Raw genomic sequence first — 565,000 nt, forward strand, 5'->3', positions numbered from 1 at the left:
GCCATGCACACCAGTGATGAATTTGGCCATGCACACCAGTGATGAGTTTGGCCATGCACACCAGTGATGAGTTTGGCCATGCACACCAGTGATGAGTTTGGCCATGCACACCAGTGATGAGTTTGGCCATGCACACCAGTGATGAGTTTGGCCATGCACACCAGTGATGAGTTTGGCCATGCACACCAGTGATGAGTTTGGCCATGCACACCAGTGATGAGTTTGGCGTTGATATGTGACTGCATGAACAGAAAAGAACCCCATACCTACTGTAAAATATGGTGGTGGATCTTTGATCTATTGAGGCCCTTCGCTTACACTTGTCCTGGGGTTCTTGTTTAGGTCAATGGCATCATGAACTTTAGCCAGTACCAGGAGATTTTGGCCAGATACCACACCTCCTCAGGACTTAATGGCTTAAATATAATATATGCACAAACTGTTTCAACTGGGAAGCATGCGATAGGCTTTACGCAGTTCTACCTCCAACAAAACAACGCTGTGCTCGCTGTCAATCTGATAGAATCTAGCCCTACAAGGCATAAATCCATCTATCAAGTCTGTATTATAGGGAGGTTTCCTGGAGACAGATCAAGCCTAATCCTGGACTAAGCATTTTCAATAGAGAGTAACATTTTTGAATCCAGGACTAGGCCTAATCTGTGTCCGGGAAACTGGCCCTATAAATTGAAGTGTGTTTAAAGTGGGACCTTAAATAATTCTACAGTCTGCGATGTTACCTGCCACAGTGTGTCAAACTTCTTCCCATCAGGAATGGAGAGCTTGCCAGCCTTGTCCTTATCGATGCGATAATGCATGACTTGTGACCCATGTAGGAGACACAGGGCGTAGGAACCATTCAGGTCCCGCTGTCTGATCCTGGAGGGAGACATATGGAAGAGACACAGATGAACATAAGAAGGTGGAAACAAACTTCCCCCTAACGTCAGGGCAGCTACGACTGTGATATGTTGCTTTCACACCTAGCTATCTTCTAAGATGAAAGCACTAATTGGATAAGAACGTCTGCTCAATGACTAAAATGTCAAAATGAACACAGGAAACTGAGCTATGGCACTGAATATAGGTCCTGTGTGGCTCAGCTGGTAGAATTGGTAGAGCATGGTTGTGGGCTTGTTTCCCACGGAGGACCAGTACGAAAAAGTATAAAAATGTATCCACTCACTAACTGTAAGTCTCTCTGGATAAGAGCATCTGCTAAATGACTAACATGTGTACTTGAAAGAGTGCTAGAGTTACAATAAACTAACTTTCATCAAGGTTAGTACAGTGCTTGGATGTGCTAATATTCTTCAGTAGATATGCCTTCGGGTGTAGTTCATGGTGCATGAGTACTGTAAACCCCCGAAACAATCATTCCTATTGGTACGTGACTGTGTAGTCGATAACTTGATGAAAAGTGACCCCACAACACAGGAAACTGAGCTACAGTACTGAATGATGAGTTCTGCGTAGCTCAGTTGGTAGACCACAGTGCTTGCAACACCAGAGTTGTGGGTTTGATTCCAACAGAGGGGCAGTATGAAAATATATGCTTTCACTACTGTAAGTCGCTCTGGATAAAAAGGTCTGATAAATGACCCTGAAATACATTACTACACTAGATGACAACATTGATGAATTGACATTCACAAATAAAAGCTGTTGTTTCATGGAACTCCTTTTTGAAATATAATTGCAGAATTCCTTATGATTGCTATGCATTTGAGAATCCTAACAGTAAATGGTTTACAAAAATACATATTTAAATATGAAAATGCATATTTAAATATGAAAATGCACATTTAAGTACAAAAAAATGCATATTTAAATATGAAAATTAATTAAAAATAAATCCAAATTTGTTGAAACACACTGAAGTAATGGAAATTGTGGAGGGAAAGGCTCTTGTTGTATACACCAAGGTTGAGGTCATTCAAATGTTATCAATTCAATTCAGGATATGAATAAAAAATGTATAAATTAATTCAAAATAATAAAATAGGACACAATTTTCAATACGTTGAACGCTGAGAAGTAGTTTTGAGGAAAATACTGCAAAGAGCCCCTTCTAGCATGTTCTCATGAGATAAAGTAGAGCAGTCAAACCCCCCCCCCCCCCCACCCCCGCTCTTTGGTCACTCCAGGAAGTCCTCTGCAAACTGTCACAGCGGAAACCGCAGCCTGCTTCTCTCTCTACAGCCTAGGCCACTGCTGGCGCCTCGCAGCACAAACTTATCTTACTATAAATAGTGTAGACTACAGACCTCTCCTGTATGTCTTCTATCTTCTTTTCAGCGTAGCAAATCTACACCACTTTGCTTTTAACTTTAAGAGCTCTAAGAACTGACATGAACATGTCAGAATTGGCTTGGAAAAAGTACCTACAAAGGTTTTTATCATCTAGAATTTTCTGCTATGTCATATCCTCACATGATTTTTGTTAGGATCTCAAATAGAATTACAAAGTTTAAGTTAAGAGTAGATCATAGCTACTAACAGGACTTCACACAACCATGACACATAGTTTTTTAAGTAAAGTTGACTGGTGTTACCTTATGGCAGGTTCATACATTTTTACACCTTACAGTTTTACCCGAGGCCATTGAAAAGCAAACCATGAGATGTTACAATAGACAGCCATAGTAATCTTAAGTGGTCCCTTACAGAAATTTGCCATTGGTGCGAGAGCCCATCTGGAGCCTTGATTCAGAGTCCTCACGTGTGATGGTGTGATGGAACCAGGGCATCTTCTCATGGGCGGTGGTGGCGACCAGCTTCTCCAGCTGAGGTCTCTGGCTAATGATGGCCTGCTCCAGGGCCGCACCCTGAGGACATAACACAATGACATCTGACCCGTCCCCGACCACTTTATGAACTTTATCAGTTCATATTTATGATAATGGTAAGAGTAGACAGTTCTAAAATTGGGCAATGATAAGTTATTTGTATTGCTATCAATTGGTTATGGCCATTGAATTACAGGTAATCTTACAGTTTGTGCTTTTAAAGTAATAAGATACTATAACTTCAACAGTCTCATCTTCAAGGAAAACTTGAAAAGCCTTCTGATTGGACTGTTGGGAAGCAAAATAGATTCCTATCTCTGACAACGTTTTCCATGGTCCAGCTGAGGTCTCTGGCTAATGATGGCCTGCACCCTGAGGACATAGCACAATGACATCTGACCTGTCCCCGACCACTTTATGGCTGCTTCAAGCAATAGGGAAGGTATACCATGATGGTAGAAATAGCCGACCCTAGCCTGCAGTTTTACAACTAATGTCCTGCTATTCTGTACATTTTGGCTTAGGGTGGAGAGAATTGTTTTGCCGTTTTAAAGCAAGTTTGCTGAAATTCTACACATTTTGCCATTGGGCAGAGAGAAGATTGTTCAATTTTCTAACTAATTTCATGCAATTCTACTCATTTTGCCATGCGTTAGTGAGAAAAATATTTTCATTTTTACTACTAATTTCCTGCTATACTACACACTTTGCCATAGGGTGGAGAGATTTTTGGTAACTTACCAAAAGAAAAGTTTTTTTGCTGACGTGGGCTTTTTGAGTAAGAATATAAAAACTGCTGATGCACAACTACATTCAGAAATGGCACTTTATGTACTCTACTATTGTTACTCCAATTAAAATGAATCCTAATCAAATCAAATCAACAGTAAGTTGAGACCCAGTCTAAGTCTTCAGTCTGATAACTTTAGGCCTACTCTACAGTAGTAACACATCTGAGACAGCATTGGGTCATTTCCCTTTCAATCAATCACTATTTCATTTACCTTTATTTTGGTCACTAAAGTTGGTATAGAGTAACAACATGGCATTAAGGTTCACTTCAGGTAAAGTCAGGTGTAAAATAAATACATTAATGAAGGAATAAATTAATAAACCAACCAACTAACCGATGAATAAATGAATGAAGGAATGAATCAATAAAAATATGAAGGAATGAATCAATGAACCAATGAATAAATGAATGAACCAACCAACCAACTAACCAGTGAATCAGTCAACCCAAGTATTTCTACTAACCTGCAGGTTCCAGGTCTTTTTCACATACTCTCTGATCAGCTTCTCCTTGAGGTCCTCAAAAGGCCCCACCTTGGGCTGCATGCCCTTGGGCCTGTTGTAGGGCATCTTCAGCAGACACACCAGCCCTTCGCATTTCTGGGAGTGGTAGTCAATCACATCCTCGGGGGTTCGGTGGCTCTTCCCCCCAACGATGGCGTACGTCTCGTTGAGCTCCCTCTCTATGGTATAGTGGTAACACTCCCGTCTGTAGGCCACTGACAGGGCGTAGCCCCCTAAGTAGCTCCGGCTCTGCCGTAGCAGGTACATGCCGTCTCCCATGCCCCCCTGTTGCAGGTAGCCCTCTGCGTCCTCCCGGGTGATGTTGCCATAAAAGAAAGGCAAGGCATTTACATTGTCGGCCATTTTGTCTTCTGGTTCTTGGCTGCACTGGAAATACCCGAAAGAAGCTTTGCTGTGACTCTCTCAATGGAGACCTACGAGAGGGAACGGATTCAAAAGATCACGATACAGTGAAATGTGCAGGACACCTGTTGGTATCCGACCTGTGAGAATGTAGTACCTAACCATCGTTTGACAACACACACATCTAACCCCACTCAAAGCTTCTGTAAAACCTATTTTACTAATACTTGCATTTACTGATGATGACAGATATTGTGTAGTAGTTAGTACTATCTAACAAATTGTACCTACACTGTTATTACACTGTACCTGACAAGTGCCAGCCATGTAACTACTGTTCAATGGGGGGGCGGCAATATGGGACAGTGAATTCCATAGACAGAACTTACATCAACATATTGACTATGGCTAATTCGAACATGTTGAATAAAAGGTTAATATACTTCAAACCCTCCATTAATATTGCTACTGTGCTATATGACTGATACAAGGACGTTCCAAAAGACTGGACAGCCTCATCACACAGTAACTCTACAGTAAAGGCCTGTGTGGCAGACGCAGTGTGAAACACGCCCGCAACACTTCACTGCATCTCTGAGCAGAATTCAGTGAGCCGTGTTCACACACAGCATGACAACCAGATAGCCACAACCCTAGAGTCTCTACTGCAGCATGTTCATTTGACATTTCTAGTTATTTGGCAGTCGCTCTTGTCCAGAGCAACTTACAATTAGTACATTCATCTTAAGATGAGGTGAGACACCAACATATAGCACAATCATATCAAGTACATTTTCCTCTCAAAGTATTTATCAGCAAAGTGAAAACTAGTGTGAAAAGACACGTTTGTTAAATAAGTGTGTTTTTAAGATACTCTTGAAAGAGGTAGGTGTTTCAGACATGTTCAGAAGATGAGCAGGGACTCCGTTGTCCTGACTTTAGGGAGAATCTTGTTCCACAATTGGGGTTCCATGACAGAGAAGACCCGAGGTGGCAGAACAGAGTTCTTGGGTAGGGATGTAGGGTTTGAGTATAACCTGAAGTTAAGGGGGGGGGGGGGCTGATCTGTAGGTAAGCACTAAAGGTCTTGTAGATGTATTTAGATTTTCTTTATTTAACTAGGCAAGTCAGTTAAGAACAAATTCTTATTTTCAATGATGGCCTAGGAACAGTGGGTTAACTGCCTGTTCAGGGGCAGAACGACAGATTTGTACCTTGTCAGCTCGGGGGTTGCAACCTTCTGGTTACTAGTCCAACACCCTAACCACTAGGCTACCCTGCCGCCCCAGATGATGTGCTCTTCGACTGGAAGTTAGTGGAGGAGCGGCGTGACAAGGGAGAACTTGGGAAGGTTGAACAGCAGGCGGGCCATGGCATTCTGAAGAAGTTTCAGGGGTTTGATGGTACATGCAGGTAAGCCCAGCCAACAGAGAGTTGCAGTAGTCTAGACGGAAGATGACAAGTGCCTGGATTAGGACCGGCGCCGCTTCCTGTGTGAGGAAAGGTCATACTCTATGGATGTCGTAGAGCATGAACCTACGGAAGCGCATCACTGCTTTGATGTTTGCAGGGAATGACAGGGTGTTGTCAAGGGTCACACCTAATTTTAGAGGTTGAAATTTAGCACGTATAGCTCATTAACACGTAGGGCGCAACGATTGATGTCACCTCGTTAAGTCAGTATGTGTTAATCCTGTGCTGGTTGCCATCTTGTTTGCGGGAAGGTGTTTAACCTGTGCTAGTTGCCATCTCGTTAGTGGGAAGGTGTTTCACCTGTGCTGGTTGCCATCTCGTTAGTGGGAAGGTGTTTCACCTGTGCTGGTTGCCATCTCGTTAGTGGGAAGGTGTTTAACCTGTGCTGGTTGCCATCTCGTTAGTGGGAAGGTGTTTAACCTGTGCTGGTTGCCATCTCGTTAGTGGGAAGGTGTTTCACCTGTGCTGGTTGCCATCTCGTTAGTGGGAAGGTGTTTAACCTGTGCTGGTTGCCATCTCGTTAGTGGGAAGGTGTTTAACCTGTGCTGGTTGCCATCTCGTTAGTGGGAAGGTGTTTAACCTGTGCTGGTTGCCATCTCGTTAGTGGGAAGGTGTTTAACCTGTGCTGGTTGCCATCTCGTTAGTGGGAAGGGAAGGTGTTTAACCTGTGCTGGTTGCCATCTCGTTAGTGGGAAGGTGTTTCACCTATGCTGGTTGCCATCTCGTTAGAGGGAAGGTGTTTCACCTATGCTGGTTGCCATCTCGTTAGTGGGAAGGTGTTTCACCTATGCTGGTTGCCATCTCGTTAGCGGGAAGGTGTTTCACCTATGCTGGTTGCCATCTCGTTAGCGGGAAGGTGTGTAACCTGTGCTGGTTGCCATCTCGTTAGTGGGAAGGTGTTTCACCTATGCTGGTTGCCATCTCGTTAGTGGGAAGGTGTTTCACCTATGCTGGTTGCCATCTCGTTAGAGGGAAGGTGTTTCACCTATGCTGGTTGCCATCTCGTTAGTGGGAAGGTGTTTCACCTATGCTGGTTGCCATCTCATTAGTGGGAAGGTGTTTCACCTATGCTGGTTGCCATCTCATTAGTGGGAAGGTGTTTAACCTGTGCTGGTTGCCATCTCGTTAGTGGGAAGGTGTTTCACCTGTGCTGGTTGCCATCTCGTTAGTGGGAAGGTGTTTAACCTGTGCTGGTTGCCATCTCGTTAGTGGGAAGGTGTTTAACCTGTGCTGGTTGCCATCTCGTTAGTGGGAAGGTGTTTAACCTGTGCTGGTTGCCATCTCGTTAGTGGGAAGGTGTTTAACCTGTGCTGGTTGCCATCTCGTTAGTGGGAAGGTGTTTAACCTGTGCTGGTTGCCATCTCGTTAGTAGGAAGGTGTTTCACCTATGCTGGTTGCCATCTCGTTAGCGGGAAGGTGTTTCACCTATGCTGGTTGCCATCTCGTTAGCGGGAAGGTGTGTAACCTGTGCTGGTTGCCATCTCGTTAGTGGGAAGGTGTTTCACCTATGCTGGTTGCCATCTCGTTAGAGGGAAGGTGTTTCACCTATGCTGGTTGCCATCTCGTTAGTGGGAAGGTGTTTCACCTATGCTGGTTGCCATCTCGTTAGCGGGAAGGTGTTTCACCTATGCTGGTTGCCATCTCGTTAGCGGGAAGGTGTGTAACCTGTGCTGGTTGCCATCTCGTTAGTGGGAAGGTGTTTCACCTATGCTGGTTGCCATCTCGTTAGAGGGAAGGTGTTTCACCTATGCTGGTTGCCATCTCGTTAGTGGGAAGGTGTTTCACCTATGCTGGTTGCCATCTCATTAGTGGGAAGGTGTTTCACCTATGCTGGTTGCCATCTCATTAGTGGGAAGGTGTTTCACCTATGCTGGTTGCCATCTCGTTAGAGGGAAGGTGTTTCACCTATGCTGGTTGCCATCTCATTAGTGGGAAGGTGTTTCACCTATGCTGGTTGCCATCTCGTTAGTGGGAAGGTGTTTCACCTATGCTGGTTGCCATCTCGTTAGCGGGAAGGTGTTTAACCTATGCTGGTTGCCATCTCGTTAGTGGGAAGGTGTTTCACCTATGCTGGTTGCCATCTCGTTAGAGGGAAGGTGTTTCACCTGTGCTGGTTGCCATCTCGTTAGTGGGAAGGTGTTTAACCTGTGCTGGTTGCCATCTCGTTAGCGGGAAGGTGTTTCACCTATGCTGGTTGCCATCTCGTTAGTGGGAAGGTGTTTCACCTATGCTGGTTGCCATCTCGTTAGCGGGAAGGTGTTTCACCTATGCTGGTTGCCATCTCGTTAGCGGGAAGGTGTGTAACCTGTGCTGGTTGCCATCTCGTTAGTGGGAAGGTGTTTCACCTATGCTGGTTGCCATCTCGTTAGTGGGAAGGTGTTTCACCTATGCTGGTTGCCATCTCGTTAGTGGGAAGGTGTTTCACCTATGCTGGTTGCCATCTCGTTAGCGGGAAGGTGTTTCACCTATGCTGGTTGCCATCTCGTTAGTGGGAAGGTGTTTCACCTATGCTGGTTGCCATCTCGTTAGCGGGAAGGTGTTTCACCTATGCTGGTTGCCATCTCGTTAGCGGGGAAGGTGTGTAACCTGTGCTGGTTGCCATCTCGTTAGTGGGAAGGTGTTTCACCTATGCTGGTTGCCATCTCGTTAGTGGGAAGGTGTTTCACCTATGCTGGTTGCCATCTCGTTAGAGGGAAGGTGTTTCACCTATGCTGGTTGCCATCTCGTTAGTGGGAAGGTGTTTCACCTATGCTGGTTGCCATCTCATTAGTGGGAAGGTGTTTCACCTATGCTGGTTGCCATCTCATTAGTGGGAAGGTGTTTAACCTGTGCTGGTTGCCATCTCGTTAGTGGGAAGGTGTTTCACCTGTGCTGGTTGCCATCTCGTTAGTGGGAAGGTGTTTAACCTGTGCTGGTTGCCATCTCGTTAGTGGGAAGGTGTTTAACCTGTGCTGGTTGCCATCTCGTTAGTGGGAAGGTGTTTAACCTGTGCTGGTTGCCATCTCGTTAGTGGGAAGGTGTTTAACCTGTGCTGGTTGCCATCTCGTTAGTGGGAAGGTGTTTAACCTGTGCTGGTTGCCATCTCGTTAGTAGGAAGGTGTTTCACCTATGCTGGTTGCCATCTCGTTAGCGGGAAGGTGTTTCACCTATGCTGGTTGCCATCTCGTTAGCGGGAAGGTGTGTAACCTGTGCTGGTTGCCATCTCGTTAGTGGGAAGGTGTTTCACCTATGCTGGTTGCCATCTCGTTAGAGGGAAGGTGTTTCACCTATGCTGGTTGCCATCTCGTTAGTGGGAAGGTGTTTCACCTATGCTGGTTGCCATCTCGTTAGCGGGAAGGTGTTTCACCTATGCTGGTTGCCATCTCGTTAGCGGGAAGGTGTGTAACCTGTGCTGGTTGCCATCTCGTTAGTGGGAAGGTGTTTCACCTATGCTGGTTGCCATCTCGTTAGAGGGAAGGTGTTTCACCTATGCTGGTTGCCATCTCGTTAGTGGGAAGGTGTTTCACCTATGCTGGTTGCCATCTCATTAGTGGGAAGGTGTTTCACCTATGCTGGTTGCCATCTCATTAGTGGGAAGGTGTTTCACCTATGCTGGTTGCCATCTCGTTAGAGGGAAGGTGTTTCACCTATGCTGGTTGCCATCTCATTAGTGGGAAGGTGTTTCACCTATGCTGGTTGCCATCTCGTTAGTGGGAAGGTGTTTCACCTATGCTGGTTGCCATCTCGTTAGCGGGAAGGTGTTTAACCTATGCTGGTTGCCATCTCGTTAGTGGGAAGGTGTTTCACCTATGCTGGTTGCCATCTCGTTAGAGGGAAGGTGTTTCACCTGTGCTGGTTGCCATCTCGTTAGTGGGAAGGTGTTTAACCTGTGCTGGTTGCCATCTCGTTAGTGGGAAGGTGTTTAACCTATGCTGGTTGCCATCTCGTTAGTGGGAAGGTGTTTCACCTATGCTGGTTGCCATCTCGTTAGCGGGAAGGTGTTTCACCTATGCTGGTTGCCATCTCGTTAGCGGGAAGGTGTGTAACCTGTGCTGGTTGCCATCTCGTTAGTGGGAAGGTGTTTCACCTATGCTGGTTGCCATCTCGTTAGAGGGAAGGTGTTTCACCTATGCTGGTTGCCATCTCGTTAGTGGGAAGGTGTTTCACCTATGCTGGTTGCCATCTCGTTAGCGGGAAGGTGTTTCACCTATGCTGGTTGCCATCTCGTTAGTGGGAAGGTGTGTAACCTGTGCTGGTTGCCATCTCGTTAGTGGGAAGGTGTTTCACCTATGCTGGTTGCCATCTCGTTAGAGGGAAGGTGTTTCACCTATGCTGGTTGCCATCTCGTTAGTGGGAAGGTGTTTCACCTATGCTGGTTGCCATCTCATTAGTGGGAAGGTGTTTCACCTATGCTGGTTGCCATCTCGTTAGTGGGAAGGTGTTTCACCTATGCTGGTTGCCATCTCGTTAGAGGGAAGGTGTTTCACCTGTGCTGGTTGCCATCTCGTTAGTGGGAAGGTGTTTAACCTGTGCTGGTTGCCATCTCGTTAGCGGGAAGGTGTTTCACCTATGCTGGTTGCCATCTCGTTAGTAGGAAGGTGTTTCACCTATGCTGGTTGCCATCTCGTTAGCGGGAAGGTGTTTCACCTATGCTGGTTGCCATCTCGTTAGCGGGAAGGTGTGTAACCTGTGCTGGTTGCCATCTCGTTAGTGGGAAGGTGTTTCACCTATGCTGGTTGCCATCTCGTTAGAGGGAAGGTGTTTCACCTATGCTGGTTGCCATCTCGTTAGTGGGAAGGTGTTTCACCTATGCTGGTTGCCATCTCGTTAGCGGGAAGGTGTTTCACCTATGCTGGTTGCCATCTCGTTAGCGGGAAGGTGTGTAACCTGTGCTGGTTGCCATCTCGTTAGTGGGAAGGTGTTTCACCTATGCTGGTTGCCATCTCGTTAGAGGGAAGGTGTTTCACCTATGCTGGTTGCCATCTCGTTAGTGGGAAGGTGTTTCACCTATGCTGGTTGCCATCTCATTAGTGGGAAGGTGTTTCACCTATGCTGGTTGCCATCTCGTTAGTGGGAAGGTGTTTCACCTATGCTGGTTGCCATCTCGTTAGAGGGAAGGTGTTTCACCTATGCTGGTTGCCATCTCATTAGTGGGAAGGTGTTTCACCTATGCTGGTTGCCATCTCGTTAGAGGGAAGGTGTTTCACCTATGCTGGTTGCCATCTCATTAGTGGGAAGGTGTTTCACCTATGCTGGTTGCCATCTCGTTAGTGGGAAGGTGTTTCACCTATGCTGGTTGCCATCTCGTTAGCGGGAAGGTGTGTAACCTGTGCTGGTTGCCATCTCGTTAGTGGGAAGGTGTTTCACCTATGCTGGTTGCCATCTCGTTAGAGGGAAGGTGTTTCACCTATGCTGGTTGCCATCTCGTTAGTGGGAAGGTGTTTAACCTGTGCTGGTTGCCATCTCGTTAGTGGGAAGGTGTTTCACCTATGCTGGTTGCCATCTCGTTAGTGGGAAGGTGTTTCACCTATGCTGGTTGCCATCTCGTTAGTGGGAAGGTGTTTCACCTATGCTGGTTGCCATCTCGTTAGTGGGAAGGTGTTTCACCTATGCTGGTTGCCATCTCGTTAGTGGGAAGGTGTTTCACCTATGCTGGTTGCCATCTCGTTAGTGGGAAGGTGTTTCACCTATGCTGGTTGCCATCTCGTTAGAGGGAAGGTGTTTCACCTATGCTGGTTGCCATCTCGTTAGTGGGAAGGTGTTTCACCTATGCTGGTTGCCATCTCATTAGTGGGAAGGTGTTTCACCTATGCTGGTTGCCATCTCATTAGTGGGAAGGTGTTTCACCTATGCTGGTTGCCATCTCGTTAGAGGGAAGGTGTTTCACCTATGCTGGTTGCCATCTCATTAGTGGGAAGGTGTTTCACCTATGCTGGTTGCCATCTCTGGTTGCCAGTGGGAAGGTGTTTCACCTATGCTGGTTGCCATCTCGTTAGCGGGAAGGTGTTTAACCTATGCTGGTTGCCATCTCGTTAGTGGGAAGGTGTTTCACCTATGCTGGTTGCCATCTCGTTAGAGGGAAGGTGTTTCACCTGTGCTGGTTGCCATCTCGTTAGTGGGAAGGTGTTTAACCTGTGCTGGTTGCCATCTCGTTAGCGGGAAGGTGTTTCACCTATGCTGGTTGCCATCTCGTTAGTGGGAAGGTGTTTCACCTATGCTGGTTGCCATCTCGTTAGTGGGAAGGTGTTTCACCTATGCTGGTTGCCATCTCGTTAGTGGGAAGGTGTTTCACCTATGCTGGTTGCCATCTCGTTAGAGGGAAGGTGTTTCACCTATGCTGGTTGCCATCTCATTAGTGGGAAGGTGTTTCACCTATGCTGGTTGCCATCTCGTTAGTGGGAAGGTGTTTCACCTATGCTGGTTGCCATCTCGTTAGAGGGAAGGTGTTTCACCTATGCTGGTTGCCATCTCGTTAGTGGGAAGGTGTTTCACCTATGCTGGTTGCCATCTCGTTAGTGGGAAGGTGTTTCACCTATGCTGGTTGCCATCTCGTTAGTGGGAAGGTGTTTCACCTATGCTGGTTGCCATCTCGTTAGTGGGAAGGTGTTTCACCTATGCTGGTTGCCATCTCGTTAGTGGGAAGGTGTTTAACCTGTGCTGGTTGCCATCTCGTTAGTGGGAAGGTGTTTAACCTGTGCTGGTTGCCATCTCGTTAGTGGGAAGGTGTTTCACCTATGCTGGTTGGCATCTCGTTAGAGGGAAGGTGTTTCACCTGTGCTGGTTGCCATCTCGTTAGTGGGAAGGTGTTTCACCTATGCTGGTTGCAATCTCGTTAGTGGGAAGGTGTTTCACCTATGCTGGTTGCCATCTCGTTAGAGGGAAGGTGTTTCACCTGTGCTGGTTGCCATCTCGTTAGTGGGAAGGTGTTTCACCTATGCTGGTTGCAATCTCGTTAGTGGGAAGGTGTTTCACCTATGCTGGTTGCCATCTCGTTAGTGGGAAGGTGTTTAACCTATGCTGGTTGCCATCTCGTTAGTGGAAAGGTGTTTAACCTGTGCTGGTTGCCATCTCGTTAGTGGGAAGGTGTTTAACCTATGCTGGTTGCCATCTCGTTAGTGGGAAGGTGTTTCACCTATGCTGGTTGCCATCTCGTTAGTGGGAAGGTGTTTAACCTGTGCTGGTTGCCATCTCGTTAGCGGGAAGGTGTTTAACCTATGCTGGTTGCCATCTCGTTAGTGGGAAGGTGTTTCACCTATGCTGGTTGCCATCTCGTTAGAGGGAAGGTGTTTCACCTGTGCTGGTTGCCATCTCGTTAGTGGGAAGGTGTTTCACCTATGCTGGTTGCCATCTCGTTAGTGGGAAGGTGTTTCACCTATGCTGGTTGCCATCTCGTTAGAGGGAAGGTGTTTCACCTGTGCTGGTTGCCATCTCGTTAGTGGGAAGGTGTTTCACCTATGCTGGTTGCCATCTCATTAGCGGGAAGGTGTTTCACCTATGCTGGTTGCCATCTCATTAGCGGGAAGGTGTTTCACCTGTGCTGGTTGCCATCTCGTTAGTGGGAAGGTGTTTCACCTGTGCTGGTTGCCATCTCGTTAGTGGGAAGGTGTTTCACCTATGCTGGTTGCCATCTCGTTAGTGGGAAGGTGTTTCACCTGTGCTGGTTGCCATCTCGTTAGTGGGAAGGTGTTTCACCTATGCTGGTTGCCATCTCGTTAGTGGGAAGGTGTTTCACCTGTGCTGGTTGCCATCTCGTTAGTGGGAAGGTGTTTCACCTATGCTGGTTGCCATCTCATTAGCGGGAAGGTGTTTCACCTGTGCTGGTTGCCATCTCGTTAGTGGGAAGGTGTTTCACCTATGCTGGTTGCCATCTCGTTAGTGGGAAGGTGTTTCACCTATGCTGGTTGCCATCTCGTTAGTGGGAAGGTGTTTCACCTATGCTGGTTGCCATCTCGTTAGTAGGAAGGTGTTTCACCTATGCTGGTTGCCATCTCGTTAGTGGGAAGGTGTTTCACCTATGCTGGTTGCCATCTCGTTAGTGGGAAGGTGTTTCACCTATGCTGGTTGCCATCTCGTTAGTGGGAAGGTGTTTCACCTATGCTGGTTGCCATGTCGTTAGTGGGAAGGTGTTTCACCTATGCTGGTTGCCATCTCGTTAGTGGGAAGGTGTTTCACCTATGCTGGTTGCCATCTCGTTAGAGGGAAGGTGTTTCACCTATGCTGGTTGCCATCTCGTTAGTGGGAAGGTGTTTCACCTATGCTGGTTGCCATCTCGTTAGTGGGAAGGTGTTTAACCTGTGCTGGTTGCCATCTCGTTAGTGGGAAGGTGTTTAACCTGTGCTGGTTGCCATCTCGTTAGTGGGAAGGTGTTTCACCTGTGCTGGTTGCCATCTCGTTAGAGGGAAGGTGTTTAACCTGTGCTGGTTGCCATCTCGTTAGAGGGAAGGTGTTTAACCTGTGCTGGTTGCCATCTCGTTAGAGGGAAGGTGTTTAACCTGTGCTGGTTGCCATCTCATTAGTGGGAAGGTGTTTCACCTATGGATGCAAAGACTGATAGTCCATGAGATGAACATGATCAGTTCATATTTATGATAATGGTAAGAGTAGACAGTTCTAAAATTGGGCAATGATAAGTTATTTGTATTGCTATCAATTGGTTATGGCCATTGAATTACAGGTAATCTTACAGTTTGTGCTTTTAAAGTAATAAGGTACTATAACTTTAACAGTCTCCCTCTCATTTTCAAGGAAAACTTGAAAAGTCTTTTGACTTATTGGACTATTGGGAAGCAAAATAGATTCCTATCTCTGACAATGTTTTCTATGGTAACTTAGCAATTGGTGAAGGAATGAAACTGATGAGTCATGCAGGTATTAGCCCTGGCCTGAGGACAGACAGGTAGTAACCCTGGCCTGAGGACAGACAGGTAGTAGCCCTGGCCTGAGGACAGACAGGTAGTAGCCCTGGCCTGAGGACAGACAGGTAGTAACCCTGGCCTGAGGACAGACAGGTAGTAACCCTGGCCTGAGGACAGACAGGTAGTAACCCTGGCCTGAGGACAGACAGGTATTACTTATATTCATTATATTTCCTACTGACTGTGAAGTGTATTTTCAATACTACTGTACTGTGGGTGTTTCATTGGAACTTAAGAAGAGAGTCCTATTTACAGTAAGTAGATGGTAAGTAATGACACTCATCCATCCAATAAACTATTTCTTTCCTCTCCCAAGTTCCTTTTTATTGTGGTCACTCACTGCAGACACAATAACACATTTGCTTCATGTACAGAGCCTTCAGAGAGTATAAACAACCCTTGACTTTTTCCACATTTGTTGTGTTACAGCCTGAACTTAAAATGGAATAAAACTGGCCTACACTTAATGTCAAAGTGGAATTATGTTATTTGAAATGCTTACAAATTAATAAAAAATGAAAACTTGAAATGTCTTTAGTCAATAAGTATTCAACTCCTAAGTCTAAATAAGTTCAGGAATAAAGAAGTGCTTAACAAGTCACATAATAAGTTGCATGGACTCATGTTAAACATGATTTTTTTTATGACTACCTCATCTCTGTACCCCACACATACAATTCATTATCTGTAAGGTTCCTCAGTCGAGCAGCAAATTTCAAACACAGATTCAATCAAAGACCAGGGAGTTTTCCCAATGTCTTGCAAAGAAGGGCACCTATTGGTAGATGGGTAAAATAAAAAGCAGACATTACATTTCCCTTTGAGCATGGTGAAGCTATAATTTACACTTGGATAGTGTATCAATCCAACCAGTCACTACAAAGATACAGATGTCCTTCCTAACTCAGTTGCCGGAGAGCAAGGAAACCGTTCAGGGATTTCACCATGAAGCCAATGGTGACTTTAAAACAGTTACAGAGTTTAATGGCTGTGATAGGAGAAAACTGAGGATGGATCAACAACATTGTAGTTACTCCACAATACTAACCTAATTGTGAAAATAAGGAAGCCTATATAGATTTAAAAAATATTTCAAAACATGCATTCTGTTTGCAACAAGGCATCTAAAGTAATACTGCAAAAAATGTGGCAAAGCAATGAACTTTTAGTCCTGAATACAAAGTGTTATGTTTGGGGCAAATACAATACAAATACAAATACAATACAACAGTACCACTCTCCGTATTTTCAAGCATAGTGGTGGCTATATCATGTTATGGGTATGCTTGTCATCGGCAAGGACCGGGGAGTTTTTCAGGATACAAAATAAATGGAATGGCGCTAAGCACAGGCAAAATTCTAGAGGAAAACCGGGTTCAGTCTGCTTTCCACCAGACACTGGGAGATGAAGGCCAAATCTACGCTGGAGTTGCTTGCCAAGAAGACCGAGAATGTTCGTGAGTGGTTTTGACTTAAATCTACTTGAACAAATGTGGCAAGACCTGAAATGGGTGTCTAGCAATGATTAACAACCAATTTGATAGAGCTTGAATAATTTTTTAAATAATAATGGGCAAATGTTGCACACTCCAAGTGTGGAAAGCTCTTAGAGACTTACCCAGAAAGATGCACAGCTGTAATCACTGCCAAAGGTCCTTCCACAAAGTATTGACTCAGGGGTGTGAATACTTATGCAAATTAGATATGTCTGTAAATCATTTTCAATACATTTGCAAAAATGTCTAAAACATTTTTTCACTTTGTTATCATGGGGTATTGTGTGTATATGGGTGAGGGGAAAAATCTCTTTTATCCATTTTGAATTCAGGCTGTAACAAAACAAAATGTGGAACACGATCAGGGGTTATGTATAATTTCTTAAGGCACTGTAAGTGACCTAGAATAAATGCTGACAAACGGTCTCAATTATAACTAAACTAACTTAACCAGAGACACATTGAATTAACGGAGGTTACAAATCATTAACAGAATTTAGTTCTAATTGGTAATGCATACATTTTAGACTAAACATTGCTGGGTTACTACAAACATTCTACAATGAACTGAAGACAATGGAAGATAGACATCCTGTTGTAGCCTCAAACTAGCAACCCATCAAAGACAGATAGACGGACGCAGAGGTGTGAACTAGCCTTTTACTGAAAAAAAATGTAAACTTCAGATGCTAAAACAGAAGAATGAGGAGGATGAATATATAAGAGCTCTGTGTTCATATAGGACAAGGAGTCAGTACCACAAAAGATTCAAATAGAAAGCAGTGCAACTGTTTGGTACAAAAAGGTCATTGCTATGGTAACCATGCCCCCCAAAGCAGCACAAGAAGACAAAAAGAATGAGTTGCACATTTCTTTAATGTACATTTTACAGTTGAATTATTAAAGCTATTTTCCTTGTATTTACTTAGAAATGGTAAAAGGCCATTCATTACACAATAATCTCATGATAAGAAAGTTCTCTTTCTTGTTTCCAATGAGTACAATTTTTTAAGAAGTTAAGAAATGTCTTGTATTCTGTGAATTAAGAAACAGAACGTACCAACTGTTATAATGTGAAACTGGAACTACCTGTTTTGTATTCTAAATACAGACTGTTAAAATAACACTCTTCCTGCAACAAGTTATGTTTTATTAAACTCAAAAATATTTATTCTTTCTACATTTCTTTAAAAAACGAAGTTGTACCACAGGAAATTACATGGGTATTGATTGTCAATGGAAACCTAAGAAGTCAATCAATTCAATTCCTGTCTAGCTTTTATCTATACACCTTTGACATTTAATTTATCTCTCTTTGGTTGTTCCTTTTATGTATTAATAGGTAACTGAAATGAAGGAATGTTTTAGAGGTTCCAGCACAGCTTACAGTATATTTCAAATGAATTCAATTCAAATACTCCATTCATCCCACAAGGGACAATTTTGAAAGCAGGAGTGCTTTATTTAACTGTGAATTGGTGGACTCAAAATTTGTTTTAGCATCAACTAAAAATTATCTTTGAGTGGATTTCAGGGTATCTTGTACTGCGTAATACCTCCATCTATTACTACTCTATTTATTTGATTTATTTTATCTTTATTTAACTAGCCAAGTCAGTTAAGAACAAATTCTTATTTACAACGACAAACTACCAAAAGGTAGTCAGTCCTGTGGGGGACGGGGGCCTGGGATAAAAAATACATTAAAAAATACAATATAAATATAGAACAATTATCACTAGAAATGAATTATAAACCAATATAAATTAGAAGAGGATGGATTTGTTTTTTCATTGTAGGCCTCCTTTATAACCTGAATTCAACAAGAAGTCGATCAGATCTCACACCAAACATGTTATGAAAAGGTGGAAATGAAGAGATGAAGGATTAGACGGTGGCATCACATGTTCAAAACGAAAATGTTTTTGAGGCTGATTAGTCTTTGAAAGTTCAATCGTCTGCCAATGTACATCAAAAAGTAGAAATTATTTTGAAAAATGTATCTTTCTAATGCGACAAAGGCTAGCAAACCAAAGATCTTATCAATTGTCTTGTATGAGTAAAACATAAAAACAAAACCCAGGAACCAACAAGATGCATCTACAAGCTGCGGTGGATCAAGAAATATATGGAAATATCAATTCAATTCTTAAAAGTCTAAGCGGCTGGGGGGGGATTTGTGTGTATTGTAGTGAATTGTTAGATACTACTGCACTGTTGGAACTAGGAACACAAACATTTCACTACACCAGCAATAACATCTGCTAAATATGTGTATGTGACCAATACAATTCAACGCCAAAGTCCTCTCGGGTGATACCTACTAAGTGAGATCTGCCACAAAGATCATTCTCAATTCAGAGATGAATCTTAGGTCAGCACAAACAAATCATCACACCACACATACAAATTATGTGCTGGAAAAAGTGATAAAAATGATATATATGTATATGTTTTTCACCAGCGTACAATTCAATATATTACAAATCATAAGATTTTTATCCATAGTTGTTGTTGTTATCATTCTTTTTAAAAAAGACTGACATTTAATTTACTCAAGAAATGTTAACACAAGACTTTTTCACTGTGACCGAGCTCATCGAAATGTTTGGCTTGAAATGTGTTGAAGTTTTCCCTCAAAATGTGTTGAAAGGAACGCAGCAACAAAGCAAGACAACACTGACAAAAAAAAACACACATATTTACTTAAAAGTTTAACAAAAAGTGAAGGAGTTGAATAAATCTTTGGTAAGACTGCTACTGTTCTGTACATCGTCAGACTACTCCAAGGCCCAGTCTGCTGATCCATCCAGTCTCTGCACCCTGTTGCCTGACCCTAAACAATTGACCTTCCTAACAACAACAACAACAGTACTACCATCTCTGACCTCAAGCACAATATGAATCGAAACTTATCCAAAGCATTATGTAAGGTATGAGGTGAATGGGACTTTACCTTGGACGAAACGACTACTCCTCTGTTCCACTGCTTCTATCTGTGACCCTGCGCTGAGGCGACCATGTTCAACTGCTAAGCGGGCTGAGCAGGATGTGAGCAGGTCACTTCAAATGTTGCAACACCAGGAACCGTTTCGTCTGAGGGCCTACACATTTCAAAACACCACAATACAAAAGATATCAACTACAACAACACAATAATAAGTCATTTTACTGCTTTAATACATATGTATGATATCCTCTCACACTGCAGTGAAGCACATAATATGCAGTATATTGTGAATTGGGAGTGTTTTTTAGGCTTCCTCATTTTTTAAAAGTCGCTAGCTGCTACTTCCTGTCTTAATGACTTTACTTCCCTTTTTTAATCTGAAACACTGACCAGAGTGAATTTGCTTATTAATGTAGTGACTTAACGTGAACAATAATGAGAGCAGTTGAAAAGTAAAGGGTGAAGAATTGATGCTGAAGCCATGTGAAATTAAATGCATTTGCTCTCAATTTAGATAAAAGCTTTTTACAATATGTTATTTTCTTCAAATGAATCAGATTCAAGACAGTCTTGATATTGGTCATACCCTACCTATGCATTAATGTACAGCACTTTATACTCCATACTTATGTAGTTCTAGACTTATTCACAGTGACAGACAGTCGAATGCTGAAGATTGTTGTTGACAAAAAACGAATTCATAACAAAATGTAATTGAAAGGAATTGAATGTAAAAACGTAATCTTCGATAGTCGGACAGCTGCAAAAGTTATAGTAGACATCAAAAATACCCTATTACTGTTGTTGTCACAAAATAACTTCAACTGTTGTGTGTGTGTGTGTGTGTGTGTGTGTGTGTGTGTGTGTGTGTGTGTGTGTGTGTGTGTGTGTGTGTGTGTGTGTGTGTGTGTGTGTGTGTGTGTGTGTGTGTGTGTGTGTGTGTGTGTGTGTGTGTGTGTAACCAGTCATGTATCCCAATCAGGCCACATTGACTGCACAACTCAGGAAGTCACAGCTGGGGTGCTATTCATACACAGTTAGCTTGGAACATGTAATGCCCACTGAACACCCTCAAAATATGTTAATGCCAAAGTTCAGCAGATACATTTGTAGAAAACTGTCAACAATTACAAACATCCTCACTTGCTCATCAAACATATGGGGAATGTTCATATTGAGTATGTACTGTAACTCATTGACAAGTAAAGCATTACCCACTCATTACCTACTCATTACCCACTCATTACCCACTCATTACCCACTCATTACACACTCATTAACCACTCATTACCCACTCATTACGCACTCATTACCCACTCATTACGCACTCATTACCCACTCATTACGCACTCATTACCCACTCATTACCCACTCATTACCCACTCATTACCCACTCATTACGCACTCATTACCCACTCATTACCCACTCATTACCCACTCATTACCCACTCATTACCCACTCATTACCCACTCATTACCCACTCATTACCCACTCATTACCCACTCATTACCCACTCATTACGCACTCATTACCCACTCATTACCCACTCATTACCCACTCATTACCCACTCATTACCCACTCATTACCCACTCATTACCCACTCATTACCCACTCATTACCCACTCATTACCCACTCATTACCCACTCATTACCCACTCATTACCCACTCATTACCCACTCATTACCCACTCATTACCCACTCATTACCCACTCATTACCCACTCATTACCCACTCATTACCCACTCATTACGCACTCATTACCCACTCATTACCCACTCATTACCCACTCATTACCCACTCATTACCAACTCATTACCCACTCATTACCCACTCATTACCCACTCATTACCCACTCATTGCCCACTCATTACCAACTCATTACCCACTCATTATCCACTCATTACCCACTCATTACCAACTCATTACCAACTCATTACCCACTCATTTACTCAACTCATTACCCACTCATTACCCACTCATTGCCCACTCATTACCAACTCATTACCCACTCATTACGCACTCATTACCCACTCATTACCCACTCATTACCCACTCATTACCCACTCATTACCCACTCATTACGCACTCATTACCCACTCATTACCCACTCATTACCCACTCATTACCCACTCATTATGCACTGGAAGCACTGCACTTTGTCATTCACAACAGTTTGCATGAGCATATGACAGCAACAGCACGTTAACACAGATATAGCCTATTATGGACTCTACTGCACGTTAACAGAGATACTATGGAATCTACTGCACGTTAACACAGAGATACTATGGAATCTACTGCACATTAACACAGGGATACTATGGAATCTACTGCACATTAACACAGAGATACTATGGAATCTATTGCACATTAACACAGAGATACTATGGAATCTACTGCATTTTAGCCTTTAAGGATCGGACCCTTTTTTCAATTTTCGCATAAAATGACATACCCAAATCTAACTGCCTGTCGCTCAGACCCTGAAGCAAGGATATGCATTTTCTTGATACCATATGAAAGGAAACACTTTGAAGTTTGTGGAAATGTGAAAGGAATGTAGGAGAATATACCACATTAAATCTAGTAGAAGTTAATCAAAGACATTTTTTATTTTTACCATCATCTTTGAAATGCAAGAGAAGGCCATAATGCATTATTCCATCCCAGGTGCGATATAGATATTGGCCACTAGATGGCAGCAGTGTATGTGCAAAGTTTTAGTCTGATCCAATGAACCATTGCATTTCTGTTAAATATGTTGTATCAAGAATGTCAAATGTGCCTAATTTGTTTATTAATATCTTTCCATGTTCAAAACTGTGCATTCTCCTCAAACAATAGCATGGTTTTATTTCACTGTAACAGCTACTGTAAATTGGACAGTGCAATTGGATTAACAAGAATTTAAGCTTTCTGACAATATCAGATATGTCTATGTCCTGGGAAATGTTCCTGTTACGCACAACCTCATGCTTATCGCATTAGCCTACGTTAGCTCAACCATCCCGTAGGGGGACCCACCAATCCTGAAGAAGTTTTAACACAGAGATACTCTGGAATCTACTGCAAGTTAACACAGAGATACTATGGAATCTACTGCACGTTAACAGAGATACTATGGAATCTATTGCACGTTAACAGAGATACTATGGAATCTACTGCACGTTAACACAGAGATACTATGGAATCTACTGCACGTTAACAGAGATACTATGGAATCTACTGCACGTTAACACAGAGATACTATGGAATCTACTGCACGTTAACACAGAGATACTATGGAATCTACTGCACGTTAACAGAGATACTATGGAATCTACTGCACGTTAACACAGAGATACTATGGAATCTATTGCACGTTAACAGAGATACTATGGAATCTACTGCACGTTAACGCAGAGATATTATAGAATCTACTGCACGTTAACAGAGATACTATGGAATCTATTGCACGTTAACAGAGATACTATGGAATCTACTGCACATTAACAGAGATACTATGGAATCTACTGCACATTAACAGAGATACTATGGAATCTACTGCACGTTAACACAGAGATATTATAGAATCTACTGCACGTGAACACAGAGATACTATGGAATCTACTGCAAGTTAACACAGACATAGGAGGAGAAAGTTAAATAAAATACCTTGTTACTGTTGTCACAAAATTTCTGAAAGTGATGTGTGCTTGCATGCGCTTGTGCGTGTGTCTGTTTGTGTGTGTGCGTGTGTGTAAAATCAGTCATGAATGCCAATCAGAGATACTATGGAATCTTATGAGGGGAAGAAAATGAATAAGTGCATGTAAATATCTGCTCACTAAGTCATTTTGATTTCTAACAGGAACAGGTTGTGACAATGGGCCCAAAGGTCTCTGGTCAAAAGTAGTGTACAATATAAGGAATAGGGTGCCATTTTAGACCCAACCAATATGTAGTGTTGAAATATTTGTTGCACAGTGATCACAAGTGAAAACTGAACCAGTGCATACAATACAATTAAAAACAAAAAATGACATTTTAAGTGATAAGTATATAAGGTATTGGTCTGAAGCTGAAAAAGAAAGGAAATTCACGAGCACCACCACAGTAGCTATGTTGGTCTATTGTACTTCAAACAATGTGTTGCTTAGGATTCAAACCTTTTCACACAGCCAAATTCATACTCTCGGAGGTTGTTCTCCCACAATGTGATTTACTTGAGTTAAATTAAAGATTTTTTTATTTAATTTATTTCATCTTTATTTAACTATACCTTAATAGAACATTTCTCAAGTAAAATTGAAAGTCACCCAGTAAAATACTACTTGAGTAAAAGTCCAAAAGTATTTTGTTTTAAATATACTTAAGTTTCAAATGTCAATGTAATTGCTAAATTGTACTTAAGTATCAAACGTAAAGGTAAAAGTATAAACCATTTCAAATTCCTTATATTAAGCAAACCAGACGGCACGATTTTCCTTTTTCTTTATTGACGGATAGCTAGGGGCACACTCCAACACTCAGACATAATTTACTGTGTTCAGTGAGTCCGCCAGATCAGAGGCAGTAGAGATGACCAGGGATGTTCACTTGATAAGTGTGCTAATTGGACCATTTTCCTGTCAAAATGTAACGAGTACTTTTGGGTGTCATGGAAAATGTACGGAGTAAAAAGTATATGATTTTCTTTAGGAATGTAGTGAAGTAAAAGCAAAAGTTATAAAAAAAAAAAGTTAAAGTAGAAATTCCCCAAAAATACCCACTTAAGCAGTACTTTAAAGTATTTTTACTGAAGTACTTTACACCACTGCCAATGATATATAGTACCAGTCAAAAGTTTGGACACACCTACTCATTCAAGGGTCTTTCTTGATTTTGACTATTTTCTACATAGTAGAATAATAGTGAAGACATCAAACGATTAAATAACACATATGGAATCATGTAGTAACCAGAAAACTGTTAAACAAATCTAAATATATTTTAGATTCTTCAAAGTAGCTAGCCTTTGCCTTGATGACAGCTTTGCACACTTTCGGCATTCTCTCTACCAGCTTCATGAGGAATGCTTTTCCAACAGACTTGAAGGAGGTCCCACATATGCTGAGCATATTGCTTAACCTATAATAATGTCTATCACGAGTGTTGTTTGGCACGATGGTAACGCATTCATCTTTTGATTCGACAACCAGAGTTCAAATCAAGACAATTTTTTATTTAACTAGGCAAGTCAGTTAAGAACAAATTCTTATTTACAATGATGGCCTAGGAACAGTGGGTTACCTGCCTTGTTCAGGGGCAGAACAGCAGATTTTTACCTTGGCAGCTCAGGGATTCGATCTGGCAAACCTTTCGGTTATTGGCCCAACGCTCTATCCACCAGGCTACCTGCCACCCCGAATGATTAATGAAATCTCATTCTAACCAATAATGGGGCGTGCTCATGATAAATACATTGTGATTTAGTTTTGGTACCAGACTAACTTGTTTTAATGATTTTGTTTGCAGAGTATACAGGCTGGTAGCTTATCACCAGTTCGCCCTATGGGCACAAGAGGGAATTAGACAAGGTGTATGGCATGTCATCCCTGCGTGTGTCGTCTCTTCCATAAGGCAGCATACCCAGAAGCAAGTGGCATTTACATTTGGGTTTGAGTTAGAATAAAACCAGTTGATTTAGTGAATCAAGCCTCCTGTAACTTTTTTCAAGACATATGCCTAATGCCTGCGCCTTATGTAAAAATAGTATTAGTTAGCTTGTCCTCCTATAACAACAGGTTCAAGCGTAATCCAGATAAACTTACTTTGAAGATAAAATGACTTTCAGCGCTTTGCACTAACCCCCTGTCCCTGTCGCTAGAGTAGTGACTTCAACTAGCGTTGGCTGCTATCTATTGGAAAGGAATAGTAAATACACTGGGCAACTAGTTGGCAGAGTCAAAGGAGACTTTAATAATATATACCATTTAGCAGACACCTTTATCCAAAGTGACCTGGCTACATAGTAGTGGAAACAGATCATAGAAACAGGATTACAAAAAATACACAGTCAATTACAGGGTTATTAAGGTGTTTTTACAAGTTTCAATGAAACAAAAAAGAGGATCCACATGAAAGGCTTGTGATTGCAAGTCTTTGCCTCATGTACAATAGACAAACAGTGGCATACCTTAAAGGGGCAAGCAGCAGTTACTACATCCATTTTGTTGCACTTATAAAAGTATGATATGTAACCACGGATTCTTGAAGAATCTTAACTTAGAAATTCCTCGTGAGCTTTGATCAACTGTCAAACCCCAAATAAAAGTTCCAAACGTTTGTAACCAAAGAAAATGTCAACAAACACAATGCAGCCTCAAAACATGGTTAAAACTATAATGGATGGATGGTCAGTCTTTGCATCTATAGTTCTATGAATTTGAGAGTGGTTACATTTCTCCAGCCCTGATCCCTAAGCATTTTCCCTGAAAGAGGAGCAGTGAGGACACTTTGTTATCGTTTCTACTGCTGATTGCCACTTTATGACGTTAAATTGCAGTTTAAATACACACCAAAATATGTTACAGATACTATAAAAATGTCACATCACTCAGACAGTTAGTGAATACACAGCATCCAGCACAGCACGGCTCAGCAATCAATCAATTCATACAGTGACTTCTGGTCTTCACTCATCTCATTCTCACTCTCCGTCAGATCCATCTGTGGCAGATAGGGGCTGGACACGGTTGTATACTGATGGCCGTGAGCGCAGTCTAGCTGGGTCTTGAGCTCTTTAGTGATGATCCCGGTGGACCTCTTCTCCGCCACAGCACAGAAGCACTCGGGTCAATTTGGCATGCTGTACTAACCGTTCTATCCCGTTGGTAGAAAACAATTAAGGCATCTATTAGGCTATAGTTATAATCAAGAATCACTGCATATATTGCATTTTGTCCATTTTATATCCAATATGTCCTCAGGGATGACAGACTGTGTCTTATAAAATAAACAATAGCCTTAGAAATAACATGGATTTACATGTACAGTACCTCCTTTACCTCTTCCTACACAGTCTCCTCCAGGATGAAAACCTTTTCAGGGATGATTTTATTAATTTTGTTGAACCTTTATTTAACTAGGCAAGTCAGTTAAGAACAAATTCTTATTTACAATGACGGCCTACCCCGGCCAAACCCGGACAATGCTGGGCCAATTGTGCACCGCCCTGTGGGACTTCCAATCATGGCCGGATGTGATACTGAAAACAAACAAATGCTTTGATAAGACAACTGAACACAAATATATCAGTTGGTGTTAACAAGTTACCTGTCTTGTATGCTATGCCCACACACACGCGCACACACACACACACACACACACACACACACACACACACACACACACACACACACACACACACACACACACACACACACACACACACACACACACACACACACACACACACACACACACACACACACACACACACACACACACACACGCAGCAAATACAGGGACATTTATTTTTCAGCAAACATTAGCTATGCCAACTTCAGTCTAGCTAAATGAGGTGGAGCTAACAAAACATTACAAAAACAAATCTGTCAACAGAATGTATTACAGTACTTGACTATCTGAGGTGGAAGCTAGCTACAGTAACTATTACAGTACTTGACTATCTGAGGTGGAAGCTAGCTACAGTAACTACCTAATAATAGGGCTACACAGAGAAACTGTGTGGAATTTTAGTTGCTGTTGAGTTGCTTGCTAACGTTAGTTGCTATTGAGTTGCTTGCTAAGATTAGTTGCTATTGAGTTGCCTGCTAACTTAGTTGCTGTTGAGTTGCTTGCTAACATAGTTGCTGGGAGGTTGTTACACAAAACCCTTCAGACGCAATTAGCTAGTTACCTTCAACTAGAGTTGAAACAAAGTTGTCCAGTGTCTAATCCTAGCCTAGTCCAACAACAGTCATGACTCATGACCGGTTAACGTTACCTCAGGCTCCATTGACTCCCATCGCCACCTTCGTTCAGTCCGGCTTTTGCTAGACTCTGAAGTCAGCAATGTTGATGATGGGGGGTCGGTAACCCCTACACCATAACCCTTAAACATGGAGGGGCAAGCAAAGCGCTTCAACATAGTCCTATGACTCTTCCATTTGGAAACTCCTGGTTTCCGCATCGGAAGTGCCCTTCATTGCGAAGGAAGATGGGCTGCTGATCCTCCGCAAAGTGCTGGCTGCTGATCCCGCTAGCTCGAGCTGGCACGTCCTTCCTCTTCAGGACATGGAGCCACTTCTTCAAAAGTTGTGGGTCCTTGGGCAGCCGATGGTAGCTTACCAAGGGATTTTTTTGGAGCCACTTTCTACAGCCTGGCATAATAGAGTTCATGTTTGAATTACTACTTGTTGTTGCCATCTTCCTTGTACGCACCTAACCTCACTCTCTTCGATACCACAGACAATTTTCTGATTCCTGCCAGTGACGCTGTCACAACTTCTGCCGAAGTTGGTCCCTCTCCTTGTTCGGGTGGCGTTCGGCGCTCGACTTCACCGGCTTTCTACCTACTCCCGATCCACTTTTCATTTTCCATTTGTTTTGTCTTTGTTTCACAAACCTTCTTGTCAATCCAACAAACACTTGTTCATTACTGATGCCAGTGCGTCTGTAATGAGTCCTGTGTGTAGCTGGTGAGAGAGTCAGGCGCAGGACAGCAGATACGAGTAAAAACGTGCTCTACTCAAAAAAGGCAAATATACAAAGAAACATCTTAGCACACACAGACGAACCGAAATATACAATAAATAATCACTCACAAAAACCATGTGAGTGATGTGAGTGGGGGAACCCACATGTCCTGCGCCTGACTCTCTCACCAGCTACACACAGGACTCATTACAGACGCACTGGCATCAGTTGTTACTATGGTAATTTAAAATGCAGCTGACCATAGCTCAAAAAAACCTTGTCAATGATCAAAATACTAAATATAGATATGTTTTTAGGTTAAATGCATATGTTTAGTATTAGTGGATTGAATACATCTCTTTGCATAGATTTAATTCCTAGTGTTTCCATTCCCCTTAAAAGTAATGATGGACTGTAATTTCTCTTTGCTTATTTGAGCTGTTCTTGCCATAATATGGACTTGGTCTTTTACTTACCTACAACGCAACTGATTGGCTCAAACACATTAAGAATGAAAGAAATTCGACAAAGTAACTTTTAACAATGCACACCTGTTAATTGAAATGCATTCCAGGTGACTACCTCATGAAGCTGGTTGAGAGAATGCCAAGAGTGTGCGAAGCTGTCATCAAGGCAAAGGGTGGCTATTTTGAAGAATCTCAGATATAAAATATACTTTGATTTGTTTAACACTTTTTTGTTATTACATGATTTCATATGTGTTGTTTCTAGCCTTTCCGGTTCTGACCTTTCTGCCTGCCCTGACTCTGAACCTGCCTGCCGTTCTGTACCTGCCTGATTCTGACCTGGTTTGTGAACTTCTGCCTGCCCTGACTCTAAGTCTGTCTGCCGTCCTGTACCTGTCGGACTCTGAAGTGGTTACGAACCTCTGCCTGTCCTCGACCTGCCCTGTGCCTATAATAAATTATCTGAGAACAGAACCATCTCGATCCTGTGTCTGCATCTGGGTCATATACTGAGTTGTGATAGTATGAACTGGCCATGCAGCAGACTCAGACCAGCTTCTCCGTCCAAGGAGTCGCCATTGGTAGATACGAGGAAGTACTTCAAGATCGTATGGAAAGACTCCAAACCTTGGCGGAATGCCATGACTGCGCTTTCACTGCAGGTCTGATCCGGTTCCACTCGCTCATCCACATCGCCCACCTCGCCTCCGAGGAATCCTGGTAGTCTCCGGGAGAAGACTTGTCACCCGAGTCCCCTCGGAGGGCTGTCTACTTGCTTCCTCCGGAGCCCATGCAACTGGGCAGGGCCAGATTGTCTCCTGTTGAACGCTTACACAGACTGAGCACCAAGAGTTGTCAGTATTGTGGAACATCAGGACATTACATATCTACCTGTCCATTAAAAGACCTGGCTCATCAAGTAGGTACTAGTACGCTGGTGAGCCATATGGGGAGTTTCCCATCTTCCAAAACTCATACTCCTCTCCATGCCAATCCGTTATGGGGTGACCAGTCCAAATCTCTCTGGGTGATCATTAACTCTGGGGCCGACGAGAGCTTTATGGACGCTACCCTGGTGCCGGAGCTGGGAATCCCTGCACAATGCCTCTCCATTCCCATGAATGTCAGAGCGCTGGATGGGCGCTCTATTGACACAATACGTTTCCCATTAACCTGAGAGTGTCAGGTAATCACAGTGAGTCTATGCAGTTCCTGCTCATTGACTGGGTGTTCTTGGACCTCAAGCATTGGTTCACTACATCTCCCATCTTAATCCATCCGGACCCGCCGTCAGTTCGTGGTGGAGGTTGACGCCTCGGACGTCGGAGTGGGGGCCGTCCTGTCCCAGCGCTTTGCCCAGGACCAAAAGCTGCATCCCTGCACTTTCCTTTCCCATCGTCTTAACCTCGCTGAGAGGAACTACGAGAACGGTGAAGATGGCGTTGGATGAGTGGAGGTACTGGTTAGAGGGGGCAGAACTCCCATTCATAGTGTGGACTGATCACAACCCTGAGCCTCTCTGCCCTGACCCTGAGCCTCTCTGTCGTCCTGTACCTGTCAAACTGTGACCTGGTTAATGACAAATGGCAACAGAAATAATGTAGTTATTAGTATTTATTTTAATATTAACTGCTGATTTTCCAGAGGGAAGCGAAACAACAAAACCCATTTAAGCCAACATGTAGTAAACTGTAAAAAAAAATGTCTATGATCTCTTTTAACAAGATTCGAGCAATCTCCTGGAAAATACACAAGCGGTGTGTCCCTGGAATTTACCGTAGGGGTGGAGTATATCTGACAGATGCAATGACGTATTCCTTAAGAGTTGAGAGTTGGTCTCTATAGTCTCCACAGATCTGTCCTCCGTAGTAGCAAGACTGAGAAGGGTGCAATAAGGCATGCAATTTGGGGCGTCCCTGCATGTGGGCATTCCTGCATCTGCAGGAACCCCTCTTTACACTTTTATTGGTCCATTGTTAAGCTAGGACTAAGGTAAACAGGTGGGAGCACTCCACTAAACATCACAGAAGAGGCTACCGACCACCCCGGGAGCTACAGTTGAAGTCGAGAAGTTTACATATACTTAGGTTGGAGTTATTAAAACTCTTTTTTCAACCTCTCCACAAATTTCTTGGTAACAAACTATAGTTTTGGAAAGTCGGTTAAGACATCTACTTTGTGCATGACACAAGTCATTTTTCCAACAATTGTTTACAGACAGATTATTTCACTTATCATTCACAATTCCAGTGGTTCAGAAGTTTACATACACTAAGTTGACTGTGCCTTTAAATTCCAGAAAATGATGTCATCGCTTTAGAAGCTTGTGATATGCTAATTGACATCATGTGAGTCAATTGGAGGTGTACCTGTGGATGTATTTCAAGGTCTACCTTCAAACTCAGTGCCTCTTTGCTTGGCATCATGGGAAAATCAAAAGAAATCAGCCAAGACATCAGAAAAAAGATTGTAGACCTACACAAGTCTGGTTCATCCTTGGGAGCAATTTCCAAACGCCTTGAAGGTACCACGTTCATCTGCACAATAGTACGCAAGTATAAACACCATGGGACCACTCAGCCGTCATACCGCTCAGAAAGGAGACACGTTCTGTCACCTAGAGAGGAGCGTACTTTGGTACGGAACAACAGCATAGGACCCTGTGAAGATGCTGGAGGAAACAGCTACAAAAGTATCTATACCCACAGTAAAACGAGTCCCATATCGACATAACCTGAAAGGCCGCTCAGCAAGGAGGAAGCAATTGCTCCAAAACCGCCATAAAAAAGCCAGACTACGATTTGCAACTGCACATGGGGAAAAAGATCTTACTTTTTGGAGAAATGTCTTCTGGTCTGATGAAACAAAAATATAACTGTTTTGCCATAATGACCATCGTTATGTTTGGAGGAAATAGGGGGAGGCTTGCAAGCTGAAGAACACCATCAAATACGTGAAGCACGGGGGTGGCATCCTCCTGTTGTGGGGGTGCTTTGCAGCAGGAGGGACTGGTGCACTTCACAAAATAGATGGCATCATGAGGGAGGAAAATTATGTGGATATATTGAAGCAACATCTCAAGACATCAGTTAAAGATTGGTTGCAAATGGGTCTTCCAAATGGACAATGACCCCAAGGAAAAAAGGAAAAAGGAAGGACAAAAGGAAAAAAAAGGACAAAAGGAAAAAAAAGGACAAAAGGAAAAAAAAGGACAAAAGCTATGTGAGAATGATGTTCATTGACTACAGCTCAGCGTTCAACACCTAGTGCCCACGACTAAACACCTCCCTCTGCAACTGGATCCTGGACTTCCAAACGAGCTGCCCCCAGGTGGTAAGAGTAGACAACAACATATCTGCCACTCCGTTCCTCAACACTGGGACTCCTCAGGGGTGCGTGCTTAGTCCCCTCCTGTACTCTCTGTTCACCCATGACTGTGTGGCCAAGCACGACTCCAACACCATCATTAAGTTTGCTGACGACACAACAGTGGTAGGCCTGATGAACGACAACGACAAGACAGCTTATAGGGAGGAGATCAGAGACATGGCAGTGTGGTGCCAGGACAACAACCTCTCTCTCAACGTGAGCAAGACAAAGGAGCTGATCGTGGACTATAATGGCCCCCATTAACATCGACGGGACTGAAGTGCAGCGGGTCAAGAGTATCAAGTTCCTTGGTGTCCACATCACCAACAAACTATCATGATCCGAACACACCAAGACAGTTGTGTACATTGACCCCCCCTCTCCTTTGTTTTTACAATGCTGCTACTCACTGTTTATTATCTATACATAGTTACTTTACAAATTACCTCCACTATCGCAGCTTGACTCGGTACATCTACCCCCTGTATTTATCCTCCACATTGCATTGACTATGTACATGTACCCCGTGTGTATAATCTCCACATTGACTCAGTACCGGTACCCCCTGTATATAGCCTCCACATTGACTCTGTACCGGTACCCCCTGTATATAGCCTCCACATTGACTCTGTACCGGTACCCCCTGTATATTGACTCTGTACTGGAACCCCCTGTATATTGACTCTGTACCGGTACCCCTGTATATTGACTCTGTACCGGTACCCCTGTATATTGACTCTGTATTGGAACCCCCTGTATATTGACTCTGTACCGGTACCCCCTGTATATTGACTCTGTACCTGTACCCCTGTATATTGACTCTGTACCGGTACCCCCTGTATATTGACTCTGTACCGGTACCCCTGTATATTGACTCTGTACCGGTACCCCCTGTACATTGACTCTGTACCGGTACCCCCTGTATATTGACTCTGTACCTGTACCCCTGTATATTGACTCTGTACCGGTACCCCTTGTATATTGACTCTGTACCGGTACCCCTGTATATTGACTCTGTACCGGTACCCCCTGTATATTGACTCTGTACCGGTACCCCTGTATATTGACTCTGTACCGGTACCCCCTGTATATTGACTCTGTACCGGTACCCCTGTATATTGACTCTGTACCGGTACCCCCTGTATATTGACTCTGTACCGGTACCCCCTGTATATTGATTCTTTAGCTGGAACCCCTTGTACATTGACTCAGTGCCAATACACCCTGTATAGAGTCTCGTTATTGTTATGTACATTTATTGTGTTACTTTTTGATTGATGAATTTTTTTTTTACTTTAGTTTATTTAGTAAATATTTTATCAACTCTATATCTTGAACTGTATTGTTGGTTAAGGGCTAAGCATTTCACCTGTTGTATTCGGCGCATGTGACAAATAACATTTGATTTGATTTGAGTTCTGTTAAAAACAACCGTAAGCGCAGGTGTTCGGTAGGTGGGAGCAAAGGATACTGTGTGCTAGCTTGCTATCTAGGAGGACTTCACGCAGTAGATTCTCTTAGAAGTGAACCAAGGACCTCCAGATTCCATGGCGGTGACATTAACGCTTACGCTAGAAACCCTGTCATGAATGCATTATCTTCACACTCTATTTAAATAGACAGTCTGGTGATTACAGGAACATTTTGTTGTTGTTCATTCACTCAGTACTGATTGAATGTTTATTTCTCTTGGTACATTTTTTTGTCTAAAACAATGTGACTGTGTTGAAAAGTTAGCAAGCATTGCATTTTCTTTTGACCGCACAAAGGTGACGCAAGCATGCAATGACGTGGTGGTGTGCTACTTTTTACTTGGATGTTGACTTTAGGTTTTCAGGAAATTCATTAAAAAGTAGCTAGTGTTGATCGTTCAACGCACATTGAGATTATAATGACAATAAGAAAATTGCATTGACAGAGGAGGGAGCGTACCGAATCAATGCATAAGATAAGGGCTGTAACATTACCTAGCTACATTGCTAAGCAAACCAGGTTGACTAGTGTATGGCTCAGGGACACAACTTTGATTTTAGATGTGGGGGGGACATAATATATTTGTTTTTAATCCAGTCAGATAAACACTCCAAACAGCATACCTGACCGCTTGGAGGCGTCCGCATGGTCCTAAAACACACTGTTACCTTGTTTTGTTTCACATTCAAATGATAAAACTGGGGGGGGGGTACAAAAATGCTATTTCAGAATGTGGGGGAGACATGTCCTCCCCCGTCCCAAGTGAAAGTTGCGCCCCTGGTACGGAGTAATGATAGCTAATGTTACGTTAGATGAGCAATGCCCATTGCATGTATTATACATTAGCAGAGTGGCAGTTTACTAAAGTTTGGTGTTGACTATGAACTTTACTTAGCTTGATAGCTGTGCTTTGTGGAAGAATGTGGGAGATATTGTCAACATTGAATTGTGCCGTTGCATAGCGATCTGTCTACACAGCTAATGTTACAGCCTTGTTGGCTTTTAGCTAACGGGAAATAGTAGCAACGAACGTTCTCTATCTTATTTGTGACTATTTGTTTGTGCTCTGATTACACGCAAGTGTCAAGGCCAACAGTTTACAAAATATAGCTATAGTTTCCTTTGCTTGTAGCTTGCCTCTCATCTGACTCATGGTGTAATCATAACAACATACAGGAACTCAAGTCCTTTTGTTCCCTGACCTAGAATTCCTTACAATCAAAATCCTGACCACATTATATACCAAGATAATTATGTTTGATTATAGTCACAGCCATGTATATCCCCCCCAAGTAGATACCTCAACGGCCCGGAAAGAACTTCACTGGACTCTATGTAAACTGGAAACCATATATCCTGAGGCTGTATCTATTGTAGCTGGGGATTTTAACAAAGCTAATCTGAGAACAAGGGCTTCCTAAATTCTATCAGCATATCGAATGCGCGACACGAGCTGGTAGCATTCTGGACCATTGCTACTCTAACTTCTGCGATGCATACAAAGCCCTCCCCCGCCCTCCCTTCGTAAAATCTGACCATGACTCCATTTTGTTGCTCCCAGGCTATAGACAGAAACTTAAACAGGAAACGCGTGTGCTCAGGTCTATCCAGCGCTTGTCTGACCGCTTGTCTGACCAATCGTATTCCACGCTTCAAGATTGCTTCGATCACGTGGACTGGGATATGTTCCGGGTAGCCTCAGACAATAACATTGACGTATACGCTGACTCTGTGAGCGAGTTTATTAGCAAGTGCATCGGTGATGTACCCACTGTGACTACTAAAACCTTCCCTAACCAGAAACTGTGGATTGATGGCAGCATTCGCGCAAAACTGAAAGCGCGAACCACTGCTTTTAATCATGGCAAGATGACTAGAAACATGACTGAATGGAAACAGTGCAGCTATTCCCTCCGTAAGGCAATCAAACAAGCAAAGCGTCAGTATCGAGACAAAGTAGAGTCGCAATTCAGCGGCTCAAACACGAGACGTATGTGGCAGGGTCTACAGTCAACCACAGGAAGAAAAAAAGAAAACCATCCCCGTTACGGACATCGATGTCTCCCAGACAGATTAAACAACTTCTTTGATAACTTTGAGGACAATACAGTGCCACTGACACAGGCCCGCTACCAAAGCCTGTGGGCTCTCCTAAAACATTTAAATGTGTTAACCCTTGCAAGGCTGCCGGCCCAGAGGGCATCCCTAGCCGCTTCCTCAGAGCATGCAAAGACCAGCTGGCTGGTGTGTTTACGGACATATTCAATCAAGCCCTATCCCAGTCTGATGTGCCCACATGCTTCAAGATGGCCACCATTGTTCCTGTTCCCAAGAAAGATAAGGCAACTGAACTAAATGACTATCGCCCAGTAGCACTCACTTCTGTCATCATGAAGTGCTTTGAGAGACTAGTCAAGGATCATATCACATCCACCCTACCTGATAACCTAGACCCACTCCAATTTGCTTTCCGCCCCAATAGGTCCACACTGCACACTGCCCTATCCCATCTGGACAAGAGGAATGCTGTTCATTGACTACAGCTCAGCATTTAACACCATAGTACCCTCCAAACTCTTCATTAAGCTTGAGACCCTACCCTGTGGGTCTTGGACTTTCTGACGGGCCGCCCCCAGGTGGTTAGTGTAGGAAACAACATCTCCACCCCGCTGATCTTCAACACTGGGGCCCCACAAGGGTGCGTTCTCAACTCTCTCCTGTACTCCCTGTTCACCCATGACTGCGTGGCCATGCACGCCTCCAACTCAATCATCAAGTTTGCAGATGACACTACAGTGGTAGGCTTGATTACCAACAAAGACGAGACAGCCTACAGGGAGGAGGTGAGGGCCCTCGGAGTGTGGTGTCAGGAAAATAACCTCTCACTCAATGTCAACAAAACAAAGGAGAGGATCGTGGACTTCAGGAAACAGCAGAGGGAACATCCCTCTATCCACATCGATGGGACAGTAGTTGAGAAGGTGGAAAGTTTTAAGTTCCTCGGCGTACACATCACGGACAAATTGCAATGGTCCTCCCACACAGACAGCGTGGTGAAGAAGGCGCAACCCCAGGAGGCTAAAGAAATTTGTCTTGTCACCTAAAACACTTGCAAACTTTTACAGATGCACAATCAAGAGCATCCTGTCGGGCTGTATCACCACCTGGTACGGCAACTGCTCCACCCATAACCGCAAAGCTCTCCAGAGGGTAGTGAGGTCTGCACAACGCATCACCGGGGGAAAACTACCTGCCCTCCAGGACACCTACAGCACCCAATGTCACAGGAAGGCCAAAAAGATAATCAAGGACAACAACAACCCGAGCTGCCTGTTCACCCCGTTATCATCCAGAAGGCGAGGTCAGTACAGGTGCATCAAAGCTGGGACCGAGAGACTGAAAAACAGCTTCTATCTCAAGGCCATCAGACTGTTAAACAGCCACCACCTATACAGAGAGGCTGCTGCCTACATACAGACTTGAAATCATTGGTCACTTTAATACATTTAATAAATGGATTTAAATAAGGTATCGCTAGTCACTTTAAATAATGGCACTTTAATAATGTCTACATATCCTACATTACTCATCTCATATGTATATACTGTATTCTATACCATCTACTGCATCTTGCCTATGCCACACGGCCATCGCTCATCCATATATTTATATTTATATATTCTTATTCATCCCTTTACATTTGTGTGTATTAGGTAGTCGTTGTGAATTTATTAGATTACTTGTTAGATATTACTGCACTGTCGGAAGTAGAAGCACAAGCATTTCGCTACACTCGCATTAACATCTGCTAACCAAGTGTATGTGACCAATACAATTTGATTTGATTTGACTGCGGTTAGCTAGCTGCACAACTATGTTAGAATAGTCAAAACTGCTACCAAAAGATAGCACATTGTTCGTTCTTAATGGCCAGAAATTAGCATGTGAGAGCAATGAATTATACATTTAATCAAAACTGTTCAATTAAAAAAACGTATTCAGTCTGAAAGGTGGCAAGTCTTATTGGTTAATTAATTAATAACACTTTATGGACGATGTAAAACTGCGTTGTCGGGTTAAGGGCTTGTAAGTAGCATTTCACTGTAAGGTCTACTCCTGTTGTATTTGTGATTTAATTTGATTTAGTCTCGTTCTTATCCGACGTCTAGATATTGAGATAGGCAGGGGCAAGAAACATTATTTTTTTCCTAATGCCAAGGACCCTGTAAAAAATCCAGTATGTGGTTCTCAGTAACGGCCAGATGGCTCATGATGAGAGGCGGGGAGTGTGTTGTGTACCTTCAAATTGATTTGCACATTTTGTAATAAGACATTGGTGTCATATTTGCTTAGATATGATTATAGGGAGATTTGAATTTAACATTGCGCTTCAACCAATGAATATACTGTGGGGGCGATACAATAATATACTTACTGTACATTGATCTAATCTTAGGATTGGTTAGGGTGTGACGTGTCACCGTTCAGTGTTTGCAGACCAGCGATATGGAGACAAGAGCATCTGTTTGTGGTCTGAATCGGAAAGCTGAGTCACATGCATTATTTTTCATACTGTAATATATCGGTTCTCAAGACAATTCAGCGAGCACTTGGAAATCATACTCCATTTTGTCCTATACCTGGTTGTTGGCCTTCATTTGTCCAGCACTATCAGTAACATGTTGAACATGATTTACCTGTAAGAAAATACAAACATTTCAGCTTAATTTCAAAGTGCATTACTTTTATGTGGTGAAATGTGGGAGAGAGGTGAACTTAAACAGAAAGACCTAAAAACAAGAGCACAGGAACATGTTGAAATATTACACAACCTTTTGACATTTCAGCCTAGCATGGTAAGATTGACCACAGAACGTTGTCAAAACATTTTCAAGGCATAGAGTGGGATTCTTTGTTTCAGGTTAAGATCGCATTGGCAGTGTCATCTCATACACTATCACATCTGCAAGCTATTGAAAGCTATTTCAGGAGAGCACTGACCAAGTTTTTTTATGTTCCAAATTCCAGAAGTGATGTCACTCAAACACGTGCAGGAAGCACATTTCTTCCTCTCATTGCTAATGTATCTGAAACTAGGTATAAAATGCACTTAGATCTAGGATCAGATTACTGTAAATTCAAACCTAATCTGTACCAGCAGGAGAACGAAAACAATCTGACCACGTATCAGTAGTTAAAGGTACACTATGGAAGTTTAATTGCTAATTGTTTTACCTCAGATTTGCCTTAAATTTGAACTGTATGGTTTATATACAACTTGATATCATATTACTCCATATATTACCTAATTGAACCACATAATCCATTATTTTAGGCTAACAAACCTTCGCAATAAGTTTTTGCTCATGGGCGTGGGGAGGTGTGCCCCTCTCTGTCAAATGCTGGATTAAATGTATGTAAAGGGTATTAGGGGAACCTTTTTGACTCAGGAGTACCTCCCAGAAGCAAAGCATTTGTTATGTAACATTAAGAGCAAATTCTACCTAAGCCCCATCTCAACACTATATTTATTTATTTCTTCCTCCTCCTATAACCAACGGGACAGACTAACACAACCCAATACAGGCTCCAATGCCAGCAAAGCAGCAGAAGACGGTTCATTGTTCCAGATGAGAGGTGGTTTGTATTCATTAGGGTACACAACGGAATACGCCAACCCCCCCAAAAAAAAGAAAAAAAAGGTGAGTCTGGTAGTCCCTCTCTGTTTTATTCTGTTTTCTTCTGTTTGGTGCCTAATGAACATGCCCTGAGAATTGGCGCACCTACAGTGTGTAGTTTGGTTTGTCTTTGTAAAACAATCAATAGAACTGTGGGATATGACATTATGTTGCACTGTGTGCCTTTATCAGTGTTAACAATATCATTTCTAATATTTGACAAACCTTCCATGCATTATACAATAATTAAAATAGGTTTCAAGGGCTTACAGGTTTTTGGGGTTTTGATTGGATGAGCTAAAGCTGACAAAGGTGGATGTGGATAAAGATGTGAGTGTTTCACTTGGTTTTATTTACTCTGCTTTGTCATTTTACTATGGATTCAAACAACTGAACTCCTATTGTAACAATGCATAACGACAACTTGATATGCTAAGCACTTGTCAGATATTACAGTATAGGTGCATTCATAATGCCACTTCATATTCTACTCACATATTTGCCTATTCTGGAGAGAAAGAGTACTTAGAAAAACCTTGTCTAAATTCTGTTTTTAGTGTCAAAATATTCCTTGAAATTGCAGATACAAAAGGAATCTCATAGGGTGTATCAATCTACAAAAAGGGAATTGAAACTGTACTGCATGTATTTTCAGCCCAAAAGAAATAGCCGTATAAATATCCAAACCATAGTGATGCATACTCCCATCACCCCCTGACAACATAACAAGCTTACAGCCCCTGATTAGAACATGTAGATGTGGATGTGGATGAAGTACTGAATAAAACATGAGTCAAGGTGTCAACAAAAGTGCACTCTTAGAAAAAAAGACGCTGTCTAGAACCTAAAGGGGTTCTTCAGCTGTGCCCATAGGAGAACCCTTTGGAGAACCCTTTGAAGAATAATAATTTTCGGTTCCAGGTAGAACCCTTTTGAGTTTCATGTAGAACATTTTACACAGTGTGATCTACATAGAACCTAAAAGAGTTCTACCCTGGAACCAATAAGGGTTTATCTGGAAGCAAGAATGGTTATCCAATGGGGACAGCTGAATAACCTTTTGGAATACTTTTTTTCTAAGAGTGTACAAGAGTCAAAACAGTTTTTCAATGTTCCCATAGGGCTCTGGTCAAAAGTAGTGCACTAAATAGGGAATAGGGTGCCATTTGGGATGCATGCCTATGTCAGTCCCTCTGTTATTTCACTTCCTCTCATTATATATGCAAGCACCTGGCAACCACTCTCCAACACTACAGTGTAAACAATCAGGGCCGGCCCTAGCCTTTTGGGGGCCCTAAGCAAGATTTGGTTTGGGGGGCCCCTCCATCTTGTGGCAAAACATTTTAGTGGCGCCTCTCTTGACAACAGAAATCAATTTTAAAAATCAATGTTAAATTCCTGCATTTCTATACATTTTGCCATGGGGCAGAGAGAGACATTTAGCAATTTTATAAAACATCATGAGCAAAGTCATTGTAGCCTTTTCTTTCACTTCCCTGGCTGTGAGAACCATGGCATGAGCACAGGCTGACTTGGCATTGCTGTAGTGTCCATTACAATGTAGAATCTTGTTCAAACCGTTCGGTTATCCATATTTCCAGAGGTTTCCCTTGATCTTCCTATGGTAGTTTCATAGCTGAAATGTATTGTTGAACCTTTAACTAGGCAAGTCAGTTCAGAACAAATTCTTATTTACATTGACAGCCTATCCCGGACGACACTGGGCCAATTGTGCGCCGCCCTATGGGACTCCCAATCACTGCCGGATGTGATATAGCCTGGATTTGAACCAGGGACTGTAGTGATGCCCCTTGCGCCACTAAGGAGCCCCATGGAACATGACAAAAATTTGGGAGATAACAATAGATGTCAAAGTCAAAGATACTGGTTTCCCCTATCCATCTGTGGCAAAGTTTTCCATAAATACTTCTGACAAATATAGCTCCAGAACCAGCCATTCAGTAGCCTAATCAGTAGGCTAATCTTTTGAATACTGTCTAGCAACAACATATAACATAAGCTAACTGGGGAGGGTTTAGCATGCTACGTAGCTAGCTACACTGACAGCTGTTAGTGCCCTACTAGTTGTTATTTCTCCACTCCACGTGGAAATCCCCACAACCTTCCCAACCACATTTCGTGAATATGTATTAGCAGCCTACGTCATTCTTCGGAGGTGGAAGCTTAACGAAAAATTCTGCTACTTTGCCTTCTGGTGGGGGCCTTTAAAACAAAATTCCTACAATTCATCACATTTTTCCATGACTTTTGCCATGTTAATATGATAGCTGAGTGAGAATGACTAACAAAATCAATGTGGGCCCCATTGAGGTCAGGGAGCCTGGGCACGTGCCGTGCGTGCCCGATTGGTATTCGGCTATGATTACTACACGTTTAGATAGCTGACAATTAGCCATGTCAATTTTTTGATTGGTAGTTAGTCTAACCAGTCTAACTGACATTAGAAGAGATAAATTGCACAAAACCACATTTCAATAGTAAGTTGAGATGCCGACTTCCCAAAAAATTCTTGAGGGCCCGCTAGTGGCAGGGTGCCCTAAGTGACTGCTTATGTTGCTTTTGCCTGGCCCTGTAGACACTGTACACTGATACAGAGCAAGGCTGCAAAACATATATTTTTTTACTATTAAGTAGCCTATTATGTGCCTGTAGCAATACAAGCAGCCGGCATATAATGTTGTGTACTACCTGTTTTCTATACGAGAAATTAAGAACAGTAATGTATAATTGAGTGGATTCAAGTTATATGTTAATTATGCAACAGCCTAGTTTGCTATATTTAATCAGAAGATTCAATGACTCAATTTATAATTTTAATAATACATTTTAAAATATACTGTAATAATGTCCTACTGTCCAGGCACCTTTAGACTAACCTAGGCTGAGCAGCCAATTTGTGGATGATCAACTGTTCAGTAATAAATGTGTTTAAAAAACACGTGTCTGTATGGAATAGATGTTGATGTTATGGATCCATGATTCACAAGGCTGCCCACGCTGCGGGGTTTCTTGGAGGGGGTTGACTGTTGCAGCAGGCGGAGCAGCAAAGCAGCGATGTTCCACCCTACGTCACGAAGAGCAAAATCTACAGAGACTCAAATCTCCTCTCCTGCAAGCTGCGCATTACATACCCGAGTCCACACAGATGGATTTTTAGAGGCAGACCTCAATGCGGACGGAACGACATGCACTATCTGATATTTAAATCCGTTCGATACAACATGAGATCAACAGTCTAAAGTTTCATCTTTTCATCGTTTGTGTTGATATGTGAGTATTCTGTGCCAAATTAGTATGTGATCTTTATGCACGCACGCATTGACATCCGCGTGTCTGTAGGCTATCTATTGTTTTTCCTGTCTTAATCTAATTATTTTCGATAAAATAACATTGGTACAAAAGAGGGGATACGGATGGTGGGCGGTGTATAAACCCATTGTTCCCACTATGCGGTAATTTTTGACCGCATCTAATTGCCTGCATCCAGCCTGCATCTTTGGCACGTCAGCGGCTCCTTGCCTTCTCAATTGAACGCGAAAAGGATGGAATTTATAGACGTCTACTCTGAACCAAGCAGTTCTCGTTAAAAGCCATGCAGATTAAAATAGTCCGCTCAAAAGTAGTATCTAGTTATTTATTCAGATATTAAAAGGAACACCATAACACTCACCTTAAGCACGGGAATGATTCAAGATGTAGATGCTATGTCAACCAGTCACTGACATGGACTATTCCTGACCTTATATTTTTGAAGGCTATAAAGAACGACATTAGCAGATATTACTCTCGATGACGCTACAAACACGTTTATGTAGTGAAATAAATTAAAGCCAAAGGCTTTTGAGACTATAATGACAGTAATGTTTTCAGTTTTTCCTTCCTGTGGTGGTCTTGCATAGTCATTGACTTCCCTCTCTCTGATCCAATGGGAATGCTGAGTTAGCATTTAACACTTGGGTAATTTTTGCTGGGAATCTAAAACCGTTAAGGGTATGGGTGGAATTGATGGGCTCAAAAATCGAACACCTGCGGGTCGGCACATGCCTGTCTACATATTTTCTCACAGGACCATCTTGATTATCCTTCCTGAATTGAATCGGTGCAGTAGTCTGTACACTCTTAGAAAAAAATTAGAGAACCCTTTTTGCTTCCAAGTGGAACCCTTTTGGGTACCGTGTAGACCTCTCCTTGGACAGGGTTACATGGAACCCAAAAGGGTTCTACTTGGAACCAAAGTTTTTTTTCCCGAAGGGTTCTCCTATGGGGACAGCCAAAGAACCCTTTTAAGTTCTAGATACTAGCATTTTTCTAAGAGGGTTTGAGGACTTGGAGGAAGATTTACAGAAATGTCCAAGAGACCCTATCATGATGTAAAAAAACTAAACAAAAAAATACTGCAACAAACTGGCCATATTTTGCTGCTTTTGATGGAGTGCCAGCCTATCTCTGGTGCATTGTTAAAATAATGCCCATTCAGGCGCATCGTACCAAATCACATTTTCAATTCTAAAAGGAGGAATTAATGGTGTACAACTAATACCAAGCATTGTAAGAAATGCAAATATTTTTTAATCAATCAAGAGAGTATTGTTTTTTTAAACAAGAGGTTGCCAATTGTTGTCTCCCTGCCTGCTCCCATACAGATCCCCAGATAAACAGTCATCATGCCGGAGCAGAGCAACGACTATCGCGTGGTGGTGTTCGGCGCCGGAGGTGTGGGGAAGAGCTCCCTGGTTCTCCGCTTCGTCAAGGGGACCTTCCGCGACAGCTACATCCCCACCGTGGAGGACACATACAGACAGGTGATTAGCTGCGACAAGAGCATCTGCACACTCCAGATCACAGACACCACAGGCAGCCACCAGTTCCCCGCCATGCAGCGTCTGTCCATCTCCAAGGGCCACGCCTTCATCCTGGTCTACTCTGTCACCAGCCGTCAGTCTCTGGAGGAGCTCAAGCCCATCTATGAGCAGGTGTGTCAGATCAAGGGCGAAGTGGAGACGTGTCCCATCATGCTGGTGGGCAACAAGTGCGACGAGACGTCGGCGCGCGAGGTGGAGACCACGGATGGCGACGCCACGTCCAAAAAGTGGAAGTGTGCCTTCATGGAGACGTCAGCCAAGACCAACCACAACGTCAAGGAGCTCTTCCAGGAGCTGCTCAACCTGGAGAAACGCAGGACTGTCAGCCTCCAGATCGACGGCAAATCGAAGCAGCAGAAACGTGCCGAGAAGCTCAAGGGCAAGTGTGTGGTCATGTGACGTGGACTTAAGGAGAAGGAGTTGGTGGAAGTGCAGGAGGCCCGAAAAATCTCAAAGGGACGAAAGGCAAGGAGCGAGGGAGAAACAAGGTTTGGAGGGGGTTCGGACTCTTGCCATGGGGCAGACCGTGCATCGTAAGACAAACTCCTGCAGACAAGCTAAAATACCTGGAAGTTTACATCCAACGGAAAGAGTGGAACAAGGGTATGCCTACTACACTAAGATTTATTCAGCCTGACTCATTGTCACATCCAACAGCCAATCAAACAGAGCGGAAGAGGCCCCATGAAGAAGATTTCTCCTTTTCAGCCACATACACAGAGACGCTTTGAATGAAATCATACTTATTCCAAGTTTGCAACCAAGAGGATTCTTTAATTGAACCTACTGTAGAATTGCACCCATTCGAGGTCTCAACACTAATCAGCACCAGTGCTTGGCAACCTTCCCCTAGCCCCCAGAGACCCCTAACCTCTACGAAAACCCCAGAGACAGACAGAGCTGAGCTAAACAGAGGCAGTCCGAGAGATGCATGGATCCCATAGCTGACATTTTAGAAACCACTAGATTTGTATGTCTGCAAAAACATTGACAGAAGCCAGGTAGTAAAATGGTGACCAGGAAAAGTATGTTTTTAGAATGGAATCCAACTCATATTTTGCTCCCAAGATTATTGCTATACAGGAGCAGTACTCTTAGGAGCGGACGTGGCAGTTGAGTCAAACTGTCAGGCTGTCTGTTAGGTACTTAAAACACAAAATACAAGTGTTTTACTCTATTGTTTTTTTATTTATATTTTTATAGTTTAGTATTTTTTGTTGTTGTGAAGGTTATATTTTCTATTTATACTGTTCGAAGTTATGGCCAATGTATCCCCAATATCCCCAAGAGAAGTCATACATACATGGATTTATGGTCAGATCTGTTCCATTGATGGTGGTGTGACGTGCATTTAGAAATATATGTTTTACCAATATTTATAGTGTTATAGTCCATTTGACAAGGAGAACTACAATTAACTACAATGGAAAAAAAGCACTATAAACCTTTTAAGAATGTTTAGCAAAGACTATTCCTTAGTATTGAGACTAGTTTTGATCATAGATCATAGTTGTAGATTGCGTTGCAGTCGAATTGATATACATTGTTAGTTATCATTTGAGATGTTTTCGATAGACTTCTATCAAGGGCAATGGCAGAGGGAGATAGGAGCTTCACAGCAATATTACGTAGATAAACTGTGTGATTTGTGATGTCACTTCCTTTGGAGGTATTGGGTTGCCATTCAATTTATTTCCTTGTCACCACCATATTTACTATCATCATCATGCATTATATGCAGATGTGTATGTCTTGTGTCAACATAGCTTAAGGTTTTTCTTATTACATTTTTATAATAGGAATGATATATTACCATAAATTGGAGGAAGACAATTTAACATAGGAAATAAGCATAGATTCACTTTTTCAACTATTCAAAATGTCATTGCTCCTAGAAAACATGAAGTGTAAACAGAACATGTCTGTGTCGATAACTTGTGTTATCTTTTTCAAAATAAGGTACTGTCACAAAATGGCAGAGCAAACATATAACACTATATACTGGCAGTTGTGGTATTTATCAGTGTGTTACCATAAAGACAGAATGAGAGTTAAAAATATAAAAAATATCCCTCACACGGAAAGCAAATGTTTAGCTAACTTTATCCATTTCAGTAGACCTGTGTCACGTATGTACACATTGGACATATATCTGTTTCATCCATTTTATTTTGGAGAATCATACTCAATATGTAACCGTGTATTTTACATTATATTTATTGTTAATACCTTGGCAGACAATTGAAATGAAAGGAATGGCATGTGTGTAGATATTTTCAGTACGGCGGGGTGTTACTATAAGCAGTGCGTTCTGGGTTCATAGTTAGCTTGTATTGCTGCCACTGGCTAGCTTTGTATACAGAGCAAGTGAGTAGAGAAACTGTAAGATATTGGACAAGTCAATAATGTTGTTAAATCGAGTTAGATAGGTTTATGCAAATAGGCTCATCCAAAGTAACTAGAGGATGACATGTCAAATAACTTCCTTAAGTAAATTTAGTGGATCGTCGGAGTACAGTAAAACATCATCAGGAAAGTGTAACGTGGGTTAGGAAAGTGTAACGTGGGTTAGGAAAGTGTAACGTGGGTTAGGAAAGTGTAACGTGGGTTAGGAAAGTGTAACGTGGGTTAGGAAAGTGTAACGTGGGTTAGGAAAGTGTAACGTGGGTTAGGAAAGTGTAACGTGGGTTAGGAAAGTGTAACGTGGGTTAGGAAAGTGTTACGTGGGTTAGGAAAGTGTAACGTGGGTTAGGAAAGTGTAACGTGGGTTAGGAAAGTGTTACGTGGGTTAGGAAAGTGTTACGTGGGTTAGAAAGTGTAACGTGGGTTAGGAAAGTGTAACGTGGGTTAGGAAAGTGTTACGTGGGTTAGGAAAGTGTAACGTGGGTTAGGAAAGTGTTACGTGGGTTAGGAAAGTGTAACGTGGGTTAGGAAAGTGTAACGTGGGTTAGGAAAGTGTTACGTGGGTTAGGAAAGTGTAACGTGGGTTAGGAAAGTGTTACGTGGGTTAGGAAAGTGTAACGTGGGTTAGGAAAGTGTAACGTGGGTTAGGAAAGTGTAACGTGGGTTAGGAAAGTGTTACGTGGGTTAGGAAAGTGTTACGTGGGTTAGGAAAGTGTAACGTGGGTTAGGAAAGTGTAACGTGGGTTAGGAAAGTGTAACGTGGGTTAGGAAAGTGTAACGTGGGTTAGGAAAGTGTAACGTGGGTTAGGAAAGTGTTACGTGGGTTAGGAAAGTGTAACGTGGGTTAGGAAAGTGTAACGTGGGTTAGGAAAGTGTAACGTGGGTTAGGAAAGTGTAACGTGGGTTAGGAAAGTGTAACGTGGGTTAGGAAAGTGTTACGTGGGTTAGGAAAGTGTAACGTGGGTTAGGAAAGTGTAACGTGGGTTAGGAAAGTGTTACGTGGGTTAGGAAAGTGTTACGTGGGTTAGGAAAGTGTAACGTGGGTTAGGAAAGTGTAACGTGGGTTAGGAAAGTGTAACGTGGGTTAGGAAAGTGTTACGTGGGTTAGGAAAGTGTAACGTGGGTTAGGAAAGTGTAACGTGGGTTAGGAAAGTGTAACGTGGGTTGGGAAAGTGTAACGTGGGTTGGAAAGTGTTGGGTTAGGAAAGTGTAACGTGGGTTAGGAAAGTGTAACGTGGGTTAGGAAAGTGTAACGTGGGTTAGGAAAGTGTAACGTGGGTTAGGAAAGTGTAAGGAAAGTGTAACGTGGGTTAGGAAAGTGTTACGTGGGTTAGGAAAGTGTTACGTGGGTTAGGAAAGTGTAACGTGGGTTAGGAAAGTGTTACGTGGGTTAGGAAAGTGTTACGTGGGTTAGGAAAGTGTAACGTGGGTTAGGAAAGTGTTACGTGGGTTAGGAAAGTGTAACGTGGGTTAGGAAAGTGCTTCAAGACCAATGCTACAAGAATTCAAGCCTATTTTCAGTCGACTTCAAAGCCAGAATTATTGAATTTCATACTTAACACTGTTTTAATCAAATGCCTGTATAGACATCATGTGTGCCTACATGTTTATATTTAATTGTATATATTGAGTCACAAGAATAAAGGAAATTATGCATTTAACACGGAACTTGTCCTTTTATTAAACCCTATTTTTGTACATGTTTTTTGACTTGATATGAAAATTAATGTTTTATACATGAGTATGAACGCTATGCTATTGGAATACTACACCATTGACCTCAATCTCATGGAAGCCAAATGTTCATTGCTAGTGCCAATATTCTACAGCTTACAGGCAGACTAAGTCAGTAAAATAGGATAATATGTAAAAAATGTTTTATTTAAACTGGGGCAAGAGGAACTGAAAGCAAATACCATTATTAATCACTGATTCCCTGAAACATGGAACTGACCTAGACAATACAGTATCTATCAAAGCAACTTGATAGGGACATTCTTTTTTAAATGTTTACCTTTATTTCACTAGGCAGGTCAGTTTAGAACAATTTCTTATTTTCAATGGCAGCCTAGGAACAGTGAGTTAACTGCCTTGTTCAGGGGCAGAACGACAGATTTTTACCTTTTCAGTTCAGGGATTCAATCTTGGCTACCTGCCACCCTTTTAAGTAATAGAAGTAATGGAAGCTTTCTGTCGCTCTCTGTAAAGTGCAACCTTTGAAAATCACTCCCTCAGTTTTATTTTTATTTTTACCTGACCTCACTTGGGAAAAGTTCTACTGTTGAGCTAGATTTGAGTTCATCATAGCTTTCTCAAACAACCAGCATCTCAAGAGTACAAGTGCTAATCTAGGGACATGTCATCCCATGTCCATATAAATCTTATTCATTAGATCAATCCTCTGAGATTTATTTGACCTTTAGGCAAGTCAGTTAAGAACAATTTCTTATTTTCAATGCCAGCCTAGGAACAGTGGGTTAACTGCCTGTTCAGGGGCAGAATGACAGATTTGTACCTTGTCAACTCAGGGATTTGAACTTGCAACCTTTCGATTACTAGCCCAACGCTCTAACCACTAGGCTACCCTGCCGCCCCAGATGCTTTATGAATATGGACCTTGAACCTTGTGGAGATATCTCCATACTTCTTACCGTTCTCCCAAACCATGTTACCAGCAGTCAGATGATGACCAGCTAGCCATTTTCCTGCGTGTCCCCAATTGAAAGAGGCAGTTAATTACCGTACTGCATTTAGCCCTGGGAACAGGAGGAGAGCAAAAGACACTAAAGGGAGCAGGCAGCAGGAACAGCTGCAGTATTGCCATGGTTTGGTTGGATTGTGTGTGTGTGTGTGTGTGTGTGTGTGTGTGTGTGTGTGTGTGTGTGTGTGTGTGTGTGTGTGTGTGTGTGTGTGTGTGTGTGTGTGTGTGTGTGTGTGTGTGTGTGTGTGTGTGTGTGTGTGTGTGTGTGTGTGTGTGTGTGTGTGTGTGTGTGTGTGTGTGTGTGTGTGTGTGGACATGTTTAACTTCTTGGGACCAGAATTCACCACAAGAATAGTAAACAAACCACAATTTTACCAACTGGGGGAATTTTGTTAGTCCCCAAGAGATCAAATGGTATTTCTAGGGGGTTTAAGGTTAAGGTTAGAATTAATGTTAGGGTTGGAATTACGTTAAGGATTGGTTGTTAGGAGCTAGGGTTAGTTTTAGGGTTAGGAGCTAGGGTTCGTTTTAGGGTTAGGAGCTAGGGTTAGGGTTAAGGTTAGGTTTTTGGGTTATGGTTAGGGTTATGGTTAGGGTAAGAGTACGGGTTAGGGTTAGGGGTTAGGGAAAATATCATTTAGAATGGGACTGAATTGTGTGTCCCCACAAGGTTAGCTGCACAATTTAGTTTGTGTGTGTGTGTGTGTATGTGTGTGTGTAATCAGAGAGCGAGGCTCATTACGGCAAAGTGAAGTGCCTATGAGTATATAATGGAACACCTGCCAGCACCAAGTGCTTATGCCTGTATTGTGGTGGCCGCTTGGCAGGCAGAATGGGCCACTTTATGATGGGGAAATGCTAATGCTATGCTAACCCTCTCAGATGGCTCAATATAAGCTATTTGCTGCAGTACGGTAGGTTCTCAGTGTGTCCTGATGAAGGGAGAGGAATGAGTGTGTAATACTGAAACGGTTGTCTATCTGCTTCTGCACGCCATTGAAAGGAATTGAATGGAACATCCTTACGAAATGGTTCAATTCACATTCATTCCAACGTACAACTAACAGAAAAAACATGCTCAATTCAAGATCTATGTATGGCGTTATACTATCTGAAAATGTCAATCTAAAATGGAATACATCACTTCCACATCTCAGCTGTTCAAATCAACTCAGGTACACTGACTCACCATGATTTGATTGTAGTCACATGATCATGTCCTGCCCATGTCTGCATTCAATTCAACATCATTGATTAGGCCCTCATGGCCATCATGGTGCTCAGCATACAAACAGCATCCTGGTGTCTAGTGTCTCAAACAACAGTCTGGTGTCTAGTGCCTCAAACTGTCTGGTGTCTAGTGTCTCAAACTGTGTGGTGTCTAGTGTCTCAAACTGTCTGGTGTCTAGTGCCTCAAACTGTCTGGTGTCTAGTGCCTCAAACAACAGTCTGGTCTCTAGTGTCTTAAAATGTGTGGTGTCTAGTGTTTCAAACTGTCTGGTGTCTAGTGTCTCAAACAACAGTCTGGTGTCTAGTGCCTCAAACTGTCTGGTGTCTAATGTCTCAAACTGCCTGGTGTCTAGTGTCTCAAACAACAGTCTGGTGTCTAGTGCCTCAAACTGTCTGGTGTCTAATGTCTAAAACTGTCTGGTGTCTAGTGTCTCAAATTGTCTGGTGTCTAAAACAACAGTCTGGTGTCTCGTGCTTCAAACTGTCTGGTGTCTAATGTCTCAAACTGGCTGGTGTCTAGTGTCTCAAACAACAGCCTGGTGTCTAGTGTCTCAAACAACAGTCTGTTGTCTTGTATCTCAAACTGTGTGGTGTCTAGTGTCTCAAGCTGTCTGGTGTCTAGTGCCTCAAACTATCTGGTGTCTAGTGTCTCAAACAACAGCCTGGTGTCTAGTGTCTCAAACAACAGTCTGGTCTCTAGTGTCTCAAACAACAGCCTGGTGTCTAGTGTCTCAAACAACAGCCTGGTGTCTAGTGTCTCAAACAACAGTCTGGTGTCTAGTGTCTCAAACAAAAGTCTGGTGTCTAGTGTCTCAAACAACAGCCTGGTGTCTAGTGTCTCAAACAACAGTCTGGTGTCTAGTGTCTCAAACAACAGCCTGGTGTCTAGTGTCTCAAACAACAGCCTGGTGTCTAGTGTCTCAAACAACAGCCTGGTGTCTAGTGTCTCAAACAACAGTCTGGTGTCTAGTGTCTCAAACAACAGCCTGGTGTCTAGTGTCTCAAACAACAGCCTGGTGTCTAATGTCTCAAACTGTCTAGTGTCTAGTGTCTCAAACAACAGCCTGGTGTCTAGTGTCTCAAACAACAGCCTGGTGTCTAATGTCTCAAACTGTCTAGTGTCTAGTGTCTCAAACAACAGTCTGGTGTCTCAAGTGTCAGTGATGTATATCTCCAGATGCTTGTCTGGCCACTCGGGTATGTCAAAGCAATGAGACGAGCGTTTGATCATTTTTTGCCTTTCTTCACTCACTCCCGTTTAATTTGATTTGAATAATTCAAGGCAGAGACTGTTTCCCTCCATGGTTGTGTAAGTAGATGTGCATACTGAATCATAAGCCTGCGTGTATTGACCTTCAGTGATTGTGTATGAAGGTGAGATTTATTTAGGCTATATTTACATGTTCTCCTGGGGTGGGGGGGGTGGGGGGGTCCTGTTATCAAAATGTCCGCTACGCCTTTTTTGTGTGTCCAAGGACAACGTTTTGTTATTAGGAAGTTTTTTTATTGCTTTTGATGTTGGCTCTAAAAGGCAGGAACCTTTATATTTGTGAAGCTGTTGAGGTTTAGTTTGAGATACATTTCAGCTCATTGATGGTACATTTTCTCATAAAGTCTAAGTTTATCATAGGTGAGTTGTTTACCTGCAATGCAAATAATCCTTCAAAATACTTATGAAAGACTTTTATTTTAATACAATTACTTTTTTAGAAATAGTTTTATTTTCATCTTCATTTAACCATGATACATTTCCTTGAGGTTAAAAACCTATTTTCCAAGGAGACCTGGCAATATTTAGAAGGAGAATACGGCATAAAATACAATGTACATGGCATCAATTATCTTGACACATGGCTGAGATGAGATCAGATTACCAAACAACCCTATGTTGTCTACAGATGATCAGCTGTGAGCTCTGACGTCCCAGCCTTAGCACTCGGCTGAAATCGCTGTTGCTCATTTCTGAATCCTGCCCACTCCGTCTGTTGCACAGGCAGCGCTAGCTCGCTCGCTCACAGGCGTACAAGGCAGCCAGTGGGACCAAGGGCGAGGCCAAACCCAGATGGAGATTAAGATTGACCATGGAGACCAGTGTGTCCATGCTTCTGGCAGCTCAGAGGGAGAAAGTCATTGGGTAATGTCAGCGGGAGGAGGGGTAGTGACTCAGCAGGTGGTGGTGGTCACTGGTCACACACCCAAACAGAGGGAGAATGCTAAGAGCTTCCCATGCTGCTAGTTGGCAGATGGTCTCAACATGTTATTGCCTTTCTTGAAGCCCCAGAGGAACAGAGGCAAAGCTAATAGATAAAAGCTAGCCATGCAACTAGTCGGAAGATGGCCTAGGAATTTATAATATTTATTTGACTCTCGTCATATATTCTCTATGCTGAAAAAAAAAAAATTACTACAAGGGAACCTTGTATTGGCCCTGTCTGACAGTCAGATGCTCTCCTTTGTGTGATGGAAAACAGCTTGAATCTATGCTAATCGCACAGCGAGCTGGTTTACTGCTGGGTTACTGCAGTCTAGTGTATCTGTGCAATTCCAGCCACAAAGTAAAGTGATATTTCTCAAACGCTTTAAAAAGATTTGTCAGGGGATTGAGCCCACCCCAGTCCTGTGTTAGGACTAACACAAAAATAGAGCAGAGAGCCTGTGACGATCTTCCTCGTTAACTCTTTAATTAGCCTACAGAAGGCAATGTCCACAACAAAAATACATATTTTGTTTTACTTCTTAAATGGTGCAATTGAATACACTTTAAGCAATTCACTTATGTAGTAGGCACATTGATACAGTACAACCTCAGCAACCGTCTGAAGTGGACATTGCCTTTCAATGAGATGCATATTGTGGGTTGCATATTGATTGGCTTTTGAGTTTAAAGCCGAAATAGCAGTCTTTCTGTGGATGTGATAGGAGTATGTGGGAGAGGCTTAATTGTTTCACTCGTTATGGTAAGCAGGCTACCGTCTCATTCTACTTTAAGCATCTGAAGAAACCCAAGGGGATAGCAGCAGTACGGTGTGTGAGCTGTAAGCGTACATCACAAGCAAAGTGACGTAACAGGTACATATCCACAGCTGCAAATGATAATTTCACTCAGGTATTAGGGGCGGCAGGTAGATGTGGAAGACATCTATATGTGGAAGACACCTTTTAGTTGTACAACTGACTAGGTATCCCCTACAGCAGTGGTTCCCAAACTTTTTATAGTCCTGTACCCCTTCAAACATTCAACCTCCAGCTGTGTACCCCCTCTAGCACCAGGGTCAGTGCACTCTCAATTGTTGTTTTTGCCATCATTGTAAGCCTGCCACACACAGACTATACAATACATTTATTAAACATAAGAATGGGTGAGTTTTTGTCACAACCTGGCTCGTGGGAAGTGACAAATAGCTCTTATAGGACCAGGGCACAAATAATAATATAATAATAATCAATCCTTTTGCTCTTATTTAACCATCTTACATATAAAACAAAAAATTGTGAATATCTCCCCATAGGTTAATGAGAAAGGTGTGCTTGAAAGGGTGCGCATAACTCTGCAATGTTGTATTGGAGAGAGTCTCAGTCTGAAAATAATTTTCCACACACAGTCTGTTCCTGTATTTAGTTTTCATGCAAGTGAGGGCCGAGAATCCACTCTCACATAGGTAAGTGAATCAGTGTCTTAACAGCGCGATTTGCCAAGGCAGGATACTCTGAGCGCAGCCCGATCCAGAAATCTGTCAGTGGCTTCTGACTAAATAAAATTTTCACAGAACCGCTTGTTGCAATTTCGATGAGGCTCTCTTATTCAGATATCGGTAAGTGGACTAGAGGCAGGGCATGAAAGGGATAACAAATCCAGTTGTTGTGTGTCATTTCATTTGTTTAGCAGGCTCTTATTACCTGTGCATTCACCTTATGACATCCAGTAAATAGTCACTTTCAGTGCATCTAAATCTTAAAGGGGGGGTGAGAAGGGTTACTTATCCTATCTAGGTATTCCTTAAAGAAGTGATTGACTCCGCTGTCCTGGCGTCGTGAGGGAGTTTGCTTCGCTATATCAGTTTCCCTCACAGCTCCGTAGGCAAGCTGTGTTATTTCGTAACCAACTCACTCAAGTGCTTCGCTATATCACATTTGACATTGTCTGTAAGCTTGAGTTCATTTGCACACAAAAAATCATACAATGATGGAAAGACCTGTGTGTTGTCCTTGTTAATGCAGACAGAGAAGAGCTCCAACTTCTTAATCATAGCCTCAATTTTGTCCCACACATTGAATATAGTTGCGGAGAGTCCCTGTAACCCTAGATTCAGATCATTCAGGTGAGAAAAAACATCACCCAGATTGGCCAGTCGTGTGAGAAACTCGTCATCATGCAAGTGGTCAGACAAGTGAAAATTATGGTCAGTGAAGAAAACTTTAAGCTTGTCTCTAAAAAAAAAATGTGTCAATACTTTGCCCCTTGATGACCAGCGCACTTCTGTATGTTGTAAAAGCGTTACATGGTCGCTGCCCATATCATTGCATAGTGCAGAAAATACACAAGAGTTCAGGGGCCTTGCTTTAACAAAGTTAACCATTTTCACTGTAGTGTCCAAAACATCTTTCAAGCTGTCAGGCATTCCCTTGGCAGCAAAAGTCTCTCGGTGGATGCTGCAGTGTACCCAAGTGGTGTCGGGAGCAACTGCTTGCACGTGCGTTACCACTCCACTATGTCTCCCTGTCATGGCTTTTGCTCCATCAGTACAGATACCAATATGAACAGCAGCTACGTTTGGCTACATACAGACCGTTAGTGGAATTCCCGCGGGAGAGTAGTTAATGTGATTGGATGTTAATTATTTGATTTTTGGCAGTGAAACGAGGTTACTCAGCAAGAAAAAAACTCACCCAAATGTATAGCCCCGACGGAAAATATAAATGGACTGTTTGAAATTTTTATATTTAAAAAAAAATTGAATCACATTTTTATTTGGCGTATCCCCGACGGCATTGCGTGTACCCCTGGGTGGGAATAACTACCCAACAATAGTGGTCTGCCCAACGCATCACCGGGGGCAAACTACCAGCCCTGGTGTACAACAACATGCACCCGATGTCACAGGAAGGCCAAAAAGATAATAAAGGTCACAGCCTGTTCACCCCGCTATCATCCAGAAGGCGAGGTCAGTACAGGTGCATCAAAGCTGGGACCGAGAGACTGAAAAACAGCTTCTATCTCAAGGCCATCAGACTGTTAAACAGCCATCACTAGCCAGCTTACACCTGGTTCCTTAACCCTGCACCTTAGAGGCTGCTGCCCTATATACATAGACTTGGAATCACTGGCCACTTTTAATAATGGAGCACTTCTCACTTTAATAATGTTTACATACTTCTTTACTCATCTCATATGTATATACTGTATTCTATTCTACTGTATTTTAGTCAATGCCAACCGACATTGCTCAATCTAATATTGATCTATTTCTTCATTATTTTACTTTTAGATTTGTGTGTATTGTAGTACATACTACTGCACTGTTAGATACTACTGCACTGTTGGACCTAGGAACACAAGCATTTCGCTACACCCGCAATAACATCTGCTAACTATGTGAATGTGACCAATAAAACTTCATTTGATTTCATCTCCTACGGTACAAGAATAATAACTTTTCAAGCTCCCCGAAGGACTACTGGGTATATCTGACTTTTCTTTTGTAGACAGCTACAAGTATTTGGAGAACAGAAAAATAAATCACCTGCTGTTCTCTAAAACCTTTTCCCGATCACGTCTGTAACCTTGTTCAGCTTCTCTCATATGGCTTGTCACTGATCAATAAGTCCTACTGGACTAGAAAAGTGTCTCCATAGCTCAGCTTTTAATGGCCTCTATTTCTCAACCTGTCACTCAAGGTTAGGCCAGATGTGAGGAGTCAGCTTCAGATTCTGGTGTCCCGCAAGGGTCGGTGTTGGGACCAATTCTTTTTGCCAAAAGATATGTATTCTCTTGGCCAGATCATCAAGTGATGGAGGTGCATTCCATTGTTGCATGTCTACATCCAAATAGCCTTTTAAATCTGATGCTTTGAATATAGGTCAGTGTTTGAAAAAGTTCCAGAACAAAGCTTGGACTGCCGATTCAAATGAGCAGACAAATAGAGACAAATTGATTGATATCATAGACTGTTCAGATGACTGTTCCAACAACAGTCCTATTATTATGACTAAGTACATATTCCTTTTTATGATAACCTAAAAAGAGATGTTTGAAAATATGATAAAAAAACAAGGAAACAGATGGCAGACTGAGCATGCTTCACTGTCAATAAGCACTGGTTTTAACTGAGAGATAAGTGAATTTAGACTGAACCTGTTCCCGAGGATCGACTGAGTGGGCCGGGAAAACATTGTTACTCTGTGGGAGTCATTATCTATTTATTTTTCTCTAGTCTCTTTTAAATGTTGAACACAGGAGACCTCTAAAATGGCTTGCATGGGATATTAACCTCAGGAAAGAGGAAAAGAGTGCCCCTCTTCTCTTCAGCTGGCTATTTATATATCGCCCATCTACAGTAGCGGCCCAGCGGGTTCTGGGCTTTGGCCTTGGGGCTGAAACAATGCACATACACATCACCCCCTCCACAAATAAACTCATCACTGGCCTCCGTGTGTATTCCAAACCCCTGTCCTGCTTCTGGTCAGCTCAGATAAAGAAGGGATCAGAACGAGAGTCTATCTCTGGCTTTAGAACAACATAGACAGGGAACACAATGGATAGCTGTCAAAGCACCTGACATCCCTGCCCGCTCGATTGCGTCACTCTTTAATTGCCAGAACATCACCGATGGCAAGGTGATAATTTTATCTGGTGTGATGCACGCTGTGGCATACTATACGAGCACAGATCACGGGTATCGACACTGCAGACCAGGGCCAGCGCAATTTAAAATGATACCCGTCCATTCAGAAAATCAACGGCATTCAGTCCATGACAATAGAGTTCATGTTATTGGTAGTCCTACTAGTTATTTGTGTTCTTTCATAGGAAGGAGTTAAAGGAGTGCCATTTCACATAATGACGACAGTAGCAGAGATATTGTTTGCTGGCATGTTTCTCATGATTGTGGTTACTATCAGGTAGCTTATTAGGCCAGTATTAACAGGCCAGTAATAACAGACTACCATTACCATTTGGGTTGGAAATAAAAGCGAGTAATTCATTGACTGGTATAAAGGACAACTTTTGGATATCTGTGATAGTTTTTACATAATGGTGTAGCCCTGGGCTACTGTACAGTACTTCATTTAAATTCTGAAAGCACAGCCTGGCATCATGGAAATTCGTAAGATTTGGCATGTAAATCTGTTTCTCTCCATTTAGTATATATTCCGTTACGTTAGGCTACATTATGAATGAAAAATATAGCTTGTACAATATCAAATTAATTAGAGGACTTATAGTATCCGTATCATATGTCTCACGCGTTCGTACAATATCATACGGATTGGATGACGTAACTGAGGGAGAAAGTACAGTATTACACGTCTTTCTCTGAGACCAGGCTTGTGGTTGAGCAATAATAACAGAGGAGTTACACAGAAATAATTTATGTTACTAGTTAGGAGAAGTAACCACAAAGGTTAGGAGAATGTACATAGCAGGTTAGGTGAATTAGATGAAAGTTACAAAAGGGGTTAGAGGTTAGGGTTAGTGAAGATGTTACAGTTCTATGTCACCCTGATGCGACCTGAACACACAACCTTTGGATTGCTAGATAGTCGTGGTACACAACTTTTAAAAAAAAATTCATTTAACTAAGTAAGTCAGTTAAGAACAAATTCTTATTTACAATGATGGCCTACCCCGGCCAAATCCTAACCCGGATGACGCTGGGACTCCCAATTACAGCCGGTTGTGATACAGCCTGGAATCGAACCAGGGACTGTAGTGAAGCCTCTAGCACTGAGATGCAATGCCTTAGACCGCTGCACCACTCGGGAGCCACCCCAGTGAGTCCAGTCTCGAAAGCAATGTCCATCTGTAGTAGCCTACATGAATAGCCCATTTTTGGACAGCTTTTTTCCATCTACGTAACATTGCAAAAATCAGAAACTTTCTGTCCAAAAATGATGCAGAAAAATTAATCCATGCTTTTGTTACTTCTAGGTTAGACTACTGCAATGCTCTACTTTCCGGCTACCCGGATAAAGCACTAAATAAACTTCAGTTAGTGCTAAATACGGCTGCTAGAATCCTGACTAGAACCCCAAAATGTGATCATATTACTCCAGTGCTAGCCTTCCTACACTGGCTTCCTGTCAAGGCAAGAGCTGATTTCAAGGTTTTACTGCAAACCTACAAAGCATTACATGGGCTTGCTCCTACCTATCTCTCTGATTTGGTCCTGCCGTACATACCCACACGTACACTAAGGTCACAAGACGCAGGCCTCCTAATTGTCCTATAGAGTCCTATTTCTCCTATAGAGCTCCACTTTTATGGAACGGTCTGCCTACCCATGTGAGAGACGCAAACTCAGTCTCAACCTGTAAGTCTTTACTGAAGACTCATCTCTTCAGTGGGTCATATGATTGAGTGTAGTCTGGCCCAGGAGTGTGAAGGTGAACGGAAAGGCTCTGGAGCAACGAACTGCCCTTGCTGTCTCTGCCTGGCCGGTTCCCCTCTTTCCAATGGGATTCTCTGCCTCTAACCCTATTACAGGGGCTGAGTCACTGGCTTACTGGTGCTCTTTCATGCCGTCCCTAGGAGGGGTGCATCACTTGAGTGGGTTGAGTCACTGATGTGATCTTCCTGTCTGGGTTGGCACCCCCCCTTGGGTTGTGTCGTGGAGGAGATCTTTGTGGGCTATACTCGGCCTTGTCTCAGGATGGTAAGTTGGTGGTTGAAGATATCCCTCTAGTGGTGTGGGGGCTGTGCTTTGGAAAAGTGGGTGGGATTATATCCTTCCTGTTTGACCCTGTCCGGGGCCACAGTGTCTCCTGACCCCTCCTGTCTCAGCCTCCAGTATTTATGCTGCAGTAGCTTATGTGTCGGGGGGCTAGGGTCAGTTTGTTATATCTGGAGTACTTCTCCTGTCTTATCCGGTGTCCTGTGTGAATTTAAGTATGCTCTCTCTAATTCTCTCTTTCTCTCTTTCTTTCTCTCTCTCGGAGGACCTGAGCCCTAGGACCATGCCTCAAGACTACCTGGCATGATGACTCCTTGCTGTCTCCAGTCCACCTGGCCGTGCTGCTTCTCCAGTTTCAACTGTTCTGCCTGCGACTATGGAATCCTGACCTGTTCACCGGATGTGCTACCTGTCCCAGACCTGCTGTTTTCAACTCTCTAGAGAGAGCAGGAGTGGTAGAGATACTCTTATTGATCGGCTATGAAAAGCCAACTGACATTTACTCCTGAAGGGCTTGCTGCACCCTCGACAATTACTGTGATTATTATTTGACCATGCTGGTCATTTATGAACATTTGAACATCTTGGCCATGTTCTGTTATAATCTCCACCCGGCACAGCCAGAAGAGGACTGGCCACCCCACATAGCCTGGTTCCTCTCTAGGTTTCTTCCTAGATTTTGGCCTTTCTAGGGAGTTTTTCCTAGCCACCGTGCTTCTACACCTGCATTGCTTGCTTTTTGGGGTTTTAGGCTGGTTTACTGTACAGCATTTTGGGATATCAGCTGATGTACGAAGGGCTATATAAATACATTTGATTTGAAATTTGATCATACAACTAAATCAGATAAATTATTGCTAGCTATATACCTAGATTTTTTTCCACAGCAAACTCGAAACGTTGATGAATTATTTGCTGCTTATACAGTGTGTTCTCTTCATTGTGTTTATTTCTTGATAGTTTGTCCTTCCCTCCCCCCGTAATGTTTCCTTCCCTACCTCCCTGATTCTCTCTCTCCCTCGCTCTTTCTATTCCCTGAGTGGATGCAATAATGATGATACATCCAAGAACTCCTGGTGCTCCTGTGAGAGAGAGAGAGAGAGAGAGAGAGAGAGAGAGAGAGAGAGAGGGGGGTTTGGTTGTCATGGGGATGTCAGCGAATGGAGACGACCAGCTACACCGTGACTCATACTGTTTGTATCGGCTTCACTTGAAACCGGCGAATGGAGAGGGAATGTCATACACCTGGACCCGGATTGTCTTTTACAACATGTTTTGCATTTCATTACCATATTCATGAGCCACCTATATAGAGGGTAAATGACCCCTGTCTCTCAGTGTGAGACTGAATAAATTCAAAGTTTGGTTTTAATGACAGACTCTGGTTTCTCGTCGGGGGGGGTTGTTGTTGTGGCTTTCATAAACAACACATTCTGTCCTCTTGTTGAACATGTCTCTCGAATCGTTAGAGATTAATTAATGCTTGCAATAGCAATATCATCTTTGAATGTGAATGAGTTTTCTCTAATTTCTCTATTGCACGACAGTGCATCTTTTGTCTCATATTTGTCACATATGCACGTGACAACTTGTACCATATTCTTTTTAAAAACATAGTACCATTTTCTTTCAGTAGGGTGAATTCAGAAAAAGTGGGACTTCATCTAAACTGGGACAGCTTAATGCTAATGTATTTATTTCTTGGTGTGACAAGTGAACATCAAAACTATTGCTACTAAGCTCTTGCAGAGAAACCACCTCCCTTCATAGAGGGGGGCATAGCAAGCTTCAAACAGGAAGCTCATCCCACAAAGTACACAGTAATGTCCGAGATCCTTTAAATGTGTAAATTTGGATAGTCACGCTTGCTAGAGCCATGCATTGCGGAGTATTTGAATTCGGTTCAGCTTATTCCAAATTTGATCCCGCCCTGTTCATGTCCTTTGCCCATGCTAGCATCGCCCAACGGTCCCCCCGCCCACTTCGCTTCCAACATTGATAATGAACAGGCTTCTGTTGTTTCATTAAGGGATAATGCTCTCGAAGCCGGTGTTAAACCAAAATATCCTCCAAACACCAGCTTCGACGGCAGTATTACTTTTATACAACAGGTTACCAACATATTCAAATAATGATTGACATATTTTCATTAAAAATGTTATTCTGATTAATTTATTCATACAATTTTATCCTTCCGCGAGATATGGTCCCGAAACAAATCTAGGTTTGATACCCAAGCCGGCTGGTCGTTTGTTCTATCGGTTTGGTTGCTATGGACGCAACCCAGTCGTTCGTTCTAAATGTTCCATTGCCATACTGGTTGGCAAAGTTCTTATCTCTTGCTTGCTAGCTAGTTAACTACGACTAACTTACAGTCACGTCAACAAAGCGCAGCCAGAATAACTAATGAGGCGCGATTTCGCCTGGCAGAGAAAATGTGGTCACTCGTCAGGACACTGTTGTTCAGAGGAGCTAGCCAACAACACAGCTAACACAATCACTTCAAACTGAAGCTGGACACTGTTGTTCAGAGTAGCTAGCCAACAACACAGCTAACAGAATCACTTCAAACTGAAGCTGGACACTGTTGTTCAGAGGAGCTAGCCAACAACACAGCTAACACAGTCACTTCAAACGGAAGCTAGAAAGACTGCAAACTATCAGCACTTCATTTCATTTGACCTTTTTTCAGTTTACATTTCTATGTATATATCCATAAAAATGATGCCAGCTGATTCATGAATTTGACTGGCAGACTGCCTGTCTGTCTCGTACCGACTCCTGACACGTTCATTACTATGGGACAGCTGGAGATCGAATTTAAATATTGAAACAATGTTGTAAATGTCAGAGAGACAGACAGCAAGGTTTATACAAATCTCCATCTTTATAGTGGAGATTAAGTTTAGAAAGTGCCTGGCTGGGCTGATGAGACAGGGTCATATAGAACAGGGTAAATAGGCATTTTAACATCATACATTAGATTTAGCCGGTGGTAATTTATGGAATAGAAACTGTCTGGAATGCGGTTATAACACATCAGCATTCGGGATTAGACCCACCCATCGTATAATTGCCCACAACTTGCTATGTGGATCTCTTGTGTGAGATCTGTGACCACTGTCACGTTCATATGCAATCAGAGTTATCGGAAGCTCTAAGTTCCCAGTGGGAGATTTCACTTGAACGACCCTCCAAATCGGAATTACAAGAAACCTGAGAAAACCTGAGAAACCTGAGAAACCTGAGAAAACCTGAGAAACCTGAGAAAACCTGAGAAACCTGAGAAAACCTGAGAAACCTGAGAAAACCTGAGAAAACCTGAGAAAACCTGAGAAACCCTGAGAAAACCTGAGAAACCTGAGAAAACCTGAGAAACCTGAGAAAACCTGAGAAACCTGAGAAAACCTGAGAAACCTGAGAAAACCTGAGAAACCTGAGAAAACCTGAGAAAACCTGAGAAAACCTGAGAAACCTGAGAAAACCTGAGAAACCTGAGAAAACCTGAGAAACCTGAGAAAACCTGAGAAACCTGAGAAAACCTGAGAAAACCTGAGAAAACCTGAGAAAATGTTGTTACCTTGAGTTGCGTTGTTTTACTGCCATCCTTCTACTTTTTCAACCAATGACAACAAATGTTTTACCATTACAAACGTAGCAATATGGAGATTGTAGCTACTCTGATCATAAGTCAATGTTAAGCAAGCTAGCCAACTGTACTTTTAGCAGTATTAGCTAGCTTATCAAGCTAGGTAATTGTTGTCTTTTTTTCTGTTTTGATGTTAAGGTTATGAAACTGTCATCACTATGCCAAATTGTGATGTAAATGTGCATATTATGAACAAAATAAATACCAAAAAGTTGCCAATATTATGTTGACATTTTGTTGTCTTGCTTTACCAACCATAGCTAGCCAAAGTAGGACATCATGGAATAGCTAAAGTGGGACAGTCTTATAGGCTTTTCCAATGGAGGAAAGACATCCAATTACATTAGGGACCCCCCTGTACTTAGGTTAGGTAGGACTCCTGTTCTTGTAGTACTGTTATCCTGTTCAAATGACGTGTATTCCAGAGTACAATGGTACTGTACCAAACAGAACTATAGTCGGGTGAATTCAGGTTCTTTAATGTATTTTTTACACTTTTTGCATTTCCGTCTTCTGTAACCTCTTTCGACATCTATCCAACATATTATACTAACACATGATACATTTCTGATACATTTATTATCAAGATGATAACGTAACAAAAAAGTGTGAATTTAATTGTCATCGGGGTACAATTAGGACTATAATAATGGTGTCCCAGTTTATCTAACCTGATGTCCCAGTTTACCAAACGTGAACTGGAAATATGGTTTTGGCTCAATGTGTGTGTAATGCCTCCTGTGAATATGATATAATAATTTATCCCATTTGTGTGATTTAGAAAACATCTGGAATATTTCAGAAATGTGTTGTTGGGCTAATATGTTGAAAAGATGTCAAAAGAGGTTACAGAAGATGGAAATGAAAAAAGTGTCCCACGTTTTTTTCGGCCTGGTGGGAGTCTGTCAACGTGCCCTTGAGCAGGGCATTGACCCTGTATGCTTGTGTGTGTCGCTCTGAATGGGAGTCTGTTGGATGACTGGTGTGATGTAGTTGTTGAGCTGCTTCACTGCAAGTATATTGTATGTTTCGGATATAAAAAAATATTATATATATATATATATATACTTATTTATTTGTATATATATATATATATATATATATATATATATATATATATAAATAAGTGTCCCACTTTTTCTGAATTCACCCTGTATCTATGCGCAGTAACCTAGAGGTGTGGTCGTCTAACACACTAAGAGTAGTCTTGACATATGGACAATTACACTGCTTGCTCTGGGAGTGTTAGCGTTGCCAGCGCCTCTCTAACATTGCCTTGCCCTGAGAGAACTCAATCATATCTAATTGTGCCCATTCATCGATATGTATCTCGTCTGCATGAACGTCGTTGTTCTCGTTAACACAGAGTGATTCATTAACGCTCCAATTGACTTCCCCACTTTTATTGATGACCCATTTTTGGCAATTTGATTGAATAAGCTGACCAAACCCAGACTGAAGCTCCATTAGCTTTGACCTTGATGTGTCTGGGCGGTCTTTTACGTTCTACAACATGGCAGAGAGGGTGACCTTTTCAAATAATGTCAACTGCAGCCTTGAGCTTTTGTCACAAGAAATGCCTATTGAAGGCACTGACGCCAGAGCTGTCAGTATACCGTTGTTTGGAGAGCACAATGATAAAAAAGATTTTAAAAATATACACTACAATAGTAGAATAAAGTGGAGTGGGCAGTCAAAAGCTAACAAATGAGAATGGGTGTTGGTACAGTTACAGTATTTAAAAAACTCCTCTTGTGTTAGACTCTGCTCTGCTACCAACATGGTGGAATAAAAATAGACCGGGTTATGCACAGCCACATGCATATTTTGATAGTTCAATACTAAGCAAATGAACTAGAATGTTAGGCATTATAGCCTGTTAAGCATTATTACCTGTTAGGCATTATTGCCTGTTATGCATTATTACCTGTTAGACATTATTGCCTGGTTGTGCATTATTGCCTGTTAGACATTATTGCCTGTTAGACATTATTGCCTGTTAGACATTATTGCCTGGTGTGCATTATTACCTGTTAGACATTATTACCAGTTAGACATTATTACCTGTTAGGAATTATTACTTAGACATTATTGCCTGGTGTGCATTATTACCTGTTAAGCATGATTACCTCTTAGGCATTATTACCTGATAGACATTATGACCCGATAGGTTACATATATTACCTTGAGTTCAGCTGTTCACCTGTACTGTATCTTACCTCTATTCACAATTCATTATTCAGCTGTTGGAGTTCAGCCTAATAGAGACAGAGGATTATAATTCTTGATATAATTAGCAATAATAAATGCCTTATACCTGCAGAGTACCAGCATATGTTTTTGGAAAAAATCCAATTACCACTTCATTTTCTCCTACTGTGAACTCGCAAGTAATTACATTGCATTTTAAGCCCCTCGGTGCTATTTAGGGAAGAAGGAAAATGAGCTTACTGCTTCTCTTCTCTCTTCTTGTCTTTAAAGGGGCAATTTGGGATTCAAACAACAACTTTTCGGGGGGCAACTGAGGTATCGGGCTGGAGAAACGTAACCACTCTCAGATTCATAGACGGAGCTGTGGACTGCCCATCCATGGGATCAAAATGATAGTTTAAACCATATTTTGAAGCTATACTGTATTTATATTTTGGGTTCTGATTGAGTAAGACGATTGAAATAAGCTCATTAAGCAATTATGTTATATTCTTCCAGAATCAATAGCTATGCGTAAATCATTCATTTAAAAGTCTAAAATGATGTCCCAATTGCAGATTGCCTCCTTTTTATGGTTTATTTCTAACCCTGTTCCTTTGCACGAGCTTGCCACAGCCAATAACCAACAACATCAGAGAAAAGTGGCAGACTGGTAAGACGTTCTTTTTCGATTGAAGTATGGAGCTATTTTTGGTCTTGGCAGCAGGCGTAGCGTGCTGGGATTTTAGATGGTGTTTGTTCATGAAAATTAGTGGGAGGTGCTTGAGAGCCCCAGCTGCCCCCATCGTGATGTCAATCTGCTCAACTGGCTGAGAGCTCTACGCATAACCGAGGGGTCTCTGGCTGAGAGCTCTCCTCATAACTGAGGGGTCTCTGGCGGAGAGCTCTACTCATAACTGAGGGGTCTCTGGCTGAGAGCTCTCCTCATAACAGAGGGGTCTCTGGCTGAGAGCTCTACTCATAACCGAGGTGTCTCTGGCTGAGAGCTCTACTCATAACCGAGGGGTCTCTGGCTGAGAGCTCTCCTCATAACCGAGGGGTCTCTGACTGAGAGCTCTCCTCATAACTGAGGGGTCTCTGGCTGAGAGCTCTACTCATAACCGAGGTGTCTCTGGCTGAGAGCTCTACTCATAACCGAGGGGTGTCTGGCTGAGAGCTCTCCTCATAACCGAGGGGTCTCTGGCTGAGAAATCTCCTCATTTCGGGGTCTCCTGGTATGGAATATATATTGTTGACAACGTTATCACCTGTCCTGCTCTACATAATTCATGCTATAATAGCGTTACAAGGGCATTATTAAAGTTGATACCTGGTATCTCATCCTCAACTTGATTGTGTTACTATGCTGAAGAAGTATTAGTTACAATGTTCCAGTACATCAATGTAAAACATGGACGACTTCATATCAGTCATCCCAAAACAAATATAGCTACATGTTACCGAACCAAGCAGGGCTCAACAACATCTCTGAGAGAGAGAAGTCGGAGACAAACGTCTTCAATCCCAGGTTTGATAGAGCACATACATAATATATTTGGTACCATGCTGCCCAAATATCATCAATAAGTAATTCACCATGTGATTCACCATGTTTTCTCCTTTAAATACAATGTCATGCTTGTTATTGTAGCTCGGGGTTGTAATTAGGACAATGCTTTATTCCTATCTGCGAAGCCCCGTCTGCATCCCAAATGGCAACCTATTCCCTATATAGTCCACTACTTTTGACCAGAGCCCTTTGGCACCCTATTCCCTATATAGTGCACAACTTTTGACCAGAGCCCTATGGCACCCAATTCCCTACATAGTGCACTACTTTCGACCAGAGCCCTATGGCACCCTATTCCCTACATAGTGCACTACTTTTGACTAGGGCTCTGGGACGCACAACCGATCGGAAATGTCAGGTCACCTGCTGGAGGCTTAGCTGAGAACTGTTGGAGATTTTGCCAGATTTTACCCGCCACCTGAAGCTACTCTCGCTGTTCATTTGATCTTGTGATTGGTGGGAGTGTGTGTTCAACATCATGTTCAGCTGCCATTGGTGTTTGATGAGACTCTTACTGCAGGGGAGCAACCAAGGCATCTATGTGTTTAGTATCATGAAATTCTAATGTTCATATAGTGTCCAATATAGTATTATTTTACTGACCAAAATGTTAACACTTTTATTGAACTGTTTGTCATACAAGTCCTATGTTTGTGATGAACATGACATAACAAATATGTCTTGTCACTGAGTGTCAAGTGACAAGACAGACATTTGTTTTGTTTATGACAATATTGGGATGCTGTTAAGATGCACAGTTCAAATAAAGTGTTAACAAACAAATACCTAACCACTGAAATACCTAACCACTGAAATACCTAACCACTGAAATACCTAACCACTGAAATACCTAACCACTGAAATACCTAACCACTGAAATACCTAACCACCGAAATACCTAACCACCGAAATACCTAACCACCGAAATACCTAACCACCGAAATACCTAACCACCAAAATACCTAACCACTGAAATACCTAACCACTGAAATACCTAACCACCGAAATACCTAACCACTGAAATACCTAACCACTGAAATACCTAACCACTGAAATACCTAACCACTGAAATACCTAACCACTGAAATACCTAACCACCGAAATACCTAACCACCGAAATACCTAACCACCGAAATACCTAACCACCGAAATACCTAACCACTGAAATACCTAACCACTGAAATACCTAACCACTGAAATACCTAACCACTGAAATACCTAACCACTGAAATACCTAACCACCGAAATACCTAACCACCGAAATACCTAACCACCGAAATACCTAACCACTGAAATACCTAACCACTGAAATACCTAAACACCGAAATACCTAACCACCGAAATACCTAACCACCGAAATACCTAACCCCGAAATACCTAACCACTGAAATACCTAACCACTGAAATACCTAACCACTGAAATACCTAACCACTGAAATACCTAAACACCGAAATACCTAACCACCGAAATACCTAACCACCGAAATACCTAACCACCGAAATACCTAACCACCGAAATACCTAACCACCGAAATACCTAACCACCGAAATACCTAACCACCGAAATACCTAACCACCGAAATACCTAACCACTGAAATACCTAACCACTGAAATACCTAGCCACTGAAATACCTAACCACTGAAATACCTAACCACTGAAATACCTAACCACTGAAATACCTAACCACTGAAATACCTAACCACCGAAATACCTAACCACTGAAATACCTAACCACTGAAATACCTAACCACTGAAATACCTAACCACTGAAATACCTAACCACTGAAATACCTAACCACTGAAATACCTAACCACCGAAATACCTAACCACCGAAATACCTAACCACCGAAATACCTAACCACTGAAATACCTAACCACTGAAATACCTAGCCACTGAAATACCTAACCACTGAAATACCTAACCACCGAAATACCTAACCACCGAAATACCTAACCACTGAAATACCTAACCACTGAAATACCTAACCACTGAAATACCTAACCACTGAAATACCTAACCACCGAAATACCTAACCACTGAAATACCTAACCACTGAAATACCTAACCACTGAAATACCTAACCACTGAAATACCTAGCCACTGAAATACCTAACCACTGAAATACCTAACCACCGAAATACCTAACCACTGAAATACCTAACCACTGAAATACCTAACCACCGAAATACCTAACCACCGAAATACCTAACCACTGAAATACCTAACCACTGAAATACCTAACCACTGAAATACCTAACCACTGAAATACCTAACCACCGAAATACCTAACCACCGAAATACCTAACCACTGAAATACCTAACCACTGAAATACCTAACCACTGAAATACCTAAACACCGAAATACCTAACCACCGAAATACCTAACCACCGAAATACCTAACCCCGAAATACCTAACCACTGAAATACCTAACCACTGAAATACCTAACCACTGAAATACCTAACCCTGAAATACCTGAAATACCTAAACCACCTAACCACCGAAATACCTAACCACCGAAATACCTAACCACCGAAATACCTAACCACCGAAATACCTAACCACTGAAATACCTAACCACCGAAATACCTAACCACTGAAATACCTAACCACTGAAATACCTAACCACTGAAATACCTAACCACCGAAATACCTAACCACCGAAATACCTAACCACCGAAATACCTAACCACTGAAATACCTAACCACTGAAATACCTAGCCACTGAAATACCTAACCACTGAAATACCTAACCACCGAAATACATAGCCACTGAAATACCTAACCACTGAAATACCTAACCACTGAAATACCTAACCACTGAAATACCTAGCCACTGAAATACCTAACCACTGAAATACCTAACCACTGAAATACCTAACCACTGAAATACCTAGCCACTGAAATACCTAACCACTGAAATACCTAACCACTGAAATACCTAACGATTGTTCTTAATATTGTGGCTAACTGGGTTTTATGTTTGTACGTTTTAATACTATTTTGAGGCAGAGCTAAAACTTTTCAACCTCACTATTGCTTTCCGGGGTGTGAAACATGAATTAGTTCCACATGGGGCGATGAGTAAGGCTCTGATTGGCCTCGTGAAGGTCACGGTCTCCGTCTAGCATCAGTAGGTATATGATGTGAACGTGTTTAGTCAAACCAGCATTCTATAGGAACAGTGGGTTTACCGCCACCAATCACAATAGTCACCCCATAATGCATCATTGAATGAGACAGAATTCTATTAGATTCTTAGAATGTTCTATTTCTTTATCTTATAATAGGACATTAATAACAGAGTCATCGATAACCAGCTACAGCCTCCTAAGCACTTACATTTCCGTAGGCATGTCATATTACGTAAGGGGTTAATTACTGAGTTTGTACAATTAGTTATTATACTATTTTTAAACATCGCCCTCATCTCAATCCATCTGTTCAATTTGCTGAGGGAGTGGGGGTAGAGGCCGCGTTATTGGGGGGAGTTCTTGGTTTTGCCCGGCAATACAAACATCATTTTCCCTTCCAAAGGAACATGGCGTAATGAATAAAACATGTGGAAATATCAGTGGAACAGAGCTCGACTCAAATCTCATTTCTGAGGAAAATTGACCCGAACAGAGTATTACGAGGAGAAACAAGGGCATGAAAATGAAAGGAATGACCATATATATTTTTAACCAAGAGCTACATTCACCCAAGCTAAATTACATCTTGGGTACAGCCATTTGTATCATAGTGAGGTTCATTGTGTTAGTGTTAGTTTGACCAATATAAATCACTGTCAGCAGATCTGGGATCAGATGAAACAGTAGACCGTCGTACTGTAATGCACTCCACAAAAACAATCCCTTCCTAACAGATACATACAGTACATCTCTTAAAAGGTCACCACTTCTGTGCACATATTTATCAATGAATCAATTGAGAGAGAAGTCTCTATACAACTAGTAAGCACAAGTAGCCCTCTTAAAACATATTCATTTTTCAAAACAATTTCAAAAACAGAGCAGCTTTATTACACCATAGCACATAATATAATAGCCTGCTCCCTCAGGGATGTACAGATGGCAGCGGACGTGGTCTGAAAGTGTGCCATACGGCCCCAGTCAGGTGTGATGTGTGTCTGTGTGTGTGTGTGTCTGTGTGTGTGTGTGCGTGCGTGTGTGCGTGTGTGTGTGTGTGTGTGTGTGTGTGTGTGTGTGCGTATGTGTGTGTGTGTGTGTGTGTGTGTGTGTGTGTGTGTGTGTGTGTGTGTGTGTGTGTGTGTGTGTGTGTGTGTGTGTGTGTGTGTGTGGTGCAGTCGGAGCCGTGAAAATACCATGGAGCAGCAGAGAGGGCGGCAGGTAGCCTAGCGGTTAGCAGTTAAGAGCTTTGAGCCAGTAACCGAAAGATTTTCTGGTTCGAATCCCTGCGCTGACTAAGTGAAAAAATCTGTTATGGTCTTGAGCAATGCATTTAACCCTAATAGCTCTTGTAAGTGGCTCTGGATAAGAGCTTCTGCTAAATGACAAAACATTTAAATGTAAGCTATGCACAGCCAGCAGATTGGCTTGATGTTTGGGGACCCCTCAGGGGCCGAGAGCTTTCACACACACACACACACACACACACACACACACACACACACACACACACACACACACACACACACACACACACACACACACACACACACACACACTCACGCACACGCACACGCACACACATGTACACATATACACACGCACAGACACACATATACACACACACACACTGACACACATATACACACAGACACACAGGCAGACAGACAGGCACATACACATACACACACACATACACACACACACAGACACAGACACACATATACACACACACACACACACGCACAGACACACATATACATACACATGCACAGACACACATATACACATATACACACAGACACACTGGCAGACAGACAGACACACACACATACACACACATACACACATATACACACACGCACTGACACACATATACACACACACAGACACACAGGCAGACAGACAGACACACACACACACACACACACACACACACACACACACACACACACACACACACACACACACACACACACGCACACAGACACACACACAGACAAACAGACACACGTACACACGACACACACACACACAAACACACACACAACAGGACAGACACACACTCACCCCACACACACACACACACACACACACACACACACACACACACACACACACACACACACACACACACACACACACACACACACACACACACACATACATATACAGACACACACACACACAGGCAGACAGACACACACACGCACACATACAATAAGACAGACACACACTCATCCCAACACACACACATTTAATCTCATCGCTGCAGTGCTGATCTCACAAGAGAGAGAAGGGCTTACAAGCTTTTGACACAGACTCTGAAAGCTGACGTTGATCTGAAACACCTAGTGCTCATTAACTGAATCACATAGAAATTAAGACAACCTTGAGTTAGTCCCAAATGGCACCCTATTCCCTACATAGTGCACTACTTTGTACCAGACCACTATGGGTCCTGGTCAAAAGTAGTTCACTACATATGGAATAGGGTTCCATTTGGGATGCATCCTTGACACTATGAAGCTGTGGGGCTGGCTGGAGAGGAACAGGAAGTGGAGAGGGGGAAAGGGGAGGGGGCAGGCAAGCAATCGCATCAGGGCATAATTGATCTATTTTCGTCTGCATAAGCGTATATGAGCGCTGCGAAGTACATCTTTTCTTAAACTGTCACGCCCTGATCTGTTTCACCTGTCCGTATACTTGTCTCCACCCCCTCTAGGTGTTGCCCATCTTCCCCACGTATCCCCTGGGTATTTATACCTGTGTTTTTTGTTTGTCTGTAGGCAAGTTCGTCTTACCTTGATTCCTGATTCTTGGAACAATTCTGTCGATTATCAAAAGAGTTCACAAGACTCCAAACTCTGTGGACTTTTGCAAAACAGTAAATGTAGTTGCCTTCTCAAAACATAAATACATTCATCAAAATATATAATACAGTCAAAAGAACACGACTGTCTGCAAAAAGATTACCATACTTATCTCGGGTCCAAGCAGACAAAACAGAAATTGAGTCTGTCTTTTAAAAATCCCAGTAGATCAATGAAACATTTTTGCAGTCACTAAATCAAGACGATCAAAATTGGAAGTAAAAGTGTCCAAAGGTTTTTTCAGAATTATTACTTTCCTTTTATGCATATTTCACCCGACAATTTCATACTCATCAAATCAAATATTATTCCTAAACAAAAATAGGAATTTCTGTGTAGGATTAATTCTTTGTTATCATCACAATCCAAGTCCATGTATTCAATACAGGCTGGTTTACTCATTGTTTTGTAGATGTTCCATTGGCGCACAGAAACACAATCCCACAATATACATTTTTATATTTCTATTTAAAGTTTTGCAAAAGGTGGTCTAAGTCAAGTACTAAGGCAAAATAAAAAATGATCAGAAGTTCTGTAAATGCATTTGAGCATTGCTGTCCCTGCTATAGATACGTTTCAAAACAGATCCAAAATGACTTGTACGAGAAACTGTAATATGGCCGTTATTTGCTTGGCTGTCACCAGGCTTCTAGCAGAAGAGTTGAACAGATTTTAAAACAGTCAGCTCAGAAAGAAAAGTTGATTCTCCAATGGCACCCTATTCCCTACATAGTGCACTATTGTTGACCAGAATGGCACCCTATTCCCTACATAGTGCACTACTGTTGACCAGAATGGCACCCTATTCACTACAAAGTGCACTATTGTTGACCAGAATGGCACCCTATTCCCTACATAGTGCACTACTGTTGACCAGGGCCCATAGAGAATATAAAGGGAATGGGTGTCATTCGGTAAGCAGAGAGTGAGTGATGGTTGCCAGAGTAATTCCATCCAAAACGGCTTCAGGTGTAATCAGTGAACAAACAGCTCTTTGACTCCTCTTGTATTTAGCTTCTTTTTTTTTGCCTTAGGTTGGCGTCAAGCTAGCCAGAGTTTACAATGGGGTACTATGTGGTACTATGAGGTACAGTGGGGTACAATGGGGTACAATGGGGTACAATGGGGTACAATGGGGTACTGTGGGGTACAATGGGGTACTACGGGGTACAATGGGGTACAATGGGGTACTATGGGGTACAATGGGGTACTGTGGGGTACAATGGGGTACTATGGGGTACAATGGGGTACTATGGGGTACAATGGGGTACTATGGGGTATTATGGGGTACAATGGGGTACTATGGGGTACAATGGGGTACAATGGGGTACTATGAGGGGGTACAATGGGGTACAATGGGGTATAATGGGGTACTATGGGGTACTATGGGGTACTATGGGGTACTATGGGGTACAGTGGGGTATGGGGTACAATGGGGTACAATGGGGTACAATGGGGTAATGGGGTACTATGGGGTACTATGGGGTACAATGGGGTACTATGGGGTACAATGGGGTACTATGGGGTACAATGGGGTACAATGGGGTACAATGGGGGTATGGGGTACAATGGGGTACTATGGGGTACAATGGGGTACAATGGGGTACAATGGGGTACAATGGGGTACTATGGGGTACTATGGGGTACAATGGGGTACTATGGGGTACTATGGGGTACAATGGGGTACTATGGGGTACAATGGGGTACAATGGGGTACTATGGGGTACAATGGGGTACTATGGGGTACAATGGGGTACAATGGGGTACTATGGGGTACAATGGGGTACTATGGGGTACAATGGGGTACAATGGGGTACAATGGGGTACTATGGGGTACAATGGGGTACTATGGGGTACAATGGGGTACTATGGGGTACAATGGGGTACAATGGGGTACTATGGGGTACAATGGGGTACAATGGGGTACTATGGGGTACAATGGGGTACTATGGGGTACAATGGGGTACAATGGGGTACTGTGGGGTACAATGGGGTACTATGGGGTACAATGGGGTACTATGGGGTACAATGGGGTACAATGGGGTACTGTGGGGTACAATGGGGTACTGTGGGGTACAATGGGGTACTATGGGGTACAATGGGGTACAATGGGGTACTGTGGGGTACAATGGGGTACTATGGGGTACAATGGGGTACAATGGGGTACAATGGGGTACTATGGGGTACAATGGGGTACTATGGGGTACAATAGGGTACAATGGGGTACTATGGGGTACAATTGGGTACTATGGGGTACAATGGGGTACTATGGGGTACAATTGGGTACTATGGGGTACAATGGGGTACTACGGGGTACAATGGGGTACTATGGGGTACTATGGGGTACTATGGGGTACTATGGGGTACAATGGGGTACTATGGGGTACTATGGGGTACAATGGGGTACTATGGGGTACTATGGGGTACAATGGGGTACTATGGGGTACAATGGGGTACAATGGGGTACTATGGGGTACTATGGGGTACAATGGGGTACTATGGGGTATTATGGGGTACAATGGGATACTATGGGGTACTATGGGGTACAATGGGGTACTATGGGGTACAATGGGGTACTATGGGGTACAATGGGGTACAATGGGGTACTATGGGGTACAATGGGGTACTATGGGGTACAATGGGGTACTGTGGGGTACAATGGGGTACTATGGGGTACAATGGGGTACTATGGGGTACAATGGGGTACAATGGGGTACTATGGGGTACAATGGGGTACTATGGGGTACAATAGGGTACAATGGGGTACTATGGGGTACAATTGGGTACTATGGGGTACAATGGGGTACTACAAAAAGGTTGTGAAGTAATCCGTGTTGGGGAAGCTTCTCTGAAAATATAGTTTACCAAGCGATCAATTACGTCACACTGGAAGAAGTTAAATTACACTAAAGCTAGCCTTTAAGTTTATTTAACTAAAGTTACTTTGAAAAAAGTAGTTCACTACATCCAAACTATTTTGTGAAACAGTATCATATCTGAAATGCCATAGATGACAAATTGTAAGAACAGGTCACTTTGGGGTCATATGTTAACAGAATGTGTAATTTAGCATATTAAACACAAAAATTATGTTTCAAGTGAGAATAAGGCATGTCTGATGCCAAAACAGAAAGGAAATTCTTACCTACTTCACCCATATTTTATGATATTTTTGCAATAAAAAATTGTGTGTACTTCCAGTAGTTAGCTACACCACTACATGGCAAAAAAAGTAATTAACTAATGTAAACATGACCTAATATCAGCAGTCATGGACGTCAAAACATGATTACATAGACACTGTCTCCAGCCCTAAAGTGAATTTCAGATCCATACATTCCTTCTATATAGTGCAGTGCTTTTGACCAGGACCAATAGGGTGCATATGACCCATAGGGTGCATTTGACCCATAGGGTGCATTAGGGACACAGTCACAGATCCTATGAGAGAGGTCTCCTGTGTACATCATGTTTTTTTTTTTAGCTGCAATGTGAATATCTGTAATGCCATTCTCTATGGAGGTACTGTATTAGTTTACATTTACAGTTCATTTCGTATCTTTAATCCCATTTAGAGTGTAATTTGGCAGAAAATCTTGAACACAATCTTTTATTTGCTAACGCAGTTTTCAGCCCGGTCTCTGCAATCTCAGCCCTAATGGCCTAAATGGTTTCCACTGACTCTACTTAAACCCTAGAAATGATGCCAAGCGAGATATGTTATATATTTATACAAGAAAAGCATGAATGTCATAATTTCTAACAAACACGTTGTCTGCTGTCAACCTTTGTAGAACACAGACAATGGAGTACAACAAATGTATATTTTGGGTTCGGTTAATAACTAAGCTCTTGAGGCATTTACAAGTTATATTCTCCAAGAATCAATGGCTAAATATAATTACCCCAAGCAGCATAAAAATATTCCCACATACTGTATTGCAACTGTCTGAAGGCATTCATCTCTAAGATCTCTGCATCTGATTACTCCAACGCAATCCAAATTTAATCAGATGTAAAGCTGGGGTCCTTGATCAAATCAGAGGCTGTACCCTTCTGAGAAAACATCTCAGCTCCCAGCATCCATTCCAGCAGAACCATTTACACTGAACAGCTGTGGAGAGACCCGGTTATACATTAGCTGTGCTTGATATCGAGCTTGCCTGACCCAATGGAGATAATGGAATAGTCCCAAACAGTGCAAACATTTCTTCTAATCCCCAGAGTAGGAATGCTGATATAGGAAATATTTTGCATCACAATGATTAAGCTGATATAGACAAGGGGGATCTGGTACTAGATCAGCACTCCTACTCCAAAAATATAGACAAGGAGGTTATGGTACTAAATCAGCACTGCTACTCCAAGACGCTTTTTGAATATGGACACACAGGAGCGGACTGGGACCAGAAATAGGCCAGGGCATTTCGAACACACTTGCCCATTTTTTCCTTGAGGCGCCAAGGGGATGGCTGCTGTTTTATGGGCTCCTAACCAAAGGTTCTGTTGTTTGTAACTCACTTTGTACATAATGTTGCTGCTACTGTCTCTTATGACCGAAAAGAGCTTCTGGACATCAGAACAGCGATTACTCACCTCGAACTGGACTTAATTTTTTCTTTAATGAGTCCGACGCGAAGGATATACTGCTTCTCCGAGACCAGGCAGAAAAAAGTATGTCATTCATGTGAATAAAAGATGGAGATACAAAGGGCGGAGATCGGGGTGTCTTGTGAGAATTCGTTGGGGGGGGTTAAATGCCTCTACCATCCATTCTATTGGCCAACGTGCAATCACTGGAAAATAAACTGGATGATCTCCGTTCGAGACTATCTTACCAACAGGACATTAAAAACTGTCATATCTTATGTTTCGCCGAGTCGTGGCTGAACGACAACACAAATAATATACAGTTGGCTGGGTTTTCCGTGCATCGGCAGGGCAGAACAGCTACTTCTGGTAAGACAAGGGGTGGGCATGTATGTCTATTTGTCAATAACAGCTGCTGCTCGATGTCTAATATTAAGGAAGTCTCAAGGTATTGCTCGCCTGTGGTAGAGTACCTCATGATGAGCTGTACATTACACTATCAACCAAGAGAGTTTTCATCTATGTTTTTTGTAGCCATCTATTTATCACCACAAATGGATGCTGGTACTAAGACCACACTCAATGAGCTGTATAAGGAAATAAGCAAACAGGAAAATGCTAATCCAGAAGCGATGCTCCTAGTGGCTGGGGACTTTTCTGCAGGCAAACAAATCCATTTTACCTCATTTCTACCAGCATGTCAACTGCAACCAGATGTAAAAAAAACTCTACCTCACCCTCCATTTGGTAAATCTGACTATAATTCTATCCTCCTGATTCCTGGTTACAAGCAAAAACTAAAGCAGGAAGTACCAGTGACTCGCTCAATACGGAAGTGGTTAGATGAAGCGGATGCTACGCTAGAGGACTGTTTTGCTAGCACAGACTAGAATATGTTCCAGGATTCATCCAATGGCATTGAGGAGTATACCACCTCAGTCACCGGCTTCATCAATAAGTGCATTGTTGATGTCGTCCCCGTACATATCCCAACCAGAAACCATGGATTACAGGCAACATCCGCACTAAGCTAAAGGCTAGATTTGCTGTTTTCGAGGAGCTGGATACTACTCCGGACGCTTGTAAGGAATCCTGCTATGACATCAGATGAACCATCAAACAGGCAAAGCGGCAATACAGGACTATGATTGAATCGTACTTCACCGGCTCTGACGCTCGTCGGATGTGGCAGGGCTTGCAAACTATTACATACCACAAAGGGAAACCCAGCCGTGAGCTGCCCAGTGACGTGAGCCTACCAGAAGAGCTCAATTACTTTTATGTTCGCTTTGAGGCAAGCAACGCTGAAGCCTGAATGAAAGCATCAGCTGTTCCGGATGACTATGTTATCACGCTCACCGTAGCTGATGTGAATAAGACCTTTAACCGGGTCAACATTCACACGGCCGCGGGGCCAGACAGATTACCAGGACATGTACTCAGAGTATGCGTGAACCAACTGACAGGTGTCTTCACTGATATTTTCATCCTCTCCCTGATCGAGTCTGTAATACCTAGCACTCACGTCGGTAGGCTCACATCAACATCATTATCCTGGAAACCCTAGACCCGCTCCAATTTGCATACCACCCCAACAGATCCACAGATGACACAATCTCAATCGCAGTCCACACTGCCTTTTCCTACCTGCACAAAAGGAGCACCTATGTGAGAATGCTGTTCATTGACTACAGCTCAGCGTTCAACACAATAGTGGCCATAAAGCTCATCAATAAGCTAAGGACCCTGGGACTAAACACCTCCCTCTACAACTGGATCCTGGACTTCCTGACGGGTCACCCCAGGTGGTAATGGTAGGCAACAACACATCTGCCTCCTGTACTCCCTGCTCACCCACGACTGTGTGGCCAAGCACGACTCCAACACCATCATTAAGTTTGCTGATGACACGACAGTGGTAGGCCTGATCACCAACAATGATGAGACAGCCTATAGGGAGGAGGTCAGAGACCTGGCAGTGTGGTGCCAGGACAACAATCTCTCCCTCAACATGAGCAAAACAAAGGAGATGATCGTGGACTACAGGAAAAGGAGGGCCGAAACACGCCCCCATTCACATCGACGGGGCTGTAGTTGAGCGGGTCGAGAGTTTCAAGTATCTTGGTGTCCACATCACCAACAAACTATCATGGTCCAAACACACCAATAAGGTGTGGGCATGAAGAGGGCATGACAACACCTTTTCCCCCTCAGGAGACTGAAAAGATTTGGCATGGGTCCCCAGATCCTCAAAAAATTATACAGCTGACCGGTTGCATCACCGCCTGGTATGGCAACTGCTCGGCATCCGACCGCAAGGTGCTACAGAAAGCAGTGCGTACGGCCCAGTACGTCACAGGGACCAAGCTTCCTGCCATCCAGGACCTATATACTAGGCGGTGTCAGAGAAAGGCCCAAAAAATGATCAAAGACTCGTCACTCCAGCCACCATGGGTAATAAACTGTTCTCTCTGCTACCGCACGGCAAGCGGTACCGGAGCGCCAAGTCTAGGTCCAAAAGCCTCCTTAACAGCTTCTACCCCCAAGCCACAAGACTGCTGGACAAATAATCAAATGGCCATTGACCCCCCCCCCCATTTGTGTTTACACTGCTGCTACTCGTTGTTTCTTCTCCATGCATAGTCACTTCACCCCTACCTACATGTACAAATTACCTCAAATAACCTGTACCCCGCACACTGACTCGATACGGTACCCCCTGTATATAGCCTCATTATTGTTATTTTATTGTTTTCCTTCTTATTACATTTTTTACTTTAGTTTATTTAGTCAATCATTTCTTAACTCTATTTCTTGAACTTGTTTAAAGGCTTGTAAGAAAGCATTTCACGGTAAGGTCTACTATACCCGTTGTTTTCGGGAAAACATGTGACAAATAAAATTAGATTTGATTCGATTTTTATTAGACAAATAATGATCATATCCCTCTGGACTAAAGATGGACCAGCCCATCTGGCATTTATTGGCAGTCCATTTCGGCAGGCCCGGGTCTGCAGCTGTGGAGCCATTTCAGAGTTTGTCCTCCAGAGCTCCCCACACATGGAGTGTGAATGAAATGTAATTAGCATTGATGACACAGCTGCAGGGTGTCTGTTGGAGTGTAAAACACATTCTGATGAAGTTACAGCCTTTCTTTGTTCTCTTCTCACAGCCAAACTGCATGCTTTGGTTTGGAGCTCACATTACTGTAGGTACTACATAAAATCGTCTTGGGCTGCTAACAAGTTGAATAAACATGGTCTCCATGTTATTATGGTTTCACTGATGGGATAATGTTGAATCATTGGAAAAATGAATAGTTCATACATTTTATTTGAGTCTGGTTTGAACCTAGATCCTAACTACATTTGAGTCAATGTATAGTTCACAACATTCCTATCAACATTAATATTGGATGTTGTACTGACATCTCTAATTGGAGGTGGAAGAGTTTTAGCCACTTTATGTGATGTGCTTTGCTGACATTTAATAATACACATATATTGTAGTTGATAGTTATGCCCAGAGACAAGACTGGCCATAGGGCAGTTCTGGCAAATTCACAGTGGGTCTTTCTAAATAGTTTTTTTTCACAGAATGATGATCATGCTTTGGCTAATGTGGGAAACAATGGTAAAAAAATGTTCCTGAAGATTAATCCAAGATGGCGTAGGAGTAAGACATCTTTGTCCTGTCGTGTCCCTTTTTTCGTCGCATATCCTTTAAAATATTTATCTAAACCTCATCATCTAAATACTCTCCTGCAACCCGCCTCACCCAATGTGGCGTGGATCTGCTTTTTTTTCCTAAAGTATTTACTTCGGATCTGGAATCCCTCAACTGAAGCTAGCCAGCTAACTACCAGCTATCAGTCAGCAAACCATTGCCAGCGGTCATCAGCTAACCTTCAGCTCGGAAAGCTCTCGCCAGTTCGAACAACGTGACTCTAACCAGAGCATAACGGACCTGTTATTTTTAACCCCGGATTCCTACCGCAAACTGAACATTTTCATCTGGATCTTCACAACTAGCTAATCGCAATCCCGGATGACTACTCCTGGCTAGTGTTTCTATCCCAGAGCAAGCATCAATTTAGCTTGAAGCTAGCCCGGCTACCACCGAAGCATACCCCTTGGCTACAATATCAGCCTGCTAGCTACCTAGAGATACTTGGAACCCTACTAATTCCACGACTGGTCTATCGACGTCACCGCACGAAGAGGCAAAAACAGACTTACCCCCATCGCGGCGTCCCCCCGGGCCCTGGTCTGCTAACTGCTAGCTTGCCTGCCCAGTCTGCTAACTGCTAGCCCTTGCTAACTGCTTGCTTGCTAACCCGGTCTGCTAACTGCTAGCTTGCACTGGTCTACGAACTGCTAGCCCATGCTAACTGCTTGCTTGCTAACCCGGCCTCCTAACTGCTAGCTTGCCCTGGTCTACTAGCTGCAAGCTCGTTTACCTCCGGCCTACTAACTGTTAGCTTGTTAGCCTGCTAACTGTCTGAATCGTCGTGTCCCCAGCCAGCCCAACCACTCACTGGACCCATATGTTCACTTGGCTATACATGCCTCTCTCTAATATCAATATGCCTTGTCCATTACTGTCCTGGTTAGTGATTACTGTCTTATTTCACTGTAGAGCCTCTAGCCCTGCTCAATATACCTTAACCAACCGTGTTGTTCCACCTCCTACATATGCGCTGACATCACCTGGTTTAAACATCTCTAGAGACTATATCTCTCTCTTCATTACTCAATGCCTAGGTTTACCTCCAATGTACTCACATCCTACCTTTGTCTGTACACTATGCCTTGAATCTATGCTATTGTGTCCAGAAACCTGCTCCTTTTATTCTCTGTTCTGAACGTGCTAGACGGCCAGTTCGTATAGTCTTTAGCCGTACCCTTATCCTACTTCTCCTCTGTTCCTCTGGTGATGTGGAGGTTAATCCAGGTCCTGCAATGCCTAGCTTCACTCCCACCTCCCATGTGCTCTCATTTGTTGACTTCTGTAAATGTAAAAGCCTGCATGTTAACATTAGAAGCCTACTCCCTAAGTTTGTTTTACTCACTGCTTTAGCACACTCTGCCAACCCAGATGTCTTAGCCGTTAGAACTGTTAGAACTGCCAAAGGGGGCGGTGTTGCAATCTACTGCAAAGATAGCCTGCGGAGTTCTGTATTACTTTCTAAGTCTGTACCCAAACAATTTGAGCTTCTACTTCTAAAAATTCACCTTTCCAGAAACAGAAGTCCAGAAGTCTCTCACTGTTGCCGCTTGCTATAGACCTCCCTCTGCCCCCAGCTGTGCCCCCGATACTATATGTCTATATGTGAACTGATTGCCCCTCATCTATCTTCTGAGCTCGTGCTACTAGGTGACCTAAACTGGGACATGCTTAACATACCCCGGCCATCCTACAAACTAAGCTTGATGCCCTCAATCTCACACAAATGATCAATGAACCGACCAGGTACAACCCCAAATCAGTAAACACGGGCACCCTCATAGATGTCATCCTAACTAATTCGCCCTCCAAATACCCCTCAAATACTGCCTCATTGCCTGCATCCATAATGGGTCTGCGACCAAACGACCACCCCACATCACTGTCAAACGCTCCCTGAAACACTTCTGCGAGCAGGCCTTTCTAATCGAACTGGCTGGGGTATCCTGGAATGACATTGACCTCATCCCGTCAGTAGATGCTGCTTCTACACCTGCATTGCATGCTGTTTGGGGTTTTAGGCTAGGTTTCTGTACAGCACTTTGAGATATCAGCTGATGTACGAAGGGCTATATAAATACATTTGATTTGATTTGATTTAGATGATGGCTGGCTATTCTTTAAAAGTGCCTTCCTCACCATCTTAAATAAGCATGCCCCTCTCAAAAAATGTAGAACTAGGAATAGATATAGTCCTTGGTTCACTCCAGACCCGTCTGCCCTTGACCAGCACAAAAACATTCTGTGGCGTTCTGCATTAGCATCGAATAGCCCTCGTGATATGCAACTTTTCATGGAAGTTAGGAACAAATATACACAGGCAGTTAGAAAAGCCTAGGCAAGCTTTTTCAAACAGAAATTTGCATCCTGTAGTACTAACTCAAAAAAGTTCTGGGACACTGTAAAGTCCATGGAGAATAAAAGCACCTCCTCCCAGCTGCCCACTGCTCTGAGGCTAGGAAACACTGTCACCACCAATCCACTATAATTGAGAATTTCAAGAAGCATTTCTCTACGACAAGAGACCTTGATCAGCTATTGAAAGCGAATTGGGACATGAAAATATATCAGCTTAAACAAAATATAGATTTTTGGAAAGCTCTGCCTATCTCCTTGGTTGGTCGTATAAACACTATTAAAATGGTTGTCTTACCCAGGTTTCTTTACCTCTTCCAATGTCTACCCAATTTCATACCACAAAGCTATTTTAAGAAACTGGATTCAATAGTAACTCCATATTTATGGGATAACAAGGCAGCCAGAATTTCAAAGAAGCATTTATGCAAGTACAAAATAGAGGGGGGCTTTGGCCTTCCTCACTTTAAACTGTATTATTGGGCTGCTAATCTGAACATTGTGTCTTTCTGGAGGGAAAGCTTACCTGCGATGAGACAGAAGGATATGCCTGCATGGCTTTTGATTGAGCAGGCCTCCTGTCAACGTTCCTCACTCACTGCACTTGTTAATAGCCCATCATATGTGAAAAAATCCACTTATGACTCTAACCCAGTCATTTGTCATATGCCCGTCCAGCATCACTACTCTGGACGGCTCTGACTTAGAATACGTGGACAACTACAAATACCTGGGTGTCTGGTTAGACTGTAAACTCTCCTTCCAGACTCACATTAAACATCCAATCCAAAATGAAATCTAGAATCGGCTTCCTATATCGCAACAAAGCATCCTTCACTCATGCTGCCAAACATACCCTCGTAAAACTGACCATCCTACCGATCCTCGACTTCGGTGATGTCATCTATAAAATAGCCTCCAACACTCTACTCAACAAACTGGATGCAGTCTATCACAGTGCCATCCGTTTTGTCACCAAAGCCCTATACACTACCCACCATTGCGACCTGTACGCTCTCGCTCCTGCCTTATCTCAGCTCACTGGTCAACATAGCAGCACCCACTCGTAGGTACTGCTCCAGCAGGTATATCTCACTGGTCACCCCCAAAGCCAATTCCTCCTTTGGTCGTCTTTCCTTCCAGTTCTCTGCTGCCCATGACTGGAACCAATTACAAAAATCTCTGAAGCTGGAGACTCACATCTCCCTCACTAGCTTTAAGCACCAGCTGTCAGAGCAGTTTATAGATCACTGCACCTGTACTTAGCCTGTCTGTAAACAGCCCATCTATCTACCTACCTCATCCCCACACTGGTATTTATTTATTTTGCTCCTTTGCACCCCAGTATCTCTACCTGCACATTCATCTTCTGCCGATCTACCATTCCAGTGTTTAATTGCTATATTGTAATTACTTCGCCACCATGGCCTATTTATTTCCATAACTTACCTCATTTGCACTCACTGTATATAGACTTTTTGTTTTCTTTTGTTCTACTGTATTATTGACTGTATGTTTTGTTTGTTCCATGTGTAACTCTGTGTTGTTGTATGTGTCGAATTGCTACGCTTTATCTTAGCCAGGTCGCAGTTGCAAATGAGAACTTGTTCTCAACTAGCCTACCTGGTTAAATAAAGGTGAAATAAAATACATAAAAAGATGCCTGTGTCAAACAATCTGATCTTCACTCCGTCGGGAAACTGACGAGATGATGACACTAGCTGTTGAACTGTTGGCATGGAGTGCTTAATAACAGCTAGTCCCTGTGTAAAGATCTTAGTATTAGCTGTCAAAGTGTTACTACCGTTGTGACTTGACAGGAGCTTAAATAACTTATATGCTCCAGCTGACCGACAAAATCTGCATAGCACAGGTGCACGTTCTGCTGCTGCCGCATCGATGCACCACGAGACACTATAGAAAATAAGTTACAGTATAATGTATTATTACTGGTCACAAGCATGCGTGAGACCTTGTGATGTCTTAATGATCTTTTCAATGTGGAAATGTTTCAATGAACTCAAAAACAGCTAATGTTAACTTGTTAACGAGACATTATAAGGGAGGGGTCTTATGAATACGATGCATTATAACAGCATTATAACAGCGTTATAGCTGTTGGCCCGCAGTGCGTGTGCAACCCAGCACTCTAATGTCTCCAAGTTTATGTCACAGAAACTTGTACTGTGGTAGGCTACATTTGTTCTCCTCTTCTTCGTTGTAGTGGCCCACAACTGTACCAAACGCATAGCTCGTATAATCTCTACTACACAATAACAATAGAACATACAGTACCTAATAGCTGTCACAATATGCTCTCCATTCAGGGATGCTGCACTGCGGCTGAGCCTGTTCCTCTCGACGTGTGTGTGTGTGTGTGTGTGTGTGTGTGTGTGTGTGTGTGTGTGTGTGTGTGTGTGTGTGTGTGTGTGTGTGTGTGTGTGTGTGTGTGTGTGTGTGTGTGTGTGTGTGTGTGTGTGTGTGTGTGTGTGTGTGTGTGTGTGTGTGTGTGTGTGTGTGTGCGTTTTTTTGTACGAAAATAAATAAATATATATATGCACTCAATACTGTAATTTTCTCTGGATAAGACCATCTGCTAAATGACAAAAATGTAAATGTGAAAAAGTTGTGTTTGTGTGTGTGTCTGGGAGGTGTTAGGAAAGGCAGAACACATATCCATTCTAACCATTTGACAATACAATATCTATTCTATTCTATCACAGAACAAAAACAGCAATGCAACATGTAAAGTGTTGGTCCCATGTTTCATGAGCTGAAATAAAAGATCCAAGAAATCCATATGCATTAAAAGCTTCTTTCTCTCAAATTTTGAGCACCAATTTGTTAACATCCTTGTTAGTGAGCATTTCTCATTTGCCAAGAGAATCCATCCCCCTAACAGCTGTGGCATATCAAGAAGCTGATTAAACAGCATTACAGCATTACACATGTGCACCTTGTGCTGGGGACAATAAAAGGCCACTCTAAAATGTGCAGTTTTGTCACACGACACAATACCACAGATGTCTCAAGTTTTGAGGGCTCGTGCAATTTCCATGCTGACTGCAGGAATATCCACCAGAGCTGTTGACAGAGAACTGACCATAAGCTGCCTTCAAATACCATAAGCCACCTCCAACGTCATTTTAGAGAATTTGGCAGTACGTCCAACCGGCCTCACAACCGCAGACCACGTGTAACCACGCCTCCACATCCGGCTTCTGCACCTTCAGGATTGTCTGAGGGGGTGCTGAGTAGTATTTCTGTCTGTAATAAAGCGCAATTGTGGGGAAAACTCATTCTGATTGGCTGGGCCTGGCTCCCCATTGGGTGGGCCTATTCCCTCCAAGGCCCACCCATGGTTGCGCCCTTGTCCAGTTATGTGAAATGTGCACATGAAATCCATCCTGATAGAACTGCCAAAGGGGAAGGAGTTGCAATCTACTGCAGAGATAGCCTGCAAAGTTCTGTCATACTTTACAGGTCTATACCCAAACAGTTTGAACTTCTAATTAAAAATGTTTACCTCTCCAGAAATAAGTCTCTCACTGTTGCCGCCTGCTATCGACCCCGCTCCTCTCCCAGCTGTGCCCTGGACACCATTTGTGAATTGATCGCCCCCCATCTAGCTTCAGAGTTCGTTCTGTTAGGTGACCTAAACTGGGATATGCTTAACACCCCAGCAGTCCTACAATCTAAGCTAGATGCCCTCATTCTTTAAAAGTAATGACGACCTGTATGCTCTAGTCGGCTGGCCCTCGCTACATATTCGTCGCCAGACCCACTGGCTCCGGGTCATCTATAAGTCTATGCTAGGTAAAGCTCCGCCTTATCTCAGTTCACTGGTCACGATAACAACACCCACCCATAGCAGGTATATCTCACTGATCATCCCCAAAGCGTCCTCATTTGGCCACCTTTCCTTCCAGTTCTCTGCTGCCAGTGACTGGAACGAATTGCAAAAATCGCTGAAGTTGGAGACTTTTATTTCCCTCACCAACTTTAAAGATCAACTATCTGAGCAGCTAACTGATCTCTGCAGCTGTATATAGTCTATCGGTAAATAGCCCATCCAATCTTCCTACCTCATCCCCATACTGTTTTTATTTTATTTACTTTTCTGCTCTTTTGCACACCAGTATCTCTGCCTGCACATGTTCATCTGATCAGTTATCACTCCAGTGTTAATCTGATAAATTATAACTATTCGCTCCTATGGCCTATTTATTGCCTACCTCCTCATGCCTTTTGCACACACTGTATATAGACTTTCTTTTCTCTACTGTGTCACTGACTTGTTTATTGTGTTATTGGCTTGTTTATTGTTTACTCCATGTTTACTCTGTGTTGTTGTCTGTGTCACACTGCTTTGCTTTATCTTGGCCAGGTCGCAGTTGTAAATGAGAACTTGTTCTCAACTAGCCTACCTGGTCATATAAAGGTGAAATAAAATAAATAAAAAATAGATTAGGGCCTACTGAATTAAATTTCAATTGACTGATTTCCTGATATGAACTGTTACTCAGTAAAATCTTTGAAAATGTTGCATGTTGCATTTATATTTTTGTTCAGTATAAATTCTATAGGATATACAGTAACTCAGTCGGCTTTAAACTTACTCTTGATAGTACAATGCACAAGGTGCAATTTTGAAATCGGGTGGTGCATCATCAGTTCACCTTGTCATATTAGTCATTGCATACCTTCGAGAGCTATTTATTACTTGTCACAAAAGTCCAGATCAACTAGCCCATGTCAGCTGTTTTTTTAATATATATTTTTTGCCCATAACTATTGTTGTAATTTTTTTTGTCACTCAAATATCACAAATACACATTAGACATGGCAAAATGGATAGAATTGCAATAAGGAAATAAGCCTGCACCAACAAGAGGGGTGTGAACAGTGTGTGTCATGAAAAGTGCTTGTGCCCATAGAAATAGACATGGCGCGTACAAGTGCATTCAGACGGGTTCGACCAATGCTGGAATGGGGGCCCAGAGTGAAAATGTTTGGGAACCTCTTGATTAGAACTATGGCTTAGAACTATGTCTTAGAGCTATGGCCTATGGTTTAGAGATTCGACGTAGAGCTATGGCTTAGAACTATGGCTTAGAGCTATGGCTTAGAGATAGGCTTAGAGCTATGGCTTAGAGCTATGGCTTAGAGATTGGCTTAGAGCTATGGCTTAGAGCTATGGCTTAGAGATTCGCTTAGAGCTATGGCTTAGAACTATGGCTTAGAGCTATGGCTTAGAGCTATGGCTTATTTTATTTATTTATTTTATTTCACCTTTATTTAACCAGGTAGGCAAATTGAGAACAAGTTCTCATTTACAATTGCGACTTGGCCAAGATAAAGCAAAGCAGTTCGACAGATACAACGACACAGAGTTATACATGGAGTAAAACAAACATACAGTCAATAATACAGTATAAACAAGTCTATATACAATGTGAGCAAATGAGGTGAGAAGGGAGGTAAAGGCAAAAAAGGCCATGGTGGCAAAGTAAATACAATATAGCAAGTAAAACACTGGAATGGTAGTTTTGCAATGGAAGAATGTGTAAAGTAGAAATAAAAATAATAGGGTGCAAAGGAGCAAAATAAATCAATTAATTAAATACAGTTGGGAAAGAGGTAGTTGTTTGGGCTAAATTATAGGTGGGCTATGTACAGGTGCAGTAATCTGTGAGCTGCTCTGACAGTTGGTGCTTAAAGCTAGTGAGGGAGATAAGTGTTTCCAGTTTCAGAGATTTTTGTAGTTCGTTCCAGTCATTGGCAGCAGAGAACTGGAAGGAGAGGCGGCCAAATAAATAATTGGTTTTGGGGGTGACTAGAGAGATATACCTGCTGGAGCGTGTGCTACAGGTGGGAGATGCTATGGTGACCAGCGAGCTGAGATAAGGGGAGACTTTACCTAGCAGGGTCTTGTAGATGACATGGAGCCAGTGGGTTTGGCGACGAGAATGAAGCGAGGGCCAGCCAACGAGAGCGTACAGGTCGCAATGGTGGGTAGTATATGGGGATTTGGTGACAAAACGGATTGCACTGTTATAGACTGCATCCAATTTGTTGAGTAGGGTATTGGATGCTATTTTGTAAATGACATCGCCAAAGTAAAGGATTGGTACGATGGTCAGCTTAGAGCTCCGGCTTAGAGCTATGGCCTATGGTTTAGAGATTCTGCATAAAACTATGGATTAGAGCTATGGCGTAGAGATTTGACGTATAGCTATGGCTTAGAGCTATGGCTTAGAGCTTCGGCTTAGAGTTATGGCCTATGGCTAGGAGCTCCGGCTTAGAGCTATGGCCTATGGCTTAGAGCTATGGCCTATGGCTTAGAGATTCAGCATAGAACTATGGCTTAGAGCTATGGCCTATGGCTTAGAGATTCAGCATAGAACTATGGCTTAGAGCTATGGCGTAGAGCCCTGGCTTAGAGGTCAGGCTTAGAGCTTCGGTTTAGAGCTTCGGTTTAGAGATATGGCCTAGACTTAGAGCTATGGCTTAGAGCTCATGCATATGGAACAACAGACAGCAAATATTGACTTATCGCGGCAAACAAGCTGACACATAACGGCCTCATGGGGAAAGAAAGTGAGACCACAAAAACAAGTGCATCACACACAAACACACATCATGACTTACACAGGAACCAAACCAGAGCTGGTGACGCCTCGGGGACCAGCAGAGGCCTTTCATTCACAGCATCAGAATGTTCACAGCGTACACATTTAAACACAAGCCCTGATCAGAAGGAATGCACTGTATAGGGAATAGGAGGTCATTTGGGACTCAGACGTAGTACCTGCAGATCACACAAGAACCTTCTAATGATTGAATAGCCATTATTTTTAAACCAAGCCAGGCAATTTAATAAATCAACGAATGTCCCTCTCCCATTTATGGTATATTTTTTAAACCGAGACAGTCTGAGTAAGAGCTTCCACAACTGCCCTGCTTTGACATCAGTTATGATCATTAGGGAACTAAGCAGTGGAAAACATTTAAAAAAGGTTTTACAACGGAAATCAAAAATGTGCATTTCTTGTAGTCCAGGTAGTCCGTCCTCGTTTGGCCCCCTTTTCTTCCGTTAGGTGCCCAATGAACACGACCCAGGACTGTACCGAACATACGGCTAGCGAGAAACCGGTTCCAACTGCTCGGCTCCATGCGGGCAGGTGGAAAAAGTGAGCGATGAGGGAACAAAGCACTCAGCAGCTGGGTGATGGACTGTGCTCTGACGTCTCTCCATCAAGCAAATGTTTTATGTAACATGAGAATGTAGAATCCAAGGAGAGGGGCTCTTTATTTTATGTAACATGAGAGCATACGCCAATTACACTCCAAGGAGAGGGGCTCTTTTATACTTTCTCTTTCATTATTGGCACTGGAGATGCTGAGTAAATGTTTGCCTTTGATGATGTTTATAATGGGCCTATCATCTCTCTCTGGTTGGCTGATCCACACACACACACACACACACACACACACACACACACACACACACACACACACACACACACACACACACACACACACACACACACACACACACACACACACACACACACACACACACACACACACACACACACACACACACACACACACACACACACACACACACAGACACACTTAAAGCCAGGTGCTGCACAGTCTGTGTGTTCAAAAACATTAACAGAGACATTGGTCATGAGGGAGAGTACTCTAAGCTTTAAGCATAAAAAGATTATTGAAAATCATTCGAAATAACTGTGTTATTGGTATCAAGTCGTTCAGAATTAGGACAAACTAACATGCTCTTGGGATTCTTTTCTATGAATAGGGGATTCTGATACATGGATTATTAATACAAGTAGTCCTTTCAACAGTTCATGTTCAGAAATATTATCTCAAAACAAAGTAAATTAAGTAAGACAGAACGTCCCATAGGGCAGAAGCCTATCTCCTGTTTCTGTAGTGTTTGAGGCAACTTGATGTACAAGTACATCTCCAAGTATACCTTCTGCATCTGCATTGGGTTTCTGTATAGCACTTTGTGACATCTGCTGATGCAAAAAGGGCTAAATACATTTTACTGATTGATTGATTGATTACACCTACAAGTACATCTTCAAATACACCTACAAGTACATCTCCAAGTACACCTACAAGTACACCTACAAGTACATTTATAAGTACACCTACAAGTACATCTATAAGTACACCTACAAGTACACCTACAACTACAAGTACACCTACAAGTACACCTACAAGTACACCTACAAGTACAGCTCCAAGTACAAATCCTGGACAGAACCTCAGAACTACTAAGGCATTACCTTGGGTTTCACAAGCACATTCATCGACTTCCGTGATCTAGATCGCTGGCTGTGCATGGTTTTGTTTCAGCCCAGCACTAGTCAAGGTCTTGACTGCCGTTTACTCAGTGGAAGCAGGCCAGTCATTCAGTGCTGGGCCAGAACAAAAGCCTACAGACACTCTGCAGCTCTCATGGATCAGGGATAGCTGGATTGGCCACTGAATTGGCTTTGTTCCAATATCCACTTTAACATGACCACAGAATGAAGCCTGGGTCTGCGTTCTAATAATGTGAAGCTAGTGTGGACAGCGGAACATAGCCTCTATTCCAGTCCTCAGGGGCAGTAGCATTGTCAGCCGGTTAGCATCCATCCCCTTTAATCAGTGACTTCTTTCACCTAGGGGAAACTGCTGGGAAAATGAGTGTGGAACTTCTGTCATTGTTCTATTGTGTGCCAGGGAAGAAGAGAAAACTACAAGGTTCACTGCGGCCCTGGAGGACTGAAGAGGTTATAAAGATCTGTCAATGTGGACTATAAAACAAGTCTAATGGATGTAGTGGAAGGCAGCTAGTCGAAGCTAGTTTAGACTTGCCCAGTGAGAGACAGTGAGGCTTGCTGGTTGAATAGGAGGACTTATGGTTTTATGGTGTTTTGTTGAGTGGTACTGATGGTGGCTGAGGAGGGATGAGTGCAGAGTGCAGAGTGCTGTTGGGAACGTCCCGTCTTATTGAGTCTTGGTAGATAGGGTAGGTACCGCACATGCTACACACAGATTTCAAAACATATTTTTGAACCCGAAAATGTTTCACATAAAGCATTGACTACACAGAGATTTTGTGTCGTAAAAAATTAGGTACAATTATCAAAAATTAACACAGGTTACATTTCGATCTGAATGTGCAAATAGTCAGGAATGATTCGCAAGGAAGGTGGATCCTTTTGAATATGAAAGTGGACGAAAAAGAGATTTGGCTCTTGATATACTAAAAGCTCATTTGTTAGATTGTTTTAACTACTCCTTTAGAAATGGTAGTCTGTCAGGTACTCAGCAGGAAGGTCTGATTTCTCTATTGTTAAAACAAGATCCAGATGGCAAATATAAAGACCCAGTCTATCTAAAAAACTGGAGGCCACTTACACTTCAATGTTGTGATGCAAAAATACTAGCGAAATGCAGAGCACTCATAATTTAAAAGGTTTTACCAGGTATTGTTCATCCTGATCAGACAGGTTTTTTACATGAATGATACATTGGAGATAATATACGACAACTACTACTTGGGGCGGCAGGGTAGCCTAGTGGTCCTTCTGTAGCTCAGTTGGTAGAGCATGGCGCTTGTAACGCCAGGGTAGTGGGTTTGATCCCCGGGACCACCCATACGTAGAATGTATGCACACATTCCAGTATGGAATGTCGCTTTGGATAAAAGCGTCTGCTAAATGGCATGGTTAGAGCGTTGGAAAGGTTGCAAGTTCAAATCCCTGAGATGACAAGGTACAAATCTGTCCTTCTGCCCCTGAACAGGCAGTTAAACCACTGTTCCTAGGCTGTCATTGAAAATAAGAATTTGTTCTTAACTGACTTGTCTAGTTAAATAAAGGTAAAATAAAATAAAATAAATAATAGAACATCATGAAACATATAAGAATCCAGAAATGGATTTTATAGGGGATTTTGAAAAGGCATTTGATAAAGTAAGACTGGATTTTATTTATAAATGCTGGATTTTTTTCAATTTCGGTACTTCTCTTATAAAATGGGTAAAAATAATGTATAGCAACCCCAGGTGTAAAATAGTGAATAACGGCTACTTCTCAGAGAGTTTTGTATCTATCTATATAATGAATATGAATTGGGTGGGTTGAGATTACTAAATATAAAATCACTAAACCTCTCTCTGAAGGCTTCACTCATTCAAAAGTTTTATTTGAACCCTAAATAGTTCTCAAGTAGATTACTAAGAAAAGCTCATCCCTAAATGGTTCTCAAGTAGAATACTAAGAAAAGCTCATCCCTAAATGGTTCTCAAGTAGATTACTAAGAAAAGCTCATCCCTAAATGGTTCTCAAGTAGAATACTAAGAAAAGCTCATCCCTAAATGGTTCTCAAGTAGAATACTAAGAAAAGCTCATCCCTAAATGGTTCTCAAGTAGATTACTAAGAAAAGCTCATCCCTAAATGGTTCTCAAGTAGATTACTAAGAAAAGCTCATCCCTAAATGGTTCTCAAGTAGATTACTAAGAAAAGCTCATCCCTAAATGGTTCTCAAGTAGATTACTAAGAAAAGCTCATCCCTAAATAGTTCTCAAGTAGAATACTAAGAAAAGCTCATCCCTAAATGGTTCTCAAGTAGATTACTAAGAAAAGATTACTAAGAAAAGCTCATCCTAAATGGTTCTTAGATTTTACTAAACATGGCCTCAAGTTTTGCCTAAATAGTTTGTAGATTACTAAGAAAAGATAAATAGTTCTCAAGTAGATTATGTCTCTAAATAGTTTTGATTCATTGAAAATTATAGCTCATTTTTTCAAAGTGCCATGTCTCATTTTTGATTCATTGAAAATTATATTTTTTTTCAAAGTATCTCTCTTTTTCAAACAAGCATTGCAGAGCTGGCTACAATTTCAATTTCACCCCTCTGAAAAGATAGAACAAATATTACAACAAATATTATGACTGAACTCAAATGTGCTGGTTGATAAAATACCTGTATTTATGGGAAAGATGTTTGAAAAGGGTATTTTGTTCTTAAATTATATTGTAAATTGGGATGGTAGAGTTATGTCCTTCATGGAGTTATCAGAATTGTACGGGAAGGTCTGCTCAATCCAAGAGTACAACCAATTGATTACAGCATTACCCCAAAAATGGAGGATGCGGGTGGCAGCGGGAGGAGGTAGGGAACTGGTCTGTCTGCCCAATATAAAGGATCACAACTGGAGGAGGATTAAAAATAGCATAAATAGGAAAGTATACCAGTTTCATTTGAGGACCAGGATGTTGACAACTGTGCCATACAGATTGCAAAATTGCTGGGAAGAGATTTTTGATGTACCGATTCCATGGTACAGGGTGTATGAGTTGATATATAAAACAACGCAAGATTCAAGACTTCGTGCTTTTCAGCTAAAATTACTATATAGAATTGTTGCCACCAACAAAATGTTGAATATTTGGGGCATAAAATCACCGAAGCTCTGTAGATTTTGTTGTGAGGATACAGAATCAATAGACCATTTATTTTGGTATTGCCCTCAGGTAGCCTGTTTCTGGTCCCAGGTTCAGGAATGTCTGAAAATGCATTGATAGCATTGATCTAAAATTGACTCAAAAATAGTACTGTTAGGAGATCTGGAGAGACCGGGTCAGTCAATTACTAATATACTAATACTCTTAGTAAAAGTATTTATCTTCAACTCGCAATCTGTGGATTCTAATTGATTAGATAGATTGAAATTGTACGTTAAACATGACAGCATAGTTGAAAGATATGTGTTGCGTAAAAACCCGAAGTGGGTGGCCAGCAGAGATAGATGGGATGGGCTGAGGGAAGCTGAGTGTTGGTATGTGGAATTGGAGACAAGTGGGAGTAGAGTTGCTGTGTGAGAGATATAATGATGGTCAAAGATAAAGTTGTTGTTTTTTAAAGTCAAATTAAAACATAATAAAAAAGTTTGAATGACATTTGAATGACACTTAGTGTGTCACGCCCTGGTCTTAGTATTTTGTGTTTTCTTTATTATTTTGGTCAGGTCAGGGTGTGACATGGGTTTATTATGTGGTGTGTTTTGTCTTGGGGTTTTAGTAGGTATTGGGATTGTGGCTTAGTGGGGTTATCTAGTAAAGTCTATGGTTGCCTGAAGTGGTTCTCAATCAGAGGCAGGTGATTATCGTTGTCTTTGATTGGGAACCATATTTGGGCAGCCATATTCTTTGAGTGTTTCGTGGGTGATTGTTCCTGTCTCTGTGTTAGTTTGCACCAGCATCGGCTGTTTCGTTTTTCATGTTATGTTTATTGTTTTTGTATTGATCGTGTTTCATCTTCATTAAAGATGTATCTAAATAACCACGCCGCATTTTGGTCCGATCCTTGCTACACCTCTTCGTCAGAGGAGGAGTTAGAAGAAAACTGTGACAAAGTGGCAGTGTTTTTACAACTAATGCCGGTTTGCTTGAGACAGGCCATGCAGGTGTTTGTACGCATGCATATACACACACTCTCATTCAAATAAACACATACAAGAACACACACATACATGTAATAGTGCCAGACACGCACACAAACATATACAGTAAGCATTGCTGTTATGATTTTAGTTGTCCTTGATGTCCTTTGTTTTAAATCTATTATTTTGTTTTAAATGGCATTGCTGTTTTCTTCTGTCTTTTCCCTTTTTTCTCTTCAGTTCATTCTCTTGTTTGTTGGTGCATTGGGGGGTTCTTGGAGGTGGGGAATGGAATTCATTGTATTTTTTTCCCTGGGGGGACTGTGGAAGGGGTCTCGAATGGTTGAGGGACAGCTATTGGGGAACTGTGGGGGGATCTTGGATGGTTCAGGTTCATGTTTTTTGGCCTGGTGGGAGTCTGTCAACGTGCCCTTGAGCAGGGCATTGACCCTGGATGCTGTGTGTCTCTCTGAATGGGAGTCTGTTGGATGACTGGTGTGATGTAGTTATTGAGCGGCTTCACTGCAAGTATATTGTATGTTTCGAATATTCAATAAATAATAATAAAATAATACAATAAAAAATAATAATAAATAAAACATCTGTGTGTCCGTAGCCTAATACTAGTTTCCTTAACACAGGTTACATCTGCATGGCTAGGAGGGCATCCTTTGGCCACTCTCCTCAAATATACAACAGGGGAATGAATAACTGAAACACAATCATTCTTGGTGTGGTGGAGATTCGAGCTCGTTCTCGATTTATGCCCACTTGTTTGTTTAAAGCGAGCCGGGGGAGCGAGAAAGAGGGAGAGAGACCGGCCAGCCGACTGGAAACTGAAAATGGCACTGGAGAAGTTGTAATCTCAGGTCTGCTCCCTCTCCGTTTGGCGCCGGTCATTACCTCTGATTTAATTATGTGGCGAGTTTGGTGTTGCGGGCGGATGTGGAAGGCGGCGTGTTCATAAATTCATCAAGCGCCATTGACAGCTTGATGGAGCTCCGGAGCTGGCGTAGAAGTAACATGAAATGGATCCCTGAGCTCTCCGGATAATATTTAAAAAAAGATGAGTGAAATACGCTGGAGAGGCCTGGTGAACTTGGCGAGAGAGAGAGGGCCCGAGGGGCCGCAAGAGGAGAGTGGAGAAACACAAAGAAGAGCGAGAGAGGGGGAAGAGAAGTCAGAGAAGGAGGGGAGGAGGAGGGGAGGAGAAGTTGGGGAGGAAAAGGACGGACAAAGGGCATAATGTGAATATTTTTCCCCCCAACTCTGTGTCCTGTTTGTAAAGGAGCTTTTCCTTAGTGTAGCCTAGTACGCAGGTCCACTTTCTAACGACAAAGCTTAGGTCGTTTCAGGTTGTAACCTTAGGTGGTGTTGAAGTACTCTCTGGCTTTCATTTGTATTTGATTTACTGTGCCTCCTCTTTCACCTCTCCATCATGTGTTATCTGGTTCATTATCAACGGTTAGTGGGTGAGCAGGAAAGAGGACCCTTATTTCAATTACTTGCATATTTTTCTCCATTGTTTTCTAAGTATTTCCTTAGTCTTGTTTACTGTTGCAGCATTTAGCCAGCGCTACACTAGGTGGTTGGATATTTATTTTACAAGTAGAATATTTTGGGAGATAAATGATTCTATACACTCAAAATTGATTCGCTCCGGAAGCACAGCTATTTAAAATGGTTCTATCAAACGGTCAGAGGGGTTGGGTTAAATGCAGAAGACACATTTCAGTTGAATGCATTCAGTTGTACAACTGACTAGGTATCCCCCTTTCCCTTTTGCTGATAGAACTATTTCTATCAAAATACAGCCAATGTAAAACAAATGAAGCTACCGCAGCTACCATGTCTACCACAGCTACTGCAGCTACCACAGCAACCATGTCTACCACAGCTACCATGTCTACCGCAGCTACCATGTCTACCACAGCTACCATGTCTACAACAGCTACCACAGCTACCATGTCTACCACAGCTACTCCAGCTACCACAACTACTGCAGCTACCACAGCTACTGCAGCTACCACAACTACTGTAGCTACCACAACTACTGCAGCTACCACAACTACCACAGCTACAATGTCTACCGCAGCTACCACAGCTACCATGTCTACCGCAGCTACCATGTCTACCGCAGCTACCATGTCTACCACAGCTACCACAGCTACCATGTCTACCGCAGCTACCATGGCTACCGCAGCTACCATGGCTACCACAGCTACCATGTCTACTGCAGCTACCACAGCTACCATGTCTACTGCACCTACCATGTCTACCGCAGCTACCATGTCTACCACAGCTACCATGTCTACCGCAGCTACCATGTCTACCACAGCTACCACAGCTACTGCAGCTACCATGTCTACCACAGCTACCACAACTACTGCAGCTACCACAACTACTGCAGCTACCACAACTACTACAGCTACTACAGCTACTGCAGCTACCACAACTACTGCAGCTACCACAGCTACCACATCTACCACAGCTACCACGTCTACCACAGCTACCATGTCTACCACAGCTACCACAGCTACCACGTCTACCACAGCTACCACGTCTACCACAGCTACCATGTCTACCACAGCTACCACAGCTACCATGTCTACCACAGCTACCACATCTACCACAGCTACCACGTCTACCACAGCTACCATGTCTACCACAGCTGCCACAGCTACCATGTCTACCACAGCTACCATGTCTACCACAGCTACCACAACTCATGACTATAAGTGGATTTTACTGAATAAATTCTCAGTCAACCAGACTTGATGGTAACTGCATTGATCACTGAACCCAATCTGCTAACTCATTACACTAAAACGACCCAAGCTCTTTCAATTTGTCAACCGTGAAAGATGGAGAAATCACGTTGCTCGCTCCAAACCCATTACTGTAATAACACAATATTGATGACACCAACAAGGTCTTCTCTCTCTCTGTCAGCTCTCCCATAGCGCACCAGCAGTCAGTTATGCCTAGATAGGTCAGGGTTCCCCAACTGGCAGAAATCAGCTCCAAGTGATTTTAATTTAAGAAATCTGTTCCCAAGTATTCCCACGCATAAAAAGAGACGTGATCGTATATATATGTAAGCAAGGTTTGAAACCATTATGTTTTAGTCAAACATATCTGTTTGGGCTTCTTGAGGTCAATTTGCAGTCTACAAATTATTTGTAATTGTGTTCCGGCCCCCGACCATCCGCTCAAGAAAAAAACAGCCCGCAGCTGTCATGTCCTGACCATAGAAAGCCTTTATTTTCTATGGTAGAGTAGGTCAGGATGTGACTAGGGGGGTTAGTCTAGTTTATATTTTCTATGTGGGGTTCTAGGTTGTTTTTTCTATTTTGGCGTTTTGGTATGATTCCCAATTAGAGGCAGCTGGCTACCGTTGTCTCTAATTGGGGATAATACTTTAAGCAGCATTTTCTCCACCTGTGGGTTATGGGATATTGTTTATGTTTGGAGTTTAGTGCACATAGCACCTCAGTAGTCACGGTTTGTTCTTTTATTGTTTTGTTTTGTTAAGTTTCACTAATAATAAAGTATGTGAAACTCATATCGGGCTGCGTCTTGGTCCGACCATTATTACGAACACCGTGACAGCGGCTGAATCTAGTTAATGATCCCTGGGTCTTCTATCAGCCCTGGATCATTGTTGACAGAAAGATAAACGGTTCAAATCCCACTGCCTTTGACTCTGGACTTGGCCTCGTTATCTCTCTGCCGCTATTACTGAGGATCGGCTCCTACTTTATGAGCTCTCAATCAATGCACCACTCCAGCTATTTCTGCACAGCCAATGCTAAACACTATCACAGCTTACGGTGAAATAGACACAAATTACTTACAAATTCAAAATTCATGATAGGCACAGGAAGTCCAGTACACAATTTTTGCATATGGTGCATTTCACTCATTTCACTCTAGCGTCTAGGGTCTAACGAAGGTCTAGCAAGCCAAACGTTGTCACATATGCCGAACACACCAGGTGTAGAACCTTGCAGTAAAATGCTTACTTATAAGCCATTAACCAACAGTGCTTTAAGAAGTTCAGAAGAAAAATGTGTTAAGTAAAAAAATAGGCAAGTAAAACCTTTTTGACAATAAAAGTAACAGATCATTAAAGAGCAGCAGTAAAATAACAAGCAAGGCTATATATAGAGTGTACCGGTACAGAGTCAATGTGTGGGGGCACCAGTTAGTCAAGGTAATTGAGGTGATATGTACATGTAGGTAGAGTTAAAGTGACCATGCGTAGATAAAAAACAGAGAGTAGCAGCAGTGTAAAAGAGGGGTCTGTGTAGTCATTTGATTAGCTGTTCAAGAGTCTTATGGCTTGGGGGTAGAAGCTGTTAAGAAGCCTCTTGGACCTAGACTTGGCGCTCTGGTACCGCTTGCCTTGGGGTAGCAGAGAGAAAAGTCTATGACTAGGGTGGCTGGAGTCTTTGACAATTTTTAGAGCCTTCCTCTGACACCGCCTGGTATAGAGGTCCTGGATGGCGGGAAGCTTGGCCCCAGTGACTGGACTGTACGCACTACCATCTGTAGTGCCTTGCGGTCGGAGGCCGAGCAGTTGCCATACCAGGCAGTGATGCAACCAATCATGATACTCTCAATGGTGCAGCTGTAGAACCTTTTGAGGACCATGCCAAATCTTTTCAGTCTCCTGAGGGGGAATGGGCTTTGTCGTGCCCTCTTCATAGTGTGTTTGGACCATGATAGTTTGTTGGTGATGTGGACACCAAGGAGCTTGAAGTTCTCAACCTGCTCCACTGCAGCGATGGGAATTGGGGGCGTGCTCTGTCCTCCTTTTCCTGTAGTTCAAATCAAATCAAATACGTTTACTGGTCGCGTACACAGTTTAGTAGTGTTCAACTCAACATCATGGACAACTTTAGCATTATAGCAAATGAGCAACTTTGCAACTACTTACAATACTACTTTTTAACTACTTAGCTAGCATGTTAGCTAACCATAACCTTAACTATTTAACTACTTAGGTAGCATGTTCCCTAACCCTAACCTTAACCCATAACCCTAAGCTTTTTCCCCTAACCCCTAGCCCCAATTTTAACCCCTTGCCTAGCTAACATTAGCAACCTAGCTAACGTTAGCCACAACAAATTGGAATATGTAAGACAATTTTGTAATATAAACAAATATGTTCTGAAGAAAATTGTGCACTGGACACGAAATAAAATACTTTTTGGTGTGCCTGTCACAAATTTAATTTGTGTCTATTTCACAATAAGCTGTGATAGTGTTTGCAACCCAACCTGTGTTCTGCAGGAGTGGATGGAGGACTAAATTCATCTTGCAGTGTTGCTATCTAGATGTGTACTAGTTGAAGAAGGCTGTGTTACTAGTTGAAGAAGGCTGTATTACTAGTTGATGAAGGCTGTATTACTAGTTGAAGAAGGCTGTATTACTAGTTGAAGAAGGCTGTATTACTAGTTGAAGAAGGCTGTATTACTAGTTGAAGAAGGATGTATTACTAGTTGAAGAAGGATGTATTACTAGTTGAAGAAGTATTACTAGTTGAAGTAGGATGTATTACTAGTTGAAGAAGGCTGTATTACTAGTTGAAGAAGGCTGTATTACTAGTTGAAGAAGGCTGTATTACTAGTTGAAGATGGCTGTATTACTAGTTGAAGAAGTATTACTAGTTGAAGAAGGCTGTATTACTAGTTGAAGAAGGCTGTATTACAGTTGAAGAAGTATTACTAGTTGAAGTAGGATGTATTACAGTTGAAGAAGGATGTATTACTAGTTGAAGAAGGATGTATTACTAGTTGAAGAAGGATGTATTACTAGTTGAAGAAGTATTACTAGTTGAAGTAGGATGTATTACTAGTTGAAGAAGGATGTATTACTAGTTGAAGAAGGATGTATTACTAGTTGAAGAAGTATTACTAGTTGAAGTATGATGTATTACTAGTTGAAGAAGGATGTATTACTAGTTGAAGAAGGATGTATTACTAGTTGAAGAAGGATGTATTACTAGTTGAAGAAGTCTGTATTACAATTGAAGAAGGCTGTATTACAGTTGAAGAAGGCTGTATTACCAGTTGAAGAAGTCTGTATTACAGTAAATGAAGAATGCTGTATTACAGTTGAAGAAGGCTGTATTACAGTTGAAGAAGGCTGTATTACTAGTTGAAGAAGGCTGTATTACTAGTTGAAGAAGGCTGTATTACTAGTTGAAGAAGGCTGTATTACTAGTTGAAGAAGTCTGTATTCCCCAGTTGAAGAAGGCTGTATTAGTTGAAGAAGGCTGTATTACAGTTGAAGAAGGCTGTATTACTAGTTGAAGAAGGCTGTATTACTAGTTGAAGAAGGCTGTATTACAGTTGAAGAAGGCTGTATTACTAGTTGTTTATATCTAATAATAAAGTATGTTTTTTCATAAGGGCTGTATTACTAGTTGAAGAAGGCTGTATTACTAGTTGAAGAAGGCTGTATTACAGTTGAAGAAGGCTGTATTACTAGTTGAAGAAGGCTGTATTACTAGTTGAAGAAGGCTGTATTACTAGTTGAAGAAGGCTGTATTACAGTTGAAGATGGCTGTATTACTAGTTGAAGAAGTATTACTAGTTGAAGAAGGCTGTATTACTAGTTGAAGAAGGCTGTATTACAGTTGAAGAAGTATTACTAGTTGAAGTAGGATGTATTACAGTTGAAGAAGGATGTATTACTAGTTGAAGAAGGATGTATTACTAGTTGAAGAAGTATTACTAGTTGAAGTAGGATGTATTACTAGTTGAAGAAGGATGTATTACTAGTTGAAGAAGGATGTATTACTAGTTGAAGAAGTATTACTAGTTGAAGTAGGATGTATTACTAGTTGAAGAAGGATGTATTACTAGTTGAAGAAGGATGTATTACTAGTTGAAGAAGTATTACTAGTTGAAGTAGGATTTATTACTAGTTGAAGAAGGATTTATTACTAGTTGAAGAAGGATGTATTACTAGTTGAAGAAGGATGTATTACTAGTTGAAGAAGGCTGTATTACTAGTTGAAGAAGGATGTATTACTAGTTGAAGAAGGCTGTATTACTAGTTGAAGAAGGCTGTATTACTAGTTGAAGAAGGCTGTATTACAGTTGAAGAAGGCTGTATTACTAGTTGAAGAAGGCTGTATTACTAGTTGAAGAAGGCTGTGTTACTAGTTGAAGAAGGCTGTATTACAGTTGAAGATGGCTGTATTACTAGTTGAAGAAGTATTACTAGTTGAAGAAGGCTGTATTACTAGTTGAAGAAGGCTGTATTACAGTTGAAGAAGTATTACTAGTTGAAGTAGGATGTATTACAGTTGAAGAAGGATGTATTACTAGTTGAAGAAGGATGTATTACTAGTTGAAGAAGGATGTATTACTAGTTGAAGAAGTATTACTAGTTGAAGTAGGATGTATTACTAGTTGAAGAAGGATGTATTACTAGTTGAAGAAGGATGTATTACTAGTTGAAGAAGTATTACTGTTGAAGTAGGATGTATTACTAGTTGAAGAAGGATGTATTACTAGTTGAAGAAGGATGTATTACTAGTTGAAGAAGGATGTATTACTAGTTGAAGAAGTATTACTAGTTGAAGTAGGATGTATTACTAGTTGAAGAAGGATGTATTACTAGTTGAAGAAGGATGTATTACTAGTTGAAGAAGGATGTATTACTAGTTGAAGAAGGCTGTATTACTAGTTGAAGAAGGATGTATTACTAGTTGAAGAAGGCTGTATTACTAGTTGAAGAAGTATTACTAGTTGAAGAAGTGTTACTAGTTGAGGAAGGCTGTATTACAGTTGAAGAAGTATTACTAGTTGAAGTAGGATGTATTACAGTTGAAGAAGGCTGTATTACTAGTTGAAGAAGGATGTATTACTAGTTTAAGAAGGATGTATTACTAGTTGAAGAAGGCTGTATTACTAGTTGAAGAAGGCTGTATTACTAGTTGAAGAAGGATGTATTACTAGTTGAAGAAGGATGTATTACTAGTTGAAGAACTCGGATGGTATTACTAGTTGAATAAGTATTACTAGTTGAATAAGTATTACTAGTTGAAGAAGGCTGTATTACTAGTTGAAGAAGGATGTATTACTAGTTGAAGAAGGCTGTATTACTAGTTGAAGAAGTATTACTAGTTGAAGAAGGCTGTATTACTAGTTGAAGAAGGATGTATTACTAGTTGAAGAAGGCTGTATTACTAGTTGAAGAAGGCTGTATTACTAGTTGAAGAAGTATTACCAGTTGAAGAAGGCTGTATTACTAGTTGAAGTAGGATGTATTACTAGTTGAAGAAGGATGTATTACTAGTTGAAGAAGGATGTATTACTAGTTGAAGAAGGATGTATTACTAGTTGAAGAAGGCTGTATTACTAGTTGAAGAAGGCTGTATTACTAGTTGAAGAAGGCTGTATTACTAGTTGAAGAAGGCTGTATTACAGTTGAAGAAGGCTGTATTACTAGTTGAAGAAGGCTGTATTACTAGTTGAAGAAGGCTGTATTACTAGTTGAAGAAGGCTGTATTACAGTTGAAGATGGCTGTATTACTAGTTGAAGAAGTATTACTAGTTGAAGAAGGCTGTATTACTAGTTGAAGAAGGCTGTATTACAGTTGAAGAAGTATTACTAGTTGAAGTAGGATGTATTACAGTTGAAGAAGGATGTATTACTAGTTGAAGAAGGATGTATTACTGGTTGAAGAAGGATGTATTACTAGTTGAAGAAGTATTACTAGTTGAAGTAGGATGTCTCCTACTAGTTGAAGAAGGATGTATTACTAGTTGAAGAAGGATGTATTACTAGTTGAAGAAGTATTACTAGTTGAAGTAGGATGTATTACTAGTTGAAGAAGGATGTATTACTAGTTGAAGAAGGATGTATTACTAGTTGAAGAAGGATGTATTACTAGTTGAAGAAGTATTACTAGTTGAAGTAGGATGTATTACTAGTTGAAGAAGGATGTATTACTAGTTGAAGAAGGATGTATTACTAGTTGAAGAAGGATGTATTACTAGTTGAAGAAGGCTGTATTACTAGTTGAAGAAGGATGTATTACTAGTTGAAGAAGGCTGTATTACTAGTTGAAGAAGTATTACTAGTTGAAGCTCCTGTATTACTAGTTGAAGGAAGGCTGTATTACAGTTGAAGAAGGCTGTATTACTAGTTGAAGTAGGCTGTATTACAGTTGAAGAAGGCTGTATTACTAGTTGAAGTAGGCTGTATTACTAGTTGAAGAAGGCTGTATTACTAGTTGAAGAAGGCTGTATTACTAGTTGAAGAAGGATGTATTACTAGTTGAAGAAGGCTGTATTACTAGTTGAAGAAGGCTGTATTACTAGTTGAAGAAGGCTGTATTACTAGTTGAAGAAGGCTGTATTACTAGTTGAAGAAGGCTGTATTACTAGTTGAAGAAGTATTACTAGTTGAAGAAGGCTGTAGGCTGTATTACTAGTTGAAGAAGGATGTATTACTAGTTGAAGAAGGCTGTATTACTAGTTGAAGAAGGCTGTATTACTAGTTGAAGAAGGCTGTATTACTAGTTGAAGAAGGCTGTATTACTAGTTGAAGAAGGCTGTATTACTAGTTGAAGATGGCTGTATTACTAGTTGTATTACTAGTTGAAGAAGGCTGTATTACTAGTTGAAGAAGGCTGTATTACAGTTGAAGAAGTATTACTAGTTGAAGTAGGATGTATTACAGTTGAAGAAGGATGTATTACTAGTTGAAGAAGGATGTATTACTAGTTGAAGAAGGATGACTAGTTGAAGAAGTATTACTAGTTGAAGTAGGATGTATTACTAGTTGAAGAAGGATGTATTACTAGTTGAAGAAGGATGTATTACTAGTTGAAGAAGGATGTATTACTAGTTGAAGAAGGCTGTATTACTAGTTGAAGAAGGCTGTATTACTAGTTGAAGAAGGATGTATTACTAGTTGAAGAAGGCTGTATTACTAGTTGAAGAAGGCTGTATTACTAGTTGAAGAAGGCTGTATTACAGTTGAAGAAGTATTACTAGTTGAAGAAGGATGTATTACTAGTTGAAGTAGGATGTATTACTAGTTGAAGAAGGCTGTATTACTAGTTGAAGAAGTATTACTAGTTGAATAAGTATTACTAGTTGAAGAAGGCTGTATTACAGTTGAAGAAGTATTACTAGTTGAAGTAGGACGTATTACTGTTGAAGAAGGCTGTATTACTAGTTGAAGAAGGCTGTATTACTAGTTGAAGAAGGATGTATTACTAGTTGAAGAAGGCTGTATTACTAGTTGAAGAAGGATGTATTACTAGTTAAGAAGGATGTATTACTAGTTGAAGAAGGCTGTATTACTAGTTGAAGAAGGCTGTATTACTAGTTTAAGAAGGATGTATTACTAGTTGAAGAAGGCTGTATTACTAGTTGAAGAAGTATTACTAGTTGAAGAAGGCTGTATTACTAGTTGAAGAAGGATGTATTACTAGTTTAAGAAGGCTGTATTACTAGTTGAAGAAGGATGTATTACTAGTTGAAGAAGGCTGTATTACTAGTTGAAGAAGGCTGTATTACTAGTTGAAGAAGTATTACTAGTTGAAGAAGGCTGTATTACTAGTTGAAGAAGGCTGTATTACTAGTTGAAGAAGGCTGTATTACTAGTTGAAGAAGGCTGTATTACTAGTTGAAGAAGTATGTATTACTAGTTGAAGTAGGATGAAGTTGAAGAAGGATGTATTACTAGTTGAAGAAGGATGTATTACTAGTTGAAGAAGGATGTATTACTAGTTGAAGAAGGATGTATTACTAGTTGAAGAAGGATGTATTACTAGTTGAAGAAGTTGAATGTATTACTAGTTGAAGAAGGCTGTATTACTAGTTGAAGAAGGATGTATTACTAGTTGAAGAAGGATGTATTACTAGTTGAAGAAGGATGTATTACTAGTTGAAGAAGTATTACTAGTTGAAGTAGGATGTATTACTAGTTGAAGAAGGCTGTATTACTAGTTGAAGAAGGCTGTATTACTAGTTGAAGAAGGATGTATTACTAGTTGAAGAAGGATGTATTACTAGTTGAAGAAGGCTGTATTACTAGTTGAAGAAGTATTACTAGTTGAAGTAGGATGTATTACTAGTTGAAGAAGGATGTATTACTAGTTGAAGAAGGCTGTATTACTAGTTGAAGAAGGATGTATTACTAGTTGAAGAAGGCTGTATTACTAGTTGAAGAAGTATTACTAGTTGAATAAGTATTACTAGTTGAAGAAGGCTGTATTACTAGTTGAAGATGTATTACTAGTTGAAGTAGGATGTATTACTAGTTGAAGAAGGCTGTATTACTAGTTGAAGAAGGATGTATTACTAGTTGAAGAAGGCTGTATTACTAGTTGAAGAAGGCTGTATTACTAGTTGAAGAAGGATGTATTACTAGTTAAGAAGTATTACTAGTTGAAGAAGGCTGTATTACTAGTTGAAGAAGGCTGTATTACTAGTTGAAGAAGGCTGTATTACTAGTTGAAGAAGGCTGTATTACTAGTTGAAGAAAGTATTACTAGTTGAAGAAGGCTGTATTACTAGTTGAAGAAGGATGTATTACTAGTTGAAGAAGGCTGTATTACTAGTTGAAGAAGGATGTATTACTAGTTGAAGAAGGCTGTATTACTAGTTGAAGAAGGCTGTATTACTAGTTGAAGAAGGATGTATTACTAGTTGAAGAAGGCTGTATTACTAGTTGAAGAAGCTGTATTACTAGTTGAAGAAGGCTGTATTACTAGTTGAAGAAGGCTGTATTACAGTTGAAGAAGTATTACTAGTTGAAGTAGGATGTATTACAGTTGAAGAAGGCTGTATTACTAGTTGAAGTAGGATGTATTACTAGTTGAAGAAGGCTGTATTACTAGTTGAAGAAGGCTGTATTACTAGTTGAAGAAGGATGTATTACTAGTTGAAGAAGGCTGTATTACTAGTTGAAGAAGGCTGTATTACTAGTTGAAGAAGGCTGTATTACTAGTTGAAGAAGGCTGTATTACTAGTTGAAGAAGGCTGTATTACTAGTTGAAGAAGGCTGTATTACTAGTTGAAGAAGGCTGTATTACTAGTTGAAGAAGGATGTATTACTAGTTGAAGAAGGCTGTATTACTAGTTGAAGAAGGATGTATTACTAGTTGAAGAAGGCTGTATTACTAGTTGAAGAAGGCTGTATTACTAGTTGAAGAAGGCTGTATTACTAGTTGAAGATGGCTGTATTACTAGTTGAAGAAGTATTACTAGTTGAAGAAGGCTGTATTACTAGTTGAAGAAGGCTGTATTACTAGTTGAAGAAGTATTACTAGTTGAAGTAGGATGTATTACTAGTTGAAGAAGGATGTATTACTAGTTGAAGAAGGATGTATTACTAGTTGAAGAAGGATGTATTACTAGTTGAAGAAGTATTACTAGTTGAAGTAGGATGTATTACTAGTTGAAGAAGGATGTATTACTAGTTGAAGAAGGATGTATTACTAGTTGAAGAAGGATGTATTACTAGTTGAAGAAGGCTGTATTACTAGTTGAAGTAGGATGTATTACTAGTTGAAGAAGGATGTATTACTAGTTGAAGAAGGATGTATTACTAGTTGAAGAAGTATTACTAGTTGAAGTAGGATGTATTACTAGTTGAAGTAGGATGTATTACTAGTTGAAGAAGGATGTATTACTAGTTGAAGAAGGATGTATTACTAGTTGAAGAAGGATGTATTACTAGTTGAAGAAGGCTGTATTACTAGTTGAAGAAGTATTACTAGTTGAAGTAGGATGTATTACTAGTTGAAGAAGGCTGTACTACTAGTTGAAGAAGGCTGTATTACTAGTTGAAGAAGGATGTATTACTAGTTGAAGAAGGCTGTATTACTAGTTGAAGAAGTATTACTAGTTGAAGAAGTGTTACTAGTTGAGGAAGGCTGTATTACAGTTGAAGAAGTATTACTAGTTGAAGTAGGATGTATTACAGTTGAAGAAGGCTGTATTACTAGTTGAAGAAGGATGTATTACTAGTTGAAGAAGGATGTATTACTAGTTGAAGAAGGCTGTATTACTAGTTGAAGAAGGCTGTATTACTAGTTGAAGAAGGATGTATTACTAGTTGAAGAAGGCTGTATTACTAGTTGAAGAAGGCTGTATTACTAGTTGAAGAAGGCTGTATTACTAGTTGAAGAAGTATTACTAGTTGAAGAAGGCTGTATTACTAGTTGAAGAAGGATGTATTACTAGTTGAAGAAGGCTGTATTACTAGTTGAAGAAGGCTGTATTACTAGTTGAAGAAGGCTGTATTACTAGTTGAAGAAGTATTACTAGTTGAAGAAGGATGTATTACTAGTTCAAGTAGGATGTATTACTAGTTGAAGAAGGATGTATTACTAGTTGAATAAGTATTACTAGTTGAATAAGTATTACTAGTTTAAGAAGGCTGTATTACTAGTTGAAGAAGGCTGTATTACTAGTTGAAGAAGTATTACTAGTTGAATAAGTATTACTAGTTGAAGAAGGCTGTATTACAGTTGAAGAAGTATTACTAGTTGAAGTAGGATGTATTACTAGTTGAAGAAGGCTGTATTACTAGTTGAAGAAGGCTGTATTACTAGTTGAAGAAGGATGTATTACTAGTTTAAGAAGGATGTATTACTAGTTGAAGAAGGCTGTATTACTAGTTGAAGAAGGCTGTATTACTAGTTGAAGAAGGCTGTATTACTAGTTGAAGAAGGATGTATTACTAGTTGAAGAAGGCTGTATTACTAGTTGAAGAAGGCTGTATTACTAGTTGAAGAAGGCTGTATTACTAGTTGAAGAAGGCTGTATTACTAGTTGAAGAAGGATGTATTACTAGTTGAAGAAGGCTGTATTACTAGTTGAAGAAGGCTGTATTACTAGTTGAAGAAGTATTACTAGTTGAAGAAGGCTGTATTACTAGTTGAAGTAGGATGTATTACTAGTTGAAGAAGGATGTATTACTAGTTGAAGAAGGCTGTATTACTAGTTGAAGAAGGATGTATTACTAGTTGAAGAAGGCTGTATTACTAGTTGAAGAAGTATTACTAGTTGAAGAAGTAGTACTAGTTGAAGAAGGCTGTATTACAGTTGAAGAAGTATTACTAGTTGAAGTAGGATGTATTACAGTTGAAGAAGGCTGTATTACTAGTTGAAGAAGGATGTATTACTAGTTGAAGAAGGATGTATTACTAGTTGAAGAAGGCTGTATTACTAGTTGAAGAAGGCTGTACTACTAGTTGAAGAAGGCTGTATTACTAGTTGAAGAAGGATGTATTACTAGTTGAAGAAGGCTGTATTACTAGTTGAAGAAGGCTGTATTACTAGTTGAAGAAGGCTGTATTACAGTTGAAGAAGGCTGTATTACTAGTTACTAATTACTAGTAGTTAATTTACCTTAACACTACCTTACTGTAATTTACATACTGTACTATATTGCCTAGATGGGTACATTAAGAGCTTGGTTGTTTGAACTTTTCAGCGCCTGTTGTATAAAAGGTGAGCGGTGGTTGACATAGGTTGATACATCATTGTCACAGTGTGTTTAGTACTATAGCACTATTGCACCTTGTTGACAGTTAACCATTGTGGTGTCCGGAACCCAACATAATGAGATACTGTATATCTTTCTCTATGACTCAAATGTCACTGTGCAAAATACTATTTGGTAGTGAACATGTCAAGACATATTTTGTGTATGGTGTTTTATGACTGCACATTCCACAACAGTTCCTCTTAGCATGCTATTTGAATTATGTGTATGTAATGGCTATATACTGCTGTCATTAATACAATGGACACCAGGTCATGTCATAAAACAAAAACATCGGTTCAGAGCTTTAGAGAAGTGGTAACATATAGTCACATATAGTATACAGTGGGGCAAAAAAGTATTTGGTCAGCCACCAATTGTGCAAGTTCTCCCACTTACAAATATGAGAGAGGCCTGTAATTTTCATCATAGGTACACTTCAATTATGACAGACAAAATGAGGGGAAAAAAATCCAGAAAATCACATTGTAGGATTTTTAATGAATTTATTTGCAAATTATGGTGGAAAATAAGGATTTGGTCAATAACAAAAGTTTTTTGCATTTTGTCTGTCATAGTTTAAGTGTACCTATGATGAAAATTACAGGCCTGTCTCATATGTTTAAGTGGGAGAACTTGCACAATTGGTGGCTGACTAAATACTATTTTGCCCCACTGTATGTAAAATTCCCTGCCTGTTGACATAGCCAGGGGGTACATTTGTTAATAGACCAACAAGAATGAGAGTTCCAAACTGCTCTGCCAGTAACAACTCATTTTCAGTTTCCCCCTCTCCACAAACCACGCCCAGACAGCGCTAGCTAAATTCTTGCTTGAGAAATTGCTATTGTTGATTATATTTGACCATTTAAATTTAAACCAATCACATTAATGTACTTATTGGTAGCAAGAAATGATTTGATATTGAGATAAAAATGACTGCATTGGACCTTTAACAACAACAAAAAAATAAAAATGTTCAAGTGCATGTTCCTTTTTTCGTAATAATATTACAATATTAATATTACAATACTATTATTATATACAATACTACTATTACAATACTATTACAATACTAATATTACAATTAAGAGACTTATAATTAATATTATAACTTATTTGAATACAGATTTTATTTTTTTATTAAGGTGGTCTTTGAAAACATCAGCTCGACCTAGCTTCTTTGCAAATACCCACAATGCAACACTTTTTAAATTGAATTTATTTTATTTCACCTTTATTTAACCAGGTAGGCTAGTTGAGAACAAGTTCTCATTTGCAACTGCGACCTGGCCAAGATAAAGCAAAGCAGTTCGACACATACAACAACACAGAGTTCCACATGGAAAAAACAAACATACAATCAATAATATAGTAGAAAAATCTATGTACAGCATGTGTAAATGAGGTAGGATAAGAGAGGTAAGGCAATAAATAGGCCATGGTAGCGAAGTAATTACAATATTGCAATTAAACACAGGAATGGTAGGGTGTGCAGAAGATGAATGTGCAAGTAGAGATACTGGGGTGCAAAGGAGCAAGATAAATAAAATAAATACAGTATGGGGATGAGGTAGGTTGGATGGGCTATTTACAAATGAGTTACTGTATGTACCGGTGCAGTGACCTGTCAGCTGCTCTGACAGCTGGTGATTAAAGCTAGTGAGGGAGGTAAGAGTCTCCAGCTTCAGAGAGTTTTGCAGTTCATTCCAGTCATTGGCAGCAGAGAACTGGAAGGAGAGGCGGCCAAAGGAAGCATTGGCTTTGTGGGTGACCAGTGAGATATACCTGCTGGAGCGTGTGCGACGGGTGGGTGCTGCTATGGTGACCAGTGAGCTGAGATAAGGCAGGGCTTTACCTAGCAGAGACTTGTAGATAACCTGGAGCCAGTGAGTTTGGTGACGAGTATGAAGCGAGGGCAAGCCAACGAGAGCATACAGGTCACAGTGGTGGGTAGTATATGGGGCTTTGGTGACAAAATGGATGGCACTGTGATAGACTGCATCAAATTTGTTGAGTAAAGTGTTGGAGGCTATTTTGTAAGTGACATCGCCGAAGTCGAGGATCGGTAGGATGGTCAGTTTTACGAGGGTATGTTTGGCAGCATGAGTGAAGGATGCTTTGTTGCGAAATAGGAAGCCGATTCTAGATTTAATTTTGGATTGGAGATGTTTAATGTGAGTCTGGAATGAGAGTTTACAGTCTAACCAGACACCTAGGTATTTGTAGTTGTCCACATATTCTCGGAGCCGTCCAGAGTAGTGATGCTGGACGGGCGGGCAGGTGCGGGCAGCGAATGGTTGATGTCAAGTAGAGAAAGATGTTGAATGTTGGCAAGCAAGTCTCTGTTAGAACACAGAGCTAGCAAGCATCTTAGTTGCTAGCAGTTGCCACCCAAAGCTAGTAGTAGGCCTTGTAATAGTATTAGAAGTAAAAAGTAGATCAACATTCAGCACTGAACTCTCTCCTTACCTTAGTTTTGAGGTCTAGCCCTATATCATCCATAATGTTTCTGTAGTGCAATTTAAGAGTGTAGCATATGCTATGTTGCTCATGTATTGTTGACTCTCTTTCCCTATGGACTGTGTCCCTGCTTGAATCCTCCTGCACCTGTTCTATATATATATATGCCATTTAGCAGACGCTTTTATCCAAAGCGACTTACAGTCATGTGTGCATACATTCTACATATGGGTGGTCCCGGGGATCGAACCCACTACCCTGGCGTTACAAGCGCCATGCTCTACCAACTGAGCTACAGAAGGACCACTTTTGACATGTTACCACCTCAGCCATGTTTACCTACCACCCCAGCCATGTTACCACCTCAGCCATGTTACCACCTTAGCCATGTTACCACCTCAGCCATGTTACCACCTCAGCCATGTTACCACCTCAGCCATGTTACCACCTCAGACATGTTACCACCTCAGCCATGTTACCACCTCAGACATGTTACCACCTCAGCCATGTTCCCACCTCAGCCATGTTACCACCTCAGACATGTTACCACCTCAGCCATGTTACCACCTCAGACATGTTCCCACCTCAGCCATGTTACCACCTCAGCCATGTTCCCACCTCAGCCATGTTACCACCTCAGCCATGTTCCCACCTCAGCCATGTTCCCACCTCAGACATGTTACCACCTCAGACATGTTACCACCTCAGCCATGTTACCACCTCAGCCATGTTACCACCTCAGACATGTTACCACCTCAGACATGTTACCACCTCAGACATGTTACCACCTCAGCCATGTTCCCACCTCAGCCATGTTACCACCTCAGACATGTTACCACCTCAGACATGTTACCACCTCAGCCATGTTACCACCTCAGCCATGTTACCACCTCAGCCATGTTACCACCTCAGCCATGTTCCCACCTCAGCCATGTTCCCACCTCAGCCATGTTACCACCTCAGCCATGTTCCCACCTCAGCCATGTTACCACCTCAGCCATATTACCACCTCAGCCATGTTACCACCTCAGCCATGTTACCACCTCAGCCATGTTACCACCCCAGCCATGTTACCACCTCAGACATGTTACCACCTCAGCCATGTTCCCACGTTACAACCTCAGCCATGTTCCCACCTCAGCCATGTTACCACCTCAGCCATGTTCCCATGTTACCACCTCAGCCATGTTACCACCTCAGGCATGATACCACACTCCCCCTCTAACGAGCAGTTTGGCTTGCTAATAGAAGCAATTGCTCACCAATTGACAGCTCCTGCAGTATCTGGCTGCTTTTCATTATATCTTGGGATTTCTTTAACCTTTGAGCCCCTGCAAAGTTAGAATTCTTCACAGCGAAGGCCTTTAGTTAACATTGTCTTCTTGTTGATTTTAAAGCTATTGGAAGACTCATCACATCTCTGTTCCTTCAATTACTTACTTGCAATACTATTTTGGTATAATATTTTGATCTGTGTTCACTAAGTTCTATATTTATATCTAATACAAAACCTCTAATTACCATTATAGGAGATTATTGTGGACTACAGGAAAAGGAGGACCGAGCACACCCCCCAGTTGCCTGGAATGGCAACTGCTCGGCCTCCGACCGCAAGGCACTGCAGAGGGTAGTGCGTACGGCCCAGTACATCACTGGGGCCTAGCTTCCTGCCATCCAGGATCTCTATACCAGGTGGTGTCAGAGGAAGGCCCTAAAAATGGTCAAAGACTCCAGCCACCCTGGGTAATAGACTTTTCTCTCTGCTACCGCATGGCAAGCGGTACCGGAGCACCAAGTCTAGGTCCAAGAGGCGTCTAAACAACTTCTACCCCCAAGCCATAAGACTCCTGAACATCTAATCAAATGTCTACCCAGACTATTTACATTGCCCCACCCCCCTTTTCTACGCTGCTGTTATTATCTGTGCATGGTCACTTTAATAACTCTATTTGCTCTGAAAATGTTCAAAAACATATTTTTTTAAGGTGGTCTTTGAAACCATCAGCTCTTCCTAGCTTCTTTGCTAAAAGTGAAATTTAAACTTCTTGTGACTCCCAAACCCGCATGCGGGAGCGTAATCATCGCCTGAAACTAATTAGCATAACGCAGCGGACATAAATATCTCTAGAAAATATTCCTATTCATCAAAATCACAAATGAAATATATTGAGACACAGTTTAGCCTTTTGTTAATCACCCTGTCATCTCAGATGTTCAAAATATGCTTTACAGCCAAAGCTAGACACGCATTTGTGTATGTTTATCCATAGCCTAGCATCGCATTATGCCCTGCTAGCAGCAGGCAACCTTGTCACGAAAATCAGAAACGCAATCAAATTAAATCGTTTACCTTTGATGAACTTCAGATGTTTTCACTCACGAGACTCCCAGGTAAGATAGCCAAAGTTCATTTTTCCCAAAATATTATTTTTGTAGTCGAAATAGCTCCTTTTGTTCTTCACGTTTGGCTGAGAAATCGCCTGGAAATTGCGGTCACGACAACAGCAAAAAATATTCAAAATAAGCTCCATAATATCGACAGAAACATGGCAAACGTTGTTTAGAATCAATCCTCAAGGTGTTTCTCTAATATCTATTCGATATTATATCCGTCGGGACAATTAGTTTTTCAGTAGGACCGATTGGAGTAATTGCTACCTCTGTATTTTACGCGAGAGTCACCCTGGGAGCCATCACGTGACCACTTACGCAATGTAGCCGCCTACGGCTATTCTTCAACATAATTGCGTAAAACTACGTCACAATACTGTAGACACCTTGGGGAATACGTAGAAAGCGTAAGCTCGTTGATAGGACATTCACAGCTCAATAGGGACTCATTGGAACGCAGCACTTTCAAAATATGGGGCACTTCCGGATTGGATTTTTCTCAGGCTTTCGCCTGCAACATCAGTTCTGTTATACTCACAGACAATATCTTTACAGTTTTGGAAACGTTAGAATGTTTTCTATCCAAAGCCATCAATTATATGCATATTCTAGCATCTTGTCTTGACAAAATACAGTGCCTTGTGAAAGTATTCGGCCCCCTTGAACTTTGCGACCTTTTGCCACATTTCAGGCTTCAAACATAAAGATATAAAACTGTATTTTTTTGTGAAGAATCAACAACAAGTGGGACACAATCATGAAGTGGAACGAAATTTATTGGATATTTCAAACTTTTTTAACAAATCAAAAACTGAAACATTGGGCATGCAAAATTATTCAGCCCCTTTACTTTCAGTGCAGCAAACTCTCTCCAGAAGTTCAGTGAGGATCTCTGAATGATCCAATGTTGACCTAAATGACTAATGATGATAAATACAATCCACCTGTGTGTAATCAAGTCTCCGTATAAATGCACCTGCACTGTGATAGTCTCAGAGGTCCGTTAAAAGCGCAGAGAGCATCATGAAGAACAAGGAACACACCAGGCAGGTCCGAGATACTGTTGTGAAGAAGTTTAAAGCCGGATTTGGATACAAAAAGATTTCCCAAGCTTTAAACATCCCAAGGAGCACTGTGCAAGCAATAATATTGAAATGGAAGGAGTATCAGACCACTGCAAATCTACCAAGACCTGGCCGTCCCTCTAAACTTTCAGCTCATACAAGGAGAAGACTGATCAGAAATGCAGCCAAGAGGCCCATGATCACTCTGGATGAACTGCAGAGATCTACAGCTGAGGTGGGAGACTCTGTCCATAGGACAACAATCAGTCGTATATTGCACAAATCTGGCCTTTATGGAAGAGTGGCAAGAAGAAAGCCATTTCTTAAAGATATCCATAAAAAGTGTTGTTTAAAGTTTGCCACAAGCCACCTGGGAGACACACCAAACATGTGGAAGAAGGTGCTCTGGTCAGATGAAACCAAAATTGAACTTTTTGGCAAAAATGCAAAACGTTATGTTGGCATAAAAGCAACACAGCCCATCACCCTGAACACACCATCCCCACTGTCAAACATGGTGGTGGCAGCATCATGGTTTGGGCCTGCTTTTCTTCAGCAGGGACAGGGAAGATGGTTAAAATTGATGGGAAGATGGATGGAGCCAAATACAGGACCATTCTGGAAGAAAACCTGATGGAGTCAGGCAAGCAAAATCTACAATGGAATGGTTCAAAAATAAACATATCCAGGTGTTAGAATGGCCAAGTCAATGTCCAGACCTGAATCCAATTGAGAATCTGTGGAAAGAACTGAAAACTGCTGTTCACAAATGCTCTCCATCCAACCTCACTGAGCTCGAGCTGTTTTGCAAGGAGGAATGGGAAAAAATGTCAGTCTCTCGATGTGCAAAACTGATAGAGACATACCCCAAGCGACTTACAGCTGTAATCGCAGCAAAAGGTGGCGCTACAAAGTATTAACTTAAGGGGGCTGAATAATTTTGCACGCCCAATTTTTCAGTTTTTGATTTGTTAAAAAAGTTTGAAATATCCAATAAATGTCGTTCCACTTCATGATTGTGTCCCACTTGTTGTTGATTCTTCACAAAAAAATACAGTTTTATATCTTTATGTTTGAAGCCTGAAATGTGGCAAAAGGTCGCAATGTTCAAGGGGGCCGAATACTTTCGCAAGGCACTATATCCCGTTTAAAACGGGAACGTTTTTTTTCCGAAAATGAAAATACTGCCCCTAGAGTCGCAACAGGTTTTAAGAGTGTAGCATAAGCTATGTAGCTCATATATTTTTGACTCTCTTTCCCTATTGACTCTGACCCTCCTTGAATCTTCCAGCACCAGTTATACTGTTGGCATGTTCCCACCTTAGCCATGTTCCCACCTCAGCCATGTTACCACCTCAGCCATGTTACCACCTCAGCCATGTTACCACCTCAGCCATGTTACCACCTCAGCCATGTTCCCACCTCAGCCATGTTACCACCTCAGCCATGTTACCACCCCAGCCATGTTACCACCTCAGCCATGTTACCACCTCAGCCATGTTCAAACCTCAGCCATATTCCCACCCCAGTCATGTTACCACCTCAGCCATGTTACCACCTCAGCCATGTTACCACCTCAGCCATGTTACCATGTTACCACCTCAGCCATGTTACCACCTCAGCCATGTTACCACGTTCCCACCCCAGCCATGTTATCACCTCAGCCATGTTACCACCTCAGCCATGTTACCACTCCAGCCATGTTCCCACACTCCCCCTCTAACTAGCAGCCTGGCTTGCTAGTAGCAGCAATTGCTCACTAATTGACAGCTCCTGCACCCACAGCTTAACCTCCAAGTCTCAGTTGGCCATTTCATCCACAATAATGTTCGGTCTAATTGCAGTGTCTAGTTAAAAATGCTCACGCACCAATATGTATCTGTCTGCTTTTCTTTATATCTTGGGATTGCTTTAACCTTTGAGCCTCTGCAAAGTCAGAATTCTTCACAGACAGGGCCTATAGTTACAGTAACATTGTCTTCTTGTTCATTTCAAAGCTTTTTAAACACTCATTACATATATTTTCCTTCAATTACTTACTCGCAATACTATTTTGGTATAATAACACATAGTTGATCTGTGTTCACTAAGTTCTATATTTATATCTAATACAAAACCTCTAATATACCAGGACCTCTATTGCTTATCATGAGGAGATACGCCATAATGTGTAGATGACCATGAATATTTTAAATGTAATGTATTCAACTTATATTATAATTGAACGAATACAACTTAAAGGTACATTCCTTAAGATAACATACTGCTGAAGTCATCTGAAGAATACGACACATAGAAGGCTTATGAAAGATGTCAGACAGAGATCCTTTACTGCCAAAACATTATATTCATGCACATGAATGTTTTTTTTTCCCCACGTTGCACCAGACACTGTTACGTCCATCTTCGGAACTGAGACCAAAGCGCAGCGTGGTAAGCGTACATCTTTCTTTATTTTAGATGAACACCAAAAAACAACAATAGATAAACGACCGTAACGTTCTGCAGGCTACACAGTAACTGAACAAAAACAAGATCCCACAAACTGAGGTGGAAAACAGGATCTGATTGGGAACCATACCCGGCCAACAAAGAAATAGAAAACTAGAATGCCCACCCAAATCACACCCTGACCTAACCAAATAGAGAAATAAACAGTCTATTTAAGGTCAGGGCGTGACAGACACAGAATAAAGTTCCACTGTATAGTGGATACAGAGCTCTAACATCAGGAGTAAAATCCTGTGTCTGCTCTATAAATTATACAGCTATCTGCCAGTGCCACCCGACACGTTGTTTCAAACAGGAAACGGTATGGACTGTGCCTTTAAGACCCCATACATGATTTAGCTTGTATTTCTGGCCTGATTTGAAACTGAAAGCTTTTGACTCTACAGGAAGTGAAAGGCCCCTTGTGCAAGTTGCTTTCTATGTCAGAGACTGTGGCCAGAGAAAAAGGAAGGGGAGGGAGAGCAGCACGGTGGTTGATGTCAGAGATCAGTGGAGCGTCTGAAAGTCACCTCCCACACACACACACACACACACACACACACACACACACACACACACACACACACACACACACACACACACACACACACACACACACACACACACACACACACACACACACACACACAGACAGACAGACACGCGCACACGTACACTCGCACAACACAGCACTTGGAGAGAGCACAGCACCACAGGAACCTCGACTGATTTCTTTTCTCCCACCCGCAGATGCAGAAACGCCAGGTTTTTGAGTCAGACCTCTCATTCAGTCCAGAAGAATTAGTGACGGTAGCTAACCACATGGTTACTAGAGTGCCCGCATCAAAGCACCATGTGGTGCTATTTGAATAGTGATGATTATCTCCTGTCTGAAACCATTTTTTTTTATCCATACAGACCAAGGGCAACGATTACTCGTTGTCAACTCCGATTACAGTCCGTCATCGGCGTCACTTCAATGCGTCATTACCGTCACTGAGCTGACGGTAATGGTAATGACAATGTCACAGAGTGGTTACATCGCATGCATAAGGCCTTACCTTGGGTCTCCCGATCCAGCTCGCTGTGCTCCCCTGGCCTACATCTGGAAGTCTGATGCACATATCTGAAGCCTCCTCGTTGTGCGGAGCTAGGCTAGCGTTTCTGTCTCGGGGGGCTTTGTGGCTGGGCTATAATTGGATAGCGGCACGTTTCGTGCTTTGGAGCACTCTGATTTACAAGGAATTGCTATCAAGTGACTATCTTGTGCTATCATGTGTGCCTGCAAAGGGAGATCCATTTTGTGTGAGGTTGGAAATGATGCATGCTGCCATTTCCTCCCTGTTGGATGGGTTGTAATTTTACCCAGTGGGGGGTGTCATTCAAGTGTCCCAAGCCACCTGAGTGTTGACGATGCAGGAATGAGTCAGACGATAATGATGCCAGTGCACAGAACAAGGAAAAGACAGATGGTACATTTGGGCACATTGTGGAAGATTAAAATAATGATTGAACACAACTCCTACTGTTGTACACATGAAATAGCTCCGTCTCCATTGTAGTGTTGAGTCGACTCTCTGACCTTGCTGCTACATTTAGTCGATTTTCTCTGTTACAAATGCTCTCCTGAGATTGGCGCCCAAAACCTATTGTTGTCCAAGTGTAACAATGTGTCTTCTTAAAAAACCCGCGGCTGGGAATCTACTAAGCTAACATAAGGAATTTGTAAGATGGTCACACCAAGGATCATTTAGCTGTTTGATTTAGATTATTAGGACCCCTGTAGGTATCCCCAAAAATATTTAAAAATTATTTGCTGAAATATGGAATTTGGCCTTAGAAACACTATGAATAACATATTCATACATGGCAAAACAGATGAAGAGGGAGCAGCAGGTAGCTGACTAGTGGTGGCTATTTTCTATATTATTATACTACGTTATTATCAAATCAAATCAAATTTATTTATATAGCCCTTCGTACATCAGCTGATATCTCAAAGTGCTGTACAGAAACCCAGCCTAAAACCCCAAACAGCAAACAATGCAGGTGTAAAAGCACGGTGGCTAGGAAAAACTCCCTAGAAAGGCCAAAACCTAGGAAGAAACCTAGAGAGGAACCGGGCTATGTGGGGTGGCCAGTCCTCTTCTGGCTGTGCCGGGTAGAGATTATAACAGAACATGACCAAGATGTTCAAATGTTCATAAATGACCAGCATGGTCGAATAATAATAAGGCAGAACAGTTGAAACTGGAGCAGCAGCACAGTCAGGTGGACTGGGGACAGCAAGGAGCCATCATGTCAGGTAGTCCTGGGGCACGGTCCTAGGGCTCAGGTCCTCCGAGAGAGAGAAAGAAAGAGAGAATTAGAGAGAGCATATGTGGGGTGGCCAGTCCTCTTCTGGCTGTGCCGGGTGGAGATTATAACAGAACGTGGCCAAGATGTTCAAATGTTCATAAATGACCAGCATGGTTGAATAATAGTAAGGCAGAACAGTTGAAACTGGAGCAGCAGCATGGCCAGGTGGACTGGGGACAGCAAGGAGTCATCATGTCAGGTAGTCCTGGGACATGGTCCTAGGGCCCAGGCCAGTTGAAACTGGAGCAGCAGCATGGCCAGGTGGACTGGGGACAGCAAGGAGTCATCATGTCAGGTAGTCCTGGGGCATGGTCCTAGGGCTCAGGTCCTCCGAGAGAGAGAAAGAAAGAGAGAAGGAGAGAATTAGAGAACGCACACTTAGATTCACACAGGACACCGAATAGGACAGGAGAAGTACTCCAGATATAACAAACTGACCCTAGCCCCCCGACACATAAACTACTGCAGCATAAATACTGGAGGCTGACACATTATTATACAACATATTATGCTATGTTATTATGATATGTTACTATGCTATGTTATTATGCTAGGTTATTATACTATATTACTATGCTATGTTATTATGCTACGTTATTATGCTATGTTACTATGCTATGTTACTATGCTATGTTATCATGCTATGTTATTATTCTATGTTATTATGATATGTTATTATGCTATCTTATTATGCTATGTTACTATGCTATATTATTATGCTACTAAATGATTATGCTATTATGGTATGCTATTGCCATCTATACTGATGGTCTGGGGGTAAAAGCTCCCTGATGATCTTCTTGGCCTTCCTGCGACACCTGATGTTGTAGGTGTCTTGGAGGGCAGGCAGTGAGCACCCAATGGCTGAGCGTACCACCCTCTGTAATGCCTTACGATGCACAGCGGTGGAGTAGCCATACCAGGCTGTAATGTAGCCTGGCAGGATGCTCTCGATGGTGCTCCTGTAGAACACTGTGAGGGCCCTCGGGGACAGGCTGAATTTCTTTTGCCTCCTGAGGTTGAAGAGTCGCTGTTGTGCCTTCTTAACCCATGTGGGTCCGTGTGGTTTGACCATTCAGCTTATCTGAGATGTCAACGACGAATACGTTTTGACCGTCTCCACGGCGACCCCGTTGATGAGGATGTGGCGTGCCCAGCCTGGTTCCTCCTGAAGTCCACAATCAGCTCCTTTGTTTTGCCAGCCGTTGAGGGAGAGGTTGTTTCCTTGGCATCACATGTCAGAGTGCCTACCTCCTCCTGTAGGTCGTCTAGTCGTTCTTGGTAATCAGACCTACCTCACTCTTAGAAAAAAGGTTCCAAAAGGGTTCAGCTGTCCCCATAGGAGAACCCTTTTTAGTTCCAGGTAGAACCCTCTGTGAAAATGGTTCTACATTATAACCCAAAAGAGTTCTACCTGGAAGCAAAAAGGGTTCTTCAAAGAAGAACGGTTTTAGGTTCTAGAGTGTACTGTCGTCAGCAAACTTAATGATGGAGTTTGAATTGTGAGAGGCCACACAGTCGTGGGTATACAGGGAGTACAGGAGGGGACTGAGGACTCACCCTTGTGGGGCCCCCGTGGTGAGGATCAGTGTGGAAGAGGTAATGATGCCTACCTTCACCACCTGGGGGAGGCCCGTCAGGAAGTCCAGGACCCAGTTGTATTGGGAGGAGTTCAGTCCCAGGGCTGTGTGTGTGTGTGTGTGTGTGTGTGTGTGTGTGTGTGTGTGTGTGTGTGTGTGTGTGTGTGTGTGTGTGTGTGTGTGTGTGTGTGTGTGTGTGTGTGTGTGTGTGTGTGTGTGTGTGTGTGTGTGTGTGTGTGTGTGTGTGTGTGTGTGTGTGTGTGTGTGTGTGTGTGTGTGTTTGCGTGCGTGTGTGTGTGTGTGTGTGTCTGTGTCTGTGTCTGCTTGTATTTGTGTGCGTGTGTCTGTGTGTGTGTGTTTGTGTGCGTGTGTGTGTTTGTGTGCGTGTGTGTGTTTGCGCGTGTGTGTGTGTGTGTGTGTGTGTGTGTGTGTGTGTGTGTGTGTGTGTGTGTGTGTGTGTGTGTGTGTGTGTGTGTGTGTGTGTGTGTGTGTGTGTGTGTGTGTGTGTGTGTGTGTGTGTGTCTGTGTGTGTCTGTGTCTGCTTGTATTTGTGTGCGTGCGTGCGTGCGTGCGTGCGTGTGTGTGTGTGTGTGTGTGTTAGAAGGGAATAAACAGCAGCAACCTCTTTCTTTAATCCCATTAGTGATTGGACCCAAGGAGCATTCAGCTGTAAACAAAGTCTAAGACAATGATTGTGTGTTGGCTATTATGCAACCATGGCTTTGAAAGAGTCAATACAAATGATAAAAGTCTTCCACGGGGGGAGGAGGCCATTGTTTTCAAACCAAAAAATTGAAATTGAAATAAGAAAATTACTAGTAAGTTAAACAACTACATATTTCACAGTTAAACCTTGTTTTACATATATCCAATCAGAGCTAGATTTGTGTTCACATTGTGCCTCCTTCAACCATCTGGAAAATCTCGAGAGCTTACATCCTGTTTTGCTACATGGATTAATAGCTTAGTGGTCATCAGTTCGGTGATACGAGGCTACACATAAACTCAACGGGATAAAGTAAACCAGATCCTGCAGGGAGCGTCCTGCAGGGAGCGTCCTGCAGGGAGCGTGAGAGCACACACTGTGAGGACGTTAGGTGCTGGTAGTTAGAACGTACTTGTAGTCCAGTTGATAGAGCATTGCGCTTGCAAAACCAGAGTAGTGGGTTTGATTCCCGGGACCACCTGTATATAAACTGTAGGTAGACATGACTGTCAGTCGCTTTTCAATTTTTAGCTGGCATGTTTTATGCAATGCTTCTAGCTCTCTCTAACATTGGTTGTAGGGATACAGAGACTGTGTCCTAAATGGCACCCTATTCCCTTTGTAGTGCACTACTTTTGACCGTGGTCCATCAAAAGTAGTGCACTATGTAGGTATTAGGGTGTCATTTGGGACACAGAGTGTCTCTCTGAATGTTACAAGGATTCCCAGCTTTCTCCTCACATAAGAAAGAGTAGGAAACCATTGAAGACGGGGCGAATGACCGCTAGCCGACAACATGAGCGTGTGCGCTCAGCTGAAGGTAGACTGTGTCTCCCTCCTCCATCTTCAAAGTGACTGAATCGGTCGTCACATCATCTCCATCAGAAGACAAGGGTAGCAATTTGTACAACGTTCTTATACATGGCAGCATTCATACTTGTGCTGTTCCTCTTAAAGCAGCTGACGGTTAAGCAGCTGATGGTAAAGCAGCTGAAGGTAAAGCAGCTGAAGGTAAAGCAGCTGAAGGTTAAGCAGCTGAAGGTTAAGCAGCTGAAGGTAAAGCAGCTGAAGGTTAAGCAGCTGATGGTTAAGCAGCTGAAGGTTAAGCAGCTGAAGGTTAAGCAGCTGAAGGTAAAGCAGCTGAAGGTTAAGCAGCTGAAGGTTAAGCAGCTGAAGGTAAAGCAGCTGAAGGTTAAGCAGCTGATGGTTAAGCAGCTGAAGGTTAAGCAGCTGAAGGTTAAGCAGCTGAAGGTAAAGCAGCTGAAGGTTAAGCAGCTGAAGGTTAAGCAGCTGAAGGTTAAGCAGCTGATGGTTAAGCAGCTGAAGGTTAAGCAGCTGAAGGTTAAGCAGCTGAAGGTAAAGCAGCTGAAGGTAAAACAGCTGAAGGCAAAGCAGTCCTTTACCTTGAAGACAATAAGAGAACAACGTAGAAAAAATACCTGTGTTGGTGTTGTAGCAGTGACCAATATTTGTCTGGACATTTCTGTAGAAAACCTCAAATCCAACGGAAAAAGCTACCATTGGTTTGTCTGTGGGTATAAGGTAGAAAAGCAGGTACTGAAACATGTTTGTATCTACGGGCACCTATTGTTCAACAAGGAGGAGACAAATGCATGAGGTGACTATTTATCATTTTCAGCACCAAAATATTTTTTGAATTTATAGCAGCGGTAACCATAAACATTTAGTTTTCTCTTAAACTTTTGAATTGTATTTATTGTGCGTACGCTACCTTGACTGTATTTCAGCAACTTGTCTTGCTGATTTCAGCCTTACTGCTTGAGCTGAAATGATATGAGCAGCAGAGGTTAAAAGGGAAGTTGCACTACTTTATCCAACGCTAGCTAAATGTAAAAGGAAGTGATAGCTGATTTCAGTTGATTTAGTAATTTTTCTGCTGGTACCAAGATTAAGTTTGTAAATACTGAACTTCCTCTTTAAGAACTGTTCAACCCTAATGAAATTAGCGCAAGTCAAGTTCGAAAAATATAATAATAATTCACATACTTTTTTATTCGTATTTTTCCGGGGTTGCTGCAGCACCCTGAGCACCCCTACTTTCCGCGGTAATGATTGGGCCAATTGACACAGGCAAAAGATCCCAGCAACATAGCCATTAGGCGTGCCATTCTGCTACCGTTGCTTGTTTTCTTTGCTGTTGCATGCTGACTTCTAAAAATAATCTCTGAGAATTAGGGAACTATCAACCATGTCAATTTTACCGGCAGTGTGAGTGTTTTATCAGCCTCATCGGGTTACTGACAAATCATAGTTCAACATTTGGTCTGCGATTCAAACCAGAAACCTAACCTGTACGTGCACACTCATTTAGTGTTAGGATCATGGACAAATGGAGCCATTTATGGAGACCACATTGCCAGAGTAATACTGTAAAATCTTCCAGTCCGTAGACCTCAACCTGCTCCAATTAGGGTTAACCGTTTGGTGAGAGACCGTAACAGGCTTTCCTGGCAAGGTTCAACTTTGCATCCCCATACTTTACTACTTGACTATTTTTTTTAAAAATCACGTTTGCACGTGGCTATTCTACCCTGTAGGTCTTGAACTACAGACTCAGTGAACACAATATCATGTTATTTCAAAAGAACTCAACACTATATATGATGGCCCAATTGAATTCAAATCTGAGTTTCCAGGGTGATGAAAAATAACACTCGTCTTCCACTGTTTGGATTAATATATGTAATCAAACGATGCTTACTGTGTGAAAACATAAACTCAACAGGACTTATATTGTCAAAAACACAGCTTGTCGATTTTGATTGGCGAGGGCCCTTAGTCACTGTATAAGTACATCCAATCCCCTGCCTCCGTTTCAGAGTGGAGCAGCTGCAGGTGTGTTGTTTCAAAGATCTTAACGGCCGGCCATAGTCTCTTTGTCTGTGAGAGACTCCATTTAATCAGAGTTTAATAAGGTGAGGTCAATTACACTCAGTGTGTAAATCACTCATCCATATGCATTACAAAAGTTAATTGTGTCTTCGTCATAAATGGTCGAGGACCCCAGAGCTAGAGCAAATGGCATCCTGGGAGATTTCGCTTCTGAACACATGCATATCCTCTCCTCATTTGAAACCACTACAGGGTGGTTGAATTAAACTTAACTTTTAAAGCCACTGTCTGGGATTACATTTAAAAAAAATACTTTTACAAGTGTTGTGTATTTGAGAGGGGTTACATTTTCCCAGCCTCATTCCTTAGCTGTATAACTAAATGGTGATTTGATGTTTTTTGAATTGCAGACTGTAGCTTTAAGGCATAGTAAAGCCTTTGGAAACTGTTTATAGTATTCTTTTTATTTTTATTGATTTATTTGACCGTTTAAAAACACAATGTGGATACAATGCTTTTAAATTATAGAGGCTAACACAAAAAGGTTTTTAACTTATTTCCATTGTGGTTAGATTGTATTGTCCGGCTGGCTTCATTGATAGAGATAATGACACTAGATTATAAATACTTGACAACAAACAAAAAGCATCACTCATCAATAGGAAGAAAACAGTCAAAAATAAATAAATAGATGACAAAGTAGCATTCATGAGAACGTTCAAAAGACCTGTATAGAAGCCTCAGAAATGAATCATGAGCAAATGCCATCCAGCAAAAAGGTTTTTTTCTCTCCTCTCTCTCTCTCCATGTCTCTCTCTCTCTCCATGTCTCTCTCTCCATGTCTCTCTCTCTCTCTCTCTCTCTCTCTCTCTCTCTCTCTCTCTCTCTCTCTCTCTCTCTCTCTCTCTCTCTCTCTCTCTCTCTCTCTCTCTCTCTCTATTTCTCTCTTTCTCTCTATTTCTCTCTCTCTCTCTCTCTATATATATATATATATATATATATATATTTCTCTCTGTCTCTCTCTCGCTCTCCTGTTATGGCCATCGGTAGCCTTCCTTCCTGCTCGTTTGAAGGAGACAGTAATAGGGGCCATCAATCATTGTGTCTATCAAATACAAACATTGCTGTCCCGTTTTCAATCACAGTGAGACAAAGGTGATGTTCCCACTTTACCTGCGATTAGAGACAGCGATTAATCCACTGGCTGTTCATGAGATAGCCATAGGTGACATCCATTACGGGACTGCGTGTCTGTGTGCGTGTGTGGTGCTATGCATAAATTACAGAAATGAATGTGCTATTACTTCTAAGTAGACGATAATATATTGTAGTTCATTGTTAGACATTAAACTATTTTCACCAAATAGCATGTTTCTCTCTAATGTACCATAATAATATAGCATGATCAACTGAAATAAGCCAATTTCTCTCATAGTCGGTCCTTGAATCTTGAATCTTGTTATGTTCATACAAATCTTTACACATGTTAAGTTTTCTGAAAGTAAATGCAGTTGACAGTGAGAGGTGTCACTGTGATTTCTTTTTTTTTTTTGCTGAGTTTACATCGTCTAATAGTAGGCAGACAACAACAGACACATCTTCCTGGGTTAGTGGAAACATCTCCAGATGGTTTTGAAATGGTAATTGACAAATAATCTGCCTCTTGAACACCTGTTGTTTTTGCATAAGAGGCCTGTGACATAGATCACTAATTGCCTTGGTGACATCCCTTCACTTCCAGTCTATGAGAAATGGAGTGGCGGAGAGATCTCTGTTTGTATCAATGACTCTCGGGCCACTCGTCCTGACTAACACTTGACCCTAAACCCGATTTGAAGAAAGACTTTGTCTGTTTTGTATACAAGTCAGTGAACATAGGAGAACTATACTGGGTGACGCTTTTACTTAAAGCCGACAGATATAATCCTTTACTACTTGCTATAAGCATGTATAAGTTGGTATAATGCCTTATAATGAAGCATATTATTTATTTAGGGAAAACTGTGGATAGCTTTTATTTAGTCAGTATAATTGAGATGATACAGTAATAAGATATTAAAAGGGGTTGTAATGCTTATGACAAGTCTTGCAATTCAATATAACCACATCATAATGCATTATATCGATCTGCATTAAGCATTTCCTTCGTTTGTTTTTGAGAAGGGTCCCTTGAGAACAAATACATGACATCAACATAAACATTTAGAAATGCCGACACGTACAACAGCAAGGTGGTGATTTATTTTACAACCTATCTTACTACACTACGTGGCCAGAAGTATGTGGACAACCCTTCAAATTAGTGGATTTGGCTATTTCAGCCACACCCGTTGATGACAGGTGAATAAAATCGAGCACACAGCCATGCAATCTCCATAGACACACACTGTCAGTAGAATGGCCCATACTGAAGAGCTCGGTGACTTTCAAGGTGGCACCGCCATGGAATGCCACCTTTCCAACAAGTCACTTCGTCAAATGTTTGCCCTGCTAGAGCTGACCCCGGTCAGCTGTAAGTGCTGTTATTGTGAATTGAAACGTCTAGTAGTAACAACGGCTCAGCCGCCAAATGGTAGGCCACACAAGCTCACAGCCGAGTGCTGAGGCGTGTTTTGCGTAAAAATCGTCTGTCCTCAGTTGCGTCACTCACTAGAGTTCCAAACGGACTCTGGAAGCAACGTCAGCACAATAACTGTTCGTCGGGAGCTTCATGAAATCTGTTTCCATGGTCGAGCAGCTGCACACAAGCCTAAGATCACCACGAGCCATGTCTTGCCTCGGCTGGAGTGGTGTAAAGCTCGCCGCCATAGGAATCTGGAGCAGTAGAAACGAGTGCAATAAGCGAGGTCCATACAGAAATGGTTTGTCGAGATCGGTTTGGAAGAATTTGACTGGCCTGCACAGAGCCCTGACCTCAACCCCATCAAACACCTTTGGGATGAATTGGAACGCCGACTGCGAGCCAGGCCTAATCACCCAACATCAGTGCCCGACCTCACTAACGCTCTTGTGGCTGAATGGAAGCAAGTGCCCGCAGCAATGTTCCAACATCTAGTGGAAAGCCTTCCAAGAAGAGTGGAGGCTGTTATAGCAGCAAAGTAGGGACCCACTCCACACTAACGGCCATGATTTTTGAATTAGAGGTTCGACGAGCAGGTGTCCACATAATTTTGGCCATGCAGTGTATGTCAACCTGTGTATTGTTGACATAAACAAATGCATGTGTGCTATAGTGCTTGTAAGGGTTCTTACATTGCAAATTATTATGGTACTAACCCCCCACAACATCTTATAATGTTAGTTATTATGGTACTAACCCCCTCATAACACATTATAATGTTAGTTATTATGGTCAGAGACAACGAGAATCACCTGACTCTGATTGAGAACCGCCTCAGACAGCCAAGCCCATACAACACCCCTACTCAACCGCAATCCCAATAATACAAAAACCCCAATACGAAATACAACAACATAAACCCATGTCACACCCTGGCCTGACCAAATAATTAAAGAAAACACAAAATACAAAGACCAAGGCGTGACAGAACCCCCCCCTAAGGTGCGGACACCCGGACGCACCTCAAAACCATAGGGAGGGTCCGGGTGGGCGTCTGTCCATGGTGGCGGTTCCGGCTCGGGACGTGGACCCCACTCCATTAAAGTCATAGTTCCACCCCTTCGCGTCCTGGGATAATCCACCCTCACCGCCGACCATGGCCTAATAGTCCTCACCCAGAACCCCACTGAACTGAGGAGCAGCTTGTGACTGAGGGGCAGCTCGGGACTGAGGGACAGCTCGGGACTGAGGGGCAGCTTGGGACTGAGGGGCAGCTCGGGACTGAGGGGCAGCTCGGGACTGAGGGGCAGCTCGAGACTGAGGGGAAGCCCAGTACTGAGAGAAAGCCCAGTACTGAGAGGAAGCCCAGTACTGAGAGGAAGCCCAGTACTGAGATGAAGCTCAGGCAGGTAGTAGGCTCCGGTAGATCCTGGCTGGCTGGCGGATCTGGAAGATTCTGGTTGACTAGCAGATCTGGAAGAGACTGGTTGACTGGCAGATCTGGAAGAGACTGGTTGACTGGCAGATCTGGAAGAGACTGGTTGACTGGCAGATCTGGAAGAGACTGGTTGACTGGCAGATCTGGAAGAATCTGGTTGACTGGCAGATCTAGAAGATCATGGCTGACTGGCGGATCTAGCTGCTCTATGCAGACTGACAGCTCCTTGCAGACTGACAGCTCCTTGCAGACTGGCAGCTCCTTGCAGACTGGCAGCTCTTTGCAGACTGACAGCTCTGGCTGCGTCATGCAGACTGACAGCTCTGACTGCTCCATGCAGGCTGACAGCACCCTACAGACTGGCAGCTCTTTGCATAGTGACAGCTCTGGCTGCTTCATGCAGACTGACAGCACCTTGCAGACTGACAGCTCTGGTTGCTTCATGCAGACTGACAGCACCTTGCAGACTGACAGCTCCCTGCAGACTGGCAGCTCAGGCTGCTCCGAACAGGCAGGAGGGGCTCCTGCAGCGCAGGAGGGAAGGAAGGCTCTGATAGCGCTGAACAGACAGAAGACTCCGGTAGCGCAGGACGGGAGGAAGGCTCTGGCTGTGCTGAACAGGCGAGGCGCACTGAAGGCCTGGTGCGTGGTGCTGGAACTGGTGCTACAGGATCGAGGACACGCACAGGAAGCCTGGTGCGGGGAGCTGCTACCGGAGGACTGGTGTGTGGAAGTGGCTCTGGATAGACCGGACCGTGCAGGCGCACTGGAGCTCTTGACCACCGAGCCTGCCCAAGCTTACCTGGCTCGATGCCCACTCTAGCCCGGCCAATAGGAAGGGCTGGTATGAACCGCACCGGGCTATGCACCAGCACTGGAAACACTGTGCGCTCCATAGCATACCACGGTGTCTGCCCGGTCTCTCTAGCCCACCGGTGAGCACAGGGAGTTTGCGCAGGTCTCCTACCTGGCATAGCCATACTCCCATTAAGCCCCCCCCCAATAATTTTTTTGGGCTGCTTTTCAGGCTTCCATCCGCGTCGCCGTGCTGCCTCCTCATACCAGCGCCTCTCCGCTTTAGCCGCCTCTAGTTCTTCCTTGGGATGGCGATATTCTCCCGGCTGCGCCCAGGGTCCTTTTCCGTGTAATATCATCTCCCAAGACCAGAAGTCCTTATATTGCTGCTCCTCACAATTAACAGGGAGAGTAGGCTCAGGTCTGACTCCTGACTCAGCCACTCTCTCTCTGCGCCCTCCCCCAATAAATATTTGGGGGTGACTTTCGGTTTTCGCTCTGCGCCGCAGTGTCTTTTTTTTCGACTCCATTCACCTATAGCCCTCTTCGCACTGCTCCAGCGAATCCCAGGCGGGCTCCTGCACTCTCTCTGGGTCGGCCGCCCACCTGTCTATTTCTTCCCACGTCGTATACTCCATGCCATTGCTGTCCATAACGTCCTCCTTTTTCTGCTCCTGCTGTCGCTGCCTGTAACCACGCCACTCGGTCCGTGTGTGGTGGGTGATTCTGTAATGGCGTTCTTCGTTTGTAGAATGAGAGTCGGACCGAAATGCAGCGTAGTGGTTACTCATGACTTTAATAGAAAAAGTGACACATGAAATAACTATACAAAATATAAAAGAACAAACGGAACGTGAAACCTAATTACAGCCTATCTGGTGAAACTACACAGAGACAGGAACAATCACCCACGAAATACAAAGCGAACCAGGCTACCTAAATACGGTTCCCAATCAGAGACAACTAGAATCACCTGACTCTGATTGAGAACCGCCTCAGGCAGCCAAGCCCATACAACACCCCTACTCAGCCGCAATCCCAATAATACAAAAACCCCAATACGAAATAAAACAACATAAACCTATGTCACACCCTGGCCTGACCAAATAATTAAAGAAAACACAAAATTCTAAGACCAAGGCGTGACAATAATGTTAATTATTATGGTACTAACCCCCCCATAACATATTATAATGTTAGTTATTATGGTACTAACCCCCCCCCATAACATATTAGAATGTTCGTTATTATGGTACTGTCACGCCTTGGTCTTAGTATTTTGTGTTTTCTTTATATATTTGGTCAGGCCAGGGTGTGACATGGGTTATTGTGGTGTGTTTTTTGTCTTGGGGTTTTGTGGGGTGACTAATTAGTCTATGGCTGCCTGAGGCGGTTCTCAATCAGTCAGGTGATTTATCGTTGTCTCTGATTGGGAAAGATATTTAGGCAGCCATATTCTGTGAGTGTTTTCGTGGGTGATTGTTCCTGTCTCTGTGTAGTTGTTCACCAGACAGGCTGTATAGGTTTTCACATTCCGTTTGTTGTTTTGTAATATTTACAAGTTATTTCATGTATCGCTATTCTTCATTAAAGAACATGAGTAACCACCACGCTGCATTTTGGTCCGACTCTCCTTCAACAGACGAACGTCGTTACAGGTACCAACCCCCCCATAACATCTTATAATGTTCGTTTTTATGGTACTAACCCCCCCATTACATATTATAATGTTAGTTATTATGGTACTAACCCCCCATAACATATTATAATGTTAGTTATTATGGTACTAACCCCCCCATAACATATTATAATGTTCGTTATCATGGTACTAACCCCCCCCATAACATATTATAATGTTCGTTATCATGGTACTAACCCCCCCATAACATATTATAATGTTAGTTATTATGGTACTAACCCCCCCATAACATATTATAATGTTAGTTATTATGGTACTAACCCCTCATAACATATCATAATGTTAGTTATTATGGTACTAACCCCTCGTAACATATTATAATGTTAGTTATTATGGTACTAAACCCCCCATAACATATTATAATGTTAGTTATTATGGTACTAACCCCCATAACATATTATAATGTTAGTTATTATGGTACTAACCCCTCATAACATATTATAATGTTAGTTATTATGGTACTAACCCCCCCATAACATATTATTATGTTAGTTATTATGGTACTAACCCCTCATAACATATTATAATGTTAGTTATTATGGTACTAACCCCCCATAACATCTTATAATGTTAGTTATTATGGTACTAACCCCCCCCATAACATATTATAATGTTAGTTATTATGGTACTAACCCCCTCATAACATATTATAATGTTAGTTATTATGGTACTAACCCCCTCATAACATATTATAATGTTAGTTATTATGGCACACATACTGTAAGTCGCTTTGGATAAAAGCGTCCTAAATGGCATATATTATTATAATTATATTATATTATAATGTTAGTTATTATGGTACTAACCCCCCATAACATATTATTATGTTAGTTATTAACTAACCCCTCATAACATATTATAATGTTAGTTATTATGGTACTAACCCCCCCATAACATATTATAATGTTAGTTATTATGGTACTAACCCCTCATAAAATATTATAATGTTAGTTATTATGGTACTAACCCCCCCCCCCATAACATATTATAATATATATATATGCCATTTAGCAGACGCTTTTATCCAAAGCGACTTACAGTCATGTGTGCATACATTCTACGTATGGGTGGTCCTGGGAATCGAACCCACTACCCTGGCGTTACAAGCGCCATGCTCTACCAACTGTGCTACAGTTATATATTATAACATATTATAATGTTAGTTACTATGGTACTAACCCCCCCATAACATATTATAATGTTAGTTATTATGGTACTAACCCCTCATAACATATTATAATGTTAGTTATTACGGTACTAACCCCCCATAACATATTATAATGTTAATTATTATGGTACTAACCCCCCCCATAACATATTATAATGTTAGTTACTATGGTACTAACCCCCTCATAACATTGTGCTCATCTGTTATCCTGATGGTAGACATTTTGTGTTCGTCCCAAATGGCAACCTATTCCCTATATAGTGGAATACTTTTGACCAGAGCTCTACGTGTCTGTAGTCAAACTGTGTTGCAGCACTAAATGTTGCAGCACTAACCTTGTAGGGGTCACATTAGTAACGGTCCGATTGATATTCTGAAGTAGCCTAATACTTAGATCCGTGGAATCAGATGGTCAGCATTGAGATGAAATGGTCTTTTAATAATGTTCTGATTGGCTCACATAAACAGCAGCAGTTTTTTTAATCAACACATTGGACTGTTCTCTCTCTCTTTGCTTGTCCTGTGGTAGCAGAGTGAGTCGTCTATGACTTGGGTGGCTGGAGTCTTTGACCATTTTTAGGGTCTTCCACTGACACCGCCTGGTATAGAGGTCCTGGATGGCAGGGAGCTCCGCCACAGTGATGTACTGGGCTGTACGCGCTACACTCTGTAGCGCCTTGCGGTCAGATGCCAAACAGTTGCCATACCAACATACCAAGCGGTGATGCAACCATTCAAGCTGCTCTCGATGGTGCAGCTGTAGAGCTTTATGAGGATCCCATGACAAATCTTTTCAGCCTCCTGAGTGGTAATAGATGTTGTCGTGCCCTCTTCACGACAATGTTGGTGTGTGTGGACCATGATAGATCCTTAGTGATGTGGACACCAAGGAACTTGAAGCTCTCGACCCACTCCACTACAGCCCTGTCAATGTGAATGGGGGCGTGCTCAGCCCTCCATTTCCTGTAGTCCAACGATCAGTTACTGTGTCTTGCTGACGATGACGGAGAGGTATAGCTTCAAAACATGGTTACCACTATTATTTTGATCTCGTGGATTTTTTGCGATTTTTTTTTAACCAGGTAAGTCACTGAGAACACGTTCTCTTTTACAGTAACAACCTGAACATTGCTGGTGGTCAGTCCTTAAATCCATAGTTCTGTCTATGAATTTGAGAGTGCATTCCAGCCCAAACAGTCTCCGCTTGGTTATAGTTTGTTTTGTAATTTGCCCCTTTAATGTTCACTCAGTATTCAGTAAATTCAATTTAACACTCAGTATTCAATGTCATCTAGATGACTGTGTTCATCTTTTTGTCTTTTTCTTCGCATATCTTTTTATATATTTTTTTCTAAAAACACAACTTCAAAACACTCTCCTGCAACCGGCCTCACCAAATGTGGTGCGGATCTGTTTTTTTCCAAAAATATTATTCACCTCGTATCCACAACAGAAGCTAGCCAGAAGCTAGCCAGAAGTTAGCCAGAAGCTAGCCAGAAGCTAGCCAGAAGCTAGCCAGCTCACTAGCTAACGTTAGTATTCAGCTAACCGCGGCTAGCGGTCATCAGCTATCCTTTAGCTCGGAAAGCTATCTCCAGTTTTGTACAACGCGACTCAGACCAGAGCATACCGGACCTATTTTCTCTCCATATCCCCGGATTTCTACCGCAAGCCCTAGACATTGCAGATAACTAGTTGCTATCCAAGTGACTATTGGCTAATGTCGATTCTGGAGCAAACACCAATTATCCCGGAGCTAGCCAGCTGGAGCTAGCCACTCCTGGGCTACAATCACCTATCCGGGACTCGTTTACCTGCCGACGCGGAGCCCCACCGGGCCTTCACGACTGGAATACCGACGTTATCTGCGGAGTTACTTCTCATACAGAGTTCAGTGTGTCAAATCGGAGGGCCTGTTGTCCGGGCCTCTGGCAGTCTCTATGGGGGTGCCACAGGGTTCAATTCTTGGGCCGACTCTCTTCTCTGTATATATCAATGATGTCGCTCTTGCTGCTGGTGAGTCTCTGATCCACTTCTACGCAGACGACACCATTCTGTATACTTCTGGCCCTTCTTTGGACACTGTGTTAACAACCCTCCAGACGAGCTTCAATGCCATACAACTCTCCTTCCGTGGCCTCCAACTGCTCTTAAATACAAGTAAAACTAAATGCATGCTCTTCAACTGATCGCTGCCTGCACCTGCCCGCCTGTCCAGCATCACTACTCTGGACAGTTCTGACATAGAATATGTAAAAAACTACAAATACCTAAGTGTCTGGTTAGACTGTAAACTCTACTTCCAGACTCACATAAAACATCTCCAATCCAAAGTTAAATCTAGAATTGGCTTCCTCGTTTGCAACAAACCATCCTTCACTCATGCTGCCAAACATACCCTCGTAAAACTGACCATCTTACCGATCCTCGACTTCGGCGATGTCTTTTATAAAATAGCCTCCAACACCCTACTCAACAAATTGGATGCAGTCTATCACAGTGCCATCCGTTTTGTCACCAAAGCCCCATATACTACCCACCACTGCAACCTGTACGCTCTCGTTGGCTGGCCCTTGCTTCATACTCGTCGCCAAACCCACTGGCTCCAGGTCATCTACAAGACCCTGCTACAAAACTACAAAATCTCTGAAACTGGATACATTTATCTCCCTCACTAGCTTTAAGCACCACTAGCTTTAAGCACTCTCTTCCCCCTCTCTCCCCCTCTCTCCCCTTTCTCTTCCTTCTCTCTCTTTGTCTCCTCTCTCCCCTTCCTCTTTCTCTCCCCTCTCTCCCCTTTCTCTCCCCTCTCTTCCTCCTCTCTATCCTTTCTCTTCCTTCTCTCTCTTTGTCTCCTCTCTCCCCTTTATCTCCCGTCTCTCCCCCCTCTCTCCTCTCTCTCCCCCCTCTCTCCCCTTTCTCTCCCTTCTCTCTTCCTCCTCTCTATCCTTTCTCTTCCTTCTCTCTCTTTGTCTCCTCTCTCCCCTTTCTCTTTATCTCCCCTCTCTCTCCCTCTCTGCCCTTTCTCTCCCCTCTCTCTTCTCTCTCTTCCCTCTCTCTTCTCTCTCTTCCCTCTCTCCCCTCTCTCTTCTCTCTCTGCCCTTTCTCCCCCCTCTCTCTTCTCTCTCTTCCCTCTCTCCCCTCTCTCTCCACATGCTCTCGGCTTTCTTTCCCCTCTCTCTCCACTCTCTCCCCCCTTTCTCTTTCTCCACCCTTTCTCTTCTCTCCCCTTTTTCTTCCGTTTCTCTCCCCGCTCTCCTCCCTCTCTCTCCCCCATTTCTTCCCCCTCTCTCTCCTTTCTCTTTCTCTCCCCGCTCTCTTCCCTCTCTCTTCCATCTCTCTCTCCCATTTCTCTCCCGCTCTCTTCCCTCTCTCTTCCCTCTCTCTTCCCTCTCTCCCCTTTCTCTTTCTCTCCCCTCTCTCCTCCCTCTCTCTCCCCCATTTCTTCCCCCCTCTCTCTCCTTTCTCTTTCTCTCCCCTCTCTCTTCCCTTCTCTCTTCTTTCGATCCCACTCTCTCTTACCTCTCTCTTCCTTTCTCTCCTCTCTCTTCCCTCTCCCTCCCTCCCTCCCCTCTCTCTTTCTCTCTCCAGTATGTCTTTGCCCAGTCCTCCTCTTGATGTAGACAGATGGGAATTTACTGCAAATCCCGCAGTGATAAGAGGCCACATGACCCGTGTGCAGGAAGTGTGACGTCTGTCTGTTGCCATTTCTCTGCTTTTATCTAGCCTCCCCTGCTCTGATGGCTAGGGGAAATGATGCAGAGTGGCTGCCGTTGAACAGCCTCTTCCTCGCAGAAGAAATACATTTTGTGTGGTTCACTTCAGATGAACAAAATTAGTCCCCAAAAGTGATATGTCAGCCTATGAATGACAGGCATGCTAATTGTTCTCCTAGGATAGATGTGACAAAATGCTCCACCAATGGGAGAGAGGGGTCTGACTGCACAATAGGCTGGGAGAAAGTGCAGTGTATAGGTTTCTTTACTTGGGGTCTAAGATTTACTGTAGTCCTATATAAACAGGTCAGAAAGGACTTAATAATTATCTCCTGATCCTGGCAGCTCTGAGCTGAGCCCCAGACTGTTAGCTTATAGGGCGCGCGTGTGTGCGACCAGATGCAAGGCTTTCAGAGAAACAAGACATGATTTCAGAAGCAGTCATGTGGAACGTTCCTCAATTTATTTCTGTCTATCTGGAAACCCCAATATAAGTCTGATCCAGACAGCCTCTTTGTCTGTCTATCGATTTATCAGGAAACCCCAGTATAAGTCACAACCTGTCTGTCTGTCTGTCTGTCTGTCTGTCTGTCTGTCTGTCTATCTTCTGTATGTCTAGCTGTCTGTCTATCTGTCTCCTGTCTGTCATCTGTCTGTCTATTTGTCTCCTGTCTGTCTCTCTCACTGTCTTCTGTCTGTCTCTCCCACTGTCTTCTGTCTGTCTATCTGTCCCTCTGTATCTGTCTATCTGACTAGCTGTCTGTCTCCTGTCTGTCTCCTGTCTGTCATCTGTCTGTCTATCGGACTAGCTGTCTGTCTATCTGTCTCCTGTCTGTCATCTGTCTGTCTATCTGACTAGCTGTCTGTCTATCTGTCTCCTGTCTGTCTCCTGTCTGTCAATCTGTCTCCTGTCTGTCTCTCTCACTGTCTTCTGTCTGTCTATCTGTCTGTCTCTCTCACTGTCTATCTGTATCTGTATCTATCTATCTGACTAGTTGTCTGTCTGTCTCTTTCTTTTTTTGTCTCTCTCTCTTTCTCTCGCTCACTCCCTCTGTCACTCTCTCTCACAGGTTGACATTTATTGTCTCGAGTCTTGTCCTGGAAGCAGAACTGAGTGATTTCCCCTAAGTAGGCCAGCTGCAAAGTCAACATGGATTATATTGTAAAAAGTCATGAAAGCAAAAATGTGGCTTTTGATCTTAATTTAAGATTAGGGTTAGGCAGTAAGGTTAGCAGTGTGATTAACGTTAGGGTTAAAATCCGATTTCATGACTGTGTGGCTGTACCAGCTGGTGACCACTCTGCAGAGCTGCCTCCAGAACAACATTCAGGACAAAAAAAACACAAACTTTCCCCTCCCCCCATCTCTCTTTTGTTGGCAGTCCCAGGTGATGCAGCTATGCCAGGCAGTGCTCCAGATGGGGCGGGTGTGTGGGGTTTTAACCGCGGTGGCCCCCACTCAGACTGGCTGGTTGCTCCCCCCCCCACCCCACTTATGTAGGCCGGCTCCATTAGGAGCTGAGAGCCCACGGCCATTTACCAGGGGTCTAGATTAAGAAAACACACGTGGATGGCCTGGATGATGAATTATTTCTAGTCCAGCCTGTATGCTGAGCAAACAGGCCTTTCCTATTTATACAATGGACACATGCGCGCACACACACACACACACACACACACACACACACACACACACACACACACACACACACACACACACACACACACACACACACACACACACATCTGCAATGCAAGTAGACACAAACATACAGACATAGAGTGTAGCCTTGACAAAGACTTTGGTATGTGTCTATGCATCCTCTCCTACTACACTCTCAGTGATTAGAGATATTTATAATGTACTATATTGTATCATATCATATATCATATTATAATACTAATATGATGTACATTATAATGTCTTGTCTTGAAAAAATATTATTTCCTTTTTCTGCATGAGAAACAAATGAACACACCAAAAACCGAACACACTAACTACCACTAGTTAGCAACTAGCATACTAACTACCACTAGTTAACACCTAACATGGTAACTACCACTAGTCAACACCTAACATACTAACTACCACTAGTCAACACCTAGCATGCTAACTACCAATAGTTAACACCTACCATACCAACTACCACTAGTTAACACCTAGCATACGAACTAATGCTAGTTAACAGCTAACATACAAATTAATGCTAGTTAACACCTAACACACTAACTACCACTAGTTAACACCTAACATACTAACTACTAACTACCACTAGTTAACACTGAACATACTAACTACCGCTAGTTAACACCTAGCATACTAACTACCACTAGTTAACTCCTAACATACTAACTACTGCTAGTTAACACCTAACATACTAACTAGTCATACAGTCAAATCCAAAAGAGAAAGTCTGAGCACCTGGTTGTTGTGGTCATTAGCAACAGAGAATGGTCTTAGCATCTGGTTGTTGTAGTCATTAGCAACAGAGAAAGGTCTTAGCACCTGGTTGTTGTGGTCCTGAGCAACAGAGAAAGGTCTGAGCACCTGGTTGTTGTAGTCATTAGCAACAGAGAAGGGTCTAAGCACCTGGTTGTTGTAGTCATTAGCAACAGAGAATGGCCTAAGCACCTGGTTGTTGTAGTCATTAGCAACAGAGAGGGGTCTGAGCACCTGGTTGTTGTAGTCATTAGCAACAGAGAAGGGTCTAAGCACCTGGTTGTTGTAGTCATTAGCAACAGAGAATGGTCTAAGCACCTGGTTGTTGTAGTCATTAGCAACAGAGAAAGGTCTTAGGACCTGGTTGTTGTGGTCCTTAGCAACAGAGAAAGGTCTGAGCACCTGGTTGTTGTAGTCATTAGCAACAGAGAAGGGTCTAAGCACCTGGTTGTAGTCATTAGCAACAGAGAAGGGTCTAAGCACCTGGTTGTTGTAGTCATTAGCAACAGAGAAGGGTCTAAGCACCTGGTTGTTGTAGTCATTAGCAACAGAGAAGGGTCTGAGCACCTGGTTGTTGTAGTTATCAGAAAGCTCCCCACATTTCTCATTCTTAGATTAGTCCAGTCAGGCTAGAACACACAGTGTGTTTGTGTTTCCATTCCACTGTGACGAGAGATGACTGGGGGGGGAAATCAGGAGATGCCGCATGTGTGTTGTATGGGATTGGATGGGGCAATTTATCGGACGGTTAGTTCTCAGAATTCCTTGATTTATGTCGCCATCTGCTGGACTACAGAAAGAACTACATCATTGGACAACAAACACATACAGCCATTGGTGTTATTGCTTTTGTAGGTCTACTTTTACTTGCCTGATCCACCATCTTAATCACTGCACTCTTTTCTGAGTAACAGAATGTAAGCTACCATGTATAGGATGGTGTAATGAGGCTATACTTATACTAACTCGAATGTTTTCTTTAAAAAAAAAATTATTGTGTCAACCCACCACTTGTTTTGGTAAACAACAGCAGAGGGATGTGTTTGCAGAAATGTGACAATTTTCACATTTTAAAACAGAGCTATGGATGCAAGGACTTACCATCCATGAAATCAAAATTATATGTTGTTTTGAAGATAAACAGTTGATCTAATATCATAATGCATTTAAAAAAGTTATATTCATCAAGAATCAAGGGCTTTTACCATGCATTTAAAAGTCCAATCCAGGATAGCCCCTTTAAACGCACGGTATATAAAGTTTGATTTAGTATGTCATTTTGTTTTATAAAATGAGGACCTGATAATGTGGCCTCCAGTTTTGTATCATATGTAGTTGTGTTCCAATTTGAACAACTGTAATAGTCACTGGATGGATTATCACTGTCAAAGTTGTTTGTTTTGTAAGTTGGTTTAAGTGAAGTGGATCAGCCAGAGGCTTGAATGTTTATGGAGAACAACAGAGAAATGTTTGAAGCAGGTTTTCTCTCCCCACTTACCAGTATTTAAAACCCATTATTCCTTATAAAGCGATATTGTTAGCAGGAAGACAAATATAGAATATACCTGTATTGAAAATGTTCAAAGGGCCTTTGGGTTGGATGTAGGTTCTGAGTGGAATTCCATTATTTAGTCAATCAACTCAATTATATTTGAAGAGTTTATTTACAAAAAATCTATAGACCAGGTAGAAATTGACTCTACTGACATTTTCAATCTCTCCTTTTCCCAGTCGGTAATCCCAACATGTTTCAAGCTGATCACCATTGTCCATGTTCCCAAGAACTCCCAAGGTAACCTGCCTAAACGACTATCGCCCTGAAGCATTCACATCTGGAATTATGAATACCATCATCCCAGACACCGTGGACCCACTCCAATTCGCATACCGCCCCAACAGATCCACAGATGACTCATCCCACTGCCCTCTCCCACCTGGACAAGAGGGGAAATAACTGTCCGAATGTTGTCCATAGAGTTCAGCCTTCAGCACCATAGTACCCTCCAAGCTTATCACCAAGTTGGGGACCCTTGGACCGAACACCTCCCTCTGCAACTGGATCCTGGACTTCCTGACAGGCCGGCCCCTGGTGGTGTGGGTAGGCAACAACACCTCCACCACGATGACCCTCAACACGTGGGCCTCTCAGGGGTGCGTGCTTAGTGCCCTCTTGTACTCCCTGTATTCCCTGTACTCCCTGTTCACCCAAGACTGCATGGCCACACGCAATTCCAACACCATCATCAAGTCTGCTGACGACACGACAGTGGTAGGCCTGATCGCTGATGCCAGCCTACAGGGAGGAGGTCAAAGACTTGCCAGTGTGGTGCCAGGACGACAACCTCTCCCTCAACATCAGTTAGACCAAGAAGTTGATCGTGGACTACAGGAGGAAGAGGGAAGATCAAGAACCCATCCCATCCCCACCCAAAGATTGGAAAGCAGCTGCGGTCATCCCCCTCTTCAAAGGGGGGGACACTCTTGACCCAAACTACTACAGACCTATATCTATCCTACCATACCTTTCTAAGGTCTTCGAAAGCCAAGTCAACAAACAGATTACCGACAATTTCGAATCTCACCATACCTTCTCTGCTATGCAATCTGGTTTCAGAGCTGGTCATGGGTGCACCTCAGCCACGCTCAAGGTCCTAAACGATATCTTAACCGCCATCGATAAGAAACATTACTGTGCAGCCGTATTCATTGATCTGGCCAAGGCTTTCGACTCTGTCAATCACCACATCCTCATCGGCAGACTCGTCAGCCTTGGTTTCTCAAATGATTGCCTCGCCTGGTTCACCAACTACTTCTCTGATAGAGTTCAGTGTGTCAAATCGGAGGGTCTGCTGTCCGGACCTCTGGCAGTCTCTATGGGGGTGCCACAGGGTTAAATTCTTGGACCGACTCTCTTCTCTGTATACATCAATGAGGTCGCTCTTGCTGCTGGTGAGTCTCTGATCCACCACTACGCAGACGACACCATTCTGTATACTTCTGGCCCTTCTGTGGACACTGTGTTAACAACCCTCCAGGCAAGCTTCAATGCCATTCAACTCTCCTTCCGTGGCCTCCAATTGCTCTTAAATACAAGTAAAACTAAATGCATGCTCTTCAACCGATCGCTACCTGCACCTACCCGCCTGTCCAACATCACTACTCTGGACGGCTCTGACTTAGAATACGTGGACAACTACAAATACTTAGGTGTCTGGTTAAACTGTAAACTCTCCTTCCAGACCTATATCAAACATCTCCAATCCAAAGTTAAATCTAGAATTGGCTTCCTATTTCGCAACAAAGCATCCTTCACTCATGCTGCCAAACATACCCTTGTAAAACTGACCATACTACCAATCCTCGACTTTGGCGATGTCATTTACAAAATAGCCTCCAATACCCTACTCAACAAATTGGATGCAGTCTATCACAGTGCAATCCGTTTTGTCACCAAAGCCCCATATACTACCCACCATTGCGACCTGAACGCTCTCGTTGGCTGGCCCTCGCTTCATACTCGTCGCCAAACCCACTGGCTCCATGTCATCTACAAGACCCTGCTTGGTAAAGTCCCCCCTTATCTCAGCTCGCTGGTCACCATAGCATCTCCCACCTGTAGCACACGCTCCAGCAGGTATATCTCTCTAGTCACTCCCAAAACCAATTCTTTCTTTGGCCGCCTCTCCTTCCAGTTCTCTGCTGCCAATGACTGGAACGAACTACAAAAATCTCCCTCACTAGCTTTAAGCACCAACTGTCAGAGCAGCTCACAGATTACTGCACCTGTACATAGCCAAACTATAATTTAGCCCAAACAACTACATCTTTCCCATCTGTATTTAATTTATTTATTTATTTTGCTCCTTTGCAACCCATTATTTTTATTTCTACTTTGCACATTCTTCCATTGCAAAACTACCATTCCAGTGTTTTACTTGCTATATTGTATTTACTTTGCCACCATGGCCTTTTTTGCCTTTACCTCCCTTCTCACCTCATTTGCTCACATTGTATATAGACTTGTTTATACTGTATTATTGACTGTATGTTTGTTTTACTCCATGTGTAACTCTGCGTCGTTGTATCTGTCGAACTGCTTTGCTTTATCTTGGCCAGGTCGCAATTGTAAATGAGAACTTGTTCTCAACTTGCCTACCTGGTTAAATAAAGGTGAAATAAATAAAAAATTAAATAATAAAAAATTGATGGGACTGTAGTGGAGCGATTTGAAAGCTTCAAGTTACTTGGCGTACACATCACTAAGAACTTAACATAACCTCATCATCGTGATATCTTGACTGGTTGCATCACTGTTTGGTATGGAAAATGCAGCGCCCTCAATCACAAAATGCTACAGAGTGTGATGCGGACAGCCCAGTACATCGCTGGAGCCGAGCTCCCTGCCATCCAGGACTTCTATATCAGGCGGCGAGGAAGGCCCGAAAAGACTATATACTGTATACACACTCACACACATTACACTGACACTACACTTGTCATATAATGGCTGCCGTTTTACGGGCTCCTAACCAACTGTGCTATTTTGTTTTTTTCCCTCACATTGTTTATAACTCATTTTGTACATAAAGTTTCTGCTACTGTCTCTTATAACCGAAAAGAGCTTCTGGATATCAGAACAGCGATTACTCACCTCGAACTGGACAAAGATGTTTTATTTTTTATGATTCCGACGCGAAGGATATACTGCTTCCCGAAGACCAGGCCGAAATCACCGTCATTCGCGTGAAGAAAAGACGGAGATAAAGGGGGCGAAGACCAGGCCGAAATCACCACTACCATCAGTTCTATTGGCCAACGTGCAACAGTGAAGAGGTGCCTCCGGGATGCTGGCCTTCTAGGCAGAGTTGCAAAGAAAAAGACATATCTCAGAATGGCCAATGAAAATAAAATATTAAGATGGGCAAAAGAACACAGACACTGGACAGAGGAATTCTGCCTAGAAGGCCAGCATCCCGAAGTCACCACTTCACTGTTGATGTGGAGACTGGTGTTTTGCGGGAAAATTATAAAGTGACCCCAAACTTTTGAATGGTAGTGTATGTTTAGAACTCAGTTATACACTGGTGAGCTCTGCAATGGTTACGAGGCTGCAATAATTTCCTATTTATGTCTGTTGACTTGTCGAGACTGGACTAGAGCCAATCAACGACCTTACCCTCAACTAGCCCTAGTCATGAATCTGACCCCAAAGTTGATGTTTCCCACATTCATTAACCACCATAAATCTGATTAGTCCTGATCTGTCCAGTTTAAATGAAAAGTTTCAGCTTGTACGTGTGATAGTCCTCTTTTTATTAACGATGTGATTCCGTAGACAAAGGCAACTGAATAGACTTCAGCTTCACACTGACATCACAAGTGGTTCATGAGATTACATGCATTAAGCTGCTTTAGCTGCAGGAATAGAAACATTAAGAAGTGGAGCCGTCTTAGGTACACGGGTCATGTGGCGTCTTTGTGAAAGATATGCCCTATATGACTAACGCTCTTCAACTTGACAGACTATTCTATAAGGAAAAAAAATATCCCCTTTCTGGACGTATTTATTCAGGGGTAAGTTAGTGCATTTACTTGGTTGTTCATTCAGGGGTAAGTTAGTGCATTTACTTGGTTGTTCATTGCATCGGAGTCTCTGAGATATAGGTTGTGTATGCCAGGAATGCATATAGCTCACCTGAGAATGTAACGGAAGGCATTGAAAATGGTCACAGAGAATAAAATGGAGTGTATTGGGAATCTGGGATTCTAGAGGAAATGTGTTTCTTACCATTAAAATGAATAACTGATTCAATAAAGCATGCTAAATGTTACCGTGTATAAGGGTTGGGGTCAATTGCAATTTAATTTGAAATTCCAATTCAATTATTGAATTCACTTATTAGTTGGAAAATGTACATTGAATTAAATTAGAATTTCACAAATCTTCAAGTTATGGAATTGAAATTGAATTGGAATTGCAAAAACATCAAATCTTTGGAATTTAATTTAATTGGAATTCAAATTTTCTACATTTCACAGTTAATGAAATTAGTGCACATAGTATCAAAAATGTATTGTAGGATGTGTTTTTAATCATATCACTATATTTTAATTAACCTGTATCACTATATTTTCAGTATAGCTAGGCTGTCTGAAGTGACATGATCAGCCTGAAAGGCTGAAGGAAGTGAATTTGAATTTGTGGAATTGTTGGGGATAATTTCAATATTTGGAATTGACCTAACATTGGAATTCAGAAGAATTAACTTATATCTGAATTCAAAGACTGACCTGGAATTGAATTCAATGTAATTTACAGGGAGATAGAATTGAATTAGAATTGAATTTGTGGAATTGACCCCAATTCCAAGTCTTTTGGAAATAGTGATAATATATATTTCCAGGTAAGTATGAAATGTGCATATGGGTGGTGAAGACTATCTGCTCTTTCCTGGTGTTGGGTAATTCTACTCAATGGATTACATTTAATTAAATTCTTGTTTAATCTGAAAATGAGTCAATATTTTATATGCATTTTTGGCTGTATCACGATCGACATTACATCCTTATCTAATGCTGACATTACACGAGGTGAGATGACAAGACATTACATTACATTCATGTCAAGCAGTTTGGCCTAAATGAAGCCAATTTATCTTAAAACATTTTTTATAAATGTATGGTACATCAATTATTTGCATCAATTGTGATGCTTTTTAAAATTCTGGGCTCCTTCAGTGGTTGAATAAATCTGTCATTTTGGACCTGAGCATAATCAGGCAGATAGGTATCTATTTCCTGTGCCAGCACGAGAGAGTGGACATTAAGCCTCAATGTAAGATGACAGTAGGATTTCACACCAACTATCACATATAGGGGCGGCAGGGTAGCCTAGTGGTTAGAGCGTTGGACTAGTAACTGAAAGGTTGCAAGTTCGAATCCCCGAGCTGACAAGGTACAAATCTGTCGTTCTGCCCCTGAACAGGCAGTTCCTAGGCCGTCATTGAAAATAAGAATTTGTTCTTAACTGAATTGCCTAGTAAAATAAAAAAAAATATGCAAGATGATCACATCAGAAAACTATTTTCTGTCCGTTTCCTACTGCTTTATAATAATCTATTGGTGTAGAAATTTTCGGACTACCATTTGATCAATAACAGTGCCAACGCTACAGTTGCTGTAGATGTGCCACTGTTTTTTGAGAGACAATTCTAATCAAACACTCAGAGATTGGTATGTTGCATGCATCAAAATCAATATTTTGGTTTTGATTTGCAATCTTAACCAAACACCTAGCGAGCTTGCCAATCTGTTCAGATCTTTGTTTTGCATAATGGCTAAGGTGTGGCTTGACAGCCACTGGATCTAGGTTGGACTTAAATGTATATTTTATATAGCCCTTATATTTAGCCTTACACTTAAGTGTTTTTACCATTTTATTTTCAGAACAACCTTAAAAAATAAGGTCAGCCAAAGCAAAGATGTGATAGAAAGGCATTTATACGGAAATTGATTGCTCAGTGGGAAATTAATAACCAACTAGTCAGTAACAACTGTGTGGAGTTCGGTGATTTGTGACAGCAACTACGTGAGCTTATTACAGTATTATAGACATTATATCCTAGGGATTCTATGATCTTCTATGTGTAGAAAACCCCCTGACCTTCTAACGACACTTGTGTAGCTTGTGAGCTTCATAGAGCAAAACATATTACATGTGCCATTCGGACTCCACGGACGATTTTGTAATTGTCTGTTGCAGTGTACGGGAAATTGGAGGCTGAGGCCTAGGGAAGAATGAGTCGTCGTGGGAGCAGGAGGAGGAACAGTCGGAGGAGGAAGAGCCCCGCCAGCAGTAAACGTGAGTGGAGGTTATTGGGGCGGATGCTTTAGAGGAATGGGGTTAATCCTGTCATGGCTGGCTGAGTCACGCCCAGCCCATGCACCCACACCTTCACTATTAAGCCTGCCACACTGTTTGGCCAATCGGAGCAGGTGAGGATTACTGTGGTCTTGTCTATGTAACCACAGCTAATGGACAAGAGCCAAGAGGCTCCATCTTGGAATGAATCCCACACATTGTGAAAAGGTACCATTTTGTCAAATTGAGCTTGAGAGAAATGCTTCACAGAAAAGGGTCAGTAGTGTATGTGAGGATGGCTCAGCAGCCACGAGGCCTATAAAGCTTTACACCAAATGCAAGAGTTCAAAAATATTCAACCACAATCCTCACTACAATGTATTAATCAATTCAATCTCAGGGTACATAGAAGGGATCAACCTTTTAGATACATTTTGAGAGATTTAGTTCCTCAGTCTCATAAGTTGTCTATGGCATTGTGGCCGTACAGTGGTCTTAATAGTTGCTGTTGTAGTTTTTGATGTAGGCTAAATGTTAAGGTGTATTCATTTTTTGTCTTCCTTACAGAAAGTGCCTCTCAATGCGTTTTTCAAAAACAAAACAAAAGTAACAGCGTGGTTTGCCAGGATGATATCACTGAGAAAGGAGAAATTCAATCATTACGCAAAGAAAATATTTTGTCAGACTCTGATGAAGAGGGAAAATACAGTGAGATTCCAAGCAAAGAGAAAAAAGTCAGGCGAGACAGTCAAGGGGAGTCCTCTCGAAACAAAAGGTCCCCTAGCATCGCAAAGCAAGAGAACATAGACAGGGGGGTGAAATTCACAACTTTGGTAACCATTGACAATTTGCAACCGTCATCTTCAAAAATCATCTTTCAGCACTCTCGTATTGGCTCGAACATGAAGTTTGAAATTCAAGAAATTCTACACTCCGATAACTCAGGGATCAAGACAGTATATGTGTTCGAAAGTCAACAGGGGGCTACCGGAGAGCCTTGTGTCCAGAGTCAACGTGAGAAGAGACTCGGTCCAAATAATGATTTAATTCAGCAGTCATGGACTCTAAACCCAAATGTAAACATCACAGTCCACAGTCAAAACAGGAAGCACAACTACGAATTTAGCATTCCAGAAAGCAGCAAGGATGCAGAGTTCACAGAAAGACATAGCATTGCCTCAAGGTGTTGTGGGGAATTGGCCTGCCGCAAAAGCTGCTGTGATGATCAATTTGCTTTTCACCGTTCGCCCAGCAACAATGACACCGACTTCACATTGGCAGGTGGGTCCTCCAGCCCACCCCCTTTGTCTGACTTCTGGAAAAGCACAGATGCACTGTATGACATTCCCCCACCATGTGAGTTTTCCGACCATAAATATGAATCCCTGGCAGACCTTACCGAAGACATAGCTTCCTGTCAGATTGGAGCTTGTTGTACTATGGACAAGCAGCAATGGGTATTCAGTCCACCACCCTCCATGAGGCACCATAAAGACTCTGGTTGCCCCTACTCACTTGATGGTGAAGACAGTGCCCATTTGGCATCTTTCTTCGACAGCGTATCGGAATCAGACAACTATGAACCCATGTTCATGAGACCACCATTGTCAGTGAACAGGTCCAGTTACACCAAAGACTTCATCCAAAACCACGAGATGAAGACCCAGATGCGTAACAATAGCATAGCTACCGTAGAATGCAAAACCTGCTTGTCGTCCAGTTATCTACAAAAGCCGACGAAGAGGCGGCGGACTTTCCCCGGGGTGAAAGAAGAACCAAGTCAAATGCAGGAGGGCCTACCTTCGTGGGAGGGAAGAGAGTCTTTTTCGTCTGGCACCATCTCCTCTTATATTATGGAGTCCCTTCCGCTTCAAGCAGAGAGACTAAGCAGACTGACAGCAGACCACCAGGAAGATGAGAGGCTTTGTCCCTTTAGTGCATTGAGACGTAAATCCTCCCAAAGCAGCTACAGTTACAGACCCAGCTCCAGCAATGCAAACAGCTACCTCGAGCCACAGCAACAACTGATCAATCCGTCATATGCATCTACGTCCGAGGAGACTGTAGAGGAGGTCTTCCAGTTACCAGAGCCAAGGCACCTACCATGTGAAGAATCCAGAGGACCCGACCTGGACTTTGGAGGGAATGCATTGGCGGACATGGCTTTCGGAGTGGAGCAGATCGAGGTGGCAGAGAGCGGCTTTTATGAAGACATGGGGGAAGTGGAGGACCACAGCCTAGATCCCACGATGGAGGAGCTCACTCAGAGGGACCTGCTCATTCAGGTCTTCCCTCCCTCCCTTTCCAAACTGTCATCCCAAGAGAATTCAGTTCCCAATCTTCAATCCATGAGGCGAAGAGGATCAGTCATGGCCATAACAACAGGGAGCACTGAGCAAAGGGTCTTGCAGAGTGTCTCCAAACTAGCAGAGAGCGCAGCACTGAATAGTCCCCACTGGGACACCTCCAACGTAATCCCAGAGGCACGGTCTGTGTTCCCCATACTGAACATGGAGATGGACTCAGGAATCACAGGTAAAGCTACAGAGGAAGTTAGACTAACACCGAAAAGGTCTCAAACTGTAAGAGCTAGCATCTCCAGCCCTACTCTTTCACAGATCGAGGAGGGGAAAGAACCTCCTCCAAAATACCAGATTGTAGAGGATTCAGGCATGGAAATTGCAGAGGCACCCAGTCCAGATCATGAATCTCAAGACCAAGAGACAGAAAGCAATTGGAAGCCCAGTCTATATCAGACAGATTCTACAGCGGAAAAACAAAGTGTGTCCAAATGTGAGTTGTACCAATCTCAGGTTTTTCACTAATCATAGCCTAAGACATTGATTCCAAATCCCCACTTGTCCCAGAGGGACCACCAGATTCAATCATTTGGTTTAGATGATATAAGGGGGTCAGAAAGTGTTCTCATATGGGTATCCTTTATTTATTTTCTGAAGCCTCCTTAGAGGTCAAGGACAACGGCCCCGAGCACTGGGCTAAGAGACGGAATCTCTTCAAGGACAGCAAGCAATGGAGCTCTATAGGAGGAAGCTCCCTAACCAGCAGCATCAATGAGGAGTCAGGTAGGCACCCTAATGTCCCCTAATCTAGAACCAGTCACAGCTTTCATTTGTTGGTCTATAACCAGCCACAACACAGATATTGAGTGGTATGCCTTTATTGCTATGACCAGACATAACAAGGCAATCAGAACTGTGTGAACAGGAGATGGAATATGATATAAGTCGTATTTTAGGTGTGTCAGCGATACCAGAGGTTTTCACAAGTCATTGTAAACCTATTGTAGGTATTGCAGAAACGGGAAGGCAACGGTATCTCCCATAAATAAGCACAACTACGTTTTTTACCTCATGTTCTTTTTTTTATTTAAAAAAAGCTTATGTGTTTTGACTTTCGTCAACAGGTGCAATCTGGTAAAAAAAATACAACAATTCCACCTACTTTACAATTTGTTGTTTTTCAGATTGCACCTGCTGACGGAAGGCCTACGTTCCCACAAAGAACGGTGCCCAACACCCCTCCCCCCCACAAAAAAAGCAAGCTTTGACGAAGTCGAAAGTCGAAATGCGCCCACTTTTTAAAAATAAAACAGAACTCTGTGAAGTAAACATGTTGTTGTGGTTGTGGTTATTTATGTCAGATGCTATCACTTTGACTTTTCTGGAATACTGGAACCAATGATGTATAAGTCATTAACAGAAAACTTGTTTCGGGAAAACTAGTAATGTCATGTCATGTCATGCCATTCTATGTGTGCTTATGTCACTGTGTAGGAATTTCAGAAGACAGTCGTTCTGTTGACATGGCAACAAGGGACCTTGGAGATAAGGGTTTCTACACAGAAACCTTCCACTGTGCCTCATGGATTTACAGTGGAGACGAAGTCAGTCCGACTGCTGGGCCAGTTCCTCCTGGTCTCCAACCTCGAACTGTCACAAGTAGGATTCCTTTCTACATGTCTTACATCACGGTGTTGGGACCTTCTCCAACAAAGTCAGTCAATTCAGAGATTGAAAATCAGTTAACAAATTCAAATCTTCTTTAAGAAAATAATCAACGTGCCAGAGTTTGGCGTAGCGTTCTAAGCTCCCAACTCTGGCCGATGTATATCACATGGCGACCGAGGTTTGAGCCCTGTGTCGGCCACCCTATGTCTATGGCCATACTATTTGTCTCCCTCTCTACCTTTCCCGCTGTACTGTCAAGAAAATGTTACTAAAATATCTAAGGAGGTCCTGTAAAACAAATACTACTACTACCACTACTGATGTTACTTCTACATGTACTTTCTAGTCATTTAGCAGACACTCTTATCCAGAGCGACTTGCAATAGTGAGTGCATACATTTTCATATTTTTACCACTACTACTACTACTACTACTACTCCTACTACTACTCCTACTACTACTACTACCACTACTACTACTACCACTACTACTACTACCACTACTACTACTACTACTACTACTACTACTACTACTACTACTCCTCCTACTACTACTACTACTACTACTACTACTACTACTCCTACCACTACTACTACTACTACTATTACTATTACTACTACTACTACTACTCCTACTATTACTACTACTACTACTACTACTACTACTACTACTACTACTACTACTACTACTACTACTACTACTACTACTACTACTACTACTACTACTACTACTACTACTACTACTACTACTACTACTACTACTACTACTACTACTACTACTACTACTACTACTACTACTACTACTACTACTACTACTACTACTACCACTACTACTACTACTACTACTACTACTACTACTACTACCACTACTACTACTACTACTCCTACCACTACTACTACTACTACTATTACTATTACTACTACTACTACTCCTACTATTACTACTACTACTACTACTACTACTACTATTACTACTATTACTACTACTACTACTACTAATAATAAATAATAATATATGCCATTTAGCAGACGCTTTTATCCAAAGCGACTTACAGTCATGTGTGCATATACTACTACTACTATTACTACTACTACTACTACCCTACTACTACTCCTACCACTACCTACTACTACTACTACTACTACTACTACTACTACTACTACTACTACTACTACTACTACTACTACTACTACCACTACTACTACTACTACTACCACTACTACTACTACTACTACTCCTACCACTACTACTCCTACCACTACTACTACTCCTACCACCACCAATGTTCTTAATGTTATCAACCATTTAATAGAACTCTTGAAGGTGAAAACATAGATGGACCATTCTTACTTAATTGGTTCTTCTCTCTGCAGTTCGTGAGAGGACGGTCAAGATTTGGAAAGGAATGGGAGAGTACCCCTGGGGGTTCAGAATACAGTTTTCCAAACCTATTGTGGTCACAGAGGTCGACACAAGTAAGTCCATTTGCGTACTAGTAAATGCACAGCAAAGGTTACTCAGACAATATTTTCAATTGTTTTGTTTGCTTGATAAAGATGCAGTTTGATCAACAAAGAATTTGCTATCCTTTTAAAAGAGACTGATTAGTATATTTTTCATTTTAAGGCGGACATTTTGTGTCACTGCAGCAATTTGCCAAGCCGTTTTATGTTTTTGACAGATATTATCACTGCTGCAAGTGTCCATTGGCTGTATCTAACAAACCACACTGCTAGCTCAGCTGTAAGCCAAGCTCCTCCCTTCTGGTTTCAGATGGAGCAGCCGAGGAGGCGGGGCTATTGGTGGGAGATTTCGTCATGGCCGTCAATGGGATCGATGTCACCAGTATCCCCCACTCTGAGGCAGCTGACCTGGCAAGACAAGGTAAGAATAAAATAGGCCAACATGTTAACTGCTAGATCATGGTACTGCACAAGTATGTAGTTAGAATTAGCTATAAAGGATAATGCACCACAGGAGGTTGGTGGTACATTAATTTGGGAGGACAGGCTCATGGTAATGGCTGGAGCGGAATCTCTGGAATGGTATGAAATACATCAAACACATGGTTTCCATGTGTTTGATGCCATTCCATTCGCTCCGTTCCAGACATTATTATGAGCCGTCCCTCCCCTCAGCAGCCTCCTGTGGAGTGCCCATCAGGTACCTATTCACAAGCCAAAACTGACTTAAAGGACATCATGTCCTGACAAATATTTTGCTATCATGTTTAGTTTTTTTAGTATGTGATTGAGAATGGGGTCCCCTTATTATTTGTTATTTGATAGGCCCAGACCTCCTGACTATGACCATTGGCTCAGACATCGGTCGAGGCCCCAACACCCCCAGACCTACCTGCCGAGGCTACCTCCATAAACGCACCCAGTCTGGCCTGATCAAGGGTTGGAGAAGGAGGTGGTTCGTGCTCAGACATGACTGCTGTCTGTACTACTACAGGCATAAAAAGGTGAGCACAGCATCCTGGTAACTCGTCACGTGTCTTTAGAGAAACAAGCCTCCTGTGTTTTGGATCTAAAGGGGACATTTCAAAATCAAAGTTTGTCAGACATTTTGCATACCTCATAATTGCTCTTCAGTCAAGCTGTTTTATTTTCCACACTATGTATTGTGTAAATGCCCCTGTAGGACAACATTACTTATGAGGTGAACTATCCCTACTTTATTCCACAACAATATTCTCCCAGAAGTTTCATTTAGAAAAGATGAATTGGGCCTGGAAATCGATTAACAGGAAGTCACGTATGATATTAGTTTTCTTTGAAGGGCCTACAGTAACTATGACATGTGTGGATTGTGGTATTCTCTTTAAGTGGATGAAAGAGTGTCCAGATAAACATGGCTTAACAGTCATACACATGGCACCACTCCTTCACTCAAAAAGTCATCCTCAAGACACCACTCCTTCACTCAATTAGTCATCCTCAAGACAGGATTCTAGCAGCCGTATTTAGCACTAACTGAAGTTTATTTAGTGCTGTATCCAGGTAGCCGGAAAGTAGAGCATTGCAGTAGTCTAACCGAGAAGTAACAAAAGCATGGATTAATTTTTCTGCATCATTTTTGGACAGAAAGTTTCTGATTTTTGCAATGTTAAGTAGATGGAAAAAAGCTGTCCTTGAAACAGTCTTGATATGTTCGTCAAAAGAGAGATCGGGGTCCAAAGTAACGTCGAGGTCCTTCACAGTTTTATTTGAGACGACTGTACAACCATTAAGATTAATTGATCAGATTCAACAGAAGATCTCTTTGTTTCTCGGGACCTAGAACAAGCGTCTCTGTTTTGTCCGAGTTTAAATGTAGAACGTTTGCAGCCATCCACTTCCTTATGTCTGAAACACAGGCTTCAACTGAGGGCAATTTTGGGGCTTCACCATGTTTCATTGAAATGTACAGCTGTGTGTCGTCCGCATAGCAGTGAAAGTTAACATTATGTTTTCAAATGACATCCCCAAGAGGTAAAACATATAGTGAAAACAATAGTCGTCCTAAAACGGAACCTTGAGGAACACCGGAATTTACAGTTGATTTGTTAGAGGACAAACCATTCACAGAGACAAACTGATATCTTTCCGACAGATAAGATCTAAACCAGGCCAGAACTTGTGCGTGTAGACCAATTTGGGTTTCCAATCTCTCCAAAAGAATGTGGTGATCGATGGTATCAAAAGCAGCACTAAGGTCTAGGAGCACGAGGACAGATGCAAAGCCTCGGTCTGATGCCATTGAAAGGTAATTTACCACCTTCACAAGTGCAGTCTCAGCGCTATGATGGGGTCTAAAACCAGACTAAAGCATTTCGTATACATTGTTTGTCTTCAGGAAGGCAGTGCGTTGCTGCGCAACAGCTTTTTCTAAAAATTTTGAAAGGAATGGAAGATTCGATATAGGCCGATAGTTTTTTATATTTTCTGGGCCAGGGTTTGGTTTTTCAAGAGAGGCTTTTATTACTGCCACTTTTAGTGAGTTTGGTACACATCCGGTGGATAGAGAGACATTTATTATGTTCAACATAGGAGGGCCAAGCACAGGAAGCAGCTTTTTCAGTAGTTTAGTTGGAATAGGGTCCAGTATGCAGCTTGAAGGTTTAGAGGCCATGATTATTTTCATCATTGTATCAAGAGATATAGAACTAAAACACTTGAGTGTCTCTCTTGATCCTTGGTTCTGGCAGAGTTGTGCAGACTCAGGACAACTGAGCTTTGAGGGAATATTCAGATTTAAAGAGGAGTCCGTAATTTGCTTTCTAATAATCATGATCTTTTCCTCGAAGTGGTTTGTGAATTTATTACTGCTGAAGTGAAAGCCATCCTCTCTTGGGGAATGCTGCTTTTTAGTTAGCTTTGCGACAGTATCAAAAATACATTTCGGATTGTTCTTATTTTCCTCAATTAAGTTGGAAAAATAAGATGATCGAGCAGCAGTAAGGGCTCTTCGATACTGCACGGTACTGTCTTTCCAAGCTCGTCGGAGGACTTCCAGTTTGGTGTGGCGCCATTTCCGTTCCAATTTTCTGGAAGCTTGCTTCAGTGCTCGGGTATTTTCTGTAAACCAGGGAGCTAGTTTCTTATGAGAAATGTTTTTAGTTTTTAGGGGTGCAACTGCATCTAGGGTATTGCGCAAGGTTAAATTGAGTTCCTGAGTTAGGTGGTTAACGGATTTTTGTCCTCTGATGTCCTTGGGTAGACAGAGGGAGTTGTTTGTGAATTTATAGCATGACTTTTGATGCTCCTTGGTTGGGGTCTGAGCAGATTATTTGTTGCAATTGCAAACGTAATAAAATGGTGGTCCGATAGTCCAGGATTATGAGGAAAAACATTAAGATCCACAACATTTATTCCATGGGACAAAACTAGGTCCAGAGTATGACTGTGACAGTGAGTAGGTCCAGAGACATTTTTTTTTTGTAAATTGAAATTTGCTATTGTGAATGTTAGCAACACCTCCGCCTTTGCGGGATGCACGGGGGAAATGGTCCACAACAAAACACCACTCCTTCACTCAATTAGCCATCCTCAAGATACCACTCCTTCATTTTAATAGTCATCCTCAAGACACCACTCCTTCACTCAATTAGTCATCCTCAAGACATCACTCCTTCACTCTAACAGTCATCCTCAAGACACCACTCCTTCACTTTAATAGTCATCCTCAATACACCACTCCTTCACTCTAACAGTCATCCTCAAGACACCACTCCTTCACTTTAATAGTCATCCTCAAGATACCACTCCTTCACTTTAATAGTCATCCTCAAGACACCACTCCTTCACTCAATTAGTCATCCTCAAGATACCACTCCTTCACTTTAATAGTCATCCTCAAGAAACCACTCCTTCACTCTAACAGTCATCCTCAAGACACCACTCCTTCACTTTAATAGTCATCCTCAAGACACCACTCCTTCACTCTAACAGTCATCCTCAAGACACCACTCCTTCACTTTAATAGTCATCCTCAAGACACCACTCCTTCACTCTAACAGTCATCCTCAAGACACCACTCCTTCACTCTAACAGTCATCCTCAAGACACCACTCCTTCACTTTAATAGTCATCCTCAAGATACCACTCCTTCACTTTAATAGTCATCCTCAAGACACCACTCCTTCACTCAATTAGTCATCCTCAAGATACCACTCCTTCACTTTAATAGTCATCCTCAAGAAACCACTCCTTCACTCTAACAGTCATCCTCAAGACACCACTCCTTCACTTTAATAGTCATCCTCAAGACACCACTCCTTCACTCTAACAGTCATCCTCAAGACACCACTCCTTCACTCTAATAGTCATCCTCAAGACACCACTCCTTCACTCTAACAGTCATCCTCAAGACACCACTCCTTCACTTTAATAGTCATCCTCAAGACACCACTCCTTCACTCTAACAGTCATCCTCAAGACACCACTCCTTCACTCTAACAGTCAAGACACCAACTATTCACTTACAATCTCCACTGACAGCCAGTGTATTTCTGTTGCAGGATGAGGGGAGGAAGCGAGCTCTGTCATCTTTTAAGCTAGAGGGAGCAGATGTTGGAGGGGACCCCTCCCTGGGGAAACCCTTTGTGTTCAAGTGCTGCCCCCTGTCTGCCAACCGAGTGTACTACTTCTCCGCTACATCCAACCTGGAGATGAAAAGGTATCGATAGAGTAGTAGTCCTTGCATAGTGTTTATTGCGTTTTTATGTCGTTTTGTGTATGACCAGACTAATTTCAGATAGAAATGCACGTTATAGATCTATCATTCATGCTCATTAAAATAAAGTATGATAAAGTGCTAGATCTATTCTTTGTGCCGTATTTCTACGCTTCTTCTCCCTTCCTTTTTTGGTTTATTTTTTACATCAGTTACAACAGCTAAAAATAAAATATTTGGGGTTATTTAAAATATTTTTCACAGTGGTTTAGATGGTACCATGATTCTCTATGGCTATGCTATACATTGCTTATAGTCACAAACTGAAATCAGAGTTGAGACATTTTAGAATTTTAGAAACCAGGAAGTAGCAGAGCACTAAAGTGTGCATACAACGCCAATAACAAGTTATTTATTTGAAATAATTATCTGTGTTATTGCTCACCTGCTGTTTTTCATTCATTTAGGTGGTTGGATGTCATGGACAGAGCTGTTCATCCTGTAACACAGGTAAGGGTTGTTGTCAAACACGGAAAACATGTCGAATTTATATCCAGTTATTCTTACAAGCTAATCTAAAATAAAATATACAATCTTTCTTGAAATTCTGTCTCGCTACAATACACTATTACTCATGCATATTTTTAACTGTGGAGGATATAATCAAAGGTGGTTTTTGGGGAGAATGATTCAAATAAATCAGGCATGTTGTTGTCCATGCTGAGACTATAGCCTATAGAACTAATCCCTGCCCTGACCTCTCATGTGGCAGAATCACGTGTGGGTGGATGTGACTCGCCACAACGCCAGCCTCCCCCCACTGGCCGTGAAGAACCCAGAATGTCTGGGCCTGCTTCACCAGATAGACCGGAATAACAAGGACACGTGGGTGCAGCACTACTGTACACTGAAGGACGGCTGTCTCTACTTCTACGCAGGCATCCGCTCAACTCACGCTCTGGGTATGTTGTGATGGCATGCCTCACCTTGATCGTTTATTTGTTTTTATTTAAGTAGGCAAGTCAGTTAAACATTTTTTTTGTTATTTTCAATGACGGCCTAGGAACAGTGAACTGCCTTGTTCGGGGGTAGAACAACAGATTTTTAACTTAGCTCGGGGATTCAATCTTGCAACCTTTGGTTACTAGTCCAACGCTCTAACCACTAGGCTACCTGCCGCCAAAATGTTGACACTGGGTTGACTGCGTTGTCCATTTAGGAAAATTGATTAGGAGTTATTGATGTTAAATATAAATTATAAATGTATGATTATATGATAAATAGATATGTCAGTGGATATGTCAATGAATGGAAATCAATGTCAGAGATCATAATTAGTGTGGTCTTTTTTGTTGTCAATAACTTATTAGCGAGGTTTTGTTTTTTAACCCATTACATTACATTATTTGCACTCCTTGGAGAAGCCTCCTCTGCTAAATACTGTAATATACAGTATCTGACTGCCTCTAGAAGCCTCCTCTGCTAAATACTGTAATATACAGTATCTGACTGCCTCCAGAAGCCTCCTCTGCTAAATACTGTAATATACAGTATCTGACTGCCTCTAGAAGCCTCCTCTGCTAAATAATGTAATATACAGTATCTGACTGCCTCTAGAAGCCTCCTCTGCTAAATACTGTAATATACAGTATCTGACTGCCTCCAGAAGCCTCCTCTGCTAAATACTGTAATATACAGTATCTGACTGCCTCTAGAAGCCTCCTCTGCTAAATACTGTAATATACAGTATTTGACTGCTTCTAGAAGCCTCCTCTGCTAAATACTGTAATATACAGTATCTGACTGCCTCTAGAAGCCTCCTCTGCTAAATACTGTAATATACAGTATCTGACTGCCTCCAGAAGCCTCCTCTGCTAAATACTGTAATAAATATATGACTCCCTCCAGGGGGGATCTACTTACATGGGTACACTGTGAGGGAACAGTCCTTGGGATCCAAGAAATCCACCATTGAACTGAAACCCCCTTCGGAAGAGTTCAAAACCTTCTATCTCTGTGCTGAAAACCCCATGGAAAACAAACGGTGAGATGTTCACACATTTTACACATGTTGGCACATTTTAAGTAAGCGTTTCACTGTACTGTTTACACCTGTTCCCACTGGGCACAGACAACATTTCAATGTCAAATCAAATCAAATGTATTTATATAGCCCTTCGTACATCAGCTGATATCTCAAAGTGCTGTACAGAAACACAGCCTAAAACCCCAAACAGCAAACAATGCAGGTGTAGAAGCACGTCCAGTTTTGATTTACATTTGGTTGATTTGTCAACTAATGTGAATTCAACGTGAAATCAACTAAAAAAGCTCACCATGTCATGTTCTGTTGAGGACTTTTTGCAAATCCAAACAAGTTTCCACTTTGATTCAACGCTTTTTGTTGTTGAAAATGCTTGGAAACAATGTTGATTTAACCCGTTGTTGCCCAGTGGGTTGTATTCTGTGCACGTGACAATTCAACTTTTGACACATTTTACACAGAGTAGACTCTCATTGCATTGACTTAGGAAGGAATAAAGGCACAGCTTTTTACCATGACATAATACTGTATGCTTGGTAATACCTTTGCGATAAATAATCAATTCTGAAGTTCATGTTCACAGATGGATCTTGTCTATAAAAGCATCCGCAAAAAAATGGCTACCATACCATCAGGCCGTTCAGGACTACATGAATCGACCACCAGAGGAGACCAGAATGTGAGCTCGATGGATAATTCCTCGCATCGCAACCAACCTTTACTGTTCTAGCTTCTGGTTTGGTTTAACCAAAAGCATGTTAAAGGATCACTTTAATCAAAAACTTGTTATGATGCTAAACATATCATCATCATCACAGTTTTTACTCTGTACTGAAAACTTTACTACTGACATGCACAATGGAATTTTGGGGAGATTGTATTAACAGTGAACTTGTGATCAAAATACTAAAATAGTTTTGGAGTGACCTATCCCTTTAATATTGGTTATGTTTGATGTTCCCTTGAAGGATTCCATGTAAAGCTGAAAATTGAATGGGAATTTAAGTATTTCAATGCGGTTTAACTTCAGGTCGCTTTACTCTACCCTGAGTGTCAGTCTGTTTACATTATCATGCAAGACGACAAACACACAGATCTGGGACCAGTCTTACCCTTGTTGGACGACCAGCTGTTCAAGGCATTTACAGTATGTTCACTTCAGAAAAATGATTACCGGCACTTTGGGAAAACTACTCTTTAACTAACAGTGTACTTTGAAGATGTCCATAGTCTTTATTTTTTTTTAATTGGGGGGGAAATATTTGTTATTTTAAATAGACCATGGAGTATTGTAGAGTATGTTGGAAAAGAAGATAGAAAGTTTTTCACAGATCAATTCACATTTTGAAATAATTGAATTGTAGAATTCATCTGCTGCTATGCTTATTCAACAATTTCTCCAGATTCTCACTGAACAGTCTGCAAGTATTTGGGAATTGAATGAGTTTCTGGCATTATGCATTTTATACGCATTTGTAAACATATGATATGGATGGAGTTGTCTGGAGGATTTTGAATTGTTGCTATGGGCTTGTTGTCTGTTTTGATACTGTTAGCTTCCTTAGTGATACAGCACTGCACCATTTCAGAGATGATGATGTTGGCTGAATAATAAATACATAATAAATGACATGACAGTTTGACTATAATAAGACAATTCTATCATCTATCATTGCTACACAACACCAACGACAAATAAAACATGAACTTGTTTTATTTTTTGGGTAAGCATGTTAAGCTGTTTCCTGATTTGACATGAAGTAATATTATACATTATATATGATTATACATTTGACACAAAAAAAATTGATTATTAGTGATTTACTCTGTATTATAAACTGGGTGGTTCGACCCCTGAATGGTGATTGGCTGAAAGCCGTGGTATACCACAGGTATGACAAAACATTTATTTTTACTGCTCTAATTATGTCGGTAACCAGTTTATAACAGCAATAAGGCACCTCGGGGGTTTGTGGTATATGGCCAATATACCAAGACTAAGGGCTGTATCCAGTCACTCAGCGTTGCGTCGTGTGTAAGAACAGCCTTTAGCCGTGGTATATTGGCCATATACCACACCCCCTAGGCCCTTATTGCTTAAATCTAAAATGTATCAATATGTGAAAGTTTACTAGTTAAAGCTGCAGATGCTGATGGATAGTACAGAATGGATCCATCCCATTAGTTAAGTCTGCTTCAGAATGGTTTGAGAAGTGTTCAGCTGCTCCAGTATGGTCTTAGACCCCGCAGCCAGCCACGTAGGACCTCAGGTCCTGATTCTGACAGTGAAGGCGCCAAGCCACCCTAAAATGTACACACACCATCATGTTGGTATTTGATATATAGACATTACATATCAGATATAAGACAACAGAACATAATGTGGAATTGAAGGATGATAGAAGACTTGGAAACAGTTTACATTACGTAGGCATTAATTCAGGGTAATTTTAAGGGAATATTTAAGTTAGATAATTACCATGTACAGGCAGTTCTTACCATTTAAATTCTTCTAAAAGGTGAGAGCTAATTTGTTACAGGTTATCCCATTTATACATAGCCTTGTAGAGTGATATTGTGCTACAGGTAACATAAAGTATGGCTAATTATTTTGTCACTGAAATGTTTTTGTAACATAGTACTTTCAGGGAAACCTGCCACCTTACCATGCCCCGATTCCGTTCGGGTCCAACACCACACGCTTGGCACAACGGATCGCCACTGTGAGGTCATCAGTTAGCAGCTCTGTCAGAAGTAAGAGGAAGGGAAACCTTTAGTCATAGTACCGTACGGGAAACAGGAGGAACCAAAAGCTTAGAAAAACAACAACAACAACAGCAGCAGATTACTGTACAATGAAACAATGCAGGGACGTTGGTTTGGGGTTTAGGATAGAGAAGTAGGCCTACCGGGAGCCCCAGTGTCTGTTTATTCTCATTTTGACTGTATTCAAATGTAACATCCGAATTATGTAAGATCAACATTATAGTACCTTCAGAAAGTATTAATACCCCTTGACCTTTTACACATTTTGTTGTGTTTTTTTGTTGTGTGATTTAAGACACACATTTTGTTGTTTGATTTAAGTCAAAACTGTAACTATGTCACTCAGGAAAATGAGTCTTCTTGGTAAGCAACTCCGGTGTATGTTTGGCCGACTGAAAGGTATATTTGTCTCCCAGTGTTACGTATACGCTGGGAGTCGGAAAGCAGGTGCAGAAGGTGAGTTTAATACGGAACAGATACAAAAGAACAAACATGGGAAGCGTACTGAACGTGAGAGACAATCAATAACACCTAAGGACTGATGAACACAGAGGCTAAATAAAGGGGAAGTAATCAGGGATGTGATTAGGATTTTCCTTCAGGCTTTTTCCTGTGTTTAGCTCTTTTCTGTTTCTTTTTATCCTAAAAAACTCCCTAGTCCTTGCCAATGACAAGCATACCCATAACATGATGCTGCCATCTCCATGCTTGAAAATATGAAGAGTGGTACTCAGTGATGTGTTGTGTTGGATTTCCCCCAAACATAACGCTTTGTATTCAGGGCATAAAGTGAATTATTTTCCACATTGTAGTATTACTTTAGTGCCTTATTGCAAACAGGATGCAGCATGTTTTAGAATATTTGTATTCTGTACAGACTTCCTTCTTTTCATTCTGTCATTTAGGTTAGTATTGTGGAGCAACTACAATGTTGTTGATTCATCCTCAGTTTTCACAGCCATTAAACTCTGTAACTTATTAAAGTCACCATTGGACTCACTGAGCGATTTCCTTCCTCTCCGGCAACTGAGTTAGGAAGGAGGCTTGTATCTTTGTAGTGAATGGGTGTATTGATACACAATCCAACTTATAATTAATAACTTCCCCATGTTCAAAGGGATAATCCATGTCTGATTTTTATTTATTTTTAACCATCTACCAATAGATGCCCTTCTTTGGAGGCATTGGAAAACCTTCCTGGTGTTTGTGGTTGAATCTGTGTTTGAAATTCGCTGGTCAACTGAAGGACCTTACAGATAATTGTATGTGTGGGGGTACAGAGATGAGGTAGTTATTCAAAAATCATGTTAAACACAATTAATGCACACAGCTTATGTACCTTGTTAAGCACATTTGCACTCCAGAATTTGTAAAAATGTCTTAAAACATAACTACACTTTGACATTATGGGGTATTGTGTGTGTAGGCCAGTGACACTAAATCTCTATTTAATCCATTTAAATTTCAGGCTGTAACACAACGAAATAAGTGGAATAAGTCAAGGGGTACACTGCCAATAGCCCTCAACCCGGCACATTTCTTGTCAAAAGTAATTATCTATGTATGCGATGCCATTCGGTAGACAGGCTACTCACGGTTGCAGCGGATACCACAGACGTTCTTAGCCCCCGGGGTACGTCCGTCGTCACACCAGTAGCGGCTGTTGATCTGGAAGATGCCATAGTCGGTGGAGCCGTCGGTGTTGCGGTTGGTGGCCTGGGTATTGTAGCTCGACTCCCATTTCGACAGACAGACCCCTTAGAGGACATATAGTCACGCGGTGGATTATCCTCAGTGTAAGGTTAGCTATGGTAAGATATTTTTTGGAGCTCAGAAACATACAACCATATGCACACACACACATCCTCAAAGACCACGATCAAGTATATTATCACTCACAGTTGGGCAGGCTGTTTCCAGCGTAGCCATCCATTCCGGATGCCTTCAGCGCTCTGGCCAGCTCACATCTGTCATACACCTTAGCACTGGCCACAGCCACAAGCAGGAGAACAACAACAGCTCTCATTCTGAACAGACAGACAGCTAGTTCTAATGGTTTGGATGAAAAGAAGTCTCTAAAAGTGTGACCAAGTCAACTTCAGCTTTCCTTATAAAGGCTCAGAATGAAAGCGACATTGATATCGCACTATTTACACAATAGAAATGTGCCAATAGCTTCTGCAAAAAATAGTGGTTGTGAAACTGAGGGTTTTCCCATTTAACCTTTTGTTAGGCAGATTTTATTTGCTTATGATTTAGATACAGTAGATACAGTAGTGGGTATTATGCATAGTAGATGCATAGTGGGTATTTTTTAAGACAAAGGCATTCACTGTTTAAAAATTGCATATTGAGTATCATCATTATGCCCAGTAGATTAGATTTAAGGTACTGTATTTTTCAATATCATCATTATGCCCAATATATCAAATCAAATCAACTTTTATTGGTAGCATACACTGATTTGCAGATGTTATCGCAGGTTCAGTGAAATGCTTGTGTTTCTAGCTCCAACAGTGCAGTAATACCTAGCAATACAAAATATTGAAAAAACAATACACACATAATCCAGAAAAACCATACATTCTGAAATATCAGAATGAGCAATGTCAGAGACCGGAATAGAAATATATGTACACATAATGGCAGGTAGTCTAGAGGTTATGAGTGTTGGGCCAGTAACTGAAAGGTCGCTGGTTCGATTCCCTGAGCCGACTTGGTAAAAGTCAAGGTGCTCTTGAGCAAGGCACTTAACTCTAATTGCTCTGGATAAGAGCATCTGTTAAATACAGTATATGAATAGAAAAGGCGTGTACAGCAGTAGTTATATAGGAAAAGCCATGATTAGAATACAGTAAATACACCAAAAAAACACAATGTAAATTTGATTAATGTAACCAGTGTTCATTGATTGTTTTGCTCTATAACCTGTTAGTTCACGTGCCTTGCAGACTAGTAAACAACTACTGATTTAGAACCACCGAGATTTACTGCAGGTCACAAAACAAACAGGAGTTGCCTCAACTATTCCAGCACCATTTCAACATCATCAAATCACCTCTGCTTAGTATAATACAGTGACAACAAAAAAGTACCAAAAGCAATTTAGTCCAATCAACATATGCTAAATATGATGTGGAAGTTCATGGTTTTGATTTCTGCTTGTCTCTGTGTGTTTGTGGAAGTAGAAAATAAATGCCATCCTCCTTTCTTTCATGTTGACAAAACAGTCTATGACTCTGTCATACAGTGCACGCTTTTATTTTTTTGTTGCCCTAGGCTACCTGGGTAAAATGCTTGCTCGCTAGCCTAACTTCCTTTCATGGGCAACGTTAGCTAGTTAACAGTAGCCTTCTACATCTGGCTACATATTGAACTTCCATCCTCTCAGTCCAGAGACACAATGTATTTTATGGTTGGATCAAAATCGCCTTTATAATCTCCAGTAAGGAGAATAAAGAAAAATCACAATTTCTCCACCTATCTCCATTTATGGCTAATATAGGAAGGGGACTTTTTGCTATCTAGCTTGCTACCAGAGGACAACAACACAACAAGATGCAACAATTCAAGCTGTTTCTGTCGATGACATATTTCTCTGTGATAGGAGTGAAGCCAAATCGAAACTGGCTTCCCTTTTGGAACATGCTGACTTCCCTACGACATTCTAGCTTCTGTGTTATCTGAGAAAATGGGCATGTTACTTTCGCCCTGTGTTACTTTCGTGCGACAAAGCTCTTAAAAGAAAATGAGGAAAAAAACAGAGAATGGACTTTACCTACCGTGCATTCGGAAAGTATTCAGACCCCTTGACCTTCTCAAAATGTTGCTACATTACAACTTTGTTCTAAAATGGATTAAATAAAATTTTCCCTCATACATATACACACAATACCCCATAATGACAAAGCAAACACAGGGTTTTAGAAATGTTTGCAAATGTATTAAAAATTTAAAAAAACTTAAATAATTATTTACATAAGTATTCAGACCCTTTGCTATGACACTCAAAATTGAGCTCAGGTGCATCCTGTTTCCATTGATCATCATTGATCTCCACAACTTGATTGGAGTCCACTTGTGGTAAATTCAGTTGATTGGATATGATTTAGAGGTCCTCTGTGAAGATGGGAGAATCTTCCAAAAGGACAACCATCTCTGCAGCACTCCACCAATCAGGCCTTTATGGTAGATTGGCAAGACGGAAGCCGCTCCTCAGTAAAAGGCACATGACAACACGCTTGGAGTTTGCCAAAAGGCACCTAAAGACTCAGATCATGAGAAACAAGATTCTCTGGTCTGATGAAACCAATATTGAACTCTCTGGCCTGAATTCCAAGCGTCACGTCTGGAGGAAACCTGACACCATCCCTATGGTGAAGCATGGTGGTGGCTTCATCATGCTGTGGGTATGTTTTTCAGTGGCAGGGACTGGGAGACTAGCCAGGATAGAGGGAAAGATGGACGGAGCAAAGCACAGAGAGATCCTTGATGATAACCTGCTCCAGAGCGCTCAGGACCTCAGACTGGGGGGAAGGTTCACCTTCCAACAGGACAACGTCCCTAAGCACACAGCCAAGACAATGCAGGAGTGGCTTCGGGACAAGTCTCTGAATATCTTTGAGTGGCCCAGCCGGAGCCCGGACTTGAACCTGATCGACCATCTCTGTAGAGACCTGAAAATAGCTGTGCAGAGACACTCCCCATCCAACCTGACAGAGCTTGAGAGGATCTGCAGAGAAGAATTGGAAAAACTCCCCAAATACAGGTGTGCCAAGCTTGCAGCGTCATACCCAAGAAGACTTGAGGCTGTAATCGCTGCCAAAGGTGCTTCAACAAAGTATTGAGTAACGGGTCTGAATACTTATGCAAATGTCATATTTGACTTTTGTATTTTTTTATAGATTTGCACACAAAAACTAAGTTTTTGCTTTGTCATTAAGGGGTACTGTGTGTAGATTGATGAGGGGGAAAAAACTATTGACTCCATTTTAGAATTAAAAAAAAAAAATTAAATGTAACTTTTATTTAACTAGGCAAATCAGTTATTCGAAGTAGGGTGTCTGTAGTTACGCCGCTAGCACTGAGACACAGTGCCTTAGACCGCTGCGCCACTCGGGAGCCCAGAATAAGGCTGCAACATAACAAAATGTGGAAAAAGTCAAGGGGTCTGAATACTTTCTGAATGCACTGTGGAATTTATCCTATTGTTATTACCAATAAAAACTCCACTTTGTCCATGACAGCCAACATAACACACCCCTTCTTACATGTGTCTCTTGGGTCAATCCTCTCCAGGTGAACTGATATCCCGTCAATATAGACAAGTTATCGTTACTCGTTGTGTATGTTTATTGTTATTTATTATTACTTTTATTATTACCCGTTATTAGCAAGCATGTGACGAATAGAATATGATTTGATTTTGGAAAGTGTGGTGACAACCTGACCCCGGTGCAGCTCTCTAATGCTGATTAATTCAGAGAAAAAAACAAATTGTCCATGCCCCCAAGACGATGATCTTGGACCAGTTTTGCATTTTCCCTACTAATGATTAAGTTTAGGATTGGTGCACCCCTTCAATCTTACTTTAGTGGACCCTTCTTCATCGGATTAAAAAGGAACAACAGTGAAAAGTGATAAAGTTAGAGACAGACAACACTTTTTCACTAATACAGGTGTTACATACCAAACGGCACCCTTTTCCATACGTAGTGCACTACTTTTGACCAGAGGCCTATGGGTCCTTGACAAAAGTGTGCAATATTTAGGGAATAGGGTGCCATTTCGGACGCAGCTTGAGGCACAAGTTTGTCTTTGAGGAGGAACACCTTGTTGAGCTCGCTCATAAGACCTTGTACAACTATCCCATTATGGGATTAATTGCTAATCAGGGGTGCGTTCAGTTCGCTTGAACGTTTGAAGAACAGTTTGTACTGAACGACACGTTTTCTCAAAACATTCTTGAACAGACCGAGATAAGTTTGCTCCGTTCAGTGGGTATGCTGGGGAGTGGCTTGAAGCAACAAGTGACATATTTAATTAACATTTTTTAAATTATATATTTATTTATTATTATTATTATATTATATATATATTATATATATAATATATACGTATATTATATATTCTTATTATTATATTATTATTATTATTTATATTATTATACATTTAAATATTTAATTATATTTTAATATTTAAACCTCGCCTCATTTTTCAACTGGTCGTTCAGTACAGCACCGACTACACTCAATTTAACATTCTATTACGTTTTTCTGTACTGAACGCAGCCCAGGTGATTTTCTGGGGTAAAGTACCACTGGCCAGAAATCAGTGATTTCAAATAGTATTTGAACCCAGGTCTGCTGGACACATAGTTCTCCATTCAACACATGACAGTAAAGAGCACCATCTCATGACTATACACTTCTGGTCTTTCTCAACACTGTAATTCACCAAGCACCAAAATTGTGACATTTTTGGAAAGATCACCTTCTTCTTTTCTTCCAGACATGCAAAACAACAGCTAGACAGGGTATTGGTCCAGACAGTACATTTACACTGAGTGTACAAAATATTAAGAACACCTTTCTAATATTGAGTTGCACCTCATTTTGCCCTCAGAACAGTCTCAATTCCCCCGGGGCATGGACTCCAGAAGGTGTCAAAAGCGTTCCACAGGGATGCTGGCCCATGTTGACTCCAATGCTTCCCACAGTTGTGTCAAGTTGGCTGGATGTTCTTTGGGTGGTGGACCATTCTTGATACACATGTGAAACTGTTGGAAGCGTGGAAAAACCCAGCAGCGTTGCAGTTCTGGACACAAACGCCTGGCACCTACTACCATACCCCGTTCAAAGGCACTTAAATATTTTGTCTTGCCCATTCACCCTCTGAATGGTACACATACAAAATCCACGTCTCGGTTGTCTCAAGGCTTAAAACTCCTTCTTTAACCTGTCCCCTCCCCTTCATCTACACTGACTGAAGTGGATTTAACAGGTGATATCAATAAGGGATCATAGCTTTCACCTGGGAAGTAGATCCTCTACTTCCAACTTGTTTAAATTTACTAACATCATATATGGAAGTAGTTTAGTTCCTAAAAAAAAGGGGCAAAATAAAATTTAAAAAATGTTTAAAAAATAAATAATAATCCTGATCTGTCTTATATCTCTGAGATATAGGACAGACACTTCAAAACAAAGTTCTGTATTTTTGGGGGGACTATCTGTTATTCAATCTATTAATCTGTTATTTAACATCTCATTCCAAAATCATGGGCATTAATATGGAGTTGGTCCTCCCCTTTGCTGCTATAACACTCTTCTGGGAAGGCTTGTCTGAACATTACTGCTGGGTCTTGCTTCCATTCAGCCATGAGCATTGCTGAGGTCGCTCACTAATGTTGGGTGATTACACAGTTGGTGTTCCAATTAATCCCAAAGGTGTTCAAAGGGACTGAGGTCAGGGCTCTGTGCAGGCCAGTCAAGTTCTTCCACACCGATCTCAACAAACCATTTCTGTATGGAGCTCACATTGTGCATTATTATTTATTATTATTTACCTAGGCAAGTCAGTTAAGAACAAATTCTTATTTTCAATGACGGCCTAGGAACAGTGGGTTAACTGCCTGTTCAGGGGCAGAAGGACAGATTTGTACCTTGTCAGCTCGGGGATCTGAACTTGCAACCTTTCGGTTACTAGTCCAACTCTCTAACCACTAGGCTACCCTGCCGCCCCAATGCATGGGGGCATTGTCATGCTGAAACTGGAAAGGGCCTTCCCCAAACTGTTGCCACAAAGTTGGAAGCATAGAATCGTCTCAAATGTCATTGTAAGCTGAAGCGTTAAGATTTCCCTTCACTGGAACGAAGGGGCCTAGCCCGAACCATAAAAAACTGCCCCAGACCATTATTCCTCGTCCACCAAACTTTACAGTTGCATGGCTGTGTGCTCGATTTTATACACCGGTCAGCAACAGGTGTGGCTGAAATAGCTGAATCCACTAATTTGAAGGGCTGTCCACATAGTTTTGTATATATAGTGTATGTAAAGAAACAAGATGGTGTAGGGTGAAGTTGCACCTAGACACTGATCTTGAGTCAGTTTGGCATTTCCCTCACTAATGATTAAGGTTAGGATTAGGGGAGAGGAAGCTGATAATAGATTCTCACCTAGAGTGAACTTTCCCGAGAGCTGAAACATTTCTCCCTCTTGTGGAAATATGGAAGAGCTCAGAACACAAAGAGCAGATACTGTAACACAAGCCACCTATCAGCAGTCTGTAACACAAGCCACCTATCAGCAGTCTGTAACACAAGCCACCTACTGTATCAGCAGTCTGCCTGTCAATTAATTTGACCTCTCGTCAGAGACCAAATTTGACATCATCACATGTGGTTTGACACTACTAATGTCTCTCAAGACGTGCTCTATAAGTACCTTCTCTGCCATGTTCCATTCGGGTTTAAATGATTACAACTGATTTATCTACAAATAGTCAAGAGTTGAATTGAGCAAATAGTGCTTTCCACTGGCAGACACGAAGCTTGTAGGTTTTAAGAAAAAGGCATTACAGAAAACATAATGTCGGGGAAAGCATCTTTATAAAACGTTCTAGGGAACAACCGTTTAATGTGTCACATCCCATAATAATTACAGCACTTCTGAAACAATCTTACGGATCCCGTCCCGATGACATTTGAGAACTGTTTCTTATTTGCTCATAAAAAAAATGGAGACACACACGTCCTATAGCGTAGTAGTGTTTTAATAACAATGTCAAGTGAAAGATAATAAAACGTAAGTCAGTCGCATTGCAGGGCATAAATAGACACAGTAGAAAACAAAACAAATGCTTTTACGTAGCTAAAACTACAGTATACAAGCGGTGTGAAAGATTTGACCAGAAAGTCAAAAACCTTTTGTAGGAATAAAATGACAAAGTTCCACACAAGCCTATGAACATGAAGTCAAAATGAGTCACTGAAAAGCACTGTTGACCTGCGATGCAACTTCCTTGTTCCATTGTTGTGGTTAATGGTCATGCAGGAAAATATCACGTTTCAACCCACATTGTAATCATGAAGACAATGCTTTACTGTGAACATCGAGGGCCGGTTTCCAGATCACAGATTAAGAACAGTCCTGGCCTAAAAACCATGTTCAATGGAGATGCTCTATTAAACGGGCATCTCAGTCCAGAATTACTGTAGTCTATTATTAATTCCCATAATGCATTGGATATTCCTGTTTAGAACTGACACAGTCTTACAATATCTTGCATTGTATGGCATATTAAAACATGTGTTGTTCAAGTAGCATTTTCCTTCATGATGGCCAAAGTAAAACTGTTAATTTCTACTGTATACTATTAATATGATGCGGTACGAACACTGTTAAGGTTAAACTGTTAAATCAACACATTCTAAACATCACAACTAAGAAGCCACCAAAAATTCACTGCAAACACAGTCACATCTGTGAGCAAATTGTTGACGGTTATTGATAATACCGAATATATTTCACCAAAGAACATTTCCAAGTGTTTGGTGAAAACATATCACCGTTAAGAGTTTTTATCTTTAGCTGCTGTTGTGATCTGCACCCTTAAATAAGTACACATCACCGTTCATACATCGGGTTAAGGTGCCTTTAAGTGTCCACTCCAGGTAAACATAGCCTATATGCAACATACTGCCATTTTTATATGAAACCAATATCTTCCATGACTTCAGATAAATTACAACTAGAAATAAAAAATGATATAAAAAATAAATAATGATATAGTTACATTAAACACCTTTTTTTTAATGGAAATACAGATTAAGCAATTTCTGTAAACCCATTTCAGAGTGAAGACAGACAGGTGACTAACCCTAACCCATGAACCATCTAGAAGGGTCCAATAACCTTTTACTCAAACTACACTGACACAAACACAATGGAGGAGATGGATGTGCACTTCCTAACTTTGAAAATATTTCCTTGTATGGTTTTTGGAGGTTATTTTCTTGTCCTATGACACAAAGAGGTTAGCGTGGAAAAGAGAAGCATGATGAAAAAGAGCTTAAACCCATAATAGTAGAATTTGAAAGTCACACCAAACCATATAAAGCATGATATGGCATATACATGTACACTGAGTGTACAAAACATTATGAACACCTGGTCTTTCATGACAGACAGATCCCTTATTGATGTAACTTGTTAAATCCACTTCAATCAGTGTAGATGAAGGGGAGGGGACAGATTAAAGAAGGATTTTTAAGCCTTGAGACAATTGAGGAATGGACTGTGTATGTGTGCCATTGAAAGGGTGAATGGGCAAGACAAAAGATTTAAGTGCCTTTAAATGGGGTATGGTAGTATGTGCCAGGTGTACCGGTTTGTGTTAGGAACTGCAACGCTGCTGGGTTTTTCCACGCTTAACAGTTTCCCGTGTGTATCAAGAATGGTCCACCACCCCAAGGACATCCAGCCAACTTGACACAACTGTGGGAAGCATTGGAGTCATCATGGGCCAGTATCCCTGTGGAACGCTTTTGACACCTTCTAGAGTCCACACCCTCAACGAATTGAGGCTGTTCTGAGGGCAAAAGGGGGCGCAACTCAATATTAGGAAGGTGTTCTTAATATGTTGTACACTCAGTGTAAATGTCTGGACCAATACCCTGCCTAGCTGTAGTTTTGCATGTCTGGAGGAAAGGAAGGTGATCTTTCCAAAAAATGTCACAATTGGTGAATTACAGTATTCAGAAAGACCAGAATTGTATAGTCATGAGATGGTGCACTTTACTGTCATGTGTTGACAAGTCAATATTAGTAAAGTGTCCTTAATGTTTCGTTCACTCAGTGTATAGTTACAATTGCATGTCATATGGCTTATGATAGGTAAATTGTCATTGGTAAGAGACTATCAGATAATTTATATCATGCAAATGATTTTGTTATGAGGGCATTAGGTCAGGGCTACTTCAAGTAAGGTGTTCTCCAAGATTACGCCTCAAAATGATTGTCACGTGTCCTACGAAACCCCAAATAGATCATATTACAATGTGGTCAAGTTTTCCCAGGGCACCCCAAAATAATCCTCCTTTGGTTTCCATAGCTACGGTACGTGTTTCACGTGCTCTACACACCTTTATGAAGGGGTAGCAAAAACATCAAACTAAATTGATAACCTTTTACCCAGGCTAAAACACCCATCCCTCCCATTCAGGAAATGAAAATGAAAAGAATGACTGTGATTCAGAATGATGGACACAATGTCTAGATGCAGAAAATCTGGAATCTCCTAATTCAACTCCTCACCCCTGCTGAGGATTCAGTCTGACTGGGAGAAATGGAGAGAGGGGATTAATTCTGTATATAAGGAGCTAATCTCACCTCAGGCACTCTGACGGTAAGCCTCTCCCCCACAAATCCTCTTAGAGCAGCAATCAGCAGTTGAAGCAATAACAAAGCGTTTCCCCCGCCCCCGTTTCGGTAAAAAGCGGAGGGATGAGGCTGTAGAAATGTAACCACACTCAAATTCATAGATATGAATGCAAGGACTGACCACCAATGATAGGAAAATTATAGTTTTAACCATGTTTTGAGGATATATATATAGTGTTTGTTTATATTTACTGTTTAGAAACAGTGGAGTAAAACAAGCATATATTTTAAGTTCTGATGGGCTACGACAGTTCAAGTAAAGCTCATGAGGCATTTAAAAGTTATATTCTTCAAGAATCAATGAGTATCATCAATTTATAAGTCCAAAAATGGATGCAGTAACTGCAGATTGCCCCTTTACAGGATTCTGTTTTAAATAACCTTTTGATTGTGTAACAGTCAGTGGTTTACATTAAACCCACATTTCCCTGGTGCTTGGCAAGAGCAAAATAGTAGTGTAGCGGAGTGAGCTTTCACATTAAAAAAAAAACTTTATTTAACTAGGCAAGTCAGTTAAGAAACAAATTCTTATTTACAATGATGGCCTAGGAACAGTTGTGTTAACTGTCTTGTTCAGGGGCAGAATGACAGACTTTTTTTTTACCTTGTCAGCTCGGGGATTTGATCTTGCAACCTTTCGGTTACTGGTCTAACACTCTAACCACTAGGCTACCTGCCGCCCCTATACATCCACACACATACAGACATACAGTAGCTTACATACAGTACTGCTGGGGCTAATGCTAATTGCTATGGATGTATAGCGCAGTACTGTTTTGGCTAATGCTAATTGCTATGGACGTATAGCGCAGTACTGCTGGAACTTATGCTAATTGTTATGGATGTAAAGTGCAGTACTGCTGGGGCTAATGCTAATTGCTATGGATGTAGAGTGCAGTGCTGCTGGGGCTAATGCTAATTGCTATGGATGTAGAGTGCAGTGCTGCTGGGGCTAATGCTAATTGCTATGGATGTAGAGTGCAGTGCTGCTGGGGCTAATGCTAATTGCTATGGATGTAGAGTGCAGTGCTGCTGGGGATAATGCTAATTGCTATGGATGTAGAGTGCAGTGCTGCTGGGGCTAATGCTAATTGCTATGGATGTAGAGTGCAGTGCTGCTGGGGCTAATGCTAATTGCTATGGATGTAGAGTGCAGTGCTGCTGGGGCTAATGCTAATTGCTATGGATGTAGAGTGCAGTGCTGCTGGGGCTAATGCTAATTGCTATGGATGTAGAGTGCAGTGCTGCTGGGGCTAATTCTAATTGCTATGGATGTAGAGTGCAGTACTGCTGCGGCTAATGCTAATTGCTATGGATGTATAGTGGTTAAAAAGTAAAGGTGTGCTGTAGGATGCAAGGTCTGTAAAAACATAATATGTCTAACAGTGCAGTCCAATGCAGAAAAAAAGGGGCCAGTTGGAGAGGCATTGGTTACACATCCCTTACCATTTTTAAAAAGGTGCGCGCGCACACACATACACACACACAGTCAATAAATACGTTTACCAGTTATTGCTAATCCTGACGAACTTCACATTTTTGTATCTAAACGACCCCCGTTTTCAGTGTACTAACTTAACAATTTGTGTTCACTGGATTTTTACGTATACGTAAGCATGCGTCTCATTTCGTCAAGAGACCCGCTTAGTTTGTCACCCTCGCTTCATAATAATAACAAGATTAGTGGTCTCCACAAGTGTCCCCTTAAAGGACTATCCTATGATCTGAGTAGGGAGAGAAACGCACAGCCGGAAATAGCACCCAAATCCCATGGAAGTGGATGAGAGAACAGGCGGGTGGTGACTCTGGTGTTGCTTCATGTCTTGTTCCTGGTGAACATGCGCTCGCTCCGCAGCGTCAGGTGCTGGAGCTGGAACTGCAGCACCTCTGTGTCGGCCGGAGGCTCCTTGACACTCATTTTGTCCAGGTTGAGGTAGTCCAGGGACTTGGACTGGGCCTTCTTCCCCTTGAGAAGGCAGAGGGGCAGGGGGCCGTGGGGCAGGGCCCTCCCTGGGCCACCCTCCCCTTGGGACAGGGGCCTGAGGTAGGGGTCACCTGAGCTGGGCATGCGCCTACGCCGGCGCCCGTTGACCACGGGGATGTCGTATGGCTGGTAGTAGCGGTTTTTGGTTTTGTAGATGCGCGACGCCCGGTGGATGCCCAGGTCCATGGGTTTGGGGACAGAACTGGGCAAGGCCTCTGATGCTGTTGACGTTGTGGTGGTCGGTGTGGTGATAAGGGTCTTCTCTGGGTTGGGAGACCACTTGTGGGCTAGTTTTAGCAGCTCCTCGCCGGTGGTGAAGCCGACTAGGTAGTTGGAGTCCATGTGGAGAATCTGGAAGCCTGAAACAGTACTTTTGATGGGGGAGCAGGGGGTGCTGGCACAGCGGGGCCTGTCCCCTGTATCGGGTTTCAGCATGGCTTTGACCTCTGCAGCAGCAGGTAGAACAGAGATGGGTGTCCTGGACACGCCACTGACATCCATTTCCATCTTTACCGACATGACCTGATGAGAGAAATAAATAAATATATATTTATTAATATAATATCAGACAGACAGACAGACAGACAGACAGACAGACAGACAGACAGACAGACAGACAGACAGACAGACAGACAGACAGACAGACAGACAGACAGACAGACAGACAGACAGACAGACAGACAGACAGACAGACAGACAGACAGACAGACAGACAGACAGACAGACAGACAGACAGACAGACAGACAGACAGACAGACAGACAGACAGACAGACAGACAGACAGACAGACAGACAGACAGACAGACAGACAGACAGACAGACAGACAGACAGACAGACAGACAGACAGACAGACAGACAGACAGACAGAGATGAAGAGAGCAAAAACAAAATAATAACTACAAAAGTCATCCTCTTTTAAAAAAATTGTTCAAACCATTCTCAGACACATGGTCCACACACTGATACTTTGTAACTGTTTTTTTATCAAAATTTATTCAAGAAATTAATTGTTAATGATTGGCCAAGGTGGCAATGGTTTCATCCTTCAGAGCACTGTAATAACACTTTGACTTTCCTTTGACCAGACAGTGGAATTCTCCCAGATGTGAATTAGTCTGACAAATCACATACTGTAGGTCAGACAGACAGACCAGACAGACAGACAGACAGACAGACATTAACAGACAGACAGACAGACAGACAGACAGACAGACAGACAGACAGACAGACAGACAGACAGACAGACAGACAGACAGACAGACAGACAGACAGACATCAGACAGACAGACTTAACCCTCAGACAGACTTTAAACAGACAGTGATGACAGACAGACAGACCAGATCAGACAGACAGACAGACAGACAGACTCAACCAACAGTAGACAGACAGACAGACAGACAGACAGACAGACAGACAACAACATATGGTCAGACAGATACAGATGAGACAGAACAGACAGACAGATTGAAATCAGACAGCAGAAAAAAAACAGACAGACAGATTTAGTACAGTATTTAGTAGTACAGACAGACATCAAAGACATGGACAGACAGATGCCTGACAGAAACATTAAGACAGACAACAGACAGACAGACAGACAGACAGACAGACAGACAGACAGACAGACAGACAGACAGACAGACAGACAGACAGACAGACAGACAGACAGACATATTTAGACAACAGACAGACAGACATGGGATGAAGAGTTCAAAAACAAAATAATAACTACAAAAGTCATCCTCTTTTAAAAAAATTGTTCAAACCATTCTCAGACACATGGTCCACACACTGATACTTTGTAACTGTTTTTTTATCAAAATTTATTCAAGAAATTAATTGTTAATGATTGGCCAAGGTGGCAATGGTTTCATCCTTCAGAGCACTGTAATAACACTTTGACCTTCCTTTGACCTTGTGGAATTCTCCCAGATGTGAATTAGTCTGACAAATCACATACTGTAGGTCTTTCCATTCATTAACATTTAGAGGAGATCCCATCCACATCTCTTAACCCTCATACCTTTAAAAGGTGATGACGGAGGCCATCACCTAAAGCTTGCACTCAACCAATGTGTAGCAAGCAGCCCAGCTCTACTAGCTTACAATTAACATATGGTCATGTGATATTGGATGAGAGAACAGGAGATTGAAATCAGCAGCAGAAAAAAATACCTTTAGTATCCAGTATTTAGTAGTATCCAGACATCAAAAACAGAAATGGATAACAAATGCCTGGAAAGCATTAAGACTTCAATAGCTTGTGTTGAGTGCTGTCCAGGAGTGTGGGAAGGGCACGACAAACATATTTAACAAACTACTTGGTGAGGAATAGAAAGCTTAATGTGGCTTAATGTTCTAAAACTAATATGTACAAACACTTGCAGTGAAAATCTGCAGTGGTATCCATCGTCCCTTACAATATTTGTAATATTAATTTTCTTGCATGTGTAATTTCACTCATGCATATTAGATGTCATTGGGAAGAGTATGTGCTTGATATTGATCATGTGGAGGCAGGCAGACCTACAATATAATTACAGTGCAGGTACGCGTGTTTACAATGCATTGGTGTGATTGCACATTTGTGTTTTGGTGCTTGTTTGGAGGATATATTGACATGCAGTGTTGTAAGAACCATCACACTAACATGTTTATTTACATATATTGGCACAGTGTTGTTACTGCACCTCCCAATGAATGTTTGTAGGATATGTTTTGGACACTTCGGTTCATATTAAGTGATAATGCCCGAGAAGCTGGTGTTTGGAGGATATATTGGCACGGTGTTGTTAGGCCCGAGACGAATGTTTGGAGGATATATTGGCACAGTGTTGTTAGGCCCGAGACGAATGTTTGGAGGATATATTGGCACGGTGTTGTTAGGCCCGAGACGAATGTTTGGAGGATATATTGGCACGGTGTTGTTAGGCCCGAGACGAATGTTTGGAGGATATATTGGCACGGTGTTGTTAGGGCCAAGACGAATGTTTGGAGGATATATTGGCACGGTGTTGTTAGGCCCGAGACGAATGTTTGGAGGATATATTGGCACGGTGTTGTTAGGCCCGAGACGAATGTTTGGAGGATATATTGGCACGGTGTTGTTAGGCCCGAGACGAATGTTTGGAGGATATATTGGCACGGTGTTGTTAGGCCCGAGACGGATGTTTGGAGGATATATTGGCACGGTGTTGTTAGGCCCGAGACGGATGTTTGGAGGATATATTGGCACGGTGTTGTTAGGCCCGATACGAAGTCAAGGTAGCACGAGGGCCGGCAAACCGTGCCAATATATAATCCAAACACCGGCTTCCAGCTGAGGTATATATCATAATATATACAACCATGCATGCAACTGTGGGTGTTTACACTCCAGGCCTATTCCAAAATACATTTAACATAATTGTGAACTAAGTTAATTTCTTATCCCCTTAACACCATTATGACATTTATGTCTAGGGGAAATATAAAGCATTTGATAGGCCTTTAGGCTCGTCTGTTTACACACAGTAGATATTTTTATGGTCATTGTAAGTCGCTCTGGATAAGAGCGTCTGCTAAATGACTTAAATGTAAATGACAGGCTATTTATAATATCACTAATGCACAGCTTGTGGTGGTTGATGCGCCTCATTCAATCAGTTGAAAGGAGGCCCATCCTAAAAAAATAAAAACTCTAGCCAAATAATACTATTGCGTCATGCTTGGCATCTTCATTTTGCTTTCAAATGAGGCCCATGCCCATCCCTGTATGAATTATGGAATTCTACGTTCAAGGCCGTTTAAATGTCAGCGGATAGCAAACTGTAATTTATGTTGGCGTCGCAAATTGTATAGACATTATTGCAACGTAAATGTTTCCAAGTCATAAATAGATGTCCGTCTGCGCATCCCGTCTCACACACCTGTCATCTGAAATCTTTCATCTGAAATCCATACGCGCTCTCAATAGAACATAGGCTACGAAAGGGATTCGGGCTAATACATTTTTTCACGATAATTTGACGCAGTATTATGAATAAAATACGTTCATTTAAGCTTTAATATAATTATAGAGATATATTAAAACGGCTTTCCCACAACAAAACCATTCGACACAGGCCGGTTTTATCCTGTTTTTCCCCTGCTGGCAGGCTGGAAGGAAAATGTTAGGCAAGAAAGACCACCATGGAACAAAATCAACATGGAGAGATAACATCGACTTCGTTTTCAACCGTATGCATGGCAAAAAAAAGCAATCTGCAAAAGCAATCTTAACATAAATATGAATAAAACTGGTGTTATTCATTCCGGGTAGAGCAGTCTGTTGTCCACCATTACAATATGGTGCCATTATATATGACTATTCGGTTGATTAAATGTAGTCTATTGAAACAACATCTTTAAATGTAGGTGTTTAATTCGAATAATGCATCTCCAAACATGCTAGAACGATAAAACAAGGGAAACAAACCTGTTCAACAGCAAAGCCACCCGACGTTCACGCCTCTTCTTATTTGAGCCAAATCGGAGAGGAAGAGGCAAAACGAGAAGGTTTACTCCGCCCAAAATCTCTCCACGTTTAGCAAATAATTAATTATTAAGCAAGTGAAGAGTTTTTGTATGGGAGACATTTAGTGTCGAATTTAGTCAATATAAAAAAATGCATTTCTATTTTGATACGTGAGGCTTATTTGATCTAATAGAAGTTTCGTAATGCTTAGGCTGTTATGAGTGTACTGACAGTGATGCACGTGACCAGTGGTGACACGTCATTCAGAACAGGTTGGGGCAGAGCCGCACATTTTCAGCAAAATAAAATAAATATATACTTTACATATTATTTTGACATTAATACGTGTCACATATCAGTTTTCAAACAATGTAAAAAAAAAATATATATATATATCATCGAGTTAATAAAGCCACGTGCAAACAGGTGTTTCAGCCGAGCTCAGTGCTTTCTGTAGTGGTGGGGTAAACCAGCAGAAAATAGGAGCATTGCTCTGTGATTGGCTCAGTGTTCTGTCACTCATGGGGACACCGTGTCACAGGCCAAGTCCAAATCCTTAGTAAGGGTAGACATAAAATATTTAAGCCCTTTGGGTCCTGCCATAGAGGAAGGCTCAAGGTCATTGGCCACAGATAAAATGACGTCAAATCATGGTATATGTACATTAGTATTGATTGGACTGATCATGTGAAAAATATTAGCTAGCAGTCATCAGGAATCAAGTTGACAATCTACTAGCAAATCCTTTATAATCCTTGTCATATGAAGATAAATAATGAAGAGAAATTCTAGATAAAACGTATCCGTGCTCATCGGCCATTGGACATAAACATTACACAACAAGTTGGAAATCGCAAATTCAACGATGAGTGGTTTGTAAGGAATCAGTGGCTAACTGTAAGCATTGCAAAGCAATCATTAGCCTGCTATTCAGTGGAGTGGCTGTGTGGATTTTTTCCAAGTTCCCACTATAAATCCAGAGAATGCCAGACTTTGATGAAAGTTTGATGACAACATTTGCCCTCACAGGACTGCCATGCCACCTTCCTGTTTAAGTGAGAACAGCACAAGACGAGTCCAAAAAGGTATTGGAGCATTATGCTGCTGCATAAATGATGTAATATGTTAGGTAGATATGTATATTGTAGCTAGGAAAGTAATACTAAGTGTATGTTGTGTCATAAGCCGTTAGTAGCCCATGTGCCTCACCTAATAATTTGGTCTATTTTCACCAACGGGGAATTGTAAACGCATCGTTCGTGGCCGGTGTGCGCTTGTTTGCAGACTTTTTTGTACAGCTTTGACAGTGTTACTGATAGTGGTGCGCTGCTTGCACGTGCAAATTCGGCACACACAACATTCTATAATAAATTGTGTTATTTAACGTGTCAAATAGTGTTTTTTGACGTGTATCTTTTGACACGCAAAGATCCAAATGGCGTTTAATGTGCCTCACCCTCATCATTTGGTCTATCTTCACCTCTTAATTTCGCCTACTGTTCTAACTTGGTGGTGCACATGTAGCCTGTAACCTGTTTGAGAGAAATGTGATCATCAAATATTGTAAGAGCTTTCATTGTCTGCTTCTATGCCCCCTTTATTTATCCTACGGTTCTGACTTGGTCTACATTTAAAAATTATGCCCAACAACTATCCGCTCCAGAAAAAATTCGGCCTAGTTGATGTACAGGGTGAACGCTGTATGAACGGCCCATGTTCTCAATTCTATCGCGGTACATTTCAAAAGTGCTAAACAAATAGTTACATTGACTACGTCCGTTGTCGCTCGCTCATTAATGTCTCAAAAAATGACAGGTTGCCTCTTATCCGCTTGTCGTTCCCTTATATCATAGTTTGTACTTCTCAATTGTCAGTAGAACCACATTTGGTTAAGCAAATCAGCCATATCAGCTGGTAAGGTGTTGGGACTGGTGTTGGGACTGCTGTTGGGACTCTGCTGTTGGGACAGCTTTATGTAGGCCCTAACAGTTTTTGGGCACCGTTTGTCACCATTATAGTGCATTTAGTGTAGTGTAGTGGCTTTGCTGGCATGCATCCCACTTCTTTTTTGGGGTCCCACCAAGATTTACATGCTAAAATCACCACGGCACGTGACATCCCACAAAAACACTTTATCCACCAATCCAAAGATAGGAATAGGTGGGAATCTTGCCTGTGGCTGGTTTTATTTGGCCACCCAAGTTTTCTGATAGTTTCTATCGTTTTACATAAAAAACTGTAAAAACACTAGGAAATCAGCTTCAAGTGATTTTAATTTTTTGAAAATCTGTTCCAAAGTATAATAGAGAGAAACAAATAATATTGATAATACATAATAATTGATTGAATTTATATATCTCTTTACTACCAACTGAGTTACTCAAAGTGCTTTACATAGTAGTGGGAAACTCACATCATCCACCATCAATGTGTTGCACGGCGACCATTTTTGTGCCAGAGCGTTCACCACACATCAGCTATCAGGTGGAGAGGTGAGGAGTGATATATGCCAATTAGGAATGAGGGGGATGATTAGGTTGCCATGATGGAATGTGGCCAGGATGGGAATTTACGGATGCCTGATGAAGACGTAAGGGTCAAAACATTGCTATAAATAAATATCACCTGGGAGCATGAGCAGCAGTGTGCAGTGTTTTCCTTTCTGTTTTCCACAGGTTGGGAATTTAGCCTTGACACCGGGTGAACACCCCTACTCTTACAACAAGTGCCATGGGAATTTGAATGACCACAGAGCCAGGACACCCGACTGGCCCAGGTGATATTTAAGAGCGACTGGCCCAGGTGATATTTAAGAGCGACTGGCCCAGGTGATATTTAACAGCGACTGGCCCAGGTGATATTTAAGAGCGACTGGCCCAGGTGATATTTAAACCTCTTAAGGATTACTCCCTTTTTTTTCAATTTTCGCCACAAATGACATACGCAAATCGAACTGCCTGTAGCTCAGGCCCTGAAGCAAGGATATGCATATTCTTGGTACCATTTGAAAGGAAACACTTTGAAGTTTATGGAAATGTGAAAGGAATGTAGTAGAATATAACACAATATATATTTTAGTTTAGCTTAGTTTATTAATTCAACCATTTAAAAAAACAAGCACACGTAAAACTTGAAAAAGCCATACATGCACATGAATAAAATCATAGAGGATAACACACAAAGTCTGGGATTTATTTCCATTGTGGTCCTCTTGAGACAAGATGGCTGGACAAGATCGAACACAGTATGGCAGTGTATAAATAATAAAACAAAAACAAAGAAGAAGAACATCTATCTCATTAAAAACAGAGAAGAAGAACATCTATCTCATTAAAAACAGAGAAGAAGAACATCTATCTCATTAAAAACAGAGAAGAAGAACATCTATCTCATTAAAAACAGAGAAGAAGAACATCTATCTCATTAAAAACAAAGAAGAAGAACATCTATCTCATTAAAAACAGAGAAGAAGAACATCTATCTCATCATTCCAGTTACATCATAGGGGTTATTCATATGGGCACAGAAGACATCAAACATATTTTTACTTTATTTATAAAGCTGCCCAGAGAGGACATTGTTTTTATGGGCAGAGGTAACTCATTCCATTCTGAGGCTCCAGTATACAAGAAAGTACCTTTCCCAGCCTTACTCCTGTATTTATTTTATTTATTTTTATTTTACCTTTATTTAACCAGGCAAGTCAGTTAAGAACACATTCTTATTTTCAATGACGGCCTGGGAACAGTGGGTTAACTGCCTGTATAAGCACACATCAACAACACCTGATCTGGTGCTGTGATTGTGTGCATCCCTAACACGAGGATAGTAATCACTTAGATATCTGGGCGCAGGACCATAAATACTCCTGTAAACCAAACCTAGTCTAATCTGGGACACCCTAGCCTCAACATGCAGCCAGTTTAGTTCCTGAAAGCAGCTCCCTGCCTATGTGAATACGTGGACTCACCATCAATACTACCCTGATCAGCTTATTCTGGGCTATCTGGAGCTTCCCCTTCAAGAGTGTAGATAAGCCCCCAACCCAGGAAGTACTAGCATAGTCAAAATGGCATTGAATGAGGGCAGTAGCAAGCACTTTCATGGAGTCCTTATCAAGCAGCTTGGATTTTCTAGCCCAAAAATTTGTCCTGGCATTAACCTTCCCTAGCGCTTTATTGGCCATGCTCACACCTCCCAAGCTTCCAACAAGGATACATCCCAAGTAGCTAACAGAGGTAGCTGACCAAGTAGCTGACCCCCTAACTCCACTCTGATTTCAGACGACCTACACAATTTAGGTCTGGATCCAAAAATAATTGCTTCAGTTTTCCCTAAGTGCAGAGATATCTCCAAGACATTTGCTAATGTTAGTAAGCTCTGTGCTAAGTATGCTCTCCAACATAGTTTTACTTTTGTGACACACCAGAAGTGTAGAGTCATCCGCATAAAGAAAAAGATGTCAAGAACAAGCATCTTTGATATCGTTAATATACAATAAAAACAGCAGAGGCCCAAGCACGCTCCCCTGTGGAACACCACAACTCATTGGTTTTGCCTTAGACAGTGAACCATTAACCTCGACTACTTGCTCCCTTCCTGATAAATAGGACTTTACCCAGCCTAGAGGGATACTGCTCAAATATGGCAGTAGAAGAAGATGGGACGAGATGGATTTTGGATGACATTTTTTGAGAAATTTTGTCATCAATGAAACATTTGATCTCCATACAGTTTTCTGTTTCCAAAACTAGAATCTGTAACAAACAGAGTGCACTAAGTTTGGTAGACTTGACTTACCTGATTGTTTACAGAGATGACTATGTTTAGGACGAGTGCACTAGTTAGTGGCCGTTTTCCTAATGATCGGCATCCATATTCAGTAGGGAACAAATGGTCCTCGTCCTCTTCTTGGCGCTAGCTAGCTAGCTTGTCTCAAGTAGATATCTAGCTCGCTAGCTAGCTAATTCACAACTCACAAAGAACAAACAAAAAACATACTTGTACTTGGCTTAATTAAATAGCTAGAAATCGATGTCTTTGTAAGTTTTGCCACAACTAGTACTCCGTCTGTGAATCAACTTTTTTTTTCAGGATAAGAAACACGTCTTCAATAAATACCTTGTTTACTGTAAAATGTTGTCAGTGATTTTGTTAAGGGGAAGCAATATAAAAAACAAATTGTTATGCAAAGCTAATTTCCCGCTTCAAATTGTTGAGCTGGAATCTCATATGTTTGTCGCAATTATTACAAAAATAGAAAATGAGGCTCTGTGCAGTAATGGGCTGTGATACTGTCCAGATTTCCAACAGATGTTGAAAGTAATAAATAAAGAGATGCATTTGGAGCAGTGGCGATTTTAGCATATAAAAATGTTTTAGATGCATGCCAGAATTACACAACACTGAACAATACATGAATTGAACTATAACGATGACAAACGGTGCCCACAAACTGTTAGGGTCTACATAACGCTGTTCCAACAGCAGAGCTTTCTTTTCAGCACCATGGAGTGAATCCTTACCACCACTCCACCTGGCTATCAGCAGAGCCTTATCTGGCAGCGAAACAGTTCATTCAGCCTCATTTACTGCCTTAAAGAAAAACTGCTGATATGGCTGACTTGCTTAAACAATGTGGTTTCTACTGACAATTGAGATGTACAAACTATGGCATAAGGGAACGATGAGCGGATAAGAGACAAGCCGTAATTTTGATTAAGACATTAATGAGCGAGCTAAGACGGACATAGTCAATAGAACTATTTGTTCAGCACTTTTGAAATGTACAGCGACAGAATTCAGAACATGGGCCATTCTTACAGTATTCTCCCTGTACACCAAGTCAGAATAACGGGGGCATAAGAAGACTGTGAAAGCTATTACAATATTCAATGATATTTCCCCAAAACAGGCTATAAGCAACATGTGCACCACCAAGTCAGAACTGAAAAGGGGGAAAGCACCCAGTTATTAGGTTGAGCCACATGGGCTACTAACAGCATACTACATAACATACACTTAGTATTACTTGCTTAGCTACAATATACATATCTCCTTTGCATATTACATAATTTATGCAGCAATTTTTGTACTCACCATTGTTGTGCAGGAAGGTGTCAGTCCTTCTTGTGGGCAAATGTTGTCATCCAACTTTTTCATCAAAGTCCGGCATTCTCTGGATTTATGGTGCTTTCAAGACAACTCGGAACAAGTCACAAAAAAACAAGGTCACATCACGACGTCAGTGATCTTCGTGCCGGAGCTCTAGAAAGAGGCCAGAGGGGGGGGGAACGTCCGCCCCATCCTCAGTGAAAGTTGCACCCTGATTTCTCTTCATATGACAAAGATTGAAAAGGATTTCAAAGTATGATGTATCAAAGTGTCTGTCCATCCAAAGCTACGGTATATATATATATATATAAAACATGATTTGACGTAATTTTATTTGTGGCCAATAGTCACGGCCGTGGTCGGAATGAGACCAAGGTGCAGTGTGGTGAGCGTACATTTTCTTTTATTTGTAAAAATGTCGCCAACAAAACAAGAAATACCAAAAACGACCGTGAAGCTTACAAGGGCTATAGTGCCACTAACAAAGACAACTTCCCACAATGACAAAAAGGGAAAAGGCTGCCTAAGTATGATTCCCAATCAGAGACCACCATAAGACAGCTGTCCCTGATTGAGAACCATACCCGGCCAAAACATAGAAATACAAAAACATAGAAAACAGAATATAGAATGCCCACCCAAATCACACCCTGACCAAACCAAATAGAGATATAAAAAGGCTCTCTAAGGTCAGGGCGTGACACCGATGACCATGATCCTTCTTGGATGGGCACTTCTAAAGTGAATCTATGGCAGCACCCAAGGAGCTTGAATTTTTGAGCTCTCCCCGTATATTTTGTGGTGATGTATTGTCCGCATGAGTGACAGAACACTGAGCCAATCACGGCGCAACTAGAGAATATTACCAACCCTGTTTTCTGCTGGCAGCTCCACCACCACAGAAAGCACTGAGCGAGGCTGAAACACCTGCATTTTGGAACGGCCTTATTCAAAAAAGAGACCATGTATGTATGTATGCGGCATTATTACCTCATTATTTATTTATTTTACATTGTTTGCCAACTGATATGTGACATGTATTAATGGCAAAATAACATGCAAAACAGGTAACCTCAAGAAATAAAATGAATGATGGGTCGCCACTGATTTGGATAAATTATTGCATGGTGAGGAATATGTCGGTGGCTGTGTAATCAGTAGTGTGCTGTATCCATGACAACCCATCTAACCAATCACTAAAGCAATGGTCACTGATAGATAAAATAGGCTAGCTACCAGTAATGAAACAAAACTATAGCTGGGTTTAACACAACTACCATGATGAGGCAACATGGCTAATTAACATTAGATGACCAATGTGTCCAGCTATATGACATACCAGGGTATCCCAGGGTATGCTGCACCATCAAAAGATCCCATCATTAGTGACACTGGGGTCATTGCAAAGTAATTTATTGAGCTGTAGAACACCATTACGCTCCTAAGTTATGGTAGATGTCTGTAAAACATTATATAGGCAACTACTTATACTCTGTTGCCCTATGATCAGATTAAGTCAGAATACCATAAAATAGTCTACTATAATTATAGGCATCTTCTGAAAATAGACAAAACTCAAAAGGTTGTACATTTCACCAACATTTATTAAATAGCCGGTAATATGGTGAACAATATAGAAACCATGAAAGTAGAGGATGGATCCCCTCTCAATATGAAAATGACACACCGCAAGAAAGACATACACAATGTGTAGAATTAGAGCAGAGCCTCAAAACATCAATCAGGTTTAAGAGGGCAGCAACTGAACATGTTTCATAGGACAAGATAACGTGTGGGTCTTTATTCTAATGTTCCATAGGATAGGATAAAGTGTGGGTCTTTATTCTAATGTTTCATAGGACAGGATAACGTGTGGGTCTTTATTCTAATGTTTCATAGGACAGGATAACGTGTGGGTCTTTATTCTAATGTTTCATAGGACAGGATAAAGTGTGGGTCTTTATTCTAATGTTTCATAGGACAGGATAAAGTGTGGGTCTTTATTCTAACGTTTCATAGGACAGGATAACGTGTGGGTCTTTATTCTAATGTTTCATAGGACAGGATAAAGTGTGGGTCTTTATTCTAATGTTTCATAGGACAGGATAAAGTGTGGGTCTTTATTCTAACGTTCCATAGGACAGGATAGAGTGTGGGTCTTTATTCTAATGTTCCATAGGACAAGATAAAGTGTGGGTCTATTCTAATGTTTAATTGGACAGGATAAAGTGTGGGTCTTTATTCTAATGTTTCATAGGACAGGATAAAGTGTGGGTCTTTATTCTAATGTTCCATAGGACAGGATGAAGTGTGGGTCTTTATTCTAATGTTTCATAGGACAGGGTAAAGTGTGGGTCTTTATTATGATGTTTCATAGGACAGGATAAAGTGTGGGTCTATTCTAATGTTTCATAGGACAAGATAAAGTGTGGGTCTATTCTAATGTTCCATAGGACAAGATAAAGTGTGGGTCTATTCTAATGTTTCATAGGACAGGATAAAGTGTGGGTCTTTATTCTAATGTTCCATAGGACAGGATAAAGTGTGGGTCTTTATTATGATGTTTCATAGGACAGGATAAAGTGTGGGTCTTTATTCTAATGTGTCATAGGACAGGATAAAGTGTGGGTCTTTATTCTAATGTTTCATAGGACAAGATAAAGTGTGGGTCTTTATTGTGATGTTTCATAGGACAGGATAAAGTGTGGGTCTTTATTCTAATGTTTCATAGGACAGGATAAAGTGTGGGTCTTTATTCTAATGTTTCATAGGACAGGATAAAGTGTGGGTCTATTCTAATGTTTCATAGGACAGGATAACGTGTGGGTCTTTATTCTATTGTTTCATAGGACAAGATAAAGTGTGGGTCTTTATTATATTGTTTCATAGGACAGGATAACGTGTGGGTCTTTATTCTATTGTTTCATTGGACAGGATAAAGTGTGGGTCTTTATTCTAATGTTTCATAGGACAGGATAAAGTGTGGGTCTTTATTCTAATGTTTCATAGGACAGGATAAAGTGTGGGTCTTTATTCTAACGTTCCATAGGACAGGATAGAGTGTGGGTCTTTATTCTAATGTTCCATAGGACAAGATAAAGTGTGGGTCTATTCTAATGTTTCATTGGACAGGATAAAGTGTGGGTCTTTATTCTAATGTTGTGGGTCTATTCTAATGGATACAAGATAAAGTGTGGGTCTATTCTAATGTTTCATAGGACAAGATAAAGTGTGGGTCTTTATTCTAATGTTCCATAGGACAGGATAAAGTGTGGGTCTTTATTCTAATGTTTCATAGGACAGGATAAAGTGTGGGTCTATTCTAATGTTTCATAGGACAAGATAAAGTGTGGGTCTATTCTAATGTTTCATAGGACAGGATAAAGTGTGGGTCTTTTTTCTAATGTTCCATAGCACAAGATAAAGTGTGGGTCTATTCTATTGTTTCATAGGACAAGATAAAGTGTGGGTCTTTATTATATTGTTTCATAGGACAGGATAACGTGTGGGTCTTTATTCTATTGTTTCATTGGACAGGATAAAGTGTGGGTCTTTATTCTAACGTTCCATAGGACAGGATAGAGTGTGGGTCTTTATTCTAATGTTCCATAGGACAAGATAAAGTGTGGGTCTATTCTAATGTTTCATTGGACAGGATAAAGTGTGGGTCTTTATTCTAATGTTTCATAGGACAGGATAAAGTGTGGGTCTATTCTAATGTTTCATAGGACAAGATAAAGTGTGGGTCTATTCTAATGTTTCATAGGACAGGATAAAGTGTGGGTCTTTATTCTAATGTTCCATAGGACAGGATGAAGTGTGGGTCTTTATTATGATGTTTCATAGGACAGGATAAAGTGTGGGTCTTTATTCTAATGTGTCATAGGACAGGATAAAGTGTGGGTCTTTTTTCTAATGTTTCATAGGACAGGATAAAGTGTGGGTCTTTATTCTAATGTTTCATAGGACAGGATAAAGTGTGGGTCTTTATTCTAACGTTCCATAGGACAGGATAGAGTGTGGGTCTTTATTCTAATGTTCCATAGGACAAGATAAAGTGTGGGTCTATTCTAATGTTTCATAGGACAAGATAAAGTGTGGGTCTTTATTGTGATGTTTCATAGGACAGGATAAAGTGTGGGTCTTTATTCTAATGTTTCATAGGACAGGATAAAGTGTGGGTCTTTATTCTAATGTTTCATAGGACAGGATAAAGTGTGGGTCTATTCTAATGTTTCATAGGACAGGATAACGTGTGGGTCTTTATTCTATTGTTTCATAGGACAAGATAAAGTGTGGGTCTTTATTATATTGTTTCATAGGACAGGATAACGTGTGGGTCTTTATTCTATTGTTTCATAGGACAGGATAACGTGTGGGTCTTTATTCTATTGTTTCATAGGACAGGATAAAGTGTGGGTCTTTATTCTATTGTTTCATAGGACAGGATAAAGTGTGGGTCTTTATTCTATAATATGTTCTCCGTTATTGTGGGTGTTGCTGATCAGGCAATGGTTGTTATGTTGGTATCTCACAGAAAGGAATGTGTTAGTTTTGATTGAAGAAAAGGAGTGCGAGGTTGACCCAGAAGTCTGCAGAATACAAGGATGGAGTCTATATACACTACTAACTATAGCAGGACACGATCAGTAAGAATTGAAGGTCCTCATTTGGGTACTGGTCACAGGAGTAGCAAGAAAGGCTGCCTCTCTGCTGACCTCTGGAGTCTGTCTTTCTCCTCTTACACATACAGAGAGAAAAACAACATGGCTGCTGTTTGAATGAACTGTAGAGCACCATTAAAAACAACCAATCAGGGTGAAAAACAGGGATAGAGGACATAACCATAAACTATTACCTACAAACTACACTACCACAGATGTTGTAAAAACCACTACACTACTAAATAAACTATAAAATAGAAGACCATGAGCACAGACCCAACATCCAGCAGAAACTAGAGAAAAGGTGAGAAAGATAACAGGAGACCATGACTCCAGCAGACAGACCCACAGACCCAACTCCAGCAGATGATGTCAAATGTGGTTCAGGTGGTCTGCAGGAGGTTCAGGTGACAAGGATCATAGGACTTCTAAAAACTTCAGATGTAGAGGAATAAGAAAACAAAGGTTGACAACACAAGAATAAACTTTAAACTAAACACTGGCCTATACTGTATAGATCAGGCATGGGCAAAGGCCGGCCGGGGGGCTGTATTTGGTCCACGACCTGATTCAATACGGCCCGCGGAATCATGCTCAGATCACAAAGAATTTGCGATAATAAAGTTTGCAAAAACGTATTTGTTATTCATATTAAAAGCCCAATGAATACTCACCTTTGTGTAATATTTTAACTCCCACCGCTTGTGGGACATTTATTTTGAAGGCACGTATAAATAACTGCACGAGGAAATACAGTGACTGACAGGCTGACATACACGTCCCAGTTAAAAATAGTAGCTAGCTAGAAGTTGCGAAAAAAATATGTTTTTCAAAGATATCAAAGAAAAGGAAATAGGACAATGAATGGTGTTTCAGCAAGAGTGGACATGACATATTTATTTATTGAGGTATCAGGGAAAGCTGTGTGCTAAGTGTGCAAAGATAGCATCGCTGTCTTGAAAGACTACAACTTGTCCCGACATTGTCCAGACGAAGAATGCAGAGAAATATAGGAATATTTCTTCTGAGCAGAGGGCAAGTGCATCAAAAGAGTTGCTTTCTCAGTTGCAGCAGGGACTTTTCACAAAACTGCATTCAGCAAACGACGGAATTGCTTTACACAGCAAGCCATTCGCTGAGGGCTAAATCATTAAATAAATGTTTAATCGACTCTGCAGCAATACTTTGCCCCAACAAGAAAGAGCTGTTTAAAAATGTTTCCCTATCAAGACGAACAGTGACACGGTGTGTTGAGGACATCGCAGAGAATATGGAACAACAGTTGAACGAACATGTAAAGGATTTCATCTATTTCTCCTTGGCCCTGGATGAGAGCAGTGACATGGCACAGTTGTTGATATTCTTACGAGGTGTAAACCCAAGACTTTGAAATTAGAGGAGCTTGCTTCAGTGCAGTCAATGAAGAGCACAACCACAGGGAAATATTTATTGGAGGTTAAAAAGTGTGTGGCAAAGCTGGGACTGAGTTTTGAAAAGTTATCCAGTGTGACCACTGATGGGTGCACAAACTTGACAGTAAAAAAGATGGGCCTTTTGAAAAGGATACAAGATCAAGAAGCTGAGCTGAACCCAGATTAGAAAATTATTTTCCTGCATTGCATTATTCATCAGGAGGTGCTCTGTAAATGTGTTCTGAAAATGAGCCATGTTGTGGATACAGTCACTAAAGTGGTAAACTACATAAGAGCAAAATCTTTAAACCACAGGTAGTTTGTCTCACTTTTGGAAGAGACATAGTCAGGTCATGCAGATGTCCCCTACCACACAAACAGGAGATGGCTGACTTTGGGGAAGGTGCACAAAAGGGTGTGGGACCTGAAGTCAAAGATTGCAGAGTTTTTGCAAATGAAAGGAATCGTGGATTTCCCTTAACTGCAAGATAAAGAATGGTTGGCTGATTTTGCCTTCACTGTGGACATCATGAATGAGCTGAATTCCAAACTACAAAGGAAGGGCCTTTTTGCACATCAGATGGACAGCCTTGTCAAAGCCTTCAAGAGAAAATTACACCTTCTGACCCGCCAAGTAGAAGCCAACAATCTCACCCACCTTCTGGCAGTACAACAGAGTGGCGCAGCGGTCTAAGGCACTGCATCTCAGTGCAAGAGGCGTCCCTACAGTCCCTAGTTCGAATCCAGGCTGTATCACATCCAGCCGTGAATGGGAGTCCTATAGGGTGGCGCACAATTGGCCGGGGAGGACCGTCAGTGTAAATAATAATAATTGATCTTCAGTCTGATGAAGTGATTGGAGAACTATTCAAAACAATGTCACTGACAAGGTACATCTCTTGATGAAGTAAACTCTCCAAAGATTAGGAGTCATGCTTAGAGACATTTGTACTGTTTGGGTCAACCTATATATGTGAACAGACATTTTCAGTGGTTAAATATAACAAGTCAAGGCACAAATCAACTTTTTTAAATTGAACCTTTATTTAACCAGGTAGGCCAGTTGAGAACAAGTTCTCATTTACAACTGCAACCTGGCCAAGATAGAGCAAAGCAGTGCGACAGAGTTACACATGGGATAAACAAACACAGTCAATAACACAATAGAAAAGTCTATATACAGTGTGTGCAAATGTTGTAAGATTAGGGAGGTCAGGCAATAAATAGGCCAGTGGCAAAATAATGACAATTTAGCAATTAAACACTGGAGTGATAGATGTGCAGAAGGTGAATGTGCAAGTAGAGATATTGGGGTGCAAAGGAGCAAAATAATAAATACAAATATTGGGATGAGGTAGTTGGGTGGGCTATTTACAGATGGGCTATGTACAGGTGCAATGATTGGTAAGCTGCTCTGACAGCTGATGCTTACAGTTAGTGAGGGAGATGTGTGTCCAGCTTCAGTGATTTTTGAAATTCGTTCCAGTCATTGGCAGCAGAGAACTGGAAGGAAAGTTGATGCTATGGTGACCAGTGAGCTGAGCTAAGGCGGGGGTTTACCTAGTAAAGACTTATAGATGACCTGGAGCAAGTCGGTTTGGTGACGAATATGAAGCGGGGGCCAGCCAACGGTGACAAAACAGATGGCACTGTGATAGACTACATCCAATTTGCTGAGTAGAGTGTTGGAGGCTATTTTGTAAATGACATCGCCAAAGTCAAGGATCGGTAGGATAGTCAGTTTTACGAGGGTATGTTTGGCATCATGAGTGAAGGATGCTTTATTGCAAAATAGGAAGCCGATGCTAGATTTAATTTTAGATTGGAGATGTTTAATGTGAGTCTGGAAGGAGAGTACAGTCTAACCAGACACCTACAGTTGAAGTCGGAAGTTTACATAGACTTAGGTTGGAGTCATTAAAACTTGTTTTTAAACCACTCCACAAATTTCTTGTTAACAAACTATAGTTTTGGTCAAGTCGGTTAGGACATCTACTTTGTGCATAACACAAGTAATTTTCCCAACAATTGTTTACAGACAGATTATTTCACTTATAATTCACTGTATCACAATTCCAGTGGGTCAGAAGTTTACATACACCAAGTTGACTGCCTTTAAACATCTTGGAAAATTCCATAAAATGATGTCATAGCTTCTGATAGGCTGATTGACATCATTTGAGTGAATTGGATGTGTGCCTGTGGATGTATTTCAAGGCCTACCTTAAAATTCAGTGCCTCTTTGCTTGACATCATGGTAAAATCAAAAGATATCAGCCAAAAATTGTAGACCTCCACATGTCTGGTTCATCCTTGGGAGCAATTTCCAAACGCCTGAAGGTGCCACGTTCATCCGTACAAACAATAGTATTCAAGTATAAACACCATGGGACCATCATACCGCTCAGGAAGGAGACGCGTTCTGTCTCCTAGAGATGAACGTACTTTGGTGCGAAAAGTGCAAATCAATCCCAGAACAACAGCAAAGGACCTTGTGAAGATACTGGAGGAAACATGTACAAAAGTATCTATATCCACAGTAAAACGAGTCCTATATCGACATAACCTGAAAGGCCACTCAGCAAGGAAGAAGTCACTGCTCCAAAACCGCAATAAAAAAGCCAGACTACGGTTAGCAACTGCACATGGGGACAAAGATCGTACTTTTTGGAGAAATGTCCTTTGGTCTGATGAAACAAAAATAGAACTGTTTGGCCATAATGACCATCGTTATGTTTGGAGGAAAAAGGGGGAGGGTTGCAAGCCGAAGAACACAATCCCAACTGTGAAGCACAGGAGGTGCTTTGCTGCAGGAGGTACTGGTGCACTTCACAAAATACATGGTATCATGAGGAAGGACTATTATGTGGATATATTGAAGCAACATCTCAAGACATCAGTCAGGAAGTTAAAGCTTGGTTGGAAATGGGTCTTCCAAATGGACAATGACCCCAAGCATACTTCCAAAGTTGTGGCAAAATGGCTTAAGGACAAAATTCACCAAACTTATTGTGAGAAGCTTGTGGAATTTACCCGAAATGTTTTACGCAAGTTAAACAATTCAAAGGCAATGCTAATTGAGTGTATGTAAACTTCTGACCCACTAGGAACGTGATGAAATAATCAAAGCTGAAATAAATAATTCTCTCTACTATTATTCTGACATTTCACATTCTTAAAATAAAGCGGTGAGCCTAACTGACCTATGTGTATACCCATTAACAAGAGTTCTGTCCATGGTGCTGAATGCACAGTGTACTTTTCCCTTCGTGTAGTTCATTGCATGTTTAATAAAGAAAATACCTACCAAAAGGAGAACATGGATGTGGTTTATTTCTGTGCTTGTTAAAAAGGTAAAATAAGTAGCATACCTGGACGTGATTTACAGTAGATATATCTGTCAACACAGTTATTTATACACATGATGTATAATCCTGTAATATGATTCTGGCAACTCCATGGAAAATAATGTCCAGGCCTGGTATAGACAACGGCTGGGGGTCCCAGAGAAGAGGTTAAAAAAACAACTGGTGTTGTAGATTCCCAGAAAGTTCTGTGGTCTCGACTGGAGTCAGTCATATTTCCATAAAATGAAGCAAAATGACAATTTTTTGTGTGAATTCAATAAATAAATTAGTCCGGAGGAAGATATGGCTGAGAAACATCAGGCACAGAGACATCAGTCTGCAGAAGTCCTTTGAGGGCCTAAAGAAAAGGGGGTTATGCTGTGTGCGAGGAGCACTTTGAAGAGTGTTTTATTCTGATTCTGGTACAGCTACTATCTTTGTCAAAAAAAAGTACATTTCAAGTCATATGATACACGGAAGACACTGTCCTCCGAGGCAGTACCTACCAGAATAAATAGCAGGAATCCACCCTCTCAACCCGCAACAGATGCACGGCATAGTAGAAAAAGAAGTAAGCCAACTACAACGTTCATAGCAATTAAAGATGCATCGTTATAGTTTTATATCAATACAACAGGTTTAAAGTATTGAATGGTCTATTTTTGAAGGAGAAGAAAGGGAAGCAGATGGAGGTTTATGTGAGAAAGAAGACCGAGAGAACAAGAGAGTGAAGGAGAGCGTAGACCCAGCTCCAGCAGAGGAAGCAGCTGATGGTCTGCAGAAGGTGGTCTGTCAGATGACAGGGGTGGCAGAACTAGGCGTCCTCACAAGCAAAGGGGAAGCTTAGGTGTCAAAGGACGCGGCATGTAGCACAGGTGTCATGCAGGAGGCCATCATCCATTGGAAGGTCTATAGTATAATAATTATACACTAGCAGTAATTGATTGAAGACACATTGAAACAAAAAAATATCACAAAGTTAATCTCATATAGATTTTTTCTTCTCCAGGAACTGTATTCTATCAAATTGACACCCCAAAAATTTCCTATAGATTGGAATAAAGCATATGTTGAATTCTTATAGACAACATTAGGATTGATTATACAATTATATGTGGGTTTTTCTTCATCACCCAACTACCCTCTTTATAATTTGTAGAACAAAACAAGATACAATGTTGGAGTCCATGGAGTCCCTACCTCCACATCTAAAGGACTTCTTCAAACTACAGAGCAGTGTTCAGAGAAATAAGAGCGGGCGGAGGTTCTCCGTGGAGGTAAAACAACTTGGAATACAGATGTACAACAGTCAGACTTACAGATTTCTGCGGAAAAAATGTATCCTGCCATCCCTAAGTACCCTCCATCGCACGCACCATTGGTTTCTTTTCTGTTCGAATAAATATACAGTGCCTTGCGAAAGTATTCTGCCCAAGTCTCCGTATAAATGCACCTGCACTGTGATAGGCTCAGAGGTCCGTTAAAAGCGCAGAGAGCATCATGAAGAACAAGGAACACACCAGGCAGGTCCGAGATACGGTTGTGAAGAAGTTTAAAGCCGGATTTGGATACAAAAAGATTTCCCAAGCTTTAAACATCCCAAGGAGCAGTGTACAAGCGATAATATTGAAATGGAAGGAGTATCAGACCACTGCAAATCTACCAAGACCTGGCCGTCCCTCTAAATTTTCAGCTCATACAAGGATAAGACTGATCAGAGATGCAGCCAAGAGGCCCATGATCACTCTGGATGAACTGCAGAGATCTACAGCTGAGGTGGGAGACTCTGTCCATAGGACAACAATCAGTCGTATATTGCACAAATCTGGCCTTTATGGAAGAGTGGCAAGAAGAAAGCCATTTCTTAAAGATATCCATAAAAAGTGTTGTTTAAAGTTTGCCACAAGCCACCTGGGAGACACACCAAACATGTGGCAGAAGGTGCTCTGGTCAGATGAAACCAAAATTGAACTTTTTGGCAACAATGCAAAATGTTATGTTTGGCGTAAAAGCAACACCCTGAACACACCATCCCCACTGTCAAACATGGTGGTGGCAGCATCATGGTTTGGGCCTGCTTTTCTTCAGCAGGGAAGACAGGGAAGATGGTTAAAATTGATGGGAAGATGGATGGAGCCAAATACAGGACCATTCTGGAAGAAAACCTGATGGAGTCTGCAAAAGACCTGAGACTGGGATGGGGATTTGTCTTCCAACAAGACAATGATCCAAAACATAAAGCAAAATCTACAATGGAGTGGTTCAAAAATAAATATATCCAGGTGTTAGAATGGCCAAGTCAAAGTCCAGACCTGAATCCAATCGAGAATATGTGGAAAGAACTGAAAACTGCTGTTCAAATGCTCTCCATCCAACCTCACTGAGCTCGAGCTGTTTTGCAAGGAGGAATGGGAAAACATTTCAGTCTCTCGATGTGCAAAACTGATAGAGACATACCCCAAGCGACTTACAGCTGTAATCGCAGCAAAAGGTGGCGCGACAAAGTATTAACTTAAGGGGGCTGAATAATTTTGCACGCCCAATTTTTCAGTTTTTGATTTGTTAAAAAAGTTTGAAATATCCAATAAATGTCATTCCACTTCATTATTGTGTCCCACTTGTTGTTGATTCTTCACAAAAAATATACAGTTTTATATCTTTATGTTTGAATCCTGAAATGTGGCAAAAGGTCGCAAAGTTCAAGGGGGCCGAATACTTTCGCAAGGCACTGTAGCATTTTGCTCTTACAAGAGGCTTCATTTATTGGACTGCATGTTTTCAGAAATGATCTAAAATATGGTATTATTCGATTTTGAAGCCCGGATTCCTTGACTCTTTCATGGAAAAGATGGAACTCCTGGTCAGAAATATGAGCACAGCAGAAAGAGAAGCCACTCCTGCGTTGTCCTGTTGTAAGGGGAACCTTACAACAGTCTGAGGTCCTGGGCGCTCTGGAGCAGGTTTTCATCAAGGATCTCTCTGTACTTTGCGCCATTCATCTTTCCCTCAACCCTGACTAGTTTCCCAGTCCCTGCCGCTGAAAAACATCCCCACAGCATGATGCTCACCACGATGCTTCACTGTAGGGATGGTGCCAGGTTTCCTCCAGACGTGACCAAAGAGTTCCATCTTGGTTTTATCAGACCAGATAATCTGGTTTCTCATGATCTAAGAGTCCTTTAGGTGACTCCAAGCGGGCTGTCATGTGCCTTTTACTGAGGAGTGGCTTCCGTCTGGCCACTCTACCATAAAGGTCTGATTGGTGGAGTGCTGCAGAGATGGTTGTCCTTCTAGAAGGTTCTCCCATCTTCACAGAGGAATCCTGGAGCTCTGCCAGAGTGACCATCGGGTTCTTGGTTACCTCCCTGACCAAAGCCCTTCTCCCCTAAATTGCGCAGATTCGCCGGGCGGCCAGCTCTAGGAAGAGTTTTGGTGGTTCCAAACTTCTTCCATTATCGTGTATTGTGTGTAGATTTATGGGATAAAAAACAACATTTTAGAGTAAGGCTGTAATGTAACAAAATGTGGAAAGGGGGAAGGGGTCTGAATACTTTCCATGCAATCTGAGTTTCTTTGGAGCTAGCTACCTAAAGCTGGCAAAAAGCTATGCTGTTGTCTCATACTCGCTAGCTAACTAATGTCAGCTGGACTCAATGGTATCATCTTCCTTGAACCTTTTTCTCACGGTATCCGTACCCCAAGGGTATTACGTGAGACACACTTGTGTCAACCTTAGTTCCTTTTCAGACTTGACGTTGCCAAAGGCGCTTCAACAAAGTAATGCGTAAAGGATCTGAATAATTGTATATGTTTTTTAAAATTGCTAAATTTCGAAAAAACTGTTTTTGCTCATGATGGGGTATCGTATGTAGATTGAGGAGAAAAAAACCCCCAATTCAATCCTTTTTAGAATAAGGCTGTAACGTAACAAAATGTGGAATTAGTCAAGGGGTCTAAATACTTTCCGAACGCTACGATCGTGTACAAATAATAATCGATTGGGTTTATATAGCACATTTCTACCAACTGACGTACTCAAAGCACTTTACATACTCACCTCATCCACCATCAATGTGTAGCACCCACCTCAGTGATGCACAGCTACCATTTTTGTGCCAGAATTCTCACCACACATCAGCTATCAGGTGGAGAGGTGAGGAGTGATATATGCCAATTAGGAATGAGGGGGGTGATTAGGTGGCCATGATGGAATTTGGCCAGGTTGGGAATTTAGCCATGACACCGGTGTGAACAGCCCTACTCCTACAATAAGCTCCATGGGATTTTGAATGACCAGAGTCAGGACATCCGTTTTAACATTTCATGTGAAAGATGGCACCCTACGCAATGTTTCCAAAGGTAATCAGGGTTTGAAATGATTATGTATTATCTTGTTTAGGCTTCTTTGCGGTCAGTTCACAATCAAATTTTAAATTTTATTATTAAGTTCCGGACCCCCCCGACCATCTGCTCAACATCAAAATTGGCCCACGGCTGAATCTAGTTGAAGATCCCTGATTTAGAGTATCAATTACTTTCAAAGACATTTGTGGTTAAGTACCATGATATTCATTTATATTGAAAAAACAAATAGTTGAATATTCCCGGGACCACCCATACGTAAAATGTATGCACGCATGACGAAGTCGCTTTGGCTAAAAGTGTCTGCTAAATGTAATGTATTAATTTTGGAATGCATTTGGAAATAGTCAAATACAAGGACATAAATATGCATTTAACCCAGGTATTTTAAATAAGTATTGGAAAATACTTTTAAGCAGTTTATAGGAAATTATTAGAAAATACTTCCAGTAGAAGTACTTGATTCGGCCACATTATTTTGGTGTATTTAAATAACAAATAATCAAATACAGATTGAACCCAGGTCTGATCATTACTCCAATGTCTAGGCCTGCTAAATGTTTTGTGTAATATGATGTAATCGTGTTTCCCCTGCGCACACATATATACCGTGGGAATAACATTATCTAGAGGAATATTTCCATAATTGTACCTCTCATATCAAAAGAAATAGAATGGTTTTGACAGACAAATAGACACATGAATGACAGTTGTTGCACAACAACAAGCACAGCTTGTAGTAAAGAACTAATGAAGTGACAGTTAAACCAAAGATTAGGATTTTCCCTGAACTTTTATTCTGAATATATATATATATATATATACACACACAACAATTACATGTTTGATTACAATGTAATAAAGAGTGAAAATGATGGTCATTACAGTGTGCACAAGGCAGACACTTCCGATTCCAGTTTCATGAATGGGAAATGAAGCGCAAGCTCAGAGTAGGTCTGAAAATATAGGTGAAAGACATATGTACCCTGTACAGGAAACAAGTATATTTGATCTGACCCTTTAAACATAGCTTGGACCTTGTAGCCTCAAGATGAGCCAGAACATCCATTCCATTAGTCTCAGTTCAGGAATCCAGCGAGATGTAGGCAGCAGAATATTCAACATTTAAATTCTATACATCGGCATTACATTAAAATATACAAGACGCTAGCAACAGGTGAATCAAATGGGAAGCAGTCATACAGTAGCAGAGACAATCACAAAAACATTGCATGTCTTAGTTAAGTGTGCCTTTTACACACACTGTGCAACAGTGACACCCTCCCTAGAAACATCATGAAATTGCCATGTTGTAAGCTCAGCTAAATGTGTAACAGCATTTTGTAACAAATAACCCTAGTCTAGACGAGATTGTGATTTCTGGTTAATCTAATCCTAATTATGTAACAATTGCAATATTGTTTTGACCTTGAACAGAACATTTGTTTATTTGGAGTCCAGCTTTGCCTCCCTTTCCTTGCTGGTGGTCAAAGACATGGCACCTTCTCCAAGAGTCCCTTTAGAATTCAGTCCCTGGTGAACTCTGTCATGGGGTGAAGTCTTGGACCCCTTTTCTGTGGGGTCTAGGGAAGGGGCTTGTGGTGTTACTTTACCACTTGGTGCATCCTGGGTAAACGTTTGTGGTAACACTTTACCACTCTGGATTTCTTTGGAAGGTGAGTGTGGGGACATTTTACAAGTCAGGTTATCTTGGGTGGGGTTCTTTGAAGGGACTTTGCCACTTGGTGCACCTTTGGCAGGGGATTGTGGTGACACGTCACCACTCTGGGTTTGTGGTGGCACTTTGCAACTTTGGGCATCATGCTGCAGAGTCTGCTTGACCCATTTGTCTGGGGTTGAGGCTTCCAGTTTCTCTTTGGAGGTGTGTTGAGTTGCTGGGTTCAGGGTGGCTGAGAATCCAGTAGGAGGTTCCAGGTCCTCAGAGGAGGATTGCAAGGCTGCTTTACTTTCTGTGGTGGGCTGAGAAGGGGACGGCTGGGATGCTTTATCCCCTGCTGCAGCGTTTGGGGAAGGGTCGGCAGGGCCAGACCGGGGTTCTTTAGTGGGCGATGAGCTGATCCCTGTGAAGGAGAAAAGGAAGCTCAATGAGCATGGTCAACTGTGAGCATAGCTCACACCGCTGGTGAAATGGACTTCAGTTCATCTCAAATTGTAGAGTTAATCTCCAGCCGTTACTGAGCTTTCAGATGTGTCAACTTGGCATTCTCCATTCACAAGAACATTGTGACTGAATAAGGAAAACATTTCCAGCGGAAGGTCAACCTGAGAAAAACTTGTCAATCATTTCAGAATGAAACCACGTTCCTAATTATATTTTGGAGTGCAGACTAACAGTAGGCACATGTCAAAAAACAGGTAAAGAAAAACCTCACATCGCCTCTCCCCTATTTGACCTATATAGTTTGTGTATGTATTGATATGTAGGCTACGTGTGCTTTTTAAAAATTGATACAGTTCTGTCCTTGAGCTGTTCTTGTCTATTAACGTTCTATATTATGTCATGTTTCATGTTTTGTGTGGACCCCAGGAAGAGTAGCTGCTGCTTTTGCAACAGCTAGTGGGGACACCCCCCCCCCAAAAATACCAAATAGCTTAATCTGCATATTGCTCATTTGCATATTCATGTCTATTTTAACACAATATTTCAGAAAAGATTAAACACAAATAATCTCATGTCTATTACAACCAACTAATTGTAGCATTACCGCAAAAATGGAAGAGGCAAGTGTAAGGGGGAAAAAGTAAGGAACTCTGACAGCTGTGCCATATAAATAGCTAAATAGTTGGGAAGAGATTTGCGATGTACCAATTCCATGGCACATGGTTTATGAATTGACATGCAAAACGACACCGGATTCAAAACTGAATTTTTTAAATTTATATTATACCAAATTATTGCAACCAATAGAATGTTATATAAACACAGCAAAAAAAGAAACGTCCCTTTTTCAAGACCCTATCTTTCAAGGATAATTGGTAAAAATCAAAATAACTTCACAGATCTTCATTGTAATGTGTTTAAACACTGTTCCCATGCTTGTTCAATGAACCATAAACAATTAATGAATATGGACCTGTGGAACGGTCGTTAAGACACTAACAGCTTACAGATGGTAGGCAATTAAGGTCACAGTTTTGAAAACTTAGGACACTAAAGAGGCCTTTCTACCGACTCTGAAAAACACCAAAAGAAAGATGCCCAGGGTCCCTGCTCATCTCCGTGAATGTGCCGTAGGCATGCTCTGCAGTACTTAACGCAGCTGGTGGCCACACCATATACTGACTGTTACTTTTGATTTGGACCCCCCCCTCCCATTGTTCAGGAATACATTGTTCCATTTCTGTTAGTCACATGTCTGTGGAACTTGTTCAGTTTATGTCTGTTGTTGAATCTTGTTATGTTCATACAAATCCTTACACATGTCAAGTTTGATGAAAATAAACACAATTAACAGTGAGAGGACGTTTCTTTTTTTGCTGAGTTTATATAGGGTATACAACATTCCCAGCTCTGCAGATTTTGCTGCAAGGAGGCAGAGTTATTAGATCATTTATTTTGGTATTGTCCATATGTAGCTCATTTTTGGTCACAGGTCCAGGAATGGCAGAAGAATTGCAACAGAGCTAATGCTAACGAATTGCAACAGAGCTAACGCTAACGAATTGCAACCTCGAGCTAACGCTAACAAATTGCAACCTCGAGCTAACGCTGCAGATAGTCAATCGATCAATAATAATTATTTTAGCAAAAATGTTTACCTGTAATTTACAATCTGTAGAAACTATGAGAATAGTTCAAAACTTTTGTGAAATAGCCATATTGTTTTGTGATATTTACTGTGATAACAGAAATCCGGGATGCTGGCAGAGTTCCTCTGTCCAGTGTCTGTGTTCTTTTGCCCATCTTAATATTTTATTTTTATTGGCCAGTCTGAAATATGGCTTTTTCTTTGCAACTCTGCCTAGAAGGCCAGCATCCCGGAGTCACCTTTTCACTGTTGACGTTGAGACTAGAGGTCGACCGATTATGATTTTTCAACGCCAATACCGATTATTGGAGGACCAAAAAAAAAGTAGATACCGATTAAATCGACCGATTTAAAAAAATATGTATTTGTAATAATGACAATTACAACAATACTGAATGAACACTTATTTTAACTTAATATAATACATCAATAAAATCAATTTAGCCTCAAATAAATAATGAAACATGTCGGGTGGCATCCATAAGTATAAATATTCGTGTTACATTGCACAACCTTCAATGTTATGTCAAAATTCTGGCAAATTAGTTCGCAATGAGGCAGGCGGCCCAAACTGTTGCATATACCCTGACTCTGCGTGCAATGAACGCAAGAGAAGTGACAATTTCACCTGGTGAATATTGCCTGCTAACCTGGATTTCTTTTAGCTAAATATGCAGGTTTAAAAATATATACTTCTGTGTATTGATTTTAAGAAAGGCATTGATGTTTATGGTTAGGTACAGTCATGCAACGATTGTGCTTTTTTTCCGCAAATGCGCTTTTGTTAAATCATCCCCCGTTTGGCGAAGTTGGCCGTCTTTGTTAGGAAGAAATAGTCTTCACACAGTTCGCAATGAGCCAAGGAGGCCCAAACTGCTACATATACCCTGACTCTGTTGCAGGAGAAGAGACACATTTTCCCCAGTTAAAAGAAATTCATGTTAGCAGGAAATATTAACTAAAGGCATTGATGTTTATTGTTAGGTACACGTTGGAGCAACGACAGACCTTTTTCGCGAATGCGCACCGCATCAATTATATGCAACGCAGGACACGCTAGATAAACTAGTAATATCATCCACCATGTGTAGTTAACTAGTGATTATAAATTGATTGATTGTTTTTTATAAGATAAGTTTAATGCTAGCTAGCAACTTACCGTGGCTTCTTACTGCATTCACGTAACAGGCAGACAGACTCCTCGTGGAGTGCAATGTAAAGCAGGAGCGTTGGACTAGTTAACTGTAAGTTTGCAAGATCGAATCCCCGAGCTGACAAGGTAAAAATCTGTCGTTCTGCCCCTGAACAAGGCAGTTAACCCACTGTTCCTAGGCCGTCATTGAAAATAAGAATGTTCTTAACTGACTTGCCTCGTTAAAAAAAAAAGCCATCATTTTTTTTTTTTTTTAATACAGATTTTTGTTTCTGGACATTTTGAGCCTGTAATTGAACCCACAAATGCTGATGCTCCAGATACTCAACTAGTCTAAAGAAGGCCAGTTTTATTGCTTCTTTAATCAGAACAACCGTTTTTGACTGTGCTAACATAATTGCAAAAGGGTTTTCTAATGATCAATTAGCCCTTTAAAATGACCAACTTGGATTAGCTAACACAACATGCCATTGGAACACAGTAGTGATGGTTACTGATAATGGGCCTCTGTACACCTATATAGATATTCCATTAAAAATCAGCCATTTCCAGCTACAATAGTCATTTACAATATTAACAATGTCTACACTGTATTTCTGATCAATTTGATGTTATATTAATGGAAAAAAAATGTGTTTTCTTTCAAAAACAAGGACATTTCTAAGTGACCCCTTTTTGAACGGTAGTGTATATATAAATATATTTACCCCGAAAATATATGGGAGATTGGAAATGATGCAGACAATTACTTTGATGGAAGCTACAATCTATCCGGAATATTAAAGCTAATCCACCCTTTTAAGAAAAGAAAAGTAAAAAAAATAATCCCATGTCTACATTTAACTAGAAATGGTAATCGATGAAGATGTATGTTGTTGTTTTTAAAATATTTTTTAATACTCTGTTCGGAGTGTTGCCTTGCATTATTAACCTATGGTGCAGAATGCTATTCAGTATTCTGGACCATAATTATGTAGTTCCACATCGTTTGACATTCTAAAAAACATTCCAGATGACAACACTTGTGTTACAATACGATAGATTTTGATCAAGAAATCTGACTGTCACATCAATAACGGAGAGTTTCACATCCATAATCGTTGCTTGTCCTCTCCAAAGTAATAATGCAAGACAATCTTTTCAAAATGGTTGTTTTTGTGTTCAGTTAAGCCTTTCATTCTAAAAGACTTACAAACACAGACTTTTTTCAAATATGTTCAGTCTCCCCTGAAATCTTGTACATTTCATGTCACATCCATTTTTAAATTGATTTAACTAGGCAAGTCTGATAAGAACAAATTCTTATTTACAATGACGGCCTACTCAGGCCAAACCCGGACGACGCTGTGCCAATTGCGCCCCGCCCTATGGGACTCCCAATCACGGCCGGTTGTGATACAGCCTGAAATCAAACCAGGGTCTGTCGTGACGCCTCTAGCACTGAGAAGTAGTGCCGAGGACCGCTGCGCCACTCAGGACCAAAAGCGTATTTGCTTTATTTCTTATGTCACATCTATAATGCTGGAATAGCCCAAAGAATGGTCAAATAAAGAGTACATAGACAGAGCAAGCCTATTAGTTACAGTACTACTATAGCAAGTGATGGGTATTCAACCCTAAATCGTTTACCAGTTGCAGCCCTGTCCATATTCTTCTTGCCCTGCGTGAAAGGGCAGGGCAATATCTTTGCAGGAGTGTAAGTGTTCAAAGGAGTTTTTTTCACAGCTGTCGAACACAAAAAAAAAAGACATTGAGATGCGAGCGGCAACAAATTACCGTTGATCATTTGTACTGTACGATGAGCAGCGATATAAGTACCTGGGGAGGAGGCAGAGATGTCCAGGAGCGACTCATGAGATGCAGCGATGGAAGCCAGGAAGTCGTCTATCTGTTTCAGCGAGAGCGAGTTGTGCAGGGTCTCCAGGGGGCATATGGACGGAACCATGGAGTACAGCTCAAAACCTAGAGGGTGGAAACGCCTCCAGATGATAAGCCGACAATACGGAGAACACTACAAGCCCTCTGGGGACTACTCATGACAGAGAACATTGTATTATTTGAAAATCGGCAGACAAAAATCACAATGCTTCCATTATCTCCAAGTGACAGTAAACAAAATAAAACACTACCGACAAAAATCAGATCTGATTGAGGTGAATACTGTAGGATGCAGGCAGATGTATGATACAAAGTATATCCCACTGAAAGCAATACCCATCACGACTGTCACAGCCAGAATGAGAAGAAACACAAGAGTGAATGTTAACTTAACCTAGTTGGGAATACAGTTTGGTTTATATAGCCCTGAAGCCTTTGATGGACGTTGGGTAGAGATTGAACAAAGTGGTCTTACAAAAACCACAATATCGTTCAGGAGAAAAAGCTGTCTTAATTTATTTGTAAATTTTTTTTTTTACATTTAATTTAAAAGCTACAAGTTGTAACTTTTTGGGCAACCTTGATGAAATTTGCGCATAAAAATATGAGTTATAGATCTGTCACTCTCATTGGAAGCAAGAAGCGGTAGATCTGTTCTGTGTGCCATTTCTATGATTCCTGTTCTTAAGTTTCATTTTTGCATCTTTTACTTTCCGTTTTGTACACCAGCTTCAAACAAGCTGACGATACAATATTTGTGGTTTTTGAAAATATTTTCGCAGCAGTTTAGATGGTACAATGATTCTCTATACATTGCTTGTTTTGCCACAAACTGAAATTAGGAGAACGATTAGAATTTTAGAAACCAGGAAATGGCGAAGCAATATCTGCATAATGCACATTTAATAAAATACCATAATGTAAGAAAATGGCATTAATGTACATGGCAACTAAAAGATGTTTTAGAAATGACGATACATAAAAGAATATGGGGCTACTTTCGTTTTCCTGGAATCATCTCTTTCTCCACTTGGCTTGCTCTTTGGCGGCTCTAGCATTATTCTTAAGTGGTAATCGATTAGTGACTGTGGGTAATACGGTGAATTCAGTCAGACCCCTTGACTATTCCCACATTCTGTTACATTACAGCCTTACTCAAAAATGTATTAAACACAAAAAAAGCCCTCAATCTACACACAATACCTCAATGACAAAGCGAAAACAGGTTGATAGATTTTAAAAAATGTATTCAAAACAAAAAACAGAAATACTTTATTTCCATAAGTATTCAGACTCTTTGCTATTGGACTCGAAATTGTGCTCAGGTGCCTCCTGTTTCCATTTATCATCCTTGAGAAGTTTCTACAACTTGATTAGAGTCCACCTGCAGTAAATTAAATTGATTGGAAAATATTTGGAAAGGCACATACATACCTGTCTATATAAGGTCCACAGTTGACAATGCATGTCAGAGCAAAAACCAAGGCATGAGGTCAAAGGAATTGTCCGTAGAGCTCTGAGACAGGATTGTGTCAAAGAACAGAACTGGGGAACCAAAATATTTATGCAGCATAGAAGGTCCCCAGTGGCCTCCATCATTCTTAAATGGATTAAGTTTGGAACCACCAAGACTATTCCTAGAGCTGGTTGCGCGGCCAAACTGAGCAATTGGCGGAGAAGGACCTTGGTCAGGGAAGTGACCAAGAACCCGATGGTCACTCAGACAGAGCTCCAGAGTTCCTCTGTGGAGATGGGAGAACCTTCTAGAAGGACAACCATCTCTGCAGCACTCCACCAATCAGGCCTTTATGGTAGAGTGGCCAGACGGAAGCCACTCCTCAGTAAAAGGCACATGATAGTCAGCTTGGAGTTTGCTAAAAGGCACGCAAAGACTCTCAGACCATGAGGAACACGATTCTCTGGTCTGATGAAACCAAGATTGAACTCTTGGCCTGAATCCCAAGCGTCACATCTGGAGGAAACCTGGCACCATCTCTACGGCGAAGCATGGCAGTATCAGTTTTTTCAGCAGCAGGGACTGGGAGCCTAGTCAGGATTGAGGGAAGGATGAACGGAGCACAGAGAGATAAGTACAGAGAGATCCTTGATGAAGAGATCCTTGATGAAAACCTGCTCCAGAGTGCTCATGACCTCAGACTGGGGCGAAGGTGCAGGAGTCCTTGAGCTGCCTAGGGCGACCCTGTACTTTAACCCGAGTGAACATCTCTGGAGAGACCTGAAAGTAGCTGTGCAGCGACGCTCCCCTTCCAACCTGACAGAGCTTGAGAGGATCTGCAGAGAAGAACGGGAGAAACTCCCCAAATATAGGTGTGCCAAGCTTGTAGCGTCATACCCAAGAAGACTCTAGGCTGTAATCCCTGCAAAAGGTGCTTCAACACAGTACTGAGAAAAGGGTCTGAATACTTATTTAAATGTAATATTTCAGGTTTTTTATTTTTAATATATATTTGTAAAAATGTCAAAAAAACTGTTTTTGCTCTGTCATCATGGGGTATTGTGTGTAGATTGATGAAGGGGAAATAACAATTTAAATACATTTTAGAATAAGGCTGTAACGTAACAATATGTGTAAAAAGTCAAGGGGTCTGAATACTTTCCGAATGCACTGTATACAATTGGAATTGGTTAGATATACTTATTTCCTAAATGATTGCATTAATATAGAAATAATACTTCAGGTTTTTAACAGTGTGTATTTTCACAACAGAGCTGTGGTAGATTCAGTTTCCAAAGTATGTCAAATTTGATAGCTGAGATGGTAACAACTGAGAAAATAATATCTAGGCATTACAGTAACACCAAAGTGCAAATAAATGTGTCTGAGACACTGCAGACAAAGGTGATGATGCAGAAAACATTTTCGGTTAGTATGTTACAATGGGCTTCTCTGGTTAAAACAACGGAGGGCAAAAGGATACATTTATTTGATCACTAATGAAAGCATCAAAATCTTCCCCATTAGCATGTCATTGAGTCAATACATAGAACAAAATATGTTTGCTAAATATATAACTAATATCCTTTTAAGCAATAACCACATATTTATTTGTATGAATACACACCATGGATGAAAAACCTGGGTACTCTGTAGAAAGACACATTTTGCGATATGTAAATTAATATAAAAAATATTAGATTTGAACAAAGTTCCTTTATCATTAAAAACTTATTTGTTGGCCAAGTGTGAAAATATTTGCAGGGATGTATAACACTGTAGTTACACTATACGATCCCTCAGGAAAAGGTATATATTGGATCTCCCCCCTTTCTTATTAAACTTCTAACTTTCCCTATAACAATAAATATACAGTTGAAGTCGGAAGTTTGCATACACCTTAGCCAAATACATTTAAACTCAGCTTTTCACAATTCCTGACATTTAATCCTAGTAAAAAATCCCTGTTTTAGGTCAGTTAGGATCACCACTTTGTTTTAAGAATGTGAAATGTCAGAATAATAGTAGAGAGAATGATTTATTTCAGCTTTTATTTCTTTCACATTCCCAGTGGGTCAGAAGTTCACATACACTCAATTAGTATTTGGTAGCATTGCCTTTAAATTGTTTAACTTCTGTCAATCATTTCGGGTAGCCTTCCACAAGCTTCCACAATAAGTTGGGTGAATTTTCCTGACAGAGCTGGTGGAACTGAGTCAGGTTGGTAGGCCTCCTTGCTCGCAAATGCTTTTTCAGTTCTGCCCACACATTTTCTATAGGATTGAGGTCAGGGCTTTGCGATGGCCACTCCAATACCTTGACTTTGTGGTCCTTAAGCCATTTAGCCAACTATGGAAGTATGCTTGGGGTCATTGTCCATTTGGAAGACCCAAGCTTTAACTTCCTGACTGATGTCTTGAGATGTTTCTTCAATATATCCACATAATAGTCCTCCCTCATGATGCCATCTATTTTGTGAAGTGCACCAGTCCCCCCTGCAGCAAAAGCACCCCCACAACATGATGCTGCCACCCCCGTGCTTCATGTTTGGGATGGTGTTCTACGGCTTGCAAGCCTTCCCCTTTTTCCTCAAAACATAACGATGGTCATTTTGGCCAAACAGTTTTATTTTTGTTTCATCAGACCAGAGGACATTTTTCCAAAAAGTATGATCTTTGTCCCCATGTGCAGTTGCAAACCATAGTCTGGCTTTTTATGGAGCAGTGGCTTCTTCCTTGCTGAGCGGCCTTTCAGGTTGTCGATATAGGACTAGTTTTACTGTGGATATAAAAACTTTTGTACATGTTTCCTCCAGTATCTTCACAAGGTCCTTTGCTGTTGTTCTGGGATTGATTTGCACTTTTTGCACCAAAGTACGTTCATCTGCAGGAGACAGAAAGCGTCTCCTTCCTGAGCGGTATGACAGCTGCGAGGTCCCATGGGGTTTATACATGCGTACTATTGTTTGTAGAGATGAACGTGGTACCTTCAGGCGTTTGGAAATTGCTCCCAAGGATGAACCAGATTTGTGGAGGTCTAGAATTTTTTTCTGAGGTCTTCGCTGATTTCTTTGGATTTTTCCATGATGTCAAGCAAAGAGGCACTGAGTTTGAAGGTAGGCCTTGACATACATCCACAAGTACACCTCCAATTGACTCAAACAATGTCAATTAGCCTATCAGAAGCTTCTAAAGCCATGACATTTTCTGGAATTTTCCAAGCTGTTAAAAGGCACAGTCAACTTAGTGCAAGTAAACTTCTGACCCACTGGAATACAGTGAATTATAAGTGAAATAATCTGTCTGTAAACAATTGTTGGGAAAATTACTTGTGTTATGCACAAAGTAGATGTCCTAACCGACTTGCCAAAACTATATTTTGGAGTTGTTGAAAAACTAGTTTTAATGACTCCAAACTAAGTGTATGTAAACTTCCCGACTTCAACTGTATAGTAAGTAAATATATAAAGTACCAGTCAAAGGTTTGGACACACCTACTCAAAGCATTCCAGGTAAAGCTGGTTGAGAGAATGCCAAGATTGTGCAATGCTGTCATCAAGGCAAAGGGTGACTACTTTGAAAAACAAATCAAAATATATTTGAGGTTAACACTTTTTTGGTTACTACATGATTCTTAATGTGTTATTTCATAGTTTTGACATCTTCACTATTATTCTACAATGTAGAAAATAGTAAAAATATAGAAAAATCCTTGAGTAGGTAGGTGTGTCCAAACTTTTGACTGGTACAGTATATGCTTGAAATTAACAGTAACAATGACAACAAATATTAATATTTTATCAACAAATATACTAAATATATATATACTAAACCTTTTTGGACTGTAGGACATGTACTATATGGCTGTGGCTTAGATTACTTATCATAGATAGCACCTGTCAACAGCAACAAATAGAAATATCATTTTCATGAGCAAAAGTGTTCTGAGGGGCAGGACTAAAGCACACAGCTACTCAAGGTATTTCCATAGCCAAGGGTCTGAGGAAAGGAGAAAACAGGGAAGACTACGTTTAAGAGACTGTGAAGGTCTAGACTTAGAAAGGAAGCTGAACTATACACAACAGAAATCTATATGAAATAAAAAACACCAAACAACGTTCAGACAATATATAAATGGGTAAATTAAACATAATAAAACACTTACCACAGAACATACTGGAAAAGACTGACCCATTTAGAAAAGCAGAAAAAAAACGATAATCCAAAATGATCAAATTAGTGCAAATTGGTTTAATGTACAAAGAACGTACTTTAAATACAAAATCATATTTTGTTGCATCAAAATTACAGCGTTAACCGCAAACTGAGGTGACTGACAGGTTTATGCGGCCCAAATGTAAGAACATATTAATCCCAGATATCACATTGATTTAAAAAGTATAAAAAAGAATAAAAAATATAAAAGTGCAATAGATACTATAGCTAAATTTGACTAGATTAGCAGCATTACTATAGTTGCCTAAATTAACAGTATTACTATAGTTGCCTAGATTAACAGAATTACTACATTTGACTAGATTAGCAGCATTGTTATATTTGCCATAGACTAAAAGCATTACTACATTTTCCTAGATTAGCAGCATTACTACCATTGACTAGATTTGCAGCATTACCACATTTGACTAGATTTGCAGCATTACCACATTTGCCTAGATCAGCAGCATTACTACATTTGCCTAGATCAGCAGCATTACCATATTTGACTAGATCAGCAGCATTACCATATTTGACTAGATCAGCAGCATTACCATATTTGACTAGATCAGCAGCATTACTACATTTGCCTAGATCAGCAGCATTACCATATTTGCCTAGATCAGCAGCATTACCATATTTGACTAGATCAGCAGCATTACTACATTTGCCTAGATCAGCAGCATTACCATATTTGACTAGATCAGCAGCATTACCGTATTTGACTAGATCAGCAGCATTACTACATTTGCCTAGATCAGCAGCATTACTACATTTGCCTAGATCAGCAGCATTACTACATTTGCCTAGATCAGCAGCATTACCATATTTGACTAGATCAGCAGCATTACAAGATCAACGGTATAACTATTTGCCATACCTCTAAAGGAACATTTAGATTGGCAACATTGTTGTGATAACAGTCACCGAACTCCAACACAACAAAAGTCATCAAGAAGAAATTGAAGGCCATATTCAAACCAAACTACAGCACTTTGACTATTAAAATGAACAGATAAGCAGGGGACAGGTCTAGCTAGCCTAGCAGGTCACAAAATAGCTCCATGTAATCCTAAACTATAGGGTGACAAACAGGAGGACTTTTCAGGCGAACAAAAGAAGCACATGATCTTGGAGGGCTGCATGAGCATTCAGAAGTCTCAATGTTTAGGATCACATTCCCTGTGCACTGCTTTGACACTAGCAGAGGATCTCACGAGGAGAGAAGATTCTATCCAGATCAAAATGACAACAGGGATGAGGTAAGGATGCATCTTAATTAACAAAAGCACACATACCATTGGTTGGGTGTCGCGCAAATGAGATAGAAAATCGTTTTACAGCAGACCCACGCGTGGCCTCTGAGAAAGAGAAAAACAGGTACCTGAAATGTACAACAGCTAAAAAGGAATAGAGGTTAGGAAAAGGCAAAATAAATCAAGTATTAGAAGGCATGCAGGTGAGAAGGGTGGGAAACGGAGCACTTGTTTAAGCAGGGAGTTAACTGTTGGGATTCTCTCAGCCAGAGCAAAGTTTGAAGATCAACAATTGTTATTGTTATCTGCTGAAGGGGGGGGGGGTTAGGACGGAAACATCTCTAAAAAGGCCAATGGACACCTGTTGGTCCCACACTTCATTGGACCTTGCGTATGGCAGAATCCAACCCAAACCACATCTACTGTAGCCTCTGTACATTCACCACCTGCCTTCCACCAACTAGTTTTCCTACATTTACCTTGCTGGTGCTTCGGCATCTTTCCACTGCTATAAATGATTACAAATAGGATACATTCTATGTGACCGTGCAGAGAATCCTGGATTTTATGGGGTAATAAATTAAGTTTGATGATCCTGATCAATTTGCTTCAAACTAAAGGAAAAGCGGTTCATTTTTGACAGCCACAATCTAAGAAATGTGGATTTTCTTCATGACTCAAACAGATGGTTTAGCAAGCCATGACACTCATCATCTCAGATTGCTCTGAAATCATTTATGTAGTTATAAACAGATAAGAATAGCATTCCTGAAACATTATTTTGTTTTAAATTAACCTCTTATAATTTGAGTGCACCCAAATTTTCCCTTTTGATTTGTGGTCATTCACATAATATTCAACAAATACAGTATACAGTACAGTACCCAACATTCGATTTGGACCAAACTTCCTAACACTGAGTAAGACCAGTGTTGTATACTACTTAAAGTAGCTCTTTAAAGTATTTTTTACTTAAGTCGTTTTTGGAAGAATCTGTACTTTAACTTCCCTATTTATATTTTTGACTACTTAAAAAATAAAAATAAAATCGTACCGTCTGGTTTGCCTAATAAGGAATTTTAAATTATGTATACTTTTACTTTTGATACTTAAGTATATTTTAGCAATTACATTTACTTCCAATACTGAAGTATATTTCAAACCAAATACCTTTAGACTTAGTATATTAGTAGTATATTACTGGGAGACTTTTACGCGAGTCATTTTCTGTTAAGGTATCTTTACTTATACTCAAGTATGACAATTGGGTACTTTTCCCCATCACTGAGTAAGACATGAGGAATCCACTAAAATGTTCAAAAAGCCACCCATGGACCTCAGCGCCAAACCCACCACAACAACCTGTATATAGTAAAATTTCTTACGTTTGAATAGTAGTATAAAGCTGCGGTTTGCTGTATTGCTTCTTCAGCCTTTGTAATGCATTTCCTGCAAATCTGGCTATGTTTTTATTCCCCCTGTTATTAATTGAAATCACTTGTATTATTTACCATGAATCAGTGTGAAAGTACCAGGTTTTTACCACTAAATTCCACTGTTCCTGCCGCTACACCCTTTTATCCACTTTGCAGTCTGTGGTAGTTATTAAATGGAACACAACCTTTTCTTTGCAACTCTGGGTAGAAAAGCAATAGATCTGGCTCATGATTAAAATAAATGGTGTGATCGTCCTCACAATTCAAGCCAGTTCTCCATGAAAGCAATTCAGTTTGTCCTTCTCTTATCAACCTAAAGCTTCAACCCGACAAGTGGCCTCTGTCTGAGACAGCTATCCCTATGCAATTCTCAAAATACTTTTCATACAAGCTCAAAGCTTTGATAGAGAAATGAGTTTGTGATTAGTGTGACAACCCTAATGAAATTATAAACCATTGCATGGCAGTTGTTTACTAATAATTGTGTTTTTCAATACATCTCCAAACTTAGTAGGGATGCAACGGTACAGTAGACCCACGGTTTGGTATGTATCACAGTTTGTGGGTAACGGTACGGTTTCTTTGTATTTAAGTAAAGTGTGCGTTTGTATAACTCTCATACAATGGATGAGTTTGCAACACGTAGCTCTTTATCTCCTAATCTAGTAAATAGTGAACCATCACAGTGAGGTAGCTTCCAGTAATAGTGAACCATCACAGTGAGGTAGCTTCCAGTACATAGTGAACCATCACAGTGAGGTAGCTTCCAGTACATAGTGAACCATCACAGTGAGGTAGCTTCCAGTACATAGTGAACCATCACAGTGAGGTAGCTTCCAGTACATAGTGAACATCACAGTGAGGTAGCTTCCAGTACATAGTGAACCATCACAGTGAGGTAGCTTCCAGTACATAGTGAACCGTCACAGTGAGGTAGCTTCCAGTACATAGTGAACAGTCACAGTGAGGTAGCTTCCAGTATAGTGAACCATCAGTGAGGTAGCTTCCAGTATAGTGAACCGTCACAGTGAGGTAGCTTTGAGTTTCTCTGGAGGTTCAACTATCAGCGGAGAGAGGTATATATGGTGTCTATCAATTTGTTTTCATTTTCTCTCCGTGATGTGTCATAGAGTTTGGGAATTACTTTGCTACTGAAATGTCTGCGGGAGGGGACATTGTAACGCAGTTAAAGAAAATCATCAGGTGACGAATTCCAGAGTCAGTAACCACCGAATAGGGCTGCAAATCTTTTGCTATGAATACCCCCACTGCTTCTGTTATTTCTTTATGTTTTTCTGAATTTGTTGCAAATTGTTGTTGGAAGGCAGCAACGAGAGTTTGTTGTGTTTTCGCAAACGGGTGGACTCTCCTTGCTCCAGCTTTACCTACAAGGGACACAGCCGGGTGATGGCCACGTAAATGACACATCACGTTTGAAGTGTTTCCACTCGAGTAGCCGACAGTGGCAAAGCAATGCTTGCAGACTGTACTTTGTTTGTTTACGGTCTTCTTACCCTTGTCATCGTATTGCACGCTGAATCCAACATTTCCCACACAGCGGATTTGAAAGACAGAGGTATCTCTTCAAATGGGCTTTTTTTGTGTGTTTCCCCTCTCTTCATGGGGCCCCTTTAGGGCAATTTTCTACTGAGATGTCATTGCAAATCGTACATTGGTTGTTTAAGGGGGAGGGGGTTGCGGTTGCCACATTTTGGTACATTGCTGTGGAGTAAAGTCTGTCAGCCCTCAGGAGTCCCCTAACGGCCTGGGGCCCCAAGCAGTTGCCTGCCTTGCCTGTTCACAAGCTGCGCGTCTGGTTCTGTGGATCTGAATGTACAACGTGCGAGTAGTCTGCAGAGCAATAAGCAAGTTTGGGAAATTCTAGGAAAACGACAGGCATATCGTAATTCTGCGGTTCACGTGTGCGTATTGAACACTGTAGGGGGCGTACCGAACGGTTCGACAACATACTGTGTACTGTTGCATCCCTAATATTTAGTGTGATTAGTGACATTTACCATTAAACCCAACCCAAATACCATTACAATTGCAAAACACTAGAGAGTATGTGTTTGGGACTTTTACAATTGATGTAGCCTAATGGTTTGCTTGTTCGCCAGAAATGGTCTAACTAATCCATACCCTTTTTTTTTAAGGGAATAAAACACGAGAGGTCGTTTCCTGGACACAAGTTAAGCCTAAGAGAGGAACAAACTGAATCACTTTTCATGGAGGACTGGTTTCTATGGTGAGGATGACCACACAATGTATTTTCATCATGAGCAAAAGCTATTGGTTTTCTACCCAAGGTTGCAGAGGAAATGTTGTGATCCATTTAATAAAACACAAGAGACCAGCAAAACGGATAAAAGCATCAGGAACAGCGACATCTAGTGGGCAAAACAAATTTATTATAAACAATGCAAGCCACTTCAATGGCCGATTTCTCAGAACAAAATTCACCCGATTCACAGGGAATACATCACAAATGATGAATAAGCAATAGTCCAAGCAGCAGATCCATACTATTTGTCAAACAGAGACCTGATACTGTATACAGGTTGTTGGGGTGGGATTGGCGTGGTCGTTTGGGTGGGATTGGCGTGGTCGTTTGGGTGGGATTGGCGCGGATGTTGGGGTGGGATTGGCGTGGTCGTTGGGGTGGGATTGGCGTGGTCGTTGGGGTGGGATTGGCGTGGTCGTTGGGGTGGGATTGGCGTGGTCGTTGGGGTGGGATTGGCGTGGTCGTTGGGGTGGGATTGGCGTGGTCGTTGGGGTGGGATTGGCGTGGTCGTTGGGGTGGGATTGGCGTGGTCGTTGGGGTGGGATTGGCGTGGTCGTTGGGGTGGGATTGGCGTGGTCGTTGGGGTGGGATTGGCGCGGTCGTTGGGGTGGGATTGGCGCGGTCGTTGGGGTGGGATTGGCGTGATTGTTGGGGTGGGGTGTCCGTGGGTGGCCTTTTACCATTTTATTGAATTATTACTTATTGTTAGGAAGAATTATGGTCTAAATCAGATATTAGGTACTACATTTATTGAAGATTATATGAATTTTAGAAATAAAAATTGACAACTTGGGTACAATCAATTAGCTTAATTGCTCAGATATCAAATTACACTATACACACAAAAATGAGTGGATTCGGCTACTTCAGCTACATTTTGTGATATCCAATTGGTAGTTACGATCTTGTCTCATTGCAGCAACTCCCCAACGGGCTCGGGAGAGGTCGAGTAATGCGTCCTTTGAAACATGACCCGCCAAGCCGAGCTGCTTCTTAACACCTGGTCGCTTAACCCGGAAGCCAGCCGCACCACTCCGTGGGAGGAAACACTGTTCAACTGAAGTCAGCTTGCAGGTGCACGACCTGCCACAAGGAGTCACTAGAGTGTGATGAGTCAAGGAAAGCCCCCTGGCCAAACCCTCCCCAAACCCATGAAATGGGTTTTTATGGCCGTGCAGCCGCACACAAGCTTAAGATCACCATGCGCAATGCCAAGCGTCGGCTGGAGTGGTGTAAAGCTCACCCCCATTGGACTCTGGAGCAGTGGAAACGCGTTCTCTGGAGTGATGAATTACGCTTCACCATCTGGCAGTCTGATGGAGGAATCTGGGTTTGGCGGATGCCAGCATAACGCTACCTGCCCCACTGCATAGTGCCAACTGTAAAGTTGGGTGGAGGAGGAATAATGGTCTGGGGCTGTTTTTCATGGTTCGGGCAAGGAAGGTCCTTTCCTGTTTCAGCATGACAATGCTCCCGTGCACAAAGTGAGGTCCAAACAGAAATGGTTTGTCAAGATTAGTGTGGAAAAACTTGACTGGCCTGCACAGAGCACTGACCTCAACTCTATCGAACACCTTTGGGATGAATTGGAACGCCAACTGTGAGCCAGGCCTAATCACCCAACATCAGTGCCCTACCTCACTAATGCTCTTGTGGCTGAATGGAAGCAAGACCCTGCAGCAATACTCCAACATCTAGGGGAATGCCTTCCCAGAAGAGTAGAGGCTGTGACAGCAACAAAAGGAGGACCAACTCCATATGAATCCCCATGATTTTGGAATGAGATGTTCGACAAGCAGGTGTCCACATATTTTTGGTAACGTAGTGTATTTCAACAAAATAATTTTTCAGGAATACTAATCTTATCAGTTTTGAACTATACAAATGATTTCAGAACAATCTGAGATGGTGGGTGGTGAAATGCTATTTCCTGTGCTTTTTGTGGTGGAATGACTTTAAATCAAATGCCCATGTAAATGACAACAGTGAAACAGTCTGTGGAAAAGTGCTACAACATGTAGTACTTCGTAGCGTTCTAAAACTGGGTGAGCAATCAAATAAAAACAAAAATATTATCATCTACACCTTATTCCACAGTCTGCCAGCATAATACAAAAAATATTTTCTAAAGTTTGTGGAATAGGGCTGTTTTAATAAAAGCTCTATCAAAAATGTCTGGAAAGGTCCAAAAGGATTATCTAAAATGCATAAAAATACGGAAAAGCTACAAAGGCTAGTGTAAGAAAACTACAAAAAAACGTATTCAACGACAATATTCATAACCAAATTACAATGAATTATTTGTAGACAACTGTTTGAAGAGTGTAATATGGCTACAAAACCAGGGGTGTGGTCAATTCCATTTAAATTAATTCCGGAAGTAAACTGAAATTCCAATTCCAATTTATAATTGAAATGGAATGGACCCCAACACTGAATAACATGGTTGTTAAGTGGAGACGCCAAAATGTAGACATGAGTGGAGACACTTTACTAGTTTTGAAGGGAGCATTAAGTTTGCTAGCAAAGAGCTATGCGGTAGCTAACCAACAGTAAATACGTTAATTGTTTCGCCCCAAAGTTAGCCAGCTAGCTAAGTTAATTAGCCAGTTAGCTTAAGATATTTACAGATAGTTAGCAACCGTTCGCACACTTTTACTTGCTATTTGTTGTGTCAAAAACATACCCCGAAAAAATTACAAGGTGTCTCCTCCAGCTGTTATCTACTTTCCAAGCATATTACAACATATGCGCTTTACAGCTAGCTACAGTAACTACAGGAACAAAGTTTTACATTTTAAATTTTTATTTGTAATATACAAATTCCAGTAAATTTCCCCCCAAAATAAATCAACGGTTGATTTAAATTGATTGAAGGTAAACTGTGATTGAGGGCCAAGTCCTTATTTGAGATCCGCACACGCAACTCTTTGAGATCAAAGCTAAATGTTTAGTTATATCTTAGTTACGTGTGCAGATGTCCGGTTCGGATTCTAGCCATAAGAAGTTGTTTGCATGAGTAATTTTTAATTTTTTTTATGTAGTAATGAATGACAATGTAATATTTGACCCGCAATTAATTTGAATTGAAAGTAAGATACTTAAATAAGATATTGATTATCAAAATAAGTTATGAGGGGGATCAGTACTGAGTGCAACATTGTGCACAACTCTGGAAAAATAAGTCTTATTTTGTATGAATAAACCTTAAATTCACTACCAAAACAAATGGACCTCACCATATTAACTAAAAAGATGGATTATTACAATTTCTTCTCCCAATAATATGAATTATGTTTCTGTCCAAAAACACAATATGGTAAATTAGAGGGACCGACACAAACTTTCAGAATACATTCATATATTTCCTATTGAAATACACAGGAGGAAATTACAGGATTCCTTTAGAAAAATGAGCAAGGGGTCATCTTTTTTTTTTTTTTTTTTTTTTTAAAAGATGCGTGTTTGCACATACCATCTAAGAAGCCAGAAGAGGTCAGCTTTTTACGGTGCGCGCGAGCATAATCTTGTAGGTTAGGTGCACTGGAGGAGGCCCCGAGCACCATGGTGCTAAAGAGACCAGCGCAATGAGACCCTGGTGGGAGTTAAGAGAAGATACATACAACAACCATTTGGTCCACACCATTGGAATGCATGCAGCATGCATTTCTAGTAGATTCTTGCCACAAAAAAGACCCTGTGCAGCCTCATAAGAGCCTTCACATAATGACAGTAATGTCACTTGGCATGAGGATGGCCTTGTGGGAGGGGGAGGAGGGGTGGTGTAATTCCTAATTTTTGGGCCGACATTATAGACCTGGGTTAATTGTAAAAACCTTCCTAAGAGCAATGTTATATCTCCGAGCTGTTGACCAAAACCTTTGTTACTAAACTTGCACTTGAAAATGCTTGTAATTTAACGACTGCCTCAAACTACATGTAAAAACATTGAAGTGCGTAGTTCGATTATTTATTGCCCTCCCCTACACAACAAATATTTCTGCTAAACATAGACAGAAACACATTCTATCTTTGACCGCCAATATCAAATACAAGTTAGCAATTGTTACAAACTATCCAAGCAAGGATAAAAAACAACAACATTTAAACTACTTATCAGGCTGAAATATTTAAATCATATTGAGTTATAGTTTGCTAATTGCAGGCTAATGTAATTGTGCCTCAATACATTTAAATGATGCGTAAACATGCGCAATATGTGCCAAATCTGTGATTTAGTGCATTATCATAGGGTAAGCCATTAGAATAAAATGACTCAAATTATTGCAGCCATATGTGATAGATTCTCCATGAGCTGGTCCGGGGTCATTATTGCGCATTCATTCTAAAATGGGAGGGTAAGAATTTGAATGAAGAAAACTGATCAGAGATCAGCGCTGCCTTCTTTCAATCTTTTCGGTATTGACATGCTCTCGACGACGCACTTAGCGAGTGTTAACTATGTGGTGTCATGGGAAACGCATGTAAAGATGCACATAGCGAGTGTTAACTATGTGGTGTTATGGGAAACGCATGTAAAGATGCACATAGCGAGTGTTAACTATGTGGTGTCATGGGAAACGCATGTAAAGATGCACATAGCGAGTGTTAACTATGTGGTGTTATGGGAAACGCATGTAAAGATGCACATAGCGAGTGTTAACTATGTGGTGTTTTGGGTAAGGCATGTAAAGATGCACATAGCGAGTGTTAACTATGTGGTGTTATGGGAAACGCATGTAAAGATGCACATAGCGAGTGTTAACTATGTGGTGTTTTGGGTAAGGCATGTAAAGATGCACATAGCGAGTGTTATCCATGTGGTGTTTTGGGTAACGCATGTAAAGATGCACATAGCGAGTGTTAACTATGTGGTGTTTTGGGTAACGCATGTAAAGATGCACATAGCGAGTGTTATTCACGTGGTGTTTTGGGTAACGCATGTTAAAGCGTCTTCGGTCGTTATGAACGATGCATAGTTAGAACATTGGTAAAAGCCTAATTTCCAACGCGATCGGGAAACCTGATCCAGGTCACTGCAAGTTGATAACCATGTCCTCTAACCACTTGGCTATTATACAGTTGCTACGTATCTTGATGACTGTCATCTTCATTGCACAGCTAATTATGAGCCAAGAACCTGGTACGATACACAGGCATAAACTACTAGCTACTAGATACCATCACAAATAATACGATCAAAATTAAGATACATAATAACACAACTCAAACATGATAGTTTGTAATATCAAAGCGTTACTTAGTGATACAAAAAGATAAAAACTGAAAGAAAAAAAGGTAAAGAAAAGAATGAAGGTGTAGGACAGCCATTTCTAAAATGGTAGCCAGCAACAAATCCCTAATATTTTGCTAAGAATTTGCTGTGGCTACAACATTTTAGGTCACTAAGGACATTACCAGCATGTATGAGAAATTGAGTCAGCACTGTATTAGTTGTGTGGCAAAAATCTTTGTCTAAAGTATGCTTAACAGCTTGTTGACAGTATTACATCACAGATGTAGTAATTGATCGTTAATTGTGAAGAGAGCAGCCAGTGTATGACACTTCAGGTGCTTGAGGCTCCGTCAACACAAAGCAAAGATTTGAGATGCGTCAGAAAACATACAGTACAGAACAAATCTGACATCCTTAAAAAAAATCATTGCATTGCAAAAGTTACTTCCAATATTTGCCCTCACATTGAAGTTGTGCTGAAGTAATGTGAAGACACTAAAACATTTGAAAACTAGGGATATAATGAAACATCTAAATCACATTCTTTAAAAGAAAAAGTGAATTTTCATATTTGTTTTTACATTTCTTAATAATATAAAGTGATAAATTGGAGCTAATTTGTTTCAAACGTCCTAAAAGCAGTGATTATGCTTACCTACTCCTGGGGTGAGTTTGTGTTCAGAGTATAGTCTACCAGGTCGCTGTGCATGGGCATTGTTCTCTGACAGAACCTAGAGGAGAAAACAAAAAACGATATTACCACATTTCACTGAAACTCGTCCACAACCTCACTGAAACGGATGCCTTTTTCTGGAAAGACATGTTAATAAGCAGCAGAGGGAAATAGTAGTGCAGACGCCAACAAAGACTAATCAGCAGAAGAAAAGAAAGATGAACATGCAACATCCCTATGGCCACACGAAGTCCATGCCACGTGAGAGGTTGGACATTACGGATGACACAGCGGGTGACAAGAGATGCAGGAGTTGAGGGACGAGGATGGACGTGGCAACAGTTTGCAGAAAATCAGGTTTCAAACAATCAAGACTGCACAACTTTAACCAAGATACACATTACACCTGTGTTAAAGAAAGAAAAAAAAAGTCAAAGTGAAGACAAAACATGAAGAAAGAAGTTGAGTTTGGTGTTCTCATTTTCCCATCCAAAATGTTAATATCTCCGTTTCGTGCACGGACAACAACAAAAAAACGAGACAAACTTGAAATGAGCGGATCCTCTGCCCTTTTTTTTAGGGGGGGTGAAGGGAGGTAGAGGTGGAGTGGGGCGGACCTCACAGCAGGATCCTGGTCTGTGTCAGTGGATTGAAAGGTCATGAGAGCACGAAGACAATGAGCACACTGTGAGCCCATTCTCACACCTCACATGGCTCACCTGGAGGACCAGGTAGGGTAACCCCTGTCTAGTAGGGCAGAAGACCCATCTTAGTGACTAGAACCAACCAGGCTCCATACAGAAAACCCACATTACAGGAAGTGGTGGATTTATTTTGTATTTATTTAACCCTTATTTTACCAGGTGAGATGACGGAGAACACATTCTCATTTACAGCAATCACCTCGGGAATAGTTACAGGGGAGGTGTGAACAAGCCAATTGGAAGCTTCTTCTAGCACTGGCCTAGCCTGCTGTGAGTTTGGCTGAGAGATAAGAGTTTCTCGGAAAATCTCTCAAATGCAAGTAGTCCGAGGCAAATGTACATAAAATTGTCCATCATTGTATGTTCGCCTACAATGATGCCTTTTCTAATTATGTACAGTAGAGTATAGCCTATACGCTACAGTTGTAGTAAATGACATCAGTGTGATGTAAATGTAGGTGGGTAGGTACTGTACAGACTGTGTGATGAAGACATTTAAGTGCCACCACACATACAGGCATAATATAAGCACCTTTAACTCAGTCGCGTGTCCTCTGACAGCAAATACATACTATAATACATAGTATTATAATATTCTATAATACATACTATTATAATATACAGTGTTCAGACCCCCATGACTTTTAACACATTTTGTTACATTACAGCTTTATTCTGAATTTGATTAAAATCGTTTTTTTCCTTCTCTCATCAATCTACACACAACACACCATAATGACAAAAAAAAGATGAAATCACAGTTACATAAGTATTCAGACCCTTTACTCAGTACTTTATTGAATCACCTTTGGCAACGATTACAGCCTCGAGTCTTCTTGGGTATGACGCTACAAGCATGGCACACCTGTATTTGGAGAGTTTCTCCCATTCTTCTCTACAGATTCTCTCAAGCTCTGTCAGGTTGGATGGGGAGCATCGCTGCACGGCTATTTTCAGTTCTCTCCAGAGATGTTCGATCGGGTTCAAGTCCGGGCTCTGGCTGGGCCACTCAAAGACATTCGGACACTTGTCCCAAACCCACTCCGTTGTCTTGGCTGTGCACTTAGGGTCATTGTCCTGTTGGAAGGTGAACCTTCACCCCAGTTTTTAATCAAGGATCTCTCTGAACTTTGTGCCATTCATCCTTCCCTCAATCCTGACTAGTCTCCCAGTCCCTGCCATTGAAAAACAGGACAGCATGATGCTGCCACCACCATGCTTCACCGCAGGGATGGTGCCATGTTTCCGCCAGACATGACGCTTGGCATTCAGGCCACAGAGTTCCATCTTGGTTTCATCAGACGAGAGAATCTTGTTTCTAATGGTCTAAGAGTCCTTAAAGTGCCCTTTGGCAAATTCCAAGTGGGCTGTCATATGCTTTTTACTTGGTGGTGGCTTCCGTCTGGCCACTCTACCATAAAGGCCTGATTGGTGGAGTGCTGCAGAGATGGTTGTCCTTCTAGAAGCTTCTCCCATCTACACAGATATACTCTGGAGCTCTGTCAGAGTGACCATAGGGTTTTTGGTCACATCCCTGACCAAGGTCCTTCTCCCCAGATTGCGCAGTTTGGCCAGACAGCCAGCTCTAGGGAGTCTTGAACTTCTTCCAATTAAGGATGACGGAGCCACTGGGGACCATCTAAGCTGCAGAAAAGTTTTGGTACCCTACCCCAGATCTGTGCCTCGAGAATAATATCTCGGAGCTCTACGGACAATTTCTTCAACCTCATTGCTTGGTTTTTGCTCTGACATGGACTGTCAAATGTGGGACCTTATACAGAAAGATGTGTTTCCAAATCGGGTGCTTTTTCCTTTCCAAATCATGTCCAATCAATTGAACTTACCACAGTTGGACTCCAATCAAGTTGTAGAAACATCAAGGATGATCAATGGAAACAGGATGCACTGGAGCTCACAATTTCAAATCTCATAACAAACGGTGTGAATACTTCAGTAAATAAGTTGTTTTATATTTTTTCTAAATTTGCAAAAAAAAATTATACGTTTTTGCTTTATCATTATGGGGTAGTGTGTAGATGGACAATTTGTATTTATTTAAAAAAAATCTATTTTAGAATGAGGCTGTAAACTGAACAATGTGGAGAAAGGGAAGGGGTCTGAATACTTTCAGAATGCACTGTTTAATATACTATAATACATACTATTATAATTTATGATATAATACACACATATATATATATATATTCTATAATACATACTATTATTGATCACTGCTATAATTGAAAGATATTGCCTTTCAATATATGATTTAGTGTCAACCTTAGACCTGCTTTAAATATTCACACTGCATTTCCCCTGTATAGGATGACTTCAATATCGTTAATATCATCTGGTCAAAAGCATAAAATACAGCCAATTTCACATTCAAATCTGGTTGTGTGTCCATTTGGCAAATGGGGCGAGAAATGTAGTTGAAATAGCCTGCTTTACATTTGATTGGAGCAAAGCAGTGACCCATTAGAAAAGAGTGTGTTAAATTCCATCGCAGCCGAGTTGGGCCAAATTTCTTGGAGGCATAAGCGGCAGGCAAGCTTAGGACGGACATCCCACCCCAAACAGATCTCCAAAATCTGCATGTTAGTTAGTCACACTAGCCACTCTGATAGTGGCCCAGATTATTGTTCAAATTCTCACTCAACAGCAAATCCAAGCGAGTCGCGAAGGACAGCTAATGTCTGTTTCAGCAGATTAATATAAAGAGTGGTCTTTACCTAGTCTCTTAGATGGATGAAAAGAACGACACCAAACTGTACAGACAGACTGGTTCGATTATGGCTTTTCATGTTGGCAAAACGTGAAAATGCATGACAAAAGCAAGACATACATTCTGTTGTTCAAGTTATGAATATAGTGGAATATAGAGTATTGATACCAATACAGTGGAATATAGAGTACCAGTCAAAGGTTTGGACACACCTACTCATCCCAGGCTTCTACTTTATTTTATATATTGTAGAATAATAGTGAAGACATCAGAACTATGAAATAACACACATGGAATCATGTAGCAACCAAAAATGTGTTATATTTGAGATTCTTCAAAGTAGCCACCCATTGCCTTGACTGCTTTGCACACTCTTGGCATTCTCTCAACCAGCTTCATGAGGTAGTCACCTGGAATGCATTTCAATTAGCAGATGTGCCTTGTTAAAAGTTCATTTGTTGTGACAAGGTAGCGGGGTATACAGAAGATAGCCCTATGTGGTAAAAGACCAAGTCCATATTATGGCAAGAACAGCTCAAATAAGCAAAGAGAAACAGTCCATCATTACTGAAATGAAGGTCAGTCAATGTGGAAAATGTCAAGAACTTTGAAAGTATCTTCAAGTACAGTCGTAAAAACCATCAAGCGCTTTGATGAAACTGGCAATGATTAGGATCTCCACAGGAAAGGAAGACCCATAGTTACCTCTGCTGCAGAGGAAAATTGCAGCCCAAATAAATGCTTCACAGAGTTCAAGTTACAGACATCTCAACATCAAGTATAAAATATATTTTGATTTGTTGAACACTTTTTTGGTTACTACATGATTCCATGTGTTATTTCATAGTTTTGATGTCTTCACTATTATTCTACAATGTAGAAAATAGTTTAAAAAATAAAGAAAAACCCTTGAATGAGTAGGTGTGTCCAGACTTTTTACTGGTACTGTATTTCACACAGCCATAATTTAAAGAGTCCATGAGCAGGTATTTGATAAAAAAAGTTTTTAAAAAATATATATTTACCGGGGGAACAACAAAACAGGGAGAAAGCTCAACAAAGATGAAACCAGGGAGAGAGCCACAGACAGTGTCTCATTAGCTGGTTGGTGCTAAGCACTTTAGGTGTACCTCGAGAAGACATTGTGGCCACATTGTGAGGAAAGTGTGAATTCCACCAAGGCAGCAGAGCAACAACGTTAGTTGCAAAATATATATATATATATATATTTTTTTTAAATACAGTGCAAAATGAGTATCCCATAGCCAGCAATCTTTGAATTGCAAATGCTATTACAATTTAAGATACTAAAATGTAACCTTGTTTCAAGAGTTATCATCTTCACTGTATGGACCCAATGAACCGAATGACCCCCCAAAAAATGAAAGACAAAAAGGAATCATTCTTCACAGTACCATTTGGGTTGTTTTTTTTAAATTATGAAAATGGCACACATTTTTTGAAATTGCGAATAGGGGTAAAAATGGCATCTTTACATCAATCTGCTGATTAGGTGTCCTTGCTGACCACAGCAGTGTTTTTAAGTACACATGAACAAGAGTAGATGTCATCTGTTTGTGTGGATAATAAATTAAAATGGGTAAAAACCTGTTGCCATGAGCCAAAAATACTGGATGTGAAAGCCAGTGATTTGGGGGAGACAGGGGAGGAAGTGATTTGGTCCCCTGATCTGCGTCTTCGACGCCCAGTACCAACACCACAGGTGTAATGAAGCCAGGTACCAATAGAGTCAGGGCTAGACACACTCAGGGGGCTCTCTTCCTGGAAGTGAGAGAGGGGGCAAAAACAGCACAGTCATGCAACATTACAAAAAAAAAAGAACAGTCTCCAGCTAATGTATGTGTGTCCCATCAACATTCACAAGTAGGAACTTTTTTTGTTTAGGTTTGGTATAATGTATCGTCATACTTTGCCAGCTGCGGTCTTGATAAAGTCTGGCTGCAATGGGGACTAAAAGGAAAGTAAAAAAAAAATACAAAAAAAAAGAGAAACATCAATGTACTAGCAATTATTAGACTGTCCATTTACGGGTCACATTGACATGCAGGTCAATTCTGTGATCCTGGCACAAGTTCGTTAATCAGATAATTAACAATCAATACATACATTTTAAAGTAAATGTAGCCCTGGGCAACTTTAGCTGATGTGTGTAGACTATTCTCTCAGCATTAGTGTCAGCATAAAGCTGGTGTAATGTATTAAGTCAAGTAAAATCTGCCAACACCACTATTCTCTCAGCATTAGTGTCAGCATAAAGCTGGTGTAATGTATTAAGTCAAGTAAAATCTGCCAACACCATGTGATAATGTGAAAGACCAGTGACTATAATACAGTGAGTGGGTGAGGAGGGACAATCTACACTATAATACAGTGGGTGAGGAGGGACAATCTACACTACAATACAGTGGGTGAGCAGGGACAATCTACACTACAATACAGTGGCTGAGGAGGGACAATCTAATCTACACTACAATACAGTGGGTGAGGAGGGACAATCTACACTACAATACAGTGGGTGAGGAGGGACAATTTACACTATAATACAGTGGGTGAGGAGGGACAATCTACACTACAATACAGTGGGTGAGGAGGGACAATCTACACTACAATACAGTGGGTGAGGAGGGACAATTTACACTATAATACAGTGGGTGAGGAGGGACAATCTACACTATAATACAGTGGGTGAGGAGGGACAAACTACACTATAATACAGTGGGTGAGGAGGGACAAACTACACTATAATACAGTGGGTGAGGAGGGACAAACTACACTATAATACAGTGGGTGAGGAAGGACAATCTACACTATAATACAGTGGGTGAGGAGGGACAATCTACACTATAATACAGTGGGTGAGGAGGGACAATCTACACTATAATACAGTGGGTGAGGAGAGACAATCTTCACTATAATACTGTGGGTAAGGCACAATATTCACTATTAGTCAAAAGATGTACAGAGCTAGTTGCTTTTGTAATATATACCCTTAAAAGCCAGCAGTATTAAATTGACATTTTAGTCACTTAGCTGACACTCTTATCCAGAACAATTAGGGTTAAGTGCCGTGCTCAAGGGCACATTGACAGATATTTCACCTAGTCGGCTCAGGGATTCAAACCAGCGACCTTTCGGTTACTGGCCCAACACTCTAAACCACTAGGCTACCTGCCGCCAGGTATGACAATGTAATCAACAATTAAAGTTAAAAATATACTCTTGTTGAGTTGATTTTAACACTTACACGAGTATATAGTGAATGAAACACAGTGTTGGTCAATATACATTTTCAACTATTTACAGTTCGCTTTTAATACTGTACTTTCAGAGTTTTTAACATTTTTGAAAGTCTAACATTAGCTCTGTGTAGTGTGGAACAACACGGAAACAGTGTTAATTTGAACCCTATGAGAGTTGATTTAACATTTGTAATTTTGCTGTGTAACTGGTGAATTTGAAACATAGGTTGTTGTTTGGCAAAAGTGATGGTACACACTGCTTGCAGAACATTTCTTTGTGATCTGAAGGAAACAAACGTAAATATAAATGTTGCACTCTTATGCACATGCAAGGTGTACTGTGGGGGTGTGACTTAGTGCATTACTGAAGTATATGCAATGGAGATTAGAACGTATAGTAAATATGAATTTAACAAATAACATTGACTTCTAGACAAAAAAAATAATAAATTACTACAAAATATTTATTATTACTTATAACCTGAGTGACTGCATCAAGCTGAATTTTATAAAGGTAAAGTGTAGAATACAGACGTAAAAAATATCAAATTTCTTCTAAGAACGTGATTGGTGACCACCACTTAAAATGTACAAAAAGTGAAAATGGATTAGTTTCTACAACATTTTCAAAGACCAGTAGTTACCATGCACTCAACACACTCAGCAACATACAGCAATGTTTTGTGTGTGGGTGGGTACATAGAAATAGATTTCAATATAACATTAAAAATAAATTAAATATATCAACATGAATATACAGACATAGATCTGAATATTGCAAGCAAAGAAGTTGAAGATCCAGATAAAAACATAAAGTTTCAAATTACAGGTAACAACTTTCAGAGGTGAGTTTGCTGAAAGCTTCATAGCTAACGTGGCACTTAATTTCTCTCAACGACCAAGGCCAACGCTACTTGTAGAATAGCAAAGTGCTTCCGTTGAGGAATTTTTTGTGTTCATGCAAAGATGGACCATCAAAGATACACTACTGTTCAAAAGTTTGGGGTCACTTAGAAATGTCCTTGTTTTTGAAAGAAAAGCACATTTTTTGTTCATTAAAATAACATCAAATTGATCAGAAATACAGTGTAGACATTGTTAATGACTATTGTAACTGGAAACGGCAGATTTTGTAAGGAATATCTACATAGGCGTACAGAGGCCCATTATCAGCAACCATCACTCCTGTGTTCAAATGGCACATTGTGTTAGCTAATCCAAGTTTATCATTTTAAAAGGCTAACTGATCTTATACAACGCTGTGTACTACTCCCTTCACAGAATAGCGCAAACTGTCTCTAACCAGAATAGAAAGAGGAGTGGAAGGCCCCGGTGCACAACTGAGCAAGAGGACCAGTACATTAGTGTGTCTAGTTTGAGAAACAGACGCCTCATATCCTCAACTGGCAGCTTCATTAAATAGTACCCGCAAAACACCACTCTCAACGTCAACAGTGAAGAGGTGACTCCGGGATGCTGGCCTTCTAGGCAGAGTTGTAAAGAGAAAGCCATCTCTCAGACTGGCCAATAAAAATTAAAGATTAAGACGGGCAAAAGAACACAAGACACTGGACAGAGGAACTCTGCCTAGAAGGCCAGCATCCCGAAGTCACCTCTTCACTGTTGACGTTGAGAGTGGTGTTTTGCGGGTACTATATAATGAAGCTGCCAGTTGAGGATATGAGGCGTCTGTTTCTCAAACTAGACACAGTAATGTACTGGTCCTCTTGCTCAGTTGTGCACCGGGGCCTGTCACTCGTTCTATTCTGGTTAGAGCCAGTTTGCTCTGTTCTGTGAAGGGAGTAGTACACAGTGTTGTACGAGTTCTTCAGTTTCTTGGCAATTTCTTGCATGGAATAGCCTTCATTTCTCAGAACAATAATAGACTGACGAGTTTCAGAAAAAAGGTCTTTGTTTCTGGACATTTTCAGCCTGTAATCAAACCCACAAATGCTGATGCTCCAGATACTCAACTAGTCTAAAGAAGGCCAGTTTTATTGCTTCTTTAAATCAGGACAACAGTTTCCAGCTGTGCTAACATAATTGCAAAAGGGTTTTCTAATGATCAAATTGCCTTTTAAAATTCTAAACTTGGATTAGCTAATACAACGTGCCATTGGAACGCAGGAGTGATGGTTACTGATAATGGGCCTCTGTACACCTATGTAGATATTCCATTAAAAATCATCCGTTTCCAGCTACAATAGTCATTTACAACATTAACAATGTCTACACTGTATTTCTGATAAAAATTTTATGTTTATTTTAAATGGACAAAAAAGGTGCTTTTCTTTCAAAAACAAGGACATTTCTAAGTGACCCCAAACTTTTGAACGGTAGTGTACATTTTACAATTGTTACTTGCTCGCGGCTGGGCCACTGAGAGAAGGTAGTCACACCAGCATTGTTTTGAGACCTTAAAAATCACTCCCTGTTCTAATTATAATAGTATATTACTGTAATAAGTAACGCAGTAAGCTTACATTCCAAAGGGGGCTGGTGACTCATCAGGTGACCCCTTTCAGTGCACATTGTTATTCTGTTGCATAGCTCTGCTGTAAACATACAACACTACACAGTACTAACCCAAAAACCAATTCAAGCCAATTACATGCAAGAGCAGTAGCACTAACCAGGCATTTTTATCACCAATGTAGCTAGCAGGTGACTACCATAGTGTACGTTTGTTGTGACACTTTACAACTCTTAGCGTATACAGTCTATCCTGTATACCACCTGTGTATTCTGAACTGGACCTGAAGGTGGCACTTACTTCCACAGAGCCAATCTTTTTGGAACGGGGCAGTGGGCACTTTCTGTTGATGTAGATGGGGTCAGACACCAGTGGCCTGAACATCATTAGGGCTGCTCGGTCCGGCTCGTCCCGCTTGGCGTTGGCGGCGGCCGACTCCTCGTCGTTGTCTTCCTTAGACTTCTTCTTGGATCCCTCGTTCTGGAGATGACAGGGATACGATTGGTAGAACATCATGTATAAGGGAAAAGAAGGTTATAGTCCACTTTAAACCATGAGAAAAAGAAATAAGTTGATTTCCGAGGTTTGGAAAAAAAAGATCTGGAATTCCTGATTAACCAGAAAAACACACACAATGGAGTAAAAAAAACAAACAGGATATAGGCTCATTCATGTTGCCTCTAAGATTAAATACTTGTCAAGATCCTGTCAAGATGTGAGTAAGCCGAATACTAATATTAACTACACAACTCACACCCATAAAACACAATTAACCTCAATAAGCTTTTCTATCAACTTTTTCCCAGTAACTACATCAGCATTCACCATATGCCACACTAAAAGTGGTTACACAGTTCTACAAAGACCTGCATCTAATGACACACACACACACATGGTTTCTTCAGAAACTGGGACCCCTTACCTCTCGAGAAGCTGGTCTGTAGCCAAACCCTGAGGGCAGGTTTTTGTCGTCCTCACAGCCCTTGGCTCCCGGGCTGAAATGCAGCTCCACGTGGAAGCGCTCCTCAGACGAAGGGTCCTAGAGTAATGATACAATGGTGCTGGTAATAATAAGGTGGCAGGCAGCGTAGCGTGTGTTGGGCCAGTAACTGAAAGGTTGCTAGTTTGAATCCTAGAACCGACAAGGTGAAAAAAAACATGTTGATGTGCCCTTGAGCCCTAATTTTCTACAGGGCAGTCGTTGATAATGGCAGGCTCTGGCCGTGACCCCAATCTCAGAGGAGAAGTTGGAAAATGCGGGAAAAAAATAAACATTTCCAATTCACACATGCGTATAATACACACTTGTACATGTGTGAAATAGGACAAATAATAAGCACCCACCCACTATTATTATATTAATATTATAATAACCTTGGTGTTACCCTCAAAAACATACCACAAAACAATTAGCATTGAAAGCGCATTGCTCCCTCTATGACCCATAATACTGAGCGCCAAAACAACCCATACTATATATGCAACATTAGTATAACAACTTCCTCAGTAAATAGAAATTAAAGAGATCCATTCTATATCGGCTATGAAAATAAAATCTGGTTCTACTCCAACAATCCCACTTACAGTGGCTGTGTGATGACTCCTCTGGTGTGAGCAGCTGAGTCAGGCTGCTAGTTAACATAACCAAAACCCACAGGCATATACTTGGACCTTACAGTACCTTGTTAGGGTCCTCGTAAAGCATGATTACAATCTGTGTCATGTAGTTCAGCTCGCTGACCACCTTGAGGTACTCCATGGCCCTCTTCCATTGGTCATCTTTGGTCTCCTGGGATATGAGCAACAGTTAAATATGGGATTCAGACATATTTAAGCCATATTAACCACATTTGTCTGGGTAAAATGTGGTTATATTTGGTAGACAAAAAAATAATAAACCCCACAAAAAAAAACGTGACACATCATATTAATACATATATGCAATACACAATGTTTGGTGGACTCTAATGTGAAACATGGCCCTTTAAACTGGTTCAATAGATACAATACAGAAATGTAAACGTACGGAAGTTCAGCACCAATGTTAGAGAGGACTCACGTCACAGAAAGCTCCGTAGCGGAGGATGGAGAGCAGGGAGTGCACGTGGCTCTCACTGGTGAAGTACAGCCTGGTCCTGACATGACGCTCCGGGGACATGACTCCACGGGAATACCTGGACAACACACATGAGACAACTGCAATTGTATTTCATAGGGAGACCGATATGGATACTACTCTGAGGATGGTGACTCCACATGTTTTTTTCACATTTATTTTTATTTAACCTTTATTTAACTTGGCAAGTCAGTTAAAACCTGTTAAAGATAGGGCTGACTACTACCCCCTTTGGAGGAATTGTGTGCCCATAGTAAACAGAAAAAAAAATCTGTCCAAAATTGCTAATATATGCATATAATAATTATAATTGAATAGAAAACACTAAAGCTTCTAAAACCGTTCAAATTATGTCTGTATGTAAAGCAGAACTCTCAGGGCAGCCATTCTCCCAAACTCTCTCTTGTCATCAAGAAAGTTGGGCCAACTTTGACGTCATCGCCCCCACTCTTCCCAAGCAGCTACAGATCTGGGAACAGTTTCTGTCTTCAGCGTGATGTCTGCTTTCAATGGGGCTTGTCATTGTGAGAATCGCGCGCTGCCTCCACTTTTGGCGGGCTGAAACCTTCAGGTCACGCGAAAATACATGCACTTTGATGCGCGCGTCGGGTCCAGAGCTCTCTTTCTTCCAGGGTTGACCAAACGATGTGTGTTTGTCTTTTCGAGCTAAGGATTGGTTTGCACGTTCAGAACATGCTAAAGCTTGATTCTGCACTTAGTTTGACCAGTTTTGTCGACATATAATATGTAATTTTGAAGTTTAGATGCGCATCCACTAGAATTTTGGCTGCATTTCAGACGGAATTTGTCGTGTTTGATAGCCCAAAGACACAGACTTGAAAACCAAACGCAGTTTTTGGTAAGTATGACTACTTCCACGGCTTATGATCGAAGAACATCAAAGGTAAGGGAATATTTATGTGGTTATTTTTGTGTTTCTGTGGAGTCCAACATAGGAGATATAATGCTAATGTGTGAGCGCCGTCTCATATTATAGCCTAGTGAACGAATTCTGTAACGTTAAAAATAAATGTAACACAGCGGTTGCATTAAGAAGAAGTGTATCTTTCTATCTATATGTAGAACATGTATATTTAGTCAAAGTTTATGATGTGTATTGCTTGTTATCTGACGTCGTCATTTCTCCGGACATATGAGTAGCATGTTTTGAACATTGCGTCATTGTAAACAGAGATTTATGGATATAAATAGCATATTATTGAAAAAATCATAAATGTACTGTGTAACATGTCCCTATTACTGTCATCTGATGAAGATTTTCAAAAGGTTAGTGAATTATTTTTCTTTGAATCCTGCGTTTGTTGATTGCATATTTTGTTCAACATGGCTATTCAAATTAGCTGTGTCTTTGGTGGTGGTTTGACATAAATATGTGCTATGTTTTCGCCGTAAAACATTTTAGAAATCTGAGCTATTGGACTTGTTAATGTGTGGAGGTTAAATATTTCTAAGAATATTTTTGCATTCCATGCGCCACCGTTCCAGTTGAACGTGGGAGGGGTCGTTCCCAAAAGGGAACCCTACCCCGTCAACAGGTTAAGAACAAATTATTGTTTACAATGACGGCCTACACCGGCCAAACCTGGACGGTGGACCCTATGGTACTACCAATCACGGCCGATTGTGATACAGCCTGGATTCGAACCAGGGTGTCTGTACTGACGCCTCTAGCACTGATATGCAGTGCCTTAGAGCTCTGTGCCACTCTGGAGCCCACTGAGATGCAGTGCCTTAGAGCTCTGTGCCACTCTGTAGCCCACTGAGATGCAGTGCCTTAGAGCTCTGTGCCACTCTGGAGCCCACTGAGATGCAGTGCCTTAGAGCTCTGTGCCACTCTGTAGCCCACTGAGATGCAGTGCCTTAGAGCTCTGTGCCACTCTGGAGCCCACTGAGATGCAGTGCCTTAGAGCTCTGTGCCACTCTGGAGCAAACTGAGATGCAGTGCCTTAGAGCGCTGCACCACTCTGGTGCCCAGAGTTCGAGAAATGTCTTACACAGGGTGCAGTTTGTTGACGGTGTCGTCGTCCTGTGTCCTCTGCAGGTCGGAGCGGATCTTGCGAATGAGGGGGGTGCAGTAGCCCTTGGCTATGTCCAGCTTCTCAGGTTGAGAGATACCATACTCCTGACGGGACAGGGGTGTAAAAAAATATGTTTATTTCAACAAGAGCATAACAGTGGCCACTAAAACAAATGTCCCTTTAACCAAACACCTATTTCTAGTCTATCTGGTAACACTACAAGATATAAATCAAACTTTATTTGTCACATTCTCCGAATACAACAGGTGTAGACATTACCGTGAAATGTTTACTTACAAGCCCTTAACCAACAGAGCAGTTCGAGAAGAGTTAAGAAAATATTTACCAAATAGACTATAGCAGAATGTAATAGGGGCTGCCACTATTAAATGCTTCAATCATTCCAAACTTCACCACGATGAATGGAGTGTATACTGGTGCTGTACGTCTGCTGTGCATCACTGTAGTGTCTTGGTGAAAGGCGCTTGCTACATAAATGCCAATCATAAAATCTTTGATCCAAACGTGGAACATACCTGTGGAATGACGATGTCGGCTAGGGCCTTGGACAGGCGGTAGATCTCCATAGTGTTAGACAGGTTGAGGGAGCTGTTGTGCTGCACGTCGTACTTGATGCAGTCGTAGATGTCTGGGATCTTGCTGATGTTGTAGCGGCCGTTCTTCATCCGGAAGTCCTTCTCCAGCTTGGCCCAGCGCCGCAGCATCAGATCCAGAGTCTCACTATGGTACAATTGGATGTCTAGAAAGTACATTTTTTCAAATGAACATTACACTATAGGTGCAGGACAACAAGTTATATGAACAATTTGAAATGTATTTCTACTGTTAAAAGGCATGTACACAAATACTGCGACTACCACATTTAGTCTGACCAAAACATCATTCAAAATGTAGTTTAAAAAAATTAAATGGCTTAATATTGTGTCTTTCATTCATATCCCAATAACTTTTAGATATTGTGGTAAAATATGGCATGTCAAATAGTTCTTATTCATTGAGTCAAAACTACTTTAAGTAACTGTGAAAATCAGTGTAATCTACTTTCATCTGGTACATACATTTATTTTTGTTGTTGCAATTTTTACCCCCCTTCCCCCCCCCCAATCTCATGATTACCATCTTGTGTCATCACTGCCTCTTTCCCTACTGTATTTATTTTATTTATTTTGCTATTCCCATTATTTTTATTTCTACTTTGCACATTCTTCCACTGCAAATCTACCATTCCAGTGTTTTACTTGCTATATTGTATTTACTTTGCCACCATGGCCTTTTTTTTGCCTTTACCTCCCTTATCTCACCTCATTTGCTCACATCGTATATAGACTTGTTTATACTGTATTATTGACTGTATGTTTGTTTTACTCCATGTGTAACTCTGTGTCGTTGTATCTGTCGAACTGCTTTGCTTTATCTTGGCCAGGTCGCAATTGTAAATGAGAACTTGTTCTCAACTTGCCTACCTGGTTAAATAAAAGGTGAAAAAAATAAATAAAACACTGCAACTCCACCACCGGGTTCACGAAAGGGGAAGGTCGAGTCACGCGTCCTCTGAAACATGACCCGCCAATCCCTGCTTCTTAACACCCACTCACTTAACTAGGAAGCTAGTTGGACCAATGTGTCGGAGGACAGAAGTCAGCCTGCAGGTGCCCGGCCTGCCACAAGTTGTTGCTAGAGTGCAATAACTCAAGTAAAGCCCCCTCGAAACAAACCTTCCTCTAACCTACACGATGCTGGGCCCCTTGTACGCTGCCTTACAGGACTCCCGGCCATGGCCGGTTGTGACACAGCATGGGATCGAACCCCATGTTGTAGTGACGCCCCAACACCGAGATGCAGTGCCTTAGACCGTTCTGCCACTCGGGAGGCCTGGTACATACATTTCACTGAGTATATGTTACATTAACATTCATGAGTCATCATCACCAAACCCTGTATTGCTGATGTATTTGCCAATGAGAGGCGTTGAAACCTCCGGCCGGCCATCTTTGCACTCCACAGGAGGAACAGGCCTCCATAGGAATGAATGAAATCCTAGTTTTTCAATTAAGTGGCAAAAACAAATGTAGACTTTTTTAAATGCATTTCTTTAACTTGATGGGGGAGTACCAATGATGGGAGAGTACCAAGATTGAGGCGCGGTAGCTTCAAAACAGATGCCCCGTCAGTCATTTAATGTATATATTTGGGATGGCAGGTAGCCTAGTGGTGTTGGACTAGTAACCGAAAGGTTGCTGGATTGAATCCCAAGATCTGTCGTTCTGCCCCTCAACAAGGCAGTTAATCCACAGTTCCCCCGGTAGGCGTTACTGTAAATAAGAATTTGTTCTTAACTGACTTGCCTAGTTAAAAGCCTCTTCGGAATCAGTGTCATTTTCCTAGGACAAATATCATCTGATATTGGCAGAAAGATTAACAAGAATTTAAGCTAACTACACTGTCCAATTTACAGTTGCTATTACAGTGAAAGAATACCATGCTATTGTTTGAGGAGAATGCACAATTTTGAACATAAAAAGTTATTAATAAACAAATTAGGCATATTTGTGCAGTCTTGATACAACATTTTGAACAGAAATGGTTCATTGGATGAGTCTAAAACTTTGCACATACACCGCTGCCATCTAGTGGCCAAAATGTATATTGCACCTGGGTTGGAATAATGTATTATGGCCTCTCTCTTGTATTTCAAAGATGGTACAAAAAAATACAAAACAGTTGTTTTTTTCTTTGTATTATCGTTTATCAGATCTAATGTGGTATATTCTCCTACATTCCTTTCACATTTCCACAAACTTCAACGTGTTTCCTCCTCAAATGGTACCAAGAATATGCATATACTTGCTTCAGGGCCTGAACTACAGGCAGTTAGATTTGGGTATGTCATTTCAGGCAAAAATTGAAAAAAAAGGGGTAGATCCTTAAAAAAGAGGTTTTAAACAAAGGTTCAATTTCAAATAAAAAAATATACATATCGTTGGTCAACACATTGTTGTCTTTTCATTTCATCAAGGTCGCGTGACATATACAGTACTAGTTAGAAGTTTGGACACACCTACTCATTCAAGGGGTTTCCTTTATAAAACGGTGTGATGGTTTGGGGGTGCTTTGCTAGTGACACTGTCTGATTTATTTAGAATTCAAGGCACACTTAACCAGCATGGCTACCACAGCATTCTTCAGCGATACGCCATCCCATCTGGTTTGCGCTTAGAGGGACTATCATTTGTTTTTCAACAGGACAATGACCCAACACACCTCCATGCTGGTTGAGAGAATGCCAAGTGTGCAAAGCTGTCATCAAGGCAAAAGGTGGCTACTTTGAAGAATCTCAAATAGAAAATATATTTAGATTTGTTTAACACTTTTTTGGTTACTACATGGGGAGGGAATGTTATGGTTCATTCATACTCATTAAGTGGGATGTGTCATAGAATCCAAACCAGAATCAAGGTCTCCGTTTCCTCATCCCCTCACTAACAAGCCCGTTGTTCCAAATCAGAGCTCTAACTTTCAATTCAAGCCATTGACTTAAAAAAAAAAAAAATTTAATTATGGATTTTAAAATGGGGTTTCAGAGCAAAATTTGGGGAGCATCCCAAAAGGCAACTTATTCCCGACAGTGCCTTTACAGGTCCTGGTCAAAGCGAGTGCACTAAAGAAGGGAATAAGGTACCATTTGGAACCATCCCTGGAGTTGATTAGTTTCAAAGGGGATCTTCGCTGGAGATATGAGCAGAGTGTTTACCAGCTGACTTGGGGTCCTCCATCCTCTGTCTGATCTGCAGAGTGAGGCTCTGAATGAGAGCGTACACCTTGTCACACGTCTTCACCGGGTTCTTGATCATCTGCATGGACTTGATCAAGGAGGAGCTGGTGGTGGGTGCCAGCTGGGAACAGAAAGACAAAATACTATGAGCACTAGGAAGGGGGGAAATATTAGGGATGGTGCAGACAAATCACTACGGCCCACAGTCAGAGACAGGGTTTTACACATCTCTGAGCCATGTCAGCTTATGTATCCTGCTTGGACTAATTCATTAGGACAAGAAAAAAATGGGTCATTGGACATTTTCAAAAATTATATTTTTAGCAAGAATCTATTTACAACAGTAGTACTTATAATGATCAAACGCTAACGTATGTTTTGTCACAGAGTGGCTTTCTCCACAGCCCGTATGAGCCACAACAGTCACAGACAAAATGGATCGGACAGGACAGAACTTAAGACTGCATCACTTAGTCCCAACCTTCTCGTAATCTTCGGCAGTGAAGTCCCTATCTCTCTGCAGGATCTCGTGGAGACGGGCCTTGACGCGCTGCTGGCAGCTGCTGAGAGAGTCGCTGTCGCTGTCCAGCAGCCCGTTCATGTTGGCACTCTTCACCATCTGCACCAGAATTGGTGTCAGCTCGCCCTCCAGCGCCAGCAGTCCCTGAATGGATGCCACCAGATATATTTACATTTTAGTCATTCAGCAGATGCTCTTATCCAGAGCGACTTACAGGAGCAATTAGGGTTACATGCCTTGCTCAAGGGCACATCGGCAGATTTTCACGTAGTCGGCTCTGGTATTCGAAAACGCGACCTTTTGGTTACTGGCCCAATGCTCTTAACCACTAGGCTACGTATTATAACTAGAATGACTGACCAACGAGACAACATTCTTAAAAGTACATTTCACTCCAAAAAGAAAGTGTGTCAAATGTTTCTATTTCGACGTCAAAAGTAGACACATTGAGATATATCCACATTTCAGATCATCTGGTTGAGTAGATCGAGATATGCCTCAATCCAAAATTAAATGGAAAAAAGATAAGCGCCATTCAATTTCCAGATGTTATTGTGAGTTAGTATTTTCTATTAATTTGGGAAGAGGCAAATAGGCATGGGACATGGATTTATCTTAACATTTAAAAAAATGTTGGGGTCTAAAAACATCAGACAAATGTCTCTTTAAAAATCTGTACTGTCAGACAGACCTTAGCGAAGGCAGCGGCTGTCATCTGAACGCGTCCCTCATCGGAGGCGTAGATCTTCAGGTCGTGTCTGTAGGTGCTGTGGAGGCGCAGCAGGCCACACCCTGGGAATCCTGCGTAGTCACCTGGAAAATACCAAATTAGCCTTTAACACATCAGTGTGAGTCTGTAAGGACGTCCACTAATTTAACATTACAACCTAAATATGGAACATGAGATGGGTATTGAAGTAGATTGTACTTATCTAGGTAGACAAATAAATGTAAGTCAGGACTGGGGTCATTTGGGGTATCAGGAAGAAAGCTTTGTTATTGTTTCAACTGCTGATTGCCGCTTTAAAGCCTGAGTGGATAAAGGTTGTTACCTTGTCTATAAAGAGGGAGTGGAGGATAGAAGTTGTTACCTTGTCTATAAAGAGGGAGTGGAGGATAGAAGTTGTTACCTTGTCTATAAAGAGGGAGTGGAGGATAGAATTTGTTACCTTGTCCTCCAGGGTACATGCAGCGGAAGGCCCTCCCCAGCTCCTCAGCCTGTACCCTGCCTGCCGGGGTCAGCTCCCCACCCCACTTCAACACCAGCAGCAGAGAAGGGTCATCCCTACGCACGTCTATAGGGCACAGCAAGCACAGACAACACAGAGAAACACACATATAATGAGTCAGTAAGTCACAGAGAACCACACAGACACACAAACACACAAACACATACAATCAGTTCTCAGACTAGAGAAAATGTTATATAAAGTCTACATGACAGAACAAATCCTACCTTCCTCTTCACTGGATGTTTTGGGGCACCCATGTGGAAGGTACGTCATCTGAACCTTGCGATTGATGCCAGAAAAATGGCCATACCTAAAGCAAAACACATTTTGTTTTAAGAGCAGATTGTTAAATCAAATATTCAAATGGTTAGGAAGACATCTGGGAATGTGCAGTAACACATACATTTCAAGGACTGTTTTCAGTTGTTCAAGTTTTGCTTTGGATTCTTCAATTTCGGAATCGTTGTTCTGTCCGATTTCGACAAGGAGTTGTCTTGCGATATCTAGTACTTCCTGGATTTGGAAATAAACAAATGAGATGCAGGTAAGTTGTACTGTACAACACGTGATGAAGTTACAACATACAAAGGATACAAATAGGTTTTATTTACCTGTAATTGCTTTGGCTTTTTCAACTTTAGTTTTTTGTTTTTGTACCCGCCACATTTTTCAAATAGATCAAAAAACCTAAAAAATAATAATAAATAGAAAATAAAGAGGCGATACATTACAGTGGTGAAAACATTCACCAATACTGAATCACCATGTTAACAGTACTGTAGTGTGACAGTAGCCCTGTACATTGACTGTGTGGGAACAGCTGTTATGTACCTCTGGTGCCGAACCTCCATTTTCATTTTCTGTTTGGGAGTTCTGTCGCCATGACGAATCACAGCGATAACACACCGTAGCTCCATCCTGAGTTAAGAGTAGCAACAGTTAAAAATATCAACTTACCATATGAGTGGAGTTCAGCCATGTTCTATTCATTGCTGGCTAAATCCTATTGAGATGTACACTTATCTTTTTTGCTTGATTTAAATGTATACGATTATGTCAATGGAGGATATGCAGGAACATTTGAGTTATGCACACGGAAGTCAAGTTGGGGCCTAAAAGTGCACCAATTTACAGCTACATTTGCTATGGCTAAAACAGCTTTATTCACTACAAACGCATCATCAAAATGTGTGTAAATACGTACATGGTTCCAGAGGTGGTGGGGACAATGGGGATATCTTCAGCCTCCAGAGGAATGGACCATGGGATGGAAAACTGGGGAGCCAGCTCTCTCATGATGATATTTCTACAGGAGAGGACAGATGATGTTCAGGGACAAAGAAACTTTGGTAACTACTTGAAGATCATTCTTATTACATGATGTAGTGGGTTGTATTAGCGCTACATTGCCTAATTAAAAAATATGTATCTTAAAACAAGCTGTGTCTGACCATTATGAATCTGTATAATAGCGATGTGCATCTTTCCCTTTCTAGACGATTCATTACGTACATGGAGAAGATGAATGGGCTCCGATACGATACAGGTTGATACGCTTTAGTTTTAAACGATTCGGGGGGTTCGGTTTGTTTAGAGAACGAATCGATGCACTAACATCTGTTGCACAAACACATTCATACTCCATCCTAAATTAAATTCTGCAAAACGGAGTGTTTGAAAGTTTTTAAATTGCTTGTTTTCTCCTCCTGATATGTCCATGCAGTTATTGTGACGAAATGATCAACTTTAACCTATATATCAAAAGATAACACTGATTGTTTCAAGTAAAACTATCAAAACTATTGCAGATGGTGAACCTGAAGAAACAAAATAAAAATCTACTGTAAGCCAGTTCAGCAGGAATAGCCAGATGAGTGGTCTCCGGTAATGTACTTTTATTATGGTAAAACACAATTTTCAAAAGCACAGATAATAACCTATAGCAAATTACATAGGTTGTCAGTCAACTAATAAAGCCTAATCTCCCACAAGCCATTTTAGCATTTGAAAGCTGAAGGTGTTGTGGAGAAGTTTAAGATCAGAACAGGCCGTTGGTCAGCATGAAACTGGGCACAGTGCAGCAGTTTGACTAGGCTACTGATATTACCTCAGTCTGATCAGCATGAAGCTGGGCACAGTGCAGCAGTTTGACTAGGCTACTGATATTACCTCAGTCTGGTCAGCATGAAGCTGGGCACAGTGCAGCAGTTTGACTAGGCTACTGATATTACCTCAGTCTGGTCAGCATGAAGCTGGGCACAGTGCAGCAGTTTGACTAGGCTACTGATATTACCTCAGTCTGATCAGCATGAAGCTGGGCACAGTGCAGCAGTTTGACTAGGCTACTGATATTACCTCAGTCTGGTCAGCATGAAGCTGGGCACAGTGCAGCAGTTTGACTAGGCTACTGATATTACCTCAGTCTGATCAGCATGAAGCTGGGCACAGTGCAGCAGTTTGACTAGGCTACTGATATTACCTCAGTCTGATCAGCATGAAGCTGGGCACAGTGCAGCAGTTTGACTAGGCTACTGATATTACCTCAGTCTGGTCAGCATGAAGCTGGGCACAGTGCAGCAGTTTGACTAGGCTACTGATATTACCTCAGTCTGGTCAGCATGAAGCTGGGCACAGTGCAGCAGTTTGACTAGGCTACTGATATTACCTCAATCTGGTCAGCATGAAGCTGGGCACAGTGCAGCAGTTTGACTAGGCTACTGATATTACCTCAGTCTGGTCAGCATGAAGCTGGGCACAGTGCAGCAGTTTGAATAGGCTACTGATATTACCTCAGTCTGGTCAGCATGAAGCTGGGCACAGTGCAGCAGTTTGACTAGGCTACTGATATTACCTCAGTCTGATCAGCATGAAGCTGGGCACAGTGCAGCAGTTTGACTAGGCTACTGATATTACCTCAGTCTGATCAGCATGAAGCTGGGCACAGTGCAGCAGTTTGACTAGGCTACTGATATTACCTCAGTCTGGTCAGCATGAAGCTGGGCACAGTGCAGCAGTTTGACTAGGCTACTGATATTACCTCAGTCTGGTCAGCATGAAGCTGGGCACAGTGCAGCAGTTTGACTAGGCTACTGATATTACCTCAATCTGGTCAGCATGAAGCTGGGCACAGTGCAGCAGTTTGACTAGGCTACTGATATTACCTCAGTCTGGTCAGCATGAAGCTGGGCACAGTGCAGCAGTTTGACTAGGCCACTGATATTACCTCAGTCTGGTCAGCATGAAGCTGGGCACAGTGCAGCAGTTTGACTAGGCTACTGATATTACCTCAGTCTGGTCAGCATGAAGCTGGGCACAGTGCAGCAGTTTGACTAGGCTACTGATATTACCTGGGGTTGTTCAGCACGAAGCTGGGCACAGTGCAACAGTTTGACTAGGCCACTGATATTACCTCAGTCTGGTCAGCATGAAGCTGGGCACAGTGCAGCAGTTTGACTAGGCTACTGATATTACCTCAGTCTGGTCAGCACGAAGCTGGGCACAGTGCAGCAGTTTGACTAGGCTACTGATATTACCTGGGGTTGTTCAGCACGAAGCTGGGCACAGTGCAGCAGTTTGACTAGGCTACTGATATTACCTGGGGTTGTTCAGCACGAAGCTGGGCACAGTGCAGCAGTTTGACTAGGCTACTGATATTACCTCAGTCTGGTCAGCACGAAGCTGGGCACAGTGCAGCAGTTTGACTAGGCTACTGATATTACCTGGGGTTGTTCAGCACGAAGCTGGGCACAGTGCAGCAGTTTGACTAGGCTACTGATATTACCTGGGGTTGTTCAGCACGAAGCTGGGCACAGTGCAGCAGTTTGACTAGGCTACTGATATTACCTGGGGTTGTTCAGCACGAAGCTGGGCACAGTGCAGCAGTTTGACTAGGCTACTGATATTACCTGGGGTTGTTCAGCACGAAGCTGGGCACAGTGCAGCAGTTTGACTAGGCTACTGATATTACCTGGGGTTGTTCAGCACGAAGCTGGGCACAGTGCAGCAGTTTGACTAGGCTACTGATATTACCTCAGTCTGATCAGCACGAAGCTGGGCACAGTGCAGCAGTTTGACTAGGCTACTGATATTACCTCAGTCTGGTCAGCATGAAGCTGGGCACAGTGCAGCAGTTTGACTAGGCTACTGATATTACCTCAGTCTGGTCAGCATGAAGCTGGGCACAGTGCAGCAGTTTGACTAGGCTACTGATATTACCTGGGGTTGATCAGCACAAAATGACTTGTAGATCAATGACTGTCAACACAGTTACATGCTTAGTTTGACACTGATGTGCATCAGTTGTTCCAAAAGATTAGGTTATTTCAGTAGAAAGAAAGCAAAAAATATTTATAATTAAACCGGCGATTCGTGACGTTTGATTTTCTGACCGATGCATACTACATTTGAAACATTTGAAATCGCGAACCGATGGGAATCGTTTCATCCTGCTGTATAATAAAGCACAAGAGTGCATGATACACAGTGAACAGTATCTCTCCTTACATAGTTGCATAATACTCTAACTCCATCCCGTCTATAAAGCAATAGAAGCACTCATCTGCTGCACATCTATCACTCCAGTGTTTAATTGCTGTTTTGTAATTATTTCGCCACTATGACCTATTCATTGCCTTACCTCCCTTATCCTACCTCATTTACACACACTGTATATAGACTTTTCTATTGTATTATTGACCATTTGACCGTTTGTTTATCCCACGTGTAACTCTGTGTTGTTGTATGTGTCGAACTGCTTTGCTTTATCTTGGCCAGGTCGCAATTGTAAATGAGAACTTGTTCTCAACTAGCCTACCTGGTTAAATTATGGTGAAATGAAATAAAAAATTAAAATATATAAAAACAATGAAGCTCCATGACACTGGTGATCTAAGATGCTCCATAAACTATTGAATGGATCTCACAGTCAACGGTTCGGTCCAGGTAGTCTTGTGGTTAGAGTATTGGGCCAGTAACCGAAAGGTTGCTAGATCGAATTCCCGAGTTGACAAGGTAAAAATCTGTTGTTCTGCCCCTGAACAAGGCAGTTAACCCACTGTTCCTAGGCTGTCATTGTAAATAAGAATTTGTTCTTATCTGACTTGCCTAGTTAAACAAATATTTTTGTTTATTTTATATATATATATAAATGAGCAATTTTAGCAACAATAATTAGTAATTTATTTTCTCCAAAATGTGGATTCTGACCCCAGTATTTTTGCACAGTCGTCATAGTACTTCATGGAGTTCTTCACGAAGCTGAAGCCGTTGACGTCGCACACGTACGACTGGCCGTTGGCACGTAGCAAGTCGAAACCACAGACCGTTTGCTGTCAAGAGAAAGGAGAAGTGAAAATGAGAAACCGAGATCTGATATTTAAACCTCACTATCTAAAGTTGCAGTCAGGCCTTTATGGTTCACTGGTAAGGCAGATACGGGAATTGAAACCTATCGCCATTGAAAGCAGTTTACTGTACACAGTATCGAAGAATATTAAAATACATTATTTGATTAAATCAGATGAAATGCACATTATTGGGCCATAATTGAAAACAGACAATGTCTTGATATACTTTGATATTTCTGATAATGTGTTACAATTTGGGCACTACATTCTATTTAGTCTCTAGCGAACTTGGATACTTATGGCACTTCTACTCTGTTTCCTAGCATTTAGGCCACTTGTCTCTCTTTAGACAACCCCCATCACCTTTGCTTGGTCCATTCCACAGGGCTGTCCACCTTAATCAAGTCAGACTAAGGATAACGAGTCAAGTCCCTGGCTTGGTCCTAAATGGTACCTTGTTCCTTACACAGTACAGGACTTTGGACCAGAGGGTCAGGGCTCTGGTACAAAGTAGTGCACTATGTAGGGAATAGGGTGACATTTGGGACATAGCAACAGTCTAGGCCAAGCTTAAGGTCATGGTTGCTAGCGTGTTGTCCCTGATTACTGGTTGCTAGTGTGTTGTCCCTGGTTACCGGTTGCTAGCGTGTTGTCCCTGGTTACCTTGAAGGCCAGACAGACCTTCCAGGCGATGAGCTTCTCGCGGGCGTTGAGGATGACAGGGTAGCGCACCTCCTTGCCTTCACTGTCCCGCTCCACCTTGCCGTCCAGGGCCGGGGACTTCCTGGCCTCCGCGTGGGCGTAGTCCGGCCCCACTGTGTACACCTAAGGACCAAGCCCACCCCACACACCCACAAAATTATGGTTACCTATCCAGCATTTATGAATTGTTTATTTTTTTATTTATTTATCTATTCTACTTCTATTGTTCTCTGAGAGTAGGGGCCCTGGTCAAAAGTAGTGCACTGAATAGGGTGCAATTCGGGACACAGACTTGACTGTGGTGCTCAAAGCAAAGACCATGGACATACACACTGAAATACTGAATCTAGTGGCCTCACTGTCCTCGCCTTTTATCAGCTGTGTAACTAAAAGCTGGTGCCTGTTCCTGCAAAGTAAATATAATGAGCATTTTTAGCTGCCCTATTTCAGCTGGTCCCAGATAGTAAATATAGCTTGTCCCAAGTGGTACCCTATGGGCCCTACGCCATTTGGAACGTAGACATAATATGTGGTTTTAGCTAGATCCCTTTTCAGCTGAGCCCATGAGATAAGCAGAATGATATATATACTGCTGGGTTGGACTTCTCCTATTTCGGCGGACTCCGCAGTCTAGATTTGCACAGTCACTCTCCTCTCATCATTTTTGAAACCGAGACAGTCTTCCGCGAGGCATAACACATAAATCCTATTATGTTGTTCTTCAAGGCAAATATTGACTCTAAATTCACCCCTGCAGACCCCAAACTGTTACCCTACTTTTTAGACCGTAGAATGGAAAACACTGAAGTAAACACATTTATAACACTTGTTTAACTAAAATGGCTGTTGGCTAATGGGATTTACCTTCACATCAGTTCCATCCGTTGGCATGAACTCTTCATAAATGTAGGATCCGGTTTTTCGCACATTGCTCTCGGGCGAATAAACACTACTTCTGCTTCCAATCTAGAGGGAAGATCAGGTGAAGAGAAATTACATGGACAGCCATGAATGCTGTACCGTGGCTTGTACAGTCTTTAGCTAGCCTTGCAGGGGGTTAGAGGCTCTAGCTAGCCTTTGCAGGGGGTTAGAGGCTCTAGCTAGCCTTTGCAGGGGGTTAGAGGCTCTAGCTAGCCTTTGCAGGGGGTTAGAGGCTCTAGCTAGCCTTTGCAGGGGGTTAGAGGCTCTAGCTAGCCTTTGCAGGGGGTTAGAGGCTCTAGCTAGCCTTTGCAGGGGGTTAGAGGCTCTAGCTAGCCTTTGCAGGGGGTTAGAGGCTCTAGCTAGCCTTTGCAGGGGGTTAGAGGCTCTAGCTAGCCTTTGCAGGGGGTTAGAGGCTCTAGCTAGCCTTTGCAGGGGTTAGAGGCTCTAGCTAGCCTTGCAGGGGGTTAGAGGCTCTAGCTAGCCTTGCAGGGGGTTAGAGGCTCTAGCTAGCCTTGCAGGGGGTTAGAGGCTCTAGCTAGCCTTGCAGGGGGTTAGAGGCTCTAGCTAGCCTTGCAGGGGGTTAGAGGCTCTAGCTAGCCTTGCAGGGGGTTAGAGGCTCTAGCTAGCCTTGCAGGGGGTTAGAGGCTCTAGCTAGCCTTGCATGGGGTTAGAGGCTCTACCTAGCCTTGCAGGGTGTTAGTGGCTTGTACAGGTTCTAGCAGGCTCTAGTTAGTATGAAATGGTATTAGGGGCTTGTTAACACTGCAGAGATGTTGCTAGAGCACTGAGTTATGGCCTTAGTTAGGAATGTTGACAGCTGACTGTGTGTATGTGTATTAAAAATGTATGTGGACACATGCTCATCGAACATCTCATTACAAAATCATGGGCATCAATATGGAGTTGGTCCCTCATTTGATGCTATAACAGCCTCCACTCTTATGGGAAGGCTTTCCACTAGATGTTGGAACATTGCTGTGGGGACTTGCTTCCATTCAGCCACAAGAGCATTAGTGAGGTCGGGCACTGATGTTGGCCGATTAGGCCTGGCTCGCAGTCAGCGTTCCAATTCATCCCAAAGGTATATGATGGGGTTGAGGTCAATGCAGTCAAGTTCTTCCACACTGATCTTAACAAACCATTTATTATGGACCTCACTTTGTGCATGGGGGCATTGTCATGCTGAAACTGGAAGGGCCTTCCCCAAACTGTTGCCACAAAGCTGGAAGCTCAGAATCATCAAGAATGTCATTGTATGCTGTAGCATTAAGATTTCCCTTCACTGGAACTAAGGGGCTTAGCCCGAAAAACAGCCCCAGACCATTATTACTCCAACACCAAACTTTACAGTTGGCTCTATGCATTGGGGCAGGTAGCGTTCTCATGGCATTCGCCAAAGGCAGATTCGTCCGTCAGACTGGCAGATGGTAAGCATGATGCACCACTCCAGAGAACAAATTTTCACTGCTCCAGAGTCCAATAGCATTGAGCTTTACACAATTCCGCTTGGCATAGCGCATGGTGATCTTAGGCTTGTGTGTGGCTGCTTATCCTTGGAAACCCATTTCATGAAGCTCCCGACGAACAGTTTTTGTGCTGAAGTTGCTTCCAGAGGCAGTTTGGAACTCGGTAACGACTGATGCAACAGCGGACAGACGATTAAAAAAAAAATCTATATTCAGCACTCGGTCCCATTCTATAAGCTTGTGTGGCCAATCACTTCGCAACTGAGCCATGGTTGCTCCTAGACGTTTCCACTTCACAATAAGAGCACTTACAGCTGACTGGGGCAGCTCTAGCAGGGCAGACATTTGACAAACTGACTTGTTGGAAAGGTGGCATCCTATGACTGTGCCACATTGAACGTCACTGATCTCTTCAGTCAGGCCATTTTACTGTCAGTGGTGGTTTTCTATGGAGATTGCATGGCTGTGTGCTCAATTTTATACACCTGTCAGCAACGGGTGTGGCTGAAATAGCCGAATGTGTCCATATACTTAGGTGTCCATATACTTATAGTGTGTGTGTGATAGATATACGTATACACTGCTCAGAAAAATAAAGGGAATACTTAAACAACACAATGTAACTCCAAGTCAATCAAACTTCTGTGAAATCAAACTGTCCACTTGGGAAGCAACACTGATTGACAATACATTTCACATGCTGTTGTGCAAATGGAATAGACAACAGGTGGAAATTATAGGCATTTAGCAAGACACCCACAATAAAGGAGTGGTTCCGCAGGTGGGTACCACAGACCACTTCTCAGTTCCTATGCTTCCTGGCTGATGTTTTGGTCACTTTTGAATGCTGGCGGTGCGTTCACTCTAGTGGTAGCATGAGACGGAGTCTACAACCCACACAAGTGGCTCAGGTAGTGCAGCTCATCCAGGATGGCACATCAATGCGAGACGTGGCAAGAAGGTTTGCTGTGTCTGTCAGCGTAGTGTCCAGAGCATGGAGGCGCTACCAGGAGACAGGCCAGTACATCACGAGACGTGGAGGAGGCCAACAACCCAGCAGCAGGACCGCTACCTCCGCCTTTGTGCAAGGAGGAGCACTGCCAGAGCCCTACAAAATGATCTCCAGCAGGCCACAAATGTACATGTGTCTGCTCAAACGGTCAGAAACAGACTCCATGAGGGCCCAACATCCACAGATGGGGGTTGTGCTTACAGCCCAACACCGTACAGGACGTTTGGCATTTGCCAGAGAACACCAAGGGTGGCAAATTCGCCACTGGCGCCCTGTGCTCTTCACAGATGAAAGCAGGTTCACACTGAGCACGTGACAGACGTGACAGAGTCTGGAGACGCCGTGGAGAACGTTCTGCTGCCTGCAAAATCCTCCAGCATGACCGGTTTGGCGGTGGGTCAGTCATGGTGTGGGGTGGCATTTCTTTGGGGGGGCCGCACAGCCCTCCATGTGCTCGCCAGAGGAAGCCTGACTGCCATTAGGTACCGAGAAGAGATCCTTAGACCCCTTGTGAGACCATATGCTGGTGTGCTTGGCCCTGGGTTCCTCCTAATGCAAGACAATGCTAAACCTCATGTGGCTGGATGGAGTGTGTCAGCAATTCCTGCAAGAGGAAGGCATTGACGCTATGGACTGGCCCGCCCGTTCCCCAGACATGAATCCAATTGAGCACATCTGGGACATCATGTCTCGCTCCATCCACCAACGCCACGTTGCACCACAGACTGTCCAGGAGTTGGCGGATGCTTTAGTCCAGGTTTGGGAGGAGATCCCTCAGGAGACCATCCGCCAACTCATCAGGAGCATGCCCAGGCCTTGTAGGGAGGTCATACAGGCACGTGGAGGCCACACACACTACTGGGCCTCATTTTGACTTGTTTTAATGACATTACATCAAAGTTGGATCAGCCTGTAGTGTGGTTTTCCACTTTAATTTTGAGTGTGACTCCAAATCCAGACCTCCATGGGTTGATAAATTTGATTTCCATTGATAATTTTTGTTTGATTTTGTTGTCAGCACATTCAACTATGTAAAGAAAAACGTATTTAATAACAATATTTCATTCATTCAGATCTAGGATGTGTTATTTTAGTGCTCCCTTTATATTTTTGAGCAGTATATATATATATATATATATATATATATATATATATATATATATATATATATGGCCTATTGGTGTATGGATGGATGTCATGACCTTATGTGTGCATCCTAACCTTGCGGAAGAGCCTCTGGCTGCCTCCTCCGGCCGACGTGGGGTAATAGATGTAGACATTGTGGTCCTCGGCGCTCACAGGCTTCTCCACAAAGGGCTTCTGGAACACTTCACCGTTCACCTCCACGTGGTCCTCCCCCTCCACCAGGTTACACTCTGGATAGAGACGGCACATACAACTGGTTATCTATGGGATTAGCAGGCCGTGATCTTAATTCAGACCCATTAGCAGCAACTCTTTACTGTACAACAGTGGTCACTAACCCTGGTCAAAGAGATATACTCTGTGCAGCCATTTAATAGTCCAGCACCAAACCAACCAATTCTGTAGCCTCGTCCCAGATCTGTTTGTGCTGGTGTTAGTACAGTGTTTCTACAGTGTCTGCGTCACAGAAGAGTTGTTACCATAGCCTCTTTTACTGCTGCTCTTTAATTATTTGTTACTTTTATTTCTTCTTTTTTTTCGGTAGGTATTTTTATTTTTTAACTGCATTGTTGGTTAATGGCGCTTGTAATGCAAAAGAGATAGAAAATGGACAAAAACATATGTTCTCGGGTATCCTGACAGTTCAAAAGGCCTCTTGCTGTGCGGCAGAATGAGAATGTCATACATTGATGCTTTTCTCCTTTTATAATCTGGCTTTATCCAACAGAAAGGGAAAGTGTTGGGGGTTTTTGTGTAGAACTGAGGTCACTTCTGGTGACTTTTTAAAAATGACATTCTGCTTTAAAATGAATGAAAATGTATTTATGTTGTCAACTATGTGAAATATAATGCTCCCTTTAAAAGCATTATAACCTGTTGCCCAACTGATGCAGCATAGCGGCTTTAAATAAATTGGCTAAAGCATAGGGTTGCCCTTCTGCATGTACCTCACTGAACCCCCAAACAGCACAGTCACTAAACTGCTAAATTAAAATGGGACCAGATGGTTTCTCACCTATTAATCTAATAAAAGCCTCCATGGCAGTGACTATGTGTGAGTAAAGTACCTGTGCTCCACTGGCTAGGACACAACCCGACTTTGGGAGGGAAGGTTTCTTCGTTTGCACAGAGGCTTATCTGCTAGATTCCACAGCAGCCATCTTTACTGCTGCGTGCCTGAAAAAGCCTGTTCCAACAGGAAAAACTACGTGGACGTGGCAGACGTGCAATCTGATATTTAATTTAGGAATCGGTTGAGGATGTGGATCGTTTCAGGCTAATAGGCCCATTAACGGGATGCTGGTCTGAAAAGTCCCTTTACGTGTTCTGACACACTGGGCGGGGTGATGTAGTTCAGTTGACAAAAGCCCATTGGACGTTCTAAATAGGCCTTCTCAACATCCTCTGGTAAATACACGGAACTCTACACAATTTCAATAAATATGAACGTAGAGATGAAACATGGAATTGTAGTAGAGATTCCATTTCATAAAAAGGAAAAGAAAGACCATAGTGTATCCCATCTATCACAATGGAAGCCTAGAGTCAGAGAGGTCAAAGCAGACAGCTGTCATGTCAATAGATGGCCTCCTTAAATTGGCCACCCATACTAGAGAACCAGTAGAGAAAAACAGGGAAAGAGAGGAGAGCGAGAAAGACAGAGACAGAGGAGACAGAAGGACTAGTCTACAGTACATCATCCTGGAAAAGGGAGAGCAAGAGCGAGTGCGGGAGAGCAAGAGAGAGGGAACATGGCAGAGAGAGATCCAAACACCAGTGTGAGTGGGTGTATAATCACTAAGCAGTGCAGAGCTGAGACAGGACAGACAGGGAGCAGGTCTCCCAGGCCTAGTGGTGCTCCAGTTTTACTCCTCAGAGCAGGGGGTGGATGGGAACGAGACAGCTGCTAACACACACACGGTTCACTGCAGCTACATTACACAGCTGAGCCTATAGGCCTATCTGAACGTTTTCATTTTAATGAACACAACCCTGTGTACCAGGACTGGATTAGACCTGGTACCCATTCAAACATTGTGTGGTAGCCATTCAAACAACAATGAGGCATCCAACCTAGACAATGAGGCATCCTGAATGATCAATGGTCTGATCTAATTTCATCTCAGGGAAGTGTTGATGACGTACACTTGGGAAAAGCTAGCAGATAATATGTTAAGAGACGCGATTAGGTCTCTTTGCCAAAAGATAAAGCTCTACCATCAAGGGAATGAGCCAAATTTAAGCCGTAGCTGAATGGCCTTTATTTGCCAACAGCAACAGATGTGGTGTGAACAGGTCTATCCAGCCGTAGCTCATATTCCTATTGGATTTTAACATGATGGTGGGGGGGTTCATTTCAGATGCCAAATGGCTGCATTGTCCTTTTTGACGGGATTGTTTCCACTAAAACAGTATTGTTTCCCCATCTGTTTCACAGTCATGGCTCGTTGCCATTTTAAGACTGAAATGTAAAACAGTTGAATCCCTGTAGCCTTTCTACATGCCAGTAATCTTCTGTTTGCAGCGATCTAAAGGACGAGAGAGGAATTTAAAGCAGTAGTGATTGATTCCATTCCAGATACGACAGATTTGAAAATGTTACAAATTTGTTTGTATATTGAGCTGACATAGACTAGACAATTAACATCACTGGCTAGGTTTTCATGCAAATATTCACAATTCTGCATAAAGACAATATGCACATTTCCCCACCAGCGGTGTTTCTACCAAACGGACTCGTTGAGGATAGAAATTAGTGCGTGATGAAAGTAGTGCACAGAAAATGTACCTTTTCGCTTAAATTGTCACGTCCCGAATAAAAATCTAAAGTTCAATGTGTTTTCATCACATTTTCAACTCTACTGATAGTTTTTTTTGTGACAAAACTGTTGCGTTGAATAGCAAAGGTGCTTCCTCTGGTCTTGGCACTCTAGCCAACAGCTTGCCGATATAGTGTGGTAGGATGTGTGGGTAGACTAGTCTACATGATGAGATTATTGTGGATAAGTGGTTATTTTATCAATATTTGCGCATAAAGGCATTTCCACCACCATTTCTCACAAAAAAAGACACAAAGATCCAATCATGCTGAACATGGTTGGATCTATCACAGCTGTCATAATTTATTTTCCACATGGTTGAACTTTACTTGCATAACAACTGTGGGTGGAAATGTGGTTTTGTGAGTAAATCTTTGGACACAATTTCTGTTTGGATTATCATAAGAATAAACCACAAAAAAAAACTAATAGCACAGACCAAGCAGTGGAACAGGATGTTTACAGTCTAACGTGAGGTTCTGGGCAGAAATCAAATGGAGAATAACACAATGGTCTAAACACTGATGTGACCGTGATTCATAATGCTATTTTCCTATATTGAAACACTTTTTTTGTCACCATCATTAAGGTATACAGAGGCGCATTTGAGAACGTGCCCCAATATTCTACGAATAAACCTAAAGGGACATTACACTTCAAAGCTTGTCTGATGTTTGCAAACCTCAAACCTGTTCTTCTGTTGAGTTAAGTCCACATCCCAGGCCATCCCTTTTGTAGATCCAGCTACACGTCACAATACCGACGAATGGAAAAGAGAAGCACGATCCGATTTAAAGATTGGCTGTGCTCATCTTTTCCATTCATCTTGGAGTTTGAGGCATCGCTGGATCGATATATATATATACATGATAAGTACTCAGCTTGACATTAGATTACTTTTGAAGTCTGAAAGCACATTGTAGATTTTTCCCTAACATCCAAAAACTTAATTCAACCAATCAACTCATCATCAAGCCTCTGATTATTGGAATCCGGTGTGTTAGTTCTAGGAGAAAAACTAAGAAAAATGTCCACAACTTTGGGTTGCCTGGACCAGGATTGAGAAACATTGCTTTTTTTTCAATGACGGCCTAGGAACAGCAAGTTAACCTGTTCAGGGGCAGAACGACATATTTGTAAATCAAATCAAATTTTATTTGTCACATACACATGGTTAGCAGATGTTAATGCGAGTGTAGCGAAATGCTTGTGCTTCTAGTTCCGACAATGCAGTAATAACCAACAAGTAATCTAACTAACAATTCCAAATCTACTGTCTTATACACAGTGTAAGGGGATAAAGAATATGTACATAAGGATACATGAGAATGAGTGATGGTACAGAGCAGCATAGGCAAGATACAGTAGATGGTATCGAGTACAGTATATACATATGAGATGAGTATGTAAACAAAGTGGCATAGTTAAAGTGGCTAGTGATACATGTATTACATAAGGATGCAGTCGATGATATAGAGTACAGTATATACGTATGCATATGAGATAAATAATGTAGGGTAAGTAACATTATATAAGGTAGCACTGTTTAAAGTGGCTAGTGATATACATCATTTCCCATCAATTCCCATTATTAAAGTGGCTGGAGTTGAGTCAGTGTCAGTGTGTTACCTTGTCAGCTCAAGGATTTGAACCTGCAACCTTTACTAGTCCAACGCTCTAACCACTAGGCTACCCTGCTTTGACCTTTAAGGTACTGGGTACTAACCCTCTGGTCTCGCAGGGTCTCTGTTGAGAACGGCGTAACGTGGGAGCAGGATGCCCTGGTTCTTCAGGATCCGGTACACCTCCCTCCTGGAGGAAGAGGAATGCTAGATCAGTTGACTGAGCATCAACAACACAGGGATCAAACCACTTTTCATTAGCTGTGTGGAGTCAATTAGCCTGCAGCAAGGCTTCACTTAAACAGCTGTGTGCTGTTTCAAATCTTTCTGAATGTGACCACTTTCTTAAAGGGATACTTCAGGATTTTAGCCCTTTATCCACTTCCCCGGAGTTACATTAACTCATGGATTCCAATATTCTGTCTCTGCACGTGGTTTTATGGAAGTTGCTAACTAGTGCCAGAGCAATTGCTAGCTAGCGTTAGCGCAATGACAAAGTCTATGGATATCTGACTCCCAGTTATTGTGCTAACGCTAGTTACCACTGGCTCGCAAAACTAATTTCATACTGGACACAGAGACATAAAAATAGTATCCACAAGTTCATTTACTTTTTGGAAGTAGATTGGCAAAATCCCGAAGTATCCATTTTCACCCTGCTTCTTGATTGAACTGGCCTTTCATTAGCCTGTACAATGGCATCTATTGATTTAGCATTTAACACCATCAAGTGGTGGGTGTCAAGTTTTGCTTCATCATATCGTAAATATAGGATAGGCCCAATGTACAGCAAATCAGCACAGTATCACCTATATAGTGCACTACTTTTTACCATCGACACTCAGAAATGGGAGTCAACATCGGGAGTTGACGTGCAAGAAGTCGAGGAATCAATTAATTTGGAGTCGATTCTCCACCACAACGCCATCGTCGTTAACAGTTGGATCAATCAGAGAAAGGCAAGGGACCGAAGTAAATTCCTGTATGGCAATATTCTGAGAAGTTAAATGAGAAGAAAATGCTAACTTTGCCAGGTGGAATTGAGGCTCAGTAATGCTAGTACAGGTCATGCAGCTGCACTGCTGCCAGCCACAGATGGTTTCAGAACGTTAAGCATTGCACCTATACTAGCATTACTGTGAATGCAAGCTTGGGCATAAGTGTGCAGTCAGGCTATGTATCTGTTGAGGTCCTGTCTTAATTTTGTTTAAACTGTTGCTGGCAGCCGTGCAGCTGCATTGTGAATTCACATAGAATTGTATAATTTTTGTTGTATCGTTTTAACGGAAAACTGATAAATTGCTGTTTAAAACATTAAGAAAATGTTTCCATTTGACACATCCCTAGTGCATAGTAGCCTAATGTTTTGATGAAAGAAAACATTTCAAACAATAGCCTAAATTGACACCATGCGCATGCTTTTGTAAAAACAAATATTTAAAAAAAATCACAGCTTTTAGCTGGGTATGCACTAATATGCATCTACTGGTATAGTGTGTCCGTCTTTGAATGCCTCAATGTTTTAAAAAAAATATTATTTTAAGCATTTTAGACAAAAAAGTTCATTGTTAATAATTTCCTGAGTTTTTACAATATCAATGGCGGACTTAATATGGTTCATCATGTTCATGTCTTTTATGACTCTACTAGGGCTGCGGTGGTCATTGAACTTTGTCAGTCGGTTATTGCCATGCTGAAGACTGCCGGTCTCACGCTAATTGACCATTAATTAACATTAACACTTATAAGTCCCATGCCCTTATTTTATATTAGGAATAATATTATTAAACTTACTTGAATAAAATGGAAAGGATATTTTTCCCATTCTAGAGCAAGTGCGCAACCATATGAAGTGTTGATGTTGAGTGTAAAAGTGATCATTTGAAACAGGTCCTATATGCTAGATTTAGATTCTGGGATTCTCTGCCTATAACCCTATTACAGGGGCTGAGTCACTGGCTTACTGGTGCTCTTCCATGCCTTCCCTAGGAGGGGTGCATCACTTGAGTGGCTTGAGTCACTGACGTGGTCTTCCTGTCTGGGTTGGAACACCCCCCTCTTGGGTTGTGCCGCGGCGATCTTCTTTGTGGGCTATACTCGGCCTTGTCTCAGGATGGTAAGTTGGTGGTTGAAGATATCCCTCTAGTGGTGTGGGGGCTGTGCTTTGGCAAAGTGGGTGGGGTTATATCCTGCCAGTTTGGCCCGGTCCGGAGGTATCATCGGATGGGGCCAGTGTCTCCTGACCCCTCCCGTCTCAGCCTCCAGTATTTATGCTGCAGTAGTTTATGTGTCGGGGGGCTAGGGTCAGTTTGTTATATCTGGAGTATTTCTCCCGTCTCATCCTGTGTCCTGTGTGAATTTAAGTATGCTCTCTCTAATTCTCTCTTACTCTCTCTGAGGACCTGAGCCCTAGGACCATGCCTCAGGACTACCTGGCATGATGATTCCTTGTTGTCCCCTGTCCACATGGCCTTGCTGCTGCTCCAGTTTCAACTGTTATGCCTGCGGCTATGGAACCCTGACCTGTTGACTGTGATTACTATTATTTGGCCATGCTGGTCATTTATGAACATTTGAACATCTTGGCCATGTTCTGTTATAATCTCCACCCAGCACAGCCAGAAGAGGACTGGCCACCCCTCATAGCCTGGTTCCTCTCTAGGTTTCTTCCTAGATTTTGGCCTTTTTTGGAGTTTATCCTAGCCACCGTGCTTCTACACCTGCATTGCTTGCTGTTTGGGGTTTTAGGCTGGGTTTCTGTACAGCACTTTGAGATATCAGCTGATGTACGAAGGGCTATATAAATACATTTTATTTAGAGTTATTTGGTAACTTTAGTTGTGAATGATACAAACCTTAAAATGTCTTACAAATTAAAATATATATGGTCTGTATGATGCGACTATTTGCTACTGATGATTTGAGAAAAATAATGGGGGAAAAAGTTTGAGTTCTATTCCTTGCCTCAGGCTGTACAAACTGTTCTCTCATCAAGTGATCATATTTTCACCCATCAGACTATTCTCAATTGAATCTAGTCTTTAATAATATGTCTAATGAGTTTTGATTTAGAGTGGACCATTAGCAAATGGGCAGGAACAGGGGCAGGGGATAAAGACATGTCATCACACTCACTACAATAGCAGATGGAGGCTACTTTCCAGCAGGTTCTTTTTTCTCACTCATGCCCAAATGCGGGACAACAGGATGGTTTTGTGGGCCAGCGTAGCCTACATACATGCATGCATTTAGACCGGAATATGCATGTAGATCTTCTTGCAACTGTTTTGTAAGAAAATTAGAGCAGATGGTGTTTACTATATAAATCAAATCAAATTTTAAAATCAAAATGTATTTGTCACATACGCCGAATACAACAGGTGTACAACAGTCCTTACAGTGAAATACTTACATATAACCTTCCTGTATTTTGTTTCAATCAAAGCCCATTCTACCTAGTAACCTGCATTCACACGCTGTTTCAATCAAAGCCCATTCTACCAAGTAACCTGCATTCACACGCTGTTTCAATCAAAGCCCATTCTACCTTGTAACCTGCATTCACACGCTGTTTCAATCAAAGCCCATTCTACCTTGTAACCTGCATTCACACGCTGTTTCAATCAAAGCCCATTCTACCAAGTAACCTGCATTCACATGCTGTTTCAATCAAAGCCCATTCTACCAAGTAACCGGCATTCACACGCTGTTTCAATCAAAGCCCATTCTACCAAGTAACCTGCATTCACACGCTGTTTCAATCAAAGCCCATTCTACCAAGTAACCGGCATTCACACGCTGTTTCAATCAAAGCCCATTCTACCTAGTAACCTGCATTCACACGTTGTTTCAATCAAAGCCCATTCTACCTAGTAACCTGCATTCACACGCTGTTTCAATCCAAGCCCATTCTACCTAGTAACCTGCATTCACACGCTGTTTCAATCAAAGCCCATTCTACCTAGTAACCTGCATTCACATGCTGTTTCAATCAAAAGCTCATTCTGTCTAGTAACTGACATTCGCGTGCAGAAATGAGGTGGTGTGTTTGGTGTGTCAGCAACAATAAGGCTCAAGGGGATGTGGTATATGGCCAATATACCATGGCTAAGGGCAGTTCTTATGTAAGACGCAACGCATAGTCAAATATACCACAAACTGTTCGCTGCTCTGGCCCCCCAATGGTGGAACAAACTCCCTCACGACGCCAGGACAGCGGAGTCAATCACCACCTTCCGGAGACACCTGAAACCCCACCTCTTTAAGGAATACCTAGGATAGGATAAGTAATCCTTCTCACCCCCCTTTTAAGATTTAGATGCACTATTGTAAAGTGACTGTTCCACTGGATCTCATAAGGTGAATGCACCAATTTGTAAGTCACTCTGGATAAGAGCGTCTGCTAAATGACTTAAATGTAAATGTAAATGTCTTTAGGCCAATCAGCATTCAGGGCTCGAACCACCCAGTTTATAATACGCTATTATATATATACACGTTTCTGTTATGAATCATTATCTTCCAAGACATTCATTCAATATCTCAAACAGTCTGGGACAGTTGTGGGATGCAATAGATCCCAAATTAATACAACCAAAAAACATTTTTTATGCAATGTGGCTGACGCAACAGATCAGAACATTTAGCTTAAAATGTTAGAAACTATTAGGCTATTTCTTCACATTATAAGCACAGCAATGAGCACGTGGTAGTAGGCTATAAGTGCTAATGTTCCATTAGCAGAAAACAATGAAAAGTGACTGCAAATGCATTTATGCATGTAATGCTTTTATTATAAAAAGGTGCATTTTTATGGTGAAAATTGTCTTTCCCGAACTTGAAACTCACGCACTGAGTTCTACCTAGTAACCTGCATTCACACATATGCCAGTTAGGCTCTACACGCCTTGTAAAGCGGATTAATGTGCTTAATTCTTTTGGGCCACTTCAGTTGTGATACAAACCTTATTAAAACATATAGGCCTATGGGCTAGGCTACATGAGGTGTGCAACTATGACTCAAACAAGTCGTAAAAAAGGTATTGTTTCTTATGTTGGGCATCATTCACAAGTGATAATATATAATTCACAAGTGATAGGCTAATATTGTCACCCATCAGACTTTTCTTGATTTTAACTTGTATTTACATACACTAAACAATATATGTGTGACATTTGTTTAGATTTAGAATGGACAATTATCATGCACCTGTTTTGAAACAGGGGCAGCAGGAAAAAATATGTTGTCTATGCATAAGACACTGCATCCCAGTGCAAGAGACGTCACTGCAGTACCTGGTTCGAATCCAGGCCGTGATTGGGAGTCCCATAGGGCGGCGCACAATTGGCCCAGCATTGTCCGGGTTTGGCTGGGGTAGGCCGTCATTGTAAATACGAATTTGTTCTTAACTGCCGTGCCGAGTTAAATAAAGGTGAAATTAAAATAGCGAATAGAGGACACTTTTCCCTGTGGTTTATTTTCATGCCAGCCAGGTAGGCTATACTCTTGTTGTAAATATAAGCAATGTGCTTAATATTAGGATAGTTGAGAAATAAATATAGTAGGCCTAGCCTATAGAGAGCTGATGGGATCCTCCTCTTTTTATTAGCAGCCATCAGTCTTTTCTCAAGCAATTACATAGCCTATAGAAATGTTGCGCAACATGAGCTCTCATGAAGTGTCTTATTTGATTTTCGATTACATTTGCATTGATGTCGGAGTGATTAGAGGGACAAGAGAGTGCTTGAGTACCAGGCAGTTTGCAAGTTTGGTAGGCTACTAATGACCAGCATCAGAGCTTGGAGAAGCCTAATTACCGTGACTAAACGGTCATGTGGAATTTCACTGCCTCCAATGACCCGTGACAGTCAGTGTGGAGGCAATACTAATCTTCGGCTCCCGAGTGGCGCAGCGGTGTAAGGCACTGCATCGCAGGATATATATAGCCTGTTGATATGAATTAAACAATCTAGCCGATTGGTATGAATTACAGAATCTAGTCTATAGATATGAATTACACAAGAAATATACATTTATAGATTTTTATTTTAATGCATTGTTTAATCTTTGTTCAACCCGCCCGCCACCTACCCATCGTTCACCCACACAAAATGTCATGAGCCTAAACCCGCCCACCCCACGGATATAACCGCGGGTTCTGAGTCAACCCGCGCATCACTAGTGTATGTATGCATCCCAAATGGCACCCTATTCCCTTAATAATAAACTACTTTTGACCAGAGCCCTATAGTAGTGCACTATATAGGGAATAGGGTGCCATTTGGGACAAAATCCATGTCTGTCTGGGTGAAATGCTTTCGTGGCGCCAAACGTTATACTTGTTCTAAATTATTGTAGATGTCAAATAGCGAATGATAAAACTGTTCCCATCCACAGAGACATTATGAATACCACTGTTTCACAACTCTTATCAGAGGGCAGCAGTGTATTCCAGTTTGTATGCTTCCTCAAATTAAACTTGGGTTGGGTGATTGATCAATCATGAGAAAACAAAAACACTGAAAATACTCACTATAGACCATTCCTTAAAAAAGGGATTCATGTCCTTCACTCGTTTAGCAATACCAGTGATTTTTATTAGCAACCATAATGTGAAGAATGAAAGCAACCTCCAATGTTTCCATTGCTGCAGTGAAAACACAGGCAGCAGCATGTGGGGAGATATTGTCCAACACATGGCTTTTAACCAGAGTCCATAAAGGCTGATCAAAAGTAGTGCCTTGTTTAAAAATCCACCAGTGGTTTTTTTTGGTATTATTTTTGTATTTAACCTTTATTTAACTAGGCAAGTTAATTAAAGAACAAATTCTTATTTTACAATGACGGACTACCCCGGGCCAAACCCTCCCCTAACCCGGACTACCCCGGGCCAAACCCTCCCCTAACCCGGACTACCCCGGGCCAAACCCTCCCCTAACCTGGACTACCCCGGGCCAAACCTTCCCTAACCCGGACGACTGTGATACAGCCCGGGATCGAACCAGGATCTGTAGTGACACCTCTAGCACTGAGATGCAGTGCTTTAGACAGCTGCGCCACTCGGGAACCCTTTTATTAGCAACCATAATGTGAAGAATGGGCAACAGCATGTCAGGATCTATTGTCCAACACATGCCTTTTGACTAGTGGATTATTGAACAATGCAAAAGTTTAGAAAACGGTGAAGGACATTGTTGTGGATGGTCTATAGTGAGTATTTTCTAGTGTTTCATTCAACATGATTGATCAATTAATGATCAAACATCCAACCCAAGATTAATTTGAGGAAGCATACACTGCTGCCCTCTGACAAGAGTTGTACACCTTTGCCTTTAGTGAAACAGTGGTATTTGTTTCATGAGAAATGAAAACACTAGATTCTCTGGATTGGGACATAGGCCAAGGCATCAAACATCGGCAGAGGGGAACATATCATTCACACTTTGATTATAAACTTCAGCATTGCTCAGTTATCCACCGATGACTATTAGCAACCATAACGTGAAGAATGGCCTATTGTCCAACACATGCCTTTGACCAGATATGGTCATGATTGCCATAGCAACTGTCAATCACCTTACCTGTCTTGAATGTAGTACTGGAGATCCAGATCATTGATGACAAACGGGTTTCTGAGTTTCTCATAGGCTACTGCTTTGTCCAATGGAAAACCTAAACATTTTTTTTTTTAAAAGACCAATAAAAACATGTGTTTGTAGGAGAACAGAGGTGAAGTCAAGCTCATTCAAAAGACCTCTGTGCCAGGAGGACGTAGGAAAATACATTTGCTAACGGCTAATTTCCTAAAACATTTGCAACCTTTTCACTTCATACGAAGGGATTTCCTTGTAAAGCCTGTGCTTTAAAGGCCTTACTAGCAGAGATTGTGTGAACTAAATGGGCATGTGTGTTTCTCTCTCTCCCTCTCTCTACACAATACATTGAGAGGTAACATGTTTGCTTTACTGTTTAGCTCATATGACAAAATGACTAATGACCGTCCAAATGGCATCATATTTTCCTTACACAGTACACAGGGCTCTGGTCTAAAGTAGTGCACTATGTAGGGAATAGGGTGCCATAGAGCTCTGGTCTAAAGTTGTGCACTATGTAGGAAATAGGGTGTATTTTGGGACACATCCTAAACCTCTTAGGTTACCAGCTAGAGTTGAGGTCTAGAGGACAAGTCTAAACAACAAGCTGAAATAAACCACCAGCCGTAAACAAACTTAACTACAGGCCGCTTGGCAGCTGACCACATCACAGCTTCTTGGGTGACATAGGTGTGGTGTGCCAGCCAGACGAGGACTACGTAGTAAATAAATCGCTGGTTGGAGAGGTCTGTTTACATATGGGCCCTGGTCCAAAGCATTGCAGGCAGGGAAAAGGGGGGGGGGGGGTTTAATTGGTATATATCAGGATATTATTTTTGACGATATATTATATCGTTGACAATATCGCTATATAATTTTTGCGCTACTTTGATATACCTGCACCAACATTTCTGTATTTTTTCATCTTATTGTTCATCTTCTTTTAAATAGGGAGCCAATGTGTTTTCAGCACTTTTATTTCCATGATTGATTAAAAGTCGTTTTCTCATGGCACTCTTGTCCCCCAGCACAAGGAATATGTTTGGAACATCAAATCTCAATAAAATAAAATCACAATAAAATCACAGTACCGACTCGCAATACATAGAATCGTAATATATATTGTATCGCACCCAAGTATCGTGATAATATCGTATCATGAGGTCCCTGGCAATTCCCAGCCCTAATTTGGGACGAAGCAATGGTTTAAGAAAAGCAGGGTGACCCCCCACCCCCACTTAACTTTGGACGTGCAGACACAGGAAACAATGAAAACACATTACATGTCAATTACAACACAAAGTCAGAAGCACCAGTGCTGTGACTCCTTAAAAAGGGATAGTTTAGCCAAATCAAATAAAAATGTGTGTAGTTTCCCTTACCCTGTTGTCATACCTTGTAAGCTGTCTAGTCTTTTGTTGACCTGGCCACTGTTTCCAAATGCAAACTTTTTAGCATTTGTGGCACATATCCAATGCAAGTCAATGTTATCAATATTAGTATGTTGCACTGTCCAAATCATCTAGAAGTAACTTTGAGCGACACAATCAGTGTGAGATACTTTACCCAATTACATATTGTTTTCCTTAACCTTTTTCACACTTCATGTGCAAATCATCCTAATTTGGGAAAAGTATCTCTTAAAGGAAATATTGTATGTGCTGAAGCACATGCCTCTTCTGTCTTTAGAAACACCCCCTTGCCTCCTTCCAGTCACGGTTACGCAATGTTGGACATTTCAAAACACTGAACAGTCTTGTGATGAATGAACAGCAGTGTCAACCTAAACAATGAGGGCTGTATATGTGAGGGCGTGGGTAAGTGAGTATGTGTGTGTATGAGTTTGTTTATGTATGTGTGTGTGTGTGCAGTGTGTTTAAATATGTGTTTACGTATGTGCATGTGTTCGGGGTGTGAACGTTTCAAAGTTGGGATCGATAATGTTTTTAAAAATCCCTGATAACTAGCCTTCCATCCATTAGTCTAGATATATCCTGATAACTAGCCTTCCAATCTATTAGCCTAGACATCTTCTGATAACTAACCTTCCAATCGATTAGCCTAGATATCTCCTGATAACTAGCCTTCCAATCTATTAGCCTAGATATCTCCTGATAACTAACCTTCCAATCCATTAGCCTAGATATCTCCTGATAACTAGACTTCCAATCTATTAACCTAGATATCTCCTGATAACTAGCCTTCCATCCATTAGTCTAGATATATCCTGATAACTATCCTTCCATCCATTAGCCTAGATATCTCCTGATAACTAGCCTTCCAATCTATTAGCCTAGATATCTCCTGATAACTAACCTTCCATCCATTAACCTAGATATCTCCTGATAACTAGCCTTCCATCCATTAGCCTAGATATCTCCTGATAACTAACCTTCCATCCATTATCCTAGATATCTCCTGATAACTAGCCTTCCATCCATTAGCCTAGATATCTCCTGATAACTAGCCTTCCAATTTATTAGCCTAGATATCTCCTGATAACTAACCTTCCAATCCATTAGCCTAGATATCTCCTGATAACTAGCCTTCCAATCTATTAACCTAGATATCTTCTGATAACTAACCTTCCATCCATTAACCTAGATATCTCCTGATAACTAGCCTTCCATCCATTATCCTAGATATCTCCTGATAACTAGCCTTCCAATCTATTAACCTAGATATCTCCTGATAACTAGCCTTCCAATCCATTAGCCTAGATATCTCCTGATAACTAGCCTTCCAATCTATTAACCTCGATATCTCCTGATAACTAGACTTCCAATCTATTAACCTAGATATCTCCTGATAACTAGCCTTCCATCCATTAGCCTAGTTATCTCCTGATAACTAGCCTTCCAATCTATTAACCTAGATATCTTCTGATATCTAACCGGTTTGATGCCTTGTGATTGGACGACAATAACCTACACACGCCACTCTCGTGAAAAGCAAGAGCAGCATAATTGATAAATTGTTCTCTCTCCACAGGGGGCACGATGTACAAAAATGGCCATTTAAACATTGTACATTTGTCTCATCCCTACTGTGTTAGTTTGTTTATCAATTGTGTTTGTGTGTCCGCACATGTCCATGGTAACCCAGCGTGTCCATGGTGACCCAGGGTGTATGTGTGTGTTTATTCATGTGTATGTGTGTTTATGCGCTTGTGTGCTTGTTGATACGCACATGCATGGTAACCCAGCGCTCACCTTTGGAGTGAAATGAGATGAGGCAGTCACAGAGTGGCCAGTTGTCCACAGGCTCGTTGAGGATGACCTCCTCCTCGATGGTCACCACCGTGATGTACTTGAACAGACAGAGGCGCTCCAGGATCTCCTTCATGGGCTTGGACTTGGACTTCTTGGACATGGCACAGATGCCCACCACGATCTGCCTCTCAGGAGGCTAGGGGAGAAGAGATGGAGGAATAGGGGTTAAGGAGATGAGGACAGGATGCTATAGAGTATTGGAACACAGCCTATAACCTTGGTGCAATGCAATAGTCTCTCGTGTTCCTCCCTCGCTAGTGAGAGGAGATGGAGGAATAGGCACCAATGGGTGCATCTCAATAGTCTCAAGTGCTCTCCTTGTCTTCTTTTAGTAATTTCCACTTGTGGGCAAGAACTGGACAGATGAAAGCCAATTCCCAGGAGACAACCATTTGGTTTGTTTTGAGATCATTACAGATTAGGGAGGGGAGAGGAACTTGAAGCTATGAGACTCTCCCTAGACAGCTATCGGACTGTCTACTTTAGGTCAGTTGGTAGAATGCCTAATGAGCCTCTTTCTAGACAACCGACTGTCCACTCTGGGTCATTTTTTAAAAACTATGTCATCATACCAGTATTTTACAGTGCATGACAATGGCACAACACACTTGTTATGTAAACCAATCTTTTATTTAGGATTGTTCAAGGAACATTAAAGGAGGACATTTTAGGGGGAAATGTAAGCCGATCAATTCTTCATACAGAGGATAGAAACGGCATTGACAGTTATATAACAACTGACAATATTCAGCAAAGCTGATTCAAAATAGAATGTTCAACCATCACAAGCTTTAGAATGGAAGGCAATTCATTTGAGTGTTTGGAGTTACATACATATCATTTTTAATGAATTAAGTACGTTCACAAAGATGGCCAATGCAAATATATGAGATCAACTCCAAATCCTGATCAAATCCTATAACATGTACTGTGACATAAATCTCTAATTTCCATGTTGTTGCACAATTAGATGCTCCAAAAAAGACTATGAAACAGTCTGTGTGAAGATTTGAACAGACTGAGGATTCACTGTTGTGTGTGAACCCTTTGCTCAATTCAGAACCTGGAAAGTTACTTTATACGTGAGCATATTACACCTAAAAATGGACTGCGATCAAAAGCCATAGATTTACATTTAGTGCAGAATCAAGTGCCTCCGCTGCAATCTCAATTGTGCCTATTTTGTTATGACCTGGATGATGTTCTTTTTAGAAAGATGGACGTTTATCTTCAGCCACTGACGATCTCTATGGGCAAATCAACTCACCGAATCATACATCTCGTCGTCCTCGTCCTCCTCCTCTTCTTCCACATTCTCATAGAGGCAGTCGTAGCCCATGACCCGCCCGGGGTCCAGCAATTCCTCACCCTCGTTGTCGTCGCAGCCTACGAAGAAGCGAGGGTGTTCCCCGCCGTCTGGAGCCTCACCTCCTTTAGACATGGCTGGGCCGTCTTGCGGCTGGGGACCCTTGGAGTCCTGGGGCTGAGGCCTGTCCCTCTCTACCACAGACCTGTCTGTGGCTGGCCCTGTGCCTCCTGCTGCACTCCCTCCTCCAAATGCCACACCTCTCACTCACCTCACCTCCCAGCCCCCAAAGAACTAGGCTTTATCCCTCACCCTCACTTCCCTTCCCCAGGGCCTGCCTGTCTGGGACCCAAACTGGTCCACTAGAACCCCTGAGAAAGAGGTGGGGGGGGGGTAGTTTAAAGAACTTGATGGGGAAGGGAATGGGTTTATCCCTGGTGCATGTCTACTTGTACAATCAGGGTGCTGGGTTATCGTACTCCGTTATAGGGTCACAGCCAGTGAGCTGGTGCTCCTCCCACCGTCCTGTTCCTTACAGCCCAGCATGTCCTTTTTGTCCTCTAAATATCTGGCCTGAAACACAAACATGTATGTGCTTTATTTGTCCACCACAAAATAAATTATCACAAAGGCCCCAAATGTTTGGAGGCCAATAAGGATATTTGAACTTGTCCATCCTCCACATGGGTCATATTGTGAGCATAATACAGCACACACACACACGCAGTGGAAGACGGCAATGAAACATGACGCACACGGCTGTCCTCCCTGTTCCCGCTGATTAAGAAGCAGAGCGGACTATCAAACGGGGTCACGTCATTGCAGAGACAGTGAACGTGAAACCCAGATTACAGGGAAGGTCAGACCGTTACATGTGCTGTCCTAACAACCTCCCTTTAACGGTGCAGGATAAGAGACACTTTGGAAGTTTTTCACTGGGTACTTATCGGCTATAACCGGGTAATCCTCATGTCTGAGCGAGCAGAGAGGAAGGCTAGGGAGGAATGCCACTGAAGTAAAAATAAAATGGAGGGCATTGTCTGACAGAATGGCACAAATGAATAGATCTAATTCAGTGAAGAGACATTGAGAGGGAGATGAGGAGGGCAAGGGAAAAGGAGCTCGAATTAAATGACACTAGAGCTAGATCTGTGTTAGCAGCAGAATTGTCTGTATAATACATTATCATCCTAACTATTCAAGAAAAAAAACGAATGGATTTCTGGAGTGAAATACACCTGGAGTCGTTGTAGCTCTACAAATGCCCACAAGAACTGAGCCAATTCAACCACCATAAATATTCCAGGCTGTTGACAGCTCTGGGAAAACTATGCCCTTTCAAGATCTGCTCTTTTGAAGAACTAAAAGGTAGCCAACTATGAACGGGTGCAACAGACACTGTGTGCGCGCTCATTTTACCCTGAATAATGTTTCCAATCGGTTTTACTCATTTCATATTTATACACTGTATTCTACTGTATTTTATTCTATGCCACTCAGACATTGCTCATCCTAATATTTAGATATTCCTTAATTCCATTTCTTTTTTATTTAGACGTGTGTATTGTTGTGAATTGTTAGATATTACTGCACTGTTGGAGCTAGCACCACAAGCATTTCGCAACAACCGCAATAACATCTGCTAAATATTTTTATGTGACCAATAACATTAGATTTTATTTGAATACAGCCAATAGCATAGAAAGACAACCTAGTGAATTGCATAGGCCTACAGCTGAACTGGGACACAAGTGAACCAGGATTAATGCGGAAGTGGCCACTCACCTGAAGTGAAAGGGCCCATGTAAGATTTATAACAGAAGAGTATGGACACACTTTCCAAAGGTTGAACACTAGCCAAAAAATAGCCTTGTTCAATAACAGTAATGTAATGTATTATGTTGTTCTAGCACCATCAACCAATTATATCGGTTTTTGTTCCGAATGTTTCAACATCGATATTAGGCCTAGCTGATATCCTTTCACCTGACTAGGAAGTAGCCTACTCTGAGCTGTCATCTAGAAAGGACTTACATTTTATCAGTGACTTTCAACACAAATGAACACAGGCTAGAAAGCTCAAATATAGAGCATTTTGCTGAAAATATGTATTCAGCAGCATTCTCCCTCTTTTGCTTGACATAGATAAGACCACACCGTTTCGCTGACATCAAATCAAATTGTATTTGTCACATGCGCGGAATACAACAGGTGTAGTAGACCTTACAGTGAAACGCTTACTTACAAGACCTTAACCTTAACCAACAATGCAAGTAAAGGAAAAATAAGTGTTAAAGTATTTAGTTTTTAAAAAGTGGGGGGAAAATTATTTAAAAAGAGCAACAATAAAATAACAGTATCACACGCAAATGTCAGTGACTACTTCACCTCGTCGTCAGGCTTTGGTCAGAAGTAGTGTATAGGGCTATTTGTGACACACTGTTTATCTGCCTGGGCACGCACACACACCACCACCACGCAACCTTCCATCACCCTCAGACTGGACATCTGTCATGGGAACAAAATGTCAGTCACAGCACGACCAGGATGCTACAATCAGCCCAGGGTTGTCAGATGATGCCCAATCCAAAACAAGTCCAACCTTGAAATGCAAGGGCAAGGTCTCCAGGTTGGATGGTAGCTACTGATTGATGTTTTTTTCCTTTCTGTGTGGACCACACACACACATATATACTAGGCTAGACTGCAATGGGGTTCAAGGAAGATGTATTGAATAGACTTCTGATAGTGAACCAGTTCTCTGACTGTGTCCTGGAAACATATTCTGATCAGGATTATTAGTATGTGAATAGAAAGAGTAAGATTGGGTCTAATACTTGCCATTAGTAAACTAGCTTCTACAACATGTAAATGATAACAAGCTGACTCAGACAGTGAAATAATTATTAACGACATTTACAATCAACATTCACTCGGGCAACGGAAAAGGACGTTTATAGTTCTAAATCACATCAACGTTGGGGTTGGATGACACTTATCTAAATATTCTTAGGGTTAGCTAGCTAGCATTTTTTCAGTTGAATGGGGAATTCAAAATCTTTTCATCCGATAAAATGACTGAATGACTCATCGGTCTTCCTCCATCCAGACAGGTACATCACCTCGCTGTTAGCCTAGTCTATGGCTAACGGCGTTAGCTACCTAGCACAGTTAGCTTGTACTTCCTGACAAATGTCTAGCGACTTGTTAACATTGGCCAGGCACGCTTGCCTCCCCTTCTTATGTTAAGCTTAGTGAACTTAAATGTACAATTTGTGTTTTTTTAATATTTTTACTTAACGTTAAAAATGTTTTTTTTAAATGTCTCTTACCTTATCTAATATGAAACGCCCTTAGTCGAGTCTGTATGCCTTCAAAGTAAGTTAGTCCTGCTTGGCTTCTGACAACACGGACAGCTTAGCTAGCTAGCCTGCCAACTACACAGTAGTACACCTTGCTGAATGTGTGTGCAATGAAAACATGTTGTTGCTAGTTTGCAGCCAACATTGTCCCGACACTGTTACTAGCAGGGGTGCTGATTTTATCTACCTTATTCCAAGTGTGTTTTGCAGTTTTACTCTACCAATTATGCATGGGGATTTTCATCTTGCGCTACCACAGCTATCATTAAAAATCTCAAAATACCAGGGGCGTATTCATTACTAGCGGACAAAACTCCACTCCGTGGTGGCTAATTCATTACGGAAACCGTTTGCCGTTAAATAACCAAAAGTAAGCAAACAGAGCACAACGAGAGTTTCTATTGGACTAATTCAGGTAGGTCCCGCCCCCATTTCGTTCAGTGTGTTTCCGTTTAAGAAACGTTTTCCAACACAATTGTCGTAATGAATACACCCCAATAACCAAAAAACGTAATTTGTATGTCGTCACTAAGGGGCGGGAAAAGAGACATAATTCCTCCAAAGCCTCAAAAACACAAGTATGGGTAGAAGCAAACTTGGAAAACAAGAAGCAGAGTATACAGGAACTGCTTTGGTGAAAGTATTGATTCCACCGTATAAAGCTCAAATCTTTCACAATAGCCGGGCTATTGTGCCCTTGCCGTTGTGCCCTTGAGCAAGGCACCCCTAACTGTTCTACATGGCTTTGTTAGGCAGGCAGCCTACTTCTGATATTTTTTTTCACTAATTGGTATTTTGGCCAATCCAATCTGGTGTGGGTTGCCTGTCTAAACGCACTATATGCCGGGAGCCACACTGTTGCTGACAATGAGCTTCCAAACCCCTCAGTTGTGTGTGTGTGTTTTGAGGGTTGGGTCAAAAAGGAAAATAATGTTCCCACTTTCTGACAGATCATGGACAATAAAGGTTTCTTCTTCTTCTAACACAAGGTTGGGCTCGATTCAATTCGAATTTTTATTTAATTCGATGCCTTTTTCTGTTCCACATTAGGTGTGGTCTATACAAATATACATCCTGTACATAAAACATCAAACATGTTGTTATATACATGCATATAAAATATTGTTGAAATTGATTTAGAGGACAAATTCTTAAAATAAATAATCAAGGAAAACAAAACCTGTATGTGAATATTCAAAGTTATTATATTTAGTAAATATTAAAATAAAAATGTTCAATATGGGGAAAATACTACATTTCCCAGAATGCAAAACTTACTGTTGTGGACTTTAGCAGTGCTTCCCTTCCTTTGCCCTAGAGTCCTTTAAAATGTCTATCTGTTTTCTAAAAATGTCTTATCTGTTTTCTGATCATGTCCTAGGGTTTCTGGACATTTATCAATGTTCAGGGAATTACCAGTACCCATTGAATTAGCGGGTAAAGAGTTTAAATTACTGTGGCTTTGTTGATTTCCAACTTTGTCTGCATTTACAACTGCAGCCCAATTCAGACGTTTTACTGTTGCACAAATTGGTCTTTTGACCAATCACATCAGATTTTGTTTAACATCAGATCTTTTTTTAGAGATGTTCTGATTGGTCAAAAGACCAATTAGTGAAGAAGAAAATATCTGAATTCTTCTGCCTGTGTAAACGCAGCCATTGTGCACTACTTTGACAAGAGACCTATGGGCCCAAGACATAAGAAGATCACCATAGGGAATAGGGTGCCAGACTGTCTTCTTGACCTTGTGTAGCTTAGCTCTAAGAGGGTCAAATAAGAGAGCGTAAGAGAGCAACATATATAGTTTGCCCTTGCTTTGGGATGGTCAATCATTAAACATAATGAATTCACAACTCGTTTTGCAACACACTGTATAATCACAGATCATCGTAGTTGAGAATAGCAAAAAAAAGATTGAACTACAAATTCTATAATTTCTCCAGAACATATGACTGAAGTCAATGGATGCATCTCAATGGTGACTTCCTCTACTCACCTAATTTTCTTCATATGTGCTAATCTGGATGCCTATCAGGTGATCAGAAAATCTCTTCCTGCCTATCAGGTGTTCAGAAAATCCTTTACTGCCCATAAGGTGATCAGAAAATACTTTCCTGCCCATCAGGAATATCCAATAACTTTCTGAAAATTCCCAGGTTTTCCAAAAACCCTGGTTGGCTCCAAGTATTGTCCAACCGAAATTTCTGAAAAACAACCCTAAACGTTCACCTGTTCTGTTCACACTGAGTATACAAAAAAATAAGAACACCTTCTCTTTCCATGACATAAGACTGACTAGGTGAATCCAGGTGAAAGCTATGATACCTTATTGATGTCACTTGTTAAATCCACTTCGATCAGTGTAGATGAATGTTCAGGAGACAGGTTAAAGAAGGATTTTTAAGCCTTGAGACATGGATTGCGTATGGGAGCCATTAAGAGGGGTGGATAATACCATCGGTTTCCCTCCAACCAAACATATTCTACAGCTCACCACTAGGTGTCCCTCCAACCAAACATATTCTACAGCTCACCACTAGGTGTCCTTTCAACCAACACACCGCAAAATAACGTCTGACTGAAGCCATCTGAAGAACTCCAATCAATGTCAACCCAGTCTCAATGAATAAGTTTGAATATTGACATTATGATCAGAAATATTTAACCAAAAGGATAAGTTAAACTCAGCAAGCAATGCTTGTTTTCATAAAATATTCATGTCCAATAAGCTACTGTACAAGCACTGGTGAAATAGAAAACAACTGATGCAATTTTGTGCAATGACCTTTTTTCCTCTAGATCTACATACAATATGTTTCAAGAGAATCCAATACCTGTGCTATGAGCACAACGCGAGAATCTGATCACTTCTCTTTTACAAGGTACGTCGGGTTGCAAAATTCCAGTAACTTCACCAAAATTCCCAGGTTGTCTAGAATTAGGAAGGAATTAAGCAGGAAATCTGGAAAACTTTGTGATTTTGGTAAAGTTACCAGATTGTTGGAACCCTTAATGTTGTCGCTCAGTGAATGACGTGAGAAGGTCATGCTTTGCAGACACTTTATTACACAAATAACATTGTTACTGAAAATAGTATTCTTGCAATAAAACCTCAGTATGTCACAATAAATATCAGACACAGCTTACATCTGATTGGAAAATTTCCTAAATACAGCTTTAGATACATGATAATAATAATATTTTTTTTAATCCTTTCTCTTGAATGCGATACAATGAAACCTAAGTACAGTTGACAGTAGCAGCAGCTCTTTCCATTATGTGGCACATTTGTAATAATATTCACTGCCATTCAAAAGTTTGGGTTCATTTAGAGATTTCTTTGAAAAGCACATTTTTTGTCCATTAAAATAACATCAAATTGATCAGAAATACAGTGTAGGCAATTGTTAATGTTGTAAATGACTATTGTAGCTGAAAACGGCTGATTTTCTATGGAATATCTACATAGGCGTACAGAGGCCCATTATCAGCAACCATCACTCCTGTGTTCCAATGGCACGTTGTGTTAGCTAATCCAAGTTTATAATTTTAAAAGGCTAATTGATCATTAGAAAACCATTTTGCAATTGTTAGCCAATTGGGCCCCCCACTGCTCTTTCTATTCTGGTTGCAGCCAGTTTGCGCTGTTCTGGTGAAGGTAGTACACAGCGTTGTACGAAATCTTCAGTTTCTTGGCAATTTCTCGAATGGAATAGCCTTAATTTCTCAGAACATAGACTGACAAGTTTCAGAAGAAATGTCTTTGTTTCTGGCCATTTTAAGCCTGTAAACAAACCCACAAATGCTGATGCTCCAGATGCTCAACTAGTCTAAAGAAGGCCAGTTTTATTGGTTCTGTAATCAGGACAACAGTTTTCAGCTGTGCTAACATAATTGAAAAAGGGGTTTTCTAATGATCAATTAGCCTTTAAAAATGCTAAACTTGGATTATCTAACACTATGTGCCATTGGAACACAGGAGTGATGGTTGTTGATAAATGGGCATCTGTAGATATTCTATTAAAAATCAGCCATTTCCAGCTACAATAGTCATTTACAACATTAACAATGTCTACACTGTATTTCCGATCAATTTGATGTTATTTTAATGGACAAAAAAATGTGCTTTTCTTTCAAAAACAAGGACCTTTCTAAGTGACCCCAAACTTTTGAACGGTAGTGTAGGTGCTGCAGAAAGGCAAAATACATAATTAAAAAGGCACAAATGTACAGATAAAAGTAATCAACCAAAGTTTCTGGACCAAAAAAAACAGAAAACATAACATTAAAGCATCTGGTTGATTAAGTACTGTAAGTGGAAGAGATTTATGTAGACAATTAATTATAAAAATAAAACTACCCCTCGTTTTCTTCCTTCCTGTTAAAATTATACTCTAAAAAGCATCACTCCTCGACCTACCAGTGTTCTCTTACTTAAAATCTCTGGTCCCATTTACTCACAAAGCAAGATAGTGGCACATCGTATCGAGAATGTTTTTTGCACAAATAAATAGGAACGATTGGCAGCCAACACAAACATAGATACACATACGATTATAGTACATCCTGACCACGGGAGCCAAGGGCCGGTTGGCATTTGGTGGGACGGCTTCGAGGTGGGGTGGTGGGGGTCCTAAGAGGAGGAGGAGGGGCCGACAGGGGGAGGCGGTGCCGAGTACTCCTCGTTCTCCGAGTCAGTGTCGTTATCGTCATCTTTCTCCTGGTCACTACCCTCGGTGCTGAGACGGTCAAAGCCTTGCCGGGTGTAGCCCTTGTGAGTGGCAAAGAAGTTGCCCAGGTTCAGACCGCCCGCAGCTTTACCTGTGGGAGAAGGAAAACATCAAAGAGGAGAAAAGATTCCAAAGATGTCCCATTTCAGAGAGTCTATTCCCATTTCAGTGAGTCTATTCCCATTTCAGAGAGTCTATTCCCATTTCAGAGAGTCTATTCCCATTTCAGAGAGTCTATTCCCATTTCAGAGAGTCTATTCCCATTTCAGTGAGTCTATTCCCATTTCAGTGAGTCTATTCCCATTTCAGTGAGTATATTCCCATTTCAGTGAGTCTATTCCAATTTCAGAGAGTCTATTCCCATTTCAGTGAGTCTATTACCATTTCAGAGAGTCTATTCCCATTTCAGTGAGTCTATTCCCATTTCAGAGAGTCTATTCCCATTTCAGTGAGTCTATTCCCATTTCAGAGAGTCTATTCCCATTTCAGAGAGTCTATTCCCATTTCAGAGAGTCTATTCCCATTTCAGAGAGTTTATTCCCATTTCAGAGAGTCTATTCCCATTTCAGTGAGTCTATTCCCATTTCAGTGAGTCTATTCCCATTTCAGTGAGTCTATTCCCATTTCAGTGAGATTCATCGTGTTTTAGGGGACGGTGCACTGCATAGGCCCAGATTGAATCTACTTCTGGACCGAAAACCTTTGCTTTGGAGAAATTGAAAGTATTTTTCTGACCTAAGACAAACCCACATTGAACCTCCTGGACTTAAAACTAGACTTAAAGGGGTGAGCTTGTTTAACTCCATTGTTTGTAAACAATGTCATTTGAAACCAACACTGTATAGCCTCACAACACGGTTAAAACTAAAATGTTGATAAAAATGAATGGTCAGTCCTTGCATCCATTGCTCTGTCTATGAACTTGAGAGTGGTTACATTTTATCCAGACCCATTTGTTTCAACCAGTGACTCATTTGTTATTGTTTGAACTGCAAATTGCCCCTTTACAAAAAGCATGTGCAATGGAGAATCTGAAAGTTATTTTTCGTCCAGGAATATGCTTGATCGAGATCTGTGCAGCTGCCTGTTAGAGATATCATAGATGTCTCCCATGTGCTATCTATTCTCTTTGTGGGACGGCACAGGGTACTGTTTCGCTTGACAAATTCCAAATCAGATATAATCACAAAGGCTCATCAGCATTCAAGAACCAACGTTGAAACAGAATCAACATTATCACTGCTTAATATGGGAGTTTGTATTTCATTCATCATAGTCACAGTAAAATAGCAACAGAGCTGTGTTGTACAATACCACCAGCTTGTCTGATCTAACAACATAGCTTCCCTGGTTACAATAAGACCGGTATCAACACCTCAACAGCCCCTATTCATGACACCATCTGCCCGGGATTTCTATCAAACCCCATCTTGAGTCTAGACACCTCTGAATGCTACATCATCATTTCTCCCCTTGCACTGTACTGTAGTCGGTGAATCATCTACTTATCATTGGCTGAGTCACAAGTGGCAACCTGTTCACAGCTCATAGGGCTCTGGTCAAAAGTGGTGTACTATATTGGGAACAGGGCGCCATTTGAGATGCATATCCATTATGTGAGGTGATTGGATGAAAGTCGTCCACTGACGTCCACTGACGTCAATCTGAGAGAGTGACAGGTCATAAAGTATTATAAATTACATTTATTGGTCATATCTGCACCGTCTCGTCATGCCCTCTGGAGATTCCCCGATGGGGATCGTGTCGTATGCGCTGCATTTTTTACATTTTTTATATCTGAGTGAGTGTCTGACTAGGAGATTTCATTCAGACACTAAACGAATCAAAGCTAGTTCCTTGTTAATTCTGATACAGTAAAGGGCTTGACTGATGTTTAACTTGTCCGAAAGCTCAAATCACTTGCCCAAAAACACAAAATGGTTGGTGACACCATGGACCAAAAAGGTGTGTTTTAGGGACCACACGCTGGTAGGCGTCTGACTGATGACATTTTTGGTTTGCAAATTACTGCGGGAACTCTGTTCAGAGGTGCTAAGTTATCTCTGCCAGCAAACGCTACCGGTGTGTCTGTGCCATAAGACATAAAACAAAGTGATTTACCCAACTGGCTTTTCAGTTGCTTTACTCAGGGTTCTTAAACATTTTGACAGATGGAATGTCATGACTTCTTCATTACTAGTTAAGCAAATTCCATGTGTCTACATTCAGGTTTCAGGGAAGATCTATTGACAGCATGGGAGCGATTTTTCAATTAGGCTACTGTAAGATTATTTTCTTTACGTTGTCAGAATTACATGGACAATACTGAATTGAGGGGAATCCTACCCAGCATTCCAATCGTGTCAAATGTATTTCTCAACTCCAAATATTGAGCACTTGAGAGACGGTTTTACAACCGAAATATGTAGCATTGGTTTATTATCACAAGTGCTGGTGGAAAGTTTTTTTAGGACATAGGACATGACAAGGACGTTAATACATGCTAGCTAAATAGTTAACTAACGAGGTAACTAGCCAGACTACACTAGATGTTTTGAATATCTAGTTAGTCTGTTGTCTATCATTATTTTATAGGCTACCAGTTGCTGCAATGTCTCTCTCCTCGGGCAACTGCCCCTTGCTCTGGCACACACGCAGGTGATGCACTCAGCATGACTTTTAATTAATGACTGTACAAACCCTGTTTGCTGACCAAAATGTAGCTATAACTGGGCAAATAACTCACTAACTAGCAATGAATATCAAGACGTGCAGACGTGGATACACGCTGCTCTGCGCTTTGATCTCAAAAGCGCATCTCACAACCACAGGTGATTGAAAGACAGCTCGTGCCTGTCAATGCTATACAATAATTCAACTCCGATGCCCTCTGCATTTATTGTGAGAACAGTGCGCAACACATCACATCCGGAGGACACTTTGATCCAATTCTGATCTGAGTAATTGTTTGATATTGTGTTTCCCCCCCATTCAGACAACTTAAATATAACAAAAAACAAAGTTTTAAATGATAGGTAGGCATTGGTCTGAAGTAGAGGTCGACCGATTAATCGGCAGGGCCGATTAACTAGGGCCGATTTCAAGTTTTCATAACCATTGGTAATCAGCATTTTTGGATGCCGATTATGGCCGATTACATTGTATCCCACGAGGAGACTGCGTGGTAGGCTGACCACCTGTTACGTGAGTGCAGCAAGGAGCCAAGGAAAGTTGCTAGCTAGCATTAAACTTATCTTATAAAAAAACAATCAATCTTCACATAATCACTAGTTAACTACACATAGTTGATTATATTACTAGGTTAAATAGCTTGTCCTGCGTTGCATATAATCAATGCGGTGCCTGTTAATTTATCATTGAATCACAGCCGACTTCGCCAAACAGGTGATAATTTAACAAAGGCGCATTCGCGAAAAAAGCAGTCATTGCACGAATGTCCCTAACCATTAACATCTTTTGCCATTCTTAAAATCAATACACATAAGTTTATATTGTTTAAACCTGCATATTTAGTTAAAAGAAATTCATGTTAGCAGGCAATATTAACGATTAATCGTGTCACTTCTCTTGCGTTCATTGCCACAGTTTGGGCCGCCGGGCTCGTTGCGAACTAGTTTGCCAGAATTTTACATAATTATTACATAACATTGAATGTTGTGCAATGTAACAGCAATATTTAGACTTATGGTTGCCACCTGTTCGATAAAATAAGGAACAGTTCCGTATTTTACTGAAACAATAATCGTTTTGTTTGTGAAATTATAGTTTGACCATATTAATAACCATAAGTCTCATATTTTCTGTGTGTTTATTATATTATAATTAATTCTATGATTTGATATTTGATAGAGTAGCCTGACTTAGTGGTGGTAGGCAGCAGCAAGCTCGTAAGCATTCATTCAAACTTTACTGCGTTTGCCAGCAGCTCGGTCCTTCTGTAGCTCAGTTGGTAGAGCATGGCGCTTGTAACGCCAGGGTAGTGGGTTCGATCCCCGGGACCACCCATACGTAGAATGTATGCACACATGACTGTAAGTCGCTTTGGATAAAAGCGTCTGCTAAATGGCATATATTATATTATTATTATTATTATTATTATATATTATCAATGCTTGATCACAGCGCTGTTTATGACTTCAAGCCTATCTACTCTTGAGACTAGGCTGGCAGTTCTAAAGTGCCTATTAGAACATCCAATAGTCAAAGGTATATGAAATAGAAATGGTATAGAGAGAAATAGTCGACGCATCATAATTCCTATAATAACTGCAACCTAAAACTTATTTACTGAGAATATTGAAGAACTGGGAATATTGAACCACCAGCTTTCATATGTTCTGAGCAAGGAACTTAAACGTTAGCTTCTTAACATGGCACATATTGCACTTTTACTTTCTTCTCCAACACTGTGTTTTTGCATTATTTAAACCAAATTGAGCATGTTTAATTATTTATTTGAGACTAAATATATTTTATTTATGTATTATATTAAGTTAAAATAAAAAAAGTGTTCATTGTTTATTCAGTATTGTTGTATTTATAATTATTTCATATATATATATATATATATATATATATATATATATATATATATATATATATATATATATATATATATATATATATATATAAAAAATCGTCCGATTAATCGTATCGGCTTTTTTTGGTCCTCCAATAATCGTTATCGAAAAATCATAATCGGTCGACCTCTAGTCTGAAGCCAAAAAGGAAAGGAAATTCACATGAGCACCACAATGCCTACTCCACAGTAGCTATATTGGTCTATTGTACTTCAAACAATGTGTTGGCAGGTTGCTCAGGATTCAAACCTTCTCACACAGCCTAATTCATACTCTTCGAGGTTGTTCTCCCACAATAATGTGATTTATACCACATACATGTTCAAGTATTAGATTCTTCACACACCACACTAATCCCATTCTACTACCATTTCAAGCTGTTTTTTATTATATGAAAACAAGCGTTGCTTTTATACTTACAAGACCCTCAGGCTTGATTGAGCTGTTTTGTATTGTAGTAATGTGGTGCCTGCCTGTATTTCCTTAAACCTTTTTATTTAGCAATACATGTCATTGAGAAATAAATATATTTCATAAAATCTTTTTTTGGCAAGTACGTGCCCAACATAACACCAGATAACACCAACACTCATATATAGAGCTTTATAGAGCCTGTTTGCATTCCTGATTTCTGTAACTGTTATTTTTTTACTTGTGTAATATTGACATAAGCTCTAAAACACTTGTTTTGAAAACATAGTTCAATTTGATTAATTGCTGTGCCGATCAATGGGCTGTTCATTACCTCTGTCAAATGAATATGTAGCTTAAAGTGTGTGTGTGTATTTGTATTTATTTTTGTAATCAAGATGGTGCCGTTACAACAATACACATTTACAATAGGACTATATCTAAAAAATAAAATAAAAATACATACAGCCTTTTGAGATCAACAGAACCAGTCGAAAGTTTGGACACTCCTACCCATTCAAAGGTTTTTCTTTATTTGTATTATTTTCTACATTGTAGAATAATAGTGAAGACATCAAAACTATGAAATATTAACACATATGGAATCATGTAGTGACCAAAAAAAGTGTTAAACAAATCTAAATATATTTTATATTTGAGATTCTTCAAATAGGCACCCCTTTGCCTTGATGACAGCTGATGACAGATGACAACCAGAGTTCAAATCCCCGAGCTGACAAGGTACAAATCTGAACAGGCAGTTAACCCACTGTTCCTAGGCTGTCATTGAAAATAATAATTTGTTCTTAACTGACTTACTTAGTTAAATAAAGGTAAAAAAAAAAATGTTTTAATTCTCTCAACCAGCTACACTTGTAATGCTTTTCCAACAGTCTTGAAGGAGTTCCACATATGCTGAGCACTTGTTGGCTGCTTATCCTTCACTCTGCGGTCGGACTCATCCCAAACCATCTCAAATGGGTTGAGGTCGCAGGATTGTGTAGGCCAGATCATCTGATGCAGCACTCCATTACTCTCCTTGGTCAAATAGGTCTTACGCTGCCTGGTGTGTTGGGTCAATGTCCCAAACCCACTAAGCCCAAACCAGATGGGATGGCGCATCACTGCAGAATGCTGTGGTAGCCATGCTCGTTAAGTGTGCCTGGAATTCTAAATAAATCACAGACAGTGTCACCAGCAACACACCCCCACCTCATCCTCCATGCTTTACGGTGGGAAATACACATGCAGAGATCACCCGTTCACCCACACCGCGTCTCACAAAGACACAACTCCAGACCAAAGGCCAAATTTCCACCGGTCTAATGTCCATTGCTTGTGTTTCTTGGCCCAAGCAACTCTCTTCTTCTTATTGGTGTCCTTTAGTAGTGGTTTCTTTGCAGCATTCCGACCATGAAGGCCTGATTCACGCAGTCTCCTCTGAACAGTTGATGTTGAGATGTGTCTGTTACTTGAACTCTGTGAAGAATTTATTTGGGTTGCAATTTCTGAGGCTGGTAACTCTAATGAACTTACCCTCTGCAGCAGAAGTAACTCAGGGTCTTCCTTTCCTATGGCGGTCCTCATGAGAGCCAGTTTCTACACCTTCTACACCTGCATTGCTTGCTGTTTGGGGTTTTAGGCTGGGTTACTGTACAGCACTTTGTGACATCAGCTGATGTAAGAAGGGCTTTAATAAATACATTTGATGGATTAATTGACTTTCATCATAGCGCTTGATGGTTTTTGCGACTACACTTGAATAAACTTTAAAAGTTCTTGAAATGTTCCGTATTGACGGACCTTCATGTCTTAAAGAAATGATGGACTGTCGTTTCTCTTTGCTTATTTTGAGTTTTTCTTGCCATAATATGGACTTTGTATTTTACCAAATCGGGCTATCCCCCCCCCACCTTGTCACAACACAACTGATGGCTCAAACGCACTAAGCAGGAAAGAAATTCCACATATTAACATTTAAGAAGGCACACCTGTTAATTGAAACGTATTCCAGTTGACTACCTTATGAATCTGGTTGAGAGAATGCCAAGAGTGTGCAAAGCTGTCATCAAGGCAAAGGGTGGCTATTTGAAGATATATTTGGATTTGTTTAACACTTTTTTGGTTACTACATGATTCCATGTGTGTTATTTCATAGTTTTGATGTCTTCACTACTATTCTACAAAGTAGAAAACAGTAAAAATAAAAAAGAAGAAAAACCTTTGAATGCTCCAAAACTTTTGACCGGTTGTGTATATATTTTTAAAATTACGGTAATGAAAATCATACCATCAGTATGTCTAAATACCGCAGTATACGGTATATACGGTATACTGCCCAAGCCTAGCACTGGACAGATATTCTCCTTTATTCCTTTCATTTCATACACCTTGCACCTATTAAATCTGCTGAATCCCCTCACATAGGTAGCGTCCCAATTCATTCATAATTCCATAACTATAGTCAAAGTCAAACCAATTAATAACTCCATAACCGTAGTCGAAATCAAACCAAACAAAAGCACAAGTGGAACATCCTCCGAGGAATGACATGTCAAGTCATTAGCTACCACCGCACGGTGGGAGACCACTACCGCACGGTGGGAGACCACTACCGCACGGTGGGAGACTACTACCGCACGGTGGGAGACTACTACCGCACGGTGGGAGACTACTACCGCACGGTGGGAGACCACTACCGCACGGTGGGGGACTACTACCGCACGGTGGGAGACCACTACCGCACGGTGGGAGACCACTACCGCACGGTGGGAGACAACTACCGCACGGTGGGAGACAACTACCGCACGGTGGGAGACTACTAATGCACGGTGGGAGACTACTACCGCACGGTGGGGGACCACTACCGCACGGTGGGAGACCACTACCGCACGGTGGGAGACTACTACCGCACGGTGGGAGACTACTACCGCATGGTGAAAGACCTTGAGTTTTTAATTTCACCACAGGATACACCAATAAGAGTATCTCACAGACACATACCTCTGAGTTTTCCCAAGATTCCTCCGGACGAGGTCTGTTCCAGTTTTACCTCGCATCCATCTGCAACAACAGTGAAAGGTACGCTGAATATCATCAATCCAAAATGGTGGGGTTTTGTTGTGTCTGTTCTGTTTGTTACTGTTCATTGTTGTGTGTGAAAAAAAATCTATAAAAATGTTCATCATAAAAAAAACATTTAGAAATTGTGTTTTATCCCACAAGCAACACTGCAATCGTAGATATAGAATCCATAGAATGGGCCTCCCCATTCAAGTCAATGACGGCATAACAAGTTTACCAGTCAAATTGCCAGGCTTAGAGGTTCCAAGCCTCTACTATACATTCCATTTGCAAGGCTGCAGCCATGTTGCTTCAAATCCCCTCCTACCTCCATACATCCTGTTCTTCCTGTAGCGGATCAAGACCCCTATGGAGATGACCACCACTAAGGGGATGAGCAGCAGGGTGGTGATAACTGCCGGAGACACGCCCTGAGCAGTCTGTTTGGCTAGAGTCTTGTCCTTATCATCCTCTTGTTGTTGCGGTTTTTGGGGCTGTTCCTGGACAGGCTCAGCAGTCTTCTGTTGAGTCGCTACAGGTATCTGCACCTTGGCCACCGCTACCTCTACCCTGTGCTGGGGCTTCAGGCGGGTTTGGATTATAGTCTCTGTTTCTAAGAGAGAAAGGGATTTGAATGGAAGTGGTGAGTGAGTGTGTCCATTCACAGGTGAACAAAAAGGTAGTTACAGAAAATGACAAACATGACTTTCTATCGACTGTGTTTTAATAAAACCACAATCTTTCTGTAAAAGCAAGACCTAAATCACTAACAAAAGCGTAAACAAAAAACATGTTCACGTGCAAATTGCTCCTGGTTTGTATTACATACTTGTAGTGCTCATGGAATGACATTAGGATAAGTTATAATTGTAAATCAAGAGATTTATTTCATTCATTGAAATTACTGGAAATCGTACAGTGTGGCTTTAACTTCTTTGTGATAGGGGGCAGCATTTTCACTTTTGGATAAAAAGCGTACCCATAGTAAACTGCCTCCTACTAAGTCCCAGATGCTAATATATGCATATTAGTAGTAGTATTGGATAGAAAACACTCTGAAGTTTATAAAACTGTTTGAATGATGTCTGTCAGTAAAACAGAACTCATATGGAAGGCAAAAACCTGAGAAAAAATCAAAACAGGAAGTGGGAAATCTGAGGTTTGTAGTTTTTGAACTCAGCCCCTAACGAATACACAGTGGGATATGGGTCATTTTGCACTTCCTAAGGCTTCCGCTAGATGTCAACCGTCTTTAGAACGTTGTTTCAGGCATCTACTGTGAATGGGGGGCCGAATGAGAGGGGATTGAGTCAGAGTTCTGGCAGCAGCCTCGATCTCAGTCACGCGCATTCACATGAGAGGTGGCTCTCGTTCCATTGCTTTTCTACAGACAATGGAATTCTCCGGTTGGAACATTATTGAACATTTATGATAAAAACATCCTAAAGAATGATTCTATACTTAGTTTGACAAGTTTCTACGACCTGTAATATAACTTTTTGAACTTCCATCCGACGTTCGGCTGGACCTGAACGCACGTTTGGATTTGTTTACTAAACGCCCTAACAAAAGAAGCTATTTGGACATAAATTATTAACTTTATCGAACAAATCAAACATTTTTTGTGGAACTGGGATTCCTGGGAGTGTATTCTGATGAAGATCATCAAAGGTAAGTGAATATTTATAATGCTATTTCTGACTAATGTTGACTACACAATATGGCGGATATCTTTTTGGCTGCTTTGTTGTCTGAATGCTGTACTCAGATTATTGCATGGTTTGCTTTTTCTGTAAAAAAAATTGAAATCTGGCACAGCGGTTGCATTAAGGAGAAGTGTAATCTAAAGTTCCATGAATAACACTTGAATTTTCATCAACATTTATAATGAGTATTTCTGTGAATTGATGTGGCTCTCTGCAAAATCAATGCATATTTTCGAACTACTGAACGTAATGCGCCAATGTAAAATGAGATTTTTGGATATAAATATGCACTTTATCGAACAAAACATACATGTATTGTGTAACATGAAGTCCTATGAGTATCATCTGATGAAGATCATCAAAGGTTAGTGATTCATTTTTATCTCTATTTGTGCTTTTTCCTCTCTTTGGCTGGAAAAATGGCTGGGTTTTTCTGTGACTTGGTGGTGACCTAACATAATCGTTTGTGGAGCTTTCGCTGTAAAGCTTTTAGAAATCAGACACTGTGGCTGGATTAACGAGAATGATATCTTTGAAATGGTGCCTAATACTTGTACGTTTGAGAAATTTGATTTATGAGATGTCTGTTAATTTGCCTTTGGCACCCTGCAATTTCATTGGCTGTTGGCTAGGGGTTCCGCTTGCGGAATGGGGTTCCGCAGTCCTAGACAGGTTAAAGGGGCAATTTGCTTATCAAACAATAACAAAGCGGTCACCCAGCCAGAGAAATTAAACCATTCTGAAATGTATAGACAGAGCTATGGATGCAAGGACTTACCATCCATGAAAAATAGTAGTTTTAAACAACTTTAGGGACTATACAGCGGTTGTTTACATTTACATTGTTTAAAAACCAATGAAGTAAAAAGAAATGTGTATATTTTGGGTTCTGATGGGGCACGATAGTTGAACTAAGCTCATGAGGCATTCATTTTATTTATTCTTCAAGAATCAATGGGTGCATGTTATTAATAAGTCAAACACATTTAAAATGACTACCTTCTGAGTGGGGGAAATGCAGATTTTGTATATCTTTCTGTTCGACAACTTCAATATGGGGCGGCAGGGTAGCCTAGTGGTTAGAGCGTAGGCCTAGTAACCGGAAGGTTGCAAGTTCATACCCCCAAGCTGACAAGGTACAAATCTGTCGTTCTGCCCCTGAACAGGCAGCTAGGCCGTCATTGAAAATAACAATTTGTTCTTAACTGACTTGCCTAGTTAAATAAAGGTAAAAAAAAATATATATATATATATATATATATATATATATATATATATAAAATAGATGTTTGACACATACTCCTAACGCCAAGCACGTACTGCACTCATTTTTACCACAGAACCTCAAAATGATGGAAAATACATTCTATAAATGCTCAAGCTTCTTTCAGAGAGGTTTATAGCCTGTATATAAAGCCTGTATATACAATAGGTCTACACGCTGCTTCATTTCCTCAAATGAAATTAGGCATTACAATCTTTCAGTAGAAAAGAGCAGAAGTCTCAGGAGAATGTCAGCCTTTAGCTTCGCAATCAATGTGTAATAGGTTATCAGACTAGAGCTGCTGTTCATAAAATGTACAGTAAAGACAATTTGACTTCAAGCCACGCCAATCACTATTGTGAAGCAAATATCCACTCATTTACAATGTAAAACATTTCAAACAAACAAAACTTTCAGCTCGCAATAAGATTGAAGAGAAAGAGCAGCGTACCTTCGATTTCTTGTACTTCAATTCCACCTTTCTTAACAGAGCGATGTTCAGCTTCTAGAGAGGGTGAGAGAGATAGTGGTGTCAAGGACTGATGTGACTGAGTGATTCATTCACTGCAATCGTGACTCAGTTGCTATTAAATAAAGAATAAATCCAAACGGATTGTACAGTTGTGCTTACTCATGTTCTCTTATGGTGTATTTAGCGGTTTCATAACAATGATCGAATGTCCATCTCATAAAGGCATTGCACCAATGGTGTCGATTACATACGATTATGAACACTCTGCCTCTATACAGTACAATGTGCTGACCTTTTCAACAAACACAATTTTTTGCTGGTGCAAAATCAACTGCTTCTCATTAGTAATGTGTGAAGTGCAATGCTTTCAATTTGATTGCAATTGCTTTTCACTTGGGTTCTGTTCATTTGCATTTCAAATGTACAAAACTCTAATTGTTCTATGCATTTTGTGTTGTTAACAGACAACTGAATCAGTGAGTCACCTACACTTGAACGGGGATTAAACCATTCAAGGGCATTAACTGTGCATTCGCTCGGTTTGAATTGACGTGCCAAAGGCATTTTTTGAAGGACATCCAGCAATTCATAGTCCCTTTACATCAGAAACATTACATAAGGTGGCGGTGCAGTGGCCTAGAGCGTTAGTCAATCATTTTGCAGTTTGCCACTGATTCGCTACATGCTGGAGACATAAAAAACATGTCTCTGTGAGTTTACAGACAACATTACAGAATTCATACATTGTTTATAAAAACATGTTATCTGGCGCAATGTGTGAAAGAGGGATCCATTTTGACATGATATTAATTTCATTTTTACCTTTATTTAAGCAGGGAGACCACAGTCTCTTTTGCAGATGAGGCTGCATACAGTACACATCAAATAACAATGTCATTATACATACAGTATCTACAGTGGGGCAAAAAAGTATTTAGTCAGCCACCAATTGTGCAAGTTCTCCCACTTAAAAAGCCTGTAATTTTCATCATAGGTACACTTCAACTATGACAGACAAAATGAGGGGAAAAAATCCAGAAAATCACATTGTAGGATTTTTTATTAATTTATTTGCAAATTATGGTGGAAAATAAGTATTTGGTCAATAACAAAAGTTTCTCAATACTTTGTTAAATACCCTTTGTTGGCAATGACAGAGGTCAAAAGTTTTCTGGAAGTCTTCACAAGGTTTTCACACACTGTTGCTGGTATTTTGGCCCATTCCTCCATGCAGATCTCCTCTAGAGTAGTGATGTTTTGGGGCTGTTGCTGGGCAACACGGACATGCACCAGACGCTCCTGCAGCAAAGCACCCCCACAACATGATGCTGCCGTCCCCGTGCTTCACAGTTGGGATGGTGTTCTTCAGCTTGCAAGCCTCCCCCTTTTTCCTCCAAACATAACGATGGTCATTATGGCCAAACATATCTATTTTTGTTTCATCAGACCAAAGGACATTTCTCGAAAAAGTACGATCTTTGTCCCCATTTGCAGTTGCAAACCATATTCTGGCTTTTTTATGGCGGTTTTGGAGCAGTGGCTTATTCCTTGCTGAGCGGCCTTTCAGGTTGTGTAAATATAGCACTAGTTTTACTGTGGATATAGATACTTTTGTACCTGTTTCCTCCAGCATCTTCACAAGGTCCTTTGCTGTTGTTCGAGGATTGATTTGCACTTTTTACACCAAAGTACGTTCATCTCTAGGAGACAGAACGTGTCTCCTTCCTGAGCGGTATGATGGCTGCGTGGTCCCACGGTGTTTATACTTGTGTACTATTGTTTGTACAGATGTACGTGGTACCTTCAGGCGTTTGGAAATTGCTCCCAAGGATGAACCAGACTTGTGGAGGGCTACAATTTTTTTACTGAGGTCTTGGCTGATATCTTTTGATTTTCCCATGATGTCCAGCAAAGAGGCACTGAGTTTGAAGGTAGGCCTTGAAATACATTCACAGGTACACCTCCAAATGACTCAAATGATGTCAGTTTGCCTATCGGAAGCTTTTAAAGCCATGACATCATTTTCTGGAATTTTCCAAGCTGTTTAAAGACACAGTCAACTTAGTGTATGTAAACTTCTGACCCACTGGAATTGTGATACAGTTAAATTATCTGTCTGTAAACAATTGTTGCAAAAATTACTTGTGTCATGCACAAAGTAGATGTCCTGACCGACTTGCCAAAACTATAATATAGTTTGTTAACCAAAAATTTGTGTAATGGTTGAAAAACTTGTTTTAATGACTCCAACCTAAGTGTATGTTAACTTCCGACTTCAACTGTATTTACACATCCATTACACTATACATTTCTATATAGACATCAAATTACGCTATACATAGCATGTCTAAACGCACCAAAAAAAGAAACGTCCTCTCACTGTCAACCACGTTTATTTTCAGCAAACCTAACATGTGTAAATACTTGTATGAACATAACAAGATTCAACAACTGAGACATAAACAGACATCAGACTAAGAGAAATTGAATAATGTGTCCCTGAACAAAGGGGGGGTCAAAATCAAAAGTAACAGTCAGTATCCGGTGTGGCCACCAGCTGCAATAAGTACTGCAGTGCATCTCCTCCTCATGGACTGCACCAGATTTGCCCGTTCTTGCTGTGAGATGTTACCCCACTCTTCCACCAAGGCACCTGAAAGTTCCCGGACATTTCTGGGGGAAATGGCCCTGGCCCTCACCCTCTGATCCAACAGGTCCAAGACGTGCTCAATGGGAATGAGATCCTGGCTCTTCGTTGGCCATGACAGAACACTGACATTCCTGTCTTGCAGGAAATCACGCACAGAATGAGGAGTATGGTTGGTGGCATTGTCATGCTGGAGGGTCATGTCAGGATGAGCCTGCAGGAAGGGAACCACATGAGGGAGGAGGATGTCTTCCCTGTAACGCACAGTGTTGAGATTGCCTGCAATGACAACAAGCTCAGTCTGATGATGCTGTGACACACCGCCCCAGACCATGACCTCCAAATCGATCCCGCTCCAGAGTACAGGCTTCGGTGTAACGCTCATTCCTTCGACTAGAGGCAAATTCGACCATCACCCATGGTGAGACAAAACCGCGACTCGTCAGTAAAGAGCACTTTTTGCCAGCCTTGTCTCGTCCAGCAACAGTGGGTTTGTGCCCATAGGCGACGTTGTTGCCGGTGATGTCTGGTGAGGACCTGCCTTACAACCGGCCTACAAGCCCTCAGTCCAGCCTCTCTCAGCCTATTGCGGAGTCGGAGCACTGATGGAGGGATTGTTCCTTCCTGGTGTAACTCGGGCAGTTGTTGTTGCCATCCTGTACCTGTACCTGTCCCACAGGTGTGATTTTCAGGTGTACCAATCCTGTGCAGGTGTTGTTACACATGGTCTGCCACTGTGAGGACGATCAGCTGTCCATCCTGTCTCCCTGTAGTGCTGTCTTAGGCATCTCACAGTTCGGACATTGCAATTTATTGCCCTGGCCACATCTGCAGACCTCATGCCTCCTTGCAGTATGCCTAAGGCACGTTCACGGAGATGAGCAGGGATCGTGGGCATCTTTCTTTTGGTGTTTTCCAGAGTCTGTAGAAAGGCCTCTTTAGTGTCCTAAGTTTTCATAACTGTGGCCTTAATTGCCTACCTGTTAAGCTGTTAGTGTGTTAACGACCGTTCCACAGGTGCATGTTCATTAATTGTTTATGGTTCATTGAACAAGCATGGGAAACTGTGTTTAAACTGTTTACAATGAAGATATGTGATGTTGTTTGGATTTGTACGAATTATCTTTGAAAGACAGGATCCTGAAAAAGGGACATTTCTTTTTTTGCTGAGTTTATATCCACATCAATTACACTATACATATCTATATACACATTAATTACACTATACATATCTATATCCACATCAATTACACTATACATATCTATATACACATGAATTACACTATACATATCTATATCCACATCAATTACACTATACATATCTATATACACATTAATTACACTATACATATCTATATCCACATCAATTACACTATACATAGCATATTTATATCCACATCAATTACACTATACACAGCATATTTATATCCACACCAATTACACTATACATATCTATATACACATTAATTACACTATACATATCTATATCCACATCAATTACAGTATACATATCTATATCCACATCAATTACAGTATACATATCTATATACACATCAATTACAGTATACATATCTATATCCACATCAATTACAGTATACATATCTATATCCACACCAATTACACTATACATATCTATATACACATTAATTACACTATACATATCTATATCCACATCAATTACAGTATACATATCTATATCCACATCAATTACAGTATACATATCTATATCCACATCAATTACAGTATACATATCTATATCCACATCAATTACAGTATACATATCTATATCCACATCAATTACAGTATACATATCTATATCCACATCAATTACAGTATACATATCTATATCCACATCAATTACAGTATACATATCTATATCCACACCAATTACACTATACATATCTATACACACATTAATTACACTATACATATCTATATCCACATCAATTACAGTATACATATCTATATCCACATCAATTACAGTATACATATCTATATCCACATCAATTACAGTATACATATCTATATCCACATCAATTACAGTATACATATCTATATCCACATCAATTACAGTATACATATCTATATCCACATCAATTACAGTATACATATCTATATCCACATCAATTACAGTATACATATCTATATCCACACCAATTACACTATACATATCTATATACACATTAATTACACTATACATATCTATATCCACATCAATTACAGTATACATATCTATATCCACATCAATTACAGTATACATATCTATATCCACATCAATTACACTATACATATCTATATCCACATCAATTACAGTATACATAGCATATTTATATCCACATCAATTACACTATACACAGCATATTTATATCCACACCAATTACACTATACATAGCATATTTATATCCACACCAATTACACTATACATAGCATATTTATATCCACATCAATTACACTATACATATCTATATACACATCAATTACAGTATACATATCTATATCCACATCAATTACAGTATACATATCTATATACACATCAATTACACTATACATATCTATATCCACATCAATTACACTATACATAGCATATTTATATCCACATCAATTACACTATACACAGCATATTTATATCCACACCAATTACACTATACATAGCATATTTATATCCACATCAATTACACCATGCAATTACACCAAACACAATCATACAAAGTACAAATATATCTGAACTGTATTGACACAAAGCAATAATATCAAAAATATTTCAAATTTTGTCAATAGAAAATGTATGGTTTATCAATTGATGTGGTAACACTACACTGAGTATACAAAATATTAAGAACACCTGCTCTTTCCATGACAGACTGACCAGGTGAAAGCCATGATTCCTCATTGATGTCACTTGTTAGTGCGGAGCAATTAACCAACATTAATTGACTGACGTCGGTTCAATTATTTGAATTCCATTTCCTTCTTTTTTTCCCCTGTGAACTCGATGCTCAGTTTCTGTAGAGATCAATCATATCAAACCTGAACTGTGTGATGGGGTAGGGAGTCATAGTTTCCAACAGGCCAATATTCTACATAGTTTTGCGCAGAAAAAGTGCTGATTCACTGCAATGACCATAATCCATTGCGCGCCAGCTTGTCATGTCTGTGTGGAGCAGACACGGAGATCTCGTTGACAGAGAGAAGAGAGAACACGCGAGAGGGATAGAAAGCAGTTACTTTGTGAAGTATCTCTACCTGAAAATACATGATCTAGGTGATTGATAGTTGGTATTCAGCAGTTATAATAGTAAGCCTTATTTACTTTGAAGAACTATTAAAATAGTGATTTTGTAAGACAGCGTAGGCAGCAGTTCTATAGAGATGAGATGATGACTTGGAATGAAATAAAACTAATGTAATATACACAACAACTGAAATAGTTTAATAAAGTAATGTGAATAAATGTTGGATAAGCAGTAATGGACAGTCACTACCATCATGGGACTTTTATTCATTGTTTTATTCTGTGTTGTTACAGCATTCAACCCACATAATGCATTGTGCATTTAATGTTTAAAAAAAATATTTGAAACCAAAATGAAAAACCGTGATTAAAAAAAAATGATCGAACCAAAACCGAACTGACCTCAAAAAGCACTAACCGCTCGGCACTACCACTTGCTATCATCTTATTGATGTCAGTGTAGATGAAGGGGAGGAGACAGGTTAAAGAATGATTTTTAAGCCTTGAGACATGAAGTGTGTATGTGTGCCATTTGTGTCATGTTTTGTGTGGACCCCAGGAAGAGTAGCTGCTGCTGCTTTTGCAACAGCTAATGGGGATCCTAATTAAATACCAAATACCAATAGCAATAACATTCAGAGGGTGAATGGGCAAGACAAAAGATTTAAGTGCCTTTGAACGGGGTATGGTAGTAGGTGCCAGGGGCACTGGTTTGTGTCAAGAACTGCAACACCGCTGGGTTTTTCACACCCAACAGTTTCCTGTGTGTATAAAGAACGGTCCACCACCCAAAGGATATCCAGCCAACTTGACACAACTGTGGGAAGCTTGGTGGTCAACATGGGCCAGTATCCCTTTGGAAAGCTTTCAACGCCTTGGAGAGTCCATGACCCATGACGTATTGACGATTGCTGAGGGCAGAAACTAGGGAGCATCTCAATATTAGGAAAAGGTATTCCTAATGTTTGGTATAAATTACGTTTCATAAATAAAATACTAATTTGTAGCTCCATAACTGATGAGTCAAATTGGATATAACCATTTTTAATGTCACTCCAATAGTCCACTAATTCATGCCTGAAATCCCTTAATAAATCTTGAATGATAGGGCAAGATTTAGATTTCTGCCTAAATAGACACACCCAAACATAATTATTTTTCATGAGATGGCCATAAACAATAACTTGTAATGTTGCATAAAAAGGTTTTAAAAAGGTCTGAAACTCCCCTTGCTGGTAAAAATAATTATAAATGACTGAGGTGTACTCACGTTTTAGGGCACAAGCTCAAGTTCATAGTGTTTCAATATTCTCAGTTCTTCAATATTCCCAGTAAAGAAATATTAGGTTGCAGTTATTATAGGAATTATGACGCGTCGACTATTTCTCTCTATACCATTTGTATGTCTTATACCTTTGACTATAGGAGGTTCTAATAGGCACTTTAGTCTCAGGAGTTGATAGGCTTGAAGTCATAAACAACGCTATGATCAAGCATTGCTAAGAGCTGCTGGCAAACGCAGTAAAGTTTGAATGAATGCTTACGAGCCTGCTGCCGCCTATCACCGCTCAGTCAGACTGCTCTTTCAAATATCAAATCATAGAATTAATTATAATATAATAAACGCAGAAATACGAGCCTTTGGTCATTAATATGGTCAAATCCAGAAACTGTAATTTCGAAAACATTTATTCTTTCAGTGAAATACGGAACTGTTCCGTGTTTTATCGAACGGGTGGCAACCCTAAGTCTAAATATTGCTATTACATTGCACAACCTTCAATGTTATGTAATAATCATGTAAAATTCTGGCAAACTAGTTTGCAACGAGCCCGGCGGCCCAAACTGTGGCATATACCCTGACTCTGCGTGCAATGAACGCAAGAGAAGTGACACGATTTCCCTCGTTAATATTGCCTGCTAATATGAATTTCTTTTAACTATACAATATATACTTCTAAACAATATATACTCCTGTGTATTGATTTTAAGAATGGCAAAAGATGTTAATGGTTAGGTATATGCGTGCAATGACTGCTTTTTTCGCGAATGCGCCTTTGTTAAATTATCACCCGTTTGGCGAAGTAGGCTGTGATTCGATGATAAATTAACAGGCACCGCATTGATTATATGCAACGCAGGACAAGCTAGTTAACCTAGTAATATCATCAACTATGTGTAGTTAACTAGTGATTATGTGAAGATCGATTGTTTTTTATAAGTTAAGTTTAATGCTAGCTAGCAACTTACCATGGCTCCTTGCTGCACTCACGTAACAGGTGGTCAGCCTGCCACGCAGTCTCCTCGTGGGATACAATGTAATCGGCCATAATTGGCATCCAAAAATGCCAAATACCGATTGTTATGAAAACTTTAAATCGGCCCTAATTAATCAGCCATGCCGATTAATCGTCCGACCTCTTGTACAAATATTATGAAAATATGAAAAATCATGTGTTTATTTTCCAATTCAATGACTGAAATGTTTTCTAAATATAGTAATAATCTAATTATAAACAACTTGCTATAATATTTCATATGTCTTATAACTGCAAAATAAATATGATCATACTTAGTGACTACAATATTGGCACATAAAATAATTTTCTCCTAAACGTCCCATTGAGCGGCGAAGAGACACCATTCAAGTGTTTGTTTAAATTCTAGTTAATTATTTAGTAATTTTTTATGTTGAGACCTCTAAAACCTGGCTGAGAATATCAGACAGATGAAACCACAGTGCCTGGACTTGTTAGACTGTCACCGTTCAAATGCCGTCACCCAGGCATGGCTGGATAGGCTAGAAAATGTGACACGTCATTCCCTATACACATGTAGGTTCTGAAACCTGACACTTCAAGTCAGCTCCGCTGGGAGAGTGGAAGCAGAGAACAGACAGATGGGGCTTTCTAGCATTATAAGGCACGGACGACCCTACGGCGTTCACACAGCGCTTTGGACACCAAAATGTCATTCGGAACGGGTCCAGAACCATATGGGGGGACTTAACATCTAAGAGGTTTAATTTCACAGTCGAAAGGTTAATCTAATTAAACTTTCTTAGTGAGACATCCTGGATAATCTGGAATACTTTGGTTAAAGTTGACTTACTGTCAGAGGAGAACTTTAGCACGGAGTCTGTGGCTGCATCTCCTACAAAGACACGCCCATCTTTGGTTACAACAATGTCGTGGGGCATTCCAAACTCCTGAAAACAGAGAGAACACACTGTAGTTAGTACAGCCATTCAAAAACAACCATTCAAAAACAATCATCTTTAAATTATTCCGTACTTCACATTAATACAGTCTAGATTATGCAATACTTAATACTCATTATGTCTTCAGTCTATGAGATGAAACTTAAAGTAAAATGTAAACATATTGTTTTTTATTGATTTATTTATTTAACAAGACAGTTAAGAACCAATTCTTATTTACAATGACGGCCTACTCCGGCTAAACCCTAACCTGGATAACGCTGGGCCAATTGTGCGCCGCCCTTTGGGACTCCCAATCACAGCCGGTTGTGATACAGCCTGGAATCGAACCAGGGTCTGTAGTGACGCCTCTAACACTAAGATGTAGCGCCTTAGACACTCGGGAGCCCTTCAAGCCCTTCATAGATTCACTGATAAAGTAACAGTCAGATCTAAATCGGGATAAATCAAGGTGTCCAGTTATTAAACCAATAGGTCTCCTCTACCTGTCCTCGTAGTTTACAATCCAAGATAGACGACAAACACAAACCCCACTCAACTTGGCACACAGAAACCAACCCCAAGAGACACGGCAGGAAGATCTTTATTTTATTGCCGTTTTAATGAAATTCCCTGCTGGCATCTGATTAGCTCAGAGGCACTAAATCAGGTAGTCATGCATCAGGGCTGGCCAGACAGGGATAGGAAGAATGATTAACTCTCCTGGAAGAAGATGACACAATCACTTTAAGTGGCTCAAGTAGTCAGAGACGAGGGTGTAGATCCATCTCACAATCAGTGGAGCCATTGTCAGACCATAGCTTTTAAAAGGAAAGTTCACCCAATTCACACATTTAACATTGGTTTACTTACCCTGTAAGCAGTCAATGGACAAAACCAGAACATGGATTGCTGTCTAACCATATCCATACACTGCTTACAAGAAACCAATATGCCATGTTGAAATTTGGATGGACAATACCTTTAAGTCTGATCCCAACGATCACGTGTAAACATTCTGCCAGTGACTCTTAATGTTTCTAGGCAGAATCTCATTTGAGTTCCAGCAACAACAAAAAACTGCTGTTGATACCTAGTCAGTTGTACAACCGAATACCTTCAACTGAAATGTGTCTTCTACATTTAACCCTCTGAATCAGAGAGGTGCAGGGAGCTGCCTTAAATCGACACCCACATCTTCGGTGCCCAGGGAACAGTGGGTTAACTGCCTTGCTCAGGGGCAGAACGACAGATTTTTACCTTGTCAGCTCAGGGAATCGATCCAGCAACCTTTCAGTTACTGGCCCAACACTCTAACCATTGCCACCCTACTGTATTAGACAAATCACATACCATCAATGGAGATCAATAACTATTTTCTTTGCTTGCTCTAAGGCTCAATAGGCAGATAAGATTTCAGATAATTCCAATGTTTGACTGGTGTGTGAAGTGCCTGATAGTGATTGAGGTAACATGAATAGCAATTAAGGTGATTGCTTGGTACAGAACTCCCTCTGTGGTTCGTGCCCGGAGGGCCTCCTCAGTCAAGCAGGTTATCCCCATCAACATAAGGCCATAACTGTCCTTGTTGATCCAAGAATCTGGTGTACGAAACCAAAAGTAAAAGACGCAAATGGAAAATGGAAAGCATCGGAAAAAGAACGCATAGAACATATCTACCGCTTCTTAGACTTGCTTTCAATGGGAATGACAGATCTATAAACGTACATTTCTATGTGGATTTGGTTGGGTCGCTCCAGTAGGAAAACGTATAATCATTTATGCACTCCCTACTGTAAGTCGCTCTGGATAAGAGCGTATTCTAAATGACTAAGATGCAAATGTTCACTGAAATACACTAGCTATTTAGCAACTACTCTACAAGCAACTAAATGTCGAGCAGCTTTGTTATGAAAAGCCAAAAGGGCCAAAATGGAGACATCATTAGACCAGAGAGACCACTCTTTATTTATTTACTTATTTATGGTACATGCTGATTGAATCAGAAGGATGTTCAATACTGTTATTTATTGCTGCTCTGGTTTGTAGAAAAATGGTTGTGTTTGCAGCAGAGCCCTCCCTCCCATCCGTAACCAACCTGTGCGTTTTCTGGGCTGAAGTCATCCAGGATCTCCTTGGTTGAATAATTAATCACAAAGCCTTTGAGAGGGGCAGAGCGCCCGTACGCAGATTCCCCATTCACCGCGTAGATCAGACCACCTGGATACACATACATTTGCATAAGACGCGCGCACACACACACACACACACACACACACACACACACACACACACACACACACACACACACACACACACACACACACACACACACACACACACACACACACACACACACACACACACACACACACACACACACACACACGGGTTAAGGGAACGGGCACATAAATATGGATTTTCCCCTTTGAAGACTTGCATTTACATGAGGGAGCGCGACGCAACATGAAAGTCGGCATCACAAAAACGTTTGTTACAAAGTGAAATGGTGCAATTAGCTGTCTCTAGGAAAGACCTTACAGTGTGCAGATGAAATTAAGTGGGTTTATTATGGGGATGTGGATGTATAATGTCTCTAAGACGTTGGTGTCTAATTTTCCTCAAATAAAACACACACTGGCAACCGATATAAAGTGGATTGCTAGTGTGATGTATGGTTTTAATAATTTTACACCTGAATTATTCCCAGAAAATAAATCCCTGTGAATATGACATAGCCATAACCATAGAGATATGACCCAGATTTGGTGTTTTATTTTATACCCATAAACAAAGTGCAAGAATGGGCAACTTTGATGGGGGTCACACAAAAAAATGTTTTTTTAATAAATAAATTATTCTACACATTTTGCCATGGAGCGTAGAAAAGATGTTTACGTTTGAAAGCAAGTTTCCTGCAATTCTACACATTTTGCCATGGGACAGAAAGTAGATTTAGCAATTTTATAACTCATTTCATGCAATTCTAATCATTTTTCCCATAGGGTGAATAGAAATGTTAAACTAAACTGCTGCTAAACTAACTTAGCAATCTAAAAATGTTAGCTGACAAGGGCTAACTGAGTGACTGTCAGTGACTGACACAAGAGAAAAACTGCTGATGCACAACCACATTTTAAAATGGCACCTTCTGTATTCCTACTATTCTAACTCTCAACAGTAAGTTGAAACCCCAAATGAGTTCCACCCCCAAAATAAATGAACAAATACATATATTTTTGTACTGTTTATTTTTGTGGAAATTGATCCAACGGTCTTCAAAAGGTGGGGCGGGGCGCAAGTTGCCCATCCCTGCCATAGAGATATAACACACAGATTTAATGTTCTATTCTCTGACCATAACCATAGAGATAATAGGTGTTATATTCTCTACCCATAACCATAGAGATAATAGGTGTTACATTCTCTACCCATAACCATAGAGATAATAGGTGTTCTATTCTCTACCATAACCATAGAGATAATAGGTGTTCTATTCTCTAACCATAACCATAGAGATAATAGGTGTTATATTCTCTACCCATAACCATAGAGATAATAGGTGTTATATTCTCTACCCATAACCATAGAGATAATAGGTGTTATATTCTCTACCCATAACCATAGAGATAATAGGTGTTATATTCTCTACCCATAACCATAGAGATAATAGGTGTTCTATTCTCTACCCATAACCATAGAGATAATAGGTGTTCTATTCTCTACCCATAGAGATAATAGGTGTTCTATTCTCTACCCATAACCATAGAGATAATAGGTGTTCTATTCTCTACCCATAGAGATAATAGGTGTTCTATTCTCTGACCATAACCATAGAGATAATAGGAGTTATATTCTCTACCCATAACCATAGAGATAATAGGTGTTCTATTCTCTACCCATAACCATAGAGATAATGTGTTCTATTCTATTTCTAAAACCACACCGGACTCACCATGCACAGGTGCGTAGGAGATGGCAAACACTTCCCCTCCAAACTCCTGCTTCTTGATCTCCTTGACGAATTCTCCGGATTCAGCGACAAAGCACTGGATGCGTCCATTCTCCCGGTCAGCCACGCACAGCTCCCGCCTGTCAGGCAGAAACACCAGGCTGTGTGGGATTCGGAACTGGACCCTTCTCCTTCTGTCTGACGAGCCTGAGGGGGAAGAACAGGGACATGTTCATTAGGGCACAGCGTAACAAAATGTTTCAAAATGGTGTGTATCCCCATTTGGGACTGGTTTCTTGAGTTTCATGCCTAGTGAATATGACCCAGAGCAATTGGAAGACAACTGTGAATCAAACGGTCTTTGAGCACGGCCCTGGGAGTGAATCACTTAGGTTCACTTTGTCTGAGAACATTGGGGCCCAGACATTTCGTGGTGTTACCATGGAGATAGAGGACTGTAGATAGATACAACATGTTTTATAACTCCGTGCTCATGCTGTCACAGGCACAAAGATGAGTCCTCTATCTATACGCTGGTGTTACCTCCTTAGAGCATAATGAATGTTCTTGGGACCAACAAGATGTGCAAAACAAGGTCCCTAACCACGGAATCCGTGACCCAGCAGAACCCCCCCCACCACCACCACCATCATGTCAAAGTTCAAACATGGAGTTGGTCTGGTCTTGAACTACTGTGTCTAACTCAGCTCAAATTAATATTGTGTCTTAATATATTCCCTATACCCAGTTTCTTTTGGCACAATTGTTATTGAATATTTGAATAGGAGAATAGAATGGGAGTGTGTGAATAGAAGTGTATTTGATATTTCACTAGGTACTCCAGATACTGTAAATAACCTGTGCTCCCACTAGTTCGACGTGTGTAGAGTTCTTCAGCCACTGCATGTCCTCTAAGGCCTATTGAAGTATTTACCGTAAAAGCACCGTTGTGATGTACTGCACCAGGGGTAATGAAGAGGAGTTCACAGCAGCCACATCAGCAGAAAATATTGGCATGCTATTACAGGTAAATCAATATAGATTCAAACACATTATGTCAAGCTGAGCCTGACATGGCCTTCGCTTCAAACAAACTGCCAATAAATCTTTCATTGTGTGTGTGTTCATGTTTGTCTGAATGTGTGTGTTTGTTTTTGTGTGTGTGTGTGTGCGTGTGTTTGTGTGTTCATGTTTGTCTGAATGTGTGTGTGGTGTGTGTGTGTGTGTGTGTGTGTGTGTGTGTGTGTGTGTGTGTGTGTGTGTGTGTGTGTGTGTGTGTGTGTGTGTGTGTGTGTGTGTGTGTGTGTGTGTGTGTGCAAGCATGCGCACGTCTGGAGCATGTACTACAAACCTGCTCCCCAGTGTGACAGGTATTTTCCCTCGGGTGAGAACTTAAGTATCCTGGCATTGCAGTATCCGTCTGACACATACACGTTCCCGGTCACGGGGTCCACAGCCACATCGGTGGGCTTGCAGAAGTGCTCTTTGTCACTTCCGGGTTCAAAGGCCTCTCCCAGCACAACCAGGGGCTTGTCCCGGCCATCGCTGCTCAGTTTGAACACCTAGGTGAGGGGGACACAGTATGTTGTACACTATGAAAGTCAAAGCTTATGTCCCAAATGGCACCCTATTTCTATAGGGCACTGGTCAAAAGTAGTGCACTAAATGGGGAACAGGGTGCCATTTCGGTACGGAAGTATGTTGACTTATTATATAGTGTCCAGAGTGTTTCCTGGTTAGGTCATGTTCTCAGAAAAAAACTCCTGGCCGTACGATCACTAAAGCCAAATGTAACAACAGTACAACTCATTGGTTTTTCTATAGTAGTGGGTCTTGGTACATGACATATGAGCCCCTTTCATGCCATATGGTAGCATGTGCCGGCTCAATCAGACATTGCATATGGTAGCATGTGCCGGCTCAATCAGACATTTCATATGGTAGCATATGCCGGCTCAATCAGACATTTCATATGGTAGCATATGCCGGCTCAATCAGACATTTCATATGGTAGCATGTGCCGGCTCAATCAGACATTTCATATGGTAGCATATGCCGGCTCAATCAGACATTTCATATGGTAGCATATGCCGGCTCAATCAGACATTTCATATGGTAGCATGTGCCGGCTCTCAATTGCATAGTAGCATTTCATATGGTAGCATATGCCGGCTCAATCAGAGACATTGGTAGCATATGCCAGCTCAATCAGTCATTGCATATGGTAGCCGGCTCAATCAGACATTGCATTGCATATCAGACATTGCATATAGTAGCATATGCCAGCTCAATCAGACATTGCATATGGTAGCATATGCCGGCTCAATCAGACACATTTCATATGGCCAGTGAGGACGTGACCACTATGGTTCTCACCTGACCAAGGCTAGTGAGGATGTGAACACTATGGTTCTCCCCTGACCAAGGCTAGTGAGGATGTGAACACTATGGTTCTCCCCTGACCAAGGCTAGTGAGGATGTGACCACTATGGTTCTCACCTGACCAAGGCCAGTGAGGATGTGAACACTATGGTTCTCACCTGACCAAGGCTAGTGAGGATGTGAACACTATGGTTCTCACCTGACCAAGGCCAGTGAGGATGTGAACACTATGGTTCTCACCTGACCAAGGCCAGTGAGGATGTGAAAACTATGGTTCTCACCTGACCAAGGCCAGTGAGGATGTGAACACTATGGTTCTCACCTGACCAAGGCTAGTGAGGATGTGAACACTATGGTTCTCACCTGACCAAGGCCAGTGAGGATGTGAACACTATGGTTCTCACCTGACCAAGGCCAGTGAGGATGTGAAAACTATGGTTCTCACCTGATGAAGCGCCACGTCCGTGACCCAGTAGTTATTGTCCTTGTCCGTGGTGATTCCATGAGGCAAGTAAAACCTGCCGAGCACACGGAGAAAACACTCTTTAAATGCTTTGAATGAAGACAACAACATCGCGTCCTAGGTGTCTACTTAGTGCACTACATAGGGAATAAGGGTGCTATTTTGGACAAAGCCTGTGTGCTTATTACGTAAGACATCTATTATGTCTCAAAACGCCTAATTGCCCTCGTTTGCACAGCGGTGGTAACGCTTCTTACATATTTCTTCCGGAGGCCTTGAGTACGCTGCCTTTGACGGGATCCACCACGAGAATGGTGGACTGTTGAATGGGACCCAGGGACTCCTGCTGGTATTTGCCGCTGTTGTCGAAGGAGCTGCAACGGAAGGAGAATGACTTGTGTTAAAATACTGAGAATACCTATAAAATTGTCTGAGACAACAAAGGTGTTGGGTGCCCCAAACGGCTCACTATTACCTACTATATCATGAACTACTTTTGACCAGAGCCCTTGGTCAAAAGTAGTGTACTATATAGGGAATAGGGTGCCATTAGGGACGCAGCAACTCAAATCCATGTATAACAACTAAAATGTGATGACTCTGCAGGTCATATTTGTTTTGTTTGTTTGAAGGGGAACGCTATTACTTAATCAGGAGGTTTCCATCAAAGGGGGAGGCGACACGGACACAAAAGTGACAAAAACGTACAAATGATTCACTCAAACAATCCCAAATACTTAAACAAATGCCTTGAACTCTTCCTGAGTCCCTGCTATAATCAGTCCCTTCTAAAATTCACCAAAAAATAACAGAGGACCCCAACTTTCACTCTTGGTTTCCGATCCCTCACTTTCATCCTCGAACTCCCTGTGGACTCCTCGATAGAAAAACAATGCCTTATACCTAACAAACTCAGTAGTCCCTATAGTGGAGTAAGCACAGAATATATAATAAATCACGCCTCTTTCTATTCTATGAAATAAAACTGCGTTCGTCAATGAACACCACCTGGGAGACATTTGTTCACATCCCTGAACTTTTGACTTTTTGATGAATTACGCAGGACAATATCAGCTACAAGAGCTTAACGAGTTTAAGGTAGGATAGCAGTAAATAACAAACAGTATCTGGGGTGTATACTGATGACTGATATAGAGAGGGACTATCCGTTCTCACCTAATGACCTAGCTAATTCATTTTCCCCTCTCATCTGGCTCCAGAGTCTTAAGAGCACTGAGGCAAGGGCAGTTAGCGGAATTAGATTTTGCCTGTTAGCGCATGGTGGCTCACGTTGGCGGCTCATGAAATTTATGTTATTTCACATGGAGAGTCTTGGCCAGTTAAAGGGATATTTTTCTTCTAAAACATATTTTAGTATGTCATGACAATTTTTCATTTGTACTGAAAGTTACAACTTAACTGCTGACAAGCACATTTTTCTGGAACCATATCAACAGTGGACTAGTGAACAAAACACTAAAATATTTTTTTTGTGTAAAATATTTTAAAGCTGTGTCATGGCTTTGCCCTCTTTGGGTACAGCAAGCCCCATCTCCCTCTCCCTGCCTCCTACAACTAGGCTGCTGTGGTCAGAGAGGTCGTAAATTCCAGGAAGATCCTGCCGCATGGCCACACAGTATAGAGACAGAGTGGAGTTTCATAGAGAACAAAGGAATTTCTTCCACCTCACAGAACTTGAGGTCCGAACAACATTTATGTTCCGGAGAAGGTATAAAAGATCGGTGAAGAATCCAGCTACGAACTGGTCCGTTTGGTACAAGTTTGTAAAACTCATGAGAGACGGTGCGGCCACATTACCATAACGCTGTTTATATAATAGCCTCAGATATGAGGTTTACATCTAATTGTTGTATAAGATGAATGAGTGAGGATGATACTGTTTGTAAAATTGTGTAATGTGATTTTGGACTGTTTAATGAAGGAAACTCCAATTCCCTTTTGAGTTTAACTAAATCAGAGGACCGCCCATGAGCCCAGTTAGGGTCGGGCATCCTGGGACAGGCCCTTTTCTGCAATTCCGAATAAAACCCCAACCTTGAGAATTCCTCAACAGACCATGTTTTTCTCCATTATGAGAGGACAAAGGTTACAGACTATGTTTTCTATCAATCACGAGAGGACAAAGGTTGAGAGGATTGCTGAATCTTTTAACCATACCACGTGGTTAAACTCTTAGACTATCGATACCGACAGAATAAGAACAAGTCTTTGATATTAATTACTAGTCTGCAACTAGGAATTCGGTATCATTGAACGCGAAGAACGAAGACGGGGGAAACATCAAAAACGAAATGAATGAATGTCACTCTGAACAATCCATTCTAACCACGAGAGAGGAGAGAGAGAGAGAGAGAGAGAGAGAGAGAGAGAGAGAGAGAGAGAGAGAGAGAGAGAGAGAGAGAGAGAGTGGACGGAAACTCTCCAACAGAAACTAACTTTTCAACAGCGATCAAGACGACACACTGAGCGTAAATATATATATTGATGGCAATTGTTCCAGAATGAGTGAGCGTTCATGTGCAAAGGATTAGCATTTCAATTGTTATAATTATCAACTGTGTGTTGTCATCTCAGTCGACCCCCACCTCCCTTTTGTACACCAAGCCGCCATGCCGGTTTAGCCCACTAGGGCACATTCATTTCTTGTAACCATTTTTACTTTGTTTGTTTGTTTATGCAGTTCTGTGAATTACTTAGTTAATAAATAAATGATTTAAGACAATTGATGTATGGACGACTCATAGTGAAGACTGGGTTCGTGCAGATAACCAACAATTTACGTGACGTTTGGAATGAGACTAAGTAAATAATTCATTAATTCGAAGACGAATTCATCAGTTATAAAATATCTGAAAAGTTATATTAGGAAAATTATACTTTGTAATCTGAATATTTTCTTTGGTGCCCCGACTTCCTAGTTAATTACAGTTGGATGATTAATCAGTTTAATCGCGTAATACCAATTACAGAGGATCTTTGATAAAAACTAAAAGTCTTCATTTAATGATAGTAAAGACACGACAGCTGCAATATGTAACTTTTTGGGTGACAAGACCAAATTCACATAGAAATGTAGTTATAGATCAGTCATTCTCATTGAAAGAAGGTCTAAGAAGCAGTAAGATATGTTCTATGTGCACTCTCTATATGCTTCCCGTTCTTAAGTTTAGTTTTACGTAGTCTTTTATTTCGGTTTTGTAGACCAATTTCAAACAAGCTAAAAAAATACAATATTTTTGGTTATTGAACATATATTTCACAGCATTTAGGAACAATGATTCTCTATACATTGCTTGTTTTGTCACAAACTGAAATTAGGGGAACTATTAGAATTTTAGCAACCAGGAAATGGCGGACCGATTTCTGCATATTCTACCTTTAATATGGCACATTCCTGTAATTGATATGGGCCACATCACTGGAGCTGGACACATGCACTGGGATAACTAATTAGGCCCTTCAAATTGACTGATATAGTCATGGTCAGCAGTAGGAAGAGGGAAGCTCAGAAGCCAGGCAATGATTAGGCTAATTGAGACTGAGTGGTGCAGCGGTCTAAGGCACTGCATCTCAGTGCTAGAAGCGCCACTACAGAGCCTGGTTCGATTCCAGGCTGTATCACAACCGGCCGTGATCGGGAGACCCATAGGGCGGCGCTCAATTGACCCAGCGTCGTCTGGGTTTGGCCGGGGGTAGGCCGTCATTGTACATAAGAATTTCTTCTTAACTGACTTGCCTAGTTAAATAGGTTAAAATATTATTTTATATATATTTAGAAATACACGGTTTGGTCATAAAAAAAAAATGTTTTTGTTGTAAACTCAATTACTGTGAATCTTCTTCAGTACACTTTTTACAACGATACATTTAAAAACAGAGCCAAAAATGTTTATGCTCTTGTTTACTTTAAAAACATGTTGCTTAAGGGGAGTGAAACAAGTCCATATTTACACTCACCATTCATCACAAACTGATTTCATAAAAGAGGACTAAGCTTCCAAATGTTAGAAATTCATTAATGTCACCAATTCAAGGCCTAGTAAATTGATGATAATAAGATAAATGCCTAATAAGCTATTTCTATACACACTTATAAACTGCAAAATGAGTGCCTAATATGTGATCCCTATACTACACTAGCTAGGTTTCCATCCAATTGGCAACCAATTTTCATGTAAATATTATAAAATCCACATTTCCCTCCAGAGATGTTTTCATCAAATTGATATGTTTCAGATAAAGTGCTGTGCGTGGTGTAGTCCACATAAAATACATTTTGCGGTTAAATTCACATGTACCCGAATAAAAAATACAAGTTAAATGGGTTTCCATCGCATTTTCAACTCTACTGATGGTTTTCTCACAATAAATATTGCATTATATAGCGAGTGTGCAAACTCTGATATTTGCACGTGTTCGCTACAGCGCAACAAATTCTTATTTTCAATGACGGTCTAGGAACAGTGGGTTAACTGCCTGTTCAGGGGCAGAACGACAGATTTGTACCTTGTCAGCTCAGGGAATTGAACTTGCAACCTTCCGGTTACTAATCCAACGCTCTAACCACTAGGCTACCCTGCCACCCCAATCCTATCCTACACGATTATTATTATGAACAAAAGTCAAACGGCAGCCAAGAATGGATCATCATGTCACCGGAATAAAACCCTGGATATTTATTGGAAAGGAGCATCAAGCTCATCACAGTGCACTTTCACCACCCTGTGAAGTTTATCATAATGTATTTCTTCTGTTTCCTAATAAACTGCATGCTTCCTGATGAGTCGTCGCGGGAGGACCACACAACATGTCATCGTGTGACTCCCAAGTTTACTTCGATATGATGGTTGTTGTGCATAAAAGAGCTTCCACCAACATTTCTCGCATAATTCATTGTACCGACACAAAAAAAAATCCCACCATGTCTAGTGTATTTTGTTTTGTCGACATTTGCCGTCATTAAATGTTTTATCCGACATGCACTTTACTCACAAAAAAGGTTGGATGGAAACCTGGTTACTGTTACCAAAAGTTACAATCACGAATTCAGAAACCTGTTTTTTTTTTTAAACACATCACCAAAGCCGATGGCGTCTTCACCCTTTCATCACTTTGCCCAGATTGCCTGTCTATTTATGCTAATCAGGACACCTGGGAGAGGTTTGAATTTGCATGGGGGGGGGGGTCTACATGTTCCTGGCCTAGTGACAGGTTACAACCCTGAACACTGGAGGAACACAGTGCCCCAATTACTGACTCCAGTCTACAGACTGTATCCCTATTGCTCCCTCTGAACAAAACAAACAGTTTGAAACATAAAGACAGAAGGAACCTTGGGCTCAGCCTGCCAAACATCAAGAGACACAGGCTGCATCCCAAATTGCACCTTATTCCCGACATAGTAGGCCCTGGTCAAAAGTAGTGCACTAAACAGGGAAAGGCTTCCATTTAGGACACACCCACACAGCCTTAAAGGGATGCACCACTATCTACATAAAAGTCTTATCTGATTTGGAGGAAAGTAAAACTGGATCATTCGAGAGAAGGGACTTCACTAACTGACAATCTATTTGCAATTATCCATTACTTCAGCCTCACTAAACTGGTTTGTGCCTGTGCCTGGAGCTAATCTCAAAAGTCTGTTTGTTTGCAGTTTGTTTGCACAGTGGACAGAACAGGGAAAATATCCCAACACTCTTAAATTACTTGTCCCCCTTGTATTCCATTCACCACTGATCTGAATGGATGTGGGTAAGTAGACATAGGTGATAGGTCTAAATTATCTCCGGTCCAAAAGTCCATTTAACAGTATTTGGACATCGCTGACAGTCTGATAAAGTCAAAAATGTCTGAGTAGTTGTATGGAGCACTTCACAATAGACCGAGATGAGAGGAAATGGTGTCATGATCTGAATATTAAGCTCCAATAGACTGAGATGAGAGGAAACGGTGTCATTGTCTGAATATTAAGCACCAGCACCAGGAACATCGATTTCCAGCTTTCTAAAGACTTGGAAGTGTTGCAATGCAAGACAATGCCAATGTTTATCCTAGGATTTTTTTCAGCGGCGGTGAAAGTGGGTGTGGGCCAGGGTTTCCGTAATGAAAATGTGGCATTGGACATTGGACATTTGAGAAGTGTACCGGTAACCTAATTAGGGCATCCACCCACGGTGATCAGAATGACAGAAATCACATTAAGATTATGGTAATTCGTCTTCACAGAACGTGCAAATCGAGGAGGCAATGACGTGTGTCCTTACCGCGCACTTTGAAGGCGTTAGAATGACGTCGCGTTCGCGTGCTAGTCGGAACTAGGAAACTCAGAAATGTTCGACTCGCTAATAGGTTGTAGTTAAGTTAAACATGTGTCACGTTCAAACCAGTTAGCAAGATGGATTATTAGTTTTCCAAGTTCCGACTAGCGCGTGAATGCGGCATAACTGTCCACATTTATTTTTCCTCAGCCAACAAGACAAGTAATGAACAGCTAAATCACTAGACTATGCATAGGCAGAGCGTGAGTTCCAAGTTTAGGAGAGCACATTTTCACCATAAAAATGCATCTTTATAACAAAGCATTCCATACATCATTGCATTTGCAGACCTGGGTAAGATGGCCTACTATTCCTACCCTTACAAAAAAAGATTGCAGTCAGACTGCAGTGTAGCTGCAGTATGCTGCAAATACTGTGTCCCAAATATTATTTATGTTCTACTACAGTAATTTTGCAGTGTAACTGCAGTTAGAGTGCAGTATAATATTATTGTATATAATCCACCTCTGGCCTGCTCGCCTCCCTACCACTGAGGAAGTACAGTTCCCGCTCAGCCCAGTCAAAACTGTTCGCTGCTCTGGCCCAATGGTGGAACAAACTCCCTCACGACGCCAGGACAGCGGAGTCAATCATCACCTTCCGGAGACACCTGAAACCCCCACCTCTTTAAGGAATACCTAGGATAGGATAAGTAATCCTTCTCACCCCCCCTAAAATATATATGCCATTTAGCTGACGCTTTTATCCAAAGCGACTTACAGTCATGTGTGCATACATTCTTTAGATGCACTATTGTAAAGTGGCTGTTCCACTGGATGTCATAAGGTGAATGCACCAATTTGTAAGTCGCTCTGGATAAGAGCGTCTGCTAAATGACTTAAATGTAAATGTAAATGTATATTACTGCATCGAAAACACCACAGTCAACTGCAGTTTCTGCACTTCTACAGCAGTTTCAAAACTGCAGTCCTTTTGTAAGGGTAACGTGATGAGTAGATTGGATAGTCATAATTTAGGATAATAAAATATCTCAATCACTGTTCGCAAAATAGATTGTTCAATGCATGACTGACAACATAACGTTAACGTGTCGCCTTTCTTTGCATTGGGAAAAACATATTTAAAGCAATTCAACTACACTTTATATGACTGGAGACATTAGCAGAATCTTTTTTAATACGACAAATTACAGGGTAGACTACTCTGCTGACACGGACAAACAATCAATAAAACCAATGTTGTCCATATAACAGGCCTACGAGAAGGGGAGACACGAAATGAATATGACGTCCATTGTCCAAAAACAAACTTTTAAGCGGCACTGAGCCAACGCTGATTAAGGGTGAATATGCGCAGTGAGCAATTACCAGTGGCATGGCCGATGCTCTCCGCTGGTGCCAACAAGATAGGCTTATTGGCCTACTGTTGTTCGCTCAATTAAGTTGATACAATTTTATTTTATTTTTTACCCCCTTTTTCTCCCCAATTTCGTGGTATCCAATTGTTAGTAGTTACTGTCTTGTCTCATCGCTAAAAGTCCCGTACTAGCTCGGGAGAGACGAAGGTCGAGAGCCGTGCATCCTCCGAAACACAACCAAGCCGCACTGCTTCTTAACACAGCGTGCATCCAACCCGGAAGCCAGCCGCACCAATGTGTCGGAGGAAACACTGTGCACCTAGCGACCTGGTCAGCGCGCACTGCGCCCGGCCCGCCACAGGAGTCGCTAGTGCGCAATGAGACAAGGATATACCTACCGGCCAAACCCTCCCTAACCCGGACGAGGCTAGGCCAATTGTGCGTCGCCCCATGGACCTCCCGGTCGCAGCCGGCTGATCGAACCCAGAGTCTCTGGTGGCACAGCTAGCATTGCGATGCAGTGCCTTAGACAACTGCGCCACCCGGAAGGCCACTAAGTTGATAATTTCGATTACTGAATGACAGATTAGAGTCTATTCAATGTCTTCTTTTTACAGCAATAGCCCTTTTCTTCTCAAACTATGTTTTCCCGCAATTGTACTTTTGAAATAGTGCGATATGCATGGATGGGCCTTTTCACTGAGAGTAGCAACTCAACAATCATCTACAGTTGAAGTCGGAATTTTACATACACCTTAGCCAAATACACTTAAACTCAGTTTTTCACAATTCCTGACATTTAATCCCAGTAAAAAAATTCCCTGTCTTTGGTCAGTTAGGATCACCACTTTATTTTAAGAATGTGAAATGTCAGAATAATAGTAGAGAGAATGATTTATTTGAGCACATTCCCAATGGGTCAGAAGTTTACATACACTCAATCAGTATTTGGTAGCATTGCCTTTAAATTGTTGAACTTGGTTCAATCGTTTCAGGTAGCCTTCCACAAGCTTCCCACAATAAATTGGATGAATTTTGGCCCATTCCTCCTGACAAAGCTGATGTAACTGAGTCAGGTTTGTGGGCCTCCTTGCTCGCACACGCCTTTTCAGTTCTGCCCACAAATGTTCTATAGGCTTGAGGTCATGGCTTTGTGATGGCCACTCCAATACCTTGACTTTGTTGTCCTTAAGCCATTAAGCCAACTTTGGAAGTGTGCTTGGGGTCATTGTCCATTTGGAAGACACATTTGCGACCAAGCTTTAACTTCCTGACTGATGTCTTGAGATGTTGCTTCAATATATCCACAGAATTTTCCTCCCTCATGACGCCATCTATATTGTGAAGTGTACCAGTCCCCCCTGCAGCAAAGCACCCCCACAGCACGGTTGGCATGGCGTTCTTCGGCTTGCCAGCCTCCCCCTTTATCCTCCAAACATAACGATGGTCATTATGGCCAAGCAGATCTATTTTTGTTTCATCAGACCAGAAGATATTTCTCCAAAAAGTACAACCTTTGTCCCCATTTGCAGTTGCAAACCGTAGTCAGGCTTTTTTATGGCGTTTTTGGAGCAGTGGCTTCTTCCTTGCCGAGCGGCCTTTCAGGTTATGTCGATATAGGACTCGTTTTACTGTGGAAATAGATACTTTTGTACCTGTTTCCTCCAGCATCTTCACAAGGTCCTTTGCTGTTGTTCTGGGATTGATTTGCACTTTTCGCACCAAAGTACGTTCATCTCTAGGAGACAGAAGGCGTCTCCTTCCTGAGCGGTTTGGCGGCTGTGTGGTCCTATGGTATTTATACTTGTGTACTATTGCTTGTACAGATGAGCGTGGCACCTTCAGGCGTTTGGAAATTGATGAACCATTGATGAACCAGACTAGTGGAGGTCTACAATGATTTTCCCATGATGTCAAGCAAAGAGGCACTGAGTTTGAAGGTCGGCCTTGAAATACATCCACAGGTACACCTCCAATTGAGTCAAATTATGTCAATTAGCCTATCAGAAGCTTCTAAAGCCATGACATAATTTTCTGGAATTTTCCAAGCTGTTTAAAAGGCACAGTCAACCTCGTGTATGTAAACTACTGACCCACTGGAAATGTGATACAGTGAATTATTTGTGTCATACACAAAGTAGATGTCCTCACCGACTTGCCAAAACTATAGTTTGTTAACAAGAAATGTGTGGAGTGGTTGAAAAACAAGTTTTAATGACTTAATGACTTAAGTGTATGTAAACTTCAACTGTATTTGGAATTTGCAACGCACACTGAACAAATTGCGCACGTTGCCTTTCGCTCAGACTGTAGGCAATGCAATTTTTTTTAGGCTTGGGTATGCTAATGATCCTCTGGCCAAATCATGCATTAGTTGGCTATTTTGAATGGTTTTATGTAGAGACAGAAGTTGGCTAATTAAGCTATATAATTTACTTAGAGAAAGCTTCCCTTAGCCTTAATCGACACGCCGCCTATAAGCCCCTGTCAATCTACTTTCCCCCATAGCAGAAAAGTTTACCTATTCTACTGGTCAGCTTTTCAAGAACGATCTTGCCTAAACAGATTGGGACTGTTGTGGGACGATAGATCACAAATTCATACAACCAGTAGGCCTGGGCTATATTATAATTTTTTAAATGTTGATAAACCATTATTTCTTAACATTATTAGTGCAGCAATGCACACATAGCAGTAGACTAAGAGCAAATGTCCATTTGGCTACAGCTAAAAGGCTCTGTATGCTGTATGTGTGATAAATAAGAGACGTGACACGGGCATATTTAATTCCAAGGAATTATGCAAATTAACCCATAGACAGATAAGCATTGACTGGTCAACTATATTTACATCAACTGGTATTTACGTCACCGAATACCTTTTTTTTTTTTCATTTCACTGTAAGGTCTACACCTGCTGTATTCGGCGCACGTGACCAATAAACTTTGAATTGATTTTGAATAGGCTAAAAAGCATTATTTCGCAATGGGATTTTTTTTCTTTCTGCTGAACAATTGGCTGGTGCCAAATTTATTTATCGGCTTTTCTATGTATTTTTTTTACGGCCATTAGCGGCTGACGGAAACCCTGGCGATTTTAGAGGCCCTTCTCTTGGCAGCAGAGACAACATTTTGCTGTTTTAAAGCACATCTACACATTTTGCCATGGAGCAGAGAACATTTGACAGTTTTAATGCTAGTTTCCTGCAAACAATTTTTGCAGTGGCAGCCACGATTTAGTAGCGGCGGTGCGCCGCTTCTCAGTGCATTTAGGGGAAACATTGAATGCAAACTGTAAAAGTTTTTGTCTTTGAGAGAGTTGTTTGTGTTGTGTTTGGCCTCAGTAGCCTACACACTGTAATACTATTTCTTTACTGACATTCTTGCCAGGTATCTCTTTAAACAGTAGAACTTTAAAGAACTACTCTCAAAACAAGTCCCCGTTTTTTGTGTACTACTTTACCCAATGTGTGCAATATGTTGGTCTTGGTCAGTTCCTGGATGGGAGACCAGATGCTGCTGGAAGTGGTGTTGGAGGGCCAGTAGGAGGCACTCTTTCCTCTGGTCTAAAAAACAATATCCCAATGCCCCAGGGCAGTGATTGGGTGACACTGCCCTGTGTAGGGTGCCGTCTTTCGGATGGGACGTTAAATGGGTGTCCTGACTCTCTGAGGTCATTAAAGATCCCATGGCACTTATCGTAAGAGTAGGGGTGTTAACCCAGGTATCCTGGCTAAATTCCCAATCTGGCCCTCAAACCAGGCTCATTCATCCCCCTCCTCTCCCCTGTAACTATTCCCCAGGTCGTTGCTGCAAATGAGAACGTGTTTTCAGTCAACTTACCTGGTAAAATAACGGAAAAATAAATCAAATAAATAAAAATGTTTACGAATTTGTTGTGCTTAAGATCCCGGAGTGCACCTTTAAGAGATCTTCTGGTTAAATAAAGAAGACAGTGGTCCTCTCTCAGATAAACATTACAGTAGGGAAACAGCATAACAGTACAGTCGTGGCCAAAAGTTTTGAGAATGCCACAAATATTATTTTTCACAAAGTCTGCTGCCTCAGTCTGTATGATGGCAATTTGCATATACTCCAGAATGTTATGAAGAGTGATCAGATGAATTGCAAAGTCCCTCTTTGCCATGCAAATAAACTTAATCCCCAAAAAACATTTCCACTGCATTTCAGCCACAAAAGGACCAGCTGACATCATGTCAGTGATTCTCTCGTTAACACAGGTGTGAGTGTTGACGAGGACAAGGCTGGAGATCACTCTGTCATGCTGATTGAGTTCAAATAACAGACTGGAAGCTTCAAAAGGAAGGTGGTGCTTGGAATCATTGTTTTTCCTCTGTCATCCATGGTTACCTGCAAGGAAACACGTGCAGTCATCATTGCTTTGCACAAAAAGGGCTTCACAGGCAAGGATATTGCTGCCAGTAAGATTGCACCTAAATCAACCATTTATCGGCTCATCAACAACTTCAAGGAGAGCGGTTCAATTGTTGTGAAGAAGGCTTCAGAGCGCCCAAGAACGTCCAGCAAGCGCCAGGACCGTCTCCTAAAGTTGATTCAGCTGCAGGATCGGGGCACCACCAGTACAGAGATTGCTGAGGAATGTGAGTGCATCTGCACGCACAGTGAGGCGAAGATTTTTGGAGGATGGCCTGGTATCAAGAAAGACAGCAAAGAAGCAACTTCTCTCCAGGAAAAATATCAGGGACAGACTGATATTCTGCAAAAGGTACATGGATTGTACTGCTGAGGACTGGGGTAAAGTCATTTTCTCTGATGAATCCCCTTTGTTTGGGGCATCCGGGGCATCCGGAAAAAAGCTTGTCCAGAGAAGACAAGGTAAGTGCAACCATCAGTCCTGTGTCATGCCAACAGTAAAGCATCCTGAGACCATTCATGTGTGAGGTTGCTTCTCAGCCAAGGGAGTGGGCTCACTCACAATTTACCTAAGAATACAGCCATGAATACAGAATGGAACCAACGCATCCTCCAAGAGCAACTTCTCCCAACCATCCAGGAACAGTTTAGTGATGACAATGCCTTTTCAAGCATGATGGAGCACCTTGCCATAAGGCACAAGTGATAACTAAGTGGCTCGGGGAACAAAACATTGTTATTTTGGGTCTATGGCTATGAAACTCCCCAGACCTTAATCCCATTGAGAACTTGTGGTCAATCATCAAAAGGTGGGTGGACAAACAAAAACCCACAAATTCTGACAAAGTCCAAGCATTGATTATGCAAGAATGGGCTGCCCTCAGTCAGGATGTTGCCCAGATGTTAATTGACAACATGCCAGGGCGGATTGCAGAGGTCTTGGAAAAGAAGGGTCAACACTGCAAATATTGACTCTATGCATCAACGTCAATAAAAGCCTTTGACACTTATGAAATGCTTTAAATTATACTTCAGTATTCCATAGTAACATCTGACAAAAATATCTAAAGACACTGAAGCAGCAAACTTTGTGGAAATTAATATGCGTCATTCTCAAAACTTTTGGCCACGACTGTATATGTAACATCATCATAGCTACTTACTTGACCCCCCATTGGTGGTCTCCCCTGTGGAAGATGACCAGGTTGTCGTCTGAGTCCAGGGCCAAACCGGACACCTGACCCAGCTGGAGTGGGCTCTCTGGCCAGTCCGTCACCTCTTCCAGATGGTACTCTACACACACACACACACACACACACACACACACACACACACGCACACACACAGAGAGAGAGAGAGGAACGCCAGAAACCTGTGGTCAGCTTAACAATACCATAGGGTCGTTTCAAAGGAGGGAAAAATGACATCTGGCAAGTAGTTCGTTAGCATGGGGTAATGTAAACCAAATAGATTCCTAGCCGCCCCGGTGCAATGATCTCTTGTCTCCCGTCATCACCCACTGTTTCCTAATAATCTGATAATCTGCTAATAGTTTGGATTAATCTAAAGTGGAATGATTTGACATACACTGTATATTGCCAGGTCGCCCTTGTAAAATAAGTATTCTGACTTCAAATGGGACTTCCTAAATAAATATAGGTTAAATAAAAAAATAACAAACATCTGCATTCAGCAAGACACCATTTTTGGAATTGCTTGAGAGGACAGTGGAGGATGATAGGCCGCTGAGCTCAAACAAAAGGTTGCTGTGAGTCTAATGGAAGTGAACGTAAACACATTTCTGGCTACTACTGACGCATTAGCCTGAAAAATCTATTCACATTTAGTTGCTTGAGTGGATGTTCTTCTCTCGTTGATATGGTAACTAGGTCAAAGACCATTCACTGTAGACAATTACTAGACATAAGTAAACACATAATGAGACAAAGCTTATGTTAAGCATGTCTTATGGCCCTCGACCAAAAACATTTTCGAAATTGCTAGCATTGGATAAAAATGAACTGCAACAGTTTAGCTAATGAAATGAAACCACATTGAGGTTTTCATTATAGGGCTAATAAGACAGAGCAGAGTGCAATAACATGTAATGATGCATGTAATCATATTAATCTACAGAATAATGAAGCGTGAGCATGTCGCACACAACCACAAACATACTCTGCAAACTTCTGATAAATAAAAACAAAACAACATCAACGGCTGCAAGAGAGACTTTGTGAATTGTTGGTTGGACCGACATTTGGCTAGAAGGCATTACTGTACTGTAAATGGGGTCAAAAAGTCAAACGTCCAGTTGAACGTAAACACCAGCACTGGATAAGCAATCAGGTGTAGTGAACACCTCAGGACACTTCGTCTCCTTATTAAAATGGTTTGATGATTGAAAAGAGCCTATCATGTCGCGGGGATGGCATTTTCAATCAAGAATCATTGAGTGGATTTAGTATGTGCTAAAAACGTGTTTGAAAAGTCGCTAGGCCAAAGCCTTAAAAGGGTTTCACATTCACAACAACTAAATGTTTACTTGACAAGTAATGAATGATTATGTAAAGTGCTTACGTAATGAATATGAAGACGTCATATAGAACATAAGCCCTTTTCAAATATCCTCTTTCACAGAAAAACTCAGAATTACATCTTCAAATACCACACGACCCAGTCGATGTTCAAAATGCCAACATTCACTGCCTGCAACTCCATTCCACGCTGGCTGGCTGACTTCCCTAGGCAGTTTCTGCACTCAAAGGTACGACTGGGGCACCAACCCTCAGACAAACAGCTGAAAGCTTCTCTGCTGTATGAATAAGTCATGGTGTGATGTGGAGAGGAATGGCAATTAGTTGGTTAAAGTCTGGCCGGGAGACAACAAGGCGCTCCAACCGGTCTTCTCTCCACCGCCCCCAAAAACAGGAGCATATGCATGAAATCAAATTAATTTACACCCGTTTGTGTTGGTAATTGGATTTTCCACACCGGATTGATAGAGCCGGGACGGGCGGGCCGATAGGACGTATCCCTGATGTTGTTTGAGATTTGACATGGAAACTGGAATTGAGCAAGTCACAACAAGAGCTCCGCCTCGCTAACAGCTGGTTGGTATAAAAGACACACAAAAAAAACAACTCAATTAGTATTGAGTAAGGGAACCTACTCAACCGAAACGTTCAATTAGACTTTTTTTGCAGCTGTCAGCAAGCTTTGTTTTAACAACAAAGAGAGGGATGTTACAAAGGGGAAAGAAACACACCAGGAAGTCGTAATCTAGTCTTATTTCAACTCCGTTAAGCTTTGTGTAAATCTTGGCGATTTTCTTAAAAATTGTGGCGGAGCGCCCTTATGTACTGTATGTATTTTTTTTAAATGGTCTAATAATTTCAATCCATAAATCAATCAATCAATCAAATCACCTCTGAGAATAGAGCCAAAATTGGGCATGCTAAACACTGGTCTGGAATCAGCCTTTGCTTCATGTCTCTTAATCTGAACCAGTTCGATCAGAGCCTAAAGTTATCCCTGGACCAGCTACACTTCCAGTCTCATCAGCATGTAGGCTATAGCGCCAACACTGGGTGATTATGTGGAGCCTCACTATACCTCATTAATGAGCGTAATGAAATGGGAGGACATGGGAATAATAATAAATGTAAAAAATAATAATAATTTGAAATCACATAAGGGCATGCCTTGGAATTGAAACATGCCAAAGCAAAAAGACGTCTTTCAAACATGGTTGATGTCACCCCCCCGGAAAACCCACCTTCTTCTTCATCATCATCGTCAATCTCGACCAGGGCGTTAGCTGGCATTAGCTTGCTCCCGGGAGGCCTGGCCGTAGCCTCTAACTGGTGAAACTTGTGCACTCTGTCCCTCACCAGTATAGCATCCTCTCTGTCCAGGAAGCCTAGCCTGGGACTGGGCCAGCCCAGGTCCTTCTTTTGAATTATGCTATCAATCTGAGCCACCAGTTTGGCCTGGGCACTCTGCGCCTCGCCGGGCGTATACTTATGCACGTGGACTACGTCCTCGCTCTCGCCTAGGAGTTTGGACAGAAGGGAATAGAAGTCACCTGCACACAGACAGACAGACAGACAGACAGACAGACAGATAGGCAGACAAAAGGAGGGGAAAAGAAAGGGAAGGGAAAGAAAGAAAAGGGGAAACATGGGAAGTGTGAAAACAGGTGCGGAGAGGAAGGAGGAGAAGTGTAAGTGCATTCCATTGTAGATAGTGTCGCTACGCAGCTGGAACAAGGTGTTAGCAGGAAACACAGACAAAGGTAGGTGTGATATAGCATGCAGTCGTACCGTTAGTTAAAAGGATAGCTGGCAAAATTTAAAATGCTAAATTCACAAATATTAATGGAAAAATCCACCAAAAACCACTCATTCCTTTAATTTAACACTAATATGCGAGAACAATATTTTTTTGTGAACAAATGTTTCATTTTGGCGTAATAATAAGGTTGGTAACAACATGGAAAATCATTGTGGAAATATTTTTCAGCTCAAGTCAACTATGTAATGCTCTCCCTACGGGCTGGCTGGCTAGCTAGCTAGCAAACATAGCTACACACAATAACACCAAATACAATATCAGCATGTAAAGTAGCTAGTTAGCTATAAAATCATCTTAACAAACTACACTATCAGTTTAGGAGTCCCCAATCTCACCATGTTCAACCTGAAGATGCCTCACAGAGTGGAGTCTAACAATCGCAACAGCAGACATACTTTGAGGAGATGGAAAACAAAGCCCATGCTACGTCAATGGGCCGCACGGTGCATTCTGGGTGATTCTGGGACAAGTAGCACGTGAACGGGAGTCTATTGGGCGCTAGCTCAAAAACCCAACATTAGCACAAATTTTGTCACCAAGAAGTACAACATCGCAAATCTTTACAGAGATGTGAGATAATTAACTGGCTCTCTGTAATATCATCTAGCTTTGGAATTCTGACATTACATACTTTCGAGGAAAATAGGCACGTTTATCGACATACTTTGAGAAGGGAATGCTTGACCAATAGCTTAGCAATTGCGTGACGGAGCATGACATTGGGAACGCGATTGGACGACAGCCTGCTGGGTGGGGCATTATACGCTACTTCTTTCATTTGATTCCAATCTCCTTTCTATAATATCTCTGACAATGGCACCTTGCAATGCACCCTGGACTAAACAGACAGACAGATAGGAAGAATGTGCTAGATCCTCCATTAAATTACAAAGTTCTCAGGTAGGAATATTGCAAAAAATATGAGAAGACATCCTCCTCCCGAGTTATGACATCAGCCAGTATTGACATGTATGATAGACGTTTTCACAATGTAAAAGTCGTATTCCTATTAACTTCCAGTGTAGTGAGAGAGACTTTATCACAGTGCTACGTCATACCGGCCCGAATTGCTGCCCGCTTGAAGGCCAATAACTCAGGTACACGTGAAAACATGAAATGACCCAGGGAATTGATAGAACATCACTCAGCGATGCATAAAAACAATATAACATTAAAAATGGGTGAACCTTTCCTTTAACTCACAGCATTTTGACCAGTATGGGGTTGTAACATGTTTGGTACTATCCTTTGCTGCGGCTAAATGCACAGTACATAAAAATTCACAGTACATAAAATGTAACAACCCCTTTTCAAATTATGTCATTGTACTACAAATAAATATATTGTACTACAAATAAATATATTGTGCTACAAATAAATCTCAAAAAGACTAACAGACCACATCCTGTATACAATACAGAACACTGTGGTTATGATATCTTCTTAGGTATGCCTACGTTAAACTGTCATCTAGGTGAGGCCTAAATTCTTCACCAAGCTAGCCAACGGGTGGCAGGGAGTGTTCCGACTGGATCGCTGTGTGTGTGCGATCACTCATTGCATTAACAGCTGCGATGGGAAGTGACAGTGTCTCAGACCACTATGCATTCTGGAAAGCCACCCTACATCTAAGACAGTGTATAATCCATTTCTCAGCGTAAAAAGGTCACATCTGAAAGCAAGAACAGCAATCACATCCCATAAAGACAATGGCACTGAACTCTGACATACTGCATAGCTGCACAAACACACACACACGCTGCATTTCAAAGAAGAGGCTTCTGCCCGTTTTTAATAGGTTCATATTAAAGGTTAGGTAGAATAAATGTAACCAGATGTAACAAACATTTGTATTAGTATATGCATCAAAAGACCCAAGACTTTCTTCTTTTTTTCGAGTTATGACATAGAGCTAATCAGAAATCAGAAGAATGACAAAGAAAATGTCGGAAAATGTTTTCCGGGGATTGATGTAATATGGAGGACCCGGCAAGCCAGCCTATCCACTATAATGCAAACTCCAATAGAAATAACTTGAAATGTATAACTTCAAATCTGTAGCTCAGTTGGTAGAGCATTCCTTCTGTAGCTCAGTTGGTAGAGCATGGCGCTTGTAACGCCAGGGTAGTGGGTTCGATCCCCGGGACCACCCATACGTAGAATGTATGCACACATGACTGTAAGTCGCTTTGGATAAAAGCGTCTGCTAAATGGCATATATTATTATATTATTTAAACCAAATTGTTTGCACTCATGACTACAGGTTTTAATTAAAATGTTCAGCAAATACTTTTGAAATGTTAGAAATCAACTTGAAAGGTTGCTAGCCAACTAACCTGCTAACGTTAGCCCTGTTAGCCTGCTAACTTTAGCCCTACCGGGTTACTAACGATACGTTAGCAGTGCATGAGTCAACACCTAGCTTACAGCTTCATTTATCAAAGAATGTTAGCTATATGCAGTTATCTTAGCCAGCAGCTTGCTAGCCAGCCAGCTAAAGTTAGTTATTTAGCTATTAGCCTAGCCAACCACTACGGTTATGGTTGGCAAACTAAAGCTGAACTACTGGAGACCAGCTAGAACACAACTAACACAATACAACCAAAACATAAGCGCAGATTAAAAGCAAAGAGAGAGCAGAGACTTACAGATTGATGGCTGGGACCCATCTGATGGTAAAACGTTTAAAAGAGTGCAGGCTGAGTTAGCAACCAAAGCGAGGGGGAAGCAGGCGCTTCACTGGGCCAGCGGTTTGCTGATGTCAACGTTGTGAACAGAGTGCCCCATGGTGGCGGTCGGGTTATGGTATGGGCAGGCATAAGCTATGGACAACGAACACAATTGCATGTTATCGATGGCAATTTGAATGCACAGAGATACCGTACACGAGATCCTGAGACCCATTGTCGTGCCATTCATCCGCCGCCATCACCTCATGTTTCAGCATGATAACGCATGGCCGCATGTCACAAGGATCTGTACACAATTCCTCCTTAGCTGAAAATGTCCCAGTTCTTCCATGGACTTCATACTCACCAGACATGTCCCTCATTGAGAAATTGTTGCATGTTGTGTTTATATTTTTGTTCATCGTACATGCTAGCATGGCTAGTGGCTAACCTTAACCAGCTTGAACTAGCTACCGAGCTAGCATACACACTTGGTAGCACAGAGTAGATCCTCCACATGTTGTTGAGAAATAACACATTGTGGGTAGTTTAGAAGATATCCAGAAATAAAGTCATTAATAAATATGTAATAACCCAAAAACATGAACTGTTTGTACTTATAGGTAACCAGATCATAACTACAACTAAGTCTTTGATCACACTGTTGTTATAATGTTGAGTAAAAACTCATGTTTCCTACCCTTTAAACTAGTTTGGTGCTGATAACAGAATGCTACAGTGTTGTATCATCAGGAGAAAAAAAATATCACAGTTATCCATTCTCTTGATCAGTCATCCCTTGTGTGTTTAAGAGAGCTTCCTTCAAAAAGTGTAGCTCAATTCCAACAATTATCTCTCATAAACACCTTTTTTCTGTCTTTATCGGTTGAGGGAGTCCTCTTTAACGTACAGAGACACACACACATACAGTAGTTGAGCTCCACCCACTGTGATATATGAACTGTAGCAGCTCCTTATTTATTGAGCCCATTCATCAGAGGCAGGATCGGCAAACACACACAGACAACACCAGAAGCCCTGAATGACAGCTAGTGGATTTGTGTCCTAATAACAGCAAAGGAAAATATAGCCAGTCATTTATCAAACTGTCCCGATCTGGAGAGGCCCAGATAATAAGAGGATCAGATTCTCAGGGAGGGAGATGGAGGAAGGGAGGGAGGGAGGGGGAGAGAGAGGGGGGGAGGGGAGAGAGAGAGGGAGAGAGAGAGAGAGAGAGAGAGAGAGAGAGAGAGAGAGAGAGAGAGAGAGAGAGAGAGAGAGAAGGACCAGGAGCGAGAGGGGGGGAGACATAGATAGATGGAGGGAGGGAGGGAGGGAGGGAGGGAGGGAGGGAGGGAGGGAGGGAGGGAGGGAGGGAGGGAGGGAGGGAGGGAGGGAGGGAGGGAGGGAGGGAGGGAGGGAGGGAGGGAGGGAGAGAAGAGGGGGAGGGGAGACCGAGGTACATGGAGGGAGAGGGGGAGGGATAGGGATGGAGAGGGGAAGAGAGAGGGAGGGAAAGAACAAAATGACAGCGATTGAATGTGTGAATGTGGGTGTTTGTATGAGGAGAGAGAGAGATAGGGGGAGAGAGACTAACCAGGTTTCCATCCAATATTTTTACGCGGTTAAAACAGCTAATTTGTCAGTAAAATTTTTAAAAGTCGACAAAAAACAAAGGTCAGGGCTCTGTGCAGGCCAGTCAAGTTCTTCCACACCGATCTCGACAAACCATTTATGTATGGTTGTGGGCATTTTCATGCTGAAACAGGAGAGAAGCTTCCCCAAACTGTTGCCATCATCTAGAATGTCATTGTATGCTGTAGCGTTAAGATTTCCCTTCACTGAAACTAAGGGTCCTCGTCCAAACCATGAAAGACAATCCCAGACCGTTATTCCTTATCCACCTAACTTAACAGTTGGCACTATGCATTGGGGTAGGTAGCGTTCTCCTGGCATCCTCCTGGCATCCGCCAAACCCATACCCGTATTCCCAGCAGTGGAGACTCCTCAGAGGATGAAGGAGACGACCATCCTCCTTAGTGAATTTCATAAAAATAGTAAAACATTAAAAAAGTTATTATTTTTAGATAAAATTACACTAAATATAATCACGTCACCAAATAACTGATTAAACCACACTTTTTGAAATGGTCTAGAGTAGTCTCAACAGTACTCTTTAGGGTAGCACCAAGGTGTAGCAGGAGGACAGCTAGCTCCCATCCTCCTCTGGGTACATTGACTTCCAATACAAAACCTAGGAGGCTCGTGGTTCTCACACCCTTCCACAAACTGACACAGTAATTATGACATCTTCCGGAGGACGTCCTCCAACCTATCAGAGCTCTTGCAGCATGAACTGACATGTTGTCCACCCAAACAAAGGATAAGAGAATGAATCTAGTACTGAATGCATAAGCTACAGCTAGCTAGCACTGCAGTGCATAACATGAGGTGAGTAGTTGACTCAAAGAGAGAGAAAGACAATAGATGAACAGTTTAGAAAAAAATAATTTATTCCAAAATTAAGGAGAATCTAGAAAGAGATTGTATTTTTTTCACTTTCAGTTTACTAGCAAATGCAGCAAGCTAGTTTAGCCTACGCAAACACTGTGCTCAAAAAGAGGGATGCTATGTTAGCTAGCTGGCTATGAGTATCCAACACAACACTGGAACTCTTGCAAGTCAAGGTAAGCTTTTGGTTTTATTCATTTATTGCCACTGGGGCCCACTTGTGTAAGTGACAAACTGCTTAGTGACTGTACACTAACACGTTAGTTCTATTAGCTAATATGGTGACAACGATGTAGGTTGTGTGTTGTGGTTTTGTGAAGTTCACAAGAGAACTTCACTGAGGAAGTACAGTTCCCGCTCAGCCCAGTCAAAACTGTTCGCTGCTCTGGCCCCCCAATGGTGGAACAAACTCCCTCACGACGCCAGGACAGCGAAGTCAATCACCACCTTCCGGAGACACCTGAAACCCCACCTCTTTAAGGAATATCTAGGATAGGATAAGTAATCCTTCTCACCCCCCTTTAAGATTTAGATGCACTATTGTAAAGTGACTGTTCTACTGGGTGTCGTAAGGTGAATGCACCTATTTGTAAGTCGCTCTGGATAAGAGCGTCTGCTAAATGACTTAAATGTAAATGTAGAAGGGAGAAGGTGAGAGGAGGAGAGCATATAGATGCGAGAAAGTGGCAGGTGGTTAGAGTGTTGGGCCAGTAACCGAAAGGTTGCAAGATCAAATCCCTGAGCTGACAAGGTCGTTCTGCCCCCGACCGAACAAGGCAGTTAACACACTGTTCCTAGGCCGTCATTGAAAATAAGAATTTGTTCTTAACTAACTTGCCTAGTTAAATAAAGGTTCAAATAATAATAATTTTTTAAAATACAATGTGGCTGCTATGAAAGTGAACTGTGTTTACGCATAATCAGGGGTGTATTAATTCTGCCGATTCTGTTGAAAACCGTTTTCTTAAACAGAAGCAAACGAAACAAAACAGGGATTTGCAATTGTTGGAATTAGATTAAATCCTATATCAGCTAGATGCAGGCAAGAGTGTACAAGGTGGTATTGAATATGTCACTGCCTGTCCATGTATCACGGTCTGTCAACTAAATATTTTCTCTCGACCTGTGTGCATCTACATTGTAAACTTTCAATTATAGGCTAGTTTGTAGCAACCTCATGATGGGTATTGGGACAATTTGCGTATCATGTAATAGCCTAAAACTATCGCTGTTACATTGAGCTGGGTGAATAGAATATGAATGACAGTCATCCAATATGCTGTAATAGAAATAAGGCCATGCTCATAAAAAGGAACATTTGTCCTCCCTCATCTTTAACTGACCACCACTGATTCCCAGTCATGTGAAATCAATAGATTAGAGTCTAATGAATTTATTTAAATTGATTGATTTCCTTCTACTGATTTCATCTTCCTTTGGCCGCCTCTCCTTCCAGTTCTCTGCTGCCAATGACTGGAACGAACTGCAAAAAATCTCTGAAGCTGGAGACTCTTACCTCCCTCACTAGCTTTAATCACCAGCTGTCAGAGCAACTCACAGATCACTGCACCTGTACATAGCTCATCTGTAAATAGCCCATTCAATCTACCTCTAACCCCATCCAATCTAAATCTATAGCCCATCCAATCTAAATCTAACCCCATACTGTATTTATCTTGCTCCTTTGCACCCCAGTATCTCTACTTGCACATTCATATTCTGCACATCCTACCATTCCAGTGTTTAATTGCTATATTGTAATTACTTTGCCACCATGGCCTATTTTTATTTAACCAGGTAGGCTAGTTTTTGTTTGCTGTTTGGGGTTTTAGGCTGGGTTTCTGTACAGCACTTTGAGATATCAGCTGATGTACGAAGGGCTATATAAATAAATAAATAAATTTGATTTGATTTGATTTGAGAACAAATTCTCATTTGCAACTGCGACCTGGCCAAGATAAAGCAAAGCAGTTCAACACATACAACAACACAGAGTTACACATGGAATAAACAAACATACAATCAATAATACAGTAAAAAAATCTATATACAGCATGTGCAAATGAGGTAGGATAAGAGAGGATAAGACCTCTATCTATCTATCTATCTATCTATCTATCTATCTATCTATCTATCTATCTATCTATCTATCAAACTGTTTAGCTTTATCTTGGCCAGGTAGCAGTTGCAAATGAGAACTTGTTCTCAACTAGCCTACCTGGTTAAATAAAGGTGAAATAAAAAATGTAAAAATACAAACTGTAACTCAGTAAAATCTTTGAAATTGTTGAATGTTGTGTTACATTTTTGTTCAGTATACATTACAGCTACATTGCATGCTTATCATAAAAACTAGAAGAGAAGCAGTTAATCCCTCATCAACCCTCAATCAGGAAAGACTGGTATGCATGTTGCTGATGTTAGTTCTGTGCGGTTAAGGGAAAGGCGCGCTGCCTAGCTTTGATAGGTATTTCTTTGCTGCACTTGACCATATTACCGGACAGTAATCAAGTTGGGACCAGACCAGAGCCTGAACAACAATTGATTTTGGGGGAAAAAAATTATAAATATATAAATAAACACAAAACTAAATATATTTTAAGAAACAGACATACCCCTCTCCCAATCTTCACCACAATTCTGTCAATATTGATCATGATAATTGCACAACCAATGTTATATCTATGAGTTCAGCTTTTTCAACTCCCTCGATGGTCACACTCTTTATACACAACTCCTCTTGAGGTTTAGGTCTTAGAGAACGTTTTGAATCAAATTCAATGCTTTTAGTTTCAGATGTATTTAAGACCAATTTATTATGAATCACCCATTCTGATACTGACTAACTCCTTATAAAAAATGTCAGTGAGCTCACAGGTTTCGGGTGCTGACATGGAGATTGTGGAATCAGATCAAATACAACAGGTGTAGTAGACCTTACAGTGAAATGCTTACTTACAGGCTCTAATCAACAATGCAATTTCTATTTATTTATTTTTTAAATAACAAGGTATATATAAGTTAATAAATAAAAACAACAGTAAAAAGACAGTGAAAATAACAGTAGCGAGGCTATAAACAGTAGCGAGCATACATAGTTATTCTAGATTTGTGTAAGATCAGTGGCAAATCATTTGTAAAAACAGAGAATAGTTACGGCCCAAGGCAACTGCCTTGAGGGACACCACACTGTACAAATCAGATTTTAGAGAAGCTTCCATTGAAGAACACTCTCTGGGTTCTATTGGATAAATAACTGTTCAACCATGTGATGACAGGTGATGTAAAGCCATAGCAAGTGAGTTTCTTCAATAACAATGTATGATCAAAAACATCAAAGGCTGCATTGAAATCATTCAATTACAGCTCCAACTATCATCTTATTATTCATTTCCTTTAGCCAATCATCAGTCATCGTAGTCAGTGCAGTGCAAGTTGAGTGCCCTTCTCTATATGCATGCTGAAAGTCAGTAGTTAACTTGTTCTCTGAAAAATAGCATTGTATTTGGTCAAACACAATTTTCCCCATCAGTTTACTAAGAAAAGGCAGAAAACTGATTGGGTGGCTGTTGGGTCCAACAAATGGTGCTTAACTATTTTTGGGCAGTGGAATTAATTTAGTTTCCTTTCATGCCTGTGGACACACACACTTCTTTAGAATTTGGTTAAAGATCTAGCAAATAGGGGTGGCAGTACAGTCTGCTACCATTCTCCAAAGCTTCCCATCAAGGTTGTGTGTACCTGGTGGCTTATCATTATTGATGGATAATAGTAGTTTTCCCACCTTGACCAAATTCAAAACAGCAATGCTTCTCTTTCATTATTAGATCATTTATACAAAAATCTGATTGTTCACTGTTCAACATTGTAATTTTACTTCTGGGTTTTTCTACTTTACTAGTGAAACAGACATTGAAATTATTGGCAATATGGAAAGGTTTTGTTATAAATGACCCATCAACTTCAATGAACGATGGAGATGAATTGGGTTTTCTGCCCATTTGAGGTACTTCAAAGTCTTGTTCTATTGTGCTTTATGTCATTTATCTTGGTTTGGTAATATAATTTCTTCTTATTTTTGTTAAGTTTAGTCACAACATCTCTCAATTTATAGTACAGTATGTCAACCAATCAGCTGAGCATCCTGACTTAATTGCCACCTCTTATTTGCATAATTTAATTGAAACACACAATTTTTCAATTCACCATCAATCCAGAGGGCTCTAAGAGTTCTCACAGTTAATTTCTTAACAATTGGCATTAATACTTGTACAAATATTTCCAGTGCTGCAACTGGATTCACTTCCTCATACACATCAGACCAACATACATTTATTTACATCTTCAACAAAAGAGTCCTGAGAAAACATTTTGTATGATCTCTTTTAAATTATTTTTTTAGGCCCAACTTTTGCCTTTCCTTATCATTGCCACAATGTTATGGTCACGACAGCTTTAGGGAACTGATATTACTTTGGAGCAAAGCTCTACAGCATTATTAAAGATATTATCAATGCAAGAGGATGTCACAGATCCAACACTATTGGTATGCACTCTAGTTGTTTGAGTGATAACCTGGGTCATATCACAGGCATTAGTCACAGTTAGAAGGTTCCTCTTGAGATAACAGCTAGTTGCTAACCAGTCAATGTTCAGGCCACTCAGAATATAGACCTCTCTGTTAACATCACACATACTATAAAGCATTGAACACATATTATCCAAGTACTGACTGTTAGCACTTAGGGGCCTATATCAACACCCCAAAATAAGAGGCTTTAGATGAGGCAGGTGAACTTGCAACCAAAGCATGTGACATGAGATCATCTCTAAGCTTTAAGGGAATATGGCTCTGAACATATACCGCAACACCTTCCCCATAGGCATTCCTGTCTTTCCTGAAGATGTTATGACCTTGTATTGCTATATCAAATGAATTATTGGTGTGCGTTTCAGAGATGGCCAGTATATGAATGTTATCCGATGTTATTAAGTTATTGATTTCATAAACCTTATTTCTAAGGCTACATACAGCATATTAATATGGGCTATTCGTAGCCCTTTCCTGGGTAGCTTATCAACATCATATATAAAATAAAATAAACATTCTTTAGCTAATAGTCAGCCAATCAGGCTCTTGTAAGTGTCAGGTTGTGTATATGTGATGTTGGGTTGAAGCTACTGACCCGGAAGCTTGGCTCTCTCAGTCCTCCTCGGCTTTTGGGTCGGAGGGTGGGCAATGAGCTTGTCGTAGCTGATGTAAACAATGTTCTCACGCTCTCTGGCAGCTTTCATAGCTGGGATAAGTTATTTCCGCCTCTGGCTGCACAGCTTCAGAGAAGTCCTCGTTGAGGAAGATGTTGGTTCCCCTCAAGTTCTTGGCTCTTTCCAGAACAGTCATCTTGTCCTTGAACCTAAGGGAACTTGACCTCTATTGACCTGGGTCTGCCACTTGGGCTCGTCACAGGTTTTCCAGACGTATGGGCGTGACTCCACCTCAATCTTTCTATGATCTATCTGCAGCTTTTCTTTGATATTTTTTTAAACTTTCTTCTCAGACTCTGTCTCTTGTGGAGACTTCGGTATGCCATCCACAACAATGTTATTCCTCCTGGATTGTCCCTCTAGAAAGTCTGTTTTCCGAGTTAACTGTAATAATGATTTATAGACAGTGCTGAGGTCATCTCTCGTGGACTTACGTGTTTTGTTATCTTGCTGCTTTTTCATGACATCCACCTCTCCTTGTAAGAACTGCAAACTGTTCTGAAGGCCTTGGATCTCTCTGGTCAGACATCCACCTCTCCCTGGGAGAAATGCAAACTGTTCTGAATGTCCTAGACCACTCTGGTCAAAAGACCACCTGCCCCTGGAAGAACTGCAAACTGTTTTGAAGGCCATGAACCACTCTGGTAAGACAACCACCTCCCCCTGGGAGAACTGCAAACTGTTCTTAAGGCCTTGAACCTCTCTGGTCAACCTCTCGTACATTCAGTTGAGTCCACCAGTATTTGGACAAATCACATGAATCTATGTTCCTGTTGCTGTAACAATTGCTTGTAGACTTGTTGACTTGCTTGTAGACAATTGCTTGTAGATATTGTTGTTGATTTTAACTTTGGGCGGCATGATGGTAGCAACCTAGGCTAATGCAGGTACTCCGAGCAATTCCAGCCGGGCAGCTCACAGGGCTCATGGAAACCACAATAAACAGCAGGGATTTAAACAGCTACAAGCCCAGGACAATCTGTGGTCCCAGCCACAAGGGCTAACCCCATCACGGGCTGTGTTCAAACTATCCCAGACAAACATTTGAACACTATGTACCGCAACACCATCAGTATAGTTGAAAATGCAATGGAAACCCATTTAACTTGTATTTTTTTGTTCGGCACACTGGAATTTGACCTTAGAGTTATTTTAATGTGCACTACATCATCACACACAGCTTTTTATCCGCAACGAGTCAATTTGACGGAAACGCATCTCTGGTGGGAAAATGCACTTACTTTATTTATGCCGATTTTAGAATATTTGCATGAAAATCTGTTGCCAATTGGATGGAGACCTAGATAGTGATGGAATCCTAGCTACTGATATGGAGAAATGAAAGACCAACACCCTCATTAAGGGAGCTTGATAAGGGGGAGGACCGCCCTATTTTATCCAGTAGTTTTGGCATATCGTGTTTTATACCACAGCTATTCTCTACTGCAGCGTTTGTTTGTCTGAGTCTGACATGTTTGTACTTATACTCAAGGATCCCAACTAAGACGCATGGATACGAACTGCCCGCTTCGCATCTTAAAACAAATCTACCGTCAAACAGTATTTCAAATGGCACTCTTGATAAAGCTTCCTCACTTTCCACCTGTCTTGAGTTTATCTAACAGAGAGAAAAGTGAGTGCCACGGCACAACGCAGCCAGCAAACTCAATAAAAAACAGCTGGGGAGCAGAGGAGGTGGGTCATGCGTTGTCGTGGCTTTCGTTTTGGTAGCCATGGCAACCAGGTTAACCTATTTGTCATGGTGGAAATAAGCAAACGGAAGGGGGAGTGACTACCCACATGGCTCTGGAAGGGGGAGTGACTACCCACATGGCTCTGGAAGGGGGAGTGACTACCCACACGGCTCTGGAAGGGGGAGTGATTACCCACACGGCTCTGGAAGGGGGAGTGACTACCCACATGGCTCTGGAAGGGGGAGTGACTACCCACACGGCTCTGGAAGGGGGAGTGACTACCCACATGGCTCTGGAAGGGGGAGTGACTACCCACACGGCTCTGGAAGGGGGAGTGATTACCCACACGGCTCTGGAAGGGGGAGTGACTACCCACACGGCTCTGGAAGGGGGAGTGACTACCCACACGGCTCTGGAAGGGGGAGTGACTACCCACATGGCTCTGGAAGGGGGAGTGACTACCCACATGGCTCTGGAAGGGGGAGTGACTACCCACATGGCTCTGGAAGGGGGAGTGACTACCCACATGGCTCTGGAAGGGGGAGTGACTACCCACATGGCTCTGGAAGGGGGAGTGACTACCCACATGGCTCTGGAAGGGGGAGTGACTACCCACATGGCTCTGGAAGGGGGAGTGACTACCCACATGGCTATGTAGAACTGCATTATTATTATTTGGCAGGTCAGGAGTTCCCATCAACTCATACAGAAATGTCAAATCTGTGATGTCATGACTGTGTAGCATACTGTGATGTCATGACTGTGTAGCATTCCGTGTAGCATCCTGTGATGTCATGACTGTGTAACATATTGTGTAGCATAATGTGTAACATGCTGTGATGTCATGACTGTGTAGCCTACTGAGTAGCATACCGTGTAACATGCTGTGATGCCATGACTGTGTAGAATCCTGTGATGTCATGACTGTGTAACATACTGTGTAGCATAATGTGATGTCATAACTGTGTAGCATGACATTATCCCAGAACAGCTATGACAGATAATAACAGATCTTTGCTTCTGTCAATTCCAAAAAGGATTCCAGATAAAAATACAGCACACTTATTGAAAACGATTCCCATAACTTGATCCCCCCTAATATCAACAAGGAACAAAGTAGATTAGGGTGACAGATTTATGGACTTCCCAGAGCCGAATAGATTAGTCTGTTTGCACGCAGTCTGTTCAAACAGTACAACTTTCCCCCACATACGGAACAGAGCAGAGCCCAGAAATTATACCCTACTGTAGCTATAGTCAAATCGTTATACAGTTTATGTAAAAATACTTAGAATATTGCATATAGCACCTCTTTGTATTGGCAAGGTCATATCTGAGCCACTGGCATTGTCTCTGTATTCAGTAATATATTCCAGTTGTCTGGGCTGTTGTTTCAATGGCTAGTGATGTTAGCATCACATAGAGAGGTGTGAGGGGTAGTTGCCTGGGCTGTTGTTTCAATGGCTAGTGATGTTAGCATCACATAGAGAGGTGTGAGGGGTAGTTGCCTGGGCTGTTGTTTCAATGGCTAGTGATGTTAGCATCACATAGAGAGGTGTGAGGGTAGTTGCCTGGGCTGTTGTTTCAATGGCTAGTGATGTTAGCATCACATAGAGAGGTGTGAGGGGTAGTTACATGGGCTGTTTCAATGGCTAGTGATGTTAGCATCACATAGAGAGGTGTGAGGGGTAGTTACATGGGCTGTTTCAATGGCTAGTGATGTTAGCATCACATAGAGAGGTGTGAGGGGTAGTTGTTGGGAAAAACAGCTTGCACAACAACTAGGCTTAAATTGTCCTTATTTTTTTCTGTCAGTTTCTCCTTAGAAATTTGTGATAAAACAACAGATTAAGACAACCAGACTTCATTTTAAGTATTTACGAGTCTTAGAAAAACTCTATATAAATCCCAAAGTACATTACTTCCGTTAGGGCCTCTAGGATCTCAAATGGCTTTCCAGTATATCCAAGACGTCTTAGATATTTTTTTATTTTTTATTTATTTCACCTTTATTTAACCAGGTAGGCAAGTTGAGAACAAGTTCTCATTTACAATTGCGACATGGCCAAGATAAAGCAAAGCAGTTTGACAGATACAACGACACAGAGTTACACATGGAGTAAAAACAAACATACAGTCAATAATACAGTATAAACAAGTCTATATACGATGTGAGCAAATGAGGTGAGAAGGGAGGTAAAGGCAAAAAAGGCGATGGTGGCAAAGTAAATACAATATAGCAAGTAAAACACTGGAATGGTAGTTTTGCAATGGAAGAATGTGCAAAGTAGAAATAAAAATAATGGGGTGCAAAGGAGCTAAATTAATTAATTAATTAAATACAGTTGGGAAAGAGGTAGTTGTTTGGGCTAAATTATAGGTGGGCTATGTACAGGTGCAGTAATCTGTAAGATGCTCTGACAGTTGGTGCTTAAAGCTAGTGAGGGAGATAAGTGTTTCCAGTTTCAGAGATTTTTGTAGCTCGTTCCAGTCATTGGCAGCAGAGAACTGGAAGGAGAGGCGGCCAAAGAAAGAATTGGTTTTGGGGGTGACTAGAGAGATATACCTGCTGGAGCGTGTGCTACCGGTGGGAGATGCTATGGTGACCAGCGAGCTGAGATAAGGGGGGACTTTACCTAGCAGGGCCTTGTAGATGACATGGAGCCAGTGGGTTTGGCGACGAGTATGAAGCGAGGGCCAGCCAACGAGAGCGTACAGGTCGCAATGGTGGGTAGTATATGGGGCTTTGGTGACAAAACGGATTGCACTGTGATAGACTGCATCCAATTTGTTGAGTAGGGTATTGGAGGCTATTTTGTAAATGACATCGCCAAAGTCGGTAGGATGGTCAGTTTTACAAGGGTGTATGTTTGGCAGCATGAGTGAAGGATGCTTTGTTGCGAAATAGGAAGCCAATTCTAGATTTAACTTTGGATTGGAGATGTTTGATATGGGTCTGGAAGGAGAGTTTACAGTCTAACCAGACACCTAAGTATTTGTAGTTGTCCACGTATTCTAAGTCAGAGTCGTCCAGAGTAGTGATGTTGGACAGGCGGGTAGGTGCAGGTAGCGATCGGTTGAAGAGCATGCATTTAGTTTTACTTGTACTTAAGAGCAATTGGAGGCCACGGAAGGAGAGTTGTATGGCATTGAAGCTTGCCTGGAGGGTTGTTAACACAGTGTCCAAAGAAGGGCCGTAAGTATACAGAATGGTGTCGTCTGCGTAGAGGTGGATCAGAGACTCATCAGCAGCAAGAGCGACCTCATTGATGTATACAGAGAAGCGAGTCGGTCCAAGAATTGAACCCTGTGGCACCCCCATAGAGACTGCCAGAGGTCCAGACAGCAGACCCTCCGATTTGACACACTGAACTCTATCAGAGAAGTAGTTGGTGAACCAGGCGAGGCAATCATTTGAGAAACCAAGGCTGTCGAGTCTGCCGATGAGGATGTGGTGATTGACAGAGTCGAAAGCCTTGGCCAGATCAATGAATACGGCTGCACAGTAATGTTTCTTATCGATGGCGGTTAAGATATCGTTTAGGACCTTGAGCGTGGCTAAGGTGCACCCATGACCAGCTCTGAAATCAGATTGCATAGCAGAGAAGGTATGGTGAGATTCGAAATGGTCGGTAATCTGTTTGTTGACTTGGCTTTCGAAGACCTTAGATAGGCATGGTAGGATAGATATAGGTCTGTAGCAGTTTGGGTCAAGAGTGTCCCCCCTTTGAAGAGGGGGATGACCGCAGCTGCTTTCCAATCTTTGGGAATCTCAGACGACACGAAAGAGAGGTTGAACAGGCTAGTAATAGGGGTGGCAACAATTTCGGCAGATAATTTTAGAAAGAAAGGGTCCAGATTGTCTAGCCCGGCTGATTTGTAGGGGTCCAGATTTTTCAGCTCTTTCAGAACATCAGCTGAATGGATTTGGGAGAAGGAGAAATGGGGAAGGCTTGGGCGAGTTGCTGTTGGGGGTGCAGTGCTGTTGACCGGGGTAGGAGTAGCCAGGTGGAAAGCATGGCCAGCCGTAGAAAAATGCTTATTGAAATTCTCAATTATGGTGGATTTATCAGTGGTGACAGTGTTTCCTATCTTCAGTGCAGTGGGCAGCTGGGAGGAGGTGTTCTTATTCTCCATGGACTTTACAGTGTCCCAGAACTTTTTTGAGTTAGTGTTGCAGGAAGCAAATTTCTGATTGAAAAAGCTAGCCTTGGCTTTTCTAACTGCCTGTGTATAACGGTTTCTAGCTTCCCTGAACAGCTGCATATCACGGGGGCTGTTCGATGCTAATGCAGAACGCCATAGGATGTTTTTGTGTTGGTTAAGGGCAGTCAGGTCTGGGGAGAACCAAGGGCTATATCTGTTCCTGGTTCTAAATTTCTTGAATGGGGCATGTTTATTTAAGATGGTTAGGAAGGCATTTTAAAAAAATATCCAGGCATCCTCTACTGACGGGATGAGATTAATATCCTTCCAAGATACCCCGGCCAGGTCGATTAGAAAGGCCTGCTCGATGAAGTGTTTCAGGGAGCGTTTTACAGTGATGAGTGGAGGTCGTTTGACCGCTGACCCATTACGGATGCAGGCAATGAGGCAGTGATCGCTGAGATCTTGGTTGAAGACAGCAGAGGTGTATTTAGAGGGGAAGTTGGTTAGTATGATATCTATGAGGGTGCCCGTGTTTAAGGCTTTGGGAGGGTACCTGGTAGGTTCATTGATAATTTAATTTGTGTGAGATTGAGGGTATCAAGTTTAGATTGTAGGATGGCTGGGGTGTTAAGCATGTTCCAGTTTAGGTCGCCTAGCAGCACGAGCTCTGAAGATAGATGGGGGGCAATCAGTTCACATATGGTGTCCAGAGCACAGCTGGGGGCAGAGGGTGGTCTATAGCAGGCGGCAACGGTGATAGACTTGTTTTTAGAGAGGTGGATTTTTAAAAGTAGAAGTTCAAATTGTTTGGGTACAGACCTGGATAGTAGGACAGAACTCTGCAGGCTATCTTTGCAGTAGATTGCAACACCGCCCCCTTTGGCAGTTCTATCTTGTCTGAAAATGTTGTAGTTTGGAATATATATCCTGGCTACGTTTCTAACCCAAGTATCCACTCATCAGGAATGCTGAATGTACTAGTACACATTATCAACTCATGTTTCAAAGCTGGCTTGGCTAATAGCTGCTCTGCTCTCGCTCTGTCACGCGCTCTTCAACCGGGGCTCGTAGCGTGACCTTGTGACCTTGTGTACAGCATGTCGTCATTATGGGCCCGCTCTTGGGCAGGAAACGATGCGTTCTGCTGGACAGGAAGAAAGAAAGGAGCCATGTTGTCGCTAATGAAGACTGGAATCTCCCAGGACGGTGCCGAAGCAATCTGGCACCTTAAATACCCGACAAGCTGGCGATTGGCCACAACACAGCGCTCTGCGCTCGTTCAGTCACAACTCATTTAATAAGAGTATCAAGGCAAGGCAAGCTGGTTGCCCCCCCCCCCCCCCCCCGCCAAGGAACTGGTAAAGCCGACACATGAGCCCCTTAATGATAATGGGACTGTCTGCCAGTCAACCGATGCCAATTTACAGCACGTTGCTCTGTGGTTTGATTGTCTGTGCTCTGCTCGTTTGGTCCCATGATAGATCGTTAGCTCTGATGACGCTCGACAGCTGAACAAAGAGCCTGATCTGACAATTTCAATAACAACATCATAACACATTATCAATATAGCCAAACAAAATATAGCTTTATCAATTGTTATAACCCTGTCATTTTAGCCTGGCGTGATTATTGGAGATATCACTTGACAAAACACTGTCACTTCCGATCCTCACACTTGTCTATATGACTACTGGCGTACTTTGCCCTGACTGAAGCCTACATTTTATCTAACTGTTCAAAGATTCTCCTCTATTGTTTTGAAATTAGCACATTTTAATTCATGGTCTGAAAAAAATAAAATTCAGAACCCCTTAATGTTAAACAGAATTTCTGCTGGGCTCACGGTGCCCTGAGGGATTTCCTGTAGTAGTCCTTGCTTTGGTAGATGAAGGACAAGCACCTCTGTGTGACTCCACAGCATTACACTTTCTTGCTTGCTTTGCTTGTCTGGATATGCTGATTCGTGAATATGCAATGTGTTCTGTATCCTGTTGTAGCCCCCCCCATCGTGAAATGAAATCTCAGCAGGGAATGCCAGGAAAAAAGAACCCAGCATCATGAGACGTTCTCCGCCTCCGATCAACACATGCGCATAGGAACGCTTCCCAAATGGTACCCTATTCCCTGTTTACTGCACTATATAAGGGAATAGGGTGCCATTTGGGACGCAATTATCAAATAGCAGCCCAGGTGTGAGATCAAAGCAAATCGCTTGGGCGCCCTCCCCTCTCCTCTTCTCCCCTCCCCTCATCTCCCCTCCCCTCTTCTCGCCCCCTCTCTTCTAATCTCATCTCCCCTCCCCTCTTCTCCCCTCCCATCTTCCCATCTCCCCACACATCTTGTCATCTCCCCTCTTCTCATCTCCCCTCCCCTCTTCTCCCATCTTCTCATCTCCCCGCCCATCTTCTCATCTCCTCTCCCATCTCCTCTTCTCATCTCCCCTACCATCTTCTTATCTCCCCTGCCTGCCTCCCTCACTCCATTTTCTTATCTCCCCTCCCCTCCCCTTCCCTCCCCCATTCCTCCATCTTCTCATCTCCCCTCATTTCCCCTCCCCTCTCCTCATCTCCGCTCCCCCCCTCATCTTCCCCTTCATCCACCTACTCTACAGACAGGTTATGACACGTATTGTCTTCTTTACTCCAGCCGTTCCTCACCTTTCTCTCTCAGAAAGGTTAACAACGACACGTGTGAACGCGCAAACCAAACACCGTGATCAAAATGGCCACATCGAACACAATCTAGATTTATGCAAATCTGCTGTGTTTAAATATTCCCCTGTGTTGTTGCTTTAGGAGCCAGGAGAGAGGAGATAGAACAATGGATTCAAAGGGAGTGAGCGAGCCACTGCTTCTAATAGCCTTGAACAAGGTGTGAGATGAGCTTAGCATTTCCATGGCAACGGGGGGCTTGGATGAGCCAATCCCCTGTCGTCGTCGGGTATAGTGCGCTCATAGCTACCTTCAACATTCTCACACCTACTGGCACACAAAGACACAGTGGTTAGGGAGAGAACAGGAGAACTCTGACTCATCTCCTAGATCTACAGGACAGCAGAGAGCTAATGCTTTTGGAATGATAATGCCCTGGAACCAGACTTATTATACAGCAAGGTCTCTGAGAGCATAACAATTTTTTGCTTTCCCCTCCCCGACTGATTCTTTTGCATAGCCACCCCCCTCACATTGTCACACGGGTCTCTTCGCAGTAACAATTCCTCATGCCATTGCATTGGTATCCTTTCCCTCATCGTCATCACTCTACCACAGACGGATTAGGACTTCCAGAGACATATTAGGACCGAATTAAGTCTTTCTTTCAATGCAAACAGAAATTGAAAGGTTCACTGCCACTACCTCACTTTAAAACCAAGGTGCATGAATTGATGAGCAAACCGAGGTAGAGTGGAGATTCATTAACACTTGGACGACAAATGGAATAAAATGGAAAACAATCTTCTTTATTGCAAAAAAACATAGAACCAAGGCGTTTCGGCTTTTGGCCTTCTTCGGGGTTTTTACAGAAATAAGAAGGAATGACGCTTTGAAACATTTCAAAATGGTCTCAGGGAACAATCACAAAGAATATGCTAATAAAAACATGTGATTGGTTGAAAGTTGCACTGACCAATGGAATATGAAAACACTAAAATAATAGGAAATTATATAATTTTGGTGTTGGTTCTACTTTTTGCAGTACAAACAGAGAGAAGATACAGCATAAATAGTTGTTGTGCTGTAGAAAACCATACTATTGCTGTAGAAAACGGCAGTGTTGCTGTAGAAAACCATACTATTGCTGTAGAAAGCTGCGGTATTGCTGTAGAAAGCTGCGGTATTGCTGTAGAAAACTGTGGTATTGCTGTAGAAAGCTGTGGTATTGCTGTAGAAAACTATGGTATTGCTGTAGAAAGCTGCGGTATTGCTGTAGAAAGCTGCGGTATTGCTGTAGAAAACTATGGTATTGCTGTAGAAAACTATGGTATTGCTGTAGAAAACTATGGTATTGCTGTAGAAAGCTATGGTATTGCTGTAGAAAACTATGGTATTACTGTAGAAAACTATGGTATTGCTGTAGAAAGCTGCGGTATTGCTGTAGAAAGCTGCGGTATTGCTGTAGAAAGCTGAGGTATTGCTGTAGAAAACTGTGGTATTGCTGTAGAAAGCGGCGGTATTACTGTAGAAAACTATGGTATTGCTGTAGAAAACTGTGGTATTGCTGTAGAAAGCGGCGGTATTACTGTAGAAAGCGGCGGTATTACTGTAGAAAACTATGGTATTGCTGTAGAAAGCTGTGGTATTGCTGTAGAAAGCGGCGGTATTACTGTAGAAAACAGTGGTATTGCTGTAGAAAACTATGGTATTGCTGTAGAAAGCTGCGGTATTGCTGTAGAAAGCTGCGGTATTGCTGTAGAAAACTATGGTATTGCTGTAGAAAACTATGGTATTGCTGTAGAAAGCTGCGGTATTGCTGTAGAAAGCTGCGGTATTGCTGTAGAAAACTATGGTATTGCTGTAGAAAACTATGGTATTGCTGTAGAAAACTATGGTATTGCTGTAGAAAGCTATGGTATTGCTGTAGAAAACTATGGTAGTACTGTAGAAAACTATGGTATTGCTGTAGAAAGCTATGGTATTGCTGTAGAAAACTATGGTATTGCTGTAGAAAACTATGGTATTGCTGTAGAAAGCTGCGGTATTGCTGTAGAAAACTATGGTATTGCTGTAGAAAACTATGGTATTGCTGTAGAAAACTATGGTATTGCTGTAGAAAACTATGGTATTGCTGTAGAAAGCTATGGTATTGCTGTAGAAAGCGGCGGTATTACTGTAGAAAACTATGGTATTGCTGTAGAAAACTATGGTATTGCTGTAGAAAGCTGCGGTATTGCTGTAGAAAGCTGTGGTATTGCTGTAGAAAACTATGGTATTGCTGTAGAAAACTATGGTATTGCTGTAGAAAACTATGGTATTGCTGTAGAAAGCTATGGTATTGCTGTAGAAAACTATGGTATTGCTGTAGAAAACTATGGTATTGCTGCAGAAAAGTATGGTATTGCCGTAGAAAGCTATGGTATTGCTGTAGAAAGCTATGGTATTGCTGTAGAAAACTATGGTATTGCTGTAGAAAACTATGGTATTGCTGTAGAAAACTATGGTATTGCTGTAGAAAACTATGGTATTGCTGTAGAAAACTATGGTATTGCTGTAGAAAGCTATGGTATTGCTGTAGAAAACAGGGGTATTGCTGTAGAAAGCTATGGTATTGCTGTAGAAAACTATGGTATTGCTGCAGAAAAGTATGGTATTGCCGTAGAAAGCTATGGTATTGCTGTAGAAAGCTATGGTATTGCTGTAGAAAACTATGGTATTGCTGTAGAAAACTATGGTATTGCTGTAGACAACTATGGTATTGCTGTAGAAAACTATGGTATTGCTGTAGAAACCTATGGTATTTCTGTAGAAAGCTATGGTATTGCCGTAGAAACCTATGGTATTTCTGTAGAAAGCTGCGGTATTGCTGTAGAAAACGGGGGTATTGCTGTAGAAAACTATGGTATTGCTGTAGAACCCTATGGTATTGCTGTAGAAAACTATGGTATTGCCATAGAAACCTATGGTATTGCTGTAGAAAGCTATGGTATTGCTGTAGAAAGCTATGGTGTTGCTGTAGAAAGCTATGGTATTGCTATGGAAACCGTCCTAGAAGAGAGTGCTTTGCTGTGTTATGTGTCAGCTCTAAGAGAGGTCATCTAGAAAATACTGGCCCAAATGGAACACTATTCCCTTTATATTGCACTACTTGTCACTACAGCCCTGGTCAAAAGTAGAGCACTATAATGGGAATAGGGTGCCATTTGTCTCATCATGCAGTAAATTATTTCTTATTCTCCATGCTAACTCACCCTGATCCAGAACTTCCTCCTCCTCACGCTTGGGTTGCAGCAGCGCCATGTCATCTTGATGCTCTTTGAGGGAGGAAGCACAGTTAAGTCTCCTCTCAAAATGCAACAAGAGCCACAATGGAGAGATCTTTTATAAGTACAACCTGGTTTCTGCTAAATCTGTTCAATGGTCGTTTCGAGTCATAATATTTTACCCAAACAAGTGGCAGGGCTGCATTTTGGGCTGAAAAACAAATTCCAGACTGTAGCTTTAAAGACTCCTTGAAAGGACAGAGTCTGACCCAAACAAACTAAGATATCTCAGTTTATATACAATTCTATTGGAATTTATATCTCAGTTTATATACAATACTGCTGGGATTTATATCTCAGTTTATATACAATACTATTGAATTTATATCTCAGTTTATATACAATACTATTGAATTTATATCTCAGTTTATATACAATACTATTGGATTTATATCTCAGTTTATACACAATACTGCTGGGATTTATATCTCAGTTTATATACAATACTATTGGATTTATATCTCAGTTTATATACAATACTATTGGATTTATATCTCAGTTTATATACAATACTGTTGAGGTTTATATCTCAGTTTAGATACAATACTATTGGGGTTTACTGATAAAATAGCCAACGTTTCCACCAGTAAAATCAACATTTAACCTGTTGAGGAGCCATATTCCTGTATTTGACGAGATATAAGGTTTGACTACCTGGGGTAGATGGGGCTCCAGCAGAGTGCATCATGTTGTGCATCATCATCTCTGGAGGAACCGTGATGGGCACGTTGGCCTCGGGTGGAATGTTCTGGAACAGCTCCTTGGAGCCGTCCTCCATGCACTCCTGGAAGGGTGCTGCGTGTCTGCTCTCCATGTAGTACATCATGTAGAAGTTGCACATCTCGTCATCAGAGGTACCTCTGTGGAAGAAGGGAGTGTCAACGAGACAAAATGGCGCCGGAGTCAAGAGCCATTTTTTTCCCCAGTACATAAAATACTACATATCATACAGTGGGAATGTTTGTTGTGATGTTGTGCCTCCTCGTCAACAATCACCAAGGCTCAGAGGTTCACATGACTGAGGTTGACAGAAGTCAATGTGGAAAGGGGGGAACACACACTGAAAACAAAACACACCTGCTTGATTCAATCCCCCATAAGGCCACAACCACTCTGCATAGACGCTCTCCAGCCTGGCAGTAATTTAGTTTAATTTATAATTTTAATTAGTGAGCTAAAACAATCAGCTTTACAAGGCGCATCTCTTCTTTAGTTTTTTTCCCTGTTGGAAGCCATTTTAATCATGTCTCTGTCCGAGGAGGGGGATGGGGTGCACGGGGGCGAGAGGCTTCCTGAGAGATACGTCAATGCACACTCCGCCACTGCTGCCGTCGCACACTCCCTCTCTCTCCCTCGCCATGGCAACAGTAATGACGCAGCAGACACGCAACCGCACACAGACAGTCAACACACACACACTCACACATAAGAGGGATCACTCAAACAGGAAATCATGAAAAATGCAGGTTCCCAGGAGACATGTGGGAACAGGCAGTCTCTCTGTGCTTGACGCTTCTTCCCTCCTCAAGAGCACACATGCTCCCCCAGCCCCTGACAAACGTACATGGTACATCAGGCAGCCAGCGACCAGGGAGAGGAGACGGAGGAGAAGATATAGGAGTAGAGGAGAGGGGATAGATAGATAGATAAAGGATAGAGCACTGGCTCAGTGGGAAGCAGGCAGAAAGTCCCAGCTGCCTGTCACACAGTCCAGTGATGTATAGCCCAGAACCAAACACCATGCAAACACGACGGTGGCAGATTCAAGGAGACGGCTTTGAGGCGGGCAAACAAGGCCACTCAGGCAGCTCGCTCCCATGCAGCCTATACAGTACCGTGATACTCCTCTAACAACAAACCATTTAATCTACAGGGGGGGGGATAAGAAAAATGGGTGTCGTTAAATTACTTAGGAGCTACATACAGCGTCTGAGTGGGAGGTACTTTAATTTCAGGTAAGAGAAACATTGTTGATAAAAAAACAAAGCTGTTAAATCAAGAAGGGGCGCAAGGGAATTCACCCAATATATGTTTTGGTGGTCCTTCCTTCCCCGGTGAAGACACATCGAGCAGCAAGTGTGTCTCCGTACTTCACGTTGATTCCCTTGGTGGCAGGATAGAATGCCTATGGTGTATAAATATGGGTTAGACAACAAATCAACAGGACGCTGCAAACCTAATTTCTTTAATAGTGTTGTGATTACCAGGTGCATCGCTAAAAGCACTGGAGTCACTGTGACATGAAGAGAAATGACAGAAAAGCTCTGGTTATATGTGACTGATCGGCTCGATTTTATGTAGCAACATTCAAAATAGTTGTTTTTTCATTGGATAAAAGTAGAGACTCAAGAGCTAGAAAATTGTATATAACACACTGCAGTTGAGCAACAATGGGAAAGTAATTCTACTTTGAAAGTTAATAAACTTGTAACCCCACTTTTTTTTTTCAATTTAAGGTTTTATTAAATATTCCAAATCAACCAACACAACACATTCCACATTCACAGATGTGATAGGCTTAAAAAATATTTGTTTTTTTTTTTACCCAAAAAATTAATAATAATAATAATAATAATAATACATATAATAATAATACATATAATAATAATACATATATATAAATAAATATATACATATATATACATATATACATATACATATACATACATACATATATATATACACACACATATACACATATACACATATACATATTTCTAGCCTTCGCTGAGACGACAAGCAAATAATTAGTTTTTAGATTTACAGCACCTTACAATGTATCTGCTCATTTCCCTAATCTCCCCATTCACTCTGTCCAATTTGAAATATAGTTTAGTGGAGACCAGAGTCTACCAAACTCTTGTGGAGGTCATAAGTGAGCTTTTAAGTGAGCTTTTCAAGAGGGAGAAAGTCAACAATCTGGTCAATCCATATTTTAAATGTAGGAGAGGTATTAGAGGCCCACAATAGAATAATACATTTCTTAGCAAAGTATGTAAGTCATAAGCACATTTTCTCTGTCAGAATCAAGAACAAAGTCCTGCTGGCTATTAAGAAGATAGATACACGGGGTCATATTAGGGCGGCAGGGTAGCCTAGTGGTTAGAGCGTTGGACTAGTAACCGGAAGGTTGCAAGTTCAAACCCCCGAGCTGACAAGGTACAAATCTGGCGTCCTGCCCCTGAACAGGCAGTTAACCCACTGTTCCTAGACCGTCATTGAAAATAAGAATTTGTTCTTAACTGACTTGCCTGGTTAAATAAAGGTTTAAAAAAAATGTCAAACTGTACATCTAGTATTTTCTGTGCAGCAGTATGTATATATAGAGGTACATATTTTACAGTTAGGAGACATGTCCATTTTCATTCTATGGAGTCTCAAAGAAGTGTAATAAAATTTGTACAAAAATTGTAATTAGATTCTTTCATTTTTACATTAGTAGAGGAGCAGTATACCCTGTCGCAAACATCCGCCCATAACTCATCACTGATAGTCAGACCTAGGTCCTTTTCCCAGATTATTTTCAAAGGAGGAGCCTCCTTTCTCAGAAAGGAGTCTATAGATATAAGATATTTTGCCTTTAATGGATTGTGCAGTGACAAGAACGGTTTCATCTTCATTCAACTGAGTTCTAAACCTCCTCCTGGAAGTCTTGGAAGATTTTTTTTTTTTTTTATGGGATCTTGGCACATTGAATTCACTGCAGAGCTCTTGAAAGGATTTCAGTGTAGTGGTTTTCTGATGAAATAGGTCTGAAAAGGTCCTGATTCCTAGAGTATGCCAAAGATTAAAGTTGGCATCCCTCCGGGCTTTTGGCAAGTCTGGGTTGCCTACTATAGGCGAGTGAGAACATATTTGGGAGGAAATGCCCAGGTATTACTTACAGTCCCTCCATGCTACTAGGGTGCTGTAAATCACAAAGGTTTTGTTGTTGCCCACTGTTGCCCACTTCACTAAAGTTATTAATGAATATAATTGAGCTTAGGGGCAATGAACCACAGGATTGGGCTTCTATCTGAATCCACATTGACTCTTGTCTGTTTGTGATCAATGTTAGCATGTTGCGAATTTGGGCAGACCAGTAGTACAATTGAAGGGAGGGAAGGGCAAGCCCACCCTTAGATTCAGGTTTCGATAGAGTGGAGAACTTGATCCTAGGTTTTTTATTGTCCCATATAAATTTGGTGATGCTTTGGTTAGTTGTTTTGAAAAAGGAAACTGGGAGATAGCATGGGAGCATCTGAAATAAATAGTTCAGTCTAGGAGGATGTTCATACGGATGACATTAATTCTTCCTACTAAGCTAATTGGGAGGGAGATCCAGGTTTGGAGATCATTCTTGATTCGATCCAGGAGTGGGAAATAATTTTCATTGAAAAAGCTATTCACATCTGGTGTTATGAAGATGCCAAGGTATTGAAACCCCTGTGTTTTCGATTGGAAAGGACATAGTGTCTTCATAGAACGAATATTATCAGAAGAGTACCTGTCTCTAATAAATCCAGTTTGGTCCGCTTTTATTATTTTGGGAAGAAGAGTGTTTAGTCTTTTGGCGAGCAATTTGGTTATTATTTTGTAGTCGAAATCCAACAAGCTTATGGGCCGGAAGGATGAGCAGGATAGAGAGTACCTGTCTCTAATAAATCCAGGTCCTTTTATTATTTTTGTCTCTTTTGAGCAACACTGTAATGCGAGCTGTGTGCATTGAGATTGGGAGAACTCCGTTTTAGCAAAATCCTCCAGCATTGGCATGAAGATAGGGCTGAGCTGGGACCAAAAAGCTCTCATCCTTCTAGACCTATCGGCTGCCTTCGATCGGAACCTCAGATCCTCCTCTCCACCCTTCGAGTTGGGCATCTCCGGCGCGGCCCACTGCGTGAGGTCGCTCCCTACCATCAGAAGGCCCCTCTTATTCTGACCTTGCTATGCAGGACACACAATTAATCTTCTCCTTTCCCCCTTCTGATGACCAGGTGGCCCACTGCTCTGCAGAGTTGGATGACGGATCACCACCTCAAGCTGAACCCAAAGTTGGCGTGGACACCCTCAGGTCACACAGGAAGCGGCCAGGTCCCTTGTAGAACTCTCTGGGGAATCCATCTGGGCTTGGGGACTTATTAGGTGGCATGGAGGTAATTGCCTCCAGGATCTCCTCAGGAGTGAAGGGGGAGTTGACATCTTCTTGGTCGTCTCTGATAGTTTAGGTAGCGAGATTCTCTCTAGGAAAGAGTGGAGTTCTGCCTCCGTGCGTTTTCTCTCAGAGGTATATAGTTTGCAGTAAAAATCATGAAAAGTTAAGTTTATCTTTTTTGGGGTCATATGTGACCTTGTCCTCTGCTGTTTGGATAGCCGTGATTGTACGCTCTTACTGCTCCTTTTTTAAATTGGTAAGCAAGCAATCTACTGGGCCTATTGCTATACTCATGGTATTTCTGTTTAGTAAAGAAAACTCTCCCGAGTATAGTCCAAATTCAGTTTGGCTTTGGCTGCTTTAGGTTAACTCCAGGAGGTGCTGTCTGGGGATTGTTTATGTATTTTTTCACAGCATTCAAGCTCCCTCGAGATCTAGCCTGTGAGCTTCCATTGCTTTTTTCTTAGAGGAAACATATGCAATTAGATTACCTTAGTGTGGCTTTAGCAGCGTCCCATATTGTGGCCAGAGAAACAGGAGAATCTTTGTTGTCTTGTGTGTATTGTCTATCCATGTAGTTACCAATGTATGGAACACTTCGTTTGATAACATGGAGGTGTTGAATTTCCAGCTCTTTGACCTCGGGATGTTTTTGTAGAGGTCAAAGCAGAGGTAGACAAAGGCGTGATCTGAAAGTGCTATGGGTCCGATTGTACACGTGGCTGAATTTATGAAAGGGTACAATTAAAATCTCCGGCCAGTAACCACACTTTTAAGAAAATGGTTTTGGTATACCTACTGGAGAGCTCCTCTTTGTCTACACCCATTCAGCAAAAGTTCACACCCTCTTAAGCCTTAGCCACAGCCATCTCTTTAAGGATTCAATTGTGAGGCCATGTGCTAAACAGAGGGAGTAGTGTAGTAAACAACCGACTGAAGTCTGGTTTATACTACGTCTATTGACATGTCTGGAGACCGTTGTCTCTCTGACATCATGAACATTTTATTGTCATCCGGCATCAAAATTGTCGTTGTCGTTATGAAAAAGTCTTAAAAAGAAAAATGACAGGGTGCATAACATCTGCAGCCTGGTCGTCCAAAATAGCATAACTGGTGTATTTTAACACCAATAAACCCATCCGTTTAAAAATGAATTTACTAAATGTCAATCTAGCAAACCAGGCAACTAAAAGCAACTTTCTAAACCATGTTTTGGTTTGTATCTAGCTTGTTAGCTAGTTAATGATAAGTTAGCAGGCTAGCCAGTTCAAATAATGACCACATCATATAGCTGACAAACGTCTTCAGCTAATTTGCATTAATTATTATAGGAAAATAAACTCAAAACAAGATCATTCTTTACAAGTTAATGGCGAGCTAATTACAGAAAATAGCTTACGATTGTGAGTGTGATGAAATAAAGATAGGGCATTCTACCTGAGAACTTTAGAACTTGGACATGGTCTCATTGGCCAAACGTTAAATCCTATAAGTTATACACAGTTGAAGTCGGGAAGTTTACATACACCTTAGCCAAATATATTTAAATTCAAGATTTTCACAATTCCTGACATTTAATCTTAGTAAAAATTCCCTGTCTTAGGTCAGTTAGGATCACCACTTTATTTTAAGAATGTGAAATGTCAGAATAATAGTAGAGGGAGTGATTTATTTCAGCTTTTATTTCTTTCATCACATTCCCAGTGGGTCAGAAGTTTACATACAGTCAGTAAGTATTGGGTAGCATTGCCTTTAAATTGTTTAACTTGGGTCAAACGTTTCGGATAGCCTTCCACAAGCTTCTCATGATAAGTTGGATGAATTTTGGCCCATTCCTCGTGAGAAAGCTGGTGTAACTGAGTCAGGTTTGTAGGCCTCCTTGCTTGCACACGCCTTTTCAGTTCTGCCCACACATTTTCTATAGGATTGAGGTCAGGGCTTTGTAATGGCCACTCCAATATCTTGACTTTGTTGTCCTTAAGCCATTTTGCCACAACTTTGGAAGTATGCTTGGGGTCATTGTCCATTTGGAAGACCCATTTGTGACCAAGCTTAAACTTCTTGACTGTTGCTTCAATATATCTACATGATGCCATCTATTTTGTGAAGTGCACCAGTCCCTCCTGCAGCAAAGCACCCTCACAACATGATGCTGCCACCCCCGTGCTTCACAGTTGGGATGGTGTTCTTCGCCTTGCAAGCCGAAAAAGCAGTGGCTTCTTCATTGCATAGTGGTCTTTCAGGTTATATTGAATGGATATAGATACTTTTGTACCCGTTTCCTCCAGCATCTTCACAAGGTCATTGGCTGTTGTTCTGGGATTGATTTGCACTTTTCACACCAAAGTATGTTCATCTCTAGGAGACAGAAGGCGTCTCCTTCCTGAGCGGTATGATGGCTGCGTGATCCCATGGTGTTTATACTTGGGTACTATTGTTTGTACAGATGAACGTGGTAGCTTCAGGCATTTAGAAATTGTTCCAAAGGATGAACCAGACTTGTGGAGATCTACAATTTTTTTTCTGAGGTCTAGGCTGATTTATTTTGATTTTCCCATGATGTTAAGCAAAGAGGCACTGAGTTTGAAGGTAGGCCTTGAAATACATCCACAGGTACACCTCCAATTGACTCAAATTATGCCAATTAGCCTATCAGAAGCTTCTAAAGCCATGACATCATTTTCTGGAATTTTCCAAGCTGTCTTAGTGTATGTAAACTTCTGACGGAATTGTGATACAGTGAATTATAAGTAAAATAATCTGTCTGTAAACAATTGCTGGAAAAATGGCTTGTGTCATGCACAAAGTAGACGTCCTAACTGACTTGCCAAAACTATAGTTTGTTAACAAGAAATTTGTAGAGAGGTTGAAAACTGAGTTTTAATGACTCCAACCTAAGTGTATGTAAACTTCCGACTTCAACTGTACCAGTCACCAAGATGTTTTCTTTGTTTACAATTTTCTACATTGTAGAATAATAGTGAAGACAACAAAACTGTGAAATAACACAAATGGAATCATGTAGTAACCAAAAAAGTGTCAAACCAATCAAAATATATTTTATATTTGAGATTCTTCAAAGGAGCCACCCTTTGCCTTGATGACAGCTTTGCACACTCTTGGCATTCTAACCAGCTATTAACCAGCTACATGAGGTAGTCACCTGGAATGCATTTCAATTAACAGGTGTGACTTGTTAATTTGTTGAATTTCTTTCCTTCTTAAATGCATTTGAGCCAATCAGTTGTGTTGTGACAAGGTAGGGAGGGTATACAGAAGATGGTCTTTTACCAAATAGGGCTAAGTCCATATTATGGCAAGAATAGCTCAAATAAGCAAAGAAAAAGGTCCAAATGGTGCAGTCTCAAAAACCATCAAGCTCTATGGTGAAACAGGCTCTCATATGGACCACGATAGGAAAGGAAGACCCAGAGTTACCTCTGGTGCAGAGGACAAGTTCATTAGAGTTACCAGTACCTCAGATTGCAGCCCAAATAAATACTTCACAGAGTTCAAGTTATAGACACATCTCGACATCAACTGTTCGGAGTAGACTGTGTGAATCTGGCCTTCATAATCAAATTGCTGCAAAGAAACCACTACTAAAGGACACAAATAATAAGAAGAGAGTTGCTTGGGCCAAGAAACATGAGCAATGGACATTAGATCGGTGGAAATCTGTCCTTTGGGCTGATGAGTCCAAATTTGAGATTTTTGGTTCCAACCGCTGTGTCTTTGTGAGACGCAGAGTAGATGAACGGATGATCTCCGAATGTGTGGCTCCCACCGTGAAGCATGGAGGAGGTGGTGTGGGGGTGCTTTGCTGGTGACACTGTCAGTGATATATTTAACCAGCATGGCAACTACAGCATTCTGCTGCGATACGCCATCCCATCTGGTTTGCGCTTAGTGGTACAAAAATATGTTTTTCAACAAGACAAGGACCCAACACACCTCCAGGCTGTGTAAGGACGATTTTAAGAAGGAGAGTGATGGAGAGCTGCATCAGATGATCTGGCCTCCACAATCACCCGACCTCAACCGAATTGAGATGGTTTGGGATGATTTGGACCAAAGCGTGAAGGAAAAGCAGCCAACAAGTACTCAGCATATGTGGGAACTCCTTCAAGAGTGTTGGAAAATAATCCTCAAGAAGCTGGTTGAGAGAATGCCAAGAGTGTGCAAAGCCGTCAATCAAGGCAACGGGTGACTACTTTAAAGAATCTAAAATATAAACTATATTTTCATTTGTTTAACACTTTTTTTGGTTACTACATGATTCCATATTTGTTATTTAATAGTTGATGTCTTCACTATTATTCTACAATGTAGGGAAAAAAGTAAAAATAAAGAAAAACCATTGAATGACCGTTGAACGTTTGACTGTAACTGTACAAACCACCCTACTAAAATAGATACAAAAAAGCATAATATGAGGTACTTCTCCAGTTACTGGGATACAACACGAACCAATGGAGCCAGAGCAATAAGAGATATACTGATACAGCACCAAAGCTATAAATACTTTGGGGTTAAGCAATGTGCTGCATGCCTCCTGTTTGGAAAATAACAGTGGGAGTGCTGCTTGAAACACAGTCTATTCAAGGATTTAAACAATATCAAATTGAAGCCGGAGGTTAGAAACCAACTTAACACGAACAACAAAACCCACCATTATTCAGAACGAATATATTCACAGCTTCAGAGATATGGGAGTCATTAAGAGTGACTATTACACGACAACGATTTTCAGCCATGGTTATCTAAATGCGCTCTTTGCTTATCTCCTCCCTCCCCCCCCTGCATTCCACTGTAGGAACACACTAGAATACTAGTTCTCACATTGCTCCCCAATAACCTACTGACAGCTTGGTGTGTGACATGTAAACTGCACTCCATTACTCTCCCAAATATCTTACAATCCATACACAACAAGGTTACAGGTCTCCAGTTGGGTTACCACTATTGGCCAAGCTGCAATGTCAAAATAGGCTCATAAAAAAGGTATGAAAACAAAACTGTGCTTTTTCAAAATCTTAATTTAAGGTCAGGATAATGTTAGCAGAGGGGTTAAGCTTAGAGTTATGTTTCAAATCTGATTTTAAAAGACTTTTAGAACTAGGCGGGGCTTCCGACTTTTCAATTTAACCCGATAGTAGCAACCCTCCAGTTGGCTCAAAACTGGACAGCTCTACTGGGTGAACGAGGAGAGGAACGGCGGCCAATCGGACACGCACTTGGCCATGCTCTTGTCGCTTTCTTCGTGTCCTTTCCTTAAGTGGCATTTTGAAAGTCTCGACTCTCTGTGACAGCTGTGAGATGACACAGTGAGATAAAAACACTTGGACTAAAGGGCACTGGGAGCATGTGGGGGGGGGGCATGGTCATTAGGATGCATAAGCCTGACATGGAGGATAAGACTGGAGCAGGGACACTGTCATTGTTAAAGTGGGAAGGCCAGCTCCGGGGCATAGATGTGGAAAATAGCTATTTTTAGTCTGAGTCCCAAATGGCACCCTATTCCTATAAAGTGCACTACTTAGTGCACTGTGTATAGAATATGGTGCCATTTGGGACCCATACTTAATCTCACACACACACCCTTATCTCCAATTTTCTGAATCCTTTTCCATGAGTCGCTCCTCGATAACAGGGTGGGGTAGATTGGACTAGATGGTCACTCCTCGATAACAGGGTGGGGTAGATTGGACTAGATGATAGGTCCTCAATAACAGGGTGTGGTAGATTGGACTAGATGATCGCTCCTCAATAACAGGGTATGGTAGATTGGACTAGATGATCGCTCCTCAATAACAGGGTATGGTAGATTGGACTAGATGATCTCTCCTCAATAACAGGGTATGGTAGATTGGACTAGATGATCGCTCCTCAATAACAGGGTGTGGTAGATTGGACTAGATGATAGGTCCTCAATAACAGGGTGTGGTAGATTGGACTAGATGATAGGTCCTCAATAACAGGGTATGGTAGATTGGACTAGATGATAGGTCCTCAATAACAGGGTGTGGTAGATTGGACTAGATGATAGGTCCTCAATAACAGGGTGTGGTAGATTGGACTAGATGATAGGTCCTCAATAACAGGGTATGGTAGATTGGACTAGATGATAGGTCCTCAATAACAGGGTGTGGTAGATTGGACTAGATGATAGGTCCTCAATAACAGGGTGTGGTAGATTGGACTAGATGATAGGTCCTCAATAACAGGGTGGGGTAGATTGGACTAGATGATAGGTCCTCAATAACAGGGTGTGGTAGATTGGACTAGATGATAGGTCCTCAATAACAGGGTGTGGTAGATTGGACTAGATGATAGGTCCTCAATAACAGGGTGTGGTAGATTGGACTAGATGATAGGTCCTCAATAACAGGGTGTGGTAGATTGGACTAGATGATCTCTCAATAACAGGGTATGGTAGATTGGACTAGATGATAGGTCCTCAATAACAGGGTATGGTAGATTGGACTAGATGATCTCTCAATAACAGGGTATGGTAGATTGGACTAGATGATAGGTCCTCAATAACAGGGTATGGTAGATTGGACTAGATGATAGGTCCTCAATAACAGGGTGTGGTAGATTGGACTAGATGATAGGTCCTCAATAACAGGGTATGGTAGATTGGACTAGATGATCTCTCAATAACAGGGTATGGTAGATTGGACTAGATGATAGGTCCTCAATAACAGGGTATGGTAGATTGGACTAGATGATAGGTCCTCAATAACAGGGTGTGGTAGATTGGACTAGATGATAGGTCCTCAATAACAGGGTGTGGTAGATTGGACTAGATGATCTCTCAATAACAGGGTATGGTAGATTGGACTAGATGATAGGTCCTCAATAACAGGGTATGGTAGATTGGACTAGATGATAGGTCCTCAATAACAGGGTGGGGTAGATTGGACTAGATGATAGGTCCTCAATAACAGGGTATGGTAGATTGGACTAGATGATAGGTCCTCAATAACAGGGTATGGTAGATTGGACTAGATGATAGGTCCTCAATAACAGGGTATGGTAGATTGGACTAGATGATAGGTCCTCAATAACAGGGTGTGGTAGATTGGACTAGATGATAGGTCCTCAATAACAGGGTATGGTAGATTGGACTAGATGATAGGTCCTCAATAACAGGGTATGGTAGATTGGACTAGATGATAGGTCCTCAATAACAGGGTGTGGTAGATTGGACTAGATGATAGGTCCTCAATAACAGGGTATGGTAGATTGGACTAGATGATAGGTCCTCAATAACAGGGTATGGTAGATTGGACTAGATGATAGGTCCTCAATAACAGGGTATGGTAGATTGGACTAGATGATAGGTCCTCAATAACAGGGTGTGGTAGATTGGACTAGATGATAGGTCCTCAATAACAGGGTATGGTAGATTGGACTAGATGATAGGTCCTCAATAACAGGGTATGGTAGATTGGACTAGATGATAGGTCCTCAATAACAGGGTGTGGTAGATTGGACTAGATGATCTCTCCTCAATAACAGGGTATGGTAGATTGGACTAGATGATAGGTCCTCAATAACAGGGTGTGGTAGATTGGACTAGATGATAGGTCCTCAATAACAGGGTATGGTAGATTGGACTAGATGATAGGTCCTCAATAACAGGGTATGGTAGATTGGACTAGATGATAGGTCCTCAATAACAGGGTATGGTAGATTGGACTAGATGATAGGTCCTCAATAACAGGGTATGGTAGATTGGACTAGATGATAGGTCCTCAATAACAGGGTAGGGTTTTGAGATTGGAGTTAGTATGGGCATAGATTCAAAATACACAATTATCAAAAAATCAGTGCAGAACAGAAAGCCTGTCAAAATACCAGTCCCTGAGAGAGAAAAAAGTACCTACACTATTTATTTTAAACATAATTCCTTTTGAAGCTTTATTGACTTATTGCAGCAACTGTACTGGTCAATTCTGGTGTGTAGAGACAGTACAATAGATGATTGTGTACTGTACTATACTAAACTTTGGTGCTACATTTGTTCAATCTGCAAGCAACCAGATTTGAATAAAACCGCTGTTTAAACAAAACCAGTAACCAAGATAACACATGAATACGATGAATCCCAAATGTGAAGTGAGTGGACAGTACAAGGCGGGAAGATAGATAATGTGTTTGACTTTTCCCAAAAATCTGGTTAGCCGGTTTGATTGAACAGAGCCTCTAATCTATAGTCCAATTTGAATTCCATTTTGTTCGTTTTTTTCTGTGAGCTCAATGCATACATAGCATAGTTTCTCTAGAGATAAATCAGATCCAGCCTGAACTGTACAATGTAGTAAGTAGTTGTAGTTTCCGACAGGCCAATCAATATACTACATAGTTTAGCGCACAAAACCTGGTAATTAACTACAATGACCATAATTCATTGTGCATCTACTTGTCCGGTCTGTGTTTATATGCTACGGGAGAGAGAAGGCAGAATCGTGAGGTTATATAGAGAGCAGGTGTTGCTTCGTGAGGTATCTCTACCTGAAGATACATGATCTAATTGATTGATAGTTGGTATTCAGCAGTCATAAAAGTATGCCTTATTAACTTTGAAGAACTACAAAATAGTGATTTTGTCAGACAGCGTAGGCAGCAGCTCTACAAAGATGAGATGATGACTTGGAATGAAATAATAAAGTCATCAAATAAAACTAATGTAATATGCACAACAACTGAAATAGTTTATTAAAGTAATGTAAATAAATGTTGGTTAATAAGTGATAAGCAGTAATGGACAGTCACTACCATCATGGGACTTTTATTCTGTGTTGTTACAGCATTCAACCCACATAATGCATTGTGCATTTCATGTAAAATAAATAAATAATCAAAACTGAAACTGACCTCAAAAAGCATTAATCGCTCAGCACTTCTAATCTCTAACAGAACCTCAGCTAGCCTAGCCTGGGTACCAGTCTTTGTGCCATCATGCCACTCCCTGCAACTCTGTGTCATGCCAAAGACTGGTACCCAGCACCAGCACAACCTGTAGCCCTAGTCCAGAGGGGAGTCCTAACAAACCAGATGGAATCAACCATCCATAAAGTCATTATGCGTGTGGCTACACAACCATCTATAAAGTCATTATCAGTGTGGCTACACAGTCATTCATAAAGTCATTATCAGTGTGGCTACACAGTCATCCATGAAGTCATTATCAGTGTGGCTACACAGTCATCCATAAAGTCATTATCGGTGTGGCTACACAGCCGTCCATAAAGTCATTGTCAGTGTGGCTACACAGCCATCCATAAAGTCATTGTCAGTGTGGCTACACAGCCATCCATAAAGTCATTATCAGTGTGGCTACACAGCCATCCATAAAGTCATTATCGGTGTGGCTACACAGCCATCCATAAAGTCATTATCGGTGTGGCTACACAGTCATCCATAAAGTCATTATCAGTGTGGCTACACAGCCATCCATAAAGTCATTATCAGTGTGGCTACACAGTCATCCATAAAGTCATTATCAGTGTGGCTACACAGCCATCCATAAAGTCATTATCAGTGTGGCTACACAGTCATCCATAAAGTCATTATCAGTGTGGCTACACAACCATCCATAAAGTCATTATCGGTGTGGCTACACAGTCATCCATAAAGTCATTATCAGTGTGGCTACACAGCCATCCATAAAGTCATTATCAGTGTGGCTACACAGTCATCCATGAAGTCATTATCAGTGTGGCTACACAGTCATCCATAAAGTCATTTTGTGGCTACACAGCCATCCATAAAGTCATTGTCAGTGTGGCTACACAGCCATCCATAAAGTCATTGTCAGTGTGGCTACACAGCCATCCATAAAGTCATTATCAGTGTGGCTACACAGCCATCCATAAAGTCATTATCGGTGTGGCTACACAGCCATCCATAAAGTCATTATCGGTGTGGCTACACAGTCATCCATAAAGTCATTATCAGTGTGGCTACACAGCCATCCATAAAGTCATTATCAGTGTGGCTACACAGTCATCCATAAAGTCATTATCAGTGTGGCTACACAGCCATCCATAAAGTCATTATCAGTGTGGCTACACAGTCATCCATAAAGTCATTATCAGTGTGGCTACACAGTCATTCATAAAGTCATTATCAGTGTGGCTACACAGTCATCCATGAAGTCATTATCAGTGTGGCTACACAGTCATCCATAAAGTCATTATCGGTGTGGCTACACAGCCATCCATAAAGTCATTATCGGTGTGGCTACACAGCCATCCATAAAGTCATTATCAGTGTGGCTACACAGCCATCCATAAAGTCATTATCAGTGTGGCTACACAGCCATCCATAAAGTCATTATCGGTGTGGCTACACAGCCATCCATAAAGTCATTATCGGTGTGGCTACACAACCATCCATAAAGTCATTATCGGTGTGGCTACACAGTCATCCATAAAGTCATTATCAGTGTGGCTACACAGCCATCCATAAAGTCATTATCAGTGTGGCTACACAGTCATCCATAAAGTCATTATCAGTGTGGCTACACAGCCATCCATAAAGTCATTATCGGTGTGGCTACACAGTCATCCATAAAGTCATTATCGGTGTGGCTACACAGCCATCCATAAAGTCATTATCAGTGTGGCTACACAGCCATCCATAAAGTCATTATCAGTGTGGCTACACAGTCATCCATAAAGTCATTATCGGTGTGGCTACACAGCCATCCATAAAGTCATTATCAGTGTGGCTACACAGCCATCCATAAAGTCATTATCAGTGTGGCTACACAGTCATCCATAAAGTCATTATCGGTGTGGCTACACAGCCATCCATAAAGTCATTATCGGTGTGGCTACACAGCCATCCATAAAGTCATTATCGGTGTGGCTACACAGTCATCCATAAAGTCATTATCAGTGTGGCTACACAGCCATCCATAAAGTCCTTATCAGTGTGGCTACACAGTCATCCATAAAGTCATTATCAGTGTGGCTACACAGCCATCCATAAAGTCATTATCAGTGTGGCTACACAGTCATCCATAAAGTCATTATCAGTGTGGCTACACAACCATCCATAAAGTCATTATCGGTGTGGCTACACAGTCATCCATAAAGTCATTATCAGTGTGGCTACACAGCCATCCATAAAGTCATTATCAGTGTGGCTACACAGTCATCCATGAAGTCATTATCAGTGTGGCTACACAGTCATCCATAAAGTCATTATCGGTGTGGCTACACAGCCATCCATAAAGTCATTGTCAGTGTGGCTACACAGCCATCCATAAAGTCATTGTCAGTGTGGCTACACAGCCATCCATAAAGTCATTATCAGTGTGGCTACACAGCCATCCATAAAGTCATTATCGGTGTGGCTACACAGCCATCCATAAAGTCATTATCGGTGTGGCTACACAGTCATCCATAAAGTCATTATCAGTGTGGCTACACAGCCATCCATAAAGTCATTATCAGTGTGGTCATTATCAGTGTGGCAGTCATCCATAAAGTCATTATCAGTGTGGCTACACAGTCATCCATAAAGTCATTATCAGTGTGGCTACACAGTCATTCATAAAGTCATTATCAGTGTGGCTACACAGTCATCCATAAAGTCATTATCAGTGTGGCTACACAGCCATCCATAAAGTCATTATCGGTGTGGCTACACAGCCATCCATAAAGTCATTATCGGTGTGGCTACACAGCCATCCATAAAGTCATTATCAGTGTGGCTACACAGCCATCCATAAAGTCATTATCAGTGTGGCTACACAGCCATCCATAAAGTCATTATCGGTGTGGCTACACAGCCATCCATAAAGTCATTATCGGTGTGGCTACACAACCATCCATAAAGTCATTATCGGTGTGGCTACACAGTCATCCATAAAGTCATTATCAGTGTGGCTACACAGCCATCCATAAAGTCATTATCAGTGTGGCTACACAGTCATCCATAAAGTCATTATCAGTGTGGCTACACAGCCATCCATAAAGTCATTATCAGTGTGGCTACACAGTCATCCATAAAGTCATTATCGGTGTGGCTACACAGCCATCCATAAAGTCATTATCAGTGTGGCTACACAGCCATCCATAAAGTCATTATCAGTGTGGCTACACAGCCATCCATAAAGTCATTATCAGTGTGGCTACACAGTCATCCATAAAGTCATTATCGGTGTGGCTACACAGCCATCCATAAAGTCATTATCGGTGTGGCTACACAACCATCCATAAAGTCATTATGCGTGTGGCTACACAGCCATCCATAAAGTCATTATCAGTGTGGCTACACAGTCATCCATAAAGTCATTATCAGTGTGGCTACACAGCCATCCATAAAGTCATTGTCAGTGAGACTACAGAACCATCCATAAAGTCCTTATTGGTGAGACTACAGAACCATCCATTAAGTCATTATCAGTGTGGCTACACAGTCATCCATAAAGTCATTGTCAGTGAGACTACAGAACCATCCACAGTCCTTATTGGTGAGACTACAGAACCATCCATAAAGTCATTATCAGTGTGGCTACACAACCATCCATAAAGTCATTATCAGTGTGGCTACACAGTCATCCATAAAGTCATTATCAGTGTGGCTACACAGCCATCCATAAAGTCATTATCAGTGTGGCTACACAGCCATCCATAAAGTCATTATCAGTGTGGCTACACAGCCATCCATAAAGTCATTATCAGTGTGGCTACACAGTCATCCATAAAGTCATTATCAGTGTGGCTACACAGCCATCCATAAAGTCATTATCAGTGTGGCTACACAGCCATCCATAAAGTCATTGTCAGTGTGGCTACACAACCATCCATAAAGTAATTATCAGTGTGGCTACACAGTCATCCATAAAGTCATTATCAGTGTGGCTACACAGCCATCCATAAAGTCATTATCAGTGTGGCTACACAGTCATCCATAAAGTCATTATCAGTGTGGCTACACAGCCATCCATAAAGTCATTATCAGTGTGGCTACACAGTCATCCATAAAGTCATTATCAGTGTGGCTACACAGCCATCCATAAAGTCATTATCAGTGTGGCTACACAGTCATCCATAAAGTCATTATCGGTGTGGCTACACAGCCATCCATAAAGTCATTATCAGTGTGGCTACACAGCCATCCATAAAGTCATTATCAGTGTGGCTACACAGCCATCCATAAAGTCATTATCAGTGTGGCTACACAGTCATCCATAAAGTCATTATCGGTGTGGCTACACAGCCATCCATAAAGTCATTATCGGTGTGGCTACACAACCATCCATAAAGTCATTATGCGTGTGGCTACACAGCCATCCATAAAGTCATTATCAGTGTGGCTACACAGTCATCCATAAAGTCATTATCAGTGTGGCTACACAGCCATCCATAAAGTCATTGTCAGTGAGACTACAGAACCATCCATAAAGTCCTTATTGGTGAGACTACAGAACCATCCATTAAGTCATTATCAGTGTGGCTACACAGTCATCCATAAAGTCATTGTCAGTGAGACTACAGAACCATCCACAGTCCTTATTGGTGAGACTACAGAACCATCCATAAAGTCATTATCAGTGTGGCTACACAACCATCCATAAAGTCATTATCAGTGTGGCTACACAGTCATCCATAAAGTCATTATCAGTGTGGCTACACAGCCATCCATAAAGTCATTATCAGTGTGGCTACACAGCCATCCATAAAGTCATTATCAGTGTGGCTACACAGCCATCCATAAAGTCATTATCAGTGTGGCTACACAGTCATCCATAAAGTCATTGTAAGTGTGGCTACACAGCCATCCATAAAGTCATTATCAGTGTGGCTACACAGCCATCCATAAAGTCATTGTCAGTGTGGCTACACAACCATCCATAAAGTAATTATCAGTGTGGCTACACAGTCATCCATAAAGTCATTATCAGTGTGGCTACACAGCCATCCATAAAGTCATTGTCAGTGTGGCTACACAGCCATCCATAAAGTCATTATCAGTGTGGCTACACAGCCATCCATAAAGTCATTGTCAGTGTGGCTACACAACCATCCATAAAGTCATTATCAGTGTGGCTACACAGCCATCCATAAAGTCATTATCAGTGTGGCTACACAACCATCCATAAAGTCATTATCAGTGTGGCTACACAGCCATCCACAAAGTCATTATCAGTGTGGCTACACAGCCATCCATAAAGTCATTATCAGTGTGGCTACACAGCCATCCACAAAGTCATTATCAGTGTGGCTACACAGCCAACCATAAAGTCATTATCAGTGTGGCTACACAACCATCCATAAAGTCATTATCAGTGTGGCTACACAGCCATCCATAAAGTCATTATCAGTGTGGCTACACAGCCATCCATAAAGTCATTATCAGTGTGGCTACACAGTCATCCATAAAGTCATTATCAGTGTGGCTACACAGTCATCCATAAAGTCATTATCAGTGTGGCGACACAGTCATCCATAAAGTCCTTATTGGTGAGACTACAGAACCATCCATAAAGTCATTATCAGTGTGGCTACACAGTCATCCATAAAGTCATTATTGGTGAGACTACACAACCATCCATAAAGTCATTATCAGTGTGGCTACACAGTCATCCATAAAGTCATTATCAGTGTGGCTACACAGTCATCCATAAAGTCATTATCAGTGTGGCAACCATCCACAGTCATCCAGTCAAAGTCCTTATTGGTGAGACTACACAACCATCCATAAAGTCATTATCAGTGTGGCTACACAGTCATCCATAAAGTCCTTATTGGTGAGACTACAGAACCATGCATAAAGTCATTATCAGTGTGGCTACACAGTCATCCATAAAGTCATTATCAGTGTGGCTACACAACCATCCATAAAGTCATTATCAGTGTGGCTACACAGTCATCCATAAAGTCCTTATTGGTGAGACTACAGAACCATCCATAAAGTCATTATCAGTGTGGCTACACAGCCATCCATAAAGTCATTATCAGTGTGGCTACACAACCATCCATAAAGTCATTATCAGTGTGGCTACACAGCCATCCATAAAGTCATTATCGGTGTGGCTACACAGTCATCCATAAAGTCATTATCAGTGTGGCTACACAACCATCCATAAAGTCATTATCAGTGTGGCTACACAGTCATCCATAAAGTCCTTATTGGTGAGACTACAGAACCATCCATAAAGTCATTATCAGTGTGGCTACACAGCCATCCATAAAGTCATTATCAGTGTGGCTACACAACCATCCATAAAGTCATTATCAGTGTGGCTACACAGCCATCCACAAAGTCATTATCAGTGTGGCTACACAGCCAACCATAAAGTCATTATCAGTGTGGCTACACAGCCAACCATAAAGTCATTATCAGTGTGGCTACACAGCCATCCATAAAGTCATTATCAGTGTGGCTACACACTACACAACCAACATTGCAGGCAGGATCCCAAGACCTTCAAAGGGAGATATCGATACATTGCGGTAACGCCTAAGCCCCCCCAAATCCAGGCGGATTCCTTAGCATTGTCGAGTGGGCTGGAGCGTCTTTGGCTCATAAAGTGTTGGAGTGACAGCGCGGGCAGCACGGGACAAAAGCCCTCTTTGTGTTTCTAATCTGTCTAATGTCCTGACGCGCTAAAGGCAGCGCTGAGCTGTCCCAGCCCCCTGCGACACAGTCTGGAACAGCCTGAGCACACACACACACATCCGTGCACGCACACACACACACACACACACACACACACACACACACACACACACACACACACACACACACACACACACACACACACACACACACACACACACACACACACACACACACACACACACACACATAGAGAGGAAGGGTAGGATGGAGAGAGGAAGGGAAGGAGAGAGGGAAGGAGGGAGAGAGGGAGGGAAGGAGGGAGAGAGGACGGAGGGAGGGAAGGAGGGAGAGAGGAAGGAAAGGAGGCAGAGGAAGGGAAGGAGGGAGAGGAGGGGAAGGAGGGAGAGAGGGAGGGAAGAAGGGAGAGAGGACGGAGGGAGGGAAGGAGGGAGAGAGGAAGGAAAGGAGGCAGAGAGGAAGGGAAGGAGGGAGAGGAGGGGAAGGAGGGAGAGAGAGAGAGAAGGAGGGAGAGAGGGAGAGAAGTAGAGAGAGGACGGAGGGAGGCAGAGAGGAAGAGAAGGAGGGAAAGAGGAAGGGAAGGAGGCAGAGAGGAAGGAGGCAGAGAGGAAGGGAAGTGACTGCACGCAATAGCCCACTGTTAATTAGCACAGACTGAAGCTATGAGTAGAGAAGACCGACTGAGCAGCCTGCTAATCAAGAACTAGAGTTCGTTAGGACTACACTTTTTTAAGTACAGGGTGCATTTCAATTCAAGTCAGGAAAGCCCACACACACCCACCCACAGCAACCTTCATCACCAGTTTTGTCAGTTTTCCAAGCGACTTTCTTGCTTCCCCGTAGCTAACAAGTCACCACCAGCCTTCAAGTTACATACCCTTTGCCTGCTTAAGAAACACAAGCTGCTTTTACAAAAGTAAAAAACAATAGCAGCATAGAGTTTAATAGTAAAACCACAGTCTAGCTATGTTTTTCTCTCTTGAGTAGGCTATGATTGAATAGCCTATCTCTCTTGAGTAGGCTATTCAATCAATCGGTCGAAAATATTAAAACATGTATTTTTCCATATATAAATACACCCTGTTTGAATAAAATGAACTATATGTAGGCTACTGAGCTTGTATGATGCTTTAAGCACTGTGATTAAAAAATGTAGCCACACAAATTACTAAAGAGTGAGCCAGAGATCAATATAGCCTAACCAGAAGAAGAAAAAAATGGTATATCTAAATGAAAATGATACAAATCTAAAAGTAACTTCTATTGCCACCACTTCTCTCTTTCTTTCTCTCTCTCGGAGGACCTGAGCCCTAGGACCGTGCCCCAGGACTACCTGACATGATGGCTCCTTGCTGTCCCCAGTCCACCTGACTGTGCTGCTGCTCCAGTTTCAACTGTTCTGCCTTATTATTATTCGACCATGCTGGTCATTTATGAACATTTGAACATCTTGGTCATGTTCTGTTATAATCTCTACCCGGCACAGCCAGAAGAGGACTGGCCACCCCACATAGCCCGGTTCCTCTCTAGGTTTCTTCCTAGGTTTTGGCCTTTCTAGGGAGTTTTTCCTAGCCACCGTGCTTTTACACCTGCATTGTTTGCTGTTTGGGGTTTTAGGCTGGGTTTCTGTACAGCACTTTGAGATATCAGCTGATGTACGAAGGGCTATATAAATAAATTTGATTTGATTTGATGTAAAAATCAAAAGAAAAAGCCAACAAATAAAAACATTGACTGCAATTTTATGCATTTTTCCATGACTAATGCTGTGTTCTTTTGCCCAAACATAATAACAAATTCAATACTGCTAAATTCATTGTTTTGATCATTTTCAATTCTCCCTGTCTGTCGAGATTTTATTTTGGAGTTTGTAAGTTCCCACAAATTATAATATAAAAACATTAACTTTTCTACCTGGTTTACGTTTAGACAAAGCGTTTTTCCTGCGTTTTTTTATTATTATTTTTTTTACACTGTTTGGACCACAATGACAGAAAAATGCCTTCAATAATATCTGATGCACTCGTTCACTACTGCCCACAAGTCTTAAAATTGGATTGGTGAAGGCATGGGCTAGTGGGAGTTTTCACCATATTACTTATACCAGTCATTTCCTTTGAAATCAGTGAAGGGACATGAACAAGTGCAACACTTTTGGAGGGAGCAGAGATAACTGTGACATGGCCAGACACCTACCTGTGGTAACTGAGGAGTCTGTCGTCCAATCAGAGTCCACTTCCCGTCTCGAATCCTGTAACCACTGACAACTTGTCCTGGGATAGGAGACGGCAAAACCAATTAGGAATCAATTCAGATTACTTCAGTAGAAAACAAATGACCTAAACAAAATCGGTGTGTTACTTACTGTATGTCATAGAATCAGTGTTTTTGCGATATATGCAGGTAAAAATGCTTGATTTTGATGCAGCAATTCTGGCATTTGCATGACAATTTGCTAATAAATTAATCTGATTTCTCATAAAATAAGAAACGTATGAAATCTGCTGCTTACCAAGCTTGTGCGTGTGGGTTCTGAAGGCAAATGGGTATATGGGATATGAGTTATAAGTGCAAGCCACGTCTGCGTTTGTAACTGTGGAAGGAATCAAAAACACACAGATGAATAGGCCAGATGACTAATCTGAAATGCTCTATTCAACAACTGCATCAGCATACAGAAAATACACATACACTATATATACATAAGTATGTGGACACCCCTTTAAATTAGTGGATATGGCTATTTCAACCACACCCGTTGCTGACAGGTGAATAAAATCAAGCACTCTACCATGCAATCTCCATAGACAAACACTGGTAGTAAAATGGCCTTACTGAAGAGATCAGTGACTTTCAACCTGGCACCGTAATAGGATGCCAACTTTCCAACAAGTCAGTTCGTCAAATTACTGCCGTGCTAGAGCTGACCCCGGTCAACTGTGAGTGCTGCTATTGTGAAGTGGAAACGTCTAGGAGCAATAACGGCTCAGCCATGAAGTGGTATGCCACACAAGCTCACAGAACGAGACCGCCCAGTCTTGAAGTGCGTAGCGCGTAAAAATTGTCTATCCTCGGGTTGCAACACTTACTACCGAGTTCCAAACTGCCTCTGGAATCAACGTCAGCACAAAAACTGTTTGTCGAGTGCTTCATGAAATGAGTTTCCATGCCCGAGCAGCAGCACACAAGCCTAAGATCACCATGCGCAATGCCAAGCGTCGGCTGGAGTCGATGTAAATGTTCAGCCGTCTTAAGGCTTGGGGCTAGAAGCTGTTAAGGAGCCTTTTGGTCCTAGACTCGGTGCTGCGGTACCAATGCAATGAGAAAACATTAGCGAAACATCCATTTACAAAACAGGAAAATGGAAAACACATCATCGTGGATCACTTAGCCTACATGATACGCTGGTATTTTTCCTTAACTGCTGCTGATGTCTTGCGGATAAATATGATACTGACAACAACAACAGCAAACAGAAAACAGGTTCAAAATAGCTCCCAAGCTTTACAAGCCATTACCACACAGAAAATAAATGAGCTACTGTTATTGCCTCCCGGACCAACGACAACACAAATACATTTGTGCAAATGACCCAGGCGGGGGGGGGGGAGGGGGGCTAGCTATCTCAAAGTGATAAATTCCCTCATTCCCATGTCCCACTGACTTGTAATTACAAAATAAATGTTTTCCGGTGGAAGTAGTCAACTGCCGAAATTGAATGTATGTCCTGACAACGTAATGGGGAGAGGGGGGCTGGACAAGCATTGTGCTGCACACAGTGAGTGGAGTGGCCTCTCTGAACTCATACAGACACACAGACAGATACACAGAGACAGATACACAGACAACATACCTTTATTTCCTGGAAGGATGACGGTGGTCACAGACATCATCAGATACATGCCAGCAATGAAGGGCTGTCTGTGGAAAGAGAATAGACAAAGAGGCTAAATCAAACACTGATCTGGAGTCAACGGGTGGTGAGATTATTTTACAATGACTCTATACAGGGTGGATAGATTGTTAGTGGACACAGATCTGAAGTCAGCTTTACACTGACATTTAACTGGATGGATAGTATCACGTTAGTAGTCACTGACCTGAAGTCAGTTTTACACTGTCATTAAACAGGATGGATAGTACCACGTTAGGTTGGACGTGTGGTGCCCGAATAACAACCTCTCCCTCAACGTGATTAAGACAAAGGAGATGATTGTGGACTACAGGAAAAGGAGGACTGAGCACGTCCCCATTCTCATTGACGCGGCTGTAGTGAATCAGTGGAGCAGGTAGAGAGCTTCAAGTTCCTTGGTGTCCACATCACCAACAAACTATCATGGTCCAAACACACCAAGACAGTCGTGAAGAGGGCACGACAACACCTATTCCCCTCAGGAGAATGAAAAGATTTGGCATGGGTCCTCAGATCCTCAAAATTGTCTACAGCTTCACCATCGAGAGCATCATTGATTGCATCACTGCCTGTTTCTGGCAACTGCTCGGCCTCTGTCCACAAGGCACTGCAGAGGGTAGTGCGTACGGCCCAGTACATCACTGGGGCCAAGCTTCCAGACATCCAAGACCTCTATACCAGGCGGTGTCAGAGGAAGGCCCTAAAAATTGTTAAAAGACTCCATCCACCCTAGACATAGACTATTCTCTCTGCTACCGCACGGCAAGTGGTACCAGAACACCAAGTTAATTAAATGGCTGGCCAGACTATCTGCACTGTCCCCCCACCCCCTTTTATGCTGCTGCTACCTACATGTGCATACAGTGGGCCAAAAAAGTGGCCCCATTCATTCTTTCCTTTACACGGATCAGTCGTCCTGGTCCCTTTGCAGAAAACAGCCCCAAAGCATGATGTTTCCACCCCCATGCTTCACAGTAGGTATGGTGTTCTTTGGATGAAACTCAGAATTCCTTGTCCTCCAAACACAACGAGTTGAGTTTTTAACAAAAAGTTATATTTTGGTTTCATCTGACCATATGACATTCTCCCAATCTTCTTCTTGATCATTCAAATGCTCTCTAGCAAACTTCAGACGGGCCTGGACATGCACTGGCTTAAGCAGGGGGACACGTCTGACACTGCAGGATTTGAGTCCCTGGCGGCGTAGTGTGTTGCTGATGGTAGGCTTTGTTACTTTGGTCCCAGCTCTCTGCAGGTCATTCACTAGGTCCCCCCGTGTGGTTCTGGGATTTTTGCTCACCGTTCTTGTGATCATTTTGACCCCACGGGGTGAGATCTTGCGTGGAGCCCCAGATCGAGGGAGATTATCAGTGGTCATGTATGTCTTCCATTTCCTAATAATTGTGGATTTCTTCAAACCAAGCTGCTTACCTATTGCAGATTCAGTCTTCCCAGCCTGGTGCAGGTCTACAATTTTGTTTCTGGTGTCCTTGGTCTTGGCCATAGTGGAGTTTGGAGTGTGACTATTTGAGGTTGTGGACAGGTGTATTTTATACTGATAACAAGTTCAAACAGGTGCCATTAATACAGGTAACGAGTGGAGGACAGAGGAGCCTCTTAAAGAAGAAGTTACAGGTCTGTAAGAGCCAGAAATCTTGCTTGTTTGTAGGTGACCAAATACTTATTTTCAAATAAATTTTTTATATTTTATATAAATATTATTTGCAAATAAATTCATAAAAAATCCTACAATGTGATTTTCCGGATTTATTTGTCTAATTTTGTTGAAGTGTACCTATGATGAAAATTACAGGCCTCTCATCTTTTTAAGGGGGAGAACTTGCACAATTGGTGGCTGACTAAATACTTTTTTGCCCCACTGTATTACCTAGACTAACCGGTGCCCCCTGTATATAGTCTCGCTACTGTTATTTTACAGCTGCTCTTTCATGATTTTATATTTGACTTATCTATTTTTTACTTATCACTTATTTTTCTTAAAACTGCATTGTTTCACCATCGAGAGCATCATTGGTTGCATCACTGCCTGTTTCTGGCAACTGCTCGGCCTCTGTCCGCAAGGCACAGAGGGTAGTGCTTACGGCCCAGTACATCACGGTAAGTCAGTATTTAACTGTAAGGTCTACACTTGTATTCGGCGCATGTGACAAATAACATTCGATTTGAAAACACTTACACTTTCATCTGATCAACAAATTGATTATGTTAATCACAGACTCAACCAAATTACTTTATTTAAATAGGCAAGTCAGTTAAGAACAAATTCTTATTTACAATGACGGCCTAGGAACAGTGGGCAGAACGACAGATTTGTACCTTGTCAGCTCGGGGTTTGAACTTGCAACCTTCTGGTTACTAGTCCAACGCTCTAACCACTAGGCTACCCTGACACCCCGCTTTGTTAATCAAAGGGTTAAAATAAGCACATTTCTGCTGTACTCAACCTTTTTATCCAAGTAAAGTACATGTTGGATAAAAATGTCATAACAGGCCATATGTCGATAAACTTCCAAATGTTGACAAAACAAAATAATCAGAAAAGGTGGGATCTTTTTGTGTCCGTAAAATTAATCATGTGAGAAATAGCCGTGGAAACATATATATATATGTATATATATATATGCCATTTAGCAGACGCTTTTATCCAAAGCGACTTACAGTCATGTGTGCATACATTCTACGTATGGGTGGTCCCGGGAATCGAACCCACTACCGTGGCGTTACAAGCGCCATGCTCTACCAACTGAGCTACAGAAGGACCACACAAACACCTTTACACGCAAATATTGATATAATAACAATCCTATCGATGTAAAGTTTGAGTTGTGTGGTCCTCTCTCTATGACTCGGGAAAGCATACAGTTTATTAGGCTACAGATTAAATACATGATGATGAACTTCACAGGATGATCAAAGTGCACCGTGATGAGCTTGAAGCTCCTTTCCAATAAATATCAAGGGTTTTTTCTGGTGACATGATGATCAATGCTTGGCTGTCGTTTGACAATTAAAAATGATCTCCCTCTTATCCATAATCATCTCATAATGTATGCTATACCCACACTGTATCTGCAAGGTTTTGGCTGGAAAGACCAAAATGGGCACATTCACTATATGATGCAACATTTATAGTGGAAAAAACATCAGTAGAGTTGAAAATGCAATGGATTCCCATTTAACATGTATTGATAGATTCCCATTTAACTTGCATTGATGGAGACCAATTTAACCTATATGTTTATTCGGTACATGGGAATTTAAACACAAAAGTTATTAGTTTTAATGTGCACTACGTCATCACGCACAGCCTTTTATCGACAACAAGTACATTTGATGGAAACATCTCTGGAGGGAAATATTGCTTTTACGCAGATCTTAGAATGAAAATCTGTGGCCAATTGGATGGAAACCTATCTTGTGAGCCAGAATGGCAACAGACTGCTATAATTTGTTATTCCCAGGACACCATAGATAGACATTACTCCCTCTAGCTTGAGCCAGAATGGAGACAGACTGCTACAGACAATAAATGTGCCCATCCAGTAGTATGGCAGTGGAGTGAAACTGGAGTATGGAGACAAAGTAGGAAGCGGACCGGAGCCGGCACCTTTATCCATCAGCCACCTCTTATTCCATCACTCAGAGGAAACAGTGGAACGGTACAAAACGTTTAACGTAGATCACTCAGAGGAACGGTACAAAACGTTTAACTTAGGTCAATGACCCGTTTCAATAATGTCATTTCTCTTTGACAGCACAAGGTACAGAAACTATTTATAAATTAAAAAACAGAAACTACGATTTAAGAGAGAATAGGCGTTGGTTTGAAGCCAAAAAAGAAAGGAAATTCAGATGAGCACCACAATGTCTATTTCACCCATGCTCTACCAAGGTTTTCCAGCACACAGCTTTAACCTACTACAGTAGCTATGTTGGTATTTTTCTTCAGACTATGTGTAGGCATGTTTCTTAGGATTTAAACCTTCTCAAACAGCTTAACTTATACTATTACAGGATGTGGTTCCACAGTAATGTGATTTGTACGACATACAAGTTCTTCTTAGGGATCGGCGTCCCGTCAACGGGACAGTTGTAAAATCATGCAGCGCCTTGTGTCATCATCACAGATTTTAGAGAAACAACAAATGTCGGTACATATAAGTGTCTTATATCGGCTGAAAGCTTACATTCTTGTTAATATAACTGCACTGTCCAATTTACAGTAGCTATTACTGTGAAAATGCCATGCTATTGTTTGAGGTGAGCACCTAACAACAAAACACTTTTTTTCACCACAATAGGTTTGTAAAATTCACCTCTGAAGGTGAAATGTGTACTTACATTCTGAAATCTTGATCTGATTTATCATCCAAACGGTCCCAGAGATGACATGAAGTGTCGTTTTGTTAGATAAAATAATTTTTCATAACCTAAAAAGGTCCATATAGAATGCACGATCGATTTTGTATTTCCACTCGCTCAATTTGCAAAGAAAGGAATCTTTGAAAATCTAACCCTAAATGTTGTTTCAACCGGTCAAATCACGTTCGTATGTATTCCGCAGAGATCCTAGAACGTAACGAGACTTCACTATATCATTAGGGTTGTAGTATATCCTATAGGACACCATATTTGGTCAGAGAGCAACTCCATGGCACGCCGATGACACATTTCCACAAACTTCAAAGTATTTCCTTTCTAATGGTACCAAGAATATGCATATCCTTGCTTCAGGGTCCGAGCTACAGGCAGTTAGATTAGGCATGTCATTTAGGCAAAAAGTAAAAAAATGTGGGCTGTCCCTAAGAAGTTTTTTTAAAGTATTGGATTCCCCACACACCACAGTAAGACATTATCCCATTCTGCTACCTTTTCATGTTTGCTTGAATGCAAGCTTTGCTTTCACACTGACAAGACCATTAGGCTTGATTGAGCTGTTTTGTCTTGTAGTAATGTGGTGCATGACTGTATTTCACTATACCTTTATTGTAGAAAAGCATGTCATTGACATGTCATTTTAGCTAAACATGTCATTGTATTGTATTACTTTCACTGTAAAGCATCATTTCAAAATCTGAGACAACAGGTGGATTAACAAAAGGCTAAACTGTGTTTTGCAATATTGCACTTGTGATTTCATGAATATGAATATTTTCTCGTAATATTATTTGACCGTTGCACTATGCTATTCAGCATTGCTGATGACAATTATACCGGATCCGGATGGGTGGTTCAGAGAGGTTAAAGTAATGATGGACTTTCGTTTTTCTTTGCTTATTTGAGCTGTTCTTGCTCAAATATGGACTTGGTCTTTTAACAAATAGAGCGATCTTCTGTATACCACCCCCACCTTGTCACAACACAACTGATTGTCTAAAATGCATTAAGGAAAGAAATTCCAAGGCACACCTGTTAATTGAAATGCATTCAACATGACTACCTCATGAAGCTGGTTGAGAGAATGCAAAGAGTGTGCAAAGCTGTCATCAAGGCAAAGGGTGGCTACTTTGAAGAATCTCAAATATAAAATATATTTTGATAAGTTAAACACTTTTTGGGTTACTACATGATTCCACGTGTGTTATTTCATAGTTTTGATGTCTTCACTATTATTCTACAATGTAGAAAATAGTCAAAATAAAGAAAAACCCCGGAATGAGTAGGTGTGTCTAAACTTTTGACTGGTTCTGTATATATACACCAGTATACACAATATATAATTTTAATAGCAGGACAGTGTAAAGTTCATTATCCCTCTGAAGGGTATGAATTAGGCTGTTTGAGAAGGTTTGAATCCCAAGCAACCTGCTTACACATAGTTTGCAGTACAATACTTACTGTAGTATGTCAACGCCGTGTGCTGGAAAACCTTGGTAGAGCACGGTTGAAATAGGCATTGTGGTGCTCATGTGAATTTCCTTTCATTTTCGGCTTCAGACCAATGCCAATTCTCACTTAAAATGTTTTTTATCTAGTACAAATATGGCTGTTCCCCGGGAGCCGAAGACATGGAAGTCGATTAAGGCAGCCCCCCGCACCTCTCTGATTCAGAGGGGTTGGGTTAAATGCGGAATTTCAGTTGAATGCATTCAGTTGTTCAATTGACTAGGTATCCCCCTTTCCCTTTCAACTATTTGTATCAGTTTGAATCACTTTCAAAATGGGGGACTTTTATTTGAAGGCGAACTGCAAATTCCACTATTGTGGCTAATCCTCATTGTGGCTAGCTTCACACATGTGTGCACGGCAGAGTTGAAAAATATCCAACAAGTGGCAGAGTTGTAAGTTTGGCACTGTTGATCAGCACACATGATTAAAACATGTAATGAAGACAGGGGGAAGGAGCATACTGGAATGTATTATAGATGTTAAACTGGTGAGTTTTTCTTATGCTAGCAAGCATGCACATGCACACTGCAGTCAGTGCACAATAGAGCCAGGAGGCTCTGTTAACGTCAGACAGCAAAACAAATTCTCAGCAGTTTGAGTTGTGTCCTGTCAGACAGTGAAATGTGGCTAGCTCTTACTGTGCCTGGACTATGGAGTAGCAAGCTAGTGTTGCAAAGGCCCATTGCATGCATAGTAAGTTAGCAGCATGACAATTTGTCCAAAGTTTGGGGTTGGTTTTGAGCTGATGTACGTTAGCTTGCTAGCTATGTTTTGTGGAAAGGACTGGCATTTGGACATGAACTAGCTATCATTAGCTAGCTTCAGCTGTTTTTGTCTGGCTCTAACTAGCTAGCTTGCTAATGGCGGAAGTTATTTGTGTAACAAACCTTCCATAAACAAAAATAGCTAGCTACCTTACTTTGCCTGTTTGTTAGTTAGCTAGCTAGCTTTCAGCTGACTGGAGTTAGCTAGCTAGCTACAGAGGCTAGCTGCTGGACTTTGTACAATCAAGCAAACATTAGCTAAGTAACATTAGCTAGCTAGCTACCTAGCTAATCAAAATTGTCAGAAATGCTTCAAAAATGTAGCACGTTATTGGTTCTTAATGGTCAGAAATGAGCTTGTGAGATCGATAAATTATAAATGTTGCACCTACAAATTCAGTGAAGTCCGATGGTCATTTTATGAACACTATAGTCTCGTTTTAATCCGACATCTAGAATTTGAGCTAGGTAGGCGCAACAAATACTCTAAAAACTAAATTGTTAACGACCCTGTTAAAAAATCTTATATGTGGTTCTCGGTAACGTACGGACAGTTCATGACCTCCAATCAAGTTTATTTTCTCATTTTCAACTAGATTTGCTTCATGTTGGCTTAGATATGATGGTAGGGAGATTTTAGTTCAATACTGAGCTTCAACCAATGCCTATAATAAATCCTAGTCTTTTTTTCTTTATTAATTGCATACTTTTTAATTTGTATTTATCCACTGTTTCAGCCGTTGTTTCAAATAAGGGGGCCAATAAAAAAGTGCTGGGTTGGACTTCATTCCACTCACATCACACTTATGATGCTGCCCACAGATAAGTATTGTAGGTTAGTAGTGCACTATATTTGACAAGAGCCTTATCGGCCATGTTTTAAAAAAGTAGTGCAATATAAAGTGAATATGGTGCCATTTGGGACGCAGACCAATACAAGTAAAATGTTCTCTCTGTTCAACTGAATGAATCACCCAAATTGGGTTGTTTGTGTCTGTCCCAACCCAATCCAATTAGCCTGCGAAGCTGCAGACATATACAACGGTTATAAATGACAGTAAATGATTACATAGTATTTCCTGTAAATATGGAAATGTACTACAGGTAATTGATATAATACTTACGGTTTGGAAGTCATTCGTAAGGTAAGTCCTGAGCAATCTCTATGGTGGTCTGAAACAAAAAACGTGCAATTAGCCGACAACAAATGATCGATTTTTATCATTTTACCTTTATTTAACTAGGCAAGTCAGTTAAGAACAAATTCTTATTTTCAATGACGGCCTAGGAACAGTGGGTTAACTGCCTGTTCAGGGGAAGATGGACACCAGATTTGTACCTTGTCAGCTCGGGGGTTTGAACTTTCAACCTTTCGGTTACTAGTCCAACGCTCTAACCACTAGGCTACCCCAGAATGCTGTTTTGATGAAGCCCAGTCGGATTCACTCTCTACTGCAGGTGTTCTTTTACGACTGTAAAGCACCGTAATACATTATTAAATTACAGCACTATTATGGCTCCCTATTATCTTCACCGTGCACTACTTTGGACCAGGGCCCATAGGGTTCTGGTTGAAAGTAGTGCACCATTTAGGGAATAGGGTGCCATTTAGGACACAGATTGAGTCGTCGTCCCTCCCACCCAATAGGCTAGCCATGTTTACACAGGGGGGTTTAAGCAAACACCAGACAAGCCCATTGAAGTAAGCTAGCGCCGCGGCGGCTAGCTGTAGCCCCAGAGCTCCTGCCCCTGTGGCTACACAGCAATACCATAGGGTTTATTTCTGGAGCTGCCTATTAACATACAATAATCCTGAGAAGCTGGTTTGCATTCTAACACATGTGGGCAGGCACACAACACACACATCTGTACTCCTCAGAGAGCACTCATTTGCATAGTTAATTGTTTAATTCCAGCATTCATGTTCATCATTATAATCAACTTCTTCATTTCCTGCACTAATGTGTTATCATTTACACATTGTGTCACACTTATTTTGTCTTGGTGTGCCTCCATTTTAAAAAAAATGTTTAAAAAAAAAAAAAAAACTTTCCTTGACTGAATAATTATTCTCCTCTTTGACTGTGACTACACAGCAGGTAGTACAGTTCTCAGTTCTGCACTCCCAAAGTTATTGACTGTTTTTGTGCTTGCCAGTTAGCTAGTAGCTCTCAGCTGTTAGCAGCCAATGGCTAGCATTCTTTTACTGGCGATAAAAAAGGATGATTGCCATCACTTGTTTGAGTCAGTATTGAATTATTTAACGTAACAATTTAAACATTAAACCTACTAAACAATTAATTTAGACCCAGCAGTTGTGTGCAGTTGCCCAGCTACTAAAAGGGCTATTTGAGACTCGCGTTTAGTTGAAGTTTTACGGTAACAACTACACCATTTTCCTCAAGCGTCTGTTTTTTTTGTTGTTTAAAAAAATATATATATTTAACCTTTATTTAACTAGGCAAGTCAGTTAAGAATAAATTGTTATTTACAATGACGGCCTGTTCAGGAGCAGAACAACGGATTTTTACCTTGTCAGTCCATCAACCTTTCGTTTACTGGCCCAACACTCTAACGGCAGGGTAGCCTAGTGGTTAGAGCATTGGACTAGTAACCGAAAGGTTGCAAGTTCAAATCCCTGAGCTGATAAGGTACAAAATCTGTCGTTCTGCCCTTGAACAGGCAGTTAACCCACTGTTCCTAGGCCGTCATTGAAAATAAGAATTTGTTCTTAACTGACTTGCCTAGTAAAGATTAAAAAAATAAAAAATAACCACTACGCTAACTGCCGTTTTACGGTAATTAACTACACCATTGTCCTCAAATGTCTGTTTTACGATAATTAACTACACCATTATCCTCAAATGTCTGTTTTACGGTAATAAACTACACCATTATCCTCAAACATCTGTTGAGCGTCTCTTTGTTTTCTAGGTAAAAGTACTGGCGTCTTCCACCAAACCAAATATTGTTTGTAATTCGGGTCATAGACATGCAACATTTGCATGCTGCCTCAAGGCAGCCCAGTAATGTCAGGCAGCCCAGTAATGTCAGGTAGCCCAGTAATGTCAGGTATCCCAGTAATGTCAGGCAGCCCAGTAATATCAGGCAGCCCAGTCATTCCAGACAGCCCAGTAATTTCAGGCAGCCCAGTCATTCCAGACAAGCCCAGTAATTTCAGGCAGCCCAGTCATTCCAGACAAGCCCAGTCATTCCAGGCAGCCCAGTAATGTCAGGCAGCCCAGTAATATCAGGCAGCCCAGTCATTCCAGACAGCCCAGTAATTTCAGGCAGCCCAGTCATTCCAGACAAGCCCAGTAATTTCAGGCAGCCCAGTCATTCCAGACAAGCCCAGTCATTCCAGGCAGCCCAGTAATATCAGGCAGCCCAGCCATTTCCCTAAGAAAAGCCCCTTTATGGTGTGCCTGTCCTGACTTATATTGGGGAGAAGAGACATCCACTCCAATGTAGTATTCTAATGCCAATACACTCCCCTATTGGGCCCTGGTCAAAATTAGTGCACTACATAGGGAATAGGGTTCCCTTTGGGAAGCAGACTCACTCAATGCACAATCAATGGCCACTTAGTGACAGAACTCTCTCTCAGCTGCCACTGGGGGCGAAGCTGTCGCAACGAACGTGGAACAACACAAAGGTTTGCTGTTGAGTCTTTTGGGAGCTCATTGTGGGGGAAGAGAACAATAACCACTTAATGCTGTGGGGGAACAATAACTGTTTTCAGTCCCTAATTAAAATAATCTGGTTGTGAAAGCCTGAATAAAACAAAACTGGAAACGCTTGGTGATAAACACATATTAACTATGAGAGTAATGAACTGTACAATAATTACCAGGTACTGTATTTGAATACAAAGCAGGAACAATATTACAGTCTAGGTGAATTCATCACTTTTTTTTAATACATGGGTCACCCAATCTGGTTCTGCGGGGCTACAGGGGTCACCCAATCTGGTTCTGCGGGGCTACAGGGGTCACCCAATCTGGTTCTGCGGGGCTACAGGGGTCACCCAATCTGGTTCTGCGGGGCTACAGGGGTCACCCAATCTGGTTCTGCGGGGCTACAGGGGTCACCCAATCTGGTTCTGCGGGGCTACAGGGGTCACCCAATCTGGTTCTGCGGGGCTACATGGGTCACAGACTTTTGTTTCAACCCAGCCCTAAAACAGATTAATTGATTGGCTAAATAGGGTGTGTTAATGCTGGACTGGATCAGACCCCTGTATGGCGTGTAGCTCCAGGACCAGGGTTGGTGACCGCTGTCATTCCTGCTTTTCCCCTCATGATTCCAGGAATACTCCAACCGGGATTTATAGAAAACCTGTGAATTTTTGGGGAAATTACAGGGAATTTTGCAACCCTACTGAAGTTTTATCACCAATCACCACTCACCACTAAAAGCGTGGACATCCCCATAGTGGATTTGCAGCACAAAGTAAGTGATTCTGGATTTCCCTCCAACTTTAAAACCGACATCTGGGAGAGAAAAAAAAACAAATAAAAAAAGACAGGCACAAGTAATTAAGGTCTCTGTGAGGGCTGCAAGAATGAGATGCATTGATAAGGAAATAACTCATTGGAGAGCAATTACAGTAACGCAGGCTAAAGCCGCAGGATTACCAATCATGGATCTACTCTCTCCAGAGCTCACTGGGGTAGAATCTGATCTCTCCCCTCTCCAGAGAGCACTGGGGTAGAGTCTGATCTCTCTCCTCTCCAGAGCTCACTGGGGTAGAATCTGATCTCTCCCCTCTCCAGAGAGCACTGGGGTAGAATCTGATCTCTCCCCTCTCCAGAGCTCACTGGGGTAGAATCTGATCTCTCCTCTCTCCAGAGAGCACTGGGGTAGAATCTGATCTCTCCTCTCTCCAGAGCTCACTGGGGTAGAATCTGATCTCTCCTCTCTCCAGAGCTCACTGGGGTAGAATCTGATCTCTCCTCTCTCCAGAGCTCACTGGGGTAGAGTCTGATCTCTCCCCTTTCCAGAGAGCACTGGGGTAGAGTCTGATCTCTCCTCTCTCCAGAGAGCACTGGGGTAGAGTCTGATCTCTCTTCTCTCCAGAGAGCACTGGGGTAGAGTCTGATCTCTCCCCTCTCCGTAGAGCACTGGGGTAGAGTCTGATCTCTCTTCTCTCCAGAGAGCACTGGGGTAGAGTCTGATCTCTCCTCTCTCCAGAGCACTGGGGCAGAATCTGATCTCTCTCCCTCTCTGAATCTGATCTCTCCTCTCCAGAGCTCACTGGGGTAGAGTCTGATCTCTCTTCTCTCCAGAGAGCACTGGGGTAGAGTCTGATCTCTCCCCTCTCCGTAGAGCACTGGGGTAGAGTCTGATCTCTCCTCTCTCCAGAGAGCACTGGAGTAGAATCTGATCTCTCCTCTCTCCAGAGAGCACTGGGGCAGAGTCTGATCTCTCTTCTCTCCAGAGAGCACTGGAGTAGAGTCTGATCTCTCCTCTCTCCAGTGAGAGAGAGGTGGAGAAGAGAGAAAGATGGAGGGAGAGAAAGATGGAAGGCACAAAGAGAGAGAAAGATGAAGCAGAAAGAGAGTGATTGGGAGGAGAGAGAGAAAGATGAAATGGTGAGAGAGAGAGATATTAAAGGGCAAAAGAAAGAGAGAGACTGTGTACCTGGGGGTAGCCTGGTGGGTGGGGCATTTCGGGCCCAGGCGTACATGATGGAGGCTTCGTCCTCACAGGTCCCCTTGACACTCCCACAGTCCCTGAAAGAACCAAATAACAGCACTGGGTCAATACAGCCCCTCTCAGTGGGTACAATATTGATGAGTCACACACACACACACACACACACACACACACACACACACACACACACACACACACACACACTGCGTCTTTGCTATGGTTTGTGCAGGCAGGTGCAGAGTTTAGCGCTTGCATTTATTTTATTTTTTTTCCAAAGGAATTCAATTAAAAAAATGTAGAGAATAAATCAAACCTAAAATGTTAAAGAAGACTGGCCCAGCTAGCACAGAACATTCTGGGAACCATATGTTTCTTAGAGCTTGGTGAGAGCGTGGTTGTCCTATTGTTATTTAGCATAAAACTTTCCCACAACTTTCTGGAACCGGTGCAGAATAGTTGCTTGGGTTTGAAAGATTTTCAGCAGATTTGAAAGAACTTCATAAAAAAGAAAAATGTAACCGTTATTTTCTTGGTATTTCATTACTTTGACAGAAAGTTTCCTGAAAGTTCAAACATGGTTAAATGTAATTAACATTTTGGTAATGTTAAAAGAAAATTATCCAAGCGGTTTGACATTGGGAATGTTCTCAAATAGTTCAGAGAACGTTAGGAAACAATGTTCTTCTGTGGGAATTTCAGCACTTCAGCATAACGTTTCCTACACGTTTCCTCGTGGTTCTATTTAAAGACATGTTCTTTAATTGTTCAGAACATTAAGAAACAGCGCTCTTCTGTGGGAATTTCAGTACTTCCACAAACATTTCACCCAAGTTCCCATGTGGTTCTATTTAATGTCATACATTGACTACATTCTGGGAATGTAAAATTTTTTGGGATGATTTTAGTAACTTTCAGAGAATGTTATTTAAAAACAAATACATTCTGTTCTCAGTGTCTACAAAACTCTCAATCAGGTGTGTTGGCCACGCCCACTATCTGGCCACACCTGATCTTAATGAGTGCTTGTTTCCTTTGAAATGGGGTCTGTTTAAATAGCCTAATGTTAACAGCTTTGTTTGCATAAAAAAACATGGCATGCTAGCTCCATCCTGGTGGCGCAGTGGACTAATTCCAGGGATAGAGAACAGAAGATCCTACAGTCGAATCTCACCGATGCCGTGTCAAAATAACAAAAAACTGTTTGCATGATTTATGCCCAAGCAAATTAATTTCCACGTGTCACACTGTATCTGTGTTGGGAGTTCCAAAATGTAACCTAAAATAAGCTAGCAGTGTTATTAGAAGTACTGTTTAAACATTCGTGAATGTTTTAAGGAAGTTATTTAAAAAAATCAAAAACAAACGTTACATTTTGAGCATAGCGATAAGAATAACCAAAAGAAAACTTTCACAACATTTAGAGAATGTTCTCAGAATGTTATTTAATTACCTTAAAATACTCTTACATTTCCGATCTCAGTGTGTTAATAAAACCTCCCAGGAAAACGGTCAAGAAATCAGAGTAAAACGTTCTAAGAACATCCCTGCAACCTAAAAATAAAATTCCCAGTAGAGGCAAAAATGTTGTTCTCGGGTGTTTAAAAGACATTCTGTTTCAACAGTCTGGAATCGAATGGCTTCGTTCCCACAATCAATGAGAAAACAAAAACATACGTTCTCACAACTTCCAAGGAACCAAATATGCTAGCTGGGGGGTATGTATCGAATAGTTTTGCTTAGTTATTTTTCAACCCATCCCAGGGAAAAATGCTTGGTAAATCTGACACACACAATGTAAAATAGTAAAAAGATGAACAAACACACAAACATCCATTTAAGACGCAGTCTTTAATTTGCGGTATCCACACCACTTCCATCCATCTACACCACAACAGAACTATCATATCCTAGAACACCATCCATCTACACCACAACAGAACTATCATATCCTAGAACACCATCCATCTACACCACAACAGAACTATCATATCCTAGAACACCATCCATCTACACCACAACAGAACTATCATATCCTAGAACACCATCCATCTACACCACAACAGAACTATCATATCCTAGAACACCATCCATCTACACCACAACAGAACTATCATATCCTAGAACACCATCCATCTACACCACAACAGAACTATCATATCCTAGAACACCATCCATCTACACCATAACAGAACTACAACAGAACTATCACAGAACTATCATATCCTAGAACACCATCCATCTACACCACAACAGAACTATCATATCCTAGAACAACATCCATCTACACCACAACAGAACTATCATACTATCATATCATCCATCTACACCATAACAGAACTATCATATCCTAGAACACCATCCATCTACACCACAACAGAACTATCATATCCTAGAACACCATCCATCTACACCACAACAGAACTATCATACTATCATATCCTAGAACACCATCCATCTACACCACAACAGAACTATCATATCCTAGAACACCATCCATCTACAACACAACATAACTATCATACTATCATATCCTAGAACACCATCCATCTACAACACAACAGAACTATCATATCCTAGAACACCATCCATCTACACCACAACAGAACTATCATATCCTAGAACACCATCCATCTACACCACAACAGAACTATCATATCCTAGAACACCATCCATCTACACCACAACAGAACTATCATACTATCATATCCTAGAACACCATCCATCTACAACTCAACAGAACTAGCATACTATCATATCCTAGAACACCATCCATCTACACCACAACAGAACTATCATATCCTAGAACACCATCCATCTACACCACAACAGAACTATCATATCCTAGAACACCATCCATCTACACCATAACAGAACTATCATATCCTAGAACACCATCCATCTACACCACAACAGAACTATCATATCCTAGAACACCATCCATCTACACCATAACAGAGAACTATCATATCCTAGAACACCATCCATCTACACCACAACAGAACTATCATATCCTAGAACACCATCCATCTACACCATAACAGAACTAGATACTATCATATCCTAGAATACCATCCATCTACACCACAACAGAACTATCATCATCCATCTACCACAACAGAACTATCATATCCTAGAACACCATCCATCTATCCATCTACACCACAACATAACTATCATACTATCATATCCTAGAATACCATCCATCTACACCACAACATAACTATCATACTATCATATCCTAGAACACCATCCATCTACACCACAACAGAACTATCATATCCTAGAACACCATCCATCTACACCACAACAGAACTATCATATCCTAGAACACCATCCATCTACACCACAACAGAACTATCATATCCTAGAACACCATCCATCTACACCACAACAGAACTATCATATCCTCATCCATCCTAGAACACCATCCATCTACACCATAACAGAACTATCATACTATCATATCCTAGAACACCATCCATCTACACCACAACAGAACTATCATATCCTAGAACACCATCCATCTACACCACAACAGAACTATCATATCCTAGAACACCATCCATCTACACCACAACAGAACTATCATATCCTAGAACACCATCCATCTACACCACAACAGAACTATCATATCCTAGAACACCATCCATCTACACCACAACAGAACTATCATACTATCATATCCTAGAACACCATCCATCTACACCACAACAGAACTATCATATCCTAGAACACCATCCATCTACACCACAACAGAACTATCATATCCTAGAACACCATCCATCTACACCACAACAGAACTATCATATCCTAGAACACCATCCATCTACACCACAACAGAACTATCATACTATCATATCCTAGAACACCATCCATCTACACCACAACAGAACTATCATATCCTAGAACACCATCCATCTACACCACAACAGAACTATCTAGAACACCATCCATCACCACAACAGAACTATCATATCCTAGAACACCATCCATACACACCATAACTATCATATCCTATCCATCTACACCACAACAGAACTATCATACTATCATATCCTAGAACACCATCCATCTACACCACAACAGAACTATCATATCCTAGAACACCATCCATCTACACCACAACAGAACTATCATATCCTAGAACACCATCCATCTACACCACAACAGAACTATCATATCCTAGAACACCATCCATCTACACCACAACAGAACTATCATATCCTAGAACACCATCCATCTAAACCACAACAGAACTATCATATCCTAGAACACCATCCATCTACACCACAACAGAACTATCATACTATCATATCCTAGAACACCATCCATCTACACCACAACAGAACTATCATATCCTAGAACACCATCCATCTACACCACAACAGAACTATCATATCCTAGAACACCATCCATCTACACCACAACAGAACTATCATATCCTAGAACACCATCCATCTACACCACAACAGAACTATCATATCCTAGAACACCATCCATCTACACCACAACAGAACTATCATATCCTAGAACACCATCCATCTACACCACAACAGAACTATCATATCCTAGAACATCCATCCATCACAACAGAACTATCATACAATATCCTAGAACCATCCATACAACATAACTATCATATCCTAGAACACCATCCATCTATCCTAACAGAATATCATCCATCTACAACTCAACATACAGAACTATCATATCCAACAGAACACCATCCATCTACACCACAACAGAACTATCATATCCTACAACTCAACAGAACTATCATACTATCATATCCTAGAACACCATCCATCTACACCACAACAGAACACCATCCATCTACACCACAACAGAACTATCATATCCTAGAACACCATCCATCTACACCACAACAGAACTATCATATCCTAGAACACCATCCATCTACACCACAACAGAACTATCATATCCTAGAACACCATCCATCTACACCACAACAGAACTATCATACTATCATATCCTAGAACACCATCCATCTACACCACAACAGAACTATCATATCCTAGAACACCATCCATCTACACCACAACAGAACTATCATACTATCATATCCTAGAACACCATCCATCTACACCACAACAGAACTATCATATCCTAGAACACCATCCATCTACACCATAACAGAACTATCATACTATCATATCCTAGAACACCATCCATCTACACCACAACAGAACTATCATATCCTAGAACACCATCCATCTACACCACAACAGAACTATCATATCCTAGAACACCATCCATCTACACCACAACAGAACTATCATATCCTAGAACACCATCCATCTACACCACAACATAACTATCATACTATCATATCCTAGAACACCATCCATCTACACCACAACAGAACTATCATATCCTAGAACACCATCCATCTACACCACAACAGAACTATCATATCCTAGAACACCATCCATCTACACCACAACAGAACTATCATATCCTAGAACACCATCCATCTACACCACAACAGAACTATCATATCCTAGAACACCATCCATCTACACCACAACAGAACTATCATATCCTAGAACACCATCCATCTACACCACAACAGAACTATCATACTATCATATCCTAGAACACCATCCATCTACAACTCAACAGAACTAGCATACTATCATATCCTAGAATACCATCCATCTACACCACAACATAACTATCACATATCCTAGAACACCATCCATCTACACCACAACAGAACTATCATATCCTAGAACACCATCCATCTACACCACAACAGAACTATCATATCCTAGAACACCATCCATCTACACCACAACAGAACTATCATATCCTAGAACACCATCCATCTACAACACAACATAACTATCATACTATCATATCCTAGAACACCATCCATCTACACCATAACAGAACTATCATACTATCATATCCCAGAACACCATCCATCTACACCACAACAGAAATCATATCCTAGAACACCATCCATCTACACCACAACATCATCATATCCTAGAACACCATCCATCTACACCACAACAGAACTATCATACTATCATATCCTAGAACACCATCCATCTACACCACAACAGAACTATCATATCCTAGAACACCATCCATCTACACCACAACAGAACTATCATATCCTAGAACACCATCCATCTACACCACAACAGAACTATCATATCCTAGAACACCATCCATCTACACCACAACATAACTATCATATCCTAGAACACCATCCATCTACACCACAACAGAACTATCATACTATCATATCCTAGAACACCATCCATCTAAACCACAACAGAACTATCATATCCTAGAACACCATCCATCTACACCACAACAGAACTATCATACTATCATATCCTAGAACACCATCCATCTACACCACAACAGAACTATCATATCCTAGAACACCATCCATCTACACCACAACAGAACTATCATATCCTAGAACACCATCCATCTACACCACAACATAACTATCATATCCTAGAACACCATCCATCTACACCACAACAGAACTATCATATCCTAGAACACCATCCATCTACACCACAACAGAACTATCATATCCTAGAACACCATCCATCTACAACACAACAGAACTATCATATCCTAGAACACCATCCATCTACACCATAACAGAACCATATCCTAGAACACCATCCATCTACAACTCAACAGAACTATCATATCCTAGAACACCATCCATCTACACCACAACAGAACTATCATATCCTAGAACACCATCCATCTACACCACAACATAACTATCATACTATCATATCCTAGAACACCATCCATCTACAACTCAACAGAACTAGCATACTATCATATCCTAGAACACCATCCATCTACACCACAACAGAACTATCATATCCTAGAACACCATCCATCTACACCACAACAGAACTATCATATCCTAGAACACCATCCATCTACACCACAACAGAACTATCATATCCTAGAACACCATCCATCTACACCACAACAGAACTATCATACTATCATATCCTAGAACACCATCCATCTACACCATAACAGAACTATCATACTATCATATCCTAGAACACCATCCATCTACACCACAACAGAACTATCATATCCTAGAACACCATCCATCTACACCACAACAGAACTATCATATCCTAGAACACCATCCATCTACACCACAACAGAACTATCATACTATCATATCCTAGAACACCATCCATCTACACCACAACATAACTATCATATCCTAGAACACCATCCATCTACACCATAACAGAACTATCATATCCAGAACACCATCCTATCATATCCTAGAACACCATCCATCTACACCACAACAGAACTATCATATCCTAGAACACCATCCATCTACACCACAACAGAACTATTATACTATCATATCCTAGAACACCATCCATCTACACCACAACAGAACTATCATATCCTAGAACACCATCCATCTACACCACAACAGAACTATCATACTATCATATCCTAGAACACCATCCATCTACACCACAACAGAACTATCATATCCTAGAACACCATCCATCTACACCACAACAGAACTATCATATCCTAGAACACCATCCATCTACACCACAACATAACTATCATATCCTAGAACACCATCCATCTACACCACAACAGAACTATTATACTATCATATCCTAGAACACCATCCATCTAAACCATAACAGAACTATCATATCCTAGAACACCATCCATCTACAACTCAACAGAACTATCATATCCTAGAACACCATCCATCTACACCACAACAGAACTATCATATCCTAGAACACCATCCATCTACAACTCAACAGAACTATCATATCCTAGAACACCATCCATCTACACAACAACAGAACTATCATATCCTAGAACACCATCCATCTACACCACAACAGAACTATCATACTATCATATCCTAGAACACCATCCATCTACACCACAACATAACTATCATATCCTAGAACACCATCCATCTACACCACAACAGAACTATCATATCCTAGAACACCATCCATCTACACCACAACAGAACTATCATATCCTAGAACACCATCCATCTACACCACAACAGAACTATCATATCCTAGAACACAGAAGGTAAGTGTGCCCCCGGCTTGATATGGAGACCGGCAGTTATGGTTAAAGGCCAGTAATGCCTTACATTGTTTCTCCTGATAGCTAGTGTCTAGAAGATATTCCTGTCATTTGTTCCAAATGAATACACCACACTCAAAGATTAGGAGCAAGCAGCAGCAGCAGTAGCAGACGCTTCCGTTAAGAGCCTCACGCCTCCCAGATTCCATTTCATGCCTTTGTGCATTCTGGGAAACACCATTAAAAGCATATTGTCTTCACTTTTGACACAATAATGACTAGCCTTACTACTTTTCACCCTATTCTTCCTGTTCCAGAGAGCTCACAGCTTGAACGGTGTAGCAGTGTATACTCATCATTGATGTTGACCCCCCTGTAGCTCTCGAGTGTTGCAGAGGAGAACCGGTGCAACGAAGGCTAGGTGACAAGAGTGGGTTAAAAACAGAGCTTTCCTTTTTCAGGAGAGGTTGTTTTTTTTTAGCTCAATGTGGAATTGTGTGGATGTGCTCGCAGAGGGCTAAGCAAGTGTTCTGATTGGGTAGACACATTGTGTTTGTCCCAAATGGTACCCAGCCTCTTTATAGTGCACTAGGTAGCGACTAGGGTGCCATTTGGAACAAACACTCTTGGTATGGCCTATTTTCTTGCCCCCCCCACTGATCCTCCAGAGCTTCCTTGTGATTTCAGAAGCAGCTTCACAGGCAGTTTCAGAATATATCTCAACCGCTTTTAACTCGAGGAATGCCAAATGTGCTTTCAGAGTGGGGAGGAATTTGAAAATCACCCCCGCAGGATAGCTGAAGAAGAGATGCATTTTTTAAATGAAAACAGGGTAGCTGAATGGATGAAAGGAATTAAAGCCCGAATGGCAATTGTGATGGTCGTTTGGAATTTGATAGTCATAGTCAACACACGGTGCTCTTTGATTAGAAAACATACTCATTGCTTTGTGTATTTTTGCTGTGTGACTCTAGAGGTGTATTCTGATTTGACCCTCCCAGACACAGGAAGTCAGTAGATGCTGAGCCGTGTTTCACTTGAACGTTGCGGTAGCGTAATGTGGTCTTCGTCTTCCTCATCACATACACTGAAGAGTCCATTCTGAGGGGAGGAAAGATAAACAACCCCTCCCAACGAGCGACCTGCAGTACCCACCACCCTCACACACCCACACCACCCTGTACAGGGCTCCCATGATCTCTGTTGTCGAGGTGACAGCAGTTGCTATGGTAACAGGCAAGTTTATCAGTGAGCGTCTGAAGAGGTCTCCTCTTCCCTCTGTTTCTTCTCCTTTTTTCTCTCTTGTGCGTCTATCTCTTCTGCCCCTCCCCCTCTCTCTTCTGCCCCTCTCCCTCCTCCTCTCTTCTGCCCCTCTCTCTCTCCTGCCTCTCTTCTGCCTCTCTCTCTCCTGCCGCTTTCTCTCTCTTTCGTGCCGCTCTAGCCGCTCTCGCTCTATCCTGCTTCTCTCTCCCTCTCCTCTCTCTTCCGCTTCTCTCTCCCTCTCCCGCTTCTTTCTCCCTCTCCTGCCTCTCTCTCCCTATCCTTTCTCCTCTCTCCTGCCTCTCTCTCTCTCCTGCCTCTCTCTCTCCTGCCTCTCTCTCTCTCTCTCCTGCCTCTCTCTCTCTCTCTCCTGCCTTTCTCTCTCCTGCCTCTCTCTCTCTCTCCTGCTCTCTCTCTCCTGACTCTCTCCTCCCCTCTCTCTCCTGCCTCTCTCTCTCTCTCTCTCTCTCTGCCTCTCTCTCTCTCTCTCTCTCTCCTCTCTCTCTCTCTCCTGCCTCTCTCTCTCCTGCCTCTCTCTCTCTCTCCTGCCTCTCTCCTCTCTCTCTCTCTCCTGCCTCTCCTCTCTCTCTCTCTCCTGCCTCTCTCTCTCCTGCCTCTCTCTCTCTCCTGCCTCTCTCTCTCTCTCTCCTGCCTCTCTCTCTCTCCTCTCTCTCTCTCTCTCTCTGCCTCTCTCTCTCTCTCTCTCTCTCTCTCTCTCTCCTGCCTCTCTCTCTCCTGCCTCCCTCTCTCTCCTGCCTCTCTCTCTCTCTCTCTCTCCTGCTCTCTCTCTCTCCTGCCTCTCTCTCTCTCTCCTGCTCTCTCTCTCTCCTGCCTCTCTCTCCTGACTCTCCTCTCTCTCCTGCCTCTCTCTCTCTCCTGCCTCTCTCTCCTCTCTCTCCTGCCTCTCTCTCTCTCCTGCTCTCTCTCTCTCTCTCTCTCTCTCTCTCTCTCTCTCTCTCTCTCTCTCTCTCCTGCCTCTCTCTCTCTCTCTCTCCTGCCTCCCTCTCTCTCTCTCTCTCCTGCCTCTCTCTCTCTCCTGCCTCTCTCTCTCCTCTCTCTCTCTCTCTCTCTCTCTCTGCCTCTCTCTCTCTCTGCCTCTCCTCTCTCTCTCCTGCCCCTCTCTCTCCTGCCTCCTCTCTCTCTCTCTCTCCTCCTCTCTCTCTCTCTCCTGCCTCTCTCTCTCTCCTGCTCCTCTCTCTCTCCGCTCTCTCTCTCTGCCTCTCTCTCTCTCTCTCCTGCCTCTCTCTCTCTCTCTCTCTCTCTCTCTCTCTCCTGCCTCTCTCTCTCTCTCCTCTCTCCTCTCTCTCTCTCTCTCCTGCCTCCTGCTCTCTCTCTCTCTCTCTCCTGCCTCTCTCTCTCTCTCTCTCTCCTGCCTCTCTCTCTCTCTCCTGCCTCTCTCTCCCTCTCCTGCCTCTCTCCTCCTCTCTCTCTCTCCTGCCTCTCTCTCTCTCTCTCTCTCTCTCCTGCCTCTCTCTCTCTCTCTCTCCTGCCTCTCTCTCTCTCCTGCCTCTCTCTCTCTCTCCTGCCTCTCTCTCTCCTGCCTCTCTCTCTCCTGCCTCTCTCTCTCTCTCCTCTCCTCTCTCTCTCTCTCCTGCCTCTCTCTCTCTCTCCCTCTCCTCCCTCTCTCTCTCTCTCCTGCCCTCTCTCTCTCCTGCCTCTCTCTCTCTCTCCTGCCTCTCTCTCTCTCCTGCCTCTCTCTCTCCTGTCTCTCTCTCTCTCCTGCCTCTCTCTCTCTCCTGCCTCTCTCTCTCTCCTGCCTCTCTCTCTCCTCTCTCTCTCTCTCTCCTGCCTCTCTCTCTCCTCTCTCTCTCTCCTGCCTCTCTCTCCTCTCTCCTCTCCTCCCTCTCTCTCCTGCCTCTCTCTCTCCTGCCTCTCTCTCTCCTGCCTCTCTCTCTCTCCTGCCTCTCTCTCTCCTGCCTCTCTCTCTCTCTCTCTCTCTCTCTCTCTCCTGCCTCTCTCTCTCTCTGCCTCTCTCTCTCTCTCCTGCCTCTCTCTCCTGCCTCTCTCTCTCTCCTGCCTCTCTCTCTCTCCTGCCTCTCTCTCTCCTGCCTCCTCTCTCTCTCTCCTGCTCTCTCTCTCTCCTGCCTCTCTCTCTCCTGCCTCTCTCTCTCTCTCTCTCTCCTCTCCTGCCTCTCTCTCTCTCTCTCTCTCTCTCTCTCTCTCTCTCTCTCTCTCCTCCTCTCTCTCTCCTGCCTCTCTCTCTCTCTCCTGCTCTCTCTCTCTCTCTCTCCTGCTCTCTCTCTCTCCTGCCTCTCTCTCTCTCTCTCTCTCTCCTGCCTCTCTCTCTCCTGCCTCTCTCTCTCTCCTGCCTCTCTCTCTCTCTCTCTGCCTGCCTCTCTCTCTCTCTCTGCCTCTCTCTCTCTGCCTCTCTCTCTCTCCTGCCTCTCTCTCTCTCTCCTGCCTCTCTCTCTCTCCTCTCTCTCTCTCCTGCTGCCTCTCTCTCTCTCTCTCCTGCCTCTCTCTCTCCTGCCTCTCTCTCTCTCTCTCCTGCTCTCTCTCTCTCTCTCTCTCCTGCCTCTCTCTCTCTCTCTCTCTCTCTCCTCTCTCTCTCCTGCCTCTCTCTCTCTCCTGCCTCTCTCTCTCTCTCTCCTGCCCTCTCTCTCCCCTGCCTCTCTCTCTCTCTCTCTCTCTCTCTCTCCTGCATCTCTCTCTCTCTCCTGCATCTCTCTCTCTCCTGCCTCTCTCTCTCCTGCCTCTCCTCTCCTGCCTCTCTCTCTCTCTCTCTCCTCTCTCTCTCTCCTGCCTCTCTCTCTCTCTCTGCCTCTCTCTCTCTCTCTCTCCTGCCTCTCTCCTCTCTCTCTCTCTCTCTCTCCTGCTCTCTCTCTCCTCCTCTCTCTCTCTCCTGCCTCTCTCTCTCTCTCTCTCTGCTCTCTCTCTCCTCTCTCTCTCTGCCTCTCCTCTCTCCTGCCTCTCTCTCTCCTCTCTCTCTCTCTCTCTCTCTCTCTCTCTGCCTCTCTCTCTCTCTCTCTCCTCCTCTCTCTCTCTCTCTCTCCTGCTCTCTCTCTCTCTCCTGCCCTCTCTCTCTCCTGCCTCTCTCTCTCCTGCCTCCTCTCTCTCTCTCCTCTCTCTCTCTCTCTCTCTCTCTCTCTCTCTCTCTCTCTCTCCTGCCTGCTCTCTCTCTCTCCTGCCTCTCTCTCTTCCTCTCTCTCTCTCTCTCTCTCTCTCTCCTCCTGCCTCTCTCTCTCCTGCCTCTCTCTCTCCTCCTGCCTCTCTCTCTCTCCTGCCTCTCTCTCTCTCTCTCTCTCTCCTGCCTCTCTCTCTCTCTCTCTCTCTCTCTCTCTCTCTCTCTCTCCTCTCCTGCCTCTCTCTCTCTCCTGCCTCTCTCTCCTCTCTCTCTCTCTCTCCTGCTCTCTCTCTCTCCTGCCTCTCTCTCTCTCTCTCCTCTCTCTCTCTCTCCTGCCTCTCTCTCTCCTCTCCTGCCTCTCTCTCTCTGCCTCTCTCTCTCTCTCTCTCCTCTCTCTCTCTGCTCTCTCTCTCCTGCCTCTCTCTCTCTCTCCTCTCTCTCCTGCCTCTCTCTCTCTCCTGCCTCTCTCTCTCCTGCCTCTCTCCTCCTCTCTCTCTCCGGCCTCTCTCTCTCTCTCTCTCTCCTGCCTCTCTCTCTCTCCTCTCTCTCTCTCCTGCTCTCCTCTCTCTCTCTCCTCTCTCTCTCTCCTCTCTCTCTCTCCTGCCTCCTCTCTCCTGCCTCTCTCTGCCTCTCTCCTGCCTCTCTCTCTCCTGCCTCTCTCTCTCCTGCCTCTCTCTCTCCTGCCTCTCTCTCTCCTGCCTCTCTCTCTCCTCCTCTCTCTCTCTCTCTCTCTCTCTCTCTCTCCTGCTCTCTCTCTCCTCTCTCCTGCTCTCTCTCTCTCTCCTGCCTCTCTCTCTCTCTCTCTCTCTCTCTCTGCCACTCTCTCTCCTGCCTCTCTCTCCTGCCTCTCTCTCTCTCTCCTGCCTCTCTCTCTCCTGCCTCTCTCTCTCTCTCCTCTCCCTCTCTCTCTCTCTCCTCTCTCTCTCTCTCCTGCCTCTCTCTCTCTCTCTCTCTCCTCTCTCTCTCTCCTCCTCTAGCTCTCTCTCTCTCTCTCTCTGCCTCTCTCTCTCTCTCTCTCTCTCTCCTGCCCTCTCTCTCCTGCCTGCCTCTCTAGCTCTCTCTCCTGCTCTCTCTCTCTCTCTATCTCTCTCTCTCTCCTGCTCTCTCTCTCTCTCTCCTCTCTCTCCTCCTCTCTCTCTCTCTCTCCTCCTCTCTCCTGCTCTCTCTCTCTCTCTCTCCTGCCTCTCCTGCTCTCTCTCTCTCAGCTCTCTCCTCTCTCTCTCTCCTGCCTCTCTCTCTCTCCTGCCTCTCTCTCTCTCCTGCCTCTCTCTCTCTCCTGCCTCTCTCTCTCTCCTGCCTCTCTCTCTCCTGCCTCTCTCTCTCCTGCCTCTCTCTCTCTCCTGCCTCTCTCTCTCTCCTGCCTCTAGCTCTCTCTCTGCTCTCTCTCCTGCCTCTCTCTCTCTCCTGCCTCTCTCTCTCCTGCCTCTCTCTCTCTGCCTGCCTCTCTCCTGCCTCTCTCTCCTCCTCTCTCTCTCCTGCCTCTCTCTCTCCTGCCTCTCTCCTCCTGCCTCTCTCTCTCTCTGCTCTCTGGTCTCCTGCCTCTCCCTCTAATCGCCTCACTGATTCCTTTCCCAAGTCTAGTCTCTCCCGTAATACCCAACTCTGATTCTCTGCAATGATTAGAGTGGTCCACACTGATTCTTTAAGTGTAGTGGTGCAGTAATACCCAACTCTGATTCTTTAAGTGTAGTAGGGCAGTAATACCCAACACTGATTCTTTAAGTGTAGTAGGGCAGTAATACCCAACACTGATTCTTTAAGTGTAGTAGGGCAGTAATACCCAACACTGATTCTTTAAGTACACTTGTTCTTCGTTGTGCTACAATGGACAGATCAACAAGTCTTTACTAACACACAACTGTTGTGTATTCTACAGACTGTCTGTTTGGTCAACCAGGTAGATTCATGTGTAAAGTACTGTGGAAATGCATAGGGAAATTCTAGCTCACGTACTGTGGTGTGGTGTGCTTTGACTTACCAGTAGTTGGTGGTGGAGACTGGTGTCCCGCAGCCATACAGGAGCATGTGATGGGCTGTGTCCATACTGGCATGAGGCTCAAAATCCACTGAGGGGAAAGAACAACACAATTACAGGGTTAAAGCCCTTGGCAAAGTACTTGTCTCCACAGGGTTTGTTTTAGGAGGAGAATTCCACTTGTCAAAGACCATTTATGCTAGTCTCCTCTGATTCTTTGAGAATAATGAGGTTGTTTAGACACCTTAACGTCCAGGATGTTGACTATGTCTTGTTTTTGGATGAAACAACCAGGTCTTCATAATTTAAAAAAACAGAGGCATTTACCTACTGAGTGGACAAAACATTCAGAAAACGTTCCTAATATTGACTTGAAGCCCTGCCCGCTTTGGCCCTCAGAACAGCCTCAATTCGTCGGGGCATGGACTCTAGAAGGTGTCAAAAGCGTTCCACAGGGATGCTGGCCCATGTTGACTCCAATGCTTCCCACAGTTGTGTCAAGTTGGCTGGATGTTCTTTGGGTGGTGGACCATTCTTGATACACATGTGAAACTGTTGGAAGCGTGGAAAAACCCAGCAGCGTTGCAGTTCTGGACACAAACGCCTGGCACCTACTACCATACCCCGTTCAAAGACACTTAAATATTTTGTCTTGCCATTCACCCTCTGAACACATACACAATCCATGCTTCACCGTAGGGATGGTAGCACGTTTCCTCCAGAAGTGACGCTTGGCATTCAGGCTGAAGTGTTCAATCTTGGTTTCATCAGAGCAGAGAATCTTTAGGTGCCTTTTGGCAAACTCGAAGCAGGCTGTCATGTGTCTTTTACTGAGGAGTGGCTTCCGTCTGGCTAATCTAACATAAAGGCCTGATTGGTGGTGTGCTGCAGAGATGATTGTCCTTCTGGAAGATTCTCCCATCTCCAAAGAGGAACTCTGGAGCTCAGTCAGAGTGATCATTGGGTTCTTGGTCACCTCTCCTCCGAGTGGTTTGGTGGATCCAAACGTATTCCATTTTAGAATGATGGAGGCCACTGTGTTCTTGGGGACCTTCAATGCTGCAGACATTTTTTGGTACCCTTCCCCCAGACCTGTGCCTCGACATAAATCCTGTCTCGGGCTCTACGGACAATTTCTTCAACCTCACTGCTTGTTTTTTTCTCTGACATTCACTGTCAACTGTGGGACCTTATATAGACAAGTGTGTGCCTTTCCAAATCATGTCCAATCAATTGAATTTACCACAGGTGGAATCCAAGTTGTAGAAACATCTCTAGTATGATCAATGGAAACAGGATGGACCTGATCTCAATTTTGATTCTCATAGCAAAGGGTCTGAATACTTTTGTAAATAAGGTATGTTTATGTTTTTATACATTTGCAAACAAAATCAAATAAACCTGTTTTCGCTTTGTCATTATGGGGTATTGTGTGTAGATTGATGAGGGGAAAAAATAATTAAATCGTTTTTAGAACAAGGCTGTAACATAACAAAATGTGGAAAAAGTCAAGGGGTCTGAATACTTTCCGAAGGCACTGTATGGCCAGTGTATATTTATGGCTCACATATATAGCCAGTATATATGTATTGTCAGTTTAAACACTCAGTGGCCAGTTTCCTAGGACACACATCTAGTAACAGGTCAGACAGCCCTTTGCCTCCAGAACAGCCTGAACTCTTTGAGTCATGGAAACATTGCAAGAGATCTAACATGTGTGCCAGGAAAACATTCCTCACACCACCAGCCTGTACCGTTGACACCAGGCAGGATGGGGCCATGGACTCATGCTGTTTACGCCAAATCCTGACTCGGTAATCAGCATAATGCAACAGGAACCAGGATTCGTCAGACCAGGTAAATATTTTAGCTGATCGGACTGGAACCCGGTGTGGTCGCAATAGCCCATCTTTGACAAGGGACCGACGAGTTGTGAGTTCTGAGATGGCGTTCTGCACACCACTGTTGTACCTGTGCCGTTATTTGCCTGTTAGCTTCCACGATTCTTTCCATTCTCCTTCTAACTCTCCTCGACTAACTATTTTTCGCCCACAGGACTGCCGCTGACTGGATGTTTTCTGTTTGTTGCATCATCATCGGTAAACCCTAGACACGGATATACTAGAACCTCAGTCGCTTAGGTCACTCGTTTAGCCCATTTTAATGTTCATTTTAAAAGTAACAATGTCTCGATACCTGTCTGCCTGCTTTATATAGCAAGCCACGGCCACGTGACTCACTGTCTGTAGGAGCGAACCATTTCCGTGAACGGGGTGGTGTACGGCCATGTATATACGGTGTACGGCCATGTATATACGGTGTACGGCCATGTATATACGGTGTATGGCCATGTATATACGGTGTATGGCCATGTATATACGGTGTATGGCCATGTATATACGGTGTATGGCCATGTATATACGGTGTATGGCCATGTATATACGGTGTATGGCCATGTATATACGGTGTATGGCCATGTATATACGGTGTATGGCCATGTATATACGGTGTATGGCCATGTATATACGGTGTATGGCCATGTATATACGGTGTATGGCCATGTATATACGGTGTAGGGCCATGTATATACGGTGTATGGCCATGTATATACGGTGTATGGCCATGTATATACGGTGTACGGCCATGTATATACGGTGTATGGCCATGTATATACGGTGTACGGCCATGTATATACGGTGTATGGCCATGTATATACGGTGTATGGCCATGTATATACGGTGTATGGCCATGTATATACGGTGTACGGCCATGTATATACGGTGTAGGGCCATGTATATACGGTGTAGGGCCATGTATAGGGCCACGGTGTCTGTGAAAACCTAAAAACAACTGAAAAACAAATTATTGAAAGATACAGCTCATATTAAATTGGGGAGTAAAATTGAGGTGTAGGCCACTGTTTATACTCAGGGCCATATTTTGAAACATTAAAAGGTGACTGGCTTCATGTATATACAGGCACTGCAGGCTTGGCCATGCAAGAGCTTCAGCCCTGACAGAAAGTGTATCTCCACATGAAATATGAAAACGGTGTGGCGGCCATGTATATACCGGAATGAATAGGGCCTGACAGCAGGCCGAGCGTGTACGGCCATGTCTCCTTCATGAATTTTATAACAGCACCATATGTCAGATTGATGTACTGTATACAAGGAGAACAGCAGCCAGTTTACGGTTCTCCTTGAATTCCTGTTTTTTAAGATAATACGGTCTATCCTAGCAACGCCATGTATGAGTAACAAGTAAATGTCTAAATTTAGGCCATGTTTATACTGAAATGAAAGGAGGCCATTTATATACTTTTAGCTGTATTGGGCCATGTCTGAAAGAGGTGTAGGGCCATCCAGTAACAAATATACGGTGTATGGCCATGTATAGGTGAGAGCAGAAGCCCCTTCTGTATGGCCATGTATATACGGTGTATGGTGAGAGAGACCATGAGATATACTGTGTAGGGCCATGTATATACGGTGTACGGGGGCCTGTATATACGGTGTATGGCCATGTATATACTGTGTACAGGCAGGCCATGTATATGGGGTGTAGGGCCATGTATATACTGGTGTATGGCCATGTATATACGGTTATGGCCATTTATATTCTCAGTTATTTTTGGGCCATGTATATACGGTGCAAAATATTCTGGTCCATGTATTTATACGGTTGGGTGTATGGCCATGGATATAACTTGGGGTGTTCAACGGCCATGTATATACGGTGGGGCCAGTTTGTGTCATAACGGTGTATGGCCATGTTTATATACGCAACACAGTGTATGGCCATGTATATACTGTGCTAGGGCCATGTATATACGGTTGTGTTTAGTAACATGAATATACGGTGTATGGCCATGTATAGTAACTGAAAACACATTGTGGTTGCCATGTTCTCATAATACGGTTGTGTTTAGTAACATGAAAACACATTGTGGTTGTAACTATGTTCTCATAATATACGGTTGTGTTTAGTAACATGAAAACACGGTGTATGGCCATGTATATACGGTGTATGGTAACATGTATATACGGTGTATGGCCATGCATATACAGTACATGGCTCTGTGAAAACCTGAAAAAACAACTGAAAAACAAATTATTGAAAAAAGAGTTCACAGCTCATATTAAATTGGGAGTAAAATTGAAAACACAGCGTAGGCTACTGTTTATACTCAGAGCATATTTTGAAACATGAAAAAAGGTGACTCTCTTCACTTTGTAGTTCTTCATTGTGGGTAAGCCAGGCACTGCAGGCTTGGTAACTTGAAAAACATTGTGGTGTAAGATGTTCGGCAAGAGTGTTCAGTAACCTGACAGAAAGTCAATGCTCTCTCCACATGAAAGTGATGAAAACCCCAGGACGGGGTTTAGTAACATGCGTGGGCCCAGTATAATCTCGGACCTGAATAATGAATGGGGCTTTCTGACAGCATAATGAGCGTGGGGGGTGCTTCTTTTCTCCTTCATGAATTTTCATAACAGCACCATATGTCAGATCGAGTGTACTGTGTATACAAGGAGAACAGCAGCAACAGTTTGACGGGTTCTCCTTGAATTCCTGTTTTTTAAGATAATATTTGTTCTTTCTCTATCCTAGCAACGCTATTCGTATGAGTAACAAGTAAATGTCTAAATTGAGGTCTTTTTTTTTTTTTTACTGAAATGAAAGGAGGCCTTTCTTAGCCTTTTAGCTGTATTGTTCGTTTAGTCTGAAAGGACTATTCACTCCAGTAACAAATCAATTTTTGGATCACAGTGGTCTGTATTTCTCTGTTGTGAGTTTGGAGGTGAGAGCAGAAGCCCCTTCTGCTCAGTGGGCTGCCCGTGTTCTATAGAAAACACCTCTCTCGCCCTGCCCCAGTATCCCTGTGTCCACGGAGACGACACCCCATAATTAGGCAACAAATGCCTTCGCATTAATCACGGCTAAACAGATGTGTTTACGGGAGGACTGGTGGCTCGTGAGAAACGAGTGAGCGAGAAAACACGATGGAGACATCACTCCTCTCTAAAGCCCTGATCTTGCAACAGACAGGCAGCAGCCCTGTAGGCATGGGGCTGTCCTGGCTCAACCCTATGGCAAGCAATACTGGTTTTATCCGCCTCAGTGGGCTAAGTTAACACAGGGTTAATCTCTCCCACAGGCCCTATTTACTCATTCTCAGTTATTTTTGAGGGATGTAGATAATCATATCTGTATGCTTCAGCAAAATATTCTGGTCGCGGTTGGATTTGCATTACGGTTGGAAATAAGAATCAAGAAAGTTTGGGATAATAAGGCTTGGGGTGTTCAATTGAAAACCATTGAGGCCATGTCATAATGTAACCCGTGTGTTTAGTAACTTGAAAACACATTGTTTGTTGTCATAATGAGATTATGCCGATTCAGGCATGTTCTGTTTACAGTAACTTGAAAACACATTGTGGTTGTAACACAGTGTTGAGAAACTTTAAAACATGTCACCGACATCGTGGCTATGTCTACAGTGTCCTCATAATGTACGGTTGTGTTTAGTAACATGAAAACACATTGTGGTTGTAACTATGTTCTCATAATGTACGGTTGTGTTTAGTAACTTGAAAACACATCGTGGCTATGTCTACAGTGTCCTCATAATGTACGGTTGTGTTTAGTAACTTGAAAACACATTGTGGTTGTAACTATGTTCTCATAATGTACGGTTGTGTTTAGTAACTTGAAAACAAATTGTGGTTGCATGTGTCCTCCATAATAGTGTTTCTGACAGCACTGAGGAAAGATATGGTGCAAGATGTTATGGTGCAAGATGTTATGGTGCAAGATGTTATGGTGCAAGATGTTATGGTGCAAGATGTTCTATTTATTTTCGCGACGAAAATAAATAGAACGCTGCCGTCCGCATTATCCATAATAATCCTTTGTAAGTCATTTAGAGAAATTGATCATTATGCCAGGGACTTCCTATATCCATCGACTCTCTCTGTAGTGTCTTTTCCCACTGACAATTGATGCTAATTGCTAAAGATACATGTGTAAGTAAATCACAAGGACTCTTTTTTTAATATATTTTTGTATATATATATATATATATCTGCTAGATATTGACTACTTCTCTTCTAGTCTTTTCAATAAACATTTGTGTGTTGAAAATGCCTCATCACTTGTATAATCTATTTTAAACATACATACATACATACATACATACCTCACCAGACACAACACTATGGGTTCCTTAACGGTACCCAAACCATAAACAGATTTTTACTTAGTTAACTATAGAGTTATGTCATGGTGGAATGATCTGCTACCAGAGGTTACTCAGTTATCTATAGAGTCATGGTGGAATGATCTGCTACCAGAGGTTACTCAGTATCTATAGAGTCATGTCATGGTGGAATGATCTGCTACCAGAGGTTACTCAGTTATCTATAGAGTCATGTCATGGTGGAATGATCTGTTACCAGAGGTTACTCAGTTATCTTATCATGGTGGAATGATCTGCTACCAGAGAGTCATAGAGTCATGGTGGAATGATCTGTTACCAGAGGTTACTCAGTTATCTATAGAGTCAGTTGATCTCTACCAGAGAGTCTATGTCATGGTGGAATGATCTGCTACCAGAGGTTTCAGTTATCTATAGAGTCATGGTGGAATGATCTGCTACCAGAGGTTACTCAGTTATCTATAGAGTCATGGTGGAATGATCTGCTACCAGAGGTTACTCAGTTATCTATAGAGTCATGTCATGGTGGAATGATCTGCTACCAGAGGTTACTCAGTTATCTATAGAGTCATGGTGGAATGATCTGCTACCAGAGGTTACTCAGTTATCTATAGAGTCATGGTGGAATGATCTGCTACCAGAGGTTACTCAGTTATCTATAGAGTCATGGTGGAATGATCTGCTACCAGAGGTTACTCAGTATCTATAGAGTCATGGTGGAATGATCTGCTACCAGAGGTTACTCAGTTATCTATAGAGTCATGGTGGAATGATCTGCTACCAGAGGTTTCTCAGTTATCTATAGAGTCATGGTGGAATGATCTGCTACCAGAGGTTTCTCAGTTATCTATAGAGTCATGGTGGAATGATCTGCTACCAGAGGTTACTCAGTTATCTATAGAGTCATGGTGGAATGATCTGCTACCAGAGGTTACTCAGTTATCTATAGAGTCATGTCATGGTGGAATGATCTGCTACCAGAGGTTACTCAGTTATCTATAGAGTCATGTCATGGTGGAATGATCTGCTACCAGAGGTTACTCAGTATCTATAGAGTCATGTCATGGTGGAATGATCTGCTACCAGAGGTTACTCAGTATCTATAGAGTCATGGTGGAATGATCTGCTACCAGAGGTTACTCAGTTATCTATAGAGTCATGTCATGGTGGAATGATCTGCTACCAGAGGTTACTCAGTATCTATAGAGTCATGTCATGGTGGAATGATCTGCTACCAGAGGTTACTCAGTTATCTATAGAGTCATGGTGGAATGATCTGCTACCAGAGGTTACTCAGTTATCTATAGAGTCATGGTGGAATGATCTGCTACCAGAGGTTTCTCAGTTATCTATAGAGTCATGGTGGAATGATCTGCTACCAGAGGTTACTCAGTTATCTATAGAGTCATGGTGGAATGATCTGCAATGATCTTCCTGTCTCCTCATGTTACATAATGGAAACAGTTTTCATGGGCACAAAAATGGAATGCTTCTAACCGAAAGAGTCACCTTAACTTGATAATTAAAACCCGAAATCGATACTGTCATTAACGTGGATCTTCAATAATTATGCAAAATACTTGATGCGCATTTAGTGTCCAGCTGATTAGTTAGGACGTGATATATTCACACATCATCTGATTCCAGAATATTTTGGTGTCTCGTTCGTTACACCGGTGAAGACAGTTGCAGTGGATCTAATATCCCGGGCCAATTGATGTCGATCAAATACATTTTAATTGTCACATACACGTGGTTAGCAGATGTTAATGCGAGTGTAGCGAAATGCTTGTGCTTCTGGTTCCGACAGTGCAGTAATATCTAACAAGTAATCTAACAGTTTCCCAACAACTACCTAATACACACAAATCTAAAAAGGGGGAATGAGAATATGTACATATAAATATATGGATGATCGATGGCCGTGCGGCATAGGCAAGGTGCAATAGATGGTATAAAATACAGTATATACATATGATATGAGTAATGTAAGATATGTACACAATATTAAAGCGGCATCATTTAAAGTGACTCGTGATCCATTTGTCCAGTGATTGGGTCTCAATGTAGGCAGCGGCCTCTCTGAGTTAGTAATTGCTGTTTAGCAGTCAGATGGCCTTGAGATATAAGCTGTTTTTCAGTCTCTCGGTCCCAGCATTGATGCACCTGTACTGGACCTCGCCTTCTGGATGATAACGGGGTGAACAGGAAGTGGCGCGGGTGGTTATTGTCTTCGGTTATCTTTTTTGCCTTCCTGTGACATCGGGTGCTATAGGTATCCTGGAGGGCAGGTAGTTTGACCCAGGTGATGCGTTGTGCAGAACACACCACCCTCTGGAGAGCCTTGCGGTTGAGCGTGGATTCCAATTTCCAAGTTGAAGCGTGGATTCCAATTGGTCAGACCAGCATTGAATTGTTCTTGTCACTTGTACACCCTGTTTAAGTTTCTGCCTATGAGACGGTAGGATCAAGATGGCGTCGTGGTGGGATTTTGCCAAAGGGAGGGCGGGGTTGGGCTTTGTATGCATCGCAGAACATCATCTGTTGTTGTCTGCTTGATTTACAGCAGGGTCTCGTTAGATTTAAGAGAATTCATCAAGGTAATAAATTCATGTTTGCATATGTTTTTGTGCCTGGGATTGGACACAGTCTACTGTGTTAAATTGTGTAGGATAGACTATAGAACAACACCCAACGTTCTCCCTATTAATTATTCTGGATATAATTAACACAATATGATCTGGTAATGAAATAACATGACAAATACATTGTTTTTTCATGTTAGACCTGCAGTTTTTGGAGTAGCCTATTTTACCTTGAATTTGGAGCGCCAAAATTAAAGTACTGGAATAGGACTAACTAGAAAATCAGACATTTCCACAATTTGGTGCTTGAAAAGTTATTGTAATTATTGTAGCCAATGTATACGTTCTCCTGATCCTTTTTAAATGATCTATGATTCCATTTCTTATCCGTTTTTTGTAAGAGATGTGGCCACTTTGGGGTGGCAGGGTAGCCTAGTGGTTAGAGCATTGGACTAGTAACCGGAAGGTTAAGTTCAAACTCCCGAGCTGACAAGGTACAAATCTGTCGTTCTGCCCCTGAACAGGCAGTTAACCCACTGTTCCTACGCTGTCATTGAAAATAAGAATTTGTTCTTAACTGACTTGCCTAGTTAAATAAAGATCAAAATCGATCATTTGTTGTCGGCTAATTGCCGATTTTTTGTTTCAGACCACCATAGAGATTGCTCAGGACTTACCTTACGAATGACTTCCAAACCGTAAGTATTATATCAATTACCTGTAGTACATTTCCATATTTACAGGAAATACTATGTAATCATTTACTGTAATTTATAACCGTTGTATATGTTCTTAACTGACTTGCCTAGTTAAATAAAGGTCAAATAAAATAAATGAAAAACCTTTGTTTGTTTCCCGCCTCTTCAATTGAAGGGCGCTACGTAAAAATCACATATGGTTATTATGATGACTAAAACAATGTTGGCTTTAACTTGTCTTTCCATACAAATACATCTATTTAAAAAATTAAAAAAGGAACCCGTTTTTTATTTTTTATTATCACTTTCTCATTATAACACCAGCGATAGTGAGATTAATGATACCACTATTCATGGCTATATTATGTGTGCCAGCTATAGAAGAATCGCTGTGCATCCAATCTATTTAGTCAGGAAAAGTCCTAATTATTCTCACAATATAACAATCATTTGAATATCAATGCATTGGCAAGGCTTAAAACATACATTTTTCTCTATACTTTTTGCATGCTTTTTGGGAGTGTGTGTGTGTGTGTGTGTGTGTGTGTGTGTGTGTGTGTGTGTGTGTGTGTGTGTGTGTGTGTGTGTGTGTGTGTGTGTGTGTGTGTGTGTGTGTGTGTGTGTGTGTGTGTGTGTGTGTGTGTGTGTGTGTGTGTGTGTGTGTGTGTGTGTGTGTGTGTGTGTGTGTGTGTGTGTGTGTGTGTGTGTGTGTGTCGCCGTGCATGCTTCGGTCAAAAATGATTTAACAGGATTGAAGACAGAGAGTTCTCTTTATTGTTACATGCCAGTGATGGGAGTGGAATGTGGTTGGCTGAGAATCTGGGATGGGAAGTAATCTTGTTGGGAAACCTAAGCTGGACAAACAGTGTCTGCAGGGCTAACTCCTGCCTTCCCATAAACCCAGGCTCATAGACAACACACTGGGATAGGTCAGCGGGATTAAGGGTCACTGTGGCGTTATGGGATTTCATTCACCCTGCCACTTGGTCAAAGACAAAATAAATGGGTGCTTATGAGAGGACGGTTGCCCATAACAACAGGAAGGGGGGGGCGGTATGTATCATAGAAAAGTGGTTCTCGTCAGTGGGTCGAAAAATGGGGGACGAAAAGTTAATATCCTAGGAAATATATGCTAGAGAGTTTGAGAATGGATTTTGGGTGAGCTCCTTAAATCGTATCGCTGGTTTGATTCCCGAGACCTAGACTGAGGAACATTTGAATTTTCAAACAACATATTTCACCGGTGTGTGTGTGTGTGTGTGTGTGTGTGTGTGTATATATATTTTTTTTTATATATTTTTTTTTTTACTACATTTAATTCGTTTTTGACATTTAACAAATCACTTACATTGGACCAAGTCTGTGTAACCAGATTCCTTTAAGATTTGGGTAAAAAACACTTACCGATATAGGCATCCCTGGTTGTCGGTACTGGAACGGCCACACACAAATAGGTGTCAGACTGAAACGACACAGGACACAGTGTGAGAACAAATGCTTCGCTTAGTTACAGAGCAAAAAAAGATCCATTAAGTTTTGGTTAAAAAAACATGTTAAATCATTTTAAAATGAATAGTGTTTAAAATTAATAGTGTTTTTAAATTTAATAGTGTTTAAATATGTTGAAATATAAAGTCTTACAAATAAATAAAATTGTACATTTATTATTCTGCTTGTTTATAAGCCATCAATAACAACCAATATTCGATTCCAGGCTGTATCACAACCAGCCCGTGATTGGGAGTCCAATAGGGCGGCGCACAATTGGCCCAGAGTCATCCGGGTTAGCGTTTAGCCGGGGTAGGCCATCATTGTAAATAAGAATATGTTCTTAACTGACTTGCCTAGTTAAATAAAGGTTAATATATATATATATATATATATATATATATACACACACATACATACATCTGCCGATACACATGTTTCACCATGACAGATTCTCTTAAATTCAAAGAGAGTCCTCAGATTAGGCGGATTATCGAGTACAGATACTGAAGCAAAAGTTAAGTCCTCGCTCGCTTGAAGTCGGGCAGTTTAATATACGAGTGAACATGACTCTTAAATCACCCTGGCGCCGACCTTGCGTTAACACGGGGAGAAGTACATTTCCTGCGGGGAGTGAAGAGAATAGCACTTCATCAAGACAAAAGACATGACACAGAGCTCTGTGTCCAACCCTGGAGCATCTCTCTCTCTCCTGAAGAGTGACCTCTTCATCTGCGGCCGAGTTAAAAACACGTCTATAACTCTCCTCTCATTTGTATCATCTTTCTCTTTATTCCTCAGGTCTCCAGCAGCCTAGCCTATATGTACTGTAAACGTTTGTTGTAGTTGCTTAAATAACAACTAGTGGGCGTTGAATGGAGGAGAGAGGAAGAAAATGGCAGCTGTAGTTCCCTGGGAACAGGTCGTTTAAGTGACATATTTGTAATAAACACGACAGGAAGTCATTTCCAGGGAAATGGTGCAATTGCTTAGTTATAGCTGATGGCTTTCGGCTGTCATTTATCAGTCTATTGGGCTTTTATTGGGCTTCTATTCTCCTGCTGCAGCAACACGGTCAAATGATTCAATCAATTCCAGGGGACTGAATTCCCTTCTCTCTCTCTCTCTCCCTATCTCTCTCTCTCTCTTGCTGTGATGGCTGTATCTAACTCAGAGTTATTGTAAAAGGTCAGCGTGCGTGTTTCTTTCTTGGCACAGCTGGCTTTCTTTCAAAATGGTGTCTCATCAGTTGAGAATTCTCCAGACAAATTCTTGCAGAATGACATCTTGGGGCCTCCCAAGTGGCGCAGTGGTCTACGGCACTGCATCACAGTGCTCGCTGTGCCACTAGAGATTCTGGGTTCGAGTCCAGGCTCTGTCGCAGCCGGCCGCGACCGGGAGACCCATGGGGCGGCGCGCAATTGGCCCAGCATCGTCCGGGTTAAGGGAGGTTTGGCTGGCAGGGATGTTCTTATCCCATCGTGCACTAGTAATTCCTGTGGCGGGCCGGGCACAGTACATGCTGACACGGTCGCCAGGTGTACGGTGTTTCCTCAAACACAATGGTGTGTCTGGCTTCAGGGGTTAAGTGGGCATTGTGTCAAGAAGCAGTGCGGCTTGGTTGGGTTGTGTTTCGGAGGATGTACGGCTCTCGACCTTCGCCTCTCCCAAGTCCGTACGGGAGTTGCAGCGTTGAGACAAGACTGTAAATACCACGAAATTGGGGAGAAAAAAGGCCAACTTGATATGGGCCTATTAGAACAAAATACAACCGATGTTCGATGACCAGATTCATGATAAAAAACTGGTTCTTCTCAAATTCCCATTTCACACTAATAAGCCAAGCCAAACCATGCTGCACTGGGCGGGTCTGGTTACACATCCACCAGCACCTCTGGGAATAGTGGGTTAACTGCCTTGCACAGGGGCAGAAAGACAGATTTTTACCTTGCCAGCGCTGGGATTCGATCCAGCAAACTTTTGGTTACTGGCCCAATGCTCTAACCACTGCCGAAGAACCAGTGAACTGGCTCAAACTGTCTCAATGCTATCTGATGAACAGTCAGTGAACTGTCTCAATGCTATCTGATGAACAGTCAGTGAACTGGCTCAAAACTATCTGATGAACAGCCAGTGAACTGGCTCAAAGCTATCTGATGAACAGCCAGTGAACTGTCAACATGCTAACTGTCTCAATGCTATCTGATGAACAGTCAGTGAACTGTCTCAATGCTATCTGATGAACAGCCAGTGAACTGTCTCAATGCTATCTGATGAACAGCCAGTGAACTGGCTCAATGCTATCTGATGAACAGCCAGTGAACTGGCTCAATGCTATCTGATGAACAGCCAGTGAACTGGCTCAATGCTATCTGATGAACAGCCAGTGAACTGGCTCAATGCTATCTGCTGAACAGCCAGTGAACTGGCTCAATGCTATCTGATGAACAGCCAGATAACTGGCTCAATGCTATCTGATGAACAGCCAGTGAACTGGCTCAATGCTATCTGATGAACAGCCAGATAACTGGCTCGATGCTATCTGATGGGCCAGAGAAAGGGCACCTCCCTATAGATCGAGGTGTAGGTTAAATACAACACGCGGGTCGGATCTGGCCTGTGAACCCATTCAAACCGGGCCCCGGGAGGTTTCCCCAAAAAATGAAACAGTATGTTATTTATTTATTTTGGGGAAAAACAACACTCCAGTCACTCTTGAACATTTAAAACGAGATAAAAAAAATATCCAAAAATTACAATGGACCTTTTTCTGGCCCGCAAGTTGATTTTCACAAACGCATAGGTCACAAAAAAATCTTTTCGGCCTTCCACTGAGTTTCAAAATCACAACGTGACCCTTGAGCCAAAAGGTTTGCCAACCCCTGCGATAGATCAATAGCACAACAGTACAAGCTGACCACTAAGTTTAGAGAGTTTAAGGTTTGTCTTCTCTGAGATGTTCTACAAGCCAGTAATCCCCCTTCAGCATTCACAGTTATCAGCCAACACTTGCCATGGATGAATCATTGGCAGATGACTCACACAGACCTGCACTGAGAATAATAATAGCTCACCCTCCCCTCAACTCTCACATACACAACCAAAACAGTCCCAAGAAGACGCAAAGCCCAGAGCCCGATGACAACAGTTCCGCCATCGTGTAAAAACTGAACTCTAAATGTTTCTCACTAGCCTAAACACAGGCTTGGCTTTTGGAGAAAAGAGAGAGAGAGCGAGAGAGAGAGAGGAGAGAGAAAATAGTGATAAACCAGAGATCTTCCCCTATGTGGTTTTCTCTGCACATTGCAGCAGCAGGGAAAAGACCGGAGGCTGAAGAGCCAATTAGCTCTTGTCTGCAACAGAGAGTCAACTTTAATGACTGCATTACTGTAGGATCAATACGGGCCAAACAAACACGGCAGGAGGACTGGCCCCTGACGCAACCCCATGAGGAAATCATGTACAGCCACACGCTGAGAGAGAAAAACATTGTACGGCCATCATCAACATACCTTCCTGATATGAACCAAGCAAAGCGGCGAGTTTTTCTGCACTTAGGAAGGAGATGTCTGTCAAGTCTATGAATATTAATATATTAGTCATTGTCTAACCTTTACTCGCTGATCAAAGTCTCGATAAAATCTCTTTGACATTAGAGACCTAAAGGCTAGTCAGACTAATGTTGCATCATGGAGAATGATCACTGATTTGATTTTCATAAATGGTTGAAAAGCCTAACAGGCTATGTAGGCTAGTGTAGATAGTGTTCTTTGAAAACATATGTAAATAAACGTAAAACTGAACCATCAAACCATTGAGCGGGGAAAAAAACTAGATCTGACAGACACTGGGTTGGTTTTGGTTTTCCACAGGGTTGTTCTTGACAGTCAGAAACATGGGGACTCACCACCGTGGGGGACACCCCCGGCATGCGGACATCCAGGGAAAAGTTGCCTGATTTGGACAGGACCATGGGTTGTCTCGTCCTGGTAGTGCAGTCGTTGGGCTCCGAAGAGGCACTTTCCTGATACCTGTCCGATGGGGACAACAGTGAGAGAAGAGGTTGTTAGTGGAAAGCGACAAAACAACCTCGGAGAAAACTATTACTAATGAGAGAACCTAACAGCCTGATGAGTTGAGGAACTCCTAATGATGAGATTGGAAGTTTGGAAGATGAGTGTACTTCACACACAAACACCTAAGACTCAAGAGAGAAATGGAGAGAACACCTCCATAAAAGTAGGTTAAATGAAGATACAATTGTTTATAGAATTACTTATAGGCATATCTGCAATTGACTGATACTAATCTACCCAGAAGGCTATTTGTGTGGTCACCATGTCTGTTGATGCTGAAGCCACATCCTGCGTCATTTGTTTGTTCATCATGTAGCCATACAAACATGGGACAAACACATCCGGCTTCCAGTACCTTGTGCCTACAGCAGGCTAATTGCCATATAATTGTATAATTAACCTTTTTTTTTTAAAGTGCATGAATTCAACATCATTCAAAAAAAAGACTAACTTACAAAACATTGATTTAGAAATGCATTAAACTTATCAAATCTATTTATTTCAAAAGTACACTGAGCTATTTCAACTTAATTTAAATAAGTATAATACAAAACTCAAAGAACACTCAATATTTCCAAGCAACATCTGTTCGCACCATTCACATGACCCCACTCAATCTGCCTTTCCCTTTCAATTGCATTTCAAAACCCCTTCCAAACAAATCAACACCGTCCGTCCCCTTACCTTTTAAACCTGTGCAGCGGGTTTGTGGCACCGTCCAAGCTATGGCTTTGACAGATGAGCGTCAGCACCACCACGCCACAAACAAGGACTCCCATCTCTGACTCTAGCCTCTTGTCAAGCGCTCCCTATTCCTGCTTCTAGCCTGCCGGGTTAACTGTAGAAGACTGGGCGCTGAGCAGAGCGTCACAGTGCTGTGTCTGGGATCAGCTGTGGAGCCTCAATGACGCTGAGCGAGAGAGAGGAAGTAACCAAACAAACAGTAGCAGGTCCTGGATCAGGGTTAAGGCAGATGGAAGAGCCAGATGGAAGGGTAGTTCCTGTTGGCAGTTCACACGCTGGGGACTGAAGGAGTAGGAGGAGGTTGTGGCTGTGGTTGTGCACACCGCTCCTCTTCTCCAGGCTCCAGGCCACTAGGGCTAGGTGTTCCTTTGTATTTTCTCTGCCTTTCCGAGTGAACTGAGCACACAGAGGCGGGACTACCCTCTAGCGCTCCCTCCCCCTTCCTCTCTACTCCTCTTCTCTTCGGAATTCTCGTCTGGCACAAGTGGCTGTAACGCGGCACCTTTCCACTCTCCTCTTAGCACCCAAGTTATCCAGTGAGAGAAGAGGCGAGTAAATGTGAAGAGTGGCTGGTGTTCAGAGGTGACAGAGAGATGAGATGAAAGGAAGAGTAGATCAGAGTAGATGGAGAGAAGAGGCGAGGAGGGCGCAGCGTCGGTCTCCAGTCACAACCTGTAAAAATAGAAGCAGACGTGCTCAACAAGAGGGAGGGTGAATAGATGACTAACGTGCCACTGACTGTGCCTGTCTGCCTGCTAGCGCAAACCGCTACCCCCCCACCCCCCACGCTAATGCTCCAGCGGGTTCTTTAATATACTACCATTATCATAAGAGGCAAAACGGAAATGCTAGTTGCTAGCGTTAGTGCCCATCCCTTCAGATGATTGAGCAGCTAAGGTGGTTTGAGTTGGGGGGGGTAACGGTTGGTTGGGAATCACATGCTATCTGTCCATGCCTTTAAAATTTCATTAAATATAGATGACAGTCTACACACTCTTCAGTGCTGTTACTGTGCTGAATCCGCGGACGGTAGCAGCTTCTATTTACTCTATTCTGTGGGCTTGTCCGGGATGTGAAAGCGGAGGGATAGAGGGGAGAGAAGGAGAAGCCGCAGTAATCCAATCAGATTTTCCCGGGGGATTCACACCCTTATTAAGGAGATCCAGTTGGTCACCAGCAGGAGCAGACAGCTAGTATAGAAAACACTGTCAAGGAGACCTATACCATACCGTACTATACCATACCTTACTATACAATACCATTCTATACCTTAATATACCGTGCTATACACGACCGTGCTATACTATACCTTGTTATACCATAATATATTATAACTGTCCATACTATACCTGTCTATACTATACCTGTCTATACCTTGCTATACTACACCATACAATACATGTCTATACTATCCCTGTCCATGCTATACCATACCTTGCTATACCTGTCTATACTATACCATACCTTACTATACCTGTCTATACTATACCTTACGAAACTATACCTTTCTATACAATCCCTGTCTACACTATACCGGTCTATACTATCCCGGTCTAAACTATACCTTACCAAACATTACTATATCTGTCTAAACTATACCTTACTATACCTTTCTATACTATACCTGTCTATACAAAACCTGTCTATACTATGCTACATCTAACTACACCACACCTTGCTATACAAAACCTTGCTACACTATACCTTATTATATCTTACTATTCCTTACTGTACTACACCTTACTGTACTATACCTTGCTATACTATACCTGTCTATACTATACCTTACTACAAATTGCTATATTATACCTTGCTACACTATACCATACCCGTCTATATTATGATACATCTTTATTATATTATACTATACCTAACTAAACCGTACTACATGAGACCATACAGTACCTTAATATACCTTATTATACTATACTTTACTATATTATACTATATCGTAATATACTATACCTGTCTATACTATACCTTAATATAACTCATTATACTATTCCTTACTATATCTTAATATACTATACCTTACTATACCTCGTCATACTATACCTTACTATATTATACCTTACCTGTCTATACTATACTAAACCTGTCTATACTATACCTTAAACGCAACCTTACTATATATTATACTAAACCTTACTATATTACACTATATCTTAATATACTATACCTTAATATACCTTGCTATACCTTACTATATTATACTATACCTTAAAATAGTACATCTTAATATACTACACCTTATTATACTATATCTTACTATACCTCGTCATACTATACCTTACTATATTATACCTTGCTATACCTTACCATACCCGTCTATAATATACTAAACCTGTCTATACTATACCTTAAAACGCAACCTTACTATATATTATACTAAACCTTACTATGTTACACTATATCTTAATATACTATACCTTAATATACCTTGCTATATCTTACTATATTATACTATACCTTAAAATAGTGCATCTTAATATACTACAACTTATTATACTATATTATACTAAACCTTACTAATATTATACTTTATCTTAATATACTATACCTGTCTATACTATACCTACTATATTATACTATATCGTAATATACTACATCTTAATATATTTCACCTTATTATACTATACCTTGTATATTTTACTAAACCTTACTATACTATATCTTAATATACTACATCTTAATATACTATACCTTACGATACCTTACTATACCATACCTTACTGTACTATACCTGTCTATACTATACCATACCGTACTATATTATACTAAACATTACTATATTACACAAAACCTTACTATATTATACTATATTCTAATTTACCTTACTACACTATATGTCATGCATAGGTGTAATAGGTGGCAGGGAAGTCAGGCGCAGGAGAGTCAAATGCAGTGTAAAATGGAGTCTTTTAATAAAGTCCACGGAGTATGCTCCATAACACTAAACGTACATAAACAAACAAACATGGGTACGAGGACCCGACGCTCACCTTATACAACAAACACACTACACTGGATATAAAACAATCTCTGACAAAGACATGAGGGGAAATAGAGGGTTAAATACACAACAGGTAATGAATGGGATAGAAAACAGGTGTGTGGGAAGACAAGACAAAACCAATGGAAAATGAAAAAAGGATCAATGATGGCTAGACGACCGGTGACGTCGAACGCCGAGCACCACCCGAACAAGGAGAGGCAACGACTTCGGCAGAAGTCGTGACAGTACCCCCCCGACGCGCAGCTCCAGCTGCGCTTCGACACCGGCCTCTGGGACGGCCCGGAGGGCGAGGTGCAGGGCGATCCGGATGGAGACGGTGGAATTCAGATAACATGGAAGGATCTAACACGTCCTCCACCGGAACCCAGCATCTCTCCTCCGGCCCGTACCCCTCCCAGTCCACGAGGTACTGAAGGCCCCTCGCCCGACGTCTCGAATCCAAAATGGATCGAACAGAGTACGCCGGAACCCCCTCGATGTCTAGAGGAGGCGGAGGAACATTATGCACTTCAGCCTCCTGGAGTGGGCCAGCCACCATCGGCCTGAGGAGAGACACATGGAACGAGGGGTTAATATGGTAATGAGTGGGTAGTTGTAACCTATAACATACCTCGTTCACTCTCCTCAGGACTTTAAACGGCCCCACAAACCGCGGACCCAGCTTCCGGCAGAGCAGGCGAAGGGGCAGGTTTCGGGTTGAGAGCCAGACCCTGTCCCCTGGTGCGAACACTGGGGCCTCACTGCGGCGACGGTCTGGCGCCTTATGGCACGCTGAAGGTGGACGTGGGCTGCCTCCCAGGTCTCCTCAGCGTGCCGAAACCAATTGTCCACCGCAGGGGCCTCGGTCTGGCTCTGATGCCAAGGAGCCAGAACCGGCTGATACTCCCTTTCAATGTGTATTAGGGTAAGGTTAGTGGAGGAGTGACGTAGCGAGTTCTGAGCCATCTCTGCCCAGGGCACGAACTTCGCCCACTCCCCCGGCCGATCCTGGCAATAAGACCGCAGAAACCTACCCACATCCTGGTTAACTCTCTCCACCTGCCCATTACTCTCGGGGTGAAAACCTGAGGTAAGACTAACCGAGATCCCCAGACGCTCCATGAACGCCTTCCAGACCCTTGATGTGAACTGGGGACCCCGATCAGACACTATATCCTCAGGCACCCCATAGTGCCGGAAAACGTGTGTAAACAGGGCCTCTGCAGTTTGTAAGGCCGTAGGGAGACCGGGCAAAGGGAGGAGACGACAGGACTTAGAAAACCGATCCACAACGACCAGGATCGTGGTGTAACCCTGTGAAGGTGGAAGATCAGTCAAAAAAATTCACCGATAGGTGCGACCACGGCCGTTGAGGAACGGGTAGAGGTTGTAGCTTACCTCTGGGCAGGTGTCTAGGAACCTTTAACTGGGCGCACACCGAGCAGGAATTAACATAAATCCTCACGTCCTTAGCTAAAGTGGGCCACCAGTATCTCCCGTCAAGACAGCGCATCGTCCGACCTATCCCAGGATGACCAGAGGAGGGTGACGTGTGAGCCCAATATATCAATCGGTCGCGGACAGCAGACGGAACGTACAGACGACCAGCTGGACACTCAGGGGGAGAAGGCTCTGCACGTGACGCCCGCTCAATGTCCGCGTCCAGCTCCCACACTACAGGCGCCACCAGACACGAAGCTGGGAGTATGGGAGTGGGATCCATGGACCGCTCCTCTGTGTCATACAGCCGAGACAATGCGTCTGCCTTAACGTTCTGGGAGCCTGGTCTGTAAGAAAGAGTAAACACAAAACGAGTGAAAAACATGGCCCACCTTGCCTGGCGAGGATTCAATCTCTTCGCCTGCCGGATATACTCCAGATTGCGGTGGTCAGTCCAGATGAGAAAAGGGTGTTTAGCCCCCTCAAGCCAATGCCTCCACACCTTCAAAGCTTCTACGACAGCTAACAGCTCTCGGTTCCCCACATCATAGTTTCGCTCCGCCGGGCTGAGCTTCTTTGAAAAGAAAGCACAGGGGCAAAGCTTCAGTGGCGTACCCGAACGCTGAGAGAGCACTGCTCCTATCCCAGCTTCGGATGCGTCCACCTCCACTATGAATGGCAAAGAGGGATCTGGATGAGCCAGCACAGGCACCGAGGTAAACAGAGTCTTCAGGTGCTCAAAAGCCCTGTTCGCCTCAGCCGACCACTGCAGGCACACCGGGCCCCCCTTTAGCAGTGAGGTAATGGGAGCTGCCACCTGACCAAAACCCCGGATAAACCTCCTGTAGTAATTGGAAAACCCCAAAAAACGCTGCAACGCTGCAACGGCTGTAATGCGGTCGCTCTCCATCTCCACTCCTGAAGTGGAAATCCAATGCCCTAGGAAGGAGATGGATTGTTGGAAAAACAAGCATTTCTCAGACTTGACATATAGATCATGCTCCAACAGGCGACCAAGCACCCTGCGCACCAGGGACACATGCTCGGCGCGTGTAGCAGAGTATATCAGAATATCATCGATATACACCACTACACCCTGCCCGTGCAGGTCCCTGAAGAACTCATCTACAAATGATTGGAAAACTGATGGAGCAAAAACGGGCCCCGTGCATTAACTCAATAATCGTATTGATCAGAGGTAGCGGGTAACTATATTTCACTGTGATTTTATTTAGACCTCGATAATCAACGCACGGGCGTAAACCGCCATCCTTTTTTTTCACAAAAAAAGAAACTCGAAGAGACGGGTGAAATGGATGGCTGAATGAACCCCTGATGCAGGGATTCAGAGACATATGTCTCCATAGCCTCCGTCTCCGCTTGCGACAGGGGATACACGTGACTCTTGGGATATGCAGCGTCTACCAGGAGATCTATCGCACAATCCCCCCGTCGATGGGGTGGTAATTGAGTCGCCTTCTTTTTACAGAAGGCGAGAGCCAAATCGGCATATTCGGGGGGAATGCGCACGGTGGAGACCTGGTCTGGACTTTCCACCGTAGTAGCACCAACGGAAACCCCTAAACACCTACCTGAGCATTCTCGCGACCACCCCGTGAGAGCCCTCTGTGGCCAAGAAACAGTGGGGTCATGACAAACTAACCAGGGTAGGCCTAGCACCACAGAATACGCAGGAGAATCAATAAGGAAAAGACTAATCTTCTCCTTGTGACCCTCCTGCGTTATCATACACAACGGTGCGGTTACCTCCCTGATAAACCTTGACCCTAATGGTTGACTATCTAAGGCATGAATAGGGAAAGGCATATCCACAGGAACAATAGGGATCCCTAAACTATGAGCTAGACTTTTATTAATGAAATTCCCAGCCGCACCTGAATCTATGAGCGCCTTATACTGGGAATGCAGTGAAAAATCAGGAAAAGAGACAGAGACAAACATTAGTGCAGCAGAGGGCTCTGGATGAGAATGGTGCCTACTCACCTGGGGTGACGCCAGAATGCCCTGCCTGCCCTCTCTATTCCCAGAGGAACCAACCCGGTACCGACCAGCAGTGTGCTCTCTGCAACCTTGAATGGTGCTCGAGCGGGAACCCCCTCCGGTCTCCCTGCGCACCATCCCTCCCAATTCCATAGGTTCGGGAGAGAGGGTGCGGGAGGATGGAACAACCAGACCCCGATCTAGACGTCCACGAGTAGCCAGCATGTTGTCCAGCTTGATGGACATGTCCACCAGCTGGTCGAAGGTGAGGGTGGTGTCTCTACAGGCCAGCTCCCGACGGACGTCCTCGCGTAGACTACAACGGTAATGGTCGATCAGGGCCCTGTCGCTCCATCCAGCGCCGGCAGCCAAGGTCCTAAAATCCAAAGCAAAATCCTGTGCACTCCTCATCTCCTGCCTCAGATGATAGAGAAGCTCACCCGCTGCTTTGCCTTCAGGTGGGTGATCGAATACTATCCGGAATTGGCAGGTGAACTCCTCAAAATGGTCCAGCGCCGCATCCTCCCTACTACACACAGCGCTGGCCCATTCCAGGGCTCTCCCGGTGAGGCATGAGACGAGGGCGTAACTCTTCTCACTGTCAGATGGTACTGGGGAGGCCGTGGCTAGATACAAGTTCAGTTTAAGGAGGAAACCCTGGCAGCCGGCAGTATCTCCGTTGTATCCCGTGGGTAGGGATAAATGGATCCTTGATTCCGGAGAGGAAAAAACGTTCACGGGAGATTCCGGTTGTGGTGGTGGTGGCGCTGGAGAAACTCCCCGGCTCTCCCAGCGATCCATTTTCATGATAATTTGATCCATGACGGAGCTGATAACGTCAAGCTCCCTCGCTTGTTCCTGAACGCGTTCCTCCAGCTCCATGGGCATAGTGTCCTCTCCTGCTGACTTCATGTATAAGGTTCAGAGATTCTGTCATGCATAGGTGTAATAGGTGGCAGGGAAGTCAGGCGCAGGAGAGTCAAATGCAGTGTAAAATGGAGTCTTTTAATAAAGTCCACGGAGTATGCTCCATAACACTAAACGTACATAAACAAACAAACATGGGTACGAGGACCCGACGCTCACCTAATACAACAAACACACTACACTGACAATAAAACAATCTCTGACAAAGACATGAGGGGAAACAGAGGGTTAAATACACAACAGGTAATGAATGGGATAGAAAACAGGTGTGTGGGAAGACAAGACTAAACCAATGGAAAATGAAAAAAGGATCAATGATGGCTAGAAGACCAGTGACGTCGAACGCCGAGCACCGCCCGAACAAGGAGAGGCAACGACTTCGGCAGAAGTCGTGACACTATACCTGTCTACATTATACCTATCTATACCTGTCTATAGCTCATTATACTATACCTATCTATACCTCATTGTACTACACCTTACCATATTATACTATATCTTAATATACTACATGTTAATATACTATGCCTTACTATATTATACCTTACTATATTATACCGTGCTATACTATATCATACCGGTCTATACCATACCATACCTTACTAAATTATACTAAACCTTACTATATTATACTTAACCTTACTATATTTGAATATACTATACCTGTCTATACCATACCTTACCATATTATACTATATCGTAATATACTATAACCTTACTATGTAATACTAAGCATTACTATCTTAAACTATACAATACTCGTCTATACTATGCCTGTCTATACTAAAACCTGTCTATACTAAACCTTACTATATTGCACTATATCTTAATATACTATATCTTACTATACTATGCCTTACTATACCCGTCTATACTATACCTGTCTATACTATACCTTACTATACCTGTCTATACTATACCTTACTATATTATACTAAACCTTTCTATATTGCACTATATCTTAATATACTATATCTGTCACGCCCTGGTCGAAGTATTTTGTGTTTTTCTTTATGTATTTGGTCAGGCCAGGGTGTGACATGGGTTTTTGTATGTGGTGTGTAGCTTAGTGGGATTGTGGCTTAGTGGGGTGTTCTAGGAGAGTCTATGGCTGTCTGAAGTGGTTCTCAATCAGAGGCAGGTGTTTATCGTTGTCTCTGATTGGGAACCATATTTAGGCAGCCATATTCTTTGGTTGTATTGTGGGTGATTGTCCTTAGTGTCTTGATGTCCTTAGTCTGTGTTAGTTTGCACCAGTTAAGGCTGTTTCGGTTTTCACTACGTTTATTGTTTTGTTGAGTTTGTGTTTTGGATTCGTGTTACGTTGTGTGATTAAACATGGATCGCAATATACACGCTGCAGTTTGGTCCGACTCTCCTTCACCTTATGAAAACCGTGACAATATCTTACTATACTATGCCTTACTATACCTGTCTATACTATACCTTACTATATTATACTAAAACTTACTATATCTTAATATACTATACCTGTCTATATTATACCTTACTATATTATACTAAAACTTACTATATCTTAATATACTATACCTGTCTATATTATACCTTACTATATTATACTAAAACTTACTATATCTTAATATACTATACCTGTCTATATTATACCTTAATATACCTAATTATAGTGTATATTTTTATACCTTACTATATTATACTAAACCTTACTACACTACATCTTAATATACTACACTGTACTATACCTTACTAGTAAAAAATAGTAACACGGCTATATACAGACACCTGTTAGTCAGGCTTAATGAGGTAGTATGTACATGTAGATATGGTTAAAGTGACTATGATGATATATGATGAACAGAGAGTAGCAGCAGCGTAAAAGAGGGGTTGGGGGGGTGAACACAATGCAAATAGTCCGGGTAACCATTTGATTACCTGTTCAGGAGTCTTAAGGCTTGGGGGTAAAAACTGTTGAGAAGCCTTATTGTCCTAGACTTGGCACTCCGGTACCGCTTGTAGAGTGTAGAGAGACTCCGGTAGTAGAGAGAACAGTCTATGACTGGAAGGCTGGGGTCTTTGACAATTTTTAGGGCCTTCCTCCGACACCGCCTGGTGAGGGATAGGTTGTTATTCTGGCATCACCCGGCCAGGTCTCTGACCTCCTCCCTATAGGCTGTCACGTCGCTGTCGGTGATCAGGCTACCACTGTTGTGTCGTCAGCAAACTTAATGATGGTGTTGGAGTTGTGCCTGGCCATGCAGTCGTGGGTGAACAGGTAGTACAGGAGGGGACTGAGCACACACCCCTGGGGAGCTCCAGTGTTGAGGATCAGCGTGGCAGATGTGTTGCTACCTACCCTCACCACCTGGGGGCGGCCTGTCAGAAAGTCCAGGATCCAGTTGCAGAGGGAGGTGTTTAGTCCCAGGATCCTTAGCTTGGTGATGAGCTTTGAGGGTACTATGGTGTTGAACTGAGCTGTAGTAAATGAACAGCATTCTCACATAGGTGTTCCTTTTGTCCAGGTGGGAAAGGGCAGTGCGGTGTGCAATAGAGATTGCATCATCTGTGGCACTGTTTGGGCGGTATGCAAATTGGAGTGGGTCTAGGGTTTCTGGAAAAATGGTGTTAATGTGAGCCATTACCAGCCTTTCAAAGCACTTCATGGCTACGGACGTGAGTGCTACGGGTCTGTAGTCATTTAGGCAGGTTGCCTTTTGTGTTCTTGGGCACAGGGACTATGGTGGTCTGCTTGAAACATGTTGGTATTACAGACTCAATCAGGGACATGTTGAAAATGTCAGTGAAGACACCTGCCAGTTGGTCAGCACATGCCTGGGAGCACACGTCCTGGTAATCTGCCTGGCCCCACAGCCTTGTGTATGTTGACCTGTTTAAAGGTCTTACTCACGTCGGCTACGGAGAGCGTGATCACACAGTCGTCCGGAACAGCTGATGGTTCGTCGCAGGGCATAGTGGGATTTCTTGTATACCTTACTATATCATATCTTACTCCTTACTATACCTTAATATACATTACTATATCTTACTACACATTACTATATCTTACTCTACTGTATCTTACTATACCTTACTATACTACACTGAACACAAATATAAATGCAACAATTACTAAGATTTTATGAATTACAGTTCATATTTTAATAAATGAACTAGGCAAGTCAATTAAGAACAAATTCTTATTTACAATTACGGCCTACCCCGGCCAAACCCGGACGACGCTGGGCCAATTGTGCACAGCCCTATGGGACTCCCAATCACGGCCGAATGTGATACAGCCTGGATTCGAACCAGGGACTGTAGTGGCACCTCTTGCACTGAGATGCAGTGCCTTAGACGAGCAGCGGTCAATTGACTGAAATCAGTCAATTGAAATACATCTATTAGGCCCTAATCTATGGATTTTACATGACTGGGAATACAGATATGCATCTGTGGGTCACAGATACCTTAAAAAAAACATAGGGGTGTGGGATCAGAAAACCAGTCAGTATTGTGGCCTGTGGAATGTTATCCCACTCTCCTTCAATGGCTGTGCGAAGTTGCTCGATATCGGTGGGAACTGAAACACGGTGTCATACACGTCTATCCAGAGCGTTGCAAACATGCTCAGTGGGTCACACGTCTGGTAAGTATGCAGTCCATGGAAGAACTGGAAACATTTCAGCATTCAGATCCTTGCGACATGGGGCTGTGCATTATCATGCTGCAACATGAGGTGACATCACTAAACTGCTCGCCCATACGACGGCATTCAAGCTGTCTGCCATCTGCCCAGTACAGTTTAAACTATAGCTTACTATACTATGCTACATCTTACTATACTATATCTTACTATGCTATAATGTCTGGTGAGTATGCAGTCCATGGAAGAACTGGGACATTTTCAGCTTCCAGGAACTGTGTACAGATCCTTGGGGCCATGCATTATCATGCTGAAACATGAGGTGATGTCGGTAGATGAATGGCACGACAACGGGCCTCGGGATCTCGTCCCGGTATCTCTGTGCATTCAAATCGCCATGGATAAAATGCAATTGTGTTAGTTGTCCGTAGCTTATGCCTGCCCATACCATAACCCCACCGCCACCATGTGGCACTCTGTTCACAACGTTGACATCAGCAAACTGCTCGCCCACACGATGCCACACAAGCTGTCTGCCATCTGCCCGGTACAGATGAAAGCGGGAATCATCTGGAAAGAGCACACTTCTCCATGTGCCAGTGGCCATCAAAGTCAGTTATGACGCCGAACTATAGTCAGATCAAGACCCTGGGCTGGTGTGATTACACGTGGTCTGAGTTTGTGAGGCCGGTTGGACGTACTACCAAATTCTCTAAAAAGCTGTTGGAGGCGGCTTATGGTTGAGAAATTAACATTAAATTCTCTGGCAACAACTCCGGTGAACATTCCTGCAGACAGCATGCCAATTGCACGCTCACACAAAACTTTGTGTAGCACCTGCGGCATTGTGACAAAACTGCACGTTTTAGAGTGGTCTTTTATTGCCCCAGCACAAGGTACATCTGTGTAATCATTCTGTTTAATCAGCTTCTTGATAATCCATCCACCTGACAGGTGTGGCCTATCTTGGCTCAGGATAAATGCTCACTAACAGGGATGTAAACAAATAAGCTTTTTGTGAGAACATTTCTGGGATATTTTAATTCAGCTCATGAAACATGGGACGAACACTAGATTATCTTACTATAACATATCTTACGAAACTATATACACTACCGTTCAAAAGTTTGGGGTCACTTAGAAATGTCCTTGTTTTTTAAATAAAATCACCTTTTTTGTCCATTAAAAGAACATCAAATTGATCAGAAATACGGAGTAGACATTGTTAATGTTGTAAATTACTCTTGTAGCTGGAAACGGCTGATTTTTAATGGAATATCTACATAGGTGTAGAGAGGCCCATTATCAGCAACCATCACTCCTGTGTTCCAATGGCACGTTGCGTTTGCTAATCCAAGTTTACCATTTTTAAAAGGCTAATTGATCATTCGAAAACCCTTTTGCAATTATGTTAGCACAGCTGAAAACTGTTGTTCTGATTAAAGAAACAATAAAACTGGCCTTCTTTAGACTAGTTGAGTATCTGGAGCATCAGTATTTGTGGGTTCGATTACAGGGTCAAAATGTGCATAAACAAATAACTTTCTTCTGAAACTCGTCAGTCTATTCATGTTCTGAGAAATGAAGACTATTCCATGCGAGAAATTACCAAGACACTGAAGATCTCGTACAACACTGTGCACTACTCCCTTCACAGAACAGCGCAAACTGGCTCTAACCAGAATAGAAAGAGTGAGAGGCCCCGGTGCCTTCTGTAGCACAGTTGGTAGAGCATGGCGCTTGTAACGCCAGGGTAGTGGGTTCGCTTCCCGGGACCACCCATACGTAGAATGTATGCACACATGACTGTAAGTCGCTTTGGATAAAAGCGTCTGCTAAATGGCATAAAAAACATTTTTTTTTGAGCAAGAGGACAAGTACATTAGTGTGTCTAGTTTGAGAAACAGACGCCTCACAAGTCCTCAACTGGCAGCTTCATAAAATAATACCCACAGACAAGTGGGTCTAGGTAAGCGTTATCTAATAATTATAAACTATTTTTATCTGGACACTTTCTGTTTTTGATATAGCTACTATGCAAGTAACCATTTCACTGTACTGTTTACACCTTCTGTATCCTGCGCATGTGACAAATAAACGTAGATTATATTTGATATAGTGAGTGAGACGGTAAAATGAAGAACAACATGACCTGCACCAAAGTCAGATAAGGATATAAGCCAAGGACTAGATAGTGTATATTTACCTGGAGTTTGTCCTTATTGTAGGCTACTACTTTTAGTCTTGAAATCTTTGGTCGTTTACTACACTACTCACTCTGTTTAGCACATGGCCTCACATGAGAATCCTTAAAGAAATGGGTGGGGCTAACACGGAACCCAAACCAGCTATGCGCGTGCGCCATCGTGCATACATTTATTTAGTCCCCCTACACCAAACGTGATCACGACACGCAGGTTAAAATATCAAGACAAACTCTGAACCAATGAGATTAATTTGGGGACAGGTCGAAAAGCATTAAACATTTATGGCAATTTAGCAAGTTAGCTTGCACTTGCTAGCTAATTTGTCCTATTTAGCTAGCTTGCTGTTGCTAGCTAATTTGTCCTGGGATATAAACATTGTTATTTTACCTGAAATGCACAAGGTCCTCTATTCCGACAATTAATCCACACATAAAAATGGTCAACCTAATTGTTTCTAGTCATCTCTCCTCCTTCCAGGCTTTTTCATCATTTAACTTATATGGTGATTGGCATCTAAACTTTCATAGTATTACCACGACAACCGGAAACAGTTAGTCTTTCAATCACACACGTGGGTATAACCGATGAGGAGATGGCACGTGGGTACCTCCTTCTATAAACCTCTCGTGCAAACGACGCGAGCGGTGTAGTCAGGGTATAAGGCTTAAGAGGGTGTGAACTATGCTGAACGGGTGTAGACAAAGGAGAGCTCTCCAGTAGGTGTACCAAGACATTCGAGGGGCATTTTCTCAAAAGTGGGGTTACAAGTTCATAATTACTTTCCCATTGTTCTTCAACTGCATTGCATGATATAGCATTTTCTATATTTTCTCTACTTTTATCCAATGTAAAAACCACAATTTCAAATGTTGCTACATAGGATGAACGTCAATATGATCATCATAACACTTCCTGTGTATAAGTTCTATATCTTCGCTCAATACTTTATTGAACATTATTACATAAAGAATTATGTACATTGTTTATATGAGATATCTAGAAGAAGTGAATGTAATTTAGTGGAGTTCTTTATCAATAGTATTGACTGAGTTAAATGGACACAGCAGTCTACTGTAGCATTTCTGTATTGGTCTCATTACTTACAATGGAATATACAGTGCCTTCAGAGAGTATTCACACCCCTTGACTTTTTCCACATTTTGTTTACAGCCTGAATTTAAAATAGTTTAAATGTAGATGTTTTGTCACTGGCCTACACACAATACCCCATAACGTCAAAGTTGAATTATGTTTTTAGAATTGTTTACCTTTTAATCAAACTGTCTTGAGTCAAGTATTCAACCCCTTTGTTAATGGCAAGCTTTAAAAACATATTTGTTTAACAAATCACATAAATTCTATGGACTAACTCTGTGTGCAATAATAGTGTTTAACATGATTTTAGAATGACTACCTCATCTCTGTACCCCATACATACAATTCATTATCTGTAAGGTCCCTCAGTTGAGCCTTGAAATTCAAACACAGATTCAACCGCAAAGACCAGGGAGGTTTTCCAATGCCTCGCATGGAAGGGTACCTATTGGTAGATGGGAAATTTAAAAAAGCAGACATTGAATATCCCTTTGAGCATGGTGAAGTTATTAATTACACTTTGGATTACACTTTACACCCAGGCACTACAAAGATACAGGCATCCTTCCTAACTCAGTTACCAGAGAGCAAAGAAACCGCTCAGGGATTTCACCATGAGGCCAATTGTGACTTTAAAATAGTTAAGAGTTTAATGGCTGTGATAGGAGAAAACTGAGGATGGATCAACAACATTGTAGTTACTCCACAATAGTAACCCAAATGACAGAGTGAAAAGAAGAAAGCCTGTACAGAATAAAAAATATTCCAAAACATATAACCTGCTCGTAATCAGGCACTAAAGTAAAACTGCTAAAAGAGTGTCAAAGAAATTAACTTTATGTCCTGAATACAAAGCATCACTGAGTACCACTTTTCACATTATCAAGTATGGTGGTGCCTCCATCATGTGACAGATATGCTTGTCATCGGCAAAGGCTGGGGAGTTTTTGGGATAAAAATAAACAGAATAGATCTAAGCACAGGCAAAATCCTACAGGAAAACCTGGCTCAGTCTGCTTTCCAACAGACACTTTTTTTCTTACCAAGAAATTGAATTTTCCTGAGTGGCCTAGTTACAGTTTTGACTGAAATAGTCTTGGAAATCTATGGCTAGACTTGCAAACGGCTGTCTAGCAATGATCAACAACCAACTTGACAGAGCTTGAACTTTTTTTTTGAGAATAATGTGCAAATCCAGGTGTGCAAAGCTCTTAGGAGACTTACCCAGAAAGAATCACAGCTGTAATCGCTGCCAAAGGTGATTCTAACATGTATTGACTCAAGGGGTGTGAATACTTATGTAAATCAGATATTTCTTCATTTAATTTTCAATACATTTATTTTAACATGTTTTCACTTTGTCATTATGGGGTTTTGTTTGTACATGGGTGAGAAAAAATATATATTTAATACATTTTTTTATTCAGACTAACACAACAAAATGTGGAATAAGTCAAGGGGTATGAATACTTTGAAGGCACTGGAGACCTCACATACAGCCAACTTAAATTATATGGTTTTGAGTAACTGCATTTTTAGGTGAGTTGATCGTATTGAACTGTAAGCTATTGTCCCTCAAAACACAACTCTTTACACAAAGCATTGGGCGTCTTAAACCGCAGCAAAACCAAACCATAAACAATCTTGTATTAACCCAGTGTTCTCCCCAAAGAATGTAAAGAGGTGCTGGCCCACCTTGTGAACTGGCTACACAACCACGAAAAAAATAAAAATAAAGGAATAATAATGTTTTACTTTATTATGCTTTGTTATTACATTTTTTGCTCTAGATTGCAGAAAATTGCATTTACCATGTTATAAAAAAAAGTTCTCCGGGCTTCATCACCATCTTGTTAAGAAATACTGGGGAGAACCCTGTAACCACAACTGACAGCCTATGTGAACTGTGCAGTATTTGCATGAATGGTGTATTGAAGGCACTGCTTGAATGGTAAATCGGAGAATCATGTCTGTATTTAATATTTTCGGATTTAAAAGGCCCAGTGCGGTCAAAAACCAGATTTCCTATGTTTTATTGTATTTCCACGTAATAGGGCCAGAACAATACTGTGAAATGGTGAAAATGATGATACTGCCTTTATAGCGTAAGAGCTGCCTGGAAAGCCTGATAACGACCTGAAGACATACAGTCTAAGCTTGATAACGACCTGACTTCGGTCCTAGCCTGATAACAACCTGAAAGACCATAGTCCTAGCCTGATAACCTACGGTCTAAGCCTGATAACAACCTGAGACTACGGTCTAAGCCTGATAATGACCTGATGACCTACGGTCCTGGCCTGATAACAGCCTGGAAAACTACGGTCCTAGCCTGATAACAGCCTGAAAGACCATGATCCTATCCTGATAACAGCCTGAAAGACCATGGTCCTAGCCTGAAAGACTATAGTCCTAGCCTGATAACAGCTTGAAAGACTACGGTCCTAGCCTGATAACAGCCTGAAAGACTACGGTCCTAGCCTGAGAGACTACAGTCCTAGCCTGATAACAGCTTGAAAGACTACGGTCCTAGCCTGAAAGACTACGGTCCTAGCCTGAAAGACTACGGTCCTAGCCTGATAACAGCCTGAAAGACTACGGTACTAGCCTGATAACAGCCTGAAAGACCATGGTCCTAGCCTGATAACAACCTGAAAGACTACCGTCCTAGCCTGATAACAACCTGAAAGACCACGGTCCTAGCCTGAAAGACTACAGTCCTAGCCTGATAACAGCTTGAAAGACTACGGTCCTTGCCTGAAAGACTACGGTCCTAGCCTGAAAGACTATGGTACTTGCCTGATAACAGCCTGAAAGACCATGGTCCTAGCCTGATAACAACCTGAAAGACTACGGTCCTAGCCTGATAACAACCTGAAAGACTACGGTCCTAGCCTGATAACAACCTGAAAGACCACGGTCCTAGCCTGAAAGACTACAGTCCTAGCCTGATAACAGCTTGAAAGACTACGGTCCTTGCCTGAAAGACTACGGTCCTAGCCTGAAAGACTACGGTCCTAGCCTGATAACAGCCTGAAAGACTACGGTACTAGCCTGATACTAGCCTGATAACAGCCTGAAAGACCATGGTCCTAGCCTGATAACAACCTGAAAGACTACGGTCCTAGCCTGATAACAACCTGAAAGACTACGGTCCTAGCCTGAAAGACTACGGTCCTAGCCTGAAAGACTATGGTACTTGCCTGATAACAGCCTGAAAGACCATGGTCCTAGCCTGATAACAACCTGAAAGACTACGGTCCTAGCCTGATAACAACCTGAAAGACTACGGTCCTAGCCTGAAAGACTACAGTCCTAGCCTGATAACAGCCTGAAAGAGTACGGTCCTAGTCTGAAAGACCACAGTCCTAGCCTGAAAGACTATGGTCCTAGCCTGATAACAGCCTGAAAGACTACGGTCCTAGTCTGATAACAGCCTGAAAGAGTACGATCTTAGCCTGATAACACCTTGAAAGACGACTACAGTCATAGCCTGATAACAGCCTGAAAGACTACGGTCCTAGCCTGATAATGACCTGAAAGACTACGGTCCTAGCCTGATAACAACTTGAAAGACACCTAGCCTGAAAACAGCCTGAAAGACTACGGTCCTAGACTGATAACAGCCTGAAAGACTAAGGTCCTAGCCTGATAACAACTTCAGACTATGGTACTAGCCTGATAATGATCTGAAAGACTACGGTCCTAGCCTGATGACAACTTCAAAGATTATGGTTCGAGCCTGATAACGACCTGACTACGGTCCTAGCCTGATAACCTCAAAGACTACGGTTCTAGCCCGATAACCTGACTACGGTCTAAGCCTGTGCACCAGCCTAGGGTGAAAAACTGGGTCAAATGAACATGGCACTGGCCATATTCTACAGGAACACCAGAGTAGCTCTGATACAATGCATCAAGCCCGCTGGAGGGACAGAACGCACAATCGAGAGGGATTGAGAGCCGTTGTTGCTTCGCCAGGCACCTCTACCCGTCAATACATGATCTAATCGATTGATAGTCAGTATTCAGCATTCATGAAAGTATGCCTTATTTACTTTGAAGAACTACTAAAATAGTGATTTTGTCAGACAGCATAGTTGGGTGCTCTATAGCCAGCTACTAGCCCATTAGGATGACTGGTTGGAGAGCACAGAGATAGATGGCTGGCTGCTACTGCCTGATCAGAGATTATGAATGAAATAAAAAGAAAGTAATTTAATATCTAAAAATGAATATACACAACAACTGAAATATTTTCGTAAAGTAATGTGAATAAATTATGGTTAGCAAGTGATAAGCAATAGGCCTAACAGGCACACAGCTAGCACAATGGGATTTTAATTAATTGTTTTATTGTGTGTGTTTAAGGTTGGCACAATTATCGTAGAATAATAGAGTAACCAACAATAATGGACAATAAACGTGAACTAAAAAACAAGTGTCAATTGTTTTCATAGATTTATTTCAGAAGAAAGGGAGATTCAACTTTATATTCAAGAAGATAATAACAGTATTTCAGTTTTACAAGCAGAACGGGACGGAAGCTTCATTTCCTAAAGTTAAGACAATAAACGTGGCTATTTGCATGTCAATTAATCATAACCCCAATTCCATAATCGTCACAGTCCTGGTGTTGTTTTAGCAGTCAATTCCATAATCGCCACAGTCCTGGTGTTGTTATAGCAGTCAATTCCATAATCGTCACAGTCCTGGTGTTGTTATAGCAGTCAATTCCATAATCGTCACAGTCCTGGTGTTGTTATAGCAGTCAATTCCATAATCGCCACAGTCCTGGTGTTGTTATAGCAGTCAATTCCATAATCGTCACAGTCCTGGTGTTGTTATAGCAGTCAATTCCATAATCGCCACAGTCCTGGTGTTGTTATAGCAGTCAATTCCATAATCGTCACAGTCCTGGTGTTGTTATAGCAGTCAATTCCATAATCGTCACAGTCCTGGTGTTGTTATAGCAGTCAATTCCATAATCGTCACAGTCCTGGTGTTGTTATAGCAGTCAATTCCATAATCGTCACAGTCCTGGTGTTGTTATAGCAGTCAATTCCATAATCGTCACAGTCCTGGTGTTGTTATAGCAGTCAATTCCATAATCGCCACAGTCCTGGTGTTGTTATAGCAGTCAATTCCATAATGTATTTATTGTTAAAAAAAAATATGTAATAAAACCGTGACTATATAAACCTAACCAACCTCAAAAAACAATAATCACTACACATTCGTCAAGGTGTTGGAATGAACGACGGCTCTGCTCTTCCTACTTTGCAGTCTGGGCCGGCAGACTGAAATACACAGCGGCCACAGATGGCTTTGGAGAAAGGTGTGAAAGTCTGACTGAGGACATGGCTGAGTAGAAAGACCAGAACAAAAACAAGAATGCAAAAGGATATTGGAGTATAGAATTGCAGAATATTTAGGTCTTTCCTAAAAATGATGCGAGACAGAATTGGCTGACGTGTAAAGTGTTATTCAGTAGCTTAAATACAAAAACTGTTAGATGAAATCTCATTCATTGGTATAATTTCATGAATAATAATTTGTGCTTTCAGCCATAAGTACATTTTTCAACAAAAACCTGTTCGGTCTTTGGACACATCGTCACATCTTGGGAATAACCTGGATACCAAGTAAACAATAGCAGGATCATGTTGATTAGGCAACATTTTGCCAACAGCAGGCTGTCTTTGTTATTGCAGTAGGCCTAAGTAAACAAGGCAACAACCAAGCAATCTCTCATAATATCTCCTCAATATGAAATGGAGTGCAGAGCATCTATGAGTCATAGCCAGGCATGACTTGCTATAAACAGTCATTTACCGATGGCGAAACAGGAAAAGTATAGATTAACTCTGTTTTTCTTTTCCTTCACATTAACTAGCCTAAACAAATCCTATTTAATGGTGGACCTGGGTTAAATACATGTATTAGGTCTACAGTTGCCTATTCTTTGTAAGCTCTGTCGCCAGTAACCTAGTATAAAAGGGGATTTCCACCGGCAAAACTGTTATGAAAAAGGAATGAAAACATTTATAGCTGATCATCATTTTCCTCACACTTTCAAATGAATAGGCTATTTCCAAAAGCATTCTTCTAATTAAAAAACCTTTTCCCCATCAATTCACCGTCACATCAGGACAATGGAAAAACCCACAGAGCCATTCAGGGAGGGAATCGCAACATCATTTCCTATTGATCCACTCTCTCTCGCTCTCTCCCGCCTTTCTCCATCTCACTCATAGACCCCTGGAAACTGCAAACATCAATCAGCCACTCCATTGAGTCTGCCCGGGCCACTACGTTGAATGGACTTACTAGTGCTCCACAAACCAGCGTAAATAACAAATGTGCACAATCAATGCACCTGCTGCCTGAGTGACTTGAAACTCCCCGGTCCCTAGCCTATGTCAGTCACATTTGGGCTAACCTAACAATATGAAACACAACATGCATTTTTTCTACTAAGTTTGCCTGTCTGGTTGGACTAGAAGTAGGCCTATCCTCCCTGGTTCAATGTCACATTCCAGTAGCTCGAAACAGCAACAAAGAGTTTGGCTCTATGACAAAAAGCTATGAAAGAAGTCTTACTGTGTCGAGAAGCATTTGGAGTTCTCCTAGCGCGCCGTTGACACTCAGGGATGTATCCTTGCTCCAGTTATAGGGCTAAGCTGCTTACCTGGTTGTCACTTTGGCTTGATGAGTCGCTGTAGGATGGTCACAAAGGCCTGAGAGAGAGAGAGAAACACAGAGAGTTCTGATTTTCAATTGCCTAGTGTGATTCACCAGTGGGAGAGCGAGTCAGAGCAAGAGAGATTGAGACAGAGGGTGAGAGTCAAAGGAGGAGAGAGACTGGGAGGGGGATGCTCAGAATTACCTCAGCATGCTCACTGACATCATCGCTCAAAGACTGGCTACAGAGGAAACTATGGTAACCGTTTCCATGCGCTCACACAGTCAAGCCTTTTTAATTGTCAGAGCAACCATGGAGCTTGAGCAACCAGAGCCATGCCTTGACTTCCTAGATATACCCTATAACAAGATCTGTACTGTAGGCATTAGGCAATAATACAGGCTAGATGGTTTTGGAAAAGGTGGAAATTATTAACGGTTTATAGCCTAGAATTGTTTTTCACATCACGCTCAAATGGGTCCTTCATAATGTCAGTGTCAACTTTCTCTTTTAATTAAAATGGTCAAATCCTAATATGATAGCAGATTCACGACAGAGAGAGAAAGAGAGAGGGCAGCAGGGCGATTAACATTATAATGAATCCTCACGAACGCTCAGTCTAATTTGAAATGGAGGCGTCCATTGTGGCAAATCTCTGTTGGATTGGCTATTCAATTAATTTCCTTATAGTGGCACTGGTGTGGGTTGAGGAATTGTAAAGCTTTTGCAGAAAATACTATATTGACTAAACCGTCCTGATGAATATAATGGATAAATGCACATAATGAAGATTATGTTAATAAACATTTTTGTTCAACTGTTCAATGTTGGTGAAAAGGCCAACATACAATTTCATTACATTTTTTATTTAACTAGGTAAGCCAGTAGAAGCCATGGTTCCCATTAAAGACAACATAACAAGTAGTCTATTTTACTCAAATGTCCAAAACAATCAAATCAGGCAGATGGTCTAGCGACACTGTATATTATTCTACCACAGATATAGATATTTAGATTTCAAATCTGCTGAGCTTGTATAGCAACCATTCAGAGACACCAATTCCATCCTTCATTTGAATAGCAAGAAAAATATTATTCTAAGGAGAAACTTTGTTTTGTTATTTGTCAATAATATAAACAATTATCCAAGCCACACACATTAAAAACAGGACATATCAACCTCTACAGAAAATTGGATAAATCTTTATACATAAGTTCTTATACCTGTGTAGTAACTTTGTATATTGGTAGCAAGTTGTTTTTTTACACATTTTAGAAGTAGAAACCTAATTGCATTTTAATTGCATAGTAATGGTGTTGCGCGGTTTTTGCACAAGATTAATAAAGACAGTTCTTTATCCTCGTGTAGTAATGAAAACTATAACTCCATTTTTTATGCAATTAGACAACAAAGCAATTACTAAAACACTATATTAATGTTCAGTCAATATCGTAATGTTCATGCCCCTGCTCTTTTTGTCTTAAAGCAACAACAAGCAGTAGAAACAATAAAGCAGCCTCCCCAACCCTGTTTGGGTAAAAAGCTGAGGGATGGGGCTGGAGAAATTGAATCACGCTCAAATGTGTAGACAGAGCTATGGATGCAAGACTTGGCCATACGTGGTCTCAACATTATAGTTTTAACCATGTTTTGTGGATGTTTGATAACATTTTCTTTGTTTGCAAACACTGGAGTAAAACAAGCTTATATGTTGGTGGGGTATGACAGTTGAACTAAACTCACAGAGGCACTTGGAAATTATATTCTTCATGAATCAAACGGGTACATATCATTAATTTATAAATCCAAAAATGGACGTAGCAACTACAAATTGCCCCTTTAAATTCCATAAGCTCAGTAAAAACACAGAAGAGGTAACCAAGGCAAGTTACAAGGGCTATAAAGCTGAAGCATCTGTTTGTCGAAAGAATTGAGGTAATATGTACACTAGCGTTCAAAAGTTTGGGGTCACTTAGAAATGTCCTTGTTTCCCATGAAAACATACATGAAATGAGTTGGAAAAAATGAATAGGAAATAGTCAAGATGTTGACAAGGTTATAATTAATGATTTTTAATTTAAACAATAATTGTGTCCTTCAAACTTTGCTTTTGCCAAAGAATCCTCCATTTGCAGAAATTATAGCCTTGTTGAGGTAATCTGAAGAGGTTTCACACCATGCTTCCTGAAGCGCCACCCACAAATTGGATTGGCTTGATAGGCACTTCTTACGTACCATACGGTCAAGCTGCTCCCACAACAGCTCAATAGGGTTGAGATCCGGTTACTGTGCTGGTCACTCCATTATAGACAGAATACCAGCTGACTGCTTCTTCCCTAAATAGTTCTTGCATAGTTTGGAGCTGTGCTTTGGGTCATTGTCCTGTTGTAGGAGGAAATTGGCTCCAATTAAGCACCGTCCACAGGGTATGGCATGGCGTTGCAAAATGGAGTGATAGCCTTCCTTCTTCAAGATCCCTTTATACCCTGTACAAATATCTAACTTTACCACCACCAAAGCATCCCCAGACCATCACAATGCCTCCACCATTCTTGATAGATGGCGTCAATAACTCCTCCAGCATCTTTCCATTTGTTTCTGCGTCTCACAAAATGTTCTTCTTTGTGATCTGAACACCTCAAACTTAGATTTGTCTGTACATAACACTTTTTTCCAATCTTCCTCTGTCCAGTGTGTGTGTTATTTTGCCCATCTTAATATTTTATATTTATTGGCCAGTCTGAGATACGGCTTTTGCTTTGCAACTCTGCCTAGAGGGCGGCAGGTAGCCTAGTGGTTAGAGTGTTGGGACTAGTAACCCAAAGGTTGCTAGATTGAATCCCAGAGCTGACAAGGTAAAAATCTGTCGTTCTGACCATGAACAAAGCAGTTAACCCACTGTTCCTAGGCTGTCCTTGTAAATAACAATTTGTTTTTAACTGACTTGCCTAGTTAAAGAAAAATAATAATAAATAAAATAGAAGGCCAGCATCCCGGAGTCACCTCTTCACTGTTGACATTGAGACTGGTGTTTTGCGGGTACTTGGTGTTTTGCGGGTACTTTAATAAAGATGCCAGTTAAGGCCATCTGTTTCTCTTGCTCAGTTGTGCACCGGGGCCTCCCACTCATCTTTCTATTCTGGTCAGAGCCAGTTTGCGTTGTTCTATGAAGGGAGTAGTACACAGTGTTGTACAAGATCTTCAGTTTCTTGGCCATTTCTTGCATGGAATAGCCTTAATTTCTCAGAACATGAATAGACTGACAAGTTTCAGAAGAATGATCTTTGTTTATGGCCATTTTGAGCCTGTAATCAAACCCACAAATGCTGATGCTCCAGATACTCAACTAGTCTAAAGAAGGCCAGTTTTATTGCTTCTTTAATCAGGACAGTTTTCAGCTGTGCTAACATAATTGCAAAATTGTTTTCTCATGACCAAGTAGCCTTTTAAAATGCTAAACTTAGATTAGCTAATACAACATGCCATTGGAACACAGGAGTGATGGTTGCTGATAACAGGCCTCTGTAGATAATTCCATTTAAAAAAGCAGTCGTCTCCAACTACAATAGTCTTTTACAACATTAACAATGCCCACACTGTATTTCTGATCAATTTGGTGTTATTTTAAAGGACAAAAGAAATTGCTTTTCTTATTTTTTTAAACAAGGACATTTCTAAGTGACCCCAAACTTTTGAACGGCAGTGTATATGTAGGTAGTTATTAAAGTGACTATGCATAGATAATAACAGAGAGTAGCAGCAGCGTAAAAAAAAAAGGTGTTCAGAGTCAGACAAATAAAGCATGGGTATGTACATGTTGTTAACTAAGCACTTTATAGTACAATAATATACTCTCGCATCCTTGTGTGAGTGTCTTCAACGCAGACCTTCTAGAGACATTCTGGTATTTTATTATTCAAAATGTGCAAGCAAGAATATAACTCACTCACTCACTCACTGGCGGACCTCATCAATGCCCAACCACCAGCAACAGATGTCACCCTGCTCGTCTGAAACAATAACCCAAGGAAAAGCCAATATACAAGCTAAATAGATAGATAGAGAAGCCATTGCTTATTGAACTTAGTCAATCTAGCTAACGTTAGCTAATAACCGGCTGCTAGCTACTTTACTAGTGTGTGCTAGCCAAATTACTTAACAACAACAACATGCAAAAACACAAGGAGTGTATGTAGTTCGCTAGCTAGATAGACAGATGCCTAGAATATTTACTTTACATTTTAAAATGTTACCTTAATGATGGTTGACTACAGCTAGCTGTATCTTCAAGACAAGTAACTTTAGCTAGCTAACATTAGCCAGGTATCTCGCTAACTAGCTAATTATAACGTGTAAACTTTTTCTGACAATCTTTGACGACGTGAGTGAGAACATGTCGAAACTCAACTTTTGTATCTACTTTTGTATCTATCAAAGACGTGTTTTTTCCACATCTGACCCACATTCCACAGTTAAATATTAATCTGCCATGACATTGTAAACAATATTTGAAATGACATTTTACCTGTAAACATCACATTCTAGTCCCCCGCTAAACAACGTTCAGTCTGTCACGTATTTCCACAACCACACCAGCAGTATGCAGTAGACCAAAGCAATCGTTGTAAATAGATCGATGTGAAGTAACTGTACATCGAGTTGGGAATGGAATTGTAGAGGAGTGCGATAGGACGCACATCTGCAAAATGATAAAATCACAGCTGTGCCTCACAATATAACCCTAGTAACGTTTTACTGCAATTTATTTTCATAATCAACTTGTCCATTTTTTTCCCCACAGATGTCTGTTGTTGTTTTTTGTTCTCCCAAAATTGATTAGTAGGCCTAGTCTATCATTAAACCAAAGACACTGGTAACTGTTGCTTCTTCTGTGTGTGATCGAACAGTGTATATATATATACATGTTTAATCATGATTTGAACCCAAAGTCTACTCCACAATTATGACAGCAGAATTTTCAAAATGATTTCAAAATGGATCACTATCAATATAGTGGATTTCAAGTTATGGATTTCAAGTTCTGCTTCTTTCAGTAACAGGTCTCTCATATTTTACATAAACCACACGTCCACCAGCTCTTCAAATGCCTTGTGTGTTTTGAAGCATATCCCATTGGATTTTCTATGAAAATCCTGTTGTCAGGATTGTCTGGGAGAGTTGTGCTCAGGGAGACCTTGTCTTAACAATAGAAACAGCATGCACACAGTGACAGTAGAGGGGATAAACAGAGGACTAAAGAGACTGTGTGCAGACAAAGGTCTGCAGGGTGACAGGCCATCAGTTGGACCTTATTCACCTGTGTGCTTTCCATTTGCAAGTAGAAGTGAAATCTCATGGGATATTGTATGAAACTTGGGGTAGGTTTTGTATGAAACTTTATTGGACATTGAATACTTTAAAACTATTGATGCTCTACTTAAGATTAAATACTTGAGTTAAAAACCAACAAATACAGTGAGGCGAAAATTGAGACTTTATCAGTATGTCATTTTTGTATTATTATTTATCCATAACCAGAATATACTTTTACATTAGAAAGAAAAAAAGTCACATACTTTATCGCGCCGATGCAATGCATGTATTAATGAATTGACTAAAGTTTCAACAGCCAGCTGCATTCCTTACAATTTTTTTGTCCGAAATTCTGATCATGATTTCGGACAACAGGGCTGGAGTGATATGTTTCCTGGCCCACTCTTGTTCTCTGGTGGATTAGTAGTGGTCTTGGCTGTAGTCTTTGAAAGCTCAAAGACAAAATTGCCCAGGTCAGTAAAGAAGTCCCCCCTGCAGGGATGGGTTGCTGGCCCATTGTTTGGACACCATAAGGTGTCCTGGACAGCCTTCGAGATCTGGAGGCTTGATCTTGATGACCGTCAACAGAACAATGAAGCAACAAAAAAGAAAATAGTCTGGAAATGACGGAAGAAGCAATGAGATCATGCAGAACAAACAATAACCACACTCTAGAGAGTTCAGTGAGTCTTGTTTACTGCAAGACCGTTGTTGTAATGTGATGTTACGAGAACCTGTAGAGTTTAAGTGATGGCTGTCTCTGTGACATCATAAACAGATCATGGATCAATGCAATTACCTGTAGCCTATATTTTATTTGTATACCATTTTGGCTACAAGACATCGTCACAAACTAGTTTTACAGAATATGGAGCCCTAATTGCCAAAAAGAAAAAGCTTATTGGGCTTCAGTGGCAGGAACACAAGTTCACTAAACTGTGTGCAATGCTCACCCAGCAATGCCTTTTGTATGACACTTTATAGGGTACTGTAGGAAACTTTTATGCAATTGATGTATGCGTGCATTCGTTCAGGTAAACAAGAGATGGCCTCAACATCAACACCATTATGAGTAGTTATGGGGCTGTATTCACAAAGCGTCTCAGAGTTGGAGTGCTGATTTAGGATCAGGTTCCCCTTGTCCATGTAATCTTACCAGTATTCATTATGTGTAAAGGCAAAACTGATCCTAGGTCAGCACTTCTGAGACACCTGAAACATACAACCCCTGATGGATAAAAATGACTATCAGTGCCCTGAAAATATTGATCCCTAGTCAAATGGACCAAGATCCCCTAGTAGACAACTGTATACCATGGAGTTATTGAACTACCACTCCACTGGTTCTGACTGGGGCAGTTCTCTAATAATTTATTGTACTTTTATAGCTCTATACATTACATAAATAATTTCAAAGCACTTTAAAGCAACAACTAAAAAAAACTATTTAGAAAAACAACTAAATTTATGAGATTTTAGAGGGCCAAGTCATCTTAAATCTACTAATCTTTGTTCCTATAGCTTGACACAAATGCATAAAACTGCTATCATATCCAAATGCCTATGGAGATGCAGTTTACATCTATCAAAATTCTCCCTTCATCCCAAATGGCACCCTATTCCCTATATAGAGCACTACCTTATATAATGTTACTTACCCTACATTACCCTACATTATTAATCTCATATGCATACGTATATACTGTACTCTATATCATCGACTGCATCCTTATGTAATACATGTATCACTAGCCACTTTAACTATGCCACTTTGTTTACCTTGTCTACATACTCATCTCATATGTATATACTGTACTCGATACCATCTACTGTATGCTGCCCTGTACCATCACTCATTCATATATCCTTATGTACATATTCTTTATCCCCTTACACTGTGTATAAGACAGTAGTTTTGGAATTGTTCGTTAGATTACTTGTTGGTTATCACTGCATTGTCGGAACTAGAAGCACAAGCATTTCGCTACACTCGCATTAACATCTGCTAACCATGTGTATGTGACAAATAAAATTTGATTTGATTTGATTTGATTTACTTTTGACCAAAGCCCAGAGTTCCATTTGGGATGAAGCCTATTCCTTGTGATTTGGATGTTTCTCCACCCTGTGCTGTGCAGCTGGTCCTATGACGACACACACTGGATATCACTTTATCAAAACAGAGAAGACAAAGCAATCACATCTTAATGAGACTCAATTGGGCAGGATGCTACCAAACCTCCCAGCAATAATGCTTCCCGCTACAGGGAAATCATGTGAGTGAGAGAGAATTGAGACTTTGCCAGTTGTGATATACCACAGTGCTAATGCACACACACGCACACACACACACACACACACACACACACACACACACACACACACACACACACACACACACACACACACACACACACACACACACACACACACACACATACATACACACACACACACACACACACACACACACACACACACACACACACACACACACACACACACAGATGCAACACATAGATAGAGGGAGGGAGACAAAAGAGAAGGTAAAGCAAATCATAAATACTTCATATTCTTGGAAATTATTGAGTTTCCAATACACAGTGTGACACAATATGATAGTGGAGAAAATAAATATTGGAGATGAATCATAAGAAGATCTTGTCTCTGGGGGAGACAAGATCTTTTTGGACATAGGAAGTGGAAAAATAAACTCTAGCTTCATATTTCTCCCCACTCACCCATCATCTAAGTAAATTATTAACACAATCTAGTCAACCCTTGCCATGCTGGGAGCAAAGACATCGCCCTTCTTTTGCGCTAAAGACACAGCTGCCAACTCACATCCCAACCTTCAGCTGACTGTTGTTCACGAATTATGTCGTTGTAAAGAATTGCGTAAATAGACGGAAATAGCGTAAACATGAGCAAATATGACAGCGCAATATTATTTTATAGTACTTTATCAAATCTCCCTGATAACCCAGTAACATGTGCTTGTCTGATACTGAAACAAGAGAGGAGTGCCATCTTGTGGTGGATTGACCATAACGTTCTCACACACACACACACACACACACACACACACACACACACACACACACACACACACACACACACACACACACACACACACGCACATACACTCACACACAGACATACACAACCCCCCCACACACAACACACACACCACACACACACACACGCACATACACTCACACACAGACATACACAACCCCCCCCACCCACACACACACACACGCAGTAATGTGATAGCAAAAAGAATGACCATCTTGAAACAACTTGCATTCATCTATTATACACTTATATATGTTTACAGTTATATTAATATACTTTCAGTATCAGTCAAGCTTGGATACACATACTCATTCAATGGTTTTTCATTATTTGTACTATTTTCTACATTGTAGAATAATAGTGAAGACATCAAAACTATGAAAGAACACATATGGAATCATGTAGTAATCAAAAAATTGTTCAACAAATCAAAATATATTTTATATTTGAGATTCTTCAAAGTAGCCACTCTTGATGATAGCTTTGCACACTATTGGGCTACCTAGTGGCGCAGCGGTCTAGCTGGGTCACTACAGACCCAGGTTCGATCCCGGGCTGTATCACAACCGGCCGTTATCGGGAGTCCCATAGGGCGGCGCACAATTGGCCCAGCGTTGTCCAGGTTAAGGGAGGGTTTGGCCTCTGGGGATTTACAAGTAGGGTGTCATTATAAATAAGCAATCATTCTTAATTGACTTGCCTAGTTAAATAAATGTTAAAAAATAAAACATTTTAAAACCAGCTTCACCTGGAATGCTTTCCAACAGTCTTGAAGGTGTTGCCACATACGCTGAGCACTTGTTAGCTGCTTTTCCTTCACTCTGCAGTCCAACTCATCCCAAACTATCTCAGTTGGGTTGAGGTCGGTTGATTGTGGAGGCCAGGTCATCTGATGCAGCACTCCATCACTCTCTTTCTTGTTCAAATAGCCCTTATACAGCCTGGAGGTATGTTGGGTCAGTGTCCTATTGAAAAACAAATTATAGTCCCACTAAGCGCAAACCAGATGGGATGGTGTTTACCACAGTGCAGAATGCTGTGGTAGCCATGCTGATTACGTGTGCCTTGAATTCTAAATCAATCACAGACAGTGTCACCACAAAGCACCCCCACACCATAACAACTCCTCCTCCATGCTTAATGATGGGAACCACACCTACTCTGTGTTTCACAAAGACACGGCGGTTGGAACCAAAAATCTCAAATTTGGACTCATCATGTCCATTGCTCATGTTTCTTGGCCCAAGCAAGTCTCTTCTTCTTACTGGTGTCCTTTAGTAGTGTTTTTTTGCAGTAATTCAACCATGAAGGACTGATTCCCACAGTCTCCTCTGAACAGTTTATGTTGAGATGTGTCTGTTACTTGAGCTCTGTGAAGCATTTATTTGGGCTGCAATTTGAGGTGCAGTTAATTCTAACTAACTTGTCCTCTGCAGCAGAGGTATCTCTGGGTCTTCCCTTCCTGTGGCGGTCCTCATGAAAGCCAATTTTATCATATCGCTTGATGGTTTTTGCAACTGCACTTGAAGAAACTTTCAGTTCTTGAAATTTTCCGGATCGACTGACCTTTATGTCTTAAAGTAATGATGTCATTTCTCTTTGCTTATTTGAGCTGATCTTGCCATAATATGGACTTGGTCTTTTACCAAATAAGGCTAACTTCTGTCTATTGCCCCTACCTTGTCACAATGCAACTGATTGGCTGAAACGCATTGAGAAGGAAAGAAATTCCACAAATTAACCCACCTGTAAATTTAAATTTATTCCAGGTGACTACTTCATGGTTGAGAGAATGCCAAGAGTGTGCAAAGCTATCATCAAGGCAAAGGGTGGCTACTTTGAAGAATCTCAAATATAAAATATATTTTGATTTGTTTAATACTTTTTTGGTTACTAAATGATCCCATTATGTGTTATTTCATAGTTTTGATGTCTTCACTATTATTCTACAATGTAAAAATAAAGAAAAACCCTTGAATGAGTAGGTGTCTACAAACTTTTGACTGGTACTATATATATGTTTACAGCTATATAATATACTTATATATGTTTACAGCTGTATAATACACTTATATATGTTTACAGCTATTTAAGAGTACTATATAATATACTTATATATATTTAAAGCTATATAAGAGTACTATATAATTTAAAGCTAAAAAGTACTTTAAATGTAATACTAAAGATACAAAAAGTGTGTATCCTAAAGCATGACAGTTTAAAATCATCCAAATGGACTGGAAGAATGTTAATGCTACTGATTACATACTCTTAAGCAACTTTTACACAAATCAAATCACAATTATTTTACGGTGCATTCATACAATGTCTCAACACACTTTACAAATGAAAATAATAAAAACACAAACGACAGAGAAACAAAGCAACAGACTTACAGACACTGACAGAAAAACATGAAGTGAAACAAAAGGACAACAGACGATAAGATGGGTAGAGGGGGTGTTACGGATACAAGTACCCTGTGTGTGTATCCAGTGTGTGTGTTTCTTTTCTCTCCTTCTCCCCTCACAGGTGAAAATCATCACTCCCCAATCAGTCATCAATCAGAAGACACACCTCCTCCTGTTTCCTACCCAATCACCGTTCCTTTCCCTTTGTTAAAAACCCTGTCAGTTGTTTTGCTGTGGAGCGCAATCTCTCTGTAAATGCCATGTCTGTAGAGCTCACTGTTTCTCTCGCTTTATGTATTGAGCTATATTTTGTTTGAGCACCTCCATAGCACTTTGTCGTCATCTGTGAGTATTGTTTTTGGTTATGGTGGGAACCAAGACAAGTCGCCGCTGGGCATACACTACCCGTAGGTAAACTTTGTTAAATACCCTAGTTAGAACTGGGCGGACCACCCACTGTATTTTTGGTTAGTTAGCTGTTGCCGAAATAGGCCAGTCTAGCTTAGGGGTGTTTTTGAATACTTATTATTTCTTTCCTTGGGTCCAGCTCAGCCCCTTTTCCTGCTCCCCCCATTACCGTGTGTTTTCCAATAAACCCTGAGTTTGACGGTAGATTTCAGTTGTCGTAGTTATTTCGTTCTCACTTTTACTTTGTCACTATTAGAATTTGTATGAGTTATGTTACGGGTCTCATTACCATCCCCCCCTGTCGGGCCAAAAGGGATTCGTAACGGGGGGGGCAAGACGGTATGGAGGGGGGGATGGCAAGACTGTATTGGGGGTGGCAAGACTGTATTGGGGGTGGCAAGACTGTATTGGGGGTTGTATTGGGGGTGGCAAGACTGTATTGGGGGGTGGCAAGACTGTATTGGGGGTGGCAAGACTGTATTGGGGGTGGCAAGACTGTATTGGGGGTGGCAAGACTGTATTGGGGGTGGCAAGACTGTATTGGGGGGTGGCAAGACTGTATTGGGGGGTGGCAAGACTGTATTGGGGGGGTAAGACGGCACGGGGGGGGCATTGTACAGGTTGGGGGTAAGACAGTACAGGGCCAATACTAATAAAGCAACTCAGACAAGATTTATGTTCTGCAAGCTGCTTCAAAATGCAGATCCAGTAACAGCTTTACTATAAGCCAACCATTGTGATGTCAAATTACTACAACTGACCTCAGATCAGTGTTCAGCAGCAGTTCATGGAAGATGGGAAGACATAACAGTAATCTTATCACCACTGGTTTTGACTGCCTGCACTTCATGTTGAGGATTGTTTTCAATTTACATCCAAAATGGCTCCCTATATAGTGCACTACTACGAACAGGGCTCTACTACAAATAGGGCTCAGGCACTATACTTAGTTGAATAGGGTGCCATTTGGGACACACATTCTCATCTTTTCACAATTTGAGCACTCCCTTCACATTGACATCACATTTGAGAACTTGTGGACAGTTCTAGTTCTGTAAATTTAGTTTACTAGACAGCAGTGTCAGCTCATTTATTAGCCCAGTAGCCATTCTTAGGGTGAAAAGGAAAAATGTATTTTTCTTTTCTTACAATTGAATACAAATTACTTCTGTTTGCCTTTTCATAACTGGATAATACGAATCCTTTGAAGTTCACATTCTAAAGTAAAGGCCTTTAAGGCCTTGGTTGATGACATGGAACACTGCATCGAATAGGCTTTTAACAAATAAAATACTCTTTAGAATAGTCGAACAAATCTGACAATTATGGACTATCTCTGTTTACTATTAAAAGCAAAGATATCTTATTAGAAGGTTTATGTTTTGGGGGGTAAATCTCAATCCATCTGCTACATGAAAGCTTTGTCTCAGAACAGCATCAGGATGAGGTTAGCAACCACACCAGTGCTACATCTGGGCAGTGTTGCCCACTTAGCAACTTTGTCACTATATTTAGCGAGTATTCAGACCCCTCTAGCGACACATTTTTAAAAAATCGACTAGCAACAAAAAACGCATGACAACTCAAACATCCTCAGAAGGCAAAAGCCTTTAAACAGTTCCACTGAAAATAAGCTGCCATTTATGGTTTAAACAATTGACTGGCTGAGGCCACCATGGCATTAGCTATCGCTGAACACTGTTCTATGCTGGCATGTGATCACATTGGAGAAGCATGTAAACTGCTTTCTCCACACTGCTGCAACCCACTTCAAAATGCACAGGACAAAGTGCACAGAAATGATTCATGGTGTTCCAGCACCATACTTTCTGAGAAAGTTGGTCGCAGATGTGGGTGACCAGCGTTTCAGCCTCCTCCTCGATGAGTCCACGGATGTAAGTGTTTCTAAGTACCTGGGGGTTGTGATAAGGTACTTTAGTGACACCAAGCAGACAACTGTATCAACATTTCTGGGGCTTGTTGAGTTGGAGGGAGGAGATGCCAAATCTGTAGCCCGTGCTGTTGTGGCTTTCCTCAAAGTGTTGTCTTAAAAAAGAGACTCCTGGGGATAGGGACTGACAATGTCTCTGTTATGACAGGATTAACAATGGGGTCCATAAAGTTCTGAAGGAGTATGGCCTCATATCTGGTTCTTATTCGCTGTGTGTGCCGCTCTCTGCAGCTTGCTCATTTGTAGTGCTAAACATATTTAGGGTGTTTTTTACTCTCTCTCCCGCGATGTTATTCCTCTCTCCTACAGTGTCCATCACAATTACATGCACATGGCCAATTATGCAAATTAAGGGGTGACCAACCAATGGCACAGCCTGTTGCTGCTGGCTGCCTCGAGCATGTTCGGCCTGGTGATAAACATATTTTTTAACCTCGGCTATCAATCAAAATACAATTGACCCAAGCAACACCACTGAATGGTGGAACCTCAGTGGTCAAATAAATGTCAGCACAGTCCAAACTAATAATGATTGAATTAGGCCTGTCATGCCAAATCATGTCCCCTGGTCTAAAAGTGTCCTGCTCTGCGTCACAATGAGATTCGATAAACCATTAGCGCCTGTCGCTATATCAATGGTGGGATGACCTAATGATTAGAATTTTGGAGATCATTTCAGCCTAAATGACGTTATTTTCATCATCGCTATGCAAACAAGGCTGATTTCCGTGACAATTTCACTGTTAGGCGCAGCTAGTTTTGTTTAGCAAATAAAATGAAACATTACTTCAAACTACAGTACTATTGGGTACCTTGTTAACATTATCCATGTCTTAAACGCTGCTATGTTTCGGAAATGGCAACAAAAACTACTTGACACATTAAAGTTGTTTACCTTACAGATCCCAAAGTCAGCGAATTTCCACTCCATTCATATCCAAATCCATTTGATTCATACACTGGCTTGTCTGGCTGTTATGTTTTAATATTTTATCCTGCCCTTCCCTTCTCTACACTGAAATAATAGAAGTTCAGTAATCATCTATTATGATAGTACTTTAAGGGATACCTAGGATAGGATAAAGTAATCCTCTCACCCCCCTTAAAAGATTTAGATGCACTATTGTAAAGTGGCTGTTCCACTGGATGTCATAAGGTGAATGCACCAATTTGTAAGTCGCTCTGGATAAGAGCGTCTGCTAAATGACTTAGAACAAAATGAATAATTTACATTTATCTCACTGTCACTTCCTGACCATGGAGAGCCTTTATTTTCTATGATGGAGTAGGTCAGGGCGTGACTGGGGGGTTAGTCTAGTTAGAATATTTTATGTGGTGTTCTAGGTAGTTTTTTCTAATTGGGGATCATACTTAAGTAGCTATTTTTATTTTATTTTTGTATTTATTTTTTTCCATTCCAACGAACGTGACAGAATATCACATCACAACAGGACCAAGCAGCGTGCCCAGGAAGAGAAGGTATCCTGGGCTTGGGAGGAAATTATGGCTGGAGATGAAAGCCTTCCGTGGAAGCAGACGCAAGCAGTGAGGGAAGGACAGCGATGACGCCAGGGTTCACGGCCACGACACAAGCCCAAAAGACAGGCCTAAAAAAAATGTTGGGGGGGGGCACACGGGGTGGTCGGTGACGCTGAGGGGTGAGTCAGAGACCGAGGAGCAATATTGGGATAGATTGAGCAAGGAGTGGTTGGCAAAAGTTGAGGAGAGTGATGAGAGAGAGCTGTTGATTTGGCTGGAGAGGCAAGACAGTCGCCCTGAGGAGCGTGTTAGCCAGCCGATGCCACCTGTGCCAGCTCTCTGCACTCGCTTTGAGTAGGGTGTCATCGTTCCGGTACAATGTGTGCCAGTGCTATGCACCGTTTCTTCAGTGCGCCTCCACAGCCCGGTAGTCCTGTGACAGCTCCCCGCACTTGCCATGCTAAGAGTGTTAATGTTCCGGTACCATTGATGCCGGCTATACGCACCAGGCCTCCAGTGCGCCTTCACAGCCCAGTACGTCCTGTGCCTGCTCCTCGCGCTCGCCCTGAGGTGCGTCTCACCAGTCCTGTATCACCAGTGCCGGACCCACCCACCAGGCTTCCTGCGACGATCCCCAGTCCAAAGCTTCTGGCGACAGTTCCCAGTTCAGAGCTTCCGGTGACAATTCCCAGTCCAGAGCTTCCGGCGACAGTTCCCAGTCCGGAACCACCTCAGACGGTCCACGGTCCGGAACCTCCCGAGGCGGTCCAGGGTCCGGAACCTCCCGAGGCAGTCCACGGTCCGGAACCTCCCGAGGCAGTCCACGGTCCGGAACCTACTGCGACAGGTAAACGGTCTGGAACCTACTACGACGGTCTGCGCAGGTGCCCAGTCCAGGCACGGCGTCAGGTCCCACTCCAAGGCCGGAGTCTTCCCCTACGCCGATGCCCAGTCCGAGCACGGCGTCCAGTCTAGTTCCATGGCCGGAGCCTTCCCCTGCGCTGATGCCCAGTCTGAGCACGGCGTCTATAGTCCACTCCATGGCAGGAGTCTTTTGCTGCACCTAGGTCCAGTCCGGGCACAGTGTTCAGCCTGGGTCCATGGCTGGATCTGTGGGATGAGCGGGTTCTTCGTCCCGCACCAGAGCCGCCCTCGATGCTGGCGGATCCAAGGGATGAACGGGTACTTCGCCCCGCACCAGAGCCGCCACTAACACTAGACACCCCCCTAACTCTCCCTTTTGGTTTCAGGTTTTGCGGCCGGAGTCCACACCCTTGGCGGGGGGGGTTTGCTAAAGTTTCACTTCTTTATTAAATTATGTGGAACTCAACATACGCTGCGCCTTGGTCCGATATTCATTCCAACGTAAGTGACACTCACATAGCTCATTATTACCCTTATGGTTGAATATATATGTATCTGTTGTAGGTCCTAGGATGCAACAATGAATAATGTGGAACAAATAAATACCATCAAAATATACATTACAACTTACAATGAACACCTTGTGAAACAGCTGTGAAAACCCAACTAGCAATATTTAAGATTTGAATATATACATTTTGATAGTTTTTGGTACAGTTGTGTCATTAATTTAAATTCACAGATTTTTGTTGTATACTCATATGGCAATCATAGAATTCTGGTGTGTGGAATATAGAGGTGGTTGCTGTGTGGGTGGGAGGTTCTGCCTGTCACTTGTTCTCAACAGGAAGCAAGTCTCTGGAAGGGGGACTTGAAGAGCGAGACTGAAAATTCCAGGCACTGCTGCACTCTTTGCAGTGCTAGTATTTTTAGTTCATTTGTGTATCTCACATATTATGTGTCCAGTATGATAGAGCAAGAACTTTCTTAGCAGATAATGACAACATGACAATAACAGTAGCTGTAGCTGATGTAATGGAAAGTTGGAGGGTAGTTGGAAATGGAGGACATCAGGTGGATCCACATCTGGGTGTTGGGCAGAACCCCAAGGTCCTGGAGAACAGGATCAGCATTAACAGGTCCTGGAGAACAGGATCAGCATTAACAGGTCCTGGAGAACAGGATCAGCATTAACAGGTCCTGGAGAACAGGATCAGCATTAACAGGTCCTGGAGAACAGGAGCAGAGTTAACAGGTCCTGGAGAACAGGAGCAGAGTTAACAGGTCCTGGAGAACAGGAGCAGAGTTAACAGGTCCTGGAGAACAGGAGCAGAGTTAAATGGAATAGGGTAGGAGAAAGAGACGTTACACTTTACTGGGAGAAAATTTGATTGATTAGTGCAGTGTTATAAATGGGAGACATGTACTTCTCAACACTTTTAGAAGGTATAGCCTACCTCAAGCTGGTCCCCCTGAGACTCAGAGCACAGAGAATCAGACTGATCCGAACTCACTGGTTCTGGTGGATGGGATACCTCCTGAGGTCCTCGGACAGACGATGGTCTTAAAGTCAATTGGAGAGGTACATTTTTATAAGCTCAGCATAACTACCATTTCTTGCTTTCTCAAATGTCAACCAAATGCTTAACATATACTACCGGTCAAATGTTTTAGAACACCTACTCATTCAAGGGTTTTTCTTTATTTTTACTATTTTCAACATTGTAGAATAATAGTGAAGACATCAAAACTATGAAATATCATAGTAACCAAAACCGTGTCAAACAAATCAAAATATATTTTATATTTGAGATTCTTCAAAGTAGCCACCCTTTGCCTTGATGACAGCTTTGCACACTCTTGGCATTCTCTCAACCAGCTTCTCCTGGAATGCTTTTCCAACAGTCTTGAAGGAGTTCCCACATATGCTGAGCACTTTTTTGCTGCTTTTTCTTCACTCTGCGGTCCGACTCATCCCAAACCATCTCAATAGGGTTGAGGTTAGGTGATTGTGGAGGCCAGGCAATCTGATGCAGCACTCTATCACTCTCCTTCTTAGTCAAATAGCCCTTACACAGCCTGGAGGTGTGTTGGGTCATTGTCCTGTTGAAAAACAAATGTTAGTCCCACTAAGCCCAAACCAGATAGGATGGTGTATCGCTGCAGAATTCTGTGGTAGCCATGCTGGTTAAGTGTGCCTTGACTTCTAAATCAATCACAGATAGTGTCACAAGCAAAGCACCCCTAAACCATAACACCTCATCCTCCATGCTTTACGGTGGGAAATACACATGCAGAGATCATCCGTTCACCCACACTGTGTCTCACAAAGACAGCGGTTGGAACAAAAAATCTAATGTAATGGTCTAATGTTCATTGCTCGTGTTTCTGGGCCCAACCAAGTCTATTCTTCTTATTGGTATCTTTTAGTGGTGTTTTCTTTGCAGCAATTTGACCACGAAGGCCTGATTCATGCAGTCTACTCTGAAAAGTTAATGTTTGAGTTTGAGTTTATTTTATTTTTACAGGGACAGTGCACATTAATCAACGTTTCAGTAAAAGTGCCGGTTTTAACCAGCCGTCTCATTTTCAGGTTATTAAAAACAATTACAATATAGACAATCATTGAGCAGTGAGCACACACAGAGCAACATAGGACAATCAAGACGTAGCATACAGACAGAGCAACATAGAACAAAAAGCACCAAGACATAATTCATAAAAGCAAAAGTGTTTCCACACCTCACAAGCTACAGACAACAGACGACATGGAAAGCGGCAATACACAGCTCGGGATTATGTTGACAAATCTGATTGACCTTTAGCCATGTCTTCATGCATTTTGTGAAAGTGTGATATGTAGTGCAGTTATGTGTGTCTGATGGCAGTGTATTCCAGACATGGGAAGCTCTCACTGTCACGCACGCTCTGACCTTAGTTATCTTTGTTTTCTTTATTATTTTGGTTAGGTCAGGGTGTGACAAGGGTGGTTTGTTTTAGTTTTTGTGTTGTCCAGGGGGTTTTGTATGTCATAGGGTTTTCTAGTCTAGGGGTTTTATGTCTATGGAGAACCAATCAGAGGCAGCTGTTTATCGTTGTCTCTGATTGGAAACCATATTTAGGTAGCCATATTCCTTGTTTATTTTGTGGGTTGTTATTCTATGTTTAGTTGCCCGTTCTGCACTAGCCATATTGCTTCATGGTTGGTTTAGTGCTGTGCAGTGTTCTCTCTTTTATTAAAGAGTTATGTTGGCTTACCACAAGGCGCCTTTGTTTCCTCTTTATGACGACAGTGACACTCACAGAGATAGCGGATTTACTAAAGGTGATTTCCCTTACAGTCACCTCTCATGGCAGACCTTGTGGATCTGCTGCCATATGTTTGGGTTTTCTGTTTAACAAAAACACTGAGTGGAGTGGGCGCCAGGCCATTTAGGATCTTGAATACAAGACATGCATCGGTGTATTGCACAAGATTTTCCCAACTCAAGAGCTCATGCTTTCTGAGGATGTAACAGTGATGATGTCTATTGGGCTTCCTATCAAGCACTTTGAGTGCCTGTTTGACTGAATGGGTTTTAATGTTGTACAGCAAGCTTGGGCCCAACTAGTCAAGCAGTATGTCAAGTGGGGTAGTATCATTGAAGTACAGTTTTGCTACCTCTGTAGTCAAACAATTTGGTATAAATCGGAAATTAGCTAGGTTGAATTTGGTTATTTGAATTACCTTTTTTACATGCTTTTTAAGAGAGAGAATGAAATCAAGTATGATGCCAAGGTACTTAAAATCAGATACCACCTGGAGCTTCTCCCCTGACACATAGACATCTGTGTCAGAGTCGTGTGTATAGGTGGCAGGGAAGTCAGGCGCAGGAGAGTCAAACGGAGTGTAAATGGAGTCTTTTAATACAAGTCCACTTAACATGCTCCAAACACTAAATACAAACATGGGTACGAGGACCCGTCGCGCACCTATACAACACTTGACATAAAACAATCTCTGACAAAGACATGAGGTGAAACAGAGGGTTAAATACACAACAGGTAATGAATGGGATAGAAAACAGGTGTGTGGGAAGACAAGACAAAACCAATGGAAAATGAAAAATGGATCAATGATGGCTAGAAGACCGGTGACGTCGACCGCCGAGCAACGCCCGAACAAGGAGAGGCAACGACTTCGGCAGAAGTCGTGACAATCTGGCTCAGTAGCATCTGTTGCCCTCTTTGTGAAGAACATGCAAACAGTTTTTTTCACATTGAGATGCAAACACGAGTCACTGAGCCACTTTGTAACCTGGACCATTACAGTAGTGAGTTTTTGTGCAGCTTGTTGTTTTCTCTTTGCATGCACATATATCACTGTATCATCTGCATACATTTGAACTTCAGACCCAGTACGGACAGAAGGCAGATCATTAATGTACAGGCTAAACAGGAGGGGCCCACATCATAGCTAAGAGTGGGTGACAGCTCATTGCTCACTCTGACACACTGAGTTCTGCCTTCAAGGTATGATTTCATCCATCTCAAGGCATCGGGGGAAAAGTTGAACTTGGACAATTTTGTGATGAGAATCTCATGGTTATTAACAGTATCAAAAGCCTTCCTTAGGTCCATGTTGAGATGTGTCTGTTACTTGAACTCCACAAAGCATTTATTTGGGCTGCAATTTCTGAGGCTGGAAACTCCAATGAACTTATCCTAACTCAGGGTCTTCCATTTCTGTGGCGGTCCTCACAAGTCAGTTTCATCATAGCGTTTTATGGTTTTTGTGACTGCACTTCAAGAAACTTTCAAAGTTCTTGACATTTTCCGTATTGACTGACCTTCATGTCTTAAAGTAATGATGGACTGTTGTTTCTCTTCGCTTATTTGAGCTGTTCTTGCCATAATATGGACTTGGTCTTTTACCAAATAGGGCTATTTTCTGTATACCCCTCTAAATCAAATAAAAACATGTTTTATTAGTCACATGTGCCGAATACAATAGACCTTACAGTGAAATGCTTACTTACGAGCCCCTAACCAACAGTGCAGTTTCAAACAAATACGGATTAGAATAAGAGATAAATGTAACATGTGATTAAAGAGCAGCAGTAAAAAATAACTATATTCATGTGGGTGCCGGTACAGAGTCAATGCGCGGGGGGCACCGGTTAGTTGAGGTAGTATGTACATGTAGGTACAGTTACTAAAGTAACTATGGATAGATGACAACAGAGAGTGGCAGTGGTGTGGAAAGGGGGGGGCAATCTACAGTTGAAGTCGGAAGTTTACATACACCTTAGCCAAATACATTTAAACTAAGTTTTTCACAATTCCTGAAACACTGAACCGATGATTCAGGTCCACAATGGCTTTGTCGACAGCTGGAGACCATTTGAACGGTACCTTGGGAGAGGTGAGCGCCCAGAGGGGGGCCGCCAGGGTGCTGTAATCCCGAATGAGACGGCGGTAGAAGTTTGCAAATCCAAGAAAGCTTCGCAACTGCACCCTGGACGTTGGTTGAGGCCAATCCACCACTGCTTTCACTTTTCCAGGATCCATCTGAACGTTGCCCTCAGTAATGACATATCCCAGAAAGGTGATAGAAGAGCGGTGGAGCTCACACTTCTCGGCTTTCACGAACAATTGGTCCTTCAGGAGGCGCTGAAGGACCTGTCTGACATGGAGTACATGTTCTTAAAGAGATCGGGGAAAAAACAGGATGTTTTTGGGGAAGGCTGTGCTGCTTGAAGGCAGTGGGAATGGCAAAAAGGACTACAACCCAGGATGGAGCTTGTGGTCCAGTCAATCACATGACTGTGTTTTTGTAGCCAGGAAAATCCCAACACAACCGGAACATGGGGAGATCCCCCTCCTGAGTCAAGGATGTACAATGAATCTCTGTGGCTAGACAGATGGTGTTACCGTCCCAGCCCAAGTTCAGAAGCCTTGTACTCCTCCACACCTCTCTGTCTTCTTATCAGTCAGGAGAAGCCTTGAGATTATGAAGGGCATATTCATGCAACTTGCTGCAGTCCACTAGATTCAGACAGGCCCCCCTTTGGGCTCCTGAGTGGCGCAGGGGTCTAAGGCACTGCATCTCAGTGCAAGAGGCGTTACTACAGCCCTTGGTTCAATTCCAGAATGTATCACATCTGACTGTGAATGGGAGTCCCATAAACCGGAACATGGGGAGATCCCTGTCCTTGAGTCAAGGATGTACAATGAATCTCTGTGGCTAGACAGATGGTGTTGCCGTCCGAGCCCAAGTTCAGAATCCTTGTACTCCTCCACACCTCCCTGTCTTCTTATCAGTCACTTTTCGGCAGGGGAACACTATTTGGCATGACAGACCCCCTATGGGTCCGGGTCCAAAGTAGTGCACTATATAGGGAATAGGGTACCATTTGGAACGTAGATAATGATTTAGTTGATGGATGGTACTCAGTCATGGATCTGAAGGGAATGGATCATTGTTACTTTTTTCTTTTATTCTCCCCTCTGAAAAGAAAAAACATATTGCATAAAATATTAACACACAACTGACTGTGTGTTATCAGAAAGTAACCACACTTCTCAGCGGTGTGAGAAGGTAAGAGGTGGAAGGCCAAGGTTTTTTTTTCTGGAGGATTCTTTAGCAAAAACTATAACATTTCAAAGACATTTCTGTCAAATAAAATGTTGGGAACCGTTTTTATAACATATTAATACCCTACTGAACATTCACTTCTGACGTCTGACTTGTGTTGTGTTACTGAGCTGTTGCATCTCATTGCATGTGCTCTTATATCCCCATGACAACCATAGGCCTACTCAAGCCCCTTGATTTGAAAGGAATGTTATTATTCATTTCACCCCATCATTCCCATTCAGAACTGTTCATGTATAATTTATCAAAGAGACTATTAATGTATACAGTTTAATGGTGTGTAGATCAGTATGCAATGAAAAACACTTACTGTGAAGCATTACTTATTTGAAAATGCACAGAAAATTATCTTTGATTTAATTAAATAGAGACATCAACATTGAAGTACAAATGTTTTTATATAATATTTTTTGGTATTACACTATATGGGTAAGTTCTGACTTGATATTCACATCAAACAGTCAGTTGTTCAATATTCTTTGCTTTGGTTATCAAATTATCTATTTTTAATCCTTTATTTAAGTCTAATTGAAAAAAAATGTTTTTCATGATGCCTTCTAAGACCTTCCCTTCAAAGTACATTTTCCTGTCTAGGGTTACTGCAGTGTAAAGATTAAACTATAGTACAATATCTTTGTTGCGCAACAAAACCCATCAGGCCTTGTCACCATAGAAAAGGAATATTGCAGTTCATTTCCCAACATCATCACAGTAAGGTATACACATGGAAAGGAATTGGCTCTGAAGGAGAAACAACATTTCTCTCTTCCTCATTTCTCTGTCCACCATCCTTTCCCCTACGTCTTCTCTTCCACAAGGCTGTGTTTCTTACCCATCATGCATGTATGAATGGTTCTTTTCTAGGCAGATGAGGCTCTCTGTTTTTATTGCCTTCTGCCAGTCATGTGATCCTGGGAGAGAGAGGGTCAATTCCTCACAGGCTGCAGTGGTGATCGATTGTGGACCTCAAGGGTTCATTACTGGCTGGCCTACATGTTTGCGCTCTGCTCTCTCTACAAAGCCTTGGTAGAGACAAGCATGCACACACTGTATTCACACACAATGTGAAATGGCTAGCTAGTTAGCGGGGTGCGCGCTAATAGCGTTTCAATCGGTGACATCACTCGCTCTGAGACCTTGAAGTAGTTGTTCCCCTTGCTCTGTTCCCCTTGCTTTTGTGGAGCGATGGGTAACGATGCTTCAAGGGTGGCTGTTGTATATGTGTGCAGGGGTCCCTGGTTCGAGCCCAGGTAGGGGCAAGGAGAGGGACGGAAGCTATACTGTTACATTGATGCTGTTGACCCGGATCACTGATTGCTGCGGAAAAGGAGCAGGTAAAAAGAGTGGTGAGTGTAACTGATGTGAAATGGCTAGCTAGTTAGCGGGATGCGCATTAATAGTGTTTCAATCGCTAACGTCACTCGCTCTGAAACCTTGAAGCAGTCGTTCCCCTTGCTCGGCCACGGCCGCGGCTTTTATGGGCCGATGGATAACATGCTTCGTGGGAGGCAGTTGTTGATATGTGCAGAGGTTCCTTAGTTTGAGCCCAGGTAGGGGCGAGGAGAGGGGCGGAAGCTATACTGTTACACTCAGATCCTCAAAAGGTTCTACAGCTGCAACATCGAATGCATCACTGCCTGATATGGCAACTGCTCGGCCTCCGATCGCAAGGAACTACAGAGGGAAGTGCGTACTGCCCAGTACATCGCTGGGGCCAAGCTTCCTGCCATCCAGCACCTCTATACCAGGCGGTGTCAGAGGAAGGCCCTACAAATTTTCAAAGACTCCAGCCACCCTAGTCATAGACTGTTCTCTCTGCTACCGCTTGGCAAGCGGTACACCTCTGCTGTTTTCAATCAAGATCTCAGCGATCACTGCCTCATTGCCTGCATCCGTAATGGGTCTGCGACCAAACGACCACCCCTCATCACTGTCAAACGCTCCCTGAAACACTTCTGCGAGCAGGCCTTTCTAATCGACTTGGCCGGGGTATCATGGAATGACATTGACCTCATCCCGTCAGTAGATGATGCCTGGCTATTCTTTAAAAGTGCCTTCCTGACCATCTCAAATAAGCATGCCCCTCTCAAAAAATGTAGAACTAGGAATAGATATAGTCCTGTCTGCCATTGACCAGCATAAAAACATCCTGTGGCGTTCTGCATTAGCATCGAATAGCCCCTGTGATATGCAACTTTTCAGGGAAATTAGGAACAAATATACACAGGCAGATAGAAAAGCCTAGGCAAGCTTTTTCAAACAGAAATTTGCATCCTGTAGTACTAACTCAAAAAAGTTCTGGGACACTGTAAAGTCCATGGAGAATAGGAGCACCTACTCCCAGCTGCCCACTGCTCTGAGGCTAGGAAACATTGTCACCACCGATAAATGCACTATAATTGAGAATTTCAATAAGCATTTCTCTAAGGCTGGCCATGCTTTCCACATGGCTACCCCTACCCCGGTCAACTGCCCGGCACCCTCCACAGCAACCCGCCAAATCCCCCACCATTTCTCCTTTACCCAAATCCAGATAGCCGATGTTCTGAAACAGCTACAAACTCTGGACCCTTACAAATCAGCCGGGCTAGACAATCTGGACCCTCTCTTTCTAAAATGATCTGCCGAAATTGTTGCAACCCCTATTACTAGCCTGTTCAACCTCTCTTTCGTATCGTCTGAGATTCCCAAAGATTGGAAAGCTGCCGCGGTCATCCCCCTCTTCAAAAGGGGTGACACTCTTGACCCAAACTGCTACAGACTTATATCTATCCTACCCTGTCTTTCTAAGGTCTTCGAAAGCCAAGTTAACAAACAGATTACTGACCATTTCGAATCCCACCATACCTTCTCCACTATGCAATCTGGTTTCAGAGCTGGTCATGGGTGCACCTCAGCCACGTTCAAGGTTCTAAACGACATCATAACCGCCATCAATAAGAGACATTACTGTGCAGCCGTATTCATCGACCTGGCGAAGGCTTTCGAGTCTGTCAATCACAACATTCTTATTGGCAGACTCGACATCTTTGGTTTCTCAAATGATTGCCTCGCCTGGTTTACCAACTACTTCTCTGATAGAGTTCAGTGTGTCAAATCGGAGGGCCTGTTGTCTGGACCTCTGACAGTCTCTATGGGTGTGCCACAGGGTTCAATTTTCGGACCGACTCTCTTTTCTGTATACATCAATGATGTTGCTCTTGCTGCTGGTGATTCTCTGATCCACCTCTACGCAGACAACACCATTCTGTATACTTCTGGCCCCTCCTTGGACACTGTTAACTAACCTCCAGACGAGCTTCAATGCCATACAACTCTGGCCTCCAACTGCTCTTAAACGCAAGTAAAACTAAATGCATGCTTTTCAATCGATCGCTGCCCGCACCTGCTCGCCCGTCCAGCATCACTACTCTGGACAGCTCTGACTTAGAATACTTGGACAACTACAAATGCCTGGGTGTCTGGTTAGACTGTAAACTCTCCTTCCAGACTCACATTAAGCATCTCCAATCCGAAATTAAATCTAGAATCGGCTTCCTATATCGCAACAAAGCATCCTTCACTCATGCTGCCAAACATACCCTCGTAAAACTGACTTTGGTGATGTCATTTATAAAATAGCCTACAACACTCTACTCAACAAACTGGATGCAGTCTATTACAGTGCCATCCGTTTTGTCACCAAAGCCCCATACATTACCCATCATTGAGACCTGTACGCTCTCATTGGTTGGCCCTCGCTTCATACTCGTCGCCAAACCCACTGGCTACAGGTCATCTACAAGTCTCTGCTTGGTAAAGCCCCGCCTTATCTCAGCTCACTGGTCACCATAGCAGCACCCACTCGTAGCACACACTCCAGCAGGTATATCTCACTGGTCACCCCCAAAGCCAATTCCTCCTTTGGTCGTCTTTCCTTCCAGTTCTCTGCTGCCCATGACTGGAACGAATTGCAAAAATCTCTGAAGCTGGAGACTCACATCTCCCTCACTAGCTTTAAGCACCAGCTGTCAGAGCAATTTATAGATCACTGCACCTGTACTTAGATGGGCTGTTTACAGACAGGCTATCTACCTACCTCATCCCCATAGTGGTATGTATTGATTTATTTTCCTCCTTTGCACCACAGTACCTGCACATTCATCTTCTGCCGATCTACCATTCCAGTGTTTAATTGCTATATTGTAATTACTTCGCCACCATGGCCTATTTATTTCCTTGATTTACCTCATTTGCACTCACTGTATATAGACTTTTTGTTTTCTTTTGTTCTACTGTATTATTGACTGTATGTTTTGTTTATTCTCTGTTGTTGTATGTGTCAAATCGCTATGCTTTATCTTGGCCAGGTCGCAGTTGCAAATGAGAACTTGTTCTCAACTAGCCTACCTGGTTAAATAAAGGTGAAATAAATAAAAAATCAATTTAAAAAGCGGTATCGGAACGCCAAGTCTAGGTCCAAGAGGCTTCTACTAAACAGCTTCTACCCCCAAGCCATAAGACTGCTAAACATCTAGTCAAATGGCTACCTGGACTATTTGCATTGACCCCCCCCTCTTCTTAAACACTGCTGCTACTCAGTTATTATCCATGCATAATGCATAGTCATATGCGGTTGGAACCAAAAAATCTCAAATTTGGACTCATCAAACCAAAGGACAGATTTCCAACAGTCTCATGCTCGTGTTTTGTGGCCCAAGCAAGTCTTCTTCTTATTGGTGTAATGCGATGCTACTGGCGGCAGAGAAGTCAGGCGTAGGAGAGCGGTTACTGTTTTACAACGGTTGTGTTTAACAACCACCGTCAACAGAATAATTCAATAAATGGGTCAAACAAAACCCGGTCAATACCAGCATACCGTGCACAAGCACTACAAGAAACAATTACGGACAAGGACATGGGGGGAGAACATAGTGTTAAATACACAACATGGAATTGATGGAATTGGAACCAGGTGTGATGGAAGACGAGACAAAACCAATGGAAAATTAAAAGTGGATCGGCAATGGCTAGAAGGTCGGTGACGTCGACTGCCGAACGCCACCCGAACTAGGAGAGGGACCAACTTCGGCGGAAGTTGTGACAATTGGTGTCCTTTAGTAATGGTTTCTTTGCAGAAATTTGACCACGAAGGCCTGATTCACACAGTCTCCTCTGAACAGTTGTTGAGATGTGTCTGTTACTTGAACTCTATGAGCATTTATTTGGGCTGAGGTTGGTAAACTCAAATGAATGTGTCCTCTGCAGCAGAGGAAACTCTTTTCGTAATAATAAGGAAATGGTTCAATAATGTGTCCACCTTATAATGCCAACTTTGATAGTTTGGAATATAGTTAGCCTTCCTGTTGTGTTAGTGAATTAGCCTTCCTGTTGTGTTAGTGAATTAGCCTTCCCATTGTGTTAGTGAATTAGCCTTCCCATTGTGTTAGTGAATTAGCCTTCCCATTGTTGTAGTGAATTATAACTTCCCGCGCCGACAGAGATGGCCGCCTCGCTTCGCGTTCCTAGGAAACTATGCAGTTTTTTTTTTTTTTTTTTACGTGTTATTTCTTACATTGGTTCCCCAGGTAATCTTAGGTTTCATTACATACAGTCGGGAAGAAAGACTGAATATAAGAGCAACATCAACTCACCATCAGTACGACCAGGAATATGATTTTCTCGAAGCGGATCCTGTGTTCTGCCTTCCACCCAGGTCAACGGAATGGATCCCAGCCTGCGACCCAAAACAAACACATCGTAAAAGAGGGACACGTAGCGGTCTTCTGGTCAGGCGGGCACATCGCGCACCACTCCCTAAAACCTTGGATCATTGCTATTCTAACTTCCGTGACGCATATAAGGCCCTCCCCCGCCCTCCTTTCGGAAAAGCTGATCACGACCCCATTTTGTTGCTTCCTGCCTACAGACAGAAACTAAAACAAGAAGCTCCCGCGCTCAGGTCTGTTCAACCCTGGTCCGACCAATCTGATTCCACGCTTCAAGACTGCTTCGATCACGTGGATTGGGATATGTTCCGCAATGCGTCCAACAACAACATTGACGAATACGCTGATTCGGTGAGCGAGTTCAATAGAAAGTGCATTGAAAGTGCATTGATGATGTCGTTCCCATAGCAATGATTAAAACATTCCCAAACCAGAAACCGTGGATTGATGGCAGCATTCGCGTGAAACTGAAAGCGCGAACCACTGCTTTTAACCAGGGAAAGGTGACCGGAAACATGACCGAATACAAACAGTGTAGCTATTCCCTCCGCAAGGCAATCAAACAAGCTAAGCGTCAATATAGAGACAAAGTAGAGTCACAATTCAACGGCTCAGACACAAGAGGTATGTGGCAGGGTCTACAGTCAATCACGGATTACAAAAATAAAACCAGCCCCGTCACGGACCAGGATGTCTTGCTCCCAGGCAGACTAAATAACTTTAGTTATTTATCCAGTCTTTATCCCAGTCTGCTGTTCCCACATGCTTCAAGAGGGCCACCATTGTCCCTGTTCCCAAGAAAGCTAAGGTAACTGAGCTAAACGACTACTGCCCCGTAGCACTCACTTCCGTCATCATTAAGTGCTTTGAGAGACTAGTCAAGGACCATATCACCTCCACCCTACCTAACAGCCTAGACCCACTCCAATTTGCTTACCGCCCAAATAGGTCTACAGACGATGCAATCTCAACCACACTGCACACTGCCCTAACCCATCTGGACAAGAGGAATACCTATGTGAGAATGCTGTTCATCAACTACAGCTCATCATTTAACACCATAGTACCCTCCAAACTCGTCATCAAGCTCGAGACCCTGGGTCTCGATCCCGCCCTGTGCAACTGGGTACTGGACTTCCTGACGGGCCGCCCCCAGGTGGTGAGGGTAGGTAACAAAATCTCCACCCCGCTGATCCTCAACACTGGGGCCCCACAAGGGTGCGTTCTGAGCTCTCTCCTGTACTCCCTGTTCACCCATGACTGCGTGGCCATGCACGCCTCCAACTCAATCATCAAGTTTGTGGACGACACTACAGTGGTAGGCTTGATTACCAACAACGATGAGACGACGTACAGGGAGGAGGTGAGGGCCCTCAGAGTGTGGTGTCAGGAAAATAACCTCACGCTCAACGTCAACAAAACAAAGGAGATGATTGTGGACTTCAGGAAACAGCAGAGGGAGCACCCCCCTATCCACATCGATGGGACAGTAGTGGAGAGGGTAGTAAGTTTTAAGTTCCTCGGCGTACACATCACGGACAAACCGAATGGTACACCCACACAGACGGCGTCGTGAAGAAGGTGCAGCAGCGCCTCTTCAACCTCAGGAGGCTGAAGAAATTCGGCTTGTCACCAGAAGCACTCTCAAACTTCTACAGATGCACAATCGAGAGCATCCTGTCGGGCTGTATCACCGCCTGGTATGGCAACTGCTCCGCCCACAACCGGAAGGCTCTCCAGAGGGTAGTGAGGTCTGCACAACGCATCACCGGGGGCAAACTACCTGCCCTCCAGGACACCTACACCACCCGATGTCACAGGAAGGCCATAAAGATCATCAAGGACAACAACCACCCGAGTCACTGCCTGTTCACCCCGCTATCATCCAGAAGGCGAGGTAAGTACAGGTGCATCAAAGAAGGGACTGAGAGACTGAAAAACAGCTTCTATCTCAAGGCCATCAGACTTTTAAACAGCCACCACTAACATTGAGTGGCTGCTGCCAACACACTGACTCAACTCTAGCCACTTTAATAATGGGAATTGATGGAAATTGATGGAAAATATATCACTAGACACTTTAAACAATGCTACTTAATATAATGTTTACATACCCTACATTACTCATCTCATATATGTATATACTGTACTCTATATCATCTACTTCATCTTTATGTAATACATGTATCACTAGCCACTTTAAACTATGACACTTTGTTTACATACCCTACATTACTCATCTCATATGTATATACTGTACTCGATACCATCTACTGCATCTTGCCAATTCCGTTCTGTACCATCACTCATTCATATATCTTTATGTACATATTCTTTATCCCTTTACACTTGTGTGTATAAGGTATTAGTTTTGGAATTGTTAGTTTAGATTACTCGTTGGTTGTTACTGCATTGTCGGAACTAGAAGCACAAGCATTTCACTACACTCGCATTAACATCTGCTAACCATGTGTATGTGACAAATAAATTTGATTTGATTTGAATTAGCCTTCCCGTTGTGGTAGTGAATTAGCCTTCCCATTGTGGTAGTGAATTAGCCTTCCCATTGTGGTAGTGAATTAGCCTTCCCGTTGTGGTCGTGAATTAGCCTTCCCATTGTGTTAGCGAATTAGCCTTCCCATTGTGGTAGTGAATTAGCCTTCCCGTTGTGGTAATGAATTAGCCTTCCTGTTGTGGTAATAAATTAGCCTTCCCATTGTGTTAGTGAATTAGCCTTCCCATTGTGGTAATGAATTAGCCTTCCCATTGTGGTAATGGATTAGCCTTCCCGTTGTGGTAATGGATTAGCCTTCCCGTTGTGGTAATAAATTAGCCTTCCCGTTGTGGTAATAAATTAGCTTTCCCATTGTGGTAATGAATTAGCCTTCCCATTGTGTTAGTGAATTAGCCTTCCAGTTGTGGTAATGAATTAGCCTTCCCGTTGTGGTAATAAATGTGCTTTCCCGTTGTGGTAATAAATTAGCCCTCCAGTTGTGGTAGTGAATTAGCTTTCCCGTTGTGGTAGTGAAGGGGGTAAATGTAGCAGTGGGGTATCAGAAGAACAGTCCTGGTTACGGAGCGATTTCAGTGCCAACAGAAACTGTATTTAAATTGAATATTTTAGAATTTGTATTTAGATATTGAATTTGAGTTGAATTATTGAACTTGTATTTTATTTAGATATTGAATTTGAATTGAACAATTTAACTTGTATTTAATGGTTTGAAACTGCATTGAATGAATATTGCATTCAGTTTTTAAATTAGATTAAATTGAATATCGGCGTTCAAATGTAATATTTATATATTCAGTTTCAGTATGGTAAATATTTAATTCATTGTCTGTATGAAGTTTACAAATTATAATTTCAAATTCACCACAGTTTCATGTATTCAACTTCTGAGATGTTTTCAGATTATTTTCAAATGTAGTTCTTAAGATTCAAAACCAGAGACAACATCCTGGTACTTTGTAAGGACGGAATGGTAAAAAAAACACATATCAGATCTTCTTTGTGTAAAACAGGTTTCTGAAGCCAATGTGGCATGTTGGATATATTTTCTTTGTATGTATTTGGCTATAGCATTATAACAGTTTGGGATATAAGCTATTAATACCCCATTCCTGAAAGCTTCAGTTCCCCTCCATGGACACATTAGAAGGGAGTGTGACAAAAACAGCGATATGCCCCCAATTGTAATGTAGTTGAATAGCCCTGTCATAGCCCTTCTAAGGATAGATTTCCCACTCCCTAGTGAATCTTGCTCTTGTGACTGACTTGGTGCGAACCGGGTCTCCTGCATGTCACAAGACTGTGTATTGGCCACTTAGCGAAAGCCCATAGGGATGAGTACAGGAAGCTAACAAGTCTTCAGCAAGGTTACTTATCAGAAGAGTGTGGACCTCGGTTACATTTCACCCCCCCCTTTGACCTCATACTCAGAGATCACTGCACCAATATAACTGACTGGGTTCAAACTCAGGCCTACTGCACAACAACAACCCTTTCTGTGGCAAACAGAAGAAGGATCTGTGCAGCCCATTTAATGGGAGTGCAACCACTGGGGCCCTGGGGTGTGAATGGGGAGTGAATGGGTGTTATTTGGGGAGTGAATGGGGGGTATTTGGGGAGTGAATGGGGGAACCCATGGGGGTGTGAATGGGGAGTGAATGGGGGAACCCATGGGGGAACCCTGGGGGGTGAATGGGGGAACCCTGGGGGGTGAATGGGGAGTGAATGGGTGGTATTTTGGGGAGTGAATGGGGGAACCCTGGGGGGTGAATGGGGGAACCCTGGGGGGTGAATGGGGAGTGAATGGGGGAACCCATGGGGGTGTGAATGGGGAGTGAATGGGGAACCCTGGGGGGGTGAATGGGGGAACCCTGGGGTGTGAATGGGGAGTGAATGGGTGGTATTTGGGGAGTGAATGGGGGAACCCATGGGGGTGTGAATGGGGAGTGAATGGGGGAACCCTGGGGGGTGAATGGGGAGTGAATGGGTGGTATTTGGGGAGTGAATGGGGGAACCCATGGGGGTGTGAATGGGGAGTGAATGGGGGAACCCTGGGGGGTGAATGGGGAGTGAATGGGTGGTATTTGGGGAGTGAATGGGGGAACCCTGGGGGTGTGAATGGGGAGTGAATGGGGGAACCCTGGGGGGTGAATGGGGGGTGAATGGGGAGTGAATGGGGGAACCCTGGGGGTGAATGGGGGAACCCTGGGGGGTGAATGGGGAGTGAATGGGTGGTATTTGGGGAGTGAATGGGGGAACCCATGGGGGTGTGAATGGGGAGTGAATGGGGGAACCCATGGGGGTGTGAATGGGGAGTGAATGGGGGAACCCTGGGGGGTGAATGGGGAGTGAATGGGTGGGGAATGGGGGAACACTGGGGGTGTGAATGGGGAGTGAATGGGGGAACCCTGGGGGGTGAATGGGGAGTGAATGGGGGAACCCTGGGGGGTGAATGGGGAGTGAATGGGGGAACCCTGGAGGTGAATGGGGAGTGAATGGGTAGTATTTGGGGAGTGAATGGGGGAACCCATGGGGGTGTGAATGGGGAGTGAATGGGGGAACCCTGGGGGGTGAATGGGGAGTGAATGGGGGAACCCTGGGGGGTGAATGGGGAGTGAATGTAGTAGATGGGTGCTGTGAAACTCACTCATCAGCCTGAAGTGCCGCCCCTTTTCAGTTGAAGAAGGCCTTTTTCAATGGTGTGGTGGAACACTTCAGGAGGGAGGTCACGTGGGTCTGAGAAGCAGAGATCCTGAGTTCCAGCCTCGATATGAGCTGAATCAGGGGAAAGTGATCCTCACTAAGCAATCAGCGTGTCGTCCTTTACATTATAACTTCCTGATCTCATCCCTGTGGGCTTTAGTTAAATGGGCTGACAGTCTTGTGACATAAAGGAGACCCGGTTTAAAACCCAGCCACAAGATTAAGACTAATGTCCCGCCCGCTCCTCCTCCCCCTCCCTGTCACTTGAGGGCGCCAGGCTACCCGTCTTTACACGCACCTGTCACCATCATTACGCGCAGCAGCACTCATTGAATTCACCTGGACTCCTTCACGTGGTTGATTGCCCCTGTATATCTGTTTGTTCCTCAGTGGTGTTCCCTGTGTCCGCATTAATTGTTGTTATGTGTTCCTGTCCAGACGCTGCTCCTGTTCTGTTTCATGTCCATCCGTTATTAAACCTTCACTCCCCTGTACCTGCTTCTCATCTCCTGCTTCGATCCTTTCAGCTAAATAGGGAGTTGAAAAGCTATTCTTAGATGGGCTATGACACGACTATTCTATATATTGTTAAGTGGGCCAAATGACCGTTTTTGTCACACTCCCTTCTGCGCTTCCTGTGAGCATCATAGATGGGAACAGAAGTCACAACCATGTTCCAGAGATCCTTCACCTTCAGGAATGGGGTCATAATAATAGTAATTATAACAATACTAAGAAGAAGAAGAATTTGGTGGGTGCTTATGTAATAGCTTATAGGCCAAATGTTTCAAATGCTAGAGAAAAAAAATCTAGACGCCATTCCAGAAACTTCCAGAAACCTGTTTAACAGAGTTTGTTCTGTATTCTCCTCTATCATTCATTGCTGGCAAAGCTCCAGGATGTTGTCTCTGATTTTGAATCAGGATTTAGAGAACTGAATTTGAAACTGAATCTGGATACATCTGAGAAGATGAATATATGAAACTTTGATCAACTTGAAATTATAGTTTAAAAATGATACAGGGAATGAATGCAATATTTACCATATTGAAACGAAATATATAAATATTGAATTTAAATATAAATGCACATTTAATTTTAAAACTGAATGCAATATTCATTCAATTAAGTTTCAAATCATGAAATACAAGTTCAATGTAAGGGGTGCGTACTGGCGGCAGAGAAGTCAGGCACAGGAGAGCAAAAACTGTGTTTACAACGGAGCAGTTTAATGATAAAACCACCAGAATCAGAACAAACAATGAAATGGTTACAAAACCCGTCGCACACCAGATAAACGTGCACATGCACTTACAATAAACAATTCCAGACAAGGACATGGGGGGGGAATTAATGGAATTGATGGATGTGAAATCAGGTGTGTGGGAAGACAAGACAAAACAAATGGAAAATGAAAAGTGGATCGATGATGGCTAGAAGACCGGCGACGCCGAACGCCGCTCGAAGAAGGAGAGGAACCAACTTCGCCGGAAGTCGTGACATTCAATGTCTGCAGTAAAAACAAATGCAGTAGATGTTTGCACTTTATTTATTTTTATTTATTTCACCTTTATTTAACCAGGTAGGCTAGTTGAGAACAACTTCTCATTTGCAACTGCGACCTGGGCAAGATAAAGCATAGCAATTTGACACATACAACAACACAGAGTTACACATGGAATAAACAAAACATACAGTCAATAATACAGTAGAAAAATAAGTCTATATACAATATGAGCAAATGAGGTGAGATATGAGAGGTAAAGGCAAAATAAAGGCCATGGTTGTGAGGTAAATATAATATAGCAAGCAAAACACTGGAATGGTAGATATGCAGTGGAAGAACGTGCAAAGTAGAAATATAAATAATGGGGTGCAAAGGAGCAAAATAAATAAATACAGTAGTGGAAGAGGTAGTTGTTTGGGCTAAATTATATATGGGCTATGTACAGGTGCAGTAATCTGTGAGCTGCTCTGACAGCTGGTGCTTAAAGCTAGTGAGGGAGATAAGTGTTTCCAGCTTCAGAGATTTTTGCAGTTCGTTCCAGTCCTTGGCAGCAAAGAACTGGAAGGAAAGACGACCAAAGGAGGAATTGGCTTCGGGGGTGACCAGTGAGATATACCTGCTGGAGCACGTGCTACGAGTGGGTGCTGCTATTCTGACCAGTGAGCTGAGATAAGGCGGGGCTTTACCTAGTAGATAACCTGTAGCCAGTGGGTTTGGCGACGAGTATGAAGCGAGGGCCAACCAACGAGAGCGTACAGGTCTCAATGATGGGTAATGTATGGGGCTTTGGTGACAAAACGGATGGCACTCTGATAGACTGCATCCAGTTTATTGAGTAGAGTGTTGAAGGCTATTTTATGGATGACATCACAGAAGTCGAGGATCGGTAGGATGGTCAGTTTTACGAGGGTATGTTTGGCAGCATGAGTGAAGGATGCTTTGTTGCGATATAGGAAGACGATTCTAGATTTAATTTTGGAATGGAGATGCTTAATGTGAGTCTGGAAGGAGAGTTTACAGTCTAACCAGACACCTAGATATTTGTAGTTGTCCACGTATTCTAAGTCAGAGCTGTCCAGAGTAGTGATGCTGGACGGGCGAGCATTTGCGGGCCGTGATCGGTTGAATAGCATGCATTTAGTTTTACGTTTAAGAGCAGTTGGAGGTCACGGAAGGAGAGTTGTATGGCATTTTTATTTATTTTTTTATTTCACCTTTATTTAACCAGATAGGCTAGTTGAGAACAAGTTCTCATTTACATCTGCGACCTGGCAAAGATATAGCATAGCAGTGTGAACAGACAACAACACAGAGTTACACATGGAGTAAACAATAAACAAGTCAATAACACAGTAGAAAAAAAGAAAAAAAGAGTCTATATACATTGTGTTCAAAAGGCATGAGGAGGTAGGCGAATAATTACAATTTTGCAGATTAACACTGGAGTGATAAATGATCAGATGGTCATGTGCAGGTAGAGATACTGGTGTGCAAAAGAGCAGACAAGTAAATAAATAAAAACAGTATGGGGATGAGGTAGGTAAATTGGGTGTGCTATTTACCAATAGATTATGTACAGCTGCAGCGATCGGTTAGCTGCTCAGATAGCAGATGTTTAAAGTTGGTGAGGGAGATAAAAGTCTCCAACTACAGTGATTTTTGCAATTCGTTCCAGTCACAGGCAGCAGAGAACTGGAAGGAAAGGTGGCCAAATGAGATGTTGGCTTTAGGGATGATCAGTGCGATACACCTGCTGGAGCGCGTGCTACGGGTGGGTGTTGCCATCGTGACCAGTGAACTGAGATAAGGTGGAGCTTTACCTAGCATGGACTTGTAGATGACCTGGAGCCAGTGGGCCTGGCGACGAATATGTAGCGAGGGCCAGCCGACTAGAGCATACAGGTCGCAGTGGTGGGTGGTATAAGGTGGTTTAGTAACAAAACGGATGGCACTGTGATAAACTGCATCCAGTTTGCTGAGTTGAGTGTTGGAAGCTATTTTGTAGATGACATCGCCGAAGTCGAGGATCGGTAGCTCGTCTGGAGGTTAGTTAACACAGTGTCCAAAGAGGGGCCAGAAGTACACAGAATGGTGTCGTATGCGTAGAGGTGTATCAGAGAATCACCAGCAGCAAGAGCAACATCATTGATGTATACAGAGAAGAGAGTCGGCCCAAGAATTGAACCCTGTGGCACCCCCATAGAGACGGCCAGAGGTCCGGACAACAGGCCCTCCGATTTGACACACTAAACTCTATCAGAAAAGTAGTTGGTAAACCAGACGAGGCAATCATTTGAGAAACCAAGGCTGTCGAGTCTGCCAATAAGAATGTGGTGATTGAGGGGGCGCTAGAGAGCGTGCTATGGAGTAGACGTGCTTTGCTAGAGCTCTGCTCCATTTTGAAACAAATTAGTATTTATCTTAACCTCTCACGACCTATGTCTTCAAACAAATATGACAAAGGGAAAAGGCACCAGAAAAGGGAGCACTAAACAAGATAACTTGAATGAGATAGACAGCGAACCAATTTCAACGTCGCCAACCCACGAGGAGTTAGCTGAAGAGGCTAGCTTCCAAGAGTCCCCCACAGAGCCTATGCAAAGTGACATACTGGCTGCCATAAACTCACTAAGCAAGAAGGTGGACACAAGGTTGGCTGATATCTCAAAGAGTATTGGGACTTTGGCCGAAACTGTGAAGGCAACTCAGAGAAGGGTGCATGAGGTTGAGCAGACGACAGTCGATCACGAGGCCAGGCTACAGGACATAGAGAAACAGTGCGCAACGTTCTAAAATGACAACAAAACCCTGAAAGCCCGACTGGAAATGCTCGAGTCGCATTCAAGATGCCAGAACATCCGAATATGTGGCATCCAGGAGGACACTGAGAAAGGGAAACCCACTGAATTTGTCTCGGAGCTGATACCGGCCCTGCTGGGGAGTGAACACTTCAAAACGGCCATCCTGATCGACCGTGCACACAGATCTTAGGCAACGAAGCCGGCCAAGGGCGGGCCACCAAGGCCATTCATTGTACGGCTGCACTATCCCCAGACCAGGGATCTCATCCTCAAGCTGGCTGGTCAAAAGTTCCCCCTTAACTTCAACGGAGCCAGGGTGTCTTTCTACCCAGATCTTACCTTTTGAGGTGAGGAACCAACAGAAAGAGTATGATGAGGTACGCAACAAATGCAGGGCAGCCAACATCCGATATGGATTCCTCTTCCCAGCCCGGTTTAAGGTGAGTTTGACAACCCAAAAGAGGCCGATCTGTTCTTGACAAGCAAGCTCCCTGGCTGAGGATACAGAACGGCTGTGTCAGCCGGCTAAATGACCAAATACAGGCCGATCTGTTCTTGACAAGCAAGCTCCCTGGCTGAGGATACAGAACGGCTGTGTCAGCCGGCTAAATGACCAAATACAGGCCGATCTGTTCTTGACAAGCAAGCTCCCTGGCTGAGGATACAGAACGGCTGTGTCAGCCGGCTAAATGACCAAATACAGGCCGATCTGTTCTTGACAAGCAAGCTCCCTGGCTGAGGATACAGAACGGCTGTGTCAGCCGGCTAAATGACCAAATACAGGCCAGGAATGTGTTTGGATTTCCAGACTATGGCTTCTCGATTAGAAGGTCAGAATTTGGGACTTATGATTGGTGAGATGTTGTGGCTAATATAGCATTGTTTGGCACATCATGTTTTAGCGCCACTCACCCCCTAACGTGAGAGTTAAGTGTTATTTAATATTAGCGTATATGCCGAGCATCTATAGACAGACTGTGTCAGTTAGTTCAAGCTGATCTGTTCTAGACACTCTAAGGTTTGTGTGTTAGCCGTGGAGTGCTTCTGTTTTGGGGAAGTCACTCAGTAAAGGGACGGGAGGGGGATGGGGTCTGTGTTTTATGTTCACGTTTATTATTAGTACAGGTGGCATGACAAGCTCCCTGGCTGAGGATACAGGACGGCTTTTCTTCTGAGTTTTGTATGACAGCAACAATTTGCTCTAAAATAAGAAATGCCACATAGTGACAGAGCACAGAGTAGACCAGGTGGAATAAAGATAGTCCGCTGGAACTGTAATGGCTTAGGGTATGTGGTGAAGCGAGCTAAGGTTTTCTCTCATCTTAAATCACTGGGTGCTGACATAGTGTTTAACTTTGATGCAAAAGTGAGAGGGGTAGCAATCCAGATAAGGAAAAACATTCAGTTTGTTTACTCATCCTCGATTTCAGATCCTAATGGTCGGTATATTATTGTGGCTGGTACACTGAATTCAAAACCAGTAACCTTGGTCAATTTATATGGACCCAACTTCAATGATCCATTATTTTTTCAAAGGGTATTTAAGGACATACCAAATATCTTGGATACAAGTGTTATTGTTGGAGGGGACTTTAACTGTACGTTAGATCCTCTTTTAGATAAACAGCTATCAAGGTCACTTCAACAATCAAATGTCAGTGTCTGTCTAAATACATTGATGACAAACCTTAACATTGTCGATATTTGGAGACTGACGCACCCAACAGACAGGGATTACTCTTTCTTTTCATCAGTTCATAAATCATATTCCAGAATTGACTATTTTTTTGTTGGACTCCAAACTAATTTCAGCAGCTGAGTCATTACATTACATTTAAGTCATTTAGCAGACGCTCTTATCCAGAGCGACTTACAAATTGGTGCATTCACCTTATGACATCCAGTGGAACAGCCACTTTACAATAGTGCATCTAAATCTTTTAGGGGGGGGGGGGGTGGGTGAGAAGGATTACTTATCCTATCCTAGGTATTCCTTAAAGAGGTGGGGTTTCAGGTGTCTCCGGAAGGTGGTGATTGACTCCGCTGTCCTGGCATCGTGAGGGAGTTTGTTCCACCATTGGGGGGCCAGAGCAGCGAACAGTTTTGACTGGGCTGAGCGGGAACTGTACTGAGTCGGTTACCTATCACCCTATTCTAATTACGAAACACTCTCCTGTGTCCATGGTGCTGAAACTCGACAATGTGTCGACAGGTCGGCGACCGTGGCGCTTAGACGCATACCTGCTGAAAGATGAGGCTTTTTGTCAGTATTTGAAGGAGCAGATTGCCTTTTTCCTCTGAACTAACGACACGGGGGATGTTGACGACTCCACCCTTTGGGAATCTCTAAAGGCTGTGATTAGAGGTTACATTATTTCTTATACATCAGAGAGGAAGAAACGCGCCAATACTAGGCTGAGAGAAATTGAAAGAGAGTTAGGGGAACAGGAGAACGTTTTTAGGACGAATTCCTCGTATACAGTCCTTGAGAAGATCAAAGTTAAAATATGAATACAATACCATCCTTTCAAAACGGGTGGGCTCTTTACTTGCTAGAACGCAACAAAGTTATTTTGAACGGGGTGACAAACCACATAAATTATTAGCAAGACAGCTAAGGCATGTACAGGCATCGAGAGCTATTCACAAAATAAAAGACAAGAAGGGCGAAATAGTAACAGATCCGCAGGATATTAATAAATGCTTTGCGCAGTTTTACTAAGAGCTTTACCAATCAAAATGCGATGCTACTGCTCTACAAACTATGGAACGCTTTCTCGCTGAATGTGAACTTCCTAAACTAGACAGAGGGGCAGCTTCTGCACTCGATGCAGGGATAACTTTGGAGGAAATTAACACAGCGATAGCACAATTTCCAAACAGCAAGGCCCCTGGGCCCGATGGATATGTAATAGAATTCTATAAGAAGTACTGCTCCAGTCTAGCTCCACTTATGTTGCAATTGTTTAAACAATCCAAAGAAAATGCCAAACACTGTATGAGGCTACAATAGCACTGATCTTGAAAAAAGATAGAGATTCCATGGAGATGTCGTCTTATCGCCCCGTGTCGTTACTCCCCATAGAAAACAAGGTGTTGACAAAGATATTGGCAAACCGATTGAAAACATATATTTCTGACATCATACACCCTGACCAGACAGGTTTTATCCCAGGCCGACATATACATAACAATTTGAGACGTCTTTTCAACGTAATGTATCACGATCATAAGGTTGAGGCAGTGGTAATAGCTCTTGATGCAGAGAAGGCGTTTGACCGGATTGAGTGGAAATATATGATGTCGGTTCTGGAGCACTTCGGGTTCGGAAAGGAATTTATTAATTGGATAAGAATTATTTATGCACACCCAATGGCGTCCGTGGTAACCAATCAAGAAATGTCGCAGTCATTCCGCTTGTTCAAGGGGTGCCGACAGGGGTGCCCTATTTCACCTGCTCTCTTCGCTATAGCCATGGAACCCCTTGCTACTCGCATTCGGGCATGTGCCGATATAGCTTCTGTTAAAATAAAGGACACACAGCACAACATTTTCCTATATGCAGACGATGTTCTTTTGTTTTTGTCCAAACCTAAAACTTCTATTCCACCTTTACTTAACTTGATAAACACATCTGGCAAAAAAGTGAGTTGATGCCAATATCACGGCCTGTGGATATGCAATTTCTGCAATCTACCCCGTTTAGAACAGTGATGGACAAGTTCACAAGCCTTGGCATTGTAGTGACGGGAGACCTTGATCAGCTATTGAAAGCGAATTGGGACATGAAAATATATCAGCTTAAACAAAATATAGATTTTTGGAAAACTCTGCCTCCTTGGTTGGTCATATAAACGCTATTAAAATGGTTCTCCTACCCAGGTTTCTTTACCTCTTCCAATGTCTACCCAATTTCATACCACAAAGCTATTTTAAGAAACTGGATTCAATAGTAACTCAATTTTTATGGGATAACAAGGCAGCCAGAATTTCAAAGAAGCATTTATGCAAGTACAAAATAGAGGGGGGCTTTGGCCTTCCTCACTTTAAACTGTATTATTGGGCTGCTAATCTGAACAGTGTGTCTTTCTGGAGGGAAAGTTTACCTGCGATGAGACAGAAGGATATGCCTGCATGGCTTTTGATTGAGCAGGCCTCCTGTCAACGTTCCTCACTCTCTGCACTTGTTAATAGCCCATCATATGTGAAAAAATCCACTTATGACTCTAACCCAGTCATTTGTCATACGCTTAGGATCTGGAAACAGATTAGGTATTGTCTTAATATACCCACTGTATACATTGACAGCCCGATTTGCCTGAATCATGCTTTCCACCCCGCATTGGATGATGTGGTGTTTTCACAGTGAAGGGAGAAGGGGCTCACAACAATTGGTAATCTATACATAGGATGGTCAGTTAGCTTCATTTCAACAATTACAGGGAAAGTTCAACATGCCAACAACACATTTTTTCAGATACCTCCAAATCAGGAATTTCGTAAGGACACATTTCCCACAGTATGGCATGAAGTCAAATAGCCCTACATTAGATAGCTTGAGTAGAAGCTCTCAGGAATATAAACCACAGTTCAGCGAATGCCAGACACAACCTTGTACAGTTTAAGGTGATACACAGGTTACATTACTCAAAAGTAAAACTGTATAAAATATTCCCGGACACCTCACCACTGTGTGAGAGGTGCAAGAAGGATGAGGGGATGTTGACCCACTTATTCTGGACATGTCCTAAGTTACATGTTTACTGGGCTCTCATTTTTTATTACTTATCTAGAGCCTTTGATAGAGTTCTAGCCCCAGACCCATTGACCGCTCTGTTTGGTACAGTTGATGGGAATAACCACGAAGGGAAAGCTGTCTCTCTTTGTACTCTATTAGCCAAAAGGCTCATATTGCAATTTTGGAAACTGTAGACTGTACCTACCTTTGAAATGTGGTTACGGGATTTAGGGAATGTAATACATATGGAAAAGATTTGATACAATACCTCCAATAGAAGTCCAATGTTTTACCAAATATGGCAGCCGATACTGGATAAATGGTCTTGTCCCGCTTCATAACTGGGTTGACGGTCTGCTGCTACTCTGTGCTGTACTCCACTCAATATTTATTTTTGGCTGAACTACACTGCTTGTAATGACTATATGCTGTCTTCTTATACATATACCACCTAATAGGATTTTGTTTTATTTTGTGTATGTGTGAGTTAATTTTGTTTTGTCCTCTAAATTGGCCATCCCATTCAACAGTACAATGAATGTCATTGTTAGTATTGCTGTCTTTTTTTTATTGTAAAATAATAAACATATTATTTTAAAAAATGTGGTGATTGACAGAGTCGAAAGACTTTGATTTGAAATACAATTGGATTTGATTTGATTTGGCCAGGTCGATGAATATGGCAGTAATGTCTCTTATCGATGGCGGTTATGATGTCGTTTAGGACCTTGAGCGTGGCTGAGGTGCACCCATGACCAGCTCTGAAACCAGATTGCACAGCGGAGAAGGTACGGTGGGTTTCGAAATGGTTGGTATTCTGTTTGTTAACTTGGCTTTCGAAGACCTTAGAAAGACAGGGTAGGAATAGATATAGGTCTGTAGCAGTTTGGGTCTAGAGTGTCACCCCCCTTGAAGAGGGGGATGACCGCAGCAGCTTTCCAATCTTTGGGAATCTCAGACGATACGAAAGAGAGGTTGAACAAGCTAGTAATAGAGGTTGCAACAATTTCGGCAGATCAATTTAGAAAGAGAGGGTTCAGATTGTCTAGCCCTGCTGATTTGTAGGGGTCCAGATTTTTCAGCTCTTTCAGAACATCAGCTATCTGAATTTGGGTGAAGGAGAAATGGTGGGGGCATTGGCGGGTTGCTGTGGAGGGTGCCGGGCAGTTGACCGGGGTAGGGGTAGCCAGGTGGAAAGCATGGCCAGCCATAGAGAAATGCTTATTGAAATTCTCAATTATAGTGGATTTATCGCTGGTGACAGTGTTTCCTAGCCTCAGAGCAGTGGGCAGCTGGGAGGAAGTGCTCTTATTCTCCATGGACTTTACAGTGTCCCAGCACTTTTTTGAGTTAGTACTACAGGATGCAAATTTCTGTTTGAAAAAGCTAGCTTTAGCTTTCCTAACGGCCTGTGAATATTTGTTCCTAACTTCCCTGAAAAGTTGCATATCACGGGAGCTATTCAATGCTAATGCAGAACGCCACAGGATGTTTTTTTGCTGGTCAAGGGCAGACAGGTCTGGAGTGAACCAAGGACCATATCTATTCGTAGTTCTACATTTTTTGAATGGGGCATGCTTATTTAAGATGGAGATGAAGGCACTTTTAAAGAATATCCAGGCATCATCTACTGCCGGGATGAGGTCAATGTCATTCCAGGATATCCCGGCCTGGTCGATTAGAAAGGCCTGCTCGCAGAAGTGTTTTAGGGAGCGTTTGACAGTGATGAGGGTTGGTCGTTTGGTCACAGACCCATTACGAATGCAGGCAATGAGGCAGTGATCACTGAGATCTTGATTGAAAACAGCAGAGGTGTATTTGGAGTGCGAGTTAGTTAGGATGACATCTATGAGGGTGCCCGTGTTTACGGATTTGGAGTTGTACCTGGTAGGTTCATTGATAATTTTTGTGAGATTGATGGCATCAAGCTTAGATTGTAGGATGGCCAAGGTGTTAAGCATGTCCCAGTTTAGGTCACCTAGTAGCACGAGCTCAGAGGATAGATTTACATTTACATTTAAGTCATTTAGCAGACGCTCTTATCCAGAGCGACTTACAAATTGGTGCATTCACCTTATGACATCCAGTGGAACAGCCACTTTACAATAGTGCATCTAAATCTTTTAAGGGGGTGAGAAGGATTACTTTATCCTATCCTAGGTATTCCTTAAAGAGGTGGGGTTTCAGGTGTCTCCGGAAGGTGGTGATTGACTCCGCTGTCCTGGCGTCGTGAGGGAGTGTGTTCCACCATTGGGAGCCAGAGCAGCGAGCAGTTTTGACTGGGCTGAGCGGGAACTGTACTTCCTCAGTGGTAGGGAGGCAAGCAAGCCAGAGGTGGATGAACGCAGCGCCCTTGTTTGGGTGTAGGGCCTGATCAGAGCCTGGAGGTACTGAGGTGCCGTTCCCCTCACAGCTTTAGGCAAGCACCATGGTCTTGTAGCGGATGCGAGCTTCTGGAAGCCAGTGGAGAGAGCGGAGGAGCGGGGTGACGTGAGAGAACTTGGGAAGGTTGAACACCAGACGGGCTGAGCGTTCTGGATGAGTTGTATGGGTTTAATGGCACAGGCAGGGAGCCCAGCCAACAGCGAGTTGCAGTAATCCAGACGGGAGATGACAAATGCCTGGATTAGGACCTGCGCCGCTTCCTGTGTGAGGCAGGGTCGTACTCTGCGGATGTTGAGAGCATGAACCTACAGGAACGGGCCACCGCCTTGATGTTAGTTGAGAACGACAGGGTGTTGTCCAGGATCACGCCAAGGTTCTTAGCGCTCTGGGAGGAGGACACAATGGAGTTGTCAACCGTGATGGCGAGATCATGGAACGGGCAATCCTTCCCGGGAGGAAGAGCAGCTCCGTCTTGCCGAGGTTCAGCTTGAGGTGGTGATCCGTCATCCACACTGATATGTCTGCCAGACATGCAGAGATGCGATTCGCCACCTGGTCATCAGAAGGGGGAAAGGAGAAGATTAATTGTGTGTCGTCTGCATAGCAATGATAGGAGAGACCATGTGAGGTTATGACAGAGCCAAGTGACTTGGTGTATAGCAGAATAGGAAGGGCCTAGAACAGAGCCCTGGGGGACACCAGTGGTGAGAGCGCGTGGTGAGGAGACAGATTCTCGCCACGCCACCTGGTCAAGCGACCTGTCAGGTAGGACGTATAAAAGCGTGGGCCGCGCCGGAGATGCCCAACTCGGAGAGGGTGAGAGAGGAGGATCTGATGGTTCACAGTATCGAAGGCAGCCGATAGGTCTAGAAGGATGAGAGCAGAGGGAGAGAGTTAGCTTTAGCAGTGCGGAGCGCCTCCGTGATACAGAGAAGAGCAGTCTCAGTTGAATGACTAGTCTTGAAACCTGACTGATTTGGATCAAGAAGGTCATTCTGAGAGAGATAGCGGGAGAGCTGGCCAAGGACGGCACGTTCAAGAGTTTTGGAGAGAAAAGAAAGAAGGGATACTGGTCTGTAGTTGTTGACATCGGAGGGATCGAGTGTAGGTTTTTCAGAAGGGGTGCAACTCTCGCTCTCTTGAAGACGGAAGGGACGTAGCCAGCGGTCAGGGATGAGTTGATGAGCGAGGTGAGGTAAGGGAGAAGGTCTCCGGAAATGGTCTGGAGAAGAGAGGAGGGGATAGGGTCGAGCGGGCAGGTTGTTGGGCGGCCGGCCGTCACAAGATGAGATTTCATCTGGAGAGAGAGGGGAGAAAGAGGTCAGAGCACAGGGTAGGGCAGTGTGAGCAGAACCAGCGGTGTCGTTTGACTTAGCAATGGCGAGGATCGGATGTCGTCGACCTTCTTTTCAAAATGGTTGACGAAGTCATCTGCAGAGAGGGAGGAGGGGGGGAGGGGAGGAGGATTCAGGAGGGAGGAGAAGGTGGCAAAGAGCTTCCTAGGGTTAGAGGCAGATGCTTGGAATTTAGAGTGGTAGAAAGTGGCTTTAGCAGCAGAGACAGAGGAGGAAAATGTAGAGAGGAGGAGCGAAAGGATGCCAGGTCCGCAGGGAGGCGAGTTTTCCTCCATTTCCGCTCGGCTGCCGGAGCCCTGTTCTGTGAGCTCGCAATGAGTCGTCGAGCCACGGAGCGGGAGGGGAGGACCGAGCCGGCCTGGAAGATAGGGGACATAGAGAGTCAAAGGATGCAGAAAGGGAAGAGGAGGGTTGAGGAGGCAGAATCAGGAGATAGGTTGGAGAAGGTTTGAGCAGAGGGAAGAGATGATAGGATGGAAGAGGAGAGAGTAGCGGGGGAGAGAATGTCGAAGGTTGGGACGGCGCGATACCATCCAGTAGGGGCAGTGTGGGAAGTGTTGGATGAGAGCGAGAGGGAAAAGGATACAAGGTAATGGTCGGAGACTTGGAGGGGAGTTGCAATGAGGTTAGTGGAAGAACAGCATCTAGTAAAGATGAGGTCGAGCGTATTGCCTGCCTTGTGAGTAGGGGGATGGTGAGAGGGTGAGGTCAAAAGAGGAAAGGAGTGGAAAGAAGGAGGCAGAGAGGAATGAGTCAAAGGTAGACGTGGGGAGGTTAAAGTCGCCCAGAACTGTGAGAGGTGAGCCGTCCTCAGGAAAGGAGCTTATCAAGACATCAAGCTCATTGATGAACTCTCCGAGGGGACCTGGAGGGCGATAAATGATAAGGATGTTAAGCTTGAAAGGGCTGGTAACTGTGACAGCATGAAATTCAAAGGAGGCGATAGACAGATGGGTAAGGGGAGAAAAGAGAATGACCACTTGGGAGAGATGAGGATCCCGGTGCCAACCCCGCTGACCAGAAGCTCTCGGGGTGTGCGAGAACACGTGGGCGGACGAAGAGAGAGCAGTAGGAGTAGCAGTGTTATCTGTGGTGATCCATGTTTCCGTCAGTGCCAAGAAGTCGAGGGGACTGGAGGGAGGCATAGGCTGAGATGAACTCTGCCTTGTTGGCCGCAGATCGGCAGTTCCAGAGGCTACCGGAGACCTGGAACTCCACGTGGGTCGTGGCGCTGGGACCACCAGATTAGGGTGGGGGCACGCGGTGTGGAGCGTTTGTATGGTCTGTGCAGAGAGGAGATAACAGGGATAGACAGACACATAGTTGACAGGCTACAGAAGAGGCTACGCTAATGCAAGGAGATTGGAATGACAAGTGGACTACACGTCTCGAATGTTCAGAAAGTTGCTTACGTAGCAAGAATCTTATTGACTAAAATGATTAAAATGATACAGTACTGCTGAAGTAGGCTAGCTGGCAGTGGCTGCGTTGTTGACTTTGTAGGCTAGCTGGCAGTGGCTGCGTTGTTGACACTACACTAATCAAGTCGTTCCGTTTAGTGTAATAGTTTCTACAGTGCTGCTATTCGGGGGGCTAGCTGGAGCTAGCAGTGTTGATTACGTTACGTTGCGTTAAAATAACGACAATAGCTGGCTAGCTAACCTAGAAAATCGCTCTAGACTACACAATTATCTTTGATACACAGACGGCTATGTAGCTAGCTATGTAGCTAGCTACAATCAAACAAATCAAACCGTTGTGCTGTAATGAAATGAAATGAAAATGTGATACTACCTGTGGAGCGAAGCGGGCGACGGGTTGTTGAGTGCGGAAGTTCTATTCAGTAGACGTTGGCTAGCTGTTGGCTAGCTAGCAGTGTCTCCTACGTTAAGGATGACAAATAGCTGGCTAGCTAACCTCGGTAAATTAAGATAATCACTCTAAGACTACACGCTCTAAACTACACAATTATCTTGGATACGAAGACAGCAAAGACAACTATGTAGCTAGCTAACACTACACTAATCAAGTCGTTCAGTTGAGTGTAATAGTTTCTACAGTGCTGCTATTCGGTAGACGGTGGACGTTTGCTAGCTGGCTAGCTGCTGGGCAGATAGCAGTGAGACTACGTTAGGTCGACGAAATATGAAGTTGCAATAGAAGTACTGACTGTTTCACTTTGTTGTCCTCTTTCTTTTCCTTTTTCTTCTGTCCTTCTTTTGTCCTTATTTTGTCTTCCTTTCTTCTGTTAACTAGATATTTATTGTTGTTATTCTTTGTAAGCTAGCTAGCTTCTTCCAGGAGAGTCCCTAGCAACTGCTTAGCAACAAGTAAACAATTCTGCTAGCAATTCAGCTAGCTAAGATAACTGTACAATTTTATGAAAAATAGTTAATTTTTCAAAAGCCTGTCTTTTTTGGTTTGTTCCTTGTTTTGTCTTCTATTGAGTCTTGCAGTTCTCTTGATTTTTTCGATGTACTTCACTCTAAAAAAACATTTAAATCTCAACATATACAGGAGCTCATTGTTCAGCAGCTGCTCAATTTAGAACTCATAGATGGGGGCAATCAATTCACATATGGTATCGAGGGCACAGCTGGGGGCAGAGGGTGGTCTATAGCAAGCGACAACAGTCAGAAACTTTTTTTCTGGAAAGTAGAATTTTTAGAAGTAGAACCTTGAATTGTTTGGGTACAGACTTGGATACTAATACAGAACTCAGCAGGCTATCTTTGCAGTAGATTGCAACACCGCCCCCTTTGGCAGTTCTATCTTGGTGGAAAATGTTATAGTTAGCGATGGAGATTTCAGGGTTTTTGGTGGTTTTCCTAAGCCAGGATTCAGACATGGCTAAGACATCCGGGCTAAGACAGTGTGCTAAAGCAGTGAGTAAAACAAACTTAGGGAGTAGGCTTCTAATGTTAACATGCATGAAACAAAGGCTTTTACGGTTACAGAAGTCAACAAATGAGAGCACCTAGGGAGTGGGAGTGGGGCTAGGCACTGCAGGACCTGGATTAACTTCTACATCACCAGAGGAACAGAGGATAAGTAGGATAAGGGTACAGCTAAATGCTATATGAACTGACCGTCTAGCACGTTCCGAACAGAGAGTAAAAGGAGCAGGTTTCTGGGCTCGATGGCATAGATTCAAGGCATAATGTATAGACAAAGGCAAGGTAGGATGTGAGTACATTGGAGGTAAACCTAGGCATTGAGTAATGATGAGAGAGATATAGTCTCTAGAGACGTTTAAACCAGGTGATGTCATCGCATATGTAGGAGGTAGAACAACATGGTTGGTTAAGGCGTATTGAGCAGGGCTAGAGGCTCTACAGTGAAATAAGACAGTAATCACTAGCCAGGACAGTAATGGACGAGGCATATTGATATTAGAGAGAGGCATGCATAGCCAAGTGAACATATGGGTTCAGTGAGTGGTTGGGCTGACTGGGGACACGGCGACTCAGACAGTTAGCAGGCCGATGCTAACAAGCTAACAGTTAGTAGGCCGGGGCTAAACAAGCTAGCATTTAGCAGACTGAGGCTGGAAATCTAGCAGTTAGCAGACCAGGTTAGCAAGCAAGCAGTGTGTTATAGCCTTTGGTTTTTCCATTTATATTTCGAGGTTGGATGTTAGCACGTTAGCATGTGGGGTGCACCGATTGGTGTCACCTCGTTAGTCAGTATGTATTACACGTGCTGGTTGGTTGTCTCGTCAGTGAGAAGGTGTTTCACCTGTGCTGGCCCAGGTGCTATTTAAAAGTGGCTTGCCCAGTGTTCCAGTGGTGTTGGGAGACATGGCGGGTTAACAACTTTAGTTGACTCTCCATATTTGATTTCTAGACAAAGTTTATCTGATCTTCGCTGTTTTCATTTTGCTCTACCATTTTGGTTTGCTTCCTGTCTCTAAGTTTGGTGTTGGTTTTAATTTTTTTGACTGTTATTGGGCAAATTTATAGTGGGCGAAATGGTGGGATTCTTTTAGGTCCCAGTTGTTGTTGCTAGTCAACTTTCAGTGGACACCTCCATGTGTCTTTCAGAACCTCTCCTAAAACCACACCTGTTCCACTTTGCCTGTTGTCAGTGACTTTGTTAGTTCCCCTTTCTGTTTGAGCAAGAATTTCTGGTTTTCTTGCTGGGGAATGTAACAAAATTGGGGGCTCATCTGGGATCTTGTTTCCCATGAGTATGGTAGTCACTCTGATCACCTACTCTGAAGCTTTGCTGTGCCCAGATATTTGATTGTTCAAAATACACTTTTGTGGTAGAGTTTCTGTCACTGACAACCACCCCGAGGGGTTATAACATTGGTGGAATAATTTGGAAAGTTGCATAAACACACAGACTTATAAAATAAAAAAAGTTATGGACTTTAAGTTGGAAGCATTTGTGGAAAAACCTACATGGGAAATCGCTCCACACCTGGTCTTCTAGCAGAGAGACTGAGAAGTTTCACAGGTGTAAACATTTAGAAGCTCTGGATCTATCATCCGCTTTTAATTCATCCTCGGAATGGCCTGCGGCACCTCAGCAGGGGCAGCAGCCAATCAGATTCCAGAACGGCAAAGGAGAGTGAGAGACATTTGACATGAGTATTTCAATCAGATGAAAATATAGGTCCAGCCTGGTCAGCCTAGGGTAACTAGGGAAATAATTGGCAATCTCACCATTGGGGAGGAGGGACACATCGGGGTCTAGATAGGAGACTAGTTTGATTGCAGGCTGGGAGATATCAGGCTGTTGTCATCAATCAATCCAACGTTATTGAAATGCAGCAGTGGGAAGAGATTCTAGTTTCCATGTTTATTAACAGCTGTCATGGATGGATGGGCCCGATGACAAACAATTGAAAAGAGAAATGAGGCTGAATGAATGTTGAATGTATATGTGCATTGCTTGTTGATCAGAAAGCCAAGTTTTTCTGTTATCCCATGTCTGGGTTTCAGTTATTGACTTTCAGTTATTGATATAAAGGCTTTACGAATGCTTTATGAAAGCTATGTACCACCACTCTAAGATAAAGTGTTTCCGAAATGAACAAAAACTAATGTACGTGATTGGTGGAGGTTTTTTTCTGCCAAATCATTTTGGCACTTTATCAAAAGTTGAATATTGTACAAACGGAGAAGATTTCAGGTGGATGAAAATAATCTATTAATGTTGCTTTACTTGTAGGAATATGATAGCCGTAGTAATATTTTCTCTGTGTAAAATCAGAACAGAAGTGAAATATGTTATAATGTCACCAATAACCAGCACAGATATAGTACTGTACTGTCTGGTATGTGTATAAGTTAGCATAACTTATCATTGTGATTTTCTTGGATAGTTATCTATGCGCCAACCAACAACTGAATAGAACAATGACACTCTGACAGTGAGAATTCAGTAGGGAAATCTGTCACGGAGAGATTTACAGAGATTAAGGGCTTTAAATCGAACCCCTCAAGCGTTGTGTTGACTTGACAACAAAGATGATAGCTGTCATCAGTACCAAAAATTGCTTGTTGTTACAGTTTTGTTCTTCAAATCAAGCTGTCAGTGACAGAGAGAGACCTCTGAAGTCCTGATCTGCTCGCTTTCTGAAAGACACAGAACTCAGCAGCTGGGGTTTAATATCTTAAATTTCCAAGAACATGGTGCTGTTTTTTTTCTGTAAGTTCACGATTTTTCTTACCGAATGCATCCAGTGTTATGGATAAGGACTAATGAAACATTCAAAGGTGGAAGTCTTGGGCAGAGCTGGCCGAGAATATATTTAAGATGAATGGATCACTGCTTTTCCTCCCCTAGGGAGACAAAGCGTTGCGTTGGTATATTAGTGAACCGGAACCCAGCCCACATCCATGTGGTGTATATTAAATCATGGTCTCAGTTGGTAGAGCATGGCGTTTGCATGGCCAGGGTTGTGGGTTAGATTCCTGGGGCCACCCATACGTAAAATATATGCACACACGATTGTAAGTACTATATAATAATATATTATTATATTTACAAAGCATGGTGAGAAGAATAAATCTACTACTTTACAATACAGAATCAATACACTATACAGTTGGATATTCTATAAAACAGGGAGAGGGATAAGGTACTTATGGTAGTTGGACATTTTCTAGAGGGGATTACACAAGTCAAGGACACTGTGCTACCGTCAAGTGAGTTATGGGTAAGAGAAACACTTCTAACAGAGAATGACAGCTCACTTCACTGTCCCCCAAAAAACAAGATGGGAGCCTGAAGAAGAACGGAACAACTTCCCCCTGATGTGCAAAATGGTGGGATGAGAGCTCCAATCAGGGGGATGAAGTGCTGCCTAACCTGTGGGGTTGGAGGTGGTGCTAAGACGGACAACTGCGTCACAAATGACATCCTATTCCCTACATAGACCACTATTGGTCAAAAGTAGTGCACTATATAAGGAATAGGGTGTCATTAGGGATTGCTTCACAGTGTTTTGCATCCAATACTGTACTGTGTATGTACAGCTGCTGTTACCATACCAACTGATGTCAACAAACGTGACGTGCAAAGTGGTGTTGCATCAGCAGAGAAGTGGGAGTCTTCGCCAGACCCTAGAGGTCCAGAGAAACAGAGATGTTGAACTGAGCCTTGTACTCACTGGTAACAGGTGCAAAAACAGTACCGCTGAGTTGGTTCTAGTGAGAGACAGCAGGACTCTTCTGGAAGAGGGACACATTTATTTGTGTTTTATTCAGTAACCCCATGATGATGTTCAATATTTGTTCTTCACATATTTTCTAGACTAGGGAACAGGTGCATTAGTACAAATTAAATGTAATTTAGCTTAATTTCACCATTTTGAACATTTTAAAAAAAAAAACATGTATTTTCCCAACACAGCAGCGATGTTGAACTTCCGGTCTGTTGACTATGATAAAGCTGGTGTATCCAATCCCCCCCAGAAAATGAAAGTAGAGGCACAACCCAGATGGTGGATGGTGGTTGTAATACCTGTTTACAATCACATTGACCAAGATACCCTCAACTTCTCAATTCTGTCTGGAAAAATACAACCATTCATCTTAAGGAAACATAGACATTACATGTATATTACAATTTGGAAAGAAAATCAACTAAAGGCTGTGAACAAATGTAAAGCACTAGGGAACAAGGTGCCATTTTGGACACAGACTGAAGTTGTCCTCCCCATTCTCCTCTAGTGTTGGCATGTGACGGACAGAGTGTCAGAGGAGTGATGAGTGGGGACTGAGTGCCCGGGAGTGACTCAAGTCCTTGATTGATTACAGTCAGAGAGGGCGAATTCTGGACAAAGAACTAAGAGTGAGGTAGAGGAAAAAGCACAAGCTGAACCTTAAGGTTGTCCGTCAGGCATACAGACTGTAGTTCTCCAGGTCTGAAATGAAACAGTGTTTACACGGAACTTTTGTAAATGGATGTTGATTAAAAAACATGGCACGGGATTGAGCGTGCATTACAAATGACACCCTATTCCCCCTATACTGAAACTGTTTTGGATCAGGGCTCATGGAGCCAAAAGTAGTGCACTAAACAGGGACAAGGCGCGATACGTGATACATGACTATAACACTGTAATAACAACATTGTATCACATGTTGTTCATGTTCATTTAGTAATCACTTTGTAATACGGTTCAGCGGTTTTACACAAGCGGATGGTGGAACAGTCCTGGCATCATTAGTTTTAACAACCACATCCTCTCAGCGCCGTAGCAAATACTAAACACACCACAACATGGTAATACAATGTCAATAGAGCAAAGTGTACATAAAAAGGTGTGAGAGCAAATTGTTACAGTAGAAGGGTGTGTGCGAGAGTCATCGAAACAACAATAAACGTTTTCCTTTTGTAGCTGCCATTATGCCATGCCTAAACCTACTGAAAAGGGTGATTGCTGTAGAAAAGGAATAATGTTCTCACCTCTTATCTACTATTAATGTAGAGAATAAATATAATACCACAACTTGTCTACTAGTCATCAATCAATCAAATTGATTTATAAAACCCTTTTCTTTTCTTCTTTTGTTTTTTACATCAGCAGATGTCACAAAGTGCTTGTCCAGAAACCCAGCCTAAAACCCCAAACAGTGACATCCTACTGTATGCAACTTGAGATCCACTGTACCCATTCATACGAATAGCTCTAGACCTGTTGAAAAATACATTACCGAATGAAGGCAGAAAAGGCTACCCAAATGGAACCAAATGAGGAGAATAAATCACATTAGATAAACAGTGTGTCAGAAAAAAACAGTGCCTAGAGCAACCCACTGTCAGAGTCCACATAATGAAGCATTTTAGGGTGTGCATTGAAACCGGAGGAGATAAAATGCGCTGCATCGTAATTACTTGGGTTACATAAACTCTGGGGGCGAGATTTGCAAGACACACAATTGTGCTCAGCTGGTTAAGAATTCAGGAAATGTGTGCCCTTTGACTGCCTTATGTTGTTGTTGTTTATCTATGTAGTCAGGGTAAATATAGTGTGTGGTTGGATATGGTGAATATAAAACTGTCTTAGACTGGATCTTTGAGTGCCTCTTTTTGTCCTGACCTGTTCTTCTGTTTCACCCTCTCATTTGGTCACTTAACTGGAATGGGGTCCATGAGGGCCTAATTAACTATACTGTACGTTTGCATTTGTACAAAGTAAAAGTTTGCACTAGTGATTTTGAGTAAGAGAATCATTATTAGATTGTAGTGAAATAAGGTACAGAAAAATCAAAAGATGAATAAGAACTTTACATTACAGGTTTATAAAGTCATTGATTATAACTTTATATTACAGGTTTATAAAGTCATTGATTATAACTTTACATTACAGGTTTATAAAGTCATTGATTATAACTTTACATTACAGGTTTATAAAGTCATTGATTATAACTTTACATTACAGGTTTATAAAGTAATTGATTCTAACTTTACATTACAGGTTTATAAAGTCATTGATTATAACTTTACATTATGGGTTTATAAAGCCATTGATTATAATTTTACATTACAGGTTTATAAAGTCATTGATTATAACTTTACATTACAGGTTTATAAAGTCATTGATTATAACTTTACATTACGGGTTTATAAAGTAATTGATTATAACTTTACATTACAGGTTTATAAAGTCATTGATTATAACTTTACATTACGGGTTTATAAAGTCATTGATTATAACTTTACATTACGGGTTTATAAAGCCATTTTATTTGTAGCTTTCATTCCTCCTTGAGAAGAACAGGTGCAGCCTTTAGTAAATGAGGTTCAAAGTGTAGTGTGCGTACATCAATAACTAATCAAGATGGGAGCCAGGCTGCTCTTTTTTAAACTTTCTGAACAAAGCCCTATAGGATGATCATACTGTAGTTCTGCTCTGGTGAATCACACCTGACCTGCACCTGTATGATAATCACTGGGACAACTCAAGATGCGACAAAGGACAACCCTGTGACAGAAATAATGATTTTTTAACTTTTTTTTTTTTACAGAACACAAGTGGCAGCAACATGCTGAATTGTGAGAACAATTTACATTGGAATATAAAAATTGGGCAATTCTAACTCAAACACAATAAGAACAGATGAAGCCAAGGAAAGATGAAAATAGAACAATAATATTCAAGATCAACAGCAGGCCAACCATGGCTGGGATGGCACTGCAAAGGAAACATTCAGTTCCAGTCTGGGTGTAGTGTAGGCCAGGGTTTCACAAACTATGTGGAGGAAATTCTACTTTTAACTAATAATGAGGAGAGGCAAAGTCAACAATCAATCTAGGTATTACTTTTATTAAAAAGGTATTATAATAAGGAGGCTGGTCGCACCACCCACAAGTGAATGGGAGTGAAAGCACCCCGCACAAAGAGTACGGAAGCCTTATATAGTTAAGCTGTCTTATGCAAGCATCTGCAAAACACGTGATCTTATGTGTGTGTATGCAGAAGGAGAGACTGGGTTAAAACTGGGTTACGGGGTACAGACTATAATGAAAAGGTTGTCTCAGTCTGCAACTGAGTGAGGACAATAAGTGCCAAAGTTACAGGATGTCACTCCAGACATCACTCCAGACATCACTCCAGACATCACTCACTCCAGACATCACTCACCCCAGACATCACTCTAGACATCACTCCAGACATCACTCCAGACATCACTCACTCCAGGCATCACTCACTCCAGACATCACTCACTCCAGACATCACTCACTCCAGACATCACTCACTCCAGACATCACTCACTCCAGACATCACTCACTCCAGACATCACTCATTCCAGACATCACTCCAGACATCACTCCAGACATCACTCACTTCAGACATCACTCCAGACATCACTCACTCCAGACATCACTCCAGACATCACTCACTCCAGGCATCACTCCAGACATCACTCACTCCAGACATCACTCACTCCAGACATCACTCTGTCACGTAGAGTAGGCCAGAAGGCTAAACTGGATAACCTAACCTCTATCAAAATAAAAAGATGGCGGAACCGCAAAAGTTCTTCTGTGCAAAGGTGTTTATTTACAAGTGATTCCGGAACAAAAAAAACAACAGTACTGCCATCAACATCTACCTTATGGGACAGCTTAAAAACAATGCTGCCCCATCCACAGCTCAATCCAAAATGCCCTTCTATGACTGAAAGAGAGGCTCCTTTTGAAAGGCTAGCCCCTCCCCTCAGAACAATTAACCCTAATTAATAATCAATTAACAATACAAACCTACATTTTCCATGAACTAAACATACTAAAGGATATACATTGCAACACGGTTTTAAACAATATCACAACATAACATTTACAACATTACATCACTACTGACAATATCTTTCAATATGCCCATATGCATTAATGAGCCATTTGGGACAGGCACTATAAAGCCAACCCAATTCCCTTAGCTCGGGTCCTTTTCCAGCATACCCGGAAGCTACAGAGATGGAGAGAGAGAAACAGAACAAACAAACAATGCACTCATCCACCACATTGATAAGTATAATAATTATTGTATCTCTCAAATATGAACATTGACAGGTGTGAAATGCATGCACCAAGACAGAAGTTAATTTGTGTGTCGACCCACATTGTTAACTTATCTTATAATGGCGCAGGGAGGAGTGATGAATATGTGTGTGTGTTAAAGAACCAAATGCTGCCCGCGGCCAGTGACGGACTTCTACGTCACACACTCCAAACATCACTCCAGACATCACTCACTCCAGACATCACTCACTCCAGACATCACTCCAGACATCACTCACTCCAGCCATCACTCACTCCAGACATCACTCACTCCAGACATCACTCACTCCAGACATCGCTCACTCCAGACATCGCTCACTCCAGACATCACTCACTCCAGACATCACTCACTCCAGACATCACTCACTCCAGACATCACTCACTCCAGACATCACTCCAGACATCACTCCAGACATCACTCCAGACATCACTCCAGACATCACTCACTCCAGACATCACTCACTCCAGACATCACTCCAGACATCACTTACTCCAGACATCACTCACTCCAGACATCACTCACTCCAGACATCACTCAGTCCAGACATCACTCCAGACATCACTCACTCCAGACATCACTCCAGACATCACTCACTCCAGACATCACTCCAGACATCACTCACTCCAGACATCACTCCAGACATCACTCACTCCAGACATCACTCCAGACATCACTCCAGACATCACTCCAGACATCACTCACTCCAGACATCACCCCAGACATCACTCACTCCAGACATCACTCACTCCAGACATCACTCCAGACATCACTCCAGACATCACTCACTCCAGACATCACTCACTCCAGACATCACTCACTCCAGACATCACTCACTCCCCAAGTTGAGCAAGCAAGCGCCTTTGACTGTCGGCCCAAATTATATACAGTGGCAAGAAAAAGTATGTGAACCACTTTGAAATTACCTGGATTTCTGCATGAATTAGTTATAAAATTTTATATGATCTGCATCTTAGTCACAACAATAGACAAACACAGTGTGCTTAAACTAATAACACACAAATTGTTGTATTTTTCTTGTCTATATTGAATACATCATTTAAACATTCACAGTGTAGGTTGGAAAAAGTATGTGAACCCCGAGGTTAATGACTTTTCCAAAAGCAAATTGGAGTCAGCTAACCTGGAGTCCAATCAATGAGACGAGATTGGAGATGTTGTTTAGAGCTGCTCTGTCCCCTAAAAAACACTCACAAATTTGAGTTTGCTATTCGCAAGAAGCATTGCCTGATGTGAACCATGCCTCGAACAAAAGAGAGCTCAGAAGACCTAAGATTAAGAAATGTTGACTTGCATAAAGCTGGAAAGGGTTACAAAAGTATCTCTAAAAGCCTTGATGTTCATCGGTCTGCGGTAAGACAAATTGTCTATAAATGGAGAAAGTTCAGCACTGTTGCTACTCTCCCTAGGAGTGGCCATCCTGCAAAGATGATTGCAAGAGCACAGCGCAGAATGCTCAATGAGGTTAAGAAGAATCCTAGTGTGTCAGCTCAAGACTTACAGAAATCTCTGGAACATGCTAACATCTCTGTCGATGAGTCTACGATACTGTATGTAAAACACTAAACAAGAATGGTGTTCATGGGAGGACACCCCGGAAGAAGCCACTGCTGTCCAAAAAAAACATTGCTGCATTGTCTGAAGTTCGCAAAAGAGCACCTGGATGTTCCACAGCGCTTCTGGCAAAATATTCTGTGGACAGATTAAACTAAAGTTGAGTTGTTTGGAAGGAACACCACAACACTATGTGGAGAAAAAAGGTACAGCACACCAACATCAAAACCTCATCCCAACTGTAAAGTATGGTGGAGGGAGCATCATGGTTTGGGGCTGCTTTGCTGCCTCAGGGCCTGGACAGCTTGCTATCATCGACGGAAAAATTAATTCCCAAGTTTATCAAGACATTTTGCGGGAGAATGTAAGGCTATCTGTCCGCCAATTGAAGCTCAACTGAAGTTGGGTGATGCAACAGGACAACAACCCCAAACACAGAAGTAAATCAACAACAGAATGGCTTCAAAAGAAGAAAATAGGCCTTCTGGAGTGGCCCAATCAGAGTCCTGATCTCAACCTGATTTAAAATGCTCTGGCATGACCTCGAAAGCGGTTCACACCAGACATCTCAAGAATATTGCTGAACTGAAACAGAAAGATGAAAATGGTAAATATGAATGATCCAAAATTCCTCCTGACCGTTGTGCAGGTCTGATCCGCAACTACAGAAAACATTTGGTTGAGTTTATTGCTGCCAAAGGAGGGTCAACCAGTTATTAAATTCATACTTTTTCCACCCTACACTGTGAACGTTTACACGGTGTGTTCAGTAAAGACATGAACATGTATAATTGTTTGTGTGTTATTAGTTTGAGCAGACTGTGTTTGTCTACTGATGTTTGTCTAAATTCTATGACCAATTTATGCAGAAATCCAGGTAATTCCAAAGGGTTCACATACTTTTTCTTTCCACTGTATGTCCTACCCCTACAGAACCTTTCGACCAGAAACAGGCTCCAAACAGAACAACAGCTCTATCACTGGTGCGCAGAATATAACACCAGTTTAGGAAAAGAGGAACCAGTTCGTTTCTGTCAACTCTTGGCTGAGCGCCCAAACATCATGGGGTCATTCTACACACACAGGGAACAGTTAGAACAGGCCTTTTATTAATACACACACAGTTTTCTATCTTATATGAGTTAGTTTCTTTAACAATCTCAATCCCAATGCCTAGGCTTAAAGAATGATATTTTAGTACACAAGTGTTCGTAAGGTTTAACAGAAAATGCCCTCACAACTCTTAGAACAAAGGGTTCCAAAAGGGTGCTTCAGCTGAACACATTTTGGTTCCAGATTTAACCCTTTTTGGTTCCAGGTAGAACCCTTTTTCCATGTAGAATTCTCTGTGAAAAGGGTTCTACCTGGAACCAAAAAAGTGTCCTCCAAAGAGTTATCCTAATGGGGACAGCGAAGAACCCTTTTAGTTTTTTTGTAAGAGTGTACCAGTTGATCATTGAGGAGCAGTCTGGTGTAAACTAACAGACGATCGATGAGGAGTGGGTCTGGTGTAAACTAACAGACGATCGTTGGAGTGGGTCAGGTGTAAACAAACAGTGGGAGCATATGGCGGTAGGGATCAGATTCTATAAGAGATCTTACGAAGGATCTTGAGAGACATTACCTGCATGTGTGTAGTGCTGGTACGTCCAGTTTGCTGCATCTGAGTGGGAGGTGTAGTCTGTGCCAATATACCTTGGCACAGCTCTTCTCTGGACTCTCTTGGCTAACCCAGCATATTCGGACGGATGTAGGTGGTGAATACCGTTACCAGCTTCTTGGGGATATGGAAGGGTTTAAGGCATCGCTGGATGAACAGGCATCGGCTGACCTTTTCACCGATGTGCTCCACCTGTGTTGTCCATCTTCGATTGAACATCTTGGCCATGTTCTGTTATAATCTCCACCCGGCACAGCCAGAAGAGGACTGGCCACCCCACATATGCTCTCTCTAATTCTCTCTTTCTTTCTCTCTCTCGGAGGACCTGAGCCCAAGGACCGTGCCATGATGACTCCTTGCTGTCCCCAGTCCACCTGACTGTGCTGCTGCTCCAGTTTCAACTGTTCTGCCTTATTATTATTCGACCATGCTGGTCATTTATGAACATTTGAACATCTTGGCCATGTTCTGTTATAATCTCCACCCGGCACAGCCAGAAGAGGACTGGCCACCCCACATAGCCTGGTTCCTCTCTAGGTTTCTTCCTAGGTTTTGGCCTTTCTAGGGAGTTTTTCCTAGCCACCTTGCTTCTACACCTGCATTGCTTGCTGTTTGGGGTTTTAGGCTGGGTTTCTGCACAGCACTTTGAGATATCAGCTGATGTACGAAGGGCTATATAAATACAATTAGATTCGATTTGATTTGATTTGATTGCCATGGATGAAGATTCCTAGGATCTACATTCTGGAGTTCTGTTTTGTTAGTTGAAAGGGGTGGTAGTTTGGGTGGTGACTTGATGGAGTGCACATGGAGCACTTTGCACTTCAAAGGGTGCAGAACCATGTGTCTCCCCACTGACCACGTCTCCAGGTCAGACAGGTTTTCTTGAATGTTGGAAGGTGATGTTAGTGTTCTGGTTTCTAGTAAGGTAATCCACAAACGTCTATTCCTTGACTGCTGATTGCCTGGCTGGACTGTTGATGTATGCAATAAAGATTAGCGGAACAAGCAGAGTTTCTTGAGGTATGCCACAAGATACATTATACTGACACTGTCAGACAGCACACCATGATAGATCAGCAGACCAAACAGAGTTCCTTGAGTTAGGCCACAATGTAAACTGACACAGCATGATTCCTCATCACCTGGGGTCTATTAGAGAGGAAGTTGCCTATCCATCTGGCGAGTGATGGTTGTAGCCCAAGGTCTAACATCCTACTTCCCTTCCGATGGCACACCAACAACACCTACTTCCCTTCAGACGGCACACCGCAACAGCTGCTTCCCTTCCGATAGCACACCAACAACAGCTGCTTCCCTTCCGATAGCACACCAACAACAGCTGCTTCCCTTCCGATAGCACACCAACAGCACCTGCTGTCACGCCTGCTCCCGCTCTCCCTCTCCTGCGCTCGAGGGTGCCAGACTGCCTATCATTACGCACACCTATCCCCTTCGTTACGCACACCTGTCCCCTTCGTTACGCACACCTGCACCTCATTGGACCCACCTGAACATTATTTGATTGCCTCCCCTTTATCTGTCTGTTTCCTCTGTTTGTTCCCTGTGTCTGCATTGATGTCGTTACTTTGTCCCCTGTCCAGACGCTGTTCCTGTCCTGTTTCATGCCTGGTATTTATTAAATGTTCTCCCTGTACCTGCTTCCATTCCAATAGCACACCACAACAGCTGCTTCCCTTCCGATAGCACACTGCAACAGTTTGTTACAACTTCTAACAATGGTGAGTGGAGGAGTCAAGCGCAGAGAGCAGGTAATTCTGTACGTGGATATTTTATTCCAAAGACTGTGGAGCCACGACATGCAAAACACCAGGGCGCATGAAACAACCCGTCCCAAAATACAACAGACTAAAACTGTCCGGAAAAATATAGATAACACTCATACACCAGATAACAGAGAACAAGCCCGCACTAAAACCCAGCGGGCCTTGTGCCCTTAAATAGCCTGCAAACAAACACTAACTTAAAACAGGTGTACCCAATTAAACCCAATAAACAGAAACAAATGGAAAGGGAATCGATGGCAGCTAATAGGCTGGCGACGACGAGCGCCGTAGGAAGAGGCACCATCTTCCGTGAGATTCGTGACACAGTTGCTTTCCTTCCAGCTGCTTCCCTTCCAATAGCACACCACAACAGCTGCTTCCCTTCCGAAAGCACACCACAACAAATGCTTCCCTTCCGATAGCACACCACAACAGCTGCTTCCCTTCCGAAAGCACACCACAACAAATGCTTCCCTTCCGAAAGCACACCACAACAAATGCTTCCCTTCCGAAAGCACACCACAACAAATGCTTCCCTTCCGATAGCACACAACAACAGCTGCTTCCCTTCCGAAAGCACACCACAACAAATGCTTCACTTCCGATAGCACACCACAACAAATGCTTCCCTTCCGAAAGCACACCACAACAAATGCTTCCCTTCCGAAAGCACACCACAACAAATGCTTCCCTTCCGAAAGCACACCACAACAAATGCTTCCCTTCCGAAAGCACACAACAACAAATGCTTCCCTTCCGATAGCATAACACAACAGCTGCTTCCCTTGACCACGTGCTGTGATGCATGATGTTCCAGACAGCCTTATGCAGTCTCAGGTTTCATATTAGGAGGCTTTGGGCGAGACGGCGATTCCTTTAAAAGGCTCCCTGAACGGTGCTGGATTTACTGTAATCTGAACACCTTCTCTAAAGTGCTTTCTACATGCACCACACACAGGTCTGCTATGGCTTTTTCTAAAAGGACTACAGCCTGCTCTACATTTGCCTTATGCCTCTCATGACTCAATTTGTTCCTGCTGAAAGCTTGACAAGTGCACTGAAGACCACTTTCCATGTAGGTTGTATTAACCTACTGTTTCTCAAATCTCTCCAGCTCCAGTTCCACTTACTTGATTCACTGGTTCACTGATTCAATGGTTCACTGATTCACTGATTCAATTGGTCAACTAATCATCAAGCTCTTGATCAGCTGATTCAGGTGTCAGCTCTGAAACACATAAAACATGTCGAACTGGCTGAGGGTAAGAGAAAGAGTTCTCAACGATGACATTCTATTCTAAAAACGTATCTCATGTACTCCTGGGACTGAACAGCCTTTCACCAAGTGTGAATTACTTCGGTGCGTAACGCGCCAGTACTTAATTCTCAACTATCCGTGTTTGTTCAATTACACACCTCTTTGCAGTCCTCTTCCTGAATGTGAGAGTGGAACCAGTCGACTATTATTAGGTTTTTATTTTTCTACCTTTCTCTGTTCTCTCTCTCTCTGCTATCCATCAGTCCCCTCTCCCTAACTTGTTCTGTCCATCATCTCCTTAATTTAATTTAACAGCCCACCCAGGTCTGTAAGCAATTTGATTCTCTCTCCTGCTTTACCTCCATCTCCTCTTTCTCTCCATTCATTGTTTCAGCTTTCAAAATCAATCTTCAGGAGTTTTCCTTAACCTCCCGTCCTTAACCTGCCGATGTGTACATCTCTTCTCCCATATTCTGTTTTTCGCCAGGGCCTAAAAAAGCTGGACATCTTTTTTTTGCTGTTGCTTGGAGCTGCATGACATCTACAACCTTATAGCCATTTTCTTTTCTAATCTGATCCCCCTGGCTCTCCTCAATCTCAAATGTTATTCTGTTTCCTCTGTCGCCTTCTGCTGCAACCTTTTATCTATGATCTATGTCTTGGATCACATCTGGCTCCTCTGCTCCCTAATATTTCCTGCCTACACAATTTGTTGATTTGCCTCGCCTACGCCATTTTGGCTCGAGTCCGGCAATCCTGGGTTCAAAAACTATTTGAAATCTTTAAAATACTTTGAGCGTTTGCATTAGCCTGCCTAGAGTGCTTGGTGGGTGGGATTTGCAGTTTGGGATTTTTCTATTGATTCCATCGCAACAGCCAGGCTCAATCAAGCTCAGCTAAAGTACTTGAAATTATTTCAAATAGTATTTGAACCCAGGTCTTGAGTCCGGACACTTTTTGTTCTTCACACTTTGTCTACTGTCAGGAAGCAGTGTTGCTCTTTTTTTGTCTATTTATATTTATTTATTTATTTTTACAGCTGCTGTGCATACCAAGCAGACACGTTTGATTTCTCTGTTTGATTAATATTCACTTGAATCTGAAGTCTTTGAAATAAAAATGTTGTAGGAATGTGAATGCTAATGATATAAACGAGGAACAGTCTTCTCGGCCACATATTTATCATCTGCCACTTTTTTTTGTGTTGACCTGAAAAATAATTAGTGTGACTAATTTAGATTAATTTAGATTAATTGAAAAGCTGATGTTGCCAAACTCATCACAGAGAGGCAATGGACATGTTCTATTTTACCCAATCAATTTTTAATCAGTTTGATGAGAATTTTAATCTGCACCTTTAATTAGTAAAGAGCTCAGTTAGAGGGAAAATCAGCAATCACATTAGGTCCATGGAAACAATTAAAAGACTTAGGGAGCTTCAACTCTTTCTGTCACCGGTATGAGTAAGGAGTATACAGTCTCTCGTGAAAAGTGTGACATTTCCTTCTTTGTTCACGAGAGCATCTTGTGTTTATTTTCTTTCCCGTGGCAAATAATAGTGGAAAAGGATGTGAAATGCCAAAATGAATTAAGTATATATTCTGTCCATTCCATGCCGAAAGGCTACACCTGGGCCAGTGTTCATAAAGTGTCTCGAGAAGTATTGATCCAGGATCAGATCTCTAATGCCCATGTAAAAATCTGTCGTTCTATGGCAAGGCAGTTAACCCACTGTTCCCAGAGGCGCCGAAGACGTGGATGTCTATTAAGGCAGCACCCCACACTTCTCTGATTCAGAGGGGATGGGTTAAATGCAGAAGACACATTTCAGTTAAATACATTCAGTTGACACCTTTCCCTTTTCCCATGTAATCTTATTTATCGTGATCTAAAGGCAATACTGATCGTAGATCAGCACTGCTACTCTAAGACGCTCTGAGAGTAAGGGAGCAGATCGGAATGGGGTTTTGTATATTATATAGTTTTCACTTTCCAACAAGTATATTTACCAAAAGATTTCAAATAAAGGGAATGTCAATTCAACTCACTCTTGGCTCTCTTCAAATGTAATCACCTGTCAATCTTTAATATATATTTTTATTTTATTTAACTAGGCAAGTCAGTTTAGAACAAATTCTTATTTACAATGACGGCCTAGTCCCGCCAAACCCTAACCCGGACGACGCTGGGCCAATTGTGTGCTGCCCTATGAGACTCCCAATCACGGCCAGTTGTGATGCAGCCTAGAATCGAACCGTGTTCTGTAGCGACACCTCTAGCACTGAGATGCAGTGCCTTAGAACGCTGTGCCACTCGGGAGCTCAATATAGTTTAACAGGCATAAATTTGAAGGGCTATAGAGCTAACAAAATATTGTTTTACAGTAACTATACTACCGGGGTATGATACTGAGAGGGTGATCTCAACCATATCCCCTATCCATAGATTTCACCGAATGTCATTTTGAATGACACTTTAGAATTTGATCGTGACGATCGCCGACCCAATTATATATAAAGCATATTTCATCATGTATTTTCATTCTTCGGAAATGTTGACATTTTTCTCTCAATTATTCTTAGAACTGTTCCAGTTGTATCATGGGCTTTCACCATGACTAGACCTTACACCACTTTTTGTTTTATTTTATTACTTTTTTCAGTTTTTCTTGGCTCAGGGATACCTCCTGGTGCAGTATTGGAACCCCTCAGATTTCAAGCCCATTGTCTATCACTCTCTATTTGTCTCTAATGAATATAATAAGCTTATCGCTCTCTATTTGTCTCTAATGAATATAATACGCTTATCACTCTCTATTTGTCTCTAATGAATATAATAAGCTTATCCCTCTCTATTTGTCAAGAATTAATATAATCAACTTATCACTCTCTTTGTCAAGAATTAATATAATAAACTTATCGCTCTCTATTCGTCAATAATTAATAGAATCAACTTATCACTCTCTATTTGTCTCCAATGAATATAATAAGCTTATCCCTCTCTATTTGTCAAGAATGAATATAATAAACTTATCACTCTCTATTTGTCTCTAATGAATATAAACGTATCACTCTCTATTTGTCTCCAATGAATGGCATAAGCTTATCGCTCCCTATTTGTCTCTAATGAATGGAATAAGCTTATCCCTCTCTTGGTTACTTGCCCTTTTTTTATTCTCATCTTCTCACTTGCATCATTCTTGTCTCACTTCTCATCAGCAGGGTTGTCTCCCACCCAGGCCTTTCTCTGAACCTAGTAGTTGATGTTCAGGGTCATTTCTGACTACCTAGTGTGTCCTTCAAGAGATCCAGAGTTATATTCTGACAGTCCAACATCTGATTGGTTGTTCATTTTTCTTAACCCTACATTTGATCATGCTAAGACTTCCTCCCAAGTGGTGTAGCCTACATCTCGGTGATATTCTGTGCCAGTACTAGGCCATAGGGCCCTGAAAATAAGACATTTTAAGTGGTCATGCATGCTCATGAAGTCGGTAGGTAGCTTAGCGGTTAGTTTATTGGGCCAATAAACGAAAGGTTGCTGGTTTGAATCCCTAAGTCGACTAAACGAAAAATCTGTCGATGTGCACTTGGACAAGGCACTTAAACCTCCCGTAAATTGCTCTGGATAAGAACGTCAGGTAAAATGTAAATATAAGGAGTTATAACTGCATCCTAATGTTTCATACCCGCAGGATAAAGGTAAACTGTTACCATGTTTGAACGGAAAATGGGGGCACATGCGCTGCAGACCTGGTCTTTGCGATAGGCAGCAGGGCGGCCAGAGCTCCTCCGCCTACTCAGCGTCTACCGGTCTTTCTATCTGTTAAATGTTACGTCTGGCCAAGCTCAGTGTGCTATAGATCTCTAACGTAACTTCAAAGTGAAAGTTCACGCCCTTCCCTATAACCATTGGTTTAGAGAACCAAGAATATTTGCATGGGCAAAACGGAGTGAGATGATTGGCTACGTTGCCTTTCCATCACGAAGATGGACTTCATACGATGGATATGGTGTAGTTGCTGTAAGTCATGGTAATGCGCGCAGCAGAAGGAGACAAGCGCTTCGAAAGGAGGACAAATCTAACCAATAAAGGGTTTTAAAGGGGAATCTATCGCTAAGGATTGTGCTATTCACTCTGCGAGATGCGTCTCTCACGGAAACGCTGGACTATTTGCACAATAAGCATCCTGGTGATCTTCTACAAGACGAAAGAAATAACTAGAAGTGAAGAACATCAGGAAGCTCAAGTCACTGGGTATGATACGTTCTTTTGCCATCGATATGGCCAATAGAATAGCTGGAACACGCTTGGGAACACAGGTATTACCATAAGGCGCGCTGCAGAGGTTTTCTACTTTGAGACTTGGTCAATGAATGCATCCTCGTGATACATTTTCGTTTTTAGGACTTTGTTTAGATGTATATTGGTAGATATGTGCCAGTGTCCTGCAATTGGACACCTCTGCCATTGTCCAGCCCGTAGCAATTGTATTGGGATGGACGCTTAATTCTCCTTTGTTTGATCTGAACCGGTGAGCACAATGTCAAAACGACACATTAGTGCAGATATTCATTATTTTCTAGTTATTTAATTGGCTCGTATCATATTCACTGTGGCATGTGAGTGGATTCTTCAGAGATTTTACACATTTCTCTCTGAATGCTACAGAGTCGATGAGGCATGCTGACAGACTCTCCTTCAGAGCCTCAGCCACACACATTGGGACAAAATCTCATTATACAGAGAAATATAGTTTTTTAGTTGATAGGATTTCACTTTGTTCAAAATACTGGAATGCAAACAAAATCAATCAAATCTTATGCGTTACAACATTGTGTGTGTGTGAACCCTCAAGACTCAATCACTAGTTTAAGAATACCATATTTGGGACTCTTGAGTACAGGTTAAGGTTGCCATGTACCTCAACTCCTCCACTGAGTTCAGCGCAGACCAGAGTTTATTTATTTTTAAAATGGACCTCTTGACTCTTTTCAGTCACTATGCGTTGATACTTCAAAAATATACATTCTTAAACTCTTACTGTGTACCTAGGTTTGTCCTTTGTTGTTACGTGCCTTTGTTTGCTGAAATCCATACTTTTTAATAAAACATTCATCAAATACAACCACGGACTGTTTCGTCATTGCTGTTCCTCAGAGAGGGCGACGAGGCGTGAATCCGCATGTACCCATTTGAAACTCAACAAGGAAACAGTCGGTGGTTGTGTCTGAGATGAGAAGGGTGTAATTACGGATCGCAATTAGGGGTGTTTTCTGAAATACTGTAGGCGTTACTTGATTTCAAATTGATGCTTGCCATTGGTCCTTGGCCGTTTCTTTTACGTCGTTTCTTGACAACTGTAGCATTGTAGCTAATCATAACCCTTTTCCTAACCTTAACCTCAGCCTCCTAACCTGCCACGTTAATTATCCTAACCTGCCACGTTAATTATCCTAACCTGCCACGTTAATTATCCTAACCTGCCACGTTAATTATGCTAATCTGCCACGTTAATTATACTAACCTGCTCTGTCAACAAATCATCTGTGTCGAGAAACCATCAGTCTCATAACACCAGAACTGACCAATGGCAGGTATCAATGGGCGTTTCCTGATATCAGGGAACACCCACAACAAGAAAAACCTTAATTGCGGTCTGTAATTACACCAAATTCCCTGATTTATGTACCACCATCAAAACACCAAATGATGGATGATAGAGTTCCAGACACTTATAGAATATATGCCAAGGAGCATTGAAGCTGTTCTGGTGGGCCACACCCTATTTAGACACTAGGTTGATGTTTCATTTATTTTGGCAGTTACCTGTAGCAAATCAAAGTTTATTGGTTGCGTACACAGATTTGCAGATGTTATCGCAGGTGTAGCAAAATTCTTGTGTTTCTAGCTCCAACAGTGCAGTAATAATACCTGGCAATACAAAACAATAGGCACATATTCCAAAAAAGAAGGATGTCAGAGTTCCGGAACATATATAAAGTACAGCATAAAATGGTATGTGTATGTGTGTATGTACACTACCTTTCAAACCCCTTTGGGGTCACTTAGAAATGTCCTTGTTTTTGAAAGGAAAGCTATTTTTTTTGTCCATTTAAAATAACGTCAAATTGATCAGAAATACAGTGTAGACATTGTTAATGTTGTAAATTACTATTGTAGCTGGAAACGGCAGATATTTTTTTGAATGGAATATCTACATAGGCATACAGTAACCATCACTCCTGTGTTCCAATGGCATGTTGTATTAACTAATCCAAGTTTAGCATTTTAAAAGGCTAATTGATCATTAGAAAACCCTTTTGCAATTATGTTAGCACAGCTGAAAACTGTTGTCCTGATTAAAGAAGCAATAAAACTGGCCTTCTTTAGACTAGTTGAGTATCTGGAGCATCAGCATTTGTGGGTTTCGATTACAGGCTCAAAATGGCCAGAAAAAAGGAACTTTCTTTTGGAACTTGTCAGTCTATTCTTGTTCTGAGAAATGAAGACTATTCCATGTGAGAAATTGCCAAGAAACTGAAGATCTCGCACAAGGCTGTGTACTACACCCTTCAAAGAAGAGCGCAAACTGTCTCTAACTGGAATAGAAGGATGAGTGGGAGGCCCCGGTGCACAACTGAGCAAGAGGACAAGAACATTATAGTATCTAGTTTGAGAAACAGACAAATCACAAATCCTCAACTTGCAGCTTACATTTACATTCATTAAATAATACCCGCAAAACACCAGTCTCAACATCAACAGTGAAGAGGTGACTCCGGGAGGCTGGCCTTCTAGGCAGAGGTCCAGTGTCTTATGTTCTTTTGCCCATTGTAATCTTTTCTTTTTATGGGCCAGTCTGAGATAAGGCTTTTTCTTTGCAACTCTTTTTAGAAGGCCAGCATCCCAGAGTCACCTCTTCACTGTTGACTTTGAGACGGGTGTTTTGAAGGTAATATTTAATGAAGCTGCCAGTTGAGGACTTGTGAGGCGTCTGTTTCTCAAACTAGACACTCTAATGTACTTGTCCTCTTGCTCAGTTGTGCACTGGGGCCTCCCACTCCTCTTTCTATTCTAGTTAGAGACAGTTTGCGCTGTTCTGTGAAGGGAGTAACTTGGATTAGCTAACACAACGTGCCATTCGAACACAGGAGTGATGGTTGCTGATAATGGGCCTCTACGCCTATGTAGATATTCCATTAAAAAAATCTGCCGTTTCCAGCTACAATAGTCATGTACAACATTAACAATGTCTACACTTTATTTCTGATCAATTTGATGTTATTTTAATGGACAAAAAAGGTGCTTTTCTTTCAAAACAAGGACATTTCTAAATGACTCAACTTTTGAATGGTGGTATACATACTAACTTTTGAACAGTGCTGGAAGACCCAGCCACGACCCATCTTCAATGCTCTTACTGATGGAAGGAGGTTGTTGGACAAGATCTCGTGATACATGGCCCCATCCTCCCCTCAATACGGTGCAGTCGTCCTGTCCCCTTTGCAGAAAAGCATCCCCAAAGAATGATGTTTCCGCCTCCGTGCTTCATGGTTGGGATGGTGTTCTTGGGGTTGTACTCATCCTTCTTCTTCCTCCAAACAAGGCGAGTGGAGTTTAGACCAAAAAGCTATATTTTTGTCTCATCAGACCACATGACCTTCTACCGTTCCTCCTCTGGACCATCCAGATGGTTATTGGAAAACTTCAGACGGGCCTGGACATGTGCTGGCTTGAGCAGGGGGACCTTGCGTGCGCTGCAGGATTTTAATCCATGACGGCGTAGTGTGTTACTAATGGTTTTCTTTGAGACTGTGGTCCCAGCTCTCTTCAGGTCATTGACCAGGTCCTGCTGTGTAGTTCTGGGCTGATCCCTCACCTTCCTCATGATCATTGATGCCCCATGAGGTGAGATCTTGCATGGAGCCCCAGACCGAGGGTGATTGACCGTCATCTTGAACATCTTCCATTTTCTAATAATTGCGCCAACAGTTGTTGCCTTCTCACCAAGCTGCTTGCCTATTGTCCTGTAGCCCATCCCAGCCCTGTGCAGGTCTGCAATTTTATCCCTGATGTCCTTACCCAGCTCTCTGGTCTTGGCCAATGTGGAGAGGTTGGAGTCTGTTTGATTGAGTGTGTGGACAGGTGTCTTTTATACAGGTAACGAGTTCAAACCGGTGCAGTTAATACAGGTAATGAGTGGAGAACAGGGGGCTTCTTAAAGAAAAACTAACAGGTCTGTGAGAGCTGGAATTCTTACTGGTTGGTAGGTGATCAAATACTTATGTCATGCAATAAAATGCAAATTAATTACTTAAAAATGATACAATGTGATTTTCTGATTTTAGGTTTCGTCTCTCACAGTTGAAATGTACCTATGATAAAAAGTACAGACCTCTACATGCTTTGTAAGTAGGAAAACCTGCAAAATCGGCAGTGTATCAAATACTTGTTCTCCCCACTGTAGATTGTGTGTATGGAGAATATATGAATAGAAAAGGTGTGTACAGCAGTAGTTATATAGGATGAACCTTGACTAGAAAACAGTATATAGTATATACTGTACATATAAAGTGGATAAAACAGTATGTAAACATTATTAAAGTGACCCGTGTTCAGTTACTCTATGTACATAGGGCAGCAGTCTCCACTGCAGCCACATCGGTGTGAATGGGGGCATGCTCTCTCTGCGGTCTCCCGTAGTCCACGATCAGCTCCTTCGTTTTGTTGACGTTGATGGAGGGGTTATTTTCATGGCACCACTCCGCCAGGGCTTACACCTCCCTGTAGGTTGTCTTGTTATTGTTGGTAATCAGGCCTACCACTGTTGTGTCTTCAGAAAACTTGATGAATGAGTTGGAGACGTGTTTAGCCACCGGTGAACAGGGAGTACAGGAGGGTGCTAAGCACGCACCTTTGTGGGTCCCCCCGTGTTGAGGATCAGCGTGGCAGAGGTGTTGTTGCCTACCTTCACCGCTTGGGGTCTGCCCATCAGGAAGTCCAGGACCCAGTTCCACAGGGCGGGGCTCAGACCCAGGGCCCTGAGCTTAGTGATGAGCTTTGATGGCACTATGGTGTTGAAGGGTGAGCTATAGTAAATGAACATCATTCTTACATAGGTATTTCTCTTGTCCTTGTGGGATAGGGCAGTGCAATAGCGATTGCGTCGTCCGTGGATCTGTTGGGATGGTATACAAATTGAAGTGGGTCTAGGATATCAGGTAAGGTAGAGGTGATATGGTCCTTAATTAACTAGCCTCTCAAAGCACTTCATGATGACAGAAGTGAGTGCTACGGGGCGATAGTCATTTAGTTCAGTTACCTTAGCTTCCTTGGGTACAGGAACAATGGTGGACATATTGAAGCAAGTGGGGACAGCAAACTGGCATAGGAAGAGATTGAATATGTCTGTAAACATTCTAGCCAGCTGGTCTGCACTCTGAGGACGCAACAAAAAGGGCATTTACATCTTTACCGGGAACTGAAAATATGTGATTTCTTGTATGAACAAGCCTCAATGGGAGTGTTTCCCATTTATTCCCACTCAGTTAAAGTTAACGCTGAAGGGTTCATTTAAGCTTTATAAAAGAGAAGTGAAGTTTAAATTATTGTAATAATTATGTTACAATCACCAGTCAGTAGGTAAGTAAGCCGTCTTGTCCAGAACGGCACACGATCACCAGTCAGTAGGATGATACTGTCAAAGAAAGGACGTGCTTTGTTTCAGTTTTTATACGACTGGACTTAAGACAGGAAGGTTGTCTCTCTCTGTCTCTGTGTCTGTGTGTGTGTGTGTGTGTGTGTGTGTGTGTGTGTGTGTGTGTGTGTGTGTGTGTGTGTGTGTGTGTGTGTGTGTGTGCCACTGAGCAGTAAACTGTGAGCCTACGCAAGAGACCTGCGGTTCCCCTAAGCAGGAAGTGTCAAACGAAAACAACAACCCGTCTATCAACTGATGTTGTCATATCCGTTCATGAGAGTTAAGACTGTTCAAAATGTAATTAGTATTACAAGTATTTATGAAAAAATATAGATTATTGTCTCTTGAACCACCACTGCAGTTAGCTTGAAAGGTTACACATTTGAATATCCAAGCTATTTTTGTTTTAAGCCAAACAATTAGTTTAATCAGGTTGCAACAGAAAATAGGAAGTGACTTCAGTGGTCGTTATGCGTGTGAACATCTAAGTCCCAACAGTAGGGTATTTCCCATTGTGTCCACTTATATCTCTTGAAAATCATAAGTTCACACACAACTGTGCCTCATTGATCCCAGGCAACCCTGACAGATGCTGTGAGTCAGATGCTGTGAGTCATCTAAAATGTGAGAATGTCTGGGGCTCGAGGCTTTGTTCACTGGGGTAACCATGCATAGACATGTTAGGGTAGGGGAATGGACTGGGAGTAGCTCTTTCAGAAAAGTATAAGTATTCTTGTGAATGGTGCTCTAATCACACGTACATACGTGTTAAAGATATTAGTACACTTGTTTTTGGAAGACTCTGAAAGCTGTCATGACTTCCTCTGTAGAGCATGTCTCTAAATATAAAGGAAGTTATATAAATTACCTTCCCGAAATCAACTGTCCTTGCCAATAGTAGGTGTAGCCCAAGCAAGGACAATAGACCTTTATGAGAGACTGTACAGTGTGATGGATGAAAAACAATGGCAAATCGACAGTGGGTTCAAGGTGTCTCTTTCAGGAAACAACAGAGCTTTCATATTAAGGACAAAATACTGGATGCACATGGAACTCGGGGTGTACTGCTGTACAAATCAAGCCCTCTTTTCTTAGTCCACTATCTCTACAGTACCTTTTTCTGCCATTCATTCCAATGTAGTTACCGGTGCAATCACCTCAATGAGAAATCATATCACATTAAAACAAAGAGAGTGTGTGTGTGTGTGTGTGTGTGTGTGTGTGTGTGTGAGTCAAGGATCAAGTACTCATTCATGTGTGGGGACATTGGACAATAAAGTTGTTTTTTTTCTATTATTTTTTTGATTTCTGCAACAGTGAACTCGGCACTTCAAGACTTATGGTCAATAGTTCGGAGAAAAGCAGCAGGAGTGGTGTGCCTTCCTTTTTCCAGCACTCGGTCGAAGGATGGCGGGTCAATTCGTCACTAGTTCTCATGATAAGGTGAGTCACCACTTGTCCAGTTATTGATATTGGATTAGAAGAGGCTTGAATTGACACAATGGAGGTCTTCTCTACACCACCAGCCCCAAGGGCACACATTGTCTGAGGATTACTAACCTCATCCACCACCATTGTACAACAGCACCCAGCAATATGGGATGCTTCCAAAATGGCACCCTATTCTCTACATAGTGCACTACTTTTTTTTTTACAAGAGCCCAATACGCCCCTGGTCAATACGCCCCTGGGATACAGTAGGTAACCACTGGATACTATGAGGAGGATGAATCATTGTCAGGGTCAACATTATCTCAAGCTCATTTCTTTGGTGACACAGTTCAACCACAGTGTCAATACATTCGTAGATCTAATTTGACTGCATTTAATGGCATAAGAATCTATACCGAAGGTCGTTCCTTTTCATTACTCTACACTCTTGTCAATAAGTCTATATTACTTATGTACTACTTCTGAAGAAGTCTGTGTGCTATTTCTATACATGATATAGTTATTATACTCTTACAACACTGTTGTTTTATACAGTAACTTTGGGGAGGTTGTCTTCCTTGTTAGCCACCGACTGGGTTCAGTCATGTCTGACTCCGCCCACCCAGTGGGGAGCCAAGTCCACCCAATCAGATTTGTTTTACTTGTCAGTGTTCCAAACAGGACATTTTTTTGGGGGCATTTTTACCTAAACATTCAAACACCGTCAGATAGAATTTATAGCAAACAGTGCACTGGGTTAGTTACATTTGATGAAATATAACATCAAAGGTGAACTGGGGTGACATTCACTCTCACGGGATGTGTTGCCAAAAATAACTAACTGAAAGCCACACCCCCAATAAGCTATGAATATGACTGCATTGAGGCATCTGTCACTGTGTTTCTATAGCTATATGCACCATGCCACAGCTTACTTAATTTGTTCATTTAGCAAACAAGACAGCTCATAATCCAGTGCCTTTATCACAGCCAACACACCGTTATTTTAGCTTTCATTTTCTCTCAGCCTCATGGCAAAATGTGTAGAATAGCATGAGATTAGCTATGAAACTGAAACTTTGCCCTATTGCAAAATGTGTATAATTTAAGGAAGTTAGCTACAGGCCCACCCACCAGCTCATTTCTGGCTCCGCCACTGTGTATACGCTTAATTTGCGGTGAGACAACTTTTCTTTTTATTGGGCAAATGTGCCGTCCATGCCTAAGAATAGCAGCCTGCCCCTCTGTCTCCGTGTCTAGGGAATCGTCGACGTAGGACTGCAATAGAACACATAGCCCTGTGAGACAGCGAAAAAGAGACAGAAAACGTCAAAACTCTCATTACTGTATGACATAAGAGGCTTTTTGCCCATTTAGCCGAGCCTTTGTTCTGGGACTTATTTCCGTGCTTCTTTTTTTCCCCCATGCAGCATATTGTAATTACAAAGCCAATCAAGATATTGCTATTTGACTCGCTGTGAAAAATGTAGGCCCTTTTTGCTCATTTATCTTCTTGGTTTTTTTTCTGACCCACCTAATGTTTCAAACTTTGCAGCAGGTTGACTGGAACACATTGCACCAGCATTTTAGTGTGCTTTATATACTGTGGTTTCTGTCTTTCTTTCTTCATCATCTTGCTTAGCGTTAGACGTTTTTGAGACACCATACTGTTTGTTGCTGTCATGTTGGATACATGCTTACATCTGTCACAACAGGAGGCCTGTAATGAATCAAAACAGAGCATTCCCCCCCATTAAGATTTCATCATTAACAACCAGAGAACTGTGACATATTTTCGTCAAATATAGAGCAGAGGTGTGTGGCTGTCATCCCCCAACATCAGAATAACTGAATCAATCACTGTCAACAGACAATGGAACTTTGCAGATGTTGCAAAAACTGTCTAAACCCTTATCATGTGCTGAAGCCAACTCTTCTATCATTGCCATGTCATGTAGAAGAGCAGCACATACAGTAGACCTATGGGACAAGTCTATCATACAGTAGGCCTATGGGACAAGTCTATCATACAGTAGACCTATGGGACACGTCTATCATACAGTAGGCCTATGGGACAAGTCTATCATACAGTAGACCTATGGGACAAGTCTATCATACAGTAGACCTATGGGACAAGTCTATCATACAGTAGGCCTATGGGACAAGTCTATCATACAGTAGGCCTATGGGACAAATCTATCATACAGTAGGCCTATGGGACAAATCTATCATACAGTAGGCCTATGGGACAAGTCTATCATACAGTAGGCCTATGGGACAAGTCTATCATACAGTAGGCCTATGGGACAAGTCTATCATACAGTAGGCCTATGGGACAAGTCTATCATACAGTAGGCCTATGGGACACGTCTATCATACAGTAGGCCTATGGGACACGTCTATCATACAGTAGGCCTATGGGACAAGTCTATCATACAGTAGGCCTATGGGACAAGTCTATCATACAGTAGGCCTATGGGACAAGTCTATCATACAGTAGGCCTATGGGACAAGTCTATCATACAGTAGGCCTATGGGACAGGTCTATCATACAGTAGGCCTATGGGACAAGTCTATCATACAGTAGACCTATGGGACAAGTCTATCATACAGTAGACCTATGGGACAAGTCTATCATACAGTAGACCTATGGGACAAGTCTATCATACAGTAGGCCTATGGGACAAGTCTATCATACAGTAGGCCTATGGGACACGTCTATCATACAGTAGGCCTATGGGACACGTCTATCATACAGTAGACCTATGGGACACGTCTATCATACAGTAGACCTATGGGACACGTCAGTGGCAGCTAGTAGGCCGGCGACGACGACCGCCGAGCGCCACCCGAACGGGAAGGGGAGCCACTTTCGGTCGGAGTCGTGACACACAGAATAACCCTGGTTCTGGACTAAAAAGCCCTTTTAATGGAGGTTCTCCATTGTGAATGCTTTTCAGTCTGGTACTTCTCTTAATCTGTCTCTGGGAAATCAAGCATGGATAAAGGGGGGGGACATCTGCCCTCTTTCTTTCTACTTGTCCTTGTTCTGTATGTCATGTTTTGTATTATTTGTTTTGTACCTAGAACTCTGGGTGTTGTTGTTCCTGTCTGCTCTTTTATGTTTAGATAAGAATTGTATACCGGTCTCGTATACCTATACACCACTCTTGTGTGTGTTCAATAAAACATATTTGAAACAGGAAATCAGGTATGAATTAAGAGTTGACTTGCGTCACTACAGTTCACTTCTCTTCTGACTAACATGCAGGAAGGATGTCCTGCGTTTCCTGGATGCTGAGAGGGACGTTTCGGTTGTGAAGAGCAGTTTCAAACCAGGCGACACTATCCACTACGTCCTCGACAGACGCCGGACGCTCAACGTCTCCCACACGCTTCACAGCCTGCTACCGGACGTCTCTCCACTCAAAAACAAGCGCTTCAGAACGTGCGCGGTTGTGGGCAATTCCGGTGTGCTTCTCAACAGCGGATGTGGCAAAGAAATCGACAGCCATGACTTTGTGATACGGTACTGCCTTTTTTAAAGGATAGTTCACCCAAACACTTTTAAGTTTGTTTTGTTCATATTCTCTATGTCAGCGTTGAAGTTTCAAGCTCCACAAACTGATGATGCATTTTGAATCATATGATAGGATTCCTTTAAGGATACCATGTCTGGTCTATGTTTTACCAAGATTAGGACCTCTTAACACAGACATTCTCTTTGATTTATTTTTATCTTTATTTAACTAGGCAAGTCAGTTAAGAACAAATTCTTATTTTCAATGACGGCCTCGGAACAGTGGGTTAACTGCCTCATTCATTGGCAGAACGACAGATTTGTACCTTGTCAGCTCGGGGATTCGAACTTGCAACCTTTTGGTTACAAGCCCAACACTCTAACTACTAGGCTACCCTGCCGCCTATGAGAGAAGGTTGGATCTTTTTGCCCGGGCAAAAAAGCCATAATGCAGTTTCCCTCCGCTGTCATTAGCCTGTGGTTAACACCTCCAGAATGTATATATGTTCATAGAAAACACTCAAGGTAATGACAGTATTAGCTGTCATTATCTGATGGATAGAAGTCACATATTGGATCAACACTTAAGGAGATTGGCTCTTAGCCAGAAGCTTGGTCAATTTATTCCCCCGTCTGCATTTAATGAGGGGTTCTTGGGTTTATGTGCCCATGCGGGACACATTAAATTAAATCAGAAAAATAGCATCACTCTTCTCTTGTCTCGTGTTTGATTTTGCCTCCAGCTTAGTGATGCTTACATAAAAAATGACTAGATGATACGAATTTAAATTACCCGAGTATTTATAACAGTTAGGTTCATATGTCATATTGCATGACATGACATCGATAAGAAGATTGTTATGTTGTGAATATTAAATAGACAAAGCCAGAAGCACATACTGTCAGTGTGGATCAAATATGCTACTTCTGAATAGTCTGACTCATGATACGATACCACAACCTGTTGTGGGAGAAAAGCACAGTAAAGAGGAAGGAAATACCTTCCACCAATATTTCCAGTGTGCCATCAGCCCAGTTCAGACACAATGATGTCGTCCCAAATGGAGCCCTATCCCTGACAGTGCCCTACCAAGCAAAAAAGGCAGTACCGGTAACTGCTCAATTGGTCTAAAATGAGTTAATGTCATTTTTTGCGACATTAAATACATGCTTGATCATGTGGACAAGAATCCTGCCTCTATTGTGTTTTGGATAAAATGGGGGTCATGTTAGCAGTAACTGTATAAAGTTCAAAGATAAATAAAAGCATTTTTTTTCTCAGTTCCACATTCTGAGCAGTTACTGTCTTTTTGCTTGGTAACAGTAGTGCACTACTTTCGACCAGGGCCCAAAGCTATTGTCTGCAGAGTATTGAGTGGTGTTGTATGTACAATCCTAGCCTCTCTAGAAAATAACTCTTCATTCCTGGTCCTGGAAAGCTACAGGGTGTACACAAGGTTTTGTTTCAGCCCAGCCCTAACACACCTGATATAAATAATAATAATATAAATAAATAATATAAAATAAAGGTTAGCGTGTAAGTGCAAGGCTGGGACAAAAACTAGCATTAACACTTAGCTTCTCCAGGACCCAGGAGTGAAGACTGAAGTTTGACCGCCCTTACAAAGAACAACATTTATTCTCCCTCTCTTTAAGCTTATTGTTATTGTGAAAGAGCCATGCTGTTCGAGGCTGTACCCTTTCTCAAATGACTCGTTGTTGATTTAGCTGCAACCTGCCGCCGCTGTCCGAGTTCGCCGAGGACGTTGGGCTGCGGTCCGACTTCACCACCATGAACCCCTCTGTCATCCAGAGGGCGTATGGCGGCCTGAAGAACGCCACGGACACGGAGAGGTTCGTCCAGCGCCTGCGGGGGCTCAACGACAGCGTTCTGTGGATCCCGGCCTTCATGGTGAAGGGAGGAGAGCGGCACGTGGAGAGTGTCAACGAGCTAATCGTCAAGAGGAAGCTGAGGGTGAGGACGGCCTACCCGTCACTGAGGCTCATTCACGTGGTGAGAGGGTGAGTTGAGTTTTGCCACACGTGTACTACACAACCGGTTAAAAGTTTTAGAACACCTACTCATTCAAGGGTTTTTCTTTATTTTTACTATTTTCTACATTGTAGATTAATAGTGAAGACATCAAAACTATGAAATAACACACATGGAATATCATGTAGTATCCAAAAAACTTTTAGGTTTTCTAAAACATTTGACCGGTAGTGTATATGCATGCACACATTGAAACACATTCTCACATACGGTATACACTACAGTATGTTCACACACACACACACACATACCCAAACACACAGTCAGGCAGCTGTTTATAAAGAGTTGTGGGCCATTAAATGCTTGCCTATTATACAATTGGTTGCATCTTACAGCTCAGTATAAAGTAAGCCATGCACACCCTATTCCCTGGTCAAAAGTAGTGCACTATGTAAGGAATAGGGGACCAGCCCTGGTCTAAAGTAGTGCACTATTTAAGGAATAGGGGACCAGCCCTGGTCTAAAGTAGTGCACTATGTAAGGAATAGGGGACCAGCCCTGGTCTAAAGTAGTGCACTATGTAAGGAATAGGGGACCAGCCCTGGTCTAAAGTAGTGCACTATGTAGGGAATAGGGGACCAGCCCCGGTCTAAAGTAGTACACTATGTAAGGAATAGGGGACCAGCCCCGGTCTAAAGTAGTGCACTATGTAAGGAATAGGGGACCAGCCCTGGTCTAAAGTAGTGCACTATGTAAGGAATAGAGGACCAGCCCTGGTCTAAAGTAGTGCACTATGTAAGGAATAGGGGACCAGCCCTGGTCTAAAGTAGTGCACTATGTAAGGAATAGGGGACCAGCCCTGGTCTAAAGTAGTGCACTATGTAAGGAATAGAGGACCAGCCCTGGTCTAAAGTAGTGCACTATGTAAGGAATAGGGGACCAGCCCTGGTCTAAAGTAGTGCACTATGTAGGGAATAAGGGACTATATGGGTAGAACCCTAGAGATCTGAGGTCTGGAGGATTAATGTATTCTATCAATGTGTCATTAATTGCAAATTATGTTGGGAGAGAACCATTTTAAATTGTTGCCTGTTTGTGGTCTGTTTGTGCTGTATTACAAAAACACCTATGGTCACTGTCACACATGTTGTCATGACAGTTGGCAAGATGGCACAAACAGATTGTAGACCAGACTAGACTGAAGTACTGCCTCTCTAAACCTTTAACATTACACCTAGAGAAAGACCAGTGATGTCATTCTCTGTTTGTTTTTATCTCATTGGAACCCACATTTTTCCAAAGGGAAATATTCATGAATTTCAATCTGGTGTCCAAATCCCCATGAAACTGGTGTCCTAAACCCCGTGAATCTGGCCGTACTGCCTAGAAAGGGAGGCAACGTCCCAAATGTCACCTTATTCCCTATATAGTGCACTACTTTTGACCAGGGGCCATTGGGGTGACTACATAGCAACTGCCCACCAATGCTGACATCCAGCATCAAAGGGGGCGTGGAGCTAGGAGGAGCTACCTGGGGTGACCTCTAAAGGGGGCGTGGAGCTAGGAGCTAGCTACCTGCGGTGACCTCTAAAGGGGGCGTGGAGCTAGCTACCTGGGGTGACCTCTAAAGGGGGCGTGGAGCTAGCTACCTGGGGTGACCTCTAAAGGGGGCATGGAGCTAGCTACCTGGGGTGACCTCTAAAGGGGGCATGGAGCTAGGAGCTAGCTACCTGGGGTGACCTCTAAAGGGGGCGTGGAGCTAGGAGCTAGCTACCTGGGGTGACCTCTAAAGGGGGCGTGGAGCTAGGAGCTAGCTACCTGCGGTGACCTCTAAAGGGGGCATGGAGCTATGAGCTAGCTACCTGCGGTGACCTCTAAAGGGGGCATGGAGCTAGCTACCTGGGGTGACCTCTAAAGGGGGCATGGAGCTAGGAGCTAGCTACCTGGGGTGACCTCTAAAGGGGGCATGGAGCTAGCTACCTGGAGTGCGTCGTGTTAGTGTGTGCCGCTTCACGCAGCATGGTATAGTGATCGGCGGGTTGCCTGGTTACATCTCCCCACGCCACAATCAGCATGCCATTCCACATGCCTTCTCGGCAGGCTACATTTTCATCTGTGCTCATGTCTTCATACGCAGATAGATTGCTAGGTATAAGACAATGTCAAATAGGATTGGCTTCAATTCAATTCCAATTTAGAACTCTGCGAGCCGTGGAGGAAAGGATAGAGGCAGTGAAAGAAGTGATGAGAAAAACGTCTTTGAATGGAGAAAGTGTGTGAGACCTTATTATGGAAAAACGTCTTTGAAAGGAGAAAGTGTGTGAGACCTTATTTTGAAACATTGTTATTATCATGAACATACAGCTTACCAGCTCGAGCTTCTCCGTAGGAGTTAAAGAGAGGGTCATTGTGACTCTTGTCATTTCCCCCCGGGACAAATTCACAGCAATGTATTAATTGTCCAATTGACTGGCTGATTAGTTAATTGTTTTGTGGGTTGATCGTTAGCTGTGCAGAGTTCCCCCAGGGGCACGGGTTGTGACTGTCTGATTTTATGGGCACATTCGATGTCCTTGTGAGTTGCCATAGCAGCCAAGCACTGTGTTCTTTCTGTTCTGTCTATCTGCTGCCCTGCCTCGCTGCTAAATATAGTTTGGTTGAAGGAGGGACATGGCTAACAGGTCCATGGGACAGACCAATCTAAGTAGTCTTCATTTGAAGGCCCAACCTGTCGTAGGTACAGCCATTTTTGATTGTTTAAATTAATGATATATATACTATGTGTATATACACTGAGTGATTTCTAGAATAATATTACTTATGGATTTTTATAGTTCAATTGTGTCTATCATGACACAAAACAATAAGGTTATTTTTCTCAATTGTCTATGTAAACAAATAATATGTATAGCTTCAAAATGTGGTTTAAACTATCATGTTGACCTCATGGACTGTCAGTTACATTTCTCAAGCCACATCTCCCGGCTTTATAGCAAACCAAGTCTATAGCAGACTGCCATTGACTGAAAAATAAAGATTGTGGCTTGAAATAAAACAAATATATATGTTTATAATTGCCATTATCGGTGATAATTTGGGTGGGATCAAGTGTTAGCCACTCAGATAGCACACAAACCTCAACGTAGGTACGACGTGTACAGGAGACATCAGGAAAATGTTGTTTTGACATCTTTTTAACATTGGCAAGAGTATTGACGATGTATTTCAAATGTCTACGTTCTAAAATCTATTATAATATCTCTGTGATGTCTTTCCAATGTGCAAACGCTCCCTCACATTACGTATGTCAGCTGAGCCAGACGTGTACATGTTTACTGGGCACTGACACACTGCAAATAATATTGTTATCCTGTACACTTCAGGCTCAATATTCAGTTAACTGGACAGTGCATTGTGTTATTGTAAAAATATCAAATGCTGAGGAAAATAATAATCTAGGTAAGTCGGTTTATTTGGTCTGTAGTAATAAGGACTTGGATTTGTTTCCCCAGCATGAGAACGTGCTATTTTTTTTTTCATCCAATCCAAATGATCATTCTCCTCGACACACACATCTGTCTTGGGAATTGAAAACTGTCGGTTGTTCTTTAATTCATCAGTCGTTGGGAGTCTCTCCCCTAAAATTTCCCTTTTCTGTTTCCAATCCATTGATGTGTTGAAGCCTCTGAGGATGCAGCCCATAAGCCTTCGGCGGGAATATAACTTGGAGTACGGAGGAGCTGTCATTCCATTCAATTAGTAGTCTGAGCTGTTATTCTATCACAAAACAACATTGCCGCCAGCATTATTTAGGCTACTACAGAGAATTGGGGCCATTTTGAGTGTTTTAGGGAATACGTACCTGACACTCTGCTGTTGTATTGTGGATTACTAGAGATAATAGCAGTGAGATGTTTGTAGCCATCTGTATCAGTGATGGAATCATGTTTACTGTAAGTCTGAGCGAGGCTTAGTAAAACAATTTGTTCTTGTTTTCCAGGTACTGGCTGACTAACAAGATCAATATCAAACGGCCCAGCACCGGATTGTTGATGTACACTTTGGCCACGCGCTTCTGCGACGAGATTCACTTGTATGGATTCTGGCCCTTTCCGCGGGACGCAAATGGAAATATGGTGAAGTACCATTACTACGATATGCTCAAGTATCGATACTTCTCCAATGCAAGCCCTCACAGGATGCCACTTGAGTTCAAAACGCTGAAAATGCTGCACAGCAAAGGAGCTCTGAAGTTGACGACTTCGAAGTGCGAATCTTAAAGTGCTCTTCCTCGACAGAGTGCCAGTTCGTGACATACACTGACACTTTGTTTGCGTTGCTAGAAAGCACACAAGGCTGTAAGACTGCTGAGTTGATTATGAATAATTGCAAAAGTAGTAAGTAAAAGTGAGCGTGCCTTTTTTTAAACTGACAATGTAAAGGTACAAAACAAAGAATGTAATTGAAAAATGATTAGTCTATCTAAATGTCAGGTTTGGCATTGTAAGCATCATGGCTGAGAAATCAGGAAATAAAACCTTTGGATGGAGCATCAGAGACAACCAGATTGATTACAATACCACGGATTACTACATTGGTCATTAGAGTAGTTGTCTAGTAGACAAAGCACAAAGACCACTAAAAGCAGCAGTGGACGCGGTGTGTTAGCGATCACCTGCTGGGTGTCGACCAATGGTGGCGGTGTGTTAGCGATCACCTGCTGGGTGTCGACCAATGGTGGCGATTCAACATGCGGAATCGTCAGAAAATGACAGTCCAAGGGGATATTCTGGTCAGAGGCAATAGGACGGCCCCCAGCAAACATTAACCCCATTGGCCCCATGTGGGTATTCGATGGGCAAGCCTACGTCTGCCCGAAACGGGCTAGCCCACAACAAGTCCACATCAGCTCAACACAGGCCAGCCCAGCGCAGGGCTTTCCCACACCAGCCCAACGCAGGACTAGCCCATACCAGTCCACCTGATCTTGAACACTGCCAATGAGGAAGTTTTTAAAATAAAAACTTAAATGAGTGACATGAGAAACTTGTGTTTCTGATGTAATGTAGCAAGGTCCCTAAATACCTTTTTAAGGCTTGAAAATTATCAAATGTATGCATTGAGTTGAATTGTAATAAATATTTAAATTATAGAATAAACTGATAAATTGGCATAGGACCAATACCATGAGCTCATAATGGGCAGCTGATCCAAAGGGAATGCTTATTTCAGGCTAAGTGAGGGTTGGCTTCACCAGATATGGTCTGCCCGTAATGGGCCACACTGGGCCAATGCCTTGGGAGCCAGCAAAGGTGTATCGGCCCAATGTGGGCAGCCAACATGGGGCCAATATTTTTGCCCACATCATGCCAATGTGGGCATGTTCGCTGGGCCACCGCTGGTTTCAACCATTTTCGTCGTCATGGTGTGTTTTGTCAGTAGGAAAAAGCAGAGAATACAGGTTATGCTCAGTAAATTACATTTTGGGATATTTAACATTTTTAAAAAAGAATGTGTCCAGGGAAGTTGATTCCAAAGATCCCATGCCAATTTATTTGCCCTCACTACAAAACAAGGTTATGTTCTTCACAGATGAACTTTCTAGGAATTAGAAGCCTCAGGGCAAAATTATTTTTATATTGGTCTAGATGTCAGATTAATTTATACATTTTAAATATGTATGCTGTTTCTAAGTGATTCATCTCGTGTTATCTGAACACACCTTTTGTAAACTTGCATGTTAAAGGGAAATGGAAACGTACCTTGAGTTAGGCCTTTTTAGACAATTGTTATTCATTTGAATGCATTGTTGGACTGTATACAACAGGTGGGTCTAATCCTGAATGCTGATTGATACCGCATTCCAGTCGGTGTCTTTTCCACAAATTATCACCGGCTAAATCTATGACGTTAAAATGCCTATTTATTCTGTTACATCTGACTGCGCAATCCACTGTTTCATCAGCCCAGCCAGGCAATTTATAACCTTGATCTCCACTATAAAAAGCATCTAGACATTGTCTCACATTTCTTGTAGACTAACATTTCGTTTTCAACAAAGGCAATTTGTATAAACTCGCTGTCTGTCTCTTCGACATTTGCAACATTGTTTCAGTATTCAAATTCGATCTCCAGCTGTCCAAAAGTAATGAACGTGTCGGGAGTCGGTTCAATTCAGACAGCCAGCGTTTCTCAGTCAGTCGATATCTTGAATCAGCTGGCATAATTTTCATGGATTTATATACAAAGAAATGTACATTGAAAAAAGGTCAAACGAAAGGAAGTGCAGCTAGTTTGCAGTCTTTCCAGCTTCTGTTTCAAGTGATTGTGTTAGCTGTGTTGTTGGCTAGCTCCTCTGAACAACAGTGTCCTGACAAGTGAGCACATTTTCTATCCCAGGCAAAATCGCGCCTCATTTGCTCATTGTTATGGATATGTATCCAAATAAATGTCACTAGAAAACATTTAAACAAATGCAAATGAAGCTACTTTGTTATTCTGGCTACACTTTTTGACGTGACTGTATGTTAGCCGTAGTTGGCTAGCTAGCAAGCAAGGGATAAGAACATTACCAGCCAGTATGGCAATGGAACATTTAGAACGATTGTCCATAGATAGAGAACAAAAGACTGAACGACTGGGTCGCGTCTCTGGCAACCGATAGAACGAACAACCAGCCGGCCTGGGTAGCAACCCCTAGATTTGTGTCGGGACTATATCTTGTAAATGGATGAAATCAATCAAAATAATGTTTTTAATGAAAATATGTTAAATCATTATTTGAATATGTTGGTAACCCGTTGTATAAAAGTGATAATGCCCTCGAAACCGGTGTTTGGAGGATATATTGAAGACGTCTCGGGCGTAACAGCACCCGTGCCAATATATCCTCCAAACACGGGCTTCTCTGACATGATCACTTAAGCAAAGTATTGCACCTTACGGTGTGGTGGATTGAGAGGTTACAAAGCGGTGGCTGAGCCTCTACAGAGGACCCCCGGGGGAGTATAAATAGCCACTGACTGATTCATCAGATCCAGTTCATTAAACGTTACCATTCCCCTTTAAACAGCTGAATGTAAACACAGCCTAATACCATTGGAATTAATTGGTCTATGTAGCCACTGCAAATCTAAAAATGTATAAGAAAAAAAGCTGACAGGAAAGATGTGGAGGTATGGAATTTTATGTAAGCCTATGAATTATTCATTAGCAATCAGATCTTTCTGTGATTGTTCTTATTAACAGGATTCCACATCCGTCTGTTTCACTGTTGCATCTCTTTCATATCTCACAGAAGTACCTCTTAGATATTTTATATATTTGAACTGCTGCATGCTCATGCTATCCTGTAGTAACTTCAACTTCCTATATTTACACAATGTCAAGACAACTGCCCTTTTCCAGTTTCTTTAATAGGCTTGAATGTAAATGCATTTATCTCACAATATGGATGATGTCATGCAACTGCTTACGAATGTTCAAAAAGATCTGCCTCGAGGAGACATTGTATGCTCAAGGAATTCTTAATTACATTTTCTTTACATACCAGTTTAATTTTTTTGTTTTTTTACTCTCAGTATTAAGAAAGTCCAGTTGCTTACAGCTAAATGATTGTATGTATCTAAGGAAAAAAAGTCTGGGACTGTGTTCATAAATCTTCCCACAGAAGTCGTGCTAGTCTGGGACCATGTCCTCTCTGTCCATGTAATGTTATTCTGATCTAAAAGGAAAAACTGATCCTAGATCAGCACTCCTACTCTGAGCTGCTTTATGAATAGAGGCCCTGGACACCAGTGGAGACTGGAGCCCATCCTCCTAACTTCTCCTTCCACCAGCCTCCACTGTAAGACACCAACTTCTGGTATATGGTGGCATAAATTATGTAGAATGTCCAAAAATGTTGCTTTGTAATGAATAATACTGATGTAATTGGGTATGTGGGAGGTCATTTGTAAATGAACCACTGTCAATGACAATGACCTAGATAGATTATGGAAATGTACATACATGGTAACATTGAATAAGGGAAACAATGAATGTTAATTAATATATGATAGGCTAACCATTATAACGAGACATAAGGTTGAATAACTTTCTTCAATACTGCCACAAGCCTTTGAAATGACTGAAATTGTTATGCCTCGTTTGCTTTGTTACACCATGTGTCTGTTTTTGACTGTTCATAACTCTGTAATTTATACAATTCTTGTTTGATGTTTAATATGTGACACCTGTAGTTTGAGTCAATCCGATCAGGTGCTGAATGTCGTGGTAGATTTTCATCCTTTTTGGTAAAATTTGATACCATTTTGTTTTACAGCTTCTTTTTTATGTCAGTTTTCTATGTTTGTGAAAATGCGTTTTAGAAAAGTTAATAAACTTGTAAATTGAAGTAATCATTTGATAGGTTAATTATTCATGGGTGTTTAATCATCCATCTAGGGCCCTGTGTTTTGGCCTATCATGTCACGTGACCTAGATTCTAAACTTTATTTTAATCATTTTCAAGAAATTAGAATTGCACCAAGAATGAAAGCAATTGACTGAGGATGGTGCCGGACCACTTGACATAAAAAGAAAAGAGGACAGTTTGATGAAAAAGCTTTAAATAAAGGTTAAAATTCAGGTCAAGTGACATGATTGTCCAAATCACAAGGCCATAATAGCAAATGCCTTATACACAAAGATGATAGCCACAGTCTCTAACATTACCAGTGTAACCCAGTGTATGTGGGCGTTGCCCAGAGACCGGCACGGTTCAAGTCCCTGGTGCAGCTCCCTTTCTCCTGCTACACTGATGGCAGTGGTGGGCTCACTCCAGTGGTCTCACGTGGAGTTGGGAAAGCGTTCTCTCTCTCTCTCTCTCTCTCGTTCTCGTTCTTGTTCTTGTTCTCGTTCTTTTTCTCTCTCTTTTTCTTTCTCTCTTTCTTTCTCTCTTTCTCTCTCTTTTTCTTTCTCTCTCTTTTTTTTGTGGCTTGGTGAGGATGCTGCTTGAGAGAAAGAGAATACTGTAACACTGCATTGGTCAGCATTGCACTGTCTGTCCTAAGGCCTGTGCTTTTGTGGCAGTCTGTTTGACGCTCGTCTATGCATGGTAGGAGCCACAGTTTGATCCCCCCCGTTGCAGCTCTGCCTTTCTCAATTACACCAGTAATTTATATTAGTCAAAATTACACCCAGATTGTATCCAATTAGTTTTAAGGCAATAGCCTAATAACCTGCAACATATTACCTGATTATTAAACAAAAATATAATGTAGATTCTAATTATAAAAAAAAAAAATAGGCCCTATTGTAATGTTGGTTTTTATGGAATGTAATTCCTAGAGCACTAAGCCTACCATTAGAAATCAATGGGATGTAGGCTACACTTCCTTCAATGTTGTTTAGCCTACCTGTCACAACCTCCGCCGAGGTTGGCTCTCCTGCCCGTTCGGGCGGTGCTCGGCGGTCGTCGTCACCGTCCTATTAGCCACTACCGATCCCTTTTCGGTTATCTGTTGGTTTTGTCTGATTGTTTTCACCTGTGTGTTAGTTAATTAGTATCTGTATATAATGTAGGTTGTCCCGCCCTTGTTTTGTGCGGGATTGTTTGTTTTGTCATTACGTTTCGTCTGTCGGTGTTTTTGTGTTTATTTATTCTCCGGTTTGTCTGTTATCCTGTTTTGGATAATTTCACCCTGTTTGTATTTTGGGTTGTCCGTGTTTATTTTTGTTCACCGGAGAATAAACTACTTATCACTATTTGCTCTCTGCGCCTGATTCCACCCACCTTGACTAGACGTGACACTACCCTTGTTGGTGGTCCACTCTTTGATGGTAAGAACATTATAGAGTATATAATTGACTCAATAAGATAAATGAATATTTCACATACTCAGGAGGAAGAAGTAGGTACATGCACAGTGATCAGGTGCGATGTCCTTGAAGGTGCAGACTTAGTGATTTGGAGGCCCCAGGTAGAGGCCAGTATTTTTAATGGGTTATATAGTAAAGATGTCATTTAACTTTACAAATCTATTACCTTTTAACGTGCCATGAACACGACCAATCATGATGTTTTTATCTGATTGTCAAACAAATCACTTAAAAAAGTAGGTTACCTTCGCATATTCATCCAAAAATAATTGCAGCATCTGAACAGTGCGCTGTGCACCTGCCAACTTTCCTTAAATTCATAAGTAGCTGAAACTATCTCACCAGAGAAAGCATCTGAGCGAGCAAAACAGCTCCCCTCTGTCTTACTATATTTTTTAAAATATTTTTTTATTTTACCTTTATTTAACTAGGCAAGTCAGTTAAGAACAAATTCTTATTTTCAATGACGGCCTAGGAACAGTGGGTTAACTGTCTGTTCAGGGGCAGAACGACAGATTTGTACCTTGTCAGCTCAGGGGTTTGAACTTGTAACCTACCGGTTACTAGGCTACTCTGCCGCCCCTGTAAGTAAGTGCCAACGTCGCGGACCCTTAGGCTCTATGGGAATACAATACTGTTTTTAATACTGCCAACGTTGTGGAGACAGAGGACATGTATATGTAGATAATGTATCTGATGCTGTCTGGCCAAAAAGAGTATGACATGCCATACTCTTTTTGGCCAGACAGCATCAGGCACATGGGCAACACATGTCTCCACGACATTGGCAGTATTAAAAACAGTATTGTATTCCCATAGAGCCTAAGGGTCTGGGGCTGGGTTTCTACTAAGCTAGCCTCGTCGAGAACCAGGCTTCCCTAATACGGTAAGCCTGGGGAAGTTAATGGCAGAAAAATGGCTTGATATCAAATCAAAGTTTATTTGTCACTTGCGATGACTACAACAGGTGTAGACCTTAAAGTGACATGCTTACTTACAGGCTCTAATGAACAGTGCAGTTTTAAAAAGTTATTAGGTGAACAATAGATAAGTAAAGAAATAAAAACAGTAAAAAAGAATAACGGTAGTGAGGCTATATACAGGCTATAACAGTAGTGAGGCTATATACAGGCTATAACAGTAGTGAGGCTATATACAGGCTATAACAGTAGTGAGGCTATATACAGACTATAACAGTAGCGAGGCTATATACAGGCTATAACAGTAGTGAGGCTATATACAGACTATAACAGTAGCGAGGCTACATACAGGCTATAACAGTAGTGAGGCTATATACAGACTATAATAGTAGCAAGGCTACATACATGCTATAACAGTAGTGAGGCGATAACAGTAGTGAGGCTATATACAGGCTATAACAGTAGTGAGGCTATATACAGGCTATAACAGTAGTGAGGCTATATACAGGCTATAACAGTAGCCAAGCTATATACAGGCTATAACAGTAGTGAGGCTATAACAGTAGTGAGGCTATATACAGACTATAACAGTAGCGAGGCTATATACAGGCTATAACAGTAGTGAGGCTATATACAGACTATAACAGTAGCGAGGCTACATACAGGCTATAACAGTAGTGAGGCTATATACAGACTATAATAGTAGCAAGGCTACATACATGCTATAACAGTAGTGAGGCGATAACAGTAGTGAGGCTATATACAGGCTATAACAGTAGTGAGGCTATATACAGGCTATAACAGTAGTGAGGCTATATACAGGCTATAACAGTAGTGAGGCTATATACAGGCTATAACAGTAGTGAGGCTATATACAGACTATAACAGTAGCGAGGCTATATACAGGCTATAACAGTAGTGAGGCTATATACAGACTATAACAGTAGCGAGGCTACATACAGGCTATAACAGTAGTGAGGCTATATACAGACTATAATAGTAGCAAGGCTACATACATGCTATAACAGTAGTGAGGCGATAACAGTAGTGAGGCTATATACAGGCTATAACAGTAGTGAGGCTATATACAGGCTATAACAGTAGTGAGGCTATATACAGGCTATAACAGTAGTGAGGCTATATACAGGCTATAACAGTAGTGAGGCTATATACAGGCTATAACAGTAGCCAAGCTATATACAGGCTATAACAGTAGTGAGGCTATAACAGTAGTGAGGCTATATACAGGCTATAACAGTAGTGAGGCTATATACAGGCTATAACAGTAGTGAGGCTATAACAGTAGTGAGGCTATATACAGGCTATAACAGTAGTGAGGCTATATACAGGCTATAACAGTAGTGAGGCTATATACAGGCTGTAACAGTAGCCAGGCTATAACAGTAGCCAGGCTATATACAGGCTATAACAGTAGTGAGGCTATATACAGGCTATAACAGTATTGAGGCTATATACAGGCTATAACAGTAGCGAGGCTATATACAGGCTATAACAGTAGCCAGGCTATAACAGTAGTGAGGCTATATACAGGCTATAACAGTAGTGAGGCTATATACAGGCTATAACAGTATTGAGGCTATATACAGACTATAACAGTAGTGAGGCAAAATAAATCTAAATCAAATGTATTTATATAGCCCTTCGTACATCAGCTGATATCTCAAAGTGCTGTACAGAAACCCAGCCTAAAACCCGAAACAGCAAGCAATGCAGGTGTTGAAGCACGGTGGCTAGGAAAAACTCCCTAGAAAGGCCAAAACCTAGGAAGAAACCTAGAGAGGAACCAGGCTATGTGGGGTGGCCAGTCCTCTTCTGGCTGTGCCAGGTGGAGATTATAACAGAACATGGCCAAGATGTTCAAATGTTCATAAATGACCAGCATGGTCGAATAATAGTAAGGCAGAACAGTTGAAACTGGAGCAGCAGCATGGCCAGGTGGACTGGGGACAGCAAGGAGTCATGTCAGGTAGTCCTGGGACATGGTCCTAGGGCTCAGGTCAGTTGAAACTGGAGCAGCAGCATGGCCAGGTGGACTGGGGATAGCAAGGAGTCATCATGTCAGGTAGTCCTGGGGCATGGTCCTAGGGCTCAGGTCCTCTGAGAGAGAGAAAGAAAGAGAGAAGGAGAGAATTATAGAACGCACACTTAGATTCACACAGGACACTGAATAGGACAGGAGAGGTACTCCAGATATAACAAACTGACCCTAGCCCCCCGACACAAACTACTGCAGCATAAATACTGGAGGCTGAGACAGGAGGGGTCAGGAGACACTGTGGCCCCATCCGAGGACACCCCCGGACAGGGCCAAACAGGAAGGATATAACCCCACTTTGCCAAAGCACAGCCCCCACACCACTAGAGGGATATCTTCAACCACCAACTTACCATCCTGAGACAAGGCTGAGTATAGCCCACAAAGATCTCCGCCACGGCACAACCCAAGGGGGGGGGGCGCCAACCCAGACAGGATGACTACAACAGTGAATCAACCCACTCAGGTGACGCACCCCCTCCAGGGACGGCATGAGAGAGCCCCAGTAAGCCAGTGACTCAGCCCCTGTAATAGGGTTAGAGGCAGAGAATCCCAGTGGAAAGAGGGGAACCGGCCAGGCAGAGACAGCAAGGGCGGTTCGTTGTTCCAGAGCCTTTCCGTTCACCTTCCCACTCCTGGGCCAGACTACACTCAATCATATGACCCACTGAAGAGATGAGTCTTCAGTATTGACTTAAAGGTTGAGACCGAGTTTGCGTCTCTGACATGGGTAGGCAGACCGTTCCATAAAAATGGAGCTCTATAGGAGAAAGCCCTGCCTCCAGCTGTTTGCTTAGAAATTCTAGGGACAATTAGGAGGCCTGCGTCTTGTGACCGTAGCGTACGTGTAGGTATGTACGGCAGGACCAAATCAGAGAGATAGGTAGGAGCAAGCCCATGTAATGCTTTGTAGGTTAGCAGTAAAACCTTGAAATCAGCCCTTGCTTTGACAGGAAGCCAGTGTAGAGAGGCTAGCACTGGAATAATATGATACAATTTTTGGGTTCTAGTCAGGATTCTATCAGCCGTATTTAGCACTAACTGAAGTTTATTTAGTGCTTTATCCGGGTAGCCGGAAAGAAGAGCATTGCAGTAATCTAACCTAGAAGTGACAAAAGCATGGATTAATTTTTCTGCATCATTTTTGGACAGAAAGTTTCTGATTTTTGCAATGTTACATAGATGGAAAAAAGCTGTCCTTGAAATGGTCTTGATATGTTCTTCAAAAGAGAGATCAGGGTCCAGAGTAACGCCGAGGTCCTTCACAGTTTTATTTGAGACGACTGTACAACCATTAAGATTAATTGTCAGATTCAACAGAAGATCTCTTTGTTTCTTGGGACCTAGAACAAGCATCTCTGTTTTGTCCGAGTTTAATAGTAGAAAGTTTGCAGCCATCCACTTCCTTATGTCTGAAACACATGCTTCTAGCGATACAGGCTATAACATTAGCGAGGCTATATACAGGCTATAACAGTAGCGAGGCTATATACAGGCTATAACAGTAGCGAGGCTATATACAGGCTATAACAGTAGTGAGGCTATATACAGGCTATAACAGTAGTGAGGCTATATACAGGCTATAACAGTAGCGAGGCTATATACAGGCTGTAACAGTAGTGAGGCTATATACAGGCTATAACAGTAGCGAGGCTATATGCAGGCTATAACAGCAGTGAGGCTGTATACAGACTATAACAGTAGTGAGGCTATATACAGGCTATAACAGTAGTGAGGCTATAACAGTAGCGAGGCTATATACAGGCTATAACAGTAGTGAGGCTATATACAGGCACTGGTTAGTCAGGCTGATTGAGAGGGTATGTACATGTAGGTATGGTTAAAGTGACAATGCATATACACTGCTCAAAAAAATAAAGGGAACACTTAAACAACACAATGTAACTCCAAGTCAATCAACACTGATTGACAATACATTTCACATGCTGTTGTGCAAATGGAATAGACAACAGGTGGAAATTATAGGCAATTAGCAAGACACCCCCAATAAAGGAGTGGTTCTGCATGTGGTGACCACAGACCACTTCTCAGTTCCTATGCTTCCTGGCTGATGTTTTGGTCACTTTTGAATGCTGGCGGTGCTTTCACTCTAGTGGTAGCATGAGACGGAGTCTACAACCCACACAAGTGGCTCAGGTAGTGCGGCTCATCCAGGATGACACATCAATGCGAGCTGTGGCAAGAAGGTTTGCTGTGTCTGTCAGCGTAGTGTCTGAGCATGGAGGCGCTACCAGGAGACAGGCCAGTACATCAGGAGACGTGGAGGAGGCCGTAGGAGGGCAACAACCCAGCAGCAGGAGGAGCAGGAGGAGCACTGCCAGAGCCCTGAAAAATGACCTCCAGCAGGTCACAAATGTGCATGTGTCTGTCAAACGGTCAGAAACAGACTCCATGAGGGTGATATGAGGGCCCGACGTCCACAGGTGGGGGTTGTGCTTACAGCCCAACACCGTGAAGGACGTTTGGCATTTGCCAAAGAACACCAAGATTGGCAAATTCGCCACTGGCGCCCTGTGCTCTTCACAGATGAAAGCAGGTTCACACTGAACACGTGACAGACGTGACAGAGTCTGGAGACGCCGTGGAGAACGTTCTGCTGCCTGCAACATCCTCCAGCGTGACCGGTTTGGCGGTGGGTCAGTCATGGTGTGGGGTGGCATTTCTTTGGGGGGCCGCACAGCCCTCCATGTGCTCGCCAGAGGAAGCCTGACTGCCATTAGGTACCGAGAAGAGATCCTCAGACCCCTTGTGAGACCATATGCTGGTGCGGTTTGCCATGGGTTCCTCCTAATGCAAGACAATGCTAGACCTCATGTGGCTGGAGTGTGTCAGCAGTTCCTGCAAGAGGAAGGCATTGATGCTATGGACTGGCCCGCCCGTTCCCCAAACCTGAATCCAATTGAGCACATCTGGGACATCATGTCTCGCTCCATCCACCAACGCCACGTTGCACCACAGACTGTCCAGGAGTTGGCGGATGCTTTAGTCCAGGTCTGGGAGGAGATCCCTCAGGAGACCATCCGCCACCTCATCAGGAGCATGCCCAGGCGTTATAGGGAGGTCATACAGGTACATGGAGGCCACACACACTACTGAGCCTCATTTTGACTTGTTTTAAGGACATTACATCAAAGTTGGATCAGTCTGTAGTGTGGCTAATTTTGAGTGTGACTCCAAATCCAGACCTCCATGGGTTGATAAATTTGATTTCCATTGATCATTTTTGTGTGATTTTGTTGTCAGCACATTTAACTATGTAAAGAAAAAAGTATTTAATAAGAATATTTCATTCCTTCAGATCTAGGATGTGTTATTTTAGTGTTCCCTTTATTTTTTTGAGCACTGTATGATAAACAGAGAGTAGCAGTAGCTTAAAAGAAGGGTAGGCGGGTGGCGGGACACATTGCAAATTGTCCGGGTAGCCAATGTGCAGGGGCTAATTGAGGTAATTGAGGTAGTATGCACATGAATGTATAGTTAAAGTGACTATGCATATATGATAAACCGAGAGTAGCAGCATAAAAGAGGGGTTGGGTTGAGGGGGGGCACAATACAAATAGTCCGGGTAGCCATTTGATTGCCTGTACAGGAGTCTTATGGCTTGGGTGTAAAAATAGTTGAGAAGCCTTTTGGTCCTAGATTTGGCACTCTGGTACCCCTTGCTATGTGGTAGTAGAGCGAACAGTCTATGACTAGGGTGGCTGGGGTCTTTGACAATTTTTAGGGCCTTCCTCTGACACCGACTGGTGTAGAGGTCCTGGATGGCAGGCAGCTTAGCCCCAGTGATGTACTGGGCCGTACACATTATCCTCTGTTGTGCCTTACAGTCGGAGACCGAGCAGTTGCCGTAACAGGCAGTGATGCAACCAGTCAGAATGCTCTCGATGGTGCAGCTGTAGAACCTTTTGAGGATCTGAGGACCAATGCCAAATATTTTTTGTTTCTTGAGGGGGAATAGGCTTTGTCGTGCCCTCTTCACGACTGTCTTGGTCTGTTTGGACCATTCTAGTTTGTTGCTGATGTGGACACCAAGGAACTTGAAGCTCTCCATCTGCTCCACCACAGCCCCGTCAATGAGAATGGAGGCTTGCTCGGTCCTCCTTTTCCTGTACTCCACAATCATCTCCTTAGTCTTGGTTACGTTGAGGGATAGGTTGTTATTCTGGCACCAGCCGGCCAGGTCTCTAACCTCCTTCAACGTCTCGTTGTTGTCGGTGATCAGGCCTACCACTGTTGTGTCGTCTGCGAACTTAATGATGGTGTTGGAGTCGTGCCTGGCCATGCAGTCGTGGGTGATCGGGGAGTACAGGAGGGGACTGAGCACGCACCCCTGAGGGGCTCCAGTGTTGAGGATCAGAGTGGCTACCTACCCTCACCACCTGGGGGGCGGCCCATCAGGAAGTCCAGGATCCAGTTGCAGAGGGAGGTGTTTAGTCCCAGGATCCTTTGGTTAGTGATGAGTTTTGAGGGTACTATGGTGTTGAACGCTGAGCTGTAGTCTATAGCCTTCTCACGTAGGTGTTTATTTTGTCCAGGTGGCAAAAGGCAGTGTGGAGTGCAAAGGAGATTGCATCATCTGTGGATCTGTTTGGGCGGTATGCAAATTGGAGTGGGTCTAGGGTTTCTGGGATAATGGTGTTGATGCAAGCCATTATCAATCTTTCAAAGCACTTCATGGCTACGGACGTGAGTGCTACGGGTCTTTAGTCATTTAGGCAGGTTGCCTTAATACGAGTGGAGACCACTTGTAAATCAGTGACGACTTGCTCTACGTCAAACCAATCAAATGCCTGGCTTGGGCGGAGCTCCAATAGTGCTTTCTACATTAGTGTCGTAGGTGCAACAGTGCGTGACTATTCTTTTTAGATCTGGGTAAGGGTACCAAAACATTTCTGCATCATTGAAGGTTCCCAAGAACACAGTGGCCTCCATGATTTTTAAATGTAAGAAGTTTGGAACCACCAAGGCTCTTTGTAGAGCTGGCTGCCCGGCCAAACTGAGCAATCGGGGGAGAAGGGCCTTGGTCAGGGAGGTGGCCAAGAACCCGATGGTCACCCTGACAGAGCTCCAGAGTTCCTCTGTGGAGATGAAAGAAACTTCCAGAAGGACAACAATCTCTACAGCACTCCACCAATCAGGCCTTTATGGTAGCCTGGCCAGATGGAAGCCACTCCTCAGTAGAAGGCACATCTGGAGGAAACCTGGCACCATCCTTACGGAGCTGGTGGTGGCATCATCATGCTGTGGGGATGTTTTTCAGCGGCAGGGACTGGAAGACTAGTCAGGATCGAGCCGAAGATGAACGGAGCAAAATACAGAGAGATCCTTGATGAAAACCTACTCCAAAGTGCTCAGGACCTCAGACTGGGGGCGAGGTTCACCTTCCAACAGGACAACGACCCAAGGCATACAGTCAAGACAACGCAAGGCTGGCTTCGGGACAAGTCTCTGAATGTCCTTGAGTGGCCCAGCAAGAGCTTGTACTTCAACCCGATCAAACATCTCTGGAGAGACCTGAAAATAGCTGTGCAGGAAGAAGATCTGCAGAGAAGAATGGGAGAAACTCCACAAATACAGGTGTGCCAAGCTTGTAGCGTCATACCCAAGAAGACTCAATGCTGTAATCGCTACCAAAGGTGCTTCAACAAAGTACTGAGTAAAGGGTCTGAATATTTACGTAAATGTGATATAAAAAAATGGCTAAAATTATTTAGTCATTATGGGGTATTGTGTGTAGATTGATGAGGAAAAATAACAATTTCATCAATTTATAATAGGGGTCAGAATACTTTCCAAAGGCACTATATACAGTACCATTCAAAAGTTTGGACACACCTACTCATTCAAGGGTTTTTCTTTCTTTATTTGTACTATAATAATAGTGAAGACTTCAAAACTATGAAATAACACATATGGAATCATGTAGTAACCAAAAGAGTGTTAAATAACTCAAAATATATTTTATATTGAAATTCTTCAAAGTAGCCACCCTTTGCCTTGATGACAGCTTTCCACACTCTTGGCATTCTCTCAACCAGCGTCACGAGGAATGCACCTGGAATGCATTTCAATGAACAATTCCTTTGAGCCAAGTTGTGTTGTGACACGGTAGGGTTAGTATAGAGAGATAGCCCTTTTTGGTAAAAGACCAAGTCCATATTATGGCAAGAACAACTCAAATAAGTATAGAGAAATGACAGTCCATCATTACTTTAAGTCATGAAGGTCAGTCAATCTGGAAAATGTCAAGAACTTTGAAAGTTTATTCAAGTATAGTCGCAAAAACATCAAGCTCTATGATATAACTGGCTCTCATGTGGACCACCACAGGAAAGGATGACCCAGAGTTACCTCTGCTGCAGAGGACAAGTTCATTAGAGTTATCAACCTCAGAAATTGCAGCCCAAATAAATGCTTCACCGAGTTCATGTAACAGACACATCTCAACACCAACTGTTCAGATGAGATTGTGTGAATCAGACCTTCATAGTCTAATTGCTGCAAAGAACCACTACTAAAGGACACCAATAAGAAGAAGATACTTGCTTGTGCCAAGAAACACGAGCAATGGGCATTAGACTGTTGGAAATCTGTCGTTTGGTCTGATGAGTCCAAATTTGAGATTTTTGCTTCTAACTGCCTTGTCTTTGTGAGACGCAGAGCAGGTGAACAGATCATCTCTGCATCTGTGGTTCCCACCCTGAAGCATGGAGGAGATGGTGTGGGAGTGCTTTGCTGGTGACAGTGTTAGTGATTTATTTAGAATTCAAGTCACACTTAACCAGCATGGCTACCACAGCATTCTGCAGTGATATGCCATCCCATCTGGTTTGCACTTAATGGGACTATCATTTGTTTTTCAACACCTCCAGGCTGTGTAAGGGCTATTTGACCAAGAAGGAGAGTGATGGTGCTGCATGAGATGACCTGGCCTCCACAATCAACCGACCTCAACACAATTGAGATTGTTTGGGATGAGTTGGACCGCAGAGTGAAGGAAAAGCAGCCAAAAAGTGCTTGGCATATGTGGGAACTCCTTCAAGACTGTTGGAAAAGCATTCCAGGTGAAGCTGGTTGAGAGAATGCCAAGAGTGTGCAAAGCTGTCATCAATGCAAAAGGTGGCTACTTTGAAAAATCTAAAATGTATTTTGGTTACTACATGATTGCATATGTGCTATTTCATAGCTTTGTTTTTACTATGTAGAAAATAGTAAAAATAAAGAACAACCCTTGAATGAGTAGGTTTGTCCAAACTTTTGACTGGTACTGTATATAAAAACATTATTTGATATAACATTTAATTTGGACTTCTATTTGCCCATAGGAACACATTGAATAACAGATTCATACATGGAAAAACAGTTAAACATTTAATCAAAAGGTAGATATAAGAAAGCTCACGTTACCTTCAGACCAGTCCTGTGACACTGGTATGGGGCTGTAGAGCAAAACGGAGAACACTGTGTCCGTGAGAGTCTCATCTTTCCATAGAGGGGTCATATTATTTTGAAGGCCAAGATGCCAGTGGTGTAAAGTACCCTAAGTAAAAAATACTTGAAAGTACTACTTGAGTAGTGTTTTGGGGTATCTGTACTTTACTATTTCTATTTTTGACAACTTTGATACTTAAGTATATTTTAGCAATTACATTTACTTTTGATAATTAAGTATATTTAAAACCAAATACTGTTAGACTTTTACTCAAGTAGCATTTTACTGGGTGACTTTCACTTTTAATTGAGTCATTTTCTATTAAGGTATCTTTACTTTTACTCAAGTAGGACTATTGGGTACTTGTTCCACCACTGTAGGACGCTACAGAAGTTTTCGTGACGTATCCTGGTCTGCCAAACACCGTTGTAGCTCTGCCACGATCCATCGCAGATGCAAAAGACCAAGATTGAAGGCAATGGTGGTGGATTGAGACTCATGCAGAAAAATAGATACATTTTACAGACAGATTTTGATGGGGATTTTTTAAATGTATATATTGTATTTATTATGCCTCAAGCGGAGAAAGAGTTGTAATATGTTGTATTAATTTTTTTAATGTATTTTTGTTCAGCTCATGAGGCTGTGAGGCCAAGACAAAGAATTGTAATATGTTGTATTTATTTTTGCTCAGCTCATGAGATCGTGAGGCCATGATAAAGAATTGTAATATGTTGTATTTATTTATTTATTTTTACCGTGAGGCCAAAGGCCTAATGTTGAGTGAGTCGTGCGCGCGCGGCTTCACTAGGGGGTTTCAACGGTTGCTGGCCTCGCTCATCACCTGGACAACGGATGAACATGTTAATTGCTCTACTAACTAGCAATTTTTTAGTGTGAAAAAATAACAAGAAGGTGTGAATACAAAGTGCCCAATTCCAACAAATGTCCCGCCAGCAAGTGAGTCGAGCCACACAGCTAATATTTATGGTTGTGAAAAATATATATATTTTCGCGTCACCTTTGTTAGAAAGCAGTGTATATATATCGACGGATGTAACATTAGAAACGAACTTATTATTAACGTTAAATGAGCTAATGTTACTGTAGTTAACGTTAGCTGGGCCTGGGCTGTTTGCGATTTTTTTTTTCTGTTGACGTTGACACATTCATCACATATTTTCATACAGTTGGATAAAATATTGGTCTCTATGTGTTATCAGATAGCAAGCTAACATTACAGACCGTATTCAATTTAATAACAGACAGGCCTTTCTTACACACAGTCTTCCTCATGCCAGCTGATTTCTCTCCCAGCAGTTTTCAGTGACAGTTTTATCCTGTAGCTACAGTAGCTACTGTTACCTGTCCTATGTTTGGTGTCAGTGTGAGATCAGTTTTATTGCAATAATAATCTATTATCATACCAGTCTCCAATATTTTGTTTTCAAACATAATGCAGTCTTCTGATTCTTCCCTTCAGGTGCTGTTGTGGATTTCCCTCTCTTCCAGGAGTGAACAGATTGTTCTGCATAGTCTCAGCCGTCCACTGTGAATATTAAGCGAGAAGAGTTCTGACCTCTTTCAGTGAGACATTGTGATGGAATGATAACAAATCTGACTGACTCCTCGCCGCTGTGTTTTTAAATATTTATTTTCCAATTCTGCCTCTCAACCACTACAACTCCTTTACCCTTTCACCATCTGTCTCCTTGTTTTCATCTATTCTCTCCATCTCACTCTCCTCTGTCCCATTGGACTGTGATTGTCACCATGAAGCTACTTCTGTCTTCAGGCCTGTGTGGCATGACCCCTTACCAGGGCTCCATAGTAGGAGGACTCTATTTTTTGATGGTGGGCGTCATGCAAATGGTCTTTGAGTTTGGCCATCTGCGCACAGCCAAGGAGAGCACAAACAACATCACAGGCTCCCAGCTTCTGCCCCAGGTGTGCTTCGGTTACTACTACTCTCTGCTTATCCTGGGTGGCATCACCCTACTGCTGACCCTGTGCATGCTCGGAGCAGTTTGGGCCCACCAGCATGTGGGCATCCTGGGCTTTGCGGTCTGGCTGACGCTGTACGACGTGATTCTGTTGGTGGTCACTTGCCTGCTCCAGAGGCAGATGCAGGCACTGGGTTTGGATCTGAGTGTACTGGAGTGGTACGGCGTGATATGCAGGGTCATGGGAGACCCCTTCTGGCTGGCCCTCGTAATCACACACGGTTTGGAAGTGCAGATTGAGAGGCATCGGCTTGGGACACGACAACGCAAAGGCGGGATTCCAAAGGAGGGGACGCAGCTCAAACTGAAATTTAAGGCCTTTGACGGTAGTGTTTGAAATGGAGACCCTAATAGACACCGGTATGTGAACATGACCAACTGACTTGTTACAGTGCGTCCAGATGCTGGTTTATATTTCAGTCTTAATTAACGTAATTTATTGTTTTTGTTTCTCACAGGTCTCTTCAGATACGAAAACAAAAACATTTTGGGATTTTTACTTACACGCAGAAAGTATAATATGAGTATTTTTAACGTTGTTTTTTTTGTTTTATTTTGATGTTCTCTGTCTTACGTATGTATCCTCCAAATCTAAAATTCTACCGTTTTTCATTGCAATAATGCGTCTGTTCAGTCATTAATGTTTACTGTCTACTTTTTGTTTTGATTACATAATGATTACACAGTAAAAATAATTTGTAGCTTCTTCTAGCGTAAAATAATAATTGAACATATGGCTACCACTGGTCAAGTAAATATATGTTTATATTTTAATATTTTATCGCCCAAATGTGTTAAAGGTACTGTGTTCAGAAACCTAAGCAGACAGTTTTGAAAATTCAACAAATCTCTGCATACTTCACCTTTGAAAAGAGAACTGCTTTATTCATAAAAGCATTGGCTTCATGTTGATGTATTTGCATGACAAAAATGTAGCATTAAAACTCAACTTAATGTCTTGGAGGCCATTGTAGCACTGAGCTGCTTTGTGTGTGGGGCTTAACTCCCTGGTTCAATCAACCTACATCTGTGTACACTTCAAATATGGAAACTCTAGTCAATGCCAAAGTTCAGTGAATGTATTACCAATTCCCCAAAAGTACCAGACCTACCTGTTACTCCATATTGATGACTAGAACATGAAAGTAATTCAAAACTAAATGGACTTTCTAAAGATTCCCCCAGAGGGCAATACACAAAAGCTGCTACAGACATCCAACTAAAGGGGAGCTGAGGGAGCACTAAGAAATCTAGGTCATGTCACGTGACCTGTTGTCTGAATAACAATAGTGGATGGAGGCCCCAAGATAATATGCCCCACAGTTGTGCTGATCATCTTTGTTCGTTCATTTTCCTCTATCGTTTTAGTTACCGCCAGACCTAAATTAGGTTTGACAGCCATCGGGCTTTAGGTCTGTATAGAAGCACACCAGTTGTATTACCACTAGTGATGGGAGGGGTGGGGTGTTCAATACAGTTACATATCGTGATATTATTTTTGACGATATATCGTAATCGCTATGACAATATCCCAAGACTCAGGGACTGAGGTCCCTGGCAACCCCCCCCCTAATAACCACCACAGTTGAATTTTTACCACCTATCTCATGTTACTCTGCTAGATATCCCTGACCATAACCTGTTGAAATCGGCACTCTTTTAAATTCCATAACCATTCAATATGTAGAAAAGTTTACTTTTTGCTGTTAAATTGTTAGTTTGCATTTGTCATTTTTATTGAGATTCAGGAGGCTTGATTTACCAAATAATATATTTATCCTCTGGCAGAGGGAGTTCTAGAAACAGTTACATCATCTACATAAAAACATGTGGTGATGAGGACCATTATAAGAGATGTAGACGGTAATTTTAAGTATTTGTCCAAATAGATAAATTGGGATTCAATTATTTGAAGCAGGTTAATGCTTGGTTGAAGCAAGCATTGCAGTGAAGGGTGTCAAAATAACCAGCACTCAACCCAATGCTATTTCATTCTCACGTGGACTACTAGCTGCCTCTGTTTTATAATTTCAACTATATTTCACATAATAGGTCGACGACTACCATCACCTTTCGTCTGTTGTAGTTTGCAGTTGTAAGAGACTGCAAAAAACATCGTCGTTACGTCACTACCCGGGGTTTCCACACTCAACATAGCTAATGTTACAGAGTGAACTCGACGGCGTCATGGCGGAGACCGGCTGTAGTAGGACCCGCAGCTGAAATGTTATCTACAATCGCTGTCAATTAAATCATATATTGTTTCGAATTCAAAACGGAAAATTAAAAGTGAAACATATTTTTACACTTCTGGAGGAAGAAATCAAGAAACTTGGCTCGAATTCTAGTAAGATCCGTTGGGGCTGCTCACCCCGGCCCGGGAGCTAGCTAGCTGTCTTTAGCTGCTAGTTCGCTAGCCAAAGAAAATAAGAAAAAAGGACCACTGAAGTCGGACGGCAGAATCAGACTGGCAGTTCGCCGTAGCTTCAAGGTAGCCTAAAATACTAAACAAACCCCGATCAAATTATTTTTTAGGCATTTATATGGTGTTATTGCTTAGTTTAGTTAAATAACTCCATAGTAAGCAAGGAGCCTGTCACCTAGCTAGATTTTTTTGGGAAGTAAGCGACCTGATAAACACTCTTGTTAGCTATTAGCAACGAGGGAGCTAGCTTGGGAGTGCGGGAAAAGGGTGATTATAAAACGTGATGAGTATGTGAATGTGTTTGAGGTCATGGGAATTTGCATTTATTGATTAGAGCACTGTTAGAAACAATGGCACAATCACAATTGGCTACAAGTTTTATGTAAAAAACCTACCTAACACTTTCCCCATGACCTGGTTTGTTAGATTAGCTAGCTTGTCAGCTAAGCTACATTACCTAGCCTAGTTTGTTTGCTAAAATGTGACTGTTAAGCTAGCTAGTAAGCTAACTAGGTCATTCAGATGTCCACATATGAAAAAAATAAAGGAAAACTGGGTAAATAATTGCCACAAGTGGAAAATATTTTGTTAAACGTCCATAACTTACTATTGTTAGCTAAATATTGTTTCACGTGGCTTAAGGTTAGTTGCTTTTTCCTCTTTCAAGGCCAGTGTGCTAGCTAGTTAGTGGTCTTGAGTTCAGTTTACTGTTTAGCTAGAACATCAGCTAGCAACTAGCTAGGTTAGCAAACAACTTTTCAGAGCTAGAGGGGAAAAATATGGATGTAAATGTAGTACGCTCATAGACGGATTGCTATATATTAGTTTATAGCTGGGCAGTTAGCATCAGTGTAATTCCGCCAAAAGCTAGCAGCTGAAATTATGCGCTTAATGCCAAACATCTCAGAAATAAATCTGTCTTCTGCACACAGCCAGAGCTTGGTTTGCCATTGCTAGTTTACTGGCTTGCTGCGCAACTCTGTTTTGTCGATGTATGCGAGAGAAGAATACTGTAGGCGTGGTACTATCTTGCTTCGGGCCTCCTGCGAAAGAGATCTGGAGTGCGGCGCATTGTCCAGGACAGTGCGCGAAACTCACATGCTGTGCAGGCCTCACAACAGGCCTGTGCGGTCGGAAAAGCGCTGGCTTGGTAACTTACCACTATCGTTTGCATTCGAACGTAGGAAGCTAGCTAATGTGACAGGGATGAAAACAAACCAGCAGACTTTATGTGTTAGCTAATTTACTCTATAGTTCAATGTAGCTAGCTACTAACTAGCTAACGTCATATAAGGCTAAACAAGTTTAGAATAGCTAGATGGCTATAAACAACACACCGGGTTTATAGAATACTGTTTTCTTGTAGCTATCTTACATGGGAAGCAGTGCAGGGCAAACAGTCACTAGGAAGCAGTCAAACCATAATCGGGTAACGTTTATATTAATTTAAGGATAAAACATTGAATGGGTTTGTTTAGCAAATTTACTTGTTTCTCAGTTTGTACAAGGTTATGAATCTAGAACAGTCACGTTGTGTACACTGAATGTACATACTTCAAAATTGTATTTTATTTTTGTGGCTTTTGATTTTACAGGTGAACTGCATACAACACGTAAACCAGGGCAGCTTGGATTATAACATTTTCTCAGAAGCTCATATATCTGGGACTCTAAGAGATGGCTGGAAGAAGTGAAGATGAGGGTGTGAGCAACAGCAGTGGAGAGTCAAGGTAACGTGTATCCATCTGTTTGGGGAATATGACAGTGATGTGACCACCAACTGGTCCAGGGTGTATTCATTAGTGCAAACCATAGCTAAACAATTTGCAATGGAAACAAAAGTTTCTTATTGGACACGTTCAGGTAGATCCCAGTCCCATTTCAGCCCGCTTGCCTCTGTTTGGTTCCTAGAGAATAGAGAACATCCCTGGTTTGATCTTCATTGAGGACAGACTTTTACATTGGAGCTTGCTAACTGATGATTATGTGTTTGCGCTTTTATTATATATATATAACACAACAATTTCTAAGATTTTACTGAGTTACAGTTCAAATAAGGAAATCAAGAAATTAGGTTCCATTCTATGGATTCTGCATGACTGGGCACGGGCGCAGCCAGGGATGGGCCTGGGAGGGCATAGGATCTTTTTATTTCAGCTCACGAAACATGGGAGCAACACTACATGTTGCTTTTTATATTTTTGTTCTGTATATATACTGGATGCAAAGGTGTGTGTGTGTGTGTGTGGACTAGCCGGTATGTTGATGACAAGTTAGCGACAAAACAATCACTCTACTGGATGCTCCAAGTGAATAAGCAAGTGGTTTCGTATCCTTGTTGAAATTAACATAAAATGAGACCTCTGTGTGCTTAGATAATACCTGGAAGTTGGCAAACCATAGTTGTGGTGTTTGTAATTTTTAATGGGTTAAAAACAATGCAAGAGAAATCGGATAACACAGATAAGAGATTGGCAAAAGCACAAATACAACAGCAAACAGTTTGTGTGTGTGTGACGTAAAACAATATGCTTCCTTATGACATAGCTCTTTGAGTCATCATGCTTTTCTTGTTTCACATCGTCAGTGTCAATCCATTGGCTATCACTGTCTTCTAATGAATGTTTTTCTGTTTTGTTGTGATATCTCACACCCGGATGTTTATTGAGTTTTACTGCACGACGCAGTCCCTAAAGCCAAAGTAATGAAGAAATATTTGATATGATTTATATACACTACTAAACAAAAAGAAACGCAACATGTAAAGTGTTGGTCCCATTTTTCATGAGCTGAAAAAAAAGGCCCCAGGAATGTTCCATACGCTCAGAAATATTATTTCTCTCAAATGTTGTGCACAAATGAGTTACATCCCTGTTAGTGAGAATTTCTCCGTTGCCAAGATTATCCATCCACCTGACAGGCGTGGCATATCAAGAAGCTATTTAAACACCTTGATCATTACACAGGTGCACCTTGTGCTGGGGACGAGGCCATTCTAAAATGAGCAGTTTTACCACAACACAATGCTGCAGATGTCTCAAGTTGAGGGAGCGTGCAATTGGCATGGTGACTGGAAGAATGTCCACCAGAGCTGTTGCCAGATAATTTTAACGTTAATTTCTCTACCACAAGTCGCCTCCAATGTTTTAGAGAATTTGGCAGTACGTCCAACCGACCTCACAACCGCACACCATGTGTATGGTGCCGTATGGGCGAGCGGTTTGCTGATGTCAATGTTGTGAACAGTGCCCTATGATGGGGATCTGGTATGGCATAAGCTTCGAACACAATTGCATTTTATTGATGTCAATTTGAATGCACTAATATACCGTGATGAGATCCTGAGGCCCATTGTCGTGCCATTCATCTGATGCAGTCATCTCATGTTTCAGCATGATAATGCACAGCCCAATGTCGCAAGGATCTGTAAAGAATTCCTGGAAGCTGAAAATGTCCCGGTTCTTCCATGGTCTTCATACTCACCAGACATGGGATGCTCTGGATCAACGTGTATGACCGTGTGTTCCAGTTTCCGCCAATATCCACCGCATTTAATCATGGCAAGGTGACTGGGAATATGGCAGAATACAAACAGTGTAGTTATTCCCTCCGCAGGGCAAACAGGCAAAGTATAGTCGCAATTCAATGGATCTGACACGAGACATATGTGGCAGGGTCAACAGATAATCACGGACTACAAAAGGAAAACCAGCCATGACGCGGACACCGTCTTGCTTCCGGACAAGCTAAACCCCTTCACCCGCTTTGAGGATAACACAGTGCCACCGATGCGGCCTGGTATCAAGGACTGTGGCCTCTCCTCCTCCGTGGCCAACGTGAGTAAGACATTTTAAGCACGTTAACCCTCGCAAGACGGCATCCCAAGCCACATCCTTAGCATGCACAGACTAGCTGGCGGGTGTGTTTACGGACATATTCAAACTCACCCTATCCCAGTCAGCTGTCTCCACATGCTTCAAGATGGCCACCATTGTTCCTTTACCCAAGAAAGCAAAGGGAACTGAACTAAATGACTATCGCCCTGTAGCACTCACTTCTGTCGTCATGAAGTGCTTTGAGACTACTCAAGGATCATATATCACCTCTACCCTTGTCTGTCACACTAGACCCACTTCAATTTGCTTGCTGCGCCAATAGGTCCACGGACAATGCAATCACTATCACACTGCCCTATCCCATCTGGAGAAGAGGAATACCTGTGTAAGAATGCTGTTCATTGACTATAGCTCAGCATTCAACTCCGAGCTCAACATTAAGCTTGAGGCCCTGGGTCTGAACCCCGCCCTGGGAAACTTGGTCCTGAACTTCCTGACAGCCGCCCCTAGGTGCTGAAGGTAGGAAACAACACCTACACTTCACTGATCCTCAACACGTGGGTCCAACAAGGGTGTGTGCTCAGCCCCCTCTACTCCCTGTTCACCCATGACTGCGTGACCAATAAAGCCACCAACTCAATCATCAAGTTTGCAGACGACACAAGACAGACTACAGGGAGGAGGTAAGGGCTCTTGGAGTGGTACCAGGAAAATAACCTCACTCAACATCGTCAAAACAAAGGAGATGATTGTGGACTTCAGGAAACAGCAGATGGAACACCCCACTATCCACATCGACGGGACCGCAGTGGAGAAGGTGGAAAGTTTTAAGTTCCTCGGCATACACATCACTGACGAACTGAAATAGTCCACCCACACAGACAGTGTGGTGAAGGCACAATAGTGCCTGTTCAACCTCAGGAGGCTGAAGAAATGTGTCTTGGCACCTAAAACCCTCACAAACTTTTACAGGTGCACAATTGAGAGCATCCTGTCGGGCTACATCACTGACTGGTACGACAACTGCACCGCCTGCAACCGCAGGGCTTTCCAGAGGGTGGTGCGGTCTGTCCAACGCATCACCAGGGGCATACTACCTGTCCTCCAGGACACCTACAGGACCCGATGGTAGAGGAAGGTCAAAAATATAATCAAGGACATCGATCACCTGAGCCACTACCTGTTCACCCTGCTATCATCCAGAAGGCATGCTCAGTACAGGTGCATCAAAGCTGGGACTGAAAACATCCATCTCAAGGCCATCAGACTGCTGTAGCGGTCGACTGATTTAATTGGCATGGCCGATTTCAAGTTTTCATAACAATAGGTAATCGGCATTTTTGGAGGCCGATTACATTACAATCCACAAGGAGACCGCGTGCAGGCTGATCACCTGTTACGCGAGTGCAGCAAGGAGCCAAGGTAAGTTGCTAGCTAGCATTAAACTTATCTCATAAAAAAACAATCAATCTTAATCACAAGTTAACTACACTTGGTTGATATTACTAGGTGAACTAGCTTGTCCTGCGTTGCATATAATCATTGCGGTGCTTGTTAATTTTTATCATCGAATCACAGCCTACTTCGCCAAACTGGTGATGATTTAACAAAAGCTTATTCGGGGGGGAAAAGCACAATCGTTGCACCAATGTACCTAACCATGAACATCAATGCCTTTCTTTAAATCAACACACAAGTATATATATGTTTTAACTTGTATATTTAGTTAAAATAAATGCATGTTAGCAGGCAATATTAACTAAGGAAATTGTGTTGCTTCTCTTGCGTTCAGTGCAAGCAGAGTCAGGGTGTATGCAGCCGTTTGGGCTGCCTGGCTTGTGAACTGTGTGAAGATAATTTCTTCCTAACAAAGACCATAATTAAGTTGCCAGAATTTTACATCATTATGACATAACTTTGAATGTTGTGCAATGTAACAGCAATATTTAGACTTAGGGTTGCCGCCCATTCAATAAAATATGGAATTGTTCCATATTTCCCTGAAAGAATAAACGTGTTGTTTTCGAAAGGATCGAATCGGATCGGATTTTACCATATTAATTAACTGCGGCTTGTATTTCTGTGTGTTTATTATATTATAATTAAGTCTATGATTTGATAGAGCAGTCTGACTGAACGGAGGTAGACGGCAGCAGGCCCGTAAGCATTCAAACAGCACTTTCCTGCGTTTGCCAGCAGCACTTCGCAATGCTTGAAGCACAGATCTGTTTATGATTTCAAGCCTATCGACTCCCGAGATGAGGCTGGCAATACTATAGAGTCTATAAGAACATCCAATAGTCAAAGGTATATTAAATAGTCCTATGATAACTACAACCTAAAACTTCATAACTGGGAATATTGAAGACTCATGTTTAAAAGGAACCACCAGCTTTTATATGTTCTCATGTTCTGAGCAAGGAACTGAAACGGTAGCTTTTTTACATGGCACATATTGCACTTTTACTTTCTTCTCCAACACTGTGTGTTTGCATTATTTAAATATTACATACATAAATAAATAAATACAAATCGTCTGATTTAAAATAAATAAAAAATCGGTATCAGCTTTTTTTTGGTCCTCCAATAATTGGTATTGGTGTTGAAAAATCATAATCGGTTGACCCCCTAGACTGTTAATCAGCCGATCGCTAGCACATTAGAGGATGTTGCCTGTGTACATTGTCTTGAAATCACTGGCCACTTTAATAATGTTTACATATCTTGCTTTACTCATCTCTTATGTATATACTGTTTTCTATACTATTCTACTGTATCTTAGTCTGCCACTCTGACATTGCTCATCTATATATTTATATATTATTAATTACATTCCTTTACTTAGATTTGTGTGTATTGGGTATATGTTGTGAAATTGTTAGTCTATTTTTTGTTAAAATTGAACCTTAAATTAACTTGGAAAGTCAGTTAAGAACATTCTTATTTACAGTGACGGCCTGCCCTGGCCAAACCTGGACAACACTGGGCCAAAAGGTTGGATAATACTGCACTGCCGGAGTTAGAAACACGCATTTCACTACACCCGCAATAACATCTGCTAAGCACGTGTATGTGACCAATAAAATTGGATTTGACTTCACACGGTCATTGAAGAGGAGTGGGGCAACATTCCACAGGTCACGATCAACAGCCTGATCAACTCTATGTGAAGGAGATGTGTCGCGCTTCATGAGGCAAATGGTGGTCATATCAGATACTGACTGGTTTTCTGATCCACTCCCCTACCTTTTGATTTGGATTTTTTACATATCTGACCAACAGATGCATATCTGTATTCCCAGTCATGTGAAATCCATAGATTAATGCCAGATTCATTTATTTCAATTGACTGATTTTCTTCTTTTGAACTGTAACTCAGTGAAATCTTTGAAATTGTTGCATTTATATTTTGGTTCAGCACAGTATTGTTTTTGTTTACCAAAATATGGCAGTGATTTATTTACATGTTCATGTAGATAGTACAGATATGTTGTGCATCACCATTGACATGTTATTTAGCTTGTACCTAGTCCTTACCAACGGCCTCCATACTCAAGTTTAGCCGTGTTGTTTGAAGAGCTGGAGCACCACATATGCTTTCTGTTGTTGTTTTGAGGCAGAGTGAGATATGCACATTCGCACGCAGGAGGGAATGTGTGCTCACAACTGACTCATCTAAAATTAAACCTTTTCAGACATGGCTCTAGGATTTCCTAAGAGTTCTGTGTGTTTAGTTATCGGTGCTAGACTTGGGCAAGAACACACCTAGATTTTTCTACTGCTTAAGTACGGGCACCTCTTAGAAGGTGCACAGAATTATTTTTTTAAAAAACAACATTGCAGAGTTCTGGCACCTAAATGTAAATGGTACCGGCACCCAAAATGACTACAGAGTCCAGACACCTATTTCAGTCCACTTCAAGTATAGGTTATTGTGTTGATCTTAGTCTAAGAAATAATTTGTTTGCTTGCAGCAACTCGGACGATGAGTCCGGGTCGGGCTCTGGATCGGGCTCCAGCTCTAGTTCCAGTTCCAGTAGCAGCTCAGGGAGCGGCTCAGGAAGCGGCTCAGACTCCGGCAGCCAGTCCGATTCCGACTCTGGGAAATCCAAGGAGAAGAACGAACCAGAAAACAAAGCCAAGATCGATGGAGCCGAGGTAGGAACACCGACATTCAGCTAAAACTACGTGAAATGTAATTTTGAGATTGATTCACTGTGGTTAGCACAACATGATCTTGTCAGGTTGAAGTGAAAGAGTAGAGGTTGGATAGTTCAAACAAGATAAGAGATCTAATCAAAAGATATGAGTTCTGGGGCTGTATGTGTCAAGCATCTCAGAGTAAAAGAGCTGATTCAGTATCAAGTCTCTCCTTACCATGTCACATTATTCATTGCAATCTAAAAGGCTACATTGAACCTAAATCAGACCATTGATACATACGACCCTGGTCAACAGCCCCATTTTGTATTTCTGTTGAACAAGAACTATGTTGTCCACGGGGGAACTGTACTTGTAGCTGACGCTCCTATCTTTATCTCAGTTCTGGAAGTCCAACCCCAGTATCCTAGCAGTTCAAAGATCAGCTATGCTCAGGAAACAGCAACTCCAGCAGCAGCAACAACAGAGCTCTTCAAACAGTGGATCGGTGGGTGGTGTTATTAATCATTCTAATTCCATCGTTATTCAAAGTGTGTTCTAAGGCTCAAATTCAGTGAAGACGGGGTATTTTTTTCTTTAAAATTTGAATAACATTTCACTCAGATTTATAGCCTGGTTTTTGGTGGTAGTTAGTTCTGTCATTCATTGATTTGGTGATATATGTTATAACTCACAACATTACACCCAGGTAGGCTAGAAAATATTATTTGGGACTTCTTTTCTAATCTGTTTTCCATTTGATGTTTTTTAGGATTCGTCGAGCAGTGAGGATTCAGATGACGACTCGAGTGGAAAAAGAAGAAAGTGAGTTGTACTCCCTGACACCGTTCAGCAGTGATATCAAACACACTTACTGTGGGCTATACTGTGGGCTATACTGTTGGTATAATGCTCCCTCTAGATCGGGTTCTGGATCGTCCTCCGGGTCTGGATCGGGTTCTGGAAGTGGTTCCGGTTCTGACTCGTCAGCACAGGAACAGGAGCACAGTGAAGAGTCGGATGATTACGAGCCCAGTCACAAAGTCAAAAGCAGAAAGCTTCCAACCAAGTAAGAGTTTTTTTCCTCCCTCGAAAGCTGTTGTATGCCAACAGATTACTATTTATCTCATCGAGACTCCTAATTTTTGCCCTTTCACTGTGGAAATAGTTCATTTCCAAAGTTTATACCTATTAGGTCCATTGATCCCATAGATCAGTTTGATTTTAGCCCCAGTATCAGCATGGTAACAGTTTCTGGATCCAAACCAATCCTTTTAGAATGGATGCTCAGCCACCACAATTCATCAATTGACGGTCAATGCACTCTGGCTATAAAGATGTGCTGTATTGTTGAGGCAGCTAGCACGTAAGCAGTTCACTGCACCTTTTACACCTGCTGTAATCTGTGTATGTGATAAATATAATTTGATTTGAAGATCAAATTACCTTTAAGGGTCAAGGAGAGGAAACACCCTTTCAGTCATGGACTAGAACTCTCAAGAGAATGACATTTCTGCTCATATGTTGGGTCCATATGTTGCAACTCTCCTGTTCTCAAAGCAGTTGTCCAGAACTCACCGTAACCTGTCTGTCTGCTCTCTCTCCCTTCAGGGCCAATGCCAGAAACGGGAAGAAGAGCAATGTGCAGAGGAAAAAGCCCTCTGCGGGCTCATCCTCGGACGACGACTACGACGGCAAGAAGTCGTCGTCGAACCAGGGGCCCAGGCGCCAGGCCACGCAGAACGTCAGCTACAAGGAGGACGAGGAGCAGAAGACTGACTCTGACGACCTGGTGGAGGTGTGCGGGGAGGATGTGCCTCCGCCGGACGAGGATGAGTTTGAGACCCTGGAGCGTGTGATGGAGACGCGGATAGGGAGGAGAGGAGGTAAAGGGGAAAAACCAGAAGAGTCAGTGTACCCATTCAACTAAGTTGATAGTTGCCATGACACCCTGGTAGCAACCTAGACTGAGGTCCTGTACGTTTTTACATATTTAGTTAATTAGTGTTATTTTCATTGTTTTGTATCTTTTTTTGAGTTTTTGTTGCATGTATCTGGTGTTTTTGAGCCACGGATTTGCAGATTGACTAACCGGTCAACTCTTTGTCTTGGCTGGCTAGGTAGAACGTGTTTTTGTTTAGAAAATGCATCTGGACAGAGTACCTCAGAGTACCTGCTTTTTAAATTTCACCTGGCTGCTTGTCGCGTGAGAGGAACGGGAGAAAGTGTTGAGGCAGAGTGCTCGTAGTGAGGATGACTGGCTACTACTCTGAGCTTTGTGTGGTGAGCTTTCTGGCGCTCAGAGCTGCTGAGGCATCCCTCAAGTGGGTGCATCAGAGTGGAAGAGAAGTCCAGTGACTATAAGACTCAGGCTGGTACCCAGACTTGCACTGTGCCAGATCATCAGAGTAATTTACTATCCTCTGACCTGCTCCCTACGCTGACACCATGAACTAACCCTCTCCACCTGCAGAGGATGCAGCTTTCAAAGACATGGTCTCTTTTAGTTGACCTGACCTGGCATGATATATTGCTTGCTTGTTTGTTAGTTAGTTTTTCGGTTTGAGATTTTGAATAAATGATTATTATTTCCATACTAAACACAGCTTGTTATTTTCCCCCCCACAGCGACTGGAGGCACCACCACGGTGTACGCAGTGGAGGCGGACGGAGACCCCAACGCCAACTTCAACCCCAACAAGGAGGCGGGCGAGCAGCAGTACCTGTTCAAGTGGAAAGGCTGGTCCCATATCCACAACACCTGGGAGACGGAGGAGACGCTGAAGCTGCAGAACGTCAAGGGCATGAAGAAACTAGACAACTTCAAGAAGAAGGAATCGGACAAGAAGAAATGGTAAGATAATTAATCCGTGAGGGGAAATTGGTTTGTCAATCAGTCAAAAAGATAAAACTATCAATAATAAAAAGATATTACAAAACAGATGTGTACATTTCAATTGTAATGTGTCCTTGGTTATTGGTTGGAAGAGGTGTTTTTGAGTTCCAGATTTTTTCACTATGTTTTCCTTCTCCAGGATAAAATGTTCTTCACCAGAGGATGTGGAATACTTCAACTGTCAACAGGAACTCATGGACGACTTACACTCACAATATCAGCTGGTGGAGAGGATAATTGGTGAGATGTCCTACTGCCGAAGCTTTCCTTCCATTGTTTATGGTTTGGGGCTGGGACATAGGATTGAGATGTATAGGGCAGACTACACTACTTTATGCAGAGTCAGTCTTTTGATAGTTCTATAAATAACATTCTTAAAGTATTGCCTAAACATTTTTGTTTTGATCAGGAATTGCGCCCTTTTAACGTGTATTCTGTTTTAATGTCACCCAGGGCATTCAAATCAGAAGTCGGCGGCCGGTTTTCCGGACTACCTGTGCAAGTGGCAGGGCCTGTCGTACTCAGAGTGCAGCTGGGAGGACGGAGCCCTCATCTCCAGAAAGTACCAGAAGAGCATAGATGACTATATGCGCAGAAACCAGTCCAAGACCATTCCCTCCAGAGACTGCAAGGTAAAGAGTAGGGTGATATTGCCCCTAGACCAGGTATATGCGACTAGATTCAGTCGGAGCGGATGTTCGGGGGCTGGAACATAACTATAATAATTTCTACACTGCAAATTGACCACAACTAAGCCTCAAAATAAATTGTACTTAGAAGAAAACAATTTCATACAGAGGAGATAATCATTTGTTCTTAACGGACTTTCCTAGGTAAATAAAAGACACAATCTTGTGTGTGTATATATATATTGGTCTGTTCTTGAGTACGATTTCCTTTTAGCCTAATTCCTGGTTATTTGTCTTTTATTTAACGTAACCCATTTCCTCCACTTAAAGCCCCTCGTGGTCTGTCCTTACGTAACACATTGGATTGGAGAGGGGAAGTCAGCAATGTTGTAATTTTTCTGTTTCCTATCCATTCCCTTTAAAAACTGAGGACCTGGCAAGGACCCAGTTGTAGAGACTTGGGATCGTTTTAGGAACCGGGCCGTAGTTTGAGTAGTTGACTTAGAGCGGTCATCCCTTTTTTTTTGGGAATGACAGAGAACTGGCGGACTCCGTTGCAATGACTTGTTTTAATTTTGAACTTCAAACTCACTCACGCTCTCTCCTGTCTCCCCCGTCAGGTGTTGAAACAGAGGCCGAGATTTATTCCCATGAAGAAACAGCCGTCCTATATCGGTGGAGAAGGACTGCAGCTCCGAGACTACCAGTTAGACAGCTTGAACTGGATGGCTCACTCATGGTGCAAGTACGTCATAGTCTTCTTGAGCTTCCGTTGTTGTCACCATGGTTGTTGTATTCCAATTTTTTGCAGAATAATTTTCGGCGATTTTTATTTATTTTTTGCTCAACTCAGCATTTGGTTGTTCCGTAATTCATATTATATATATATATATATATATCTATCAATCATTATATATAGTTTGCATCATCCTGTCGGTGCTCCTAACACTTTTCTCACCATCCTCTCTTCTTTCACCAGGGGGAACAGTTGCATCCTGGCAGATGAGATGGGCCTGGGAAAAACCATCCAGACCATCTCCTTCCTCAACTACCAGTTCCATGAACACCAGCTGTACGGACCGTTCCTGCTGGTGGTACCCCTGTCCACACTCGTCTCCTGGCAGAGAGAGATCCAACTGTGGGCCCCGCTCATGAACGTGGTGGTCTACCTGGGTGACATTAGCAGCCGGGGCATGGTAGGCTACAGCCGTAGTGATTGATATGATGGATGACATGGTAGTTATGGGTATGATGGATGGAATGGTAGTTATGGGTATGATGGATGGCATGGTAGTTATGGATATGATGGATGACATGGTAGTTATGGGTATGATGGATGACATGGTAGTTATGGATATGATGGATGTTATGGATATGATGGATGTTATGGATATGATGGATGACATGGTAGTTATGGATATGATGGATGGCATGGTAGTTATGGATATGATGGATGGCATGGTAGTTATGGGTATGATGGATGACATGGTAGTTATGGATATGATGGATGACATGGTAACTATGGGTATGATGGATGACATGGTAGTTATGGGTATGATGGATGGCATGGTAGTTATGGATATGATGGATGACATGGTAGTTATGGGTATGATGGATGGCATGGTAGTTATGGATATGATGGATGACATGGTAGTTATGGGTATGATGGATGACATGGTAGTTATGATATGATGGATGACATGGTAGTTATGGATATGATGGATGACATGGTAGTTATGGGTATGATGGATGGCATGGTAGTTATGGGTATGATGGATGGCATGGTAGTTATGGGTATGATGGATGGCATGGTAGTTATGGGTATGATGGATGACATGGTAGTTATGGATATGATGGATGACATGGTAACTATGGGTATGATGGATGGCATGGTAGTTATGGATATGATGGATGACATGGTAGTTATGGGTATGATGGATGGCATGGTAGTTATGGATATGATGGATGACATGGTAGTTATGGGTATGATGGATGACATGGTAGTTATGGGTATGATGGATGACATGGTAGTTATGGATATGATGAATGAAATGGTAGTTATGGATATGATGGATGACATGGTAGTTATGGGTATGATGGATGACATGGTAGTTATGGGTATGATGGATGACATGGTAGTTATGGATATGATGGATGACATGGTAGTTATGGGTATGATGGATGACATGGTAGTTATGGGTATGATGGATGACATGGTAGTTATGGATATGATGGATGACATGGTAGTTATGGATATGATGGATGACATGGTAGTTATGGGTATGATGGATGGCATGGTAGTTATGGGTATGATGGATGGCATGGTAGTTATGGGTATGATGGATGGCATGGTAGTTATGGGTATGATGGATGACATGGTAGTTATGGATATGATGGATGACATGGTAACTATGGGTATGATGGATGGCATGGTAGTTATGGATATGATGGATGACATGGTAGTTATGGGTATGATGGATGGCATGGTAGTTATGGATATGATGGATGACATGGTAGTTTATGATGGATGACATGGTAGTTATGGGTATGATGGATGACATGGTAGTTATGGATATGATGAATGAAATGGTAGTTATGGATATGATGGATGACATGGTAGTTATGGGTATGATGGATGACATGGTAGTTATGGGTATGATGGATGACATGGTAGTTATGGATATGATGGATGACATGGTAGTTATGGGTATGATGGATGACATGGTAGTTATGGATATGATGGATGGCATGGTAGTTATGGATATGATGGATGACATGGTAGTTATGGGTATGATGGATGACATGGTAGTTATGGGTATGATGGATGACATGGTAGTTATGGGTATGATGGATGACATGGTAGTTATGGGTATGATGGATGGCATGGTAGCTATGGGTATGATGGATGACATGGTAGTTATGGGTATGATGGATGACATGGTAGTTATGGATATGATGGATGACATGGTAGTTATGGATATGATGGATGACATGGTAGTTATGGATATGATGGATGACATGGTAGTTATGGATATGATGGATGGCATGGTAGTTATGGGTATGATGGATGGCATGGTAGTTATGGATATGATGGATGGCATGGTAGTTATGGATATGATGGATGGCATGGTAGTTATGGATATGATGGATGAAATGGTAGTTATGGATATGATGGATGACATGGTAGTTATGGATATGATGGATGACATGGTAGTTATGGGTATGATGGATGACATGGTAGTTATGGGTATGATGGATGACATGGTAGTTATGGGTATGATGGATGACATGGTAGGCTTCAGCAGTAGTGATGGATATTCAAAGAATATTTTGAAGATAAATACACAACGGACAGGGTGAGAGGACTAGAGTACCAATGGGCAGTAGAAAATAGGAGTTTGGTTTCAGTTCAACATATGTTCAGAATCTATGGAATGTCACTCCTGAACTCAGGGCAACATGTGCCACGTTTTCATTGATCTGTACATTGAGTTGGGGGCAGGATACTTGTTATTTGGCAATTGGGTAAGTTGTACTGCACGGACTTCTGATTGGTGGGGGGGGGCTGAGGACAAGGGACTGAACATCTACCTCCCAAGCATAACATATTGATTTGGCCTTCTCAAATAAACTCATTTTTTGCCTCTGATTTGCATTGGAGTTTGTGTTATTGAGAATAGCATACATTTCTAACAATATGATAGGCTACAGCCTCAGTGATGGATATGATGGGGGGGTATACAATAATATTCTCCATTTAGATTATTCATGATTCAGAACAGATGAGAGGGTTTTTCAAACTGCTGATATTGCATAGGGGCTCCTGAGTGGTGCAGCGGTCTAAGACACTTTAATTAATTAATTAAACCGTATCACAACCGGCCGTGATTGGGGGTCCCATAGGGCGGCACACAATTGGCCCAGCGTTGTCCGGTTTAGGGTTTGGCCGGGGTGGGCCGTCATTGTAAATAAGAAGTTGTTATTAATTAAAGGTTAAATAATAGGGGTTTCTGGTACTTGATATTTGAGGAGTGTTTTACTATGAAGTTACTATTTAAAGATTGAGACACCCTTTTCTTGAGTTGAGGTTGCAATTAATTATGAATTCTTCCTTTGTTACTCTTTAGATCAGAACACATGAATGGATGCACGTTCAGAACAAGAGACTCAAGTTTAACATCCTGCTAACAACATATGAAATTCTCCTAAAAGATAAGGTAAGATTTCTTAGATCTTTGTTTCTTAGATCTTTGTGAGTTGAAAGATTCTTCTCTCGAAGATCAAAAAAAAGTAATTAATCAATTAATGATTTACCTGAGCTAAACTGCACACAGGACAAAACTGGTATCCGTGAGTTCATCTGACTCTGGGTCAGTAGATCAAGTGCTTCATTGCCAAAATCATGAAGTATCCCTTTTAATATTGTTTTTTTTTACCTTTATTTATTTTTACTATTTATTTACCTTTACTAGGCATGTCAGTTAAGAACAAATTCTTATTTTCAATGACTGCCTAGGAACAGTGGGTTAACTGCCTGTTCAAGGTCCGAACGACAGATTTGTACCTTGTCAGCTCGGGGATTTGAACTTGCAACCTTCCGGTTACTAGTCCAACGCTCTAACCACTAGGCTACCCTGCTGCCCTGTAGTCATTTAGCTTTTGCCCAAGTGATTTACTTTTCAACATTAACATCGAAGACCCAACCCTGGTGTGGCCATCACCATGTGCTAACCCAGTGAGCCATTGGCACCACATTGTATAACTGCCACTTTGTGTCCACTATGCAGGGATTCCTGGGGAACGTGCCATGGGCCTTCATCGGCGTGGATGAGGCCCACCGGCTGAAGAACGACGACTCGCTCCTTTATAAGACCATGATGGACTTCAAGTCCAACCACCGGCTGCTCATCACCGGCACGCCACTGCAGAACTCACTCAAAGAGCTCTGGTCCCTGCTGCACTTCATCATGCCCGAAAAGTAGGTCACCTAGCCGGTGTGTATGTGGCGGGGCGGGGGGGTGTTGACTGTCCTATTTTGATTTAATTGTGTGTGTGTGTGTGTGTGTGAAGACTAGCTGTCCTATATGAGTTAACGGCTGCATATCCGATGGTGCTCGTTTAGTAGAGTTTGATCAAAGCTGAATGTCTGTCTGAAAATATATCACACTGATCACAGTATTCTACATAACAGAACCGTGTATATAATAGCATAGTATAACGTTACTGGAAAACGACAACAACACAGCATTTTTATTTCATGTGGCCAAAACTCAACTGCAAACTGCACTTAGCAAAATACACTGGTATGCTATGCTACAGTTTTAACACCATCTGCTCCAAGCAACACTGTAGGCTCCTTCCAAGCAACACTGTAGGCTCCTTCCAAGCAACACTGTGTGCACCTTTCAAGCAACACTGTGGGCACCTTCCAAGCAACACTGTGGGCTCCTTCCAAGCAACACTGTGGGCTCCTTCCAAGCAACACTGTCCAGCGCCCTGGAGCAATTGGGATTAAGTGCCTTGCACTTACGGTCACATTGACAGATTTGGCACCTTTTGGGCTCTGTGATTCGAACCAGTGACCTTTCGTTTACTGGCCCAACCCTCTGTGTAAAGACTAACTGTCCTATATAAGTTAATTGTGTGTATCAGAGAACTGTGTCCTCTATATTATTATGGGGTGACTTGGAATCAAGGTACCAAGCTGGTTGAAATATATTCTGTTTCATTGTCCTTGTTCTGGAGCTTTTGGTCCTCAGAGTATTGCTGATGTCTAGCCTTCTGCCCATGTTTGTGTGTATGTCTGTGTATTCAGGTTCCACTCGTGGGAGATATTTGAGGAGGAACATGGGAAGGGTAGGGACTCTGGCTACACCAGTCTACACAAGGAGCTGGAGCCCTTCCTGCTACGTAGAGTCAAGAAGGATGTGGAGAAGTCTCTTCCTGCTAAAGTGGAGCAGATCCTCAGAGTGGAGATGAGCGCCATTCAGAAACAGTACTACAAGTAAGAGCAGACAAATACTACTCATTCAGAAACAGTACTACAAGTAAGAGCAGATGAATACTACTCATTCAGAAACAGTACTACAAGTAAGAACAGATAAATACTACTATTTCAGAAACCGTACTATAAGTCCGAACAGATACTACTAGGGTTGGGCACAGTTAAGCAAATATCTGAATATATTCGTTAACTTGAGTGGGTAAAATTGAGAATCAAAATGTAGGCCTATTTTAACAAAAAAAAGCTGTAACTTAAATTACTACTTATTCAGAAACGGTACTACAAGTAAGAACAGATGGATATTAGAGTTTGTGATTTGAACAAAATTCCAAATTGGGCAAATATATATTTTTTGCGATTACGATATATAATTTTTGGGAGAGATGCTAGAGCTGGGTATGTGGACCAAAATACATACTGTGACTAATGGAACTATTTTGTTCGATGACAACATACATTTTACTTTACACTAGACCATGTTTTTTCTTCTGTGTAAAATAACATAATTTGGATGGTAGACTGATTTTTTAAAAACAATTTCATCTAACATATCCAGGAAGCATGATTTGATATTTTTTAAGTGCAACTTGTCAAATGGGATCCAGAATGATCCGATTTTTATTTCTCATGAGAGAATTTCCAGACATCTTTGTGCACATTGTCCTACAGGCTATATTATTCACCACATGAGGAAGTGGGAACTCAAAACACTTAGCTGGATTGCTAACTCTAAATGTGATATTGTTGCTAGATAGCCATGTAGGCTAATTGATGAATATATTAGTAAATGTAGGCTAATGTCCTACACTAGGGCTAGGTTACTTGATGTAGGCCTGTTCACTGCAAATGGAGCGCTGCGCTCCCTGGGCACACCTACTCCGGTTGTAAAGTTGTCATGAACTCAATATTTAAAGGTGAGAAACAAGCTGTGACTCTCCTCTCTGTAACTACAACAGTAGCGTCTTTGAAAACTGTATTTTTCCCCGTAATTTTTGGGCATGGTCATATGCTTCTGATTTGCCTCCCTCCTCCGTGCGCACAGTGGAAGTCGGTTGCCGATAAGCGAAACGGGGAAACAGGCGGACACTTTCATAGCAGGAATCAACATGATGTACAGGCTATTACTGTTGACCAAATAATGGTTCTAGAACAATCTACAGGAACGTTGTGTAGAAAAACCACAAAGTTATCGACGTAAGCAAAATGCTTGGTTAAGAGGAAGGCGACGTCGCCGCCATCTTTAATGTTTGGTTTATCGTTCCACTAGAATAATACTCATTCTGAACAGAACTACAAGTAACATCATAACTCAACTCTCTGCATCATTGCCCTCTGCCATATCCTGCAATGCAAATTACCAGAAGCATGAAACCAATAGAAATTAACATGGGAGCAGATGAGGTCAATGTTTATGCACATCAAGGACATCTCCAGATATTCAGTTCCACAGCTGAGACCCAGTTGGCCTCATTTAACACAATATATTGATCAATTACATCAAAGGAATCTCTGGTATAACATTTTAGGAAGATTTGAACACTTAGATCCACCTCTGGAGGTGGTCCTGTACTGGTGCTGTCGTCTCCGAGTGCTGCAGCTTCAGCCCAGAGGCTCTCAGCAGCTTTCTGGCTGTGCAGTCGGAGGTGTTTTTAGTCATTTGTGTTAGAGCAATCTACCTGCCTCCCCAGCCCTCCTTCTATACTGGCAACTCTCAGTTATCAACCAGTGCAGCTTGGCTGGGGGGTGGACAACACCCCCCCTTTTAGTTCCACTGGGACTTTGGGGGCTTCATCAAGAGTGTGCAATGTTCCAAAAGATGTCAAAGATGTACTTCACCTTTTATTTAAATAAACCAGTCAGCCACCTCGCCTCAATATACTTGTAAACAGTTATATGGCTCCATAACATAGAGGGGCTGTTTCCCGGACAGAAATGAAGCCTTATCTTGGACTAATTTGCACTTTTAAACTGGACAGAGGAAAATTGAACTTCTCAAACATAGTATAAAATAGTCTAGGTATTTAAGTGCGGGTATAAACTAAACCTAGGATGTAGGTGTAACTTCAGGTTTCCTGTTTATCCTGACTGAGTTGGAAGTTCATTTGGAGTGCTCCTTTTCCAAACGAGTTAATCCAGAAATGAATACAAATTGTATTAAATACATTACAAATGGTAGTAATCACGCTGTATTGGGGTATTTAAAAAAAAAAAAAAAAAAAAATGTAACTACTAAGCCTGTGTTGGGTCAAACAGGTGGATTTTGACGAGGAACTACAAGGCCCTGAGTAAAGGTACCAAAGGTAGCACGTCTGGCTTCCTTAACATCATGATGGAGCTGAAGAAGTGCTGCAACCACTGCTATCTCATCAAGCCCCCGGAGGACAGCGAGTTCTACAACAAACAGGAGGCCTTACAGGTGAGTGGGGGTGGAAGTAAATGTACATGCAAACTTGAACTTTTTTACTCACTCAATTGTCAAACCTTGGCATTAAGGCATTCTGGGGGGGCGAGAGCACGTCCACTGACTTGAAGCCTAAATTGAGTTTTGCATTTCAGTCTTGGGTTTTGAAAAATTATATTTTGCTAGCATATTCATTACTTACCAACAACTGCTGGACATTCCAATAACACTACGTCACGTTTTCCTAACAACACTAGCCACGCAGGGAGCAGGCCAGCCCTGTAAGTGTGTGTGTTTGGGGGGGGGGGGTTGCCTAGCAGCACGTGCCTCTGAGGGAGTTGACATCTGCATTATGCGATTTTGAAAATATATATTTTTTTTAAAAATCTGTTCAGGCTGAATAGCTAGCATGACAGCTCAAATGGCTTTGAAAAAATATGATTTCAGCTAATAGGGACAAAAATCTAACAAAATATCTACATTCACTAATCAAACTATTTTCATATTATAGAAATGTAGGCACATTTGTGGACTATTTTTTTTACATTGCCTTAAATAGTGAGAGCTGTGTAAACATCAACCCCCCAAAAAATGCTGAATGTGTGTGTTTCAGCCACAAGCCACTCATCAGCGTTAGTTGACATGTTTTGGCTGTTACACTGGTGCTAATCTTGGTTACACCACTCTTTTATAAGTTTGCTCACGGAATGTGGTGAAGTTAGAGGCCTATGTTTAGTTACTGTTGGCCTCTTTAATAAGAAGGTGATGCTGGGTTTTGTCCATTGTCCATATATCAGGATATTTATTATTAACATTGAATTCTTTCCAGAGTTCGCATGGACGCACACTAATCTCTCCCCCTGCCCCTCGCCCCCTGCCCCTCGCCCTCCCCCTGCCCCTCGCCCTCTCCCCTGCCCCTCTCCCCTGCCCCTCTCCCCTCACCCTCTCCCCTGCCCCTCTCCCCTGCCCCTCTCCCCCTGCCCCTCTCCCCTGCCCCCGCCCCTCTCCCCTGCCCCTCACCCCCTGCCCCTCTCCCCTGCTCCTTTCCCCCTGCCCCTTTCCCCCTGCCCCTCGCCCCCTTTCCCCCTGCCCCTCGCCCTCTCCCCCTGCAGCACCTAATCCGGAGCAGTGGGAAGCTGGTGCTGCTGGACAAGCTGCTGCTGCGTCTGCGGGAGCGTGGCCACCGTGTGCTCATCTTCTCCCAGATGGTCCGGATGCTGGACATCCTGGCCGAGTACCTGAAGAGCCGCCAGTTCCTCTTCCAGGTCAGTAGCTCTCTGGCTCCTTATGTACAGATCTAGGATCAGCTTCTCCTCTCCTAATCCTAAACTTAACCCATTAGCGAGAAATATTCTAAACTGACCCAAGATCAGTGTTTAAGGGCGACTTCACCACATTCCTTTCCCCTTCCCATATACTGGTGTATCGTAGATCTCCAGGAAGAAGTTTGGGCAGCCCTGCTTTAAGGAATTTATAGGTTGAATACTCCCTAAAGAAGTCTGTTCAACATTACATTTTTTTTTTTAGCAAATCTTGTATTGGCTTAAGGCACAATGGCTTACTAAAAATGGTAAATAAGGTGCTTTCCTAGTCAGGATTCAGCTCAGTGGTTATCTAAGCAAAGTACCTAGAAGGTCCTAAAGTTACCATACTTAAACTCCTAAAGATAAGCAAAATACAAAAACATTTAAACGTTGAACAACATTGAGAGTTTGCTGGGACAAGGACTAAATGTGTCTTATCTTTGTAGAGATTGGACGGCTCCATCAAGGGAGAGATGAGGAAACAGGCGCTGGACCATTTCAATGCTGAGGGCTCCGAGGTAAGTGTGGAATGAATGCACCATAATATCTACTACTACGCTAACAGCCAGGGTTGGGGACAAATCAGATTACTTCCTGAATCGACTGAGTCGAAAACCCCCAACCCTGCTAATTTTACTCAATAGTTTTACTCAATATTTCACTGATGGGGTGAATATATAATTGGAAATCTACTGTAATGAACCATCTTACACCACACGTTATTACATTTCGCTTCCTCCCGTCCAGGATTTCTGCTTCTTGTTGTCAACGCGGGCGGGCGGTCTGGGCATCAACCTGGCGTCGGCCGACACGGTGGTCATCTTTGACTCTGACTGGAACCCACAGAATGACCTGCAGGCCCAGGCCAGAGCCCACAGGATTGGCCAGAAGAGACAGGTATGCAACCAATTACTTTGTGAAGTTGACTTGCGGTCAAGTTCAACGTCAAGTTTTGTTATCCAATGACAAAGCAGTTAAGAAACCAAAATAGCGTTGATTAATACAGGTTTTTAGAGCTATGTGCTGTTGGTCATTGGTCTCTCTTACCATCTATCTGTATAGTAATGTGTAGTGTAGAGGTCTGTATGGAGGGCTGTCTGTATTAGAGGTCGACCGATTATGATTTTAACACCGATACCGATTTATTGGAGGATTTTTTTAAAAAGCTGATACTGATTAAATTGGCTGATATAAAAAAATATATATATTTTTTTTAAAGATGTGTGTAATAATGACAATTACACCAATACTGAATGAACACTTATTTTAACTTAATATAATACGTAAACAAAATCAATTTAGTTTAAGTTCCTTGCTCAGAACATATGAAAGCTGGTGGTTCAATATTCCCAGTTCTTCAATATTCCCACTTAAGAAGTTTTAGGTTGTAGTTATAGGAATTATAGGACTAATTCTCTCTATACCGTTTGTATTTCATTAACCTTTGGATGTTCTTATAGGCATTAGTATTGCCAGCCTAATCTCGGGAGTTGATGGGCTTGAAGTCATAAACAGCTCTGTGCTTCAAGCATTGCGAAGAGCTGCTGGCAAACGCAGCAAAGTTTGAATGAATGCTTTACGAGTCTGCTGCTGTCTACCACGGCTGTCAGACTGCTCTATCAAATCATAGACTTAATTATAATATAATAAACACACAGAAATACAAGCCTGGTCATTAATATGGTCAAATCCAGAAACGATCATTTCGAAAACAAAACATTTATTCATTCAGTGAAATATGGAACCGTTCCATATGTTATCTAACAGGTGGCATCCATAAGTCTAAATATTGCTGTTACATTGCACAACCTTCAATGTTATGTCATAATTATGTACAATTCTTTCAAATGAATTCCGGTCCTTGATAGGAAGAAATGGTCTTCACACAGTTCGCAACGAGCCAGGCGGCCCAAACTGCTGCATATACCCTGACACTGCTTGCACTGAACGCAAGAGATGTGACACAATTTCCCTAGTTAATATTGCCTGCTAAATGCAATTATTTTAACTATATTTAAAAAAATATACTTGTGTAATTGATTTAAAGAAAGGCATTGATGTTTATTGTTAGGTACATTGGTACACCGATTGTGCTTTTTTTCCTCTAATGCGCCTTTGTTAATTCATCACCCGTTTGGCGAAGTAGGCTGTGATTTGATGATAAATTAACAGGCAGCGCATTGATTATTTTCAATGCAGGACAAGCTATTTAACCTAGTAATATCATCAATCATGTGTAATTTGATGTTTTTTTTACAAGACAAGTTTAATGCTAGCTAGCTAACTTACCGTGGCTCCTTGCTGCACTCGCGTAACAGGTGGTCAACCTGCTGCGCAGTTTCCTCGTGGATTGCAATGTAATTGGCCATAATCGCCGTCAAAAAAATGCCGATTACCAATTATGAAAACTTGAAATTGGCCCTGCCGATTAATCGGTCGACATGTAGTGTATATTGATGTATACAGTATACAGGGCTCATCTGTAAAAGAGACCTTGGTCTCAGCATGACTCACTGTGAAAATAAAATAAATAAAATAGAAAACAGGCTGTTGTTCGCACAACACGCATTGTCAAGTTCTATTGATACCCAATGACCGCAGGCACTAGCCCAAGATACATGGTCATATGAGTCCATGTTGTATTGAATAGTTTTGTAAAGCTATTGCTGTTAATCTCCTCTGATTTTGTCATTCACAAACATGCTTTCCCAGTCTATAATAAAGCGTTACGTAGTTGTGGACATCCAACATGAAACCTGTATGTCTCCCAGGTGAACATCTACCGCCTGGTGACTAAGAGCTCGGTGGAGGAGGAGATCATTGAGCGAGCCAAGAAGAAGATGGTGCTGGACCATCTAGTCATCCAGAGGATGGACACCACGGGCAAGACAGTCCTCCACACCGGCACCGCCCCCTCCAGGTACACAAATACACACTGAAAACACACTCACATCTCTAGGTGCTTACACATAGGCAAGAGCCCACAAACTCACGCGAAAACACATGCAAGCGCACTTACTCTTTACACATTTTTTAATTTGAGTTATTTAGCAGACTCTTTTATCCACAGCGACTTACAGGAGCAATTGGGGTTAAGTGCCTTGCTCAAGGGAACATCAACAGAAATTTCACATAGTCTGCTTGGGGATTCAAACCGGCGACCTTTCGGTTACTGGCCCAACGCTCTTAACCACTAGGCTACATGCTGCTTTATACGCACATAGCCAGTTACACCTTACACTCTCAACTACATCAACAAAACGCATACTTCCTCAGTGTGCTTGGTCTCTTACAAACACACACCCTATAGCTACCCTCTAGATGCTTACTCACAAACACACACCCTATAGCTGCCTGTTTTTAAAAACATTTATTTGACCTTTTATTTAACTAGGCAAGTCAGTTAAGAACAAATTCTTATTTTCAATGACGGCCTAGTAACAGTGGGTTCAGGGGCAGAACGACAGATTTGTACCTTGTAAGCTCGGGGATATGAACTTGCAACCTTTCGGTTACTAGTCCAACGCTCTAACAACTAGGCTACCCTGCCCTATAGCTACCCTCTAGACGCTTACTCACAAATACACACACCATCCTTCTGAGGTGTTCACGGTCATGCACACACCCCTGCAAGGTTTTTTGTGTTCTCCATCACTTGCAGTGCCACTCCGTTCAACAAGGAGGAGCTGTCGGCCATTTTGAAGTTTGGTGCCGAGGAGCTGTTCAAGGAGCAGGAGGGGGAGGAGCAGGAGCCTCAGGTTTGTCACTCACCTCATCACTATCACGATACTATGTTACACACATTTGTGACAAAAAAGGACACAAAGCAGACTAAACTTTAAAAACCTGCTTAATTTAAAATAGATATATAATGGGGGAGGGGTAAACAAATGTGACTGGATGGAAAAATAAGGCTGTTTGTTTTCAACAAGATATGAACTCTGCTTCATGTTTTGTTTACTTGCCATGATACTGATATCCTGACAACCTAATCCTTATCATTGTAGGTCCAAACTGTGGTACTTTGCAGTTGCTATTAATTATCTCTCATGTTGCATTTGTTTTGATGTAGACCTATATTGTCCCTGTGTGTCTGTTGGTTGACAAATTCAGATTCCCCTCTGTGGATCGATGAAGTTAATACGTTTTTCGTAAACTGACTTTTCGGGTTTCACTTTGGCAGGATATGGACATCGACGATATCCTGAAGAGAGCCGAGACCAGAGAGAATGACCCCGGCCCCTCCACTGTTGGAGAGGAGCTGCTCTCACAGTTTAAGGTATATATCAAGTTCATTGCAAGTAAAGGCTAATGGAAAGAAAGGCACTAGTAAGAATGAAAATAAGTACAATAGTGTTTTTAATTTACATTTTTTATTATGTAAACGTAAAGGGCAACATTTCTGGACACCGATTAAGTTTAGTCCTGGACCAACAAACATTTATGAATATTCTCCATTTACCATGCTATTTCTAGTCCAGGGCTAGGTTAAATCTGTGTCCGGGAAACGGGCCCTAATAAGAGTAAAACAAATAAAATAATGAGTCAATCCGCTGAGCCTCTGTGACCTCTCGACCTAACTCTGACCCCTCCCTGCCAGGTGGCCAACTTCTCCATGATGGAGGAGGAGGAGATCGTCATGGATTCTGAGCGCCACCATCGGGGCTGGGATGACATCATCCCTGAGGAGCAGCGGCGGCGGATGGAGGAGGAGGAGAGGCAGAAAGAGCTGGAGGAGATCTACCTGCTGCCCCGCATGAGGAACTGTGCCAAACAGGTTAGCTAGGGGGCACTCCCTCCTCTCTCACACACACACACAACAGTACTCTCCAATGCAGAGTTTGGGTTTATCAATGAATCATAACAGGAATGCCAGATTTTTTCTAAATGCTTCTGTCTTAGAATTTTAATAGACTGGTAGCTTTCTTTGTCTTCTGAACTAATATGTTGTGCCGAACAGTTATTCCCTGTCAGTGGATGATGTGCAGTGGGTTCCATTGAAACCCTCGGAGAACATGGTTCTTATTCTAATAATACATTGTTGTTTGATATATGGTTCCAGGTCAACTTTAACGGCAGTGAGAGCCGGCGTAGTAGAAACAGACGGTATTCCGGCTCCGACAGCGACTCCGTCTCGGATCGCAAGAGGCCCAAGAAACGAGGACGGCCTCGAACCATTCCACGAGAAAACATCAAGGGCTTCAGCGATGCTGAGATACGAAGGTAATCACTACACATGAGATGCATCCCAAATGGCACCCAATTCCCTTAATAGCACTATAGGGATTTGGGGGACATTTTGGGATACAAGTGATGTTGTTAAGTCTTCTATCCTGTGGGAATAAGTCTCTGAAAAGCCCCCCCACAATACCTTTTGGGGATTTAGAAAATGCACTCACTTCCATTACCTCGACTTCGCCTCACAACTTTGTCTTTTCCTCCATAGATTTATCAAGAGCTACAAAAAGTTTGGTGGACCACTTGAAAGGTAACTGCAGGCAAAAACTACAAAATGTGGTTTCAGTTATTTGACAACTTTTGTCAACATGCTATTTGACCAACCAAAAAATCAACCTCTTTCAGACTGGATGCTATTGCCCGTGATGCCGAACTAGTGGACAAGTCTGAACATGACCTGAAGCGTCTGGCGGAGACTGTTCACAACGGCTGTCTGAAGACTCTCAGAGAGAACCCCTGTGGACCAGAGAAGACGTCAGGTACTTCAGTGTTTGACTTGTACTGAAATAGGTGCCGATACTAACTTTGGGTGCCATTACTGTTTTATATTTAGGTGCAGCCGCTCCACAATACATTTGAGCTAATATTCTATAAAAGGAACAGGGGCTCAAACAGTTTAGAATTTGAGGTGCTGGTACTCAGCTCCGGTTAGCACCTGCCCAAGTCGAACACTGGGTACTTTCCACTGTCTTGTCTTTTGACTGTCTCTATCCATCCTTCCATCCAATATATTCATCTCTCTTTCCAGTCCATCTCTATCCATCCATCTCTCTCCTGCTAATCCAAACGATGTCAAAATCCACTGTTAAGTTGCTCAATAAGTGGCGGTCACTGGTTTTAAACTTCTCTCTGCCTCACCACCAGGAGGCAGAAGAGGGAAAGTGAAAGGCCCCACGTTCAGGATCTCGGGCGTCCAGGTGAACGCCAAGCTGGTGATCTCCCACGAGGAGGAGCTGGCGCCGCTCCACAAAGCCATTCCTGCCGACCCCGATGAGAGGAAGAGGTCTGTCTACATTCGGTCTCATACCTCAAACTTGGGTTGCGTCCCAAATGTCTCCCTTATTCCCTATTTAGTGCACTACTTTTGACCAGGGTCCATTTGGAACAAAGCCATGCTGCTTTTACTCAACTCCTCCATCACACAACAGTTAATTGTTTCAAGTTTTACACTCGCATAGCAGCCAATACAAACGGAAATCCCTTGGCATAACAAATAGCATAGGCCCATCTAAATCCACACCATGCATTAAATAGCATAGGCCCATCTAAATCCACACCATGCATTAAATAGCATAGGCCCATCTAAATCCACACCATGCATTAAATAGCATAGGCCCATCTAAATCCACACCATGCATTAAATAGCATAGGCCCATCTAAATCCACACCATGCATTAAATAGCATAGGCCCATCTAAATCCACACCATGCATTAAATAGCATAGGCCCATCTAAATCCACACCATGCATTAAATAGCATAGGCCCATCTAAATCCACACCATGCATTAAATAGCATAGGCCCATCTAAATCCACACCATGCATTAAATAGCATAGGCCCATCTAAATCCACACCATGCATTAAATAGCATAGGCCAGGGGTCTTCAACATTTTCTTGCCCAGGGACCCACTTCCTGGCAAACTGGTGACCCAGGAACCCCCATCATATATTAGCAAAAAAATAGCCTATTGACTGGGTAGCTTGTTGACAGCTTGTTGACAGTTCTATATTTCAGGTTCTCCAGTGAGTGTCTAATTGGCTTCAATTAGTATAATTTGCTCAATATTAGGAGTTGACATCATTAGAAATAACATTCTTGTCTTTTCTAAT

General features: G+C 42.0%; 10 protein-coding genes, 2 long non-coding RNA genes and 1 other non-coding gene across 29 annotated transcripts in view; 6 read left to right on the forward strand and 7 right to left on the reverse strand.

Annotated features, from left to right (window-relative positions):
• The window catches only part of syk (spleen tyrosine kinase), a 40,989-nt gene extending 21,453 nt beyond the window's left edge, over positions 1-19,536 (reverse strand). For both annotated transcript variants that reach the window (XM_052525107.1, XM_052525106.1), the window contains exons 1-4: positions 19,268-19,536; positions 4,047-4,519; positions 2,668-2,828; positions 741-879 (exon numbers count right to left, since the gene is read on the reverse strand). In XM_052525107.1, coding sequence (XP_052381067.1) covers positions 741-879; positions 2,668-2,828; positions 4,047-4,448 — 702 coding nt within the window. In that variant the 5' untranslated portion in view covers positions 4,449-4,519; positions 19,268-19,536. The remainder of the gene's footprint in view (positions 1-740; positions 880-2,667; positions 2,829-4,046; positions 4,520-19,267) is intronic.
• Positions 19,537-42,010: 22,474 nt separating this feature from the next.
• Positions 42,011-47,859, forward strand: LOC118387254 (GTP-binding protein Di-Ras2). The gene is made up of 2 exons (XM_035775405.2): positions 42,011-42,203; positions 43,577-47,859. Exon 2 carries the CDS (start codon positions 43,598-43,600, stop codon positions 44,192-44,194), a length of 597 nt encoding a protein of 198 aa, XP_035631298.1. The 5' UTR covers positions 42,011-42,203; positions 43,577-43,597; the 3' UTR covers positions 44,195-47,859.
• Positions 47,860-120,470: 72,611 nt separating this feature from the next.
• Positions 120,471-125,265, reverse strand: LOC118387961 (uncharacterized). Its single transcript, XR_004826474.2, has 4 exons — positions 125,174-125,265; positions 124,899-124,950; positions 124,606-124,695; positions 120,471-121,208 (listed from the first exon to the last, which is right to left on the reverse strand). It is a non-coding gene; the product is annotated as an uncharacterized LOC118387961 (long non-coding RNA).
• Positions 125,266-145,230: 19,965 nt separating this feature from the next.
• Positions 145,231-161,497, forward strand: pdzph1 (PDZ and pleckstrin homology domains 1). Its single transcript, XM_035775406.2, has 13 exons — positions 145,231-145,409; positions 147,598-147,696; positions 148,264-150,489; positions 150,654-150,779; positions 151,491-151,655; positions 153,038-153,139; positions 153,438-153,548; positions 153,953-154,131; positions 157,669-157,826; positions 158,291-158,333; positions 158,596-158,785; positions 159,732-159,867; positions 160,451-161,497. The coding sequence occupies exons 2-13, from the start codon at positions 147,633-147,635 to the stop codon at positions 160,548-160,550; spliced, it is 3,600 nt and encodes a 1,199-aa protein (XP_035631299.1). The 5' UTR covers positions 145,231-145,409; positions 147,598-147,632; the 3' UTR covers positions 160,551-161,497.
• A 66-nt stretch (positions 161,498-161,563) lies between these two features.
• Positions 161,564-164,751, reverse strand: lyz (lysozyme). The gene is made up of 4 exons (XM_035775407.2): positions 164,533-164,751; positions 164,229-164,390; positions 162,534-162,612; positions 161,564-162,171 (listed from the first exon to the last, which is right to left on the reverse strand). Exons 1-4 carry the CDS (start codon positions 164,657-164,659, stop codon positions 162,105-162,107), a joined length of 435 nt encoding a protein of 144 aa, XP_035631300.1. The 5' UTR covers positions 164,660-164,751; the 3' UTR covers positions 161,564-162,104.
• Positions 164,752-171,390: 6,639 nt separating this feature from the next.
• On the reverse strand, positions 171,391-180,775 carry macir (macrophage immunometabolism regulator). Its single transcript, XM_035775408.2, has 2 exons — positions 180,518-180,775; positions 171,391-176,581 (listed from the first exon to the last, which is right to left on the reverse strand). The coding sequence occupies exon 2, from the start codon at positions 176,576-176,578 to the stop codon at positions 175,892-175,894; it is 687 nt and encodes a 228-aa protein (XP_035631301.1). The 5' UTR covers positions 176,579-176,581; positions 180,518-180,775; the 3' UTR covers positions 171,391-175,891.
• A 20,454-nt stretch (positions 180,776-201,229) lies between these two features.
• On the reverse strand, positions 201,230-273,575 carry ppip5k2 (diphosphoinositol pentakisphosphate kinase 2). Of its 11 annotated transcripts, XM_052525110.1 has the most exons (33): positions 273,210-273,575; positions 272,266-272,385; positions 269,839-270,450; positions 268,512-268,707; positions 265,288-265,378; positions 257,811-257,896; positions 253,341-253,495; positions 249,585-249,686; positions 248,682-248,843; positions 247,879-248,000; positions 243,878-243,979; positions 243,505-243,591; positions 243,285-243,360; positions 243,077-243,186; positions 242,898-242,983; positions 242,611-242,736; positions 242,133-242,254; positions 241,403-241,585; positions 240,901-241,042; positions 237,665-237,888; positions 237,105-237,232; positions 235,033-235,147; positions 234,655-234,762; positions 233,896-234,012; positions 233,274-233,453; positions 229,170-229,211; positions 228,849-229,022; positions 223,794-223,869; positions 221,378-221,497; positions 214,225-214,287; positions 207,197-207,340; positions 207,008-207,103; positions 201,230-202,536 (listed from the first exon to the last, which is right to left on the reverse strand). In XM_052525110.1, the coding sequence occupies exons 3-33, from the start codon at positions 270,010-270,012 to the stop codon at positions 201,902-201,904; spliced, it is 4,344 nt and encodes a 1,447-aa protein (XP_052381070.1). In that variant the 5' UTR covers positions 270,013-270,450; positions 272,266-272,385; positions 273,210-273,575; the 3' UTR covers positions 201,230-201,901. The 11 variants fall into 11 exon arrangements, with proteins under 11 accessions (XP_052381070.1, XP_052381069.1, XP_052381071.1 ...); XM_052525109.1 differs by lacking the exon at positions 272,266-272,385; XM_052525111.1 differs by lacking the exon at positions 272,266-272,385 and having other exon boundaries at positions 273,427-273,573.
• A 2,713-nt stretch (positions 273,576-276,288) lies between these two features.
• pam (peptidylglycine alpha-amidating monooxygenase) lies at positions 276,289-436,856 on the reverse strand. Of its 5 annotated transcripts, none has more exons than XM_052525120.1 (27): positions 436,739-436,856; positions 432,131-432,267; positions 411,184-411,915; positions 410,331-410,454; positions 406,340-406,397; positions 395,436-395,523; positions 381,007-381,098; positions 379,773-379,856; positions 376,488-376,536; positions 368,630-368,697; positions 367,289-367,369; positions 366,973-367,049; positions 346,058-346,161; positions 344,691-344,896; positions 343,965-344,027; positions 321,193-321,501; positions 318,578-318,707; positions 305,622-305,738; positions 305,347-305,419; positions 303,871-304,081; positions 302,523-302,726; positions 300,666-300,787; positions 298,480-298,576; positions 289,469-289,522; positions 286,376-286,660; positions 285,988-286,047; positions 276,289-278,063 (listed from the first exon to the last, which is right to left on the reverse strand). In XM_052525120.1, the coding sequence occupies exons 3-27, from the start codon at positions 411,276-411,278 to the stop codon at positions 277,876-277,878; spliced, it is 3,039 nt and encodes a 1,012-aa protein (XP_052381080.1). In that variant the 5' UTR covers positions 411,279-411,915; positions 432,131-432,267; positions 436,739-436,856; the 3' UTR covers positions 276,289-277,875. The 5 variants fall into 5 exon arrangements, with proteins under 5 accessions (XP_052381080.1, XP_052381082.1, XP_052381081.1 ...); XM_052525122.1 differs by having other exon boundaries at positions 432,219-432,267; positions 436,739-436,836; XM_052525121.1 differs by lacking the exon at positions 436,739-436,856 and adding an exon at positions 436,164-436,229.
• Positions 436,857-448,145: 11,289 nt separating this feature from the next.
• On the reverse strand, positions 448,146-449,707 carry LOC118372042 (uncharacterized). Of its 2 annotated transcripts, none has more exons than XR_004823135.2 (3): positions 449,548-449,707; positions 449,175-449,280; positions 448,146-448,917 (listed from the first exon to the last, which is right to left on the reverse strand). It is a non-coding gene; the product is annotated as an uncharacterized LOC118372042 (long non-coding RNA). The 2 variants fall into 2 exon arrangements; XR_008143388.1 differs by having other exon boundaries at positions 448,146-448,946.
• Positions 449,708-499,320: 49,613 nt separating this feature from the next.
• On the forward strand, positions 499,321-520,399 carry st8sia4 (ST8 alpha-N-acetyl-neuraminide alpha-2,8-sialyltransferase 4). The gene is made up of 5 exons (XM_035757789.2): positions 499,321-499,617; positions 506,378-506,503; positions 509,763-510,020; positions 511,740-512,033; positions 516,005-520,399. The coding sequence occupies exons 1-5, from the start codon at positions 499,505-499,507 to the stop codon at positions 516,282-516,284; spliced, it is 1,071 nt and encodes a 356-aa protein (XP_035613682.1). The 5' UTR covers positions 499,321-499,504; the 3' UTR covers positions 516,285-520,399.
• A 12,684-nt stretch (positions 520,400-533,083) lies between these two features.
• Positions 533,084-535,257, forward strand: LOC118372049 (transmembrane protein 217-like). The gene is made up of 3 exons (XM_035757797.2): positions 533,084-533,254; positions 533,778-534,657; positions 534,756-535,257. Exon 2 carries the CDS (start codon positions 534,068-534,070, stop codon positions 534,632-534,634), a length of 567 nt encoding a protein of 188 aa, XP_035613690.1. The 5' UTR covers positions 533,084-533,254; positions 533,778-534,067; the 3' UTR covers positions 534,635-534,657; positions 534,756-535,257.
• Positions 535,258-536,441: 1,184 nt separating this feature from the next.
• Positions 536,442-565,000, forward strand: part of chd1 (chromodomain helicase DNA binding protein 1) — a 39,260-nt gene continuing 10,701 nt past the window's right edge. Inside the window, exons 1-27 of the mRNA XM_052525125.1 lie at positions 536,442-536,788; positions 538,318-538,452; positions 544,533-544,716; positions 545,102-545,206; positions 545,471-545,523; positions 545,621-545,767; positions 546,310-546,584; positions 547,327-547,552; positions 547,734-547,834; positions 548,048-548,226; positions 548,844-548,968; positions 549,203-549,419; positions 552,351-552,440; positions 553,011-553,201; positions 554,039-554,227; positions 556,481-556,643; positions 557,741-557,893; positions 558,379-558,450; positions 558,680-558,829; positions 560,704-560,852; positions 561,594-561,690; positions 562,116-562,211; positions 562,533-562,709; positions 562,995-563,155; positions 563,379-563,420; positions 563,516-563,649; positions 564,035-564,173. Coding sequence (XP_052381085.1) covers positions 538,400-538,452; positions 544,533-544,716; positions 545,102-545,206; positions 545,471-545,523; positions 545,621-545,767; positions 546,310-546,584; positions 547,327-547,552; positions 547,734-547,834; positions 548,048-548,226; positions 548,844-548,968; positions 549,203-549,419; positions 552,351-552,440; positions 553,011-553,201; positions 554,039-554,227; positions 556,481-556,643; positions 557,741-557,893; positions 558,379-558,450; positions 558,680-558,829; positions 560,704-560,852; positions 561,594-561,690; positions 562,116-562,211; positions 562,533-562,709; positions 562,995-563,155; positions 563,379-563,420; positions 563,516-563,649; positions 564,035-564,173 — 3,668 coding nt within the window. The 5' untranslated portion in view covers positions 536,442-536,788; positions 538,318-538,399. The remainder of the gene's footprint in view (positions 536,789-538,317; positions 538,453-544,532; positions 544,717-545,101; positions 545,207-545,470; positions 545,524-545,620; positions 545,768-546,309; positions 546,585-547,326; positions 547,553-547,733; positions 547,835-548,047; positions 548,227-548,843; positions 548,969-549,202; positions 549,420-552,350; positions 552,441-553,010; positions 553,202-554,038; positions 554,228-556,480; positions 556,644-557,740; positions 557,894-558,378; positions 558,451-558,679; positions 558,830-560,703; positions 560,853-561,593; positions 561,691-562,115; positions 562,212-562,532; positions 562,710-562,994; positions 563,156-563,378; positions 563,421-563,515; positions 563,650-564,034; positions 564,174-565,000) is intronic.
• LOC118372050 (small nucleolar RNA SNORA53) lies at positions 555,763-555,979 on the forward strand. Its single transcript, XR_004823139.1, has one exon. It is a non-coding gene; the product is annotated as a small nucleolar RNA SNORA53 (small nucleolar RNA).

Source organism: Oncorhynchus keta, chromosome 9 (genome assembly GCF_023373465.1).
Source record: "Oncorhynchus keta strain PuntledgeMale-10-30-2019 chromosome 9, Oket_V2, whole genome shotgun sequence".
Classification (NCBI taxonomy): Eukaryota; Metazoa; Chordata; class Actinopteri; order Salmoniformes; family Salmonidae; genus Oncorhynchus; species Oncorhynchus keta.

Excerpts from the sequence above, each read along its gene's own strand:
- LOC118387254 (XM_035775405.2), top strand. The coding sequence starts at position 43,598 with ATGCCGGAGCAGAGCAACGACTATCGCGTGGTGGTGTTCGGCGCCGGA.
- pdzph1 (XM_035775406.2), top strand. The coding sequence starts at position 147,633 with ATGAGTCGTCGTGGGAGCAGGAGGAGGAACAGTCGGAGGAGGAAGAGC. Across the intron at positions 147,697-148,263 it reads GAGCCCCGCCAGCAGTAAAC|AAAGTGCCTCTCAATGCGTT; the intron begins GTGAGTGGAGGT and ends TCTTCCTTACAG. Across the intron at positions 153,140-153,437 it reads GGTCACAGAGGTCGACACAA|ATGGAGCAGCCGAGGAGGCG; the intron begins GTAAGTCCATTT and ends TTCTGGTTTCAG.
- lyz (XM_035775407.2), bottom strand. The coding sequence starts at position 164,659 with ATGAGAGCTGTTGTTGTTCTCCTGCTTGTGGCTGTGGCCAGTGCTAAG. Across the intron at positions 164,391-164,532 it reads TGGAAACAGCCTGCCCAACT|GGGTCTGTCTGTCGAAATGG; the intron begins GTGAGTGATAAT and ends ATGTCCTCTAAG. Across the intron at positions 162,613-164,228 it reads CTGTGGTATCCGCTGCAACC|AGCTGCTAACTGATGACCTC; the intron begins GTGAGTAGCCTG and ends TACTTCTGACAG.
- macir (XM_035775408.2), bottom strand. The coding sequence starts at position 176,578 with ATGTCGGTAAAGATGGAAATGGATGTCAGTGGCGTGTCCAGGACACCC.
- ppip5k2 (XM_052525109.1), bottom strand. The coding sequence starts at position 270,012 with ATGTCTAAAGGAGGTGAGGCTCCAGACGGCGGGGAACACCCTCGCTTC. Across the intron at positions 233,454-233,895 it reads ACAGACCAGCTTCTCGAGAG|AACGAGGGATCCAAGAAGAA; the intron begins GTAAGGGGTCCC and ends TGTCATCTCCAG. Across the intron at positions 207,104-207,196 it reads CATCTCTGCCTCCTCCCCAG|CTGTGAAAAAAACTCCTTTG; the intron begins GTACTTATATCG and ends TGTGTTCGACAG.
- pam (XM_052525120.1), bottom strand. The coding sequence starts at position 411,278 with ATGGGAGTCCTTGTTTGTGGCGTGGTGGTGCTGACGCTCATCTGTCAA. Across the intron at positions 302,727-303,870 it reads CCTGTCACACTGGGGAGCAG|GCTCGTCAGACAGAAGGAGA; the intron begins GTTTGTAGTACA and ends CTTCCCCCTCAG. Across the intron at positions 286,048-286,375 it reads GAAGAACAGGATGTATGGAG|ATGGATGCGAGGTAAAACTG; the intron begins GTAGGAGGGGAT and ends CTGTTGTTGCAG.
- st8sia4 (XM_035757789.2), top strand. The coding sequence starts at position 499,505 with ATGCGTCTCTCACGGAAACGCTGGACTATTTGCACAATAAGCATCCTG. Across the intron at positions 506,504-509,762 it reads TCACTAGTTCTCATGATAAG|GAAGGATGTCCTGCGTTTCC; the intron begins GTGAGTCACCAC and ends ACTAACATGCAG. Across the intron at positions 512,034-516,004 it reads CTCATTCACGTGGTGAGAGG|GTACTGGCTGACTAACAAGA; the intron begins GTGAGTTGAGTT and ends CTTGTTTTCCAG.
- LOC118372049 (XM_035757797.2), top strand. The coding sequence starts at position 534,068 with ATGAAGCTACTTCTGTCTTCAGGCCTGTGTGGCATGACCCCTTACCAG.